Genomic DNA, 576,716 nt, shown 5'->3' with positions numbered 1-576,716 from the left:
TTATCAACCTGTACAGCCTCTTTCAGGGAACTATGGACTTGGACCCGAAGATCCCTCTGCTCATCAACACTGTTAAGGGCCCTGTCATTAACAGTGTACTGTTCCTTTACACTTGGTTGAGTGAGGGAGCATGAGGACAGGGTGAAGGCTGGAGGGGGTTGTAGAGATTAGATATGCTGAGACCATGCACCGATTTAAACATAAGGATGAAAATTTCTAACTTGAGGCATTAGTGAGCTGAAAGTGCTGTCTGCAGGAAGTGACTTGTGTGCAGGACTCACATTGAGTCTAGTTGGAGATGGTGGAGTATTGGTTAACTTCACTTTTATAGAAAGTTGGATTCTCATCAAGCCTGGAACCGATTATAGCATGAATGATGGCTTCAGCACCAGGGGCAGAAACAGATGATTCCCTTCTAATTTCTAACTTTACTGAGAAATGTAATTGCCCAGAAATGTCATTGCACAACCTGTTTTTTTTTAGTGTTGTGCAACAGAGGATTGATTTTTTTCCAGAGTGAAGCAAACAATCACATCCAGAAACTTGGTCAAGCTTCTGTGCAGAAGTCTCTCTTGCATCACTGACGTGATTTCCACATATTAGAACATTGCAAAGGAATCCGGTTCACAATGCTGAGAGCAGCCTTCAATGGGCACTTACAGAACAACCAGGTCTTCTCAGTGCAACACCACACTGGGAAACCTATTGGGTGAGTTTATAACTTCCTTCATTCTTTCAGGCCGCATCCGTCACTGCATTGACCTTGCAGCATGCCACTGCATCATTACACCAGGGTAGGACTTATGCAGTGAATGGTCATGCCCTGGGGAGTGCTGGACCTAGGAGTTCACTGAAAGTGGCATCATAGGTTGACAGGGTGGTGAAGAAAGCATTTGGCACGCTGGTATTCATCAGTCAGGGCACTGAGTATAGGAGTTGGGATGTTACGTTGCAGTTGTACAAGACATTGGTGAGATTGCACTTGGAGTATTGTGTTCAGTTTTGGTCATCCTGTTATAGGAAAGACGTCATTACACTGAAGAGTGTGGAGGAGACTTACGAGGATGCTGCCAGGACTCGAGGGCCAAAGTTATAGGGAGAGGTTGGGCAGGCTTGTACTTTATTCCTTGGAACGTAGAAGACTGAGGTGTGACTTTATAGAGGTGTACAAAATTATGAGGAATATAGATAGGGTGAACACACATAGTTTTTCTTCCCAGGAAAGGGGAACTGAAAACTAGAGGGCATAGATTTAAGGTGAGAGGTGAAAGATCTAAAAGGGACCTGAGGGGCAACTTCTCAACACAGGGGGTGGTGCGTATATGGAATGACCCAGAGGAAGTGGTTGAGGCAGCTACAATAACAACAATTAAAAGACATTTTGCTAAGTACATGGATAGGAGGGGTTTAGAGGGATATGTGCCAAATGTGGGCAAATGGGACTAGCTTGGTGCGCACCATGGTTGGCATGGATGGGTTGGGCTGAAGGGCCTGTTTCCGTGCTGTATTAATCTATGACTCTATGCACATTTCTGAGTCCAAGGAATCTGCTCTTTCCTATACAAACATCGAACCAGCTGCTATTCTGATTTCCATCCCTGACCAGCATCTGAATATCACTGCCGGTTATCCTGTTCCTGCCCCTTGCATCTTCCCCTCCTCCTACTGTCAACTACCCATCCATGCCTAAAGTAGGCTCTGATTATGGCTCCACTCCAGGCACTGTGACAGCCTGATCAGTCTTGCCGACATCCAGAACCCAGCCTCCAAACTGAGTCCTGGCCAGTATGTTTTCAATGGTAAAAGTATGCAACATCCAATCAGTTGTGCTCAGGGCATCAGTCCCACTGACATGCCCATTAGAGGAGGGTGCATTAGAATTTCCAGGCTGATGTGTTATCAGAATCGGTGATAGTATGTTGGAAGATCAGGTGCCTCCCCACAAGGTAAACAAGAGAAGCGATCACCTCCATGAACCACTCAGCCTTTCCAGTGTGAGCAGTGCCTGGTGCCGAAATATAACTGAGAATAATATTAAATTAAATACATACAGTTCTTCTAGTGATTCAGGGTGTAGCTGAGTAGTTGTACTAATTAATGCTTCTCCATTGGACCCACATATCTCTCCAGAGGTAGGTGATTTCAGTAAGAGCCATTGTAATAAGGTAGGGATAGGATGGAGAGAAATCTGCCAAAGTTCCCAGTTAATACTGGCAAATGGTTTAGCGTGGCCCAAAGGACATAACTTGAAAGGGAAGGGCAAAAGACATTTGAGGATGTGCGGAAAATCATTCTTTTGTCAAACAGTTGTTATGATCTGGAATTCGTTCCCTGTAAGGGGAGTGGAAGTCGAGTAAATGTGGAGTTTTGAAAGGGAATTGTAAAGGCATTTGAAGAAAAATCATTTTTAGGTCTGCAGTGAATAGGTTGCCAAATGGAAGTGAATAAATTGCTCTACAAGACCCGGTATGGATTTGATGGAGGTGAATTGCCCCCTTCTGCGCCCTAACAATTCTATAATTCTATTACCTTTGTTACAAAGTAATGTGAGTTTGACTGAGATGCCTCTGTGTTGGCATAGTCTGCTGACAACCAATGTGTAGCCTCACACATGAAGAACAGCCACTTGGATAAGTCATGTAGGAACTACTTTCACAACAATGATTTGAGAGATGGAACTATATTTTAACAGAAAAAAATACCTTTAATTTGTAAATCATTTGAACAGTCAGGCTTCAACACGACAAAACATTCCTACCTTTTCCCAGAATTCTGCTGGTAGTGTGAGGTTCTAATAAGTTCATGTCAGCATTGAACAAGATGTTCTAAATGTGATAGATAGAAGTATCCACCACTATGGTGAAGTTTTCAATTCTGGTTAGACACCTGAATAGCATGCAAATGCTCCATATTTACTATGGATGTAAGTCCAAGTGAAGTATCAAGGTTTGAATGTGAACTTTTACCTGATTATTTAAGTAAAGTTGTGAACTTAAGTGAAGTGTACCTGCACCATAACAATCGACAATATAATGCCAGTATTGTATTGATAAATGAACCTCTTCACTAAATCACACCTACATTTTAAACAAATTGCAGACAAACAGAAACAATGTAAAAGTAAAATGAACACAGAAGCGACCATTTAAAAACTGGTCAGCAAAGCAAACAGTTCTCCAATTTTACTGTCGCCTTCTCTCAGACCCAAAAGAATAAACTTTCCTTTGTATTCTAATGAAAGGCTTGTGCCTGAAACTTTCTCTTTCCAATGTCAAACACAAACAGGAAATTCTAGAAACCCTGTCTTTCTTTCCACAGATGTTACTGTTTCCAGCATTTTCTGTTTTTGTTTCAGATTTTCAACATCTGCATTTTTGTTTGATTTTAGTCCTCTTTCCAATGCAGTTTAAGTCTGGTTTCTATTTCTATTTCTGTCAAATTGATGACAAAAGTTAGTCTACCTAGATCCCAGATTTTGCAGGAATAATGATATCACAACTCACCATTATGACAAAAGTACCACCTCAGTGTAAGGGTGTTCATAGAGTTATCTGTGCAGAAGCTCATTCTTCTTTTAAGTATGTGGATAAGCAGAGGTTATAGGTTTAAAATAACTGGATAAACCCATAGGTGATATAAGAGGAGCCTTTTTAATTCAGAAGAGTTGTTAATATCTGAAGCAAACTACCCGAACACAAAAGCATAAAATAGCATGAATATTTCTTATTCATGCATTTATATACATATTTATATTCATAAAAGTATCCATGCCCCCTTTCCCTTGAGCATTATTCTACATCATTATGGCTGATCTAACTTAAGTGGATTCCAATTTGATCCACATATCCCCAGTTCTCCTGATTTCTAAAAATATAATGATCTCAGTCTTATATATAGGCAATAACTCCTTAACTCACCCTTACCCATATTTTGAGACAATGTCTCCTAGTTCTAAACTCTTTAGCCATGGGAAACAACATCTCAGCATCCACCATGAACAAGGTCCTCCAGAAATTTTATTAATGATATCACTTCTCTTTCTTCTAAACTCCAGGATACAGGCCCATTCTGTCAAATCGTTTCTAATAGGAAACCTCTGTCATCCTAGGAATCAATCAAACACATCTTTGTTGCTTTGCTTCCAAAGCAGAGGGAAGATCTGCACATTGTACTGCAGGTGTGTGTTCTCATGAAAACCATGCATTGCTGTTGTAAATCTATGTTACTTTTATATTTTTATTTCTAATTGCTTCCTGAGACTGCACAGAAAATCAGCCCTGTGATTTATATACAAAGGCATCTAATTTGTTCCACTTGATTTTTTTCTATTCTTCCTCCAAAGTAAACAACCTCACTTTCTCCTCATGATACCCTATCTCTAATTTCTTCGACTCTCCCTTAACCTGTCTACATCATTTTGTAACTGTTTTCCATCTTCTTCTTGGTCTATTTCCTCAACCAGCTTTCTATCACCATAAACAAGGATGCCTTACATTTGGTCCCTCCATTCAAGTCATTCATGTGCATTGTAGATGGCTGAGGTCCCATCATCGATTTTTGTGATAGGCCACTATTTCCAGAGGGACCACCTGAAAAAGATCTGCTTATTTCTACTCTGTTTTCCATCCATTAACTTCTATCTATGCTAATATTACGGCTGCAGAAAAGGTGGACGTTGTGGAGGGATTGTCTACGGAGTCTCTGTGGGTGGAGGTTACGAACAGGAAGGGGTCGATAACTTTACTGGGTGTCTTTTATAGGCTGCCCAGTAGTGACAGGGTTATGGAGGAGCAGATAGGGAAGCAGATCCTAGAAAGGTGTGAGAATAACAGAGTTGTTGTGATGGGGGATTTTAATTTCCCAAACATCGATTGGCATCTCCAGTCAGTGAGGGGTTTAGATGGGGTGGAGTTTGTTAGGTGTGTTCAGGAAGGGTTCTTGACACAGTGTGTAGATAGACCTACAAGAGGAGAGGCTGTTCTTGATTTGATATTGGGAAATGAACCTGGTCAGGTGTCAGATCTCTCAGTGGGTGAACATTTTAGTGATAGTGATCATAATTCTATCTCCTTTACGTTAGCACTGGAGACGGATAGGAACAGACAGACTAGAAAGGTGTTTACTTGGAGTAAAGGGAATTATGAGGATCTCAGGCAGAAAATTGGAAGATTAAATTGGGAACAGATGTTCTTTGGGAAAAGTACGGAAGATATGTGGCAAATATTCAGGGGGTATTTGTGTGGAGCTCTGCATAGACATGTTCTGATGAGACAGGGGAGTCACGAGAGGATACAGGAACCATGGTGTACGAAGACTATAATAAATCTAGTCAAAAGGAAAAGAAAAGCATACAAAAGGTACAGAGAGCTAGTTAATGTTAGAGATCTGGAAGAGTATAAGGCTAACAGGAAGGAACTTAAGAAGAGATTAGGAGGGCCAGAAGGGGATATGAGAAGGCCTTGCCGGGCAAGATTAAGGAAAACCCCAAGGCGTTCTACAAGTATGTGAAGAGTAAGAGGATGAGATGCGAAAGGATAGGGCCTATCAAGTGCAGCAGTGCGAAAGTGTGTATGGATCCGGAAGAAATAGCGGAGGTACTTAATGAATACTTTATGTCAGTATTCACTACGGAAAAAGATCTGGGGGATTGTAGTGGGGACTTGCAGCGGCCTGAAAAGCTTGAGCATGTACATATTAGGAAAGAGGAGGTGCTGAAACTTCTGGAAAGCATCAAGTTAGATAAGTCACCAGATGAGATGTACCCCAGGTTGCTGTGGGAGGTGAGGGAGGAGATTGCTGAGCCTCTGACGGTGATCCTTGCGTCGTCGATGGAGATGGAAGAGGTTCCGGAAGATTGGAGGGTTGAGGATGGTTTTCCCTTATTCAAGAAGGGGAGTAGGGATAGCCCAGGGAATTATAGACCAGTTAGTCTTACCTCAGTGGTTGGTAAGCTGATGGAGAAGATCCTGAGAGGCAGGATTTATGAACATTTGGAGAGGTATGATATGATTAGGAATAGTCAGCATGGCTTTGTCAAGGGCAGGTCCTGTCTTACGAGCCTGATCGAATTTTTTGAGGAAGTGACTAAGCACATCGATGAAGGGAGAGTAGTAGATGTAGTGTATATGGATTTCAGCAAGGCGTTTGATAAGGTACCCCATGGGAGGCTTATGGAGAAGGTGAGGAGACATGGGATCCAAGGGGACATTGCAGTGTGGATCCAGAACTGGCTGGCCCACAGAAGGCAAAGAGTGGTTGTTGAAGGGTCGTATTCTGAGCGGAGGTCGGTGACCAGTGGTGTACCTCAGGGATCTGTACTGGGACCCTTACTCTTAGTGATTTTTATAAACGGCCTAGATGAGGAAGTGGAGGGGTGGGTTAGTAAGTTTGCGGATGACACGAAGGTTGGGGTGTTGTGAATAGTTTGGAGGGCTGTCAGAGGTTACAGAGGGACATAGATAGGATGCAGAGTTGGGCTGAGAAGTGGCAGATGCAGTTCAACCCAGATAAGTGTGAAGTGGTTCATTTTGGTAGGTCAAACATGTTGGCGGAATTTAGCATTAATGGTAGGACTCTTGGCAGTGTGGAGGATCAGAGAGATCTTGGGGTCCAAGTCCATAGGACACTCAAAGCGGCTGTGCAGGTTGACTCTGTGGTTAAGAAGGCATATGGTGTATTGTCCTTCATCAATTGGGGAATTGAATTTAGTAGCCGAGAGGTATTGTTGCAGCTATATAGGTCCCTGGTCAGACCCCACTTGGAGTATTGTGCTCAGTTCTGGTTGCCTCACCACAGGAAAGATGTGGAAGCCATAGAGAGGGTGCAGAGGAGATTTACAAGGATGCTGCCTGGAATGCGGAGCATGCCTTATGAAAGCAGGTTGAGGGAACTTGGCCTTTTCTCCTTGGAAAGATGGAGGATGAAGGGGGACCTGATAGAGGTGTATAAGATGATGAGAGGTATTGATCTGGTAGATAGTCAGAGGCTTTTCCCCAGGGCTGAAATGGTGGCCACAAGAGGATATAGGTGTAAGGTGCTGGGGAGTAGATATAGAAGAGATGTCGGGGTAATTTTTTTACTCAGAGAGTGGTGAGTGCGTGGAATGGGCTGCCGGAAATGGTGGTGGAGGCAGATATGATAGGTTCTGTCAAGAGACTGTTAGATAGGTACATGGAGCTGAGTAAAATAGAGGGCTATGGGTAAGCCTAGTAATTTCTAGGGTAGGGACATGTTCAGCACAGCTTTGTGGGCCAAAGGGCCTGAATTGTGCTGTAGTTTTTCTATGTTCTATGTTCTATACATTACCCACAGCATGGACATGCTGGGCCAAAGGGCCTGTTTCTATGTTGTACTACTCTATGACAACCCATGGGCCTTAACCTTTGGTAACAAACAGTATTGTACGTGGCACCTACTGAATGTCTTTTGAAGACAATCCTCTATCGTGCAGGTTGCATCCTCAAAAAGCCCTAATTAATTTGGCAAATAGAACTTCCCCACCATAAAAGCATGTTGACACTGCCTTATCATGTTATGCCTTTCTAAGTATGCTGCTATCATTCCCTTAATAATAGACTGTAGCACTTCTTGGACAACAGATGCCTGGCCAACTTCCCTGCATATCCCTCTTTTCACTCTCCATTCTTTCCTGTATGGTGCTATGGTGTTTACTGTTCACTGGGACTGTTCCAGAATCTGGGTCATTTTGATAGATTCCAATCAATGATCCACCTTCTCTGCAACTACTTCCTTTACAAGCTCAGGATGGCCCAGAAGATTTGCTGTCTTACTACCCATGATTTCTCTAGTATTTTTCATTATTGATATTAATTTCTTCAAGCTGCTCACTCATATTAGTCCCTTGGCTTCTCTTTCTAGAATGTTTTTTGCTCCATCAAATGTGAAAGTAAATATAATTTACTTGTTCAATAGCTTCAGCCATTTTCATTTTTTTTCATCACAGATTTTCCTATCTTATCCTTTAAGGGAATAGTAAATATTGTCTTAAATACATTTAGAAGCTTTTACTTTGTGTATATGTTTCATTAACTTACATTTATACTTTCCCCTTCATAGCAATTCCTTTTGCTACCTTTTAATATTCTCCCAATCTTTAGATTTACTAAAATCAAACAAATAAAACTGGGGAATCTTCAGCAAGTCAAACAGTATCTGTGGAGAGAGAAAGAGTTGGCATTTTAGGTTAGCCTTCTTCAAGTCGACTACTCTTTTTCACAGAATTGTGAGCTTCTTTAATTGAACACCATCCTCAAGTTCTTTACACAGTTTTTTAAAATGTGTACCATCATACCTTTTAATGTAACTTCCCAATCCACTTTAGCCAGCTCATGCCTCTGTACATGGCTTTATTAATATTTATGACTCTAGTTTCATACTTAAGAATGTCACTATTGAACTTAGTGTCAAATTATGATCCGTTTTCCTCAAAGTATACTTTACTATGATATTACTAATTAACTCTGTCTCATTACATTTTATGCAATCTAAAATAATCTCTTCCCAGCTACTTTCACTAGGTATTGTTCTATGGAACTGCAATCCATGAAATCATCATCAAGGTTACTCTCGCGAATTTGCCCTATCTATATATAAATTAAATTCTCCCATATTTATTATATTACAATTAATATGCAGTACATTTAGTTCTGATTGACACCTGTTTAGTGGTATAATTATTATTGATATTGGTTTATTATTATCACATGTACCAAGATACAGTGAAAAACTTTGATTGCATGCCATCCAGGCAGATCATGTCATAAGTACATTGAGGTAGTAAGAAGAAAATAGAATGCAGAATATAGTGTTGTAGTAATAGAGAAAGTGCAGTGCAGGTAAACAAATAAAGTGCAAGGGCCACAACAAGGGAGATTGGGAGATCAAGAGTTCATCTTTAGCGTATGAGAGGTCTGTTCAAGAGCCTGCTAACAGCGGGATAGAAGCTGTCCTTGAGCCTGATGGTACATGCTCTTAAACTTTTGTATCTTCTGCCTAACTGGAGAGGGGAAAAGAGAGAATGACTGGGGTGGGAGGGGTCCTTGATTATGTTGGCTGCTTTCCCTAGGCAGTGGGAAGTGTAGACAGAGTCAATGGAGGGGAGGCTGGTTCGCATGAAGGACTGGGCTGTGTTCACAACTCTCTGCAATTTCTTGTGGTCTTGGGCAGAGCAATTATCATTAGCAGAAGGCCTATAAACCACTCCCACCAGTGACATCTGACCCTTGTTATTTCCCATGGCTTCGTTGCTATATGAAGGCCTATAAACTATTTCATCAGTGTTATCTTCTCCTTGTTATTTCCAATGTCTGCTGATGCTGATTCTCTGTTCTGCTGAGCACAGATCCTTCCTGGCCATTGCCCTTATCTCAATATTAACAGGACCATTGTAACCCCCACCCTCCAATCTTCACCAGCCTCATTGCCCATTCTTCTCGCCTATTCAGAATACCTCATATGCTGAAATACTTTGTCTCCAACATTGGTCCTTTAAAAGCACACCCATGCAATAGAGAGAGCAGTGTTGTCAGATTCCATAGGAGTATTCAAAAAATATATGGTGTCTGAGGGAGGGAAAGCAGGAGTGATCTTCTTCAACCAATCAGGGTGAAGAATGCATAATGAGTCACATAGGATACAAATCAGGAAGTACAGAGAAGGAATAAAAACTAGATTTAAATTGTGTACAGAAAGTCAGATTAATATTCAGGAACACAGATAAGATAAGACATCTTTATTAGTCATGTGTACATCGAAACACACAGTGAAATACATCTTTTGCGTAGAGTGTTCTGGGGGCAGCCCACAAGTGTCACCACACTTCCGGCGCCAACATAGCATGTCCACAACTTCCTAACCCGTACGTCTCTTGGAATGTGGGAAGAAATCGGAGCACCCGCAGGAAACCCACATAGACACGGGGGGGATAGGATTTCGAGAGAGAGATAAGCAAACTAAAAAAAAAGTACAAATAATTTTCTTTTCAGGTAACAAGACTCTGTGATAATAAAATTAATGTTTCAGGGTCAGAGAGGTTGTTCAGCAGTTATCATAATTTATCGTGTCATTAATTATTTTGCCAGCATTTGTGGGACTGGGATCATCTGGTTTTATTTTTATTTGTTCAGTCATAGCCCCTATAGGTACCTGCCAGTAGAGATCCAGCAGAAACCCAGTGACCTAAACAACAGATGGTGGGTGGAAAGAGCACAGGAGAAACTGTTCAGCCCATGATGACCACACTCCGGGACCAAGGTCACTAGAATCTCAATAGATGAGCTGCAAATGCTACTTGTTTTTGTGCACCAAGGTTCAAGCTATTCAAATCAATTACCATCGCATTCAGGAGGATGGGCCTTACACTCAATACCTGCAGAACAAAGGTCCTCTACCAACCTGCCTCAGTCACGCCCACTGTTCTCCAACAATAAATGTTCATGGCAAAACCCTGGAAAACATGGACCACTTCTTATGTCTTGGGAACCACCCTTCAGCGAATACAGACATCGATGATGAAAATTACCATCACCTTCAATGCCCCTGCAATGCTTTTGGCCAGTTGAGGAAATTGATGTTTGAAGATCAAAATCTCACTTCTGACACAAAACTCGCGGTCAACTGGGCAGCAGTGATCCCTGACCTCCTGAGACCTGGACTACCTACAGCAGGAACCACAGGACCTGGGAAGATACCACCAATGCGATCTCTTCAAAAACCTCCCGATATGGGAACTAATGTCAGTTTGCTGTCCCTGACCAATATCCCGAACACTGAGGTTCTAGTTATACTCAGTCAGTTATGTTGGATGGGCCATTTCATTTGCATGGCCAACACCCGGCTCCAAAAATGGAAATTCCATTCCAAGAGATTACTAGGTGGGCAAAGGAAAAAGATGCAACAATGTGCTCAAAACCTCCTTAAGAAAATGTAACACCCACTACCCACCCCCACCCCCCCCCCCCCCCCCGACTTCTGGGAATCTCTGGCCTTGGCCACTCAAAGTGGAGAAGCAGCAGTGAAGGTGGTATCGAGAAGCCCAGGTCTACGCATTGGGAGCACACAGAGTCCTTGCATAAGTGGTGGAAGGAGCACCCCCTCCCTCATTAAATTACCCCAGCCACCCATCAGGCACCTCACACCCCATTTGTGGAAAAATCTTCAGTTCGCACATTGGCTCCATTGGTCATTTCAGATCCTGCAAATCACAAATCTGGAATGGAAGCAAGACATCCTCCATCTCAAGGATCTGCCCAAGAAGAAGGTGTATTAAGATTAGTCAATTCTTCTACTGAGTGGTGGTGCAGGCTTGAAGTTGCCATATGGTCTATTCTACATTCTGTTCCTTATGTTTTTAATAATTCCTCAGGTTAGCAGTTAATCTCACCTCTGGCTTCTGGCAAAAGCTTTGTACTGCTCAATCAAGTAACATTTGAGAGCTTCAGTCAGGTAAATGCTTTGTAATCACAGCCAGACTTCCCGTACTCTCCATAAAATATAAATAACATAAGTTTTTAAAAAAAGACTTTTTCTTATCCTGTGAGCAGCCTACATATTTTATGTTCTAATAAGACTTAAGTCTGATATTCTGCAGGTCATAATTATGAAGTCACATAAAACTGGGAGAAGTGCAGGTAAAGAAAAATTGGGCTAAATGTTGCCATGGGCAGAACCTTTGCTCAATCAGTGCACCTCTGAAAATTATCATGTGATCATATTTCTCTAATGCATCCTTGCTGTGATACCCATACAGCCCTCTAGCTGTAATGGAATTCACAAATGTTGTGTTTTGTCAGCAGTAAAAGGTTTCAGATCTGAAAAGTCTCCCAAAATGATATTATCCAGACAGAGAGGATCAGTATTGCTTCAAATTTGGGATTGCAAAGAAACAAGAGTTACATTGAATGGGACTCATTACATATTGGAACTGGTGGTGAAATGAGTACTGAATAACTTCGTAGCCCCCTCTATACTGCAGCCATCTTTTCCCAAAAGCTATTTGAGTGGTAAAAAAATTCGGCATGTCCTCAATGACTCTGCCAAATTTTTACAGATGCATCATAGGAAGCAACTTATCCAGATGCATCACAGCTTGATATGGCAACTGCTCTGCCCAAGACCGTAAGAAATTGTAGAGAGTTGTGAACACAGGCCAATCGCATCTCCATTGACTCTGTCTACACATCCCGCTGCCTCAGGAAAGCAGGCAACATAATCAAGGTCCCCTCCCACCTGGTCATTCTTTCTTCTCCCCTCTCTCATTGGACAGAAGTTACAAAAGCTTGAGACCACCAAGCTCAAGGACAGCTTCTATCTCACTACTATCAGACTCTTGAATGGACCTAAAGATGAACTCTTGATCTCTTAGTCTACCTGCCCTTGAACTTTATTTTTCTTCCTGCACTGCACTTTCTCTGTAACTGCAACACTTTATTTTGCATTTTGTTTTTTCCCTGTGGTACTACCTCAACGTACTTATGTGTAGAATAATCTGTCTGGATGGCACACAAACAAAAGCTTTTCACTGTATATTGGTACATGTGACAATAATAAACCAATTGTCAACCTGTGCCTTGGTTAAAAGGCAGAGATGTGCACCTCTCAACTGGTCCAAATTATTAGTTACTCCATCATTCAGTCCCTCCTATGGACATGTATCTTTGTGGATATGAAAATTGGCAATAATAATTAGTTATGTAGCCCCTCATCCATCATTGAGTTCATGCTTGTTGAGTGACCTACCTCTGAATACAAATATTTTCTCCATAATCCTCAATTCCTTTGAGATGCAGTTGAGACTTTTGGTCCTTTGAGGCTCTTGGAGTGATGATTGGTTTATTCATTATTTTTGTCCCTTTTTTTGTGGACAGGACAAACCTGGGCAATTTTGCCTATTGTTAGATGTTGTCAATGTTGTGATCATGATGGAACAGCTTTGCTTGAGGCACAACTAGGCCTGGTGCACAAGTACTCACTTCAACATCTGGAAAGTCGATTTGTCCTGTAGCTTTGGTCATGTCCAGTGTTCTTGGTTGTTTCTTAATACAGTACAGATGGAAGCTAGTTATCTCAAATGTTCAATTCAAGTGATTTTATCAAGACTTGCATCCTCCTACTTTAATTATTGCTCTACAGCCATCTCTCATATCCTTGTAGTATTTTCTCCATCACAGATTCACCAAACTTACTGCTAACTGTTCTAAAAATTCCAACTGCTCCAAGTGGCAATGAGTTTTACATTGTTAAATTAGTTATGTTTCCAGCTTAGTCTTTTGACTTTATTAAAATAATAGAGTTCTACTAATGCCTTTCTTTCCTGCAATTAAGTGACTTCACAAAGAAAATTAGCCTGTGTCAATAATTTCAGGCATCAGATTTTTTAAGATTTATGGGTATAAGTTCTGTATTAAGCACCTTGTTTCTTTAAGAGCCTGTTTGTTTAAAGCATTTCATATCAATCATTTATATATTCTTTAACTCCTTCTCTACTGCTCCTGGAAACCTAATATGTAACAGGCAACTGAGTAAAGACAGATGCAAAGTAACTTCTCAATATTCTTGCTATTTCTTTGTCTTGTGCAGGCATTTTTCCATCATTTTTAGATTTCTTTCACTCTGTTTAAACCCTGCATGTTTATCATTCAAATGTTCTTAGTGATTTTACATTCAGTCTTTGGCATTTCCATGTTACATTTTCACATTCTCTTCCTTGTTTTTATTCCTCCCAGCCATTGAACTTACTTATTTCAAAGGACTTCTGCTTATCAACTCAGCTTTCCTTCACCCACCAATACTTCTCCTTGTTACCCTTCCTCTGATCCCTCTTATCATCCCTTTTAGATTTGGCTGCAACAAAACCTCACCAGAATTTCCCTGAGTACATGCCACTTTCAAATATGCTTCCAGCCACTGCTGTGATATAGTCAGCAATTTTATTGTACTTGCATCATATGGAAACTTTTAAGACCATTAATTCTATGTCAATGATATCCTGATAGATATATGAGCTTGTAAAAAGAAGGTAATACCATCTTTCCCAGTAAACATCCCATCATGCTGTTAAGCACATGATTTAAAGAACTCCCTTTGTAACAAAATGGTTTTGCAATTCATCCAAAGAACATAAGAATGTAAGAAATAGGAGCAGGAGTAGGCCATCTGGTCCATTGAGCCTACTCCACCATTCAATATGACCATGACTGATCTGGCTGTGGACTCAGATCCACCTACCTGCCTTTTCCTCATAACCCTTAATTCCCCTACTATGCAAAAATCTATCTAATTGTGTCTTAAAGAAAGTTTTGAATGGAAAAAAGGCACAAATGTGGATAATGAGAGCGGTTAAGGCTAAAATAAGAGCAAAAGGGAGGGCATACAAGGAAGCAAAAATTAGTGGGAAAACAGAAGACCAGGAAACTTTTAAGAACCTGCAGAAAGAAACTAAGAAGGTCATTAGGAAAGAAAAGATGAATTATGAAAGGAAGTTGACAGATAACATTCGGAAGGATACTGAGTTTTTTTTAAATATATGAAGAGTAAAAGAGAGACACGGGTTGATATAGGACCAATCGAAAACGGTGCGGGAGAGATTATAATGGATGATAAAGAGATGGCAGAGGAACTAAATGAGTATTTTGCTTCGGTCTTCACTGTGGAGGACATCAGAAATATATCGGATAGTCAGGGGTCTCAAGGGGTGGAACTGAGTACAGTTAAGATTACTAGAGTGAAGGTGCTAGGGAAGCTAAATGGACTAAAGGCAGATAAGTCTCCCGGACTGGATGAGATGCATCCCCGGGTTCTGAAGGAGGTGGCTTTAGAGACTGCGGAGGCATTGGTGATAATTTTCCAGGAATCAATAGACTCCGGCATGGTTCCGGAGGACTGGAGGGTCGCAAATGTAGTTCCGCTGTATAAGAAAGGAGGGAGGCCTTTTAGAAATTACAGACCTATTAGTCTGACATCGGTGGTGGGAAAGATATTGGAATCTATCCTCAAGGATGAGGTCATGGAATACCTAGAGGTGCAAGGCAAGATAGGTTCAAGCCAGCATGGTTTAGTGAAGGGAAGATCCTGCCTGACCAACCTATTGGAGTTTTTTGAGGAAATCTTAGGTAGGGTGGATAAGGGAGAGGCTGTGGATGTTGTGCATTTAGACTTTCAAAAAGCCTTTGACAAGGTGCCACACAAGAGGCTGATTAATAAGATGAGAGCTCATGGAATTACAGGTTGGATATTAGAATGGGTGGAGCATTGGCTGGTAGGCAGAAAGCAAAGGGTGGGAATAAGTGGATACTGTTCTGGTTGGCTACCGGTTACTAGTGGTGTTCCGCAGGGGTCGGTGTTGGGGCCGCTTCTTTTTACTTTGTACATTAACGATTTGGATGATGGAGTAAATGGTTTTGTGGCTAAGTTTGCAGACGACACCAAGGTAGGTGGAGGAGTAGGGAGTATTGAAGAAACAGGAAGGTTGCAGAGAGACTTAGATAGTTTAGGAGAATGGGCAAAGAAATGGCAGATGAGATTCAATGTTGAGAAATGTGCCGTGGTGCACTTTGGAAAAAGAAATAAACGGGCAGATTATTATCTCGAAGGGGAGAAAATTCAAAGTACAGAAGTACAAATGGACTTGGGGGTACTCGTGCAGGCTACCCTAAAGGTTAACCACCAGGTCAAATTGGCAGTAAAGAAAGCTAATGCTATGTTGGCATTCATTTCAAGAGGTATAGTGTATAAAAGTAGGGAAGTGTTGATAAGGCTCTATGGGGCACTGGTGAGGCCTCATTTTGAATACTGTGTGCAGTTTTGGGCCACATATCTTAGGAAGGATGTACTGATGTTGGAGAGGGTTCAGAAAAGATTTATGAGGATGATTCTCGGAATGAAAGGGCTTACATATGATGATCGTTTGTCGGCTCTTGGACTGTACTCACTGGAGTACAGAACAATAAGAGGGGACCTCATAGAAACATTTAGAATGTTCAAAGGACTGGACAGAGTGGATGTGGCTAAGCTGTTTCCCTTGGTGGGTGAGTCCAGGACCAGAAGACACCATCTTAGAATTAGAGGGTACAGGTTTAAAACAGAGATGAGAAATTTCTTTAGCAAGAGGGTAGTGTAATTATGGAATTCTTTGCCACGTACAGCAGTGGAGGCCCAATCATTGGAGGCATTTAAGGGGGAGATAGATAGGTATCTAATTAGTCAAGGTATCAAAGGATAGGGGGATAAGGCCAGAATTTGGGGCTAGATAGGAATAGTATTAGTTTAGCTCATGGAGCAAACTCGATGGGCCAAATGGCCTACTTCTGCTCCATTGTCTTGTGAAATATATTTAGTGAGGTAGCCTCTACTGCTTCCCTGGGCAGAGAATCCCACAGATTCACTGGTCTCTGGGAAAAGCAGTTTCTCCTCATCTCTGTCCTAAATCTATTCCCCTGAATCTTAAGGCTATGTCCCCTAGTTCTAGTCTCACCTACAGTACAAGTGGAAACAACTTTCCTGCCTCTATCTTATCTATCCCTTTCATAATTTTATATGTTTCCATAAGATCCCCTCTCATTCTTCTGAATTCCAGCGAGTATAGTCCGAGGTGACTCAATCTCTCCTCATAGGCTAAAACCCTCATCTCCAGAATCAACCTGGTGAACCTCCTCTGCACTGCCTCCAAAGCCAGTATATCCTTCCTCAAGTAAGGAGACCAGAACTGCACACAGTACTCCAGGTGCAGCCTCACTTGTACCCTGCAGATTTGCAGCATAACCTCCCTGCTCTTAAATTCAATCTGTCTAGCAATGAAGGCCAACATTCCATTTGCCTTCTTGATAACCTGTTGCACCTGCAAACCAACCTTTTGCGATTCATGCACAAGCACTCCCAAGTCCCTCTGCACAACAACATGCTGCAATTTTTCACCAATTAAATAATAATCTGATCTTCTATTTTCCCTTCCAAAGTGGATGACCTCGCACTTACCAACATTGTACTCCATCTGCCAGACCTTTGCCCACTCACTTAACCTATCTATATCTCTCTACAGACTCTCTGCATCTTCTGCACAATTTGCTTTTCCACTCAATTTAGTGTCATCAGCAAACTTAGATACGCTACACTCTGTCCCCTCTTCCAAAATGCTAATGTATATTGTGAACAGTTGCGGGCACAGCACTGACCCCTGTGGCACCCCACTCACCCAGTGATTGCCAATCAGAGAAACACCCATTTATCCTAACTCTCTGCCTTCTATTGGTAACCAAACCTTTATCCATGCTAGTACATTACCCCCGACTCCATGTATCTTTATCTTATGGAGAAATCTTTTATGCAGTACCTTATCGAATGCTGTCTAGAAATCCAAGTACACAACATCCGCTTGTTCCCCTCCATAAATTGCGCTCATTATATCCTCAAAGAACTCCACTAAGTTTGTTAAACAGGACCTGCCCTTCCTGAATCCATGTTGTGTCTGCTGATGGAACCAGTTCTATCCAGATGTCTCTTCATTAATAATAGTTTCAAGCATTTTCCTGATTACAGACATTAAGCTAAATGGCCTATAGTTACCTACCTTTTGGCGAACATCCCTTTTTTAAACAGTGGGTGTGACATTTGCTGTCTTCCAATCCACCGGGACCTGCCCAGAGTCAGAGAATTTTGTTAAATTATCACAAGAGCCTCTACTATAACTTCCATGGTAGTGTAGTGGTTAGCGTAATGTTATTACAGCTCCAGAGGACCTGGGTTCAATTCCGGCCACTGTTCTGTAAGGAGTTTGTACGTTATCCCCGTGTCTGCGTGAGTTTCCTCCAGGTGCCCTGATTTCCCCCCCACATCCCCAAAGACGTACGGGTTAGGAAGTTGTGGGCAGATACTATGTTGGCGCCAGAAGTGTGATGACACTTGCAGGCTGCCCCAGAACACTATAAGCAAAAGATGCATTTCATTGTGTGTTTCAATGTACATGTGACTATAAAGAAATCTTATCTTATCTTTCAGTACCCTGGGATGCATCCCATCTGGACCAGGAGACCTGTCTACCTTTAGGCCTACTAGTTTGCTCATCACTACCTCTTTAGTGACAGCGATTGTATCGAGGTCCTCACCTCCCATCACATCCATAACATCGCTTTGGCATGTTAGACATGTCTCCACCATGAAGACTGACACAAAATATTTGTTCAAGGCCTCAGCCGTTTCCACATTACCCAATATTAATTCCCCCTTCTCATCTTCCAATGGACCTATGTTCACTTTAGCCACCCTTTTCCACTTTATATAATTATAAGAACTTTTATTATCTTTTTTTTTATTTTGTGCTAGCTTACTTTCATAATCTATCTTCCCTTTCCTTATTGCTTGCTTAGTGATCCTTTGTTGCTTTTTAAAGTTTTCTCAATCTTCCAGTTTCCCACTAGTCTTGGCAACTTTGTATGCATGAGCTTTTAACTTGATGCCTTCTTTTATTTCCTTAGTTATCCAAGGCTGCCTCTCCCCACCCTTACTGTCCTTGCTTTTAGCTGGAATATACTTTTGTTAAGCACCATGAAAAATCTTATTGAAAGTCTTCTAGTGCCAGACACTCTTTGATACAGTTTAAGGTAGTTCACAGGACCCGTATGTCCAAATATAAGCTATCCCGTTTTTATCAACATATAAATCCTATATGTGACAGATGTAAATCGAATGTGGCTTCTCTGACACATATGTTTCGCTCCTGTCCTCTTTTGGAAAAATATTGGAAATACATTTTTAACATTATCTCAACTGTATTGAATATTGATTTACAACCTCACCCTATCACTGCAATTTTTGGATTACCAAGGATAGAGTCTGGCCATTTATCTGCTTCTGCTTACCGTATGATTGCCTTTGTTACATTAATGGCCAAACGATCCATTTTGCTTAAATGGAATGATCCAGTACCCCCGTACTACTTTTCAATGGTTCTCTCAAACTATATCATGTTTAAACTTGGAAAAAAATTAGGAGTGGTACTGTTGATCCTTCGCTTAAATTTGAAGACATTTGGAGTCCATTATTCAATACTTTCATATGATATAGATACCTTTTCAATAACTTTTCAATTTAGAGGAACGGAGTTGACAACATAATATTGCTCTGTTTCTATTGAGAAATTTCAGTCCAGTTTTTTTTCTTTTTTTGTCTCTTTTTTTGAAATTTTCTTTTTAGCTTGGTTTGATTATTTACAATTTTCTATTGATTTGAGGATTTTTTTAATTTTCTTTTATATACACAATAAATCTTTTTCTTTCCTTTCTTTTATATTATATTCATCTACTAAGAGATCATGAGATCTAAAGATTTTTTTTATATTTTATTATTCTTTATGATTATCTATGCCATGATTGTTCTCTTGATCTCTTTGTATTACATGTACAATCATCAATGTTATATATTAATATGTATTAATTTGGAAACTAATAAAAAGATTGAAAAAGAAAGAAAGAAGAAAGTCTTCTACTGTTTCTCAACTGTCCTACCATATAGATTGTGTTTCCAGTCTACGCAAGCCGACTCCTCCCTCATCCCATTGTAGTCTCCCTTGTTTAGGCATAATACACTGGTTTTAGATTGAACTATTGCACCCTCCATTTGTATGAGAAATTCAGTCATACTGTGATCACTCTTTCCAAGAGGATCCCTAACTACAAGATCATTAATTTTACCTGTCTCATTGCACAGGACCAGATCTAAGATATCATTTTCCTTTGTAGGTTAACTAACATGTTGTTTAAGAAAATTATCACTGATGCATTCTATGAAGTCTTACTCAAGACTGCCTTGACCAACTTGATTCACCCAATCTATGTGCAAATTAAAGTCCCCCATGACAACTGCCATTCCATTCTTACATGCATCAAATATTTTTTGGCTTATTGCCTGTGCCACTGTAATGTTATTATTCGGTGGCCTATAGACAACTCCCACCAGTGATTTTTTTTCCCTTCACTATTCCTAATCTCTACCCAGATGGACTTAACATTCTGCTTCTTAGATCTTATATCATCTCTCACTATCGGCCGGATCTCATCCTTAATTAAGAGCACTACTCCACCTCCCTTACCTTCCTGCCTATCCTTCCATATTACCTGATACCGTTGAATGCTTAATTCCCACTCATCTCCACCCGGCAACCACGTTTCTGTAATGGCTACTAAATCATACCCCTTTGTACTGATTTGTGCCACAAGTTCATGGACCTCATTTTGAATACAGCGCGCATTCAGATAAAGTGCCCTTACACTCATTGTCCCTTTAGAATCTAATAACCTTTGTGACCTTTGCGTTTGACTTTTCCGTACTCCACTCTTACTTTTCTCTTTTCTAACTTTTGCCCTGGTCTCTGTTTTGCTTCCCTCTGTCTTTCTGCATGGATTCCCATCCCCCTGCCATATTAGTTTGGGCAGAAAAGGCAGAAAGTGGAGGAGAGCATGATGTGAAGGATACATTTTTGCACTCAAGATTATCTGAATACAGTGACCCCTGTTTTACGGCTATGGTCCTGTGCGTGGAGAGTGGTGCAAGATTCACGATAGTGAAAAATAGATTTGTAAATTGAGAAGGCATATCAAAAAGAGTCGATGGAATTGTAACAAAAACTTGTAAAGAGAATGTTCGTAAATCAAGGAAAGTCTGTAGTGACAACCTGGATTTGACAGGGTACTAAATCCAACTGTTCTTGCTTGCTTTAGCCTTCAGATTAAGTTTAATATAAATGTTAAATCTGAAGCTTGCTGTTGTATTGGAATACTTAAGTGAAAACATGTTAGTTGGGAGTCAGTTAGTGGGGAGTTTCAAAGTAGATTGCCATTGGGATTGAGATATTTAGGCCTAGAAATTGTTCTCTGCCTCAATAGACACGTTACACCAGTAAGGAAGCAGCGGAGAGCAAAGTGCAGGAGACCCCAGCAGCAACTTTCTATTATGCAAAAACCAAAGTCATTAGGTGATTGGATCTCTAGTTACACTATATGGTTCCCTGTAGCAGACTGTAGAAGTTAGAACATCAATTGTGAATGGGCTTTTAAGTTATGATAAAGCAAGCAACACTTTAATAACCAAGATGAATTGCAACTGGACTGTAACAAGAATGCTTTGCTTCAATGTGATCTAATTTACCCTGGAATGATGCTATGAAATGTACAATCAATGGGAAACATATCATCTATCCTTTGCAATGGGAAGAGCTCTTGGCCAGTCAAATTTTCCAGAGTTGCATAATTTGGCCTGGAAACCATCATCATCAACATCATCACCAAATCATCAACATTGATTTTCATACAAGGTCAAATTTCCAAGGACAAATACTCTATTGAATTGTGAAGGGAAAGTCTGTTGTTAGGGGAAAGATTTTATTAGATTCATTAACTAATAGCGTATGTAGCAGATATGTGATTCGTTAAGAAGGTGGAGAATTTTTTGGACCGACAGGAAGTTTAGAAGTTGTTTTTACTTAATGGTCAGTAACGGTGCAACATGGGGAGAGGACCTCCCATTATTTTCTGAGGTTCTTTCATTTGAGAAGCTGCACAATGTAATTTGCTGTTGATTATTTGGATGTACTGGTGCTGCAGCTCTAAATATGCCACCTTTCCCATCTTCCTTGAAACCATAAAAGGTCAACCACATTTTATAAGCTGAAAGCTTCTTTCTCTTTGGCTTTTGCCATAATTTTGAAGTGCCAGTGAAGACCACAATGGCTTGGGGAATAAGGACAGCTGCTTCATTTTTTTGGAAAGGCGTTTAAAGTGAAGCAATGTTAGTTATGTTTGGGTTAGAGGGGTTTCCCTCAGAAAGGGATATCCAGTCTGCACGCAAACAGATGGCAAAGCAGCTTAACACAGCTTCTGCAGTCACAAGGTCCTCCCTGTACCTAAGCAATAATTTTTTAACACCTTGAGGAAGTTTGTTAAGGTTAATGCATAGCGAATAAAACCATTTCCAGTGCTTTGTTATGGAATTTGGAAACATACATTCAATCAACTGCATACTCATGTGAAATGTACACTGATTAACAAGGATCCCTGCAATGTGTCCTAAGCTATCGCAGTACATTCCATTTTCATTTATCTCACACCACTCTTGTTCCAAGGAACCATTCAATGATAAAACATTAAGGTCGTAAGAAATCTCCCAATACGTTATGTCTAATGCTTGCTCTTATACTTTTAATTTCTGTAACACTTTTCCAATTAGATTCTGATTTCAAAGGTCTTGAAACAATCAGTACAATGTGGATCTCAATATAACTGCAGGAAAACAAAACCTGCAACTGGAAGCAAACAACTGGTGGCAGCACATCCAGCGATGAGTTCTGTAAATGCCTGGAGGAATTATCTTTGCATTTTGAGGGGAAATACTCTGAGTAACCCACTGGATAAATTCATGGAGTTGCACAATCCTTAGCATCAGACTAATAACATTATTTCTTCTTCTTCATTCTGCTATGAATTTGTCACAGTCAGTCATCCTGTCAGTAGAAGTCTTAACTGTGCACTGGAACAATATAGCATATCATGTGTTGGCTGGTGAAGTACATTTCAAACAGTGTATTGCTGAAAGCAATAAAAGCTTCTGCACTAATATTTATTCACTCTCTTCTTTTCCTTTTATCTATTTTATCTACACCTTGATATCAGCCAGAACATATGGCTTATGCCTGTGGATGTGCCCTGGTCTCTCATGACTACATATCAAGTGAACCTTCAGATTGTATGTTAGAAGATAAAGCACAGTACTCTGTGTGGGCAGATGGTTTCAATCCCTGCTTTGGGGGGGAGAAGTGTTCCTTATGGTGAAGATAAATGGCCAAGATCATCCATTTTATTCTGGCAGTGAACAATATGAGCTCACAGTTCGATTGCAGAGACCAGTAATACAGGTTGCATATTACTAATGCATTGTGCTGTTAGTGAGCAAGGTCCAAAATTAGGTTGGAGAAGTGATAAATACTGTCTGCAAGATTGCAGGAAAATACCTGCTATTCTTCCATCCTTCTGTCTCCAGCTATTTCTTCCCATTGAATCAAAGACCCTCCAAGACTAACACCAGGTTAAACAGGTGCTGATTCAGTGGGCAGATTTCCAAGGCTAAGTGCTGAGAATTCAATGGAGATTTGAGTTCTGCCTTTGAACCCCTGGAGTTCCATCAGTGGGGCCTCAGTATTGGTCATCCACTGAGCAGGAGTTCAGTGTTCCCATCTTTCCTTGAGAATCCCAAACCTCCATCCTGTGAAGTCAAAATCAAACTCAAGGGTCTATCATCAGCTGCACAAGTACATGTATGCACAGGCGCAATGAAAAACTTACTTGAAGCAGCTGCGCAGGCACATAGCATTAGACATGCAACATTCACAAGAAAAGAACATAAATTAACGACAAATCATACAAAATTATACAAAAAAGCACACAATCAGAACAAAAAAAAAGGTCCGTTGTAGTGCAAAATGGACATAATGTTGCCATACTGTAGTGATTAGGATTGTGCAGGTTAGTTCAAGAACCGACTGATTGAAGGGAAGCAGCTGTTCTCGAACCTGGTGGTGTGGGACTTCAAGGCTTCTGTACCTCCTGCCCGATGGTAGATGGAAGTGGAATAAAGTTGGCAGTTCTGAGCAGGACTACCAACTTTTCAAGTCTGCCGTGTAGAATTGAGTTTATTAGTGTAGATGTGGATTATGCCTTATATAGTGACATCTAATGCCCTCAGATTAAATTACCAAATAGCAGCATGTAAATGAGTTAGCAGAGTAGATTAAGGACAGATCCTTGTGTCTGGATGTAGGTTGGAGTGTGTGGGAAGAGGTTGCTGACTTCCAAAGGAATGGTGTGAAGCTCAGAAGGAAATGCAATTGCTATTAAGTTACTCTGGCTATGAAGACAGAACTCAGACCAAGTGAGGATGGTGTAATTGAGCTCAACAACCAAAGGAGACCTTGCAGGACGAGAGTGTAGTCAATGTTGACAAAGGTTACAAAGGACAATAGGGGAATAGTTCACCTTGGTCCGAGTCAGAAGAATTGTGATTAGTAATTTTGATTAGGCAAATCTGGAGCTGTGGCAAGCGAGAGCTCTGATTGCAAATATTCAAAACAAGGAATTTCAGAAAGATGGACATGGATTTAGGAGATGCCCATTCAAGGACTTTGGAGAGACAGAGATTGAAACCACAGCAGTAGATTTCAACTCCGAGAGGCTGGTGGGGAGGGGTGATGGTGACAGCTTTGAAATGGAAAATGGTGAAGGGGAAGTAATATTTGAAGGAAACAAAAAGCTGTTTGTTAACTTAAATAGTGAAAAAAAGGTGGGAGTTGGGAGTGGAGGCAAATGGTAACAGATAGCCATGGATAGAACTGCATACAAGAGGAACTCAGTAAGGAATCACCGCCCAGAAGCTATCTTGAGAAAAAAATCTGCTAATCTCCTCCTCCTCCTCTCTTCAGCTGGGTACATCCGACACCCACTGGTGCCATGTTGTTTGGCATATTTGTAACCATATGCTGTAGCTGTTGCCTGAACCTGTGCCACGATGTTATGCAAGTGTGTTCTTCCAGAAGAGTAAAAGCAGCTTTAAAACCCTATGTTTATTTCAAATCTAGATCAATTTATTGATACAGTTTTCTGCCTCTGAGCTGGATGATGAACCTGGCTCAGAATAGACTCTAAACACCTGATCAATAATATCAGGTGCACCAAGAGCATGGATTTGGACAAGACAGATCGGTGCACTGAAGCAGCCCATTTACAATAGGAAGTTCTAGATTAATGGTCAGCATGTGAATAAGGTTATACTGGTCAGTTTGGGAGTGTGATATTGGGTGGGCTGGTTGTGGGTCTATTGTGAGTGAAGGGATGAGATGTCAATGCCTTCAGGAGGGATTATTTTTCAACCTTATCTTTGCATTGTGTCGGTCCCCAGTCAGGCCTAGTTTGGGTTAGAGTGAACAGTTTCTACTCCACCTCAACAATGAATCAGGTGTTGAAAATAATGATCAGAGTGAGAATATATCTGGAAGCAGAGGCATTGATATTGATTATGATTGAAGCTACTGGCTCTGACATCTGCTTCTGACAGTGTCCCCACACAAACTACGGTTACGCACATCAGCTTGGGAAGATTCCAGTTGGAGCCAGCCACGTTGCAGCTTCTGCATAAACCAAATCACATTGTGGTACATAAAATTTGGACAGGAAGTAAACTGGACTGGACAGCTTAAACTGATGTGCATTCAACATTTCATCAGAAGCAGGCAACAGAAGAATTTTCCTGACTCCTTTAGCACAGATGGCTAACAGTTGGTAAATGCATGAAAAATTAGCTCCAGATTTCAACTGCGTTCACAACGTGTACCTCCCAAAAAGGCATTCTTGCTGCCTTTTCTGTTGCTTTACTCAAATCTTCTCCTTGTTTAAAAATATACCCAAATCCTTGGCTATTAGTGAAACAAATAAAAACAAAAAAAAAGGTCACATGAAGCAGTACTTTTTATATCTCTTCTTTGATAATATAACACAGTGAAAGTGGTAACGACATGGACTTTAAACACAAGTCAGGTTGTCCTTCGGTGGATTTTAGTTTATTTTTGCCTAACAGATGATGAAGATCAAAAAAAAATTATATCATTTTATTCTGCGTGATTCATTGTGCTTCAGGTTGATTCCTGTGAGCAGTATTTTCACTCACAATTTCTTGTGTGATTAAATTAGCTGCCAATGGCTTTCTAATTCTTAAAGATTAGCCAGGTAGAGCTAAATTCAAGTTGGTTTCAGACAATGAACTGCATGGTGCTGAACTTGGAAAGTGGAAATAAATAACAACAGCTTTCCAGCAGAAGTGAGCCCACTGGAAGGGGAGAAAACTCATTTTAAGACAGGTATTCATGGGGTTACCAGTAGGGGGACATAGCAGGGCCACAAGAGGTCCCTGAAATAATCATTAAGGATATGCATGCATATGCATCTGTATAAGTGTCTGTTTAACGCTCCTCTCTGAAAGGTGTTTGTTTAAAACTCCTGCCTGTGTCCCTCCTCTGAAGTGATCAGTACTTACAGAGGAGATTCAACAGAATGTTGTCTGGATTGGAGCACTTTAGTTATGGGGAGAGATTAGATAGGCTGGTCTTGTTTTCCCTTGAGCGAAGGAGGCTGAGGGGCAACCTGAAAGAAGTATATAAGATTATGAGAGGCATATATAGATCATTTTCCCATGGTTGGGGTATCAAAAACAAAAGGTCATAGTTTAAGATGAGAGGAAGGAGTTTTAAAGGGGATGTGAGGGGCAAGTTTTTTTACACACAATGAATGGTTGATATCTAGAATGTGCTGCCAGAGGAAGTGGTGGAATCTGATACAATGACTGCATTTAATAGGCATTTACACAGACACTTAAATAGGCAAGGAATAAAAGGATACAGTCCTAATGCGGGCAAATGGGATTATTGTAGATGAGCAAAAGGGTCAACATGGATGTGGTGGGCCAAAGGGCCCATTTCTGTGCTGTACAATTCTGTGACTAATAGCTGGAATTAATTTGACAGAGCACACATGGTCAAATAATAAGGAGTAGATTGTGGGGGGGGGGGGGGGGTAAAAATCCAGTCAGTTTTGCTTCTGAAGCAAGAAAGCATGAAAACAAGAGTTGCAGCGAGTAGAGCCTCTGCCACACAGCACCAGAGACCCAGGTTCGATCCTGACCTTGGGTGCTGTCTGTGTGGAGCTTGTACGTTCTCGCTGTGACCTTGTGGGTTATCTCAGGGTGCTCCTGTTTCCTCCAAAGATGTGTGGGTTGATGCCACTGTAAGTTGCCTCTGGTGTATGCTGAGTGGTAGAATCTGAAGGGAGATGATGAGAATGTGGAGAGAATAAAAAAATGGGATTAATAAAGGATGAGTGTAAATAGGTGGGTGATGGTTGGCACGGAATCAGTGGACCAAAGGGCTTATTTCCATGCTGCATCTCTCTAAGACTGTAAGAAATTTTAGTAACAGGAAAGGGCCCATCAAATTAAACCTTTTTGATAAATCAATCACACTGGCTGCCTTGTCACCATGACATTCAAAGTCTGTCTCCCAGACAGCTCCTTGATCCCAATTCTTCCTGCTTCAGTGGTTTTACCTGACAGTTGATTCTAGGAAATTCCTCTTTGATCGCAGTAACATGATAGTCATTAACTTGCATCAGCTGGCGTTTGAGTATTTTGAACAGGAAGCATCCCTTTTTGTTCTGAGAACACTTGAAGTTGGTCTGTTTCCCTGGTTTCATGCAGTGTTTTCCACTGGGGAGAATAGGCCTGCCAAATAGCCCCTCTTCCCCAAAACCCCATCATCAAACCACCTACCTTCACATCCAAAAGATACATCTGTGAAATTCCTCAGCCTTTCTTTATTTTCTACTCATCAAATGGCACAAATTCATATGAGACGTTCTGAAGGCCTCTAACCTTTGAGAGAATAAGGTAGTATTCTGACTGAAATTCATGTTACTCTGCTGTTCCACTTGGTATGTAGTGAAGGGTGATAGGACATTTAATGACCCTTGAATAAGGCATGGATGTGGGAGAATTCAAAACCTTAGCAGCACCAAAACTGTGGGGAATAAAGAATGATGCAAAAAAAAAGTTTTTAATGCCCCCACTAAAAATAAGTTGTTTGAATTTTGGCAGAGTAACATAGCAGCTTGCAGAGACAGTCTAAGTCAGGGCTAATGAGTAGAATATAGAACACAGAACATGCTCTTTGGCCCACCATGTCTGAGCTAAACACAGTGCCAAATTAAACTAAATCACTTCTACCAGCATATGATCCAGATCGCTCCATTCCCTGCATATTCATGTGTCTATCTAAAAGCCTCTTAAATGCCACTGTCATATCTGCTTGCACCACTACCGCTGGCAGCCTTTCCAGGCGCCTACCACTTGCTGTGTAAGAGATTGCCCTGCGCATCTCCTTTAAACTTTCCTCCTCTCACCTTAAATGCATGTCCTCTGGTATATGACGTTTCTACCCTGGGAAAAAGATTCTAATTGTCTACCCTAGCTATGCCTCTCATAATTTTATAAACATCTATCACATTCTCCCTCAGCCTCTACCGCTTGAGACGAAACCAATAATGGTCACTATTTACACTTCTTGTATAGATGGTGCAGTAATGCAGAGAACCTCAATTAGTAAAACATCCTGCAGTCCTCCACAGATCCAAATAAGGAGGTTATAACAGGTGAACAAAGATTTTGTGAGAGGGATTGAGTATCATCATCAAGAGTGAGAGAGATGTAGAGAGGTGGAAAGTTTTAAGAAGGGAATCCCAGAACCTAGGGCCTTGCCAACAGAAGGCTTGGAAACCAGTGATGGAAAGATTTGAATAAGAAAGTTCAAGAGGCCAGGATTTAGTGAGTGGCTTCATCCTGATTGAGGGCTCCTTAATGAGGGGTCAGCGATGGAAAGGGTGAGCAGTTTCAAGTTCCTGGGCGTAAATATTTCAGTGGATCTATCCTGGGCTGAACTCATTGATGCAATCACGAAGAAGGCACTCCAGCAAATCTACTTCATTAGGAGTTTGAGAAGATTCGGTATGTCACTAAAGACTCTTAAAAATTTCTATAGGTGTACGGTGGAGAGCATTCTGATAGGTTGCATCACAGCCTGGTATGGATGCTCCAATGCACAGGATCGCAAGAGGGTGCAGAGGGTTATAGACTCAGCCAGCTCCATCATGGGCACAACCCTCCCCACCATCAAGGACATCTTTAAGAGGCAGTACCTCAAGAAGATGACATTCATCACTAAGGACCCTCACCACCCGGGATGTGCCCTCTTCTTGTTACTACCATCGGGGAGGAGGTACAGGAGCCTGAAGACCCACACTCAATAATTCAGAAACTGTTTTTTCCCCTCTGCCATCAGATGTCTGAACGGTCCATGAATCCATGAACACTACCTTGTTATTCCTTTATTTCTGTATTATTTATTTATTTATTTATTTTGTGATTTATAGTAATTTTTATGCCTTTGCACAGTATTGCTGCTGCAAAACAACAAATTTCACATCATATGTCAGTGATAATAAATCTGATTCTGTTTCTGAATTGTGATGATTTGTTGCTGTTCCTTCTACCACAATGGTGAAGATTGATAAAATAATTCATCTCTTTTTGATCAAAAGAATCAAACAAAAACAGAATAAGAGTAAAAATAGTCTATGGATTTTTAGTTTGAAGTAAATTATCCTGTGGTCAATTGGGAAGAAATTGTGAACTTAATTAGACTGTCATAACTGGTGAATGGCTCATGTTCTATGTTCTATTTTGATGCCAACTGAAAGAAGGCCATCACAGTGTGCACCAGCCTCAAACATGTGTTATTATCACTTTGTATCCCTTCTTAATTAATATTGATATTGAAGGTCCTAATTTACAAAGATACAGAATTCTCTGATGTATAAGAACAGGGAATATTTTCATTCTATAAGTTATAAAATGTACAGTCCTCTGCAAAACACCCTAAGGAATCCTGAAATTATTAAGTAAAATAAATCAATTGCTATTATATACTATAATAATACCTCTCCAAATAATTTGAACTGATTTTTATTTTTACATCAACAGTCCAGCACAGACTGGGGATTTCCTAAATAATTTACACCATATTTTAAACATATACTGATTGACATAAAGCTGTGGTGTATTAAAGAAAAAGGATGGAGGAAACTATAGTCTCCATGACTTTCCCTTTAAATAATAGGACAACAGGAACACATCCATACTGAAATGAAATGAACAGATTTTCATTCTAAAATTGTTTTAGACTTTTCTCAATTCTTTACTGGTGATATTTTTCTTCAAATATATATGAATTACAACAGCTCCTGATAATGCAGTACTTCAACAACTCCGGGGGAAGTCTGCACATTACCCATTCTGACTGATAAATGCCTCGGATGATCAATGAATATGTGTTGAAAAAGCTGCAGCAAGGAGAACAGGAGCTGCATCTTCTAGACACAGCAGTGACAGATGGTGTATGTGCTGCTTCAAGTCAGTGCCCAGACCAAATAGATGTGGCAGCTCTTTGGTTCCAAACCCTACAGCAATGAAAGTTAGAAGGTGGAGGAGAGGATAGGACAAAGGGAAAATCTGATAGGGCGTGGCAAGGATGCCAATGTAGAAGATTAGAACCTGTGAGGTGTTTTGATTTCTGGTTGGTTGTGTTGGATGTCCCATGTCCAGACTAATCGAAATTCAAAAAAAAAATGGCATATGTTGGAAATCTGAAACTAAAACAGAAAATGCTGGAAACACTCAGCATCTGTGGTAAAGGAGACAGAGTTAATGATTCAGATTGAAGACCCTTCATCAGAACTGGGAAAGAGAGAGGACAAGTTAGTTTTAAGTTCCAGAGAAGGTGGAGGAGAGGATAGGACAAAGGGAAAATCTGATAGGACGTGGCAAGGATGCCAAGATGATTCCAATATTTACAGAGTGGACTGGTTAACAGAATGATGAGTGAACTTTGAGAGAGTGAAAACAAAGGGACATGTAAAAGGTGTGAAATGTTGGTCAGAGCTGTTACTTAGACCTGAAGCCAAAAGGAGAATGTTGGAAATGCCCAGCAGATCAGACAGTGTCTGTAGAGAGAGAGGTAAACTGAGTTAATACTATAGATGGATAAGTTTACAGCATCCTGACATCTGGCTTCCTGAAAGGACTCCATTTCAGTCTCCAAGTTCTTCTATCTCCTTTGTATCTGTTCTGATAATTAGACTTTCTACATAGGTGCCTCTGAAATGACTTCCTTTCCCCTTGACCATGGCATGCCCTCTGTCATAGTTGATGGAGCCCTAAATCATTTTTCATCTCTTTCTTGCACCTCTATTCTCATTTTCTCTCCTCCCAATAAGAACAAGGACAAGAGTTCCCCTGCTCCTCACCTTCAATTCCACCAACCTCCACATCCAACTGATCATCCTTTGCAATATCTGCCACCTTCAACTAGATTCCACTAGCAGACACCTCTTTCCCGTCCCTCCCCTTACAAAATTCCAAATGGATAGTTCCCTCTACGACTCCCTGGTCTGCTCTTTCATCTCCACTAACCATTCTCCTTCCCAAGGCAACTTCCCATGCAAATGCAAGAGCTGAAACAGCTGCTCTTTTAACTCATTCCTTCCCACTAAGAGGAGACTCAAACTGTCCATCCAGGTGAAGCAGTGATTCACTTGAACTTCTTCCAATCTATTTGCTGCTCATGATGGAGTCTACACAGTTGCCTGTCACTTTGATTCTCCATGCCATTCCCAGTCTGACTGACTGTCTTTGATCTCCTACACTGTTCCAACAAAGCTCAATGTAGGCTTGAAGAATAGCACCTCATCTTCCATCTGGATGTGTTGTAGCCTTTAAAGTTCAATATCAAATTCTACCATTTCAGATATTTTGTTTTTCCTTTTATTTTCAGAACTGGCCAATTCTCCTGTGAGGTTATTCATCTGGAATATTAATACAATTTTCCTCTCTCCACAGTCACTGCCTGATCTGCTGGATATTTGCAAACCTGACATATTTTTAATAGCTTTAACATGCTCCACTGTTCCCTCTTTCTTCCCTTTTTAATCTACTATCAACATAGTTCTGTAAATCTTGGGATCACTGAGATAACCCAGCTCTACCCTATGGAGATATTCCTTAGGTCCAACTCATCACTTTCCTAATCTCTCTGCAACTTAAAACTAAATTGTTTTCTTACTTTTCTGGTTCTGATGAAGGGTCCTCAATCCAAAACTTTAACTGTGTTTCCCTTTCTGCAGATGCTTCGATATGCTGAATATTTCCAGCATTTTCTTTTTTTTACATACCAGACTGAGTGGGTTGGACAGTCCTGTATCCATTGGAGTTTAAAAGAGTGTGAGGTGACTGGATTGAAACATCTAAGATTCCGAGCATTCTGCTAAAGCATAATGTGTTCCCTGGGCAACCACAGGTCCAGGAAGTGTTCTTAGCTGGAGGAGATCAAGCTCTGGGCTTTGGAGCTTCAGCAACAGGTATTGTCCATCTGTGAGGCTAAGTATTTTGTGTGTGCTATATTTCAGGAGATGATAACTTTGAACATCAAAGCAGTACAATCAGAGAGAAAACTAGTGATTTCCAGGTAGTTCAGGAGGTGAGGACTCTACACTTCAAGATGCTGTGGATCAGAGAGGGAATTGATGACTTCCAGGTAACTCGGGAGACTCCTGAGGGCCAACTGCTCTGCAATAAGTAATCTGTTCTGAATACCATTTAGCAAGAGGTAGAATGCAGTCAGAGCCAAGTTCTACAGCACAATGGGAGGCTCAGCTGGAGAGGCAGGGATGAGAAAGATCAAGAAAGTGCTGGTTCCAGGGGATCCTATCCTCAGGGGATAAAATGGATGTTTCTGGTCTCACCGGTGAGCTTCCAGGATCCTGGTGACAAGATAAAGGAGATTACTGAGTAGCTACCATACAATCTGGAGTGGGTGTGTGAACAGCCAGAGGTTATTGTCAAACTAGTGCCAATGACATCAGTAGAAAAAGGGATGAGGTCCTGTAGGCAATTGTTAAAGAGTTACGGAACAGATTGAGGACATTGAATTACTCCAAGTTCCACACACCAATGAGTATAGAAGGGCCTATTCCAGTGCTGAAGTGTTATAGAGTCATACAGCACAGAAACAGGCCTTTCAGGCACAACTGGTCCATGCTGACCATCATTCTCATCTAAGCCAGTCCCATTTGCCTGCGATTGGCCCATATCCATCTGAACCTTTCCTGTCCAACTACCTGTTCAAGTGCCTTTTAAATGATGTTAATATACCTGCCTCAACCACTTCCTCTGGCAGCTCATTCCATATCCAGACCACCATCTGGGTGAAAAAGTTGCCCCTCAGGTTCCTATTAAATCTCTTCTTTTTAGTTCGTGGTACCCAAACCCTGGGAGAAAGGCTGTGCACATTCACCCTATCTATGCTCCTCATGATTTTATCCATCTTTATAAGATCACCCCTCATTCTCCTCTGCTCCAATGAAAAAAAGTCCCAACCTCCTCAACCTCTCTCCATAACTCAGTCCCTCATGTTCCAGTAATATCCTGGTAAATCTTCTCTGCACTCTTTCCAGCTTAATGGCATCTTTCCTATAGCAGGGTGACCAAAACTGAACACAATATTCCAAATGCAGCCTCACCAATATCTTGTACAACTGCAACATAACATCCCAACTTTTGTACTCATTGTCCTGACTGAAGAAAGGCCAGTGTGCCAAAAGCCTTCTTCAACACCCTGTATACCTACAATGTCACTTTCCCGAAACCATGTACTTGTATTCTTAGATCCCTCTGTTCTACAACACTCCTATATTCTATGTTCTATGTTCTAATATAGAACTACAAATGACTATGTGGCTGGACAGATGGTGGGAGGGTTTTAAGTTCCTGGCACAGTGGGTCAGTTTTAGAGAATGTGGGAGCAATGCAGGCTGGATTGGCTACACTTCAACAAGATCAGGATCCAATATTCTCACAGGCAGATTTGCTCGTGGTGCTGAGAAGGGTTTATGGTGAAGGGGAACTGAAAAGGGTTTATGGTGATGAGGAATTGAAGAGGGTTTATGGTGATGGGAAACTGAGCAAAGATTTCAAAGGGAGAAAGGCAGAATTGGGTATGAAAGGCAGAAAATTAATGAGCAAGTTTGGAAGACAGAGCAAAAAGAAATTTAGCATGTCCCCTTTAACCTTCACCAAATTTTATCAATGCGCCACAGAAGACATCCTATCTGGATGCATCACAGGTTGGCATGGCAGCTGCTCTGCCCAAGACCGTAAGAAACTGCAGAAAGTTGTGGACACAGCTCAGCACATCACGGAAACCAGCCTCCCCTCCATGGACTCTGTCTACTCTTCTTGCTGTCTCAGTAAAGCAGCCAAAATAATCAAAGACCCCACCCACCCCGGAAATTCTCTCTTCTCCCCCCTCCCACTGGGCAGAAGATACAAAAGGCTGAAAGCGTGTACCGTGAAGCTCAAGGACAGCTTCTATCCCGCTGTTATAAGACTATTGAACAGACCTCTTGTATGACAAGATGGACTCTTGACCTCATAATCTACCGCATTATGGCCTTGCACCCTACTGTCTACCTGCACTGCACTTTCTCTGTAACTGTAACACTTTATTCTGCATTCTGTTATTGCTGTCCCTTGTACTACCTTGAGGCACTGTTGTAATGAAATTATCTGTATGGATGGCATGCAAAACAAAGTTTTTCACTGTATCTCAGTACATGTGAAAATAAAAAGCAATTTTAATTCCAATTCCAAATGGACAAAAAGTGTGTCTGACAATAATTAAAAGGTATGCATATACTTAAAAACATGGAATTTATTGACAAGGCTGAAGAACTGAAGGCATTGATAGACTTATGTCAGGATGATATTGGAGTTACTACAGAGACATGACTCAACGAGGAACAATTAATATTCCTGCCTGCAGGATTTTCAGACAAGATAGAGAAGAGAATAAAAAAGTGTGTGACAATATTGGTGAAAGAAACAATTACAGCTGGGAAGAGGGATGATATGTTAGAAAGTGTCTTAAAATAAATTGAGCTAATGGAAAAAAATACCCTTTGCTCAATAGATCTCTGAACAGTTCCAGAGAAGTACAAGAATATCTGTAAACAAACTTCAGACCGGTGCAAAAACACAAAGACAGTAACAGCACAAATTTCAAATTTCAACCAAACTTCAACGGATGTACAGTGGAAATCATTATGACTGGTTGCATCACAGCTTGATATGGGAACTCCAATGCACAGGAACACAAGAGGCCACAGAGAGTGGTGGACTCGGCCAGTTCCATCAAGGGTACAGCTCTCCCCACCATCGAGAGGTGATGTCTCAGGAGGCAACATCCATCATCAAGGTCCACCACCATCCAGGCCATGCCCTCTTCATTGCTACCAGCAGGCAGGAGATACAGGAGCCTGAAGACCCACACCTCAAGGTTCAACAACAGCTTCTTCCCCACTGCCATCAGCTTCTTGAACCAACCTGAAAAACCCTAATTCTACCTTGGACTATATTTCCCTCAACTTGTGTTAATGTTGTTCTGTTCATTTTTGTTTATTCTGTCATGTAAGTTATGTGTAATTTATGTTAATTTAAGCATATGTAGTTTATGTTGTCATGTTTGTAAATGTACTGTGCTGCTGCTGCAAAAAGCTAATTTTCATGGCATTTATACCCAAGGTATGTATCCCCATGACAATAAACTTGAAACTTGAGACTTGAACTTGAAACTTGAACCACATTGATGTTAACTGGGATAGAGTATGTGTATAAGGTATAGAGCATAAATAATTCATAAACTGCATTCAGGAAAGATTTCTTAGCCAATATGCAGCAAGGTTAACAGGCGAGAGTGCTGTGGAAGATAATGTTGGATTTAGTTTCAGGGAATGAAGCTGGACAGCTGGAAGGAATGTTGGAGTACAATTTGTGGATGGCGATCATAATTCAGTTTGATTTAGCATTGTCATGGTGAAGAACAAAGATAAAACTGGAGTAAAAGTTCTAAATTGGTGTAAAGCCTATTTTAAAAACAGAGAAGTGATTCGGTAAAAGTGGACTGGAAGCCGGAACTTGAAGATGAATCAGGCTCAAAGCAAAAGGAAGTGTTTAAGAAGGAAATTCAAGGATTGAGGGTGAACATATTCCCATAAAGAGAAAAGGTAAGACGGCCAAATCTAGAACTGCCAGGATAACAAGCAGCATGTTGATAGGAAACAAAAAAGGGAACCGTATGTCAGACACTGAGAATTTAACACAGCAGAAAGTCTGGAAGAATAAATAAAGTACAGCAGTGAAATTAAAAGGAAAATTAGGAAAGTAACGAAAGGGGATAAGAAAATGTTGACAAGTAAAAGTCAAAGAAGATCAATATATTTTTAATAAAGAGCAATAAAACTACAGAAGAAAGAGTGAGCCCTGTTAGGGATCTAAAAGACACTGTGTATGGAGAGGCTGCTATGTCTAAGGCTCTCCATAATTATTTTGCAACCGTCTTCTCACATGACAGGGTTTATGCTGATGTTGCAATTAAGGCAAATAAATGTGACGTATTAGATGGGATTAACCTAGTGAAAGAGGAAATATTAAGAGAGCTATCACATTGAAAATGGATAAATTACCAAGCCCAGATGGAAGTATATCTCAGACCATGAAAAGAAGTGAGGAGGAAATAGTGAAGATTCTGACTACAGTTTTTCAAACTGCTTTGTTTGTGGTGCCAAAGGATTGGAGGGTTATTAATATTGTACTTTTGCAAACCAGCTTCTCCTCTATTGACTCTGTCTACACTTCCCACTGCCTTGAGAAAGCAGCTAACATAATCAGGGACCACTCCCACCCCAGTCATTCTCTCTTCTCCCCTCTCCCATTGGGCAGAAGATACAGACACCTGAGAGCATGTATCACCAGACTCAAGGACAGCTTCTATCCCACTGTTATCTGACTCTCAAACAGATCTTTCATACACTGAAGATGAACCCTTGGTCTCCCAGTCTACCTCCTTGTGGCCCTTGCACTTTATTTGTCTGCCTGTACTGCATTTTCACTGTAACTGTAGCATTAGCATTCTGTTTTCTTTTTTACTACCTCAATGGAATTATGTATGGAATGATCTGTATGGATGGTACACAAAACAAAAACTTTTCACTGTATCTCGATAAATGTGGCAATAATAATAATAAACCAATCATTTATAAAGGAAAGAAGGAATGAAACATATAGTTATGGGCAGTTAGCTTATTTAGATGCTAAGCAAAGTACATTCAAAGGCAGAGAATAAATCTTCATTAAGAGAGGCACAAATTAATCAGGACAGTTGTCATAGATTTATTCAGGGAAGGTCAGATCTGACTAAAGATTGAATTCTTTGAAGAAACAACAAGGGACATTGATAACGGAAGTGCATTTGATATTCTACATGGATTTTATCAAGTCTTTTGACAAGGTGCTATATGGCAAGCTTGTCAAATAAAAACCTTATGGTATCCAATAGAGAGTGGTAAATTGGATCCAAAACTGTCAGGAAGGAAAGAGTAAAGGTTGACGGGTGTTTCTCTGACTGGTATGACTCCCTACTTGATCCCATGTTTTTGTAATATGTATTAATCATTTATACTTAAATGTAGGTGTTACATATGCATGGAGCAAGAATGACAATAGTGAATTAGAATAAACATTTTTACTGAGTCATGTTAACCAAGGTAAATACTGAGCAAGTCACAGTGCGAGAGCAACTAGATGGCTGACAGGAAAAAAAAGCATGCGAGTCCCCCAAGTCCCATGCAAAAGAAACGTCTGCGCGTAGGAGAAGGCTATAGATCTTCCAAGCGATTGATTGACAGGCACACGCATGTGTACTTGTTGCGTTCTCAATATGGCTCAGTAGGGGGCAAGATAAAGAAATTTGTATATGGTACAAAAAATGACCCTGTGTTTGAGGATAAAGAGAAATATTTTAAACAAAATAACTGGCAAATAGAATTTAATCCAAGCAGTGTGAGCCTATACATTTGGGGATGTGCAATAAGGCAAGGAAATAGACTACAGGAGGGTATTGAGTTGTGTGGAGAAACAAGGGGACCTTAGAAAGCATGTCCATGGATCCTTAAACATAGCAGGACAGGTTAATAACCTAGTCGAAAAGATATATGGGATGTTATTCCTTATTGGCTGAAATAGGAAGGTTATGCTGGAAATGAATAAAATTTTAGTTAGGCCACAGCTTGAGTACTGTGTACAGTTCTGGTCACCACATGGAAAAATGTAATTGCACTGTAGAGGCTACAGAAGAGATTTACAGAGATGTTGCCAGGAATGGAAAATTGTGGCCATGGGAAAAGATTGGAAAAGCTAGATTTGTTTTTGTTGGAACTGAGGAGGCTGAAGAGAGTCAAAATTGTGGTGTAAAAAACTATGAGAGGCCCAAACAGAATAAATAGGAAGGACCTATTTCCCTTAGAAAGGCATCAGAAACCAAAGAGCATAGACTTAAAGTAATTGATTGCAGGATTAGAGGAGATATTCTTTCACCCAGTTGGTGGCAAGGATGTGGAATTCACTAACTGAAATGGTGGGAGAAGCAGAACAGCATCATATTGTTCCCATATTCTTATTAGGTGTAAAATTCACCAACAAGTTGCCCTGGTCTAGCCACATGGATGCCATGGCCAAGAAAGCACTCCAGCGCCTCCACTTTCTCAGAAGGCCAAGGAAATAGAGCATGCTCTCAATGGCTCTCACCAATTTTTATAGATGCACCATAGAAAGGATCCTATCTTGCTATGTCAACTGCTCTGCCCAAGAACACAACAAATTGAAGAGAGTTGTGAACACAGCCCAGTCCATTTTGCAAACCAGCCTCCCCTCCATTGACTCCATCTATACTTCCCACTGCCTCGGGAAATTAGCCAACATAATCAAGGACCCCTGCCACCCCAGTCATTCTCTCTTCTCTCCTCTCCCATTGGGCAGAAGATACAAAAACCTGAAAGCATGAACAACCGCACTCAAGGACAGCTTCTATTCTGCTGTTATCAGACTCTTGAATGGACCTCTCATAGGCTGGAAGATGAACTCCAGATCTCCCAATCTACCTCATTGTTGCCCTTTGCAGTTTATTTGTTTACCTGCACTGCACTTTCTCTGTAGCTGTAACACCATATTCTACATTCTATTTTTCCTTTTACTACCTTGATCTGACTAAATGGCATGCAAACAAAATCTTTTCACTGTATGTCAGTAGATATGACAATAATAAACCAATACCAATATTTAAACAATATTTTGATTTGTAATTGAAAAGCCGTGACTTGCTGGGCTTTAGATCTAATGCTGGTTGGTGGGATTAAGTTGGGTGACTTTTTCGACCAGCACAAACACAAACAGTCATTAATTTTCTGTTACTATGTGGTGGCTTTCTTGTTGCTAGATCGAAACACTGGATTTCCCTACCCAACTGCAACATAGGAGCATCTTCACCAGATGGTCTGCAGATTTTCAGAAAGTGGGCTCATCATCATTTTCGTAGTTACTGTTTTACAACAAATGCTGGCTTAGTCAGCACCATCCACATCCCATGAATGGGTAGGAAGGAACAGTAAATGTTGTGTTATTATTTTAAGGTCACCAATCTGAAGCCAATACCATCCATCTTTGCAGATGAGCCTCAGGTGACTGTGTGGGTGATAACAGTGGGGAAAGCACTTGGGTCCGTCCAGCAAAGGCCAATTGCCACCTTCCAGCCATTCAAACTGAAGGTGTGGGTGTTGCGAGTCCAGGACTTACTGACAGACTCAGGAGGCTGAGTCCATCAGTTCTCTCTGCCACTGAATTCCCCATGGAATCCAACAGCAAGGGCTGTCTTGCTGGGTCTCCCCAGTGCTACTCTGGGGAACCACCAGTTGGACCTGCGTCAGTCAAATAAAGCAGATTCTTAGACCTGTTTGATTCCAATGGGAATTCTAGGTCTGCAGATTAGGAGCAGATTTAAATTATTGTTTAAATTATTTTGTTTTAATTATTTGTAGGCCCTTATCTGTGTTCTTACTTACCTTCATTGTTTTATAGTTTTTAAATTACTCATATCTTAGAGATATTTACAAATATTGAAATAACTCACAGATTTCATAACAGGCAGGTGAACTTTATTTCCTGTTAGGGACATTCCATGGCAGAGTTTGTACACTACACTGCCCTTGGTCTATTCACCACTGGTTGTAAGGCTGCAGAGGATCATTGGGATTGGCTCCCTCCATCCAGCTCATGGATCAGCTGATATTTTCAGACAATTTTTGGTCCAGTACAACCTGGTCGTACATTTTATCTTGACTTCATTCTATTTTTACCTAAAATGGATGGGGTCTGGCATCTGTCTGGTGAGTTGGTATGGAGTATTGTTTCCCAAATATTTTTGAATGCAAGTCCCTCAAACAATATCACATCTCACCTGAATGGCAGCAACATTCTTTCAGCATGGTCTATCAGACTTTGCCAGCCAATATTCTACTTCCACACACAGGTCAGCTGCTCCATCCAGCCACTTTTAGCTCGACAAATAACTAAGGCTTGTGATCGCTCAGCTTTGTCTTTGTGCTAAACTGAGCCTCATTGCCAATCTCAAAACCTCCCAGTTGACTTAGATACACTGTGCAGCTCCCTCTAATTGGTTCCGATATTGTGCACTGACCTGTCAGTCAGTCAGTGGTAGCCAAATCTTCCGACACTACATTCCTGGCTCCTGGAATTCTGTTTCTAAATATGTATGGCTTGCTGTTCTCTCCTCAGTCTGAAAAATTTCTGAAAATGTATCAACTTACACATGTAGTTAGCCAGCTAAATGTGTTTTTCTTTTATTTGTTGGAGAGAGCCACCATTTCTCTGCTAAACACCTTGGCATGTTTTGTTGCAAGAATATTGTTTTATGAACATAAATTGTTGATGATGATGATAATTTCTACTATTATTCCCATGTTTCCCTTTTGACTCTTCATCTACTAATTATTTTCTTTCCAGATCAATTTATCCAATGTGTAATACTTTAACTTTGTGAGTATTTAAAGTTCCTCTACCATCTGTCTGTCCATTTACATAAGTGATCCAAACCCCACTGCAGATCCTAGCTGAATCCTTGTAATTATTCATCTTTGAGCAGTTGTCTTCCATGGCAAGATATCTGTATATTCTCAGCAGCTCCCAAGCCAATAATTTCCACACAGTTTTTGCTTAATCACAACCTGTTTTTATTCTCTCAACCGCATTTATTTTGCGCACCCTATACTCATATGCTTTTGAATCAACACAACTTTAAACTGCTGGGAACTTATTTGCGGTTCAATGCAGAATAATGGCCTTCAGTCCGTTACTGATGGATTGTTAATTTTATATCTCCACATCCCCATATCTGTTACCACAGTTCAAGCTGAAAACAGTTTTGGCACAAACTTTTTCTGCACTCTGAATTTTAAAAATAACTGTTGGCATTATTTTGTTTTTCCTTCCACTGTAAGCCAGCTTGCATCTCCCAACTTTTTTTTAAATGACTTCTAAGTCCCAGAGTGATCTGTTGTTCACTTCTGAGTCTTCACCAATATAACATTGCACTTTAAAAGTAAGCTTTGCATTACAGTCAGTCTTAATATTGGGTCTATATAAGAATGGAGCCATTCAGTCTGGGGTTTGTGTCATTGGCAGGCACTGTTTCACAATAATTTCTGACTTTTTAAAATTCATTCAAGGGATGTGAGCTTTGCAGGCTGAGCCTACATTTAAATGCCCATCTTTGGTTACCCTTGAGAAGGTGGTGGTGAGCTGCCTTCCTGAACTGCTGTAGTCCTTGAGGTGTGGGTATACCCACAAGGCTGTTAGAGTGAGAGTTCTGGGATTTTGACCAAGTGATGCTTAAGGAAAGGTGATAAATTTCCAAGTTCTGACATATCTTCCAGGATCTTCTTGTGATAACACAAGGAAACTCCTATAAGGAATCATTGGTGGGATAGTCTTGTGCAGTGACAGTGGCGTCCTTGTCCTAATGAGATGACCAAATAATACCCTGCCCACTTTGACACCCAGAACATAACTAGAGCTCTAAGACTGTCAAAGCATTAAAACATGTCAAATGTTTCTAAAAAAATCAAAAATATTCTATAAAAGGAACTTGTTAAGCTAAATTACCTTAAGAACAAATGCCTTGAAGGACCTAAAACATCTAAGCACATATAAATATTTAAAATTCTGAAGAATCTATTGCAATTGCAAAAAAAAGAGAGTTTAAGAAGAGTATTTTTGCAGGAGGAATCTCACACTCTTTCAAAAACAACAATCTTAGACTCTCACAGCCATTCTCTTCCATTCAAAATATATAAGAAAAGCAATTTGCCCCTCTGTTTTTGTACAGGGTTCTCCACAGAGTGTGAAATGTGAGTATAGGACATTCTGTTCAAGTTACTGCTCTCACGCGGAATATCAAGGGTCCAGGGTTGAACTGCTGACAGCAGATTCTGGATTGTGCATGTATGGAAATGTGGAATATTCTGTCACTTACACCTAGTAATATTGGCAGTTTCAGTGAGACTTCCCTACAAAATGGTTGTGATGCATCTTCCAGTACTTATGGATATTGAATATGACTTCACAGTGACATGATTTTGGGTAAATAAGATCTTGGGGAAGAGCAAATTATGAGGCTATAAGGCTAGAACTTGCGAATGTGAATTGGGATGACATTTTTGAAGGGAAATGTACTATGGAGATGTGGTTGTTGTTCAAGGACCTTTTGCAGGATGTTAGGGATAAATTTGTCCTGGTGAGGCAGAGAAAGAATGGCAGGGTGAGGGAACCATGGTTGATGACAAGAGAGGTGGAACATCTAGTTAGGAGGAAGAAGGCAGCATACATAAGGTTTAGGCAGCAAAGATCAGATCGGTCTCTTGAGGAATATAGGGTAGCAAGGAAGGAACTTAAGAAGGGGCTGAGGAGAGGGCATGTAAAGGCCTTGGCGAGTAGGCTTAAGGAAAACCCCAAGGCATTTTTCACTTATGTGAAGAGCAAAAGGATGACAAGAGTAAATGTAGGACCGATTAGGGATGAAGGTGGGAAGATGTGCCTGGAAGCTGTGGAAGTGGGTGAGGTCCTCAATGAATACTTCTCTTCAGTATTCACCAAGGAGAGGGCCTTGGTGACACTGAGGACAGTGTTGGTAAGGGTAATGTTCTAGAGCATGTAGATATCAAAAGAGAGGATGTGTTGGAGCTGTTAGAAAATATTAGGACAGTTAAGTCCCCGGGGGCTGACAGAATATTCCCCAGGCTGCTCCGCGAGGTGAAGGAGCAGATTGCTGAGCCTTTGGTCAGGATCTTTGAGTCCTCATTGTCCACAGGAATGGTACCGGAGGATTGGAGGGTGGCAAATGTTGTCCCCTTATTCAAAAAAGGTGTAGGGATAGTCCAGGGAATTATAGACCAGTTATCCTTACGTTTGTGGTGAGCAAACTGTTGGAAAGGATTCTTAGAGAGAGGATCTATTGGCATTTAGAGAATCATGGTCTGATCAGGGACAACCAGCATGGCTTTGTGAAGGGCAGATCATGTCTCACAAGCCTGATAGTGTTCTTTGAGGAGGTGACCAGACAGATTGATGAGGGTAGTGCAGTAGATGTGGTCTACATGGATTTCAGTAAGGCATTTGATAAGGTTCCACATGGTAGGCTTCTTTAGGAGGTCAGAGGGCATGGGATCCAGGGAAGCTTGGCCGTGTGGATTCAGAATTGGCTTGCCTGTAGAAAGCAGAGGGTTGTGGTGAAGGGAGTGCATTCAGATTGAAGGGCGGTGACTAGTGGTGTCCCACAGAGATCGGTTCTGGGACCTCTGCTTTTCGTTATTTTTATTAATGACTTGGACGAGGTGGTAGAAGTGTGGGTTGGCAAGTTTGCAGACGACACAAATGTTGGTGGTGTTGTGGATAGTGTGGAGGATTGTTGAAGATTGCAGAGGGACATTGATAGGATGCAGAGCTGGGCTGAGAATTGACAGATGGAGCTCAATTTGGAGAAGTCTGAGGTGGTACACTTTGGAAGGACAAACTCCAAAGCAGAGTACAAAGTTAATGGCAGGATTCTTGGTAGTGTAGAGGAGCAGAGGGTTCTGGGGGGTCCATATCCACAGATCCCTGAAAGTTGCCTCTCAGGTGGATAGGGTAGTTAAGAAAGCTTATGGGGTGTTAGCTTTCATAAGTCAAGGGATTGAGTTTAAGAGCCACGAAGTAATGATGCAGCTCTATAAAACTCTGGTTAGACCACACCTAGAGTACTGTGTCCAGTTCTGGTCGCCTCATTATAGAAAGGATGTGGAAGTGTTGGAAAGGGTGCAGAAGAGATTTACCAGGATGCTGCCTCATTTAGAGAGTATGCATTATGAGGAGAGACTAAGGGAGCTAGGGCTTTACTCTTCGGAGAGAAGGAGGATGAGAGGAGACATGATAGAGGTGTACAAAATATTAAGAGGAACAGATAGAGTGGACAGCCAGCGCCTCTTTCCCAGGGCACCAATGATCAATACAAGAGGGCATGGCTTTAAAGTAATGGGTGGGAAGTTCAAGGGAGATATCAGAGGAAGGTTTTTTACCCAGAGAGTTGTTTGGGCATGGAATGTGCTGCCTGGGGTGGTGGTGGAGGCAGGTACATTGGTCAAAATCAAAAGATTACTGGCTAAACATATGGAGGAATTTAAAATAGAGGGATATGTGGGAGGAAGGGGTTAGATAGTCTTAGGCGAGGTTTAAAGGTTGGCACAACTGTGGGCCGAAGGACCTGTATTGTTCTGTACTGTTCTATGTTCTATGTTCTGTAATGATAACAACTTTTTACTTCTCTTGCTTTGCTAATGAGTAAAATCCACATTCACTTACTGAAATTCATATTTAAATGTTGCTACCAAGCTTGACCCAAATTGGTTCAGAAATTTAAATACCTCTCTGATATTTGGCACTGAGAAGAGATTTTGGAGTGATCATAGGTTTTTTTTGCCTGTGCCATTTATGGATGGTACAAAAAAGGGACACAGAAACTTCCATGACATTATCAGTTAGTATTGCTCAGTGAAAGCTTTCCCCATTTAGCATCACCATCAATTTTCTATACTATTGGGCAATTTCTTATTCACTTCATGAATGACTTTATTCATAAAGTTTGTCAAGCTTTATCAGGTATCTTCCAATAACATAAAATAATTAGATATATTGAAGTCCTTTTGTTAACCATTGGCAAAGTGGGTGTCTTGACATCAGGACAATGTTTAACCAAATATTTCGTCAAGGAGTCCCATTTCAAAAAATTTGAGTGCTACACAGTGACGTAGCTAGTAGAACTGCTGCCTTCCAGCGCCAGAGACCTAGGTTCAATCCTGACCTCTGGTACTGTCCGTGTGGAGTTTGCACATTCTCCCTGTCTGTGGTTTTCCACAGGGTGCTCCAGTTTCCTCTCACGTCCCAAAGACTTGAGGTTAATAGGTAAATTGGTCACTCTAAATTGCCCCAACTGTGAAGGTGAATGGCAGAATCTGGGCAGAGTTGATGAAAATGTGGGAAGAATAAAAATATAGGATTAATGTGGGATTAGTGTAAATGGGTGGTTGATAGTGCAGGCTCGATGGGTCAAAGGACCTGTTTCCGTTCTGTATCTCTCTATGTCTCTTTTATTCTATGAGTCTATGGGTCTGGGTTGCCTGAGTAGACCCATCTGCGAGTCATGTCTCCCAATCTAGTTTGCCAGGTCCTGTCTTGTGATATTGAAATCAGCCTTCCCCTAATTCAGGACCTTAATTTCTTATCCATAACTATCCTGAAACTAAGAGTTGTGGTCACTATTTCCAAAGTGCTCTGCCACCGACACTTCAGCCACTCACATCTGTATTCCCTATGATGAGGTCCAGTACTGCCCCTTTTCCAGTAGAACTATCTACATTCTAACTCAAAAATCTCTCTTGGATGCACTTTAAATATTCCACCCTCTCGATTCCTTTCATACTGAAGCAATCCCAGTTAATGTTGGGGAAACTGTAATCCCCTGCTGACGTAACCCTATTACACTTAGTGTACATCTCTGTGGTTTGCCTACATATCTGCTCCTCGATGTCCTGCTGACTGTTAGGAGGCCTGAGGTGTATTTCCAGCAAAGTGATTGTCTCCATTTTGTTTGTAAGCTCTACCCATATGGCATCATTTCAAGAACCTTCTGGGTCATCCTCACTCATTGCCACAGTAATGGATTCCTTCATTAATGTCTCAATGTCACCTTCTCTTTTACAACCCTCCTCCATCACACTTGGAGACATAGAGTCATAGTGAGACGCAATACAGAAACAGGTCCTTCGGCCTATCAAGTCCATGCTGACCAGCAACCAGTCACTTACACTAATCTAACGCAAATCCCATTTTTTTCTCCCCATATCCTTATAAACTCCACCCAGAGTCTACCACTCACCTACACACTAGGGGCAATTTACAGTGGCCAATTAACTTACCAACCTGTATGTCCTTGGAATGTGGGAGGAAACCAGAGCACCGAAAGAAACTCATGAGATCACAGGGAGAACATGCACAGTCCATACAGGTAGCACCTGAGGTCATGATTGAACCTGGGTGTCTGTGCTGTGAGGCAGAGGCTCCACTAGCTGTGGTACTGTACTGCCCAAGATTCTATACCCTGGAATGTTGTCTTGCTCCTCCTTCAACTATGTCTCTGTGATAGCAACAACATCATTTTCCCATATGCTAATTAATGCTCCAAGTTTGTCTGCCTTTCTAGTTAGATTCCTTGCATTAGATCCTGTAAATGCAATATATTCTTGCATTCCTTTCATGTGCCACTGGACTGACTTAGTTTTCCTTCTATTTGTTCCTTACATCTTCCCCACACTCCAAATGAACAGACATTTCATGCATTCACAGTCAGCGACTGGTGTAGGTAGACCATGCCACTCTTCACTTGCTGCACATTTTCTAGACTTGTGTGTTGTTTCAAGAACACCAAGGATCACTGTCAGAGGCTTTGCCTTATGGAAATGTAATTGAGAGGACAAAGAAGCACTTGTCTGAGAATTCAGGAGATCTGAAGAAGGAAACTGAATGGGAAAGACTCTCAGTGAATCATGTTCTAGAGCAAGTCTTGGTCCAATTCAGTGAAAGGATAAACCAATGGAATATAGTACGTGGTTCACTGAAACAACAGTGTAACTTTAACTTTTAACAGTGTTCTTTAACTTTTTCTTTATTATACGGGCTGGTTGAAATTAAGCTAATGAAAGGTGTAATTTTCTGGACTGGTTACTCTACGTTCATTTACTGAGTTTGCATTAAAGCAATTTAATAATTAATCTCTCGCCTTTATCCATTAAAATGTAAATGAAGCACATCTGGATGTCTTGATATTGCATTTCATAAAACAAAGGGGGCTTTATTGTCACGCTCTTGGGTAATGCTGTTTTACAACTAGATACTGAACAATTCAAACAAGCTCCAGACTGTAAGGTCCATTAGATTGCTACAGGACAGGCAAGTGAAATGAAATCTGGGGAATTTTGGGAATAGCCAGAGATTTGTAATTGGGCTTATATGACAGATGGGTACTGACATTTCATGTTTGTGTTGAACAAAAGGATAAGATTTTACCCACTTTTCTAAGGGTAACGAAACTCCATCCTTATGTTTGGGGGAAGAGAGAGCTTTATTCTGCAACTAATCTGTGCTCTAATTCACATGGGAGCTCTCGATGCAATATAATGGTTATTCAAACCGGAAATGTCCTCTGCTCCATGCACAAATGTATTTCTTACTTTATTGAATACAGGTTAACTATCCTCTCCAGAAAATAAAATCCTAAGTAAATTGTTTAATGCTGAGATGGACTGATGTGGAAAGTTCGAAAGGCCACAATAGTTGGGACTTGCAACTATACATCAACCTAATAGCTAGACCCAGGAATATTGTGAGTGCTTTAGGCTCTTTGTACTCTAGAAATTCTCCTTCTTCTGATCTTGATAAATGATAAGCAATGCAGTGGTGATGAGGGATGGAAGAGGCATGTGAAAGATCCTGATTCAGCAATTAAAGTACAAATGAGACAGTCTGACATTTCGAATGGTATCCCTCTCTTTGACAAAGTGGAAGACAAGATTAGATAATTACTTGTATGGTTTTATCTATAGCCCTGTAGTCAAACTGTTTCTTAATGAGCTGTTAGTGCCTTACGTTTAACCCTTTTTAATTGTGATTTCAAAGCAAATTTTGTTAAATGTGATAGGTGAGAAAATTGCATCATGGCATTTTGCTAAATATATAAAATTGATTCAGAGGAATAAAGTAGGCCAGGTTGGTTTGATTAAAACCTCCTCTATCCATCAGCTATAATTATCCTTTATGAAAAAAAGTACAGGCTGCATGAGGAAAATTTTTTAAGAAACTTGACTCCACAGCACGAATTTTCTATTGGTTCACTACCAACTGGCATTACTCATAATCCCCTTGGGATGACTTTGAGAAATGGCTACATGCTTCACGGATACAAGTTACAGCATTTTCTTAGGTTAGGGAAGGATTTTGGTGTTGTGCTTGTTCTGTGTAACTGCTATTGCAAAGCGATTGGTGTTACTTCTGTAGTCCTGAAATACAAATGCATACAGTACCTATGTTTCTTATGTGCCATTTGATTGAATTTGGTGCAAAACTGAACTGCACTTCCTGTTGTTCACGGCATGTAACAGTGTGTTCCATACACATGGTTCATCTATATACAGAACAAGTAGAACATACTCGGGAATGTCATTCATTGTCCAATGCCCAATTAGTGGCTCTACGGTGAAATTTAGTCATGTGGTCCTATCTGACTGCTGTGCCTACAGAGATGAAGGTCACTATTACCCAAAGCTCATTGGGCATCAAATCATTCCAGACAGCAGCTGTTGACAAATGACATATATCCAAATTTGCATTTCTCAAACAACATATGGGATAACGTTGCTGTGTACATCTGAAGTGAAGAAGGTAGAACAGTATGGGCACGATGGAGAGTAGATAATTGGGACACCTTTGAACCATCTCATAAGACAGAAGTGATTGTGGGGATGTGAGAAGGAAGATTAGATAAGAGCATACCATCATTCCAGATGATGTATTGATCCAATGCTGGCCAGCGGTACTGTGGTGGTTGAGCCTGTGATCTCCAGGTCCTACAATAGCCACTGTATAGTCTCTCTAGTCAGTGCTGCAGTATGATGGCAAACTTACTCCACAAAAAAAGGGAAAAGTGTGTGTGCGTGTTTGTGTGTGTGTGTGTGTGTGTGTGTGTGTGTGTGTGTGTGTGTGTGTGTGTGACTATGTTGATACATGTTTAAGGTGTGTGATGAGTAGATGAGTGTAACTATACGAGTTTAGTGGTACATATGTTGACAGATGGAATCTGTTGATTTATGCAGTAATGTTGAGTTCATTAAATTCCTTACAGCATTGGGACCAGGTCCCCACGATAACATAGCTGTAATTTCTCTTTTGATCAACAAATTGTACTTCATTTCTGTACATTATGGCTTCCTCGACTCCTTGACTTCCTCCATTTGTCCATCTCTCCAACTAAGGCTTCAAAATCAGCTTCCATGAAGTGGGACTCACCTTCCAGTTCTTTGCTGCCCTGGCTCCTGTGAATGTTACACAAGCTTCACAATGACTTCTGACAATGGTTGGATTTATTGGTCACTCACCCTTTAAGACTTCAGGCATGAAGTCAGCATTGGTAAGGGGCAGTGAACTCTGATATTACTCATGCCTATCTTGTACCAATAAGAATAACATTGCAATTGGTTTTCCCAAAGTTTCCAAGTGTTTGTTCAATGTATGTGTTTAAAAGGTAGGCATCAACGGAATCAGGGAAACTGGAAATCCATCTTATATGGCTAATGAACTTCTAGTGCCTTGTGTCAAGAAACAGAACCCATGGATGTATAATGAAAGCCATTACAGGATTCACTAACAAAGCTCTCAAATAAAATAACTTCAGTGAGCCACAGAATATGATGAAGTCATAACATAGCGGATCATGTTTTCTCAGTATAAGCCACACTGTTCTCAACCTTGCCTTGTGTCATATTTGATTCCAAGATGCGCTTTCAGCGATAAACCTGCTTAAACAGCAAGATTGTGCACTGTTATATCTGTAAAATTACTCAGCCTGATGCTTGCTGACCTGCACTGACTTCAACTCTGCCAAAGCCTCATTTTTTTAAATCCTTATTCATGGTCTTGCCTTTTACTATCTTTATAACTCTTATAGTTCTAAAGGCCTTTGAAATTCTAAGTTCAGTAATATTAGTCCAAATTTCAGTTGATGAGAGCTGTATTTTTAATAATAACGTATGTTATGTCAGAGGGACCGTATAACAAGCGGCTTACAAAATATATCTGAAATGCACGAGTTAACCTTCCCTCAAAAGACTAATATTACAGGATGCATGTCACGAGCATAGAATGGTTGCACAGCTTGACTTCATTAAACTTAAACAGTGCCATAAAGACTGTTCCACTTTCATTTAAGAAAAAAAAATTAGATTTCTGTAAGTTAAGAATGTGTAAGGAAATGTTGATTAGGCTGCTTTACAATTATTACTTTCATACAAGAAATTGAAAGAAGCCATATGTGTACTGTAAATTACTGTAACTGTGTTGGAAAATACTGGGACTGAGGTCATTTGATTTTCTAACCTTGTTCAGTACAAAGTTTTGTACAGATTTTGAGAGGCTCTGTCGCAGGGTACATACATTCTTCAAACCCAAGGGTGAGAACATGTCCTTGGTGTACCTAGAGCCAAACAAATGATGTGTTTTATTCATCTGTTGAATAGGAGCAAGGAACCGTTAATTGCCTGCTGATTTTCTTTCCTGTGGGGAGATACTCACTTACTGCCTCACCTGATATATTACAGCGATGTAAATTTGCCCTGCAAAGAATTGCCACCAGATTAGATCTGCTTCCTACTAATTCTTGCAATGACGCCTTAGGATGCTGCTTCATTTTTCCTCTCAGATGCTTTTTTGTTTACAAGTGTCTAATCTCCTGTGATATCACTCATAGTGAGTTAGAACATGCAGGGAGTGGGGGGGTGAAGTTGGGTCTGGACTGGGACACAAAGAAGTTGAAGCTGCAGTTGCCGATTGTCACAGAAGTAACCTGATACTGAGTTCTTTTGAAGTCAGTGAAATCAAATATTGGGTGGAGCATATAATAAGCAAGCCATGAAATACTGCAGTTTTTATGTTCCCACCTGTGCCCAATTTTACCATATCCCATTTTATAGGAATAAGGGTGTTGCCAACAACATACAATGAGGAAAATACTTCAAAAAGAGGATGTGATACCCACAGAAAGTATCAGTTATTTTGAGCATAAGGAAAATATTATAGGTTTAAAAGTTGTATAATTTATAAACTGTATTGCAATATTTTCTAAAGGATTTGAATAGCAATCAAATATTACAAATATTTAAAAAATATATTTTTAAGTGTCAGTGCTTCTGCTTTTTGCAATACACTGATGTTAGATATCTATTGTTTGGTTGGGAAGATTAACCTCAGTTTATGGAAGAAATGAAATGGCCATGGATATAATGGGGAGTGGAAATGATGAGGTAAAGCCCATCGAGGGAAAAGGGAACATTTTACCATTGTTTGAGAGAATGAGAGAGAATGAGAATGGGCAGGGCAAATCCAAACTTAGTATGGTTCCTTGTGTGATCTTCTCTTAGAGTCACAGAGTCATAGAGTGATACAGCATGGAAGCAAGCCATTCAACCCATGCCCATAACGACCAGTGGGCACCCATCTATATTAGTCCCACCTTCAAGCACTTAGCCCATAGACTTCAATGCTTAGGCAATTCGTACTTGTCTAGACACTTAAAAGCTTTAGGACTCTGTATCCACCAATCTCTCCAGCAGTGCATTCCTGATTCTCACCACTCTCTGGGTGAAAAAGGTCCCCCTCAGATCCCCTCTGAATGGCTTATCCCTTACCCCAAATCTGTGTCCTCTAGTTTTATTCACCTCTGATGAGGGGCAAAGATTCGTGCAATCTACACTATCTATACCCCTCATCATTTCATATTTTCTTAGGCAGTTAATCACATCAGAACCCAGGAACTGGAGTGGAAGCAAGTCAACCTTGACCTCCAGGTGTCCTGTATGTTCTGATATGGGAACTTGCTAAAAAGGGAGCTGCAGTATTATGCCAAAGGAGATTGAAAAGAGAGTTGGAGTTATGGCAAAGTCTTGACCACAGTCTGTACTGGGAGTAGGTCTTGGCAGAACAATTGGTTAGGTTGGATGTCTGCTGAAAATTGGCTACACCTCAAATAAAAATTGTACATATTGTGCCTGGTAAGAAAGGTATAGCTGAGATGGAAAATATAAAGGACAGAATTAGCTGAAAAAATAACATCTGAACAAAGCAAGTCATTATTCATAAGCAGGAAAAGGAACCCCATGAATTGCAAATTGCTACAACTCGGTTGTTGATTTGCACCCTATCAGCAGTAGCTTTGCAAAAATGCCATCTTGTATGGTTTTTATGAAGTTGATGAATTTGTATGTTAATTGGCCCTAACCTCACCACAAAAAAAGTTTAGCCTAATAATTAACAGTGTAAGTACCTTTTTAACAATGTGTGAATTGTAAGGTAATTGTTATTGACTGTGAATCAATCTCTGTGGCCCAGAAAGCAAACAATGGAAAGTGCAGAGATTCATTCCTTTCAGTTTGAGAACCATTTTAGAATTCAGAAATCCCAAATTGTAAAAAGATCTTTTTATCCCTTTCAGTCCCTTTCTCTTTCTATTTCTCTCTCTCTCTCTCCCTTTCTCATTTTTCTTTCAGATTTATCCCCTCTAATCCTCCTCAGTGTGATTATTTATCAGTATGTCTCGGTGGTTAAGGGGATGCATTGTTCACTCCATTATTCACAAAGATCCCAAATGCCCTGGTGTCCTCTCTACACCTAGATTGCAGTTCGAATTTAAAATATTTAAATCTAAGTCAGGCACACCCTGTGCCATACTCCAATAGAACCTAGCCCAGTAATTTAGAGACTGCTCCCCATGGTGAACTCAGGGCTGGGGCTGGCTGACAGTCAAAAGAACATTTTAAAAATACGGTTCCCTGTAGAAAACCTGGGGCAGCCTGCCTGAGCAGCACAACCCACATCTGCCAGTTCAGGCTCCATTCTTCTCAAACTACTCAAGCCTCTCTCTAGCTGCTGTACCTTGTGCCTCTCTCACCACCTCTGTGCTTCTCTGCAGCTGATCCTCTGCTCTCCCTCATGGTATTGGTGGAGCAGAATCAGGACTGTCTGCAGGAAGGTGGCTAGATGCCAAATTAATCGGGCACATGCGGATATTTAATAACCTTGACTAGTTTCCCAGCACTCAGGAACTGGTAATCTCTTGCCCTCACTGCTCTCTCACATCTCCTCAGCTGCCCTCTCTCCAACTAATGACTTTCCTTCAACCCCTGCTCATCCCTGCACTTTCTCCCTTCCTGTTCAGTCTGTCAAAACAAGGTTAAGCACCAACTTTTTTCTCTCCCCTTTAGTGAGAAAAATATTGAAAACAAAAAAAAGTTGTTTATTTTGTAAAGACAGCATAAAGCTTCTGTGGCAAATAAAGCACTTTTAAATACATGAGATAAGGTAATTTAAATACATTGTAAATTTGCATAGAGTCATACAGAGGAAGACTACAAACAGGCCCTTCAGCCCATTGTGTTTGCTCCGACCATCAAGCACCACTTTTTTACACTAATCCAACCCTAACCCATTCTCCCTTCCTTCCCATCAATTCCCACCCTCCCCCTCTGAAATTCTATGATTCATCTGCACACTAGGGACAATTTAGCATTGCCAATTAACACAGCGTAATGAGGTCATAGAGTCATACAGAAACAGGCCCTTCTCAGAGCTCATGTCCATTCCCAATCACATCAGGACTTCCTGTCTTTAAGGAAAGTCAGGAGCTGAGTACTCCTGCTGCGGAATACTCTGTCTCTGTTTGTGAGCCAGAAGGCAATCGTGGTTACCATTACCTTCGCATTATAATCCAAATTGATGTAATGTAAATTCAACAACCAGTTTGATGGAATTCAAGCTCGCATCTCTAGATCAAAAGTGCAGGCCTTGGCATATTTATCCTGTAACAATCACAGTGTTACCATTCTCAGACAAAAAAAAATCTTTAAGTGCTTAGTATAATAAATAAGGAGAAATTGTTTCCACTAGCAGCAGGGTCGGTAATTAAGGACCATAATGATTATGATACATATTGGAGCAGGACTAAAGAATTATCTCTATCAAACAACCAGTATAGTCATTATGGTGACTATTATCCCCCTTGCATGATTCTATGACCTTCACCCTTTGACTGTACCTAAAATCCTCCATTTTCACAGATTTTTTTTCTCCCTCTTCCCCTGGAGGTGACCAACACTATGACTTCAGGCATCGAAGCTTCCTGCAAAGTCCAATCAGAACCAAACTCACAGACTCGTAGGAACAATGGCCCCAAGTAGTCATCGGAATTGAGTGTTAGATGGATCATTTTCCCCTTTAACTCATAAGCTGTCCAATTAATATTCTTCCTTAATATAATGTGACATATTTATTTTTGTATCATAACAATGCTGGTATAGAAGGATATTTCAATACATTATGAAATTGATTTATACGGCAACACTGATACAACATAATAAATTACTGTTATAATATGATAAAACAATAGAGCAAGTATATCTTTTCATGTTCAAAATGATTCTCATACAAAGGAAGATTATTTTGTCTGTTCTAAAGATGGGACCAGTTTTGGACTTCTATCCCAGTGCTGTCATCTCTTTCAGTCATAGTGACTGGAGTCATGTCTAGAACAAATAGGATTTGTCCACTGACTAATGAATAAATCTTGCAACTATACTTAAAGCTTCCTTGGTCAAATTCAAGAGAAATAAAGGACTGCAGATGCTGGAATCTAGATGAAAAACACTATGATGTTGGAGGAACTCAGCAGGCCAGGCGGAATCTGTGGAGAAAAGCAGGCTTCCCCTTTTCCTATCTTCAGTCCTGAAGAACGGTCCTGACCTGAAACGTTGACCACCTGCTTTTCTCCACAGATGCTGCCTGGCCTGCTGAGTTCCTCCAGCATCATAGTGGCACCAATATGGATAACTCAAATGATGGAAGTTCTCTCAAATAAACTGTTTCACTTGGTCAAATCTGTGAAGCTTACAGATTGATGACACAAGGGACTGCAGATGCTGGAATCGAACAAAAACTAACTGCTGGAAGAACCCAGCGGGTTGAGTATCATCTGTGGAGGCAGAGAGAGAGTCAACATTTGGGATGGAAACCCTTCATCAGGACGGAGACTGTAGACGACCGATAATATATAGAAGTGAGGAGTAGGGGCGAGACGAGGGCTGGTAGGTGACAGATGGAACCAGGTGACCAAAAGGGCAGGGTAGGGGGGTGGGGAGAGATGAAGAGCAGATGGAGCCAGGTGGGCGATGGGAACAAGGGAATGTTGAATCAGAGGCTTATACTTGATAGGTGGAAAACAGAGAAGGAAATAAGAATGTCGGTCATTGGTGGAACCAGATAAGGGAGAGATAATGGGCAGATGGAGCCATTGGGAGAGGCAAGGTGAACCAAGGGAGAAGAACCCCAGGTGGATACATATGAGGGTGATGAGCAGGTGGAACCAGGTGGTGAAGGGGGATGAGTCTTGTTAACGAGGGATGGAGGAATGGAAAAGGTGAACAGAGGGAGAGATTCTGGTTGAACTAATGGGACTGGGAAAGGAACACATGGGAATGGGTTAGCTGAAATTGGAAAATTCAATGTTTCTACCATTGGGTTGTAGGCTGCCCAAGGAGAATATGAGGTTTTGTACTTCTAGTTAGCATTTGGCCTCACCCTGGCAGTGGAGAAGGGCAAGGACAGACAGTTTGGTGTGGGAATGGGGAAGGGAGCTGAAATGCCTTGCAATCAGAAGCTTAAGTTGGCTGTTGTGGACAGAGTCCACAAAATGGTCACCTAGTCTGCACTTGGTCTTACTGATGTAGAGGATGCCGCATCGAGGATACCGAATGCAATAGACCGGATGGTAGACCAGGAGGCACACATGAACCTCTGCTTCACCTGGAAGGGCTGTTTAGGTCCCTGGATGATGAGGTGAGGGAGAAGAGTGTAGGTACGAGTGTTGCTCCTCCCACAGTTGCAGGGGAGAATGTCAGCGGACGTGGGGGGAGGGTGGGTTTGGGTGGGAAGGTTTGAGCGGATCGGGAAGTCACAGAGAGAATGGTCCCTGCAGAAAGCTGAAAAGAGAGGATAGTGGAAGATGTGGCTGATGATGGGATTCCACTGGAGCTTGCAGGCAATAAAATGGCATATCTTTGTGCTTCTTTTCAAGAATCCAAGGATGAGAACTTCATTCTCACTATGCTTATAACTAGTTTACTAGGTTGGAATTCATGAATGCACTTATCCAGAATTGTATCTCCTGTCATATTGGTGTCAGGTTAATGTCCAAAGAGGAGCGTTTGATATTTCTGGGCTTGCACTCAATGGAGTTCAGAAGGATGAGGTGGGAATCTCATTGCAACCTACGGAATACTGAATGGCATGGATAGAGTGGAGGTGGAGAGGATGTTTCCAGTAGTGGGAGATTCTAAGATCCGAGGGCACCTCAGAATAAAGGGACAGCCTTTTAAAACTGAGATGAGGAGGAATTTCTTCAGCCAGATGGTAGTGAATCTGTGGAATTCATTGCCACAGACGGCTATGGAGGCCAAGTCATTGGTGGATTTAAGGCAGAGGTTGATAGGTTCTTGATTGGTAAAGGGGTTAAGGTTTACTGTGAGAAGGTAAGAGAATGGGGTTGAAAAAAATCAGCTATAACTGACTGGTGGAGCAGACTTGATGGGCTGAATGGCCTAATTCTGCTCCTATATCTTATGGTCTTATTTAAAAAATATATAATATTTAACTTTATTCAGTGTACTTTAAAATTATGCTGTTGCTGTATTTGATTTGTGCTGTCAACAAATCATGCACTAACAAGCAGTGAGGATCCTTCAACAGCCCCACGTAAAAGGTTTCCTTACAGGCTATTTGTATTTTGTTCTTTTAGATCGTTCGTTAACTTCTGGTTATAAATGAATTCTGATTAACGTTGCCAATGCTTTGCTGAAGCTGGATTGCCTTTGTTCACTTCTAGTTTCACTGCTATCACCTGTCTTTTTTGGAGGCTCCAGGGGTGAGCAGACAAGAGGACAGATGGAGAGCAGCTGGGAAAAGTGGGAAGAGGAGGGAACCGTGCAGGAGATCATAGCCTCAAGCCGGTATTCAGTGAGCACTTCTGTCAGTTCAGCTTTACTGGGCAGCAACGTGTTCTGAGTCTTTGTTTCACCCAGAGGTTAATCAGTTGACTACTCTGCCTGATTACAGTAATAGCAGTAGTGCCACAACCCTTGGGGTCTCCACTGTCTGTAGTTGTGAAGGACATTGCTGCCCGTAACTGATCCAACCATCCATTCCCAGGTGAGGTCAGTGAAATCTCCTCAGATTGCTGTGCTCTGCAGTATTCAGGAGGTCACCAAGGTTCCCTGCACAGGAAGAGTATTAGACTTCCTAAAGATGTGTGGATTGGGAGACACAGAAGAGTGCAGATGTTGGAACTTGGAGCAACAAACAACCTGCTGGAGGAACTCAGCGGGTTGAGCAGTATCTGTGGGGGTTGGGGGGGAGGGGAACATGGGGGGAGGGAATTGTCGATATTTTGGGTCGAGACCCTGCATCAATGGAGAGGGGAGATGGCCAGTATAAAGAGAAGAGGTAGAGTGGTGTGACAGGAGCCAGAGACGATTGATGGACTGAGGAGGGGTGAAGGATGATGGGCAGATCAAGCCGCATAAGGGAGGAGGAGAAGAGGTGGAGATGGGCAACAGAGGCAAGTGGATGATAGGTAGAGGCAGACGAAAAAAAAGAGGAATATGGAACCAGAAGCAGGGAAGGGGGAGTCAAGGTGGAGACAGTTGCTAGAGGGAGATAAGCAGGAAAAGAAAGGGCTACTAGTGCTGGAATCTGATAAGTAAGGAAGGTGATATTGGGAACCATAAGGGTAGAGGTGAAAGGCAGATGTTGCAGGTTGGTACGTTAATTGGCCACTGTAAATCAGTGAGTAGTAGAATCTGGGGAGAGTTGATAAGAATGTGGGAAGAATATAAAAGAGGTTCACATAAGATTGTATGAATGGGTGGTTGATGGTTGGTGCGGACTTGGTAGACTAAAGGGTGAATGATGCTATGACGCCATGACTATCTGCTTCCCTGCAGAGAGATTAAAGTATGAACAAGAACTCCAGGTTTCACTCACACTGAAGATTTTCCAAATGTATCATTGTGTCAAAGGCTGAATCCGCCTTGTCTTCCATCGTCCCCACCACACTCTGGCACTCACTTGAATAAAATTCTTGTCTTTGAGCCTCCGACTCATTTTGTGGCCACATGAAGTTAATGTTGCTTTGACCATGCATCTGAGGTCATTAAACTTCAATGTATCTCCATCGTTGGGACTCAAATCCTCATGCTCATCTCCTACCTCAACTACAGTACAGTAATGATGTGCCCCAAAATGTTGTAGACAAATGAATAGAAATCCTTCTGAGTTTTACCACCCAACATCACTCCAGTGAGGGCCCAGAGTTGATATCAAGGCCATTCATTCAAAGTTCAGCTGGAGATTTACTCTTCACTGATATAACATTGTCCTAGTTATTCTCATCAAGATTTGCAGTTTTCACTCAAAAATTGAACAGAATTGCAGAATGCCCCAAATAGACAAGGAGAGCCATTCAGTTCATCTTAAGTTACGTGTCCAGAGGGATTCTAGTATCAATTGTTTCATAGTTTATTCCAGCCTTGTTTCTGTCCTGTCCTACAAGTTTACTCAACTTTCTTATGATTCCATATAAGAAAAGTTATTTTGTATCAATCATAAAATTATCCTCTAACAATATGTACAACGTACAACAAGATTCAGTGAAGAGCTGGAACCAGGAGGGCAAAGCCCACTGCTCCTGCGAAGTGGACTTGATTGGAGATAGTAGCAGGACAACTCTGTTGATGCTTGTGGATGTTCCTCTGCCCTCCTTAGTTCTTACTCCTACAGTTTAACTTAAATTAATATTTGAATTTGACATTTTATAATACATCTAACATTCCTTCATGTCATGTAACCCTTCTTAAATTTGGGAATATCCATCTGTTTTGTATCCATATTGTAAATTTTACAATGTCCATAATGATTGTCAATGTCCCACAACTCTTCTCCCCCGTTTCTTCCCTACATCTCCTCTCCTGCAGAGATCTGTGGTATATTACCATCCACCTTTAGTTTTGGGCCCCCTCAAGCTGATCTAGGATTTCAATCTCCTTATAGGGAAATCACTGATGACCGTGTGGGTATTTTGCTCTGATAGGACAACTTGTATATGACTTTCTCTGCCTGTATGTAGAGGACTAAGCCATTCAAGGTATTTGTTCTCTTGCACACATCCTCAGTTTCTAGTTGCATCTGTTATGATTGTCACCACTTCCAAGTCTAGGAGCACACTTTAATTGCCATGCATAGCTTCAGATGTTGTGATTTTCTCCAAGTATTTCTTTTACCAGTTGATCACCCTTTTAATGTCACTGAGATTGTTGAAGCAGGGCCACCTCACCTTCTCCTGTGCCCTTCAGCTCAAGATGTTTCACCCTGCAAGTTGGGGAAACTATGAATGATAACAGTGCAGTGAAGACAATGGGATGCATCGGAACTTAGCGAATGATGAATCCAATGGTTTATAGAACATAAGAAATAGGAGCATCTGGTCATCTGGTCCTTTGAGCCTGTTCTGCTATTCATCAAGATCATGGCTGATTTTTTGCCTTACTTCCATTTTCTCTACTATCTTTTTATATATTTAAACAATAACATATAGGCATTAAGAATTAACAGTGAAAAAAAGATTAGAATAGTTTGAATCAGAGAAAGAAAAAAAGATACAGAGAGAAATATATAGATTAGGTTGGGTGAAGCAATGGTGCAGCTAGTAGAGTTGCTGGCTCAACTCCAGATCCAAATTTGATCCTGATCTCCAGTGCTGTCTGTGTGGAGTTTGCATGCTCTCCCTGTGACTGCATGGGTTTCCTCCCACATCCTAAAGATGTATCGGAAGCATGCTAAATTGGCTGCTGTAAATTGTCCTAATGTTCAGGTGAGTGGTAGAATCCAAGGGGAATGTGGGGAGAAATAAGTGGGATTAATGGAAAATTAGTGTAAATGGGTGCTTGGTGGTCAGCACAGGCTCAGTGGGCTGAAGGGTCTGTTTCCATTCTGTATGACCATAAGATAGAGACAGAAGAGAAAACTTTATTTTTTCTAAACTTAACAGTTTCAAAATCTCCAACAACAATTCACTTCCTGAGCAAAGGAACAAATAGAGAGACTACCTGAAACACAGAGAGAATGCAGTTCATATACAGATGAAAGGTCTTTGAAATGAAATCACTGAAGAGAAAGGAATTTTCACACCATTAATGGCCTCACCATATGGGCCAGAGAAGTTGATTGGTAGTCATTAACAATTAAGAAATAGGCTATTCAGCCAATCCAGTCTGCCTGCCTTACAATGAAGTCCTTACATTTCTCCATTAATCTCTCTTGGCTCAGTATTCCACAATAGGTTTACTGAAAGAAAACTATCAATCACAAATTCATGATTATTAATTGAGTTTATTATGGCAGAGATTTCCAGGATGAGGTTGAGGACAGATGTTTTTGGGGATGGGGGGAGGGATTGGTGGAGATGGTGAAGTGCTGAAGCCTAAAACCACGGGAAAAAAGTGTTGTGGGATTTGCAATACAATTTACTGCAGATTTGGAAAAAAAAATTATATGCTGAATATACAGATCATGATACTTAACATCCATACTATTTAGAATTTCCTGAAATATTTCCATTTGCTTCCTGCAGGAAAGAACTCCAAAGATTTCCACCTCAAAAGAGCGCCAATATTTGACCAGTTCTGTTAATTAGTTCAAGTATCACCAATAACAATGTGTTACTTATCTTTCCTGTTGATTTGCTAAACTATCTTTCTTTCAATCTGCAAATAAATGTAACCAACACATCTATTGTCAAGAAAATTTACACTGTCTTGGTTTTCATTGGGTGAAAGTGGATATACACATGCTTGATTTTTCTGGATGTGTTTCAAGTGCAATGTACCAAGAAACAAAAACAAACAGGGCAATTTTAAAATGCCATTTTAAGCTGTGATCTAATTCTGCCATCAGTTTTCCCACTCATTCTCATTTAGAGTATTCTGGGCAAGAAGCAAGTCTTTGTAAAAATATACAAAAGAACCATCAGAATGACATCAAAATCAAAGTGATATTGAGCAAGAAAAAATATAGAGAGAATATAGTTTATATATAGATGCTATCTCTTTGAAATGAAACCGCTGAAGATAAACAAAGGCATTATGGTGGGGGGAAGTTTATTAGCTGTATTCCATGACAATCTTGGCTTAAACCACACTGTCACCAACTGACTAATGCAGGTACCACATGTATGATTGCCTATACTATAAAATCACTGCACATTTCTTTACGGTTCAAAGACAACAGAATTTCTTATATTGTAGACTTTTCGCCAAGAACATTCTCATCCTCAATAAGAGCAGGGCCCAGCATGTTAGGGTACTTGCAATCGTTCATCCAATCAGATGATGAATCTCGGCTTCCTCCTGAGATCCCCACCAATACAAATCCAATCTTCAGCCAATTCCATTCACTTCATGATATGGTTGGGAGCACTGGATGCAGACAAGGCTCTTGGACAAAACAGAATCCAAACTGGGGTTCCCTATTGAGGACCTGCACTCTAGAATTAGCTGCACTTCTGGACAAACTTCTTTCATACAGTTAAACCAGTAGTATCTTCCTGAAAATATGGAAAATTGTCCTGTTCATAAAAAGCAGGAAAAATCCAAACCGGCTAATTCTCAACCAATTAGCTGGTTCTCAATCAGAAAACGATGGAAGTTGTGGATAGTGCTACAGGGGACATTCACTCACTCATTGATGCCCAATTTGGTTTTTACCAGGTCTACTTGGCTCCACACCTTGTCACACCCTTGGTTCCAATATGTTCCAAAGAGCTGAGAGTGATTATCATTGAATTTGCAACATTTGACTGTGGCATCAAGGTGCCCTGGCAAAGCTGAAGTCAATGGGCATCAAAGAGAAAACATCCAATGTTTGGAGTCATAGCTTGGACAAAGGGTAATTAGCATCATCCCAACTCCAGGATATCACTGCAGGAGTTCCTCAAGACAATATCCTGGGCCCAATCAACCTCAGCTGCTCTGCTATCAGATTTCTGAACCAATCAGCTCTTTCACATCACCTTCCCAGTGGTGCTGCCACATTCTCAAACTCTTAATTCTCCATCTCTCTTTTATTCCATAATTATCACTTCAGTATCTCTCTTTGCACTGCTTCAGTTTGCACTACTATCTTTCCACCATTCTGTTGTTTCCTGCTTGTCGGTGTATTTATTGTTGTATTTATTATTACTATGTATACTGTTTACTCTGTGAGCTTCATGTGAGCAAGGGATTTCTTGGTGTGCATGACAATAAACTAATCAAATCTAATCTGCTTCATTAAGGATCTGCTTTCCATCAGAACATCTGAAGTTGGATATATGCTAATAATTGCACAATGCTGAATTCCATTCACATCTACTCAGCAAATGAAGCAGCCTAAGACCTAAACAACTCTTAAGTGATAAGCAGCAAGTGGTAGGTGATCCATGACACTCATGCAACGAGAGTGCCAGACAATGACCATCTTCAACAAAAGACAATCTGGTGACCCACTTTTATATTCAATGACATTACCATCGCCGAATCCCCTGCTAGTAACATCATGAGTACACCAGTGAACAGAAGTTCAACTGGATCAGCCATCAATACTGTGGCTACAAGAGCAGGTCAGAGGCTGGGTATGCTGTCGCGAGTGACTTATCCCTTGACATTCCCAAACCATACCACCATCTACAAGGCATGTCTTATATATGAAGGAATAATTCCCCATTTGACTGGATGAGTGCACTTATTAACCTGGATCTGATCCAGGTCAAAGCAGCCCAATTGATTGGCCCCACATCCACCACCCTCTACTGACATTCCCTCCACTATTAGTGCACAGTAGCTGCAGTGTTTGTCATCTACAAAATGCAGAGGAGTGTATCTCATGGACTACTCTGACAGCACCTCTCAAATCCACAACCTCAACCACCAAGAAAGAAAAGGGAAGAAGAAGCATGAGATAGCCACCACCTGCAAGTTCCCCACTGAGTTGTGCAACACTCTAACTTGGAAATGTATCACCATTCCTTTGTTGTTGCTGGGTCTAAATCCTAGAACACCTTCCTCAATAACATTGCTGTAGTACCTTCACCAGAGGGACTGCAGTGATTCAACAAGTCAGCTCACCACCATCTTCTCAAGGACACTTAGGGATGGACAATAAACACTGGTCTTGCCAGTAATGCTTGGATCTAAAAAATGAATTACTGAACAAAAAAATTCAAAATTGAGGCCTATTAGAGAATGGAGTTCAAATAAGCTCCACAGTGTATCGCCCCTTCTCAAATGCACTTAAAAAACTAAATCTTAACACACTAAAAATCCAAAAATTGAATAGACTGGTAAAACACACACATGTGCACACACAAGCCAGAAACACATACATAGACAAAACACACACACACACACACACGCACGCACGCACGCACGCACGCACGCACGCACGCACGCACACACACACACACACACACACACCAGAGTTATATAACCATAATAATCAGCACACAGAGATCACAGAGACTGTATAGAAACTAAACCACACACTGAGGAAAATAAATCTAAATCCTACATGCCAAGGCCTGTAAAGTAGTAACTTCAGAAAAAGTAACCACCCAAAAACCATTGTACAATGATGTTTGGAGTCAAAATTCAATCAATACATTCCCCCCTGTAAACTGCAATTCACAATCAAATGATATTCTTAAGGAGACTTTGCTGTTCTTCATTCAAATAATTCTGCTATCTTTCTTAATATTTTCCATAGGATGAATATTTCAATGAGTGGTAACCCTGAGGATCAGTTTCTCTAGGGTGAAACAGAAAGGAATAATTCATTCAAAAATAGTACATTTACTTGAGAATATGTTACATTGAATTATAGTAAATTAGTAATTTGAGGCACAGTATATTGTAAATCTGGTAGACTTGGGAGCAGCTAGCGGGCTTGAACAGGAGGCCTGTTATTTATGGGGAGGTAGGGAGAGAACTTGGGGGGTGCTGGTTACTGGGTGAGAAATCTTATGGTTCTGACAAATTTAACAGGAGGAATTGATAACACTTTCTGAAATCAATTTCTTGACCACAGTGAAGAGGAGGGAAGGAATGATTTGGAATTGGAATGTGTGTGGGCCAGACAAAAAAGATTTGGGGAGTAGATTGAAGAGGTCATGAGATATGTGGGAAGTGGGAAGGATGGTCAAAAGGGGCAGCAGATATGAGCAGGGGGTGTTCAGGACGAAAATGAAAAATGGAAAGAAGAAGAAAAGTACATGAAAACCAGAGAGATCGGGAGTGGAAAGAGAGAAGAACCCCAAGGACATTGGGTTCCTTAAAGAGAACATTGATGGGATCGGAAGAAGATGCTGGGCCATGGAAGACATTGGAGTGAAGCATTTAGGAGACTTATGGGTTCCGGTGGGCAGCCAGCAAGAAGCACTCCTGGTCCACCTAGGCTGCTCAGGTATTTATCATGTTCACACTGCTATCCTGACTACCCTTTAGCTGTCAATTCTCTGAATACCAATGACACCCACCTAGTCAACATAAGGCAAAAGAATCTGAGCTATGCAGCCTCTTTAGAATATATGAAAGGACAAGCCATCCCATGAGAGCAGGTCATTCACACTACCTTCCCTACCGTTCCCCAAAACAACCATCCTGCCTTTGTTAAAATTCAAAGTCAATGCCTTCAAGTAGACTTGAGTTGTAGTGTGAGATTTCTTGCATTTCTCCTCCTCAAGGCAACCCAAAACCTCTCAAGGATCTTCACCACTGGGGCTTTCCAAGCCCTCAGTCAGTGTGTCTAGTAAAGTAACAGTGACAGATTTCTATTAAGGAGCAACAACTGCATTATTGTTTTCTCATTCAGCTTATTGGTGTATTGAAACTAGTTGAATTGCATTTTTTCCCTCTCACATTGGGTATATTTATTTAAATTCCCTAGATTCTAAAAAAAATCTCTTAAGTAAAAACAAGGATATAATTTGCATTAAAGGTAGCATTTTTGGTAAGAACTCTTTGGAAAAGTATTTGCTGTACACCACAAATTTCATCATTGCCAGCAGAAGTATTGCACTTTAAATATTGGTGTGCTCATGGCAATAAATGTAACTAATGCAGGGTCAGATCCACAATTTGGAACTATTGCCATCAGCATCACTGAATGTGGTTCTAGCCTCTTGCACAGCACCATTTTACTTGCTGCACCATTGGCCATGGTGCAGTCAGCTGGCTAGGTGCTAAGTTCTTCCTTGAACCCTAACTCTTTGAACAAGCATTTAGTTATCTATCCTGATAACTCCATATGTGTTTCAAGGTAAAATAAAGTTTTTCTTCAAGGCTGCTTCTTCCCTTAAGATGTGACTGGCACCAAGTTGTTTCTGTAGCTATTTCCCAGCATTCCCACCCATCCCACCAACCTTGGGCCAAAATTAAGGACAAAAAATTGCAGACGGTTACTGCCTAGCAAAGAAACCCGACTGGAAAACTACCTAGCTTTAGCATTGGGCAGACTGAGCAGATGGAGGTTCCATTCCATTCCACTACATTGCTGCTGGTTATTGTAGCAAAGAGGGAAAATGAACCCTGGGGACAAATAACGAATCCCACTATCATTGGGTTGTGCTTGAATTGGTAATTGGTAATTGGTTTATTATTGTCACACGTACCGAGATACAGTGAAAATTTTTGTTGGCATGCCAACCAGACAGATCATTCCAAACATAAGTCCATCGAGGTAGTACAAAAGGAAAAACAATAACAGAATGCAGAATATTGTGTTCCAGTTACAGAGAAAGTGCCGTCTAGGTGTACTAGAATACTTACAGCTTAGATCTAAACTACTTATCTGGACTTCCATAAGAAATTATATCAGAGCAAGTCTGAATTGGTAGGTTAGTGTGGTAATACATTATTTAATCATCATCAGCATCTGTTAGTTTATTTCAACGTAAGAAGTACTCCTTCACCAAAGTTATTATTAATATATAAATGTGGGCAATTGAGGGCATGTAACACAAATGAGTGAACTAACTGAATTCAACTAAAAAAACAGTAAAAACATCATATTTATTCAGAGGTTAAGATAGTTTCTGGCAACTGAACAGCTATCAAAAGTAGAACAGAGGTGCAATAGTATACCATGTTAATTAGCAGTGACAGCAAATGCCTGTGGTAAGAACCTGATGCACTCAGTGGTCCTGAAAGTTGATGACACCTCTCTAGTGACGTACTGGCAGAAATTAATCTCCAGAACAACACCATGAAAGCACAGTGATGCATAACATTTGTTGCAGGAATTATCAGACTAACATGTTGCATCATTTCTGAGGTGAGACTGCATGAATCATGTTTATTTAGAAAGATAAAATTGCATCAGTGAGGAGCTGCACCTCATGTCATCCAAAGATAACTATGTGACATTGTACTAATGCCAACAAAGGAAAGCTGGTGACTCTTTATTTAAGGAATTTTTAATAATATGTGCAACAGTTGCCATGGGAATTTCAATAATTTCAATAATTAATCTTACATTTTCATGCAACATCTTGTACCTGGCCCACACAAGTTAAAATCCATTGCAAAAGGATGGGAGTTGTCTATAAAATAGATATAGGGACTGAAGTATTTATTTTCTTTAATAAGTATAGCAAATTCTGGAAATACTCAGCAGATCAGGCAGCATCTGTAGAGAGAGAAACAGAGTTAACATTTCAGGTCAATGACACTAACTTTTTCTTTATCCAGTTTCAGCAGAGTGCTTGGTAAAATTGGAATTGAACAGAAAGACATGTTTGTAAAGCAAGAGGAAACATAAGAGACTGCAGATGCTGGAACCTGGAACAAAAGACAAACTGCTAATCTTAATTCAGGGTCTCAATCTGAAACATTGACAATTCCACACCCCTCACCCTACACACACACACACACACACACACACACACACACACACACACACACACACACACACACACACACACACACACACACACACACACACACACACACACACACACACACACACACAAATGCTGCTCAACCTGCTGAGTTCCTTCAGCAGTTTATTTCTTGTTTGTAAAGCAATGAAATCTGTGATAGTGTAGACTTAATCCACTTCAAGGTTCTGTTATTGTTTTACCTTGTACTACCTCAATGCACTGTTGTAATGAAATGATCTGTATAGACGGTATACAAGTTTTTTCACTGTACCTCAGTACATGTGACAATAATAAACCAATTTACCAATCTTTAGGTTGATGCTGTTGGTTCTTTACATATCACTGGAAGCATTTAAACTAAAAGCAGAAGACTATTCATAGCATTCAAACAATTAACTCAGCAGAGTGATCCATACGTTTCACTTCTTCCAACCCCAACACCAATCTTTAATTTGATGGACTCTTTCTCTCTGAGTGAAAATTCTCAAAACCATCAGTTAAACACAGCAAGTAATCTCTACATCCATCCTCCATTCCATCAAAATTAATATTATAATGATCAAGGATGCAAAATCAAAGTCAACCCTGAGCAACAGATGCTACCAATGCATGTAGGTCTCAGAATTTTGAGGCACCCTCAACCTAACCACAAAAGAAAACAAGGCAGTCATTATATAAGTCTTTTATCTGGTGACACTAACTTTAATCTTGGGTGTTAAAGTTAAAATGTGCAGCAAGAAATTACTATTTGCTTTAGAATGGGAGTCTACTTTTTGTCTTTATAATGCCCAAAGAGGATATTCATGGTAGAGTTACAGAGTCATAGAGTCACACAGCATGGCAAAAGGCCCTTTGGCCCAACTCACCAATGCTGACGAGGCAAGTGAGAAATTTTATGATCAAACCTGCAGAAAACTACTGCATGGGTTCTGTCCTTTGGTGAATCTAACAACAGTAACAAAACATAGCATCTGGAGCTTTAAGTGGAGCAGTCGTCAAATGTATCTCGTTTATGGCTACTTTGGATAGTGACATACTTTACAATGAAAGGTATTCATTGTTAACTGCTCTGCAATTGCCACATTCAATTCCAAGTTTATCGCTTGTATTAGCTTGAATTGATAATTTGCAAAAATAATGAAAATTAAATATTAGAATTTAAATTTATACACTTAGCCTCACAAAAATATTCATTAAACACCATTTTCTCCAAGATATCATTTGAACTGGAAAACACTGGGTGTTTTAATATTGGCAACCTATTTGTGATTGCAGGAAATTGATATCAATTTAATCTGATTGTGGATGAAAGTTTTAGAGATTATGTCATAATAGGGTGTTTGATTACAAAACGTTGCTTCCAATTATTATGTAAATTTCCTGCCTTTCCATGTTATCTTTGCCAAATGGAAGGGTATCCAAATTGTTTTAAGATGAGGAATCAAAGCAGACCGATGTCCAGTCCCAAAGTAGAATTAATATTTAGGTTTTTAGTAAGTCTTACTATTTCAATATCTAACAAATGCCAGATAGTATATCGGATAGCAATGCTTGACTGTATTTCACCCCTTTTCCCACATATCACTTCAAGTTGTAATCAAGGCAGTTGTGGGTTGGTGACTTTGCTTTGTGGACAATGCAGTTTCAATCAGTATCTATTCAATAGACATGAATATACATAAAAAAATTTGAATTGGAAGCAGGATTAGGCCACTCAGCCCTCCACCCTATTCCACCATTTAATAAGATCATGACTGATCTGATTGTAATCTCAACTCTGAACTCTCATCTTCTCCCAGTAATTTGGCATCCCCTTGCTTATCAAGGATTTATATACTTCTGCCTTAAAAATATTCAATCACTTGGTTTCCACTGCCCTTTGAGGAAGAAAGTCCCAAAGATTCAAAATGCTCTGAAAGAAAAAAAAGACGTCATCTCTGTTCTTAAATGGACAACTCCTTACTTTTAAATGGTAACCCCAAATCCAATAATCCCAACAAGAGAAAACATCTTCTCCACCATTTCAGGATCTTAGATGGATCAAGTTCTTCCTCACTCTTCTAAGCTCCAGCAGATACAAATACAACCTACCCTAATTTTCCTTATAGGACAACCTGCCCTACCAGTAAGTGGCCAGGTAACCTTTCTCAGAACTGCATGCAACACATTAACATCCTTCCGTAAATAAGACGGCCAATATTGCACACAGTATTCCAGGTGTGAGCTCAGCAATACCCTCAGTAACTGAAGGACAACCTCCCTAGTTTTGCATTCATTCCCCTCACAATAAATAATAATATTCTGTTAGCTTTCATAACTTCCCATTGTTGCAGCACTGCATTTATTGCATTTATTATTCTTACCATGTATACTGTTTACTCTGTGAGCTTCAGGTGAGCAAGGAATTTCATTGCACTCTGGTGTATATGACAAACTAATCTATCTATCTATTACTTGCTGTAACTGCATGCTAGCTCTTTGCAAATCATGCACTGGGCTCGTTCCTTGGCATCTTGGAGCTCGGCAATCTCTCACCATTTAGATGGGATGCTTTGTTTTATTCTTTTGAAGTAGTAATTGGTCAGTTAGGATTGCAACCATTTTGAAGGGTCTGGGATAGGTTTGAGAGAGATGTCTAGTGGGCCAGCTGTGCTCCATTTAGCATCATTACTTCCTACAGTCCTGTCATATTTCATTCATACTTCTTGGCAAATTTACTCAAACCATACAAATTGCTTATTAAAATTTGGTCTGTGTTCCAGAGTGACTTGTACTCGCTCTGAGCTGTAGTAGACTATGAACAAATAAACTAAACTAACAATAATGAAGAAAATCACAGCTCATTGTAAAGGAAGAGAAGTTAATAGGTCAGAAGCATAGTGAGATGAATTGGATAATCAGGAAAATAGAGAAACAGTATCACCCAGAGTTGGACACAACTGCTGCAGCCTCATCTACATGTTTTTTTGCAACCACCCAACACCAGCTGTGCAGTTTATTGTCTCACCACATATTGGAATTGGTTTATTAGTGTCACATGTACCAAGATACAGTGAAAAGCTTGTTGTTTTGCATGCCATCCAGACAGATCATGCCCTACATAATTACATCAGGGAAGTAAAAAGAAAACAAAGTGCAGAATATAATGTTACCGTTACAGAGGAAGTGCAGTGCAGGGAGACAAATAGAGACCAAGGGCCATGGTGAGGGAAATTGGGAGATCAAGGGTTCCGGAGTTCATCCACTGATTTTATAAGCAGCTTGCACTAATTGAGTCAAGCCAACACTTTAAGGGGAAATGTCTTATGCCTGAAACCAGTAGTAGAAGTTAGTGCACAGATTCTTGGAGCCTGTCAGAAGCCAGGGTTGATCATGGGGAAGAGTAAGCACCCCAGTTTTATACAGAAGCTCTGGATCCTTTATAAATAAGGTGGAGATAAAGAGTGGGTCCCCTTTTCACCAGGGACTGGGAAATCCTCCAAATTGCAGCAATGGGAGGAGGTACCAAACACAGCCAATGTCAGGACTTGAGTCCCAAGGATGTAGTGCAGCAAGATGTTTAATAATCTGTTGACCCTCTTAGTCAACTGATGTGGTGGACAAAAGCACTTCAAGTAAAGGCTAGTACAACTCAGTCTTCAATCACCTAAACGAGTAATTCTGTTAATTCTTAGTTAGTTCACCATTCTAGAGTATCACTTATTTTACTAAATCACAATACTCATGGCTTGGACTTAAATACTATCCATACTAGATGAACTGGCCAGGCTCACTCTGATGGGTTGCAGTCTTCTCTGAGTCTCAAATTTACAGTTCTCCCACTGTGATGGTTGCTCCAAGATTGTCGCCATCAACAGCTTCGAGAGTCCTTTTAGATGCTTCATTGATGTAGCCCCTGCCTGGGATCCTTGTGATTCTGAGGTCATTTGTTCAAGGGTCCAGTAAACAGGACACATTTGTTCCATTGTTCCCTTAAACAACCATAATTTAGTAACCCTTGCCTTCACAAAGGTCAAGTAACCCTAACACTTGGTGTCTGCTGATTCAGCAGTCCAGTTCCCTTCCTTCTTCCAAAATAGACCATTGTACAGGTAGGGTTGGCTTATTTTCCCATCATGCATTTGGAGACCTTAAATTTAGCTGTTAGCCCTATGGCTACAAATCCAACATATTTGGCCAGGTTTAGTGAGGATGTCATCAAATCCCATCCGCAAACAATTACACCTCTGGGCTCACACAGAGCTGCATGCTATTTGCCCATCACTCTTCCAGTAGTGATCTAGACTCCAACACAATATTGAAATGTCTCATATTTACTGTTCCAAGCTCAGAACCACATCTCACAGCTTCCACACAGCCAGCTATTCTTCCACAGCAGTTACATCTACTAGCACCTCCCTCTGCAACTGGATCCTTGACTTTCTGACCAACGGACTGCAATCAGTGAGGATAGGCAACAATAACCTCCAGCACGATTATTCTCAGCACTGCTGCCCCACAAGGCTGTGTCCTCAGGCCTCTGCTCTGACTGCCACCATAGTAGGCAGTATCTCAAATAATGATGAGTCAGAATACAGGAAGGAGATAGAGAGCTTAGTGGCATGGTGTCATGACAACCTTTGCCTCAATGTCAACTAAACAAAGAGCTGGTCATTGACTTCAGGAAAAGGGGCAGTGTACATGCACCTGTCTACATCAATGGTGCTGAGGTCGAGAGGGTTGAGAGCTTCAAGTTCCTAGGAGTGAACATCACCAATAGCCTGTCCTGGTCCAAACACATAGACACCATGAACAAGAAAGCTCACCAGTGCCTCTACTTGCTCAGGAGGGTAAATAAATTTGGCATGTCACCTTTGACACTCACCAAATTTTATCGATGCACCATAGAAAGCATCCAATCTGGATGCATCACGGCCTGGTATGGCAACTGCTCTGCTCAGGACCACAAGAAACTGCAGAGAATTGTGGACACAGCCCAGCACATCACGGAAACCAGACTCCCCTCCATGGACTCTGTCTATACCTCTCGCTGCCTTGGTGAAGCAGCCAGCATAATCAAAGACCCCACCCACCTGGGTCATTCTCTCTTCTCACCTCTCCCATCAGGCAGAAGATACAGGAGCCTGAGGGCACATACCACCAGGCTCAAGGACAGCTTTTATCCCACGGTGATAAGACTATTGAACAGTTCCCCTATATAATGAGATGGACTCTTGACCTCACAATCTACCTTGTTTGACCTTGCACCTTATTGTCTACCTGCAATGCACTTCCCTGTAGCTGTGACACTTTACTCTGTATTCTGTTATTGTTTTTACCCTGTACTACCTCAATGCACTGTATAATGAATTGATCTGTACGAATGGTATGCAAGACAAATTTTTCACTGTACCTCGGTACAAGTGACAATAATAAACCAATACTAATGCCAATACCAAAAGACATAGTAATGCACTCACTAAAACACTACTTTGTTCTTAAAGTCCTGCACAATTAGCAGGTGCACATTGTGCATGTACTTGTGCATATAACAATGAACTCGACTTTGACTTTGACTTTAATACCATGGGGAATGAGCATGACTTAAATGCATCATCGCCTTGGACGATAGATTGCACTAGCCACCACAGAGTCCGTGACCATGTGCCAGAGTGAGAGCATTTAATTTTCTTCTAACCCTCCATCCCATTCCTCACTTCCCCTGTTGTCAACACACGCTTCTGATTTACAAACACCAAACGTTTTAAGCATGCCCCTCTTAATCACATACGACCCATCGCCACCACACCCCTTTGCTCTCCGTTACCCCACTCTTCAGCCTTTCTTTAAGAAGCTCCAGCTGGCCAAGTGGTGATGGGTTGGCAGCAAGGCTGTGATACAGGAAGCTGCCCAGCACTCCATCTTACAGTTGTACCCACCAGCTCATCTGCCCATACTTCACACAGTACTTGGAAGTGGGGGTTGCATGAGGTGAGTCACTGGGCATGAGCGGCTAACAGCTGGATCTGAAGCAAAATACAGCCTCAGTACCAGCTCCCTAGGAATGCCAGCTCCCAAATAATTTCAGGCACAGTGGACTCAGACATCAGTAGATCAGGTCATAAGATGTGATGCAACACTTGTATTTTCACCACTTCCCTTCCCACCATCCAGGGACCCAAATAGTCACGTGAAGCAGTGATTCCCTCGCACTTTTTCCAGTCTGGTGTACTGCATTTGGTGTTCACAGTGTGGTCTCCTCTACATCCAAGAAACCAAACAGAGAATGGATGACCACTTTGCAGAGCATTTGTGTTCAGTCACAGGGGTCACCCTGAGCTTCGGACTGCCTGCCATTTTAATTCCCCATCCCACTCCCACACTGAACAAACAGTCTGTGACCTCCTGTACTGTTTCAATGAGGGCCAACACAAGTTTGAGGAACAGCACCTCATATTCTGTCTGGGCGCATTGCAGCCTTCTGGACTCAGTACTGGACTCTACAGCTTCAGGTAATTTGATTTCTCTGTATTAGTCATATTGGCTCAGCTTGTTTTTCCTTTTTTTCTTCTTTTCTACACTCTGTAAATATCCCTGCCAGCATACAAGCAGATCCTCCTCTATGCAGATGGAATGGTAGAATATTCTATCTCATTTATAAGGTCATTTTATGATTCATTAACTTAGCCATGCAGCCTTTTTCTCAATACCATGTCATTTTCACATGACAGTAACTGATTATATCTTCTAAGCACCATTAAGGACTGGAAAAATTATTAGATAGGTTTATGGAATCGTCTCGGAGACACAAGTGATTGCAGATGCTGGAATCTGAAGCAAAGTACAAACCGCTGGAGGAACTCAACAGGTCGAGCGGCATGTGGGAGGAAGTAATTGTCGGTGTTTCGCGTTGAGACCCTGCATCAGGTCTTGTCACCTTGCAGGACTTTAGAACAATCAAGCTTGGGGAAACAAGTATCATGCCTGAAGAGATTTCTATTAGTTTTCTACAGGAGTAAGGGGATAGCTGGAAACTAGGACACTTCAACTTCTTCAGGACTCATGCAGACACCAAACCACCACCCACCCCAGTTCAAAGATATTTAAATTGAAGGAGATGTGTGCCTCTAAATAAATTTTAGCCAACCCCTGTGAATATTCAGGACAACAATTTTTTAATGTAATCATTCGGAAGACATGAATGTCATGGGCAGTGTTAGCGTACATTGTCTATCCCTTCTGGTCTTTTAACTGAGGAGGTAGGTAAGGGTCAACTGCTCTGGTTGGCCAGAGTTACATACAGACCACATTGTGAGATGATGGCAGATTTCCTTCCCGGAATTGGGTTTTTATGAAGGTCCATGGTTACCGCTGGTGAGGCTGGCTTTTGCTTAAATTCCAGGTTTATTTAATTCCATGAATTTTTATTCCCCAGCCACCATAGTGGGGTTCTCACTTATGTCACTGGATCAATAGCACAGTATTCTGGCTGCTAATCAGGTAACTTGACCACTATGTTATCGTATTGATAGTGGAGTTTCACATTCTAATATTTCTTCCATTAATAGCATAAGCCATAACATCAATAAACATAAATGAGCACAAAGGTGCTCTGGCAACTTATTCTTTCCATGAACATCAACACTGATGCATTCACAATAGCAAATTATACATTCTAGCTTTACAGTCTTACCAGAACTATAAACACCAAAAATGCTGGAAATACACAGGAGGTCAGGTAGCATCTGTGCAGGGGGAAACAGAGCTAATGTTTCAGGTCAATGACTGATCAGATCCTTCAGATTTCCAACATCTGCAGTTTTTTTTGGCTTTCATTCATTGGAAATAAGTTGATTGAAACATAGAAGATCCTGAGGGTGGATAGAAGAGGATGTTTGCTTTTGAGGGAAGATCTAGAAGTAGGGGTTGGAGACACAAGAGACCGCAGATGTTGAAATCTGGAACAAAAACAAACTGCTGGAGGAACTCAGTGGATCAAGCAGCAACTGTGGAGGCAGAGAGATGGTCTATGTTTTGGGTCAGGACCCTGCATCAGGGTAGGTTGCTGCTTTAAAATAAAGGGTCACCCATTTGAGACTGAGGTGAAGCAAATTTTCTTCTTCAGAGGTTTGTGAGTCCATAAGACCATAAGATATAGGAGTGGATTTAGGCCATTTGGGCCATCAAGTCTGCTCTGCCATTCAGTCATGGCTGATTTATTTTCAACCCCATTCTCCCCGCTTCTCCCTGTAGCCCTTAGCCCCTAATCAATCAAGAACCTATCAACTTCTGCCTTAAATACACCCAATGACTTGGCCTGCATAGCACTCTTTGGCAATGAATTCCATAGATTCCTCCTCATCTCAGTTTTAAAGGAACGTCCCTTTATTCTGAGGCTGTGCCCTCAGATCCTTGACTCTCCCTCAAATGGAAACATTCTCTTTAAGTCCACTCCATCCAGACTTTTCAGTATCCAGTAGGTTTCAATGAGATCCCCCCTCATCCTTCTGAACTCCATTGAGTACAGGCCCAGAGACGTCAAATGCTAGTCACACGTTTAGCCTTTCATTCCTGGAATCGTTCTTGTGAACCTCTTCTGGACCCCCTCCAAGGCCAGCACATCTTTCCTTAGATACGGGGCCCAAAATTGCTCACAATATTCCAAATGTGGTCTGACCAATGCCTTATAAAGCCTCAGCTGTATGTCCTTGCTTTTATATTCTAGTCCTCTTGAAATAAATACCAAATATTCCATTTGCCTTAGAGTATTATAAACTCTCTTCCTCAAAACACAGTATTTAAATAATTTAAGGCAGTATTAAAAAGATTCTTAATAAGCAAGGGGGTGTTATCATAACAGTTGATCTGGATCAGTTCTCCAATTTTGCCCATGTTGGAAGTTTGAGTTTCCAGATGAACTTGCCAGGCCCCTCTTGGCAGATGGTTGGTAGCACTGGACCAATAATCTATGCTTTCTGTTCAGATGCTGTACTTTGCCTGATCAATGTCACAGCTGGTTCTATAAATCTAATCAGAAACCCGGATAACCTTGTCTGTTAAATTTCCAGCATTTCTAAAAGGCAGAAATCAAGGCCCCAGCTGAAACTGACTCTTGTGAAACCTGTTGCATAACTACACCAAGCCAAATGCTTTTCCAAATGTGTGTTAAAGCCCCAGAATGATTTGAACTGAATCCCACACAGACACTTCAGCGCTGGAAGTGAAAATAAATGTCTCCACTGCAGTGTGGCAATCTCTTTTTCCTGATAAGATTCCTTTGTTATTGCTTAATTGGACCTTTTGGACCCTAATTATTTATACTTACATAAAAGCAATGCTTTGATATTTCTCAGTGCTCTGTAGAATTTTAGGTTTTATTCCCTTTTCATGCTTAATCCTTTTGGTTCCTCTAATGAAAATTACACTGAAATATGTCTCTCAGTTAGTTCCAGCTGTATTTCCTGCCTGAGCAAAGTTATAACATTCCATTCTCTTTAACCCCCTGAGGTCTGTAGAAATATTTCTGAAGCAGGACAAAAAAAAAACAATTTGCAAAGTTTTTTGATATTCAGGAATCCCTGTGAATCAAGAAACAATTTATCAGTCCCTTTACTTTGTGGTGATCATCATTTTGATCAGAGCAACAAACAATCTGCTGGAAAAACTCAGTAGGTCGAGCAGCATGCGTAGGAGGAAAGGAATTGTCGACATTTTGGGTTGAAACCTTGCATCAGGACAGACATGTCAGTGTGGGGATGGGGAGGAGAATTAAAGTGGCTGGCTCCCACAACAACATGTCTGTCCTTGGCCTCCTCCACTGCCAAGTTGAGGCTAAACGCAAATTAGAGGAACAGCACCTCATATTCCACCTGGATATTCTCCAACTTCCGTTAACTGTTCCCCTTCTGTCCCTTTTCTCTTCTCTTCTCCCCTCCTGATTCACCTAGCCCCGTCACCATATCTCTTTCCCCTCCCCTTCCCACTCCATCTGCCCATCAGCCTCCCTCTGGTTCCCCTCCCCCACTACTCTCTTCTACCCTCCCCACCTCCCTCCCTTGATTCTATGCTTCACCTTCCTCTCCTATCAGATTCCATCATCTTCAGACCTTTGTCACTTCCACCTATCACCTCCCAGCCTCTGACGCTATTACCACTCTCCCCTCCTCCATCTGCCTTTCACCTCCTCCACCTGGATCCACGTATCACCTGACAGCTCTTGTTCTCCCTTTCCTCCACCTTTTTATACTGGTTATCTCCCATCTATCTTTCAGTCCAGATGAAGGGTCTTGACGCAAGGGTCTTCCCTCCATAGAGACTACCTGATCTGCTAAGTTCTTCCAACAGATTGTTGCTCCAGATTCCAGCATCTACACTCTCTTGTCAGCATTTTGACTGGAGTGCCTTACTGTGAGCATTGAGGTAAAGTTTCCGTCTTCAAGTTCCTCCAACAGATTGTTGCTCCAGATTCCAGCATCTACACTCTCTTGTCAGCATTTTGATGGAGTGCATTACTGTGAGCATTGAGGTAAAGTTTCCGTCTTCAAAGGATTAATTGGCTGCTCCTGGGATCAGGCCATCTAGCTCAGGAACAATGTACAGAAGGGGAGAGCTGCAAATAAGTTCTGTTGTCCCTTCGAAGCAGTTGTGCCCAGAAAATGGATTTCACCTTTTTTTCGGTAGGTTAGACATGTACTTGATTCAGTTCTATCACCCAATTGAATCTCATAGAATCGTAGAGAGATACAGCCCTCTGAGTCCACGCCAAACATCAAACATAATGAAACATTAATCCTACATTAATCGTATGTTTTTGCTCCCCACATTCTTATCTACTCCCCCAGATTCTATGACTCCCCAATACACCAGGGGCAATTTTCAATAGCTGAATAACGTACCAATGCACACTCTTTTGATTGTGGAAGGAAACTGGAGCACCCAGAGGAAATCCAGGTGGTCACAGGAAAAGCTTGCAAACTCCATTTGGACAACCCCTGAAATTTGGTCCCTGGTACTGCACGGCAACGAATGCACTGTGTTGCCAAAATACATGAAATCGGGCAAGAATATGTTAAAAGGAGCACAATGGCACTTTTCATGGAGATTCATCATCACTGGTGCAGGAGCAGGTAACTTTCCATTGGGAGTTTCCTGAAGAACTCAACACTGCTGCATCTTTGTTGTGCTGGTTATTGGGAAACATGTCAAACCTTAGAGGATCTCTCTCAATGGCAGTCTCAGAAAAAATTCATTAGAGACCTCCATGGGGGTGAGCAACACATGTGTATATGTGTTTGTGTGTGTGTTTATTTGTGTGTGTGTGTGTGTGTGTGTATGTTTTGTCTATGTGTGTGTTTCTGGCTTGAGTGTGCACATGTGTGTGTGTTTTACCAGTTTACTCAACTTTGCACAGTCTTTTCTTCACCATCTTCTATAATTTACATTCTGTGTGTTGTCTGAATCTACAAGCTTGTGATGCTCCTACAAGCAAGTTTTTCATAGTACCTGTACCTCAGTGTACTTCTGGATATGACAAGAAACTCAACTCCACTTGACTTGATCTATTGGAGATTTCTTGCAGTGTTCCCAGTTTTCAACAAAGGCACCAATTAGCTCTATTCATTGCCAGCAGTGGAGGAAATGTGAAGTCTGTGACCTGTGACAGCATTAAATACTGGCAAAATGCAAGAGACAGAAAGGTGAATTGTACACAGAAGTTCCTGAGACAATTTCCCAACGGTTGCAATTTAACCAAGAGGTGATCACTAGCACAATCTAACCCAAGTAAAAACTATATGTGCCATTTATGCATGAAAACCCCACGTGAATGAATCCAGTATATTGGCTTTGTGGCTTAAACATGTTTTCAAAGACTTGAACATACAAATAAATAAAACCCACATTTGTTGTGTTAAGTGATATGTACTTAAATTGCAAGTTACAATTAAAGTAGATAATTACAAACTACTGCACTTAAGTAATTGTTTAATAATTCCTATCTTTAGTTATCACACCCCATCCCATACAAGCACTTGCCAGATGAAAAAAAAATTACCTTTCTGATGAAAAACCAATGGATAAAAAGGCAATGTCTTGAAATTTTGGAGAAAGTTCCTTTAGAACATGGGCTAGGTTGAAAAAAGGATTCTGTTTCTCTCCATGGTTATTGCTTGACTCACAACTAACTCACACCCAGTGTTTTATGCTTTTATTCCAGATTTTTGGCATCTGTGATATTTTGCTTTTGAGAATTTGAAATGGGTTGGGTGAGCCACCCAGAGTGAGTAGGTTTGGGTCTGTCCCAATGCTTCAACCTATCACCCTGCCAACAGGAGTCACATCACATGGAATAACCTGTAAGAACCAAAAACAAAAAGAGCTAAAACTACACAATAGAACTGTTGTTATCAATTTATGATTTTCAGAGATAGGCCCTTCTAAAAATTAAACTCTTAAAATATCACTGCCTGTTCTTTCCTTTTATACTTATTCACCAGCCATGTATTTTTCTTTTAGCAGTTTCGAGTTCCCCTTTTTGGTTTGGCACTGGGCAATATATTAGTAACTTGTGGCACACAAGGTTGGTTCCACAATCCACTTTTCCCTGCAGGAAGCACTATTCCTTGCAAGTGTCCTGATCAAATCAACACAGTCAGAGATTCCTGTCTTATAGCTACTAATTCACGTTCTCATCTGAATTTTGTAAACTTTTCACTTTTCCCTTTCTCCTCTTCCAGTGATATAATCCTTTTTCCAACTAATGATTTAATGTTCAATCATTCTCTGGAGCACATTATTTGAAGAAGTGTAGCAGAACCTGGGATAAGTTATCCCATTCCTCCATTTCTTGTCACACCCTATCTCTATGAAAACACCTCCAAGAAGACCTTTCCTCTTAGCCTCTCTACTTAGTAATATCAGGCTCAGTTCTTGGATCAGACCCTAACCTCCAATCCACTGTGGAATGTGATGGACCAGGGTTGAGGTCCTTACTTCAATACATCTGGAGTAGGGCAGAGGCTTTTCATTCAAATTTCAAAAATTTCCAAGTTGGGTTTATTGTCATGTGCACAAGAACATGTTTGCACAGGTGCAATGAAAAGTTTACCTGCAGCAGCATCACAGGCACAAAGCATCAGGTGCACAACGTTCATAAGAAAAACATAAATTATGCATTAATTATACAATAAAGAACATAATTAGAATAATAAAAAAACAAGTCTGTTTTAGTGCAAGGTGGTCATAGTGTTGCTAAACTGAGGAGTGATTAGGATTGTGCAGGTTGGTTCAAGAACCAAATGGTTGAAGGGAAGTAGTGGTTCTTGAACCTGGTGGTGTGGGACTTCAGGCTTCTGTACCTCCTGCCCAGTGGTAGGTGCAAGGAGATGGCATGGACTGGATGGGGGGGATTTTTGATGTTGCTTTCTTGAGGCAGCACCTCATGTAGATCCTACTGATAGTGAGGAGGGATGTGCCAATGATGTATTGGGCCGAGTCCACTACTCCCTCTGCTTCTTACGTCCTGCGTAAGCATCTTTGTTGGATAGACATGTCAATAGTTTGCATAATGCAAGTTAAAAACAGTGCTGTTTAAACAAGGTCCTGGCTGAGGTCACCCAAAAGAATGCCAAAACAGGGCCTCTTTTTCCACTCAGGAGTCACACTGAATGATTGGCCTGGAGTTAATGATCATAATGACAGCAAAACTGTTTGCCGTAATTAGACTATGAAGCTAATAGAGGCTTAATTCACAGTTAATGTGGAAGTCAAAATGTCATTGTCAGGGAATCCCTGCTATTTCATTGTTTCATTTTGCAACTTTCTTTAAACTGCAGAAATCAATTACCTGGCCAGAACTTCTGGCATCTATGATCTATTGTCATTGTAATAAACCCTGAAAATGTGATGGGATGGCGTATTTATTGGCATGCTAAGCCCCTGTTGCTTCTTTATAGTTCCCAAGTCTGAAGATGATATTATCTGGACTGTCATTCCTTCATATAATTATTTCAAATTTCTGTGCTTTTTAAAATAATATGAAGTAATTTTATTTTTTAAGATAAATGTATGGCATTTCAAATATTGTTTTAATCTCCTAACATACATTCCAACTTTTAATTCACCATCTGTAAAATATTTAAATAGTTTAAATGTGCCTTTTACTACCTAGCCTATGAGCTGTTCTTCATTGTGATTGGCTGCATAATCAACCATAGGGCACAATATTAGGCCACACAGCCCACTCTAGCTCTTTAATGGAACAACCAAATCAAACACACTCCCCTGCCCAATTATGTTTTACCCCCTTTCAAACTTTTGTCCAATTCTCTTTTGAATTACACTATTAAAACCACATCCACTGCATTTTCAGGTGCTGTCTCCTGGACGACTACATCTTGCTATTGCATTTGGTTGTGGGTGGCACAGTAGTGTAGTGGTTAGCATAATGTTATTACAGCGATAGCGACCGGGTTCCATTCGGCCGCTGTCTGTAAGGAGTTTGTACGTTCTCCCCGTGTCTGCATGGGTTTCCTCCGGGTGCTCCGGTTTCCTCTCACATTTCATAGACGTACAGGTTAGGAGTTGTGGGCATGCTAGGTTAGCGCTGGAAGAGTGGCGACACTTGCGGGCTGCTCCCAGCACATTCTCAGTAACGCAAAAAGACACAATTTGCTGTGTGTTTCGATGTACATGTGACTAATAAATAAATATCTTATAAATATCTTATCTTATGTTGCTGCTTGATGATATTGCGGCTTCTGGACACCAGAATTCCCTTAGGTTGCCACAGAATGAAGGCACCATGGCAGTTACCCGGAAATCTAGCACAGATCTGTGGAGTGACTTTTGGTCTGTTGCTAGAATAGAAATCTCTACTGTTAATTGAGGAGGTACTGTGATTGCTGCATTTGAGCAGTTGAAGACACCCTCTATCTGTGGAAACTCAAAAGGATTTTCACACTGAAACTCCCACTCATTCTGACAGGTCAAATCACAAGTAAAGTTGTTGTAATTTTGGTCACTTTTCAGTTTCAGTCTCAGTGTTCAGTTTTGGTCACCCTGCTATAGGGAGAGTGCAGAAAAGAGTCACAAGGATGTAGCCAGGAGGTGAGGGACCGAGTTACAAGTGCAGGTTAGACACGCTGGGACTTTACTCCTTGAAGCATAGGAGACTGAGAGGTGATCATATAGAAGTGTATAAAATCATGAGCGGCATAGATAGGGTGAGTGCACTCAGTCTTTTTCCCAGGGTTGAGGAATCAAGAACTAGAGGGCATAGATTTAAGATGAGAGGGGAAAAATTTCATAGGAACTTGAGGGGCAACTTTTTGTTAAAGGATGGTATGTATTGTATGTGGAATGAGCTACCAGAAGAACTGGTTGAGGCAGGTACAATAACAACTTTTAAAAGACAGTTGGACAGGTACATGGATTCGAAAGGTTTAGAAGGTTATGGGCCAAATGCTAGCAAATGGGACTAGCTTGGATGGGGCATTTTGCTTGGCAAGGACCATTTAGGCTGAAGGGCCTGTTTCCGTGCTATATAACTCTATGACTCTATAATTGATCTCTCAGGCAAACAAGACCCCAGTCACTTGTCTTGTGCGCTTACGTAGTAGTGATTGAGAGATCCTGCAAGTTACGTCCATCAGCGCTTTGGAAGGATTTTGACACAGCAGAGTTGTGGGTGGGGGTTACTTTGACTGCCATAGCTAAAGCAAGGGCACCAGGTGCAGAGGGTTGCAGATATCCAAAACCACCTGGCCTGCTTCCCTCAGACCCTGGTGTTTTAGACATACCAGGAAGCTTGTATACCCTTGTGGTGGCTATGTACTTCTGTCCCTGCACCTCTTAACTGACCTGCTTTTTCTCTCCTCTAAGCAAGGAGCAAACTACTGTTTCGGGGGCTCTTCCTGTTTGTTGATGTTGGTGCCTCTCCAGGCCCAAGCATGGTGAAGTTCCACTAGAGATCTAAAACATGAAGTGAAAAGTGGGAAGTTCCAAAATTTGGAAAGTGAATTCCAAAGTACCGAGCCCCAGTTTCAATGGAACTTTGTCCAAAGGTTTTTTGAACAAGTTCCCAACAGAACTTCAATGCAGAAAGCCTTACACAGACTAAAGGAAACACATCTGAGGCTGCAGCTTTTAATACGAGATTTTCCTTTCAGCTTTTAAATGTCTGCCCAATGGTCTTGTGCCCTTACCGCAATCTAATTAGCTCTGGGAACCTGAAGAATCCCATGCACCTACTGTTAGTTTCCCAAACTCTGTTAAATATCTACTGTCAAAGTTGCAAGTCTAATACTCTGATTGGGTTACCTGCATGTAACTTGGGTCAGGGGTTATGGATTGGTTAAAATTTCTGACAGACTTTCACATTTATAGCATTTAAACCTTCCCACCACCACACAACTTCCCCCATACCCTCAAACCCACCCACTCACAGTAGGGTAAAATGCCACCCCCCTACCCCAGAACTGTCAAGATCCCAAGTTCTTGTTTCCAGTTGGAACACACTTCTAAATGATACTGTACTTCATGGTAACACGTTCAGTTTCTGCAAACAGGCCACTGAATTTTACTGCTTCAGTACTGGGTCAGGTTGTCTCCACACTGTATCCATTTATGTGTGGTACATTCTAAAAACAAACAACCATTGCTTCTGTTTGTGTTCACCTCAAGACACCAGGCAGAATTTTGGACTGGCTACTAACCTCATAATCTCTCTTTTTTTTACAATAGATTATAGCGTTATAGAGCACAGAAACAGGTCCTTCGGCCCACTGATTCTATGCCGACCATCAACCACCCATTCACACTGATCCTACATTAAACCCAGTTTTTATTCTCCCCCACATTCTCATCAACTCCCTCCCAGCTTCTACCACTCACCTACACACAAGGGGCAATTTTACAGTGGCCAACTAACTTAGCAAAGTGCACATCTTTAGGATGTAGAAGGAAACTGCAGCATCCGGAAGAAACCCACAAAGTCCAGGGAGAACATGCATACTCCACACAGAGAGCGCTAAGGAGAATGACTTGGAAAATAACCATAAGAAGGTACTTAGTATCTGGAGAGCATTGGGATTTAGGGAATGTTCACCTTAAAGCAGAGAAGGCCAAGGGCAGATTGATTAGAGTCTTTTTTTGATTGTTGAAATGCTAATGGATAAAAACTGTTTCCAAAGCAGGCAGATTAGTTCCCAGAAGACATATTTAAAATAATTGACAAAAGCTACAGGAGGGATGAATTGTTTTTAAACAGTCAGTTGTTATAATGTGGAACATCTTGCCTAAAAGAGTTGTGCAAACAGATTCAAAGATATGTTTAAAAGGGAATTACATCTCTACTTAAAAAAAAAATCTCTGAAGAAATGATAGGTGAGTAGTGGGTCTGTTTGACAACTCTTTCAGGGAGCCAGTGTGATGGGGAATATGTTTCCTGTCTGTGTTATAACGACCTGGGGAGTGGGAATTCAGTTTTAGGTGCTTATGGTTGGGATTCTACTGTAGTCCCTTCTCAACACTTGCTTCCATTAAATTCAATGGAATTATAGAGTCATACAGCATGGAAACAGGCCCTTCAGCCCATGTGTGAGGTGTTGTACTTTGGGAGGTCAAATGCAAGGGGAAAGTATACGGTAAATGGCAGGACCCTTGGGAACACTGATGTACAGAGGGATCTTGGGGTCCAAGTTCATAACTCCTCGAAAGTGACAACACGTGTGGATAAAGTGGTAAAGAAGGCATATGGCATGCCTTCATCGGTCAGAGCAATGAGTATAAGAGTCAGGAAGTCATGTTGCAGCTATATAAAAGTTTGGTTACGTTGCAGCTGGAGTATTGTGTGCAGTTCTGGTCATCCCATTACAGGAAGGATGTGGAGGCTATGGAGAGGGTGCAGAAGAGGTTCACCAGGATGATGCCTGGATTAGAGAATATTACCTATAAGGGGAGGTTGAACGAACTTGGACTGGTTTCTCTCAAGTGTCGGAGGCTGAGGGGCAACCTGGTAGAAGTTTATAAGTCTATGAAAGACATAGACAGTGTAGATAGAGTCTTTTTCTTCAGGGTAGAAATGTCAAATACTTGAGGACATAGCTCGAAGCTGAGAGGGGGAGAGTTTAAAAGCAATTTTTCTTTTTACATAGAATGGTGGGTTCCTGGAATGCACTGTAAGGGTGGTGGTGGAAGCAGACATGATAGTGACATTTAAGAGGCATTTAGACAGGCATGTAGGCAATGAAGGGGTATGGAGCATGTGCAGGCAGGAAGGATTAGTTTAATTTGGCATCAAGGTCAGCACAGATGTTGTGGGCTGAAGCACATTCCTGTGCTGTACTGTTCTATGTTTTAAGTCCATCCTGACCATCACATACTCATTTACACTAATCCTACATTAAACCCATTTTTTAACTCCCCACATTCCCATCAACTCCCTCCAGATTCTACCACACACATACATCTAGGGACAATTTACCGTGGCCAGTTCACCTACCAACCAGCACGTCTTTGGGATATAGGAGGAAACCTGTGCACCCGGTGGAATCCCAGTCACAGAGAGAATGTGCAATGTGCACACAGCCAGCACTGGAGGTCAGGACTGAACATGCCCAATGGAGTTGAATATCAGCATAGAGGACAGCAGAGAACAGATGTCCCAGCGACCAAAAATCAGTTATCAACTTTAGAATTCAAAGGTCTGCTTGCCGTCATTGTTTCCAGAGCCCACGAGAAGCAAGTTTATTAAATTAACTATTCATATAAAATTGGATTTCATAAACTAAGACCCAGAACAACTTTGAGGTCTGGGCTACAATTTAAGGTAAAATAGTTTTCAGTTTAGCAGAAGGAGAGGGTGGATGGAATGCAAACAAAAGCTTTTCAATGTATTTCAGTGCATGTGACAATAATAAACCAATTACCAATGAAACACTGGCTTTCAGTGCCAAAGCCAGTGGCTTTTGGGCATGCTACGTTGGTGCCAGAAGCATGGCGACACTTGCGGGCTGCCCCAGAACACTCTACACAAAAGATGCATTTCACTGTGTGTTTCGATGTACATGTGACTAAGAAAGAAATCTTACCTTATCTCATAGTGCAACAAAGAACTGTTTTTACGACAGACTAGGATGTAAACTCCATAAAATGGAAGATGAGTTTAGAAATATGGAGAAATAGAAGATACATCAGGAACTATTGGAACATGTGCACCTGGTTTCTTCAACTCTCCAACTAGACTGGTCATGTATGTATATACACCATACTTTTTCATACACAACACTGCTCCTTTTTTTTGAAAACATCTCATTACTGACAGATTTAACAGTCTCACAGGCTTTCTGAATCTACTTGATCTTCAAGGAATATGTCAAGAACTTGAGTTCATTTCTTGACTTTAGGAAGGTATCAGTTCTTGATAGTTCAGTAGAATCCAATTTCTTCTTGCAGCTCTTTACGGCTGGAATTAGACAATTTTCTTCTCGCAATTTCTATTGGAGGTTCATCTGTTCACATCCTATATCTGAATTCACATTGGATAACCTTTACCATAACTTTGCAAGAGCATTTTTCTGCAAGTAAAAAATAAGAGAATGGTCTAACCTTGCATTCTTATGGACCAAGAATTGCTAATAAAAGCTTCTGGTCTGTGATCATAATACAATGTCTGCCCATGCAAATGAATGAAACTTTTTCATTCACAAGGTAATCCCTAATGCTTCTTTCTCAAGAAGTATTACTTGGTTCATTTCATCCTTTGTCAATGTATGTGGAACATAGAACATCAAACATAGAACAGTACGGCACAAGAACAGGCCCTTCGGCACACGATGTTGTGTCGAACTAATTAAGCTAATGACATCTAATCCCTTCTGCCTGCACATGGTCCATATCCCTCCATTCTCTGTATATTCACGTGCCTATCATGAGCCTCATAAATGCCTCCATCATAACTGCCCCCACCACCACCCCTGGCAGTGCATTCCAAGCACCTGCCACTCTCCGTGTAAAAAAAACTTGCCCTGCACATCTTCTTTGAACTTTCCCCCCCTCACCTTAAATACATGTCCTCTAGTATTGGTCATTTCACCCCTAGGTAAAAGATACCGGCTGTCTATCTATGACTCTCATAATTTTATTAACTTCTATCAGGTCTCCCCTCAGCCTTGGCCGCTTCAGAGAAAACAACCCTAGGTTGTCCAACCTCTCCTTCTAGCACATACCCTCTAATCCAGGCAGAACCTCTTTTGAACCCTCTCCATAGCCTCCACATCCTTCCTATAATGGGGCAACCAAGATTGGTGACGCAAAAGCAGTTGGTATTTCTTGATTATCATCCACTGTATGGTTATGACATCTCCCAATCAATAATTGGAAACATCAGACATAGGTTTCAAAATACCTGTTGTAATATAGGGAACAAAGACTCAGTTCCCAGATTGTTCTTGCATAAATTGTATGCCATTTGCTTTTCACTGCACCAATTGAATTTTCATGTTTCTTCAGTACTCTTGCAAGATCTGGCAGAAAGCTAACACTGAACATTCCTAGGCATGTACAGTATTATGTTTTGCAATGTATTCAGGTTTCCTGGCTTCACAATTGGTTCCAGCTTTTCTTTCACTGCTTGCAATCTAATTGTATCTGTTTTTAGCCTGAGTTGTTTTTTTCAACTTACTGAACAAACGTACACTTGCTTCTTTTCAGTTTTACATTGTGTTCATGTAGCTCCCTGAACATTTTTAAAACTGAAAGATTTCTTTTTCACTACTTGAAGCTATTAGAACATCATCCTGAGTGCATAGACAGCGATCTACACCTTGGTATGATCTATTAGATTGAAAGATTTGAAAGCCATATAGAAAAAAACCTGCAGATGCTGGAAATCTAAAATGAAAACAGAAAATTGTTGAAATATTCAGCAGATCAGGCCGCATCTGTGGGAAGAGAAACAGAGTTAATGTTTCAGGTGAAGATCCTCCGAAGGAAATGGGAAGGAGACAAAAGAAGCTTAAGCAGCTACAGAGATGGTGGATGTCTCTGATGGGGTAAAACTGAGGTGACCATGGGGATAAGGTGTAAACAAGGTTACCTGGTCAATGAGTGAATGCAGGGAAGCAAACAAGCTGAGCCAATATCACAGATGGAAAACCAAAATATGAAGTTACTTGAAGTTACAGAATTCAATATTAAGTCTATAAGTCTGCACGTGCCCAGACGGAAGATGGAGTGCTGTTCTGCAAGCTTGTATTGGGCCTCATTGCAACAGCATGGGAAGCCACAGACCAATAGGTCCGAGTGGGAGTGGGATGGAGAATTAAAGTGGCAGGCAATGGGAAGCTCAGGTTCTGCAAAGCAACCACCAATCTGCATTTGGTTTCTCCAGTGTAGAGGAGACTATTTTGTGAACATAGAATACTGTACACTAGTCTGGAAGCTTGAAATAATTTCTGTGATGATTTCACACCCTAGGTAGATTTGTGTAGGAGTAAAGACCCTTGTACTGTATTTATTGATTATGAAATCTTGCTGACTCTCCCTATCCATATTCAGCTAACATGTGACAGATACAGCTGAGGGAAAATCTTGACTCCTACCAACTCTGAATAGAGGTCCTTGTCACCTTATAAACACCATATATTCTAACAGGAAACTGCAGATGCTGGAATCTGGAACAATACAAGAACTGCTGGAGGAACTCAGCAGGTCAGACAGCATCTATGGAGGGAAATGGACAGGAACCAGTCACAACCCTTCATCTGGACTGGAAAGAAAGGGGGAGATAGCCAATACAAAAAGGTGGGAGGAAGGGGTGGAGCAAGAGTTGGCAGGTGATAGGTGGATCCAGTTGAGGGGGGTGATAGGCAGATGAGGGCAGGAATGATGTCGAAAGCTGAGAGATTATCAGTGGAAGTGACGAAGGGCTGCAGATGATGGAATACGATAGGATAGGAAGGTGGAGCATGGAATAAAGGGGAGGGAGGTGGGGAGGGGAACCAGTGGGAGGAGTGTGTGGGTGATGGGCAGATGGAGGTGGGGGGGAGGGGAAAGAGATATGATGGTGGGGGCCAGGTATGGCAGGAAGAGAATATATCCAAACAACCTGCTGTAGGCACAATGAGTGTTATTCAGTCACTCTGGCTTTTCTTCATTAGAACTCTACTATGTTCTATTTTATTTAATGCTTTCTTCAATGCATATGGGACAGGTATGTTTTTGTACTTGGCTTTATATAGATAGGGACATGAAAACATCCAAGACTGCATCGATGTCCTGGAATGTTTCTGCATATTTTCTCAACAGTATGTGTAAGCATAATTTTGAAACATCAGTGTTCAATACTCTTTCCAGTTCTAGCTTTGATCTTCTGAGCCAATCTTTGCCTATTAAGGCGGGTTGATTGGTGTAAGCAACTAAAACCATTGATCATTCTATCTTTTGATCACTGTGATGTACAGGATACTTATCCATCCTTAACTCATCAATAATTCAACTGTACATGTATTCAAGTTCACTGTAGTCTTCATTTGTGATAATTGGCTGATTAGACATAGCTAAGTATCCTGGTCAATGATAGAGCAATCTCCTGCTATATTGATGCTCATGTTGATACACTGACCATTTAATAATACTTCTGTCTTGAACTCATTTAGTTTTCTACCATTTCTGCTGTTTGCCTACCTGCTCCATACATCTGTTTCTCCATTGTTTGCAATACCTTCTTGCTATGAAAACATCTCCTCTAAGAGGAAATCACATTACCAGAATTGCTTTGATCATTACCTTGGCTTTGCACTTGTATTGTGAGGATATGTGCCCATTTTTTCTGTTAGTCAAAACATTTTCTGTTTTAAATTGTCAAATATGGAACTGAGGCTTCCGATACATCTATGAAAGTAATTTAGAAATCTAGCCCTCACTATCGCTCTATGACTGTAAGTTGGAGTTCTATTTGTACAGTGTATTGGACAAAATTCTTCAGCATTCCTCTATGCCATCTTCATAGACAGTACAATTTTTCACCCAAGGTCAAGTGTAAGATTTGATTGAATTCACTCATTGATGAAACCACAAACAAATTTCTCATGCAAAACTGCAGTGCCTAGACAAGACTTTCAATGGGACAATAGACTTAATGATCATTTTGTCTGACTTTTGATTCCCAATCAAAGTCAAAGTCGAGTTTATTGTTATATACACAAGTACACGTATGCACAGGTGCAATGAAAAACTTGCTTGCAGCATCATCACGGGCACATATCATCGGATAAGCAGCATTCACAAGAAAAACATAAACATAAATTACACACTATTTTTACAAGAAAGAACACAATTAGAACAAAATAAACAAGTGTAGTGCATAGTGATCAAATGGTCCTAGCGTTGCTATACTGGAGTGGTGATTAGGGTTATGCAGGTTGGTTCAAGAGCCAAATGGTTGAAAGAAAGTAGCCGTTCTTGAACCTGGTGGTGTGGGACTTCAGGCTTCTGTACCTCCTGTCCCATGGTAGTTTCTTTCAACCTGTCCACAATTCCTTTTAGTCTAGGATTGATGTGATCTTCTGGCTTTTTGTACCATTTTGCAATATGAAACATCTACTGCTTTCTGTGACATCAAAGGTTTTGCTAACATATCCAGTTCAGTTGGAAGGATGTGCTCTTGTATCATTGTTTAGTGCAGGTTCATTTTTTTCATCACCAATTTCCTCTATGTTATTTGCTCTACAAAAAATACCTCCACGGTTTCTGTATGGAGTGAAATGTCCAGGCTTCTCATTGTTTACGGCAAGGGTCCCAGTATAATTGGCTTGAATCTGAATAGCCATTTTGTCATCCTTTTCTGATTCCCATCCCAATAAAACAGATCAACACCAGAACTAGCAAAGTTTTCCCAGCTTTACAGTGTCCGTTTACTTCACTGGCCACAACTCCAGTGAATAAAACCAACCACACTAACACTTCAATTGTGAATTCCACAGCAATGAAATGAATGGGAGCGTTCTTATCCCGATGGACACAAAGCTCGCTCAGCTGGTCACAGGTCTTCTCTACTGGTCGAAGTCGAGTTTATTGACATATGCACAAGTGCATGTATGCACAAGTGCAATGAAAAACTTACTTGCAGCAGCATTACAGGCACTTAGCATAAATTATACACAATTTTTACAAGAAAGAATACAATTAGAACAAAACAAAGTCAATTTTAGTGCAAAGTGAGAAAAGTGGTCATATTGTTACTATACTGTAGTGAATAAATACTCTAGCTATCCTGGAGAGTTGTTCCAGTCCTTGCCCAAGGGATATTCCCAGCAGTCAAGTTGTGTTGCTTCACCCTCCTTGGCTGGGGTTCTCTCCCATGATGACATCTGCCTGCGCTCACTCAGCATTAGCCACTACTGTCCTCAGTAGTGCTGTCCATAGCTCAACTCATAGGTAAGTTCTCTTGATTGACTTTGAATTTTTTTTTTGCTTCACACAAGGCCCATTCCTTTCTGCCTTTTTGCCAATTTGTAATGCATGTGGGTATGCAAGGAATACGGAGATTTGCTGGAACATGTGCAACTGTTTTATACAACCACACTGTATATACACGTGCATCATGCATATAGCTCACAGATTTATATACATCGCAATGAGAATGATGGCAGGGAATCAGATTTTCCACAATTCCAAACACAGTATAGTGAGAAAGTACCAATTAAATCACACTCACATGTATATAACAGGGTTAATACGTCAACCTGCAAAAGACGGACAAAAGTCATAGAAATCATATGAATGTTAAGCACATTGCCATAGCAGAGTATCAAAATATGAAGTTCTTACTTTCTGATGTACTTCAGTCCTTCTCAAAATTATGGCTTTGTAATTGCAGAAACTTCAGTATAAAGAATTAACATTCATATCATAAGAATGCAAGCAATATCTTGCTGACCATTCCTGCTTTAAAAATTGTTAAAAAGCTTGATAACAGCTGTAAAATGGATACAGCTTCTTGGTGGTCGCCGTGTTGGACTAGTAATCCTGAGGCTTGGACTAATGACCTAGAAGTGTGAGTTGAAATCCCACCACAGCAGCTGGGGAATTTAAGTTCAATGAATTAATGAAATCTGATATGAAAAGCTGCTATCAGTAACATTGACCATGAAACTACCAGACTGTTCCGAAAAGCCTGTCTGGTTTAACATTCCATGGGGAGGGAAATCTGCCATCCTTAGCCAGTCTGGTCTATATGTGACTCCAGATCCACAATAATGTGGCTGACTCCAAACTTCCTTCTAAAGTGAATTCAATGCCAATTAGGGATAGGTAATAAATACTAGGCTTGCCAGAGGTACCAAGCCTGCAAAGGATTATAAAATGTCAACACTTCTTCCAAATTCTTTCCCTATACTTTTAACCCTGGTATAAGAAAATCTTAATTCTTACACAGTGGTGAATTACTTAAACATGAAGTGAGGAGAGCTGAAAATCTGTCCTGCAAGAAAGAAAATTACAAGGCATTGAAAACAAAATAGTTTAGACATGTCATGCTATTTTGCTAGTTGTTATTGAAATGCTTAATTATATCTTTAATTATCCACTTTGATGGAACAAGGAACCAAAATAAGGATTAATATGCAACTCACAGCTTGTTAAGAATAAAACAGGTTTGAGCAATATTTTTGTTAACCTCAGGGCTGCTATCTGGAAACTTTTCTGAATGACATCATTGTGTGGCTTGTAGACCTTGGGCGGAATAAATCTGTCATTCTTAATTGAAAGGAGATACATATTCTAATTTGGCAGTTTTACCAGCAAACTGCCAAGTAAAAAATGTAACTCTTTTTCATACTTTGCTTTTGAAGTCAGGAATTATTTTCAACAGGAGGTGTATTCTTGCAAATTTGCCAGACTACTATTTTGAATGTTGGCATCCTGAGCATTCCTGAATGATAAAAATTAATTTTGTTTGTCTGATACTAGGTAGCAGACATAATGAGTTTGAACATGCTTATAGCAGGGCCATTAACTGCAAACCCTGAGCCATTGTCTGCTCAATTACTGCTGATAATGCCTGACCAACATTCCCCCATTCCCTTCAGAGGAATTACATTAAAATGATGCATTATGTTCATTTTAGTTTTCCTTCCTTAACAATTAACAGATAAGACCAGATGGGCACAAAAAGGGGAACCACTGACTGTTCCAGTCACAGCTCTCTGCTGAAAGCTTCAGTAGTGTTCTGGATTTCAGGTATAACTGACCTGATGTGACATACTCTTGGCAACAAAAATTTGTCACGCTATACTCCTTCAGAGGCTAGGTTCCTGATCAGTCCCATGTTGTAGGTGTTTTTTAAACAAGAGCTTAGGCTATTAATGATTCATTGCAAAGCTTGGAACATTTAACTTCTTCAAGGCTTCTTTTAACACACGTACAGATCTCTTTGCTGTCCCATTTGAAGCAGGATGATACAGGGGAATGAATGTGTGAAAAAGTCATAACCAAAGTGTCATACAGCACAGAACCAAGCCCTTCGGCCCACTTTGTCCATGCTGACCAGTGAATATCTATCCACCTTAATCCCATTTTCCAGCAGTCAGCCTGTAGCCTTCTATGCTTTTAAGTGCTCGTCTAAATACTCCTTAAATGTTGTCCTCCTAATTACTTTCAGTCCTCCTGTAAGGGCTCTCCAGTTTTTAATTCTCCAAACCTGGCATTAGCTACACACTCCTCCCACTGGTTCCCCTCCCCACTTCCCTCCCTGTATTCCATCCCATATCTTCCTCTCCTATCAGATTCCATCATGTCGCTTCCACCTATTGACTCCCAGCTTCTGACATCATTCCCCCCCCCCCCATCTGCCTATCACCCTCTTCAACTGGATCCACGTGTCACCTGCCAGCTCTTACTCCATCCCTTCCTTCTACCTTTTTACACTGGCTCTCTCCCCTCTGTCTTTCAGTCTAGATGAAGGGTCTCGACCCGAAACGTCAACTGTTCATTTCCCTCCATAGATGCTGCCTGACCTGCTGAGTTCCTCCTGTGCTTTGCATTTTGCTCCATAGTCCAGCATCTGCAGTCTCTTGTGTTTCTATTAGCTACCATTTTTTTCTTTATCCAACCCTCGATATTCCTTGAAATCCAATGTTTGATGTTATTACTTCTCCTCCTTCATCAGGATTGAGAACTGAGGGACGGTTGTGTACTATGTCTCACTGAAACGTGCCTTCACACCTGCCTCACCTGACTCTGCTATTCAACCTGAGGGCTTCTCAATCCATCGAATGGACAACGTCCTCAGGCAAAGTTAAAGACGGAGGGGTCTGCTTCTTAATTAACAACTTGTGGTGCTCGGACGTGATGGTCCTGGCGAGCTCCTGCTCACCCAGCCTGGAATATCTAACGGTGAAGTGTTGACCATTCTATCTGCCAAGGGAGTTCGCTTCAGCTATCCTGATGGCAGTCTACATCCCACCACAGATGGACATGAAGCCTGCACCCAATGAGCTATACTCCGTGGTCAACAACCTTGAGACAGGATACCCTGAGGCCCTCTTCATCATTGCAGGGGACTTCAGTCAGGCCAACCTCAAGAGTGTGTTACCAAAATACTATCAGCACATCTCCTGCTCCACCAGGGGTGCCAACACCCTTGATCACTGCTATACAACCATCAAAGATGCCTTCTGAGCCACCCCTCATCTTCACTTTGGGAAGTCAAACCACCAGGCTATGCTCCGTCTCCTTGCATACGAACAGAAACTGAAACGGGAGGATCTGGTATGGAGAGTCGTGCAGTGCTGGTCTGAAGAAGCAGATGAGCTCCTTCGTGACTGCTTTGAGACAGTGGACTGGTCCAATGTTCAAAGACTCAGCTGCCAGCCTTGATGAGTATGCCACCACCATCACAGACTTTATCAGCAAGTGTGTGGAGGACTGTATACACAATACGGGTGTTCCCAAACAGGAAACCATGGATGAACCGGGAGATCCACTCCTTACTGAAGTCGAGGACTGCTGCACACAAATCTGGTGATCCTGATCTGTACAAGAAATCGAGGTATGACCTTTGGAAAGCTATCAGGGATGCCAAGAGACAATACCGACTCAAAATAGAGTCCCTGACTAGCCGTCAGTTATGGCAGGGCTTACATGCAATAACAGGCTACAAGAAAAAGTCGGGCTGCATAGCTAACAACAGCGCATCCCTTCCTGATGAACTTAACGCTTTCTATGCACGTTTTGACCAAAAGGGAAGTGGATTGTCACCATCCACCCTGATGGCCACCAACGCAGCTGAACCTGTGATCACAGTGGAGGACGTAAGATCAGTCTTCCGGAGAGTGAACACGAGGAAAGCACCTGGCCCAAATGGTGTCCTGGGCCACATGCTCAGATCTTGTGCTGATCAGCTGGCAGAAGTATTTGTGGACATAGTCAACCTCTCCCTGCTTCAATCTCAGGTTCCCTCCTGTTTTAAGAAGACCACTATCATCCTGGTACCAAAGAAAAGCAAGGTAACATGCCTCAATGACTACCAACCAGTGGCTCTGACATCCACCATCATGAAGTGCTTTGAGAGGTTGGTCATGGCTCGCATCAACTCCAGCCTACCAGACAACCTGGACCCATTGCAATTCGCCTATCGCCGAAACAGGTCGACAGCAGAGGCCATCTCCCTGGCCCTACACTCAGCTCTGGAGCATCTGGACAGTAAAGACACCTACTTGAGACTATTGTTTATTGACTACAGCTCTTCCTTCAATACAATAATCCCAAGCAAGCTTGTCACCAAACTCCGAGACCTAGGACTCAACACCTCCCCCTGTAACTGGATCCTTGACTTTCTAACAAACAGACCGCAATCAGTGAGGATAGGCAGCAATACCTCCGGCACGATTAGTCTCAACACTGGTGCCCCACAAAGCTGCGTCCTCAGCCCTCTACTCTACTCCTTATACACTCATGACTGTGTGGCCAGATTCTGCTCTAATTCCATCTACAAGTTTGCAGATGATACCACCGTTGTAGGCCATATCTCAAACAGCGATGAATCGGAGTACAGGAAGAAGATAGAGAGCTTAGTGGAATGGTGTCATGACAACAACCTTTCCCTCAATGTCAACTAAACAAAAGAGCTGGTCATTGATTTCAGGAAAGGGGGCGGTGTACATGAACCTGTCTACATCAATGGTGCTGAGGTCGAGAGGGTTGAGAGCTTCAAGTTCCTGGGAGTGAACATCACCGACAGCCTGTCCTGGTCAAATCACGTAGATGTCATGGTCAAGAAAGCTCACCAGCGCCTCTACTTCCTCAAGAGGCTAAAGAAATTTGGATTGTCCCCTTTGACTCTCACCAACTTTTACAGATGCACCATAGAAAGCATCCTATCTGGATATGTCACAGCTTGGTATGGCAATTGCTCTGCCCAGGACTGCAAGAAACTGCAGAGAGTTGTGGACACAGCCCAGTGCATCACGGACACCAGCGTCACCTCCTTGGACTCTGTTTTTACCTCTCGTTGTCTCGGTGAAGCAGCCAGCATAATCAAAGACCCCACCACCCAGGACATTCTCTCTTTTCCATCGGGTAGAAGGTACAGGAGCCTGAGGGCACGTACCACCAGACTTAAGGACAGCTTCTACCCCACTGTGATAAGACTATTGAACTGTTCCTTTATACAATGAGATGGACTACGACCTCACGATCTACCTTGTTGTGACCTTGCACCTTATTGCACTGCACTTTCTCTGTAACTGTGCCACTTTACTCTGTACTGTTACTGTTTTTACCTGTACTACATCAATGCACTTTGTACTAACTCAACGTAACTGCACTGTGTAATGAATTGACCTGTACAATCGGTTTGTAAGACAAGCTTTTCACTGTACCTCGGTACAAGTGACAATAATAAACCAATACCAATACCAGCAATAACCTGTTCACACTCAAGTGGCCAATGCAGGACTCTTCCATAGATGGGGCTTGAGGTGCCTGATCTGTCAGGTGGGTGGTTAGTTTGTGAGGAGATAGTTTTCCTTCAGCCATTTACACTGGGCTTCTGTGTGTTCCCATTGCATGGAATTTTGGTTGTCAGTACCATCCCAAATGAACCTTCTCCACTTTAAGCGGGTATGGACCAGAAATTCCTGGGAGAAAATGGAGAATTTAATTTTTTTCAAGGACGCTCTTGGCACATCCTTGTATCTGTATACCTGGTAACCTCTTTCTGAAACAGAGTTTGAAGACAGGGTCTGTCTGGGGGATACTGGTGCCATGTGAATTGGAATAACATTGCCTGCAAAGCAGCTGACTAAGTATAACTAGGACTTCAGTGCTGTGGATGATGGGATGGGAAAGAACACTCCCATGGGGTGGGATGGGAAAGTCAAATCAAGGTAGGACTTTCACAGTGAATGGTAGGGCCCTGGGGAGTGTTGTAGAACAGAGGGATCTTGGAGTTCAAGTATGTGGATCCCTGAAAGTGGAGTCACAGGTAAACAGGGTGGTGAAGAAGGTTTTTGGTACACTGGCCTTCATCAGTCAGGGCACTGAGTATAAAAGTTGGAAGGTCATGGTGCAGTTGTACAGGACGCTGGTGAAGCTGCACTTGGAGTATTGTGTTTAGTTTTGATAGGAAAGATATTATTAAACTGGAAAGAGTGCAGAAAACATTTATAAGGATGTCACCAGTACTTGAGGGACTGAGTTATCGGGAGAGATTGGACAGGCTAGGGCTTTTTTCCTTGGAGTGCAGTAGAGGGGCATAGATAGGGTGAACGCACTCAGTCTTTTTCCCAGGGTTGGGGAATCAAGAACTAGAGGGCATAGGCTTAAGGTGAGAGGGGAAAGAGTTAATAGGAACTTGAGGGGCAATGTTTTTACACAAGGGGTGTGGAATGAGCTGCCAGAGAAAGTAGTTGAGGCAAGTACAATAACAACTTTTAAAAGATAGTTGGACAGGTACATAGATAAGAAAGGTTTAGAAGGTTATGGGCCAAATGCTGGCAAATGGGACTAGCTTGGATGGGGCATCTTGGTCAGCATGGACCAGTTGGGCCGAAGGGCCTGTTTCTATGCTGCGTGACTCTATGAATCTATGACTCTATAACACTCACTTTGCATTTCTTCTCCTTCCAGTGGATTTGGAAGATTTTACAGTGACAGAATTGGTGGTAATTTTCCAGTGCCTGACCATAGGTAGTCCAAGTCTCAGAAGCATATAGGAGGACAGGTAACTGTTGCCCAGTTGACCATGAATTTTGTGCTGTGTCTGAGGTCTTGATCACCTTGCCAATATACAAAACTTCTGGGAAATAGTTTTCATAGTTATAATGTCAGTTTGTTCTGAATGTAGTCCAAACAAAGTTTGTCTTCTCAGAACATTGAGGACGACCATTTTATGTCCACCAGGGTGAAATGAAATTCCTTTCTCACTTGAAGTTCACAGAGTAAAAAGGATACATTGTAATAAATACAATAAATGCAGTGACGAGTACAAAACAGAACAGTGCAAATATAGTAGTGTAAACTGAAGTAGTGCAAAAAGAAATGCGGAAGTTACAATAACAAAAGAGGTAGAATTAAAGGTTTGGGAATGTGGGAAGGGAATAGAACATAGAACAATACAGCACAGGACAGAACTTTCAGCCCTTGATGTTGTGCCAAACTAATTAAACCAATAACTCCTAATTAATCTAATCCTTCTTCCCCACACATTGACCATATCCCACCCTTCTCTGCATATTCATGTGCCTATCTAAGAGGCTCTTAAACACTCCTATGCTATCTGCCTCCACCACTGCCCCTGCAGTGCATTCTAGGCCCCCACCACTATCTGTGTAAAATACTTGCATCACACATCTCCTTTGTGCTTTCCCCCAAATACATGCCCTCTAGTGCTAGACATTTCAATCCTGGGAAAAAGATACTGGCTGTCTACTCTTATAAACTTCTATCAAATCTCCCCTCAGCCTCAGCCACTTCAGAGAAAACAGCCCCAGCTTAGTCCAACCTCTCCTCATTGCACGTTTCAGGGATGTGAAAGAGATGATTGGTTCAGAAGGCTGATAGCAGTGGGGAAGCAGTTGTTTTTGAGACTGTCCATTTCCCTCCATAAATGCTGCCTGACCTGCTGAATTTCTCCAGTGTTTTGTGTGTTGCTACAATTATATGGGGCTTGGCAAGACCTCTCCTGGAGTATTGAGTACAGTTTTGGTCTCCTTGCATAAAAACAGATATACTTGCCAACGAGGTATGCAGCAAAGATTCACTGGACTGATTCCTCTGATGGTGGGTTTGCCATATGACGGGAGACTGTGTAGAATAGGTGCGTTCTCTCCTGAGTGTAGAAAAATGAGATGAGATCTCATTGAAACATACAAAATGCTTACAAGGCTCAACAAGCTGGATGCAGGGAGGATATTTCCCCGCTGGAGTTTAGAACAAGTGGTCATGGTCTCAGAATAAGTGGAAGACCATTTAGGGCTGAGATAAAGAGGAATATTCTCATGCAGAGAGCAGTGAACCTTTGGAATTCTCCACCCCATTCGGCTGCAGAAACTCAGTAACTAAATTCACTCAAAAGTAGATAAGGGAGAGGTTGTGGATGTTGTGTATTTAGACTCTCAAAAGGCCTTCGACAAGGTGCCGCACAAGAGGCTGATTAATAAGATGAGAGCTCATGGAATTACAGGGAGGATATTGGAATGGGTGGAGAATTGGCTGGTAGGCAGAAAGCAAAGGGTGGGAATAAAGGGATCCTGTTCTGGTTGGCTACCAGTTACTAGTGGTGTTCCACAGGGGTCGGTGTTGGGGCCGCTTCTTTTTACTTTGTACATCAATGATTTGGATGATGTAGTAAATGGTTTTGTGGCTAAGTTTGCAGACAACACCAAGATAGGTGGAGGAGTAGGGAGTATTGAAGAAACAGGAAGGTTGCAGAGAGACTTAGACAAAGAAATGGCAGATGAGATTCAATGTTGAGAAATGTGCGGTTGTACACTTTGGAAGAAGAAATAAACGGGCAGATTATTATCTAGATGGGGAGAAAATTCAAAGTACAGAAGTGCAAAGGGACTTGGGGGTCCTCGTGCAGGATACCCTAAAGGTTAACCACCAGGTTGGATCGGCAGTAAAAAAAGTGAATGCGATGTTGGCATTCACTTCGAGAGGTATAACGTATAAAAGTAAGGAAGTGTTGATGAGGGTCTATGGGGCACTGGTGAGACCTCATTTGGAACACTGTGTGCAGTTTTGGGCCCCTTATTTTAGGATGTACTGATGTTGAAGAGGGTTCAGAAAAGATTTACGAGGATGATTCCCGGAATGAAAGGGCTTATATACTATGAGCGTTTGTCAGCTCTTGGACTGTACTCACTGGAGTATAGAAGAATGAGAGGGGACCTCATAGAAACATTTAGAATGTTGAAAGGACTGGCCAGAGTAGATGTGGCTAAGCTGTTTTCCTTGGTGGGTGAGCCCAGGACTAGAGGGCACAGTCTTAGAATTAGAGGGTACCGGTTTAAAACAGAAATGAGGAGAAATTTCTTTAGCCAGAGGGTAGTGAAATTATAGAATTTTTTGCCACATACAGCTGTGGAGGCCCGATCATTGGGGGCATTTAAGGAGGAGATTGATAGGTATCTAATTAGTCAAGGTATCAAGGGATATGGGGATAAGGCCGGAAATTGGGGTTAGATAGGAATACTTTTAGTTTAGCTCATGGAGCAGACTGATGGGCCGAATGGCCTACTTCTGCTCCTTTGTCTTGTGATCTTGTGAAAACAATGATTGATAGATTTCTAAATATTTGGGGAATCAAGGGATATCAGGACAGGGCAGGTCAACGGCGCTAAGATAGAAGATCAACCATGATCTTGATGAATGACAGAGAAGATGTGAAGGGCCAAATGGCTTATCTTGCTCCTATTTTTTATGTTATCAAGTTTTGCTTAATCTATATCAATTTGAATTTACGCTGAGTTTGTCTTTATGTTACCTCCGTAGAGTATTTCTCTCACAGTGCAGGTTTGTATTAATAACTACACTTATTTGTTGTTGTTGTGGCATTATGCAGTCATATCTTATTTATATATATGTGCATGGGAATAACCACACACACCCATGCCCCACACCATTACAGATTCACTGTTGAAGGTGTCCTGACTGGTTGCATCATGACCTGGTACGGCAAATCCAATGCACAGAAACACAAGAGGCTGCAGAGAGTAGTGGACACAGCCCTGTCCATCATGGGCACAGCTCTCCCCACCACTGACAGCACCTACAGGAGGTTTTGCCTCGAGAGGCCAACATCTATAGTTAAGGATCCTCATCATCCTGGTCACACCCTTTTCTCCCTGCTACCGCCAGGCAGGAGGTACAGAAGTCTGAAGTCCCATACCACCAGGTTCAGGAACAGCTACTTCCCTTTAGCCATCAGGTTCTTGAGCCAACCTGCACAATCCTAACTCTACCTCAGCAATAGAGCACTATGGATTACCTCTTGCACTACCATGGATTTCTGTTTTTTCTGCACTAGTGTCTTGTTTTGCATAGTCTTTTTTTTCTTCACTGACTTAGAGTCATGGAGTCATACAGTTCAGAAACGGGCCCTTTGGCCCAACTGGTCCATGTCAACCAAGATTCCCATCTAAGCTGGTCCCATTTGCCTGTGTTTGGCCCATATCCCTCTAAACCTTTCCTATCCATGTACCTGTTCAAGTGTGTTTGAACTTGTATAACTTACATATGTATAATTTATGTTCTGTATGTTGTCTGAATCTACGTGCCTGTGATGCTGCTGCAAGCAAGTTTTTCATTGTATCTGCACCTCACTATACTTATGCATATGACAATAAACACGACTTGACTCAACTCAAGGTTTTCAATCTATGACTGAAGTGGAAATGTTGAGATCAGTGATAATAGGTGCTGGAAAGTAGTTTTGGGAGCCCAGTGTTCAAAATACAAACATGTCTGCAAATTATTGATTCTGCACCTCAGCTTTGGGAAGCACGGTTTTGCAGGATCCGGTAGATGTCCATGCTAGCCAGACGTGAAAGTAAAGCAGGCGTACCAATAAAAAGTGGCAGACAGAATCATTACAAGTGAGTTATCTCAGCAATGTTAATGATATGACCACACTGATAGGAAATTTAAGTTGCTTTCATCCCTGACATTAAGTGAGGAGAACGGTGTCAATGTACTCACTCCTCTTGTTAATATCTCCTGCTTTTGGAAGCTGCTTTCCCCAGGAGCATTCTTAGCTGTGTTTATCTATTGTTTAATGACCAACTCCTAACTATTTTCCACAGGGAGAGAGAAAGTAAACTCAGAAAGGTCTCTCCGGTGTCAAGGCACCTCCACGGTGCACATCTGGGAATGAATGTTTAGAAATAAGTTTACTATCTGTGGCCTATTCTATAATCTTTCAAGCTGAGCAGACTTGTTCACAATACTCCAGGGTGCTCTTGGTAATTAGACAGCCATCTTAGCTAACTAATAGAACCAAGAGCTAAACACCTGTTACCAAGGATTGGGTTTCTTATTTGGCTCCAGCTTCTTTTACAATCTAGTAACCTATGTGGTAGTTTCGTTTAGACGAGACAGTTAGCTGTTGCCTTATTAATAGATTTCTAGATCATATTGTTTGAGCTGCATATTGGTGGATAATAATCCTGTGTAAACTTGATGGACCTCATGCCTTGTCTGCAGCTAAACTTGTTAGGCAAGCATAAATAGCCTGTATACCTATGAGGAAGCTCATAATTCCAGACAAATAGAAACTACAGTTGTGCCGGATTCCTAACTAGTTAGGAAAAGAAAGCAAATTGATAAAATGCAGAGAAATAATGAAGCATACTGCGGAGAGATAGGATGTAATCAAAAGATGAGACAAGCTAAGTTTTTGAATTTAAAAAGTTTGTGCCAAGATGGAAATAGTGTTTCAGTGTTAGACTGAAGTATTTTGGAAAAGTAAACAACCTTTGAAAAGAAACATTATTTGGCACTGAAACAGAAACCGAACTTATTCCATACCGATTGTGTCATTTTATGCTTTACCTCTTCACCTCCTCCAGGCTGAAGTAAGGCCTTTTGGTTTGGATTCTCCATCATCCAGTGCCTGAAGTATGGATACCTGGAGAGGTAACAAGCAGCAGTAATAGGGAAATGCAATGGACATAGTGTACAATGCTTTGACAAAATGTTTTAACAGGATGTTATGATGGGATATGGAATTAGAGAGAATACATTAGGAATCTGTAGAAGTGAGTAGGAGTTACAGGCACCTTTTTGGATGGTTGCAAGGAGATAGTGGTATTTCACATTATTTAGTTCTGGGACTACTTCTGATCACCGTGTTGATCAGTTATTTGGATATTAGTCCAGAAAAAAACATTATGCTAACACTTACAAATGACTCCAAAACAGAATAGCAAAGGAAATTGCAAAGAGGAATTAACTAAAATGTAGCAGAAAGGATATAGGTGTGTGATAATGCATTTTGGTTAAAATATAATGGCAATAATTAAAGGCAAGATGAAAATCAGTTTAGTGCTAGTCAAGCCCAAACTAATTTGTCTCTGGATTCAAAGGACAATAATATTAACTTCTTAAGATGATACAGTTGTAAAAATGTTGAGGAGTTCAGATCATACCTCAAGTGTACATAATTATAAAAGGCAACAGTAATGATGACCTGACATATGATTTACTCCACAATCTAGAAAGGATGTTGACTCTGTTTGAGGAGGTACACCATAGGTTCATGAGGATGCTGCTTGGTATTAAACTGGTAAATTGTTAAATTAGTTATTATTTTTCATATGTACAAGGTGCAGTGAAAAAAGTTTTTTCGCATGCCATCCATGCCTGATCATTTCATCACATCAGTACACTGAGGCTGATACAATGGAAAAACAATAACAGAATGCAGAATAAAGTGTTACACTAACAGAGAAAGTGCGGTGCAGGCAGACAACAAGGTGCAAGCCCTTGACAAGGTAGATTGTGAAGTCAAGAGTTCATCTTATTGTACAAGGCGACCCTTCAATAGTCTATAAACAGCGGGCATAGAAGCTATCCTTGAGCCTGATGGTATGCTATTTTAGGCTTTTGTATCTCTGCCCGATGGTGGGGGGAGTTGGGGGGGGTGGGGGAGAGAATGACCGGGGTGGGTGAGGTTTTTGATTATGTTGGCTGAGGCAGCGAGATGTGTAGACAGAGTCCATGCAGGGGAGGCTGGTTTCCATGATGTGCTGAGCTGAGTCCACAACTCTCTGCAGTTTCTTGTGGTCTCAGGCAGAGCAGTTGCCACACCAACCCATGATGTATCCAGACAGGATGCTTTCTATGGTGCATCTATAAAAACTGGTGAGGGTCAGTGGGGCATGCCGAATTTCTTTAGCTTCCTGAGGAAGTAGAAGCACTGGTGCGCTGTCTTGGCCTGGTGTCTCAGTAGTTGGACCAGGACAGGCTACTGGTGAAATATAAATGATAGGAAGCCTTGACAAGTTCACTAAAACCACTTAAAGATGGGAATATGAGTGACATTTTTAAAATTATGAAAGAATGGGGATTGATCAAGATCAGCAATGAAAGGTTTAGATCCAAGATTAAAGGTAAGAGAGTCAGATCAGAAAGCAGAAGGAACTTTTTTACATGGAAAGTTGAGTAAGGGTGTAAGGATGTGGGCAGCATAACAAGTCCACATCTGAGTTTATTATTTTCTCAGGATTTTTCTTGGTTTTCTTGGTAATTGGTCCACACTCCTCACTTCCCTTGGGGTTGGAAGTTAGGTTAGAGTTGAGACTAAACAAAGTCAACATTTAAGATTAGAGTACAGAGTTGAATGAAGTAAACAAGAAGGGATATGGAAGGAACATAGGTGATAAAATTAGAAATACGTGCTTCCATAGAGGGTAAATATCGACAAGGGCTAATTGCACTGTATATCCTGTTTCTGTGCTGTAACTTCAAGTTTTCTCTTAATGTATTGAACTTTTATTTCACTAAACAACAGTGTACAGATTATGCAAATATTTTACCAATCTGACAATGCCATTCATTCCAAGTAGGGAAATAATGGCTGATCAGGAAGAGATCTGTCAGGAAGAATTGTCCACCTCAGTTCCATGAATATGGAGATCAATGTTTCCCAGAGAATGACAGGATTATGTAGTTTTCTGTGTTGAACTTTGCCACTCTAGAAATTCAACTGGAAACTTGGAATCATGATCTCGGTTCAGGGGATGAATTTTTTTTTGGGTTAGACTTACACATAACAACTCATTTAATGTGTTGCTAGAAGAAGCATGTTGATCCAAAGTGTGTCCTTGACTGTAATATCGACTCCTGGTACCTCTTAGTCTCACAACTCACATTCAACAACCTTTCCCAACAGCGATCACCCAACCCAACTCCCCATCCAGACACTGGTTATCCAACCTGAAAACTCCCAGGCACCAATCACCTGATTTGATACTCCCCCCACCAACTCCACACCACCATCACTACTGCTCACACCTCCAATGCACCACTCCAGTAAATAATCAGTGACAGCAGACTCCGCAACCACTTCCTGTCAACAGAACTTCCTCTCCCCACTCTCAAGCCTACGTACTGTACCTACACCCAGCACCAACCTAGAACTTACCTGTTATCATCTGCAGTGGCACAACATATAATGGAAAGGCCTTCCCTAGCCCCTTGGGCTTCAGATACTGAGGAATTCCCTGGCAGTATAACCATAGAACATAGAACCGTACAGTAGAAGAACAGGCCCTTTGGCACACCATATCTGTGTCAACTGTGATGCCAATTTAAACTAATCCTATCTGCCCGTACATGGTATATATCCCTTCATCTGCTGCCTTTTCGTGTGTCTGGATGAATGCCTCTTAAATATTGCTGCCTTATCTGATTCCATCACCTCTCCTGGCAGCGTGTTCCAGGCACCAACCACTCTCTGTGTAAAGAACTTGCCTCTCAAATCTCCTTTGAACTTCCTTCACCTTAAAGCTACACCCTCTAGTATTTGATGTTTCCTCCCTGGGAGAAAGGCTCCAACTACCCTGTCTATACCTCTCATCATTATATATACATTACCACAGCCAATGCAGTCCTTGACACACCCTGCAGTGACCAATTACTGCCTCTCTGGAGGTTGAACTTCTCGCTAGACATGCCTAAGACAAATATTTCTGTTTCCTTCTAGTGGCTGCCTCAATTATACAATTCACCTCAATGGCATTAAAACAATTATTCTTAATGTGTTCCGTCTATATTAGTGATCAGAAATTACTGCATTGGTAGCACTTTTGAATTGACAATCTATTCTCTAGTTTTTTATGTATGTTTTTCACAGCTCTGCATTCTGGTAACCACACTGTAGGAACGCTATGGAGTGATTTATTAGAATAGTCCTGGGGGTGTGAGGAACTTCATTTATGTGAACAAACTGAAGGATCTAGGATTGGGCTCTTTAGAGAATTGAAGGCTGAGCGGTGATTTGATAGTATTCAGGATCATATAAAGTCCAAACAAATAAAGAGTAATTGTTTCCATGTTAAGAACCGGAGGATTCAGATTTAAAGTGCCTGACTAAAGAAGCAATGTGACATGAAGCAAAATATTTCACAAGTGGATGTAATCAGGATTTGGAGTCCACTGACTGAAAGGGTGACAGAAACGAAGTGGATGTGGTTCTAAACTTTTTCAAGAGAAATGGATAGGGTGAAAGAGTTGCAGGTGTGAAGCAAAGAGCTGGAGAATGGGACAGACAGTATTACCCCTGCAGAAGTCAGCATTAGCTCAATGGGCTGATAGTCTTTTCTTTGATGTTACATCTCTAGGATAACATCATTTCTTCCCTAAGCTTTGGGATGGAATCCAATAAACAGTCAGAGAAAGCTACTGCTTTCCCACATGATTACTTACCATCAGCAAACAATCGTCTGGAGGAACTGAGCGGGTCAAGCAGCATCTGTGGGAGGAAAAGAATTGTTGATGTTTTGGGTCAAAGCCCTGCATCAGGAATTTCAGAAATCGATGCGAAAGCAAAGCAAAATCTGCAGGCATTGGAAATGTGAAATAAAAACAGAAAATGCTGAAGACTCTCAGAAGGTCGGGCATCATCTGTGGAGGGAGAAACTTTGTTAACATTCCCTATCAATGTTTCTTTATTGGAACTGGGTGTTGTGTGTGGCAATTTCATCAGAGGTTGTTAAATGCTCAATACAGTTAACAGAATTAATTGTTAGAATTGATCTTTCCAGATGAAATACAACACACTCTATACTATATTGGGAGTTCAGTGCTAATTATTAAGGACTAATTTCCGAATATATCTAACTCACTATTACATTGCTCTTGGTTGGAGCTTCCTATGCATAAATTGGCTATCATATTTCTCAATATTGTAACAATACTACACTCCAATAGTAATTTATTGGATGCAAATCCCATTAGGATGACCTCAATGCTGTAAAGGAGTGATATAGTCAATTCTAAACTTTTTTTTCTGGATCAAGCTTCACATTTGTGCAGAACCATTCATCATGACCCTTCTGGAGATCCTGCAGATGTCCGTTGATGTAGAAGCCCTCTCCCTTCACCTTAACCTTCCATCTTTCTGCCTTCAAATAGCCAAGACCACTCAGCTGACCGGCAGGTATCACTGAGCAGCAAGGCAAGAGTGAAAACTGCTCTGACACTTGCAACTACTAGTTCAGGTCCAGCACCTCACATGTTCTATAAAGGAGTCAAGAGGCAGGATCTTCATATGGTGTTTGTTTGACATGAATGGCTTGCCACCAGCACAAGACAAAAGAGCAGGTCAGATGCCATCTCCCCAGGGGCAGGTTATATATCAGTTCTGCTCCAGAAGGGCCCTGACGAGGACTTTAATGGGCAGCTTACAGACATAGGTAGATGCTTAATTGTTTGGCAGTCCTGACTGAAGACCAACATGAAATGAGATGAAACATGGGGGTAACTGGTCCAACCATGTAGACTCCATGGCCAAGAAAGCTCACCAGCTCCTCTACTTTCTCAGGAGGCTAAAGACATTTGGCATTGTCCCCCTTTGACACACTCCAACTTTTATCGATGCACCATAGAAAGCATCCTATCTGGATGCATCATGGCTTGGTATGGCAACTGCTCTGCCCGTGACCACAAGAAAGTGCAGAGAGTTGTGGACACAGCTCAGCACATCATGAAAACCAACCTCCCTTCTATGACTCTTGTTTATACCTCATTGCCTCGGTAAAGCAGCCAACATAATCAAAGACCCCACCCACCCTGGACATTCTCTCTTCTCCCCTCTCCATCGAGCAGATGATACAAAAGCCTGAAAGCACGTACCACAGACTCAAGGACAGCTTCTATCCTGCTGTTATAAGACTATAGAACAGTTCCCTAGTACGATAAGATGGACTCTTGACCTCACAATTCTACCTCAATATGACCTTGCACCTTATTGTCTACCTGGACTGCACTTCCTCTGTAGTTGTCACACTTTGCTCTGCATTCTGTTATTGTTTCACCTTGTACCACCTCAATGCACTGTGTAATGAATTGATCTGTATGAATGGTATGCAAGACAAGTTTTTCACTGTACCTCAGTACAAATGACAATAATAAAAACCAATTCCAATTCCAAGAGGAGGAGTAGAGTGCTCCATTTGTAACCATGCAAGTGACTTTTGTCTATTCTTTCCCACACGGGAGTAGTGACCTGCCACGTTTCAGCACTTGTTGACCCAAACGTCATGCAGAACAGATGGTCAAAGCCCAACTAAAGTCTCCCAACTATTGAGTGTGGCAGTGGAAGCTCGCACACTCATTGTGATAGTTCAGACAGTTGCTATCATATCTCTGGGTTCCAGTGCTCCAAGGTGGGCATGTATAAAATAAAAGTGAAATCAGAGACATTGTCATTGGCAGATCACAATGAATGGCTGTAAAACAGCCAGCAGAACTGGAGCAAGGGATGCTTAAAGATAGTGTGATGGTAGTTTCCAATGAAGAGTGAGATAAACTGATGTACAGAGCCTATCTGTGTGCTTTAAGTCTAAATGAACAAACTAAGAAAATTCAGAAGCAGAAAGAGAATTTACAGAAGCTTTGCGTCAATGGGCAGGATTGCACAGACCCTTTTATCCCAAGTACTTTGGGATCAGTTAACACATGAGAGAGTGCTTAGTCTGCTGAACAAGCAATAATGGATTCTTGAGCAATGTATTAAGTTGCAAACAGAGAATTCCAGGCCATACAGTGAATCTGAAGACAAAGGAGGAGTTTTGAGAAAAATGATTCCACAGCCATACCAACCCTTTGCCTCTGCCCTCAGCAGATCATACCCCCACCCTCTTAACACTTTCAAAAACAAGGAGGTGCCACCATCTCTAGAATTGGAGCAGGAAGCTCCAGCTCTCACTGGGACAAAATGGACGTATACCCTTCACTCTTCACTCCCTCTCCTCCCCTGGGGTGGTAAAGCAATGAAGGCAGTCATTGGGACTGAGGCTGCATGCCAATGGCAGAAACAGATCAAGGGGATGGTGACTCCTAACAAAACACAACTACCAATGAGATGGAAAAAGAAACACTGCAGATGCTGGAAATATGAAATAAAAATGCTGGAAAATCTCGGCAGGTCAGGCAGCATCTGCAGAGAGTGAAACAGTTATTGAACTCTCCATCTTCATGTAACTTGCTCTTTTTTTTGTTTGTATTGTGTTATACCTTTCTTCCTTTTTTCATTCATTTGTTATTCTGGCTTGCTGGGCATGCCCTGGCTAGTAAGATAAATACAACAACATCCAGACTTTGCAGCAGTTTTCTGCTTGTTTTCCCTCTTTTCTGTTGGTCTGGTTCTGTCTTGTACTCTCTACCCAAGGAGAAAGAAATGAAATGGAATGGTGAATGCTGCAAATACTCAGCAGGTCAGGCAGCATCTGTGGAGAGGGAGTTAATGCCTCAAGTCAATGACCTTTCATCAGAAGCTAGGTCCCCTTGAGTTTCCTAATACAGCAGTCCATCTTTGAGATGTTACTTTTGTCTCCAGCACCTGCCCAGGAAGAGTCAGAAGCACAGAGGTTCAGAGTAATAGTGACTTTCACTGCAGTGGTCAAGAGGGCTCTGGGACTGAAGCATGGATGAGGATATGGCAGTGACATTTGGCTGGGGTCCTTGAGGACCTGTTTTCAGAAATGAAGTCTCCTCAGGCATTGCTCCTCTGTCAAGTTGATGTAGGACTCATTGGATCTCTTTTTTTAATCAGCACACTGTTCTAATTAACAGATTAGCTGGGAAATTGCTCACAGCTGCTCCTGCCTGTTCAGCATTACTTGGCCAGAGGAGATGTGGAAACCATGTTTCTGCACGTAATCCTAGTTTATCAACTGCATTTCACTTCCCACCTGTTAGTCATCTCTTCCAAAGGCTCCAGCTTGGTTAAACATAACCTGCTCTTCCTGACTTGCTACTGACTTACCATTAAAATATTATGTCTTTCAAATGTTATTCATTGTGGTCTAAGATGCTTTTCAGTGCTCCGTGCAGAAAAGAGATAACTGTTTTTTTTAATGGATTAGGTTGGGATAAATCTTTAATGGTTAATAAAAGGTGCAAAAAGGGTTTACATGCTAAAATTATAAAAAAAAGCTGTTGCCTGTTGAGAAATAATTTAGGGTTATTACATTGAGCTGAATTCAGTAACTGCAGAATCAGTAGGAAATATAAGAACTTTATTCCAGTTGCAGGCCACAACTAATAGGCTTTAAGAGGAAGGTGATTCAAAGTGTTTCTATAGCAGTGAAAGAGTGCATACTATAGACAATGCCATTATGAACAGCCTGGGCTCAGTTAGCTAAACAAATGGGCTCTCTCCTCAAGTCACTATTATGAAAACCAGAATCCAGTAAGCTTTTTCCATGAAGTTACAGGAGATGTTCTTAAGAGATATTTTTGAGCTATGAACCCTTTCCAAGGCAGTTGAGAACAAAACTATGATCCTTAGCTTCATCACATGTAGATATCTAAGTACAGGGCATAATCTGACTGACAAATCTTCTCATAGTTTGGCACTTAATCCACAGAGATATCAGTATAAAAACTTGCAAGTATAATCGGTTGTATATTGTAAGCAAATCGAAAATTAAAATGTTTCATTTATTTTTACATTCTGGTTACCGCTACACTCAGTTGATTATAGAACTGTCATATAGTACTCTGCATAAATCAATGGATTAATGAATTTACTTAAAGATAGTCAGCTAGTTAGCTAGAAAACCAGGAATGCATTTATACAATTTATCAGTTGATTGTACAACTTTTCTTTAATTATTACTCTTGTACTCAGTATTTTCATTATTGGCAAATTGAACCAGGAATGGAAAACTACAGCTAAGGGGAAAGATTGGATGAGCTAGGGTTGTTTCTCCTGGAACAGAAGAGGCTGAATGGAGACTTAATCTCATGATATAAGATCATGGGGCCTAAATAGAAAGGACCTTCTTCCCAAAGTGGTCAAAAACCAACAGATTTAAAGTGATTGTTAGAAGGATAAGCGGGGAGATGAGGGGAGATCATCCAGAAGGTGGTATACGTCTGGAGCTCACTTTATGAAAGGGTGGTAGAGGCAGAAACTCTCATCACAGTTATAAACTGCTAGGATGTGTACTTGAAGAGCTGTGACCTGTAAGGCTACAGTGCAATTGCTGGAAGGTGGCATTATCTTTTTTCAGCTGGCACCAACATAATGTAGCAAATAACCTCTTCCTTCATTGTAAGCTTTCTATTTATTCATTGCAGTTCTTTCACATCAGCCACGAAGTTCTACAGGAAAAACATGTCAGGTGTTTTTTTCTCAAAACACCTGACATGTTTTCACTTTTTGGGAAGTTTCTTCTGATCTCCCAGTACAACACTTTAGACAAAACATCTTTGTTAATCTGTTTCCCCATTTGTGATGACTGCTGTAAAAAGGTCCACATCTGAAAATGTGACCTTTGCAAATGATTTTTAAGTTTTTTTACTGTATCATAGGTCAGTGGCCTGCAGTGTATTTGGAGCCCATTGTCTGCACCATTAATGGCACAGAGTCCCACAACAAAAGCTCAACATATGACCATAAGCTTTGTAGAATCATGTATTTGTGGGTAATGGAAATGGCAGCTCAGTGGCACTTGCCAAGTAGCCCAGATGCCATGAGTCAAATTCTTAAGTTGTAACACTGAATTTAATAATTCTATCAGCGAAAGATTAATTGTGGAAGTTATTGGACTGTTTGTAAAGAAAACAAGTTCGCATTTCTACCTGGTCTACCATCATTGTGACTCCAGTCCTACTCTATGTGACAAACTCTTAATTCCCTAAGTGTGTTGGGCTCTGGCTCAGAAATACAGTTCCATTGACTCCAAGGGATCTGAACACTGGAGGCAGAGACTTCTTGCCTTCAATGAACCTGCACAGCCTATGGTCTATTAAGAAATAGTGTGCCTGAAGATCATGAACTTAATTCTGGCACAAGACTCATGAGCTACTGGACAGCAGTGATCCTTGTCCACCTACATGCTTCTGAAACCTGAAAGTAACTACAGCAGCATCTCCAGGCCCTCACTTGAAAGCTACTGCCAATGCTGTCTCTGCAAACTTCTGGATATTAACTGGCAAGATAAGCAAACCAAGATCAGTCCCTTCTCCCAGGCCAACATCCCAGCACTGAGGTCCTACTTACACTTAATTGGTTATTTTAGGTAGGCCGTGTCATTTGTGTTCCTAGCACTGGACACTATTTTATGCTCTGTTGTGGGAAGAGATTATCCAATGAATAAAGGAAAAAAATTCAAGGACGTGTGCAAAGCCTCCTTGAAAAAGAATGTAACGTCCCCAATAACTCTTGGGCATGCTTCCCACGTGAGTTCTGAAAGTGGAGAAGGAGCATGTGACATGGTATTCAGAGCCTTGAGACTGGACATCAGCAGCACAGAGAAGCCCTGCGTAAATGATCGAAGGAGAGCACCAGTTCACAAACTACCCACACATCCGGCCATCAGGCACCTCCTGCCCCATCTGTGGAAGAGTCTGCAGTTCCCATGTTGGCCTCATCAGTCACCTCAAAATTCTCTAAACCAGAGTGGAAGTAAGTCACCTGTGATTGAAGACAACAGAGACCGCAAATGCTGGAACCTGGATCCAGTGCTCTCCTCCCACACCCACTCATATCCCTCCATCGTTTTCTTCTCCATTTGTTCGTCTCTTCCCATCCCCCTTACCACACTTGGTTCTATCTGCCCATCACCACCTCCCCATCTGGCTCAGGCATCTATCCTACCACGTTTTTCATTTCTATATACCAGCAATCTTTCTTCTTCTTCCCTCTTAGTCTTGAAGCAAGGTCTCCACCTGATATGTCGACTTACACTTTTGCCTCCACAGATACTGCTTGACCCGCTGAGTTCTTTCAGCATTTTGTTTTTTGCTTCACCTGTAATTGGCCCTGCCGGAGACCTGTTGGTTGTAGCATAACTTGTGTGCCAATAGGAACCAGACATGAAATGGAGTCAAATTCTGCGAGAAGTTGAATTTGAGGTGAGTGTTCTACAGTCCCAGAAGGTTGAAGGAGTCAAGACTTTAGTGACTGAGTAGCGTGCCCTCCGCACTTGTCTTGGAATTGTCACACAATGAAGTTCGCATCCACTGTTCCTTTTATTGGACGGAATCCACACTATGATTTGGAGAGCAGTTCTTTGGCCACCAGGACAAGGAGGTTCTTGGCAGATAGCAGGGTGACCCCTCTGCTGTGATCACAATGGGATTTATCTCCCCTCTTGGATAAGGTCATGATTACAACATTTTTGAGGGCCTCCGGCGTATCTTTCACTTCCCAGGTGTGGACAATGAAGTTGTGCGTTCATTGCTGGGTTTTAAACCTTCAGCGGGACACAGCCTTTTGGTTCTTGAGTTGGGAGATGGCCTTCTCAACAAGGGATAAGACTGGATCAAATAGGCTGATGTGGGATGGGGTCAAAGGCACTCACATCAAGGAAGGAATCACGTTGAGGAAGAATTCACTGTGTTCCTTCTAGTGGATGTTGACTACCTCTCTGTTCCTGATAAGTTCACCTCCATTCTTGGTTCTCAGTGGTTCTCTTTCTCTCTTTAGGTCACAGGTCTCCTGTTGGACATCAGCCTTCCAGTGCCTGTAAATCTGTTTCTCTTCCCTTGAGGAATGATGCCTTACGTCTGGAATTACTTAGCTTCTCAATCTTCTGGTCAATCTCATCTTATTTATCCAGAAACCATGAATCTCTTCACAGGTGCCAATTATGGTGGGCTCAGGGCAGCTCAGACACTGTGGACATGCTGTGGCTCTGATTGACTGGGAGTCAACAGGTTGGCTTTGAGGTACTGAAGAATTGCTTTTGTGGGGTCCTTGAGAGCTTTCTGTGACAGTGCTTCTGTTGGCACGGATGTTTTGTAGCCAGGTTAATGAGATAACTGACCACATTAGGTGGTGGTCAATCCAGGAGTCTTCTGTGCCTGTAGTGGGTAATCCCAACAGCGACTGACCTGAAAGTCACTATCACAGCTCAGGAACTTGACACCAATGACACCACCCTGAGATAGAGACAGTGGTCAGGCAATGAGAAATTTAAAAAATAAACCAGAGAATACACTAGAAGGCAAACTGGAAGAGGAAAGTGGAGTGGACAGCATGGCATGAGTTTCAGCATTAAGAATAAACTAGTCATGGTCTATCAGAAACTCTCATTGCTGAATATTGTGAATGCATTATGACCATTTGACTCACTCTGACATGCTATAGTCATCAGTGCATACATCCCCAACCTGAGATACTTTGAATGAGGCACAGGAGGGCTTCCAGTCCAATCTTGAGAATATTCTTGTCCACATCCAGATGGAGGTGATCTAATCCTCCTGGATAACATCAGTGCCAGGGTGGGAAAAGGTGCATTTGGCTGGCAAGGTATATTTGCCAAGGAAGGAATGGGAAGTGTTACTCTACTGGGGTCGTTTCCCTGGCAAAATACTTGGAGCATGACCTTGTCGTCACCAGCACCCTGTTTTATCAGACAGACAAGAACCAGATGTCATGGCATTGAGGGATGCACTAAGTACAACATGCGAACTTAATGTTCATGGCCAGGAATGGATTTCAAATGGAGTTACTTTGGGGTTTGTTCTCAAGTTATGGTGAATGCTCTGAAGAAGTTCCTTGTAGATTTAAACTCTGGATTTTGATATCATTTTGGGGGTCTCACTAAATCCAGAAAGGTCACTGCCATTCAGCCCATTGAGTCTGTGCAAGAGCAATCAAGCTCATCCCTCTTCCCATCCCATAGACTTGGAATGTTGGAACTGTTATCGTTGGATGTTTCACGGTACAAGGGATAAAGATGGGAGATACTACTCCTTCCTATTGCCTTACATGTGAACAACAATTCAGGTTTAACAACAGCACTAATTTAGACATAATTAATAGAAAACTGCATCCATAATGAATTACTTTTGGGTAATGTCACATGAATGAAAAGATCCGATTGTTTACCCTGTTACATGCAATACTTAAAGTTCACCTACGATTATAAAAGATTAGGTTCTTCCAACACAGAAGGAAACTATTCAGACTGTGGTGTGAGTTTCAGCTCTTTTCTGAAGCTGCCCGACATTACACACCTCAGCCTTTTCGCAACATCCTATGAATTAGTCCTCTTCTAGAAAAAAAACATCCTCATTTCCTCTCCAGTTCTTTTGCCAATTATTTTAAATCTCTGGTTACCTATCCTTTCCCCAGGGGCAACAGCTTTCCCTACTCTCTGTATCAAAACCTTGCATAACTTTTAATGAATCTATTGGGTTTCCCCCTAAGTTTCTTTACTCTAAGGAAAACAATCCCAGTGTTTCCCATCTCACCCTATAAATGAAGTCTTTCATCCCTGGCTTCTTCCTGATAAATCTCCTTGTTTCCCTCACAAATGCCTTGACATCCTATCCAAAGAATAATTTTAATTCTGCACATAATAGTCCATCTGAGAGCTAACTAATGATTGATAAGGTTCAGTGGGACAGACTTGTTTTTATTTTATTGAAGACTCTTTTACAAAACCATACTCTTTCTCCAACAACTAATCAACCTTCCCTGCCGCTTGTGAATTAAACCAAACAATTCTGAATTAAATCCCCAAATAAGATTACAATTTAACGTAGATGTATTGATATCTGTAAGTTAACTATCCAGGAATATTCACTGAATTTCTTGTTTGCACTACAATTTTTTGGCTGTGCCATCTGCGCTGATAAATTACTATTATCTAGCATCGTATGGTTTGAGGGGATGCTCTGGGCTGTACTTTCAAATTAAGATAAAAACAAAATTTACTAGTAATTCAAAGGAAACAGCCAAGTGCACCACATGTTTTCTTCCATATTTCATTACATCCAAAACATTCCCTAAGGTAAACTTTGTGTAGATTATGGTTAACTCAATTAAATAGGCTTGCTTCAACTGTTTCCAGTGGTAAGGGGTCAGAAACCAGAGGACACCAATTTAAAGTTATTGGCAAAAGAGCCTAAGGCGACATGAGGAAAACATTTTTTTTATGTGGATATTTGTTATGATCTGGAATGTACTCTCTGAAAGACTTGTGGAAGGAAATTCAATAGCAGTCTCCAAAAGGGAATTGGATTAATCCTTGAAGGGAAATAAGTTGGAGAGCTAAAGGGGCACAGCAGGGGTGGGAGACTAATTGGATGTCTCTTCCAAAGAGCCAGCTCAGACATGATGAAACGAGTGGCCTCCTTCTGTGCTACATTATTCTATGATTCTATGAAATGCCTCAAAATGGTTGCCCGCCACTGCTTCTCCCCAGTGCAAGAGACCCGGTGAGTGATTGTATTGTACTCAAGTAGCATTTCTTTGAAAGCTTTTTTTTGTAATGATGCAGAAATATACTAGTGGATTAATCAGGCAAACTTTTTTTTGAGTCTGTTTATTCTAAGTGCAAATATGCAGTCTGGAGAAATTGGTCAATATCTATCATCTGAAACATTAGGACCTAGTCTTATATTTACCGTAATGATAGAAAGAGCAGCTTAGTCTGTTACTTGCCTTCAATCAGATCTGCTTTTTATCTAATGAAAATGCTGGAAATGACTTACAGAGCAGGCAGCATCTGTAGGGAATGAAATATAATTAATAAGCCAGATTGCCCTGGACCTGGTCCCTGCCTTTCATTAGTTGCCATAATATCCCTGAGGTCATGCATTCCTTTTGCAGCCTGTTGTGTGGCTCCTAGTTTCTGAAGGCCTCATCATCAAGGTTGCTCTGTGAAGTGGATTGGACTGTGGGGTGTGAGTCGGCCACTGAAGACTCAGCTGCTCTGATGGCCTTCTGATAGCTCAAGCTGCCGGAAGGGTTTTCCACTCTCTTTATATCTTTCTGATGATCAGAGAAATAGTTCTAACTAATTTTTAAGAATGAAATTTATTTCACAAATTAGAAAAGATAAAAATAATAAATTCAGCATAAGTGAATTCATTGAAAATATTAATTAAAATAAAAGATAAAAGCTAAAACACTCACCTTTGCTTACCGTTTTAATGTGTAGTGACCTCACTTGAATAAATGGGGCTGGATTGAGGCCGAGGGGCCAGAAAAGAAGTGTGTTCATTCCCTCAGCTCTGTAAGATTGGGAATCACCTCTGCTCTCAGTGTTGATTCCTGTGGCAGAGTGGAAGGTCAGCTGTGCTGCCTTCTAAGCTCCAGTGCATTTCAGACTTCAGTGTTGTAGTGTGTAGGTCCAGAACACACAGTGATGCACATGCGTTTCTTTGGAGAATTGCTGGCTGACATTCAATAAAATAAAGCCCAATGTTTCAGGTTGATATCCTTTCATCTCTCCACAGATGTTACCTGACCTGCTGAGTATTTCCAGCACATTCTGTTCCAGATTTACAACATCCACAGTACATTGCCTTTGTTTTCAATCCATTGAATTTTGTAGAGCTCAACAACGGATAGTAATTGGTGTGGTTGTGGAGGAATTGCTGGGGAACTGGCACCAGATAATAGCATTAGAAAAGAAGAAGAAGATGTACAAAAGGTAAGGTGTTAGATAGTATTAAGCAAAGAACTAGTGCAGTATTGAATGGGATCAGATTGAAAATGAAGCATGTGTATGATTGCACGTGTGGTGAACATCATTGCCGATTTTCCGTGCCAGTTTTTAACATAAGCCTCTGCTTTCATTTTCTAAAAGTTGCGTGTTGTAAAGTTATACATCCACCTGGAGTGCTAGTGTAAATCCTGCCCTACCATCCCACGCAATATTTTTATAGGAACACGAAAGTTGATTTAATTCACCGAAGATATACCACAAGACATAAGGAATCTGAAATGTTCTGCCTGAGAAGATGGTGGAGGCAGGAACTCACACGGCATTTAAAAAGTATGAGGTTGAGCACTTGAATCACCAAGGCTGGATTGAGGCAAAGGGGCCAGATAGAAAGTGCATCCATTCCCTCAGCTCTGTAAGATTGGGAATTGCCTCTGCACTCAGTGTTGACTCCTGTGGCGGAGTGAGAGGATAGCTGTCGGGCTATGGACCACGTACTGTTAAGTGGGATTAGTTTGGGTTGACATGGACATGATGGGCCAAAGGATTTGTTTTGTGTGCTGTATGGTTCTTCGACTCTCTGACCCCATGAACAGCTCATCAGTAGAAAGACTAAATGAAACATGAAATATAAACAATTGTCCAGAAATTGGATTTCACTCCTTTTTGCAACACTGAACAGATACTTTGTGTTATACTAGCATCTAAGTGGTTGATCATGAAATTGAGAAGAAACAAATGTATAAAAAAATCTTGAGGTGATGTTCACCCTGATTTATGTAATCCTGGGGTTCAAGTACAGCACAGAACCAAGGTTGAAATCAGGGCCTGAAAACTACCTTTACCAAAGTTCATTTAAAAATAATGCATCATGAATTCAGTGGTGGAGTTACTTGCCTGGGAAGTGCAGATATCTGCACATTAAACTGCTTTGTGTATATTAGTCATGCTACAGTGTTCCCAACCACAGCTGCCTGCAAAGATCACAGCTGCTGTGTCATTGCCACTCTATAGCATGGGAAGCCACGGAGCAGCTGCAGAAAAGGTGGCCTTGGATGTGAAGGAAACCACAGGGGAGGGAAGGTATGTCTTCAGTGGCCTTGGCCACTCACCCACTCCCTCCTCATGAATATCTACACAGATCGGAGTCCTGCACTCTGCACAGCTTCGCCCCTCTGGCAGAGATCGCAGCATTTATCTCTGTTGGGGTTATGTAGAAGGGTTATGACACCCAGATATGCATGTTCAAAGATGCGGAACAATAAACTGTAGATGCACGGAGCAATATATCAATGGAACAGTGAGGACCATCTAATTAGCAACATTTTGTTGATTTGCCATGTAGTTTGCTCTCAGATATTTTGTGACAGGTCATAGATCACAATTTTAAAATAAAATTTCTGTCAGTAGTCATACAACTTCTACAGATGTACTGTTGAAAGTATCCTGACTGGTTGCACTATGGTTTGGTATGGCAATTCGAATGTGCAGGAACGTAAGAAGTTGCAGAGAATAGTGGAGTCAGCCCAATACATCATGGGCACAGCTGGGACATGTCATCTTTTCACAGCTACCAGCGGGCAGGAGGTAAATAAACCTGAAGTTCCACACCATCAGGTTCAAGAACAGTTACTTGCCTTCAACCATTCGGTTCTTGAACCAACCTGCACAACCGTAATCACTACCTCAAAATAGCAACACTATAACTACTTTGATCACTTTGCACTACAAATATCTTAGTATTTTTGTTCTAACTATGTTCTTTCTCGTAAAAATTGTGCATAATTTATGTTTGATTTATGTTTTTCTTGTGATTGTTTTGTATCTGATGCTATGTACCTGTGATGCTGCTGCAAGTAAGTTTTTCATTACACCTGTGCATACATGTACTTGTGCATATGACAATAAACACGACTTTGACTTTGACACGGGCACTGTACACCAGATGACATCACCAGGTGCACATCTGACACCAGACAAATGACAGACATGCTGAAGTGAACTGGTCGTAGAAGTGCCCAAGCCAGTTTCCCAACAGTCACTAATCCACCAGAAAACGATCACTGCATGATCTAATGTGCGCAAGATTGCTTTTATGTGCAAATAGCCACAAATTCTAGAGAAAACTAAAAGACTGCAGAGGCTGGAGTCTGAAGCAACAAATAACCTGCTGGAGAAACTCAGCGGGTCAAGCAGCATCTGTGAGGGGGGAAGGAATTGTTAATGTTTCGGGTCAAAACCCTGCATCAGGACTGTGCAGTTTCCACCCTGAACATCAACAATTCCTTTCCTCCCACAGGTGCTGCTCTACCCGTTGAATTCCTCCAGCAGGTCGTTTGTAGCTACAACTCCCAGGTAAGTAACTCCACTACCAGCTCCATGATGTATTATTTTTTAATGAACTCCAGTAAAGCTATTTTTCAGGCCCTAATCTCAGCTTCATTCCAATGCTATATTTGAACTCTTGGATGACATTATTGCCTTTTAATCACTCCCAGTATTCTTTACTATTCTTGTTTTAATTTCCTGTCAATCATCTAATAGTATATTTCTGCAAGGAAAAAAAATCAAAGGAACGTCTCAGTGTACAGTCAGTATCATTTAAATTCTGGCTTTTGGTATTAATTTCATGTGGCCTGGAAGAAAATATATGCTATAGAAAATTTATAAATGGTAAAAAAGTGAATGTAAGATGAAAATTAAATCTATTGAATGGCAATTTGATGCTTAAACCATTAACAATAGAGTTTATGTTGTCATTTGTCACCTGAGGCCTAATTGAACAGTTCCAGAAAATGTGTCAAATCTATATAAAATATATAGAAATACTTGAAATATTTATACAAGGTTAGCAAAAATTAATGTATCATAATTTGCACCCTACAAACACAGCATGTCTAAACTTTATAGCAAAATTTCAGTAGGACTGGGATACAGAGTTCATGCAATACCCCAACTAGTCCCAATGCAATAGACCTTCATAACTGCTTCCACATACAATCAGAATGTATTTTTTTCTTTAGAAAGATAAATTGAAGCAATTAAATTTCCTCCCAGCTTTAATTTCCAAGAGTTTTGTCCTGATGCTATCAGTCATGGAGGTCATATTATTTTTTTATGTCTGAAAGATGACAGTTTATAATTCAATCTAATTGTTTCAGATACTTTGATCCTAATTTGGTAGAGAGTGATTGATCAAATCTATGAGTGGGTTGTTAAAAGAGATGATGACTTCGGAATACAGTTGCACAAAACTAAATTCCTTCATTTCCTTCATAATGTTAAGGATCATTTTGCTGGAGCTGATTTGCCTTTTCCAAAATGTTTTCTTCCCCTTCCTCTTCTTGGGTTTCCCTCTGTCACATGCTTCTCTCCCCTCTCCTTGAATGTGCAGAAAATCAGTTCCCAGAATTCATTCATTGCCACTCTACAATTGACTACCAAGACATTAAAGGCATACTCCAGCATAATATATGCTTGCAATATTCCATTAATACCATTGGAGACGTTTCTTATCTGCCTTGAATGTTTGCTCTGTTATGGTTGATATCCAGAATTTGAGATATAATCTCATACTGCCTGAAATTTTGAGACTTTTGCCAATCTTCAAAATAGAGCATAAAGGTGTTTATCTCTGAAGTTTTTGTTTGTAAGGTGTGGTGAGGGGGAGAGAAATTTTATCTACCAATCTTTACAGGCACGATTCATTGCTTAAAGACCCAATGCTTTAGAAATCATGAGCTCTTACCACAGCTTGATAATTGTAAGAGATTCCAACAGCGTTCAGGAAATTTAAATTCTGGGTGAATCTGACCGCACTGTGATTAGGTTTGACAGGAACTGTAATTCAAGGGTGCTGAGTGCTGAGTACCAGTGTCCAGACATGCAACTTTTTAAAAAGTGAAACTTCAAGAGTATGGGTGGGTTAAATCATTATTGGAATTCTTCATTATTGTCTTGGTCCTGAATAAATCAAGTGCCTTCAAAATCAATTTGGGAAGGAGGTAAGAGATAGCCTACCTAGGATCAATATTTATATTGCCTAAAAGGAGTTAAAAGAGCAAATAGGATGGATTTTTTTTCTAAACATGATTACCTTGTACAGTATGTAACCTTGGTTTATACTCACCTTTGTATCAACAGGCATCTCAACATTAAAAATAGCGCATGTGCAATTCTAGAAGTAGATGGGATGTCTGAAAGCTTAACCTGATACCACCACTGTGACTGAAAGTCCTAGCATGAAGGAGGGAGACAAAAAAAAAACAAAATTAAAATATGTTCTTTTGTTTTACAGATTTGACCTTGACAGATATGGGATGTGATTGTACAGTATATAGTCTGTGGGACAAAAAAAATTGAAATAGTTTCTAGGACTTGTGAACACATAACTTCATTCAGGTTGTGAGGGAAATGTCAAGCCAATCTGAAGTTCATCCTCAAGTAACCTTTTTTTTCAGAAATTTAAATTGTATCAACCCTTGGAATCTCAACTAAAATTCCTAACTTTGCCTTTGCTCAGAGTTCCATTTCCTGTCTCTTCATGTCCCAGGATGTCTAACTGAGCATGTCACACATGCTGCTATTTCAAAGGAAAGTGCAGCTTCCCCACTTTGTACGGATGGGGCCTAAGGCAATCAAACTATTTTCTGCACTGTGGAGATGAACTGTTTATGCCATAATGTTATTGATGCAATAACTGCTCATTAAAGCTTTCTCCAATGTGCTGCAAACTCAGTTACCAAGCATTTTCTTTATGACTCCATTGTTAATGAAGTTATGCTTGTTTTCAGCAGTGTTTTATGGCTGGGCATTTATTGGTCTCAAATGGAGCTGCTGGAACTACTTTTTAACATCTGCAATTCATTTTCTCACGCATCCTAATACCTTTGCAAAACCGATGTAACTCGTTCCCTCTCTAACTTTTATTCCACCATTCCTTCATATCTGACTCTGGAATTGTTTTCCCACCTGAGGCTATAATTAACTTTGTTCTTATTCTTTATTATCTTGATTTTCCCTTTCATATGTTCCTGAATATTTCTCCTGTGTTTTGTCCCTGCTTCTCCTTTTTCTTATTTCTCCCACTCCCCTCCCATGTAATGATCCCTTAGTGATTAGTGGGCTACAACCTGTGGCCTAGGACAGTGCTCATCTTCAATTGTCCACACAACTGAGACACGACACTGTCTAAACCTTCTGTACTTCTGTGCTCTCTAATGTTTTAACTGCTAATCATATTACAGCCTAGAAGTTACGTGCAGTCCACATTTCCTTTCGCTGTGATTCTCTGTATAGATACTACCCAGTGCGTCTTTGTGTTTACAGTCATGGCTTGCACATTTGTGAAATATAGGCTAAACTATGTCATAGAGTCATCCAACATGGAAACAGGCCCTTCAGCCCAACGAATCCATGCCAACCATCAACTGCCCACTTTTAGTGTTGAATGGTTTGGCATTAGAGGAATAGAGTCGGGTAGTGAATCTGTGGAACTCGTTGCCACAGAGGGCTGTGGAGAGCAAGTCATTTGGTGTATTTAAGGCAGAGATTGATAGGTTCTCGATTGCTAAGGGGGTTAAGGGTTACGGGAAGAAGGTGGAAGAATGGGGTTGAAAAAAATCAGTCATGATTGAATGGTGGGGCAGACCTGATGGGCCAAATGGCCTAGTTCTGCTCCCATATCTTGTTGTCTTATGCAGCATGTAAACAGGCCCTTTGGCCCAACTCATCCATGCTAACCAAGTTGCCTACCTGATCTGGTCCCACTTGCCTGTGTTTGACCAATATCCCTCCAAACCATTTCTATTATTAAGTTATTTTCCCTTTGGCATAAGAATGGTATTAGAAGTTAGGAGAATAGAAATTCAATCACTAATTTTTGATGTACTGAGTGTTGCCATAACTGCTTTTAAAATCCAATAAAGATCACAATCTTTGTGTGTGGATTCCTATGACAGCACTGGGTGGGTCCCCTGTGCATTGTCAACTTCAGCACTATTGTAAGATTTTGCAGGTGTTGACATTTAGCCTCAGGGCTGTGACCTTGACAGCCAGTACTGTAAAGGGACATATGCACGTGACAATCAGCACTCTTCCAGCTACTAGAGAGTGAAGCTGCTTAAACAATGGATGCTGCAATAATGGGAGAAGGAAGGAGAGATGCTGCCAGTTGGCCATAATAACCTAGACAGGGTGCTGGAGAATGGTATCTGCAGGAAACATATGTCTTGTACCGGTGGGGGCTCTTGGCGTGATGTTACCGAGGGTGACCCTGTTATGAATAAAATTATACGAGTGCAATTAATGAATGCTTGCACTTGGGGGGAGCCTGCAGTATTAGAAAATCCTTGTACCCATTCTGCCTGCTTTTGAGGGCAGATGGAAAGGTGGCTGAAGTCTTCGCTCCTTGAACTTAGAGTTTGGTTGACCTAATGTAACGGTGAGCGGCAAACTGTCAGCTGTGGCAGAGATCAGCAGCAGAAGACTGGAATGATCCTGCAGCTAGAAAGCTGAGAATGACAGTGATCTTGATACTGATGGACCAAGGAGTCCAGGTTTATGTCTAAGCCTGCATTTAAAGTCATGGGAGGTCACAGATCTCAGGGAAGACTGAAGAAGACATTTTTCTTCAGACAAGTCTATGGACATGGGTCTCTATAAACCTTGGTTGGATAAGGTCTTAGGAAATGCTTTCTAAGATGCTTCCCCCATCGTTGTCCCCTTGGCCTCTATGATATCTCTGGTGCCTATGGTAATCTCTAATCTACCCAGTCAGAGGAGTGTCAATTGTGGCAAAAAATAAATTGCTGGGGAACTCAGTGGGTCAGGCAGCATCTGTAGAGGGAAATGGACAGTTGATAATTTGGGTCAAGACCCTTCATCCAGACTGTGGACTAATCTCCATTGGAAATCAGTTTGGAAATGAAGAAGATGAAAGGATGATTTTGTCTTAAATGGGAGCCATATATAGTGAAAGCAGTGAGACTACAAAGTGCTGTGGAATAGCCAGGCAAAGAATGCAGTCTGAGGGTCAGCTCTTTGAATGGCTTCAGGGAGAAGGGTTAGAAAAATCTGGTTGTTCTGCAAGTAAATAAGGACTGTAATTTATCAGACCAGTGAGGCTGATAATGATGCTGGAGACAAATTTTGGATATTACACTACGGTGAGCTCATCTGGGGGAGTTTTATGTTGGAAAAATGTTTCCAGCATAATAAAAATCCCACTGGAGTATCAGAAGTCAAACTTCCGCATAAGTCCTAAGAGCCATAGAAATGGACATAATATAAAATAATAAGACATAACGTAATAAAAAGTTAAGCTTTTTTCCAATTGAACAGCCTTGTTTTTATTTAGCGACAAAGAAACTGCTGGAGAAACTCAGTGGGTCAAGCAGCATCTGTGGGAGAAGAGGAATTGTCATCATCGCTCCCGATGCAGGGTTTCAAACCGAAATGTCGACAACTCCTTTCCTTCCACAGATGCTGCTCAACCCACTGAGTTCCTCCAGCAGATTGTTTGTTGCTCCAGATTCCAGCCTCTGCAGTCTCTTGCGACTCCATTGTATTTTTCAAAGCTTGAGATGGATTTTCAAGGTCACACTGTTGAACTAACAAATGAGAAAAACTCTCCCCTGCCCTCATTCAAGGTATCACTGTTCTCCACTACTGTTCCATTTAGCAGTCTTCTCCCCTTATTCCTCTTCAAGAAAATACTGTGTCCCTTTACTAGAAATTGAGATGGTACTGGTTTTCTCCTTGCACCCCCTCAAAAAGAATTGGTCACCAATTTACCACTAAATATGGCATTACAGCTTCCCTCCTGCTCTCATTCTAAGAAGAATTGCAACCCCTATCTTCCATTTAGGGTAATATTGTTGCTACCCTTATTCCTGTTCAGGGCTATGCTCTCTCCACCTTCATCCCATTCAAGGGAGTATGCTTCCCACCCTTTCTCCCATTCACCTGCTCTCTGCTTTTCTTACATTCGATGTGCAGCTGGAGGCACAAGAGACTGCAGATGCTGGAATCTGAAGCAAAAAAACACAAACTGCTGGAGGAACTCAGTGTGTCAGGCAGCATCCGTGGAGGGAAATGTCAATCGACATTTTGGGTTGAAACACTGACCTTTCTATGTGCTACTCTTGTGCTGCTTCCTGACATGTCATGGTAGGATGCTTCTCATCTTCCTCACCCCGACTTGAATTGGCACACTTCTCCCTTCTCTTTTCTGTAGATTTTTAACATCAATGCTTCTTCTTCAATTTTGCAGACACACTGAAATCTGGAGTGACCACATGACAGATTCTATAAAGTATATTCAACCTACTCCACTAGATTGCCAAAATGACTGTAAAAGTTAAAATGTACCCCAGCAGTTGTATCAAGAGAAAAGATATATTAAAATATTTCAGATTCATATACAAAATCATGATGCTGACTGGCCTATTATGTATACAGTAACTATTATATTTTTATATTTCAGTTTACCGGCAGACAGTTTCCTTTTAAAATACCAATGACAAAATCCTGCAGAAATATATAATCTCCCCGACAGCTTATAAAATCCTGTGTTTTCTGTGATTCTCCCTGCCTGCTGTTTATATTGATTTACTAATTCAGATCTATAGTAATCACTTGGAAAATTATAATTTAATGCATATTGCTGTTTGCAACAGAACATTTCTGTTTGAAAAAGTAACTTTAGTGTCATCTGCTCTCTCCTTTTTATGGCTGATAATGTGGCAAATTGTTTTTAATAAAATTTAGAGCTGCATCACTAAGTAAATTCTTTGGCAAATTTAACAAATTTGGTTATTGTGAAGCAGAGTTTGTAGTCGTTTAAACAGTCAGGAGAGATTAAAACAACATGGTCCTTTGGATGATAAAAATAAATCTGCTTTCCCAATTGTTATGGTTGTCCTCAGGTTCAAGGAGGCTATTATAGTGTACAGTAATACCACAATGTCCAAATTCCTGACCGTTTTAACTCTCCAACTGCAATCACAAAAATTATTTTTTGTGAAGCTAAGGTTCGCAATTGCTACTACATTGTTTCTGCTCTCCATCTTAAAGCTTTCAACAGCACAAGTACACTAACTCCATTTCAAGTGCAAAGAAAAATGCAAGATCAACAGAAAATCCTAGTTTGAATTCAGACAAAGCCAACTTTAGGAATGTTCCAAAGTAAAATGTTAAACAATAAACGTAGCACAAAGGAAAGCGGCAGATTACAGCATGAATGTGCATCAAACTCGTATGGACACTTAAAGTGCACATAATTTCTAAGCTACAGTATGTTGTCAAATAGTTAAAACTAATTTTTAATGTATATGAAAATCAATTGTCAGTTCACATTACATTTACAGTGACATAGAACTCTTATCAATAGCCAGATGGATATACCATTTTCTCGAGGACAATGCAGTGGTCTATAACATTATGTCCTTCTTCAGTTGAATATCAGCCAGGAATAACATTCAGTGATATATATTAATCACCTTCTGGAAAAGCTGGCTTCACAATCCATCTTTGATTTAATCCTTTTTCAAGTGAAGAATCAAAGTAAGTTATACTACTCGTATGTTCTGTTTGAATGCCAGCCAATGTTCTAGGCAGGCATGGAGCTTTCTGGTATATTAAATGACCATAAACTATATGATATTAAAATGTCAAAGCTATTTTTTTAAAGTCATGGTTGTGATGATTAGTTTTGTATTGTGGTATGAAAGGACCCCTCATAACACGAGGATCTATATATCGTTCTCGCTCAGTTGGGAGTTGGATTTTTTAATAACTATGCCAATCAAAAGTTGCTAACATTAAATTCAGTTTTTACAGGCCTGGTGCCAGTAAATAAGTTACAAACAGTGCTGTCTAGCTGTCATTTGATAGTAAAAGGTCAGCTCACAAGGAAGCTTTTTGTCTTTTTTACAAAAATGCTGAAGCAAGCAATGTCAAAATCCAGCTGCAACAACATGAAGGAGCAAAGACAAATGATCGCTTTCACTGTTGGAGAATGGGTACGCAGTCTCTGGTACTGAAGCACTCCACAGTAATATAGAAGCAGCTGTAATAACTGAAATGAGGTGGATTCTCTCCCCACTCCCTTTCTCTGCAAATGAAATTGCTAAGCTATATAAGAGTAAAATAGTACTCTGCTCAGCTGGAAGGGACAGGAGGTGTTGCTTTCTTTATGAACTTGCTCTTTCACCTTTCGAAGGGAGGTGTCATAAGTTAAAAGTGATGGAGTGCACTCACTGTCTGTGACCTGCTGTGTTGGAGATGAACTTGAGACAGGATGCTTTCGCTCCAAGAACTGCCAAATACTAGCTGTTGCCAAGTGACAGCACATGGATTATATGGAATGCGTGGAAACCATATCACTCATTCAGGCTTCTGGATTGAACAGAAGGGATGCTTTTTCTCTCATTATTCACCAGTCTTGTCACAAGGATTAGACAGACGGGTTGCCAGGCAACCGTACCGAGGAGGTCCTCTGCACACCTGCACCAAACAAGAAACCCAACACGAACTTGTCAAGTCCTGGAGGCATTCTGTTGTGGGAAAAATTATGTTCACTGGGTTTAGCAGGGAATTTTCTTGTTAATCAAATCCCTTTGCATCTACTTAATGAGTACCCATTCCCTAATACAGCTGTCAGAATTGTCTACAATTTCCACGAGAGAATGGACAAACTTAGGGAATCAAATTAGAATAAATTGTACCAACATGGTGCACAAGTATGAAGTAAATCTGGCTGAGTTTTGGAATATTGTGTTTTCTATTCATGAACTATCAACAAAAAGGGTGCACTCCTGTGTGAAAAATGACATTATACGGCTTCTTAACGGGGAGACAAAGGAAGTCCTGAAGGCAAACACTTTGCACTGGAATGTCTTGGCAACTTGCCAAGCTGCTAATGAAGTAGTCAGTACTACTCACTGCATCACATACGTTATGAAAGCATTGCTGGCTTATGCAAATTGCCATTCTCATAAACTGCATTAGCATTTCCTCCATCAAATGAGATAAAAAAGGGATCGTGACCGACTGATTTCATTGGGACAATTCAGTAGTAAATATGTGTTTGTAAGGTTTCACCAGGGCATTATGTATTCCCATCAGATCATGTCTCAGCCTGATGTGCTACTGTCTGAAGAGAGAGGAGTAACTAACAAAGTATTAAAAAAGAAAAGGCATTCATTCCACTGGTAGATTTGTTTGACCACAAGGTGAACTTGTCCATATAAGAATAATGTTTAGAGGCATTATGCATCAACATTGACCATTCATTGGGCTCTCACTAGTCATCGTGTTACACAATACACTGGCCAGCTCTAAATCCTATGGAAACATATCATCCAGTATGTTTAAACATTTTCCAATTATCTGAGTTGTAGGCATTCATTCCAGGACAGCTGAAACATTGTTTGATATCTTTAGATGTATAGAAAGTTATGGTAAAGTGTTAAAGAATTGGTATGGATTAATTCTGAGTACAAAGGAAGTAAATCATTTGGCAAGCTGGAAAAGCACGCAGCTTTGGGCTATGCAGAATTATTTACTTTAATTTCAATGATGGTGAAGCTAAAATTAGATTAAAATGTATATTGCACTTGTTCAATCATTTTTAGAATATCAAAAGTAAATGCATAATTAACATCCGATACACAGTGCAAGGACTAAACGATGATATTCTGTACCCACGGCTCCAATCAACTTCCCAACAAATATATTAACTTTACTTAGTTATCCACTGATAAGGAACTTTGGTAAGTTTGGAGCCAAACTTTATATATTCATCTGGAATCAAAGAAACATAAAAATATAAATAAGTGGTTATGTCTTTATGTTTGGATACAATATCAAACAGTATTTTATCTTAAATACAAAATTATCGAGTATCAAAAAGAATTATTTGGCAATAAAATATTTGTAAACATGTAATTCCACAAGAAATTATTTTTTATTTTACAATAATAGCTGTTGAATTAATAGAGGTTCCACATAATTGATTCAGTTGATAATCATCAAGTAGATTAGAAGCCCGTTTTTTGTGAATTAAACTTGGCTTTTAATCAGACAAAAAGAAAATTAGACCCAAAACCTATTTTATCTTTTTAAATTAATTTATGGGCTGTAAGCATTGTTGGCAAGACCAGCATTTATTGCTTTTCACTAATTGCCCGAGTAGCGGTTGTGAGCCATTTTCTTGAACCACTGCAGACCTTCTGGTGTAGTTACTTGCGTCGTTCTACTGGGCAGAAAATTCCAGGTTTTAGACCCAGCAGCAATGAAAAAACTGGTAGTTCCCATGTACCTACTGCCCCTGTCATCGAACATAGAACAGTACAGCACAGGAACAGGTCTTCAGCCCATGATGTTGTGTCATACTCATTACCTAATCCCTTCTGCCTGCACATGGTCCATATCCGTCCATTCTCTGTATATTCACATGCCTGTCTAAGAGCCTCTTAAATACCTCTATCATATCTGCTCCACCACCACGCCTGGCAGCGTATTCCAGGCACCTGCCACTCTTTGTGAAAAATACTTGCCCCATACATCTCTTTTGAACTTTCCACCTCTCAACTTAAATGCATGCCTTCTAGTACTAGGCATTTCAACCCTGGGAAAAAGATACTGGCCATCTACTCTCTCTATGCTTCTCATAATCTTATAAACTGCTATAAGGTCCCCCCTCAGCCTCCGCTGCTCCATAGAAAACAACCCAAGTTTGTCCAACCTCCCCTCATTGCACATGCCCTCTAATCCATGCAGTGTCCTTGTAAACCTCTTCTACACCCTCTCCAAAGCCTCCACATCCTTCCTATAATGGTCAGAATTGAATTCCATACTCCTTGTAGTTGTTAAATTTTGCAGGTCTTAGAGGTGCTGTCAGAGTTGTAACTACAAAGTGTTTTGTTGATTATACACACTGGAGTCACTATGTGCCAGTATGTAGATGGAAATAATGTCTAAAATGGTGGATAGGATGTCAATCAAGTAGGAGACTATTCAGTGCATCACGGCCGTGCCAGCTCTCTCCCAGAGCAACTGTCTTGTTCCACACACCAGCCACACTTGGAGTACTGTATACAGTTTTTGTCACCCTGTTATAGGAAAGACACCATTAAGCTGAAAAGAATGCAAACAAGATTTACGAGGATGTTGCCAAGACTCAAGTCCCTGAGTTATAGGAAGAGGGTGGACAGGCTAGGACATTATTCCTTGGAACATAGGATACTGAGGGGTGACCTTACACACATGCATAAAATCCTGAGGGGCAAAGATAGAGTGAATTCCCAGGGAAAGGGGACCAAAACCTGGAGGGCATAAGTTTAAGCTGAGAGGAGAAAGATTTAAAAGTGACCTGAGGGGCAATGCAGAGGGTGGTGCATATATGGAACAAGCTGCCAGAGGAAGTGGTTGAGGTAGGTTCAATGACAACACTTAAAAGACACTTGGACAGGTACATGGATAGGAAACGTTTAGAGGGGTATGGGCCAAATGTGGGCAAATGGGATTAGGTGGGCACCTTGTTCGCCATGGACTAGTTGGGCTGAAGGGCCTATTTCCATGCTGCATTACTCAACTAATCTTCGACTTTATGGCCATCCCCTTCTCTGTAGCCTTTCCAATTCTTCTGCACCATATATTTATCTAATTCCCTCTTGAAAGCCATGATAGGACCTACCTCCTGCACATCAGGAGGCAGTGCATTCCAGACTTGCAAGCACACGCTACATAAACAAGTTTTTCATTATGTCACTTGTAATTTTCTTCCCCTTTATTTTATACCTGCACCCTCTAGTCTTTGACTCCTCCACTGAAGTGCACAGTCCCCCACTGTCCACTCTGAGAAGACCCTTCATCATTTGATATACTATCATTTCACTTAAAGGAGAAGAGTCCCATCCCCTCCTGGTAACTGTAGTCCCTCATCCCAGGGATCATTCTCATAAATCTTTTCTGGACCCTCCCTATTGCCCTCACATCATTCTCCTAATGTGGTGACTAGATTTGAACACAATATTCCAGTTGAGACTGGCTCAGTCTTTTATAAAGGTTCTGTGTGACTTCCTTGCTTTTATACCCTCTGCATCTATTGATAAAGCCCAGAATTGTGTATGCCTTATTGACCACGTTCTCAACCTCATCTGCCACTTTCAATGATTTGTATTCACATACCCCACAGGACCTCTGTTCCTGCACCCCTTTTAGCACGGTACCTTTTATTCTATATTGCCTCTCATTCTCCCTACCAAAGTGCATCACCTTACATTTCTCTGTATTAAACTTCATCTGCGTGCACCTGCCCATTCTACCAGCATGTTTATATCCTGCTGTTACCTATCACTTTCATCTTCATATTTCACAATACTATCAAGTTTTGTGTCATCTGTAGATTTAGAAATAGTGGCTTGCTATCAACAACATCTTCTATCACTTTTCAGATGACTAAATCTATTCTTTTACACAGACTCTTACAAGACCCTTGCCTCACCAGTTAGTATTTTACTCCACACAAAACTACTATAATCTTACTTCACCTCACTCTTACCACTCAGAACCTTCTGTTCCTTTCTCTCTCATGTATTAGCTAGTTACCACTTGAAGGTTTCTATGCTATTTTCTTCAACCACTTGATGTCATAGCAAGTTCTTTTCACTTTGAGTATGGACTTTTCTTCTGAATTCTTTGTTGGATTTATTAGTAGCTGTCATTTATTTATAGCTCCTGACTCTGGACTCTACCCTCACGTGGAAATATTTTCTGCAGGGACACTCCATTAGACTTGGAGAAAACATTGACATCATAATTTTAAGATGAGTAACAGATTGTCACCCTCAGCCTTTCACTTCAAGAGAAACAAGCCATGGCATGGACAGAATTTCCTGATAGATATACCTTCCTCAGTTCTTGTATCAACTTTGCTTTCCAAGTATTTCTATTTCATTTTTGTAAAAGGGAAAATGGATCCATGTATACTATTTGAAGTGTGGAATAACTGAGGTACTACGTAAATTTAGTTTAGTTTATATGCCTTGAAATTCTATTCCTGGAAATTAACCCTAGTGCTTATATTAGACTTCTTATGACTTACTTTTAAAACTGATTTGTGAATCAGTACCTATTTTTTTTTGTGCCTCTATTCCATTTATACATATTTTTCTGTGGAGAATTTGGCTTTCTTACTCCCCTTATCAAAAAGTACTATTGCATTGAAATTGTTTTATCATTCTTCAAAGATGTTTGCAGTATCAACTTTGCAGTGAGCAATAGAACAACATGGTTGGCCTCAAGGAAAGATTATTAAGATCTGGTGATTTCTGTGGAGCAGACTTCACCTTATACATCATCCATTGTTGTTAGGCATCAGTTACAAGTGTTTGCCACAGTTTGTAAGAGAGTCAGTGTATGAAGGAGTGGGAGGGGCAGCAATCAGCAATGGTGACCCAGGCTGAAAGATTACATTAGAGTCTCAAAGCTACTGTGTACCCAATTTCTGCGAATCACAATTTAGTTATGCATAATATTAAAATAGAAATTAAAGTTTTATGATTAAAAAAATAATTTTAATTGTTCTATAATCCATTGAGTCCAAAGGAGCTGAACTTCAGGACTAGAGTTCAATGCACATACATTAGTACATTGCACATCTAGCACATACATCCTCATGAATTTCTACCTCATTATAGTTTGAAATAGTTTTCTGAGGCAATTATAATCCATAAATATGAAATTAGATTTTTTGGGCCAAAGAGTTTGTTAAGCAGTAATTATGTTAGCTCTTAGTGTGTCATTAACAAAACTACTTAAACTTTGTGTAACAAAACTTCACATTATCAAGGTATTTCACAGCAGGAATAGTTTGTACCTAATCCTCTTGTCAATCACCGATTACATCAGCAGAGGCTGCAAAAAAGCTTATCCTGTGGAGGAGCAGGGAATCAGTGCGCACAGCTTCTGGATTTTCATATTTAAATACATTTGTGCACACTCCAGAAGATGCTGTTAGCTTCACAATGTTAAGACCATGAGTAGTGACAGTTTTGCCATCATTACAACAAGGAAATCCAGACCAATATCTTCTTGAACTTTGTCACAATCTTCTTCAGCAATATTTACACACTCCCAAATAGATGCATCACAAATGTTAAAACTATATGGTTGATTCCCTGTCCAAATCACTCCTGTGAATGGTGAACAGTGTTCCAGTGATGAACTCAGGGTATATCTTTTCCTAATTAGAACAAGGCCAAGCAGCTTCAATTGAAATATTGACTTTCACTTTTATCTTTGCCCTATTGCCTCTTTTGCAGCTAGCTTGCTAATCATTTCACCTGTATCATTTGTTCTATATTCTGAACAAGGTATGGACTGTGTTTTTTTTTATCCTTCCTTATGGAAAATCTTTTGAATATCCAATTTTAATGCATTTATTCCATTTCTTGTGTCTATTCTATTAATTCTTCAAACAGTAGAATAAGTTCAGTGAAGCTTGATATTCCATTTTTAAATAAATATTAACTCTATTGTAGTTTTGAATCTAAATATCTTTTTTTAAACATCTTTGATTACAGATTGCAATATCTTCCCAACTTCTGATGTTACATTAATTGGTTTAGAGCTCCCTGGATTTATTCCAGCTCTATTTTTGAATTTAGGATAGCATTGGCTGTCTAACCAAAAGCACTACCTTATTCCCATCTGTATTGAAATTGTTTTACCATTTGCATGTCCATTCTTAAAAGTTATTTGCAGTTTAGACTTTGAAGTTAGCAGCAGAAAAACATGGCTGACCTAAAGGAAAAATTACTAAGATCTGGTAACTTCTGCGGCTAATGTAATAGGGAGAATCAATAAAGGGGAACCTGAGGTGTAATGAATTCAGATTTCCAAAAGGCATTTGACAAGGTGCCACATAAGAGGCTCGTGCATAAATTAGAAGCTCATAGTATCGGAGGAAGTATATTAGAATGGATTAAAAACCGTCTGTCTCATAGGAAACAGACTGTAAGGATAAATGGGTCCTCTTCAGACTGTAAGGAGATAACTATTGGAGTACTGCAGGGATCAGTTCTTGGCACTCAATTGTTCACTATTTATATTAATGACCTGGAGGAAGGAACAGCATGTAAGGTTCCAAATTTGCTGATAATACAAAAATAGGTGGAAGGGCATATTGTGATAAGGATACTGTGATTCTACAAAGGGATAAAGATAGAGTGAGCGAGCAAAAGACTGACAAATGGAGTTTAATGTGGATAAGTGTGAAGTCATGCACTTCAGTAAGAGAAATCAAAAGGCACATTATTATCTAAATGGAGAGAGACTGCAAATTCGTGAAATTCAGAGAGAGCTAAGTGCTCTAGTACATTAATCACACAAAGCCAGCAGACAAGTCCAATAAGTGGTTAAGAGGGTAAACAGCATTTTAGCCTTTATCACAAAGGGTTTGGCGTTTAAAAATAGGGAGGTATTGCTGCAATTGTTCAGGGTGTTGGTGAGGCCTCGCCTGGGATACTCTGTACAGTTTTGGTCCCATTGCCTAAAACAAAATACAGTAACATTGGAGAGAGTACAAAGGAGATTCACCAGGCTAATTCGTGGGATGAGAGGGTTGTCCTACAAAGAGAGACAAAATAGCTTAGGTCTGTATTCCTTGGAGTTTGGGAGAATGAGGGATGACCTTATTCAAATGTGTAAGATCCTAAAGGGGATTGACAGGGTAAATGCTGGGATGTTTTCACTAGTGGGAGAATTTTGAACAAGGGGACATAACTACAAGATAAGGGGCTGGTCACTTAAACTTGAGATGCAAAGAAATCTCTTGCCTCAGAGGGTGGTGAATTGCTGGAATTCTTTGGCTCAGCAGGAGGGTAGAAGCTGGATCATTAGAAGTATTTAAAGTGAGGATGGATAAATATTTGATAAATCAAGGAATAGAATAGTGTGGAGAAATGACACAGAAGAGGAGTTGAGGCCAGCATAGATTAGCCAAGATCATATTAAGAGATGGGGCAGACTTGAAGAGTCTGATGGCCTACTCCTGCTCTTATTTTCTTGTGTTCATGTACCAGTTCTCTGCCAGTAACTTCTAATTAATTTCTATACCAGCAACCTTACTACCCCTTCCTTAGTTTCTCTGAGCATCCACTTTGTTACAAGGCTTCATCTTATTAGCTTTAGGTGTATAGTAGTCACTTTCATTTATTCTGGTCAGCCATGTGCCTTCAATCATGCTCCCAGCTACACTAAAATCTGTGCATGCAATGTTTCTGCCTCACAGGATGTAGTCTTCCTGTCAAATTATAACTCACAGCTATAACAATGGGTATAGAAATTTCCAAAAGCCAGTCTATGAATTGTCCATGCATAAAGCAGACTCACTTTGTTTGAGCTCTGTGCGCCTCGTGTGCATCAGTCTGTACACTCTACAATTGGCTTTGTAAAAGCTTCAGAAACTACTAAGGACATACACTTACACAGGCGATTGAAGGTTTGATCAGGAAAAGAAAGGAAGCATGTGGCAGGTAAGTTAAGGCACAAGAAATCCAAGGCAATCTCACTAATTAGATCCAAACTGGCTTGGTGATAGGAGGCAGAGGGTATTTCTGGAAGGATGCTTTCCTGATTAGAAGTCTGTGACTAACAGTGTACCACAGGGATTGGTGCCGGGATCCTTGTTGTTTGTGATGTATGTTAACAACTTGGATGTGAATGTAGGAGGTATGATGTGGATGAATGAATGTTGGTGGTGTTGTGGATAGTCTAAGGCAAGAGCAGGATACATATCAGATGGAAAGTTGGGCAGAGCATTGGCAGATGGAATTTAATCGTGATAAGTGTGAGGTGATGCATTTTGGGAAGTCAAATAGGGGTAGGACATGTACAGTATATGGTAGGGCGCTAAGAAATATTGATTAACTGATGGACCTTGGGGTTCAAGTCCATAGTTCCCTTAAAGTGGCAACACAGGTAGATATGGTGGTGGAGAGGGCACATGGAAATTTTGGCTTCATAGGGTGGGGGCATAGAATATAAAAGTTGGGACATTATGTTGCAACTTTATAAAACACTAGTTAGACTGCTCTTGGAGTATTGTGCGCAGTTCTTGTCACCAAACTATAGGAAGGAAGTGATAATGCTTGAGAGAGTGCAGAGGAGATTCACCTGGATGTTGCCTGGATTGGAGGACTTCAGAGCCATAGAGTTGTTCAGCACAGAAATGGCCCTTTGGCCCTCTACATCCATGCCAACCTTTTTGCCCATCTATACTAATCCCATTTGCCCTCATTAGTAAGTATCCTTTTATGCCTTGTCTATTTGTGTCCATCTAAATGCCTCTTAAATGTAGCAATTGTATCTGATTCCACCACCTCCTCTGAGAGTGCATTCCAGTTATCAACTATTCTCTGTAGAAAACCTAGCCCAAAGATCCCCTTCAAATCTCCTACCTCTCTTCTTTTTGATACTTTTATTATGGGAAAAAGATTTTGACTATCTACGCTATCTATGCCTCTCATTAGTTATGGAGTGAGATTGGATAGGCTGGGCTTGTTTTCCCTGGAGGCAAAGAGGCTGAGGGGGTAACCTAATAGAGGTGTATAAAATTATAAAAGGCATAGATAGGATAGATCATCTGAATCTTTTTCTCCTGTGGTAGGGGGGTATCAAAAACAAGAGGGCATAGGTTTAAGGTAAGAAGGAATTTTAAAGGGGATTTGATGGGTAAGCTTCTTTTCCCACAGAGAATGGTTGATATCTGGAGCTTAGTGCCAGAGGAATTTGTCTAATCAGATACAGTCACTATGTTTAAGGCATTTAGAAAGGTATTTGAATAGACAAGGCATTGAAGGATACAGGCTTAATGTGGGCAAACAGGATTAGTGCAGATGGGCAAAAAGGTTGGCATGGACATGGTGGGCTGAAGGGCCCGTTTCTATGCTGTACAACTGCAAGACTCTATGACACATTATACCACATGAAATAATCGTTGTAGATATGACCCATCAGCAATATACACCTCCTTATCAATAATTTTAGATACAGCCTCCAGATAACAAGATCTGACAGCTTTAGTTCCAAGTATGACAAATGCTTTTCAACTGCACAACATTCAATCTGTTTTAAGCATAATTCTCCAGTGCCAGTTTGATTTCCCCCAATGCTTGAAATTGTCAGCTATTATAGCAAGGAATAGGAGATTACAATGGGTTGACAGGGTAGGAGGAATAGTGCAAGAGGGAGGTCTTCAGATTCCTGGGCCATTGGGACCTGCTCAAGATGAATGGATCTCAACAGAGATGGGACCAACATCCTTGCAATCAGATTAAAGTTGCGATGGAAGATTTATACCAGTGAGGAAGGGGGGAGCATTGGAATGAAACTTTTGAGATTAACAACAAGAAGTTGGAGAATTAAACGAGAGAATATGAACAAAAAATGTTGGAAATACGCATAGAGTCAGATAATTCTGGTGGAGAGAGATACTTCCAGAATCATTTCTGTATTCCTACCGAGAGAGCCAAATAGTTCTGGGGTAAAAGAATAGTTCAGAGCTAGGAGACAACTGTGAGGCAGTCAAAGATGGGCCTGGGGTAAAGAAGATCTGTGAGTGGCAGGCAATTTTAACACATGGTACTAAGATGCAGATATAATAGAAATATAGTTAGATTAGATTAGAATAGTTTAGATCAGATCAGATTAGTTTATTACCATATATACCAGGGTGCAATGAAATTCCTTGCTTGCATGAAGCTCATGAAGCCAACGGTATGCATGGTAATAATAAATACAACAATAAATACAATGATAGCCGCAAAATAGCAAAGATTGTAGTGCAATTTGAAGTTGTGCAAAGAAATACTAAAGTGACAATAGCAGAATAACCTAGAGACGTAGAGTTAAGAGTCCAAGAATGTGGCAACACCACCAGGAAGGGATTGTGAAAGAGGTGACTAGTTCAGGTGTCTTGTAGCAGTGGGGAAGAAGCTGTTCTTAGGTCTGGTTGTCTTGCCTTTCAAGCTCCTGTATCTTCTCCCAGAAGGTAGAAGAGAGAAAAGGGAATGGCCAGGGCGGCAGGCATCCTTGATGATACTGTTAGCCTTCGTGAAGCAACACACTATGAAGATGGACCAATGGAAGGAAGTGACAAGCCTGTGATGAACTGGGCTGTGTTTACCAATCTCTGCAGATTCAGTGGTCAAGGGTAGAGTAGTTGCCATACCAGTCTCTGCAGATTCAGTAGTCAAGAGCAGAATAGTTGCCATACCATCAGAATACTTTCTATAGCACATTTATAGAAGTTCAAGAGAAGCCTCGTGGATGTACCGAATCTTCTCAGATGCCTGAGAAAGTGAATACGTTGATGCGCTTTCTTGATCACTGCATCGGTGTAAAGGGACCAAGTGAGGTTGCTGGTGATATCAATACCAAGGAACAGGAGGATTGTAAATTAATAGAAAAATGCAGTGCTGGCTCAAGTTTGGAGGAATGAAGTGAAACATGGAGTCTGTTTCAGTGTGGAAACAGTTAGGGAATAGTGATCATAATATCACCATGTTTAGAATAGTTAGGGAAAAAAACAGGAATAATCAAGTGTAAAGGGAGGATAAATATATGGCCAAAGATAAGGAGATTACAATAAAATTGAAGAAGAGTTTATGAAAGAACTAAGCTGATTATAGCAAGTACACAGAAAAAGAGAAGCAAAAAGGAACATGAGACTAAATTAGTGGCTACCAAATGAATGTATTAAAATGAAGTTTTAACCAGATAAGTAGTAAGAGGAAAGTCAATGAAAGGGCAAGGATGAGGAGCAAAATGATCTTTGTATGGAGGCAATTGGCATGACATGATTAAGAAATGAATGTTTTATAACTGTTGTCACTAGAGAATTCTGCCAAATGAACATTAAAGGAAGGGTAATTGCAATAAGGGATAAGGAGTAGATAAAGACGAAGCACTTAAATGTTTGGCAGTACACCAACCAGAGGGGATATATCCTAGGTTACTGATGGAACTATGGGTGGAAATTAAACCTATCTCAACTTCTGTCCTCTCTACTCCCACATCCAGCAAAGAGACTGTGAAGCTTGTGGACTTCTATGTCACGAAGAATGATACAATCCAGGCCCGTTACCTTTTCCACTTCACTATCTTTCCTTAGTTGATTGTGCCAAGTTCCTGAGGCTCCCAAAAAGTAAAAAAAAACTATAAATGCTGGAAATTTGAAATAAAAACAGGAAATCCAGGAAATGCTAGAACCGAAGGAAGGTCATTGACATGAAATATTAACTCTCTCTCTCTCTCTCTCTCGCTCCACAGATGCTGTTTGAACTGCTGAATATTTTCAGTGTCTTCTTTTATTTTAGTTTCTGAGTCTTGCCCCAACCCTGGCTTCAGCTTGAACTTAGCACCTTTCTCTAGTTTCTCTCATCTCTTCAAACATATTTTGTCCACAAGACTCAGTTCTTGATTCCCTAAACTGCTAACCACCCAGTGCCCCTTCTTGGTCCCCCTGTTAGTTGATATTGTTAGTAGTTCTGGGTCCTCAAGTAATCCCCCTCTTTCCTTGCTGATCTCCCATCATTGTCCAGCATGTCAAAATAATGACTTTTGAATCCATTGTCCACGTAAAGTACCACCCCACCTTCTTCCTTTCTCTCCAATATAATATGTTGTAATTTCTCAAATTAGTACTGCTGTTACCTCAAAATCCTTGTTTGACTCCCTTCAATCAGATATCTGCCTCTGCTAAAACAGCCCTGATTAAACTCACAAGTGATATCCTAAATGATTGATATCCTACTGGTGTAGATAGGGTGAATGTACAGAGTCTTTTTCCCAGAGTTGGGGAATCAAAAATGAGAGGGCATAGGAGAGGAGTTTAACATGAGAGGGGAGAGATTTAATAGGAACCTGAGGGGCAACTTTTTCACTCAGAGGGTCATCTGTATATGGAATGAGCTGCCAGAGGAAGTAGTTGAGGCAGGTACATTAACAACAATTAAAAAAGTACTTGGACAGGTACATGGATAGGAAAGGTTTAGAGGGATATGGGTCAAACGTGAGCAAATGGGACTAGCTTAGATGGGAGTCTTGGTTGGCATGGACCAATTGGGCTGAAGGGCCTGTTTTCATGCTGTATGACTCTATGATTATGTCTGGAGTAATCCATTCCTTCCTGTCCATCGGAACATGTAAACACAACCTTCTTCTCCATCAACTTTTCACTGTTGTTTAGGTGGGTACATACTTGTCTGATTCTACTCCTTGCTACTCATGTGTCACACAGAATCCACAGCATGGCCTCTCTTCCTCTAACCAGACTGTTACATTGGGTGTGTTCACTGAAGATTTATCCTTGTGCCATTTAGTTCTGCACTACAGACTCCCTCTTGGCAACATCATGTATAAACATGACATCAGTATTCATACATATGTTGAACGCACTCTGTTTTTACCTCACTACCATCTCTCTCAATATCTCCACTTTCTCTAAATTGTCAGACTGAGCGGCACAGTTGTTCACTCCTGACCTTGATGTTGTCTGGAGTTTGCACGTTCTCCCTGTGACCAGGTCAGCTTCCCTCCACAACACAAAGACATGCGGGTTGGTAGGTTAATTGGCCACAGTAAATTGGCCCTTGTGTCTGGTAGAATTTGCAGGGAGTTGATGGAAATATGGGTTGAAAAGATTACAGGGGAAAATTAGTGGGGAATAGGATTGCTTTATGAACCAGCATAGACTCAATGGGGGAAACTGGCTCCCGTCTCTGTTACAAGAAAATATGGAAATATGGACTGCTTATCTGATATCCTAGTAAGGGAGAAGCAGAAATGTTCCCCAACTAAATATTGGGAAAGCTAAAGTCATTGTCTTTGGTCACCATCACAAAAGCTGTTCATTAGCAATAATTGCATCCCCCAACTTGAGTGACAATAGTTGATCTTGAGTTCCGTTTTGGAGTTCAGTTTTGGAACTCACATCTATTGCATTACTAAGATTTCCTGCTGTGATTCCTAAAATTTTAACTAACTTCACACTTCCACCTTTGGATCTGCTGCTGAAACCCTCACACACCTCTTTGTTATTTCTTGTTTCAACCCTGCTTGTTCTTCCAGATTCTACTCTCCACAGACAAGCTCATCTAAAACTCTACAGCCCATGTCCTAACTTGCTTCAAGTCCCATTGACTCAAATGGGTTTCTGTTTAAATAATACATCAGTTTCAAATTTCCCACCCTTGTTTTCAAATCCCTCCAAAGTTTGGCTCCTTGCTGACAAAGTACTATCCTCCAAGCGTATAACCTTTCAGAGTATCCAATCCTGGAATCTCGGTCATCCTTGAATATAATTGTTCCTCCACTGGCAGATGTGCCTTCAATTGCCATGACCATAAGGTCTGGAAATCCTTCTCTAATCCTTTTTATCTCACTTCCTGTGTCTGTGTGGGTTTCCTCCGGGTGCTCCGGTTTCCTCCCACATTCCAAAGACGTATGGGTTAGGAAGTTGTGGGCATGCTATGTTGGCACAGGAAGCATGGTGACACTTGCAGGCTGCCCCCAGAACATTCAATGCAAAAAATGCATTTCACTGTGTGTTTTGATGTACGTGTGACTAATAAAGATATCCTATCTTATCCTCTTTTTCCTCCATTTTTCCTTTATGGTGTCCCAAACCCATACAGGTCAGAAACAGGCCCTTTGGCCAACCAAACACACACCAACCAACAAGCACACATTACACTAATCCCACATTCTCTCCACATTCCCTTCAACTCCTCCCAGATTCAACCACTCACCAACACACTAAGGGCATAATAGGCCACACAGTGGCCAATTAGCTTACCAAACCTGCATGCCTTTGGGATATGGGAGGAAACCGGAGCACCCGGAGGAAATCTGTTTGTCAGATTGAGAACATGTAAACTCCACACAGACAGCACCCAAGGTCAGGATTGAACCCAGATCACTGAATCTGTGAGTCAGCAAGGCTACGATGTGTGCCATAAGACCATATGACATAGGAGCAGAATTAGACCATTCAGCCCATTGAGTCTGCTCCACCATTTGATCATGGCTGATTTAGATCTCATTCTCAATCCTATTTTCCTGCCTTCTCCCTGTAACCTTTGCCCTTAGAAATCAAGAACCTATCAACCTCCGCTTTAAATATACCCAATGACTTGGCCTCCACAGCCATCTGTGGCAATGAATTCCATAGATTCAACACACACTGGCTAAAGAAATTCCTAAGCATCTGTTCTAAATGGATCTCCTTCTGTTCTGAGGCTGTGCCCTCTGGTCCTAGACTCTGCCACTACTAGAAATATCCTCTCCATGTCTACTCTATCCAAGCTTTCAATATTTGGTAGGTTTCAATGAGATCCCACCCCCCCCCCCCCCCCCCATCCTTCTAAACTCCAGTGAGTACAGGCCCAGAACCATCAATCGCTCCTCATATGTGAACCTTTTCATTCCATGATCATTCTTGTAAACCTCCTCTGGACCCTCTCCAATGCCAGCACATCCTTTCTTAGATATGGGGCCCAAAACTACTCATAATACTCCAAATATGGTCTGACCAATGCCTTATAAAGCCTCAGCATTACATCTTTGCTTTTATATTCTAGTCCCCTCAAAATGAATGCTAATTTTGTATTTGCCTTCCATACTACCGACTCAACCTGCAATTTAACCTTCAGGAAATCCTGCACTAGGACTCCCAAGTCCCTTTGCACCTCCGATTTCTGAATTCTCTCCCTATTTAGAATGTAGTCTGTGCCTTTATTCTTTCTACCAAAGTGCATGACACTTTGCTCCGCAGACTCCCTGCTTCCTCAACACTAACTGCCCCTCCACCTATCTTTGTATCATCCGCAAGCTTGGCCACAAAGCCATCAATTCTGTCATCCAGATCATTAACATACAAAGTGAAAAGTAGCGGAACCTCTAGTCACCAGCAGCCAACTAGAAAAAGCCACCTATATTCCCACTCTTTGCTTTCTGCCAGTCAGCCAATCTTCTATCCCTGCTAGTACCTTTCCTGAAATACCATGGGCTCCTATCTTGTTTAGCAGCCTCATGTGCAGCACCTTGTCAAAGGCCTTCTGAAAATCCAAGTAAACAACATCCACTGACTCTCTTTTGTCTATACTGCCTGTTCCTTCCTCAAAGAATTCCAACAGATTTGTCAGGCAAGATCTCCCCATAAGGAAACAATGCTAACTTCAGCCTATTTTATCATGACCTTCCAAGTACCCCAAGACCTCATCCTTAATAATGGACTCTAAAATCTTACCAACCACTGAAGTCAGGCTAACTGGCCTATAATTTCCCGTCTTTTGCCTCCCTCCCTTCTTAAAAAGTGGAGTAACATTTGTGATTTTCCAGTCCTCTGGAACCATTCCTGAATATAGTGATTCTTGAAAGATCACTATTAATGCCTCCACAATATCTTCTGCTACCTCTTTCAGAACAACAAATTGTGGTTGGCCACTGGAATGCACTGCCTAAATAATAATTTGGTTTAATCAAAACTTTAAAAAGAAAATTGGATAAATAAACTAAGCATTAAAAGCAGGTAGAATGGGATTTATGGGCAATCCTATGAATGATCCAGCACAGGTAGAATGGGACAAATGGCCTCCTTTTGTGCTGAGGCATTTTGTATTCTATGATTCTAACTGAGTAAGTTTACTTAATTCAGATATGTCAACAAGATATCAACTTAGTGCTGTTGTTATAATGTTCCAGCTATAATGATAAACACAATCTTAAGAGTGTACTTGCACAATTCCAGTTTGGATGCGAAGGAAGATGTGAAAATACTGCATTCTAAAATTTATCCCACCTCTTACTAGTCAATTAATAGCTCCAGTGAAAATCATTCCCCTTTGTGTCTGCAGCATTGATAGGAAGCAGAGATGTAGGATCAACACAGATGCCACAAATATGTATCATGTTGATCCAGTGTCAACACCTTCTAAAGTTATTTGAATGCAAGAGTCATACACGTGCGGCATATTGCAGAATTGGCTCGTCCTCTTTGCTCACACATTCATCTTGTAAGCATATGTCAGAAAATTCATCAGCCGCAGTTCTGAAAAGTATTAGTGTGGAAAGGAGAAAGGTATTTCCTGATTAAATTATTAAGTACTTCTATAATCTATGAAAACACTAGCTCCTTACAATAGGATTAAATATCCACTGTTTCAGGAACACATGGTTAATGTTTCAAGATCTCTAATAATCTAATATTTATAGTAATGCCATTGTGGTTACCCAAATATTTGAAATCATCATAGATCTGTCTTTCTCATGTCATTAAATAGCTAGAACTCTGATTCCTAAAAGAGAGTGGGTGAAAGTCGTGGGAAACTGACTAGAGATCTTAACCTGAAAATAAGCTTCATGGAAAATTCATTAAGCACGGTAACATTAATCATTACTTCAAATGGATTACTTCTTCTAGTAACTCAGTATAAAGTAAAAATGCCCTGTTAATAATAACTGGAACTTGATCCAAGTGAGATTTTAAGTACCACATCCTGAACCTGTTCACAAATTCCAATTTTCATCATAAAGCAATTTAATACTTAAAGCTGAAGTATTATGTGCATGTTTCTGTCTCTTCTGCGCAATCCTAACCTGGCACTTTGCCAGAATATTCTTTTACTAATCATACAACAATTTGTTGAATATTCACATGTTTTAAACTTTGGTTGGAGAGCCAAGCTGCCAAAGAAGGGTGTGGGGATTACAATGTACAATTAACCAAAGCCTGTTGATTTCAAAGGAGGCAACATGCCAACATTGTGCTGTCTGCTCATTTCAATAACTTCAGCATCTAGCCAACACTTCCTGCCCTGTTTGCACAGTTGATTGGTTCGGCACATCAGCAGGGACCAATATCATAAGTGTCCAGATCCAGTTAAAGCTCGCCTAAAGGGGAGGTGCACTGAGGCTGGATCAGGTACTCATTGTCTTGTAAGAAGTTAATCTGACCTGGGAAATACTGAAGAATGGCACCACATGAGAGGGATGTGAGCTAATTTTTTTGGACGATGTAGTGCAAACCTTGGCTGAGGAGGTGTAAAGAAGGAGAGGTGTTTTAGATCTACAGTGAGGCCCATGATCAGAAGACTGTGGAAGTCATTTCCAGATGTCAAGTCCTGAAGAAGTCAGTGCAGTGGCATAAGAAAATCAATGAACTCTCACTGCTGCTCAAGGTCAGTGCATATGTCTTCAAATGCCTTATCTCACCAAACATTTCACCACACCTACACCATTTGCACACCAAATATGTCAACCAACCCAACGCAATTTGCTTAACCTTATGCAGACTTAGTGCTGCTGTAATCCTCACACCCACATCTAACAGCAAACAAATACTGCCAGCAATTTAACCCATGACCTCCTGTTGGGAGACTTCCTTGTAATCCCCCTCCCTTTTCCAGCAGCTGTGTGCCCTCAGCTCATTCCCCTAGTAAGTCTGTATTCCAAGAGAAACGACAACAGATCTACCTAGCATTGAGCCAGAAAAATGTCTTTCCATTCCCTGTAGGTTCCTGCAAACTGAAGCAACTGTAGCGAGGACCAAACACTTGCAAAATTGTAGCAACAAGCAAAGGAAATCAGCTAACCAGTAACTGGCCTGGAAGTAATGAATAATCATTTTCAAAGCTCTGGTGTGGCTTCCTCCCTGCTGCTGGTTGCATGTTCTGTGGTGTACAGTTAAGAGAAATCGCTAGCTGGAGTGTTAAACTCCTAGATGATTACAGAGCATCAAACCAGTATTGCACGTCAGGATCATTCGGCATTCATTGAGCTAGCTCGAGTGCCTTAACCATTATGGTATCCATTTCAACTGATCCCACAGATGCCTTACTGGAGCTCTTAAGAATACTTGAGGATGATAAAACACCTAGTCGGTCATTGGGACTGTGTAAATCCTGCACTGTAAACCACTCATGGGCCACAACACGTGACAACCACAAACAGAAGCCAAAACATTTCTTGTTCAGGATTCAGAAGTTATTGGTATAGCATTTCCAAAAGTTAATCTTTTGGAAAATTAATGAATTTTTTAAAAATGCTATTTGTCAGCAAAATATACTTTCGAGCATTACGTGCTTTACAGTGCTCACAGGGTTAAATGAATCGTGCATCACTTGCCAAATTACTCAAGCTGTTTCAGAAGGCTTAGCCAAGTATGATAAATAAGTACTGAGAGGAGACAAGTTATTATATGTACCTGCTAGTTCCCCAAGAGAATAGAAGGTTATGTGTGCCAGAGTACAGGCATCTGTAATATATTAAATATTTGGAAGTAATCTTAAATCCATCATTTTTTATCAGAAAAATATTGAGAAATAAAATGAGCTCAGGCTGTTGATACATATTTTGATGTGTGGGAAGCCAGAGACTATCATAAGTTAGAATCCATCATCTTTGGTTAGCTTGTGCTATCAGGAAGAGACACTATTGGCTCTGCAAATGGGTAAAATTTCCACCAACTTTCATTACAAATAGTTTCTCTAAATATTTTCTCAAGAAGTTTGCATATTGCTGCAATTGCTACAAAATCAGATTTATGTCCGAGGTTCAATCATGTGGTAGGAGTAGTCAAATGGGATTGTAAATCAGGTGCTAGAAACACTCACTTTAGAGGGTTAATCGTGTGCTATGATCAAATGCTAACATCAAGTACTTACTAGGATCAATCACGTGCTAACATCAAACACCTGTCAGGATCAATCACCTGCAGAATCAATCACTTGAAAAAAGCAATAGCCTGCTGGGATCAGTCACTGGCCAGCATCACTGACCTGCTGCAGTTAATCTCCTGCACAATCAATTGCATTTAGGATTAATAACCTGATTGGATCCAGCATCTCAGTCACCGGTAGGACCAATGACACTTAGGATCAATCAACAGCCAGGTACATTCACCAGCTAGGATCAACCACCTGCTCAGAAGAATCACACACTAGGATTATGCTGCGATCTATCACCTGCTAGGATCAATCACAAGCCAGCGTCAATCACCCGTATGATCCAATGTCCTGCTAAAAACAATTGCCTGATGGCATCAGCCGCATGCTGGGATCAATCACTTGCTCAGAGCAAGCACCTGTTAGGTTAATTTACAGGAGGCAATGTATGAAATCTTGAGAAATGAGAAATAGAATTCAATCCAGTGAAGCTTGAGGTATCATAAAATCATAGAAAATTTACAAACTGAAGGAGGACGTCAGCTCACTCCTACCCAGCATTATCCCACCTTCCAGTACTGCATTCATAACCCTGCAGGTCATAGCTCTTCAAGTACATATCCAAGTACCAGTTAAATGTGATGGGATTCTGTCTCTACTCATCTTTCAGAAAGTGAGATCTAGACCTCTACCGTCCACTGGGTGAAAAGAATTGTCTTCATTCCTCTAGCAATTACTTTAAATCTATAAACTATATAAACCGTCTGCTTAGAGAAATATCATCCTCTCTAATTACTTCATCTGGACCCTAATAATTATTATATACCTCAGATAAGATTCACGTCAGCTTCCCCTATAATATGGAAAACAATTCTAACTTATCCAAGCTTTCCTCATGGCTATCGATTTCTAGTTCTTGCAACATGCTTATTACTCTTCTCTGCACACACTCTCCAATGTAATGACATTTTTCCTATAATGTAGTGATCAGAACTGGCCTAAATAGTCTTGTAGAGAAACAAAGGACTGCAGATGCTGGAATCTAGATGAAAAACACTATGATGCTGGAGGAACTCAGCAGGCCAGGCAGCATCCGTGGAGAAAAGCAGGTGGTCAACGTTTCTGGTCAGGACACTTCTTCAGGACTGAAGATAGGAAAAGGGGAAGCCCAGTATATAGGAGAGAAAAAACAGAGCAGCGATAAGTGGACAAAAGAGGGGAGGTGGGGTGGGCACAAGGTGGTGATAGGTAGATGCAGGTGAGAGATAGTGATAGGCAGGTGCGGGGGGTGGTGGGGAGAGCAGATTCACCGGGGGATGAGTCAAAGGTAAGGGAAAAAAAGGGGCAGAAAAAGAGACGGGCTAGGAAAGGGAAGAAAAGAAGGAGCATGGTTGGGGGTGGGTGTGGGGATCACTTAAAGTGGGAGAATTCAATGTTCATGCCAGTAGGCTGCAAGGTTCCAAGACAGAAAATGAGGTGCTGTTCCTCCAATTTGCACTTGGAATTCTGCTCGCAGTGGAGGAGGCCGAGGACAGACATATTAATGATAATGTGGAAGGGGGAGTTGAAGTGACTGGCAATGGGGTGTTACGAGCCGGGTTGCTACTTGGTGAATGTCCCTTTCGGGCACCTGGACAGTAGAGTAGTAGAGTGTGTGTGGTGTTATCTACAAGACGGCAAGACTATAATTGGTATTGGTATTGGTTTATTATTGTCACTTGTACTGAGGTACAGTGAAAAACTTGCCTTGCATACCGATCGTACAGGTCAGTTCATTACACAGTGCAGTTACATTGAGTTAGTACAGAGTGCATTGATGTAGTGCAGGTAAAAACAATAACAGTACAGAGTAAAATGTCACAGCTACAGAGAAAGTGCAGTGCAATAAGGTTCAAGGTCACAACAAGGTAGATCATGAAGTCATAGTCCATCTCATTGTATAAGGGAACCGTTCAATAGTCTTATCACAGTGGGGTAGAAGCTGTCCTTAAGACTGGTGGTATGTGCCCCCAGGCTCCTGTATCTTCTACCTGATGGAAGAGGAGAGGAGAGAATGTCCTGGGTGGGTGGGGTCTTTGATTATGCTGGCTGCTTCGCCAAGACAACGAGAGGTAAAGACAGAGTCCAAGGAGGGGAGGCTGGTGTCTGTGATGCACTGGACTGCGTCCACAACTCTCTGCAGTTTCTTGCGGTCCTGGGCAGAGCTGTTGCCATACCAAGCCATGATACATCCAGATAGGATGCTTTCTATGGTGCATCTGTAAAAGTTGGTGAGAGTCAAAGGGGACAATCCAAATTTCTTTAGCCTCCTGAGGAAGTAGAGGCGCTGGTGAGCTTTCTTGGTCATGGCATCTACATGATTTGACCAGGAAAGGCTATTGGTGATGTTCACTCCCAGGAACTTGAAGGTCTCAACCCTCTCGACCTCAGCACCATTGATGTAGACAGGTGCATGTACGCCACCCTCTTTCCTTGAAGTTAATGACCAGCTCTTTTGTTTTGTTGACATTGAGGGAATGGTTGTTGTCATGACAGAATTCCACTAAACTCTCTACCTCCTTCCTATACTCTGACTCATCGCTGTTTAAGATACGGCCTACTATGGTGGTATCACCTGCAAACTTGTAGATGGAGTTAGAGCAGAATCTGGCCACACAGTCATGAGTGTATAGGGAGTAGAGTAGAGGGCTGAGGATGCAGCCTTGTGGGGCACCAGTGTTGAGAATAATCATGCCAGAGGTATTGCTGCCTATACTCACTGATTGGCTGATTGTACAGAGAATCAGAGAGAATCGGAGAGAGAGAGAGAGAATCGGAGAGAGAGAGAGAGAGAGAGAGAGAGACTGCTGGTCTCTGCACCTATGGATGAGGAACAATAGGTGTGTCTGTCACTACAATCCATGCATGGATTTTTTGGAACAATCAAGTGGAGTCCACTTTGTCATTAACCTGTTCTGGAAAGCAAATATTTCTGTGGGCAGCCACGTAATGAATGCCTTTGGGGTGGCAGATACTTCGAAACAAAGCAGTGGAGATCTTCGGAGATTGAGGTGTCATATGGGTTCCATTGTGGAACATGTGGTTTTCGTAAAATCTCTCTACATTCTCTCTGCATTTTCTCTTCAGTCAACGGTGGTTTTGCAAAATCCTTTGCTCACGTTCTACCTTATGACTTGCTGAACTGAACTTTGAGAACTATTCCTAGACTTGGGGTTTGGGATTTTGCCACACACGCACTTTCGAGTTTAGTTTTGGGGCTGATGTTTAATATCTAACATTTTCATTTTTCTTATTATTACAAGTAGTTATTAATAAAATAGTTTCTAACACTTATACATGGCTCGTTGTGTTTCTATTGTTGCTAGTGCGTAACAAAGGAGATGCAGATCACGGTAATAGACAGAGCGCAGGTGTTCTGTGAAACTGTCACCTAGTCTGTGTTTGGTCTCACCAATGTAGAGGAGGCCACACTTGGAGCACCAAATGCAGTAGATGATATCAAGTAGTCTTGCAGTTAGTTATAGCCTAAGATCCTTGCTCTTATATTCTCTACATCAGCTAATAAATGGAAGCATGCCTCTTTACCAAATTATTGATCTACTTTGCTGCTTTCATGGATCTATGGACATACATTCCAAGGTCCTTTTGCTTTCATGGAGTCGTACAGCATGGTAACAGGCCCTTGAGCCAACTCACCCATGTCAACTAAGATGTCTACATATGCTAATCCCATTTTCCTGCATTTGGCCTATATCCCTCTATTTCTTTCCTATCCATGTACCTGTCCAAGTGCTTTGTAAACACTGCGATTGTACCTGCCTCTATCAGCTCCTCTGGCAGTTTGTTCCACATAACCACCACCCTCGGTGTGAAAAACTAACCCCTCAGATCTCCTTTAAATACTTCCCTTCTCACCTTAAACCTATGTCCTCTAGTTTTACACTCCTCTGCACTGGGAAAAGAATGACTATCTACCCTAGCTATGCCCCTTGTAACTTTCTAAATCTCCTCCTTAAATCCCTCAGCTTCCTGTGCTCCAGTGTGAACAATCCCAGCCTATCCAGTCTCTACTTGTAACTAAAGCCCTCCATTCCAGGAAACATCCCAGTGGATCTCTTTTGCAATTTTTCTAGCACTACCACATTCTTTCTATTCTGTGGTGACCAGAACTGTACACAATATTCCAAGTGTGGCCGAAGAAATGTCTTGTACAGCATGAACCATGACGTCCCAACTCTTATACTCAATACTAGGAAAGCAAGCTAAACACCTACACTTCCCTATTCACCTGTGTCACCATTTTTAGGGAGCACCCCAAAGTACCTCTGTACATCGATGTTTCTAAGGTCCCTATCATTTACCGTGTATGTCCAACCAGTATTAGACAACTCAGAATGCATTACCTCACACTTATCTGGATTAAATTCCTTCTACCACCACTCTGCCTGACTTTCTAGCTGATCTATGTGCCTCTGTATCCTTAGGCACCCATCCTTGCTATCTACAGCTCCACTAATCTTTGTGTCATCTGCAATTTTACTTGTCACATTATGCAATATCCTCCAATTTATTGCATATTTCCTCGCCTTGTTGCTTCTTTCTACATTCAATGCCTCACACTTGTCTGAATTAAATTTCATCTACCACCACTCTGTTCAACCAAGCAGACCATCTGTGTCTTCTTACAATTCAATATGTCGTTTTCTACATTTGTTTCTGTCATCCACACAGCCACATTTTTGTATTATCTACAAACCTCTTTTTCATGGTCCTACATTTAAGTTGATATTATCCGTGTTTTCCTTGAAAACTTTGAATCTCCTTCTTAAATGCCTCCTACAGCTTTGAGACTGATTTACCGTCAAATATATATTACAAAAACCAAAATACTGAGCATTGAGCCCTATGAAACCTTCCCTTTCCACATACAGGCTACCTTCCTGATCCCTAATAATTCTGTTCTGTCTTTAGTTTCTCAGTTTGGATTTTCTTTGATCTTACATGACAGTGCCTCTTCACATCCTCTTTTTTTTCTTTACTAATTTTTCTTTCTATACTCTTCCAGATTTCCTGCTGTATTAAGCTCTCATAAACTTCCTTTCCTTGTCTTAGTTTATCTACCATGTATCTTGCCATTAAAGGGGCTCTGGATTTGGCAGCCCCACCTTTTCTTTTTGTGATAACCCAATTATCCTGAAACCCTTATTAAATGCCTTCTACTGTTTTGAGACTGATTTACTTTCAAATAGCTGCTCCTATCCACTTTTGCTAAATCTCTATTCAATCTGGTAATATTGACCTTATCCTAGTTAGAATCCCAACCCCTATTTTGTGTTTATCATTTTCCAAAATTGTCCAAAATCCAACTGAATTATGATCACTACTACAAAAATGCTCCTCCCCCCCCCACAGATACTCTTCCTACGTCCCTAAAACCAAATGCAGAATTACATCCCCTTCAAGCTGAACTTGCAACTAATTGGCTAATATGGTTCTCGTGAATGCAATTTAGGAATTCTATATTTTACCTTTTACACTGAGCAAGATAATTCAGTCATCCCCATTATTGCCCCATTACTGTGAGAAATTTACCAGATTTGCTCTCCTATCTTCTTCAGTACCCATCCAACAGTATGATGATCCCTTTTGAATTCAGCCTGATGGAAAGAATAGAATAGATTAGGCTGTGATTCATCTAGCAGTCATCAGTACATGTTATAGCAAGGAGGATGCAGAAATCTTTGTGATCTCTCCCTAGGGTCATGAGTAAGTAGACTAATAACTACTTACTCACTGACTCCTAGGCAGTTAACCATGCAATGCTATTGCTGCTTGTTGGTTATAAAGTCTTTGGTTAAAAAAAATGGCAAGACCACAGGATGATGGGTGGGGAGGGCGGACAGGTATGGAACTGCCAGATACGTACAGCACAGGCTATCAAGCAAACACAATAAGACATTCTGGGAAAATGCAACTTAATATCTGCAACATTGTGTACCATAGATATAGAAGATAGAAATCTTCCGGCTTTTAATTTAAACAGTATTTTCATTGCTTACATGAGTAACACTCCATTCACGTGAAACATTAAAACCATAACACACTTGACTGAATAACAACTCAATCATTGTGCATAGTCAATATGACTCTCCATGAACACATAAGAAATTACCAGTGACATTTTCTTAGATTTTCTTTAATAACTTAACAATTGTTTTAAAATTTTAAATTGCTTATAATCTGACAAGATCTGCAATTATTCAATTGATTTGCAAAATATTTTATAAACATTTGATCATTGTTTATGAAATATGGGGCCTTTGTATTTTCAGTGGAACATCTGTATGAACACATCGTGCTCTGCTAAGCCTCCAACTGACCCCCAAAAACAATCAAACGAATGTCTGGAACATCTTTCTGTTTCATTCTGCATTTCTTACCTTCGTCTGTCTGCAGTCCACTGATAACTTGTCTGTTGTCCCTGGGACATAATTGTTACAATAGTTCTGTTTCCTGTTGGATACATATTCATCTCTGAAGTATGTGTTTACTAATCTTTGATTTCAATTCCAACGAGAATTTGACTAAGCCATTTTTACTGTGAACCCAAGGGAATTTAATTGTTCTTACAGTGTATCCCTCCCAAAAACGTATTATAGTCTTTGGATAATCTCTAGTGTCACGACAGTGGGATCTTACCTTGATTTAACACACTATATCCAAGAATAATCTTCTTACATTTCTATGAATTCTTTCTTATTAACATGGGTTGTTCAGGATTATACATACAGTCTATGCATGTTCCCATCACATGCCCAAATTCAATTTTTATTTTAAATGGAAGCTGTGACAAACTTTAAGCACCAGTAGTATAAGTAGTCAATATAGTATTCTAAATGGAAATAATTACTGGAGAATCAAAGGACAGAGAGGAAACTATTGTCTTGAACCAGTAGCTGGATAACTGAAATAAAACCGGAAAATGCTCAACAAGTCAGGCAGCATCTGGCAAGTGAGAAAGAGAGTTGATGTTGCAAGATGATAACCTTGTATCTGAACTGGGAAAAGTTAGAAAACAAACAAGTTTAAAGTTGGAGAGAAAGCAAGAAGGGCAGAGAGAGTAAAAGGAAAAGTATGGGATAGAGTGGAGGCCAGGGAGATATGGTGACACAAAGGTTTCCTACATTGTTTTACAATGAAGTTCAGTACAAACTTACAAGGTGGGCACCTTATCTTCTGACTAAGCATATTACAGCCTTTCAGATTCAACACTGAATCGAGCAATTTCAGATAATCTGTCATGCCAGTCCTGCACCTCACAGTTCCAGTATTCATTTTTTTTCTCTCTTCTCTGCTGGCCATTTCAGATTTTATTTGGCTCCTCCAGACATATCTTTTAATATCAACCAGCCTTTACCACCCTCTTTCAGCTGGCAGCACCACCACTCATGTCCTGGCCTTCACTCCATCACTGAGCATCCTTTTTATTCTCTCTGTCTCTGGGCATCCTTTTTATTTTCTCTATCTCTTCCTCCTTTCTGAGCAACTTTGAACTTATTTATTTCAAAATTTTCCCTGTTCTGATGAAAGATTAACCTGATATATTAGCTATGTTTTTCTCTCTCTCTGCAGAATTCTCTTTCTTCTCTTTCCAACGTTTTGTTTTAATTCCTAAACCAGTACACCGAAGTTATGGGGACTGAACATTAAAATAACATACATGGGAAGCTAATTTTGCATTTGAACTCCAAGATTATCTGTCATTTTTTAAAAGTAACTTCAAATGAACAACAGAATAATCAACAAACCTACTATTTATAAGAGTTCTAATTTGACCTGTTATAAATTCTAGACTTGCTCTTTGTAACCAATGATCCACTTCTAATTCATTTGGCATCAGAAATGCAAACAAGTTGAATGTTAAATGTACTTCTTTGCTAATGGATAATTAGTAGAAATTGTTGCATTTTGTAAAACATTTTTTACTGCTTGTGGGCATAAACTCAACTCTGTGAATGCCTCCTACTTGGCCAATGTCAAAAGTCAACAAAATATCTGCAATGAGGCAAGAATTTACCATGAGTAAATCACATTTTCAAGACTTTAACAAATGAAAAATCACAAATATACACAAAAATCATATTTTTAAGACATTTTAGTTAAAGAAGTCCAGTCACACATGGTCCATTCATATCCCAAGAAGATAAAGGTGGGTTTTCCCAATAGAAAAAAACAATTTAGAACCATATGCTTTATTATAGAGAAATTCCCTAAACACCGGCAGCAGTGTTGCAGCTCTTAAAGGGACAACATCACTTGCAAACTATAAATCTCTGTTTTTGTGGCTCCTTGGTAACATTTTAAAGTCACCAATTCTGTAGCCAGGTTGCTTGTGGAACTGCAAAGGATAGTGTTATAAAGTAATCTATTAAAAGGTCTTCTTTAAAGAGGGCATCACAGTGGTGCAGCTAGTGGAGCTGCTGCCTCACAGCTCCAGTCACCTGGATTCAATCCTGACCTCAGATGCTGTCTATGTGGAGTTTGCATATTCTTCCTATGACCTTGTGGCTTTCCTCCGGATGCTCCAGTTTTCTCCCACGTCCCAAAGGTGTTCAGATCAGAAGATTAATCTGTTACTGTTAATGGTACTTACTGTGTAGGCAAGTGGTAGAATCTTGGGGGAATTGATGGAAGTGTGGGGAGAATTAGTTTAAATGGGTACTGGATGGATGCCATGGGCTTGTTCTGTGCCGTACAACTCTAAGACTATATTTCTATGAAACAGCGTCAAAAGGAACCTCTAAAACCTAGACCTTGTTTAATAGACATGCCTTAAAACCTCCCTCATTTCAAGCAGAATTTACTACAGTGAAAAACCAAATCTTCCTCCAAGTTCCAAGTCATCCACACACACCTCCATTATATTTTCTGTGTTTCCATCCTGCCAAGTCATTAGCACATCTCCTCCTGTATAAATTCACAATACAGGAAAAAAATATTGAATTGAAAATGCCTGTGACAGCTCTTTGAAAGTGTGTTGCATTTAATCCAGTTCCTTTGCCCTTTCATTTTACCCTTTCCATTTTCTTTTTTTTCCCAAATACCTCCCCTCCCCCTCACCAATTTCCTTCTAAATGTTTCTTTGGATTTCATTTCCATCATTATTTCTAATGGGCATCCCATGTCCCAACAAGTGCTGCTCAGAAATATTCCTCTAACTTTATTTTGATTTCTCTTTGTGATGGCCTTGAATTTATGTTGTTGAGTTACTGGTTCAATAACCAATGGTAAGTATTTATCAGAGTCCACTATTAATATCTTAAGAAAAATGCCTCAGCTCTCCTGTTGTTTATCAATTCTTATATGCTGCAATTATCCTATCATCTTCCTGCATGTCCTCTGAAGTCTTTTTATCACCATTAACTATCTCATAATGCCCAAAGTGGAAATAATATTCCAACTAAAGCAGTTTTAATTATTTACATGGGTTGAGAACAGCTACCTCTTCCCTTTTGTCGTCTTTGACCTATTTATAAAACCTACCACCGCATTTTTACAGATATATTAATTTGTCCATTCACTTGTAAACATTGTGCATTTGAGTCCTGTAAATGTCTCTGCCCTTCTACTTTTCCTCCAGTGTTGCCACATCTCTTCCAGAATTGTATCACCTTACATTTCTCCACATTAAGTTTCATTTGCTATTTATCTAGCCAATCCACTGAACTGCAATCCTACAATACACCACTGGATTGTTGGATGTTGCAGAACAATGTATGTTTAACTTCTGAAAATCTGTTTTTCTAACATCGACAAGACTCACAGATTTCCTTGATTTTCTGAAAGTTAAAATGTTATGGTTAAGCAGAATACATTTTGTTGCCTCTTTGGCTGAGCATTTAATTGAAATTTCCAAAAATTAACAATTATAACATGAAGATAGATAAACTTTGGACCACCTGAAAGGCCTGGCAAGCATAGTCCAAAAAGTAGCTTAAAACTTTTATTCAGCTTATTTATGGATCCTTATAAGGTTTAAAGGTTTATGACCAGGATTAGATCTCAAAAATAAAGCATTCAAGCGAACAGATAGTTTGTTAGTTCCTAAGGAAAAAGTAATTCGAAAGTCTATTCCAAGTTAGTGTAACTAATAGTGCATGTGGTTAACAATGTTTCCCTCTTAATTCAAAAGCTGATAACCACATGAAATATCAGGTAGCCTAGCAGTGATTAATACATTCTTAAACTCAAACACCAACCTGATGACATTAGGATTTAATACAGACACAAAAGACTGTAATCACCAAGATTGACCTATGCTGACCTTAATCAGATAAACCTGATACAATTTTAGCACAGGAAGTTCAAAATGAGTGACGGATGAAGTTGCTGCCATCATCTCTGTGTGCTCGATATATTGAATGTCTTTCAAGTGCTAACTTGCAATGCCCACAGATCTTCCTGGTGTAATTTTGCACACTATACCAATTTTATATCACATAAAAGCAAAATATCTAAATTCACTCCTGTAGCACACAAAACTTTGCACCACATGTTGAATTTCAATTCTCCTATATCAATTCTGAAATAGTTCTGTAAAATGATAATGAACAAAGATTGGAATATTTGGAAGGAGGGATGATGAAGGGCAGATGGTTTATTACACAATATTCTTTCTATTTTGAAAATGAGTAACTACAAGCTTCCCAGCATAAAGTTCAACCTGCAAAAAAAACCAAAGATCCATCCTTTTTGTGCTTTATGGATCAGGTGAAAATTGGGACATGCAAGGAATTTTTAGGACCAATTTCTCCCCTTATCCAACATCCATAAAGCTAAATTGTGTAAATAATACTATTAGAGAAGATGAGAAATTGAAATATTTTGACTCTGAAGTTCTACAAAGCTCTTTATGAACCCTGATGCAGATCTTCAGGCTCCCCTCCAAGAATCAATCAGTGGCAAATTGTGAAGTCAACCTGTTCCTATATCCATTAGCTTGGGCAGAACTCAAGCCCTATGTAGTGTTGGATCATGGCACTGGATGGCTAGAGATACATCAACAAGTATCAACCATTTTTGGGGGTGGATTTTACTTATGCTTTCAAACAACCAGCACAGACACAATGAGAAAATGAGCTCCTTCTGCATACAGAAAAGGACAGCCTATAATTTTAGAGACTGACCTTTGAACCTTTCTGGATGACTGCTGATTGGCCATGGAAGAAGACAGTAAAAATAGATCATGTGTTCCCAGTGGAGACAAGTGGCAGTGGAACATAAAATCACTTCCCTTACCCCAAATCTACAAACCTGAAGTTCTGGAAAAGGTCCAATGTCGCCTTTTCTTCTTTGCACGGCATTGACTCACTAACCAACTTCAATTTCTTAAATTAACAACTCTACAAGTAACCCTTCACATTGTACTGTTGTTAAACCTTATATTAATGCTGGATCTGACACTAAACATGCTGCCTTCTATTTGTACAAAGAAATCTGAAGACACTTCCTCCAGTTGGAAGATGAACTACTGCAGCTGTGACTGTCTGGGAGGAAATCCCTTAATTACCAGCCACTAATAAAATTCTGCTACAGGTGAAACTTGGATGAAATGTTTCTGAATGAGTGCAAGAAATTACTTAGTGGTGGTGTCTAATCAATGACATAGTTCCTAGGTGCATCAGTGAGGTCACTTTGCCTTCCTTTCTTTCAACACAGAGCAACAGGTGGATTTGCAAGTTGAGAGGCTACTTGAAAGACAATATAATAATAGACCACGTTCAAAACTCATTTGACTGGAACGGTCTCCATTACTTGGAGCATCTACTTCAAATGCAGTAGATATCATCTATAATCAAGGTCAAGATCAATGTCCAGGCTCTATGCTGTAAGTATTTGAAGGCACCTGACCAAAAGAACATAGAACAGTACAGCACAGGAACAGGCCCTTTGGTCCACGATGTTGTGCTGAACTAATTAAACCAGTAATTAAACACCTAACTAAACTAATCCCTTCAGCCTACACAATGTCCATATCCATCCATTCTCTGCAAATTCATGTGTGTCTCTAAGAGTCTCTTAAAGGTCTCTATCATATTTGCCACCCCTGGCAGTGTATTCCAAGCACCCACCACTTTCTGTGTAAAGAATTTTCTCCACACATGTCCTTTAAACTTACCTCCTCTCACCTTAAATACATGCCCTGTAGTATTGGATATTTCAACCCTGGGAAAGAGATACTGGCTGTCTACTCTATCTATGCCTCTCATAATCTTATAAACTTCTATCAGGTCTCCACTCCAGAGAAAACAACCCAAGTTTGTCCAACCTCTCCTTATAGCTCATACCCTCTAATCCAGGCTGCATCCTGGTAACTTCTACACCGTCTCCAAAGCCTCCACATCCTTCCTATAATGAGGCGATAAGAATTGAATGCAATACTCGAGATGCTGCCGAACCAGAGTTTTATAAAAGCTGAAACATAACTTTCTGACTCTTGAATTCAATGCCTCAACTGCAAAAGTACACAAATGAGAGATTTCTGATTCATGAGGCAGCCATGGAACTATGAAAATGCAGCAGCAATGCATTTACTTATTTTGATTGAGTATCTCAATAAAGCAGGCATTTAGACTCAGAGCTGATCAAAGTTAACAAGGAAACAGACTTTGCAGCAACAACTGGCCTCATGAAAGCTCCTATCAGTAAGTGGAACATTCATTGAGTGAAAGCACCTTTATTCATAATGATTTCCTTATACATCAGGAAGAAATACTTGGCAAATGACTCCCATTTAAACACTTGACTTCCTCAATGTTGATCACAATAGGAAGGTTTCAGAATTAACTCCCTCAGGTTAATAAAGAAAGACTCAACAACTAATGCATCAGTCCGTCTACCATTTCATTATGATCCATTACTGACTCCTGAAGATTTCATTTACCTTCCAGGACACTGGTAATGTTGTCTTCTGGTGAATAACTTCCATTTCCTGCCACACTGGGTTACTTATCTATTCCACTCAGAAATACAAGGTCAAGGCTCTAATATTCAGCTTTCCAAAGTTCAGAAATTTTGAAAACCACAAACCAATGAACTCCTGCATATTTCAGTGCAATCTTCTTTCCATTTAATGGAGACCTTCTAGGATCTGGCTGTATTACACCGAGGAAAGGTTGAAAGTCTAGACTGTCTGACTGGAGACTGCAACTTCTTAGCTTGAATTGCAGGGGTCTGTGAGGCACCCAAGTGCATTGTCAACGTTTCTCACGTACTACCTCAATGCACTGATATGGTGAAATGATCTGTATGGATGGCACACAGAACAAAGTTTTTCACTGTACCTCAGTGCAAGTAACAATAATAAATCAATTGCCAATTACTAGAACTGACGGTGGGTGTGCAGATGCTGACAGCTTGAGAAGAGATAATGTTTTCTTGCTCATAAACTAACACTGCAAGTAATGGTTAAAGCCATTTGAGGATATTGGTGGCCACTATACATTACCTGTGCATGTGTGTGAGCTTGGAACTGTGTGTGTGTGTGTGTGTGTGTGTGTGTGTGTGTGTGTGTGTGTGTGTGTGTGTGTGTGTGTGTGTGTGTGTGTGTGTGTGTGTGTGTGTGGAAGTTGGGGTTGGTGGGAAGAGGCAGTGTGCAAGTATGAGGCAGGAGCTATTTAAGCCATGCCCCAAGGCAAATGCTTCCACCAACTCTGTTGAAGGCTGCTGAATGTGTCTGACATTCAAAAATATCCTAAAACATCCAAATACCTGTCAAATTAATTAAAAAATAAAACAATTAAAGACTGTTAATAACTTCACCAAACTCCATTAATTGAAACCATTCAAATGAACTAATACTTACCCTTGTCCCTTGCAGTAATTTTTTTCCTTTGAAATAAGACTATTAGACCATTCAGCCCTTTGAGTCTGCTCTGGCATTCAATTATGGCTGATTTATTTTTCCCTCTCAACCCCATGCTCCCACCTTCTCCCCATAACCTTTGATGTCCTTACTAATCAAGAACCTTTCAACCTCTGCTTTAAATATACCCAAAGGCTTGGCCTCCACAGCCATCTGTGGCAATGAATTCCACAGATTCACCACCCTCTGGCTAAAGAAATTCCTGCTCATCTCTGTTCTAAAGGGATGTCCTTCCATTCTGAGGCTGTACCCCCTGGTCCTAGACTCTCCTACCAGTGGAAACACCCTCTCCATGTCCACTCCATCCAGGCCTTTCAATGTTTGGTAGTTTTCAATGAGATCTTCCCTCGTACTTCTAAACTCCAGCGAGTATAGGCCTAGAGACATCAAACGCTCCTCATACGTTAACTCTTTCATTCCAGGATCATTCTTGTAAACCTCCTCTGGACCCTCTCCATTGCCAGCACATCCTTCCTTAGATATGGGGCCCAAAACTACTCATAATACTCTAAATATGGTCTGACAAATGCCTTATAAAGCATCAGCATTACATCTTTGCTTTTATATTCTGGTCTTCTCGAAATGAATGTTAACATTGCATCTGCCTTCCTTACTACCGACTCAACCTGCAAGTTAAGGTAATCCTGCACTAGGACTCCTGAGTCCCTTTGCACCTCCGATTTCTGAATTCACTCCCCGTTTAGAAAATATCATACGCCTTTATTCTTTCTACCAAAGTGCATGACCGTACACTTACCTACGCTGTATTCCATCTGTCATCTCTTTGCCCATTCTCCCATCCGATCCAAGTCCTTCTGCAGACTCCCTGCTTCCTCAACACTACCTGCCCCTCCACCTATCTTTGTATCATCTGCAAACTTGGCCACAAAGCCATCAATTCTGTCACCTAGATCATTAACATATAATGTGAAAAGTAGCGGACCCAACACTGACCCCTGCGGAACACCACTAGTCATTGGTAGCCAACCAGGAAGGGCCCCCTTGATTCCCACTCTTTGCCTTCTGCCAGTCAGCCAATCTTCTATTCATGCTAGTACCTTTCCTGTAATATCATGGGCTCCTATCTCGTTTAGCAGCTTCATATGCAGCACCTTGTCAAAGGCCTTCTGAAAATCCAAGTAAGTAACATCCATTGACTGTCTATCCTGCCTGTTACTCCCTTAAAGAATTCCAACAGATTTGTCAGGCAAGATCTCCCCTTAAGAAAACCTTGCTGACTTCGGCCTATTTTGTCATGTGCTTCCAAGTATACCGAAACCTCATCCTTAATAATGGACTCTAACATCTTATCAACCACTGAAGTCAGGCTAACTGGCCTAAAATATCCTGTCTTTTGCCTCCCCCTCTTCTTAAAGAGTGGAGTAACATTTGCGATTTTCCCGTCCTCTGGAACCATTCCTGAATCTAGTGATTCTTGAAAGATCACTACTAATCCCTCCACAATCTCCTCAGCTACCTCTTTCAGAACTCTAGGTTGTAAGCCATCCAGTCCGGGTGACTTATCTACCTTCAGACCTTTCAGTTTCCCAAGCACCTTCTTCTTAGTAATAGCGACTGCACTCACTACTGCCTCCTGACTCTCTCGAATTTCTGGCATGTTGCTGGTGTCTTCCACTGTGAAGATTGACGCAAAATACTTAATCAGTTTGTCCACCATTTCTTTGTTCTCCATTACTACTTCTCCAGCAGTCCAATGTCCACTCTTGCCTCTCTTTTACTCTTTATATATCTGAAAAAAACTTCTGATATTCTCTTTTATATTATTAATTAGCTTACCTTCATATTTCATTTTTTCTCCCCTTATTGCTTTTTTAGTTGCCTTCTGTTGGTTTTTAAAAGCTTCCCAATCCTCTAGCCTCTAATTTTTGCAATATTGTATGCCCTCTCTTTTGCTTTTACGATGTCTTTGACTTCCCTTGTCAGCCACAGTTGACTCATCCTCCCTTTAGAATGCTGCTTCTTCTTTGGGATGAACTGATCCTGCGTATTCTGAATTACTCCCAGAAACTCCTGCCATTGCTGCTCTACCGTCATCCCTGCTAGGGTACCTTTCCAATCAACTTTGGCCAGCTCCCCTGTCATGCCTCTGTCGTTACCTTTACTCAACTGTAATACCGATACATCTGATTTTATCTTCTCCCTCTCAAACTGCAGGGTGAATTATATCATATTATGATCACTGCCTCCTAAGGGTTCCTTTACCTTAAGCTCCCTGGTCAAATCTGGTTCATTACACAACACCAAAATCCAAAATTGCCTTTTCCCCAGTGGGCTCAACCACAAGCTGCTCTAAAAAGCCATCTCATAGACATTCTACAAATTCATTGTCTTGGGATCCAGTACCAACCTTATTTTCTCAATCTACCTGCATATTGAAATCCCCCATGACCACTGTAACTTTGCCTTTTTTACATGCCTTTTCTATCTCCTGTTGTAATTTGTACCCCACATCCTGGCTGCTATTCGGTGGCCTGTATATAACTCCCATCAGGGTCTTTTTACCCTTGCAGTTTCTTAACTCTACCCACAAGAATTCTACATCTTCTGATCCTATGTCTCTTCTTGCTAAGGATTTGATTTCATTTTTTACTGACAGAGCCACCCCACCCCCTCTGCCCACCTGCCTCTCTTTTCAATAGGATGTGTATCCTTGGATGTTTAGCTTCCAGCTGTGACCTTCTTTCAACCACAACTCTGTGACACCCACAACGTCATACCTGCCAATTTCTAACTGTGCTATGAGCTCATCTACCTTATTTCGTATACTGTGTGCATTCAAATATAATGATTATAATTAATAGACTCGCCCATCTCTAGTGGGTAGATTCTCCACCAGAAGTGTTGGATTGCTTCACAAAGTTCACACTCCACCACTGAACTTCTTGAGGATTCCAACATCAAAGCACAGGCAGCATCATCCCAATAAAAAGCAGCCAGCAAGTTTGGGGTTTCATATTTGCGTACGAATCCATTCACACTCACACTAAGGAAGCCACAGCAACTACTCTGCCAATGTGTTAGTGTTCCCCAGAACGTTCTGGTCCAAAATTAACAAGTTTTTTGTGTTTTTGTTTATCATAAATAAGAATAGAACTCATATTGATGCTGTAACTTTTTAGTAGCAACATGCAGTCATGGGTCATGTACTCCAAGTTGGGCAAAAACCTCTCTCCTTAACAATGAGGCTTAGTTTTAATCTCAGAAGAAACTACACAATTACATCAGTGCGACCTTCTTTGGATTTGGCATTCTTGTTGTCTCTCATTGAAAATTCCAACTAATAATTGTGTTACATTATGAGAAACTGTGTGCTTTGGGTTTTACTGACGAAGACTCAGAACTGGGGTGGGACTTGTGGGAGTCGTAGACTGGGTGGAAAGCAGACTTTCATTCCACTATTCTGGACTGGTTTCAAACCAGTTCACAGGGGTGAAAATACAGCATTCTAACTCTGTGTGGCTCAAACTTTGGGATGAAATTTTGTATATTTACCCTCCCGTGAGTTTCCACCAAAATGGAAAGTTATCAGGACTTCATTTATAAATCCCCAACATATGTTCTCAGTATGCCTGCCCAGGAGCATTAAACACAGAAATTATGTTTTAAGCCAAGTAATAATTTTGTCTTTTAACTGTGAATCAAATTACTACTTTTGTAAATCTTGGTCTCCACCTCATTAAACTAAATAGTCCATTTGTCAGCACCTCTTACTGAATGGAAGGTGTCAAAATTTCAGGACGAGACGGTGCTTGAATCAGTCAGCATGGTAGCTGTATTTGAATAATGGCCTGTACCTGACATAAAACAACTCCAGAATAATCCCTAGTTTAGTCTTGTAGAAGTACACTTTCCATATTGTGTTTTCTTTGTGAACATGAATGTGTGTTCATTTCAGCAACTGCAAAAACTAGCCAGAAACATATTGATCACATGGAGGGATTGGCAACTGATAAGACAAAGGTGTTTTCAAGTTGTGATTATGATCCCACATATTGAAAACAAAGGCAATTCTACCAGAAGATTTTGAAAAGGATCAAAAGGATGTCAGGTCAATATGGAAAGGAGTCATTGTCTGAGAGAATTCCTGTTGGAAATGCATTATGCACAAATGTTTACTGCAATGCTCCATTGATTACACAAAATGGTAAATGTGACTTTGATTCCTTTGGCAGTGTTGGGGATTGGAGGTGGGGGGAATATGCAAATCCTAGATGTAACATGCCACATGTAGGGGAAAAGGAGGAGGCTTATTTTACAACTACAGACCGCAGAGCAGGAGCGCAGCAAGGAGGCTGCAGGTGAGAAAAGAACAGTAAATGCTTACAGATGGAGCAATAGAGGCCGTATAGGGTAAAAAATAGGATGTTGGAGAGACAGTTCCAAGAAATTCAAGGTTAAGCCACAGGCTAGAAATGCTTTGGAAAATTGGAAATTGCTGCTGAAAGCACATAGAAAAGTAAAAGACCAAAAAAGTTTGGAAAGGATAAGGGAAAAAAAACAGGAAGTAGTTAAAAAAGATTTCTAACCTTTGAAGCAGACATGGATGTGATTTATGATTATGAAAATATGTCCTTGGTTACAGGGCTTTGGGTATACTGGGATCATTCATTATGCACTGGAATGTTTGCAAACTGATAATGATTATAGTTAGGGAGTTTTCTTGAAGTATTGGCCTGGTAATAACATAAATTTTTCATTGCAGTATTGCTATTGTACATTCAAAGCCAGCATTGTCGCAAACTACTTGCTGGAGTGGTATTTAATTAACCCTTTTAACCCTGAACTTAATTGGAGCTATGCAGAGAGATGGCTGGCAGATTTTGGTTGGATGGGAAAGGGGTACTCTTGTGGACAACTGTTATCCCTAATTTAGTTACATGAACAGAATAATAAGGTAGTTCTGTACTCTGTACACTTAGAATGTGATTACGCTGGAGAGGGTGCAGAGGAGATTCATCAGAATGTTGCCTGGATGGAGAAATATGGTTATAAGGAGAGAATGGATAGGCTGAGTTGTTTCCCGAGAGTGGAGAAGGCTGAGAGGTGACCTAATAGAGGTATATAAAATTATGAGGGGGTTAAATAGGGCAGATAGTAAAATGTAAGAGGGCATAGGTTGAAGGTGAGAGTTAGGAGGATTAGATGGGATTTGAAGGGAATTTTTTTCACACAGAGGGTGGTTGGAATCTAGAATGCAGTGCTTGAAGAGACTCTTACAACATTTAAGAAGCATCCAGACAAGTACTTGAATCAACAAGGCATGGAAGGCCAAGGATCTAATGTGGGTAAATAGGATTAGTGTCGATAGGTACAACAAACGGCATGGACGTGGTGGGCTGAAGGGCTAGTTTCTGTGCTGCGTGACTCTTATGACTGTCAGCCAGTTCTGTACTAAAGCAGGTTGCCACAATTGTATGCTCATTTGGTTGCAGAAGAGCAAACAGCAGTGTTTCATTGACTGCATAACACAGAAACAGCCTGTTTGGCTATATAGTCCATCTCATCATTTCTACTCCACTTGAACCTCCTCCCACTCTACTGTATCAACAAAGCATTTTATTCTTTTCTCCCCCATGTGCTCCTGTCCTCCGTCATGTAGATAAAATGTGAAGTATTAGCCTAAAGTGAATGAAATTCATATGTCACTTACTTGACAAAAGAATACTTTATGAATATATTTTTAACTCATTGCATCAGTATCATTCTGAGCCAAATTATCATCTGAACCTACACTAGTACCAAGCAGGTATAAAGCTTCCAATTAGTGACTAGCGGTCAACAAAAACAAATAAAAGGGCAATGCAACTAATGAACCTACACAATGTTTTTCCGAAGAAAATTGCTTAAGGCACCATCTGTCTTACCAGTCCCATCAGGATAGGGTAATAAGAATAAAATTTCTAACACAAGTGACTTTCATGTCTTTGAATGATCATTTTTGGTTGCAGGCATTTTTTTATCGATCTGTTAGAAGCTTTGATTTTTCTGTTTTCTCAGTTCTCTGGATGAAGACACTAATGCAAACATTGAACTCTGGAAGTGTTCCAGAGTTGAATGGTGCATGTCCCCATTGAAGAGTCAGAGGGGAGCAGAGAGATCAAGACGCCTTTGTCATTTACGGTGAATGACTAGCCCCCCAAAATTTACCATGGACAGGAAAGGGTGGTTAGCAACTGTACCACCTGCTATCTCACCACACCGTCTCCTTTGCTTCTACTGTTATCAGCCACCCTTCCCAACACACTCCATCCAAATAGCAGGAGTAGCCTTTTCTTTGTTTTGCTGAATTGGACTGGAATTTTGTTTTGCCTTGTGCAACATTTTTGTGTGCCATGAAAATGAATTTTATTTAAAACTTGATAGCTGAACATGATTGGAGATGGACAATGCAATTTAGTATATTTCATCTGGACATCTGTTGTCTGAATGCAGAGAGGCTGTGGAGCTTGCCCAGTGATACTATATGGTATGAATTGTACATTTTGTCATCACTTGTGCAAACTTCTCACAGGTAAGTTTTCTTTAAATGTTGTTTTCACACCCCCTTCCCCTCACCGTCCTGCTTCCACCACCACTCTATTCTTCACCACTTGCCTAGGTGAGTGCAGTTCCAACATCTCATGAGAAATTTGACACTGTCCAGGACAAAGCAGCCCATTTGACTGCGATCCCGTCCATTACCCTAAACATTCATTACATCAAATCTACTACTGGCACACTGTTACTTCAGGTACTATCCATAAACTGAATTTCAATTGGTCACCTCTGCTGTTACAACAGCACATCTCAAACCCCTAATCTCTGAAATCAAGAAGGGAAAAGGCTTCAAGTGTAAGAGAGCACCAGCACCTACATGTTCTTCTCTGTCCAAGTCGCACACCATTTTGGCTTGGAAACGTATTACCTTCATCGTCACTGGGTCCAATTCCTGGAACTGCCTCCTCACTAGTAGTATGGGAGTATCTTCAGCAGAAGGACTGCAACAGTTCAAGAAGGTGATCTACCTCCACCATCTTAAAGAGCAGTGAGAGATGGGCGATAAATGTTGGCCTTGCCAACAATGCCCAGATCCTGAAAAATGAATAAATAGCAAATGACAACTAAGCGCTGCTACAATTTCAGGTCCAAATCTACTCACCCCTATATGCCTGTGACCAGTATATGTCCCAGATATCCCATCCCCCCCTTGCTATCCCTTCCTCCTATTTCGCATGTCTCCTTACTACACCATGCCTCGTCCCCCAATCCCCATCTCCAAGTTGTCCCATTCTCCAATGTTGCTATATTCTCTGTAATAACATTCCCCATTGCTGCTTCATCTTCCAGTGTTCCAAATCTCTGACTCCAGGCTTGATCCTCATTCCCCACTTCCCCCACTCCTCTCCCAGCCCTTGTTCTATTCACCCCAGTGTCCCATGGCCTTCTGGACTCCATCATCTCCACCTCAGGAGGCTAAAGAAATTTGTTTTTTCCCCTTTGACTCTCACCAACTTTTACAGATGCACCATAGAAAGCATCCTATCTGGATGTTTCACGGCTTGGTACGGCAACTGTTCTGCCCAGGACCACAAGAAGCTGCAGAGAGTTGTGGACATAGCCCAGCACATCACGGACACCAGCCTCCCCTCCTTGGACTCCGTCTTTACCTCTCATTGTCTTGATGTAGCAGCCAGCATAATCAAAGACCCCACCCACCCGGAACATTCTTTCTTCTCTCCTTTTCCATCGGGTAGAAGATACAGGAGCCTGAGGGCACGTACCACCAGACTTAAGGACAGCTTCTACCCCACTGTGATAAGACTATTGAATGGTTCCCTTATACAATGAGATGGATTATGACTTCACGATCTACCTTGTTGTGACCTTGCACCTTATTGCACTGCACTTTCTCTGTAGCTGTGACACTTTACTCTGTACTGTTATTGTTTTTACCTGTACTACATTAATGCACTCTGTACTAACTCAATGTAACTGCACTGTGTAATGAATTGACCTGTACGATCGGTTTGTAAGACAAGCTTTTCACTGTACCTCGGTACAAGTGACAATAATAATCCAATTAACAATAAACAATAAAACAATAAACACTGCAGAGTTTCTGAAAGAGAAGCCTATGTGCACAATTACGAATCTGAGGCTTACTCCCTCGCATATAATGTCTTGACCTCCTTTAAGTAGGATTTGTCTGTCAGGGTTTTGCAAAGGCCCAATGTGTGGCCCCGCTTTAATATCTCTTTTCTGGTGATAAAGAACTTCTAGGTCACTGTCTCATTCTGTTCCTGCCAGGTGTGTGGCATTGGTAGGCAAAAGAAAATGTGGGAAGGAGTCACAATTCCATATTATTCTAGGAGGATCTTTTATTGATACATTGTGTTGTTGTAATAACATGTTATTGCATGTTCCTTTTAAGAATGAAGCATGTATTTCTTCTTTAAGACTGTGTATATATTTGAGTATACCCAGTAGCTTGGGTGTGGCAATAAGGGAAAAAGCCATTCATTACATCATATTCAGCAATGAATCTGTATAACTAATCACAAAATATAAGGACTAAAACTGCCAGACTTTACAGCCTTATGGTAGCTTCCTCTCCCTAGATAATCACCTGTTGAACTTCTTGTTCTAGGCTGAGGTTTTCCTTATTATCTTCAGTATATTTTAGCTCCTTTAAGATCCCTTAACCATCACTGTCAATCTGCAAAACCTTGTTTTAATTTGTTTGCAACATTGTGGTAAATCACATGTGACATAATTATGATAATCACTTCCCCTGAGTCATTTGCTTCTTTCTTCCCACCATGGATCAGCTGTGGCTCAGTGGAAGCACTCTCACCTTTGAGACAGAAGCTTGTGGGTTTGTCTTTCCCACAAGATTTGAACACAAAATTTAGGCTGACACTCTAGTGGTGCAGTGAAGAGCCACTGCATTAACAGAGGCTTTGCCATTTGGATATGATGCTAAATCAATGTCCAAATCGAGCCAGTACACTCAAAATAATCATCTAGAAACATTTATTGTAAAGTGATGGATACACTCATACTTGCCTAATAACATTAAGGACGTATATGAATGTTACTTCAAAAGCTTGCAAAATAATTTTGTTCATGCCCGTGTTCAAAAGTGACTCCCTGGTGCTTGAGGATGTCTTGACATTGGGGGAGGTGCTATATAAAGGTAGGTCTTCCTTTCCTTTTATATGAGCTATGTAGCATACTGGACAGATAACACCTTGGATACAGAAAATATTAGTTCAGATTCTCTCCTCACAGGTATACAATGAGTCACTGAATAAGTGCTAGTTATCAGTTTGTTTTTGTTTTCGATTTCCAATATTTTATTTAATACATTTCATGGAAACAGAGAAGCTTGACCACAAGGACAATTTCAACTTACAGTGTCACTAAAGAAACAGGTAAAACAATGGTCAGGGGTGAAGTTAAAATAGCTTCAACTAAATGGAGGGAGGGAGAGATGGATGGATGGGCAGACAGACAGTAAGAAACTTTTCCCCAATGCAGAGGTGTCTAAGACCAGAGGGCAGAGCTACATCAGTGGAGCAAGATTTTTTTCACCCAGAGGATGGTTACAGTCTGGAACACTTTTGCTGAGAAGTTGGTGGAGTCAGTTACTCTAATAACATTTAAGAAGCATTTGGATGAGCACTTGAATTGCCAGGGTGTAGTAGGCTACAGACCAAGTCCTGGTAAAAGGATATAGTACTTGATAGTTAGCACAGACATGGTGGCCTAAAGGGCCTGCTTCTTTTCTTTTTCTTTATCTCTCTCTCATCTATTATCTCTCATCTATCTATCTACTTACCTCTGCACACATCTATTGCATATGACTCTTTAACACTGATAGTGATCTATACCTAGAGTGAACTCCCAAGCAGGATACTGAAAGCAACAAGTTTTAATCCCAATATTTATTTTCTATTCATTCACAGATGTGGATGTCACAGACAATGTCAGCATTAATTGTCCATGCCTAATTACCCTTGAACTGAGCAGGAGCAAGAGTCAAAGTCAATCATGTAGGTGGCTCTGGAGTCACATATAGGCCAGGCCTGGTAAGGATGACAGATTTCCTTCCCTTACAGACATCAGTGAACCATATAGGTTTTTGCAATAATCAGGTAGTTTCATGGTTAATATTATTCAGCCAAGCTTCAAGATAACTTTCAGATGTGTTTAATTACTTGAATTTAATTTCCCCAGCTATAATGGTGGGATTCTCCCTCATGTCTCTGGAACAATTATTTGGAAGTCCAGATGTTGTTTCAGTAGCTTTATCATTTTTTCTATTCATTCAAGGGATGTGGGCGCCTCAGGATGAGCCAACATTTAATTACCCATCCCTAATTGCCCTTGAGAAGATGGCGGTGAACTATCTTCTTGAACCACTGCAGTCCTTGAGGTGTGGGTATACCCACAATGCTGTTCGGGAGAGAGTTCCAGGATTTTGACCCAGCGATGGTGAACAAACGGTGATATATTTCCAAACCTGGATAGTATATGGCTTGGAGGGCAACTTCCAGGTGGCAATGTAACCAAGCTTTTGCTGCCGTTGTCCTTCTTGCTGGTAAGGGTCGTGGGTTTGGAAGGTGCTTTCTAAGGAATCTTGGTAAGTTGTTACAGTGCATCCTGTGGATGGTACAAACTGCTGCTACGGTGTGTCGGTGATGGAGTGTGTGAATGGGTGTGGAGGGAATGCCAAACAAGTGGGCTGCTATGTCCTGCATGGTGTCAAGTTTCTTCAGTGTTGTTGAAGCTGCACTCAGCCATGTCAATGGAGAGTATTCCATCACACTCCTCACTTGAGCCTTGTAGGTGATGGACAGGCTTTCTGGAGTTAGGAGGTTGGTTATTTGTCACAGGATTCCTAGCCTCTGACCTGATCTTGTAGCCACATTGTGTATATGGCTACTCCAGTTCATTTTCTGTTCAGTGGTACCCTCCAGGATATTGATAGTGGGGGATTTAGTGAAGGTAATGCCATTGAATGGCAGGGGGTGATAGCTGGATTTTCTCTTGTTGGATATTGTCATTGCCGGGCACTTGTGTGGCACAAATGTTACTTGCCACTGATCAGCCCAAGCCTGGACATTGTCCATATCTTGCTGCATTTGGTTGTGGACTGCTTCATTATCCTCGGAGTCGTGAATAGTGCTGAACATAGTACAATCATCAGCGAACATCCCTACTTCTGATCTTACGAATGAAGGAAGGAAAATGAAGCAGCTGAAGGTAGTTGGGCCGAGGACACTACCCTGAGGAAATGAAGAGATGCCCTATGGCTGAGATGACTGACCTCCAACCATCACAACCACCTTCCTTTCTGCTAGGTATAGCACATATATTCTCCAATCCCCCATATATCCACTAATCTTGTCATTCCAGAGACAGCTGGGTGCCATGAAGGAAGATTTGTAAGTTTCTATGTAGACTATATAGCCACCCAACTTATGGGAGCATCCAGGCTGCATGTGATATGGTTAATTAAGTGTTCCCCCACTGACACTTCCACTACCTGCTGGGTTTCATTTCCTGTCTTTTCTCTTATAGGACTCTCTACAAATTGTCTCAAGAAACTTACTTGGATGCACTAAACAAATTCCACCCCATCTAAGCCCCTTGCAGTAAGGCATTCCCAGCCAGTGTTTGGAAGGTTAAATCCCCCACTGTTATAACACAATTTCTCTTACATTTTGTTTATATTTCTGTTTTAATTCCTACTGACTACTGGGAGGCCTGTAGTATAACCTGAGCAAAGTGATTGTCCCTTTCTTATTCCTAAGTTCTATTCCTATAGCTTCAGTAGACCATCCTTCCAGGGCATCCTCTCTAAGCACTCCCTGATCAGTAGTGTGACTCCCTTTCTCCTTTTGCATATCTCCATGTCACATCTGGAACCTAAATACCTTGGAACATTGAGCCTTTCCCTCAAGTACATTTCTGTGATTGCAATAACATCATAATTCCAAATACTGATCCATGCTCTCTCATCTGACTTACTGTACCTGTGAGGCTCCTTGCATTAAAGTAAATGTGGAAGAGCTGCCCAGACACACCTGTCTGGAGGAAAGCCTAAAAGCCTACAGAAGACCACAGATCTCTCTCGCTATTGACAGACAACCTTTGTTTCTGCTCTACCATGGGATAGTGATAAGGGTGTGGCTATTAGAGAAAAGGATATATGGGCATAAGCCCTTCACTCACTCCTCCATTGGGGGAGGGGGGCATCATGTCTGTCCAAACTCCTACAGCCACAGAATCACCAAAGGCAAAGTACATGGAGAATTGTCAATGCATCTTACTTAAGGTCACTCTGTCAACTATAATAGTCTCCTGAGTGGCCAGCCAGACTTCACGGAGTTCTGAAACTAATTGCAGATGTACCAATCAAGTTAAGTATCACACCAGCAGTGAATGGAGCACTGTGAAAATATGAGAATGGCCAATATTCATTCTAAAGTAGAAAAACATGACCCAATTTCAATTACCAATACTCCAAAGGAGCACTGCATAATGGTTGATGTCACTGCATGTGTAACCTACATAGCAACTGATCATTGTGTGCTGGTGCACTGAATAAACAGAAGTGCTGCATTGAATTTTGTGACCTGTATGGTTTGGCCAAAATAACCACGTTTTTGCAATTTGTGCATAAAACTATTGTAGGTCAATGGGATGGTGCAATAAAGCATAAAACAGCAGTTTCTAATTCTGAGGCATTGTAGACCAATCCAAAAAGGTGTGGCATGTAAACTGGCAAATGGAAGCATGACAATTGTTACAGGAAAATGCGACAAATGATGACTCACATTGGTAAAACAAAGTTGGAAGTAAGTCATATCCAGCTGGCCAAAGAACGTAAGGCTTAAGTTAATCAAGAACAGATAATCACTCAGGTCAGTCCCACATCAAATGTACTACATGTGGGGAAACATTTTCTGTAAGAATCAGACTTTACTGTCATTGGAGAACCCACATCCTGTGAAAAATGGGGATAAGAACATTCATAGGTTTTTGTCATTAAAAATAATGGGTAATTCATCACTTAAAAGGGCAGTGATAGAGCAGTAAGGAGCAATGTGGGAAGATATGGGGAAAGAATTAGGGCAAATAGTTCCAGTTGAAGCACTAGGTCTTGTATAGATATAATAATGTATAATTTCTATGATTCTATGAAATGTGCATTTACAACACTATAGACTATTTGAATTAATTGTTCAAAGTTATTTAAAAATGAACTATATTATGTGACAACCAATCTGTTTTATAGTTGTCTACCATATGGGATAATTTTGTTGCTTAACTTTTCGTAAACAACTATTTTGGCCTAGATTTTGCTGAGTGGGCCTTCTGCTTGCACTTCTGCTCAGGATTTTCCACTGTCCTGCACATACCTGGTTTGAATTTGGACTGCAGAATTTGCAGCCTAATTGTCCTGGATGAGAGTGGCGTAGTTATGAGCACTGCCAAGGGCTTGTGCAAAGTAATTAGGCCAGGTAGGAGGATCTGAACAAGCCCCATCCACAAAATTTGCTGTTAACCTTTGATAAATGTCATACCCACGGCTTTGCCATCTGTCAAATCCATCAAGCCCTTGCAATGATTTGTGAATTTCCCTAATGTTTAGAAGCATACAAAAACTTTTTAAAAAATGAAATGAACAGTTATTTTTTAACCTTAAAAAGAACACACATTGTTTTAATTCATTAAAAACATTACTACAAACATTAATAATTTAAAAAATATACATAATTCATCCTATCTGTATCTTTCTCATTTATGGGCATAAGCTCTTGACTGAAGTAAACGGACTTGTGTAATCTTGCTCCAGGTTTACTTGGCTCACAATGCCTAAGCAAATGCCTCAGTGACCTGGGTTTGATCCTGACCTCTGGTGAAGTCTGTGTGGAGTTTCCACCTTCTCCCTGTGACTGGGTTTCCACCAAATGCTCCAGTTTCCTCCCATATCCCAAAGATGTGTTGGTTGATATGATGTCCAGAAGTGCTCAAAAGATTAAAAAAAATGAAATGGACAATTACTTTTTAAACTAAATAATTCAAGGAAAACCACCCATTTTGTTTAAATAATTAAAATTACATAAATAATTTAAAATTATCTATCCTATTTGCACCCTTAATTAGCCACTATATACAGTATTATCCCAAGTATAGATGGGTGGTTGCAGAATCAATGTGCAGTTGATAGGCATTTGAGGGTGGACAGGTTACAGGAAATTAATGGAGGAATAGGATTGATGGTATTATTCTGAGAGCCAGCATTGACTTGATGGGCTGACTGGCATCCTTCTGTGTCATTATGCAAAATGGAAAGTGCTGGGGGATCTCATCAAGTCTATGCCATTGGGCTCTATGTGGAGACCAGCAGACTGAGAGATTCATTGGCTGGAATCTGTTAGCAAATTTGGCTCATCAGCATTCAAATACATAATCACAGATGTCCCAAATTTACATTTATGGGGGTAAATACCCACACTCTACCATAAAACTGCTGGTAGTTTCCAGCAAGTTTCTGTTCAATATGTATGTAGCAATTCAATAAAAAAGTGATTCACTATTTTTTTATTATTCATTACTCATTGTGAACAAGGAAAACCCAGAACAAATGCTGGCCTTGTCTGATGTTCAAGCTTAACTTTCCCCTTGAGGGTGAGTTTCAACAGTTGCGTGCACGTTTGTCTGTGGGAGAGAGAGAAAGCTGAACTGAGGGAGGTCCATTCACACATCATTCAAATGTGTTTCCTGGTGGGTCAACCAAGGGACAGGATTGATGGCTTCTGTGGAGATGTCTGCAGGCTGGACCACACCACACTTCAAGACTGAGGAGGATAAATAGAGTAATAAATCTAACCATAGTTTAAACAACTTTCCTTTAGTGCTAAGACTCCCTCAAATTAATAGCATTCATTTAATAATATTCAGCATTACAAATAAATATGGTGCAAGATAATATGTATTTTCATTCAATAACCAAGATTATATAGTTAGTAGAGTAGATACATTTTCATACCTTTAACTGCTGTGATGCAGTCTTCTGATTTTAGTAACTCTGCTCTTTATTTTGGCATCTTCATTCACTTGTCTTTTATTTGTAGTTTATTTGACTTCTTTCTGAAAGCTATTCTTCTTACTAAAGACCATCCTTGTTGGACAATTAATTGAAAGGGAAGACTCCTCTCCAATTATTCTTCCTGTTGCAAAGGGAGCTAATTAGTTACTGAGATGTATTTGTACGAGTTCTTATAACTGTCTCTAATTACATAACATTGCCAGCACAGTTTCTGAGACAGCAATGTTCCACTGTTCCATTCTTATGTTGTACTTTTACTGGTTAATACAGTTGTACATTTTGCAATAAATTTTGAGGAATATTCTGAATAGCATGCAACTTAAAGAGTGCTTTAAAGTGGCTCCACATTAGTCTGTGCAGCCTCTCAGCAAAAAAAATGTGAGACGCATGATGCCTGGGACCTGAGATAAATTGGTAAATTGGTTTATTATTGTCACATGTACCGAGGTACAGTGAAAAACTTTGTTTTGCATTCCATTCATACAGATCATTTCATCATAACAGTGCATTGAGGTAGTACAGGGCAAACAATAACAGAATGCAGAATAAAGTGTTACAGTTACAAAAAAAGTTCAGTGCAGGTAGACAGTAAGGGGCAAGGCCATAACGAGTTAGATTGTGAGGTCAAGAGTCCATCTTATTGTACTAAGGAACCGTTCAATAGTCTTATAACAGCAAGAAAGAAACTGTCCTTGAGCCTGGTGGTACATGCTCAATGGGAGGAGTAAGAAGAGAGAATGACCAGGGTAGGTGGGGTCTTTGATCATGCTGGCTACTTTACTGAGGCAGTGAGAAGTGTAGACAGATTAACACACATTTGAAATGTATGTACGTTGTATATATGAAATATATGTGCGTGTTCTATATATGAAATATATAATAACACACATTATGAAACAGATCTTGCCCACTTGATGCACACAAAGAGCTTTCCTCCTCCAGAGATGACCAGGAAGCCCGGGACCACCAAGAGTGAAGGAGTGTGATGGGAGTCAACATGTGTAAAACCACTTAAACATGTGTAAAAACCCATCCAGATGGACACATTGGAGTCGCCATCAACAAGTCCATTAAGGTTATGCTTTCTCAACTAATGCTTCAGTTTTCAGTATACATCAAATAATTATGTGTAAGGGGCATTAAAACTTATGTTGCATGCCACTTAACATCATTGCACTTGTTTGATGGCCTTTGTGTGCAACCATATCATGAGGCACCTCTTACAAGTTTCCTGAAGTGCACTCCCATGCAGCACACCATTGGCTTTTTGATAAAATTCAGTTATGGAGTGGACAAAAACTTTGCACGAATCAACAGAATTCCTAGGCCAAAGAGTCTGATTTATCCACAGTAGCTGGTAATACTGGTAGTATATTAATAAAAAGCAAGTAAGAATACAAATTTTACATTTGGCGCCAACCATTTTATTCCAAAACACCACCGAAGTGTGGTGAGTGATCAGGTTACCCCAAGCATAGGACAAATTTACTTTATTGTTGCAGAAGGGGAAAATGAAGTGCTTCTGACAGGAAGCATAATCTGGCAACGTAGTTGCTTCAACCTCACCAAAGATGATAGTCCAAGTTATATTACTGAGAAGGATTATATTGGTGACCGTGTTTCTACTTTTTGCAAGGAGTCCTAGAGTGGTGCAATACGGTTCAAAATTGTTCTTTGTTCTCAATTGATGTTGCTATTGCGGGTCACCAAGTCCACCAGCATATCATTTTTCTTAAGTCCCAATGATTGTTTCTCTTCTGTAAGAGTGAGAGAAAATCAAAAGGCCAGCTGCTACCTATTTTTGTTTGATTCTCCTGGTGGGAGATCACTGCACAACTCATGGAAATATTTCTTCTTGTGGGATCGTCTAGTCTCTGTGGAGTTGATAATCCTGCTGTAACCTCCTTTTTACCAAAGGGGGTGGGGGTGGGGGTAGAACAAAAGCATTTATGTTGCTTTTCTTTAAGTATTTATCAGTATTATGTGCCTTGTGATGACAGCACTTCTATAAAGTACTATTTAATTAGGAATGAATGAGGAATTCAATTTGAGCTTATTTCTGAACTCTCACTGCAAAAAAATGAGATGAGGCCAGTGGATTTAAATAATATCAAATGTGCATTATCTGAATTAATTTAACATACTGGAGGAGCACAGTGCCGTCACAAGACAGTCTTAAATCTGTAAAATTGGCAGATTGAACAGGACAACCAACCTAATGAACAAAACATTTCAAAACAATATTTCTTGCTAAGTCGTAGCCTCCTTTATGGATTGTTTTCAGACTTACTGATACGTCTGTCTAAAATTGCATACTGTTGGCAAAGGACTAATTAAAAAGAAATAAATGGATATCTGAGCATGATTACAAGACAGTAATCTTATCAAGGGATTCAATTATGTCATAAATTGCAAGAGTAAAGTTCAACTGCTTTATAATCAACATCTCAGGCCTGAAATGAGATAACAGTCTGGAAAGCTCTTCCATACAAGATTATTGAATTTCTAGCTGCAGGCATCAGATGTTATCACCAATAGCCAATGCATCTGAGTATTCGATTAAAGCAATGAGTACATTGAAAGATTAACAGCCATGGTGCTACCACTGTATGTTAATCCAGTGATAATCCACTACTGCTGCTCACTGGGCAATAACAGCATTATATGATTTTAGTCTCTCTTTGAAAGTGATGGTTCTGTAGCAAGATACAGTTGAGAGCTGTTTCATACCCTGGAGCATGCTCAGGAAGCCAAGGTTCACTAACACATTCCACAGTGTCATCTTTATAAGCTGTAACAGCTGCATTTGTTTTTTCTCAATCTGACTTTTCTCTTAAGTGTAGTAGGAAGGAATTGGAATGGATGAACCTTTTTTAGAGAAAAAAATAACTGCTGCAGCCCATTACAGGGTAACAGAAGGAGTAATATATAAAAATTAGTTTTCTTGAGGAAATATAATGCACTGATCCTAGCTTTGAAACGGTGTTATAGTGAAAACAAAGTTCAGACTTTGTTTGTGAACTTCTAAACTGGAATTATGTTTCCTTTTTAAAAAAAAATGAACAGAGAGTATTTTTGATAGCATAACAAGGCCATTAAATCCAACGCTCAGCTGGGGGTTAGCTTGGAACCAGACAAAGGCTTAAGTTTCAGAGACAGATTGTTTAATTTAACTGTTAAGATACTATTGTAATATAATGATCAGATCAGTTTAACTACTCCCCTCATCAGCCTTGGCTAATATGTTCTACATTAATCAAAGACTTATATTAAGTCACATTATAAATCCTAGCTCCCTCTGATGGTTTGGTAAATAAGTGCACTGTCCAGTGAGCTGCTGAGAGCAGGAAACCTGAGATACAATCAATATCAACACCAATGCTACCTGCTGATTTCCTCAGTCACTCTGTGAACTTCACTATTGATTGGCTGATAAAAGGACCTGATGTCATAAGTACCTCATGCCTCTTAAAGGTATCCTGAATGTCTTATAGAAGAGGTGCAGTATGGATGAGAGTATTTCCTGAAATGTGCATTGAAGACTCCACGATGGCTAACCATGCTGGAGAGTGTGCACAAAGATTCTGTACATTGCACTGGAGTTCTTGCTGGTAGAAGTGGAATTTAGGGAAAGGTGGAGGTGGAGGTTGGTGGGTGCAGGAGTGGTTATAGTAGCAAAAGATCTTTCAGATGCACTTTACAGGAGCAAAAAATGGAGGCAATGCTTGAAGTACAACCCCAGGAGCCTAAACATTATACAGGAAAAAATTAAGTATTCGTATATGAATTGCAAAGTTTATCTTCAAATTCCAACTCCTAACAATTGCATCTCTAGTCCCATTCACTGCTCAATTCACAGCATGATAATCACCTACATGCAAAACCATTACTCAACCCATGCTATAACTCAACTTCACACTCTATGCACTGTTGCAATTCTTAATCACTCATCCCACAGTTCAGCACAAGCTGGCAACTGTTCAACCAACTTAGCCACATCAATTGAACACATCGCACAATACTCACTGACACACTTCCCTCTTTATTGCAGAAACTGGTCAGTAATTATGAGAAACAGAAAAGAATTGAAGGGGGGGAGGCATGCCTGCGAGGATAAACACCCTTAGGGAAAACAGTCCTGCTTATGATGGGGATCACTGGCGATATACAAACAGGGAGAATGTGCCAATTCAGCATAGACAGCCTCAGAACTTTTATGAGGCCTGGGTTCAACAACACTAGCTACAGTTCCAGCATACCTCCCACAAGGCTTCACACACTCTGATTTTGACACCAATACACAATCCAGGAACACAAGGACTAGACACTGACAACGAATGTCATGCCAGCATAAAAGCTGTCATCGATTAGACCATTCATTTTGTAGAAGAATGACATTACTGACTGGACCACTCTGGAGGGGTCCTGCAGTTCTCAGTGGCTCTCAAGATCTGTTGTAGTCTTCATAGGCTGTGCAGGCTCACCACTGTAAGGACTTAGCTCTTGCCATCAGCTTTACAGTGGATTGGAAGCAGAAGAAAGACGAGGAATGGTAGAACAACCTAGACACCTTTCTGAATGGACCATCTGTGACCACCTCTAACATCTGCACTGTTTAAAACTTTTAATTCTGTGGATAAAATTGTGTAATGTAAATTATTATTAATGACTTCCTTTAGTCATAAAGTATGTCTTTCTTTTGGTTCTTCTCTCTTCCCTAACATAGAAAACAAGTTCTATGTACAATCAGTCTGTTTAAGAGACATTTCAATAGGAACTTAAATAGACAATGCATAGAAGGATACTAATGTGGGCAACCAGAATTAGTGTAGATGGGCATAAAGGTCAGCATGGATGTGATGCACCAAAGGGCCTGTTTCTGTGCTTTACAACTCTATGACTTTATGATTCTAAAATATGGATACAGAGTGCATACAACTGTTTAAGGACCCTTGGTAGATGAAAGAGTGCTTATATAATTATCCCTCAGCATCAAACTCAGTGCATAACCTTTGAAAGTTTGAAGTAACAAAAGTAGTATAACACACTATAATTAAAAATATAACAACCATCCATGAAAATGAGATTGTAATTTGACTTGATTTAATAAATACGCAATATGATGTGTCTTGTCAAAACTTTCTTTTTGGTCTAAGAAGCTTATATCAAGTATAGTGTAAGAGACAAGAGGTTAATTATTCAAAAGGATGAGTCATAATTAAACTCATAAATTAACCCAATTGCCTGTAGTTCTAATTTAATTAAAGCAAACCCATTAAATTACATAACCTCCTGTCTCTCCTAATGAAATAAGAGAACACTCTCCAAGGAACCAACCAAATCAAGAGCATTGAATTCAGCAAGTTATTTGTTACTGAACAGTTCGCAATTTGCTTTATTATACAACATATAAATCATCAGGTTTGAGGTACTTGATTTGCAGGATTTCAGACTGTTAATTAACCCATGTGTATATTGTAGGGCGTTCTCACAATTAAAGTCTTTGATACATGTGATCATCGCTTAACCGCAGTCACTTTATAATAATCACAGAGGCTGGAGTGACAGCGATATCACGGACAGCACGCATAATTTGAAAGTGCTTTGGAATCAAAACATTTGATATTCTGCTAGTATAACTGAAGCAACGTTTGACCCTGAGCTCTGTTATATAGTCATTGTAAAGTGAAGGAGGAGAAACTGGTCCTCAGTGTGGGATTACTTCAATGTATAAATATTGTCCATTTGAAACTGAATTTAACATAACAGTAATTTTATAATTACAGATCGACTCATCAAAGACCACCTCCAATAATAAAGTATTTGATCATGTAAGTCCCCAAATTTTCTTTACTTCACAATTATTGGCTGTACCTTAGCCATCTTTACAGGAAGCTCTGAAATTCCCTCCCTAACCCTCTCTTTCAGTCTTCTCTTTGTCCTCTTTGCAAAGATTTTGGTTCCCTTGCTTGATGTCCATTTATGTGGATTAAATTTAGTCTCAGACGTTGCCCTGTGGAGCACCCTGGGATATTTTCTATGCCACAGAAGGTAAATAAATGCAAAATGTTATTTCAATACAACTCAATCCTCATGAGAGGATTTAGACAGTCAGTTTAATGAAGGTAAACTCAGTGAATCACAAAAGACTAGACAGCAGATGGTGAGAGGAGGAGCAGGGACCATTAGATGTTTTAGCAGCAGATCCAAGCTTAGGAACACTTTGGGCCTTTATCTACAAAAGGCAGCTATCTGACTACCCTGCAATGCATTAATTTATGAAGCTGCAAAAAGATATCCTGTAAGACGCCCTGTATTGGTATCCAAGCAATCTGTTTTTTTGAACTGCAGGTTAGTATGACCTTCACAGTGAGGGCATTGCCTACTTGTGATGGAAATCAGATTCCAACAGTCAATGTTGGAATCAGCAAAGTGCTGAGTTAAACCTTCCAGGAAAATATAGTTTTCTATATTTGAGTAACCCTCCAGTTCAGGTTTCCTCAAAATTCAGGAAATGTCTGGGCTTAACTCCCCATTTTATACAGATAAGAAGAATGCACTGTGCACTTCCTACAAGAAAACTTAGTAAACATATACAGAGCATTTAAATCCAATTTCCATCTACTTCAACACTAAATGAACCTTCTTCATGGAAATATGCATGAATTTTAGAGGTGTAAAAGGCAATCTGGAAGATAATACTGTGTTTGATGATCAAGTGATACAGGTCTCCATCTGATTTCTCAGTGCTTGGTCGGTCATTTTATGTTGGAGTGAACAATCTCACTTGTCCAGAAATTGCAGCCTGTCATGTGTTATTACAGATGTACCTTTAATAGGGAGATAAAGTAAAATATCTTCTAGATATCCAGTGCTGAATTCAGACTTTCTGCTTCAATTCACATGGTTATCTCACCTCCAGAGTATTTGTGGGCACAACAACTAGCTGTGAAAATTCAGCAATAATTTTGCCAGCTTGGGCATCAGGGAAATATTGCATTGTGGCAAATGCTTAATCAAAATCTTGTGCCATCTAATTCATTTTTTAAAAATATCTAATGCTTCTAAAAATTAGCTTTTGATGAAATGATATCACTTGTCTGCTGCCTTCCATTTGCTAAATGAGAAAATAATTTAAAGACAAAACCTTTAAATGTAATAGTAAAGCAAGTCTTAGTAGATTCAGGAGAAAATTTGAACATTCCTAATGTAATACATTAAAAAGCATGTATTTAGTATGGAACATTGTCAAACCACATCCAGTCACAGATTTGCAGTCAATACACATAGTTGGGAAATATTGTACTTTTGCACACCCATGATGTGGAGTGATAAGCTGAGTCATACTGAAGAGAGAAGCTGCAATGAAAATTGGAAGGGATAAAGTCACAGTTGCATAATCCTTACCAGCTTCTCTTGGCCCTTCATAGGGGCTGCTGTTGACTGAATGGCAGCTGACAGTCCATCTGCCCTCTTGGCTGCAGACCCATCAGTCCAGACAGACTAAAGAGAGAGATAACACACAGAGGGAATAAATGAACAAAAGGGAAGTGCTAAAGTTGAATAAAGAGCCATGGCAACATTGGAAAAAATATGGCTAAGCACCTTAGTAAGGAAATAAAACAGAAAGTTCAGCAAATTGCACAAGCTGATCGATATCTCAAACAAGTAAGGGCCAGGTGATATCATTGTTAGAAGTGGCTCTTCAGTGATTACTCTGTATCTATTAAATAAATAGGGGAAGAAATTGATATCATGTTGGAAAACAAGCACTGGAAACAGTGGAGGTCACACCTAAGATATATTCTCCATCTCATCATCACAGTGGAAGAATCCAGCCATTGTCAGGAACGTTGTTTATTACATATTCATTCAGTGAGTGGAATTTCAGGACTAATTAGCATCTGGTAAAGTTTACTGGCGGTGACTGAAGTTTTGATTACCATTCTTAAAGGAGAGCAGATCATTGTCTCCAGTTACTGCTGGGAGTTATTTCAAGGCTCTGGGAAGTTTGCTGTAAGTGACATCCAAACAGGTCAGAGTTTGGACACCTCAATGTTGGACATCTTAGTCAATGAAGTTTGAGAAGGAAAGAGTTTCTCTGCCTTCAGGAAATCCAGATCTAACAACAGTGACAGGAGATGATTACCAGGGCCGATGCCAGAAGGGGAGTACCCAGGGCCTGAACACAGTGTCAGAAAATGTTTTATTACCTTATCTGTGATCAAGTCACATCAACAAATCCCATATCTCAAATACTGGGTCCAGATCTTGTCTGCCTACCTTGTGATAGAGGGAGTGTAGCAACAGTCCACCAGATTGATTCCTGGCATGGCAGGGTTCAAATGGGAGCAGAGATTTAGTGGACTGGAAGTATATTCTCTAGAATGTAGATAGGAGATTGTGAGGAGATCTGAAAATAAACTTAATCCTCATAATGCTTGATGGAGTAAATGTGCGGGTGATGTTTTACACTCCTGGGTTTCTAAAATCAAGAGTCACTGTCTCAAAGTAAGGGGTCAACAATTCAGGGCAGATATGAGATGACATTTCTTTATTCAGAGGGTAGTGGGCCTTTGGATTTCTCTACCCAAGAGATATGTGAGGGTTCAGTTGTTGAATATATTCCAAACAGAGATCAGTAGGTTTTTAGATATTAAGGGAATCATGGGGTATGGTGCAGGGGTACTGAGGTAAAAGATCAAGCCCAGTCTTATTGATGGTAGTTGTAGGTGTGCGTTGGTCTAATGTTCTTATGTTCAAAATTGTCATTGTGAACCACACACATTGGTTCCTGCCATAAACGTAATTCAATATCTATCCACCTCCCTAACTTTGAATGGCCTGCCAAGCTCTCACACACTATCCCGATTCCACACTCCCACTTCTGAAACTACACACATTCCCAACTATTGAAACGTGGCAAGCACCTTGCTAAAGACTTTCCAACACATTTTTCTCTCTCTTGTAAGACAGGCAACACACAGTTAGACTACAACTGGAGACCATATATCCATCAGCTTAGCAGCCTAGAGGATAAAGTCCCTTCCCCCTGAGAGCTTTATCACTTCCCCATAGTAATGGGAGGCGGAAAACTGGGAGACGTGACTGGAGTTCTCTACAGGTCCCTGAGAAGTCCCTGAGGCAGAGAGATTCAAGCCATTGAGAACAACCTGCAGTAGATTGTACATTGGCATGATGAAATCTTTGGAGAGCTTTTCCAGCTGGACACAGTAGAGTGATCTTATGACCAGTGCTCTTGAAGACTCTGATAGGAGTCTTCAGCTCAAGCGAGGCTTTTGGACCCTTTCGACCCCTTCCAGGGGAACACAGAGGTCCAGTGGGACTGCCACTAAAAATTGCCATTTCTCACACAACCAGGATTCCCTTGAGTCTTGGGGACAGAGTCATAGAGTTATACAGCATGAAAACAGGCCAACTGGTGCACGCTGACCAAGTTGCCTACCTGAGCTTGTCCCATTTGTTCGCATTTGGCCCATATCCCTCTAACCTTTCCTATCCACGTACCTGTCCAAATCTCTTTTAAATGTTGTAATTGTACCCATCCCTACCACTTCCTCTGGCAGCTCATTCCGCATACCCACCACCCTCTGTGTGAAAAAGTTGCCCCTGAGGTCCCCTTTAAATCTTTCCCCTCTCACTTTAAACCTATGGCCTCCAGTTTTAGACTCCCCTACCCTGGAAAAAAGACTGTGAGTATTCAACCTATCTATGCCCCTCATGATTTTATAAACCTCCATAAGGTCACCCCTCAGACTCACTTCCCATTAAATATTTCACTCAGCACAGTTCATATAGACGTACCAATGTTCTAGTCAATTGGTGGGAGTAGGGTGGTGAGGTTGGAGAAGGTGGTTCTTCCCAATGCTAAACAATAAATGTCCTGTGTGTGACTAAAAGATAATGTTAATTGTGTTAGCACTACTGACTTTAAGAACATACGAAACAGGAGCAGGAGTAGGCCATCTGGCCCGTCGAGCCTGCTCTGCCATTCAATAAGATCATGGCTGATCTGACCGTGGACTCAGCTCCACTTACCTGCTTTTTCCCCATAGCCCTTAATTCCCCTACTATGCAAAAATCTATCTAACTGTGTCTTAAATATATTTAATGAGGTACCCTCTACTGCTTCCCCGGGCAGAGAATTCCACAGACTCACTACTCTCTGGGAAAAGCAGTTTCTCCACAACTCCATCCTAAATCTATTTCCCTGAATCTTGAGGCTATGTCCCCTAGTTCTAGTCTCACCTACCAGTGGAAGCAACCTTCCTGCCTCTATCTTATCTATCCCTTTATAAGTTTGCAAGGCATTTGTCAAGTCACAGTTGTGGGAGGGCTGTCATCACCAGCATCCTATTCTCCCTATTTTGACAGGCACTTGCACTGCACTCTGTACTATGCTAAGTTGTTTGGACTAGTTATAGATGTATGCTGGTGATTCTCAAATTAAAGTCTGTGTAAATTGGCACCCATGGATGTGATGGACCCAAGTTAGTAGTCATTATAGCATTAGCAACAAAGTATAATTATCATTGAAACTTACACCATGCAAACATTTAAAACTGTATTAGAGTCATACAGCATAGAAACAGGCCCTTCAGCCTGTCGAGTCCATGCCAGCCCATTTACATTAGTCCTACACTAACTCATTTTTTTCTCCCACATTCCCATCAACTCCTCCTCACCCAGGTTTGGGACCCAGCTCTCTTTGTACGATAAGATGGACTCTTGGCCTCACAGCCTACATCATCATGGCCTTGTACCTTATTGTCTGCCTGCACTGCTCTTTCTCTGTAACTGTAATTCTTTGTTCTGCATTCTGTTATTGCTTTTCCCTTGTGCTACCTCAATGTACTGAATGTGATGAAATGATCTATATGGATGGCATGCAAAACAAAGTTTTTCACTGTACCTTGGTACATGTGACAATAATAAACCAATTGCCAATTTACCAATTCTACCACTCACCTGCACACTTGGGGAAATATACAGTGACCAATTAACCTATCGTCCCGCACATTTTTAGGATGAGGGAGCACACAGAGGAAACCCAGGTGGTCACAGGGAGAAGGAGCAAACTCCATACAGACAGCAGCCAAGGTCAGTACTGAACCCGAGTCACTGGAGCTGTGAGGTAACGGCTCTGCTATCTGCACCATTGTGATTCTCTCTTTAAGGAAAGGGTTTTTTAATAGTTAATTTTATAACACTACCCTTTGCAGTTCCACAAACAACCTGGCTGCAGACCTAGAGACTTAAAGTGTTATTTTGGAGCCACAAAAACAGAGATTTATAGTTCCCAAGTAAAGATGTCCCTTTAAGAGGGGTGTGGAGGAGGGTGAGTTTCACCAGACGGTAAAAGGCTAGAGAATGATACATTTGTGAAATAGGTACTGTACGGAGGAGTTCTGTTTGTAGAAAAATCACAGATGTTTCCGAGCTCTTCATCCAACAAATTCAAGATAAAGTCTTGAAACTAGAAGTGCATTAATTGCCTCTTATCTTGCAGGCAATAGGAATCCAGGCTCTTGTACTGAGTAAAACCCTCATTTTCACTGCACCAAGTAAATATTCAGGCTGTGCTGTATAATGTCAGAATCCATTTCCTCATCATGATGTCAATGTTTCCATATCTATTGAAATAAGGCATTAGATAGAGTAGCATGAGATAGTTCGAACGGGTTTTTAACTTTTGCATGGATTGGTATTATAATAAAATTCTCTTCCAGTTAAGTTTTCTAATTAAGAATGTTTTCTGTTCATGTTCACACTCCATTCTTGTTGATGAATCATTGGCTTAATAGACAGCAACAACAGTGTTTCATTCCTGCTGGCTTTTGTGCTATCTATGTCATGAGCAATACACTGCATTTGATGATTTTAAGGACATTGTACTGAGTAGTTTGAACCATCCTCTTTGGACCAGAGTTTTGGGGAGATTAATTTGGTAATTGGTTTATTATTGTCACATGTACCGAGATACAGTGAAAAGCATTGTTTTGCATGCCATCCAAACAGATCATTCTAAAGCATAAGTACATCATGGTAGTACAAAGGGAAAGGCAATAACAGACTGCAGAATATTGTGTTACTGCTACAGAGATAGTGCAGCGCAGGTAGACAAATAAGGTGCAAGGACCACAATGAGGTAGATTGAGAGATCAAGAGTTCACCTTTAGTGTAAGAGGTCCTTTCAAGAGTCTTATAACAGCAGGATAGAAGGTGTCTTTGAGCCTGCTGGTATGTGTTTTCAAGCTGTTGTATCTTCTGCCTGATGGAAGGAACAAAACCAGACTGTACCCTTCCATAACTGCCTTAGCTTGAATTTATTTACCTTAGCCAGGGCACTTTAGAAGTGAGCAACAGGTTTCCCTTGAGTCAAGAGGATACCTGAAGAGATGGTGTTTTGCCATCAGAAAATCAATAGGATATATTAAAGGGTAGAAGTGACTCAAGGCTTGGAGTAAAGTTTCCCATTGAAGGTGTCAGCCGATTCTACAGAGCTGTCAAAATGGAGAAGGGCTACAACAAGACCAGCTTTCTCTATTCAATTTGGTACTCCCCTATCAGAAACAAATCAATGGTCCCTTGAAGTACTTGCAATGCCCTTTCCTCTATACTGTCATGGTAATTTAATACACGGTTTATTCCCAGTCTGAAAAAGTTCAATTTCCCTTCCATTTTTACTCTTAATTTTTAACTTGTCCCTTGATAGTTGAAAACATTAAACAGTTTCCAAATACCAGTTCTCTTTACAATCTTCAAAGCATCAGCAAAATCACCAAAGAAAGCAATACTAATTTCCTCATCGCTGAAGCAAAATGCTGCAGATGCTGGAAATCTGAAATCAAGGCAGACAGCACTGGAGATATTCAACAAGCTGGACAGCATCTATAGGGAGAGAAAAACAGCTGTCACTTAGGGTGAGAGGGGAAGGCCATAAGGAAACAGCATTGGAGTCAGAGGAAAGTGGAGGGGAATAGAGATCCAGAGGGCCATAGCTATCCAAGAGTTGAAGTGATACTAGGAAAGAAATTTTTGCCATATGCAATGTAAGCATCTCTCACTACAGATGCTGCCTGATATATTGAGCATTTCAATCCTTTTATGTTTCCTTAGCCTGCTGTTAAAATTTAAATTCCTGATAAGCAGAATTATTTTCCCTCATCGCCTCTGCTCTTTGAAAGACAATCCTCCGTGATTATATTAGCAGAACCATTCACAAGGGTCCAGATGGAAAATGAAAAGATATTTGCCAAGTTTAACTTCTTAAAAACTAAACAAATGTCTGTACTAAGCCTGAATATAACAACAGTCTCAGAGAAGTTTCTGGAACTCTCAGCAAGATGTAATCAGAAATCTTGAATCAAATGTGCTAACATGTTTCCTTTGACTAAATCCACTCTTCGAACAGCACAAAGAACCTAAATTCAACAATTCCCAGATTTATCCTAGCTTAATAGACACATTGGGCCAAAGTTTTCCAGAGGCTGTAGGCCAATGTAAATGACGGATTGTTTCCATCTAGGAATCTGGCAGTTTTGCAGGTTCTTTATCTAAACATGGCAGACAGGTGCCCACACCACGGGCATACCAAGGAACGTTTGCTTTTAGCTAACCCTAGGATCCTTCAGATTATTAGCTGCAGTTACAACTCCATTTTATATGTGCATTTAATGTAGCAAAATGCTTCAAGCTGCTTCACAAAAGCATGAACAAAAAACTGGAAATGGACCAGATAGGAGGGTAGCTGAGCATAAGCTGGGCCAAAAGGGTTAAAGAGCATCATGAAAGCAGAAGGAAATTTAGGGGATAATAAAGTCCCAGGATTTAGGGTCCTGGCAGCTGAAGATACTGGCAGTGAAATAAATTAATCTGAGTATGATGGAGAATTCAGCATTGCAAGGGCATGGAGAACTTGAAGGCTTATAGGGCTGGATGAATTCACAGAGATAGGAAGAGATAAAACAATGAACGGTTTTGACAATAAGGATGAGAATTCAACAAAGACGTTGAGTCACCATGAGCACAAGACTGATGCGTGAACAGGTCTTTGCATGAGTTAGGATGTGGGTCATGGAGATTTGGATAACCTCATGTTTAGAGGGTAGTGAGAGCATGGCCAGTTCTAACCTTAGTGGGAGTAGGCGAGACAAGGTTCAGACTCCCAAAAAATGTGCTCATGGACACATGGATTCATACATTTTCTGTCCCCTTGCCCCCAGTGCCTCAAACACATATACAATATTGTGGATGTTGAAACTGTAAGCTTGCTGAGTGAAGAAAGAGTTACATCTGCCATGTTCTCTGAGCAGTTAAATAATACATGTTTATAGCAGCCGCTCTCAGAAGGCCTAAGCACTTGCTACTTTGATTGATAGAGCTCATTTTTTATACTTGACTTCAAGATCAACCCCAAGCCACTAGAGGCCCAGTCACTTCAGTAAATTACCGGAGATTCAGGGGCAAAATTGCATCTCAGGAATTTGAGCTTGGCATACATGGAAACTCTCAGGAGATTCTGGGGCAAATCCAGGAAGTTACCAGGTATGCTGGGAGACTCAAATTCCTGAGATGTAATTTCCTGTTCTGCATCCATGTGGAGTTGGTAATTTGATCATGCAAAGTTTCTCCGATCTTAGGCCTTTTTCTGGAATATTAAAATATAAATTGCAATTGCTGCCTTATGCATATCTTTCCACATTAGTGCCTCCTGCAAAATAGCTCATATATCTGTCCTGGTGAGCGTAATCTGTATGATGCAGTATTGCTGCAAAAGACCTGACACAAAACAGGCTTTGGACCCCACACAAGACCACTTTATGGTGCATTATGAAATGCAGTGCAACTTCCAGCAACACACAAAAAGCTGGAGGAACTCAGGGGGTCAGGCAGCATCCGTGGTATCCCATCGTTGCTCCAGATTTCCAGCATCTGTAGTCTCTTGCATCTCCGCAGTACAACTTCCATTTGGTCTGGACATCAGAGATAAACACATGCAGGAATATTGGCTGCCATTTGGAGTGGCTTTCTCACATTATTGAAGCCAAATTTGGGGATATGCTCTCAACCAGCAGCACCACAGTCTTGTGCACCTATTACTGGCAAACAAAGAGGAAATTCTACTCCATGCGTTTTTTTTTAAACTCCTCAATTCATTGCTCCATTATAAGAGTGTTAAAGTATTATGATGCTGCACCATCAGGATAACAGTTTTCAACCTTGATCCCAGTGCAACAATACAAGTGCATGTTCACTGAACAATGCTTCCTACTAAGCAAAGGAGTGCTTGTGACAAGATAATCAAATCAATTTTGTTCGGCTGCTGACATTGTGTTTTGTAGCTAACATGAAGGGCTCCAGCCCTTAAAGGAATTGTCAACACCAAGCCGCACCACTCTGCTGCAAGTGGTATGGCTGAAGGTGGCCGAGAGGTTAGACAGGCCAGGGATGCTGTACCCAGGTTCAAAGACAGAAACCGAGAGATCCTATTAAAAGAGTTTCATTGGTGCAAGGAGGTCCAGTGATTGGGAGAGAGGGGTGCAAAAGATGATGGACGAGGTGTCAACCAAGTAAAACGTTGACCGCTGGTGAAAGAAGTATCATGACCTAACAAGATACGTCAAGGTAGGGGCTCCAATATGTTCACCTGCTCTTCTACTGTTCTTTCACCAACCATCATACTCGGGTCCTCAGCCTGCTACCTGTACCAAACACACACACAAACACACATCAGCCCCACCAGAACATATATTCTGTCAGTTTCCAGTTGGGCCGGGGGGCAGTCTGGGTGCGGTCTTCCCCTGGGAGCCTGGCTCCAAACCTTGGGCCTGTTTCAGCTCAGGAAGCCAGCCACAATCATTGAGCTCCCAACCCCTCCTTCCCCCAGCCCTCACAGACTGTCAGAGCTGTCACTGTTATCAGGACCAGTGAATGTTTGTGAATATCTTTGATATTCACAATCAGTCACAGTTGGGAACTGTTCGAAGTGAAACTTCTTTTTTACATTTTAAAACACTGCAATCATGCTGAATGGGAATGAAGCAGAACAGATCTGGCAGCAACAAACTGGGCATCTGAGGAACTTTGGACCATTTGCAGCAACAGAAAGGTACAGCGTCACAATCTGTAACCTGACGGAACAGGCTACCCCTCACTCTAACATTAATATCAAGCTGGGAAATCAAGTTTGTTTCCACAAGAAGCGTAGGATGCCACATCGGGACTCATATTCATACAGTAACAAAATTTTAAAAATTGGAAGTAACTTAAATTAAAAAATAACTCTATTTACCTTTACTTTTATATCTGATATCTCCCAATGATGTGAATGTGGAAAGTTGAACTTGTACCAGTTTTAATCAGGGCTGGATGGTGGGTGGCGGGAGGGGGGGGTGGGGGGAGCTGGGAAGGTGGAGGCAGTTTATGTTGCCCCATTGGGACCTACTGGTGCAGTACATTTGCTAAGCCAGAGGATGACCTGATGGAAGTATATAAGATTATGACAGGCATAAATAGGGGAAAATCTTTTTCCCATGGTAGGGGTATCAAAAACAAGAGGGCATAGGTTTAAGGTGAGAGGAAGGAGTTTTAAAGGGGATCTGAGGGGTGAGTTTTTTTTTACAGACGGAGTGGTGGATGTCGAGAACCCACTGCCAGAGGAGGTGGTGGAATCAGATACATTCACTATGTTTAAGAGGCATTTGGGCAGGCACTTGAAAAGGCAAAGCATGGAAGGATACAGTCCAAATGCGGGCCAATGGGATTAGTGTAAATGGACTAGAGGGTCGGCATGATGTTACCACTGGCTTAGACCCACACTCACACAGGAAACAGAGCTTTTGGGAAACTTGGATAATCTCGTCTGTAGCACCGGCAATGGAGATAGAGGATCCAGTTCACTGATGTGGCAGCCCCATAATTTCCTAAAAACACAGGTCCATGCTCATAGATAGCACCATCCCGCATATGCACACGTGGTTCAGTGACACCTCCATAGCCTAGACAGTCCTAAGCTGAATGACTGTGGTGTACTGTGGTGTACATTCTGACTGGTTGCATTACCGCCTGTTACAGAGGTTCCAATGGGCAGGGCGTACAAGAACCTGAAGACCCACACTCAACATTTTAGGAACAGCTTCTTCTCCTCCACTGCCAGATTTCTGAACGGTCCATGAACACTACTTCATTATTCCTTTTTTGCACTATTTATTTATTTTTGTAACTTATAGTAATTTTTATGTCTTGCACTGTACTGATGCCGCAAGACAACAAATTTCACAACACATGTCAGTGGTAATAAATCTGATTCCAATTCTGACTTCAGGACAGTGTCACCTAATAGATACATTGGGCAGGATGCTGCAGTAGGCAATGAGCATCGCCAGCTTGCTGGCGACCTTCCTGAAACTTAATTCAAGGTGATTCTTTCCCATGGAAACCTCTGCAAACTGCCAGAACCCTTCCTGATGAAACAATGCAAGCTCTGTACACAGCAAACCACACCATCACCAAGACCCTTTGGCAATTTTATCCACTAGCGTGGTTTCTAGGAGTCCAACTGCAGAGACTGTTTCCTTAAAGAAGACTTATTATAGAGAGAGAGAAAGAATGGTACCTGAAGTCCTCGACTGGTTGTTTGACTGTAATGTCCTTTCATCGAGTCCATATCCTTGGAGCAGTCTGAGAAGGCTCTAACATGCATTTAAGGCCAGGACCTTGTACATCTGGAACCCCGGCTAATCTGTAAGACTTGTCTTGCCAAAGAGAGAGTGAATCAGAAAGCCTGTGAACTTTTGGCCTAATATTCCCATCTGGTGCCTGTTCCTTTTCTGGAACTACCACTTGTTCCTCCTCATTCGTGTCAAACCCAGTAATGGTTGTGTAAATTTACTGTCTGCATCAAGTGGAGTGTAGGAGGCTCTGTCTGACGCTGGAGAGATGGATGCAGGCGGCTCTGGACTGTTGCCTAGTTTAGATCAGAATAATACTGACAAACTGTTTTTTCACGCGTACAAAGACTAGAAAAGAATAAAAATGTTAGAGTGCTGGGTCCAGGACACTCATTCAAAAGATGCGTCATGAGATCTTGACTGTGTGTGATGCTCTTACCGTTGAGCATATGCCTGAGTGGGAGTGAACTGGAACAAGCGGATGGAAGAGCTGAATAATACAGGCTGTGAGGTAGAGAGATGCTCAAAATAGATATTTGAAACATTTCCTGACAATGGAAAGGCTGAAACTATAATAATTCCCTAATAACCCCTCTTACCTTTAAATGCTTGTAATTACAAGCTCCTAGGTTTAAGTGAACTCCCAATACAGTTGTTGTTGGATGTTTGGCCTGCTCATATCGTTTGTGCTTATGTTGAGAAGTCCAGACATTACAATGTGGATTGCTTCAGCAATGGAACTGGAAAATTTCCCACATCATTTCATTTGGGGTCATAAACCCAAGAAAGCCTGATTTGATAAGATGAATTATTTTCTCTGCACAGATATGTGGAGGTTAAGCATGAGGTGTGATCTGCATATGGTCAATTGGAAGCCATCAAACCTATGAGTACTGCAGTGGATGCTCGTACCATTGCCATCATGTTCAAGGAAGCTTCAGGTCTCTTACAGCACTCCTGCAATACCTCCTCCAATGGATTACCAGAAGAACAACAGAGTCTCTGTACAACACAAAGCTTTTGTCCTCTCTCAGGATGACCACATTCATGAACTCACCACTGCTGCTCTTGCCAATACCTTTACTGTGGCTTGCCTGCTAGCCAGCCCAGGCTGTTACCACTAATGGTGAGGAGGCGCTGATCAGTAGGCTCAGAGCTACTTGGGGTCATTACTTAGAGTCATACAGCACTATAGCATGAAAACAGGCCCTTCTGTCCAACGCATCCATGTTGACCATGTTGCCTAACTGAGCTAGTCCCATTTGCCTGTGTTTAGCCCATAATCACTCTAAACCTTTCCTATCCATGCACCTGTCTAAATGTCTTTTAAATGTTGTTATTGTACCTGCCTCAACTACTTTCTCTAACAGCTCATTCCATATACTCACCACCATCTGTGTGGAAAAAGTTGTCCCTTGTGTCCCTTTTAAATCTTTCCCCTCTCCCTTTAAACCTATGCCCTGTAGTTTTAGACTTCCCTACCCTGGGGAACAGACTGTGGCTATTCACTTCTCTATGCTCCTCATGATCTTATAAACAAGTTCACCCCTCAGCCTCCTACACTTCAGGTTGTGCCGTAGACGGAGGACTGTGGCAAATTTTGAGGCTCGCCCTGCAACGTGCTGCAGGTCTGCTCCAGAGAAGTTGGATAATGCAAGGGCCAGCTCTAGGTGGTAGCACGGCTTTTCTTTTAAACACAGTGGCGCATTTATAGAGCTGCTGCCTCACAGCACCAGTGATCTGGGTTCAATCCTGGCCTCGGGCGCTGTCTAATAAATCAGCCATGATCGAATGGTGGAGCAGACTCGATGGGCTGAATGGCCTAATTCTGCTCCTATGTCTTATGTCTGTGTGGAGTTTGCATGTTCTCTCTGTGACTACATTGGTTTTCTCCAGGTGCTCCAGTTTCCTCCCACATCCCAAAGGCGTGCAGGATTGCAGGTTAATTGGCCGCTGTAATTTGCCCCTAGTGTGTGGGTGAGTGATATAATTTAGAGAGGGGAGTTGATAAGAATATGGGGAGAATAAAAAACAGGATTAATGTAGGATTAGTGTAAATGGGTGGTTGATGGTCGATGTGGACTCGGTGAGCCAAAGGGCCTGTTTCCATGTTGTATCTCTCTGTGACTCTCTATGACTTTGGCCTCCTATCTGTGGGTTATGCCTTGGAGTTAGGCTCTTTGTCTCCAGTAGCCACCACTTCATTTGGCATGGTGGGCCATGTATGGAGGAACCAGCAGACTGGAACAAACATGTGACTCTTTCCTGTCTGTGGTCGCACACCAGCCACAGGTTTAGAGGGTGGAAACTATTCCTGTTTCAATGCATCTCTGGAGTTACACATTCAAAGCAGTGTGCACGCACTTTGCTCCTGACCCATTCTTAGACATGCAATCCTTGTGAATCCATGATAGCACTTGCTGTCTGCTAAGGAACAATGAGGTGAATCCTGCTCCCGTGCAGAAGATGCTCTGTGACATCCCTAATGCAGCTTGTGGCATATTCTCCTCCAACCCAGAGGGAGCCAAAAGTGTTAAAAAATTCATGACCACTGTAACTTTAACAGTCACTGGAGACATGATTCTGGCCCTGCTCTATGGCTGCGACATATGGCATATTTCTGTTAGAGCCTCCTTAAAAAAGGGAATTCTCCTTGTGCATTACTTCCCGCTGAGATAGATGGAGGAAAATTGCTCCCTGATGGTCCTTGGCAGTTACAGCCTCCTGCTGAGGTCCTCTCTGAAACAGATGTATCACAGGGAATATTGGTTGTTAACAATCATTGCTGTTTTAAGGCTGTACTGCTTAAGGATTATATCATGTAGTCAACTATTCTCTCTGCTGTTGGAACAAAGTTTAGTATCAAAAGCTGCAATCTGTCTGCCTCTGTGGAGAAAGCCACAGTAAGAAATGCTATCCTGACAGTATAATCTTTTCTATTACTTAATAAAGCACCTTTGTCATCTGTGTGAATTACCAATGATTTTTACAGTGTCTTAGAGAGAGATAGTGAAACTTCTGCGTCAAGTGCCTCTACTTTCTTGGAAGCTTATGGAGATTTGGCATGTCACCAAATACTCTAATAAACTTCCACAATTGCACTGTTGAAAGTATCCCGACTGATTTCATCATGGTCTGGTACAGCAAATCCAACACACAGAAACACAAGAGTTTGCAGGGGGTGGTGGACACAGCTCTCCCCCCTATTGACAACATCTACAGGAGTTGCTGCCTCAAGAAGGTGGCATTTATCATCAAGGATTCCCGCCATCCAGGTCATGCCGTCTTCTCACTGCTACTGTCAGGCAGGAGGTACAGAAGCCTGAAGTCCCACACCATCAGATTCAGGAACTGGTGTCTGAACCTATGATCCTGTGATGCTGCTCTAATTAAGTTATTCGTTGTACCTGTACCTCACCGTACTTGTGCACAAGACAATAAACTCAACTTGACTCAAAGTTTCTCTGCTATGTGTGCCCTCTCTTCATTCTTCCCATTGTGCTGCACTCCTGCAGCAATGGTGGCCAAAGCATCCATTACTGGGAGCAGTATTTTTCTGCTAAAGTCTTAAATTGAAGACACGAATCTTCCCTTCAATCAGAGTAAAAACTTGCCACAAGGTCCATCCAAACAACAAAGAGCACCTTTACTCCAATCAACAGCAATTAATTAGCAACATGCAAGTTAGTATCTGATGATCCCATTCAAAAGCATATGTTGTGATGCGGTGGGAACTGTGTAGTGGGTTGGGAGCAGGAGAAGGTTTAGTTGGTTGGGGAAAGGACTTGGTATGTCTGAATGCATAACCTTGAATTCATTACCTTGGTGAATCAATTGTGTCAAATGTCAAGTTATTACACTGTGACTTCTATTTTATATAAGCATTAGATGATAGAGTGAAGTCAGCAAGTCCTCTGGAAGGGTAAAACTATTAATAATGGTGAAAGAGAGCATGGTACTGAGGAAATGTCATTATATTTTGCCTTCCCAAAATTATGATATCACTTGATTTCATTGTTTGAGAGAACAGGCCAGATGATTTTCAGGACCGTGAGAATTATCACTTGGATCTTGATGGATTAAGCCTAGATTGATTATGGTTGTTACACTATTGTCTGATTTGACTTATTATGAGAGTATGTAGGATTCTCCGTCAGATATGGTCTTAAAGTTTGTATGAGCAGCATGGGGACCTGGATTCAATCCTGCCCTCCGGTGCTGTCTGTGCAGAGTTTGCATGTTCTCCCTGTGACCATGTCAGTACCTGACAGGTGCTCTAGTTTCCACCCATGTCCCAAAGATATGCTGGTAATTACCCCTTAGTTTAGGCAAGTGGCAAAAAGAATCAAAGGCTTGCGAGATGAGAAATTATAGCTTGCAGGACCACAGGGAAATAAGGAGAAGAGGAGAGGAGAGGAGATGGGATTGCTCTTCTGGCCTCCTTCTAAGCTACAATAATCTGTGTATTTTTCCTTTCATTTCAGATTGTTGTCTGGACAACTCAGAATGTCTATTTGACTGATAATTCTGACTTCATTTCTGACCATTCAAGTCATAGCTTGTTTTGGAACAAAAAACCCTTTCCTTTAAACAAAAGATTTTAATTCAATGTTATGCTTGATCATGTGTTTATATGTATGACATTATTACACACTTATTCAATGCACTGCATCACTTTCACTTGTTGGAGCAGAATCGGCATCTGAATGAAGTTTAAAGTGACATCCCTAACACAATTATTAAATTATATTCACTGAAGTGGAGCAATTAAATTATTGCCAGATGTCTATAATTGTTCGAGGGAACACTTTGTTGGTCAGTAGCTGACAATTCTTTCTGGGATACCCAGAAACCTTCTTCTGAAATTTCAAATATCATTACTCACCCCAGATGACAACTTATCAGTCCTAATAATATTATAATTATATGGTTTTGTTTAATTTTGTTTTCTTCCATTGCTCTTTTCCCAAACTTACTATATGAAAGCTGTAGTCAAGTGTGGGCAATAAGTTCAAATCAACCCAAGTTGAATCAAATTAGAAAATCTCTGAAAATACATTTTACATGGAAGAACTCTGTTTGAACTGAGAACTTCAAAATGATTTTAGAAGTCCACGACAAAAAATAACAAAACAAGCACACAGGAGAGAAAGATCTTCTGGGAATTCAGCTTTGACTGCCTGACCACATGTGTGATATGTGTAATTATGGTGTGTTGATAAGTTGAGATGAGCCATTGAAAGTTCACAGTGTTGTAGACAATCTAATGAAAAATATCTTCATAAAACCTTTGCGATATCTTATGAGTCTGCAGGAATGATAGCTAATTAGCCTCTGGTACCCTGTTAATCAGTCTACAGGAAATGATCTTAAATATTTCTATCAGAAAACCTGTTATTTATCTTTCTTTTATCTTTTGGGGGGGTTAAATTTGAGGCAGCAGATTTTTTTTCTTTTATTTTTGTAAATCTACTCAGCACAGTCAAATTTGTGCTTATTGCTTGCTTAGTAGCTGTAGAAATTTGTAGACACTGATATTTTTGGGGATCTGGGCATGCTACCTTGCCTTGTATTTACAGCAAAATATTTTCTTCTGCAACAGGTTTGTTCCCAAGGTTATATTTAACTCCACATGAAAAAAGGAATGATAAGGCATTAATTATACAAGCTTATTTTGTAAACCAGAGTGAAATATAATAAGTACCCAGCAGGTGCATCAACAACAGTGGTAAAGTTGCAATTTACTAAAAGCACAATAAACAAAGCGTGAACTGCTAGTACTTTCCAACATTTCTGATATCAAATCCTACATAAAACCTGTTCCTCTCTTCCATTTACTGATCAACAAATTGGCTGGTGACTGAAATCCAGAACAAAGCTCTACCTCTAAAAGCATGGAAGAGATTCGAGCCTGGAGCAATGGGAGTAGAGGTGGTTGACAGGTGAATAATATTCAGTGGAATAGTGTATATTTTCGGTCTCTTTCATCTTCTTAACCTGGATTATATCATGGCTCAAATTTTATGGCGGAGACCCATAATTTTGCTTACCTTTGCCATGAAGTTCCATAGCACTCATAGTCATATGCCAGGAAATAAGATGCCTAATTGCTAACAGATAACCTTCTTCATTTTCATGCCTTTTTTGAACATGATAGAGCATTACATCACAATTTTAAGTTTAAAATATTAAATAATTGTATTAAATATATAATAAAACAAATAAGCAGATGATGGCAAAGCACAGTTACACATTTATAGTGCTTTAGTCACCTTTTAAGTCAAAAGAAAAAAGACTATAATTATGAAATTGCACAATATATTTACCATGCCTTTAATATAAAAAGGGGCATCATGTTCTTTATACAGTAAATTGCATTCTGCTTTAATAAAAGTTATTCCAAATACAATTTGCCTGCTCAGCCTTCCCCTCCACAACCACTCCTTTCCCAGTCCCCAGAATCTAAATACATTTAAATGGGAGCAATGGAATTGTATCCCTGAATTTCTTAATTGTATCCTGAATTAATGCTCAATGCATGAAAGGTAAAAAAGAATGATGACTATAACAAACTGCCACTGGCAGTATTGCTGGAAACAGAGAGAAGTGAGGTCTTTTGGAGCTTGCGATTGTTGGAAGTTTAAGTTGCCACATTTGATAATGAGGAATTACTTTTCATGCAGGGATTGGCATAGACGTTTCTACATTGTAGAGTATTCTATCAAAAATTCCATCACTAAAATTCCCATTACTGGTGTACTTCCAATTTTTGTTCTAAGACCTCCGTGTGATGGGTGCACATACAGAAACATTTTGTTATGGGCATCAAATGGCACGTAGTATATGTTTTATTGTCACACATGAGAATTTGTTACGTGCATTCAAAGCCAACAAATGTCTTGGGCCCTACACATTGAAGCTGGCCTTAACTTGAAGTCTTCATCATCTTCCAAACAGGTCTCCCTGAAATAATTTTCTCACTAATTGCTCCTACCTGTCTTCTTCTCAATACCAGTAGTCTCAGATCCTCTATACAATTGTCTGTCTGACCCATCATAAATCCCCAATGCCAATTGCCTCTCCAAACTCAATGGCCAATGATTATCTCTCAACTCCAAACAATCCCCCTCAACCCCCAGTTGCCTTTTTAACCAACCTCCAACCCTTGCCCAATCTTGATTCTGATTATCCTCTGACCCTGGATGTGTTTTGATCAACTGATCCAACCCCAACTCCAGCCTGATGTTCCACATACCTCTGCCGAGAGATAATTTCTCTAACCATTCTTACCTCCCCAGATCTACTCTCTATTCCCCATCCCACAGATCATCCCCACAACTGCAGGCAGGTTCAATCTCTAGCCTATTGCCCTCTCACATATTCTTTGAACAGTATGGGACCTGCTATTGACTTGATTCTCCAGGGTAATGGAGGGGAGCACTTCCATGGATAATGCAAAGGATAAACCAAAACACATTAAAAAGCAACAAAAATGTTGAGCAGCAGTTACTTTAATGTATTTCTTCGTGTAACAAAACTCAAGAAGATTTCTCAACTAAGAATGGTTCAGCGGCTACCCAGGCACTGTCATTAAACGTGCTCCAAACAACAGAGTGGCAGCTCAGCCCAAGGACTGCCTGCCTCAGGGTTCCAACTGGGAGAGCTCACTGTAGGGATCTAGTTAGGAGAGTGATCGTCCATCCAAGGGCTCCAGCTAGCAGAATGACCACTGAACAGGGTTTCTAGTCAGCAAAGTGTCAACACACTCAGCTGGGTGAATGGCTAACAAGTAACTGAAGTCCAGGAGAGTGACTGCCTGTCCCTGGGCTTAGGCAGGAGATTGACTGACTACCTATGGGCCATTTCCATCGTGAGAATGACTGCCCACTCCTGGGCTATAGACAGGGGAGTGATTTCCCATCTCTGGGCTATCCTCAGGAGTGTGACCGTGACCTCTGGGCTGTAGGTAGGTGTGACAGCCACCCCTGGGCTATAGGCAGGACAGTGACTGTCCACCCTGAGCTACAGTGGGTGTGTGAAATGTGAACATACAACAACACGTCTGTGGAGCAGGATGAGACCACTCAGCCCCTGAAGCCCCTCTGCCATTCAATAAAATCATGGCTAATCTGATTATAACCTTAAACCTTTTCTGCCTACCAACAGTAACCTTTATTCCCCTTGCTTATCAAGAATCTACATACTTCTGCCTTGAAAATATTTAAATGTCCCTTGGGGAAGAGATTTGCAAAAACTCATGACCTTCTGAGAGAAGAAAATTGCCACATCTCTCTCTTAAGTGGGCAAACCTTTAGTGTTAAACGCTGACCACAGGAGAAATCATCCTCTCCACATCCATCCTGTCATGACACAAGAGGATCTTGTATGTATCAATTCAGTTTCCTCCCATTCTACTAAAAGTCCAGTAGATACAAGTCTACCTTGTCCAACCTTTCCTCATCAGTGAACCTAGCTAATGCAGGTATTAGTCTGGTAAACCTTCTCTGAACTCTTTCTTAAAGAGACTAATACACAGTGCTCTGTAAGTTGTCTTACATAACTGAAGCATAACCTCCCTTCTTTACTATTCTATGGTAACTTTCTATTAATTTTCCTACTCAGTGCATATTTGTTTTTTGCTAAATCATGCACTAGGGCACACAGATCTCTCTCTACCTCAGAATTCTGTAATCCAACAGTTCTTTTTTTATCCTTTCAAAATGGACAATTTCAAATTTTCCCACATTATACTCCTTTTATCAGACCTTTGCCCACTCATTTAACTTAACTATATCCCTTTGTAACTCTGATATGTTCTCTTCAAAATTCACTTTCCTGCCTATCTTTGCACCATCGGCAAATTTAACAACCATGTACATATCCTCCCCAAGTTACAAACGTTCAACTTATGTACAGCCCGTACATACGGAAGAGCATTTGGGAGACCGGCGGGATGGATTTGCCGGCTGCTGCTGGGCTGCAGGAATCTTCTGCCATGTGGGAACTCGATCCGTGGCCACATTTCCAATTCGTGAACTGATGGAACTGTGTTGTAACCTGGGGAGGATCAGTACTTTCATTGAGGTTATTTATATAAACTGTAAAAGGTTGAGATTGCAGCATAAATGTCTATGGTACATCACTCATTAAACAGAGAATGTAATATTGTTGCTATCACAGACACCTGGTTGAAATACGGGCAGATTGGCAGCTCAACATTCCAGAGTATGGAATCTTCAGGCGTGACAGCAGGGGCTGTAAAAGAGGTGGCAGTGCAGTATTAATCAAGAAGGCAATTACTGGAGCAAAAAACATATTGCTGGAGGTACTCAGGGGGTCCTGCATCAGGGTCTTGACCTGAAATGTCGACAATTCCTTTCCCCCCACAGATGCTGCTTGTCCTGCTGAGTTCCTCCAGCAGATTGTCTCCAGTTAATTAGTGTAGTCAGGGGGGAGATATACCAGAAGGATCTTCAAACAAGGCCATATGGATGGAGCTGGGGATAAAAGGCAGAGATTACTTTGCTCAGGGTGTAAAACTGATCTTAAAAGAGTCAAAGGGAGATAGACTGTTAGAAATTGGTGCTAAGATCTCTGCTGTTTCTTATACACCTTAACGATCTGGATGTCAATGTTGGAGGTATGACTCTATGACTTTATTACCTCTTGCTGCCGCCACTCTGCTCCCTGTTAGCTGGCCAATACTCAATCCAGGCTAGTGTATTACCTTCTACACTGCTGATCTTCACTATTTTTTAAGCAGGAGCCTCTTGAGGAAAATTCCCTGAATGTGAGAACTAAATTAGCACATTGCTTATTATTTTTAGTGATGTAATTTTACAGGACAAGTCATGTACAATAAAACAATACTCTTTTTATTTAGAAGAATCAGGAAAATATATGGAGTTAAAAAAGCATCTATGCAATAAAGTTTTTTGAATAATGTTACTGCGGTCATATGACACATACAGTATATATAGACGTGCTGTGCTAAAATGCAGCAATACATACACACACACACAAACATCCACACGCATGCACACACATGAACATGTACGCCTGCACACACACACAGAGGCACGGACATGAACACGTATCCTTTCCCACCTCCTCCCTCCTCGAATCCAATTGCCTTCCTCCACCCTCCTCTTGACATCTCATACCCGTGGTCTTCCCTTTCCCTGAATCACTTCATTTAGAATTTCATTCCCCCTTCCCAAGAACCCCCATCTCCCCCTACCTCTCACACTCTCTGCTCTTCCATAGATCCCTTTCCTTCAGCTCTTACTCCCCCACCCTCTCTGGGCAAACACCCACATTCTTGTCCATGCTCTACCACACAGCCCGTGGCTCCAAGGTCACGCTTGGGAGCAATGGCACTGGCTTGTAGATTTTGCTACATCCCACGCTGTAAACGTTTATTTTCCTTCATAACTTTTGAGTGGCATCTTATCAAATGCCTCCTGGAAATCTAAGCACTGTAAAACTGACCAAAAAAAAGACCATTGTTCCATGAAATAGATGTTCCAAGGTTTACAGTATCTAGCAAGGCCTCAGTGTTTTTGTTTCATACTGTCTGAAATGGATAATAACAGAGGCTTGCAAAGAGCTCATGTTACTGATTATCTAAAAAATACAAAAATTGCAAAGTGCTGAATGTTTGAAAGGTACCAATGCTTAAGTACTATTGGTAACAGCAAATAATGAAAGAGCTCTGTGATCCTTAAACTGTTGCAGTTTCTCAACTCGACACATCCCTGATTTCTTGAACTGTATTTGAACTTGAACGTTTTCTCTGCTACTTCATGTTTCATGTGCAAACTGAATCTGACTGGATGCATTAGATCAGATCTGCCTCCAAAAGGGGTCTTTGGGATTAGTACTTAAGGCAGATATTACAGAAATCATTTTTATGCTTCATATTAAAGAGAATAGCCATTGCTGTTCCTTGTTTAAGGGCAAGAGGGACAAACCAGGAAATTATACACTGGTGAGCTTTACATCAATGCCAGGGAAATTATTGGAGGAGGTTCTTAGGGACAGGATTTACACACATTTGTCAGCATGGCTCTGTGTGGAGGTGGTCCTGTCTCACACATTTGATTGAGTTTTTGAGGAAGCAATGAAGATGATTGATGAGGGTAGGACAGAGAAAGTTGTCAACATGGACTTCAGTAAAACTTTCCACAAGGTCCCCCATGGTAGGCTGGTCCAGAAGATTAAGTCACATGGGATCATATTGTGTTGATAAATTTGATCCAAAGTTGGCCTAGTTATAGATGACAGAGAGTTATGATAGAGGGCCATTTTTCTGACTGGAGGTCTGTGACCATGGTGTTCCATAAGGATCACTGCTGTTCCATAAGAAACAGTGCTGGGACCTCTGTTGTAATATATAGCAATGATCTGGATGAAAATGTGGGTGGTCTGATTGGTAAGCATGCAGATAGGGTTAAAGAGTCATACAGCACAGAAACAGGTCCTTCAACCGAACTGGTCCATGTCAACCAAGATGCCCCATGCAAGCTAGTCCCATTTGCCAGCATTTGGCCCATAACCTTCTAAACCCTAGTTTAGTTGATATTTGTAACCTTAGTGATAGTTTTCCCAACTCTGGGAAAAAGACTGAGTGCTTTCACCTTATCTATACCCCTCATGATTTAATACACCTCTGTAAGATCACTTCTAGGTCTACTACACTCTAAGGAATAAAGTCCTAGCCTGTCCAACCTCTCCCTATAACTCACTCCCTCAAATCCTGGCAGTATCCTTGTAAATCTTTTCTGTATTCTTTCCAATTTAATAACATCTTTCCTATAGCAGGGCAACCAAAACTGAACACAATGCTCCAAGTGCAGTCTCACTAGCATCCTATACAACTGCACCATGACCTCCCAACTTTTATACTCAATGCCCTGACTTATGAAAGCGAGGGTGCCAAAAGCTTTCTTCACCACCCTGTCTACCTGTGACTCCACTTTCAGTGGACCATGTACTTGTACTCCAAGGTCCCTCTGTTTTACAACACTCCCCAGGGCCCTGACATTCACTGTGAAAGTCCTACCTGGATTTGACTTTCCAAACTGCAACACCTCACACTTATCCAAATTAAACTCCATTTGCCATTCCTCGGCCCACTTACTCAGCTGATCAAGATCCCCCTGTCATTTTTGATAACCTTCTTCGTTGTGCACTTTACCACCTATTTTAGTGTCATCTGCAAACTTACTAACCATGCTTTGTACATTCTTATGTAAATTGTTGATATGGATGACAAACAACAATGGGCCCAGCACCAACCCTTGAGGCACACCACTGGTTACGGGCCTCCAGTCCGAGAAACAATCTTCTACTATCACCCTCTGCTTTCTACCATGAAGCCATTATGTATCCAATTAGACAGGTCTCCCTGGATTCCATGCGATCTAACCTTCCAGAGCAGCCTACCATGTGGAACCTTATCAAAGGCCTTACTGAAGTCCATATAAACCACGTTTACCACCCTGCCCTCATCAACTTTCTTGGTCAACTCATCAAAAAACTCAATCAAGTTTGTAAGGCATGATCTCCCATGCACAAAGTCATGCTGACTATCCCCTAATCAACTCCTGTCTTTCTAGATGTATGTTATCTTATCCCTCAGAATCCTCTCCAGTAACTTACCTATCACAGATGTTAGACTTACAGATCTATAGTTCTCAGATTTTTCATTGCTGCCCTTCTTAAATAAAGGCAGAATACTCGCTACGCTCCAGTCTACTGTCACCTCACCCATGGCTAACGATGATGCAAATATCTCAGCCAGGGCTCCCGCAATTTCTTCTCTGGCTCCCACAGTGCTCTTGGATATACCTGGTCAGGCCCTGGAGATTTGTCTACCTTCATACCTTTTAAGACATCCAGCACCTCCTCTACTGTAATGCAGACTATCCCCAAGACCTCCCGATTTACTTTTCCTCGTTCCAAAGTCTGAATGTCTTTCTCCACGGTAAAAACAGAGGAGAAATATTCATTAACAACTTTGCCCATCTCCTGCAGTTCCCCACATAGTTGTTCCCTTTGGTCTTTGAGGGGCCCTATTCTTTCTCCAGTTACTCTTTAGCCATTTATATACCTATAAAATCTCGTTGGATTTTCCTTAATCTTCATAGTTACCTCATGCCCCCTTTTTACTCTGCTGATTTCCTTCTTGAGTATACTTCTGCATTCCCTTATACTCCTCCAGGAATTCACTTGACCCTAGCTGCCTGTACCTGACACATGCCTCCTTCCTTTTCCTGGCCAGGGCTTCAAAGTCCCTCGTCATCCAGGGTTCCCTACTTCTACCAGCCTTGCCCTTCACTCTAACAAGAACATGCAGACCTTGAGCTCTCAATATCTCACCTTCAAAAGCCTCGCATTTGTCTGTGGTCCCTTTGCCCACAAATAACCTACTCTAATTAACCTTTGCAAGCTCCTGTCTCATACTGTCAAAATTTGCCTTGCCTCAATTTAGAACTTGAACCTGTGGACCAGTTCTGTCCTTTTCCATAACTATTTTAAAACTAATAGAATTATGGTCACTGGTCCCTAAGTGCTCCCCACTGTCACCTCGGTCTTTTTCCCAGGGTGGAAATGTCAAATACCAGAAGGCAGAGGTTTAAGATGAGAGGGGGAAAGTTTAAAGGAGAATTGCAAGGCAAGTAATTTTTTACACCGAGAGTGGTAGATTTCTGGAATGTACTGCTAGGGGAAGGTTTTTGGAGCAGGTTTGATAGCAACATTTAAGAGGCATTTAGACAGGGACATGGACAGGATAGGAATAGAAACAGACCACATGCAGGCAGGTGGGATTAGTTTAGATTGGCGTCATAGTCAGCACAGACATAGTGGGCCAAAGGGCCTGTTCCTGTGCTGTACTGTTGTAAGTTCTATGTTTAAAATTATATTGAAATCAGTACAAGTTAGATCAGTGATGAAAGTGTATCAGAAAGCATTCAATGCTAGCTCTAAAATGGTGAACTACAAATAATTAAGAGCATGAAAATTTTAAAATGGACAGCGCAGTGCTCTGACAAACTGTCTTTCATCCCCCAAGAGCTTAGGTTCAACTCAAAAGCAAACTATGGTTCAAAGTCTCCCATCTGACAGCTGTGATAGGCTTAGCATCCAAGCTTAACTCTCACATATAAATTTTCTCTATACGTTTGATTGGCTGATTAAGAGGAAAGAAGTTTGAGGTCTTCCTTAAGCTCCATTTTGCCCACTGTCACTGGAACATGATAACCTCTCATTAGTTTAAGATTAGTTAGCCAGCGCAGAGAAATGCTTGGATAACAGACCTTATTAGTATAAGCTGTGACTCAGTTGGTATCACGCTCACCATTGAGTCAAAAGGTTATGAGTATATCCTACTCCAGAAACTTAAGCATGAGTTGACACTCCAATGCAACACAGAGGGAGCATTATACTGTAGTGGTGTTATCTTATGGATGAAACATTAAGCCAAGGTTCATTTTGCTCTTTCAGGTGAACAAAGAAAAATATCAGATAGCACTATCTCAGTTGAATAACAAGTGTTCCCAGTATCCTGGCCAATTTTTTTCTCAATCAATATCACCAAAGACATTTTACAGCGATCAGCTTACTCTGCACAAATTCTGCTATGTTTCCTATAGTAACTACACCTTCAAAAGTACTTCATTAGCTATAAAGCACTTTGGAAAGTCCTAAAATGAATGTTTCTTGATAATTGGATTGATATTTTGGGGATTCAGAACAGACATTTTTTGCTGCTTTCAGGTTCCTGGTAAGTGAATTGAAATGCTAATTGTGTTTTATTTTATGCCCACCACTATAACAAGTTCCAGTTTACAACAGCATTAATGAATTTCAAAATGCTGCCACTACAAATAATTTCCAACTCCATTCTGAAGCTAAAGTGCTATGTATTGAGGATGTTTGAGTAATTTGCATAACATGATATATGTTTCTTACAAGGTTTAAAATAGAAATCAGTTGCCTGGGATCATTTTTCATATGGCCTGATAACTGTTTGTTTAGACTGGAGCGTGAATATTTGTACAGATGGGGAAAGAAATCTTATGCCCTTCCTGTGACACTGAAGGTAACATAATCCTGCACCATAAGTTAAAACGTTTTTGTAGTGACATTATGAATTTTGATAACAATGATGAAATTGAATTTGATAGCAGTTGTGTTATGAACCATTGCAGTCTAAAGGACAATCCTGCCTAATTATTAAGGAAAGCACAAAAAATTATTTGCCTAGAAATTAGTTTTCTCTTAAATAGGTGTTCTGATCTTGCACTGTGTAGTTAATACAGTACATCTTAACTTGTGCTGGTATAACTAAGGCACAGTGTTGGATTGCAATCACATTAAAAATTGCTGCAAGTTTTGAATGTGCAAAAGATTCTCAAACGATTCTTTCTCTGAATATGTGGCCCACAAAGAAACTAACTTTGTACTACACATCTGCCAAACTGTTCAAATGTTAATTGACATCAGGAGACAACACCTCTCTGCTAAGCCACAGCTCTGCTGGAAGTAAATGTACTGCTGTCTGTGTTGAAATGCCTACAGGGGTGGCAATGCAAGGGAGGGAACATGCTTCCATTGTAGTGACATGGCCTGGGTTGAGAGGAGGATGCATATCCTGAGGTGATAGCGGGGCTCTACAGCAGACATTAAGGAAAGGTGGCAGTAATCACTGCAGGGAATCTTGTACCACACTTGAGAACAGTCCAGGAAAAAATCCCACAGCCTCATTATATTTCTGAATGTGCTGTGGCCACTAGCACTGTATTCTATAAATACAGCCTTGAAACACACACACACACACACGCACACACACACACTGAAACTGGCAATCATGCCACTGCAGCCTGTATATATTTATTTTCCCTTTCATCTTACTGAATAAGATGGCCCACCAAAGGTTCCTATTCCAGCAAACCACTTGCATTCAGCAGGGGGTCTTCCTCTTGTTGGACACTGGGATGATTCAGGATGTCATCACATTAGAGCTGTGGATGACATGGGCATGGAAGATATTCAAAGATCTCCTGAATCATTTTCTTGCCTCCTTCCTTCGCAGCAATGGAAGTTCTGCCGACGTAAATCTGTATATTTACTGAACACTCCACCTAACAGTGCCATGGACTTCCATAGCCATGCTGTTCTTCTTGCCTTTATCATTGTGGCATCTTGGGAGATACCAGCCACCCTCTACTCCATACGTGAACACTTATTTCCCAGAGGTGGAGGAAGACACCATCACATGGTGCCTGATACCACCATGCAACAGATGCTGGCACCACAAGGGTCGGATATGCAAAATAGAAGTGCAAATTTTACATGGGGGGATGCAGCTGATGTTAATCTTATTCTACAAGATGAAAGGGAAAGTGAATATGAGGGATAGAAAGGCTAGTGTGTGCAACCCTTTGAAGCTGAGATCACACATTAACTTCATTCTGGAGGGCTTTGATAAGACCAGCTTGGAAAATGTGCTCTGGGAACAGGTAGAAGTGTTTGGCTCATTGTTTGACCTGCTCGACAGAATGTGCAAGATGTCAAGGAACAAGGGGGGTAGTTCTACAACATCTCTAGGACTTATCCTGGAAGTGGGGTACATAACAGTGCCAGAAAGAAATGATGAGGCAGATCTGTGCTCCCACTGAAGCAGATTCAGAGGCCATTCAAGATCTTCATGTCTCAGTAAGGACACAAGAGCAGAAAGATGACATCCCTGAGCACATTGCTGCCATCGGGGAGAAACTGCTGCCATCAGGAGATGATTAGTGTGTTGCTAAGGGTCTGGAGTGGCTGATGGTCAGTGTAGAGTCAATGCAGAGTCAGTGCGCCAAAGGGCCCATGTCCATGCCGTATATCTTAATAACTCTACGTCTATGACTCCATGAGACTTTGATAGTGACTGCACAAACTGCAAGTACACAGCCTTACTTGTGCCTGTCCTGTCTCTTGTAAGCACTAATGATAATGTGGAACTACCAAGGGCAGTCTCTCTCTGGATGTCAATATCTCTTCATCCACTCTGGTTCCCTGGTTAAAGCCTCGTATGTGTTCTAAGCCAACAACCTAAGGTTGCAGCTCCTCAGCCCAAGTCAGTCCAGTCACCATGCAACACTCACAGAGCCCAGAGTTGCTTAGGTTCATCTGTCTCAGCTATCTGCAGCTCACCCGACTGAACAGGAGCAGCTTTCTGTCCACCTCACAGCAACCTCTTCAGGGGCACTCCCTTAAACTGCTAGGTTCGCAAGCTGCCAGAAGACTGTCACTAAATGGAAGATACAGAGGTGATTAGCTCTCTTTGATGTTAATGGTCTGAGATTTATGTTCATTAAAATCTTTTCTTCAAGTCATTCATGCTTAAACCGCTTCAATGAAATCTGCCTTTTGGGTGACAAGGGAGCCTTAAGAACGATGGAGCACTGCATGGTGCAATAGTTCTTCAATTATTTATTTTAGCTTTCATTTATTGTAGAAGTATAAAAGCAGGCACATCACAGAGGTGACTATTCTCTTTAAAATTTTTAAATGCCTGAATAACCTTGGCATTCATCTTGAACAGTGAGAAGGAACTGGTGAAGCAAGTTTACTTGCAGACGAGTGCAAAGTGATTAGTGTCTGGGAGACTTACCATTGCCATTTCTCACATTGTCCACTTCATTACGTGAATCAGAGAAATGACCTCCTATGTTCTTCCATGGGCAAAGTTAGTGGTACTTAAAGAAAGTACATGCCCTGGTGCCTTTTCTTAAACCTGAAAGTCAGGTGTGGACAGTAATGTAATGGAGTTTGAGAACTGGAGGATTTCTGGTGGCTGGGAATTAACTATAAGTAATACAGGGAATCAAGGCAATTGGATAGGTAGGGCAGTGTACTCAACTTGAACATCCTCAGACTACCTTCACCACCGTGATTATTTTGGTTGCAAGGATGGAAAGACTGTAACTGATCACTCAACTGGAAATTAAATGTTTTAATGGAATAGCCTTCCTCTCCATTGTTTCTGCCTTTGAATATTTAATGTTTAATGAGGCAAGGATGGGTGAATTGCAGAGATAGCCATGCACTGGATCAGTACAGTGTAACAATGTCTGAGGCTGTCCAGTTTCAAAGAATTATCCTTCTGTCCATTCCTTGTACTGGTGAATGCGGAAGTTATGGCCACCTGCTCTGCAGAATAATGTGTGTCACGGAGTTCTCTGTAGCAACTCTGATTTGTCAAGGTCTAACTTCAGCAACTGGTCTCATTGCCAGCATCTTTGATAAGAAAATCTCCTGGATTTAATGCTGCACCTGTATGGTTGGAAGAAGCAAGAAAATGCAGCATCTCTCTGTTGGGACCTTAATTAAACCATGTGTTGTGAGAAAAGGTTCTTCAGGGTCTCAAAGGTAGAGGACTCTGGACACAGTCTTTAGATCTTGAAAAAGGATTTATTCACAAAGACAAACAGAATGAACGGGAATGGATGCACATTCGCACACGGGTGATCGCGAAACGTGAGGGGAGTCGCAATGGGGGTGAAGTGCGCGCGCGCACACACACACACACACACAGAGCGAACTACTTACAAACGATCAGGGAAAACGCAATACAGTGCCAGAACCCCTGACTCTGGACAAGCATCGGCTCTACGCTACCAGGAATCTACTTAGGATGCTCCTAAACCCCTGTGGAAGTGCACACTCTTACTAGTGGTCCCTCGGCGTGGCTTCGACTCCTGCAGCAATGAAAAGAGGAAGAGCCATGCACATGTGGCATTCTTTATAGTGCTGAGAAGCTGGGTGGAGCTAGCTCAGGTAATTCAACAGGTCCAATAGGTCACGGCCAGGTACAAAAGGTGTGCATGGGAACCAATGGTCAAGAGTGTGTACTAATGAGTGGGTGGAGCCAGACCTTGATTGACAGTGGTGTCACTTTCAACCTGTACTCAATGGTGTCACATGAGAGCCATGACCTTTCACACTACATTCCACCCCTCAAAAGTTACACCACCAGCCAATCATGGGAATAGCTATAACTAAGCTAACAAATATGCATCAGTATGTGGTACTAATGGAAGGCAGATGTGGCTCTAATAATCTGACAAGCACAGCACAAAATACAGATAGCTATTATGATTAAAACTAGGGCGGTGGCCCAGTGGATGACAGTTGCCCACCATCCCCCCCCCCCCCCCAGAGACCCAAACGGCCACCAGTTTCCCCATGAGGTGTCGTGCTGGAGGAGCTGGTCCCTTGCTTTTTGAACTTTAGCCACTGAGTCCTGAATGTGAGCAGCCAGGTTGGTGATGTTGCTGGACTCATCAGGAATAAAGGTACAGCATTCCTTTCTGACTACTGCACAAGTGCCACCATCTGCAGCGAGTAGATAGTCCAGAACCATCTGATTCTGAAGGGCTACCAGTCTGATGGCAGCCAGCTCCACTGCCGTCCTCGGTCTGATGGCATCCTTGGTACGTTGCAGTGACATTTTCGTTTTGTCTGCCATTGTCTGGAGCACACTGGTCATCCAGATGACCTCACTGGACAGTCGGGCCGTGCCATACGTGGGAAAGGCTATCATCCAGAACCTCTCCACCTCCGTGATGGCTCTTTTGTCCTGGTGGCCGCTGTATGCCGGGTGCTCCCCAAGGTCGTTGAGAGCGTGGATATAGGGGACGACAAATGCTGGAAAACAGCAACCGTACCAGCTCGTGGGGAGCCACAGGTAGGCACGGTGGCCACAACTCTAGTGGGTCCCATTCAAAGTCCAGAGAGCCCCCAACTTAGCAGTGCCGCCAGCAGTGGTCACTGAGGCCCCTGCGTACCAGTTGCGCTCGCAGTTACTATGGCGAACTGAAAAGGTGGAACTGTGGTCACTCTGGAGTCTGCACCATAATTCTCTGCTTACTCAGTGGCTGCGGGATGACTCTGAGGATCGGGACTCGGGTGGAGGTCAAATTATAGGAAGGGAAATACCAGCTCCTGAAACACCCGCCCCATCGGGAATCGCCGGAAGGAATGTCCAGTAGTGGTGAGGGAAGTGGCCGGCGACTGCCATCAGGCCCTCCTCAAACCAATATACAGAACCTGACAGGCGCAAAAAGTCTGTGTAAGCAGTACATTTGGAGATCATCGAGGGGGAAAATCGCTGTGAGTGGTAGAGCTTCACCGGCGTGTGCTGGGATTCGAATGCAAATCCAGCAGTCTGATTGATTGGAGGTGTTGGCGAATTCGTATGCGATGCGGAGGAAGGTGTTAGCAGGCGTTCCGATGCCGATCATTGCAGTGAGCAGGAGGAGCGACTGGAGGAGTGCCGGCATCCTGTAGGGGTGGGGGGGTTTGAGGAACAAAGTCATTCTCAGTGGGTCAGGTGTTGGGTATGAAGACAGGATAAGTTGGTTCGACCTGGGATCGCGACCCAACGGGTGTCTCCGGGACCACACGCGATGACTTCTCCCTTCTGAGGGGGACCTTGTGGCTGTCGGACCCAGACTCTACCGGAGTCCTCGGTCTCGGGGGGTTTGGGTTCTCGCAATTCAGGGGGTGGAGAGTGTGCTAGGTGGCGGGATAATGGGGACCCCCCTTGGCCAATGGGCCATGTATTGAGCTGGTTGACAGCCTGCTGCAGCACGCTTGACCACCCCTGCAGTGTGCGGGAGGGCGTCAGCGTGCGTATCGTTTCCTTCAGCAGGCCGTTCATTCTTTCTATCAGGCCCGATGCCAGGGGATGATAGGGGATACGGAACAGCCACGAGATCCCTGCCTCAGCCACCCAGTTCTGTACCTTAATCCCCACAAAGTGTGAGCCCTGATCGGATTGTACCTCCCATGAAACTCCATAGATGGAGGAGAGGTACTGCAATCCTTGGATGGTGCTGCGCTGGTCGGCCCTCTCACAGGGCACTGCCACCAGGACTCTGGAGTATGTGTCCACCATCATCAGGGCGTGCTGCTTTTTATTGTGGCGTGGGAGCAGTCTGATATAGTCTATCTGCCACACGCACCCGTTCCCGTGCTGCGGCGAATGTGACCCGATGGCCCCGTCAGCCAGCCCCGTGGTTTCACTTGTTGGCAGATGGGGCAGTTAATGACAGTGGTCTTGCACCAGTCCACCTTGAGGGCGATCCCGAACTGCTCTGCCCAGCACCACGTAGCATCAGCCCCTAGGTGACCGCTCTTGCAGTGCGCCCATGTGGCTAGGGCGCTGAGGTCAGGTTCCTCCAGGGAGACAGTAGCGCAGCATATCTGGGCAGCCTGGTTCTCAGCAGTGTTATGTATGGCCTCTTGGGTATTTTTGTGGGTATGGGCATCCACGTGGTGGACTGAAATCTGTCTTTGGGCGGCCTGATCCCAGATAGAGTGCCAGTGTTCCTGTCCCCAGAGGGGGCGTCCATGGACTTCCCATCCCGTTTCATGCCACCGTGCCATCCACACTGTCATACCGTTGGCTACTGCCCAAGAGTCGGTATAGATATGGACTGGCCCGGTGATGTTCCGTAGAGTAAGTGTTACCGCCGCTAGTTTGGCCAATTGGCTGGACCCTCCCGCTCCCTCTTTTGTCAATGTTTTCCCCGTGGCGGGATGAAGTGCCACCGCTTTCCAATACTGTTTCCAGTTTTTCCAGCGGCTGGAGCTGTCCGTGAACCAGGCGTGCAGTTTTTGTTTGAGGTCAAGGGAGTCGAAGGGTCGGCCCCAGGACACGGGGGAAGGCTGGATCTCAGGTATGTCCGGGGGTGGGTCCTGGGACTGGACATGACCTGTTCGGGGAGGCGACTGACCCCTTCCGGACTGGGTTCAGCCCGGTCTGCGATGTACCACTTCCACTTCACTATCGAGGACCTCTGGGCTCGGCCTTCTTTGTGAGTGGAGTCGGGGGACTTGACCCAACGCATTATGGGCAGGTGGGGGTGAAAGACCACGGGGTCGGTACTGGTTTGGTGCTCAGTTGCGAGGAGCGCCAGGTAGCAGGCAAGAAGCTGGCATTCGAAGGGGCTGTAGCAGGTGGCGGCCTCAGGCAATGACTTGGTCCAGAAGCTGAGCAGGACTCTGCGCCCCGGACCTCCTGCCAGAGGCTCCACTCGGCAACCAACTCGCTAGCAGAGACCTGTAACTCGAAGGGGACCCCTTCCTGGCAGGGGGGCAAGGGGCAGGGCTTGCTCCACCGCCTGTTTGGCTGCTTCAAAGGCAGCCTGCTGTTCAGGCCCCCAGGAGAAGGCAGCTTTCTTGCGGGAGATCTTATAGAGGGGTCTCAGGAGTATGGTAAAATGGGGTACGTGTTGCCTCCAATAGTCAAGGAGGCCCACAAAACTCTGGGTGTCTGTCTTGTTAGTGGGGATGGCAAAATTTAAAATCTTGTTCCGTGTGGTTCAGGAATGTCCCTCCTGCCTGCATCCCATTGGATTCCAAGGAACAATACATTCTGGGCTGGCCCTTGCACCTTTTCCATATTAATGGCCCAGTCCCGCTCTCTGAGGGAGAATATTAACATATCAAGAGCCTCTGAGACAATAGCCTCTGAAAGCCCCTGTAAAAGTATGTCATCTATATAATGAGTGACTGACACTCCTGGGGGACATTGGATGTCTTGCAAGTCCCGGGAGATTAACCCATGGCAAATTGTGGGGCTATGGATGTAACCTTGTAGTAGACGTTGAAATGTGTATTGTCTCCCATCCCAGGTGAATGCAAATTGGACCTGGGAGGTATGGTGGAGGGGGATGGAGAAGAATGCGTTAGCCAGATCCACAACAGCATACCATGGTTTGTCTGGGTGCCCTGAGATATCTTCCACCAAAGTGACTATGTCGGGTACCGCAGATGTGAGCGGGGGTGGTGGGGCAGCCTTGTTCAAGTGTCGGTAATCCACCATCATGCGCCACATCCTGTTCTTTTTGCAGGTGGGCCAGACAGGGCTATTAAAAGGAGAGACTGCGGGTCTGAAGACTCCCTCCCGCGGCAGGGTTTGGACGGCCTCTGTGATGTCTTGGTGTCCCCCCGGCACCCTACACTGTCGACAGCAAACGACTTTGGAGGGAGGGGAAACAACAACCTGTTCCCACTTGGCCGCCCCGACTACCACCACAGCCCGGGCGACTCCAAAAGTGAACTTGCTCCAGTTGGTGTGCAGGGACTGTCCCTTTAAGACATTAATCCCCAGTATGCACTCAGTGAAATCTGCAATTAAAACAGTCACAGTTTGGGGAGGTTAGTTCCCGATGGTCATGCGGACACTGACTTCCTTTGCAGGCAGAAGGGAACCCCCATCCCCTCTATCTGCATCTGTGCCCCCTTCCACGCTGTGGGATTCCCTGCAATGATGGTGTGCTGGACACCTGTGTCGACGAGTACCATCCATCTCTGCATGTTCCCCTTTCCCCAGTGTATTGCTATGGATATGTGTGGCCTCAGGTCCCCCAGGCGTGGGAGGGTGACAGAGCAGACGCGCTGGGGACCCTGGCCTTCATCCTATGGGAGTGGGGTGGGGGGCTGCCACCCCGTGGGTGAGGGTTCCTGCTGGCAGAAGTGGGACATTTCCTGTCGCAGCGGGTCCCGGAGCTGAGCCTGCAGGGCAGGGAAGGCTGTTTCAGGTGGAGGAGGGGCGGAGGCAGTATCGGTGTCTGCGGGGGCAGTCCACATAGTCCAGCGGTTGGGGGTACCCCCCATGTCAGAATTAGCCCCGGGGTGGTCATGGGTCTTCCCCCAGCTGGGCTCCCCCCCCCCCCAGAGTTCCTTCCATCGTGCATGGAGAGCAGAGGTCAGGACCCCATCTATGCTAGCGCGGTCCACCCCCACATGCAACAGGTCCAGCCATTTGCACGTGAGACGAGAGGAGGTGTCCCCAGCCCTCGTATCCGCTCTATGGAGCTGTGTGGGCACGCCCCGCTGCATGTACTCTAGCCCCTCCAGGAGAGTGATAGCTTCCTGTACGGTCTTCCCGCTAGCCGATCCCATGAGGGGCAGCACCACTAGCCTCAGGTCGGGACGCGCAGTGGCGACCAGGTACCCCGCTAGCGCACTAGTCACTGGGGTATTCTCTAACAGCCCGAGGTCACCCATCCCCGCGTAAATGCCGTTCATTAGTGCCCATTCCCTGATGACCCTGGTGCCCTCGCTAACCGTGCTCCACTGTGGTTGTCCATATAGATCCCACTCAAGGAGGGTAGGGTACCAGGCCCTCACAGCAGCCACTACCCAATCCCACAGGGTAGTGGTGTCCCCGATCCCTCCCGGCAACGCCCAAGGGCAATTATTAATGCTCTGTTGGTCTGACAAGCTCCCCAGGGTGCTCGCCTCCTGGTGAGAGAGGCTCATGGTGGGGGCCCCCTCATCCCACAGCCAGAGCAGCCACGCAGCCAGCTGTTCACCCGACCACTGGCGGTACCGATCCTCCAGCTGGGTGAGCTTCTTAACGGAGAAGTCCCGGGTCTCCGTGGTCTCGAAGGGACCGCAGAGACATTCTCCTGCAGGGGTCCCTTCCTGACTCCCTTCCCTTCTGTGGCAGACCTGGGACCACGTGGTGATGGGTAGAGCCTGCAGGGGCTCGGGCTCTTCGGGTATCCCCTCCTCAGTGTCCATCTATATGTCCCCATCCCCCAGCCATGCATCCAGGTTGTCGCTGCACTGGACCAAGGCTCGGATTTTAAACGGGTCTGGTTGCCAGACCTGCGGGCAGCTTGCGCCTGCTGTATTTGAATCAGCCAGCAGGCAACCTTAGTACCCCTGGCCTTGAGGTCATTTGCCCGGGTCTGGGCAATCTGAACTGCCTCCTGCAGTGTACAGCATCACTGAAAAAATGTCTATCTCCTTTTCCCTCTGTAGACATGTATTCTGCAGCTGGCTGGTAATCTCAACCTGGTGTCTCAGGAGGGATGCCAGGAGCCAGAAGGCATCCCTTTGACTCGCTTTGGTTCTAGGGAACCCTGACTTCTGGAGGATGGCCACCATGTGGTGCCCCAGTTTCTTACCACGTGGATCTAACTTCTCAGCCCAGTCCACTGGCTCACTGTGGTCTGCCAGCATGCTGGCTAAGCTCCCAAATCCCTCAGTCTCATCAGTCCACCTGGGAATCCTCTCCCCAGTGTCTACACTTTCCTTCTTTCCCTTGTTCCAGAATATCCTACCCACGTCTGTGTCCAGCCAAGACCTTTAAGACCCTGCTCACAGTGCCAATTGTTGTGAGAAAAGGTTCTTTGAGGTCTCAAAGGTAGAGGACTCTGGACAGTCTTTGGATCTTGAAAAAGGATTTATTCACAAAGACAAACACAGAACAGAATGAACGGGAATGGATACACACTCACATACGGGTGATCATGAAACGTGAGGGGAGTCGCAATGGAGGTGAAGTGCACACTCACACACACACACACACACACACACACACACAGAGCGAACTAGTTACAAACGATCAGGGAAAATGCAATACAGTGCCAGAACCCCGACTCTGGACAAGCATTGGCTCTACGCTACCAGAATCTACTTAGGATGCTCCTAAACCCCTGTGCAAGTGCACATTCTTACCAGTGGTCCCTCAGCATGGTTTCGACTCCTGCAGCAATCAAAAGAGGAAGAGCCACGCACATGTGGCATTCTTTATAGTGTTGGGGAGCTGGGTGGAGCTAGCTCAGGTAATTCAACAGGTCCAATAGGTCATGGCCAGGTACAAAAGGTGTGCATGGGGACCAATGGTCAAGAGTGTGTACTAATGAGTGGGTGGAGCCAGACCTTGATTGACAGTGGTGTCGCTTTCGATCAATACTCCATGGTGTCACATGACAGCCATGACCTTTCACACTACACCATGAGATTGAGTGAATGATTCCTCTGGATTTGCTGTGAAGTTCTCATGAGTACAGTTACTGATGATGAATCTATGTCATGAACCTATGGGATTGCATTAAGTCAGAAGAATCAGGCCAAGGAACTGGTTGGTGAAGACAGGAGCAGAAGTAGGCCACTTGACTCTTCTTGACTTCTCCACCATTCAATAAGATTAGGATTGATCTGATTATAACTTCAGCTCTGCATTCCTCTCTACCCATGGTAACATTTCACCCTTTTGCCTCACAGGTATTTATCTACCTCTGACTTAAAATATCCAAAGACTCTGCTTTGCCACCTTTTGAGGAGGTTCCAAGGACTCAATCCTCTGAGAGACAAAAAAAAGCCTCATCTCTGTCTTAAAGTGACACCCATTTTCTGAATTCTCCAGCAAGAGGAAACATCCTCTCCACATCCACCCTTTCAAGAGTCCTCCGGACCTTATATGTTTCAATCAGGTCACCCCTCACACTTCTAAACTCCAGTGGATACAAGCATTCAAGACAATGCACTCATTCTGGACATCAGTCCAGTCGGAACTGCTTCCAACACATTTTACATCTTCCTTAAATAAGGAGACCAATAGAGTACACAGTACTCCAGATGTGGTCTCACCAATGGCTTACATAACTGAAGCATAATGTCCTTACTTTGTATTTAATTCTCCTTGCACTCAACGCTAGCAGTGTTAACTTTTCTAATTAGTCATTCTGTCTGCTTACTGACCTTTTGCAAATCATGCTCTAGGACACCCAGGTTCCCAGGCATCTCAAAGTTTTGCAATCTTTCAAAATTTTCCCACATTATATCCCATTTGCTAGGTCTTTACTCACTCACATAACCTATCCATATCTCTTTGTATCCCCCTATGTGTAAGGATGCTCTTGCTTTGTCAGTGCTCATTATTCACCTAAGGTATGCTCTGTCCTTCAGTGGAAGCTGACCAGCTTTGTGATCAGCTGTATGCAAGTTTGTTGCTGCTTTAACCATAGTCATTACTTAAAGCTGTCAGAAGAATAAAGTAACTTCCTACCAGGGATCTTGGCCATTGAATACTAAAACCAGTTGGTGTGAAGTTAGCCTACAATTCCCTCGTTATTACCTTCCTGTCTGGGAACACAGTCACCAGAGAGGTGTCCTCAAGAGAGTCTCTGAGCATCAAAATTCATCCTGACAGCAAGCCCAAGGATTGCCTGCCTTCATCACAATCTATCAATGTTCTCCTCAGTCAACAATTCAACCTGCCCTTTCACCTTCCCCCTTCACCGCTACACCTTGATGGAGGACCTCATGAAAGACAAATAATGGTGAGGGATGCCAATGATTTCAGTATCATTGCTATCAGAAAATCCAAGCCCATGTGCTAACTTATCAATCTCATAAAGAAACTCAAAATATTATGAGTCAATAGGATCCCACAGGCAAAGGAGTATAGGGTTTAAGCTTCAAGCACTGATGCATATCAAAAGCCATTTATATTTTTGGAGTTTATCATTATTATAATACAGTTGTGAAGAAAGCTGAAGCTTTAGCAGCACACTCTACGGGTAACTAGATCCTTCCAGATAACAATTATACTTTGCTGCAGCCAGGCAATTAAATTAAGTGCTCTTCATTTAAATAATGTCCACAACCATGAACAAAAAGTCTTGTATGGACCTATTGCATATAAAAGTCTGACCACTGGATCACCTCTTAACCACTTTCCCTCGGGTACTTCAAAGTGGGAATACAGGTTACATTTAGAAGCATTACAAAAATTTCACCATAGCACTCAGGCTCTTACTGTTCACTAGAAAGCAGAGGATGCATTTGACTGCTGAAAAGCAGAAGTATTTTTTTGCAAAGGTATTTTTGAACCATTTCTACATATCACAACTTTATAATAATAAAGATTCAGTTCTTGAGTATCATGGTAACACAACAGCTGGTGCTGTTGCATCACGGCTCCAGGGATCTGGGCACTGACTGTGCAGGGTGTGCAAGTTCTCTTCATGATCACAGGGCTTTCTTCTGGGTGCTCTGGTTTCCTCCCATGTCCCAAATTAGGTTAAGTGGCTATTCTAAATTACCCCTTAGTGGAGGTAAGTGGCAAAAGTAATAAAAGAGAGTTGGTGGGCACGTGTGAGAGAGAAAAGTTGTAAGTGCACAGGGAAATAAGGAGAGGGGGTGTGGGACTAATGGGATTGTGCCCCTGAGATCTGGCATGGAACTGGATAGGCTGCATGACCTCCTTCTGTGTCATTGTAAGTATCCCCTTTGCATGGCAGAAAATATGCTTGTAATTGGGCTCAATTTAATTTTCTGGGATTAAAAAAATTCTATCCCCATAATTCATTTGTCATCATCTAATAGATCCATTAAGAAGCTAGGCACAATTTTTGTAGAAAGGTATTATAAAAACAATTAGTTTCTTCAAATATGACATATTTTACTGCACAGTTTTACTTAAGATTAGAAATTAATTTGTAATGAAATTGGCACTGTGAAATTTATGCTCACTGCAGTTCCTCACAAAGTCACTTAACAATCTGCACTCAGATTGCAAAAACTGAATGCACGACAAGGTCAAGTAATGAGATATAAGAATCTTGAATTGCTGTGGTAGTACAAAAACTGTTAGAGTGAAAATGAATAGCTTAAACATAATATTTCTAAACCAATATGGGTTCTGCAACTTCTCCATGAACACCAGAAACAGAAACGCCTGTATTTTCATTTGAGCATGGAAAATTATTCACAGGTTTTACTACCTGCAGCTCAATCATTACTTGAAGGCCTATGTTTACCAAACCCTGTATTTGTAAAAGAATAAATCATCCAAAACCCAATAATTCTAACAAGTTGCATAAATATGTTTTAAAGAAGGAAACTGCCATCTTCTACGTCTTTTAGAACAAAATTAAAATGACTATAATCCAGACTTTCACTATTACACTCCACTATACATACTATGACTACATTACAGAGCTGGAGGCAGGCTCACATAGAGAGAACATTAATATCAACTTGGGGTCAAACTTGACACCAAGATTGTGAACAGTCTGCTTCAGTTGCAGACAGATTTCAGGGACAGATGGAGTCAATCACAGGGTAATCAAGTCTATGGTGAGTCCAAAGAGCTTTGCAATATCTAACTAAATTCTATTCTAGATGATGGACAAAAAGCCTAACAATTTGGAGATGGGGTGGGGGGTGTCAACAGAAAAGATGAAACTTAAGTGGTGCAAATATTATTTATCATGTATAAGCCAAGCCTGAATGATGTCCAGATCTTGCTGTTTCATTACCCTTTGGCACTTGTATGCTGGGGTCCCCTATCATGGGGATATTTATGGAGCCTCCTACACCAACCCCTCAACCCCATTAATTCTTGAATTAGAATTAAGAATTGTGTATGGCAGAATCAATCAGATTGATTAGTTCTGAGGTCACAAAAGCATGATGCTGGTTAGCATATCTATTGCTCAGTGTTGTGGATGCACTTTCCCGTGTCATTACATTTATGGTTTGTGAATTATACTAGTTTAATGGCTTCTGTATTGTAACTTTTGTGTCAGTTTAGAGATCAAAACTTAACTCTACTTATTTTATGCAAAATTTATTTGCAGCAATGCTCTATAGAATAAAACATAAAAACAGAAAGATTGGAACAGAGGTTGGCTATTCATTACAATTATGACACTGACTCTCTCCCCATGTCCCTTGATGTCTTTGTGTCTATAAATCTATCTACCTCCTTCTTGAATATATTTAGTGACTTGTCCTATAAGCTCTCTATGGTGGAGAATTTCACAGGTTTATCACCCTCTAAGCAAAGAAATTTCTCATCTCAATCCTGTGTCTTACTCCATATCCCAATGCTGTGACCCCCTTGTTCTTGACACTCCAGCAAGTGGAAACATCTTCCTTGCATCCAGCCTGTCGAACACTGTCAGAATTTTGTACATATCAATGAGACCTCCTCTCAATTCTTCTAAGCTTTAATGACTATAGGTTTAGTCACCCAATCTCTCCGCATATGGCAGGCCCAGGAATCAGTCCACTGAATCTTCATCACACCCCTTCTATAGTAAGTTTATCCATTCTTAAGTAAGGAAACAAAAATGAAACACAATGTTCAGCAAGGCCTTTATAAATGTTCTGACACATCCTTGTTCCTGTACTTAAAACTTATTGCAATGAAGGCCAATGTACCATTTACCTTCTTAACTGCTTGCTACACCTGCATGTTTGCCTTCAGTTACACTAAAAGATCCTTTTGTGCTTCAACATTTCCCCAATCCATCATCATTTAAAATATGCTGCATTTCTATTTTCCCTACCAAAGTGGATAACTTCATATTTATCCACATGTTGCTGTGTCTGTCATGTTTTTGCCCACTTACTCAGCATGTCCAAATTGCCTTCAAGTCCCTTTGCATTCTTCTCACAACTCCATGCAGTGTCTTGTCATTTCTTAGTCCGCCATTATTTCATTTGGTTCCCTCACCCAGTTACCAAACTGCCACCTCAAACACGAGCCAACTATACCTGCTCTCTGTTACCTGTGAACCAACTGCCAAATCCATGCCAGGGCATTACCCTCAATCCCATGTGCTTTAGTTATGCAATCTCATTAATTTCTCCAGCACTATTTTCTAACTTATACTAACTTCCCTTAATTCTTCCTTTTCATGAGATTCTTTGTTCCCTTGCAGCTAGTTATTTGTGTCTTCTTTTGTGAGGAACAGAACAAAGTATTTATTTAATTGCTCCCAATTATAGATTCTGACAATAAGGATACCACATACATCTACATTAATCATTTTCTTTTACAGTCTGGTTTTATGCTCCTTGCAAGTTTACTTTCAAACCCCATTTTTACTGTCATAATCAGTTTCTGGGCCCTTTTTTGCTGAATTCTAAACTGCTCTCAATACACAGGCTTGCTACTGTTTGTGGCAAATTTATATAATTCTTTGGATCTAATACTTATCCTTAACTTTCTTTGCTAGGCTTTGGTTGTTTTACCTTTTGCAAAATCATGCTGAACAAACAGAAATATAATTAAAAATCTGTCTGTGACATATATTAGATTATTGTTTCAAAAATTCTATGTTGTAATTCAACAAGGAAGTTGATTAATTGTGTTGCCATTTGGGCAGTACTTTGATCAGTCAAAAATGGAGAATTGTTAATGACAACTCAGTGTTTCTGTTTCCTGAATGGAAAATGTTTATTCTCTATCATTTTATTTTGAGCATGAAGTCCTCTGCCAGTGACTATGTGTGCCAATATGGACAAGGAATTAATGATGACTCACACAATCTTTCTGATGATAATTGCTTCAAACTTGTATGATAAGCCTCTGAATTCCTTTTAAAGAGGAGTTATCTTCATCCAAATACATTTTCTAACAAGCATTCAACCCAATTTTAATCGGAGTACATCACCTCACTTCATTCAGATCCTCCTCAAGTTCCTCTCCATCCCCAGAAGGCTTATCCACAATCTTTTGATGAATAAAAGAATCCTGTAAAATGAGAGAAAATCCCACTTTACAGTTTGCTTATTTCAATAGTTATCATAACACCATCCTGTTCTTGGGATATTGACAGGACCAGAATGTTCAATATCACTGCAAGATTTTCGTTCTTACTCTGTATACTACTAGGGACTCTGCAACCATTTCTACAATATAGCATACATTCCTCTTGTGTTAAAAAACATTACTCCATCAGCCTTTCTGAATATCTTCTCCCACAGTCCATGATATTTTAATAATCCATGTAATTCCCTTTGGATCTCCCTGCTACCAGCTTTATAATCATTTAGAAAGTATTCTGTTCAATCCTTTTTTAAGTCCAAAGTGGATGAACTCACATTTGGCAATACTGAAATCTATTTGCTACAGTTTTGGGAATTAGCTCAATATATTATATTTTTTGTTGTGATTTATTACTTACAAATGCATCATCATCAACAAACTCCGATAATGACTTTCTGTTTCATCACTAAAGTCATTTATAAAAGTGATGAATAGCAACAATATCTGGCTCCTTCCCAATCACTTTATCTAATTTTCTTTTGTTTGTTCATTCAAGGGATAAAGGAGTCAATACAAGACTTTTGTCTATCACAATTTGTTGCAAATCTGAATCATTTACTTGGCTATTTCAAAGAGTAGTTAAAAGTCAATTGTCTTGCTGTGGGTCTGAAATCACATCTAGGCCTTTCTCAATAACAGCTTCTAACATTTTCCCAAAGCCATCCTCATCAGTGAGGATGTCATTCAAGGAGTAATATGTGCTGTGGAAGTGCTTTACTTAGATTTCCAGAAGGTATTTGTTAAGATGCCACAAAGATTATTGTGGAAAATAAAAGCTAATGGTGTTGGATAGGGGGCAGCAAACTGGCATGGCTGAATAATTGGCTAGCTAACAGCAAACAGAGAATGGGCATGAATAGGTCATTTTATGCTTGGCAAGATTTATTAAGAGGTCTGCAATAGGGACTGATGTTGGGATCTCAACTTCTTACAATTACGGCCAGCATTGACACAGTCGCCAGCTTGATAGCCATATTTGATGAGTAGCATTGACCCAGTGGGCTGAAGGGCCAATTTCTGACCTGTATGATTTGCCAAACATGATCTCCCTATCATAAATCTGTGTTTATTCTACCCAATCCTATTACTGTTTTCAAAGTGCCCTAATACCACTTCCATAATGATAGACGCTAGCATATTCCCTGCTCTGGATGCCAGGGTAACTGCTTTGTTTTCTCTCTTCTTCCTTCAAGAGTTGAATTACATTTCCTGTCTTTCTATCTCTGGAATTTTGGAAGATTATAATCCATCCACCCACTGTCCTTAAAACCTTGGGATGCAGGTCATCAGGTGCTGGCAATTTATTAGCTTTTGGTCCCATTCATTTCCCCAATGCTATTTACTTTTGGGTTCTCACTCCCTCAAGATTTGTTGTAGTTCACTTTGTCCGGGAGGTTTTCTGTGTCTTCTTCGATGAAGATAGGCACAAAAGGTTTATTTAATTTCTTTGCTGTTTCCTTATTCTCAGCATTAGTTCTCCTGTCTTAATTTGTAAGGAACCTACATTAATTTTTGATAATCTTTTCCAAATTCCTTATTTTGTACCTGTACAGAGTAATATCTTTCCCCCACACTTACTTCTTCACTTCTCCTCCAATATTTCCAGCCTTCTGCTCCAAGGTGCAGCAATCAACATTCTAACCACCCTTCTGGCAATCTTTATCTTCAGATTAATAATAAAAAAAGAAAATGCTGTAAACAGCCAGCAGGTCAAGTGCTGGATAGCTGGAACATAGCTATGATCCTGGGTGATCCAAACAGTGAAGGATGGAATTTCAGATGGACTGGAGCAGGAAACATTTGGTAGAAAAAGAGATGAGGTTGTGGAGGTGATATTCCCTTCAACGCCAAGAAGGGAAGAAAATCTGCTGAGCATGAACAAAGCGAAAGAGACAGGTGGAAATCCCACCGCAGAGAAGAGCAGAGCTTCTTATCCTTAGATTCCTTGGTTACAAATACTTTGTTTCTGCAACTCCTCATTCTTTGTCCCACTTGGGGTCCCTACACACTGTTTATGTATGACGAATTTAAATTGCCTGTTCTAAGGGACAGAACTTATGATGTGGGTAGTTGCCTAAGGAATAAAGTGGATGTCGCAAAGCATGGAGAAAGCAGAGCTTTGAAATAGTCAAGTTTAAAGATGAAAAAAAAACCATCACAAAAACATGAATTAAGTTACCTGTGCTGAAAGGGCTGTGGTAGGTGGGGCAGTGGACACGTTAAACTAAGAACTGAGGTTTGAAATTCACCTCAGTGACTAAGTAGAAGGAAAAGCTTTCACAAAATCTGACTCAGCCTTAGCTAATGTGCACCATGTGAGTTTTCAGACTGGTGCTGAGCTTTGTCCTCATGGAAATCCTACTTTTTAGGTATCTCCAATGGCAGCAATAATCTTGGAACAACAACAATTCTAGTTATCACTCTTTTAATGGGAGTGGCAGCTTTCCTGCTTTTTTCCCTGTGTGGAGGTTGGCTTGGCCTCAGTTTCTGGGAATGGAGAGCCTTACCAAATACTAGCTTCAATTTAACACTATGACTTCTAGCTTTTGTCCATTTGTACATAGTTCTGCACAGATGGTTGAAGCATCAATGACAAGGGGACACAATGTTGAACTAACTGACAAAAGAACCAGAGATGACTTGAAGAAGGTGTTTGCACAACAATTAGTTAAGATTTGGATACAGATTCAATAGTTTTAAAAAAGGAATTGAATAAATACAGGTTGAAACTCTAGTCCAACACCCTTGGGACCTGACCAGTGTAGGGCCACAGAAAATCCCCCAGATCATCTTCCCCTGAGCAGGAGAACTGTTCTTTTTGAGTAGAGACACTCCCTGGGTCATGCCAGGCTTCAGAGAACTGTTGTTAACCCAAAATTTCTATAAATTGGAAATGCTGTCAGCTGAAATTGCAAAAGACGCATTAGTAGGTTAATTAGCTACAAGTTAGTAAAAAACCTAGTTAATTTTAGATTTTAGTTAGGGCTAGTTAATTAGTATAGATCTGTGCAACAGATGCAAAACATGCCAGATAATGGGAGTTGCCGGATCACAGTCTGCCAGACTAGAATTTCAATCTGTAGGGAAAAAAATACAAGAGGGATACAGGGAAAGATTGGATGAGTGAGGCCAATTGGATTCTGCTCTTGAGGAAGGATACATTAACCTTGATAGGAGTGATTATGATGATACATTGATTACGGGGAGAGGTTACACAAACTAAGGTCATATTCTTTGAAACTAAGATATTTAAAGGGTGATTGAATCGAAGCTTTTCTGGATGTTAGGGGAATTGGTAGGATAGGTAGAGGAACTATTGCATTGAAATAAGTGCAATTTAAACCAAAGGGCTTTCCTCGCTCCAGCTATTCTCCTGCCTGTCATGCCTATTCAACTTTCCAGCTTCTCATTTGCCTCCCGTGATGCTTGTGATCCCACCCCCCCCCCCCCCCCCACCAATCTAGTTTAAACCCATCCTAGTTGCACTAGCAAATCTGCCTGCAGGAAATATTGGTCCCCCTCCAGTTCAGGTGTAACCCATCCCTCTTGCACAGGTCACCTCCACCTCAGAAGAGATCCTAATGGTCCAAAAATCTGAATCCTTGCCCCCTACACCATTTTTAAGCCACACATTCATTTGTCATATCCTCCTATTCTTACCCTCACTAGCACATGGCCCTGGAAGTAATCCAGAGATTACTACCCTCAAGGTCCTGCTTTTTAAACTTCCTCCCTAGCTCCCTATATTCACTCCATGCCTTTCTCTACCTATATCATTTGTGCCAAAGTGCACAATGACTTTTGGCTGCTCAACCCCCCCTCCCCAAGAATGTTCTGCAGCCACTGTGACATCCTGGACCCTGGCACCAGGGAGGCAACACACCATTCTGCAGTTCCTTTTATGGCCCCAGGAGCTCCTGTCCACACCCCTAACTATCAAGTCCTCTATCATTATAGTCCTTTCTGCCTTTACCCTTTGCTGAGCTTCAGAGCCAGTCCTGGTGCCATGGACCTGGCTACTGCTGCCTTCTCCTGAATGTTCATACCCCCCCCCCCCCCCCCCCCAAAGAGTATCCAAAATGGTATATGAGGCAAATGGCCACAGGGGAATGTGCACTATCTGTCTACTCCTTCCTTTCCTGGTGGTCACCCAACTGCTTTCTGCCTGCACCTTAGGTGTGACCACCTCGCTAAAACTCATATCTATGAAACCCTCAGCATCTCATATGACCCCGAGTCCATCCAGCTCCTTCATATGGTCAGTCAGAAGCTGCAGCTTGACACACTTCCTACAGGTGTAGTCCTCAGGAACACTGGAAGTCTCCCTTATCTCCCACATCCTGCGGGGGGAGCATGCCACTGCACTAACTGTTATCTGAATGCAGTAATGTTAAAAAGGAAATTCAAGGAATCTTACCAGAGCCTGAGCCTGAGCCTCAGCCTCTTAATTCACCACTCAAACACTGACCCACTCTCACAATGGCCACTCAGATAGAGCCTGTCTTCCTTTTATTGGCTGATGTGTCTCAATTAAGCAATAAGAAATGCTCTTCTGAAAAGCTCTATTAACCAATCAGTAGGGCTCATTCTTTTATAAGCCTGCTGCTTCTGCTGCTGCTACTGCACCTCCTGCCCCTCAGCACCTCAAAATGAAAATGGTAATGGCTTCTTTTTAAGCCTCCCACTGCTGCTCTGCCTCCTGCCTCTCAGTACCTCAAAACATTCTGTTAACTTTCTGAATTACTTGCTTCACCTCTACACTAGCCTTTTGCGAATCATACACTAGGACGCCTAGATCCCACTGTATCCACAGCTCTGCAAACTCTCACTATTTAGATAACATACTTTTCTTATTTTTCCTGACGAAATGGACAATTTCATGTTTTCCCACTTTATAATCCATTTGCCGCATATTTGCCTACTCACTTAACCTATCAATGTACGTTTGCATCCACTCAATATCTGCTACACAATTTGCCTTCTTACCTTTCTACCAATCTCTCCTCATCTGGCCATAAATCGATCACACATGAATTCTCGTTCAGAAACCCAAGTCTTTGTCTGATTAGCTTGAATTTTCTCAGTGCCTGCAATAACTCCTTTAATGGTAGCTTCCAATGTTTTCCCTGTGGCAGGATTAAGTTAGCTGGCCTGTAGTTTTCTGCTTTCCGTCTGCCCTCTTTCTTGCAAGTTACATTTGCTATTTTCCAATCTAATAGAAACTTCCCCAAATCTGGTGAATTTAGAAAATTAGAACCAACACTTTGACTATCTCACTAGGCAGCTCCTTTAAGACCCTTGGGTGAAGTCCATTGGGACTTGGAGACTCGTCAGCTCACAGCTCCAACAGCTTGCTCAGTATCACTTCTCTGGCGATTGTAGTTTGCCTGAGTTCCTCCTCTTCCCAATTCCTTATTCTGGGATGTTACTTGTATCCTCAATAGGGAAGACTGGTACAAATATCTGTTTAATTCATTGGTCACCTTTCTGTTTTCTTTTACTAATTCCCCAGTCTCACTTCCTTTTGGATCACTGGTCATTTTATTACTTGTTTCCCTTTTAATATCTATAAAAACTCCTTTCATATTTCTGTATGGTTTTATCTCATAGTCTAACTTTTCCTTATTAATTTTATAGTCATTGTTACTGTATTTTGTATACAGTTTGACTTTTTTCTAGCAAATGGTGCGAATCATAACTCACTTACTTCCTTTATACTGTGATGCATCAATTTCATGACTAAGCTTTTTGTAAATGTAAGTAATATCAAGAATGTAACTGCAAGCTGGCAACATCTACTTTTTATAATGGTGAGTGCTGCTTAAATTCATGATAGCTAGGCTTCATGTGGTCCATTACAAAGTAGCTATCACATCTTTGTTGAACCACATTAGTAATTAAACTTATCTGGTAAAAGGTCACATTAAAAAACCCACAAAATCAGAAATCAAAGGAATTACTGCCACTTATCTCACCGTGGCTATGACAATCATAGTTTTTCAACTACACCCATCAACCTCATTTCTATGTCTTCATCTATTACCTTTGTTTATGTTCTTCCTTTCCAAATCATTATCAAATCTGTTATAAATAAAATTTTGGTCTAATAATTCTTTGGTATTCAGTTCACAATTAGATGCTGTGTCAGGACCTCAGATCTAACACAGCCCCAGTGTTGAGCTTGAATCTCACTTTCAAAGAGCTGCCTTGATCCCAAATCTATGCTAAAATTAGCTCCAATAGATCATTAGTTCCTCTGCCAACTCGCAGCAGCTATCGAATGAGTGGTTCTGGCTGAGGGGTGAGTAAAAATTAACTTCTGGTGTATTTGTTTGGTAATAATTATTGTCCTACTAACAATAATCAATATCATATAGTGTCAGCTTACCATCCATACACAACACAGAGCAGGCTGCCACTCCACCTTTTGGTTTGCCAGTGGAGGTTGCTGGTCTTCATTTGTTGGCTGAAGTTACTGGCACCATTTTTATACACTGCACAATTGACTTTTATCAGAGTTCTATTACACCAATTGCTTTTTGTGTGGTCATAGAGTTGAAAACACAAAAACAGGCCCTTTCCCATCTACACTAATCCCATTTGCCCGCAATATGACCGTATCTTTCTATGCCTTGCCTATTTAAATGTCTGTCTATATGTCTCTTAAGCGTAGTGATTATATCTGATTCCACCACCTCCTCTGGCAATGAGCTCCAGATATCAAACACACTCTGTGTAAAAAAAATCTTACCTGTTAGATCCCCTTACAAACTTCTACCTCTCACCTTAAACCTATGGCCTCCCGTGTTTGATACCCCTACCATGAAAAAAAGATTTAGACTTTATACCCTCTCATAATCTTATATGCCTCTATCAGGTCACCCCTCAGTCTCCTTTGCTCCAGGAAAAACAAGCCCAGCCTATCCAATCTCTCCCCATAACTAAAGTCCTCCAATCCAGGCAACATCCTTGTGAATCTTCTCTGCAATTTAAGGAACGTATTCAGTATTCTTTGTGTGTCTGGTGTGCCATTGGTCAGATGCAGCAAAATCACATGCCATGCAATACGAGTCTTGCACACCAAGATTGGCCTTAATGGGAAGATTGAGGCTTGCATTGGCAATATTTAAAGAAGGCCTGCCCTCACCTGGTAAGCCAGGAGGGAGTGTGATGTGCTTTCCAGATAATTATCTTCATGATTAACCCCATCACCTCTTCACTCAACCATACTCTGAACCAACCTAACCACACCCTAACCTTGATTCCACCACACTCCTTCCAGACACCCCCATCTCACCAGCACCCTCCTCTATTGTGATGCATACCCAAATGAAATTCTTTTGCAAATTCTGAAGTCTGCAAGAACTGTTCCATTGTGCACATCTGGAGCTCTGGGTGGACAAAATTTCATTGCTAGTAGGCTTGCCCAAAATTGACGTGGCCTCTCCTCCCCAACCCCCCACATGTAGTGTCACTTTAGAACATAGGAAAATTGGCCACTCAGCCCTTCAGGCCTGCCCAGCTATTCAATATGATCATGGTTGATCTATGCTGCCCTTTTTTTCTGTGCCTGATCCTCATAGCCCCCAAATTCCCACCAATCTTTCAAAAATGTACCTACTTCGTCTTTAAATATCCCCAATGCTTTAGGCTCCACACCCCTTTGGGGGTAGAGAATTTCAGAGATTCACCTCCCTCTGTGAAAAATCACAAATTTGTTGGAATGCATAAATCACAAGGCCCTTCAGGCACAAACTCTTCTTTACATACAGATCAAGTTCCAGTGAAAGTTTATGATATTTCAGTTAATTTATCTCTTATATCTGAACCACTTCATCTCAAACTGATATTGTTACCTTCTGTGCAAATTCTACTTGCACTTTATAAAGCTTTTAATAAACCTTTGTCATCTTACAGTACTGGAGAGTAACAAAGAACGAGGAAAAAAGATCACAACTTTGTCAAAATGTTTACATCAAGAAGCCTCCTAAGTGAACAATCCTTTTTGTTGAAAATTATTACCTCTCAAAGTAAATTACCAGTAATAATCAATCTCCTCTTCAATTCAAAATTGAGTTTGTGCTACGTATTTGTATCTGATGTCTTTAGATAGTGAACAACCTTCACATGAAGTTCAAACTTTGCCCTATCCTATTGTCACCTTGTTGAATTTCATGCTGTTTGATAGAAAATAATTCATGCTTGGGTTACGAAACAATCTTCTCTTCAAATTAGGTAGTGACTCCATGACACTATAAGTAATAAGATCCATGCACACTTAGTCCAGGTTCAGTAACTTTATGACCTTTGAAATAGACTAAAAATTACTCAGTGTTTGGTCTGCATTCTGCCTAAGATGTAAGAATGCAGTTGCACAATCCAACTCCTGACAAGTGAAACCTGATAAAATGATTTTTAAATATTACTGTGGATTGTGTGGCAATCATGTGCCATTGTCATGGGCATTTTGAGCCTTCTTAGTAGTAAACAGTGCTGCTTTCATTTGCTGATTAGTTGATTCTGATGAGAAGTGAAGTCTTTGCACTGATTCCATCCTGGAAATTGCTATTTTTGGTAGTCTTCCTTTTGTTAATGCAAATGCTGCACAGTGGTAAATGGAGGTGAGCGTCTGCCATCCTGCTCCCCAAAGGTTTATTCCTTATGCAGAAATCTACCAATCTCCCCTCATCTGGCCATATGCGTCCATGCACTTCAAATAAATTGATTATTTGGCAGAATGTTTGCTGGCACTTCAGAATCCCTATGGGTCTCTCTGTATTTTCTCCCATCTGGCACATTCCTGACTTGCTATGCAGGAAGATGAATTTGGCAAAAGGCATACTGGGAGAATGGAGACTTTTTCAAATTTATTCCTCATGGGTGACTTTAGATTGAACGGATCAGTTTCACTTCTGTAAAGAGGCTTTAATAAATTTCTTCAGCTGTGTCATTTAGCTATGCAGTAATACGGAAGATGAACTCATTTCACTTGCACCTATTTTCCATAATTGGAATATGCGAGCAGACTTAGCATTCGATTGAGATCGGAGCGGTGTTTGTAGTTTTCATCCTGGATGTACAAATGGGGAGATTGCCAGCTTTCCGATTCTTTTCCCCATCTCGTGGCAGTGATGGGGGGTTTATTCTGGAGTTTGGGGAAGCTGACAGCTGGTCTAACAGAGGCTGTTGACTCACCAGCTGAGCTTTCAGTTCAGTGTGGTGCTGTGATTAGCTGCAGCCGCCTTTTATCTTCGCCAAAGTACTTTCACTACTATTTCCTAAAATCTCATGTGAGACATGGCTTAACTATTTTAGATGAGATTGAGTTGCAGTTGTTTAGTCCAAAACAGACTTGCCAAGGGTCAAAAATTACTTTTAAAAATGGAAAAAAATCATCCACAATGTACAGCCAGCTCACTTTTGGAAGATTTGAGGGCTGAATTTATTGTCTGGTAGAAAGCCTACTGAGACTTTGAGGTGAAGGCTGCGCAGAATTTAACTGCAGGGCCTCATTTGAATGCCACTAATCAGCTATTTGGCCCTAATGGGCCGAAAGTAGCAGCTGGCTTGCATGTGAGCTACAAAGATCAGGAGACTCAAAGGCTGTCCACCAGCAATAAGGAAATGTCACTGGCAGCAAAGGTGGAGAATGTTGGGGATGGGGGTGTGCTCCAAGGGTCTTGCAACAGGAGGAAAGCCTGGGATGTCAAGTTATATTTCTTGTGATGAGAAAACTCTTGCTCCTCCTGGCCTCTCAAAGGAAATATTTCACACTTACCTTTTTGATTTCTGTCATCTTCACCAGCAAATTAGAGAGAAAGAAAAAGAAATGCGTTTATATGTCTTTTCACATCTCTTTATGGATGTTCCTTAGTGCTTTACAGTCAATTAAATATTTAACTGACACCACTGTTGTAAAGCAGAAAAGGATTAAAATGCTATTGGGTCCCCGTACATTACAGGATTCAAACTGGCATGTATTATTGAGAATCCCATATTCACCACAAAACCCTAAGATGCTAAAGTGGGAAGAAATGGAACGAAACAGCAAGTAGTTTACTCCATTTTAAATCCTTCTCTGTTCTTTTCTAGTTAAAATTGCTATTATGCTATCACAGCAAGTCACTCATTATTCTTTAGTAACAGGAATGATCAAGAAAGTCTTGAAGGTGATCCTGGGTGATGATGCACCAATTAATCATAGAGTGTCTCCAGCAAATGCTTAATATTCTTTAGCAATGGTCCAGTTTAAGTTTGAAATCTAAATTTTGGAAGGCACCCATTTCTGCATTCAGACATGCATACTAATTAGTTGACTATGCCTAATTGACAGACACTGATACATGTGTTTTATGACCATAAAATGGATGTAACTAGCACCAATGTTGGGAGTCAGTGATTTGCAACTTAGGGTTTTTTAAGTGTGGTCCAATTTGAAATTGGCTGAATCTATTCTACAGGGATGCAGGCTGACTTTCCTCCTTGCAACTTAGTAGAACTTGTCAGTTTTAACATTCTCATTGCCTGAGTTGGGTTTACATCATTGAACACAGATCACAAATTATCCCAGGAAACGTTTTGATTTTTATGGTTTATCATATCTTGGCAATGCACTTGCTCAACCAGCCTTTGACGAATCTTTTATGCATACTTAAAGACATACAAAAGAAGTTTCTATATTGTTTTAATCTAGTACTAACCTTTTTAACGGTAATCCAGTGCATAGTAGTTGCAATTACCTCTTAACAGTATAAATTAGACACACACATTTATTTGCTACCTACCAATTTTACTCGCTTTTGAAACTACAAGTAATATGAGTAATAACCACAAACACCAGAATAACTTCTTCCATTTATAGGTCATTAAAGCAACAGTTTATTTTGTTCCACACCATGGTACTGGAATGCTGAACTACTGGCAAATTGACAGTCCTCTTACAATACGTGTGTGGTCTGGCAATGGTGGAAATAAAAATCACATTTCCACAGCTGCCACGTCATCGACCAACACACTGGAACTCTGTATTCATGAGGCAGCCTGTCCAGGAACTGGAAAGTTGCATGAGATATTCTTGCACCTATGTTTACTGCTATTGTATTTGTACTTTACTGTACAAAATCAAAGGAGTAAAGCAGCTGGCATTTCTCAGTGGAACTCAACAGTTTAATTTAAGTCACAGATTTAAGTTTCATGTTTGTTCAGTATTTTACTCATGAAGCAAGTTACAGTTGTATTGAAAATTTTACCTTGAAACAAATATGTAATTGTTGCTTCATAGTAATCTCTGGAGAAATACAATTCATGCAAGATGTTGTGGAGGGCACTGAGGCAGTAAGTCCATAAAAAAAGGTTAAGTAAATTTGTTTTCATATGTATACATTGGCTCAAATCAGACTGTTTCAAGGCTTTGAGCCAGTGATACATAATGCCATCATACTAAGAATAGGAAATCATTTTTCTTTTCTCCCTCCCAAAACAATAAGAAGACCTTATCCCATTTTAGTTGTGTCCTTGCTATTATGGAATAAAAATGTAGATAAAACATAATAAAGGAAACACTGCAATTGTTCTGAATACAATATATTAGACAGCTAAATATTCTTTTATCACTCATGAGGCACACTAACTCATACTGAAATGAAATCAGATCTCATTCTCCTCTACATCGCATGCTCTCCATTTGCCAGTAACGGTGCACACAATTTAAACCTGATCACTTTTGGAGGGGTGCATGTTATACCCATACACTCGGAGATCTTTAATGCACTTAATGATTACATGTTGTACCAAGGGCGTGGGGATCAAGCTCCTTCCCTGTACACACGTGCTAAATGAGATAAATTCTATCAATAAATGAAGCATTAAAAAATTTCAGCTCAGTCAATTTACAAACAACAACTTAGATTGATGTACATGTGACCTCTTTCCTCCTAAAATTTGGTCAGACAATTCTGGATGGTAACATCGCAGAGACAGTTTACCATATCTTTTCATCTAGTTGAGATCGATTTATCTACTAAAATTATTTTAAGTATTAAGAACAATGAGACAAACATGGAATCAATTACTTAATGGACCATGTTATATGTCAGCAGATGTCAAATCTGGACTAGTACCAACACAATCTGCCTGCAGCCTTCTGAACTTATTATTACTGACTATTGGGGTAAGATACATTAAAACACATGTGAATATAGGGTCAATGTACGCTGTTAACATTTCATTCCTGAATTTGCCGCGTCTTTCCATTGGGAAATAAGTTGGCAACATGTTAAAATGACAACTGGGCAAAGCCCACCGTTCTTGCTGGCCCCTCCATTTTGAGATTGAACTTCCTAGGTTTTTGGGGTGTGTGAATGGTACTGTCTCTGAGTCACCAGCAGAGGTTGCCAGTGAGAAATATTGGATAAGAAGAGGCTCAGGTCAGTAATGCTGTGGCACAGAAGCCTTGGATTTTCTATTTCTCAGGTTTTCCTGGTCTCCAGTGCAGACCCCTACTATATTATTATGTGATGGTGCCTTGCAGTTACAGGGTTCCTTGCACTCAACTATTAATCTTCTTATCATCAACATTGGCTTTGGGTTGAGGAAATAAATGAGGTTGGGGATGGGCTGTAAGAATAGGTTGGGCCTCATACTTTGAGGGAGCTGGATGGAATGCTGCCTACTTTGGTTTCCTCTACCCTTAGTTCCTGAACCAGTCTGCTTAGTTCAAGGTAAGAAAAGTATTCATACTAATTTCCTTGTGTTCGTAAACATTTTGAAGCAACAAAACAGTTCACATTTACAGAAATGAACCACTATTGATCAGAAATATTATCATTAGGGTGGGAGAATTTTGGATGGAATTGTTTTTATTTTGTAAATATTAAAGAGAATTTTTGTACATTCACAAAGGCCCACTAGAGGGCTTAATGAGAAGCCTTCATCACAGAAATAGAATAACAGCTCCCTCTGTACATTATAGCTGGGATAGCGGTTAAAAATTCTTTTTGAAATTATGTTACATCATACCAATAAGTATGTAAATTTCTTTTGCAGAAATTATGAAAATACCAATCTCACATTCAGCGAAGAAAAATTATGCTTATAGTTATGCAAGATATCCAACAGCAACTTTCACTTCTTGTTATTCAGTAATAAAATACAAACGTATAAACTCATAAATTAGGAGCAAGATTAGGCCACTCGGCTCCTCAAGCCTGTTCCACCATTTAATAAAGTCATGGCTGATCAACTCTGCATTTACATCTACTGAGTGGTAACCTTTCAATCCCTTGCTTATCAAGTACCTATCTCCATCTGCCTTAAAAATATTCAAAGATGCTACTTTGACTGCCTTTTGAGGAAGAGAGTTCCAAACCTCAGAGAAAAAAAATCTCTTCAACTCCTTATTTTTAAACAGTGACTTCTAGTTCTATATTCTCTCACAAAAGGAAACATCCTCTCCACATCTACAGTACCTTGTAAGCGTCCCTGGGGGACGCTTACAATCAAGTCTCTATCACTCTTCCAAACTTCATGAGATACAAGCCTAACCTTTCCTCACAAGATTTTGCTTCACTCACATCAATTTTGTGAAATTTTGCTGAGAAGTTAAGAAATAAATAGATGAAAATCAAAAAACTGCAGATGCGCTTGTCTGAAATGGAAACACTCAGAATGCCAGGCAGCATCCGTGGAAAGGGAAACAGTTAATGTTTCAGATTGCAGTTCCTTCATCAGGACTCACACTTAGCTAACAGAAACCATGCTCATAGTTGTGTGAGATATCCTCCAGCAACATTCACTTCCTATTATTCAGCGGTAAAAAAACATTAACAAATGAATTAGGAGTAGGAGTAGGCCATTTGGTCCCTCAAGCTGACTCTGCTATTCAATAAGATCACGGATCAACTGACTGAAAGCTCAGCACTGCATTCCTGTCCACCCACAGTAATCTTACATACCCTTGTTCTATCAATCTCTACCTTGATAATAATCTAAGTCTTTTCCTCCTTAAAGAAATCTTTGTTCTTTCACTTGGAGTTTGGATCATATTGGGCAATAAAAATTCATGGCCTAGAAATTTAACTGAAATCTTTCTAATGCTCCAAATGAATCCCAAAATTCATTTGCACCAAAAGCAGGATGGACTTCCTCACGTAACTCTACTGAGTTACCAGGAACCAGCTTCTGAATTCCCTGTATCATTAGCACCTTGCTTCACCTCTCTGATCTTAGGAAATAGGCATTAAAGTGCAATATTACAATACAACCAGTCACCATCAGCTACTGGGGGCAATTAGCAAGCAATGTGTGCATGCCATGTTGATGGGAGATGGGCAGCAGGGGTCACAGAGAAATATAGGTGCCTACGCTATTCTCAATGTCAGAGTCAATAACCAGTTTTACTCTCAGAAACCTTGCCTCAGGATCCTTGCAGGCTGTTGCTGCTGCCGAGATATGTCATCTATTGCAGTTTGCTGCTCTCTGCTATATTGCAGGTGTCAAGAAAGGTTTGACTGGCAGAATGGGGATTTTTGGTCAGGGCATTAAAACGAAGAAGGGGCATTTGGCTTCACTTCATGGATCCCAAAAGTGCAGGTGTTTATAGAGGGCACCCTTGCACCTCCATGACAACTTCCTGCCTTAAATGCCTTTTATACATGAAAGTTGCCTCCTGCCCTTCAGGAAGACTCAAGCATCCCTGCCTATGATCACAGGATCAATGTATCATTAAATAACAATCAATTTGAGCATTTAGCGTATAAAACTTGATTCCTTTGTAAGTGAACAGCACCTCTCATGATTAAGAGCAATATAGTTGACAATCTCACAGGAGATGAATTCTGAATGTTGCTTCACCATTGACAATATCACTTTGGCAAGCAGAATGCCAGAAAAACTGTGCTAGAGTACAGAAAATGTAGCACTGAAAAGACCATACAGTATTAACTACTGGTGTTAACATGCACAAAATTGGTTACTTCGACTGTAACATGATTTTTGTCTGCACAGCCCCTGTGGTTGCAGTGTTGCACAGACAAATTTCCAGGTAGGTGTCCTAATTCCTCTCTGCTACCAAACATTTAGGTGGTCATTGAATGTTTATCATTTTTAAGGCAGGGACCAATCAAACCTTAACAGTGATTAGTGGGGTGGATGGGGGTAATACCTCCAAATTTACTTGAAGGTTAAGCAAATCAACATCAGTCCGTCCTCCCAGGTGAACATCACCAGCACTGTCGCTCAACAGACACTGTCAGCTATGTTGGACAGGTGATTCCATTCTCATGCCCAACACCAGACTCCCAAAACAGATAACTACTTCGAGACCAGTCTTGTGAAGAGATTACCAGGTAGAGAGGTGAAAGGATTCAGTGATGTTGCCAAAAACTCCTTAAAGAAATGCAACATCTCAACTAACTCCTGAGAATCTCTGGCTATGACCACTCGAAGTGAAGGAGATGCATTTATAATGGATGCAATGGAAACACTTGGGAGTCCAGCGTAAGTGACAGAAGAAGGGCACTGCCTCACAAACTACCCACCTGTCAGGCATCATCTGTCCCATCCATTGAAGTGTCGCACAGTTCCCACAATGATGTGATCAGCCATCTCAGAATCCACAGAACCAGAATACTCAATCCCAAGGGAATGCCTAAGAACAAGACCATTTGTCATCGGCCCTAACATTGCTCAGCTCTGAAGACCAACCCTGAAGTGCAGTGTGTGAATTGTCAACTTTGCCCTTCTCCACAGATACTGTACTTGATGTATTTTTTCTATCACTTTCTATTTTTGTTTTAAATTTGCAGCAACTACTTACTTTGATTTTCATCATCTTTTGCTCATTATATATCTGTAGCATCAGGCTAAGGATTATTCACCACCTCTCACCCCAAGGCTACACACTACCTGCCACATACCTCCTGCTGGGATTGGACTCCTACTTCCAATCTGGCACCATTCCCAAGTTTCAAGGCACTTCCACAGGAAAATCAAATCAAACCATGGGGCCATACAGCCATTCTTCAATTTACAAAAGGGATGCATTACAGGAAAACATTTTGTTGAGTGAAATTGCATAAATGGAAAAGGCTGGGTGAAATGCATTATAGGTATTTCAATACAGTGTATTATATGCATAGAGAGTGGCTTGCTAGTTAGTACAGTGAAAAATAGCTTCTTCAATCAGAGACGCATACCTCCAAGAGTCAATGGCATTGCAGTGAAAATTCATAACTTGAACAATCATGAATCAAGGGATACCTGTAAATTGAAATAAATAATCATTTGCTATAATTGATCAGTTGTTGAAGAGATGTATATTATTGAATCAATTGCCTAACCAATATAAATTAGGAGCAATATATTGTGACCATCTAAGAGTGACACAAAGGATAATAAGCATCAGTTGGATATATGAATGACTGATGTTACACACTGTCAGCAGCTGCTTTGACGCACTATCATTCTAATGATAGGGTAAGAAAAATTTGTGTCTAAATCATTATTGCAGGCGTGCTTCACGCTTCTGACTGCAGGCTCTGAACTTCATCAGTACTTGGTTTAAATATTATATGGCTTTGATGTAACACGTCATCATTGTTAATCTGCAGCAGACCTAGACTCAATCGGAGACAGGTGGTATTTTCAGAACTGCTGACCCTACTTTTCTGCTCCAGAAACCACTCTTTAATACTGCCAGAAGACATATACAATGTCCTTTCTGACAGGAGAAACAAAGAAGAAGTGGAAAGAAAAATGCCTGAATGTTAACTGTGGTTTGGCTGCAACAAAGTTCACAGTCTTGGCCTCAGACTTATAAGATACTGAGGGGTCTTGACATAGTTGATGTGGGGAAGATGTTTCCTCTTGTGGGAGATTCTAGAACTGGGGTCACTGTTTAACAATAAGGAGTGGCCATTTACTGCAGAAGTGGGGAAGTTTTTTTCTCTCTGAGGATTGTGAGTCTTTGGAATTCTCTTCGACAAAAGAAAGTGGAAGCAGAGTATTTGAATATTTTTATAGCAAAGGTAGTTAGATTTTTAATAAGCAGGGGGACAGAAGATTATAGTCAGAAAACACAGAGTTGAGGTTGCAATCAGGCTGGAGGCCTGGCTGCTGAGGTTGTCCTTTAAAGCTGATTGGTCAGAGAGCAGCAACAAGTATTCAGAATACCTGAGAGCTCTATTGTTGTCGAATTCTAAAAGTCTGATAATACAAGACACATAAAAACAGCACAAAGGGATATACATAGTTAAAATATAAAATGTATTATAAACATAATGCTAAGAACACATAAAATTACATGAAAATGTTTAAAAACATAAAGGTAAAATAAAATACAGAAAAGTAAACACACTACTTACTGTTTCAAAATCTGCAACCCCATTCAATCTAGATGGAAAGTGCTTCTGGTCCCACATCTCAGGATTGTCCCTGTGGAGCAGGATCTCAGATGTGGCAGCAACTAACCTCCAGATCATTTCTGACTATGGGGTCAAAGGTAAATACTTTTAGGCCCATTACTTAAGTCTTTATGGTTAAACATTTGATAGAATATATATATAAAAATTATCAGTAACTACATTAATGATCATGGTGGATTAACAGCCCAGAACTTGTGGTTAGCAACAAGTTGCCCATGCTACCAGTGACACATGGGCGAAGTTCAGGAAAGCCCTGCCCAGTCCCTGCATTGGGAGCTTGTGGAGAGAGGCAGACTCCATTACTGGGCAAGTTGCATTTTAAAATGATCCCCTGCACAAATTAACTTAGAATAAATTGATTCAGTTTCTCAATAACTGCATAACACACTAGTTAAACCAAAGCAGATGCACAACTTGATATTCGTTGCTGAATATCAAGTTGTGAGCAATTCTTCCTGTTTTTACCACCTGCCACCTTTATATTACAATTCACATTGTAAAAGTTCTTCAAATGTTCTTCCCAAAACCCCCTCGGGATGGATATATCTTACACTTAGTTTTATCCAAAGGATCAGACTCCTAGACATCTTTCAAGCAAAGATCCTTTCTTCTGCTGTTTAAACCTGAAGCCTAGCAATATAATTTTTTCAGTTAATACAAAAAGGGCAAATAGGGTTTGACAATAAATACACCATACTAATGCTGCCCTAGTGCAAAATGTTTAAAAATTAAGCTGGATTGAGGATTGCTGCCTGCACTATTCCCATGGTCGCTCATATTTTTTGTGGATCATGCCAGACTGGTTTGGCTGTCCTGTGAGGCAGAATGGTTGGTGAATAGTGACAAGGCCTCAGGTGGCAGATCATGAAGCCGTGACCCTGGACTGCCTTGATGGTCTTTTGACTCTTTGAGCTATCAAACAGCCATCAAAGGCCGTTGAATTGCTTTTAATTGCTTCTGATGACCAGAGATAATTAAAATTTCAAATGGCCTTAGAAAAAATAAAAGTTATCAAAAAACATTAAAAATTAATATGCTTACTTTAAATTTACCAGGCCCGTGCTTAACTTTTCAATCAATTCAAATGAATAGGATTGCACTATTTCTGCCAGCCATTAATAGTTTAAAGATGAGGGGCCAGATAAGAAGTGCATCCATCCCCTTAAGTTTTTCTTTTTATTTATTTATGATACAGGATATGGCAACACCCACAAGGCAAGCATTCATTGCACATTATTAATTGCTGCTGAACTTGGCATGTTAGGTAACTTGAGTGTCAACCACACTTCAATGGGTCTAGACTATAAACTAGACTAGGATTTCCTCCTGTGAAAGGTATTAAGAACAAGATGTTTTTTTATGACGATCCTGCAGTTTGTTGGTCATCATTACTAAGGCTTTTAACATTAACAACTGGAATCTTTTTAAATTCTGGGTTATTAATCTGGACTTAATTTCCACAACTCCCATAGTAAGATTTGAACTTGGATCTACAGATTCAGGGTTCTGACCTAGTAACTTAACACACTACTTCAGCATTTTATAGATGATACATCTGCTCCATCCTGAACTCAGATATACCAGAATCTGACCTTCAGCTCAATTTCTACTTCCATGTTGCAATGAGCAAGTATTGAGGATAGAAATGGGCTAACCTATGCTCCATAACTGGCCGGTATGGAACTGTCAGCCAACCATCAGTATTTGCTGGACCAATGTCTGATGGCCAGAAGATACTGTACATTTAGTTATGAACAGGATATTATCACCCGGATCAAGGGATATTTCAGGGTCAGCTCCATTGGTTTGCATTCCTGGATACAGTGGCTCATTCTGTTTGATGGGGCCAGGAATAGTTTGAAGGACAGAGGCATGCCTACCTAATTTTTCATTAGATGGAATATGCAGGGAGAGTGCAGTGGAGGGGGGGTGAGGGGATATAAATTTTTGATGCATCTCCAGATGCCATCCAGTTAAGGACAGGAAGCAGGAAACTCAATTCTACTGATAAGGAATCTATTCCATGTACTATAAGATAGTACCAGGAATGTTTATGCTATGTTGTTCAAGTGACGCATACAATGACCACACATGTATATCTTGCATAAGGGTGCATTCTCAAATAAACTATTGCGACTTGGTTTGACTTGGATTCGCATGTTAGATTTTAAGGCCTGGGCAGGTCTGAATCATAACCGCACCGGGCAGATAGGATGCAGCTACTTGCTGCACAAATTGGTCATTCAACTTTGCAAAGACTAGTTTTATTGTAGACTCTTTGGTTAGTATCTTGGCTTACCAGCCATTGTGGAAGAGATAGTAAATGGATATGGATTTTTGTGGGCAGCTGAATTTGAGGAGCATGCTCCACATTCCCTCCTGATTGATGGAGAAAAAGGCTTAAGTGAAGTCGAGGAAGGCCATTTGCAGTGGCTGATGCTGCTCCTGCATTTCTCAGAGTTGTCAACTGGTGAAGATCATGTCTACCGTACTTCTAGATGGAAGAAGTCCACACAGTGATTCAGGGAGCAGCTCTTCAGCCACTTGGCGGAGGTGTTGGAGAAGGACCCTGGAGATGACTTTCCTTGTGGCAGATAGCAAGGCGACCCCTCTGCAGTCACCGCTGTTGGATTTCTATCCTTTCCTGAAGATGGTCATGATTATGGCAGCTCTGAGGTCCCCGATATATCTTCCCTTCTCAGATATGTTCTTATATTTAATTGTCAAATACCCCATAAAATATGATTTCAGTTTGCACAGATATCAGGCAAGTGAGCAAAAGCTTAGTCAAAGAGGCAAGTTTTAAATGAATGTATTGAGGAGAGGATAGAGTTAGCAAGGTGGAGAAGTGTAGGGGACAAATCTGGAGCATAAGTGGCAGAAGGAGCAGACCACCTTGCAAAACAGACCCCATTAGTGATCTTCTGCCCCGTATGTTGAAGAGTCCATGGTTCCAATATTAGCTTCATTAACCAGCTCAGGACTCACAAGATCAGTATGGAAGCAATTCATCCTGGAACCCGAGGAACTACCTAAGAAGGGTCAACAAAGTCATTTCTGGTCAATATAAACAAGTTCCTGTGCAGCAGCACATTGTCCTACTTGACTTATTCATCCTGTCTCCAGTATTTGATATCACCGCCTATTCCATCCTCCAGTTGTGCAGCAACACTTCTGCAAGCATACAGGTAAATTCTGTGTGCATGCCAATGGCACCTAATTATGTTTATCAGCCAGCACCTTTGATTTTCAGAAGATTAATGTTCATCATATTCTACATTGACCAGCAATTTTCTTCAGTAACTCTGAAGCCTTCCTATTTGAAATGTTCCACTTCTAATTCTATCCTTTTTCCTGGTAACTCACTCACACTAAAACTAGAGAGGTAATTTTACAGATTGTAATAGGTTTAGATCATTGTGAGGACTTGCCACTCCTGTTGCCTGCCTGTCCACCTCAACTTTATCTAGCTACAGAAGGATCAACTGAGTTGGCCCTCTATATTAGGGCTGGCAACAGTGTCATAATGTACAGGAGTTCCCAGAATGAAAAGGAAACTTGTCTGTCTTGTGTGATCATGATGCAGAAATCTAAGTAAGAGAATAGCTGATTAAAGTAGACAATCTGCAACTAAAGTGCTAGAAATTCAAGTCATGAAAACATCCACCAAAATGAAAAGGGAAGGTGCAGATGAAAGGTCATTAACTTGAAATGTCAGCTCTGTTCCCCTCTCCACAGATGCTGCCTGACCTACTGAGCATTTCCAGAATTTTCTGTTTATAATTTTGCTAAAGTGGTGTAGTTTGTCATAATGCCATTAATGTGTAATTTCTCAAGCAACTTTCACTTTGTATTTAGAAGTACGATTCCCTGGCAGGCTCTTCAGGAATAGGGCTTCATGGCCCAAGGCCTTCTGTCCCTCCCTCTTTGACCTCTAGCAAGTTGCCCTTGCCTTTGACCCTTCCCTCTTGTTCCTCATGAGCTAGCAGCCTATCAGGACCACTGTCAAGAGATCCATCTGTGCAGCAATTAGAAGTGACCAGTGCTCAGCCGGTCTCCCCATGACTTCCCACTAAAATCTTCAGCCTCATTGAATGAATTAAGCTCTCTTCCAAACAAGTTCCCAACAACTCTGTAGTTAGTGCAGGAGTTATCTCTCTTGTTAAGAGCAGCCTTCCTGTGCACTATACACTTTAGATGTTAATTGCACAATTTGGATGGAGTTTCACAGGAAAGGCATTAAGCAGAAATTGCACATGATTTCCTGTTACCCACACATAATCTAAGTACTTTCTTCGTTTACGTGCACAAAAGCATGCAAACAAAAGTTACATTATGTACTATGCATGGTTTAAGATCATCATCATGCTTGATGAATGAATTTTTGCACTACAGTTCAATCGTATGGTGCATAAAAAACATACGGCTTGATTCAACTTCTAGACCACTGAATTTTGGCTGCTGCAAGAATATGCATGCATTATAGAAGGATCAAAAAAGATAAAAGAGCACAAACAGAACAAAACATAGTAAATTTTTCAATAAGATCTTCTTGGCTGAACTATTCTCCAGAGGTTCTGACCAGGTTATGCAGATTTTGATTCTATGTATTCAACTGATTCTGGTGACACCTAATTAGAAATATGCAGCTGAAGCACACAAGGGTAACCTAGGGCCAAAATATGAAGAAACATGTAATAAAGTTCTTCAATCAGAATGCTGTCTTATGTGTTATAACCCCATTGCTCACCAAACTTAACTCTTTCCTCAGTAATATAGTTTCAAAATCTTAATATTTCTTCAAGTTTTTATTCTAGAACACCTTATTTTTGTTTTTATAATTTCTCTTTTCATTTAAAAGAAAAACAGGAAACTTATGTTACTGTCCACGTGTTCTATCATTTCCTCTAACATCCCATAAGAACGTACTTGGGGGGGGCGGTGGTGGTGGTGGTGGTGGGGGTGCTCCAGTTCCACTTTTCACATGAATATGCTAATGTACAGGCTTTATCAACTCACAATGCTTAACGGTTGTCCTGTTAGTCCTTTACAGTATTAGGTTTTACAGAGTTTTGAGAGCACACATAACTTTAATTCCATTTTTTATTGAAAGCTAACTTTTTAATACACCGATGTAATAATGTAAAGTATTTTAATATATTTTGGCAACATTGTAATTTTTTATACTTGTGAAACTTTTTTTGTTGATGCGGGGGGTTTCCATAATGATGGGGATCAACAAGAAACTATTATACACACTATGGGGAGACTAAAGGAACTGACCAAGGTTTTCTGGCACAGTTTTATTATCCACATTCATTAACCATGGTTAGGAAGCCAAGCCACAAACAAGCTCAGTTTTCAGGCCATGAGCTCAACTGAACTGAGGACGTAATGAACACCTAGAAGCTTCATCTAACTGCGACTCCTGCTCGCCAGCAGGCTGTGGATGCCACAGGCCTTATTGCAAGAATGAATGTGTGATCACACATCACATGTAGCTAATGAGATCTTCAGGGGGCAACACTGAATCCCAGAGAAGGGAAGAAGTTTATTGCCCCAAGCAATCAGCACCACCACATAACGGGAAGCGCTGAGAAAGGGGGAAAGCAGCAACAAAGCAAAGAACAAAGAGAAGACAGCTATTAAATAGAGATAGCTGTGGAATTAAATCCATGTGTAACATCTGCTATCAGTAGTGCAGTGCACAAGGCTGCCACAGTTTCAAATAAATAATTAACTGTGTTAAATTATCTCGTTATGGATGACATGTTCAAATGAGGTTAGTATCTACTCAGTTTTTCCATACATTGAAATATATTGCAGCAATATACTAGGTGCCACAATAAATTGCTATTCCTTTTCCTCTGGAAGCCTGAACTTAAATCCCATCCACAAAAAGGATGAAAGGTTTTTTTTTCTGCTCACATTGTGCTGTTGGTAAATGACCTCAGCTTAGTTCCCAGTCAAGGATGTATGTAACACAGACAAATTTAGCACTGAACTATCAATCTTGGTCCAAGTCTATACAAGGTTAATGTGGGATGCACAATCATATAAATTCATAGCAAAAGACAAACTGCTGGAGGAACTCGGCAGGTCAAGCAGCGCCTGCGAAGGCAAAGGGATAGACAATGTTTTGGGTTGAGATCATGCATCTGGACTGAGAGCATAGAGAGAAGATAGCCAGTGTAAAGAGGTGAGAGGGAGGGGCGAGGCAGGGGCTGGCGGGTGAAAGGTGGAACCAGGCGAGGAAGATGATGGGCAAGTGGATCTAGGTGGTGGAGGTGGAGGTGGAGAGGGATAGGTGGTGGAGGGGGAGGGGCGGAGTCAGAAGACAGTGGCTGGTGGGTGATAGATAGAGACAGATAAGGAAAGAGAAAAAAGGGCAAGGCAAACAGCAAAGTTGAAGAACAGCACCTTATGGGTAGTCTGCAATCTAATGTATGAACATGGAATTTTCAGACAGTGAATTCCAGATCATGAGTATTCAACGTAGGAAACAGTTTCTCTTTAAATCACCTCTGACTCTTTTGAAACTATCCTTATTGGTAGGAGCATCGAGAACAGTTTGCATTTTTCCGACTCTCTCAGGATCCTTCATAATTTTGAAGGATCAAGATGAAGGGTTTTAAACCGAAACATCGACTGTCCATTTTCCTCCATAGATGCTGCCTGACTCGCTGAGTTCCTTCAGTGTTTTTTTGTGTTGCTCCAGATTCCAGCATCTGTAGTCCCTCGTGTCTTCATAATTTTGAATATAATTTTTGTGCAGCAGATCTTGGTTTCTGGGGTTTTGGTAAGGTTGTGTAGGAAAATCCAAACTCTCCAGTTGTTGCACGTGCTCGCGAACACACGAACAAAACACAAGTGATTTGTCTTGCAATTGGATGGCAATGCTTTACATTTTTTCAAGCTATGTGGCCAACTACAATGAAATATCAAACATCTGAAAATCCATGACTTTCATTCCAGGGCCTCCATGCATCTGGAAGTTACTTATATAGTTTTTACTTTGCATATCCACAAGCCACTCATACAGAAACAAACTTTTACTCCTTTCATGAAGCATAACTAAAAGGGAACCTGCCTGAGCAGGTTTCCAGTGCTCAGAACCTGATTCATGTGGGTACCTTTGAATACACATTTAGCTCTCCCCTGAGACAAATTAACAGCAGTCTCACTCATTAACCATTTATCCTTCACTACTAATCCTACCCTTCTAAACTCAACTATCAATCTTAATTCCCAGACCACCAATCATACTAATTAACTCTCACTCTTGACCCTCCATTAATCAACCTAAAAAAATTAACTCGGTTTCCATCTCCACAGATACTGCTTGACCTGCTGGATATTTCCATCATCTTTGGTCTTTATTTCTGACATCCAACATTTGAAGTTTTTCTTTCCTTTCATTTGCTTGCAGCAGTGGTTCTAGATAAGCTGTGGAGACTTCTCCTCAATGGCCTGGCTGGTGACTGTAACATCTTGGGACAAACCTGGGGTTGTTCTCCATAGGCCATTGCTAGAAAACTACTGGTGGGAGTAAAACTGCTAACATTTAGAGAGAGCAGCACTTTGAGCTGTACAATGCCACTAGGACTCTTCCACAACTAGACATACAACAGAACATGCTATCTGATGTGGCCCAGTTCACACTGTTGACTTGGTACACAGCACATACCTCCTCCTCTCCTCCACTTCCATAAGGATTTACAAGTCCAAATCTACACAAGTACAGAATGGAGCACACATCCTTCCTCACTTTGTCTCACCTGAAGCCATTTCAATTCAGCTTACCACAGACACTTTAAGTGTGCCATAGTTTAGCATGCAAGTTTCCTTTTTAAGAGGTGAAGCACTTACTGCAATGGGTGCATTTATCTGTTGAGATGCACAGTACTGTAGCATGAATCATTCTTAATGACACTTATCATGGAAACAAAGTACGATTTGCTTAAAATACAAAAAAAGATCATCTGGAAGATCTAGCGTTACTTGGTAAACTTTTTATATTTGAAGCTGATAGACAGGAAAGGGGGTTCAAAGTGGGGCCAGTGGAAGCACACAAGAAGCAAAGTTAGCCAGCTGTTTAACTAGAAGAAAAGTAGGTCCTGTTTCAGGCAGTTAAGAGTCATGATGCATTTTTCTGGACCATGGTGTGGTCTAGACCCTGATAAGTTTTTGGTACGTTGGGAATTTTAGATATACTGCCAAATGTTTTAAATTTAGGAAAGCAAACAGAAACCATTTGAAATATTTACACATTTTAATGAATTAAAAGGGCAACATATTGATAAGTGGATTTATTAGTTTTAGGTGTCCTAATTTGTATGTGTGTGTTTTTTTTAGAAAAGAGTTTTATAGTTCAAAGAGGCAAAGAATCTGGCAGATATTATAGAGAAGCACAATAGTGCCACCTAGTAGCTGTAGTACTTCAAGGCTTATAACTGCACGACAAGCAAATGTCAACACCTGCTTTATCATTATAAATACTTACATACCAGACTAGGTCGGTTCCTCGACAGGTGGAAAGTTCCAGATGATCCAGCATGACCTATTCAACCAAACCCAAATTAAAGTCCTCTCCCTGGGCCTAGTCTGCTGTCCTGAAATACAAATGCACACTAGAGACAATATTAAACTTCTATCATCCTTTGTACTGTGTTTACACCATGATCAAAATTAAACACGAAAAGCACTAGATATACTTAAAAAAATATCTTGATTAGATGTCAGCTACCAGTGTACAGGATGAAGGGAAAAAAGTACAAAAGCAGATATGCAGACTTGCATCTCTTCATGTTAAGACTGGTGGTTGATTCTCAATCTAATTCACAATTACAATTCACTGGAATTTGTCACTATATAAATGATAGTTAAACCTTGTGTTCAGTTCTGAGTATGGTTTCTCTGCTATGGAATGAGACCACAATGCAAAACACATCATTTGCTCATCTCCATTTAACAAGTGGTGTGGCAAAGCCACTTCTTTGTTGTAAGTCAATGCAATAACAGCTTGAATGGATCATAATGAACAAGAAACTGAAAATTCTGCAGTAACTGCTTTAACCCTCTCTTTGGCCACTTCCATGGTGCCTTATGATTCAGCAACTCAGGCAAAAGTCCTAATACTGTTTAAAGATGGCAGGAAATGTCCAATGTAGTTAAGAAATCCTAAGTAGACCTTCAGTTCTGTTATGAAAATAGAAAATATTGGAAATACTCAGCAGGTCAGGCAGCATCTGTTGAGAGAGAAACTGAGTTAGGTTTCAGGTTGATGATCTGGAATTGACCTCTGATAAATTTCAGGTTTCCAGCATTTGTACTTTCTTTTGCTTTGCAACTCCATCAATGCTAAAGGAACAGACAACATCCCAGCTGAAGTACTGAGACCTGCACCTCAGAACTACTGTACTTCTAGCTAAACTGGACCAATGCATTTTACAACACTGGCACCTACTCAACAATGTGGAAAATTATCCAGGTATGTCCCATTCACTAAACACAAGACAAATCCTTTCCAGCCAATTACTGCCTAATCAGTCTACTCTCAATCATCGGTAAAGTGATAGAATCCATCATCAACACTGCCATCACATGGCACTTATTCACCAATGACCTTCTCACTGAATCCTAGTTTGGATTTTCCAGGACAACTTCACTCCAGATCTTATCACAACCTTGGTCCAAACATGGACCAAAGAGCTGGATTCTAGAGCTGAGATGAGAGTAATTGTTCTTGCCATCAATGCAGCATTTGACACAGTCTGATATCAAGGAACCCTGATAAAGTCAATGGACGTCAATGGGAAAACATTCCAATGACTGCAGTCATATCCTGTACCAATGAAGATGGTTGTGGTTGTTATAGGTCAACTATACCTGCCTCAGGGGTAGTGTCCTAGGCCTAGACATCTTCATCTGCTTTATCATACGGTCAGAAGTGGGTGTGTTCGTTGATGATTATACATCATTCAATACCATTCACATAGGCTGATAAGTTGTTGTGAGAAATCCTCATGGCTGTCACGTGACATTAACAACAACGAACCCCGCTGACTGGAGGACAGCATTGCTCCTCTGATCGGAAGTGATACGACTGTCAATCAAGGTGCGGCTCTGCCCATCCCTCAGGTGTGAGAATACCTTTTGTCTCTGAACTTGCCTGATCATTGGCTCATTTAAATCACAACAGTGAGGCTCCACCCAGCCTCCTAGCACCATAAAAAGGGCTGCAATCCCCTAGCTCTTCCTCTTTTGACGACCCCAGAAGAAGTGAGACAACGCTGCAGAGATCACTGGTAAAAGTGCGTCACCGTGTGGTTTGGGAGCATTTCACTCAGTTTCCAGGCAGTCTTAGAGCCAATGCTAGTGTGGGTCAAGCATTGAAGTATTATATCCTGAAGCTGTACATTGTTATTGTGTGCCTGTGTGTATCAGTGTGTGTGTGAGTGTATCTTATCCCAGTTGCAATTTCCCCCTCACGTTCATGGTCTCCTGCGTGTGTGTGAGTGTGTGTCTGTTCCCATCCATTCTGTCCCCTCATTTGCCTTTGTGATTAAACTAGTTTTGATATCCAAAGCTCGTGTCCAGAGTCCTTGATCCATTTCACACAACATAAGTGAAAAGTAACATTTGTGTCTCATAAATGCCAGGTAATGACCATTTCCAACAAGAGAGAATCTAATCACCAACCCTTGATATTCAATAGCATTACCATTACAGAGTTCCCCCCTCCATCTTGAGGATTATTGTTAATCAGAAACTCAACTGGACCAGCCACATTAATACTGTAGCTACAAAGGCAGGTCAGAAACTGGGCACCTTGCAACTAGTGATTTACCTTCCAACACCCCAAGGCCTTTCCACCCTCTATAAAGCATAAATAAGGAGCATGATGGAATATTCTCCACTTGCCTGGAGGAAACACAGCAGCATCCAGAACAAAATAGCCCACTTGATTGGCATCCCATTAATCACCTTAAATGTTAATTCCCTCCAACATCTGGTGCAGTGTGTGCCATCTACAGAATGCACTTTGGTTCCTTATCCAGATCACCTCCCGAATGCGTGACTTTAACGACCAAGCAGTACAAGGACAGAAGGTGCATAGTTACACCATCATCTGCAGGTTCCCTTCCAAGTCATGCTCTGACTTGGAAATACATCACCAGTCCTTCACCCTTTTCTCTGAATCCCTGTCCAACAACACTGTGGAAGTACCTTCACCAGAAGGTCTGCAGTGATTCAAGAAGGCAGCTCACCCCCATCTTCTAAGAGCAATTAGGGGTGGGCAATAAGTGCTGGGCTTGTTAGCAACACCCAGACTCAAAAATGAATATTAAAAATTATACGATCAAACGCGGTGCATCCAACTCTGCTTTAAACTTGTCCTCCACTGGATGACATTATTCTGCACATATCTTATAATCAACAAGAGCTTCTTCTGACTCCTCATCTATCCTGCTTTGGGCAAATTGTCACTGGACGCCTAGATTCTCTTTATGTTCCTGCTCTGCCTTTCAAGATGCAAAGACGTCTGAAATACCAGGCAGACCTTGCATCAATCCATTCATTGTCCTTCGGAAAGTCCCTGAATCCGACGCTATCCAAAATGTAAGTCTGTTGTTTTGGGGCAGCCTATTACTGCGTACTCCTTTAAAACCTGTTTCCAACTTGATTTGCTAGGAAACATGTGACATGCCCTCTTCACATTACTACCATCGGGGAGGAGGTACAGGAGCCTGAAGACCCACACTCAACGTTTCAGGAACTACTACTTCCCCTCTGCCATCAGATTCCTGAGCATTCCAAGAACTCATGAACATACTTTGTTATTCCTCTTTTGCACTATTTATTTATTTTTGTAATTTATAGCAATTTTATGTCTTTGTCTTGCACTGTACTGCTGCCACAAAGCAACAAATTTCATGACATACAGCAGTGATAATAAACCTGATTCTGATGTCAAGTTTGTGAAGATCTGTCCTCCTAGCTAAAGAGATCCGTCTATCATTGTTTCTCTATTGTTTGCTTCTATCCCCAGAATCTGCCAAATCAAAATCTAATCAAAATTTGTCTTCACTACATGAACAATGGAGCAGCCCAATCAGAAAATCAGAACAGATTTGGCAATACCTGCTTCCTGAAGTTTCTCTCAGAGAATCAGCAGATGCACAATGGGTTCAATATCCTCCTGTACTGTAAGATTAAATGAAGAACTAAGGAAAGCAGTGCTTCATTCAATAGAGAAAATACAGAATGTGTCAACTTGGCTGAGTAAAAGATACAACTAGAGAAGAAAGTCAATGATGCTTCACTACTGCAATATTCCAGTAATTAACAGACAGCATTATATGAAGATTGCAGCAGTGTTATAATTGATTCAAAGTGGTGTAAAATGTCAATGATAGGATAAGTTGCTTTAAAAATGCAAAGCATGATTTTCCCTGAATCTCTTCTCTTTGAACATCCCCCTCCAAACTTCTGACTGCCTTCCATCCTCATCAGAACCTGCACAACTGCACACCCCCCCCCCAACCTTTACACCCCTCTCCCTCTCTGTGCATACCTGTTCACTCTCCCAGCCACACTCTGGACTTCTGTTGCCCTCCAGCCTCTAGTTCCTGGTCTCAGCGATACTCTTTGACCTTCAATTTTCAGCTAGATATCTCCCTATGTTCCAAACTGGACGTCTGTCCATGCTCCATCTTCAAGAAAAGAGTCAAGTTGGACTGTGATAACTACAGAGGGGTCTCCCTGCTGTCAGCCACAGGGAAAGACATGGCCAGGGTTCTCCTGAACTGCCTCCTCCCGGAGACCAAAGAGCTGCTTGTGAATCACAGTCTTGCTTCCACTCATCCTGTGGCATCGAGGATAAGAGCTTCAATGTACCACACCTCCAAGAGAATCAAAGACAGCAGCACCAATCACAATAAATGGCTTCTTTTGACCTCTAAAGCCCCTACCAATCAGGAAGGACTGATCTGGCTTCCTGCAATAATTTATCTCCATGTTACGTTTGCTTCATGATGGCATGCTAGTCAATGGATCCACAAAAGAACCAATCCCAGTGCCAACTAGTGTCAAGCAAGGTTGCACCATAATCCCAACATATTTTTCAATCTTTCTTGTTGTAATACTGCTCCTCAATACCAAGAAACTTCCCGTTAGAGTAAAGATAATTTACAGGGCCAATAGGGAACCGCTCGATGTAAGACAACTACATCCAGAACCACGATCACCTGAGCCTTAGTAGTTGCGCTGCCATAATGAGATATCATTTGTGTTTATCTGTCTAGGTGATCGTTGGTTGTTCACTGAAGCCAATGTTTAACATCCACAAAACAAAGGTCCTCTGTTAACCCGCCGTTTTGTATAATACTGTCCTCTGAAATAAAGGTCTATGATGAAATCCTGGAAAATGTGGACCACTTCCCATATCTTGGCAGCCACCTCTCAGCAAAGGCAGACATCGATGATGAAATTTACCATTGTCTTCAATGCACCATCATCTGGGGACAGTGGTGCTTGAAGATCAAGATCTCATACATGGCAAAAAGACATGGTCTATAATCAGGCAGCAGTAAGCTCTGCCCTCTTGTACACTTCTGGAGTACTTGCAGCTCAGACCACTGGAGAGATACTGGATATGCTATCTCCACAAAATTCCCCAAATAAACTGGCAAGTTAAATAAGCCAAAGTCAGTGTCTTCCCCCAATCACATCCCCAGCATTGAGGCCCTGCTTACAATCATTTGATTATATTAGGCAAGCCATATTGTTCGCTTGCCTGACACCAAAGTCACAAAATAGTTACTCTGTCACAGGAAGGAATTAGCAGCGACCAAGGAACACTTTCAACAAATGTTAATCTTCCCTTTTATTACCCTAGATTGAAAAATATATACTTAATGCAAAATAAGTAAGTCGATATTAATCTCACCTTCAGAATCTTTAATTGGCCAAAGTTTGTCTCTCCATCCTGCCAATCATACACAGCATTTTCTACAATCCATATATAACATAAGATGGGGCAGAAGAATGTCGGAATACATCTGTCAATCAAAAACTGAAGACTCTGGAAGCAAAGTCGGTCAGTTTCTCCACATTCCTTTAGATCGCAACCTCATAGCATTGATATATAGAATATTAATATTTAATTTTGGGAGATTAGGAGAGTCTGTCAGCAGTCTCCCGCCAATGGGCAATTCTCCAACTACTTGATAGGGAATTATCTACTGTGGTTCTTCCTCTACATAATCAGATTAAAGTGGAAAGAATACCACCCACCATAAACTTCTGTGTAGATTATAAACACTCAAGCAGACTAGATGCAGAAGGAAAGCAGCTTTCAAAGCCAACTCTTCTTTAGATATCAAATAAGTATTATAACAAACAGATTCATATCATCACTATGTTTACTGATGAGTGGCTGTGAATACAGCACTGGTTGACCTTCAGATTCAGATTAGTTTACTGGCATATTCACCAGGGTGCAATGAAATTCCTTGTTCACATGAAGCTCACAGAGTAAATAGTATGCATGGCAATAATAAATACAATAAAAAATACAGGGAGGAGCACAAAACAACAGAATGGTGCAAAGATTGTAGTGCAACGTGAAGTAGTGCAAAAAGAAATGCTGAAGTGATAATAACAGAAAACTGAGAGAGGTAGAATTAAGAGTTCGAAAACATGGCAGCACCACCAGGAAGAGGATGTGAAATAGGTGATTTGTTCAGAAGTCTAAATAGCAATGGAGAAGAAGCTATTCTCTGGTCTAGATGTCCGGGCTTTCCAGCTGACCTTTCATTCCGATGCATTATTATTACATTGGGACCGTAATGAGATAATATGATCTACTTCACACAAGGGTGAGACTGACCAAAATGATTGCCTGATCAATATGAATGCCAGGCTGTAATTTCAAAGTAATTTTAAACATTTGTTCAAATTCAATTTCAACTAGTAAATATTTTTGATTCTGACCAGCAGAGGGCAGTCACTCCTAGGCTGTGCTAACAAAAATTGGTCAATGCCAATTCAGCTCCACCCTTGAAATGATAGAAAAGTTCCAACAGTAAATAAAACTGTATCCATAGAGTTATATTTCTGTTAAAACCAGATAAAACACAATATTGATGGCATGGAGTGATATTTCTGATTATTGGGAAAGTAATCCTCTTAAGAATGAAAAAAAGGATTTTCCCCTTTCTACCCATTTTTACTTCATCTCCAGACAATCAGACCCATCAGCTTCCTCCTTCAAAATAGCTCAACTCAGCTAGAAGATTATTAATAATATGTATATTGCTTGTCTTCAAGGTATTGCTGTCATAGCAGGTAGTGGTGGAGGTGCTAATAATAATTTATTAGAAAATCCTCTTGCATTATTTATGCGTTTGGGCAAGTCCATTAAGATCCAACGTGCATTAAGACTCTGCAGGATTTCGGTGGTAGACTTAGCCCTTTTGGAGATCAGAACCTAGTACTGACAAGGGCAATTGATGTTAAAAACTCTCTCTTGTCATCCAACAGATCTTAGGAAGTGTCTACAGAATTTCAAAGTAGCTTCTTCAATATTTAGAATATCTATTCTCTCTTCTCCCCTCTCCCATCAGGCTGAAGATACAAAAGCCTGAAAGCACATACCACCAGGCTCAAGGACAGCTTCTATCCCACTGTTATAAGACTATTGAATGGTTCCCTAGTATGATAAGGTGGACTCTTGACTTCACAGTCTACCTCGTTATGACCTTGCAGCTTATTGTCTACCTGCACTGTATCTGTACTTTCTCTGTAGCAGTTACACTTAATTCTGCATTCTGTATTGTTTTACCTTGTACTACCTCAATGTACTGTGTAATTAATTGATCTGTATGAACAGTATGCAAGACAAGTTTTTCACTGTACCTCAGTACAAATGGCAATAATAAACCAGTTCCAATTCCAAGATCCCAAGGGTGAACGTGAAGAAAACGTTTCCTTTTATGGGAGAATCTAGAACAAGGGGTCACCCATCTAAAACAGATGAGGTGAGGAGGGTTGAGAATCTTTCTTCTTGGCCAAAGGAAGCAGAGTCTTTAAATACATTTAAGGTCAGGGTAGATGGATATTTGATCAGCAAGGGCTACCATGATCAGACAGAAAGGTCGAGTTACTGTTACAATCAGATCAGCCATGATCTTACTAAATGGTGGAGTAGGCTAAAGGAACCTTCTTAAAGTCCATATACACTACATTCACTACTACCCCCCTTATCTACTCTGATAGTGACATCCTCAAAAACCTTAACAGATTTGTCAAATGTGATTATTCCTTTCACAAATCCATATTGACTCTGCTCAGTTCTATTATTCCTAAAGTACTCTGACACTACAATAAGTTGTAGGATTTTCCCTGCTGCAGCCTAATTGATGAAAATCAAAAGAAACTGCAGATGCTGGAAATCTAAAACAAAAACTGAGTTCTGGTGAGGGGTCTCTGACCTGAAACATTGACTCTGTTTCTCTTCTCACAGATGCAGCCTGACCTGCTGAGTATTTTCTGCATTTTCTGTTTATGCTTCATTTTAACATCTATAGTTCCTTCTTTTCTTTGTTTCCCTTCTCTTAAATGGTCAGGTTACATTTGCTGACTTTCAATCTGTGGGAACCTTTCTGGAATCAATTAAATTTTGGAAGATGCCAACCTATGCATTCACTATCTTAAAAAGCCACCTGTTTCAAAACCTTGGAATACAGGTGGCCATGTATCGTGGGGATTTATCAGTTTTCAGTCCCATTAGTTACTCCTATGCTATTTTCCTTCAGCTCTTCATTCATTTCAGACACACTGTTCTAAAATATTTTGTTGTTTTTGGTGACTTCTTCTGTAAAGACAGACACAAAATATGATGCAGTGTCCTGATGTAGGGTTTCGATCCTATACATTGACAACTCCTTTCGTCCCACAGATGCTGCTTGTCTTGCTGAATTAGATAGATTGTTTGTTGCTCCAGATTCCAGCATCTGCAGTCTCATGTGTCGACACAAAATATTTGTTCAATTTCTTTACCATTTCCTTATTCCCCAATACAATTTCTCGCATCTCAGCTTGTAGGTGGCCCACATTAAATTTTGTTGTTCTCCTTTTTACATAATTATAGAAGCTTAAGTAGTCTGGTTTTATGTTTTTTGTTAACCTACTCATTTTCTACTTTTCCTTTCCTTATCAATTTCTTCGTGCTTCATTGTTGAATTCTGAAATTTTTACCAATCTTCAGGCTTACCGCTCTTTTGGCAACATAATAAGCCTTTTCCTTTGATCGAATACTATCTTTAACTTCTTGTATCAACTGCAGCTGGACCAGTTCTTGTTTTTTTCTGCTTTAATGGAATATATATTTGTTACAAATGGTAGGTGTGCTTGTTTACTGTCAGACGTTATAATCTAATTTCCAAATCTACTATAGCCATGGACAACTCATGCTTTATACATGTGCATTTAGCTCTGTTTAGCAATGAATGCTGGTTTTAGATTGAACTAAATCACTTAGAGCACAAGAACACAAGAAACAGGAGCAGGAGTAGACCAATCATCCGTCAACCTGTTCTGCTATTTAATCTTAGTCTCAACACCACCTTCACACTCTCTCCACATATTCTGTGACTTCCTTGTAATTTAAATGTTTGTAATTCTTATCCTTGAATATATTCAATACCTCCACCTCCAAAGCTCTCTGGAATAAAGAATTCCACAGATTCACGACCCTCAGAGAAGAAATTCCTACTCATCTTGGTCTTAAATGGGTGATCTCTTATTCTGAAACTACATACCCTGGTTCTAGGTAGCCCATTAGTGAAACACCCTCTCAGCATCCACTCTGCCAATCCTCTTCAAAATCTTATATGTTTCAATAAGATTATTTCCCATTCTTTTATACTCCAATGAGTAAAGAGTGAATCTGCTCAATCTTTCTTCATACGTCAACTCCTTTATCCTAAAAATCAACCTAGTGAACCTTCCCTGCATTGCCTCCAATGCAAGTATGCTCTTCCTTAAATATGGAGAATTCCAGTTGTGTCTCACCAGCACCCTGTAACTTTGCTGCAAACTTTTCTACTTTTATATTCTAAAATCCTTGAAATAAAAGCCAACATTCAGCCTTCCTAATTACTTGGAAGACACAAGAGACTGCAGATGCAGGAATCTGGAGTAAAAATACAAACTGCTGGAGGAACTCAGCAGGTCAGGCAGCATCTGTACAAGGAAATGGACAGTTGAGTTCCTCCAGCATTTTGTTTTTTTTTTACCTAATCACTTGCTGTATCTCCATGCTAACTTTTGAGTTTCATGTACCAGGACCCCCAGATGTCTTTGGAGATGATTGAGCTATACTCAGTGCCCCCCAAATAAAACTATGCAAGTTCCCCAGGCTTCTGTTCTTCTCTGGGTTGAACTGTTGTATCGTTTGTCTCCTGAACCATCTGATGATACATGAGACACACACTCATTCCATTATTGGTCTTGTTTGCACAACATTGCAGAGTTTTCAGAATTCAGTAAATCCAGGGTATGAGATTTTTCAGTTAAAAGTGAAATACAATGAGATAGGATCCATGCATACAAATTGCCTTTGCGCTATTATTAATGACTAATACATGAGATGCTGCAGGAACTCAGTGGGTCAGGCAGCATGTATGGAGGAAAATGGGCAGCTGACATTTTGGATCGAGACCCTTCATCCTGACCGGCATTATTAATGAGTACTAACTAAGGCTTTTTTTTCCCCTGCAAAATGGGTTAGTTGATAGCAAGCCATAGCTGAGAGGCCTACCGGATGGAGTCACTGTCTTCTAGGCCATATGGAGAACTAGGCCTGTTATTTTTATTCTACCTTATATATTCAAGATTCCAAATACATTCAGCCATCATGGTTGAGACTAAACCACATTAGCTAATAATTTCAAAAGAAGCACTTTCATCCACATTTATCAGAGGGATACACAAATTAGGAAAGATGTTGGCTACAATAGAGTGGCATGCAACTTCCAGATTTCTTTAAATAATTACATTCAAATTTATTGACTCCCATTGTAAAATATGAATTGATATCTCTGTAGTGCTAATCTAGTAACATAATCACTATGCTATCTTGCCCCCAAGGGAATGGAACAAGATAAAGAAAGGTAGGGAGTAACTAACTAATAAGGCTTGTTAATAACACTAAATCCAATGTGAATCTTGAAAAGCTGTAGGCAAAAATTCATTAAGGTGACACTAATAACATTTTTGACAAAGGACAAAAACTACAAAATCATTGAAATGATATAAAATTTGTATTAAAGGGAGTTAAATTAATGGATTGGAATATAAACTGAAAGTGGGTCAATTTAAGAAAATACCAGCATCATGAATAGGAAATATTTAGTGTTGCTATACCACAGGAGCTAAAACACCTGTCAAAAGAAAACAAAAATAAAATGGATAAGGGCAAATAAATAATGACAGAGATTATTAAAGATTTAGATCAATGGACATATTTATTTTGGAAAATCTCAATATATTAAATATAGGATGCAAATTAACAGTAATCACAGTAAAAATGCCTTTGGCTTAAACTAAATGTTTTTGTTAGCACTGATTCTAATTAACTTCTGGTGAGATGTAACATATCTTGTTAAAGATGAAGCCCTGGGGATAGCTGGGTGAGAGGGGCAAAAGCAATAATGATGATTGACCCACTTTGTTTTAATTAACTCAGTAACCAATCAGAGAAAAATATATGATTTTCATATAGATATTTGGAGATTATGGACCCTGGCAAAAAGAAAAATAATAATTTTGCTTCTTTTTTTTCTATCATCTTGAACTATGTGAATTGAAGTAATGCAAAATTGTCAAATAATTAAAAAAAACAAAGCATGCATACTCAATAATGTACTTTAGATTTGTGGGTTCACAGTCACCAGGTACTGGGTAAGATTGCAAAAAAAAATTCCATGCAGAATTACTTGAAGCAATACTGAAAGCAGACTTATTATATTCATATGGGATAGGGCCAAACTGAATTGCCAATGGTAAAATAGTAAAGGATTTTTTATGAGCCTTATAATACATGGTATGTTAGAAATTCTTCTTCGAGCTTCATGGGATAGATCTGGGCAAATGAAAGATCTATTTATACCATGCAGGTAACTCTGACCTTCTGCAAATATAAAGCACATGGACTGCATCATTTTCAGAAGTATTGCTGTGCCCGCTTTAGTCTGCAGAGAGAAAGAGGAAAGGGGATGGATTGGGAGTTCGGATGTGTGGCTGAGGATGATGTAGCACCATGCAAATTAGTACTTCAGCCTAAAAATTAACTGTTTCTCATTCCACAGATATTACCTGAACTACCAAGTGTTTCAGTATTTTCTGGCTATAAATATAGGGGCAGTGACACATTGCCTGCTTATCAATGAAGATTTATAAAAGTCCTAATTGATCTCTGATTATCCTTTCAGCAGGAATTGGTGGAAACTGCTATATGGATTTTCTGGGACAGGCTCTGCTTTTTGAAAATGACATTTGCAGTATGAGAGGTATCACTTGGGGTGGCCAAAGTAAGCCACAAATATGAGTAAAATAAAATAAGCACCTAGATAACTTACACCCAGGAAATAGCCAGAACTTTAAAACTCTTAGTTATTTTAAAGTCTCTCAATGGTTCCAGATGATTCAGACAGTTAAAAATATTTTAAAATGTTTTTAAAATGTTAAAATGAAAAGAATTGAAATCAAAAAACCTAAAAAATGTTGTATCAGCTTTAAGCACTTCCAAACACTGGAAAGTTCCCTGAAACAAAAACAAACCAATTGGAGATTTATAATAAATTCTTGGGAAGATTAAAAGTATTTTTAAACTAATAATCTTTTTAAATTACCAAAGACTTACTGGAGGCTCTTTTAGACATTCTCTTCCACTTAAATTCTGGTTGCCTCATTATAGGAAGGATGTGGAGGCGTTGGAAAGGGTGCAGAGGAGATTTACCAGGATGCTGCCTGGATTAGAGAGTATGGATAATGAGGAGAGACTAAAGTTGGGGCTTTACTCATTGGAGAGGAGGATGAGGGGAAACATGATAGAGGTATACAAAATATTAAGAGGAATAGAGTGGACAGCCAGCACCTCTTTCCCAGGGCACCAATGCTCAACACAAGAGGGCATGGCTTTAAGGTAATGGGTGGGAAGTTCAAGGGAGATGTCAGAGGGAGGTTTTTCACCCAGAGAGTGGTTGGTGCATGGAATGCACTGCCTGGGGTGGTGGTGGAGGCTGATACATTGGTCAAGTTCAAGAGATTGTTAGATAAGCATATGGAGGAATTTAAAATAGAGGGATATGTGGGAGGAAGGGGTTAGATAGTCTTAGGCGTGGTTTAAAGGTTGGCACAACATGGTGGGCCAAAGAGCCTGTATTCTGCTGTATGGTTCTATGGTTAAATCAGAAGAATATTCACTTTGCCTCTGTGGACCTGGTGCTGAATTCTACAAGTATGAAACCAAAGTGTAATCCCTAGTTGCCCCTACCATAATCAAATTCCATGAACAGTGTAATGTTCAGAGTATATCTTGCTGCCCAACAGTAAACTGTTGACAATAATTTTGTGATTTCCACATTGTCATGGATTCCAAAATATTTTCCAAAATATTGGCTCCTAGATTGGAACAGGTTCTTCCACAAATTATCTCTGATGACCAGACAGGATTTATCCAGAATCGTTATTTGCATTTTAACATTAGGAGGTTAATGAATATTATATATACCCCTTCATCTAAAATTCCAGAATGAGTTATTTCATTAGATGCTGAAAAGGCGTTTGATAGAGTCGAATGGGAATATTTATTTAATACACTTGAGAAATTTAATTTTAGTCCAAATTTTATTTCTGTAATCAAATTGATTTATCATACACCTATGGCTTCAATACTTACTAATAATCAGAGATCCCTTCTGTTCAGGCTTTTTCGAGGTATTAGACAAGGTTGCCCTCTAAGTCCTTTATTATTTGATATTGCTTTGGAACCCTTGGCAATTGCCCTTCAGGATTCTTTTAACATATTTGGTATCACTCGTGGACAGGGGATTCATAAGGTATCTCTATATGCAGATGACTTGTTACTTTATATTTCTAGCCCGGAGGAATCCATCCCTGCAGTATTATCACTGCTTGCTCAGTTTAGTGTTTTTTCTGGTTATAGATTAAATCTTAATAAGAGTGAACTCTTTCCATTAAATATGCAAACCCCAATTTATAGGCAATTACCATTTAGATTAGTAACAGACCATTTTATGTATTTGGGTGTTAAGATTACTAAGAAGCATAAGGACCTGTTCAAAGTTAACTTGTTACCTTTAATTGATCACGTTAAACAATTATTTACAAAATGGTCCCCATCATCCCTATCATTGATAGGTTGAATTAATGCAGTTAAGATGAATATTTTACCAAAATTTCTGTATCTATTTCAGGCGATTCCAACTTTCACCCCAAAATCTTTTTTTGACACTATTGATTCTAAAATTCTTTTATATATATGGCAGAATAAAAACCCAAGGTTAAGTAAGAAATATTTTTAAAAAATTAAAAAAGGATGGTGGCATGGCTTTGCCTAACCTTAGGTTATCTTACTGGGCAATTAATATCAGATATTTAATTTTTTGGGCACAAGATTTAGATGTAATTCTATGTCCCAAATGGGTATACCTTGAGTATGAATCAGTGCAAGGATTTTCATTAGTTTCTATTTTAGGAGCCTCACTCTCTTTTGCACTTACTAAATTGAGTAAACATATGACTAACCCAATAGTTAAATATACAATATGAATATGGTTTCAATTCTGTAAATTCTTTGGATTGAATAAACTTAACTTATCATGCCCCATTCAATCTAATTTTTTCTTTCAACCATCCAGAATTGACTTAGCTTTTTCTTTATGGAAAATGAAGGGAATAACATGTTTCCGTGATTTATTCATTGATAACTGTTTTTCTTTATCTTTTGAACAGTTGTCTAATAAATACAATTTGCCTAGATCACACTTTTTTCGATACTTTTTTTAAGAAGTTACTATGCCTTCTTTTCTGACTCCATATAAAATTGAAACTACGGAAAAAATTTTAGGCTTTAATCCCTATTAGAAGGGCTTGACAGCAATAATTTATGATCTAATTATGAAAATACGTCCAGAGACACTTGATAAAATTAAGAATGAATGGGAAAGAGAACTCCAGAGACATGGAAGAAAATTCTTCAATTAGTTAATACATCTTCAATGTGTGCCAGACACTCTTTGATACAATTTAAGGTGGTTCACAGGACCCATATGTCAAAGGACAAATTAGCCCGTTTTTATCACCATATAAATCCTATATGTGATAGATGTAATTCGGAGGTGGCTTCCCTGACACATATGTTTTGATCCTGTCCAATTTTGGAAAAATATTAGAAAGACATTTTTAACATTATTTCAACTGTATTGAATATTGATTTACAATCTCACCCAATCACTGCAATTTTTGGGCTACCAACGATGGAATCTGGCCACTTATCTGCTGCTGCTTGTCGTATGATTGCCTTTGTTACATTAATGGCCAAGCGATCCATTTTGTTTAAATGGAAGGATCCAATACCTCCCACTACTTTTCAATGGTTTTCTCAAACTATATCATATTTAAACTTAGAAAAAACTGGGAGTGGCACTGTTGATTCTTCGCTTAAATTTGAGGAAGTTTGGAGTCCATTCATTCAATATTTTCATATCCCTTTTCAATAATCTTTGAACTTAGAGGAGTGGAGTTGATGACATAATAATGCTCTTTGTTCATTGAGAAATATCAGTCCGGTTTTTTTTTCCTTTTGAATTTTTTTTTTAGTTTCATTTTATTACTTATAATTTTTTTTCAATTTGGGTCTTTTTATATATAATAAATCTTTTTCTTTCTCTTTTTGATTTTTTTTGTAATATATTCGTTTACCAAGAAACTGTTGGGCCTAGAATATATTTTTTCTTTATGTCTATAATGTCATGATTGTCCTCCCGATCTCTTTGTATTACGTGTATAATTACCAATGTTATATGTATTAATCTGTATTAATTTGAAAATTAATAAAAAGATTGAAAAAGGAAACTTTCCACATTGTCATATGTATACATAGAAATCCTGACGTTGCTGAGTCACAAGGGTATTGATGATGAATGCTAACAAGTTTCACAAACATTATTCAGCAATATCCAGGTCATTGCTCTATACCTGTTTCATATATAGTTCAGGGAAACAGGCATAGGTCAATCATGCCCTTATCCCACGATTTAGTTAGATTTGTATATATTTTCCTTACATAATAAAGATATATTTTAGACTTGAACACTTCAATTAACATTAAAGTGGAGGAAGGTAGTGCAGGAGGTTCAGAAACTCACCAACAGCCATAAAATGCATGGATTCTTCAGTATTGCAAACACCATCAATGGCCAAAATGAGAGAGAGATAGAGAGATAGGCAGACAGACAGACACAGTCAACAGCCACTGAAGGGAGCACTCTAAAGAATGCCTCAACAGCAACTTTGTCCTTGAAGCAAGTACCCATGACTCCATTCCACAACATTTATTCTGGCCAGCTTTTCCTTGGGGAGAGATTACTAGGTAGACAGAGGAAAGGTTCAAGAATGGGCTTAAAGTCTCCTTGAAGAACTGCAATTTCCCCATTAACTTCTAGAGATCTCTAACTTTTTCTGTTTATTAGTGTTCAACAAAATCTGGTAATTTCAGCTGTTAAAATTAAACTTCATACGAGAGTTGCATCAACTTTCAATCTCTGTAAGTATAGAGTCATCTTACACTACAATATGCTGAATGTTTTAATAACTTTTCTAAGTAATGTTGCCAGAGATGGAATTGGATTTTCCTTTCAAGAATTTCCCTTCCTTACCCCTCCCATCCCCTCCTCCAAACTCCCCCCTCCTCCATCTCCCACCCCCTTACTCCACCGCCTCCCTTCCCAACCTTCCCTCTCTCCTCCTACCTCCCTATCCTCCCACCTCCTCCCTACCCACTCCTAGCCCATCCCTTCTTCCCCTCTCCCCCTTCCCCTCCATCCTTCATACCCGTGCACCCTTCTCCCTCACTCCCCCTCAAAACACCTCCATCCCCATCCCCCCACTCTCCCATCCTCGATCCTCCTCTCCACTTCCCTCCTCTCCCCATCCCTTCCCACCTCTCCTCTCCCCATCCCTTCCCTCCTCTCCCACTCTCTCCATCCCTCTCCTGCCTCACCTCCCTCCCTCCCCTACCCCCTCCCTTCCCACCTCTCCCCTCCCATCGCTTCCCTCCTCTCTCCATCCCTTCTCTGCCTCCCTTCCTCTCCCTCCTCTCCCCATCCCTCGCTCTCCTCTCCCCATCACATCCCTTCCCTCCCCATCCTCCACTCCCCATCCCTTCCCTCCTCTCCCCTCCCCACCCCTCTCCTCCCCATCCCTCTCCCCATCCCCACTCCTCTCCTCCCCATCCCATCCCTCTCCCCACCCTTCCCCATCCTCCTCCTCCCCATCCCTCTCCCTAGCCCTCACCCCACCCCTCTCCTCCCCATCCCATCCCTCTCCCCACCCCTCCCCATCCTCCTCCTCCCCATCCCTCTCCCTAGCCCTCACCCCACCCCTCTCCCTAGCCCTCACCCCACCCCATCCCTCTCCCTGTCCCTCTCCTCCCCGTCCCATCCCTCTCCTCCCCACTCTCCTCCCCGTCCCATCCCTCTCCTCCCCGTCCCATCCCTCTCCCCACCTCCCTCCTCCCCATCCCTCTCCTCCCCGTCCCATCCCTCTCCTCTCCCCTCTCCTCCCCGTCCCCTCTCCCCATTCCTCCCGCTCTCCAATCCTCCCTCTCCCTACCTCATCCCTCTCCCCTCCCTCCTCCCACCCCATCCCTCTCCCTTCCCTCCTCTCCTCACCCCATCCCTCTCCTCTCCCCATCCCTCTCCCCACTCTTCCCTGTCCCTCTCTCCAGCCCTCTCCCCACCCCATCCCTCTCCCCTACCTCCTCCCACCCATCCCTCTCCCTTCCCTCCTCTCCTCTCCCCACCCCATCCCTCTCTCTCCCCACCCCTCTCTCCAGCCCTCTCCCCATCCCATCCCTCTCCCCACCCCTCTCCTCCCCGTCCCATCCCTCTCCCCACCCCTCTCCTCCCCGTCCCATCTCTCTCCCCACCCCTCTCCTCCCCATCCCTCCCTCCTCCTACCCCACTCCCCTCCCCATCCCTCTCCTTCCCACCCCATCCCTCTCCTCCCCATCCCTCTCCTCTCCCCACCCCATCCCTCTCCTCTCCCATCCCCATCCCTCTCCTCCCCATCCCTCTCCAATCCCCTCCCCAACCCATCCCTCTCCACTCCACTCCACTCCCCACCCCATCCCTCTCTTCTCCCCTCCCCACCCCATCCCCCTCCTCTCCCCTCCCCACCTCATCCCCCTCCTATCCCCACCCCACCCCTCTCCTCTCCCCACCCCACCCCTCCTCTCCCCTCCCCACCCCCTCCTCACCCCACCCCTCTCCCCTCCCCACCCCCTCCTGTCCCCACCACACCCCTCCCCACCCCCTCCTCTCCCCCCCACCCCTCTCCCCTCCCCACCCCCTCCTCTCCCCACCCCACCCCTCTCCCCTCACCACCCCCTCCTCTCTCCACCCCACCCCCCTCCCCACCCCCTCCTCTCCCCACCCCACACCCTCCTCTCCCCTCCCCACCCCTCTCCCCTCCCCACCCCCTCCTCTCCCCACCCCACCCCTCTCCCCTCACCACCCCCTCCTCTCTCCACCCCACCCCCCTCCCCACCCCCTCCTCTCCCCACCCCATCCCTCTCCTCTCCCATCCCCATCCCTCTCCTCCCCATCCCTCTCCAATCCCCTCCCCAACCCATCCCTCTCCACTCCACTCCCCACCCCATCCCTCTCTTCTCCCCTCCCCACCCCCCTCCTCTCCCCTCCCCACCTCATCCCCCTCCTCTCCCCACCCCACCCCTCTCCCCTCCCCACCCCTCCTCTCCCCACCCCTCCTCTCCCCTCCCCACCCCCTCCTCACCCCACCCCACCCCTCTCCCCTCACCACCCCTCCTCTCTCCACCCCACCCCCCTCCCCACCCCCTCCTCTCCCACCCCATCCCTCTCCTCTCCCATCCCCATCCTCCCCATCCCTCTCCAATCCCTCCCCAACCCATCCCTCTCCACTCCACTCCCACCCCATCCCTCTCCTCTCCCCTCCCCACCCCCCTCCTCTCCCCTCCCCACCTCATCCCCCTCCTCTCCCCTCCCCACCTCATCCCCCTCCTCTCCCCACCCCACCCCTCTCCCCTCCCCACCCCACCCCTCTCCCCTCCCCACCCCTCCTCTCCCCACCCCACCCCTCCTCTCCCCACCCCACCCCTCCTCTCCCCTCCCACCCCCTCCTCACCCCACCCCTCTCCCCTCCCCACCCCTCTCCCCTCCCCACCCCCTCCTCTCTCCACCCACCCCACCCCTCTCCCCTCCTCTCCCCACCCCACCCCTCCTCTCCCCTCCCCACCCCCTCCTCACCCCACCCCTCTCCCCTCCCCACCCCCCCCACCCCCTCCTCTCCCCTCCCCACCCCCTCCTCTCCCCACCCCACCCCTCTCCCCTCACCACCCCCTCCTCTCTCCACCCCACGCCCCTCCCCACCCCCTCCTCTCTCCACCCCACCCCTCTCCCCTCACCACCCCCTCCTCTCTCCACCCCACCCCCCTCCCCACCCCCTCCTCTCCCCACCCCACCCCCCTCCCCACCCCCTCCTCTCCCCACCCCACCCCTCTCCCTCCCCTCCCCACCCCCTCCTCTCCCCTCCCCCACCCCACCCCTCTCCCCTCCCCACCCCTCTCCCCCACCCCACCCCCTCCTCTCCCCACCCCACCCCTCTCCCCACCCCCTCCTCTCCCCACCCCACCCCTCTCCCCTCCCCAACCCCTCCTCTCCCCACCCCTCTCCCCTCCCCACCCCACCTCTCTCCACCCCACCCCCTCCTCTCCCCACCCCACCCCTCTCCCCTCCCCACCCCCTCTCCCTCCCCACCCCACCCCACCCCTCTCCCTCCCCACCCCCTCCTCTCCCCACCCCCTCCTCTCCCCTCCCCACCCCTCCTCTCCCCACCCCACCCCTCTCCCCACCCCACCCCTCTCCCCTCCCCACCCCCTCCTCTCCCCACCTCACCCCCTCCTCTCCCCACCTCACCCCCTCCTCTCCCCTCCCCACGCCTCTCCCCTCCCCACCCCCTCCTCTCCCCTCCCCACCCCTCTCCTCTCCTCTCCCCTCCCCACCCCTCTCCTTTCCCCTCCCCACCCCTCCTCTCCCTCGCACTCCTCTCCCCACCCCTCCTCTCCCTCGCACTCCTCTCCCCACCCCTCCTCTCCCTCGCACTCCTCTCCCCACCCCTCCTCTCCCCACCCCCTCCCTCTCCTCTCCCCATTCCTCTCCCCACCCCTCTCCTCTCCCCACCCCCTCCCTCTCCGCACCCCTCCTCTACCCTCTCCCCTCCCCTCCCCACCCCTCTCCTCTCCCCTCCCCACCCCTCTCCTTTCCCCTCCCCACCCCTCCTCTCCCCTCCCCACCCCTCCTCTCCCCACCCCCTCCCTCTCCTCTCCCCATTCCTCTCCCCACCCCTCCTCTCCCCTCCCCACCCCTCTCCACTCCCCACCCCTCCTCTCCCCACCCCCTCCCTCTCCTCTCCCCATTCCTCTCCCCACCCCTCTCCTCTCCCCACCCCTCTCCTCTCCCCACCCCCTCCCTCTCCTCCCCATTCCTCACCGCACCCCTCCTCTACCCTCTCCCCTCCTCCCCCCTCTCCCCACCTCTCCCCCCCTCTCCCCAACCCCCTCCCCACCCCTCCTCCCCCTCTCCCCACCCCCCCTCTCCCCCCTCCCCCCTCCCCACCCCTCCTCCCCCTCTCCCCACCCCTCCCTCCCCCCCTCCCCTCTCCCCACCCCTCCTCCCTCTCCCCCTCCCCCCTTCTCTCTCCTCCCTCTCCCCCTCCCTCCCACCCCTCCTCCCCACCCCTCCTCCCTCTCCCCCCTCGCCCCTTCTCTCTCCCCTCCCCCTTCTGCTCTCCCCTCCACCCCTTCTCTCTCCCATCTCCCCCCCTCCCCCCCCTCCCCACCCCACCCCCTCCTACCTCTCCCCCCTCCCCCCTTCTCTCTCCCTCACCCCTTCTCTCTCCCTCGCCACCCTCCCACCCACCCCTCCTCCCTCTCCACCTCTCTCGCCCCCTCCCCCCTTCTCTCTCCCCACCCCTCCTCCCACCCCTCCTTCCCTCTCCCGCCCATCCCCCTTCGCTCGTCCCCCCCCTCCCACCTTCCTCTCTCCCCTCTCCCCCTCCCCCTCCCCCCACCCCTCCTCCCACCCCTCCTCCCTCTCCCCCTACTCCCCCTTGCTCTCATCCCCTCCCCCTCTTCATCCTCTCCCCTCTCCCCCGTCCCCCCTTCTCTCTCCCCTCCCCCCTTCTCTCTCCCCTCTCCCCCCTCCCCCCACCCCTCCTCCCTCTCCCCCCTCCCCCCTTCTCTCTCCCCTCCCCCCTTCTCTCTCCCCTCTCCCCCCTCCCCCCCCACCCCTCCTCCCTCTCCCCCCTCCCCCCCACCCCTCCTCCCTCTCCCCCCTCCCCCCTCCCCCCCCACCCCTCCTCCCTCTCCCCCCCTCCCCCCTTCTCTCTCCCCTCCCCCCTTCTCTCTCCCCTCTCCCCCCTCCCCCCCACCCCTCCTCCCCCCTCCCCCCCCACCCCTCCTCCCCCCTCCCCCCTTCTCTCTCCCCCCCCACCCCTCCTCCCCCTCCCCTCTCCCCCTCCCCTCTCCCCTCCCCCTCCCCTCTCCCCTCCCCCTCTCCCCCCTCCCCTCCCCCCCCTCCCCCTCTCCCCCCCTCCCCCTCCCCCCCCTCCCCCCCTCCCGCCCCTCCCCTCTCCCCCCCTCCCCTCCCGCCCCTCCCCTCTCCCCTCCCCTCTCCCCCCCTCCCCCCCCTCCCCCCTCTCCTCTCCCCCCCTCCCCCCCTCTCCCCTCTCCCCCCCTCCCCCCTCTCCCCCCCCTCCCCTCTCCCCTCCTCCCCCCCTCCTCCCCCCCCTCCCCTCTCCCCCCCCTCCCCCCCCTCCCCCCTCCCCCCCTCCTCCCCCCCCTCCCCCCTCCCCCCTCCTCCCCCCTCTCCCCCCCTCCCCCCCTCCCCTCCCCCCCTCCCCTCCCCCCTCCTCTCCTCCTCCCCCTCCCCCCCCCTCCCCCCCTCCCCTCCCCTCCCCTCTCCCCCCCTCCCCCCCCTCCCCTCTCCCCCTCCCCCCCTCCCCTCTCCCCCCTCCCCCCCTCCCCCCTCCCCTCCTCTCCCCCCCCTCCCCCCCCCTCCCCCCTCCCCTCCCCCCCTCTCCCCCCCCTCCCCCCCCCTCCCCTCCCCCCTCCCCCTCTCCCCCCCTCTCCCCCCCCCCTCCCCCCTCCCCTCCCCCCCCCCTCTCCCCCCCCTCCCCCCTCCTCCCCTCTCCTCCCCCCCTCCCCTCTCCTCCCCCCTCCCCTCTCCCCCCTCCCCTTTCCCCCCCCTCCCCCCTCCTCCCCTCTCCTCCCCCCCTCCCCTCTCCCCCTCCCCCCTCTCCTCCCCCCCCTCCCCTCCTCCCCCCTCCCCTCTCCCCTCTCCCCTCTCCCCTCTCCCCCCTCCCCCCCTCCCCTCTCCTCCCCTCTCCTCCCCCATCCTCCCCTCTCCTCCCCCCTCCTCCCCTCTCCTCCCCCCTCCCCTCTCCCCCCTCCCCCCCTCCCCCTCTCCCCTCCTCCCCTCTCCCTCCCCCCCTCCTCTCCCCCCCCCCTCCCCTCTCCCCTCCCCTCCCTCATCTCCCCTCCCTCTCCCCCCCCTCTCCCCCCTCCCCCTCCCCCTCCCCCCCCTCTCCCCCCCCTCCCCCCTCCTCCCCTCTCCTCTCTCCCCCCTCCCCTCCCCTCTCCTCCCCCTCCCCTCCCCTCTCCTCCCCTCTCCCCTCTCCCCCCTCCCTCCCCTCTCCCCCCTCCCCCCTCCCCCCTCCCTCCCCTCTCCCCCCTCCCCTCCCTCCCCCCTCTCCCCTCTCCCCTCTCCCCTCTCCCCACCTCACCTCACCTCACCTATCTAACGGTCCCAAACTCCGGGCTGAACCCTCTGGACACCGCTTAGCGCGCATGCTCGTGTCGGCGGCTGAGCTGCGCAGGCGCGGCCCTAGTGGAGCGCTGCGTGCGGCAGAGCCGGGATGCGGTGTGGATGGCGTCGGATGTCGGGTAATCTGCATCATCTAACTCGCTTAGTAAAAACACCGGCACCAGCGAGCAGTCGTCGGGCTGGGCCGACGGCAGTGATGTGGCAGCGCGGTCAAGGCTGAGGAGGGGGCCGCGTCGCCCCCGGCTGGGGTAGCGTCCCCTCCTGTTGCTCAGCCATTTGCAGGATGGTGGCCATGCCAACCTCGCCTTGGCTCCCAGCTGCAGGGATGCACCAAGCCCCCTCCCCTTCCCACTCCACCCCCCCTCTTCTCCAGCGCACCGCCATCCCGACCGCGGGGGGTCATCCTGCAGATGCCTGGCCCTTTTCCCCAGAGCCCTGGGCAACTGCTCCATGGAGAGAACTCTCCATCAGAGCCCCTTAGCCAGAAACGTGAGATAAAATAACATCCTGTTTGTTGTTAAGTTAGAGTAGTTTAATGTCTCAGCTGGCCGCGTATTCAAAGTGTTGATCCTGGGAAATTTCAGGTTTCCCAGTAGAAAGCAGGACAGAACTTGGCTTCCAGAACAAAGTGACTTTTGAATTGTGACTATTGTTGTTTAGATAAATGCAACAACTGATTTTTGTTTGATTCTATTGCAAATCGTGTGATGACTAGTTAACCCAAGACTTGCCCATCATCGATTGTCCTTTCATTCTTTCTTCTTGTTACTTGCATTACTTTAAAGTATGAAATGAATCTTATTTTAAAGGAATTGTTTTTGAGAAAAACACCATTTGTCTTCCCCACTTGGGTACCCCACTCTGCATTGAATTACAGAGATTGTACAACAGATTGTACAACATTGCTAATTGAGGTGTCACTTGGTTTCCCCATGTTTTTTCTAATAAGTTGACTGCTTTGTCAGTTTTTAAACTTTCTCCAGTTTGTTTTCTTTGCTGCTGTGGTTCACATTTATTTAAATGTTTGGGGTTACTCCTGTGCTCTGAAATACTGATGCATGTAATGATAAGCTGATGTCCAAAATAAAAACATAGTTCTAGAAGCACTCACCAGGTCAGGCAGTATCTGTGAAAAGAGAAAGAGGGTTAGTGTATCAGGTATGAGATCCTTCATCAGAACTGATAACTGTGAGCCTAACACTTTTTTAAAAGCCACCTTAACAAGACCCTCTAGAAAGGGTACCTGGTAATCTAAAGTTCAATGGAAATTACCACCAGGTTAATTTCAGTAGTGAAAGACATTTTAACTAAAAGGAAATAGTCCTTAACATCTTACCTATCACTGTTGCTGTAATTGTCTTGCTGTGAAGCAGTAATATCACTATTATTTTTTTCACTTTTCCCTGCATCTCATGACAGACACTGATTTATGGCTGTTACTGACTGCTGTGCACTTCATATCTTTTTATCTGCTCTCTCTTTGCACTGAGCATCTTAGGCTCTCCCTCTGTGTGCTCACTTTTTAATAAATGTCATGACTTTTTATACTTAACTATGATCCTTTGTGGTCCAGGCGAAGCCAGTCATTTCCAATGTTAGTTATTCCCTGACAATCATCTGGCTGTTGTTAGCCTGGAGCACTTTTTTATTATTTTTCTGGAGACTATTCTTCCATTCTTAGGCTGTCCAGTTCTTGTTGTAAATTCTGTTCTCACTCACTGGCTGTTACACCTACTTGTTTTGGGTGAGAATAGGAGCTTGACTGTTTAAATCAGACCTGGGAGATTAAATGGTTTGAACCTGGTGGTGAGAATTCTGCTGATGATTTCCCTGAATTTGGCTGCCTTGAATGCATTTAAAATTAGAGCTATGGCCTTTGTTAACTCTGGAAATACATTCTACAACTGAAGAATTGCATAGAAAGGTTTTTTATTGTATTTATTACTACTGATATTTTCTGTTATTCCAAACTTTTCAATCACAATAAAACCAGCTGGAACTAGAAATTCATTCCCTATCAGCAGCACAGAACACATTATATAGTAGTGGCAACAGACTGTATTCTGCACCCAAAATTTATTCCATTGAATTCAATGGAATGTGGTTCAGAGGCAGAGAGCAATACATTGATGGTCCTAAGTAGCATGTATAGTGTATTGTTTGGACTGGGGCTTTGCTTCAATCTGTACTAATCCAGCGATTCCTTATTTTAAATAGCTTTCTAAAGTTAGCCTGCCATTCTGTTTTAAAGTAAAAGAAGCTGGTATACCACAAGTTTTATACAAATGCAGGGGCACTTTCAAACTATTGTAACTGAGTTGTAGCCAGAGGTTCATCTTGGAAGGTGTGACATAGTAGCCATTGCTGAGTTACAACTGGAAGTTGTACTAAATACTAAATAATGTACTAAAATGTTGTACTACACTGGGAACTACAAATACCAGCTTATGAATTGGGTGTATTGGCAGTCAAAATTAAAGGTAGAATTATTTTCATGATTAATAATTTAATGAGTTATGGAGGCAGCAGAGACTTGGTTGTGTAGGTTGCAGACAGGACTGCTGAAATCTACTGTGAAGTTGCAGAATGAAGTAAAATAGATTAGACATGCATATACTTTTGGATAAATAGGCAAGCTCATGCCAGCAATGCTTTGAATTTCTGGAGCATTTTAACCAACAGGAGGGTGGATTTTATTAGATTTAAAAATGAGTTGTGAATCAGAGTTAATTAGCATCCTAAAAGTGGGAGAATATTTATCTATTGAAGATCTTAAAATGATTGAATTCAATGTGTTTGAAATGGACAAATACTATACTGCTACTTTGCATTCCCTCCTGCTAGTCAACACTGCAGTGAATCTGCATTATTTCCTGCCTGTTGCCTGAACATTCTTCTGACAGTGTGGTGCTCAAAGCTGCACACAATAGTCTCATTGTGATATTCTGGCTGAATATTGATTTGCCATTCTGTAACTCTTGCCATATAACCAAGTATTCCATATTATCTACAACCATAACTATTTCCATTCTCTTCCCCAGCTGGTCTCAGATTGAAATTAAGTGTGGCATCCTATTTGACATTGAATTCAGTTCTTGATATCAGTCTCCTCTGCAGCATTACATATCTCTGCCCCTGCTTTGGTTCATTTGCTGTTAAAGTGCTCATTTGTGCCTCTCTCATCCCCAGATTTAATCTTTCCAACACTTTCCTCCTGCCTTGTGTACTCAGACTTCTGTAAACCAAAATTAATCTGCTTGTTTTTGTATCCTAGCCTGTACTTGTCCCATTCATTTATCAAGTGTTGCAAGCTGATCTACTTTAGTTCCTGGATAACAGTATGTCAGTCTTCTATATTTTTCCTTCAGGTCCATAATCATTTTCCAATACATGTTGCACATTTGCCCACTCCCTTTATGGTACCAATAGTGCCTCCTCATCTGTCTACTGAAATCCTGGAATTACCTTCCTAAATCTTCATTTTCTCCTTTAAGAACTCGTATCCAGTTAAAGCTTGCATCTTAATCTAAACTCTTGTAGCGGTTGCTACCGCGGAATAAAACAAGACTCTACTCGGAGGATTGCTAAACAGAACTGGTTTATTTTCCCGCCTTGTGCGGGCCCTTTAAGGGAGAAAAACTCCCGCCCAAAAAAACCGGCAATGACGTAAGTCCTACGTCATCAGGACTTTCCAGCGCGCGGGTTCTCCCCGTCGCTCGGAAAGACGAGGCCCGCTGCCATCTTGGGCCTCGTCGCTCCGACGCCGCGCGACCCGACTGCCGAGCCGGTTCGCCCGACTAGACGGTGAGTCGCCACACTCTTAGCTTAATTTTTCTCTTTATTTTTATGGTTGTTTTGCCTTAAGTGTACACTAATGCAAGATGCTGTTGCTTTTTGCATGTGCTTTAGGCATTGAATTTAATAACTAGTGAAATTACCCGTCCCCCAAATCACCACCATTCTAAATGTAATTATAGCTTCTCCTTTACCAAAATGAGCCACATCATCCCTGAAATCGATCTGCCATGTTTTTGACTATTCCACCATTTACATATTGCTCTGAAGTGTACATGATTCTTTCTATTTTAGTACCATTGGATATCCAAATCATTGGGGAAAATAGAAGATAGAGTAGACAGCTAGCACCTCTTTCCCAGGCCACCAATGCTCAATACAAGAGGGCATGGCTTTAAAGTAATGGGTGGGAAGTTCAAGGGAGATATCAGAGGGAGGTTTTTCACCCAGAGAGTGGTTGGTGCATGGGATGCGCTGCCTGGGGTAGTGGTGGAGACAGATACGTTGGTCAAGTTCAAGATATTGTTAGATAAGCATATGGAGGAATTTAAAATAAGGGTATATGTGGGAGGAGGGGGTTAGATAGTCTTAGGCGTGGTTTAAAGGTCGGCACAACATGGTGGGCTGAAGGGCCTGTATTGTGCTGTATTGTTCTATGGTAACCCAGAGCCGAATCATTTTTGTGACACTGCTACCTACTGTGAGAAGCTTTCTTTAAATTCTGTTCCCCTTTTCCTTCAACCTAATCTGCTTTGTTGTAAGTGCATACCTGTTTTGAATTTTATTCATTCTAAACCATTCTTGTAATCTCTTATGTGGTACTTTGACAAATATTTCTAAAAATTCATCTATACCACAGTCTCTAATCACTTCTCATTTTTATCCTCAAGATACATCAGCCCAATCTTTTTGCAATTTATATAAACTGTTCAATTTTTAGACACTTAGTCCTTTCGTGTTCAGGGTTTTGACGTGAAACATCGACAATTTCTTTCTTCTCACAGATGCTGCTCAACCTGCTGAGTTCCTCCAGCAGGTTGTTTGTTGCTCTTTTTTTCTCTCTACCAGAAATGGTAATTACCTGGGTTGCTCTGTTCCTATTTTGGGGAAAAAAACATATTAGAATGGTGACTTTAAGTTCATTGTTTAATTTCTAATCTGAAAATGCCCTGATATATAATTTTTAATGCCTCTAATATTACTTGTTTTGATTTCACTCTTTAATCAAATATTGACCACCTCAATATTATTTTGTAATGTTGAGAGGGTCATAGTTCTGAAGCCGTGTGGGGAAAAGTGCTCTGAACCTTAGATAGGATTTTAACTTTGAGCTGTTTCCTGTTGGTAACCTAGCCCAGTGAAATGGTTTCACACTTCTCAACAGCAGTAGCATGCCTGTGGTGGCTTAACTGTTTAAGAAAGGAGGGAGAGCGTAAAAAGGGAATTATACTCCAGCCAGCCTGATGTCAGTAGTAGGGGAAATACATGAATCTATTGTTAAGGAAGCACTAACAGGGCACTTAGAAAATATTAATAGAGTTGGGCAGAGTCAACATGGATTGTCAAATGTTACTCATAAAACCTTATTAACTCTGCCTACTCATATTCTTATTTTTTCATGTATTCTATTATCCCATCTTTCATGACAAATTACCAGATGGAATCAGACAGGCAGCTGATGAGTGTGTTCTTTTTGTTTAATGTCTTCTTGCCTTGGTGGCTTGTCTTTTTGGCAACTATTACTATGTAAAACAATGTGCCAGCATGGAGTCCATCAGATAAAACTATTCTACTTTTCAAATTCTAGCTAGCTTTAATTTTTACATTTTCAGTACTAATTAAACAATGTAATTTTTGACAGGCATAATCAACAGCTAAATACTAAGTAATAACTTTCTGAAGACAATAAACTGGGCAAACTATTGCAAGTTATTTTGTACAAGGTGGACATGTATTGCAGAAATTTTCTGCTGGTATTAATAAGCATTCTTTGACAAACTTCTGCAGGCCACTTGTGCTTTCTTCTCCACTGTATCTCTCACTTTTGTAATGACATTTAGTGCCTTCTGATTTATTAATCTCTTGCTGAGTGTTAACCCTAATGATTTTGCCTTACTGACTTTAATCCAGAGTCTCTGAAACAAAGGATGAACTCTTGCCATTGCTTGCAGTTTGGTGTTTTGAATTTGTACTAGAAATTGATCACCTGGGTTTTCTAGAACCTGAGAAGTGCAGCCATCCATTTGAAATTTTCATTAATTGTTGATGTTCAAGGGGATTTATGTAACTGTACAAGAAAAAAAGAACACTGTTAACAATCAGGTATAGTATGCAGTTAGGAAGGTAAATGGTTGGCCTGGATTTTAAGAGGGTTGGTGTACAGATGTTAGGAAGTCTTGCTGCAATTTTACAGGGTTTTAGTAAGAACACACCTGATTTATTGATTGTAGTTCTATCCATTGGCACCTCAGGAAAGTTATAAGTGATTTAGAAACAGTATCATTAGGCTAAACCTTGGGATGCAGAAATGGAGAAACTAAGGGACTAAAGTACACGGCCAACATACGTTGCTAGAGAGAAAGTACCAGAGATGTCAAAGGGACTAAAACTTTTATTCCCTTTATTTATTTCAGGGTTCTAAAAGGTGACTGCTATGTTACTGGAGGCATCAGTGGTCTTCGAAAATCCCTAAGGTTCCAAAGCAGTCCCAGATTGTAGGAAAGTAGCAAGTGTAACAGACAGAGAGAAAAAATAGAGATCATATTGTTAAACATGGCCTGACGCCAGTTGTCAACATAATGCTGGAATTTGTTGTTAAAGACTGGGTAATAGTGCACTTAGGAAACCAGAGTACGCAGAGTTAACAGGTTTTATGAAGGAAAAGTAACATTTGACACATTTGACATTTTTAAGGATGTAAAGACATTTGATAACGTATTTCACAAAAGATTGCTGCAGCAAACATCAGTGTGAATAGGAGATTGCGTAAAGGACAAAGCAGACAGTAGGAGTAAATGCTCATTTTCAGGTTGGCAAACTGTTATTAGTAGAATATTGCACACATCAGTACTTGGCCCTCAGCTATGTATAATTTACATTAAAGAAAAGGTATTGTATTGCTTTCAAAGTTGATGCAAAGTTTTTCACAGAGTGATGAATATCTGGAACGAGTTACCAGTGGAGGCAGATACAATTACAGCATTTAAAACGCTTTTGGACAGGTGCTTGGATAGGAAAGGCATAGAGGGACACAGGGCTAATGCGGGCAAATGGGATTAGCGTAGATAGGCATCACGGTCAGCATGGATGAGGTGGGTGGAAGGGGCCCATTTCTGTGCTGTATGCTTCTATGATCTAGGGCATCCACACTTGGGTGGAAGTAATTCTGATCTGTCCCACAAAAATAGTTGTGCATCACTGTGCTGGATTGATTTGTGGGGATAGTGCGTGGAGTGGGTTTCCTTATGAGGCATGTTTGAATATAGTTGGCCTACATCCATTGCTATAAAAGAGTAAATGGAACATGCTAGTTTTTGAGCAGTATTAGTATAACTGCATGACGACAGGCTGCTTCCTCCAGTCAGATTGTCAAGAACTAGGAAGTATAATCTCAGGATTAAGGGTTATTTATGCTCTGATAAGAAACCATTTCTTTACACAGAGAATTGGAAATCTTTGGTATTCTCTAGTGAGAATGCAAAACTTCTGTACAGTGATATCTGTTTCCAATGATAATCTTGTCATTCGAGTAATTTTTTTGCTGGTTGATCAGTTTATCCAAAATTATTCCATAGCTATTTCTTGCTAATGTGCAATAACATTAATTTAATATATTTTCAAAAGACTGAAGTGTCCATCTTATTTTCAAAAATGGCTGGAATTTGATTTTTTTTTACATCTGTGGGCATGTATGTATGATATTTGTTGAATTAATCTCTCTTCTGAGAAGATGGTTGGCTGTGCAAAATTGGTATAGTTGACAGACTTACTTGTAATTAGTTTTCATGCCTCCATGTAAAAGGTGAAGCGTTTGAAGCATGTAACAAGACAAACCTTGAGGGTAATTAATTAGCAAACTTGTGGATCTGCAGACTTGTTTAGACAGGAAGAAGTATTTAGAAACTAGTAATTGAAACAGATTCAGCTAACCACTTGATCATTGTTAAAACCACAAACAGCAGTTACCACAAAGGAATTAATCAAATTTGTCAAAAAACTGACTTAAAAGTCTTGGTTTTATCATCAATTAATCTCTGCAGTTAAAGTGAATGCTGTCTTCTGAGGTTTACTGCTGTAACTAAGGTTTTGTTCAAGGAAAACAAAACATTCTTAACATGATATTAAAACCTTAGGACATTGTCCGGAGCTTTGCATTTTATTATTATGTATATTCAGGCTTAATAGAAGTTTAGTTTTTATTGCTAGTAATTTCAATAGATAATATCTATATTTAGTTTAGGCATTTATCTTGATTTGTATTGATTCAAATTTTCAGAATTGCCCGAAGGACAGATTGTGTGGACTGATGGTTTATGACAATATGCCATTGATAGCTTTACGTGCTCACATAACAAAATATAGAATGTAAATATACATAAATTAAAATCAGCCTACTTCAAATCACTTTGTTCATTTGGCAATTACGTTATGTAAGAAAGGAAATTGAAAAATACAAAAAAAAGTCTTTTGTTTGAGTTCATAATTTGCTAGTTCCAGCAAACTGATCTAGTCTGTGAAAGCTTTTCAACCTTGCATTAGTCTTCATGTTTGAACAAGACACTTAGTTGTCTGAATCGATTGTCAGTGAAGTGCATGCTTGTCTTAAATTTTCCTCAATGAACTGAATGATCTTTCCAGCTGCATAGCATGGCACTTGACAATTCCTCAGGAGCCATCTCTCAGCAAAGGCAGACGTTGATAATGTGCCAGAATAACCTTTGGCTGAATGAGGAGTAGTTTTGAACACCAAGACCTCGGACCTGCATTAGACTCATGGTCTTGGAAAGAGCTGTGATCCCCATCCCTTCTTCAGAGATATGGGCAGTCAAAGCCACCTCAAAACACTAGAGAGGTATCATAAAGGCTGTCTTTGCAAATCTTCCAAATCCATGGATAGGTGAACCAATATGAGTGCCCTTTTCCAGACAAACATCCACAGGATTGAGACTATGTTCATGATCAACCAGATATATAGTGTGGGCCACATTGTTTGTGTGCCCAGCATCAGACTCCAAAACTCTGGAGGATAGAGAAAAAGATTTAAGAACCCTCTCAAAGTGCCTTTGAAAAAATGTGACATTCTCAACAACTCATGGGGATCTCTGGCTTGTGACTACTGGAGGTGGAGAAGTCACAATGGAAAGGCTCTGAGCACCTGCTTTTAGGACCAGGCAAAGACCAAGCACAAAATGAAGAACAACCCATCTGCTTGCCCTGTCAAGCGTCACCTGCAGCAGAATCTGTAGATCCTGCATAGGACTCATCAACCTCCTTGGGACCCACTGAACTAGAGTGGAAGCAAGTTATCTTTGATCCCAGAGGTCTTCCTGGGAAGACATTTTATGTCACAACCTAATTATGTTTGAGGTTTTCTGTGTCTCAGGAAAATATTGTAATTGTGTGACATCAGAGGCTTGATATTTGGGTCAGACAATGTTGAGTTGGCAAAGATAAATCCGAATCTATAGAGTCCATGTGTTACATTGGGGAACGTGGTTGCCTTTAGTTTAATTTGCAATTGTAAAGCAGAGGAAGTCCATTTGGACTGCATTGCCCTGAGGCACTTGTTTCTGTCTGTTTCTTGACATCAACAACAACTTGCAGGTCACGGTTAAGCAGAGTGTGAGTATGGTGTATCAGGAGCACATTTGCTTCATTTACAAGTGAGCTGCGTGGATTTTCCCCCAGAGCCACAAATAAAGGATACCTTGTAGTGTAGTTCTTGCGGTTTTCCATTGCTTTTGACCAGCTGCGTAGTTTTACTGCTTTGTTTGAAGTAACTGCAGCTGGTTCATTAGTAAGAAAGTCTGTCTGACCGTGCCAAAAGCAGTTCCAAACTGCAGCAAGCCTGGAAACCTAGCAAGATGTAACAACACAAAGGCACAGGCAAATCTGAACGTCTTGCATTGTTTCTTGCGCAGATCTCGCTTGGGGAAAAAAAACCCACACTTGCTCATGAGCATGCTTAGAAGATATACCACAAATCTGTTGATGTTGCAGAATTCATCTTCTATTAAAATTAGACTATTGCCACATGATAGTGATATATGAAATATGTTGCAGAAGTGGATGAGTTTCCTTCAACTCCTTTACTAGGTGCTGCATGTGCATCACAAAATAGCTCTTCTCCCATGTCCTGCTGTCCTTTTATTTTAAACACATGTTCATCCAAGCTGATAAAGTTGCTGATGTGCACAGATGAAGATATGTTTTTAACAAAATTGCATTGCAGATTTATTTTTATCACGATAGAACACAGCAAGGACATTAATTCCTGTCTGGCCCACAAGCTTTGTAGGATTGTGGGGCTTCATCAATTACAGAAGAAAATTGCGTACCACATAAGTTGCTTAATCATTGCTTGGTGATTGCCAAAATTTCAGGGAATTATTTTTCTTCCTTCTGCTGACTTTCTGGGCAAATGCAAAAATCTGGTGCATATTTGCAAAGCAGACCAAGTACAGCCTCAGGATAAGGGGGTGTCCCTTTAGAACTGAGATGAGGAGGAATTCTTTCAGCTAGAGGGTGGTGAATCTGTGGAATTTGCTGCCACAGAGGGATGTGCCAGCCATCATTGGGTGTACTTAGGCAGAAATTGATAGGTTCTTGATTGGTAAGGGTGTTAAGGGGAGAAGGTGGGAGAATGGGGTTGAGAAAAAAGATCAGCCATGATTGAATAGCAGAGCAGACTTGATGGGCTCAATGGCCCAATTCTGCTCCTATACCTTATGGTCTAAGTAGCTTGAATCCTGTGTTGTATTCATTGGAATTACCTTTGTACAATGCACATATTAGATCACAAGTAAAATCTGATGCTGCGTTCTTTTTTCCCTCATTCTTCCCAACCAAGCTTCCATTATAGACTTTCTTTTAATTTCAAATGAACCTTGCTGCTTAAGTAATCAGTAGTGCAATTTGCCTGTTGGATTAGTTCTGCCTTGCAAAATTTGCAGTTTAAAATTGACTGGTCTCCTTTTTCAGCCTGTTCAACAGCTCTTAATTCTAGATCAGAGAACTCATTGCAGTATTGATTTTTCTGTTACTTCCCAATATGAAACTGAGACAGTCTTATAGCAAAATGAATATTAACGTATTTAACTGTGTGACATATATCACTGCTTAACCCCAATGCACAAATGTGCTGTACAACTGAATGATCTGCAGAATATTCAGTTTCACCCTGGAGAAGTCCGTTATTGCTAGAGAATTACCTTTTGCATGAATGAAATCCAGTTATTAATTGTGCAACTATTTTTGTCCGTGTTTGATTGTGATGTGAAATCAACAATTATTAAATTTTAGGAGATTTTTTTAAAAAAAGAATTCTGCCAACCTATGTATATTGCAAACGTCATGACATTCTTTGAATTTGACTTTGGGGGAGCAGAGTGGCCTAGCTGGTCAGGTTGCTGCCTCACGGCTCCAGTGACCCAGGTTTGATTCTGGCATCTGGTGCCACCTACAAGGAATTTCCATTTACTCTCTTCGATTGCATGTGTTTCCTCCAGATTATTCGGTTTCCTCCCACATCCCAAATTTGTGGTTATCTGTCACCTCCAGATTATTCGGTTTCCTCCCACATCCCAAATTTGTGGGTTATCTGGCACTATGTCAGTGACTAGTTGAATCTGGGAGTTGATGGGAATGTGGGGAGAATAAAATAAGTAAGAATAGGATTAGTGTTAAAATAGTTGCTTGATAGCCGGCATGGACTAGGTGGGTCAATGGGACTGGTTTCCATGCTGAATCTCTCTATGACTTTTGACTTTGAGGTTGAATTATAGTTGCCAATTTTGTTTTGATGTAGAAATTTTGTCATATGATATTTGACCAGGTGATATCCACCATATGATATTTGTTCACATGATATAACTTGCTGGCTGTAAGTGCCATTGCGTCTACCCTTGATGCATATCTGATTACTGCTAAACCCCAAATATATTGTTTGACTACTATCTAGTGAGGTGAATAAAAGTTATGATTCAGAGAATATAAAATTTGTAAGGGCAAGTAATATTTAAATAAAAACTTCTTTTGTGTTTCTGTAGTATTTTCTTCAAGGAGAAATATCAATTACATTCTCATGATTCATTTAGAATATCATTAATGCATGGAATTTGTAAAGATTTTGAATTTTGTGACATTTCACAGTACATAAGCAAGTAAAAAAAAACCACAACCAAACCCATTTTATATCATCCACATCTACTTTGCTGAAACTCAGCTTCTAGGAGACTGAGTGCATTCCTCCAGTGGAAACAAAGTTGCTAGACACTCAAATTAAAACATTGTCCGCAGTGTTGTGTATCTCTCCCTCTCTCCCTTTGTCCACTGTTTGTTTCTCCTTTGTCCCGTTTCAGTTTGTGTTTCTTAGGAGTCAGTGAGTTTCCAGGCTCTTTTCAGAAGCCCTGTTGCTGTCATCCTTACAACCTCTATTGAAATTGTGCATTCTCAGTAAGTGGTTGCAGTCAGGATAGCCTTCATGCTGCATGTGCATGAATTTTGTGTTCAAAGACCATTATTTCTGAGATGCCAGGAACGGTACTTTGGACACTAAAGTTTTGAAATTTGTAGCAAATCGTGAGGGTCCTCTCTGCCATACCTTTTTTGATAGGATTACCTAGAGGTATGTGACTGGAGGTAATATGTGGTTGTATGCTGTGTCTGTCCCAATGTTGTACCAAGTGTTAGGATGCATTGCATTGTGTTGCAAGCCTCCTTTCAGCAGATCTTCTATTGTCTTTGTGATATAGTGGGGCATTTTTTTCTTACTGCACATAATTATCCAGATAGATAATAGTAAAAGACATTGCATTATTAATTATCAGGTTTAACAAACAAGTTCCCGAGCTGTATATTTATATATTTCAATATGACTATTTTTGCATTTCTTTTCAGGAATGGTTTAGTATTCTGATTTCAGTGGTTTTCGTTTTATCTTGGCACTGGAAACATGTTGGAAGGCTTGGGTAAGTTCTCTCTGTTATTATGTTTTGTAAACAGAATAGTTCTTGGTAATTAATTGTGTCTAACTGGAAATGTATAATAGTGCTGACACCGCTTCTGTGCACCTGACTGTACAGTGTGCGGATAAAGTCCATGTCAGCTGTCTTGCAGATCCAACCTGAAAATAGTTTTGGAGAGTGGGGTTATAATTACAACTACTTGCAAGAGGTGGCAGAGGAGTGGACGTTTCTGACTTAGGTTTAAGAATCAAACACTTTTTCATGTTGCATTTCAATCACCCACAGCAACAGTTCTCGATGCTAATAAAACATTAGGTGACAGATAAAATCTTTATGCAGAAAATCTTGAATTATTTAAGAAATAGTAAATAGGTAATTAAAGGAGTTGGACTGATTAGGTACCAAAAGGAGATATCCTTTCTGAGGTAGGTGATGTGGCTAAGGTACTGAATCAGTACTTGGCATTATCCTTCACGAAGTAAGAGGATACAATCAATAGAGTAGTGCAGGAGAACAGAAAAGTAAAACTGGTTATGGATAAAATAACCAGAAGGTACTTGAAGGAATGGCTGAACTGCCAAAGTAGAGAAGTAACCAGTCCAGATGGATGCAATCTTCAGTGGCATCCCCCAGATTTCTGAAGCTATGAAAATGTTACTTCTATGTATAAAATTGGAGCTGAGGGATCAATCTGGCATCTGCTAGTCAGGCAGCTTTATGCCACTAGTGGATCAACAATTATAAACAATAATCCAGGACAAAATTAATTGCCATTTGCAAAGTTATGGCTAATAAATTAAAATCTAACTTGACAGAACTCTTTGTAGTTTGTGTGTAAATAGATTTTTTTCCAAGTCTCTCTCACCTTTCTTAGTGGAAATGTATCACTGTTTTTTTCACTTCCTCTGGGTTAATAATCCAATGATATCTACATAAAAGGATTGTGGGAGTACAGGTCCTCCCAGGGTTATGAATGCCCGATTTATGAACAGCCCATACATGCGAATGAGCATTTGTGAGACCAGTGGGATGGTTGGGGATGGATTTGCGGGGCTGCAGGCATCTTCTGCTGGGTGGGAATGGGGCATTGCCATGTGCCTTTTCTCCCACAACAGTTGGAGGCTGGGTCAAGCCGAGCAGAGCTGGAATCACTAAGCAGATTCACTTGGGTTTCATAAAGACAGAATCCTGTCGTAACTGGGGACTGCCTGTACCTTTACCAAAACAGCACTTCAAGAAGGCAGCTCATTAGTAATCAAGAATGGGGAATAAATGCTGTTCATGTTAGCAATAATTATATCATGGTAATTAATAAATAAAAATTGTGTGAACTCTCAAGGTGACATGCTAACGTACCACGTTAGTAGAGGTTAGCAAAATTGAAGTCTATGAAATTAAAATAATATTGTTAGCATGAATACAAAACTAGTTAAGATGCAGAAGGCAGACTATGGTGGTGCGTGTTTCTTCCAATTGGAGTAATGTTTGCGGTGATGTTCATGGGGGCTTAGTATTGATAACATTGCTCTGTATGTTAATGACCTGAATTTGGGTATACAGGGCATAATTTCAAAGTTTAGCAAGGACATTGCACTTGATAAATAGTAAATCAGGAGAAGCGTGGTAACGTATTCGACGAGGCCACAAATTGTTGGAATGAGCATTTTTGAATTAGTCGTTCAATTGTATTAGCTTGACTAATGCTAGGATTCATTGTTGAATGAAATTTGCAAAAAAAAGAGATAAAACTTGCTGCGAATGTTCAGTTATCCCATTGATAGATCACTTTGAGGCTTGATGAGGCATCTATCAGATTTTTGATCTGGACTGAAAGATAGAGGGGAGGTGGCCAGTAAAAAAAATGCTGGAGGGAAGAGGTGGAGCAAGAGCTACCAGGTGATAAGCCTACCTCCCCGATCTGCCTATCACCCCTCTCACCTGGATCCACCTATCACCTGCCAGCTGTTGCTCCACCCCTTCCCTCCAGTTCTTTATACTGGCTATTTCCCCTCTATCTTTCAGTCCAGATCAAGAGTCTTGACGTGAAATGTCGACTGTTATTTCCCTCAATAGATACTGCCTGACCTGCTGAGTTCCTTCAGTGTTTCCTCTTTTGTCCCTATCTATTAGATTTTATCAGTTTATAGGTGCAGAATGTGGATTAGTATCATGGATCGTGTTTGCTTTGTGTATCAGATTACTTTTCTCGATGCGTCAGTTTACATTGACCCACATGCTTGCAACATTTTGGAGAGAACACCTGCTCCACCTGTAGCAACATTGCACTTTTACAAAACCCAGTGAAAATGTTATTAAATTAGTGGCATTGAAAATTATGTAGACCAAAATTGGAAATAAATATCAATTGTATTTGTAGATACCCAGCGTACTTTGCTGGCCGTGGAGCGGTTACAGGCCAAACTACGAGAAAAAGGAGATGCAGCAAATGAAGAGAAATTGAGCTTATTGAGATCTGTGCTACAGAGCCCACTCTTCAACCAGATTCTGAACCTGCAGAGCTCTGTGCAACAGTTGAAAGATCAGGTGAGATCCAACTTTACATTAAGGACTGTATTAAAACAGATTTCTTTTGATTACTGGTGATAACATTTAATCTCACTCTGTAATGAGCATGCCATGGTCATTGCACCTTTCCGGGAGCATTGTCTCCCCAGAATAAAGCATTATTCTTGCAACAAAGAATTGAATAAATTAAATTATATTTAATCTTTCTTAGATTTGGTGCAAGTGAGCATAAGTAAGTACCTTTGATATGAGGTTACGGCTTGTTGGGTTTTCAATTCATCCTGGTAATTATTTAATTATTATTGAATGATTCCAATGAGCAACATTATTATCCCTTTATTTGACCTTTGTAAATTCAGATGAGTCATGGCTTGATAATTTATGATGCTAGTGCATAAATTTTAACTAGAAAATCAAATCAATTGCAGAAGCAATCCATATTCTCATGACAGATCCTTCACCTCAGGTACAGTAGTATTCTGTTTTTCTCTGCCATCTCCAGTTGATTTGATCATAATTTTCTACTTACAAAATTCATTAAACAAAATAATTATACTTTATAACAATGTAAAAGTAATACTGTGGCACAAGCAACATTGAGCAGATGCTGGGAGTCTGAAATAAAAATAGAAAGTAATGGTAATGCTATGTAGTTTAGGAAGCATCTGAGAGAAATGGTTAGCATTTCAAGTCAATGATCTTTATCATCTTTATTTTTCATCTTTATTATTCATTGTCAGAGCTTTACCATCTTTATTTTTGTACTGTTCAGTTTATATAATTCCTCATTGTTCCAACCAGAATTTTTCACTTCATTGATTTGATTTAACTTTCTACATGAACCAGCAGCCTTGAATGTTTCAATGAGATTACCTTTCATTCATTCAAATTCCAGTAAGCATAGACCAATCTTAGGTAACTCTCACCTCCATTTCCTCTCTACCCCCTGGCTCTCTCTCTCCTTCTGATTTGTTTCCAATCCCCCAATATTTATAGGATGGAGACCCACCAGCTCTTCTCCGCCCCCCCCCCCCAGCCCAGCCCACCCTTTTCCTCCTGGTTCTATCCACCCTCTTCCTCCTGGTTCCATCCACCTTCTACCCACACATTTCACCACCCCCCCCCCCCCCCCCCCCCCCAAATCTGGTCCTGGTTCTATCTGCCATTCACCTCTCCTCTAATGGTTCCCATTATCACCTTCCTTACTACTTAGATTCCAGCACTGGTAGCCTTTGTGTTCCCACATATCACTCTCCAGCAGCTGCCTCCACATTCACCCTCTCCAACCCCTCCTGGCTCCATTTTTCTCTTTTTTTGTCCACCTTCATCTGTCACCCATCTACCTCTGTTTCCCAGCTTCACCCTCCCTATCCCCTACTTGGCTCAATCTGCCCATCATTCTACCACATCCCCTCTCTCCCTTCAGTCCACCAATCACTTTTGCCTTCCCCCTCTCCTCAGTCTTGATGCAGGGTTTTAACCTGAAATGTCAACAGTTCCTCTTCTTCCCTCCCCCCCCCCCCCCCCATAGATGCTGCTCAACCCACTGAGTTCCTCCATCAGATTGTTTGTTGTTAGACCAATCTTAGTCTCTTCTTAGGACAAAGAATCATTCCTGTTATTTGATGCTGCATTTTTTCCAATACAGGTATATCACCCTTGGGTATGGAGACCAAAACTCTGCTCAGTACTCCAAATCAGGTCTTACCAAAGTCTTGTACAACAAGCCTTGAGATCTTTGGGCTGAGAAGACCCAACTACAGGCTGCACCATCGTAGTTTGAAGGCTGCACCTCAGCTGGCTGGCTGTCAAGGACAAGGGTCTGGTGAAAGAGGAGCGGTGAAGTTGCTAAATCCAGAGAAGGGACAGGAAATTTAGGCTCCTTGGTGCCACTGCTAATCTTCTGAAACAATACCTCAGCAATCTTAGTAACCGGTTGGAGGACAGATTGCTGGAGTGTCATGGCAATGGCAACTTCCTTTGATGTGATGGCAACGGTATGAGTTTGCATGTCTGCAAGCTGCTGTGCCACACTGGAAAGGAGAAGTCCAAGCACTGCACAAAACCCTTTGCATGGTTAGAGCTGGAGCCCCATCCCCATGCCACCTTGATATTTCACACCTACATTTTGGTAGATTGGCCAATGCACCAGATATTTCATTGCAAGTGTGCATTACCTGCCTCCTATAGGCTATGGGCAGGCATGGTAGTGTAGTGGTTAGCGTAACCCTATTACAGCACCAGCAACCCGGGTTCAATTCTGGCCACTGTCTGTAAGGAGTTTGTACATTCTCCCTGTGTCTGTGTGAGTTTCCTCCGGGTGCTCTGGTTTCCTCACACATTCCAAAGATGCACGGGTTAGGAAGTTGTGGGCATGCTATATTGGCGCCGGAAGCGTGGCGACACTTGTACATCGAAACACGTGACTAATTGAAGCATGTGACTAATAAAGAAATCTTATCCTTCCAAATCATCCTCCAGCAGAAGCTTGATTGACCTCATCTTCAAGCTTCTGCCTGAGGATGATTTGGAAGGAGTTGCTCCCCCATTCCTGGCAATTCACTGTCCTGGAAGTACTTCTACCCTTAAAATTGGTTTATTATTGACACATGTACCAAGGTATGGTGAAAAACTTTGTTTTGTATGCCATCCATACAGATCATTCCATCACATCAGTACATCAAGGTAGTACAAGGGAAAAGCAATAACAGAATGCAGAATTAAGTGTTACAGTTACATAGAAAGTGCAGGCAGACAATAAGGTGCATGGCAAGATGAGGTAGATTGAGGTCAAGAGTTCATCTTAACATATAAGGGGACCATTCAATAGTCTTACAGCCAGGTAGAAGCTGTCCATGAGCCTGGTGGTAGGTGCTTTCAAGCTTTTCTATCTTCTGCCCAATGGGAGGGGAGAGAAGAGAGAATATCCGGGGCAGGTGGGTTCTTTGATTTTGTTGGCTGCTTTGCCGAGGCAGCGAGAAGTGTAGACAGAGACCACGGAGGGGAGGCTGTTTTTCATGATATACTGAGCTGTGTCCACAATTCTCTGCAGTTTCTTGCAGTCTTGGGCAGAGTGGTTGTCATACCAAGCTGTGATGCATCTGGATAGGATGCTTTCTATGGTGCATCTATAAAAATTGGTGAGGGTCAATAGAGATGTGCCAAATTTCTTTAGACTCCTGAGGAAGTAGAGATGCTGGTGTGCTTTCTTGGCCGTGGTGTCTACGTGGTTGGACCAGGACAGGCTATTGGTGATGTTCACTCCTAGGAACTTAAAGCTCTCAATCCTCCTAACCTCAGCACCATTGATGTAAACAGGAGCGTGTGCGGCGATAATTGGTGCCTGCTTCTCCATTGTTGGAACATTGTTTTCAACTGTGCTTTATTAGAAGAGTGAATGTGCTTAAAAGCATTGTGTCTTGCTTCTCTTGTTTTTATTGCTTGCTACCTAACTGTGCACCTGTAACCTGATTTTGCGTCAATACATTTTGAGAGTCTTGCTCTTAAGGGAGCTGGCCACTAATTCACATCACTGCTGGAAGTTGCTCTGGAGCTCTGCTAACATGACTGAAAATGAGATTCATTTGATTCTTTAAAGATATAGTGGCAGCTACCTAAATATCCTGGATGATCCAGTAAAAACACATGGGGAGATGTTTTGCCCTGGAAGTCCTGTGAAGTCTCGCTATGCAGAGATGGCATGTTCTTTCTGTTTCTTGAATTGCATTTCACAGAACAAAATGTGCAGAAGCTATGAACCAGAAATTACAAGCAGTATCCAGCTGGTCAAAAAGCTACTGTCTGGAATGTGTCTTATCTCAACAGCTTGCACTGTTTAATTGAGAGGAATTCCATTTGAATTGTAAACTGAATTCCTTGCATCCCTTACTTGGGCAGTAGCTCACAATATAAGGAAGGGTTCGGTCATTCAACCCCGCACATCTCTTCCAGTGTAAAAGCTGTACGTCGACTTCATTTAGCCAGCTTTGATCTCAATCCTTTGATACTCGTACCTAACAGAAATGTTGCTACCTCTAGGAGCTGTTCTCCTGATTTAATATTCACTCAAAGTCTAAAAATAAAAACCATGTCAGTTCTTTTTCGTTCTTCTCTGAAATATCAACACAGCACAAAGTGACCTCTGGGTCCTCTGGATTGACATGGGAATACAATGACAGGAGTAGGTGATTAAGTGCCACACATCTCTTCCATTGTCATTTGTACCTCAACTTCATTTAGCCAGCTTTGATCTCTATCCTTTGATACCCACATCTGACAAAAATGTTGCTATAGATCTTTAAATTCTCAAATGTATGCAACATCCACAGATGATATTTGAAGTGGAGAAAGCCTTCCAAATTTCTGTGTGTTTTTTCAATGAATGTCTTTCCTAGATGCCCTCTTGTTTAAGTCCGATAAAACATTATCTGTGCTTTGTTGTTGATTCCTGACCTGTTTCTTCAGTTTTCCAGCCAAAATCATCCAGGAATGCAAAAACAACCCCAGGCTTTGTTTTGTAACAGCAGACTGTTGTCTTGGAACCATCTCCCCTGTTTCTTCCACTTTCACCTCCAACAAATGTGAGAAGCTCATGGACTTATTTGCTACAAAAACTATCCAGCAAACTGCCTATGTTACCTCACTCCATTCATCTGTCCGAAGCTTCTGAGATTCTCCCTAGCCCCCATCTCAGGTCTTACTGATTTGTCTCCTAATCCCTTCATTCCTTTTGCACAATAATTATGTCCATGAGATTTGTCATTTGCTTACTCAGTTTGATTTTCACTAAACTGCTGGCCCCCATGCTAGCTGATATTATTGACAGTTCTCCATCAGTGTCCTGAAACAGGGTTTTGACCTAAAACATCCACAATTCCTTATCTCCCACAGATGCTGCTCGACCCGCTGAGTTCCTCCAGCAGATTGTTTGTTGCTCCGTCAGGTGCTGCTTCTCCTTCACATTAAAATCTTCTGTCACCATGAGCTCTCATCCTGACGAACTGCCTCTTTCCCTCTCCGAAGTCCTTGAGAGTGTCAAAGCCTGCTAAATCCATGTCCATTTTTCCTAGAACTCCTTGTTTGAATCTTCCGGTTAGATGTTTAGCTCTGCCATAGTACCAGAATAGCTTTATCAGTCAATAATGGCATTGATTTCTATTTTAATCTGTTTCTTCAAATCCTCGTTGATCTGTCTGCAGCCTTTGACATAGTGACCATAGTGCCTAACTCCAGTGTGTGTAGCTATCCAACTTGGTAGGACCTTGCAGCCTTCGTTCTATTTTTATCCACCTAGAGAATCTCACATGATGGTTTTTCTTCCCTTGTGCACCTTTGTCTTTAATATTGCACAAGGATCTATTCTTAGCTCTCGCCTATTTTTCACCTGCTCATTACCCTCAGAAGTGTCATTAGAAAACATGGCATCAGTTTCAATATGCGCCAGTGAGGCAAGTGTACCCAGTCAACATCTCTCTTAATTTGTCCTTCATCTAAATTATCAGACTGACTCTAAATTCATCTCTCTAATTTCCATGGCTCAGACTTCTGTGCTTCTCTCGCTTCAATCCCCATGTCTATGCCTATCCACTCACCTGTGCTTTTCAGATAGACAAAAAATTCAACCTAGCCAGATGGCTTAGCAACAAGTGAGTAAAGGCACAATATAAACCAAGTTCACAGCTGCCAACTGGAATGTTGATATATATTGTATTGTGTAAAGTTAGCTTAGAAATAGGGGCCCAGAAATTGGATTGTGTAGCATTTGATGGCTGCCTGATTGTTTAGCCACAGGTTCTCCCCAAGTATGTTCTCCACGATTGATGTTAAACATTACGGTCAAACATTCCAGAGATCTCAGGCGCATTGTCTCGTATAATGAAAAAATTCAGTGTTCTCACATAGGTAGCATTTTAGATTTCCATGCAATGTTTACTTAGCATATGCAATCTGAAGAAGTCGCTTTAAAATTCACTAGATTCTATTTCCACCCCCCTTTTTTCAGTGAAGAGTGCAATTTGCCATTTTCCAATACAAGGGCACAATTCTTGAATATGGAGAGTCTTAAAAAAAATTATGACCATTGGATTCATATCTTCTTCTGTTTCTGTGTCTGCTTGTTTCTTTATTTTCTTCATTAACATTTTGTTTAAAATAATAAAAGTTACTTTGCTTAGTTTTCAGTTCTCTTGTTCTTATAGTAATTGTTGTTTTGCTCCATTGAGTACAGTCAGATCTAAAGTACTAACTTAACAGTCCTGTTATCTGTTCTAGTCCTTAACTACATGCACCTCTTAATCATTGTATATTTATAAAGCTGTCTGTTTGCTTTGAGACTGGAAGTGAATAGCAGAGAGCTATTGAGCCACCAAATGCTTCCCATACCAGATACCTCTTAATTGACACAACACAAAAATGAACCAGTTTGATTTGGGGTGGGGGGGCGGGAATGGTTGATTTACCCAGATGTGTAATGGCATTCATCTACATGTTACTACCACTGGGGAGGAGGTACAGGAGCCGGAAGGCCCACACTGGAAGTTTCAGGAATAGCTTCTCCCACTCCGCCATCAGATTTCTGAATGGTCCATGAACACTACCTCGTTATTCCTCTTTTGCACTATTTATTTATTTTTTGTAACTTATAGTCATTTTTATGTCTTGGACTGTACTGCTGCCGCAAAACAACAAATTTCACGACATTTGGCAGTGATAATAAACCTGATTCTTATGTTAAATGTAACAACTTGGAGAGATTTCTCGGCCTTGTCTTGGTTCATTGTTCGAGGGTGTCATGGGATTTTTGAGGTTGTGTACTATGGCTGTTGATGTGAATACTCCAGGACCATTCCATAATCTGTCAATATTTGCTCCGTTTTTTGCTGAACATTACCCTCAAGGTTATTCTACAGACATTCGGTGCATCGTCTAGTATAATGCAAAACTTCAGTGTTCTCGTATCAGTATCATTTTAAATTTCGGTGCAATGTTTACTTAGCATATACAATCTGAAGTAGTCACTTTTGTGAAATAGAAACAAAAAACACACAGCAGATTAATAAGGATCTGGAAAGAGAAAATCTGAGTAATGCTTTGGATGTAGATCCTTCACTGCAAATTATAGTTTTGTTTCAGATTTCCCTTTTTTTAAAGTATTGGTGAAGTTACTTTGATATTTGTACCTTTTTAAATAGGTGAATGTCACACCATCTTCTGTACGTTCAAACATCGATCTTTCTCAAGCAACTGGTTCATCTGTCCCTTTGGCTTCTTCCCCGCTAAATGAATCGTACATGATTGCTCAACAGAATGGAAATAAGGAAGTTGAACAGGAGCTTCCAGTGCAGCCTGGTTCTCCTTATGTTAATGGCAGGCGGTCCAGTGAAGAGTTTGAGCAGATTTTGAGGAAAATGTCTCATGTAAGAGATGTAATATGTTTCATGTAGTGTTAGACGTTTGAAAACCTATTTAATATATGGTTTAAATTAATGTCAAAGCTAATTTTCAAACTTGTCCTATTTATGAAGCGAATAATTTTCCTGTCAACATGTTTTTGATTTGTGTTGAAGCAACTGTTATACTACAAAATGAATATTTTCTTAACTGTCAACTAATGCTAGAAATACAGGAAAGATTATTAGCATCGGTTTCACATATTAACTATTCTCTTACCTTTTTAACAAAGTTGGTATCATTTAGCTATTGGGGGATTGCTTTCCCACAGTATCAGATCTCAGCTCACATCCTGAGCTATTCCAGTAAGATGGTGATTTGTGTGAAGAATTTACTTTAAGACCACATTTGAGCTTGATCAGAATATGCCCAAGTTGAAATATTGTCCTACAATTTCACTGTTTGCAATTTTTTAAATATGGGTGAACATACTCCTTTTGTAGAACTTCTGATTGCTATGATAAATTATTATGTGGTGAAGAATTTGTTTCTGTTAACAATCTCTTTTCCATCAGGGCCGTCCAGTTGAATACATAAATCTAGTGAAACCTCCCTGTGGTGGTTTGGGATTCAGTGTAGTAGGACTTAAGAGTGAACATAAAGGAGAACTGGGGATCTTTGTCCAGGAAATCCAAGAGGGCAGTGTATCTGCAAGGTAAGAATTTTTAGGGTATTAAATGTTTGCTGTTTTTTAAAAAAAAAGACCTATGATTGCCAATCAAATATTTTTGAAGAATCTCTTAAAAAGATTTAATAGAAGTCTCTGTGATTTTCTATGTTAATATATTAGAAACTGTAAATACCCTCCATGGATACTTAGTAGAAATCTGTGATTTTCTATGTTAATATGTCAGAAGCCATAAATACTTAAAGATACTTGTTATTAATATGTTGTCTTACTGATCATATTTAGTATGCATCTTAATTCCTGCAGTTGATTTTGGACGACTTATTATAGCTTTTTTCTGGGTCTCCCATCTTTCCTCTGAAGCACTTGCATTAATTTTTTTAAAAAAAACAAAATTAAAAGATAAGTTATTCAGGAAGCAAATATGCTCAGATTTGATGCATTTAATGGTTAGTGATGGTACAATAAGAGGAGGCAATGAAGCAGAAAAGGAGACACATTTAAAAAATTAAACAGTGATCCAAGGAAACCGGTAGAAGGTTTAACATTAAAATAAATTCAGGTTAGTGAATTGCTATGAGTATTCAGATGAGAATATACATCTACTTTGCTCACTACCTTCTATTCACCATTGGTCTGGGTTGTCGATGGGTCTTATTGATGTAGGAATTTAAAAAAATGAACTGAAAATTATTTGGCATAATTTGATGAGGCATCTTGGAATGGTTATTTCTGTAAGGTATGAAAGCTTTGACATTGCCTTAGAATGTAAATTTTAAACATTTTCCAGCACTAAAAGTATTTGTGCTTTTCCTGCTTGTGATTTATTCTAGTGTTGAGTGTGTAAATATTGCAGTGGTGGTATTGTCAGATGGTATTAATGGATTACAGTACCAACCTTTTATCAAATGATTGATGTCACTGAATTTCTTGCAGTGCTGGGATCAGGTCTATGGTGATCTATTCTTACCATTTCTCTTCTGGCCATTTCCTGCCATTTTTCGGTAAGCTGGGTGGAAGTGGACACTATTGGGCACCCTGGCATAATTAATGTTAAGACCCTTCTGCCCTCAAACTTATAGAGCAGCATTTGAAAGTTGCTGCCACTAAATCTATGGACCCACTCACTGCCAGTGGAAGGTCCCTTGCAGCAGTACTATGAGGTCCATCAACCAGAAAACCTCTTGTCTTCTCTGAGATCGTTCTTGACTGTTTTTTGAACTGGTGCCCCAACACAATTGGTACAGGATCACTTTCGCAGATGTGAGGTATTAAGTGCTGTGTTTTAAAGATTCATGCTTTCTTAGAGTCCTAGAGTAATACAGCATGGAAATAGGTCCTTCAGCCCAGCTGAACATTAATGATGCCAGGATGCCCAATGCCTGAAAAATCCATGCCAACCACAGCATCCTCCCTGCTAACCCTAGTTGCTCGCGTTTGGCCCATAACCCTCCATGTACCTATCCAACTGCCTCTTAAATGTTGCAATTGTACCCGCCTCAACCGCTTCCTCTGGCAGCTCATTCCAGGTACTCACTACCCTCTGCATAAAGAAGTTACCTCTCAGGTCTCTTTTAAATCTCACCCCTCTTAACTTGTATCTTTGCTGTCTAGTTATGGACTCCCCAACCCTGGGGAAAAGACTTTGACCGTCCACCTTATCCATATCCCTCATGATTTTATAAACTCCTGAGGTCACTCTTCATTCTCCTATGCGCCAAGGAATAAAGATCTAGCATGGCCAACCTCTCCCTATGACTCAAGCCCTCTAGTCCAGGCAGCATCCTCGTAAATCTTTTCTGCACTCTCTCCAGCTTGACAATGTCTTTCCTATAAAATGGTGACCAAAACTGTACACAATACTCTAAATGCAGCCTCACCAACAACTTAAGTAACTGCAGCATAATGTCCCTACTCCTAAACTCAATGCCTTGACCGACGAAGGCCAGCATGCTAAACGCCTTCTTCACCACCCTGTCTGCTTGTGCAGCTGCTTTCAACGGACTGTGCATTTGTACTCCCAGGGCCCTCTGTTCCACAACACTCGTCAGTGCCCTGCCATTCACTGAACAAGTCCTGCCCTGGTTTGACTTTCCAAAATGCATTACCTCATACTATCTAAGTTGAAATCCATTTGCCATTCCTCAGCCCATCTCCCTAACTGATCAAGATCTCTTTGCAATTCATTGTAACCTGCTTCACTATCAACAAGACCCCCTAATTTAGTATCTTCAGCAAACTTGCGAATCGTACCATGTACATTCATATCCAAATCATTTACATAAATAATGAATAACAGAGGTCCCAACACTGACCCCTGAGGCACCCCACTAGTCACAGGCCTCCAGTCGGAGAATCAAACTTCAATCTTGCATGAAGAGCGTGGTAGAAAATTGCTTTTGGGGGGCAATGAGACAAGCAGATGTTGGGTGCTAAAGTGGAGCTGGTGCTCAAGTCAAGTCAAAGTCAAGCTTATATGTCATATGCACAATTACATGTATGCACAAGTGCAATGAAAGACTTACTTGCAGCAGCATCACAGGCACATAGCATCCTATAAGCAGCATTCAAAAGGAAAACATAAACAATTTTTACAAGAGAGAACACAATTAGAACAAAAAATACAAAGTTCATTTTAGTGCAAAGTGATCAAAGCGTTGCTGAACTGTAGTGATTAGGGCTGTGCCAGTTGGTTCAAGAATGGAATAATAAGACATAGGAGCAGAATTAGGGCATTCAGCCCATTGAGTCTGTTCTGCCATTTGATCATGGCTGATTTATTTTTCCATCTCAAAACCCCATTCTCCTGCCTTCTCCCTGTAACCTTTGACACCCTTATTAGTCAAGAACCTATCAACCTCTGTTTTAAATATTCCCAATGACTTGGCCTCCACAGCCCTCTGTGGCAATGAATTCCACAGATTCACCACCCTCTGGCTGAAGAAATTCCTCCTCATCTTCGTTCTTCTATTCTGAGGTTGTGCCCTCTGGTCCTAGGCTCTCCCACTATTGGAAACATCCTCTCCATGTCCACTTTATCCAGACCTTTCAGTATTCGGTAGGTTTCAATGAGATTCCCTCCTCATCCTTCTAAACTCCAGCAAGTACTGGCTCAGAGCCATCAAACGCTCCTGTTAACCCCTTCATTCCCAGGACCATTCTTGTAAACCACCTCTGGACCCTCTCCAACGCCAGCACATCCTTCCTTTGATATGGGGCCCAAAACTGCTCACAATGCTCCAAATATTGTCTGACCAATGCCTTGTAAAGCCTCAGCATTACATTCTTGCTTTTATATTCTAGTCGTCTCAAAATGAATGCTAACATTGCATTTGCCTTCCTTACTACCGACTCAACCTGCAAGTTAACCTTTAGGGAATCCTTCACTAGGACTCCCAAGTCCCTTTGCACCTCCGATTTCTGAATTTGCTCCCTGCTTAGAAAATAGCCTATGACTTTATTCCTTCTACCAAAGTGCATGATCATACACTTCCCTACGCTGTATTCCATCTGCCACTTCTTTGCCCATTCTCCCAACCTGTCCAAGTCCTTCTGCAGACTCCCTGCTTCCTCAACCCTACCTGCCCCTCTACCTGCCTTTGTATCATCTGCAAACTTGGCCGCAAAGCCATCATTAACGTATAACATGAAAAGTAGCGGACCCAACAGTGACCCATGGGGAACACCACTAGTCCACTAGTCACTGGCAGCCAACCAGAATAGGCCCCCTTTATTCCCACTCTGCCTTCTGCCAGTCAGCCAATCTATCCCTGCTCATATCTTTCCTGTAATACCATGGGCTCCTTTCTTGTTTAGCAGCACCTTGTCAAAGGTCTTCTGAAAATCCAAGTAAACAACATCCACTGACTATCCTTTGTCTATCCTGCCTGTTCCTTCCTCAAAGAATTCCAACAGATGCGTCAGGCGAGATCTCTCCTAAAAGAAACCGCACTGACTTCGGCCTATTTTATCATGTTGAAGGGAAGTAGCTATTCTTGAATCTGGTAGTGTGGGACTTCAGGCTTCTGTACCTCCTGCCCGATGGTAGCTACAAGAAGATGGCATGGCCCGAATGGTTGGGAGCCTTGATGATGGATGTTGCCTTCTTGAGGCAGTGCCTCCTAATATATACTACTGATGGTGGGGAGGGATGTGCCCATGATGTATTGAGCAGAATCCACTACTCTTTGCAGCTTCTTACATTCCTGTGCATTTGAATGGCTGCACCAGACCATAATGCAACCAGTCAGGACACTTTCAGCAATACATCTGTGGAAGTTTGTTAGAGTGTTCGGTGACAAACCAAACCTCCTTAACCTCCTAAGAAAGTAAGGACACTGGAGCACTTCTCTTGTGATTGCATCTGTGTGCTTAAGCACTTGCATAAAGTTGATCTCTTTACCACACCATAGAAGTATCACCTTAGATCAGATGTGTTATTATCAGAACATATCCATTCTAATCATGAATTTCCCTGTTCCCATTGGCACTTGTGTTTGGCTGTTACTCTGGATTTGAGCCCATCACTTCAATTTCTCTATTTTTCTCCAATCCTACAATGTAACTTCTGTTGTAATGTCTCCTTTTAATTTTACTCTTCCCAAATTCATATCCAGCAAATCTTTTAACGCTTTTCATCAACCATATTCTCCTTGCTGTCATTCCAGACACGATTGCCTCTTGGATGAACCTTTAGCATCAACACAAGATTTGAAGGAGCCATCATGACACTCATCATCCTTATTAGGCGTCCTTACTTCTCAGTGACTCTCTCACCCAGCTTGCCTGCTAGCGAGTAGTCTTTCCAATCTCTGTTCTATTTTCAATTATAATTATAATACACTCCCAGTTATAATACAGTGGACTCTCCCAGTGAATTTTTCATTATGGCTCCTCCCTGCATCTCCTTCCAGAATTTCTATTCAATTGTTATATAAATTGTTGTTTGCCTGAAACGACAAATGCAGGAAGAACAAAATTTGTTGCATGGTCTCTGCATGAGTGTTATCCCGACAGCAGCACACTTGTAAGGTGAGAATTTTTCTATTTACTGTGGAGTGGGAAGAGGAGCATAGAGGGGACTGTAGAAAAGGAGGGGATCAAAAGAATTGGCAGGGCACATGATGAACAAGAGATATGGGGATTGGCTGGATCCTTGGGTTTGATAGTCGGGCAGCTGATGGGAGGTAAAGCCAAGAGGCCTCTGGTTGAGAGCCTGAGAGTGTACAAAGTCTCTGTTTCAGTCAGGGACTTTGGAGGTATGGAACCTATGCAGAGTCAGCTACAGCTTGAGAAATCTTATTCATTTACAAGTTAATGGTGAATGTGAAAGACATTTTTAAAACTAGCGACATCTGCTTACTTACTCAGACAAGGAAAGACTGATTTTCAATCTGAACTCCGATCTGGAATATGTGTAGCTGATGTCCCAGTGACAATGAATGAAGCGATGATGGGATGGTACCAGTCTTTGACCTAAGTTTCACAATCACCACCACCAATTGAACACTTGCTTATACTCACCTTTTGCATGTGAAGACAATGCAGTAAAGGCTACCTCATTGACTGAAACCAATGCTGACAGCTGGTGCAGTTTTATTGGCCAGTGAGATACGTTAACCATTTGCCCTGCATTGCCATTCAGTTGACCTTCTGTTTGCTTAAAGAGTTAATTGTGCTATAATCCCTAGAGGGGTTATAAACCTGTAGATCTAATGGCAATGTACACAGAAATGCATATTTAACACGTTCCAGACAAAAACAGGGTGCCCATGAACAATGAAAAAACATTTAATATTATCAACAAAACGGGAGATGCTCTTGAAAATTTTACTGAAATAAAACTGTCTTCATACCTCTTTAAAAAGAGTTTAATTACACTTGAAGCTTCAGGACTTAGCCAAAATAAATTACAAGGTTTAATACTGTAGAGTAGCAGGTTTGTAATATAGTTTATAAAACATTTTGCTGTTGTAGCGGCTGCTACCGTGATGTGAAAGCAAGACACTAGTCGGTGGGCTGCAGAACAATAACTGATTTATTTGCGGGCCTTTTAAGGGGAACGGTTGCCGCCCACCGAAAACGGAAATGACATATGCGCTACATCATCAAACTTCTCCCGCGCGCGGGTACTCCCCATCGCTCGGGGAAGACAAAGGCCCAATGCCATCTTGGGCCTCGCCACTCCGACGACGTGTGACCCGACTGCTGAGCTGGTTCTCTTGCTCGGACAGTGAGTCGCTACACTGTGTTCATTAAATATACAAGAGTAGAATTTGCAGTGTGGAAATAGCATGCAGCGGTCAGTATTGCAGCTGTTAATGCCGGGTCAGAAGCTGATGACTGCTCGGTCAGGCATTTTGGTCCTTTGTTTTTTTCTTGTCCTACCAGTGGGGCATTACAGGATTTTTCAAAGCATTTAGTTACTTATTGAATTTGTAGAGTTGCTAAATGCTGCTTACTCAAGAATGCTTGGATTGTGATAGGTTCATCGATTGACTTTGCTGCATTATTCTATCAAGAAGAATTATAAAAGTCTACTATTTGATATGTTGCATTCTATTTTGAGTCCCTTTCAAGCAAGAAGTACAATAGAGGTGTATAATGTGTTTGACATTGGGGCACATGGTGATTTCTGAACAAATTAATTGGTGGAATTTCATGACCATTAAGGGCTTAAATTGCAATGTTTGATTTTACCCACTAGCCATGTCTTGTAACACAGATTGTAACACAACATGCATTTGTTGACAAGTTACTGAAAAATTTGCAAGCATCATTACATGGATTAGCTTGGCATTTGCATAACTATACTTTTGTAAAAGTATTGTGTTAGTAATGGGATAAATTGTGATTACTATGATTGGAATAAAAATTACAGAAGTTTATTTGTCAGTGCAAAAACCACACAAATTGTATTGAGTTTCAGAAATACATACACTACAGTACAGATACTTAAATTTGGCTCTTATCAGTGGCACAGTGGAAATGGAAGGAACATTAGTTATTGAATAATAAATGTTATATGGTTTGTTGTTAATTTGTTTGCTGTCAGTTGTATGTATGTTTTTAAACTTTTGTTGTTTCCTTATTCCCCCCACCCAGGAAGTAACTGGCATTTCTTTTTCTCCCAGGTATTGCTAATATTGTATAGCAGTTAATCCTGGAACCTAAAGTTCATTACAGATGGGGCAGCTTGATTTACATATTTTTGCAATCTTCAATGTAGCATGTATCAAAACTGTGTCTAATGACCGAATTACATTGAAATTTGAGTTTCTGATCCATAGAAACCACTTGAGATTTTCATCCATTTTCCATTGATGTTATTAAAGTATTTACTGAAGTTGTAACATTAGGAGATAAAAAATTATTAAACCACGAAGTGAAATGAGTAAAATTAAGAATTTGTTCTTTATGTTCTATTGATAGGGATGGCAAACTAAAGGAAGCAGACCAAATCCTTGCTATCAATAGACAGCCCCTAGACCAGAGTGTCACCCATCAACAAGCTATTGGCATCCTGCAGAAAGCTGCTGATCAGGTTCAGTTGGTGATTGCCAGGGGATCCATTTCACATTTATCCAGTCCAGTGATTTCACGGACACCATCAGATGCAAGTACACTCTCGGCACATTCTTCTACAGTAAGTGTAGCATGCTCCAGAGTCTAAATAGATCAATGCTTGTATCCTATTAAATAGCCAAGGAAGCAGCATAAAGAGGTGCATTGTTTTTATATTGTCTGGATTGCTCTTGTAGAGAGCTGGCCTTCCTCAGTGGGCCGAATGCCCTACTTTGTTGTAATGATTCTGTGATTATAAAATTATGAAGTAATCTTATTAATGAAATTTATTTAATTTATTTATTTGATAACGCATTATTTTATAGCACTTTGTTCGGTTTTATTGGAATAATTTGAAATATGATTAGTACACCAATAACACTTCTAATTTTTTTGCGAAATGTCCTTCATTTACACAAAGTTACTGAGAATATGCACATCTAATTCAATGTGTGTAACTGTTGCAGTTGTGATTTGTTTTCAATTAGGACATTTTTTCTCCAATACAAAATATGGATTAAGTACTTGCATGCTTCAACACATTGCTACAGTGAAAGGAAGCAAAATAAATTGGCAAGATTCTCAGATTAGGGAATCTTTATACCGCTCCAGCTAACACCCATTCTCGTCATGCCATTCTTAAAGCATCTTGTCCTCTTGTTTGGAGGAAGTGAATATCAATAAAGGAGGTACATATGTGTAAGCGTATTAACAGAAAATAACTCAGCAATTTAGAAAGTAACCTATATTCAGGAAAAGTAGTTCTTATTTTTAGATTTGTTGCTTCTGCATTTTCTCCAAGTGGCTACCTGTTTTCTGCTTTTTCTGTTTGAAGTTATGTGTTGGGAATTATGAGTTAATATATGATGTCGCTTGGTGTATGATAAAGGGCTCCCATCCTCTCCCACCTTGTTTAGGTCTTCAGGTTATAGCTCCCAATATAAATGATGATCTCTAATCTATGATTCTGTACTGCAAGTGTTCTGTGTAGTGAAATGACTCATCATTAGCATATATATTAGAGTATTTAGCTTGCTATTCTCACTGCTGGAATCATCACCCTCTGCTAAAAAAAAACATCTTTAAGCCCTCCATTCTGAACGTTTCCTTCCACATAGCCCTCCATTTTTCTATCATTCATGTGGCTATCTAGGAGTCTCTTGAATGTTCCTAATATATCTGCCCCCACAACCTCTGCCGGCAGTGCGTTCCACACACTCACCACTCTGTGTTTAAAAAAAACTTACCCCGACATCCCCCTTATATCTTCCTCCAATCACCTTAAAATTATGCCCCTTTGTGTTAGCTATTTTCACCCTGGAAAAAAGTCTGACTGTACACTCAATCTATGCTGTTATCATCTTGTGTCATCGGCGAATTTATAGATGTGTTTGAGCTGTGCCTGGCCACACAGTCCCTGAGTGTAGAGAGAGTAGAGCATGGGCTCAGCACACATCCTTGAGGTGTTCCTGTGTTGATTGTCAGTGAGCAGATGTTACTATCGATCCTCACTGACTGTGGTGTCCCCGGTAAGGAAAGCAAGGATCCAGTGGGCAGAGAGAGGTACAGAGGCCCAGGTTTTGAAGCTTGTTGATTATTACCGAGCGGAGAACGCCGAGCCTATAATTAATAAACCAGCAGCCTGACATATATTTTGCTGTTGTCTAGATGCTCCAAAGCCGACTGGAGAGCCAGTGAGATTGCATCCGCTGTAGACCAGTTGTGGTAGGCATTTTGCAGCAGATCCAGTCCTTGCTCAAAGACGAGTTAATTCTAGCCATGACCAACCTCAAAGCACTTCACAGTAGATGTGAGTGCTACCGGTTGATAGTCGTTGAGGCAGCTCACCCTGCTCGTCTTGGGTACTGGTAAGATTGATGCCCTTTTGAAGCAGGTGGGAACCTCTGACTGCAGTAGTGAGAGGTTGAAGATGTCCTTGGACACTCCAGACAGTTGGTCAGCACAGATTTTCAGTACCCTGCCAGATACACTGTTGGGGCCTGACATATTGCAAGGGTTCAACCTCTTGAAGGATGTTCTCACGTCAGCCTCCGAGACAGAGTCACCAGATGCTGTGGGGATTCGACTGGCATAGTGTTATTCTCCCTGTCAAAGTGTGCATAAAAGGCATTAAGCTCATCAGGGAGTGAAGCATCACTGCCATTTATGCTGTTAGATTTCACCTTATAGGAAGTAATGGCATGCAAACCTTGGCACAGCTGTCGTGCATCCAATTGTGTCTCTAACTTGACATGTAAATGCCTTTTCACTCTCACGATGGCCCTCTGTAGGTCGTACCTGGACTCCTTTTAGGCTTCTGGATCACCAGTCTTGAACGCCACAGATCTAGCGCTCAGCAGGCTGTGAATCTCCTGGTTCATCCAGGGCTTCTGGTTTGGAAAAACTCGGTGTGTACTCGATGGCACACCTTCATCCACGCGGGTCTTGATGAAGTTGGTAACAGCTGTGGCATGTTCATTCAGATCCAAAGATGAATCCTTGAATATGGTCCAGTCCACCGATTTCAAAGCAGTCCTGTAAACGCTTCTCCACTTCCCTTGACCATACTTTCGCGGTTCTCACCACTGGTGTTGCGGTCCTTAGTCTCTGCCTGTATGTCGGGAGTAGAAGTACAGCCAGATCGGACTTGCCAAATTGCAGGCGTGGGATGGCATGGGAAGCGTTCTTGATGGTGGCGTAACAGTGATCGAGTGTGTCGGCTCGTCTGGTTCCGCAGGTGACATGTTGGTGGTAGTTTGTCAGAGAATTCTTCAAGCTGGCCTAGTTGAAGTCCCCTGTGATGATTGGGAAGGCATCAGGGTGCGCTGTCTCGTGACTGTTGATCACGGTGCTCAGCTCCTCCATTGCCAGCTTGACATTCACTGTGGTGGAACACACACCGCTACCGGGATGATGGCAGAGAACTCCCTCAGCAGATAAAATGGATGACACTTGACCGCCAGATGTTCCAGATTGGGGGAGCAGGATTGTGACGGAACCGTCATGTCTGTGCACCACGATGAGTTAATCGTGAAGCAAACTCTGCCTTTACCTGATGCTGCCGTCCGGTCCGTGCAGTGGACGGTGAAGTCCTCGGGCTGGAGCTCTATGTCTAGAGTGCGTGGAGTGAGCCATGTGTCTATGAAGCAGAGTCCACAACAATCCCTGATGTCCCTCTGGTACTCCAGTCTTGCTCTGAGTCTTCAATTTTATTTTCTAGAGACTGTCATTCACCAGGAGGATGGTGGGTGGTGGGGGGCCTTAGGGCCATGTTTCAGTTTTACCTGCAGCCCTGCCCTGCAGCCACATTTCTGAGACAGTGGAGACTTTCCCTGAGCTTCCAGCTGCTGCGCTCACTTCTTGGGTGATCTGGAGTCCCGAGTGTGTCAGTTCTTAAGATTGCTGTTTTTTTTAAATGACTTGAAACAATATTGCTCACTGCAGTCTCTGTGGCTGCAGATTTCAGTTGTAGTAATTGTAAACCAGAGTATTTTATAATTCCCTTGGGAGCTGTACACAAAAAATGTGATTCTGATTCTGAACCTGTCCTTTTTGATAATAAATCATCTATTGAATGGTAATTGTGACACAAGATGGAAAAATCTCTAACCTTCAGCTGAAAAAAAACAGATAAGGTTAGGATTATGGTGTGCTAGTTCCACTAAGTTAGGTGAATATAAATTCTAGAAAGCTTGATGTGCACTGGTTCTTTTGATCATTAGATCCCAATTGCTTTTATGCAAAAATAAATATTAAAAATATGCAGTGTGTCTGGGAAGAAATGTAGCCTCAGAACATATGCAGAATAAAAGTACTGAGATCTACGAAGGGGCTTTGGGAGGTAATGTTACTAACTCACGGTAATGATTCCCCTTGTTTGACTCCAGTGCCTGAGCCCGATCTTGGTGTATAAGTCATCCCTACAATAAACAGAAACTGAGATGCGCTGGTATGTGAAGCTCATTCACATTCCTCCCATATCTCTTGCCCTCTGGTACATCATCCACCTTCATTCTAATTGGTGTTGCATTGACAGAAAGGGCATCTACAAGCAAAGTTGAATATTTTTCCAATGTTCTCTTTATTTATAATTTATCTTTGATGGCACTACAGTTCCTTGCAACCCAGCAATGTATCATCTCTTCCACAACAACATCTTACAAATGACAACTTTTGAAACCAGGACTCAATCAATGGATTGCTGACATATTTGTGTAAATAGCATCTGGTTGTAGCTGTATGATTTTAGTAGTTGTGCAAAAATATTTTTTCTGTCAATTCAGAAGACTATTTATTCTCGCTGGCTCCTTGTGTTACATTAAGACATGGATGAGACAGCTATCTTAAGCTCCTATCAACTGATACATTGCCTTTTTCCTTCATTATGGCATCAGAATTTTGATGTGCACTTTTATGACATATTTCTCTTTGTTGCTGACTCTTTTACTAAGGTCAGTCTCTTCCACTTTGGAGCATTGCTGCCTTTAACTCTCCTGTCTCTGAAATTCCTGTTTTCCCCTTCTATGGATATCTTAGCTGAATTGGAGCAAGATGTCTCTACTCCTTTCTCAAATCCTCGTGCAGTAAAGGCCAACAAACTCGGCACCACAATAGCATGAGGAGTGTATTGATGCATTCCCTAGCCTAGAAGTTTCTCTGTTTCTCCCTATGAAGGGATGGATTAGTAATCAACATCCATTACAAATCCACTAACTCCTGCAGGAATCTTGACAATAATTTCTTTCACCTTCCCTCTTGTAACGACTCCATTCCATTCTCCGTTTCTCTGACTTTGTTGTATTTGCTCTGAAGCTGAGACTTTTCCACACAGGTGTGTCTGAGATGCCATTATTGGTGCTTCCCCTCTACCATAATTGACAGAGCCCTCAACCATGTCTCATCTATTCCCTGCACTTCTACTCTCACCTCTTTTTCTTCTGGCCAGAGCAACGTTAAAGATCTTCACCTTCTATCTCGGCACTCAACATTTCATCCATCCTAATTTCTGCCACCTTCAATAAGATTATACCACTAGACACTTCTACTCTCCTTCCTATTCTGAATTCTGAAGGGACCGGTTCCTCTGCAACTCCCTGGTTTGCTCTTCCATCTCTATCCGTCACTCCCCTTCTCATTGTACTTTCCTATTTAACCACAAGAGATGCAACACCTCTTTTTACCTCATCCCTTCCCACCATCCACTGCTCAAATAATCCTTTTCGGTGAAGCAATGATTCATTTTCACTTCCAATGTAGCCTGTTGTATTTGGTGCTTGGGATGTGATCTCCTCTATATTGAAGAAGCCAAATACAGCTTGTGGGAGCACCTGCATTTTGACTGTGAAAGTGATTCTGAGCTTCCAATTGACTGCCCCTTAATTTTCTGTCCCATTCCTACTCACATTTACCTGTTTGTGGCCTTTACACTTTTCCAGTGAGGCCTAGTACAAGTTTGAGGAACAGCCCTTTAGCCTGTGTCTGGGCATCTTGTAGCCTTTGGGACAAGCCGTTTGAATCTAACAATTTCAGATAATTTCTTAATGGTCCAGATGAAGGATCTCGACCCAAGATATTGATTGTCCATTTCCCTCCATAGATGCTGCCTGACCCACTGAGTTCCTTCAGCATCTTGTGTGTTGCTGCAGATTCCAGCATCTGCATTCTCTTCAGATAGTTTCCTTTTTGTCTATCAGAATCAGTCAGTTTTACCCAGTTTTCCCCCTCTCCACTGACACTGCCTGATCTACCAGACAGTTCCAGCATTCTCCTTTAGGTTTCAGATGTCAGTAAGAGCTCTGGCCTATATTTCATAGTTGTTACATTTTCTCTGCTTTCTCTCTACCTGCTCCATTAATCTATCAACCAGATGGCTCTGTAAACAACAAAATCAGCTTGACAACCTGGTTTCACCTTTGTCCCATTCATCCCTCCACTATCTTCGCTGCAGCTTGAAACTAATTTGTTTTCTCTCTCTCCCAGTGCTCTTGAAGGGTTTTCAATCTGAAACATTAACTCCGTTTCCTTTTTCGTAGATGCCATCTGATCTGCTAAATATTCCAGACTTTTTAGTTTTTATTTCAGATTTCCAGCATCTGTAATGTTTTGATTTTTTTTAAAGTATACTTCTGCTCCCAAGACTGATTTTATTCATGAGTTATTTGAAGTATTTTTTAATGCATAAATTTGAAAAGATGAACTTTATAAGTGAAATTTTCCAATGGATATCTTTGAATACCTTTGGATGTCTTTATTAGATGTGGGTGTCATATCTGACTACTTATTTTGATTTATGAATTTCAAGTAGTGGAATGGAGTTGCATTCTTAAAGCATAATCATTATAGAATACTTTTATCCTCAACAGGTCCATTGGCAGATTGTTGAAAGTATAGAGTTGGTTAATGATGGCTCTGGTTTAGGATTCGGAATAGTAGGTGGAAGGACAACTGGTGTTGTTGTGAAGACCATTTTGCCTGGAGGAGTTGCTGACCGGGTAAGCAGCTAAAAATACCATCAGTTGCTTAATGCATTATGCTATTTCATCAATCCTGTTCGTGTCTGAAGTGTTTAACCAATGGGCAATAAGTGAGAAAAGACCGTGCATCTTTCAGTGATCTCTGGGGTTATTGTAAATCAGTCTGAGGAGCACTGCCCCGTTCCATTAGTTCAGGATACCATCAAAAATCCAGTCCATCCTGTTGACCTTCCAAAGGTGCCCATATTTCCAGAGATACCCATGTATTGATGATGTCCATCTCCATCATGAGAAGTCCAATCATTTTTTATTAGCAATCATGGCATGACCATTGCACTACCCTCTATCTTCATTGTTGATTAGAAGTGGACATTGGCCATCTATCCTGGTCTTTGCCATGCCTATAAAACTTGAGTTTCCCTGCACCAATATGCTTGTGCATTTTGACAATTGTGCTATAAATTAATGCATTTATTTCCCTTTTCTTTATAACCTATGTTTACTTTGCATAATTTTTTTTTGTTAAAATGCAGGAAATGCCTAACATTCCAATAGGTTATTGCATTCTTTAGTTCTTTTATGGTAGATCTACATCAATGTAATCCAGTTTTGTTGCTTTTCATTCTCGAACAATAAAGTTCAAGCTGTTAGCTGTGAAATCTTTACGTGCATGTACAGTTTGGTAATCTTCGTAAGATTTTTCTTCGCTCCTTGTCAGCTTTCTTCCTGTTTTTGTGCTAGCTGCCAACTCTAAACGTTGGTGCTGGCCGTCATCCTGTACTTCTCACTTCCATCGTTTTCCATACTTTTCTTTAGCTACTTCTTCTTAATGGTCTTGTTCAGCTGATATTAACCCAACATTTAGAGACACTATATTTAAATGTATCCTGCTTTCATTTCACATCTTATTGTCAGAATGATTGCTTTGTTTGCTCTATCGTCAGCTTGTAAGTCCTCTCATTTCCGAGTACTCTTTTGTATTGTGAAGTTCTTCATATCTCCACAATATTAATGTAGAAGGAGACATTGTTATATTGTACAAGATACATCAGGATAAGCTGGGAAAGAACTTTGCTCATGAAGGCAAACCATATAAAAGCATGACTTATCATATATGTTAATCCCTCTGTTTCTAACTAAAGGATGGACGACTTCAAAGTGGGGATCATATTCTCAAAATAGGTGAAACAGACCTGCTTGGAATGGGTAGTGAGCAAGTGGCTCAGGTGCTGAGGCAGTGTGGAAACCGTGTCAAATTGGTAATTGCTAGAGGAGCTGTGGAAGACTCCTTGGCTGCTGCCCCTCAAGGACTTCCTGCACTACCATCTGTACCTCCTGTAGCAGAAGAGGCAAGTATCTGTGTTCCCCCAAACATGGAGCAAGACAATTATTTTATAATTTTGTTTTTGACCTTCGTGTTTTCAAATGGAAGGTTTGTAAGTTGAGGAGGTTTACTATCTCCTATTTTGTTAACAATATTTGACCAACATGCTCTGATCTGAATAATTAGCATGGTATTTTATTTAGCAAAGTTAGAACTAGATTATTTAGAACAAAGGCATAATATACAAGCACAATATTTGTTTTTTTTTTAGCCTGAACCAGCTTTCTCCCAGCACGTTGACGGGGAAGTATTTGATGTGGAACTTACAAAAGATGTTCATGGACTAGGCATAACCATTGCTGGTTATGTTGGAGACAAAAATCAAGGTACTATAATAGATTTTCTGAAATGAAACTTTTTTTCTTTTGCATCTTAAGTTAGTGAGAGGAACAGTGAAATATTTTAAATTTTAATTTGTCACAAAAAATGGAAATTCTATTTATCAGCTTGAATGTATTAGTGTTAAATCTGAGGGAGGGTTGTTGCTTTAATGAGGTGCATCTGTACTGTGGTGGATCATTTTTTCCTTGACTGGTATAATATTTGGTAAATTTACATAATTTTTGTTGCTGTTATAATTCACCATAGCCATTATCTCAGTTGATTTCTTGATACCATGGCCAATTTGATGTGGTATATTTGGTCGCTTTGTACTGAAACCATGATGATCAGGAAGTGGCTTAAGACATGTAAAATTCATTTCATGTAGGATTTGGATATTTGTTGCAGGAATAGAAGGGCCATATGAAAACTCACTGCACCTTTCACTACCCACTTAAGATGTTTTTTCTGTTTATGTCTACATTTCAGGTTAAGTATTGCAAAAGGTGGTTAGCCTCATGGAAATCAGTCATGTGTTTATTGTACAACACTGTTAAATGCATTCTACATCTCGCTCCTTCAGTGATTGAACCTGTACACCAGGGGATAAGCTTAATAATATCTGCTCTTGTAGCGGTTGCTACCGCGGAATGAACACGACGCGAGTCGTAGAGTTTCAGAACAGAACTGGTTTATTTTCCCGCCTTGCACGGGCCTTTTAAGGGAGACTGATCCCGCCCAATGCAACCAGCAATGACGTATATGCTATGTCATCAAGTCGTTCCCGCGCGCAGGTTCTCCCTGCTGCTTAGGGAAGACGAAGGTCCGCCGCCATCTTGGGCCTCGCTGCTCCGATGCTGTGCGACCTGACTGCCGAGCCGGTTCGCTTACCTGGACAGTGAGTCGCTACACAAACCCCCCCCCCAAGAACTGGTGATACAGTCCCCAAGGTCCGCGGGCTGTGCCAGCCGCCGCTTAGGGGGTCGACCGGTTGTTGCAGATCTAAGTGGGCCAGTTTGAGGCGGTCGATCGTGAAAACCTGTTCCCTGCCCCCAACATCCAAAATAAAGGTGGATCCATTATTCCTGATGACTCGGAACAGTCGCTCATATGGTCGTTGCAACAGTGCCCGAGGTGTGCCCCTGCGAACGAAAACAAACTTACAGTCTCATAGTTCTTTGGGCTGACAGGATGGGGCTTGACCGTGCCGCGAGGTGGGGATCGGGGCCAAGTTGCCGAGCTTCTCGCGCAGTCTTTGTAGGACTGCTGGGGGTTGTTCCCCTTGGTCTTGAAGGGCAGGTATGAAATCCCCTGGGACAACTAGGGGCGTCCTGTACACAAGCTCAGCTGACGAAGCGCGGAGGTCTTCTTTGGGGGCAGTGCATATGCCGAGCAGGACCCAAGGCAGTTCATCAACCCAGTTAGGACCCCTCAGGCGGGCCATCAAGGCTGATTTCAGATGGCTGTGGAAACGTTCCACTAACCCGTTTGATCGAGGGTGGTAGGCTGTGGTGGTGTGCAGCTGCGTCCCCAGCATGTTCGCTAATGCAGACCAGAGGCTGGAGGTAAATTGTGTGCTTCTGTCTGAAGTGATGTGAGCTGGAACACCAAAACGTGAGATCCAAGTTGTGAGCAGCGCCTGGGCACAGGAATCAGTGGTGATGTCAGGTAGAGGGGTTGCCTCTGGCCACCTCGTGAACCGGTCCACAACGGTAAGGAGGTACAGAGCCCCTCTTGAAACTGGCAGAGGGCCTACGAGGTCGACGTGGATGTGGTCGAACCTGCTACGGGTAGGCTTGAATTGCTGTGGCGGAACCTTGGTGTGTCGTTGGATTTTCGATGTCTGGCAGTGCTGACGATTCCTGGCCCACTCTCTGACCTGTTTGCGCAGGCCATGCCAGATGAACTTGCTGGCGACCAGCCAGACAGTGGATCTGATGGATGGGTGCGCCAACCTATGTATCAAATCGAAAACGCGTTTCCGCCAGGCTGCAGGAATCATAGGGCGGGGTTGACCTGTTGCGATGTTGCAAAGGAGGGTCTGCTGACCAGGATCAACCAAGAGATCTTGGAGCTGCAGTCCCGAGATTGCGGTTTTGTAGCTGGGCAGTTTGTCGTCAGCTTGCTGTGCGGCAGCCAGGGCCTTGTAGTCGATACCCAGGGACAAGCTGTGGATGGTTGGTCTGGAAAGTGCGTCAGCAATGCCATTGTCCTTCCCAGAGACATGTTGAACATCCGTTGTGAATTCAGAAATATAGGACAAATGTCTCTGCTGACGAGCTGACCAGGGATCAGAGGCTTTGGAGAAGGCGAAGGACAAAGGCTTGTGGTCGGTGAAGGCGGTGAAAGGCCTGCCTTCCAAAAAGTACTGGAAATGCCGGACCGCCAGGTACAGCGCTAGAAGTTCCCGATCAAAAGCGCTGTATTTCAGCTCGGGTGGTCTAAGGTGCCTGCTGAAAAATGCTAAGGGTTGCCAACTGCCTTCGATTAGTTGTTCCAGTACCCCACCAACCGTGGTGTTGGATGCGTCCACCGTGAGGGCGGTTGGGACGTCTGTCCTAGGGTGTACAAGCATCGTGGCGTTTGCTAGGGCGTCCTTGGCCTTAACAAAGGCAGCCGCAGCCTCGTCGTTCCAGGCGATGTCCTTGCCCTTACCAGCCATCAGCGCAAACAAACGGCGCAGGATACGGGCTGCTGCAGGGATGAACCGATGGTAAAAGTTGACCATCCCCAGGAATTCCTGTAGGCCTTTGACCGTGCTGGGGCGGGCAAAATGGCGGATAGCATCCACCTTGGCAGGTAGGGGTGTTGCTTCGTCGCTGGTGATTCTGTGGCCGAGGAAATTGATAGAGTCAAGCCCGAATTGGCACTTGGCCAGGTTGATTGTGAGGCCGAAATCACGGAGACGGGAATACAGCTGGCGGAGGTGGGAAAGGTGTTCTTGGCGGTCACGGCTGGCGATTAGTATGTCATCTAAGTAAATGAACACAAAGTCCAGGTCTCGGCCTACCGCGTCCATCAGCAGCTGGAAGGTCTGCGCGGTGTTCTTAAGGCCGAATGGCATTCGAACGAATTCGAAAAGGCCGAATGGGGTGATAATTGCAGTTTGGGGACGTCATCCGATGGACCGGGATTTGGTGGTATCCCCGAGCGAGGTCCACTTTGGAAAAGATGTGGGCCCCATGTAGGTTCACTGCGAAGTCCTGGATGTGAGGGATAGGATAGCGGTCCGGGATGGTGGCGTCATTCAGCCTGTGGTAGTCGCCGCAGGGCCTCCAACCCGCCGGTGGCTTTGGGGACCATGTGCAGGGGAAGGCCCAGGGCTGTCTGACCTGCGAAGGAATCCCCAGCTCCTCCATGCGATGGAACTCTTCCTTTGCCAGGCGGAGCTTGTCTGGAGGTAGGCGTCGAAACTCGGGCATGAAGTGGTGGCCCTGTGGTAATGATGTGGTGTTGGAGCCCGTGTTTGGGCATAGAAATTCATAACTGAGGTTCCAAAACTGATGGGAATTCGGCTAGGAGCTTGGTGAACTCGTTGCCGGACAGGAAAATGGAGTCCAAGCGCGAGGCTGGTAGGCTGGTTTCTCCCGGGGGTAGGTCTGGAAGGTTGTGGAGTGGACTAGCCGTTTCCCTCGCAGGTCGACTAACAGGTTGTGGGCCCGAAGGAAATCGGCTCCTAGGAGTGGTCAGGCGACAGTGGCAAGGGTGAAGGTCCAGGTGAAACGGCTGCTGCCGAATTGTAACTGAAGTATACGAGTACTGAAAGTCCGTATCGTTGTGCCGTTTGCGGCATTGAGTACCGGACCTTGTTGCCTGTTACGAGTGTTGTGGCCGGTTGGGGGCAAAATACTGACCGCCGCTCCAGTATCAACGAGGAAATATCGCCCGGACTGCTTGTCCCGAACGAATAGGAGGCTTTGTCGGTGGCCAGCCGCCGTAGCTGTTAGCGGCAGCTGGCGCTGGCGTTTCCCTGACTTGCAGGGTGGGCGGCATCGATGGGCCTCTGCGCCCCACCTCTGATGGTAGAAACACAGTTGGTTGGCAGTGTCGTCATCTGTGTTTCTGGGGTGTGGTCGCCCGGTTGCTGGGACTGGTTCAGGCGGGCGTTGGGCTCACGGCCTGGCGATTTGGCCGACGGACAAACCACGCTCGCGTTTGACCTTCCACAGGATGTCTGCCCGGGCAGCCACCTCACGCGGGTTGCTGAAATCAGCATCGGCCAACAGCAGGTGAATGTCATCGGGTAGTCGTTCGAGGAAGGCCTATTCGAACATTAGGCAGGGCTTGTGCCCCTCGGCCAATGCCAGCATCTCATTCATTAGCGCGGATGGGGATCTGTCCCCCAGGCCATCAAGATGAAGCAGGCGGGTGGCGCGCTCACGACGGGAGAGGCCAAAGGTCTGAATCAGAAGGTCCTTAAAAGCCGGGTACTTATGTTCCTCCGGAGGGGACTGGATGAAGTCACTGACCTGGGTGGCTGTCTCCTGGTCCAGAGAGCTGACAACATGGTAGTACTTTGTGGAGTCAGAGGCGATCCGCCGAAGGTGGAATTGCGCTTCGGCCTGGTGAAACCAGACACTGGAACGAAGCGTCCAAAAGGTGGGCAGCTTGAGTGCCACTGCGTTGGATGCTGCGTTGCCATCCATTGTGCGGGTCCAAAATCCGTTGGACCGTCGGGGTCACCAATGTAGCAGTTGCTACCGCGGAATGAACACAAGACGCGAGTCGTAGAGTTTCAGAACAGAACTGGTTTATTTTCCCGACTTGCGCCAGCCTTTTAAGGGAGACTATTCCCACCCAATGCAACCGGCAATGACGTATATGCTACGTCATCAAGTCTTTCCCGCGCGCAGGTTCTCCCTGTCGCTCGGGGAAGAAGGCCCGCTGCCATCTTGGGCCTCGCCGCTCCGACGCCGTGCAACCCGACTGCCGAGCCGGTTCGCTTACCCGGACGGTGAGTCGCTAAACTCTAATATTTTAACAAATATGATGTACAGCATGAAGTGACGTTCATGATAAATCATAATTTTCATTGAAAATAACTTAGAGTTTGAAATTGCTGTTAGATTTAAGTTTAACCTGCATTCTGCAATTGAAGTTGTTTTCTCTGAAGTCAGGGAAAATTACTACACTTCATGTTGTCACATATTTTACTTTTTAAAGTCTTATGAAATTTGAACTAACAGGATTGCCCAATGCTATTAATGAGTCTGCCAAACTTTTCCATGAGTTTGATTTTGACATTGTGGTTGAACATTATTTTGTAAGATGCATACCTCCTGGAGATCAGTCTATGATGAGCATTATATCAAATGCATCTTTGCTATAAGAACCTATTTGTTAATGTCTTCAGTATCTTCAAAAACTCTACATCTCTTATTTGTGAACTGAAAGAATGAAAATAATTTGTGCTTTATTTTGGGCTTTTTTCCACATAGTAATAATTAGAGTGAGGGAAATTTAACAAAGTCAGCAGATATAATGTAGGCACTACTCACTTGCATAGCTGGTCAGACTTGCTTACAAAGTAATTTTATAACCACCAAAAACAAATGCACTTAGGGACACAATTATTTACTATCATTGCTCTTTTCTATTCACTTAATTTGAAGTGTTCAGCTTGAAATGTTCTTTTAACATTTAGTATTTCTTTGATGCATTTGGCATTTATTAATAAGGAAAACATCAAATAATATGATTGAAGATGAAAATATTAACGATTTACATTTTTATTATAACTATACTTGCATGACAAATTGGCTTTTTGGCATTCACATTTTATATTAAAATCCTTCCACAATCAATATTGAAATTATAGTTTTTGCTTATTGCACAGTACTGAGCTGCACAATTGTAGAGAATTTCAATTTGGCCTATGCAATGAATCAGTAATTATCAGTCACTGTTATTTAAAAGTGGGGAGGTTTGAGAAATGCCCAAAGTGGAAATATATATGCAGATTTATATGGATATATTTGTGCTTGCAGAGCCTTCTGGCATCTTTGTGAAAAGCATCACTCAAGGAAGTGCAGTTGAGCAGGATGGAAGAATACATGTTGGGGACCAGATAATAGCTGTAAGTATAATCCGAAATAACTTCCCAAAGGGGGGCAATCTTTGTTTTTCTTTTAGAACTGCGGTAATGAGAAATTATCATTTATTTCTTTCTGTTGAGACTTGGCATTGGAGGGTGGTACATGGGGTGGGTGTGTGGCTAAGTTCAAAAGTCACTCAAAACGGGTGTGGAAATCATGATTGCCCTTTGTTAATGTACACAGCTTTCCCGCTTTGTGCCAATTTCAAGAAACAGCTGACGATACTGAATACAGCAAAAGCTATTAGCCCTAACCAGACCTTATTACAGCATTTGATACAAACAGTATTCCCATCCACTTCCTGATCATCAGATTGTTTTCTTTCATGGTGAGGACTTCAGTAAAAGGTTGGGATAGATCATCCACTTGGGATAGCTGGCTAAAGATATTTGAAATGTTTCAGCCTTGAATTGGACTTGTGATGGTCTCTATTATAAATAAGTGTGGCACTGTTCATGAACCTGCTGCCTTCCACTAGTTGTTTAATTGTTTACTACCATGCTCATTTGGATGTGGCAGAATTGTTAGACTTTTATCTGGTATGTTGGTTTGGGATAATTATTACATGCTGCTTTCTGTTTATTTGTGGCATGTAGTCCTGTAGCTTTACCAGGTTGACAGTTCGTTCTTAGGTACGTTTAGTGCTATTCCTGGGATGTTCTATGCTCTATGTGATGGAATGCTGTCCACATGTTTGGATGAATGTAGCTCCAACAATTCTCAATTGGCTTGATGCTATTCAGAACAAGGGAACCCAACTGATTGGCTCATTGCCCTCCAGCTTTCAGATTTATTCTCCCAATCAAGCATGTATCGAAGATGTTATGCGTATCATTTTCAAAAATGCATGTCATCAACTTTCCAGGTCATCTTCAACAATATCTCTCAAAGCTGCAGCCTGTAATAACCCACACAAAATGCTGGAGGAACTCAGCAGGTTAGGCAGCATCTGTGGAGAGAAATGGACAGTCGACGTTTGGGGTCAAGACCCTTCATCGCAGTCCTAATGAATAGTCTTGAACTGAAACGTCGACTGTTTATTTCCCTCCTTAGATGCTGCCTGACCTGAGTTCCTCCAGCATTTTGTGTGTGTTGCTCCAGATTCTAGCATCTGCAGAATCTCTTGTGCTTCCATTTGTAATAACTTAGACTGTTAAGGACAGTAAAAGGTCACTTAAACATCTCCACATGGAATTTCTTCACTTACCATTATTATAAGTCACTTTCATACATTGACTCAGGCCATAATCATTAAACATTGTTTCTAATAAGACTGTAAGAATACCTTTATTCCAAGGTCTATAGCACTTCAGGAAGGTGACTCATTACCACCTTTTCAGTATTTGGTTTCCACTGCGCCCTTATCGGCACTCACTCAAAATACAAAATGCTGCAATAGAAGCTCAGACTGTTGCCATACAAATTCATCTTGATGCCAAACCAGTTCAGACAACTGGCAACATGGCTGTGAAACGCAGTTGACACTCGGTCCTGCAAGATTTGATATCAGTGTAATCAGCCCTCCAATAAATTGCAGTGACTAATGAGGAGCCACACCAGTTGAGTGGCAGTAGCTCCACGGAGCAAGAACCTGCAACCCTTTCTGAGAAAGACAATATTCGCCCTCCCACTCTGGGCAGGTGACCAGAACCAAGGGTTATAAATATTACATTTTCATTAATAAACATAATAAGGAATTCAAAAGAAACTTGTGGCACTCTGCCAGTGCCTTTGTTGTTGCCTGCCAGCCAGTCGTGACTGTTGTACAGTTTGTAGGCAGGCTTTTGAGGTTCAGAATTGCTCAGGTTTATCTTCCAACTCCACCTACTGTTCTTTGCAACAGGTATCAACAGTTTTCTATCAGCCATTGTGTATGCTCTGGGACAGCTTTGTCTTTAGAGCACCAGGGCAGACAAAGCCACATGGAACACAGCCACCATAAGAAAAAAAGACACTACAATAACTTGGCATGGTGTTGCTTATAAATTCAGTTTGAAACGTGTATTTCATTATGTCTTGTCATTAAATGTTTTTAAACTGTAGTGGTCATTGATGAGGCAGTTAAGTTCTGAGACCACTGGAAATGGGAAATTGTGTTTTCAGCTCCTGATTCTCTTGAACAACCTGGGAAGAAAGGGGCTCTCTGGGAATTTGGGAAAACGGGATTGACGAAGATATTCTACTAGGAGCATGCATTGACCCAAAGGGTCTGTACTTGAACAATTCTGATTCTGTAATTGGGCAGACTTGTATTAAGGCAACATTGTGTGCTGATTGTTGCTGTGATTTACCTGTTCTGTGAACGTCTGGCAGATGTATAGTGAGGCCACCATTGCCCTCAATAATATGTTGTCTGTCACAATTTTCTCTTCAATAGTGCACACGTCAGCAGTCACAATTTTGCCCTCATTTTATTTCTGTCCTATTCACGTTATCCTTTTGATGAAATAAGTATACAGCAGTCGGTGTTAAATATTGAAAATTAACTTGAAAATTTTTAGTTAAACACTTTTATTGGCTCATGCTGTTCAGTTAAAATTTGAAAACCCTTAAATTGGGAAGTAAAATCACTTTGCCTGTCGTTTCAGCCAACTGACCTATCTACAGGACTGTCATTTAATAATTTAGGCTATTTTGTCCTGATTTGAACTATGTAATCTGAATGTATTTGTATTCCAGGTGGATGGAACAAACATTCAAGGTTTCACTAACCAGCAAGCTGTGGAGATGCTGCGTCATACAAGTCAAATAGTGCATCTAATTTTAATGAGGAGAGAACGCAAACCAGAGGCTTTGATACAATCTGAGTGTAAAGGTGAAGTGAAACTTAAGAGTGGAGATGCTTTCACAATAGAAGACAAACCATCCACAGGTAAATTGGTTTTGTCATTGGTTCATGATCATGTTTTGTGTCACACTAGATGTATGCTTAAGAACAGTGACCAGATAATTTAATGTTGCTCTGTTGATAATAATTCAATTGAAGGCTTTAAAACAATGCAATAATAAAAGTGTGCCATTATATGGAACACTTAAATTAGGGAACAGCTGGAGGAGTTGAAAAAGTTGAAGTGGAGAAAGAAAAAAATATGAATTGTAATGTGTCATGCACGAAGTTACGTTTTTAAAAACCTTTTCCAAATATCATTGCTTAATGTTGTAAATATTGTTGCTGATTCAGTTGCTTTGTTCAGTTCATGGATTATATTTGAAATTAGAGATTCCAGTGATAAATCAGTTGTCATCCTTGTCTTTGTGAATTGTCTGTAGCATTGGCTGAAGTGAATGAAAAACCATCAGTACTAGAGAACAGGACTTCAAATGCTGCCACAATAAACGAACAAGAAATTGAATCTGAATCTGAAGGTAAAGTCAATTCACGGTCACGGGTGCTTCTTGTGCTGGTATGAGGTGCTTTTAAAACCATTGTCAAGGTTATCAGGGACTTGCCTTAAATTATGTGTTCAAGATATGTGGTGGTTATAGTGGTTTGCATAGTACTTGTATTACAAATTCTGCTAGCCAGTTGGCAAATGTGCTGAACAGAAAGATACAAGAGGTGCCCTTTATCAATAATCTGCAAAGGCTGCAGGTGATTGAAACTAAGGCCTTGCCCACAGATCACCCTGATAGCCTTCTGAGAGCAGATGTTTTTAAAAAGTTTAAACAAAATAGATAATTAAAGTAATGACTGAATATAAAAAAAATCAGTGTTCATGATGTAGTATTCCCTACAGTGGAGAAACAAAATGCAGATAGGGTGACTACATTGCGGATCACCTCGTTCAGTCCATGAGGTGGCTCAGCTCCCTGTTACCTGCCATTTCAATTTTCCTTTCCACTCCATCCTCAAGTTCAAATTTATTTCCATGGGCATACATGCCCAGGGTATAAATTCCATGAATATTAGCTTTTTGCAGTAGCAGCACAGTACATTACAAACATAGACTACATAAACCTAAATTAACATAAATTATACACAACTTGCACGACAAAACAAATAACATACTGACATTAGTGCAAGTTGAGGGAAATACAGTCTGAGGTAGAATTATGGTTTTTGGTATTGGTTTATTATTGTCACTTGTACCGAGGTACAGTGAAAAACTTCTTGCATACCGATCGTGCAGGTCAATTCATTACACAGTGCAGTTACGTTGAGTTAGTACAGAGTGCATTGAGGTAGTACAGGTAAGAACAATAACAGTACAGAGTAAAGTGTCACAGATACAGAGGAAGTGCAGTGCAGGTAGACAATAAGGTGCAAGGTCACAACAAGGTAGATTGTGAGGTCAGAGACCGTCTCATCGTATAAGGGAACCTTTCAGTAGTCTTATCACAGTGGGATAGAAGCTGTCCTGGAGCCTGGTGGTATGTGCCCTCAGGTTCCTGTATCTTCTACCTGATGGGAAAAGAGAGAATGACCTGGGTGGGTGGGGTCTTTGATTATGCTGCTGCTTCACCAAGGCAGCGAGAGCTAAAGACAGAGTCCAAAGAGGGGAGGCTAGTTTCCGTGGCGTGCTGGGCTGTGTCCACAACCCTCTGCAGTTTCTTGCGGTCTTGGGCAGAGCAATTGCAATACCAAGCTGTGATGCATCCAGATAGGATGCTTTCTGTGGTTCATCGATAAAAGTTGGTGAGTGTCAAAGGGGACATACCGCATTTCTTTAGCCTCCTGAGGAAATAGAGGCACTGGTGAACTTTCTTGGCCATGTCAGTTCAAGAGTCTGATAGCAGTGGGAAAGAAACTGTTGTTGAACCTTGAGGTGTGGGTCTTCAGGCTCCTGTACCTCCTGCCTGATGGCAGCAATGAGAAGAGGGCATGGCTTGGATGGGGGGGGGGGGGGTGTAGGGGGCTTCAGATTTTCTTTATTGGTACAGCATGACATGCTGGGCAGGACTTACAGCGCTGCATTTAAGAACTTTGTGTTCCTTTATTTGTATTCTCATTCTATAATAGCCCTCATTTCATAGCTTTTGTTCATTTTCTCTCTTTCTAACTGATCCCATCAATCATTGACCGAATGTCCTCAACAGCTTATCTCTGTGGCAACCCTGGCATTGTTATGTTAAAACTAACTTGTTTTTCTTTCTTTCTCGGTTCTGATGAAAGATTTTGATTCACCCATTCATATTTGACATGAAATCTTTAACTCTGTTTCTCTTTCTGTTTCTCTTCCTGAACTGCTGAGTTTTTCCAGCATTTGCTATTTTTATAACCTGCAGTTTTATGGACATTTTTGATACGGAAGGGGATGTGGAGGAGAGGAAGGAATGGAAGAAAAGTATTTATTTGTAGACTTTTAAATTGGTGGTTAACATTTCCAAACTCAGTGACAAATAAACTGAATCGTCATTCTTTCAATAGACATTTTTGAAGGATAATTTTGGTGGATAGCACAAATCTTTTGTGGGGGGAAAAAAGCATGATTTGACTTGTTTAAACCCCTTTTTATTCCAGGGTTTCAGCTCAGTTCATCAGAAGAAGAAAGCCTTTGTGTTAAATGGCAGGAGATTCTCGGAACTAACTATGAAATTGTGGTATGTAAATTTAAGAAGCCCCATTTGTAGTTAATGAGTCATGTGTACATTGTTAAACTCCTACAAACCTTTACTGACACAAATTTTGTAGCTGCACAGTAATCTCAATTGACCTATTTTCACTTGGAGCTTTGTCTTTAGTTCTTGCATGAACTCTAAGCTAGTTCCAGTGCTCTTCTCCTTCACTGTCTTGGGTTGAACCAGACCATTCACAGACTTGGAGTCCCATTTGATTCAAAGAAAAGGATTTGACCCCCATCTGCTCCTTCACCAAGACCGCCCATGTTGTGCCCCATCACTTTAGCCTATCTCATGCAGTAATTCTCACTTTGTTAAGTTTATTTCAGCGATCGGGTCATCTGCCTTTATTCCATCCAAAAAACTGAACTCTTTCAAAACTTTGAGGGCTAGATACTTCTAACCCCTGTGAAAACTGATCCACTTTGACTGTCAGTCTGACAGCTGCTTGTCTTTAAAATGCTCACCCTTCCTTCATTTCAGGTTCTGTCATCACCCCTTCCTGATACTTTAACCTCTGTCAGCCGTACAACTTGATAAAAAGAAAAATGCAAGAATTAGATGAGAGAGAAAATCAGAAACTACTACAATTTGACTATCATCATTTCAGGAACTGTAGCACAGATAGTTGGGCAGGTAATAGTTGACAGTCTCTGGAATTCTCTGCCCCAGTGGGTGGTGGAAGCTGGATCGTTAAAAGTATTTAAAGTGGAGGTGGATAAATATTTGGTAGATTGAGGAATAGAGGGGTATGGAGAAATGGCACAGAAGAGGAGTTGAGGCCAGCGTGGACCTGCTATGATCATATTGAATGGTGGGGCAGGAATGAAGTGCCTGATGGCCTACTATTTTCTTGTGTTCTGGTACAGATGTTCTTTTGCTCTGCAACTTTAAACTGTTATTTCAATCCACTCATTCATTTTTGAGATGAAGAACAAATCTAGTAGAGTAATGCACTTATTTTCAGGTGACGCAAGTAACAAAGTTCAGTGAAAGTAGTGGCCTGGGCATAAGTTTGGAAGCCACAGTTGGGCATCACTATATTCGTTCCATCCTCCCTGAGGGCCCTGTGGGGCGAAATGGAAAGCTATTCAGTGGAGATGAGCTGTTAGAGGTAAGCAGTAATTTGACCTCTAGTTTGTTGGAATGTGTTAACTGAGTTTTTATTATCCATTATTTAAATAGTATAACTTTTTTTTCTTGGAAGAAGGAAATGTAACATTTTTTAAAAAATATTTTGAATTTGTTTTTTCATTTATAGAAAATATGAAATAAAAGCTAAGGATCATTCCAAACTTTTCTCAGCCATCGCCTTTCACCACTGAATTTCCAACAAGGCAGCTGCCACAATGCAGGGGGAGAAAACATTGAGGTCTAGCTGCTAAACTATAGGACACTAGCTGCTAGCTGCTAAACTATAGGACCTCTAGCCTCTTGTGTCTCCACATCACCCACCAGCTGCTTTCTCCCAACTCTACGTCTACCCTGCCCCACCTGGTTCCATCTGCCCATCATCTCCTCCTCACCTGGTTCCACCTATCACCTACCACCTCCTGCCTCACCCATTTCTCTTTATACTGTCTCCACTGTACTTTCAGTCCTGATGCAAGATCTTGGCCAGAAATGTTGACCATCCTTCTGCCTCCACAGATGCTGCCTGAGTTCCTCCAGCAGTTTGTTTTTTGCTCCATCTTCACTCTCTTGTGTTTTCAGGATCTCTACATGACTGGAATTTCCAGGTTTCCACCTGCAATCACCCTCCCTCATAAACAGGGAGGCATTTCTTTCCAGGCTGTGAAGTTTCACCCATCTGCACCTGTGGGGTGTTTTTAGCACATTCATTCTAAAGAGAAAGGTGGTGTATTTCATCCAAGTGGGTGTTGCAATGTTGAAGTAGTTAGTAGAGGCTAAATAAGCTTGTACAATGTAGTTCAGTCTTCTGGAAATTCTAGATCAGCTACAGAAAAACTTTGAAGAGGCAGAAATTATAAAAAGGAATAAAAATAAATTTCAGATATGATAAACAAAGATAAAATACTAAAGTGATTAATTGTAAGTTCTAACCACCCAATATCACTTGCTCTCCAAATGCTTTTTGGAATTATTTTACTAATTTGTATATGTTACACTTGATCCCCTCAAGTGTAATTGTAACTGTGGTTCAAGTTCTGATCAATACCACATCACACTAGTTGCATTCTGGCATCCCCAAATGGGCCTGTTTATTGTATTTACTGTATATCTGTTAACCAATCCTTTAAACTTCCTAGTATATTACATCAGTCTCCTGAGCTCTAATCTTTTTTCTGCCTGTTTGGAATTTCAATAAAAACTTTTCGATGTCCAAATCATAAAAGTACAATGATGTTATATACGATCTACGAAGTTGTAATCTCCTTAATAGATTTTGGTAATTCCCTAGTCTCGATGTCAAGCTTATTTGCTGTGTTTTCCCTTTCTCTCCATTTTTGGACAATGGGGTTACACTACCTTTAATCTACAGAAAATCTTTGTTTATCATATCTGAAATTTATTTTTATTCCTTTTTATAATTTCTGCCTCTTCAAAGTTTTTCTGTAACTGATCTAGAATTTCCAGAAGACTGAACTGCATTCCTTGAGCCCATTCTTTAAATTACTTTTGCTAATTTGCCTTTTCCATTCTGTATAAGTATTAAAGTCAATGTCAATATTGCTTTACCTTTGTTACACATTCCTCTAAATCCCTGATTTGTCATTATGACTCAGACTTATTATTGCTGGGGAGCTTGCAAACAATTCTCACTAGCTTTCTTTTATTTCTTAATTCTTTTCTACATCCTACTTCCAATATTACTGCTGACTTTATTATATCCTTTACCATCAGGGCCTCCTTATCACCTTTTTAACTTCCAATCAATTTCTCCCCTTGCCACTTTGTAAGTGGCTTTGGTAGTAATTTGAAGGTTGTTACCTTTTGAGCTCTGGAGACTCAAGAGACTGCAGATGCTGGGATCTGGAGCAAAAAAACGAGATGCTGGAGGAACTTGGTGGCTGGGGCAGCAACTGTAGAGGTAAATGGAGAGTTGACGTTTTGGACTGAAAGAGAGAGGGGAGACAGCCAGTATAAAATAAAGGGAAGGGGTGGAGCAAGATCCGACATGTGTGTTAGGCAGATGCAGGAGGGAAGAATGGAAGTAGCGATAGAGGCTGGGAGGTGATAGGTGGAAGTGACAAAGGGCTGCAGATGATGGAATATGATAGGAAAGCAAGGTGGAGCATGGAATCAAATAAGGGAGTTGGGATGGGCAGATGGGAACAGTGGGGGGAGTGGTCTCAGTGGAAGCAGTTTGTGAGTGATGGAGTTGGTAGAGAAGGGGAAGGAAAGGGTGCTGGGGTGGGTGTAGGGGGAGCTGGGTAGACCAGGAGGAGAGGGAAGATTGTAGTGTTTATGGCACTAACAATTTTTATATTTCATATTGGGTAAGGACAGTTGGCACAAAGAACCAATAAAACATCTCCTGAATTTTAACCACAAATCCACAGCTATTGTCTGATAATTTATTCTACTACATTTGTAAATTGGTAAATTAGAAATTGTTAAAAGTATTAAAATTTACTGGTTTCAAAAGGCTACAGCAATTTAACTGTGGCATTAATATTAACATAAAATAACAGTGAATAAAAGAAAGTAACAGCAATATAATAAATGTAACAAGCATTATATTTATGGAGGATCTTGGGAACATTGACAGTTGGGTGGAGCAATGAAATTAGTGAAGTGATGGGTGAGGCTTGTGATAGGGACTGGAGCATGAAGCTTGGAAGAGAAAAGAGGCTTCCCTGAGGATATGGCAGGATGTTGCCACCTTGTAAGAAGTGTTGAAACAATCCCTTTTCAAAGTCAAAGTCAAGTTTATTGTCATATGCACAAGTACATGTATGCACAAGTGCAATGAAAAGCTTATTGGCAGCAGCATCACAGACACAGAGCATAATATAAGCAGCATTCACAAGATAAGCATAAATTATACACAATTTTTACAAGAAAACAACACAATTAGAACAAAAGTAAAAGTCAATTTTAGTCAAAGTGATCAGAGTGACCATAGTATTGCCAAACTGTAGTGGTGATTAGGGTTTTGCTAGTTGGTTCAAGAACTGAATGGTTGAAGGGAAGTAGCTGTTCTTGAGCATAGTGGTGTGGGACTTCAGGCTTCTGTATCTCCTGCCCGATGATTGCTGCGAAAAGATGGCATGGTGGGGATCTTTTGTGATGGATGTTGCCTGCTTGAGGCAGCGCCTCCTGTTGATACTACTGATGGTGGGGAAGGATGTGCCTGTGATATATTGGGCTGAGTTTCTTGCGTTTCTGCACATTTCAATTGCCATACCAGATCATGATGCAACCAGTCAGGATACTTCGACAGTACATCTGTAGAAGTTTGTTAGAGTGTTTGGTGACAAACTGAACCTCCTTAAACTCCTAAGAAAGTAATGATGTTGGCGCGCTTTCCTTACGATTGCATCTGTGTTGGGCCCAGGACAAGTCATCTGAAATGTTAACGCCCAGGAATTTAAAGCTGCTGACTCTCTCCACTGCCAATCTCCCAATGTAGATTGGTGCATATTCATCCTCCTTCACCTTCCTGAAGTCAACAATCAGCTCTTTAGTTTTGCTGACGTTGAGCGAGAGGTCGTTATTGCGGCACCTCTCAACCAGGTGTCCTATCTCACTCCAGTAAGCTGACTCATCGTCACCTGTGATTCATCCAACAACAGTAGTGTCATCGGTGAATTTGAAGATGGCATTGGAGCTGTGCTTAGCCACACAGTCATGTGTGAATAGAGAATAGAGCAGGGGGCTAAGCATACAGCCTTGAGGTGCAACTGTGTTGATGATCAGCGAGGAGGAGATGTTACCGATCCTCACTGGGGTCTGCCCAGTAGGTAGTCGAATATGCAGTTGCAGAGGGAGGTACAGAGGCCCAGGTCTTAAAGTTTGATGATGAGTTTGGTTGGGATGATTGTGTTGAACGCTGAGCTGGAGCTGATGAACAGCAGCCTGATGTACGAGTTCTTGTTGTCCAGATGGTCCAGAGCAGAGTGAAGAGCCAGAGAAATCGCATCTGCTGTTAACCTGTTGTAGCAGTAGGCAAATTGGAGCGGATCCAGGTCATCGCTGAGGCAAGAGTTGAGTCATGCCATAACCAACCTCTCGAAGCACTTCATTATGGTTTGATGTAAGCGCTACCTGATAGTAGTCATTGAGGCAGGTCACCACACTCTTCTTGGGCACTGGTACAATAGATGCCTTTTTGAAGCAGGTGGGAACCTCAGACCACAGAAGCAAGAGGTTGAATATGTCTGTAAGTACTCCAGCCAGTGGGTCCATGCAGATCTTTAGTACTCAGCCATGTATGTCATCTGGATCAGATGCCTTTCATGGATTCACTCTCTTGAAGGATGCCTGGATGTTGGCCTCAGAGACTGAGATTACAGGGTCATCTGGAGATGTGGGGGCTCATGTGGGTGTGTCAAAGTTCTCCCTATCAAAGTGTGCATAAAAGGCATTGCACTCAACTGGAAGTGATGGGTCGTTGCCACTTATGCTACCCGATTTCACCTTGTAGTAAGTTATATTGTGCACGCCCTGCCACAGCTGTTGTGTGTCCATCTGTGTTTCCAGTTTAGTCTGAAATTCCCTCTTTGCACTTGCAATGGCCTTCCGGAGGTCTTTTCTGGACTTCTTATGACTCTGGGTTATCAGCCCTAAACACCACAGACTAGCCCTCAGCAGATTACGAATCTCCTGGTTCGTCCAGGGTTTCTGGTTGGGGAATACTTGGAATGTTTTTGTGGGTACACACTCGTCCGCGCACGTCCTTATGAAATCAGTGACGACTGGCATATTCATTGAGGTCTGCTGACGAATCCTTGAACGTGGTCCAGTCCACCGACTCGAAGCAATCCTGAATTTGCTCCTCTGCTTCGTCCATCCAGCTCTTTGTAGTCCTCTTCACCAGTGCTGCGCTCTTCAGTCTCTGTCTGTATGCAGGCAGAAGAAGCACAGCCAGGTGGTTGGATTTACCAAAGTGCAGGCGAGGGCTGGAGCGCTAGGCGTTCTTGATGGTGGTATAGCAGTGGTTGAGTGTGTTGAGCCCTCTAGTATTGCAGGTGATGTGTTGATGGTGGTTAGGCAGAGACTTCTTCAAGCTGACCTGATTAAAGTCTCCTGCTATGATGTGACAGGCATCGCGGTCCTTTTCCGAAGGAGCCAAGTGCTCCTACATTCACTGCACTACTGAATTTTCATGTTCCTGGGAAATTCATGCATCAACTTAAGTTCACAGTGGCATTTAGGAATCCCTTGATACTTCTTATCTTCCCTGTGTTTAAATGTTAGCCAGCAAAGTAAGCGAGGGTTATGTTCTACAAATTACACTTTTTAGCTACTCTCCAACACTTTCCTGTCCGTTTTGGGGGAATTTTGTCAAGAACGTAGTTTTCCATTATTATTAATGCTACATGATTGTTCTGTGAGATAGACTTTTGGAAATGGCCTCAGGTGTTATATTGGTATTATTATTATTGTGTTATCAATCTGCATTTCCAATATGGAAAAAAATTCTTGTTACTCATTATTTCAGTGATTTTTTTTTAACCTACTATCTTGACTTGCCAACTGAAATAATGAGGAATAATTGCAATTGTGCTAAATGTTGGGCTATCTGCATAGACTTTTCTTGACATTTATTTATAATTGGTTCTTCAGCATTGAGTACTTAACTGTATTCATATAGGACAGAACGTCTTTTTGGACCATTTACTATGGTGCATATATTGAGCTCCATTAACAGCAATTCTTGATCCTAATTGAGCATTTCTTTTGAAATTACACTAGCGCAATCTAATTGTATTAACTTAACTGAATGGTTTAATAATTTGTCTACCCGATGCAAGTGCCATGGCAGTAATTCTAGTGCACTTGAAAAGATATGAGAGATATCCGATATTGCAACGTTTTTGGAACTGGAACAGAAATTCATAGTTTACATATGCTAAATATACAATTGCAATTATTTAGAAAAAGATTTTTCAATAATGTAGCCTTTTCTCCAATATATTAGAGTAATAATTGCTAACATCAGTCATCAATACCTTTTTGATCATCTTTCATCACACCTACTTTTGTTTTGTTTTACTTAGAGAGTTTAACAATAATCTCTGGAATGTTATTTGAGATTGTAGAATTGTTTGTATAGTTACAATACAACTTAAAAATCATTGGGTTAAATCAATTTGGTGAGGAGGGAATGTTGTCTGGAAGGAATTAATATTGGACCATAAGATATTGGAGCAGAATTAGGCCATACGGCCCATCAAGCCTGCTCTGCTATTCAATCATGGCTGATTTTTTTTCCAACCCCAATCTCGTGCCTTCTCCTTTAACCCTTACAAATCAAGAACCTATCAATCTCTGCCTCAAGAACACCCAAAGACTTGGCCTCCACAGTCCTCTATGGGAATGAATTCCACAGATTCACCACGCTCTGGCTGAAGAAATTCCTCCTCATCTCAGTTCTAAAGATATGTCCCTTTATTCTGAGGCTGTGCGCTCGGATCCTAGACTCTCCTACTAATGGAAACATCCTCTCCACATCCACCCTATCCAGGCCCTTCAGATTCCGGTAGGTTTCAGTGAGATTTCCTGCTCATCCTACTGAATTCCATCGAGTACAGGCCCAGAAGCATCAAACACTCCTCATACATTAAGTCTTTCATTCCTGGGATCATTCTTGCAAATTCCTCTGGACCCCCTCCAGGGCCAGCACATCCATCCAAAATTGCTCACAATATTCCAAATGCAGTCTGGCTAATGCCTTATAAATTGTCAGCAGTGCGTCCTTGCTTTTATATTTTAGTTCTCTCAAAATGAATGCTAACATTGCATTTGCCGCCTTTACAACTGACTTAACCTGCAAGTTAACCTTCAGGGAATCCTGAACTAAGACTCCCAAGTCCGTTTGCACCTCTGATTTCTGAATTTTCTTCCCATTTAGAAAGTAGTCTACACCTTTATTCTTCCTACCAAGTGCATAACCCTGCACTTCCCTACGCTGTATTCCATCTGCCACTTCTTTGCCCATTCTCCCAACCAGTCCAAGTCCTTCTGCAGACTCCCTGCCTCTGCAACACTACCTGTTCCTCCACCTATCTTGGTATCACCCGCAAACTTGGCCACAATACCATCAGTTCCTTCATCCAGGTCATTAATGTATAAAATTAAAAATTTGTAGTCGTAACACTGACCTGCACTAGTCACGGCAGCCATTCTGAAAAGGACCCTTTTATCCCCACTTTCTGACTCTGCCAGTCAGCCAGTTTTCTATCCATGCTAGTACCTTGCCTCTAACACCATGCGCTCTTATTTTAGCAGCCTCGTATGCAGCACCTTGTCAAAGGCCTTCTGAAAATCCAAGTAAATAACATCCACTGATTCTCCTTTGTCTAACCTGCTTGTTACCTCCTCAAAGAATTCTAAAAGATTTGTCAGGCAAGATCTTCCCTTAATGTCCTATTTTATCATACACTTCCAATTTCTCCAAAATTTCATCATTCATAATACTCTTAAATCTTACCAACCACTGAGGTCAGGCTGACCAACCTACAATTTCCTGTCTTTTGCCTCCATCCCTTCTTAAACAGAAGTGTCACATTTGCGATTATCCAGCCCTCTGGCACCCTCCTTGTCTCCAGTTATTCTTGAAAGACCACTACTAATGCCTCCACAATCTCTTCAGCTATTAAGTATATTCTAGTTAAACATGATTAATTGTAATTTCAGTTTTATCAAGGAACTCATTGTTCTCTGCTTTATTTCAGGTGAATGGTATACCACTCCTAGGTAAGAATCACAAAGATGTTGTGAGTATTCTCAAGGACTTGCCTATTAGTGTCACCATGGTCTGCTGCCACCCGGTCCTTGAGGTCAGAAGGGAAACTGATATTGATAGCATGGTTTCCATAGAAGAACCCCTTCAAGCAAATGAAGAGGTATATTCTTAATCAGTACTAATGTTAAAGTATTCTTCGTGAATTCTCCGATGAAAGTACTGTTTGCATCACTTCAGTGGGTTTTATATATCTGATAATGGACCATGGAGAATTAAGTTTGTACATTGTGACTTCAAAACAAGTCTTGAAGTACAAAACTGAAAGGTCTTGTAGTTTATGAGTAATCTAAATGTAAAGATTACAATATTGGTGATGTTTTTCTCATTCACATCCAGCAGGGTTAAATATATTGCAGCAGCTAATGTTTGTTTATTGAGAAACTGATGGGACATGTTCTGGTATTGTGAAGTTATAGAACTGAAGTGTTGTAAGACTTCTATTCATTTATGGTTTGTGAGTATCACTGGCAAGTCCAGCATGTTTTTCTTTTGCCCATCTTAATTGTTCTTGAACTGAGTGCCAAGCCACTTAAGGTGACTGTCAACTACATGGCTGTGGGTCAAGAATTGTATACAGGCCAGATATTGTATACAGGCCAGATGTAGAAACTGACTTGAATAAGTAAAAAAAAGACTTGCCTTTTTCCTGTACCCTATTTCTCCCATTGATTCAAGTGAGAACTGCTATGCTTACCTGAGGTTTAACTGGGCACAGGCTTAGTCTGCTGGCTTCCCAGTGGGAGGATTGGAAAGCCAAAGGAAGTTCATATTGCTCCACTGGACCCCATCAGCAATCCACCACCAACTGAGGCCTATGCTAGCACTGGATGCTGGCTCTTGTGTGTGGATATCTGGAGAAGTCCTGGTATAAGCACAAGAATTAGGTCAGATGGGATGGGAATAGAATTACATAGAACATAGAAGAGTACAGCACAGGAACTTGATGTCTGTGCCAAACATGATGCCAAATTAAACACATCCCTTCTGCCTGCATATGATCCGTATCCCTCCATTCCCTGAATATTCATCAAAAAGCCTCTTAAGCACCACTATCATACCTGCTTCCACCACTTTCCCTGGCAGCCTGTTCCAGGCACCTACCCCTGTCTGTGTAAAACAAAACTTGCCCTGCACATCTCCTTTAAACTTTCCCCTGTCACCTTAAAGCTATGCTTTCTAGTATTTGACATTTCTGCTCTGTCACCTTAAAGCTCTGCTTTCTAGTATTTGACATTTCTCCTCTGAGGAAAAAAATTCTGACTGTCTGCCCTACCTATTGCCTCTGCACAGTACATTGAGGTAGTACAAGGTAAAACAACAATGCAGAGGAAAGTGTCACAGCTACAGAGGAAGTGCAGTGCAGTTAGACAATAAGGTGCAAGGTCATAACAAGGTAGATTGTGAGGTCAAGAGTCAATCTTATCATATAAGGGAACCGTTCAGTAGTCTTATCACAGTGGGATTGAAGCTGTCCTTGAGCCTGGTGGTATGTGCCCTCAGGCTCCTATATCTTCTGCCTGATGGGAGAGGAGAGAAGAGAGAATGACCTAGGTGGGTGGGGTCTTTGATTATGCTGGCTACCTCACTGAGGCAGTCACATTCTCAGGATACAACGTAAGACATTTAAGGCTGAGAGGAGGGATACAACATATGACATTTAAGACTGAGGAGGAAAGATTTCTTCACTCAGCAGGTGGCAATCTTATGGAATTCTCTACCAGAGAAGGAGATGGAGGTTAAGTTGCAATATATTTAAGCTGAAGGTAGGTTTCTGAACACGAGACATCAAGGAGTATGGGGAGAGAAAACAGTCACCATTTCTCTGTGCAGCTGTTGATTCACTTCTTGATATTCCCACCATTTTTTTGTTATGATTATATTTCCTGCTGGCTGCCAGGCTATTTGTAAAACCACTGCAAATGCTAAAGGAAATTTTGCCCCAAAAAATCTGGGTGCCCAGTTTCCTTCAACTTTCTGATTTGTATTTTGAAATTATGATAATCTAGGAGTGTTTTGCATTAGTAAATTGTATCTTGTACATAGTTTGCTGGTAAAAATAAAAATTCAAATGAATATGTTGGTATCATTTTCTAGGTAGAGTTTCTTCCTTCATCAGTGCCTCTGGCTTGGAGTAGAGATCAAGGGGAACCAGCTGGTAACAAAGGATTTTTACAGGTATTGATCTTTGTTTGTTTCTCATTTGAATCTGATTTAAATTAATACTGAATCCATCTCCATCAGGATCTTTGTGTTGCCATCCATGCTAGGTGCAGGCATAAGTCCACACACAAATTATAGAACAAAAACAGAAAAAGCCAGATGAACTCAGCCAGTCAAATAGCATGTGCAGAACAAAAAACCAGTTAAAGTTTCGAGTCGGGGCCCCTTCCTCAGAACTGGGGGAAGAGTGGAAGGGTTACAGGTTTTCGAACAGAGCTGGAGGGTGGAGCGAGATGTTAGACTAAAGACTATATGGAGATGGATTAAGACAGATGAGGTGATAATGAAACATAAATACTGATTGTTGAGAAAAACACATTAGCATAATAATGGGAAAGTATGAGAGAGCAGTTTACTTGAAGTTGGAAAGTTCAGTGTTCATTCCAGAAAGTTGCAAGGTGCCCAAACAGAAGATAAGATGTTATTCTTCTAGTTTACGTTAGATGCCACTTATAGCAGTAGAGGAGACTGCAGATAGACAGGTCAAAATAAGAATGGAATTGAGAATGACTGTGGTATTCAACAGGAAGCTCAGGATCACTCCTATGGACTGAGCACAGATGCTCTGCAGAATGATCACCCTATCCTGCAGCACTATCTTGCATTGTATCTACAAGGAGGTGCAATGTTTCAGGCCATAACTATTACCATACATGTGTTTTGGGTTTAAACTATCCCGATTGGAGGGTGGCGAATGTTGTCCCCTTGTTCAAAAAAGGTAGTAGGGATAGTCCAGGGAATTACAGACCAGTGAGTCTCACGTCTGTGGTGGGTAAGCTGTTAGAAAGGATTCTAAGGGATAGGATCTATGAACACCTAGAGAATCATGGACTGATTAGGGACAGCCAGCATGGCTTTGTGAAGGGAAGATCTTGCCTCACAAGCCTGATAGAGTTCTTTGAGGAGGTGACGAGGAAGATTGATGAGGGTAGTGCAGTGGATGTGGTCTATATGGATTTTAGTAAGGCGTTTGACAAGGTTCCTCATGGTAGGCTTCTTTAGAAGGTCAGAGGCCAAGGGATCCAGGAAAGCTTGGCTGTGTGGGTTAGGTATTGGCTTGCCTGTAGAAAGCAGAGGGTTGTGGTGGAGGGAGTGCCCTCGGATTGGAGGGCAGTGACTAGTGGCGTCCCGCAGGGATCGGTTCAGGGACCTCTACTTTTTGTGATATTTATAGATGACTTAGATGAGGGGGTGGAAAGCTGGGTTAGTAAGTTTGCGGGCGACACTAAGATCGGCGGTGTTGTGGATAGTGTGGGGGGCTGTCGGAGCTTACAGAGGGATATTGATAGGATGCAGAGCTGGGCTGACAAGTGGCAGATGGAGTTCAATCCGGAGAAGTGTGAGGTGGTACACTTTGGAAGGACAGATTCCGGGGCAGAGTACAAGGTAAATGGCAAGGTACTGAGCAGAGGGATCTGGGGGTTCATATTCACAGTTCACTGAAAGTTGCCTCACAGGTGGATAGAGCAGTTAAGAAGGCCTATGGGATGTTAGCTTTCATAAATCGTGGGATTGAGTTTAAGAGCCGCAAAGTGATGATGCAGCTTTACAAAACTCTAGTTAGACCACACTTAGAGTACTGTGTTCAGTTCTGGTCACCTCATTATAGGAAGGATGTGGAGGCACTGGAGAGGGTGCAGAGGAGATTTACCAGGATGCTGCCTGGATTAGAGCGTATGGAATATGAGGAGAGGCTTAAGGTGCCTAAGGCTTTATTCACTGGAAAGGAGGAGGATGAGAGGAGACATGATAGAGGTATATAAAATATTGAGAGGAATAGATAGACAGTCAGCGCCTCCTTCCCAGGGCACCAATGCTCAAGACAAAAGGGCATGGCTTTAAGGTTATGGGTGGGAGGTTCAGGGGAGATATCGGGGGAGGTTTTTCACCCAGAGAGTGGTTGGTGCATGGAATGCACTACCTGGGGTGGTGGTAGAGGCTGATACATTGGACAGGTTCAAGAGTTTGTTGGATAGGCATATGGAGGAGTGTGAGATAGAGGGATATGCGGGAGGAAAGGGTTAGATAGTGTGAGGGTGGTTTGATGGACGGCACAACATGGTGGGCCGAAGGGCCTGTTTTGTGCTGTATGGTTCTATGGTTGACATTTCACTGTTCACTCTTCCAAAATCTTCCATGACTTTAATAAAAAAAAAAGTTTGGATCTCTTCTTACTTAGATCCCTTCAAATGAGATCCCTTCAATTAAAAAAAAATCTGCCTTTTTGCCAAAGCTGTTGAATTGAATGCCAAATTTCCCAAGGCTTCAGAAGCCTGGCTGATCCATTTTAAACTTGAAAGGTGATTTTAGTCAAAATGATTAGGATTTTTCTGTCTGTGCTTCCTGGCTACATGACGAGGCTGGTCATCCATTGAGTTGGTAAACTTATAGCAACAAGCTACATTCAGGGAGTAACACACACAAAATGCTGGAGGAACTTAGCAGGTCAGGCAGCATCTACCTTCCCCCTCTCACCTGGACTCGTCTATCAGCTGCCAGCCTGTGCTCCTCCCCTGACCTTCTCATTCTGGCTTTTGCCCTCTTCCTTTCCAGTCCTGATGAAGGGTCTCGACCTGAAACATCGACTGTTTATTTTCCTCCATAGATGCTGCCTGACCTCCTGAGTTCCTCCAGCATTTTGTGTGTGTTGCTCCAGATTCCAGCATCTGCAGAATCCCGTGTGTCTATATTTAGGGAGTACAGAGGGACAAGGGAGGAATTGGAGACCTCATGGAGAGATTGGCAGGGTCATGGAGGAGTAGATTATAAGAGATCAGGTGGAAGATCAAGAAGCTTGCATGGGGGTGATTGGAAAAGTTTGGAAGACTAAGACTTGTGGGAGAATCAGAGGATTGTGGGAGTGGAAGAATAGGAAGAGGGTATTGAAAGAAGGTCAGAAGCACCTTGACTGTAGACCGCAGGTCATGGGTAAAATAGATAAACTTGATCCAGTCATTAATTAAAGTCTATCATCAACTTTCCTGCACCTTCTTTTGGGCCGTCACTTCTGTAATGCAGTGATCTGAATTGGAATCATTCTGATTGCAGCCAAATAACTGTTATAGAGGTTCAAAATCACTTCCTTGCTTTTGTACTCTATTTGTAAAACCCAAGATCTCTTTTACATTTATCACTTTCTCAACTTTCTGGTCCTGCTCCCTCTTTAAAATTGCCCTCTTTATTTTGCGTTGTCTTCTTTGTTCTGTTTACTAAAATCTATCAATTTTTATTTCTATATTAAATTGTATCTGCTGTGCCTATATCCTCCAAGTCTTTCACCATATTCCTCCCTGTTTACCACACCACCAAATTTTGTGTCATCTGCAAATTTTGAAATGGTGCCCTGTACATTCAAACTCAAATTGTGAGTAAATGTTTAGAACAGGAGATGCTACTAATGACCCCTAGGGAACACTAGTGCGTACTTTCCACCAGTTCAAACTACAACAGGTGCCATGAGTCTGTTTCCTGTCCTTAAAACAAGTTCATATCCATATTGTTGTTGGCCCTTTTATTCCAATGTCTTTAATTGTATTAGTCGTAGAGGGACACAGCACAGATACAGGCCTTTTGGCTAACATGTCCATGCTAACCATCAACCACCTATTCTACCCACTAATACTACAATTATCCCACTTTTTATTCTCCCCAAATCATCAACCCAGATTCTACCAGTCACCTACACACTAGGGGCAATTTACAGCAGCCAATTAACCTACCAACCTGCAAGTCTTTAGAACGTAGGGAAAACCAGAACAACTGGAAGAAACCCACATGATCCCAGGAAGAACGTACGAACTCCACACAGACAGCAACCAAGGTCAGGATTGAACTTGGGTCTCTGGCCGTGTGAGGCAGCGGCTCGACTAGATGTGCCACTTTGCTGCCCTATTAATAAACTTATTATGTGGCACTTCCTTCAAAAGCTTTTCGAAAAGTTACTTTTTTAATAAATAAAATTGATGTTTTTCAGATGCATACTGATAATGAATTCACAGCAACCTCTGAGGCAGATAACAGTGCTGTGGTTGACCTAGACAGAGAGCAGAGTTGTGTAGATAAGCAAGGATCTCACCTGGCTATGTGGGAAGATGAAATCCAAAATATAGAGTTAGAGAAAGGAAGTTCTGGGCTTGGCTTCAGCATTCTGGATTATCAGGTGGGTAATTCTAATCTTCCCTTCACTGTTGTATGACAGAACCTTCCAGGTATTAAGTTGTTTGTTGTAACTGTATTGCTTTTTCAAAAGAAATGTAAATTATATAGACATTTACTTGAATGCAGGTACTATTTGTACATTTCAGGTTAAGATTTAAAATAAAAGGAGTCTTTTTAGCTTCGATGTTAACGTTTTTACATCTGAAATCACAGGATCCAGTTGACCCTCTTCGGACAGTCATTGTGATTCGGTCATTGGTACCGAGTGGTGTGGCTGAACAAGATGGTAGACTTCTTCCAGGAGACCGACTCATGTTTGTCAACAGCATTAATCTGGAGAATGCTACTCTTGAGGAAGCCGTTCAGGCGCTGAAAGGTGCATCAGGAGGCAAAGTTAGAATTGGTGTAGCCAAGCCTTTGCCGGTAAGTTTGTATTTGAAGGGTTTTGATATGGAAGTTACTGCAACGTACATCGTGGTGTTCTCCCAGTGCACAGAGAATAAACTCTAGTTACACAGTGGGATCTAATCTGATATTTTGCATTTGATGTGGACCACATATCCAGAACTAATTGGATTCATTGGGAAAGAAATTTTCAGATGTTTTGCTTATTTATTGGATGTAATCTTGATGCAATGAACCATAGAACTATAGAACACTACAGCACAGAAAACAAGCCATTCGACCCTTCTAATCTGTTCCGAAACGTTATTCCGCTAGTCCCACTTACCTGCACTGAGTCCATAACCCTCCAGACCTCTCCTGTCCATGTATCTATCCAATTTATTCTTAAAACTTAAGAGTGAGTCCGCATTTACTACATCAGGTGGCAGCCCGTTCCACACTCCCACCACTCTGAGTGAAGATGTTTCCCCTAAACCTTTCCCCTTTCACCCTAAAGCCATGTCCTCTCATACTTATCTCTCCTAATCTTGGTGGAAAGAGCCTACTCGCGTTAACTCTGTCTATGCCCCTCATAATTTTGTAAACCTCTATCAAATCTCCCCTCATTCTTCTGTGCTCCAAGGAATAAAGTCCTAACCTGTTCAATCTTTCCCTGTAACTCAATTCCTGAAGACCCGGCAACATTCTAGTAAATCTCCTCTGCACTCTTTCAATCTTACTGATATCCTTCCTATAGTTAGGTGACCAGAACTGCACACAATACTCCAAATTTGGCCTCACCAATGATTTATACAACCTCACCATAATATCCCAACTTCTATACTCAATACTTTGATTTATGAATGCCAGGATGCCAAAAGCCTTTTTTACAACCCTGTCTACCTGTGATGCCACTTTCAGGGAATTATGTATCTGAACTCCCAGATCCCTTTGTTCCTCTGCACTCCTCAGTGCCCTACCATTTACTGTGTATGTCCTACTTTGATTTGTCCTTCCAAAATGCAACACCTCACACTTGTCTGCATTAAATTCCATCTGCCATTTTCTGGCCCATTTTTCCAGTTGGTTCAGATCCCTCTGCAAGCTTTGAAAGCCTTCCTCGCTGTCCACTACACCTCCAATCTTAGTGTCATCAGCAAACTTGCTGATCCAATTTACCATATTATCATCTAGATCATTGATATAGACAACAAACAACAAAGGCCCCTGCACAGATCCCTGAGGCACACCACTAGTCACAGGCCTCTAGTCTGAGAAACAATCATCCACTACCACTCTCTGTCTTCTCCCACACAGCCAATTTCGAATCCAGTTTACAACCTTTCCATGGATACCTAGTGACCGAACCTTCTGAACTAATCTCCCATGTGGGACCTTGTCAAAGGCCTTACTAAGGTCCACATAGACAACATCCACAGCCTTTCCTTCATCTACTTTCTTGGTAATCTCCTCAAAAAACTCTACAAGATTCGTTAAACACGATCTACCATGCGCAAAGCCATGCTGACTATCCGTAATCAGCCCTTGGCTGTCCAAATACTTGTATATCCGATCTCTCAGAACACCTTCCAATAATTTACCTACTACTGATGTCAGGCTCACTGGCCTATAATTACCTGGTTTACTTTTAGAGCCTTTTTTAAACAACGAAACAACATGAGCTACCCTCCAATCCTCTGGCACCGCACCTGTGGCTAAAGACATTTTAAATATATCTGCCAGGGCCCCTGCAATTTCTACACTTGTCTCTCTCAAGGTCCGAGGAAGTGTCAGGCCCAGGGGATTTATCTACCTTTATTCGCTGTAAAGCAGCAAGCACCTCCTCCTCTTTAATCTCTATATGTTCCATGACCCTACTGCTTGTTTCCCTTCCTTCCATAATCTTCTATGCCTGTTTCCTAAGTAAATACTGATGCAAAAAAACTGTTTATGATCTCCCCCATCTCCTGAGGCTCCACATATAGACGACCACTCTGATCTTCTAGGGGACCAATTTTGTCCCTTACTATCCTTTTACTCTTCATATACTTGTAGAAACCTTATGAGTTTACCTTCACACTATCTGCCAGAGCAACCTCATGTCGTCTTTTTGCCTTTCTGATATCCTTTTTTAGTATTATCTTACATTTTCTATACTCTTCAAGTACCTCATTTGTTCCTAGTCACCTATACCTGCTATACACCTCTCTTTTTCTTAACCAGAGCAGCAATATCCCTTGAAAACCTAGGTTCCATATGCTTGTTAACTTTGCCTTTAATCCTGGTAGGAACGTGCAACTCATGCAACTCTGCACTCTCAAAATTTCGCCTTTGAAGGCCTTCCACTTACTGAACACATCCTTGCCAGAAAACAACTAATCCCAGTCCACTTTTCCTAGATCCTTTCTCATTTCCACAAAATTGGCCTTTCTCCAATTTAGAACCTCAACTCGAGGACTAGACCTATCCTTATCCATAATTAACTTGAAAATAATGACATTATGGTCACTGGACCCAAAATGCTCACCTACGCATACTTCTGTCACCTGACCTGTCTGGTTCCCTAATAGGAGATCAAGTATTGCATTCTCTCTCGTTGGTACCTCTATATATTGATTTAGAAAACTTTCCTGAACATATTTGACAAATTCTAAGCCATCCAGCCTTTTCACAGTGTGGGAGTCCCAGTCAATATGTGGAAAGTTAAAATCCCCTACTCTGACTACTTTCTGTTTCTTACATCGGTCTGCTATCTCACTACAGATTTGTTCCTCCAATTCTCTCTGACTATTGGGCGGTCTATAATACAACCCTATTAGTGTGGCCACACCTTTCCTGTTCCTCAGCTCCACCCATATGGCCTCTGTAGACGAGTCCTCCGGGCTGTCCTGTCTCCGCACAGCTGTGATATTTTCCCTGACTAGTAATGCCACTCCTCCCCCTTTCATCCCTTCCCCTCTATCACATCTGAAACAACGGAACCCCGGAACATTAAGCTGCCAGTCCTGCCCCTCCTGCAACCGGGTCTCAGTAATAGCAATAATGTCGTAATCCTACGTGCCAATCCACACCCTAAGCTCATCTGCCTTATCTACAATACTCCTTGCATTGAAATAGATGCACCTGAGAACATTTCTATCACGTACAAACCTTTGATTTCAGTCTATACCTGCAGTCATCACACGACCATTTTCCTCCTCCACCTCACTATCTGCTTTAATACTCTGGTTCCCCTCCCCCTGCAAATCTAGTTTAAACCCCCCCTGGAGCAGCACTAGCAAACCTACCCGCAAGTATGTTAGTCCCCCTCCAGTTCAGGTGCAAACCGTCCTGTCGGAACAGGCCCCACCTTCCCTGGAACAAAGCCCAATTGTCTAGGAGCATGAAGCCCTCCCTCCTGCATCATCTCCTTAGCCACGTGTTTAGCTGCATGATCCTCCTATTTCTAGCCTCACTAGCACGTGGCATGGGTAGCAATCCTGAGATTGCAACCTTGGAGGTCCTGTCCTTCAACTTTGCACCTTGTTCTTCAAACTCTCTTTGCAGGACTGCCTTCTCCTTCCTATCCATGTCATTGGTCCCTACATGGACCACGACATCTGGCTGCTCACCCTCCTACCTAAGAATATCAAGAACTCGATCCGAGATATCGCGGACCCTGGCACCAGGGAGGCAACAGACCATTCGGGATTCTCGATCTCTCCCACAGAACCTCCTATCTGTCCCCCTAACTATCGAATCCCCTATCACTACTGCTCTCCTCTTTTCCCTCCTTCCTTTCTGAGCTGAGGGTACCACCTCGGTGCCAGAGATGTGACCACTACAACTTGTCCCTGGTAGGTCGTCCCCACCAGCAGTATCCAAAACGGTATACTTATTGTTGATGGGAATGGCCACAGGGGTGCTCTGCTCTTTCTGTCTGTACCCCTTCCCTTTCCTAACAGTCACCCAGCTATCTGCCTCCTGACCTTTAGGGGTGACTATCTCCCTGAAACTCCTCTCTATGTCTGCCTCTGCATCACGAATGATCCAAAGTTCATCCAGCTCCAGTTCCCTAACTCGGTTTGTCAGGAGCTGTAGCTGGATGTACCTTTTACAGGTGTGGTCATCAGGGACAAGTGTGCTGTCCCTGACTTCCCACATACTGCATGCAGAGAACACGACTGCCCTAACTGCTGCTATCACCACCTACTTCTAAGTTATTTAAAATAAAGGAACCTACCCGGCGTTACCTCTCTGGGTGCAAGCTCTTCCTCAGCCTCTGCTCGCCGAAGCCTCTCGAGCCGAAGCCTCTCGAGCCAAAGCCTCAAGCTCCACTCCTACCCTGAGCCACTGGCTGCTCCTCACTGACCGCTCCTCTTCAGTTACCCCTCCTTATATTTGTCCCTGTCGTTTATCCCAAGTACTCACTCCCTCTAATTAACCAACCAACACTCTGTTTTAAATAATCAGCCCCTACCTGCTAGAGACCCGCTGCTCCAAGAAAGAAAGAATCTTTCTGGGCATGAGACTTTGAACCTCAACTTTCGGTCTTTATTTCTGTGCATATAGATCTGTTGCCTGAAATTTGAAATATACTAAAGAGCTCTTCACTTTCTTCGGGGCTCTTGCTTGAAAAGTAAGTTGATAATAAGTTCTGACTAATTTTTCCAGTTCTACAGCAGGCCTGAAAGGAACTGTTGATAGTCATTGAAGAAAGTTTGTTATTACTCTCTCTGCTGTGGTGAATAATGTAGAAGGATTGCTGTGGGCCACTGTTGTACCTCTTTCCATCTCACTTCTGGTAGATATAGCATCAGGGCAGGCAACTGTGGACAGTGTTAACTCTCAGTCTCTGTACTCTCTTTCCTCATTTTCCACAGGTGGAAACAATCTTGGACAATTTACTTACAGGTTTCGTTCGCCCCTTTATTGACCATTCTGCTCTCAGCACAAAACTCACTTTTCACATTGCTGCTTTCAGGTCTGTGAGATTTGCTGGGTCTCATGTTCAATTCATTCCAATTTCCTCCCTTCTAATTCCCCTCCCCACCTAGCAACCAATTTACTCATTTATTTCTTTTGTTTCCCTCTCCCTCTTCTCTCTCGCTCCTCTGTTCTCCACTCTCCTGACTGCTTCCCAGTGTTGTGAATGGAGAGATGGGGTTGTTGTGGTTAAAAATTAGTACATACACTTCTGTTGGGCTATTGGAAGCAGTCTTAAGATATTCCTGCTCAATCCTATAGATTGTCAGGTCCAGCTGAAAAATTTCCACGAGCCATATATTTAGCATCTATTAATGCAAGCTCATTTTTTTTAAATGCTGTTTGGAAAAAAATAACTATCTTTTAGTGTTCAATTTTATTTAGTCTTTTGTTCAAGTGTTCTTGCATTGATTCTCACAAGATGGATTGGCGTTTAAATTGAGTACTTGGGTCTAATGGAGTACTTCAGAAAATAAGACTTCAGTAATTCTAGATTAGACACTAATCCTCCCTTTAAATCCCATCCAACCAAACTGAACATTTCAATGAAGTTTAAAATGCACGTCAATCAAGTGCAAATCTAGTTCAAGGTGACATTTCATACTGTTTAGAACTCTGATATTGCACCATTTAGTATGAGGCTGCTCTGGTCACTGAAGCTGCCTTAAATAATCATTAGGAAGGTGTTGCTGGTATCTATATTACAGTACTCTGAAGAATTGATTCTAGATAGTTATAATTTCAAAAAAATGGCTATTGCAGCTCCACTTTGATTTAGTGGTTATTTTACTCCAAAAGACTTGCCTTGCAAAAAATTCACATCTAGGCAAATTACTATAAGGTTTTGTATTGTGATTTCTTGCAATATTTAAATGAAGCATTCTACAATAACTTATAAAGCAGCAGAAGAAAAGCTTAATACAGCTGACAGTTATTGGAGTACTGGCTTATGATTGTTAAATTTTAGTTAAGTAGTCAATATAATTGGGCTGAAGGACGATCAAGTATTTTGTTGTGCTGTGTTGTATCTGTATATTATGTCTGAGCAAACACTGAAAATAGTTGTCTTCTTTACATTTTAATCAGTGACTGGTTAGAAAATTTTAAATGTGGACTCGTTTTTTATTTGTCTCTAGATGAGAGACTGATTTTCAAATAACCAGCTTGTATTTTACCTCAAGTTTATTTAAAATGTATGTATCAGATTTTTAGATATATCACCTGTTTTTTTTATTACCTAGTGCAGCTTTTTTAAACAATAAAACAGTGAGAAGCAACCGAATTCCATGTCTTGTAGGGACTGCAGATGCTGGAATCTGAAGCAAAAAAGTTGTGCTTGAAGTTTATAAGTTTTACTTGCTTTGGGTACTATGTATCAATAATTTTAAACATATAATTTTAATTGATTATATTTTCTTCCACAAGGGATGCAGCCCTTTTATTCTCAATAACCTTTGAAGACCAAGTAATTGCAAATTGTGTTGAAAACTTGGATATCCTCATTAAAATATTTTCTCTTTCAAATTAACATGGTCTTCCAAGTAACCATGGTGTTTTTATTTATCTGTTCTGCATGTCCACTGCATGTGGTATACTCAAACTTCACTCTTTCAGCAGTTTTCTCCAGAGGAGGGGGATGTGCCTACTAATGAAGAATCCATGCTCTCCTTTTATCAGCCTTGTGACGGTGATGAGGAGGAGGCTGTCGATGCTGCTGTTTTTCATGCAGAGTTAGCAATGGTTAGTTGACTTTTTCTGAGGTGTTCATAAGCACATCTCCTTAATTGTATCTTTCTGCCTACTAACTGGCATCATAGATCTGCTGGCATCATAAGTAATAGTAATATCGTATGCTTGGTCTGGACTGGAGGTACAAGTTAGACTTGAATTGGCTTGAAACTGGAGATCAAGGGGTAAAAGATCAACAGGACAGAGATTAACCCACAGCTCTACATAATCCTTAATAGACAGCACCTGGTGTAATAAGAGCAATTCTGGCCAGCATCTTTTTAGTGCCGAGTATATGGCCTTGAGAGAGTTGCAGCATAAGTTTAATAGATTGATGCCTGGATTTCAAAGATTAAATGATGTGAGATTACAGAAACATGGGAATTCAAATGATATGTTGTGAAAGTTGAATGAAATTTTCAATCTGTTCTCTGGGTTAGAGGGGATCTTGGGAGTGTGAATGGGAGTTTCCTGTTGTCACAGTCTACATAAGAGCTAAGGAAAAGGTTCAGCTAAATGGCTAAGATTTGTGAGGGTCCAAATTAAAAAGCAGAACCATGATGAAGGTAATCTCTAACCTGAGGCACATGAAGATTGGCACGGGGTCTAAGAGATCAGGGAGTTGCATGTGTAGTTTAAAGACTGTTGGAGGAGGAAAGAGTTTCAGTTCATGGGACACTGGCATTGGTACTAGGAAAGGAAGGAGCTGTTCCAATGGGACAGACATCACTTCCCTTCTGCTGGGAAATTTGATAACTAGGTCAGCAGATAAGTCTTTAAGTGAAATTAAAAGGAAATAAGTTAAGGGGAAAGTTATAATGTTAAAGAGGAAGGAAAGCTAGTTCTGGAGTATAGCAATATGATGATTGAAAAGCAGAGTATAACAGGAAGGGGCAGAACTTTTAATGATGGTTGGAGCAGCAAAAAAAGTCAGTATAAGGAAAAATGATTAGAAAGTCAAAATTCAAGATTACATGAATACACTAAGCATTCAAAACAAGATGGGTGAATTGATGGCCAAGTAGAGTTAAATGGTATGAAGTAATACGCATTACAGATATGGTTATGGGATGAGCAAGGCGGAGAGCTAAATATTCCAGTATACTTGACATTTCATGAGTAAAATGAAAGAGGAGCAGGTTGGCTCTAATCCTAAAGGTTGAGATCAGGAAAATAGTGGAAATTATTTTGGCTTAGAAAATCAGGTAGTAGAATCAATGTAGGAGAAGATAAGGAATTGTGAAGGAAAGGAATTATTGATGATGTAATCTATGCCTTTGGCGAGGTATATTAATCAAGAAATGAAGGGAACTTGTAGCAAGGGTTATGCAATATCACGCACAACTCTAATTTTTCACATAGATTGGTCAAGTCAGTTTGGTTATCTTAGTATTGAATGATTTAGTATTACAGGGGAGAAAATTCTACATGTTCATTATCTTCTGTGTGGAAACACCTGAAAAGTCAAGCCCTGGTTTTACAACTGGACCCTCTTTGTTTTGATTCCTCCATCAGAGATATAAAATCTCTTGACTAGAAATAATGTTTTATTTGAGATTTAAGGTCTTGCACCAGATGGTTGATGCCTGTCAAATACCCATAGCTGGAAATGGCTAAGAAGAGAAGAGTTGCAGAAAGTGGAGTGCACAATTGAACATGAGAAATAGGTCATTTGGCCCTTTTGAGCCTGTTCCACCCTTCATCAAAATCATGACTGACCTTCTACCTCAGTTTTATTTTTCACAACTATCACTATATTCCTTGATTGCCTTAATCCTAATTGTCTGCTGTACCTGCATGTTGGCTGACAGTGACTGGTATACAAGCAAATATCTACTGGCCATCGTTCTGTACATCTTCCTAATTAATCTTGAGAAAGTGATAGTGGCTGCCACTTTCAACAGCTGCAGTCCTTCTGATGAAGTAATCCCATGCTACTATTATGTGAGAGATTTAGATTTAGATCCAAGAATGGTGAAAGAATGACAATATATTTCCAAGTCAGATGTATGATTTCGCAGAAAATCTGCTGATAATGGTGTTCCTATGTGTCTGATATATTGTCAATTTCTTCATAAGTTAATTTAATCAAGGTTCACCTATTTAACGTTATAGCAATAAAATCAAGGTTTGTGTATCTTGACCTGATCTTGCATACCTTGGTGTTCTGATGAATCATGTACCTTTTCCAAAGCCACTTTTGCCAAGATCAGGTCCCATGTCAGGAGGTTCTTTTACACATGCAGCCTGGATTAGCTATGAAATATTCTATAAAAAGGCTTTGGCCATAATGCAAAACTAGAACCCACCTAAATATACATATTTTAAACCCAAATCAGTATATATTGCTTGTGTTGTTTGTCATCTGACTTTTCAAATCATGTAAATGAAAATGCAAATATTGAACATACATATGAGAAGGTTGGGAATTTGGCATTTAACAATTTTCCTCCACCTTGCATGTAGAAGAAGATAATACCAAACTGGAGTACATATAAAATAGTTACCTGCTTACCCATTCTTGTTCGATGTGTCTGTGAGGAAAAACATTAGTCTCTGAGTTGAATCACGGTAGATACCAGTATCAGGTCTCCTTACCATCATCTGTGCTTGATAGACTGCTTTGTTTCCCTGTAGTTTCTGACTGATTATGGGAACCTTGCTGAGGTTTGACAGTTTATTATGACAATAAATAACCCGTAATTTTTTTTTCCTGTGCACATGCAAAGGGTAACTAAACTCTGTAAACTACGTTTCTAGGTAGAAGCAACCGAAACTGACCTTGCTGATGAAAAGACATTTGAGGGAGAGGACCTCCATCAGGCCTCCACTGTGGCCATGCATGGCAGTGCATGTAGTGAAGACCTCTCAGTTCCATCATTGTTTTACAAGGTACTGAAACTGCTTTGCTCTCACTGAAAGTGCCAATATAAAAATACACATTTTTAATTCGTATAATGCTCTAACAGAAAGTACTGCCTTTTTAAAAGGATTGTATAAAACTTATAACATCAAGGTGGGTACAGAAAGAATAGTTTAGGAAGGGAATCCCAAAGAGGAGGATCAAACCAGCTTGATGTCTCTGCCATTCATAATGAAAAGAAGAAGGGTGCACATAAAGGAACAGTTTGGGATAAAATGAAATTATATGAAGAGGTGCAAAGGTGGAGTGAGGTGAAACTGCTCTATATCCTCCTCCATACTCACAATCCTACCTAATTTAGTTTCATCAGCAAACTTGGAAATAAGACATTTGGTCCCCTCATCCAAAATCATTGGTATAAATTGTGAATAACTGGTTTGCTGGTTTGACGCAGTAACACACGTGGGGACCATCCTTTGTAACACGAGGTTGAAGGGAATATTCCTTTTCCTTTCAGCTACACATCTTTTTGCTGAGTAACAGGATGTAGTGCTGTGCAAGTTCAGTAGGAACATGGGGCATTTATGAAAAGAAAGCAGGTACTACAGTACATAAAACAGCCAAATTTATATACCGTTCTGCCTTTTGTATTTAAAGTTTTAGGAACTGTGAGCAAGTGTAGATCAACAGCATAGCACAAAGTAGGATGTATTTGTCCCTTTGTGCATTTTCAATCCATGCAGGCCCTTGCATTGTTGGTATTATTTTTTGCTAATAAATCTATTATATTGTCCTGTACCTAGCGCATTGTAAAAGCACATACATGCAGTGCTAGAGAAAGGGTTAATGCACCTTGGAGGATGTTATGTGGAAATGAAGAACCAAAGCCATGAATGCATTGTCAGAAAATGTTTCCCAACTTTATGCAGGTGTCCACGGACATTGAAGATAACATCTTCCTTCTCTCATCAAATGTATCACAAACCTTTCTCATTGTTCCATGAAATATTTCTCTAACAAAAATGTTCATTGATTAAGACTCTTAACATTCTTCTGCCCTGCCATACCTTCACATGTTTAACAAAACTTCAGCTGTCACTCCAGTGTCCCACAGTTTTCACTTGTGGCCTGCTATTCAGTAAGATATTGACAAACACACTTCCATTACTTTCAGAACAAGGTGGCCACAATTGATGCAAGAAGCAACAAACTTCCAGGAGGCAATCCCATATTAAATTAATGGCTCAGTAGTCTGGAAGAGAAAGTGCTAAGCATCATCTTGGCAGCTGCTGCAGGGTCTAGAACCGCTTGTAGCTCTGGATCATAAAGGCTGATTGCTTATATCTAATGCACCTTACTACATTCCGCTTCCTCCTCATTCCACAATGTCTTCTGATACACAAGCTGACGTTAATGTAACCAGCATCTCCAACTTGCCGCCTTCCCTCATGCAGACCCAACACTTTTGGCTTTTCTCTTTCAGATTTTGCTTCCCTGCCCAATACAGTTAATAGGCTTTCCTTTAGACCTGACCTTGTACTCAATCGCCAACAAACTTGAAAGTCATCTGAGATCCCTTTAAGTATCACCAGAGGAATGTATTGTTCCTACTGTTAAACAACGGGCTCCTCTTTATGATCTTGTGCCTTAACTAGATTGTTGTGGCTCAGACTAGGAGGCTGGCATCAACTCAGCATTGCAGGAAGACTGATAACTTAGTCAACATACTTCTGGCATGCATGATGTATGCAATTGCATTACTACTGGCAGCCTTAACACATGTTAAATACATATGGAAGGAAAAGCTAAAATCAGGCAATGATGACAATGAAAACTACCAAATTCTTCTAAAAGGGAGATCACCATATATGGCAAGTGCAAATTAGTAAGATATCATGAGTAGAATAATTTGATTACAATTGGGATTGAGAATGGATATGAGATCAGAGAAGTGTAGTTGAGGCACAGGTCACATAGTTCCCAGGTTAAAAGAGAGATAAAAGGATATTTGAGAAGGAAGCTTAGGAGTGATAGAGGGTTGGACCTGGTAGTTTGGAGAATGGTGAGCGCAGGTAGTTCACAACTGCCAAGAAATTCTGGGCTATTAACTTTTATTTCTCATTCCATTTGTGCCTGTATTTATATGAAAATAATATGTTACTTTACATAGTTTGTTGAGCTGAAGCTTTCTCGACGCTTTTCTTTTCCTGCCTAAGACACTCAAGGTTCAAGCAGAGGAACTTGGGTATTTTCACACAGAATAAAGCAAGAAGTGGAAGAATACAAAACTTGTAGCAGATAACTTTACTGGAACTACAAAAAAAAGAGAGATTGTCCTGACGTTTCCTTGTCAGCATGCTATTTTAAAGCTTTTGTTTGAAAGGGCACACCTCAGAGTTTTAATTTTTTTTTACTTTTTTTTGTTAAGGATGTACATGAAAGTTCATTGGCTGATTGCAGTGTATCCTCCACTGAAGAGAATGAAGAGAAGCAGATGTCCTTAGCCAGGAGATTTGTGAAAACCATTACCATTGCAAAAGGCAATGCTAGTCTTGGTATGTGCTCAGTATAAATTCCTCAAACCTGCTGCTATAGATATGTTTTGCAGTAATTTATTAAACTTTTATGTTTATTATGGAACAGTATTTTTCTACTAGCATGCATTTTATACTTGAGATTTTCAAGACTGATCATGGCAAACTCTTGGGGTAGCAAATATTACAGCAATCCTGTTACAGAATACAGAGTGAAGGTGTGGGTTACTTTACATAGGAAGTATAAGTGTCATTTCAGGACCTGTTGTTTACAGCTCTTGTTTCTACTGGTGAATGGTTTTCATTTGGTCTTCAGCTAGTAGAATCACAAGACTAAAGATTGACTATAATGATATTGCAGACCCAAATTACTTTACCTTCTAAAAGATGTTAACAGCTATGTGTTTTTTTTCCCCCAAACAAAATCCTTTGTGGGGCTTCTTCAATAGCTTCATGAATATGGAAAAGATAAGCTATACCCACAAACCAGTAGGATTCTAGGTTTGAAATGTTGTCTGTTTTACTTGATGTTAGCCTGAGTACCAGAACTGGCCTCATTTTAAAAAGAGGATATTTACAATAAAACTGATAATCTAGCATGCCTCGGGACTTTGATGTTGCTGGTTTGGCAGATTTTATCGGCTGTTGGCTGTTATTTTTATTAATACCACAACACACTTCTAATTCATTTTATTTAGTCGTTATACTGTATTATAATTTTCCAGTGAACTGGGTAAATTTAAAGGGAGTGCAGGAAATGGTGCCCCAGTGAGTGCAAAGGGAGTGGGGTAAACGTCATCTAGTGAGCCATATGATGAATCATCGGGATTTACGAATGGTCAGTTATCAGATTATCAGAGTTTGAGGGTTCCAACATCCCGAACTATTCATTGATCACTTCCAGAACTGGAGATGTTGCACTGCTCAAAGTCTAAGTAAAATGACTTTGTTTTCCTTGTCACTGCTGCTACCCATGAAATGTGCTGTGTTGGTACTTGATGTTGAGGCTGCAACATAGTGAGATAACAGAAGGAAATTTGGAATGAAAAATTAGGATCATCAATGATGACCACGAAACTCCCAGCATGTGCTAAAAGGAACACCAGAGATGGTATGTTAGTAGAATGATTTGATTAAAAATTACTTTGAGAAAGGACAGCACATCAGTGAAGTCAAAAGAAAGAAGATCAGTGTAGCAGAGATGTAGGTCAGGTGGTGCAAAGGTTAAACGAGTGAGGATTTTTCGGAAGAAGTTGAAGTGGGATTTGACTGTGCCACAGGATTAGGTCAAGTGTTTTAGCAGGACAGGTAAAATAAGAATAAAGTGTGGAAAGCACTAAAACCAGGGGAGAAAAATAAAAGAATACAATTTGTGAATGTAGACTTGTGTGGTTGTGTGTGGCACAATTAAACATTCTTTATGTAGACTGAACATGAGCAAATCGAACGAATTGCAGGAGTAGAAAAGGAAGATTTTGAGAAATGACTGTTTTGTGCCCTTCTGTTGTCTACAAGGCAGAGGCAAAATACATAGAGGATATATCAATGAGTTTTACGTTGCATACCCAAATCCAAGCAAGACATTTCAATTGCAAATTCATATAATTAAATATACACATATTTGTTTTATTGCATGTGTTATACTGCCATCTGCTGTACGCATCTAGCACTTGAAGTTTACCAAGGATGTATTAAATTGGCAAATAAAGATTCATCTGAGGATGATGGAAAAGCACAGCAAGATTTTTTTTCTTCTGTGGCTGTTGTAATGTTTGAGGTGCAGAGTGTTACTTAACTTTTAAATATTTTAGTATACACAATAAATGTATGCATAGTTCTAAATGTAGAGTTTGACTCAGACCTAACTTATTGTATACAGTGTTTGATTGGAACTCCTATATGGGGAATCAAGATCTTCCTATGAGTTGTGCATGTGGACGTAGAAATGTCTCTCTAGTCACTTCAGAACATCTATAATGTCCATTTTGACCTCACCTGTGATCTTAAATATGTAGTCACTGGTTGTTTAGTAAATCTATAAAATAGAGGCATAACCACTGAGTCATTGGTACTTGAAGGATGAAAGTAAGAACGAGGAACCTCAGAAACTAATTCAGTCAACAGATCCAATGTGTTTGTTACTTCTAGGAAACTAATAAAGACTGTTAGAATGCTGACCATCAGACCTTTGAGCAGGAGAATGTCACGAAGTAGGAAGAAAAGAAGGCTATTGTATTCATAGACAGCAGGATTAAAAATCTCGTATGATTTGTTGCCAACTTTGTGCCAGAATGAGGAACCTCGTGATTTGGTATGAAGGGACAGGAGAGGGAGGAGGGAGATCCAATGCTGCAACCCATATTGAGGCCAAAAAGATAAAAGTGAGAATCCTGTTTGGAAATACCAGATGCCAGGAGTTAACTTGAAAGGCGAGACTTTGGGATATAATCTCTGGTTTAATTGCATGAGCCATGTGTAAACTTGATTGAGCAACAAAAGATAGGGGAGGAGCACAACAAGCTGAAGGAGTTTCATTTCATGTGGCACTGAGATTGTGCAGGATGGAAATGTATTAATAGATCAGATCCCATCTGAACTGGGATATATCAAAGCCATAACAAAATAAATAGTTAGGGTGGTCACACAGACTTTAAACTGGTAAATGAGACTGGGTACTTAGGTGAAAGGGATGATGGGGCAGGGGTAAAGATGGCATTTGTAATGGTTTTAGAACAAATGAAGGAATGGAGAATGAAAAACAACAAAAATATTGTCTTTTAGGCACTACAGTTTACAATTACTAAGACTCTTAGCCCTTGGCAGCTTATATTGGGTTCTTGGAAGGTCGGGAGAATGGTAGAGGACAAGAATTGCCCTTCAAGATGTCTCTGGTAAAAGAGAATAAAATGAGAAGCAGCAGTGGAGAGAGTTCTCTCTCTTGATTATAACATTAGGTTTGGTAGTTAATTGTCTTTTTCAGCATCAGATAGCTTCAGGAATTTGTGCAGTTTTTTGTGAGGTAGCATAAATTAGACACTTACATACCAAAAGTAAGGTGGTTTCGATGAGAAGTTTAGCTTTCACATAGATTAGTTTAAGAACCCTGGCTCATGTGTAAAATTCTGGAGTGGGCGTTGCATTGTTTTCTGCAGCACGTGTCTGAAAACCAACAAAAGTAGTTCATATTAGATGTTATATTGAATAATGTGAATTAACATAACAGTGCATGACCATTTATCTGATAGCCATCATAATATGATTAAGATCGAGCTATTGCTTAAAAAGGAGATACGGCAATTATAATTCTAGATATGGATAAGATTGACGTTTGTGATGAATGGCTGGCTGGTCAGGGTAAATTAGCCAAGTTTTTCCTACAATCAGAATCTCAGAAGGGCAGTGGGAGGAGTTTGGGCATTAGTATCTACAGAGCCAGCACAATTCCCCATGGGACAAGAATCATTTGCCAAAAAAAATGTAAGGAACAGCATAAAACTAAACTGAAAAGCATAAAGTTTGTGGACATAAGGATCTGGCTGTGCTGGTTCATGAAATGCAGGAAGTAAACAAGTAGTTACTGCAAGCAATTTGGAAGGTAAAGAATATGGTGATTTTTATTGCAAAAGAGTTGGAGACATAAGTGAGGGGTTATAGTAAACAAGTAAGGAAGTTGTGCTAAAATTGAGAGACCTCATTTGTGGTACTGAGTACCATGGAGTTCTTAACTGAGAAAAGAATATTAGCCTCACATTCATTGCATTGTAAATTCACGAGTCATCTTTGAGATGAGTAGCTTGTCCTGTGAAGAGTAATTGAGGAAGCTTGGCCTACACTCTAGAAATCCAGAAGAGAGCAGTCTTGGAAACCTATGAGATCCTTCATGGCATAAACAAAGCTAATACCAGTTCCACTCTGGATAGTCTGAAACTAGGGGATGAGGAGTCAGCTGATTAGAACTAAAGAAGAGAAATTTTTTAGTGGGAGGATTAGTTCTTTGGAATTCTCTACTTTAAGGCAATGGAGATGCTCAGTAACTCTGTTTGTTAAAGGTACATATGGAGTGAAACTTAAGTCGAGCTAGATGATAATTGGGCAGGAAAGTAGATCAGGTGTAGAATAAGCTGTGACCTTGGATAGTGAAGCAAGTTTGAAGGCTGTGATTGCTTACTCCTGCTTCTATTTCATATGTTCTTAAAAATTAGAGCCAACTCTTTCTGGAATGTATTCCTTCCCAACGAGAGATGTTCAAATCTCTTCCTCAAACTGCAATTTATGCCAGGCCCAATGTCAATTTTTGGATTTTGGCAACATTTCATATGTTAGAATGATATTAGTGGGGATAGTGCAACCCAGTACAGTGAAACTCAGGTAATCCACTATCCTGTTTGTTCAGAAATCCTGATGAACCGGCATCTGGTTCCCACGCTGCTTCTTACACATGGGGGCCCTGCTTCTGCATTTCCTGTAAACTCACCGGGCCTAGGCCGCTGTGCCTCCTGTAAACTCACCGGGCCCAGGCCCCTGTGCTTCCTGTAAACTCACCGGGCCCAGGCCCCTGTGCTTCCTGTAAACTCACCGGGCCCAGGCCCCTGTGCTTCCTGTAAACTCACCGGGCCCAGGCCCCTGTGCTTCCTGTAAACTCACCGGGCCCAGGCCCCTGTGCTTCCTGTAAACTCACCGGGCCCAGGCCCCTGTGCTTCCTGTAAACTCACCGGGCCCAGGCCCCTGTGCTTCCTGTAAACTCACCGGGCCCAGGCCCCTGTGCTTCCTGTAAACTCACCGGGCCCAGGCCCCTGTGCTTCCTGTAAACTCACCGGGCCCAGGCCCCTGTGCTTCCTGTAAACTCACCGGGCCCAGGCCCCTGTGCTTCCTGTAAACTCACCGGGCCCAGGCCCCTGTGCTTCCTGTAAACTCACCGGGCCCAGGCCCCTGTGCTTCCTGTAAACTCACCGGGCCCAGGCCCCTGTGCTTCCTGTAAACTCACCGGGCCCAGGCCCCTGTGCTTTCAGTAAACTCACCGGGCCCAGGCCCCTGTGCTTCCTGTAAACTCACCGGGCCCAGGCCCCTGTGCTTCCTGTAAACTCACCGGGCCCAGGCTCCTGTGCTTCCTGTAAACTCACCGGGCCCAGGCCGCTGTGCTTCCTGTAAACTCACCGGGCCCAGGCCGCTGTGCTTCCTGTAAACTCACCGGGCCCAGGCCCCTGTGCTTCCTGTAAACTCACCGGGCCCAGGCCCCTGTGCTTCCTGTAAACTCACCGGGCCCAGGCCCCTGTGCTTCCTGTAAACTCACCGGGCCCAGGCCGCTGTGCTTCCTGTAAACTCACCGGGCCCAGGCCGCTGTGCTTCCTGTAAACTCACCGGGCCCAGGCCGCTGTGCTTCCTGTAAACTCACCGGGCCCAGGCCGCTGTGCTTCCTGTAAACTCACCGGGCCCAGGCCGCTGTGCTTCCTGTAAACTCACCGGGCCCAGGCCGCTGTGCTTCCTGTAAACTCACCGGGCCCAGGCCCCTGTGCTTCCTGTAAACTCACCGGGCCCAGGCCCCTGTGCTTCCTGTAAACTCACCGGGCCCAGGCTCCCGGTCTGTCTTGAAATTTACTGGGTTGACTGGAAAATGTATTATAACGCTATACAGTTTAACATCTTAAAAGTAATTTGAGTGTGTTGCAGCATTCATAACTCATTTGATAGTCCAGAAAATCTGCCTATCCAGCACCACCAAAGTCCCATGTGTGCCGATTAACACAGTTTTACTGTATTTCGGGGTATTTGCATTTGAAGAAATGAAGAAGCAAGCTTGCATTTCATACAGTGCACTATCACATCTCACAAACATCGCTGGGAACCTCATAGGCAAGAAATTACCTTTGAATTGCTTGGAAAAAAATAGTTACCTTTTTAAAAGTGCTGTGATACATAGGCAAAGTGGTAGCTGCTTTATGTATAACAGTATCTCCAGAACATTAAAAATATTGCCTAGTTAACCTCTGGTGATTGAGGGAAGAATACTGGCTAAGATTCTGGATGACGTCCTTGCTTTTTGAGTAGTACATTAGAATGTCAAGATTAATCTGAACAGTCAGATATTTTCTTGATTAAATGAGCTAGATCATACTGGATCCACCCCGGGCCTGAGCTTGTCATCTGTAGTCTCTTCTCTCCCACACTCAATCACCTGGTTCAGATGTGGAGGGCTTACATTGCTGGCTGTCCATCACCATTGAGTTGAGCAGTAAGGTCTCAGTCAAGACAAGACCTCAGGTGATCTGATGCAGAGGCTCCTCTAGATCTCCAGATGACAAAGCTGGAAATAGAGGTTTGCCTTTTGTCAAATTTCTCATGCACTTTAAATCTCTTTGACATAGAGACATTTAGAAAGTATTAAAATTATAGTAAATAATTTAAAACCAAGAAATGTTAAAACATAATGGTATAATTTGACATGATTAAGTACAGTTATTAAAAAAAAACTTGCATTTTTGCTTCCTAATTCACAGATCTAGAGTCCCAGTAAAATCAGTGGGATCCAATCCCAAGGCATGGCCTGGCACAGGATTGGAGAGGCAATTTTCCAGCACAATGCTGGGGAATCCTAGCTCTTCTTGCCTGTTCAGATCGACCCTGATTCCTAATCTTCCCCTCACAACTGGAGTCCATGTGGAATCCAGCAACAAAGCGTAGTGACAAATGCAATACCCTTTGTCAGTCAGTCAACTTTGGATCCAATGTTCAGGAGCCCCTGCCTCGGAGTGAATTTTGATGGCTAGATAATTGAAACCTCTGAGTGCAACCCAGCAATATTCAAGCAAGATTCACCAAGAATTTAAATTGATTTGCAGTGGCTCATACCTTTAATTAGAGAATTAAGTGCTTTGAAGAAACAATATATTACACGTGTTAGAATAAATGGGTTTTGTTTAGTTAAATGTTTTTTATTTTTTCTGTATTTTTATCTTGTGTAATTTGTGTGAAGAATTCTCATCAAAATGTGTTGGTAATTGTATAGGGATGACTGTGAGTTCCAGTAAGGATGGCTCAGGAATGATTGTGCGTAATATTATTCACGGCGGATCCATTAGTCGTGATGGCCGAATTGGGGTAGGTGACTGCATCTTAGCAATGAACGGGGAACCAACCACAGACCTCACCAATGCACAGTCTCGTGCATTGCTACGAAGGCATTCTCTGATTGGACCAGATATAATGTAAGTAACAATAGCATGATTACTTGGGCATAAAGTAATAAGGGCTGTAGTGGGGATAGATATGATAAAGCAAAATGTTATATTAGTTAATTACCTCTGGGGGAGAGAGATATTAGGGCCAGATACTTTTGTTAAAACCAGTATGTGCGCTGTTTAATTGCACAGAAAGTGAGTTATAGTGTACACAATTTAAATATATGAAAGTAAAATAAAATGCACAGTTTGTTCTTAATCTTCCCCCTTTTCCCTGTGTTATCACCATACTCTTTCTCACTCTCACTTTGAGCTTCTCCAAGACATTTAAGTCTTTCAAAATAGCAGTTACGGATTTAAGAAGTTTTACTGTTTCGTTAGTTCTGAATACAGCATAAAAATGGCAATTAAAATCCCTTTTTTTGAGACCATTTGTAAAGCAAAATAAATGTGTAAGCTGATGTACAACAGGGTCCAAATTCAGGAATAGATTTGCTGTAGAGGTAGAAGTATGTAAAGTCTTGATTAATTTGGACTTGCAGAAATGTAATTCTCATAAATTTGCCCCTACTTTAATCTTTTTATATATAGTTTGAACTGAAGATACTTATCTAATTCTTGACGAATGCTGATGCAAAATGTTTTAATGAACATTTTTTTCAATGTGAAAAAAAGTTAATTGTAATACCTTTTGAAGGACTGAATTTTTCTGTGATATAGAGATCAGTTTCTGCTAATTTCAATATAATGGATATGGCCATCTTTTCAGTGTTTTAAATATAAATTCATGTCAAAACCAATTTTAAGGAAGACATTTGAGAAAAGTAAATTCCAAACAATACTTTCTAATTTAAAAAAAGTTCTGAAAGTTAGCTGGATTTTCTTCAGAATATTGGCTTTTGGCACACTTTATATCAATATATAAAAATGTGAAAATAAATGCTCCAAGCACATATTATTCAACAAGACACAGCTTAAATTCAAACAATGTTTACAAAGTTACCACTCAACGAATAATCTCATCAAGACTCTTGCGACTAAGTTACTTGGAGTTATTCAAATCCAGTGGTCCACTGAAATTTTATTTCAAAGAAACTTTGATATAGGTAGTAAATCTGAAATGTTGAACCACAACAGATTTTGCTTCAATCATTAGCACAGTTATATCTTGTGTTTGTTCCTTTTTGTGATTTTTGCCAGGTCCTTTGATCCATTCCAAGTTACCTCGAGGCTCTGCTCTGTGGATTTTTTAATTTTTTCCCAAGTAAATGTCTCTATAGCTGATGCCCCATGCTAGAATGATCTACTTGCTTTTGGGTCAGTCTGACTTTTGCAGTACTTTCACATTCTGGAACAAAACACTAAAACATCAACTGTAACAGCTTTTGTTTAATACTAAGAGCCCTGATCCAAGGATAATTTTGCAAAATAGTTGTGCCTTTATAGCCATGTTCAACAACTATTTTACTTCGACAAAGAAGAAGCAACTTTAGACTTGATCAAAGCAACTTTTATGAGCTGGAGCTATAAGCATTGAAAAAGTGAATGTCCGAAATTCCTCCTGTTCAGTTAGAATGTTCAGAATGCTACTACACAATAAATTTTGATTTTGCATCTTTTCATCGTGGAACTTGTTTGAGTGTTGATTAATAATCCCAGCAGTGCAATAGAAAAACTTTGATTCTTATCTCTTTAACATTTGCCATCAATCTTGTGAATTATGAAAAAGTCAATCCTTATAAGTACACCATAAATTTCACTTTGTTTAAAGAAAACACAGTAATTTAGCCAATGGGCTGGAAATTAATCCACCCCTTTTTAACTTAATGTTGTAGCAATGGACATTCTAAATAATTTACATAATTTCAGTGAATACTTTCTATTTGTTATCACTCTATCTACTGTTGCATTATCTTGAGGTTACAACATACAGGTACATACAAATATATATAAAACATAATTTCAAAATAAGGCTACATCTCACATTTCCAGTAATGAAGAGCTGTAAATATAGGAAGTTAAGTGTACTCATCAATTTTACATATGGCCACTTCAGTCACTGAGGAATATTACAGGGAGAGGTAAAAAAAACTTCTGATTGTTTGAGAAATGTAAGAAAAGAATAATGATTTTTAGTAACTATTTCTTTTAAGGAACCAAGATGGGTAGAAAGAGTTAAAATGCAGATCAGTCTTTTTTGTATTGAATGGTGGAACAGGCTTGTAGGGCTTAATGATCTGCTCCTCTTCCTATGTTTCTAGAATAATGTGAAGGAAGACTTCTTGCAAGTGGGATTTTGCTTGAAAAAGTTGAAGGTCTCTAATCATTTAAATAAAAGACAAAAAATCTCAACTTTATTACTCAGTGAAGTTTTATCTGTAATACATTTTCTGAAAGGGTTGTGAAAGTAGATTTGGTACTAACTCAGAAAGACCGGGATAAATAATTGGAAAGAAATTGTCAGGCTATGGGGAAAAGGTGGATCATGGGACTAGTTGGGTAGTTCTTTTGGAGAGTTGGCATGAACAAGATGAACCAAAGGGGGGCCTCCGTGCTGTTTGATTCTATTAAAGAAATTGATAAAAGCAAACCATTTTTGTTTTGCCGTAGGCTCTAATTCCATTATTTCTAGGAACATATCACTAATCCATTCCCAGGCATTATTTAATATCTGTGCATCTTTCATGAAAATAGTAAAAGGTTTGTGACACTAGTGTAAAAGTTGCTGCGTCATATGCTTTTCACATTCTAGATCTCCCTGTGCATCTGGTGATGATCAATCCTCATTTTATGTGTGAGTATTAGAGTGTTTTAAGAAATTGCTGTGAGCATGTCGATCATGAAAGTCAGTACAGCAATAAATTATATCTTTGTAATAAATCCAGCATGCTTTAATCATTCACTTGAGAGCTTTATCCAGATACATATACTTTCAATCTTACAGATCCATCTAAATTATTCCATATTTATAATGTCATTTGATTTAAATTTGAAAATGCTTCATAGCTCAGATATTTGGCTTGCAACAATTAAGTATCATGGCCCCAGAACTTACACTTGGCTGTAACTTGGCCCATGTATCTTCTGGCATTCTACACAGGTGACCCTTTCTTTTGATTTTTCAACACTGATCAATCAGCTTTTTGATTTGCACCCCGACAATTGAAACCAAATGAGGGTGTGTCCACAACACATAGTGGGAAGGCTGGAAGTTAGTCCGAGGGTCCCTTAATTTGAAAGGAGGGATGGGGGGAAGATGGTGGGTGTTATTCCTGATCTCCCTGTAAAATTCCTCCTCTTCAAGAAACAAATTTATGATGCATCTCTCCCCCGTCCACCTCCCCCCCCCAAAAGTCTGGATTGAAAAATAAATCGAAAGATAAATAATTCTTGTGTTCTGTCCAAGTTGCAGCCGGTGTCATGAAGTATACAAAGGTAAGGTATTATAGAGGCTAGAAATATGAAGCCTCTTATGTCTACTAGCTGCTTTCCACTTACCACATAAAGTTGCAGAAACTCATTTTGTCCCCAGAATGGAGTCCAACCACGTCCCTTCATTCACTTTGTAAACTCAAAGCCTCTTCTCGCACAAAACTTAAAAATCTACCTGATAATGGACTGAAGAGAATGCATGCAACACTGATTTGAGGGCTTAAATATTCACCCTTTAAATATATTTCCTCAGTATGTTGATTAATTTTGGGAGTCAAATAATTAAATACACTGTGTAATGTGTTCCAAGGCAAGTCCAGATTCATTTCCATTGTGACTGTTCAAGAATTTAAATTCAGTTTTTAAAAAAAATAGAAATTTAAAAAAAAACTGATGTTAATAAAAATGACCTTAAAGTTGCTGGATTGTTGTAGAAACCTAAATGCTGTCCAACCAGTCTGAGTAATATGTGACTCTAGTCTCATGTAAACGTGGTTAACTTAATGTAGCTGTCATGAGTCACCAGATGAACCATTCAGTTGTCCACGTTCTCAGTTCAGCTGGAGTTGGAAAATATGATGGCCCAACCAGTTCTGTCAAATCTTGAGAATTCATTGCATGACAAGTTGCTCGAGGGGTAGATGGTAAAAGGGTCTCAGAGACCATAACTATCCAGGATATTCAGGGATTGTGCAAAATGTGATTCACACATAAAAATATCAAAACTCTATTGCATTTTGTTCAAAAAGAAACATGGCACAAATAAATTTTTAGATGAGACTACCTAAACTGAATGCTCAGTAAAGATGGTTTCCTTCCCCTCCCCAACTCCCTCCCTTTATTCCATGCTTCACCTTCCCCTCCTATCAGATTCTATCATCTTCAGCCCTTTGTCATTTCCACCGATCACCTCCCAGCTTCTGACATTATTCCCGCTCTTCCCCCATCTGCCTATCACCCCCCTCACCTGGATCCACACATCATCTGCCAGTTCATGCTCCACCCTTTCCCTCCACCTTTTTATACTATTTCCCCTCTTTCTTTCAGTCCAGATGAAGAGTCTCAACCCAAAACGTCGACTGTCCATTTCCCTCCATTGACGCTGCTTGACCCACTGAGTTCCTCCAGTACTTTGTGTGTTGCTCCAGATTACAGCACCTGCAGTCCCTTGTGTCTTCAGTGAAGATGGTGCTTGTTGATCCTGATTTATTTGTAAAATTGGACATATTGCCCAGAAATGTAACATAAAAGCAAAAGATCTCCATAATTCTTCATAAAGCACCATTATTTCTTTGGTTCCTGAGTAACTACTTGCAATCATCATGCCTCATATTCTTTTACAACCTAGAAGGTCACCATTCGGCTCGTCAAGTCCATGCTGGCAATCCCATCAATATCATTCCCTGGATTTATTTCCCTGTAATCTATTCCCTTGCAGATGCCCATCAGCTCCACCCTAACACTAGGGGTATTTACAGTGGCCAATTAACTGGTCAACTGGTATGTCTTTGGAATGTGGGAGGAAACGGGAGTACCCAGGGGTGCCCATGTGGTCACAGGGAGGAAGTGCACATTCCACGCACCAAATCAGTCATGATTGAACTGGGATTACTGAAGCCATGAGCAGCAGCATTACCTCCTATGCCAGTGGACACGTGAAATTTATTATAGGTTATAAACAGGTTGTTGAAAAAGGCAGATGGACAGTAGAAGGTATTTAATGCCGAGAAATATGAGGATGAATGAAAAAAGGCAATATAGAGTAAATGATTCTGTTCTGAAAGGGGTGCAGGAGCAGAGAGACCTGGGATGTGTGTGCACAAATCATTGAAAGTTGCAAGGCAGGCTGAGAAATTTGTTAATAGGGGATAAAAGCAAGGAAGTTATGCTGAATATTTGTAAAATGCTGATCCAGCTTCAATAGTCAACAGTATATTGTGTTCATTTCTAGTCACTGTATTCTAATGACATGAAGGCATTAGAAACGGTTCAGAAAAGATTTATGAAGGTAATTCCTGGAATGAAGGACAACAGTTGCAACATTAGAGAGGTTGGTGCTGTTTTCTTGAGAGAATATTAAAGAGTGATATGATAGAAATAAAATGATGAGGGTTCTGGACAAAGTTGGCTGTGGGAGGCTGATGCCTTTGATGGCGAGGTCATGACCTAGTAAATAGAATAAAGAGTGACCTGAAGCAATTCGTTTTTCTTAACCCATCGTGGGGCTGGAGTCTGGAACACATTGCCTGCTAATGTGGAAGCATGAGGTTTTATTGTGGCCTTCAAGAAGAGAAATTGGTTAAAAAGTTATGGCAAAGAAAAATTTTGCAAGGCTGCAGGGAAAGGGTGAGTTAGTAGAACTATGGACTTCCCTGCTAAAGATACAGTGTGGAATTTACTATATACTTTGATTTCAGACCATTGATGTACAGAGGGATCTTGGGATGCAAATCCATAGATCCCCAGAAGTGGCAATGCAAGTAGATAGAATGGTAAAGAAAGCTTTATCAGTCTGTGCATTTAGTATAGAAGTTGGGAAATCATGTTGCAATTGTATAAAACTTTAGTTAGACAACATTTGGAGCAGTGTGTGCAGTTCTGGTTGCTGCATTACGGAAAGGATGAACATGCATAGAACAGCACAGGAACGGGCCCTTCTGCCCACAATGTCTGCGCTGAAGGCTATGCCAAATTAAACTAAATCTTCTGCCTGCACATGATCCATATCTCTCCATTCCCTGCATGTTCATGTGTCTATCTGGAAGCCTCTTAAACATCACTATCTGCCTCCACCACTACCCTGGCAGCCGGTCCTAGGCACCTACCACCCTCTGTGTAAAGAAAAATGTGCCATGCACATCTGCTTTGAACTTTCCCCTTCTCATCTTAAATGCATGTCCTCTAGTACTTAACATTTCTATCCTGGGAAAAAGATTCTGACTGTCTACCCAATCTATGCCTCTCACTTTATAAACTATCAGATCTCCCCTTAGCCTCTGAGGCTCCAGAGAAAAAAAAACTTAAATCTATCCAACCTCTCCTTATAGCCCATACCCTCTAATCCAGGCAGCATCCTGGTAAACCTCTTCTGCACCCTTTCCAAAATCTCCACCTCCTTCCTGTAATAAGGTGACCAGAAATGCACATGATACTCCAAGTCTGGCCTAACCAAAGTTTTATATATACAGTGGCGTGCAAAAGTTTGAGCACCCCTGGTCAAAATTTCTGTTACTGTGAATAGTTAAGTGAGTAGAAGATGAACTGACCTCCAAAAGTCATCAAGTTAAAGATGAAGCATTCTTTTCAACATTTTACGCAAGATTAGTGTATTATTTTTGTTTTGTACAATTTTAGAGTGAAAAAAGGAAAGGAGCACAATGCAAAAGTTTGGGCACCCCAAGAGATTTGATCTCTCAGGTAACTTTTACCAAGGTTTCAGACCTTCATGAGCTTGTTAGGGCTATGGCTTGTTCACAATCATCGTTAGGAAAGGCCAAGTGATGCAAATTTCAAGGCTTTATTAAATACCCTGACTCCTCAAACCTTGTCCCAACAATCAGCAGCCATGGGCTCCTCTAAGCAGCTGCGTAGCACTCTGAAAATTAAAATAAATGATGCCCACAAAGCAGGAGAAGGCTATAAGAAGATAGCAAAGCGTTTTCAGGTAGCCCTTTCGTCAGTTCGTAATGTAATTAAGAAATGGCAGTTAACAGGAAAGGTGGAGGTCAAGTTGAGGTCTGGAAGACCAAGAAAACTTTCTGAGAGAACTGCTCGTAGGATTGCTAGAAAGGCAAATTAAAACCCCCGTTTGACTGCAAAAGACCTTCAGGAAGATTTAGCAGACTCAGGTGGTGGACTGTTCTACAGTGCAGTGACACCTGCACAAGTATGACCTTCATGGAAGTCATCAGAAGAAGACCTTCATGGAAGACTCATCAGAAGAAAACCTTCCCTGCATCCTCACCACAAAATTCAGCATCAGAAGTTTGCAAAGGAACATTTAAACAAGCCTGATGCATTTTGGAAACAAGTCCTGTGGACTGATGAAGTTAAAATAGAACTTTTTGGCTGCAATGGGCAAAGGTATGTTTGGAGAAAAAAGGGTGCAGAATTTCATGAAAAGAACACCTCTCCAACTGTTAAGCACGGGGGTGGATCGATCATGCTTTGGGCTTGTGTTGCAGCCAGTGGCATGGGGAACATTTCACTGGTAGAGGCAAGAATGAATTCAATTAAATACCAGCAAATTCTGGAACCAAACATCACACAGTCTATAAAAAAAACTGAGGATGAAAAGAGGATGGCTTCTACAACAGGAAAACAATTGTAAACACACTTCAAAATTCACAATGGACTACCTCAAGAGGCACAAGCTGAAGGTTTTGCCATGGCCCTCACAGTCCCCCCAACCTAAACATCATCGAAAATCTGTGGATAGACCTCAAAAGAGCAGTGCATGCAAAACGCCCCAAAATCTCACAGAATTAGAAGCCTTTTGCAAGGAAGAATGGGCGAAGATCCCCCAAACAAGAATTGAAAGACTCTTAGCTGGCTGTAGAAAATGTTTACAAGCTGTGATACTTGCCAAAGGGGGTGTTACTAAGTACTGACCATGCAGGGTGCCCAAACTTTTGCCTCGGGCCCTTTTCCTTCTTTGTTATTTTGAAACTGTAAAAGATGGAAATAAAAAAGTAATCTTGCTTAAAATATTAAAGAAATGTGTCATCTTTAACTTCATGCCGTTTGGAAATCAGGTCATCTTTTAACTTCCTTAGCTATTCACAGTAACAGAAATTTTGACCAGGGGTGCCCAAACTTTAGCATGCCACTGTGTATGTATATGTATGTGTATCATGACTTACTCTTATAGTCAGTGCCCTGTCCAATGAAGGCAAGCATGCCATATGCCTTGTGAAGGCTTTGGAGAGGGTGCAAAAGAGATTTGCTAGGATATTGCCTGGATTAGAGTATTAGCTATTAGGAGAGGTTGGATAAATGTAGGCTGTTTTCTCTGGAGTGTTGGAGGTTGAGGGATAATCTGACAAAACTTTATAAAATTATGAGAAGCATAGATAGGTAGTTAGTCAGAATCTTTTTTCCAGGGTGGAAATATTAAATTGGTATTGGTTTATTATTGTCACTTGTACTGAGGTACAGTGAAAAACTTGAAATACCTTGAGGTACAGTGAAATACTGGTGGAGATAGATTTAAAGTGAGGGGGGAAAGAGTAAAAGATTTGCAAGGCAGGTTTTGTTTTTGCACAGTGGTAGGTGCTTGGAATGCAGTGCCGGGGAGATGTTGGAAGCAGATACAATAGCAGTATTTAAGAGGCATTTAGACAGGGACATAAACAGGTAGGGGATGGAGGGATATAGACTATGTGCAGACAAATGAGATTAGTTTAAATTGGCATCATGGTTGGCACAGATATGGTGGACTGAAGGGCCTGTTCCTGTGCTGTACAGTTCTGAGGTCAGAGATTTGATCAGGACCCTGGTGGTGGATCAGTAGATTAAGGCCTTTAAGAAAGGGTGGGAGTCCAGAACTGAAGATCATTGGGAGTCTGCAGCATTGTAAGTTGAAGGTTGAATGGTTGAGAGGAATGTAGGTAGAATTTTTTAAAAAAGGGAAAGGGGTGCCTTGTGTTCCCAGCTGCGGTTTTGAATCTGATCCAGGGGGTTTCCTTTAAGTAGCACTAGTGTTGATCTAGCATGTTCTGGGAATAACCAACAGTGGTGGCTCCTTGGAACATTGTGACCTAATTTCTCAGGCAAAGGGTGATTTTTGACTGGAAGTGCCAGAGTTAACTCAGAAATGGTTGCAACTGCTGGGGCTTACTAAATCTCCAGTCGGAAGTTCAGTGCATTTATCTTTCCTTCTAAAGTGAAGGGCAAGCATGCTTATTAGTTGTGAAATCTAGTTTTTAAATATTGCATTTACATAGTTTTCTCTATATTTGCAAATGTATATCACCAAGAAAAAGTTTTTTAATCTTGAAAGGCTATAATGATTGAAGTGTATCTGGATAAATTTCAAATTTTGTTTTGTATTCTTGAAACTAACCATGCTTTCATCATTACTAATTTAACATGGTTGCAATCATGAGGTTTAAGTGGTTCCACTTTCTCTTCCTACATTTGTACCTAGACTGCTTTGAAAACAGTGAATAGAAATATATTTTAAAAATTAATTCTAATGTTTTGTTTTAAGCTGAATATGATGGAGAAAATGTACCTAGGTGACATGACCCATGTGTGGATGGGAAAATTTACCCGATAGCAGATCAAACATTTTATTGACCTGGATTTTGTGGGGTAAAGCTGGCAGTTGTGTGTGGAAGGCTCAGCATTTTTACCGCTTAAGTGCAGGCAAGTTTACAAGACCTGCAATCTTGGACTTCCAGTGAGATGCCTGCCAGTGCTTTATCCACTGAACTGGAGCCCACCGCTATTGTTTTGATCTTTTGAAAGGACAGGTTCAGGCAGTTGAGTTGTGGCTATTGTTAGTTAATTTTGTATTTTTCTGAAATATCCTGCATAAAAGATTATGAAAGGGATTACAATATAAAAAGAATATTTGTGTTTTTGTTACCTAACTTCAATAAAAGGTTTATGCTTATAATTTGAGCAAATTCCTTATGGGTACAAACAAAAACATGGCATAGATAATGGCTATGAGAGTTTACCATCTTGCCTTTGTGATTAAAAATGATCTGTTTAAAATATGGTATGGTTATATTCGCTTTTACTGTCTTCATAAGCCATGCTGTTGCTGTTAAAACTGTACTCAAAAACTAAATGGTACCTAAGCTGCAATTTTTTAATTTGTAAATTCAAAATGTCTTCAAACCATTTTAACTCGATGAATGAACTGTTTTATACAAGCATCAACTGAACATCTGAAATAGTTTTGGGTTCTAAAAAAGATTTGAAAATTATGATTCAAAGAGCACTTAGCTGTCTGTCCTTACAACACTTGATGCTTGTATGAAACTAGAGCAGTAAAACGTGGGATTCCTTAATGATTTTTAAAAAATTTTTTAACATTTTGTTGATCTCATTTGTTGTAGTGTCACATATGTGCCTGCAGAAAATCTGGTCAAATATAAGACCATGATGAGTCAACAGCTTGAAGAAGTTGCTGCAATTGATGGTTTATCACTTCCACCTGTCAGGTAATACCTAGTTCATTATCAGCTTTTAGACAAAGATTTTGTTAAACTTATGTAAATTTATATTTTTTTCACAGTTCTCTAGTGATAAGTCAGTATAGACATCCTTTAATATTTGTTTTACAGTATGGGACATCATGAATAATTGTAGTTTGCCACCCAGAAAGAGTTATATTCTTACCATTACAGGTGTTAATTCTGAATGTAATAAATTTTCACAGGAAACTTCATTGATTATTAGTACAAGCTTGTTTCAGTTTGCAGTTCAGAAATATGCAGTTATTCTTGTCCCTTGTCAATTTGTATAATCCATCAGGCTATAAATGGACAGGTTTGCTATTATGTCAAGCAAATACAAAAATACTGCATCTTATAGGTTTTCCTTCATTTGCACCCCATCAATTATGGTAGCTTGGGTATCCCTAGCACCTGATGCTCCTAACATTTAGCATGTTGGTGGTTGGAGGTTGAACTTCAAATGCTCAAGTTTCTAAACACAACCCATACCCTTGGATAACTGTCTCTGGAGCACAGGGGCAACACGTCTTTGAAATTCTTTATCTTGTCCTTGTACTGCCAATCTTCGTAAATAACATCCAGGCTTGCTTTTGAATCCTTCTCAGCCATCTGAGGTGACAGCCCCAGTCTTAATGTTCTGTTTGCTACAGATCTGTTGCTCAAAAACCTTCCAGAGGAATATAGCACTAATGACGGTAAAATTTCAGCAATATGGTCTTAACAGAAATAAATTGGACACTCCTAGTTTAGAAATCTAATCTTGCAGTAAATTGTTAATTTCTGGAACTATTTTTCTGCTTCTCACTAAATCCATCTATGTTACAACTTGGTAAATATGGAAAATACTTCATTAAGAGATGACTAATACTAGTAACTACTTTGAAAACCATTATCAGCTCAGTAGCATAATTGTTATTGCTGCCTTCTGAATGCTTCACTGTTCTGTATGGTTAGAACATTTCAGCTATGTTGAAGAGGATTTTTCCCACAATTGGCCAATTAAGTTGTGGCTGGCTCCAAACATGTCTTGAATTGTATACCTCGGAGTATGTTCACATTACAGATGTCTTCTTGTCATCACATTTACCCTTCTGAAAATTACAGAATGTTGTAGCCAAATTATAAGCTTGATGTATTTTAGATGGAATAGATGGGAGGCTCCATGAACTGGTCAATGCAAAATGCATGAAACCTGAAGAGTAATGAGGAAGATAATTTTGCTCTTTAAATCATGACAGGAAAAGAACAGGTTCAGAATTCAATTTTAATGTTTCTAAGAAGTTTAATATAACCCTTGAAATGTTGCAGATTTTGAGATAGCTTTTTTTTGTTTTATCTTGCTAATGGTTTTACTATTCTGTAACTGTGACAGATCCTTCAGAATGACATTTTTAAACTTCATTTTCTTGCTTTTGTTTCATGTCACTTCTGTATAAAGTTTCCAATTGTGCATTCTGACACTCAAATTTCATCCTTGTGTTACTCATGGGCTGAGCTGTCATTGTTCAGTCATGCCACCTGAGTGGTCAAGACTGAATGTTTGAAATCATAAGTGGTCCAAATTCCACTAATTACACTCGCTATGATATGGATGAGTTTCTTCAGAAATTGCTAACTGAACAGTCTCCATTTTCTATGCAAAGCTCATTCATAGAACCATAGAAGCATACAACTCAGAAATGGGCCCTTTTATTCCACCTCATGCATGCTGACCGTGATGCCTTTCTATGGTGATTCCAATAGGCCCCTATCCTTCTACGTCTTTCTTTTGCATGTACCGATCCAAATGCCTTATAAACATTACCGTTGTATCTGCTGTAATTCTATTGTATTGGAAAAAAGATTTGACTGGTACTTTGTCGCTGCTTCCAAATTGTTTAATAAAAATTCAATGTTTCTGTTTTAGTGCTGACCTGCCTGAGAGAGAGGAAGGTGAAGGAGAAGAGAGCGAGTTACAGAATTCATCTTACAATAACTGGAAGCAAGCTCGGCGGTACGTAAATTTATTGTTCATCCAGCATTATATTTATAGCTCTGATGTTAGGAATAAAGAGTGTCTTCACTGTTGGCTCACTTGCACAGGGACAGATGCAGCTCAAGGCAAAAGGTTGCGCCACCTCCTCGCTCTCCCACCAACATTGGAAATAAAGGACTGCAGTGGGTATGAGCAATGGTGTGAGGCAGTATCTTCCCAATACATACGTCAATCCAGATGGGATGCTTCTGAAGTTGTTGAGCTTGGCTTTGGCAGAAGCTGTAATGAGGATTTTTTCAGTCCTCCTTTGATGTGGAAGACAGAAGGTTGGAGTGTTACAGATGCTTGCCTCTATAAAAAAAAAGGGGGAGAGGGGAAAAGCTGATAACTTTAGGTAAACCTTCTAATGTCAGTTGTAGGAGACAACTAGCGATCATTGCCAAAGATAAAATTAATCCTTATTTGGAAACTGCTTCTGTAAAATTGTCTTCAATATGAAAAGACAAATAACTTCCTTCTGAGCTATAGAACTTTTATACTTTAACAAACACCTCAGGAACATTCACATTTACAACGTCAATCAATACCTTCATCCATGACTTCATTAAAAGACTCAATTGAGTTAGTCAGGCATGATTTGATTAACATATCCATGATGGCTATTATTTATTAAACATGTTTTTCAAAGGGACAACTTACTTTATCTTGAATTAGTGTCTTTGATAGGTTCTTCCCAACAATAAGCTGTCTGACATGTGTTTACTCATCTTGCCTTATTCAGGGATGCAGGGTTTCTAATTCTGTGGTATCATTACCCCTATCTAAAGAGGTTTAAATAGAGTTTCCACAATCTCTCAGAAATCTAGTATCCCTTCAATCTGGACCAATTGACATTTCTATTTTGAGTGCTACCAATAATATAAATACCTCCACTTCATCTGTTCTCATGCTGTCAATTTCTCCACTGCATCTTTTCTTATCATGACATTGGCAACAACGTTCTAGTTTTGTAAAATCAGGTCTAAACTATTCATCTAATATTTCAATTCACTACTTCACTCCCAGCCTTTCACTACCCTTTTACCATTATATGCTTGTCAAAAATTTAGATTATTTTATAATCGTCCAATTTAAGTCTTTTTTTTTCAGTTCTCCTCTGTACTTGCTGCATACGGCTTTGTCTTCAGCTCTACTAGGAGCTTGGCATCGATCATTAGCATTTACCATTTCATTTTAATCTATAGTACCTGTAGCACAGCAGAAATTTTGGGTTTTTCTTTATCCATTGTTGGAAATGGTCAAGTGCGTTTGTTTGCTCTTTGAGGGCCTCCAAATGCTTGCTTATGGTTTTATCAATCAACCTTTATTTGCAGTCCCACTGGATCCCTTTTCAAACTCCCTGAAAGTATTTGCATTTTTGATTATTGCTATTTCCATAAATGAGCCAAACCTAATATTCCAATAGATAAAGCAGGAAGTCTGGTTTTACCAGTATTTAGATGACAGTATTCCAATGGAAAATGTTCAGACAGGGAGATTTCAGTATTGATATGCATTGCAACTTGGGCAAAATCATGGCATGAGCACAAATTGCTTATTACAACCCCACTTGCAACTTCTCCCTATTCGCCTCCAAAAGCAATATAAAAGATCTTTACTTTCTGGACCTTACACATTCTGTTCTTTCTATCTTGCTTTGATAACCATGCATTGTTCAGATTTAGATTTAATTTAGCTTTCTAATGTCTGCACTGTTTTCTTATCGTATGGAAATTCTTGTCCTGCTTTGAATAAGCTCAAGGAAATACTTATTTCATTCTGAACTTTAGTGTGGAGCTGTGGCGTGAGCCAGGAAAATCCTTGGGAATTAGCATTGTTGGTGGAAGAGGAATGGGTAGTCGACTGAGTAACGGAGAGGTCATGAGAGGAATATTTATTAAACATATTCTGGAGGACAGCCCAGCTGGAAGAAATGGAACATTAAAAACTGGAGACAGGATTGTCGAGGTATGCGTTTTGTATCCATGAATTAAAATATATGCCTCCATTATATTCATATAATTTGCTGTTTCAAAATGTATTCCAGTATTGTTGAAATTTAAGTACATGTAATGGAGATCTATCGGGTACACTAGCTGAGAATTAAGACTAATATATGACCCCAAGATTTTAGAAGATAAATGTCAATGGAAATAATGAAATGCATTGATTCCAATATTCAGAAAGTTCTACCAAAAAAATATAAAAGCCTAAAATCTGTGAGTGTTCTGGATGGGGAAAGTAATTAGTAACTGAAAAGTGACTATACTGTGAGGTGCACGCCAAAAAATTGTGAATTCAATGAACTGGACTTCGTATTGCTGATTATTTTGATTAGTATTGAATGTGAAAACTTCTCACTTCTTTCTGTCTAAGTTAACCAAGGCAGATTCAGAATTCTCCAGACCAATTGTTGAAACTAATTATTTGGTTAATTTCCTGAATGAAACTGTATGTACCGAGCTCAAACTCAATTACTTTCAAGATTTGTCTTCTTTAGACATCTTATTAATACACTCAATTTCCCATGATGTTGCTTTTTTATATATATAGTTTGCCTTTGACAAATAGAACTGATGCAAGTTTTGAGGGGTACGTAATATCAGCTGATTTATTGTTTCTAACTGCTATCTGATACCTAGTGAAATCCTAAGAAAATAAATTCATGCTCAGCAGCAACATCCCCTCTCTTTCCCATGGTTGCTTAGCTAGTCACCGTTTGACACTATATTCCCATATGTGTTGAGGTAGTAGAAGCTACCGACCATGTAGAATTGTAGGTAATCATGAGTTAGTTGCTTGAAAGAGAATACTTGGGGGAGAAATTAAGCCTAAATCGAAAGCATGAAACCTGTCATTAAATAGTGAATTATTTTCATGGGATCTATGATGTTCTGTAAGTTGTAGTGTAGAACTTATTTTTAAATTTATTGTCACGTATTTTTGCAGGTAGATGCAGTTGACTTGCGTGATGCAAGTCATGAACAGGCAGTTGAAGCTATTCGGAAAGCAGGCAATCCTGTGGTGTTTTTGGTGCAGAGTTTAATAACCAGACCTCGGGTATGTAAATTATAAAGCATGGGAGGAGATAGGAGAAGTACTTTGCAATAAATTTAATAATCAAAGCTGGACTCTAATAGCAGGTAGACAGGAGAGGTTACTTTCTCCTGTCACATTTTAAGATGCTCATTTGCTCAATCTATTTTTCCTTTAAACTTTATTCCTGTATATTAGTATGCCTCTCAGCTGATTACTTCTTGCTAATCAAACAGGATTACGAGTGAACTAAATACCCAGGAGAACACGCATTGTGCTTTTATGTCTAACGTTCTATTTTAGTATCTCTGCTCTCCTGTTAAAATTGCCCCACACAAAATAACCTTTTTGACATCTGTACCTAATATTTTTTTGCCTGCAAAATCTAAAATTGCATTTTCTCAAACAATTAGAATAACAATAAACCTTGCAGTTGCCTTCTGGTTTGGGCCCATTTTAGTTTAGTTTCTGACCTCCTCTTCCCTCTAAAGTTAAAATTGGGCATAGGGTTTGTTGGATAGGGTTTAACCACAAGGAACTATATTACATTGGAGGACATGTAGCAGGTACAATTTCAATTGTCAATGCTGAAAGTGTTGTGGAGAGTATAGAGATTTTATGTAAACTGCATGAATTGACCTGTTTTCTAACTCTTAAGGTACAACAATTTTAAGCAAAGAATTAACTACAATAAAAATTAAATTTGAAACTACAGTTTTGTAGAATAGTTACCACAGGGACAGATTAAGTATCTGAGCAGATTGAAAGGTTTCATAGGTGACAAATAATAACATCTTTAATTCTTTAAATATGTTTTTTTCCCTTAATCTTGGATGCAAATCATTGTTATTTGCTTTATTATATAATTGTGTGATTGAAGTAGATTTTGCATCAGAGTTTTTATTTGTTCAGCATTTAACTTAATTATCCTATTTATCAGTATAAATATTAGAGCCAATATAGAAAGTTATTGCCAGTAAATTTTGTAAATGCAGCAACCTAGCTTCATCTTGTTGAGGACTGCACTGAGAAGCCTCAAACAGTGCTAATGCTAGAAGTTAATAATCTGAGATACACAGAAAAGCTTAACAGCAAAGTATAAGGAAAAACTTTGATTGTATCTTTGAGAATATTCTGTAGTTTCGTTGCTAGTACACTTTGATCATTTTTGGAGTCATTCAGGGTTGCATGAATTGATCCATTGGCTGACAGAATAACTTAGAGTAGTGAATTAAATGTTATTCCCTGGAACCAAGGTTTGTTTCTCTTCGTTTTGAATACCATCAATCAGATCATGTTTTACTTCAACCATTTTATCTGAAATATCTATTGTAAATGACAAAATGTAAATTAGCACAAATGTGGAAATTGACACCTTTAAATGTCAGAACTATTGTGACAGAATTGTAAATGATACATTAAGCAATTTAACCTTGTATTAATATTTTTGTTGACTGCTTCATTTTTTTGCTCTATCTTTACATTTTGCTCCATTTCACCGTTTTCCTTCATAGCCAGATTTTTAATAATTGTTGATCATTATTTGCTCCGAGCAGTCAGAAATGAATCTCTACCAACCCATCCTCCCTTGATTCATCCAAGATAAAAGCATCATTCTGGGAGTGATAGTAAAGTTCTTTGAAAATCATTGATTCCATTGTTTAAAAGCAGTGTGACCTGGTTATTTTGTTTCATTATCCTAAAACTAAACAAATATGAATTAAACATCAACTCTGAATTTCTCAGAACTATTTCATATTCCCAATGTATTTTTGAAGATCAGTTTTAGAAATATAATGTGACCAGTTAGCTCAGTGGTTCCACATTCATGTCAAATGTTCTTTTTTGGTTTGGGAAGCTGCTTTCTTTAGAAATGCTTGTGTGTTGTGGCATTCAGATTATTGTGAAACTTCATACATTAGGACTTGTCATTTTAATGAGTAGTAACTTATGTTGATGAAATCAGACATGAATTAATTCTGTAATAAATCTTGACATAGTACAATTATTGAAATAATATTAGTCCAATGCAGCAATTTAGCCAGTAATTTGCATAACAAGTCATTTAAAATATTTAGGTGTAAAATCAATAAACTGTCTTGGAATGTTATGAGGAATGGAGATGACCTGAAGTAGATAGTGATGAACTCTTTTATGCCTTTTACACTAAGAAACATGCATACCTTTATGAACACACAAAGCATGTAATAATATTTGAATGCCCAAATCAGATTGAAGCTGGTTTTGATAAGATTATCAGTTTTAGAATTCAAAGCACTGTCTGCATTTAGGTGACATTCAAATGCTGATCACATTTTCAACTTTCTAAATGTAGTATTTCATTTTTCATTATTGTATTTTAATTTCCATAAAAAATCAGCTTAAAAATTGTACTGGATAAACTACATGTAACTAGATAGTTCATTCAGATTTTATTATTAGAATTTAGAGCTAGTTGTAATAAGTTTTGGAATAAAGACTAGATGAAATCCAAAAATGCCTTTATTATGTAGTGAATCACTACTAAGATGGTAGTTTTTTATTCCATCATCACATGATCTAAGTTGATACAAGCACAGCAATCTTTTACAGAGTTATAAAATCCAGATACAACTCAGGAAAACATATAATCTAAGTAAAAACAAAATTCAGTTTATGATGACTTTTCTCTATCTCTATGTGAGGGCAGTTTGTATGATTTCTAAAACATTCTTGGCATTAATTAAAGCCATTTCTGAGGAATTAAATGCAGTACGAAATATTGGTTCCAGGTTTGGATTAGGTGAGAGATCTGATTTGTGAATTTAATCCTAAAATACATGTATATTTTCTGACCTGGCTCATAGTTGTAGTGGTTATGTAATTCAATGGGAAGTTCTTTCTGAAAGTAATGTAGGTCAGAACAACATAACAGGAATCCCTTATCCTCTGATCTTAGTATGTGGAATGTGTGATTGCTGAATTCATTCTTATTCTTGCTGGATAATGCTGGTTTTGATCTTGAGGTATTTGGGTTTTTTTATTTTTTGTGAGTCTTTGTTGTAGATTATGACTTTACTTTTGTCTTGGTTTCAGAAACAACCTTTGTCTTTCCTGCAGTCTAACCCTTTGCCTGAATCAAGCAACAAGAGCGGCAGTACTAACCCATTTGCTGACTCTTTTCAGACCCGCGTTAGACAGGTTGGATGATGCTTGCGTGTTCTTTTTTCTGTCTAAGAAACTTTTTGATTGGTGTGTTTGCTTTTATGTAATTACTCTAAAATTTTAATTATTAGCTTTTTAAAGTAAAAGTTAGATTTTGTGTTTTGCTATGTATTACTGTTATAACATAACTTTTATCAGTATTCTATCCCAGTTGTGAACATCATATATTCTTTCAAAAATAACGTGGTAAAAACTTCAAGCTTGTGATGGAGGAATTAGTTTTTATAATAGTTTGAAGTCCAGTCCATTCATTTTTTGGGAGCTTTTGTTCAGGAGCATTCCAGGCTTTTGTGTTGGAAGTATAGCATCTCAGCTAACAATGATTATCTTGTGTAAACTGAGTTTGGGCTGCCTTAACTGGGTTCCTAGAGGAAATAAGTCACAGTTGTAAACTTATTACTGAAATATTACTTGTATGAGAGAGAGAGAGGGGCGGGTGGGGGGGGGGGTAAAGAAATTTTCCTCTGTTAACTATATGGAACTACATCAATGATCATGAACGCAAGAAAATATCCTGTCTTCTTTAATTACAAAAGAGAAGTATTACATTAAAGATTCTACTCTGTCTGTTGTTAGGAATAAATGAAAGTACTGAATGCAGAAAACCGAAGTCTGAACATTGTACAAAATTAAATAGCAAATTATGGATATTCTTCTGTGGTAGTTGATCCAGATGGTTGGTGCAAGGAACTTGAACCTTAATTTGACTCATTGATCCAATGTTGTTGATTTTAGGATAGGGAACAAAAGGCAGAATTTTCCTTTTTCTTACAAAAATACAACTAGCACAGAGTTTTTGTATATGGGGAGTCTAAAGGATTATGTTTCACCTTCTCCAGAAAGGAAAAATGAGACAATAGAGCCTAGATTTGAAAGTAGGTAAATAATTTTCATGCATGTGTAGGCCATCGATGATATAGAAAGTTGGTGGAAGCTAATAGTATTGATTCATTCAATGCAAAATGTATACGTTTATACTGGAAAATAATACTCTGGATTACAGTGTGTGACTAATTTAAGATGATCCATGTGCTAAATGCAGTGGGCTTGGGAAGAAAAGTTCATTTGGACCTATAGTTCCCAAAGCTTTCCTCCAAATTTTCCCTGCCAATGTTTGGATCTGACATAGACAAATTGATAGAGGCTGTTATGTTAAGTCAACAATTCTATTATCAATGTAATAGATAACTATCAGAATTATAAAAATTTAATTAGACCTCAGACTTCATTTACCCATCACTATGTTCCTATCCTGTTCCCATCATTTAATGTTACAGATTTATTTATGAATTGTGAATTGTGTGAAATAATAAAATTGGAGATCATCTTGTTTCCTTAAAGAGGAACAGAGGTAAGCCACTCAGCCCCTTAACTATACTGCCACTTGGTTAGATCACAGCTAATATGAACATCAATGCCATTTTCCTGTCTTTGATCAAATAGAATACATATAAAAATTTACCCACTTCGATTGTGATTTCCAATACCCAACATTACCAGTCTTTCAGGGAAAGAGCTCCAGATTTCCATTACCTTACGACAGAAACTCTTAAAATAATTTTAGTATTATTCACTCTGGTTGCAAAATTTTCTCACAAGGAAATTGTTTCTCTTTATCTACCTGTAGATTTTGAATCCTTTTAAACAGCTAATTAAATGGCCCATTAACTTCCCATATTTTTGGGAATCCAAAGGAAGTTTAGTGAGGTTGATCCCATTATCTAAACTGTGATAACAATTTGGTAAATTATACTGAAGTCTGTCAAGGCTAGTATTTTTTTTCTGAAATTTGGTGCTCAAAACAGCGTGCAGAGTCCAAATAGGATCAGACCTGCAGTCTATTCAACTGAGCACAATACTTTTGAATTCCAAACCCTTTTAAATAAAGAGCCAATATTCCATTGTCCAAATTGATTACTCTTTGTTCCCATGCATAAAACCTTAGTGATTTGTGTTTATGGGTACCTACTTGCCTTAGCTTCTTCACAGCTCTTAAGCTCTTGCTGTTCAGAAAATATTCTGATTTTCCTTGCCTTTCAATAACTGTGGATTCCAAAATTGAAATCCGTGCATTTGTCTTGCTCTCACTTAACTTGTCTTTGTCATTTATACCTTCCCATTCACAAAACTTAACATCCTTTGAATTTAGTATCATCTGAAAACATTGTACAACTGTGTTTGTACATTCAGGATATTGGTGTAAATGATGAAAATTTGAAGCTCAGTGGTCATATTTTCCCCCTATACCTTGATAATTTCTTTCCACTTTTATTGCAATCATTGACTCACAGCTGATTTAAGGTGTCAGTGTTTTTTTTAATATCTGACCCACATGACCATTACTTATAAGTGAGCCTTCAGAACTTTGTGCTATTCTTTAATAATAGCAAATCTCACCTCACAGGTCTGCTAGATTCCTGACTGACTATTTACGCCCCTCAAATAAACTGAGTTGCTCTGAATTTGTAACTAAAATCCATTTACTCAGTATTGAATGACTGAACTGTGAAACTTTTGATCCAAGTGGTTTAGCTACTAATTCAGTTAGCTCTCTGAATCATTGAAGAAACATTCTTTCCTTAATATTAAATTATTTTTGGTATCCATGACATTAATTACTCATTAAAATTATTTCCATATTACTATATCAAATGTAGAATAATGTATAATGTGTCAGAGTGAAAGCAGTCTGAAGTACAGAAAGATTGTTTTCCTCACTATTTCTAGATCCTCCACTTTTTCTGAGTTGCCCAGTATCGTACAGGGTGATCCACAGTTCAGAAGATTGAAGTCATGGTCCCTGGCTTCATCTACAAATTCTGTTCCCTACTGATCCCATTGGTAGAATGACTTAAATACTCAGTTTCACATAGTGCTATTTTGATGGGCTCATTATGAATATTCCTTTTCTAATAGCATCTATGCATTTTAATAGACTTGTATGACTTCAAATGATGAGAAGGCCTTCTGTCAAGTGCCCTATTTTATGATCAAAAATCCATTTTCTGAAAGTAAGTTCAAGGTTAGTGAATCACCTTGATGTGGTCTTAATTCCTATCGACAGAGCAATGACCTGCTGGATAAGTTAAAACTGTTTAAGTAAACTGCAATTTCAGTAATTATTATTCAATTTCACTTCTTCCTTGATAATTTAATGATAAGTCACCAGTAACCATTTGACGATGAGGAGTTTTGCCTCTCATCAAACATCTGTTTGTTTTATTGTCTTAGGTTTCTGCATATCAAGCTAGGACTTTTCCACGCCCTTTCCCAACTAACTCATTTGCAATCAATCCATTTAAGGTTTGTCTTATACCGCTAGGTTTTTGGATAGCTATTCTGTGCTCTAATTTACATGTGAATGTGATTGTTAAAGATAATGTGGAAAATTGAAATAAAATAGGTGTGCTGCTCCGGGTGGAAAACTTCCGTGTTTACACAATTAACACATTATGAATGTTCAGATTCCTACTTCAATTCTGGAAAGTTAGCTACAATTATTTTCAGTTGTATTGAGAATGATATCAAAGAATGGAAAATTATACTTAGTTTCCCATCCACTGGATTGGGAATATTACAAAGTGCATGGCTGAACCGTACTTCGCAAGGGAGGTCACAAATTTGCCACCTGGTTAGTTTTGATCTTTAGCAGCACAAAGAAGCTGAAGGAACTCAGCAGGTCAGGCAGCATCTATGGAGGGAAATAGACATTCAATGTTTCGGGTTGAGACATCCTTCATTGGGACTGGAAAGAGGGGAGATGGCTGGTATAAAAAGGTGGGGGGAAGGGGTGGAGCAAGAGCTGGCAGGTGATAGGTGGATCCAGGTGAGGGGGATGATAGGCAGGTGAGGGTGGGAGGAGATTCGGAATAATGCAAGAAACTGGGCGGTGATAGGCAGAAGTGACAAAGGGCTGAAGAAGATGGAATATGATAGGAGAGGACAGTGGACCATGGAATAAAGGGAAGGTGATGGGAGGAATGTGTGGGTGATGGGCAGGTGGGAGAGAGGAAAGAAAGGGTGATGGGGGCCAGTGGGATCAGGAAAAAAAAGGGGGGAAGGGACAGAGGGGAGTGGTTACCAGAAGTTAGAGAAATCAATGTTCATGCCATCAGGTTGGACACTACCAAGGCAAAGTTTTAACCTTTGCTAGAGTGGAAGAAGGTTGCAGTTTTAGAAATCTTGAAGAATGAAAATATTGAACAGATCCTCTTCCTGATTTACTACCCTATGAGATTCAGCAAAGGTGTGTGAATGAAGTAACTGCAATTCTCCTTAGCTAATGATTGGATTTGGCTTAGCAATGGTGTCTCCCACTGGCCAATGACCGACAAGCTTACACAGTTTTGCTCAAAAAAGAATAAGAACTGAAGTCCTGGCCCAATAAAGAGTTAACACTTTGAACAGAGAAAATTGGAGGAACAAACTTGTAAAATATCTTCAATGCTTTCTACTAGTATTGCACCTTTTAAATTCCTGACTTATCCAGTAAATGTGGCATATCGCTTTGAAGTGAATTTTTAAATGCCCCGTTTAATCTTATCGTACAAATAAAAATGTTGATCTCCAGACTGGCGCTAAAACAAATTTTGGATCTTGTTCTTTTTAAAAAGGAACTACTGGTAGGTTTGTTCCCACTATTGATTATTACAGTAAGAAAAATGTATTGGATTTTCCAATTGGAGTTACCAGAAGACTCTGCCTTGTGAATTTCAGGTCAGGCTTGAATTGCGCATCTTTAACATGGCATACTGAGAAATTATTACGGAATATTAAACAACATTCAAGAGGCATATTTAAATGCTGGTGCAACTCTGCCCCTTTTCCTATTCACAACAGGTCTTTAACCAAGTTCAGTAAAATCCAATTAATTATTATACCCTTGCATCAATCCATAGTTTGTGTCCTTGATATCTCATATTATACAGTTCATGTGTGAATGGAGCCTGAATAAATGAAAGGTTAGGTGACTGACTTTCTCCAGTTAAGTTTATCCAAATTTTGGTGGAAAATGTCCTTGATACAGAATTAAAATCTTTCCTCACTTCCCCCCAAATATATTCTGCCAGGGAGAATTTAGAAATCTGCTTGTAATATTTTTAAATAAGAGAGGGAACATTTGATATCTCATGTTGCACACACAAAAATCAGATTTCATTTACTCTACCTTTGCTGTAAAGAGTTTGAAATGGCCACTTGGAGAATAATTACTGGAAGCCAAGCAGTGGGAGACAGACATGAGATTTTTGCAAGAGTTGTCTGAAAATTAGAGTCATAGGGTTGTACAGCACAGAAAGTGGGCCCTTCGGCTCACCATGTCCATGCCAGCCCTTTTTGTTCATCTATACTAATCCCATTTGGCCGTATTAGGCCCCTATCCTTGTATTGCCTCGCCTATTTAAGTGAATGTCTAAATGCCTCTTAGATGTAGTAATTCTATCTGATTCCAAACATGTCCTCTGGCAGCAGATCCCAAGTTATCAACCACCCTCTGTGTGGGGGGGGGGGAAGCTTGCCCCTCAGGTCCTCTTTAAAACTCCCTCCTCTCACCTTAAACCTATGCCCAGTTGTTTTTGATACCCCTATCATGGGAAAAAGATTTTGGCTATCTCCCCTATCTATGCCTCTCGTAATCTAATATACTGTACTTTTATCAGGTCACTCTTCAGCTTCTCTGCTGCAAGGAAAACAAGCCCAGCCTATCCAATCTCTCCCCATTACTAAAGTCCTCCAATCCAGGCAACATCCTGGTAAATCTCCTCTGCACTCTCTAGCACAATCTCATCCTTCCTATAGTGTGGTGACCAGAACTGCACACAATATGCCAGGTGTTTTGTAAAGTTGCAACATAATGTCCCAGCTTTTATATTTTGTGTCTCTGCCTATGAAAGCAAGCATACCGTATGCCTTCTTCATCACCTCATCTACCTGTGTTGCCACTTTCAGGGAACTGTGGTTTTAGAACTCAAGATCTCTCTGTTCATCAACCTACCATTTATTGTACATGTCCTACCACCATTTGACCTCCCAAAAATGCTTCACCTCATGTGGATTAAATTCCATCTGTCAGTAATTTGCCCAACTTTCCATCTGATCTATGTCATGCTCTATCCTAGACAACCATCCTCACTGTCCACAACGTCACCAATTTTCATGTCATCACAGATTTACTAATCATACCTACTAATCGTGGTTCAATCCCAGGTGAGATTATCATCAATGCAAAATATTTGTCTTCCTTGTCTAAGGTTCAATTAGAACGGTGTTTTCACATTTGCCTTTCTCATCAACAAGAGGAACTGAGATTCGTCGTTATCATAACTGGAATTACATTGATATATCCCTTCTAAATGCCAGTATCAGACAGGAAACTACCAATTGGACCTTTCACCAAGGATTCATTTCCAAGAACCATTTCAGAACTACGTAACATATATGCTGCTCCCTCTTTGAAGATTAAAGCTCAGTGATGTATCTGCAGTATTTTTGCTAAAAAAAAAAACGAACTGATGCAAGGTTATCAGTTTTCTCTCTGTTTTTGTACTTAAAAAGAAGTAGTACATTAGTTCTAATATTCTATTAATCTACAGAATTTTGGAAGTTTATGACTTCCCACCTCTTTTAGAACATAGGTAGGGTGGTCCAGTCTGTTTCCATGGGATATTTTCAGGTATTAGTCCCTCAAGGTATCTAGTACTTTTTTTTGATGTTAATTACATTTAAGTTCTTCGCTGTTATTATGCCTTTGTTCTCCACTACTTATGAGTGTCCTTTGCAGTGAAGATACAAAATAGCTTTATATTTCTCCAGCCTTTGCCTCTAAAAGTGCTCACATTTATTATATTGCTCTCCTCTTCATATTTGAAGTGACTGATGAAGGCTCCTGTACTTGGATAGACAGGACCATACATCGAGCAAAGTGTGTGCAACTAGACATGCACTGTCACTACTTTGAGTGAATAAGCAAAACAGAAAAAAAAGAGGATTTGTGTTTGGGGTCGTGTTCTTTATACAATGCAAACACAGACTTATTTCTTCTTATACATAGTGATTGCCATATCTGGTCCAGTAGGAAAGCCTAGTAGATGTGCACTCACTTTCCCTGCACATATAAATGATCTTGCAAGTAAGGACAACTATAGCTCAGTAGAACTCTCACTTCCAGTAGTGTCCTAGTTCAAGACCTAATCCAGAGACTCTAGACACACATTCCTGTGCAGTTTTGAGGTAACACTGCACTGTCAGAAATGCTGCCCATCAGAAGGGCATTTAAATTGCGGCCTGTCAGCTCTCCCTCAAATGGTCTTAAAAGATCACATGGAAGCATTATTATGAAGAACTGGGGAGTATCCCTCAGACGCCATCAATAAAGCACATTAATCATGGGACCTTGCTTTCCATTATTGACAGCTCTTTTTTCCTGCTTAACAATGGCTACATTTCAATAAGTACTTCATCTGTAGTAAAGCATGCACTGAAGTGGAAAAATATGCCATATGAATGCAACTCTTTTACTTTTTTTCCTTATCCCATTGTGTAATTTAGAATATGATAATGGTGTTCCATCACTTGAACCAGCTTATGAGTTTGAAGACTGTTATGTTACTTGTTCTTATCCTGAAATTATAACAGAATTCAGATCTTATAATGTATGTCTTTCTGAGAGTAGTCTAAAATGTATGTGTGGTTCATCCCTGTATCTTAGAGAGTTTTGTTTCATAATTCTGCTATTGTTCTTTAAATATTTGGCCAATTACACATTTTCTTTCATAACAAATTTAAGGCCACCTAAGTCAAGTTTATAGTCATATCCACAAATACACGCATGCACAGGTGCAATAAAAAAACTTATTTGCAGCAGCATCACAGGCACATAGTATCATATAAGCAGCATTCACAAGAAAAACATAAATTATAGCCAATTTTTACGAAAAAGAACACAACTATAACAAAATAGTCTATTTTAGTGCAAAGTAATCAAAGTGGTCATAGTGCTGGTAAACTGTAGTGATTACAGTTGTGTCGGTGGGTTCAATAACTGAATGAATACCATGTTGCTAAATCTTTTTTTTAACTCATCATGTTGCAAGAAAAGTTCAAATTCATTGTGCTTCCTTGTTCTTAATGTAGTTTCTCATGACTCTTGTGCCAGCGCCACAGAACAATTAAAAAATGGAAATAATTCAGCCAATCAGGGAGTACCCGAGAGATGTTACAGGTCAATGACCTTGCATGAAAGTTGGAAAAACTTAGAGATTCAACAGGTTTTGACATTCAGAAAGGCAGGAGACAAGGAAGGAACACAAGTCAAAGTCTTAGACAGGATGGAAGTTTGGAGTGATTAAATAATAAAAAGCAACGTGGATGGTAATGGGGGAAATAATAAAATCATGACTAAAAACTACTTTCCAAAACAATGGCAGCAATGGTTAGAACCTGAAGTTGCTGAACATCATGTGGGCAGAAGGCTGTGAAGTATTTGAACATGTTGTTCCTTGAGGTTGCATTGAAATTCAGCGAAACACTGAGGGAGGCCATATGCAGTGAACTCAGAATGAGAGGAGGGCACAGAATATCGTTGAAATAAATGTCAGTCTTGCCGGCAATTCATGTCCTCAGAATAATTAATTAAAAAGAACAAATGAGCAGCAAAGGGACAGTGTTTGTGAATCAGAAGTGTTCATAAAACAATCATCCCTATTTATTTGCAACACATGCAAAATGCCTGATGTAAAGGATACTGCATTAAGAGCAGCAAACAGCCATTAAGGTGCAGATGGAGGTATATCACATCAACTAATAAGTGAAATAGAAAAATTAAGATGACTGTTGTCATACCAGCAGTTTCCAATGAAACTGTAGTGGGTGGGAAATTGAAGGGAAGGTGCTAGATCACTCCTGCCACATGCAGCTCTCCTGTTCTTAAGCAGTGAAGCTGAAGAGTGTTAGTGAACATCATTGCAATGTGTTTTGATGCTGTGCCTTTCACGGTTGAATAGAAGGCAATGCATGCATGCTGTGGGATGTGGACCTGTATTGGAAGTACTGGGAAGCATTTGAGGATTTGGAAGGGATAAGAATATTAGGTCCTGGTGATAAGTACAGTGTTGCATGGAGCAACATATGATGCTTTTGGGATATGAAAATTAACTATGACACTCCACCGGGAGTCATTGAGCACCCTCCAACACTCTCTCTCTGAATCAGGAGAACCTCATGTTGATCTTGACAGCTGACCATTCTTACAACTACACACCTTAAATACTTCTGCAGATAGAGATGTCATTCATGGTTGGAAATCTTTAGAATTCTATACACCAAAGGACTCTGGATATTTTGTCACTGAGTATTTCCAAAGCTACAATTAATCGATTTTTAGAATCCAGAGGACAGAGGGATATGTGGATTGGAAATGAGGTGGAAAATCAGTCAGGAATGGTGAAACAGGCTTGGGGGATGGTGTGGTCCCGTTCCTTTAGGTTTCCATGTGGACGGCCACACAATAGGTACTCTGAATGATACACCTGTGATTTTAAAAGTCAGATTTGCCAGAAATGTATTTCAGGTATAAATCAAATTGATGTAACATAAATATTGTACTTCAATATCTCCATTTCATTAGTGAAGATGTTCCTAGCTTGTGCCTGTTGTGCTTTTTTCTACTATTTTTACATTGCTCAAGTTGTAACCTAATGTGGTTATTGCATAATCAGTTGGTTTTGGTAAAAACTAAATGCCTCAATGATATATTGGATATAAATGTATATATCTGAAAGTAGATAGAAGATGAAAAAAGCTTGATATTATTCATTGTTTGCTTTGTGCCTCACTGTGTTGTGTGTGTTTATAATGTGTAGACATCCAGCCAACCAGATATAGAGACTGAAATAATGTCGGGACTCTCAGGTTCACAGCCATCAACACCTGAACCTGTTGATAAAGAGGAGACCAACAATGCTACAGCTTTACCAGGGAATAATGGCATTAAGTCAGAAGATGAGTTGGAGGAAGATGATGAATTTGGTTACAGCTGGAGTATGTAACATCTGATTAAAAGAAATTACATTGCAGCTTATGAATTAAAATATATCCATTACAGGTCCTCCCCAGTTAAGGCAGGGTTCTGTTCCTGTGGACTGTTCATAATTCAAATGGTTTGCACATCATTAATGCAGCTGCAAACCAAGTTCCCACAAGACAGAAGATGTCTGCATTCCCGCAGCATTCAGCAAATCCATCCCACCAGTCTCCCAAACACTTGTTCATATGGGCTATACATAAATTGGACGTTTGTAAACTGGGGAGGGCCTGTATATAAACCTGTTTATACTATATCAATACTAATTTTAAAAAAAGAGTGGTGTTCTTCATGTAAAGTCCTTGCAGTGCAAGTATTCCTTTTATGCTGGGTTGTGCGTAGCAGATTCTGAAAAGACACAACAAACCTTTGATGTTAGTCATGGGCTATCTGTCAGAAGCTGCACTGAATTAGTGAGCATCAGTCAGCATTCTGATGATGAGAATGGAAACAATAGCATATATCTCTTGGGTGCTGCTGTATAGGCAGGCATTGCAGGGTTTCAAAATGCATTCCTCTGCATTAATAACCAGACCCCCAATGGAAATATTTTCTCACTGATTAAGCATGCCTCCTTTGTCAGCAGGTGTGAGTCAGCTTGGTCACATCCTACTCCCATCTCCATAAAACTACACTGAGAATGCAAAGAAAAAAATTCTCAAATTTGTCAAATATTTTTTAAAATGTGAAGGGATTTTAAAATTTGACTTACCCTGTGCTAATCACTGAGTAGAACAGAATTTTATTGTTCAGAGCCATAGTCTTTGAATTAATAACGTTCGATATTGCTAGAAATGTGAAGCGAATTGTTTTTATATTTGGTAAAGTTAGGCCATTCTGCAAAGCACCAGTAGGTGGAGCTGAAGAGGTGAATGCTTCGCTCATTTTTATGTAAACAAAATCTCATCACCAAAATGACATTGTATGCTGATACAGGGGCTAATGAAGCATTCGCCACTCACAAGGCGTTCCCCGTCTTTAAGTCGGTTTTCTCCTCCAACTCTATCATTCTCAGTAGCCAGTTGATCATCTGCAAACTTTATCACTGTTTCTACAGCTACTAAATCCATCAAGATACTCAAGAATTACCACTGGTCAACTGTTTGCCCATCTGCCTTAATATCGCCTAATGCAGCTCTTGTGTCAAATTTTGTTTATTCCTGTGAAATTCACTGGGATATTTTGCTGTGTTGAAGATGCCATATAAGTCTGTCATTGTTGGATGAAAATTTGAAAAAAAGCAGATGATGGAAATCTGACGAAAAGAAACAATGCTTGATAAACTCAGTAGATCTGATAGCATCTGTGGAAAGAGAAAGAGTCAATGTTTTGGGTCTGTGACCCTTTGAATTGGGAAAGAGGCAAATGCAAGTTAATTTTCAGTAGGCGAAAAGTGGGGGAGAAATGTGTAGACAAAGGGAGTGTCTGTGATAGGATGAGTTGAAATGGCTTAATAGGAACAGTTATCTGTACATGAAGCTTCTAGGTCTGTGTAATGTGTTGTTAATGGTAAGGTGATGTGATCTGCAGGATAGATTTATGTGTGTGGGATAAGAAAATAGTAGAATAAAAACAGAAAATGGAGAATGCTGGAAAAACTAACCAGGTCAGGCAGCATCTATGGAAAGAGAAAGTTAACATTTCCAATGAGGGACCCTTCAGACCTGAGAAAGAAAGAAATACATTAGACTGGGTAGCTGTGAAATGTCAGTGAAATCAAAGGAATTTCTCTGATAGAGTGAACACATGGCAGATAGGATAAGGTACTATGGTTGTATAATTTGTTGCTGATGTAGTTCTGGCTTACTTGGATATCTTCAGCAGTCTAGACTATGCACAGAGAGGAAAAGAGAAAAGATGGCCGTTGGAAATGGTTCTTATATAGACAGGAAGAAAGGTCTTGATATCTGAAATTAGAGAATTTGATATTAAGTACAGAAGGCTACAAATATACCCAGATGGAAGATGAGGTGTTGTTCCCTGAACTTGCACTGCATCTCATTGTAAGAGTGCAGGAAGCCACAGACAGTGAGATGAGAGTGGGATGGTGAACTAAAATGGCAGGCAACTGGAAATTCCAGATCTTTCCAATAGCCCAAGGACAGGTGCTCCACAAAGCTATCACCCAATGTGTGTTTGTTTTATCCAATGTGGAGGTCTGACATTAGGTTGGCATGTAAGTAGGAAGTAAGCCAGTATTTCATGAATTAACAGTACCAATGAAGGGTTGATTGCCAGTAATAAGGATGATAAGAAATAAAACCAATCAAAAACAAAACAAAAAGTCAAAATAAAAATTAAAAATAATGCAACTAATAGGACAGCAGTGTTCCTAAATTAATTACCCAACAGCATTGTGGTAGTGCCTTCACCATACATTCAGCAATGCTTCAGACTTCATGCATCACCCCGGAACAAAGTTTTGAGTTATCGACAGTTCAAGTGTATAATGCTGATGAATGGGCCAAATTGTATTCCATTTTGCCCACTGCTCAGACCTCCATTCCTCTCCACCGCCAACCAACACCCTGCCTGTGCTGACAGACACATGGGTCCAATTATTACAGAGTCGGGCAGCAAGCCAAAGGGAAGCAGCAGCAGTGGCTATGTCTCAGCTGGTCTCCTGCCGCTAGATGGCCTCGACAACCTTCTACAGTTTGTTGGCTTTTTAAATAGTTTACAAATGTCTCTGATAAAGATATTTAAAACTACTTAACTGTTTTACAGTACTTTTCTTTAAAATTAAGTGGTTAAACTATATAAAAAAATGTAATTAACTGCCTTAAAATATTAACTATTAATTTAAGAATTTAAGGAAAAAGAACTCAAGTACTGCAATTTTACCTGCAAGGGTGCCCAACCCCATTCTAATGAATGCAGTCACTGTTGATACATTATTCCTCTAGTGTAAAGCTAACAGGCAGATACAAAGTGTACCCAGTCACTCTCATCAGCATGAGTATTTCGCCACCACCGAGTCCAGTGGCAGAGCAGGTCAAATGAATCAGCATCTGATCTCAAGCTCATTTCTGGCTTCTTTCTTCCTACATTAAGTAGCTGATGGCCAGTGAGCCTATGAGTCATGCTTGTATGCCTTGAAGGAATAAGAAAATTAAAATATGCTTCCAGTGTGCATGAGCAACACTTCTGCTCCTGTCCTTTCAAATTTTGGCAGGCAACATGGTTCAAGCTAAATATGCACATTAAATTATTGCATAGTAGAATTGTTAGAGAAGTTGAAACTCGTGTTATTAAGGCAGTGGGTTGCATATGAATATAATTAGTGCAAGAAGAAAACGAAGAGCAGTAAATGTTGGTAACTATCTTGCTTGATTTTTATGGTCTGCATAATCCATAAAGGGAAGATCAGACAACGCTATGGAAGCCTGACGGGTGAGCTGCATATGATTGAACTGGAAAAGGGGAAGAGTGGGCTGGGCCTCAGCCTAGCTGGCAACAAGGACCGATCCAGAATGAGTGTGTTTGTAGTTGGCATTGATGCAAATGGAGCAGCTGGCAAAGATGGCAGGTTACAGATTGCAGATGAATTGCTGGAGGTAAGTGTGTCTTTCCATGTATATTTCACATGGCGCTCGTGTAACAAAGAGGTGGACCAGTCGCCTACCTTAACTTAGTTATCAATGTTCAGATAGATTTTGTGATTTATTCTCATTTGATGTTCCTTTCAAAGAAACCAAACTAAACATATTTTTCATTTCAACATTTTAACTTGTATTTTTATTAGTTTAAAACATTTTATTATGCTGTTTTTCAGTTTTGTCTTCGGTGTAATTGTCTAGTTGTTTTCTTCAGAGATTCTCCCATAACAGCTTTATTTCCCCCTTCCATTCTACCTCCCACACCTAAACCATGATGAACTAGGATAATTTCACAAATCTGAAATTCCCAGGTAGAAGCCAGTCCCAAAGGAAGTCAGCTGATCACATATCACAAGGAACATAAGATAAGAAAATAGGAGCAGGAGTAGGCCACTCAGCCCCTCTAGCCTGCCTCACCATTCAATCTGATGATGGCTTATCTGTCCGACCTCACCGCCTCTTCTGTGCCAGTTCCCTGTAACCCTCAATTCCCTCATTTTCAAATATTTATATATTTTCTCAAAGTATGCTCCAATGATTTAGCCTTAACAATCCTCCGTAGTAGAAAATTCAGGAGATTCACCACCCTCTTGAGAAGTTGTTCCTAAGCACCTCATTTTTAAATAACCTACCCTCTAATCTTGTAAATGTTCCTTCATTTGAGATCCCCCACAAGTGGAAAAATCTTAACGTCTACCCTGTCATGTAAGGAATTTAATGTCTGAACAAGATCGCCCCTTATTCTTCTAAACTCCTGTTACAAGCCAGCAACAAAAGAAACACACTGAGTCATGATTCAGTGTTAAAATCTACTTTATTAATAGCTACTTATGATAAGAAAAATAAAAGTAAAAATGTTAGAAGTAAATATGTTAAACCTTAAACATTAACCCCAAAAACTAAACTCCAAGTGTGTGTGTGTGTGTGTGTAATTCCCAAACTCCAAGTCATCAATAGTTTTCAAAGTTCAGTTCTGCAAGCCATAAGGTGAAACGTGAGCAAAGGCTTCTTCAACAACCACCGTTGACTGAAGACAAAACGTAGATGTAGAGAGTAATTACGAAATCCAAATGTTCTACTCTGGAACCCAAACGACACCTCAGTGTTTACTCAGCAGTGACCACTCCACCGCATCTTCCTCACCCCGAAAGGCACTCGAATAGTGGCCATCCACACAAATACCTGTTTCCTTCTACAGGTCAACAACAAAGTGAACTCCACTGCTTTGTTCCGAAGTATCTGCCACCCCGAAAAGCATCTGAGATGTGGCCGTCCACACAAATACCTGTTTCCCTCTACAGGTTAACGACAAAGTGGACTCCACCGGATTACTCCAAAAATCCATACATGGATTGTAGTGACAGGCACAGTTATTGTTTCTCATCCATCGATAGAGAAACTAGCAGGCTGGTATCTCCCCCTCTCTTCCCCCCCACCTCTTCCCCCTCTCTCCCTCCCCCCCTCTCTCTCTCCCTCCCCCCCTCTCTCTCTCCCTCCCCCCCTCTCTCCCTCCCCCTCTCTCTCTCCCTCCCCCCTCTCTCTCTCCCTCCCCCCTCTCTCTCTCCCTCCCCCCTCTCTCTCTCCCTCCCCCTCTCTCTCTCCTCCCCCTCTCTCTCTCCCTCCCCCCTCTCTCTCTCCCTCCCCCTCTCTCTCTCCCTCCCCCCCTCTCTCCCCCTCCCCCCTCTCTCTCTCCCTCCCCCCTCTCTCTCTCCCTCCCCCCTCTCTCTCCCTCCCCCCCTCTCTCTCACTCCCCCCCTCTCTCTCCCTCCCCCCCTCACTCTCCCTCCCCCCCTCTCTCTCCCTCCCCCCCCTCTCTCCCTCCCCCTCTCTCTCCCTCCCCCTCTCTCTCCCTCCCCCCCCTCTATCCCTCCCCCCCTCTCTCTCCCCTCCCCCCTCTCTCTCTCCCTCCCCCCTCTCTCTCTCCCTCCCCCCCTCTCTCTCTCCCTCCCCCCTCTCTCTCTCCTCCCCCCCTCTCTCTCTCCCTCCCCCCCTCTCTCTCTCCCTCCCCCCTCTCTCTCTCCCTCCCTCCCCCCTCTCTCTCTCCCTCCCCCCTCTCTCTCTCCCTCCCCCCTCTCTCTCTCCCTCTCCCCTCTCTCTCTCCCTCCCCCCTCTCTCTCTCCCTCCCCCCTCTCTCTCCCTCCCCCCTCTCTCTCTCCCTCCCCCCTCTCTCTCTCCCTCCCCCCTCTCTCTCTCCCTCCCCCCTCTCTCTCTCCCTCCCCCCTCTCTCTCCTCCCTCCCCCCTCTCCCCCCCCCCTCCCCGCCTCTCCCCCCCCCTCCCCGCCTCTCCCCCCCCCTCCCCGCCTCTCCCCCCCCCTCCCCGCCTCTCCCCCCCCCCTCCCCGCCTCTCCCACCCCCTCCCCGCCTCTCCCCCCCCCCTCCCCGCCTCTCCCCCCCCCCTCCCCGCCTCTCCCCCCCTCCCCTCTCCCCCCCTCCCCTCTCCCCCCCTCCCCTCTCCCCCCCTCCCCTCTCCCCCCCTCCCCTCTCCCCCCTCCCCTCTCCCCCCCTCCCCTCTCCCCCCCTCCCCTCTCCCCCCCTCCCCTCTCCCCCCCCTCCCCTCTCCCCCCCCTCCCCTCTCCCCCCCTCCCCTCTCCCCCCCTCCCCTCTCCCCCCCTCCCCTCTCCCCCCCTCTCTCACACACACACTCTCTCTCTCTCTCTCTCTCTCTCTGAATCCGACTGACTTTTTCAACAATGTCCTTTATCTTCTGTTGACGTAACCATGCCAACACACGCACCATTATGCTCTATCTTAAAGGGACATTCACCAATTGTAACACACCTCCCACCTAAAAGGAATTTTTTTTTGAAAAAAATTTTAACCGCACATACAGTTAATGTGTTAATAGTAGAGGTCATTCTACACAATTACAGAATATCAGATTGATAAAGATACATGTCTCCCATTTAACATTGGGAAAGTCATGGCTGATTGCCTTCCATCTGACCTATAACGTGTTCATACTTCTATTTTATCCATTTTCAAACAAAATTAATTTCTCACATGTTGACCTTGTTGCAATTGGAACTGGTCCAATTTTGCTTCAAGGTTCTTCAATTCAGTTCTATTTTCCAGTTTTGTTGTTCCTTTGCTTAGACTACTATAATATTTAACCTTTGAATTTTCAGACACTTTAATGTCAACAGAATTGGCCACAGCTGTTTTTTTTTACAAAATAATATGTTCCAATTTGGCAGGCTTTCTGCAGGTTTTTAAATTTCTGAACCGAGTCCAGCAAATTAACCCATTGTTCTCCTGGCAATTTTAAAGTTTCTCTTTCGATGTCCAGACACAAATTCAAAATCTAAGGTTTCCTGCACCAACTGTCTTACTGCAAACAAAAGCAAATGATCTCCTTCATCCCAAGCCTCTGGCAATGCTGTAACACAGTCCACAACCACCTTCGAAAAGGGTTCACCAAAAACAGGAATAGGCTTCAAAGGAACCACAAGGGAACTTTGATTCGGTTTTCCTACCATCTCATCACTTGAGAGTGCTTTTTCTCTCAATTCAGTAAGCTCAGGGTCTTTAGTCTGCTCCACTATAAATTCTTTTTTGGACAAAAACAAATCCTTATATTCAGACTCAATACAAGGATTTTGATCCTCCAGTGAAGACAGAAAAGTCTCAGACAAGTCATCATAATTTTCATCCTGTTTAGGGCTATCACAGGGAACAACATCAGGCTGCACAAGACTATCGACCTTAACTAGTTCTTTAGCTCTAGCTCTAACAAAACTCCTTTTCATTGCTAACTTATCCTCTATCTGCTTCATTTCTAACTCCATCCTTTTCTGTTCCAACTCCATCTTCTTCATTTCTATCTGGGCATTTATCTTCCTTTGCTCTGCCTCAAACTTCATCCGAGTTTTCTCCCGTTCAGCCTCTAACTCGAGTTTCCTTTGTTCTAATTTTATCTTTGCTAACTGCACCTGGGCCTCTGTAAGCTCTGGTACCCTCCCAGGAAACTGTTCTAACTCTTCCTCCTCCAACTCCACTGATTGAGAAGTCACATCAGAAATCACTGGTTTAATCTCAGGAAACTCGGCCACCTCACTCACCTCAAGTGCTTCCTTCTCCAAATAATAGTCAACTATCATTCTATGAATAACCGCTTTTTTCATAGACTGCTTTACTGCCTTAAGGTTTAGCTTTGTAGCAATTTTTACCAAATCATCCTTTCTCGCCACCTCCAATCCCTCTAGGGTTGGTGACTCCAAAAATGCATCGATATCCATTGCTGCTGGTTTCCACACACACAAGCCAATTAAAAAGAATTTTATCAGACCGACCACAATCAGTCAACCACTAAGGCCCCAATTTGTTCAAACTCAGACCTCTAGTACCAGTCTTGAGTTTGACTTCAGACCACCCTCGTTAATCTTTGGATTTGATCCCGGGTGAATCTCGTCAATCTAGGGAACTATCCCGGACGACACTCGTTAATCTTGGGAACAATCCCGGATGAGCCCCCAATTTTGTTATGAACCAGCAACAAAAGAAACACACTGAGTCATGATTCAGTGTTTAAAAACTATTAATAGCTACTTATGATAATAAGAAAAATAAAAGTAAAAATGTTAGAATGTTAGAAGTAAAAATGTTAAACCTTAAACATTAACCCCAAAAATTAAACTCCAAGTGTGTGTGTGTGAAATTGCCAAACTCCAAGTCCATAATAGTTTTCAAAGTTCAGTTCAGCAAGCCATAAGGTGAAACGTGAGCAAAGGCTTCTTCAACAACCACCGTTGACTGAAGACAAAATGTGGATGTAGAGAGAAAATAGAGAGTAATTATGAAATCCAAATGTTCTACTCTGGAACCCAGACGACACCTCAGTGTTTACTCAGCAGTGACCACTCCACCGCATCTTCCTCACCCCGAAAGGCACTCGAATTGTGGCCGTCCACACAAATACCTGTTTCCTTCTACAGGTCAACAACAAAGTGAACTCCACTGCTTTGTTCCGAAGTATCTGCCACCCCGAAAAGCATCTGAGATGTGGCCGTCCACACAAATACCTGTTTCCCTCTACAGGTTAACGACAAAGTGGACTCCACCGGATTACTCCAAAAATCCATACATGGATTGTAGTGACAGGCACAGTTATTGTTTCTCATCCATCGATAGAGAAACTAGCAGGCTGGTGTCTCTCTCTCTCCCCCTCTCCCCCTCTCCCCCTCTCCCCCTCTCCCCCTCTCCCCCTCTCCCCCTCTCCCCTTCCTCCCCCTCTCTCCCCACTCCCTCCCTCTCTCCCTCTCCCCTCCTCTCTCTCTCCCTCTCCCTCTCCCTCTCTCCCCCTCCCCCCCCGCGCTCCCCACCCCTCGCGCTCCCCCCTCTCTTCTCTCTGACTCGAACTGACTTCTTCAACAACGTCCTTTATCTTCCATTGATGTAACCATGCCAGCGCGTGCGCGCACGCACACACACACACACGCACACAATTATGCTCTATCTCAAAGGGACATTCACCAATTGTATCACTCCAAAGAATATCAATCTAATTTTTTTAGCTGCTCAACTCTCTCATCCCAGGACTTAGCCTCATGAATCTCCTTTGGACTGCCTCCAAAGTCACTATATCCTTTCTTAAATAGGAGTTGAGTTATTCCCCTCTACATCATAATTGAGAAATCAAGCATGTTTCCTGATTCATCCCTGATTTGTTTATCAGTTTTTTTTAAACACAAAGCTCACTTTACCTCTGGTTACAATTTCCTCTTGTCAGTTTGGCAGAGGTTTAGAGCTAATATGTAATGGGATTGTAAATGCCTAGCCATATATTAACACTTAATGCTACAGTTCAGTTTTACACCAGCAGGGAAAGGTCTCCTTCCATACCTAAAAAATCAAATCATTTCTATTTTTTCTCTCCAAACCTTTTCAAAATTCACTTTTATGATTTAAACAAATGTCTGCACTTTTAAAGAAAACAAACTGATATTTTGTCCTTGCTGTTAATTTTCAATAAAAATATCTTGTATTAAAAAGATAGATGTCAATCCTAAAAGAATTTAAACCCTAGTACCACTACACAGTAGATTTTTTGGCACTTAACACGTATCCAGTCTTGATTAGCAAAAATTGTGATCTCACAGTTATATGATTTGCTTTACTCACAGATAAATGGGCAGTTACTGTATGGACGTAGTCATCAAAATGCTTCTTCAATAATCAAAAGTGCACCCTCAAAAGTCAAAATTATTTTTATCAGGTATGGTTGATTTTTTTCTGAATGAGGAGTGTTAAATTATTAATTGATATAAAATTGCATGCAGACACGCGATTAAAATATTTTATGCTGTCACCTTACACGTCATTTAATACTATGTGAATTAGGGTATTGCATCAATACCTCTGTTTTAAGTCGATCTTGCTTCAAATAGCACCTTGGAGCAATGTTTTACTATGGGCCCATGATACTTCTGTACTCTGGGTACTGTCTGGGAATCAAAATGCTATACACGTTTGCCATGAATTGTGCCAGACACCATCTTCATGCGCTGTGTGCAGTTGTCTGCCAAAGCTATATACAACAGCCAAAACATAACATAAATCAGCATAGTGTAGCGGCTAGCTACACTACTATAGAATAAAGACACGGAGTCTGTTGCTTGGAGTCAGAAGTCAATTGCTTGACAGGGGCGCGGTGCGCCTTTTAATACCGAAACTCTTCCCGCGCTTCAGTTCCCGCGCTGACGTCACGCGCGGGTCACCTGACCTTCCCGCACGAGGGCTTTCCTAGCCCAACAATGGAGAAGGAGGAGGGCCCCGCACCATCTTGGGTCGGGGCCTCCGACGACACTCGTGATCTTGGGAGCTGGTTCGATACCAGTAAGGTGAATAACCACAATAGAATACTAATTTCACATCAGCTCTACTATTTTGGATTACCTGACTCCAGCCTATGCTCTATCTTTAAGCAGCTGTAAAGGCATTAAGTGCAATAACGGACCCCCTCACTGATGGTATCTATAAGAATTATCAGCTGCTTTCAAGTTGGTTGCTGGTTCATTTTTTCTGGTCGTTACATTTATTCTGCAAATGCTAAAAAAAAATCAAACTCAATTAGTCCTGAAGGAGTACTGTGCCAGGTGCTGAAGGACTTTTTGTTGATGGCCTCGATCTAATCTCAGATAAAGCATTAATGTTAGTGAAGCACACCCTAACTGTGGAATGACGGTCTGAATTTCTGAACTGAAGCTTCTACAGTGGGACTTGAAACCACAACTTTCTGGCTTGCAGGTGAGAGTGCTTCCAACTGAACTATAATTATATATAATTAAACAGAGAAGGGAGATTTCTCTATCCATAAAGATGTTGAGGGTTATACATCAAAGCACTTCACCCCTGATTCTGTCTGTTCTCTCTTTCAATAGATCATTTTCTTGAAAATATTCACTGGATGCTGTAACTTAAAACATACAGTCCCCAAATCCAACTGGAAGAGATTGCACAATACATTATCTTTGAAAGCAACAGGGATGGCTTTAATAATTTAAAGCAAAATGAGTTCATTTCTTTTTATTTAATCACTAGTGTTTGCACTTCTTTTACAGAAGCACAGATGCAGTCAATCAAATGGCAGTCAGTCCTGTAAAATCACCTGACTTCACATCCACTCCAGGAACCCAGCAGGAGGTAGAAATATTAAGTAAATTGCACCACTGCTGCTTTGACTTCCAGCAAATCCATGAAGTCTCACTGTGACCATCAGAAAGCTGCATTACGGTTCTCTGATGTTGCTGTTTTCGTAGATTAATGTAAAACCACTGTACGCAGCAGTTAAAATTTGCTATGTAGTATTTGGGGTTTAAAAATATCACTGTGAAGGTCTTTCAAAGAGTCATACAGCACAGAAACAGGCCCTATAGCCCACTATGTCCATGCCAAACTGATCCCATTTACCAGCACTTGCTCTGTAGCTTTCTATGCCTTTTCAATTCAAGTGCAATCTAGATAGTTTTTTTAATGTTATGAGAGTACCTACCTCCACCACTCAGGCAGTGTGTTCCAGATTGCAACCACCCTATGGATGAAAAAAATTTTCTTTGGACCCCCTCTAACCTCTTACTCCTTGCCCTCTGGTTCTACACATTTTTGTTATGGGGAAAAGTTCTTCATTATTCACCCTGTCTCTGCCCCTTGTGTACCTCTATCAGGTTCCCCCTCCACTCAAAGATAAGCAAACCCAGCCTATCCAATCTCTTATTATTGAAATGTTCCATCCCAAGCAACATCCAGGTAATCTCCTCTGCACCCTCTCCAATATTATCACATCCTTCCTATAGCATGGCGACCAGAACTCCACACAGTACTCCAGCTGTGGTTTAATTAAAGTTTTATAAAGTCGTACCATGATCTCCATGCCCTTCTATTCTATTTCCAGAAAATGAGGGCCATCATTTCATAAGCTGCCTTCATCCCCTTATCTACCTGTTCTGCCACATTTAGGGATCTCTGAACTTGTAAACCAAGGTCCCTCTGTTCCTCAATACTCCTTAGGGCCCTACCATTTGTACTGTATATCCTACCTCTATTAAACCTCCCAAAATCCTTCACCTCACACTTATTGGGATTAGATTCCGTCTCTCATTGCTTCACCTAATTTACCAGCTGATCATTATCATTCTGTAACCTAGAACTATCCTCCTCACTGTCAGCAACACCACCAATTTTCGTGTCATCTGCAAACTTACTAATCATGCCTCCTACATTCATACCCAAGCTATTAATGTATATGACAAACCATAAGGATTCCATCAACATTACCTGTGATGAACCACTATCACAAGCTTCCAGTCAGAAAGGCAACCTTCCGCGATCACCCTCTGTTTCCTATCACCAAGCCAACTTTGGCTCCTAGTTGCCAACTTGCCTTGGATTCCATGAGTTCTCATGTTTTGGACCACCCTGCCTTGTCAAAGGCCTTACTGAAGTCCATGGAGACGACAACAACCACACAGCTCTCATCAATACATTTTGTTAGTTCTTCAAAAGCTCAATCAAAATTGTCAGACAGTATCTCCCACAAACAAAGACTATCCCTGATCAATCCCTGCCTTTCTAATTGCAGATTAATCCTGTTTCTCAGAATTTTTTTAAGTAACTTCCCTATCACTGATGTTAGACTCACTGGCCTATAATTACCTGGCTTATCCCTGCTGTTTTTGAATAAAGCTCTGACTTTGGATTTCAGGATAAAGATTTGATCTGTCAACTAATCCTAATTAATGTGTCACAACCACACTGCAAAAATAATGATATGCAGCTAAGTCATACTCCTGGCTTTCTTGACTACAACTACTTGTGAATGTCTCTGATATTCAAAGCCGTCTATAAAAACCTACAAAATAGAGGAGATAAAATTTATCTCATTTAAAGTCTGGGCTTATAATAATATTAGCATTGGTTACATAAATTTCTGTTCATTAGGAAAGAGTTGTCATGAATAGTGCTGAGAATAGCACTTTGGGGAGCAGCTTCTGGGGTTATTTAACCTGAAGATGTGAAGTTATCAGAACTAAAATGAAAGACCCATGTGAACCCAAAAGAGAGAATATGTTTCGGCCCTTTGGAGATTGATATTGGTTTATTATTGTCACTTGTCCTGAGGTACAGTGAAAAGCTTGTCTTACAAACCAATCGTACAGATCAATTCATTACACAGTGCAGTTACATTGAGTTAGTACAAAGTGCATCGATGTAGTACAGCTAAAAACAGTAACAGTACAGAGTAAAGTGTCACAGCTACAGAGAAAATGCAGTGCAATAAGATACAAGGTCACAACAAGGTAGATCGTGAGGTCATAGTCCATCTCATTGTATAAGGGAACTGTTCAATAGTCTTATCACAGTGGGGTAGAAGCTGTCCTTAAGTCTGGTGGTACGTGCCCTCAGGCTCCTGTATCTTCTACCCGATGGAAGAGGAGAGAAGAGAGAATGTCCTGGGTGGGTGGGGTCTTTGATTATGCTGGCTGCTACATCAAGACAACAAGAGGTGAAGACAGAGTCCAAGGAGGGGAGGCTGGTGTCCGTGATGCACTGGGCTGTGTCCACAACTCTCTGCAGCTTCTTGCAGTCCTGGGCAGAGCAGTTGCCGTACCAAGCCGTGATACATCCAGATAGGATGCTTTCTATGGTGCATCTGTAAAAGTTGGTGAGAGTCAAAGGGGACAAACCAAATTTCTTTAGCCTCCTGAGGAAGTAAAGGCGCTGGTGAGCTTTCTTAGCCATGGCACCTACGTGATTTGACCAGGACAGGCTGTTGGTGATGTTCACTCCCAGGGACTTGAAGCTCTCAACCCTCTCGACCTCAGCACCATCGATGTAGACAGGTGCATGTACACCGCCCCCTTTCCTGAAGTCAATAACCAGCTCTTTTGTTGACATTGAGGGAAAGGTTGTTGTCATGACACCATTCCACTAAGCTCTCTATCTCCTTCCTGTACTCCGACTCATTGCTGTTTGAGATACGGCCTACAACGGTGGTATCATCTGCAAACTTGTAGATGGAGTTAGAGCAGAATCTGGCCACACAGTCATGAGTGTATAGGGAGTGGAGTAGAGGACTGAGGATGCAGCCTTGTGGGGCACCAGTGTTAAGAATAATCGTGTCGGAGGAATTGCTGCCTATCCTCACTGATTGCTGTCTGTTTGTTAGAAAGTCAAGAATCCAGTTACAGAGGGAGGTATTGAGCCCTAGGTCTCAGAGTTTGGTGACAAGCTTGCTTGGAATTATCGTATTGAAGGCAGAGCTGTAATCAATAAACAATAGCCTAACGTATGTGTCTTTACTGGCCAGATGCTCCAGAGCTGAGTGTAGGGCCAGAGAGATGGCATCCGCTGTAGACCTGTTTTGCCAATAGGCGAATTGCAATGGGTCCAGGTTGTCTGGTAGGCTGGAGTTGATGCATGCCATGACCAACCTCTCAAAGCACTTCATGATGGTGGATGTCAGAGCCACTGGTCGGTAGTCATTGAGGCATGTTACCTTGCTTTTTTTTGGTACTGGGATGATAGTGGTCTTCTTAAAACAGGAAGGAACCCGAGACTGAAGCAGGGAGAGGTTGAATATGTCCGCAAATATTTCTGCCAGCTGAACACAAGATCTGAGCACAAGGCCCGGGACACCATCTGGGCCAGGTGCTTTCCTCGTGTTCACTCTCTGGAAGACTGATCTTGCGTCCTCCACTGTGATCACAGGTTCAGCTTCATTGATGGCTGTCAGCGTGGATGGTGACAATCACAAGATCACAAGACAAGGGAGCAGAAGTAGGCCATTCGGCCCATCGAGTCTGCTCCAAAGAAAAAGGAAAAAATAAATGAGAAATTGGGGAGAGGGGGGCAAAAAAAACAGTATTCTAACCCCACTTTCCGGCCTTATCTCCATATCCCTTGATACCCCGACTATTTAGATATCTATCTATCTCTTCCTTAAACACCTCCAATGATCTGGCCTCCACTGCTGTACATGGCAAGGAATTCCACAAATTCACCACCCTCTGGCTGAAGAAATTTCTCCTCATCTCTGTTTTAAACCTGTACCCTCTAATTCTAAGATTGTGCCCTCTGGTCCTGGACTCACCCACCAAGGGAAACAGCTTGACCACATCTATTCTGTCCAGTCCTTTCAACATTTTAAATGTCTCTATGAGGTCCCCTCTCATTCTTCTGTACTCCAGTGGGTACAGTCCAAGAGCCGACAAACGCTCATCATATGTAAGCCCTTTCATTCCGGGAATCATCCTCATAAATCTCCTCTTAACCCTCTCCAACATCAACACATTTTTCCTAAGATATGGGGCCCAAAACTGTGCACAGTATTCCACATGAGGCCTCACTAGTGCCCTGTAGAGCCTCATCAACACTTCCCTACTTTTATACACTATACCTCTCGAAATGAATGCCAACATAGCATTCGCTTTCTTTACCACCGATCCAACCTGGTGGTTAACCTTTAAGGTATCCTGCACGAGTACCCCCAAGTCCCTTTGTACTTCTGTACTTTGAATTTTCTCTCCTTCTAGATAATAATCTGCCCGATTATTTCTGTTTCCAAAGTGTACAACTGCACATTTCTCAACATTGAATCTCATCTGCCATTTCCTTGCCCATTCTCCTAAACTATCTAGGTCTCTCTGCAACCTTCTTGTCTCCTCAATACTCTCTACCCCTCCACCTATCTTGGTGTCATCCGCAAACTTAGCCACAAAACCATTTACTCCATCATCCAAATCGTTAATGTACACGGTAAAAAGAAGCGGCCCCAACACCGACCCCTGCGGAACACCACTAGTAACCTGTAGCCAACCAGAACAAGATCTTTTTATTCCCACTCTTTGCTTCCTGCCAATCAGCCAGTCCTCCACCCATTCTGTTATCCTACCTGTAATTCCATGACCTCTCATCTTATTAATCAGTCTCTTATGCAGCACCTTGTCGAAGGCCTTTTGAAAGTCTTAAGTACACAACATCTACCGCCTCTCCCTTATCCACCCTACCTGTGATTTCTTCAAAAAACTCCAATAGGTTGGTCAAGCAGGATCTTCCCTTCACAAAACCATGTTGGCTAGGACCTATCTTGCCTTGCACCTCTAGGTATTCCATAACCACATCCTTGAGGATCGATTCCAATAACTTTCCCACCACTGACGTCAGACTAATAGGTCTGTAATTTCCTTTATGCTGCCTCCCACCCTTCTTATACAGCAGAACTACATTTGCGACCCTCCGATCCTCCGGAACCATGCCAGAGTCTATCGATTCCTGGAAAATTATCACCAATGCCTCTGCTATCTCTAAAGCCACCTCCTTCAGAACCCGGGGATGCACCTCATCTGGTCCAGGAGACTTATCAGTCTTTAGCCCATTTAGTTTTCCTAGCACCTTCTCTCTAGTAATCTTAACTGAACTCAGTTCCATTCCGTGAGACCCCTGACTAACTGATATATTGCTGATGTCCTCCACAGTGAAGACCGATGCAAAATACTCATTTAGTTTTTCTGCTATATCTTTATCATACATTATAATCTTTCCCGCACCGTTATTGATTGGTCCTATATCAACCCGTGTCTCTCTTTTACTCCTTATATATATTAAAAAAAAACTCTTTAGTATCCTTTCGAATGTTATCTGCCAACTTCCTTTCATAATTCATCTTTTCTTTCCTAACGATCTTCTTAGTTTCTTTCTGCAGGTTCTTAAAAGTTTCCCAGTCTTCTGTTTCCCCACTAATTTTTGCTTCCTTGTATGCCCTCCCTTTTGCTCTTATTTTAGCCTTAACCTCTCTCATTATCCACATTTGTGCCTTTTTTCCATACAAAACCTTTTTTCTTGGAATATATCTACCCTGCATTTTCTTTATTACTTGCAGAAATTCCTTCCATTTTTGCTCCGCCGTCCCTCTAGCTAGCTTACTCTTTCAATCAATTTGGGCCAACTCCTCTCTCATACCACTGTAATTTCCTTTGTTCCACTGAAATATCAATACACCAGTTATCAGCTTCTCCTTCTCAAATTTGAAACTGAACTCAATCATATTGTGATCACTAGTTCCCAATGGTTCCTTTACTTTTAGTTCCCTAATCACCTCCAGTTCGTTACACAGCACCCAATCCAAAACAGCCGATCCCCTGGTGGGCTCATCAACAAGTTGCTCCAAAAAACCGTCCCGGAGACATTCCACAAACTCTCTCTCCTGAGATCTACTGCCTTGCTGGATTTCCCAATCCACCTTCATGTTAAAATCCCCTGTAATTATCTTCACGTTGTCACTCTGGCATGCTTTTTCTATTTCAAACTGCAACTTATGGTCCACTTCCTGACTGCTATTAGGGGGCCCATATTTGCTATTTTTTAGCTCCACCCATAAGGATTCTGCCTCTTCTGACCCAATGTCCTTCCTTTCTATTGATTTTATATCATTACTAACCATCATGGCCACACCTCCCCCTCTGCCTACCCACCTATCCTTCCTATACACTGTGTACCCCTGGACATACAGTTCCCAATCACATCTGTCATAAAGCCATGACTCAGTGATTGCCACAATGTCGTATTTATTAACCTGTAGTTGTGCCACTAGGTCATCTACTTTATTCCAAATGCTACGTGCATTTAAATATAATACATTTAGTCCAGTATCTGCTATTGATTTTGTTGTACTTCTATTGTTCAGCAAATTATCCTGACTTTTCACCAGCCTGTCCTTCTTACCATCCTCACTGCACACTGCCTTGGACTTGTTTCTATATACCTCATCCTCTATCCTAACATCCTGATTTGTTGTACTACTATTGTTCAGCAAATTATCCTGACTTCTCACCTGCCTGTCCTTCTTGCCATCCTCACTGCACACTGTCTTGGACTTGTTTCTGTAAACCTCCTCCCGTATCCTAACATCATGGTTTCCATCCCCCTGCCAGATTAGCTTAAACCCTCCCCAACAGCTAAATTAAACATTCCCGCCAGGATATTGGACCCTTTGGAGTTTAGCTGTAACCCATCCTTAGTGAATAGGTCATGCCTCCCCCAAAAAAGGTCCCAATGATCCAGAAATCTGAATCCCTGCCCCCTGCACCAGTCACTCAGCCACGCATTCATCTACCAGAGCTTTCTATTCTTTCTACCTTTGGCACGTGGCACAGTTAATAATCTTGAAATTACCACCCTTGAGGTCCTACTTCTCAACTTTCTCCCAAACTCCTTGTATTCCTCCTTCAGGACCTCTTTTCTTTTTCTACCTATGTCATTGGTACCTACATGTACCAAGACTTCTGGCTGAACACCCTCTCGCCTCAGAATGTTCTGGACCCAGTCCGTGACATCCCGTACCCTGCTTCCTCAGACCAGCACTGCACAACTCTCTGTATCGGATCCTACCATTTCAGTTTCTGTTTGTATGCAGGGAGAAGGAGCCTGAGAAGCCGTCAGGTTGAATAGCAGAGTCAGGTGAGGCAGGTGTGAGCCACGTTTCAGTGAGACATAGTACACAACAGTCCCTCAGTTCTCTTTGGTAGGTCAGTCTTGCCCTTAATTTATCAACTTTGTTCTCAATGGACTGGGCGTTAGCAAATAGTATGCTGGGGAGGGGGGTCTTGAAACAATAGATATGTGCTTTGAGAACTAGGCTGAAAATTTCTGACCCTAAATGGAGATGATAGAATGATAAAGCATGTAATAAACATTGCTTTCTGAATGCCTACAGCAGTAGCTATTCAATGCTAAGTTCAGATGCCTTCTTCCAGAGTTGTAATAGAATTTTGAATGTGCTGTTTGTGGATTTTAGTCATTTTTAATATATTATTAATAATAGAAATTATGATTTCTAACTTGATTTTCTAGAAAGATCCAGGTACGTCTCTGTTGCAAGCTGGAAAAAGTCCAACATCATTTAAGAATACTCAGGATGTTCAACTTACTAAGGTAAGTTACTTGAAATTTGAAGCATCTATGAAATTCATATTGTTTTCTAGAAAAAAAAATTGGAACAATATTTTTAGATGTACAAAAGAGTAAGAGCACATTTCATAAAGTAATATTCAGGGAAAATAGCAAGGCCATTTAAAATTCTTCAAATACCCCTGATGTCATTGGACAAGAGAAACTCCCGCTAAACAAACTGGTGCAGCAATAATTAACAGTTCAGATGTTGTATTATTTCCAGCTCATTGACACAAAGCAATATTTTGAAGTGGGTATAATGGGTTTCTTTTAAAACTTGATGGGCCCATTCTTGGACATGATGGGTTTTATGAACAGCAAAAGGAGTATTAATCAGGTAACTCAAAAGTCCAGACGTATAGAAGTTCTGACTCCACGGCATACTTCCCTTTTTCAAGCAGATTCTCCAGCTGGATGCCAGCCTGGTTGTTGGAGTTAACATCCCGTGCAATATCCACAGCCCAGGAGCAGATATGGAGGCTGAAGCTGGGATAGTGGATGCCCAAAGGATGGGGGAAGGGAGAATGGCCTAAACTTGCAGAGAGATGCTGTGATTGACAATCCCTTGGTGGAAGTTGGGCCACAGAAAGAGGCAGGGTAAAAAGTAAAGTTGGTAGAGTAAAACGAATTCTGGTCCTTCCAGCACTCAACCAGTGTTGAAAATTTGATTGCCTTTTTCATAATGCAAGCCTTTATCTAGCAGCTTTTCTAAGACCCAGGATATATAGTCTTCCAGGGTTAAACCTGGAAGCTGCTAAATATGAAACACAAATCCTCACTGGTGCATGGTCCATGTCATGGGAAGCTGCTTTGTTGTCATTCCCCAGCCCACCTGTTCCATCCAGAAGCGAGCATTTAAGGTTGGTCTTGAAATTTTCCCAGTTGTAACATCCAATTCAACCCCTTTCCACTAAACTGAAATTTTATACAATTTATTCATGAGATGTTGATGTCACTGACAATGCCAGTGTTATAAATTCCTCATTGTCCCTTAAGAATCAGCCTCAATACTGGGTTTGGATCACATGTAGGCCAGCTTGGCTAAGAATGAGAGGTCCCAGTTTGTGACTCCCTGCTTCTGGCAGTGTGAAGACTATCTGCTGTCTGAGTTTGCCTGTTAGCTCTCAATGGTGAGCACTTTTTAAAAGCAGAGAAGGAGTGGTCTGAGAAATAACCACAATAAATTGGGTTTTGATTTTATTATCCCTGACATGAGAAATTTGCCAGGATGTTAGGCTTCAGAAAATTTCCCATTAAGCAACAATATTTTTGTTCAAATCTCATTACTAGATTGGGTGACAAGTCCTATCGCACTAATTTTCCATGAGAGTAATAACCATCTTTAATACTTCTGCTAATTTAAGAGAGTTTTTTCATCTGGATATATGAATAGAAATCTAAGCATGTTCTTATTTGTGCAGGATCAAAGCGGACTAGGAATTGCAATTAGTGAAGAGAGTACCAATGATGGAGTAGTTATCAAGAATCTAACAGAATATGGAACAGCATCAAAGGTAGGTTGGAAGAAGAACCAAGTTCAATTCAGAGAACACTTCACAACATCATTGCATCCCAAAGCATATTTCACCCAGTGGAGTGCTCGTAAAGGAGATCAAGAAACCCAGGTTCCACAAACAGCAATGAGGCGAAGTCCAGAAATGCTTTTAGTGATGTTAATTGAGGGCTGAAATTTTCCAACCTCCCAGATCACCTTTGAAATAGTTACATGGGATTTTCTACTCTAATAAACTAATAGTACTTCATCCTAGATGTTGTGATGAAGGCTCAGGCCAAGGTCATGAACCCAAGGCCTTCTAACTCAGTTAAAAGTACAATGACTTAATGATTAATGACTTAATGAAAATACAATGATTTAATGAGCAGTTGACTTACTGATATAGCAAAGTTGCATATGCAAACTTAACTCATATCCTAAATAAAGAAACTGTTTATAGCTTATAACAAGAATATATAAGTAGTTTCATCAGTTGAACCAGTAACTACTGGCAGTGGACTGGGAGATAGAGCTTTGAAATGAACTGAGTTTTACATAGAATATACATGATTTATTGTAAAAAAAAATCCAAAGTAGCACCTGAGGAGGGGATGTGGAGAAACATTGGTCTTGTGGGTGGCTCCTCCCAGACGAATTGCGAGCAAATCCTTGCATAACAAAATTTGACGAAAGTCTTTGATGCGCAAGCTATTGTCACTGCACGGAAGAGAGCTCTCGTGGTCTTTCAGCCAGGGTGTTTAGAGGATGATGGTGGGGAAACAGAGTCACAGAGCAGTTTAGCTGTTTTTTGCTTTGTTTGCAATGTGTGGGTGGGAGTGATCACTAAGAAAGAAAACTTAAACAAGAATCTCCCTCAAAGAAGTTGGATGCCTCGAACACCCTGGCAGCAGCCCCAGCGAGATCAGGCACCCTTTGGAAAATGCTGAATAAGCCTCACTTAGCTCTCTGATCGACATCTGCTTCAGAGTGTGAAGCCTTCACCATTCTTGGGTTTTTAATCAATGCAGTACAATCTTGTGCAAGTGACTTTTTGCACATGCCCAGCTGCCTCCTTGTGTATGTGCCTCACACGCACAGAGAACCAGAAAGAAAATTCCAGCAGCGTGTGTGATAAATACAATTATGTAGCACAGAAAAATGATGAACTTGTGCAAAAGAATTTCTAGGTCTGTATTTGTTTTGTTAATTATTAACTAAAGGATTTGTGTTTTTTTTTAACAGGATGGAAGGGTTAAGGTTGGGGATCGAATCTTGGCAGTGGATGATGAACCTGTTATAGGTCACCCTATAGAAAAGGTATCTGTTAAATATTTCATTTTACTTTCTGTATAATGTATTTGTTTCTCTGTTCTCTCCTAATAGGATACTTGTTCAAAGTTCTTGGTTAGATACAAATTAATTTTGTTTTCATTTTACAATCCTGACTGAATAGATTGGTAAAGTGAAATAGCTGAAATTCCAATTATAGGCTTCAGTCGGGAAAAAAAAATAACTTCCACATAAATTTTTCAACCATTTCCTTGAGTGTTAGTTATTTTAAATATTCTCTCCCTCCACCACCAGTGCATCCTGGCTGAAGTGTGGAGCATCTACAGAAATGCATTGTACTGGTCAACAATTCCCAAACATGACTCCTACCACCAAGAAGGACACCTGCCACCTGCAAATTTGTTCCATATTGCATGATGTTCAATTTTGGAACTGTATCACCATTCCTTTATCATTGGATCGAAACATTGGAACTCTGTCCTCAATAACACCACAGAAGTACCCTTGCCACAGAGATTAAAGCATTTCAAAAATTAGACTACTAAATTAACCAATGCTTGAAATTATAGTTACTGAACATACCAGGTTTCTGAATTAAAATTAGTCTAAATTTTCCAAAATTATACCTCACTTTCTATGATCAGCAAAACAACCTTTTTCAAACAAAAAACATATTCTAACACCAGCATATTAATACGTGAATAATTAGAATGCAACATGACTACATATACATTTGAAGGCGTTGCAATAATCAGTCTATTACAGCTGCTGCCTCAGGTCCAGAGACCCAGGTTCATTCCTGACATCCAATGCTGCCTATGTGAAGTTTGCAGCTTTTCCCTTTGACCGTGTGAGTTTTCCCCGTGTGTTCTGGTTTCCTCCCACGTTCCAAAGACTTGCATATTGATAAGTTAATTAGATACTGTAAATTAACCCAAGTGGATAAGTGAGTGGTAGAATCTGGGGAAATTTGATGGAAATGTAAGGAATTAGGTTACACGAAAATTATTGGGGAATGGATTTGCTCTGGGAGCCAGCATTGCCTCAATGGACTAAAATGGCCTCCCATTCCTTAAGGAAGTACAGAAATGTGTTCACGTTCTGAACCATTTGTGAATTTTCATCTTAAATTGATAAAAACCCACCTTTAGTATCATTTTTATTTTCCACATGTTGAACATAGCCAGTGTATGTGGTACTGTGATGGCATGCAGATCAATATAGTTATGAATACAGATAATATATACAACAGTGGATTAATATCTTACACTAATTTGAAAATGCAACGTCTACCATTTACATAAAGGTATCACTGTATCTAAAATAAAATACTGCTTGGTGCTGAATGTGGCATTTAACCAATGATTTTGTGTTTTCATGTTTATGCATGAAAACCCTTAAAGATTATTGTCTTTTTTTTGTTCCTGCTGATTTGTTAATTTCAAAGTTATACACTTCCACCAGCATGTTGGTGGGAAAAGGAAATTTGTTCCATTTGTTTATGTTCAATGGAAGGAAAAAAAAACGGTTAATAATTGTCCCAGTCTTATCTCAGAGAATGGAAAAGAGCAGCAAGGAAAGGTTGTAATTGGATAGACGGGAGGAATGAGTTCTGGAATTTAACAGCAGCAGCTAAATAGAATTTCAGTCTCTATTTCCTAGTGGCACCCAGCCAAATTAAGATGCTATCTGGACATCAGACAGGTACTTGGCACTGTCTTGAACATTTTGTAAATATTTTTCACAACCACACCTTTCCTTTATCTCCACACCTCCTAAACTGCCGTGTTGCAGTAATGTTCCTGTTAGTTAATTCATAGAAACTCTGCATTTTCATTCCCCTCAAGTTCTTCTGAGTCTCTTTCTCTGGACTTTTCCCACTATAAAAGATGAGGAATCTATACTATTGCTTTCTTTCCGTACTGTTTTCTTCAGGGCATAGGTTCAGACACCAGGAGGTTTTTCTTTCCACATCCAGCAGAATGAGATAGACTCCTGATTCATTCCTGGGGTCTCACTCAGTCAGAGTACTTTTACCACTCAGCAGTCCAAGTGCACTGAAAACTTTCACAGAGGCCTAGATCACTGGAAATAAAAAAGGCTGCCCACCAATTGAATGGGAAATTCAGCTACCAAAGGCCCTTTTCGCTGCTGAACAGGCAAATGCTGAGGAACTTTGCCAATCCATTGACCTTCCAACTTGAAATGATGGTAAGCAGTAACTGTCTATCCATGAGTTGCACAATTGGACCCATTAAGCACCAAGTTCTGTTGGCTTCCAAGCTACATCGTTACAGTACACACCTATCTCCTCTTCTATGACTGTGCGGATCCCTCCCTCCCTTCCAGTTCTGTGATCACCTTCCTGCTATGTCCAGGTGCTTTGAAACATGGAAGGAAACCATTCAGCCTCCTTTCCAGAATCAAGGTCACTCAACCTCTGCCTTTGAGCTGCAGTACTCAGACGTGCTTCTATACATGCACACATGGAAGCCATTGACTCAATCACTGAAGTGTGCAAGAGAATGGCTATTGTGCTAAACATCCACATAAGAAGGCCATCCACCAAACTTATCCCATTGATCAATACTGTCCCCTGACCATAAAGATTTACAGTGAAACACTGGAAAATGTGTGCCACTTTGCATTATCTTAGGAACCATCTCTCAACACTACCTCCAAAGCTTTTAGCCACTTGAGGGAAAGAATGTTCAAGGGTTAAGGTCTCATATTCAGCATAAAGCTCATAGTCCACTGGGCAGCAGTACTCCCCAACTTCTAATAAGCTTTAGAGGAATGGACACCTACAGCAGGCACCTCAAAACACCAAGGAGTTACCACCAACTCTACAAAATTCTCCAAATTCATTGGCAGGATAAGTGAACCAATATCGTGGTTCTCTCTGAGGCTAACTTCGCCAACGTTGAGTATCCAATTACATTCAGTCAGCCTCAGAGGATGGGGCACATGGTTCACAATACCAGCTCCTGATGCAGCATTTTAGTGCAAACTCTGTCAGAGGCAGGCGGGCAGAGGAAATGATTGAAGGATGTTTTCAAAGTCTACTTGAAAAAAAAATTAACATCCTCACCAACTTGGAGTTGTACAGCAGAGAACTGGGCTCTTCAGCCCACAACGTCCACGCCGACCTTTTTGCCCATCTACACTAATCACATTTGCCTACGTTACAACCATATCTTCTATGCCTTGGCTATTTAAGTGCCTGTCTGAAAACCTCGTAAACAAAGTGGTATTAGTTTATTATTGTCACTTGTACCAAGGTACAGTGAAAAATTTGTCTTGCATACCGTTTGTACAGATCAATTCATTACACAGTGCATTGAGGTAGTAGAGGGTAAAAACAATAACAGAGTACAGAGTAAAGTGTCACCACTACAGGGAAGTGCATTGCAGGTGGACATTAAGGTGCAACGTCAAACAAGGTAGATTGTGAGGTCAAGAGTCCATCTCATGATATAAGGGAACTGTTCAATAGTCTTATCACAGTGGGATAGAAGCTGTCCTTGAGCCTGGTGGTATGTGCCCTCAGGCTCCTGGATCTTCTGCCTGATGGGAGAGGAGAGAAGAGAGATTGACCCGGGTGGATGGGGTCTTTGATTATGCTGGCTGTTTCACCAAGGCAGCGAGAGGTATAGACAATCCATGGAGGGGAGGCTGGTTTCCGTGATGTGGTGGGCTATGTCCACAACTGTGCAGTTTCTTGTGATCCTGGGCAGAGCAGTTGCCATACCAAGCCATGATGCATCCAGATAGGATGCTTTCTATGGTGCATCGATAAAAGTTGGTGAGTGTCAAAGGGGACATTCCAAATTTCTTTAGCCTCCTGAGGAAATACAGGCACTGGTGAGCTTTCTTGGCCATGGCGTTGACATGGTTGGACCAGGACAGGATATTGATGATGTTCACTCCTAGGAACTTGAAGCTCTTAACCCTCTCAACCTCAGCACCATTGATGTAAACAGGTGCATGTACACCGTCCCCTTTCGTGAAGTCAGTGACCAGCTCTTTTGTTTTGCTGACATTGAGGGAAATGTTGTTGTGATGATACCATGTCACTAGCTCTCTAACTCCTTCCTGTACTCTGACTCATCGTTATTTGAGATATGGCCTACTACCATGGTCTCATCTGCAAACTTGTAGATGGAGTTAGAGCAGAATCTGGCCACGCAGTCATGAGTATGTAGGGAGTGGAGTGGAGGGCTGAGGACACAGCCTTGTGGGGCACCAGTGTTGAGAATAATCGTGCTGGAGGTGTTGCTGCCTATCCTCACTGATTGCGGTCTGTTGGTCAGAAAGTCAAGGATCCAGTTGCAGAGGGAGGTGTTGAGTCCCAGGTCTCAGAGTTTGGTGATGAGTTTGCTTGAAATTATAGTATTGAAGGCAGAGCTGTAGTCAATAAACAATAGTCTAATGTAAGTGTCTTTACTATCCAGATGTTCCAGAGATGAATATAGGGCCAGGGAGGTGGCGTCCACTGTAGACCTTTTTCGGCAGTAGGCAAATTACAATTGGTCTAGGTTGTCTGGGAGGCTGTAATTATTGTATCCAAGTGATTGTATCCAATTCCTCCACCACCTATGGCAGTGAGTTCTGGATATCAACAACACCATGAACAAAAAGATTGCCCCTCAAATTCCCTTTAAAACACCTTCCTCTCACCTTAAACCTATGCCTTCTTGTTTTTGATACCCCCCACTATGGGAAAAAGATTGTTACTATCTATGTCTCTTGGAATTTTAGGGTCATAGGGTTATACAGCACAGTAACAGGCCCTTCGACCCAACTAGCCAATGCCGACCAAGATGCCCCATCCAAGCTAATCTCGTTTGCCAGCATTTGGCCCATAGTCTTCTAAACCTTTCAAATCCATGTTCCTGTTGAACTGTCTTTTAAAAGTTGTTATTTTACCTGCCTCAACCACTTCCTCTGGTAGCTCATTCCACACAGATACCACTCGTTGTGTTTAAAAAAAAAAGTTGCCCCTCAAGTTTCTATTAAATCTTTCCCCTCTCACCTTAAGTCTATGCCCTCTAGTTCTTAATTCCCCAACCCTGGGAAAACAACTGAGTGCATTCACCCTATCTATGCCCCACAATTTTAAATATCTCTATCAAGTCACTCCTCAGCGTTCTTTGCTCCAGAGAAAACAAACCCAGCCTGTCCATTTTCGCCCCATAACTAAAGTGCCCCAATCCAGGCCACATTCTTGTGAATCTTCTCTGTACTCTCTCCAGTGCAACCATATCCTTCCTATAGTGTGGCAACCAGAACTGCACGTAATACCCCTAGTGCGGTCTAACCAGTGGTTTGTAAAATTGCAACATAATGTCCCAAGTTTTGTATTCTATGCCCCAATCTATGAAGGCAAGCATGCCATATGCCTGCTTGTCCACCTTATCCACTAGTGTTGCCACTTTCAGTGAATTGTGGACTTGAACACCAAAGTCCCTCCGTTCATCAATATTCCTCTTGCACCATACCATTTACTGTATACTGTATCTCCTACTTCTATTTGCCCTCCCAAAATGCATCACCTCACACTTATCAGGATTAAATCCCATCTGCCAATGCTCTGCCTCACTTTCCATCTGATCTGTTTTCTGCTGTAGACTTCGACAACCTTCTGCGTTATTGACAACATCAAACTTTGTGTCATTCACAAACTTACTGATCGTACCTCCTGCAGTCACATCCAATTTACATCACAAACAGCATGTCTGAAAAAAGTCTCTTGGATGCACATAACAAATTCCGCCCCATCTAAGCCCTTTGCACAAAGGCAATCCCAATCAAGATTGGAAAAGTTAAAATCCCCCACTGCTATAACCATTATTGCTCTTGAACCCTTCTGCAACTTCCTTAATATTTGTTCCTCTAATTCCTGCTGTCTATTGGGAGGCCTATACTATAAACCCAGCAAAGTGATTGCCCCTGTCTTATTCTGAAGTTTTACCCATATGGCCTCATTGGACAATTGTTCCAGGATATCCTGTCTAAGTACTGCTAATATATTCTCCTTCATCAGCAGTACAACACTCCCTCCTCTTTTGTATCCCAGTCTGTCATTTCTGAAACTTTAATACACCAGAACATTAAGCTGCCAGTACTGCCCTCCCCTCAACTATGTTTCCATGGTTGCAATAATATCATAATTCCAAGCTCTAAGTCATCTGACTTACCTGTGAAGCTCCTTGCATTAAAGTAAATACAGTCAAGCTTGCGAGCCCTCCCATGCTCCCTAACTTGCCTCTGAATGCTCTGCCCACTGGACTTGCATGAGTTATCCTCTACTTGTGCAAATCTCTGGCCTGTGACCACTCAGAATGAGGAAGGAGCATTCAAGATGCCACTAAGAACCTCAAGTCTTTTTGGGAACACACTACCCATTTGCCCCACCAAGTACTTCCTGTTGTCAACTGTGTCAAAGACTGCTGATCGAACGTTGAGCTCATCAGCCTCCTCAGAACCCACAGAACTGGCGTAGAAGCAAATTGTTATCAACCCCGAGAGAAAGAAGAGAGAAGGTTTCACTTTTCAAAACACATCTGGCCAAGTAACTAAAGAATGTTTCATAAGGTTTGATTCATTAACTATTTGTCAAAATACAGTGCCAAAAAATTGACGACAGATTAAAACTTACGTCAAGTAAAATAACACATTTGTATGTCACTAATTAATGATGGCCTCTTGTGTGTATTTTATAAGTAGAATAGTTTCCATTGGAGTCATTCACTCTAAGTTATTATTCTGATGGGACTTAATTATAAGACAAAAATAATGTTCATGCTCAATTTTGAGCTTATGGCATATTAAATGAATGCATCAAAAATGCTTGAGTGGAGTGTGAAATGTAAACTAACCTTGGTTCTGAATATCCTGTTTCTAATGTTGCTGTTGTCTTCCTTTATAAACATATGTTCTCAGACTGATTGTTCTTCCATGTTGTTTTGCAATGATCTAATTAATATGAATGTGTCAATTGCTGCGGAACTGAAGGATTTATAATGTAAACACACTAGGAATTCTATCTCAGCACAGCACACTCTGTGTTGGAATATTTTTTTCTATCTGAGAAGGATTTTCCTTTTATTTCTTATTTAAATTGAACCCTGGAATTCTGAAATTATGAAAATACTCTAGTTATAAAATAGGACGAGTAACATAACATTGAAAAAAAGGCCTTTAAGTAGTTCAGAGTTAACTTCATTAGCGCATAAAAGAACCACTCACATGATCTGCCCCACAGAGTGATAGTGGGTGATTAGTGCAGAGTCTGCCAAGAAGACAGTGTACCAAACTTGTTAGGGAAATTGGCAGGCTCATTGATAATCACCAAGCAGTATCCATTGGGGTTACAACTAGGCATTGACTGAGTGAGACAATCATGCCCAATGTAACCTGGCAATCACCTGGTATTTTGAATGCAAACCATTTATTACAAGAACTTTAAGAGCAATTTGTAGACCTGTTAGTTGTATTTGACCTATTGATGCATTTCTGGAACTTTTCCAGGTTATAAGTTTGCTGAAGCAATCAAAGAACACAGTTAAACTAACCATCAGTTCGGACGATGTGAATCCGCAGCAGTCTCAGACACCACCTGCCATTGCTGCTTCAATAGATCTTAAAAGCATTCAGCCTCCTTCCACCCACAGTACTGCTACCTCACCTGATCTAGATTCCAGCAATAAAGGTAAGTAAAAAAAATATGATTTGTGTTCCGATTGTTATCTGACCTCTTGTGCATGCGTGATTTCCTTCCCCTGCTCAATTGCATTCAACTATTTATGTTTGAAAACTAGAATTCCCATCCTAATTCTGCTTCAGTACCCATTTCTATTTTAGGATTCTCCTTCAAATCTATCTCTCTGACAAACTCTTAATCACCTGTCCTCCTATTATTTTGTATTTGGTGTTAAATATTGTCTTCTAGCATTGCTGTGAACATCTTAAGACACTAACAATGTTAAAGGCATTTTATAAAATCAACAAATGAAAATAAAAACTGCAAATGCTGGAAATCTGAAATATAAATAGAAAATGCTGGAAACACTCAGCAGGTCAGGCAGCATATGTGGAAAGAGAAACAATTTTTCAGGGCTGAGACCTTTCATCAGACTCTAAGGATCTCAGATATGAAACATTAACTCTGTTTCTCTTTCTGTAGATGCTGTCTGACCTGCTGCGTGTTTCCAACATTTTCTATTTATTCTATATAAAATCAGGTTTTGTCTCAGCCATAAACAATCGCTTTGAAATGATGTGCTTAAAACAGTGTTCTGAGTTCATGGCCAGCTGCTACAAATGGCCCTATTCACAACTAGTTCCAGCTAAGTGACAGAATATCACAGAACATTGATTTGCATTGCAGTACTGTCAGATAGCTGATCCAAAACTTTTTTATCTGAGCACAGGGAAGTAAGTTGTGAGCAGTATCTGACATAATACTTTGAGAGCTGCAGGTATGGCCCAGTGTGGCAGATAGGTTGAGAATCACGGGCTTTCTAGTGTACATACTAAGGTCTAACTGAAAATCAAGATCTGTGAAGAACTTCCGTACGCACAGAATGAGTACAAGAGCAGATAACAAAGTTCTAGGAGGCTTGAGAAATGTTGAAGATGTATCAAATTTGTTGTCTAAACCCTGATGATGTGCTGTTGTCTGTACTTTCAAAAATTCTTTAACCTCTTCAGAACCTTTGTTTCTCTGGTGTTGTATCTTTAAATGGAAAAGTGAAAGAGTTGTACCCTTTTCTTGTGTGCTGTGACTTTTTAAAGTATCAAAATTGCATGTGTCTCTCTGACATATTGCACAAATGTATTGTGGTATATGTGGGTCATACATGTAATACATGCATACATCATATGACACATGCATGACACGCGCACACACACAAAGTCTGTATGTGTTGGACTTCAGCACTAGCTGAGCACAGCTATCTGGTTCAACTCCAGGTGGCAGATCACAATCTCCCAGCTTTGATTCTTGCATGATCTCAGAGAAATCACTCTCCTGTTGCACATCAGTAAAAATAGGATTTTGAACAGTAACCCATTACTAGTGTACATTTAATTGTATTTCTTATCTTACAGAAAGGCCTTGTATAAGATCTCTGAATTGAAAGCTAGATATTTACTGATTAATCCAATTCTTGTGTCTCAACTTTCTGTTCTGGTCATTTCATGTAATAAAAATAAAATTTGCTCTCAACTATAATTCAAAGACTCGAGTAGATCTTCAACACCTGTTTCATCAACATTGGATATGGCATCCTGTCCGATTATCCCTGGACGAGAAACAACCATTGAAATTTCCAAAGGACGCACAGGACTTGGGCTTAGTATTGTTGGCGGAGCAGACACCTTACTGGTGAGTATATTTGAAGAGAGTATACCCCAAACTCTTAACAGTATTTAGTATATTCCTGTAGTGCATTTCATGAAGCTGTTCCATTGCCCACTTGTTTTGTATTATTTGCTGCATTGGGAAGAAAGGTAATAAGGCATGATATTTATTAACTGAAATTTCTGCCATGCACGTTTAATAATGGAATATTCCATGTGTACTGATGTGTTATTTTAAGGTTAGTTTGATATATGGTTTATCAGTTACAATCAGAGGGAAGATTTCAAAAGTGAGATGGAGAACAAAACAAAAAAAAAATTGAAGTTTAGAGGCTTAGAATATAAAGAATTGGGGTGACAGTTTATTTATCGTCTTTTGCTGTAAACCATTACCTGGGTACAGCCTGAAGAGGATGATTGTGCATGGATGGTTTTGTGAGTGTAGTGGAATGTTTTTCTTTTGTCTTAAATGGATGGAAAATTAAGTAGGTTCTGAGCAGTGCATCACATTCTCTGTGTTCAGGGATTCTCTAGAACATTGTAGGATGCAGGGATATGCTCCTAGACTTTTATAGGATTGGTTGTGCAAATAGAGGGCAGAGTCTTGAAAATGAAACTAGGAACCTGATTGATAGGGATTTTTGTCAGGATTTTCACCTGTAAGTTGCTTGATTCACAAGCATTGCTTCTAGTATGATAGGGAGTTGCAGAGCAGGCTGGCTCCCATGTAGGATGCCTATTTGCTGCTGCTGGGGTCCATCTGATCTTACTGGGGATGGTGAAGATCCAATACCAGTGGGGTTCAATTCCTTCTCCAAGAAGGACCATGTAAAAGGATGAGAATGATCAATCTAATGACAAGATTGTGTCCTTGGGGCTGGAGTTGAAAGATTCCTGTTTCTCTTGGCCCACAGGCCTTGCTTTGAAGGCATTTGGCTTTTCTTTGGCGCTTGACTTCCTTTAGATACGGCATTTCACAAGGCTTGGGAATCTTAGGTTGTCAGGGAGAAATCTATAGTGCAGTTTAAATTTAAGGCTGCTAGACTCAATGTCATATTCAAATACCCCACCCACAAGACCCCTTCTCCTGGTTCTGTCAAAACTGTAAGCGGTTTGGTGTAAATTTGAGATTTTTCAAGTTTTAACATCTCACTCGATCCCCACCCATTATTCTTGGGACTAAAATTCACCCCAGAAATCTGATTGAACGATCTTCTACACAAAGACTGAAATGCAAAGGCTTAATCTGTGCCATTTGGTACTTCAGAACCACAAAGACACTGCCCATAAATAGAGTGGTGCATTTCAACCCTGCACTTCAGTTGAAAAGCCTGTTTTAAGGAAGATTAAAGGCTGGGGTAGGCATAAGAATTGAAATTTGACTGCCTTTGGTGAGGAGGAGCGGGAGGGAGAGGGTGTTATAATAGCAAGCATGTTAATCACAGACCTACACATTACACTACACAAGTGCATTGAGACACATTGCTAAACTCCAATTAAGGGCAGGTCGCAAGAGTACATTTAAGCAGTATTTTTATGAATTCAATACAAAGTCAGCTTCTAAATGCATTTAGTAAGATTAAGGTACATCACAGTATACTTGTAAAGTTTATGCAGATTTACTTCGCAAAGTAAGAGACATACACCATTAAATTTTTGTTGAGTTCTGCCAACTGTGGTTTATAACCAGAGACCCCAGGGAAACAGCTTTTATGGTGGTTTCATTTTGGTTTCTGTGGATCCTCTGCTAAAATTCTCCTAGTTATCCACTTTAATTTTAGCAGAGAATTAAAATGACGGTGGCTAATTAGGAGAATTTTAGCAGAAACTGAATTCATATCTTAAACATGTGCAGTAACATCTGTTGATCCATTTATTAGAGCTATGCAGAGAAGGGATGTAATGCAGATCCCAGATTTCTGGGAATCCACAAGAATATTCGCACAGAATAATGATTGGTCTCATAGTTTGACTGAGTATAAACTCCTGTGCCCCATTAATTCTGTGTCTGTGCTGTTAATTTCTTCCTGCGGTATTCAGGTTAAACAAAACTAAATTCTGCATCTTTTCAAGCATTCCAAAATCTTGCATTTTAAGACTGCACCTTTGGGATCCCTTCATGGGAACTACTTTTCAGTCACTAATGTTTACACCAACACTGAATGAGTGCTGTACTAGTATTTGCTGCATTGAATGAGAATAATTTGCAGAGGCTCTGAATGCAATTTTTAAGAAATAGTATAGAGTTTCACATTATGCCATGCCAAGTCTGGGGAAGGTTGCCTTGGTTTTAAAAGATGACTGGTGAGGGCATTTTATCCTCTGTCAGATGAAACAACGTTCCCAAGAAAGGAGGTCTGGTTCACTTTGAACCACATCGCTGTTAGACCCGTTGCTTCGTCGCAGAGGGTTCGGGCCAGTGTAATTAGCTACAGCATTAGATCCAACACCTACAGACTCTCTAGATAGGAAAATGGAAGAGAGCACAAATATCTTTAATGCCTTGGTGCCAAAGTATTAAGTTACCATATCATGCACCTATAACTGCATGAGGAACTTCATTTCATGTCACTGATAAAATACACAAAATTAATATCTTAAATGATTGTTAAGGACTGGAGTACCATGATCCTGCTTACCCACTCCTCCATCTTGCCCACTCCTGCAACTACATTCCATCAGGGAAGAACTTGAGTCATAAAAAATGGTTGGACACAAAATGACCATTCTGAATGATTGATTGGTTTTAAAAGTTTTCACAAAGAAAGAAATGGAAACAATGCTGCCTACAAATGGGGATAACCTAGGAGAACAATGACAGTGATGTGAACACATTGATAGGCAGACTGGAATGGCTCAAAACCATTAAATCTGCACCATTTGATGGAACTCATCCAAAAGAATCAACAATCAATAGAAAATAATTAGGTATGAAATTGGTCCTCATTATGTGCGAGCATAAGGCCCACATGCGAAATAAGATAATTTATATACTTGGAAAGAAATAACATTTGAACAAGTCAATCTTTAGAGTTAAAGCAGCTCTATATAAATGGAAAATGTATTATAGTGTGAGCTCTTAAGAGAGAAGTTTGTTTTGACTACACAAACATTTCTTAAAACTGTGTAACAGTGGTGAATTATAGCAATTTTGAAGTATGTAATTTCTCGGTGTCATGTAACTAAAAGCACAAATTTTGTTTGGTATAATTGTTTCAATGTTCCTTGCTATTCTTTAAGCTCTGTTGATTTGCAACCGGGAGTAACATTAAACATATCGAGAAATGTTTTCATAACGTTTTGGTTGTAGGGTGCCATAATTATTCACGAAGTGTATGAAGAAGGAGCCGCGGCGAAAGATGGCAGATTGTGGGCTGGGGATCAGATACTGGAGGTAAGGGAAAGAATATGGAAACCCTAGTTACTACTGTAGGACTATAACAGCCAAAGCTTTTCAGGAGCATTGTATTTTTGAATATGAGTTCATCATTGAATCTTTAAAACTGGCATTAGGCTTTTGCAAGTCACAATTAGGATTAAATATTAACCAACTGAAACAAAAATAATGAAATAAGAAATAGAAGTAGGAGAAAACCACAAGGTCCCTCTGGCCTGCTCCACCATTCAATAAAGTCATGGTTTTACTATGTGTCTCTATTATAGTTTCTTGAATGCCCAAAGAGTTATTATCTCAGTCTGCAACATGCTTGATAACTGATTAATCTTGCCCTCTGCAGTAGAGAATTTCAGAGCTTTGCAACCTCTCAGTAAAGAAATTTCTCCTCATCTCAGTCCTAAATGGCTGACCACCACCGCCACCCCCCCACCCCCCCCGCCCAACCCATTCCCAAGACCATTAAAGGGTCACTGGCCTGAAACGTCACTCAGTTTCTCTCTCCATAGATGCTGGCAGATCTGCTGACCATTTCTTATATTCTGTTTTTCCCAGATTCCTAGTATTGGCAGTATTTTGTTTTTATGCTCTGCTTTAATGCATACTTTTCCAATTCGTTACTCCCTGAATTATAGTTGCTAAAGCTTCCTCTGCCACCTAGACTTCTGACCTGCCTTTGTTGGGTTTATCCTTCACTTTGTTGAAGAGGGAGCGTGATATTTGCAATCCTCTAGGCCTCGTGTAAGGAGCACTGGAAGATTATGGCTCTTCAGAATTACTGCTGACTTCACCCTTGCTTCCCTGAGTAACCTAAAATGCATTCGAACCAGTCAAGGTGACTTTTTTTGAGTGTTGCCAATAGTTTAACTACCTCTTCATCTATTTTTATGCTATCTGATGTCTCTATGACCTCGCCCTTCACTGTGACATTTGGCAGCATTTGCTTCTTTAATGAATGCAAATGCAGTAATCATTAATGACTTTTGATTCCATTAACTGGTCTCTTATTTGTTTCTATAATTTCCCCCAAGTTTCCTTAACTACCCTTTTACAGTTTACTACAAGGGTTTGGTGTGTCAGTAACAGCACAAAAGGTATACTTTGTCAATAGAGGCAATCTTAATCCAATGGAATGATGTCGTGATTTAAAATTTGATGTGGGGCCATGCTGCTTTTTCAATTTATTTTCAGCTCTTACAAACTTCAGATCAGGCATCTAGAAGGACCACCCATCCCAGGCAGAAGGTGACTTGTTGTAAATATAGGGAAGGAGAGGCTGCATCATTGAGGAGGGTATATATATTTAACATGAACCACATTCCCTGTGTTCCAAAGGGCAGGTTAGCCAGGGAATGTGACAGGAAAGAGGTGAGGTTATGGGAGGGGGGAAAGATGGTAATTAACATCATTTCTGATACCTATGCTATTAAGTAGTTTTTATGTGCCCAGTTGACTTGCCTCGCATAAGATCTATGACCAATGATAAATTGAAATCATTGGTCCAGTACTTCATCTGCACAAATTACATTATCACATATTTTACGTCAGTTCATTCATTTTGAAATGGTATGAGCCACATTCAGTAACTGGTGATATTCATTTACAAGCAATTTTTACATTTGCATTCGTGCAAAATGGTTTGTGCAGTAACTTGGGGAAAGCAAGACCTCAGCAAATCTTCCACTTTGTCTAGCATCCGAATTTGATTGTGGCCTTAGTAGAAATTCCAAGGCAGAGACATTGCTTTATATTCACAATGTAATTTCAGATTCTATTGTGTTTCCATAGGTTAATGGAATAGATTTGAGAGTCGCCACTCATGACGAAGCAATAAATGTTCTAAGACAAACTCCACAGAAAGTCAGTCTGACGGTCTACAGAGATGAAGGCCATTATAAGGAGGAAGATATATATGACTTGCTGACTGTTGAATTGCAAAAAAAACCAGGGAAAGGGCTTGGACTGAGTATTGTTGGAAAAAGGTATCAAAAATATTATGTTCACTAGGCAAATTTAATTGCACAAAAGATCTTACGCATAATATCTTAGAAATCCTATTTGTTTATTATATTACTTGATGTTATTATTCAAAAATTATCCATTTCAGATGGAAAGGGTGTAGACTTTAAATATGCAAACCTGTATTTAAGTAACACCTTTAATGCTGAGAAATGCACTTCAAAGAACAAAATATTATTTGGATGACAGAAACCTAGTCAAAGGTGAAATTTAAGGAGGTCAGTAAAGAATGAGACATTTAGAGGGAGTTCAAAAGCATAGGCCCCATGGGCAGAGGCTCAAGAGGTTAGGCAAAATTCGGAGAGAAATGGTAGGACTTGAGATAGGTAGAGATGTTGATAGGAGCACATTCCGGAGAGGATTTAAACATAAGGTTAAGAATGAGGTGAATGGTGAGTGTGTGGATCTGGGGTAGCAGGATATGATGGTATTTAGAGGTGAGACTTGGCCCAAGTTATAATGGGCACGAGAGTTTTACTTGGACTCAAGTGCACTGCGACAGAAGAGTATTGGAAGAGTTAAGTCTGGAGATAACCGATGCATGGCCACTGCTTTCAACATGAGATGAGGGTAGAAGTAGCTCTGACCTCCATTGTGTTCCCAACTTCTGCACTGCAGGAATTTAAATGATTTCCCTTCCATTTAAATTGATAGATTGAAAAATCTGCATAAAAAGTTGATTTTTACTTCTAACATGACCAGTTGGTGTGCTTGGTACAGATCCAAAATTGTGGAATATATATAACCAAGTCCAGATTATAAGATATAATCCTTCCTATCTTGAAAACTGATGGTTAATAAAGGCTGTTTTTCTTTCCTTTGAGCAAAGCTGCTCTTTGTTGAATGTAACTGAAGTCTGTACTGCTTTTCTATAGGAATGACACTGGAGTTTTTGTGTCTGACATTGTGAAGGGAGGAATAGTAGATCTAGATGGAAAGCTGGTGCAAGGAGACCAGATACTCTCTGTGAATGGGGAAGATGTTCGAAACTCGACCCAGGAATCTGTTGCTGCTATGTTGAAGGTCTGATTAATCCACAAAGTATATTTCAGCATGGATTTTTAAATCACAGGTTTGACCAAATCAACTGCAACATTTCAAACATTATGAAGAAATTAACCTATTTTAATGTTGATGTATGTTCCTTACACAACTACCCAATCATGCCCTTTTTCATAAGCTTTCTAAAACTAAGAAATGGCTAGTCAATAATTACGAAACAGTTTTAGGATCTATTATAATTTTTCATAGCAAGATTTTTTAGTTCAACTTCCTGATGGCACTGCTTAATAGTTCAGTATCATTCATGTCACACAGAACCTTAATGAGTGAACCTTAATACACAAATTTGATGCTCATTGGAATATCTTGTTAATTTTTCTCATTATTTAAATGACAAAGAGACTCATTTAACTCTTTGGTTCATCTCCTAACAAATGAGATATAAAAGTCAGGGTGATTCACAGAGATGTTGTCAACAACAACAAGTGTCTTCTCTGAAATGTTTAACTCCAGGACACTGGAGGAAATGTTAAATTGCAGGAGTGCATCTTGTTGGCTGTGACTGGGAGGTTTAAGTCAGGCCCTGTTTCCTCCATTGTGCAAAGCTGTATGCACAACCTAGTCAGAAGGGCTGAGTTGCCAATTATATACACTATTTGTTCAACTAGAGCAGTAGTGGTGTAGGTTTTGCTTATTAACATTGAGTCCTCATGTTTCCTAAGCTTCCAGGAAAGCACCAATGAAAGCAAAGTGAGGATATTGTAATAGAGATGCCGGAAACTAAAGAAAAATGGCAATAAGTATTGAGTGTTCCCTCCTGATTGTGTGAAGCATTTACGAATGCAGTACATCCCCACATTATGGAGTGGTTGTGTTCCCAGAAAACCATCCATATCATGATTTTTCCATAATGCGAACCCTTGACAAAAACAGACAAAATTTGTCATTTCTTTCGCATTTTGTATTTATTTTTTCCCCTGCATAAATTCTGCAAGAACAAATTTTTTATTATGTGTGTCAATTTTTTGGTAGTGATTTGTGAATTCCATAAGGACGAGTTTCCGTTACCCAAACTGTTGTAACGTGGGGGTACATTGTAGTTCTTGTGCTGTGAGCTGGCTTTGCACACTTTTGCAATGTTATACACATTCAGAAGTCAATGGACATGGGTGAAGTTTACACTCTGGTGGACTGGACCTCAAGTGAAGATTAAGATTACCAGCAGGAGCTGCACTACCTGCACTTGTCTATTGTTCACAGACATACAACTCCACAAAAGAGATTTGCAGCTCACAAGAGACCAAGAGCACAAGCTTCCATGACTTGCGCAAATTCCATTGTTGCAGGAGACTTAAGGTCTCCCTTCGTGTGGTGGCATACATTTGTTTCAACAAGATCCACTATCAACTGGATCTTTGGACCAGACTTTGCCAATAGTTACCAAAATTGCCACTAGCCTCAGCATTTTATCTCCAGCTTCTTCCAGAGTGAGTTCCTGAATTTTACAGTCTGTGACTTGGAGAGGCAAAAGAACAGTAATTGATAACTTGTTTGCCGGACCTGTCAGTTTGCCTGTAACAGGGATATAGGCTAGTATCAGATTTGTTGATATAGCTGGCTATCCATAAATCACACTGGGTACATGTAGTAATCCAGGCAACCCCAGATCACTTGGTGGTACTGTTCAGCTGCAAAGACTTCAAGGTCCATCATTGTGAAGCTGGTGCACAATTACAGAAAATATTCATGAGTCAATGCTTAGTTCCATGTGGCTATCACTGTGACTTGGCAATCTACAGTCCCAGATGCCTTTGTGCTTCAAAGTCAAGGATTTCTTTTTAAGTTCAATGTGTCAACACTGACAAGGCCAGAATTTAGGACCCATCTCTAATTACCTCAAATCATTGCGGTCCTTATGTTGAAGATCATCCTATTGTGCTGTTGTAAGTAAGTTCCAGAATTTAGAAAGAAGTATGAAATATTTTCAATCAGAATGGTATATTCCTGAGTACCTGCTTCCTTTTAGATTAGAACCACAGGTATTTACACGTGACTTGCAATGAATACATCTTGTGGGGAGTACCCTAGCAATTGAGAATATCACCTTGTAATAGGGCTGTTTAACCTGCTCTTTGGCTGTAACAAAAGGACAAGGGATTGAGCCTAAGTTAGTTCAGCAAAGTAGTTGGCAAACAGGCTGATTGGTCAACAGAAAATCTTCAAATATGATATGTAACTGACATAGTCCAGGGTACATGAAAGAGCAGAATTTCTTGGATAAATGAACTTAAAAATCAGAATTAGATTTATTATCACTGACATGACGTGAAATTTGTTGTTTTGCGGCAGCAGTACAGTACAAAGACAAAAATCTATAAATTACAAAAAGAAATTGTGCAAAAAAGGAATAATGAAGTAGAGTTCATGGATTGTTCAGAAATACGTGGAGTTTTCTATCTATCTAGAGGTGTAAAGAGTGATTACTGTGGCTTAGAAAAGATATTGTAAAAAAAATGCTAGCCAGGAATTTTATAAGCATGGAAGTGAATGGTGAAAGCAATGAGAAGGGAAAGAGATATTTCCTTTTTTTTCATGTATATATTAGAGTCAATTTCTTGGCAATCTGCACCTCGTCACTAACTAAATGAATATTGCTAAACCTTGTCATTTAAATGGCAGGGCAGTGCCAGCAGCTCCAGATAGACCCCAGTTTCTCTGGCGTAAACATACAGATCTTTGGTCTGCTGCTTAGACCCTCTATCAGCTATGGTCTAGGGAGCAACTACAATACTAATTGTATCTGAAGGGAACAGATATATAGGAGGTAGGGAATGCTCTGTAATATCTTATCAATGTTTTGTCCTTTAGCTTCGACTTTCTTCAAATGTGAGCAAGCCTCCACACACACCCCTCCTCAGGATGAGCCTGAAATATCACAACTGTATTAAAAGAAACAGCACTTCAAAGAGCACAGACATCACCTCTTTTTTTCCTGTATCTCAGTTCCCAGGGACAAACCCAAAAATTTGGTCTTATGTGGCCGCACAGTGGCTCAGCTGATGGAGCTACTGCTTCACAACTCCAGCGAACCAGGTTCAATCCTGACTTGGGGTAGTACCAGTGTGGATTTGTAAGTTTTCCCTGTGGCAGGACTGGTTTATCCGGGTGCCCTAGTTTCCTCCCATATGCCAGAATAGTATGGGCTGGTAGATTATTGCTAACTCTATTATCCAAGTGTGTAGGTGAGTGTCAGAAGCTGGGAGGAGTTGATGGGAATGTGGGGAGAATACAGTGAGATTAGTATAGCATTAGTACTATGAGTCTGATGGCTGGTGCAGACTCAGTGGGTCAAAGGCCCTGTTCCTCTGTTGTATGACTTACCAGATTTTCCTGAAGGTCTTAGAAACATATAATACATATTTATTCATCCCAGTTGATCAGAGTACAATCATGTGATAAAAGCAATTATAAGATGACAATATCTTAAATATATATATAATTGTCTTACCTTAAACTCCCAAAATGATCCTACTATATTTTCTACTTTTTACACATTGTAATGTTCTCTAGTGTGCACGAGGCACAGTAAAATTGGAGGTTGGAAGGTTGAAGGCTGGATCGTTCCCATCTGATAGAAGAGGATCTCAAAGTAGCCAGGTTTGTATGTTTAAACTAATGCTTGTTCTGCACCAAAATCTGCCTCATTGTAGTAAAGAAGCAGGAGCTTATTAATCTCTTGTTCACTTTGTCCAAACCAATAAAAAATGTGATTTTCATTTCAAACACATTTGGGTTAATGAAGGATATTCTTATGTATAATAGTTGAAGTATAGATCTAATGTTACCAATTTTCTGAAATAGTTGATTCTAAATTGCATTAAAGTATATAATTTTCTGAATCTCTCTGAAGGAGGTACTGAAATACAAAATTTGCTGAGTTGGGTTTTACACAAATCAGTACTGACCTTGATCATCTTGTTGGAGTAGGGATAGAAACCAACTTTGTTTTAAAGAAACCTCAACAGTCACAATCACTAAGTAGTCACTGATGTCGGTGAAGTTCATCTGCACCTTTTTACAGATGGTTTCCATCATCTGCTTACACTACTACATTTAATCTATAGTTGGAGAAATTGGCTTTGAAGAACCTCTGCACATTGGTGGAAGGCAACTTGAAACATCAATAATTTTTAAACTGGTTCACTTGTTTCTCAAAGTTGACATTTAAAAAAAAATCTTTGATAAAGATGTCAGAAAAAAATGCATCCTTAAATAATAATACCCCAATGTCAGCAGAATTTCCCCCGGAAGGGTGGAGTCACTTTCCACCCCAGCTCCCAGCCATAAATCTAGCTCTGAATTGAAATGTAAACTTTCCTGTAGTAGAAAACAGTTGCTATTTGTAAGATCGGATATTATTTTTGAAAACAATAGATATTGGCAAAGGATTATATAAAAAAAATCAATTATATCAAAATAGAAAGCTTCAGGTAGCTTGTTTTACACTACTTCAAAGTGAATGATCATAGTACTACCATGTTATTTTGTTTGTCGGCAAGTACTACCAGTACCAACAGCATCAGAGAGAGTCGGCGGACATGGGTAGTATTCATTTTATTTGTAAAATTGTTGTTTTATTTTTTTAAAAAAGAACTACCTTAACTATGTTTAATAGTTTTAGTTCAGCAGAGTAGATATTAATAAAAAGATACCGGAACAATTTTTCCCTCTTGACTTCTGCACTCTATATTGCTTGTGTATTATAAAATAAGCAATCTTTTTATAGTTTGGTGTTGGGAATAAAGGGTTGTTAATTTTTACAAGGTAAAATATGCCTTATTAGACAGGGGATTAAGATATCAGGCAAATTTGCATGGTACACAAAGCAATTGTAACTGATGTCATATTAATTAAGACTATTCCCTCAGCTCAGTGAAGGGAGTAGTGGCGGTGGGCTGACCTCTTTCTGTTCAACTGCTTCTGGATCTACTCAAGCTGAAGTATATGAAACTGGACACCGAAAACATGCCTGTAAGAGTGATCTGTCCTGCTTGGAACAAGCAGCTATATTAATTCGGAGTGTAATCCTTGATGGTATTGTTTGTGCATGAGCTATGTCTGCATTCTCAGAGTATCACAAAGCTTTTAGTGATCCCTCCTTTATAACTGATCTGTTGTGTTTAAAATCTTAAGCAATAACAATTTGTACTATTTAGAATTTAAGAAGACATCTAAATTGCATTTAAGAAATTTTCTAATTGCTGTTTTGTAAAATTGCACAGCCTAAAGATTATCATAAATGACTGAACTTTCATCACCGCAGACAGATTTTGCTAGTCAACAAACGATATGAAATGGGTTTAGTCTTTGGTTTAGCAGATGTGCACGACTTTTAAACAAGTAATAGCTGCTTTCCCATATTTGATGATTGACATTTAGTTGAACATTATCATTATTTATGTAAACAAAACTCAAACTATCTTGACATGGTGTCTGATATTTTTATCATGCATAAAGCTTAATGTTAATTGGAATACAATGGCATAATTTCTCTCTACCTAGCACTAGGAGTAGACCAGATCACTTCTGGGCACATTACAACAATGCTTTTGCCATTTGAAGATCACTTTTTTATTGAGATGTAAACCTTAAATGTTCAATCAATCTAAATTTTTCTAAACAAAGTTATATATGCAAGTGTTAGAAATGTACATCAGTTTTCTCAGTATCAACATGACCCCATAATTAGAATTATAGACAGAAATGTGATCCCATCTTTCTGTCAGGAGGTTCATCGGGATGCATCTTGAATTTCCCAGGTATCAATTTGCAAACATTTTATTAGTAGTCCAAGATAATCTCCAGCTCTCTCTTTCGTTCTGTCATTTGCCTGAACTATTTTTCTAACATGTTTGGCAGAGTGCCCTCCCTCTGTATTTTCTCAGGGCACAGTCTGTACTGTTGCCAGAATCTCATCTTGGTTGATGAAAACATCTTTGGCAGGAAGCTTATAATTTACAATTAAGACTTCTTGGCTCTAGTTAACCTAGGTAGTTTAAAGATAAAAGTAATGGAGGTGGTATAATCAGCTTTTATAAACTCCCAGAACCCAATCCGCAGGCTCTGCTTGACTCATTTCTGGGCACTTCCAGTCAAGAATCACCCCAAATAAAAAATGTGATTTCTGCAGCAAATGTGCATCAAATGGAATCATTCTCCAGCCCCATTAATTTAGTCTGTTGTTTAGGGATGCCATTTTAGGTTTCTCCTGGGACAACCTTACTTTGGCCTGGGATCCCACGCATAAGTCTAGATACTTCACTACACCTCTTTCAGAATTCCATTCCCGCCCCAACCCATACAACCTCTAATTCCCCAGTCAACATCCTTATTTTCCAATCCCTACTCCCTCTTGATTAGGCACCCTTCAGCATGCAAGCAAAAGGATGCCACTGCTCAAACACCATTGAACTTTGCGGCAGCTTGTTTGTGCTCAAAACTATTACATGTCATGCAACAACATCTGTGAGCTCTAGGAGCAGAATTTCTAAAACATTACTCTTTATTGATCATATATTTATCCTCTTTGTTGTGCAGATCCTTCTCTGACTAAAAGGAGTGCTTCATAATACTAACACAGTGTAGTTTTCTATACATATTCAGTTTTTTAACCTTGCATATTGCATGCACAAAAATGACAAAACTTTTTGACAGATTTTTCTCCAGCTGTGTTTTTGCCTGCATATTAATGCCTTAATGTTGTCTGATGAATCAGCCCAGGGTTTGATATGAGATTCAAACTCATGCCTCAAAATAGTTTTGGATGCCTTGAGGTTTTGTTTTGTTTAGTTTCCCTAGTAAGACGGACAGATTGTTCATCATGCTTGGCTTGTTTGTGCAAGAGAACTTAAAGTTCATCGACACACATTCTCAATCTGAAAATGGTAGCTGATAAAGACGCTGATTTTGACAATGAAGCTAGCATCATTCCATGAAATTTAGTAACTTACAAATTTTCCAGTATTCTATGATATTTTCTGTGTTTTACTAACGAATTACTCAGATTAAATTTAAAGATTTGAAAACAAAATTTGTACTTTTTAAAATAAAGGGACCGAGATTCAAGGGCTAAGGACAGTGGAGTTTACAAAGGTGAGTTGCTTTCTTTTTAAATTTCAAAACTAAACTATTCATAAAAATTATATACAAGAAATACAAAACAGTTCATGGCTTTCTTTACATTCATAGTGTTGTCCAGTTAATACATTCTATGTATGAAGCATCAGTGCCACTCATGTGGCCTCTTTGAAACAATACGCCCTTCATATGTTTGATAAAGTTCCAACTTGGTTATTCAGACACCACAATGGTGTAAGACCATCTCTGCCGTGCTGGCATACCAAAGGCCCAGACACATGAATGTGATAATGACCACAAAATCTATTGAGACCTATTGGTCGAAGGATAAACATTGGCCAGGACATTGCAAAGAATGTCCATCTTTCTCTCATACTTAGATAATTTCATGTGATCTTTTATTGCAAAGTTGACTGACAAGGACATTGTTTTAATATCTCATCCAAAATATCACCCATTTTACGGTGCAGAACTGTTTCAGGACTATGCTGAAGTGTCCAGAATGAAGCTAAAACCCACAACTTTCAGACTTGGTGTTCACTAATTGCTGAGTCACAGCTAACAAACTCAACAGTAGTGTTTTTTTCCCCATGTAAAATAAAACCATTATGAAAACAGGGCTAGCTCTTTATTTGCCACAGAAAACGTAGTAATTACATTAGTTATGTGGAATAAGATTTGCTTTTCTCATGTGTTTGGGGTATCAATCACCTCCATGTGCTACTTGTAAGAGTCTCCTTAAAATCTACCTCTGATTCATATTTTTGAATTGTGCTGAATCTCTCCTGGTTCGCCATCTGTTTTCCTTGTGTCTGTATGAAGGAGCTACATAAATTTATATTCTGATGGTAAATATTACAATAGTACAAGTGTGAGGAGAGTTCTGATAAACATTTATAATAAAATGATACAAGAGAAAGATCTTCACAGACTACAGAATGAATGGTCCAGCTTATAAAAGCTAAGACCCTTTGAACCCATGCTTAAAATTGTAAGGCATAAAAATTCATCCACCTTTTGTATGCACTAAGCAGCTGAAGGAGTAACACTTGCACTGTGGTGGCACAGTATAGCGGTTAGCGTAACACTATTACAGCGACCTGGGTTCAATTCCCACTGCTATCTGTATGGAGTTTGTACGTTCTCCCCATGTCTGCATGGGTTTCCTCCGGGTACTCCAGTTTCCTCCCACATTCCAAAGACATACAGGTTAGGAGTTGTGGGCATACTATTTTGGCGCCAGAAGCGTGGCGACACTTGTGGGCTGCCCCCAGCACGTTCTCAGGAATGCAAAAAGACACATTTCACATGTGACTAATAAATAAATATTTTATTTGAAATCCATTTCCAAAACTTGTTTCTAGTGAAGTCCTTGTTTAACACACATAAGGCAGGATGAATTTCTATTATTACATAATTTTATTTCCTCCAATTTATAATTCATGTGGTGTTGGTAATTATAGGGACCCACAGATTCACTGGGAATCAGCATTGCAGGAGGAGTGGGCAGCCCTCTTGGAGATGTTCCCATTTTTATTGCAATGATGCAGCCAAATGGAGTAGCAGCCCAGACCCAGAAACTGCGGGTAAGTTAGTAAGTTTAACTTATGGCCTTTAAATTAAAACAGTTACTTAAATTGTCTTTTCCAGAAGATTCTTTGTTTGCTTTTTTCCTATCTTCCATATCAAAAATTGATGTAAAGTAGTGCCGTAAAGAAATACCTTGATTGCTTTTAGCATCCAACTGCTAAGGTGTACATTCATTGCAATATTGCAGTATTACATGTAGAATTTTACTTCTATCTGTTCATTTACCCAGTTTTCAGTAAGGTCCATGGGCATAGCATTGTCTAACAAAGCTCTTCATTCTGTTTTCTTTAAGCTTTCCCTGTGCAAATGGGCAGTTTTCAATTCTTGTTTCTGTACTTAGAAGTTAATTTTCAGCTGTGTTGCCTAGATGGATTTGAAATGTGTCACTGCAAACATTGAGCTATGCAAAGTCCCCCAAAGTAATACATTTTAGCATTGAAAATTTAACCACAGTGATTACATACCAGGGATGACTTGATGAATCTTTCCTGTAACTGATTATCCTGAATTGTGCTACCAGTGATCCTCTTTGAAGCTGCTGATACACTCACATGGAGGTTAAAAATAGTTGTGTACCTTGAGACTTGGAACACCAAGCTGATTCCTGAGTGCACTTAAAGAGATGCAAGATCATCAGTTAGTGATCTCCTACTACTTGGTGTTTGTTTTGATGTGGTACAACTGCAGCACAGTGCAAAGCATCCTAAAGAAGTCCAGGAACTTACTGTACAGAGCTGCGTTGTTACAAGCTCAGTCTAAGTAGCAAACAGTGGTGTAATTCCAGTTGGCTGGCTATACCTTATACAAGTGGCTGTCTACAGCCAAAAATTGTTTAAAAAGTTAATTCAGCAACTAATTTTTAATCTTGTTTTGTTAATTATAGGTCGGAGACAGGATTGTAAGTATTTGTGGAAAACCTACAGAGGGAGTGACCCATTCCCAAGCAGTCAACTTACTGAAAAATGCTTCAGGACGTATTGAATTACAGGTGAAATAAAAAATGATGCACTATACTGGGATTTGACATTTAATGAATATTGGCTTGGTGCTTACTGGGAAATGCCAGCAGTTCCAATGTGGTACTGCTGGAATATTTCCTCACGAGTGCTGCTGGATTTCACCATGAATGTGGAAGTCACCAACTAGTCAGCAGTTTCCCAGCTCTCTGGCAGTGGGGTCCAGCATTGAAGCACGAGTTTGCAGCAATACCCCAACACTGATACTACAGAAACTGCCCACTGAACATGCACACAGTCAGACCTGGCAAGAAACAACAAGTCAATTCATTTCAATGGAGAAAAGAGATTGCAAGGGATCTAGAAAAATCATGTATTTTATATATTTCTGAATTAATTGAGCTCAATTAAGTGTTGTGTTTTTAAAAATAGTTTCAATTCTTAATTTTCTTGTTCAATTGATCACATCTTGGCAACTGTTTGAATATTAGAGATGATCAGAAATATTCTTTGGTTTTGACAACTGGCGAACCAAGCATGTGGCTTGAGCAGCTGTCAAAGCTGCTTTCAGCCAATTTATGGGCAGGACTTATTCCACTCCCACCCACATGACAGTAATGGTTTGCACACAACCATGGCGTTAAGCAGGGCCTTGGCATTTAGTTACTTAGCAGTTAGTTAACCATGATAAATCCATGAAAGTGGGTACTTACCAGGTCTGTGGCAAGTGTGGATGATTTGCTGTTGGTAGCAAGTTCTGGCTAAAATTCTTTTGCTTCTCCATACTGCACTGCAAAGCCATTATCGTAGCCCAGAATCACAGCCGACAAGCCAGAGATTCTGTAGAGAACTGCTGGCTTGCTATATTGTATGTGGCAGCATGCTTCCAACAGGAAAAACTGCAGTTCAACTTTAACTTACAGGAATATTGGAGCAGAGGTAATAAGTCATTTAGCCCCCTTGAACCTGTTTGACATTGTGTGATTTTGGCTGATTTGTAACCCAATTCCTTATACAATATTTTAATCAAAGAAGTAAAAATCAGTCAACACTTCTGAAGTTGAAGTATGCTCTGGCAAAACAGACAGAGTGTACACCCACGTATAACAGAGGGGTTGCGTTCCTCGCAGCCATTCGTATTGCAGTTTTCTGTAATGCAAAAACTGACAAAATTTGTTGTTTCTTTTTTCCCCTCTCAAATTCTGTAAAAGCATATTTTTATTCCATATCTTAGATTTTTTGGTAGTGGTTTGTGAATTCAGTAATGGTGAATTTGTGTTACCCAAATTGCCATAATATGGGGCATCAGACTACACAAGGCACTGTGTAAAACTTTGATTGTTCATAGGTTGTTGCAGGCGGTGACATTAGTGTGATAACCAATCAGCAACAGGAACATGCAGCAACTACCCTTTCCCTGTCAGGGCTGACAGCAAGCAGCATCCTTCATGATGACCTAGCGTAAGTATTTCCTGAAGATATGATGCAACTATTTTTAGAAAACTCAAATATGGACCTGGTACAGATTAGTCTGTCCTTCACAAAAATCAAGTAAATAGAGTTAAAGGAGAAGATGAATGAGGATGAGTTCAGCCAGGTGAATGTGTGTGTTGGTTGGGTCAGGGGTGGGAGGGAAGGAAACACTGGGCTCTGTTCAAGGGAGAAACAGAGGGCCTGCAGACCATTAAGTTGTAGTGTTTTGAGATAAACAATGTGGAAGACTGGCATATCTAAACAGTGCTATTGAAGGTATGCCACAGCAGAAGGAACATTCACAAGGTGGTTAAGAAAACATAGTATTTATTTCTATTTTAAAAATGAATGTTAGAAACAAAAAGCAGAAAATATTAATATTTTCCCAATCACAGGTTAGGCCCAAGCTTGAGAAGCTAGATGGATATGAAGGTTGAGTTTAAGAATTATGGGAAAAATGCTGGAGTGTAGAATCAAGTTGGACAGACCAGCCTAGAAACCAAACCCTCCCTTTCAGCTATTGGTAATGGTTTCATTGTCTCACCTGCAGCATCTGGTCAATGCTGCAATACTTAATGTCATTGTTTTCATTTATTCCTCAGGCCTCCACAATACAAGACAATTACTTTAGACAGAGGTGCTGATGGTCTAGGTTTCAGCATTGTTGGTGGATATGGTAGTCCTCATGGCGATCTGCCTATTTATGTTAAAACAGTCTTTGCAAAGGTAAGCAGTCTGCAGAAGTTTTCAAAATTCTAACACATGGGTTCACTGATACCATTTCAAAGACTTGTTAATGTATTTAACATTAAATTAAGAGCCATTATACTGGAAATGTTGCTCTTTCACACTATTTAAATTGGTATTGGTTTATCATTGTCACTTGTACTGAGGTACAGTGAAAAGCTTGTCTTACAAACTGATCGTACAGGTCAATTCATTACACAGTGCAGTTACATTGAGTTAGTACAGAGTGCATTGATATAGGACGGGTAAAAACAGTCTACAGAGAAAGTGCAGTGCAATAAGGTGCAAGGTCACAAGAAGATAGATTGTGAGGTCATAATCCATCTCATTGTATAAGGGAACCGTTCAATAGTCTTATCACTGTAGGGTAGAAGCTGTCCTTAAGTCTGGTGGTACGTGCCCTCAGGCTCCTGTACCTTCTACCCGATGGAAGAGAGAATGTCCTGGGTGAGTGGGGTCTTTGATTATGCTGGCTGCTACATCAAGACAACAAGAGGTGAAGACAGAGTCCAAGGAGGGGAGGCTGGTGTCTGTGATGCACTGGGCTGTGTCCACAACTCTCTGCAGTTTCTTTTGGTCCTGGATGGAGCAGTTGCCGTACCAAGCCGTGATACATCCAGATAGGATGCTTTCTATGGTGCATCTGTAAAAGTTGGTGAGAGTCAAAGGGGCCAATCCAAATTTCTTTAGCCTCCTGAGGAAGTAGAGGTGCTGGTGAGTTTTCTTGGCCGTGGCATCTACATGATTTGACCAGGACAGGCTGTTGGTGATGTTCACTCCCAGGAACTTGAAACTCTCAACCCTCTCGCCCTTAGCACCATTGATGTAGACAGGTGCATGTACACTGCCCCCTTTCCTGAAGTCACTGACCAGCTCTTTTGTTTTGTTGACATTGAGGGAAAGGTTGTTTTCATGACACCATTCCACTAAGCTCTCTATCTCCTTCCTGTACTCCGACTCATCGCTGTTTGAGGTATGGCCTGATATGCCAACTGAACTGCAAGTTTTCAACTAGAATGGGGGCTAATTATACATTTCATTTCAGGGGAATTGGGTTCTGGGGGGGGTAGAGGAGTTGCAGAGGGTGATCAGGTAGGGGTACTCTTCCTGCCACAAACCACTTGTCCATAGTGGTAAGTGTGAACATAGAAATGAGCGAAGGGCAGAATGTAACAATACCCATATGATCAAATAGCTCATCAAGGCTCGTTGACTGGCTTAGCAATAGAGAATAATTTGGAGTTGTATTTAAACACACAAGCAACCATAGAAGCTGACAAGAGATGCAGAGGGAAATGGGGAAGTTTGATCATCAATTAAATTAGACTAAAATCAGTACAAATGTACAAAGATATGGCAATTGCATAATATGTGGGAAGTTGTATCCTATGCTTCAATAATAGTACTGGAAATTAAATAGATACAGCACAAGTTACTTGTAATAATCAGGGAGATGCATTCTGGTTTTCATGCGCACAAGTTGCATAATTAGTCACATTACTATAAACTGACCTGATGGAAGGATATTGTGACTTTTAGGGAGCAGCTGCAGAAGATGGGCGCCTGAAACGTGGTGACCAAATTATCGCTGTCAATGGGCAAAATCTCGAGGGTGTTACCCATGAAGAAGCCGTCAGTATTCTGAAGCGTACAAAGGGGACAGTTACACTAACTGTACTCTCCTAATGGGAGCTTTAAGTTGAACAATGTGTTGATTATGACTTGTGTTGACCTAATGGACAAGACAAATAGAGGTTATTTAGTTAATAAATCCAGTAATCTTATATAGAGAATGGATCTTATGAAATGTACATCTGCTGACAATTAGTAACTTCAAGAGTTTTATTAAAATTAAAGAATATTGAAAAGATCTTCAAGCTATGCAACCAATATTAATTTGGAATTAAGACAAAGTGGAAATTGAAAAAAATTAAAAGCGTAGCAGACTCTTAATAAATTTGTGTATTATGTTCGGGAGATTTATTGTAGAAGATAACAGTACTGCCTTCCCGCCAAAAGCAAGCTATTTACAATACTTTGTAGACATGTTATTTATAATTTGCTCTGAAACTTACAATCAGGCTTTGTACTCCTTTTAAATTTCTGTATTTTTCTCCTTTAAAATGGCTGCCCTGTAACTTAGCATAAGGAACCACAGCAGCACAGGAGGATTCAGAATAGCCGATAAGTAAATAGCCAATTTGTTTTCAAGATGAAAATGAAATCTAGAAAATATTGAAACTGAGGTAAGAAAATAAACTGTCAGTAAGGTTTGAGGTTGTTTTAAAAAAAAAATCTGTATTTTGAGGAAATGTTTTACTTGTAAGTAGATATCTAGATCCAATTCTGGGAAATATGAAGTAATATTGTGTCCAAGACTGCTGCTGTTCAAGAAAAGTCAGCAGCTGCTACAAGGCTTTGGGCAATGCACAGTATTGAATTTCAGTTCAGGTAGAAATATTCTGTTCTGTGAAGTCCGATTTTGTTTTCACAGTTTGGAATGGTAATCCAGTAGAATGGATCATGCCCTCTTTATAAAACTTGTGCAGTATTAATCCTTTACATTTTGATGGAATAGAAATTGGGCAGATTCTATGAAAGCTGATCCACTTTTCAAAATTATTACCACCCAATGTGAAATCAAACTCTCTATGAATTTAACTCAAATATATTGCTGCTTTTTCTTTGCAACCATCTAATCAAAGTTCTTGACTTTAGTGCTTCAAGGGCACTGCTCCTTTGATTCGCTACTTGTGAACAAAAATTTAAATGACAATTGCCAGTAAGTTGGTCAGTTAAACCTGTGAAGCAGTATACTACCATTTTATGATATTTTGTTTTCATACAGTGTCTACTATTGAACTTTAGTGTGTAAAATCTTTTGAAAAGCATCTATTTTTTAACTTTAGTGTACAAACATGTCTGTTAATAGTAACTGATTTTGGTAACCATAAAGACAGTTTTAAAATCCTAAAAAGTGTATTGTCTTTGTTACTTGAATATAAGCAAGAATTCAACAACAGCTCTTTTTGATTTGATGTCCACTTTTCTCAATGTGAATGTAAAAGCAATAAATTAACTCTAACAAAAATTGCTCATTATATCCTTAAAACATTTAGTGTTGCAAGCAGTCTTAGAATTATTATTTCATTACTTCTTTCCTGATGCCCTAAATTTACCTTTTCTTTGATTGAGCAATTAATTCCACCTGTTCCCAACTCCCAAGCTACTTAGATCACTACAGTTCACAGCCAAGAGCATACTTGGCTCAATGTTTGGGCATTGTGCAGCGAGAATAGGGAATGATTCAACTTGCACACATAATATAGAGAGAGAAAAAAAAGTCTTCGTAAGTTATCCCTGCAAGCCATCAAGTTGGGGAGAGCTACAATTTAAACGTAATTAATATGGTACCAATACAGAGAGAAGCGAATGTTAGTCTAATACAAATACCTTTAACTGGGAGAAATATATTTCTCCCAGTTAATGAATTGGCTCAAGTTTAGAGTTGCTGCATAACAAGATCTTTACACTGAAGTTTCTACAACTGTGCTGAATAAAAAAAATCCAGCAATGATGAGATGGTGATCAAACTGCAGCAACTTGTGTTTTATGATGACATCCAGCACAAAAGCACAGAACCTGGAGCATTAATAGAATTGACAAACTCTTGGATCTGAAGTTGCCAGAAGTACAAAACTTTCACTCCATAAATTTATAATTCTGACTTTGTCACTTTTAAACATGGAAGACAGCAAAACTAATCTATCAAATTTATCTCAGATGAAATCATTGATAATTAAAAGGATTTTTAATGTAATTAGAACTGAACTATACAGGGTGGCATTCCAGATGTAATTCAAGTATCACTCATTTTGTGAAACAACAATTAGTTGTTGTTTGAGTTTAATATCACTAACTTGCAACCTTAGGCACTGGCCTAGACATTCAGTCGAGTTCGAAAACATATGCTGGACTCATGATGCAGACTATTTGGTGTGCTTCAGTGCACTTTTGAAACTTGAGCCTGCATCTTCATTAGCATGCCTGTGGCTAGCAAGGCAGTGCCAGTTGCATTTTTTTTAAAACAGTAGTCCAACTCCAGCTGTTAAAGGTTGGTGAGAATGGCGGAGGTTGTCGGGAGGGAGGAAATGATTAAAAAAAAGTTAATGGCAGGATTCTTAACAGTGTGGAGGAACAGGGAGATCTTAGGGTCCAAGTACAAAGATCCCTCACAAGTGGATAGGGCAGTTAAGGCGGCATATGGTGTGCTGGCCTTCATTAGCCAGGGAATTGAGTTCAAGAGCCAAGAGGTAATTTTGCAGCTGTAAGACTGTTAGACCACACTTGGAATATTGAGTTCAGTTCTGGTCACCTCATTATAGGAGGGCTGTGGAAATTTGGAGAGGGTGTAGAGGAGCTGGAGGAACTCAACGGACCAGGCAGTATCTATGGAGGAAAATGAACAGTCAACATTTTGGGTCGAGGCCCTTCATCTGGACTGGCTAAATCCCAGTCTTCATTTTCCCAGTCCTGATGAAGGGTCTCAACCCAAAAGGCGGACTGTTCATTTCCCTGCAGAGATGCTGCCTGACTTGCCGAGTTTCTTTGTGTGTTGCTCCAGATTTGCAGCATCTGCATTCTTTTGCATCAACATAAGTAACTCAAGTGTCCAGAACAAAGCAGCTTTTAATTGACATGCCCTCCACCATGTTAAACATCTAGTCCTTCCAACTATAGTGTGCGTCATCTACAAAATGTGCTGTGGCAACTCACCACAGATGTTCCGCTTAAATCTGGAACTTTTACCATCCAGGACAAGGGCAACAGGAGGAAGGGAGCCCCACCCCCCAGAAGGCGTCCCTGCAAGTTGCATTCCATCCTTGCCTGGAAAGGTATCACTGTTCTTTCACTGCCATTGGGTTTAAATCATGGAACAACCAACCTGGTTGGGAAGATGGGCACAGAAACGGCAGAAGGAATTTATTCCTGAAAATTGAGGTGATGCATTTTGAGAGGACTACTAAGGTGAGAACATATACCATAAAATGGTAGGACATTAGGAAGAAGAGGAACAGAGACCTCTGTGTGCATATCCAAGGGTCTCTGAAGGCAGGGAGGTAAGGTGCTTAAGAATGTATAGAGGATACTTGTGTTCATTAGCTGGGGCACAAAGAGCACGTCATGGTACAATTTATATAAAATATTGGTTAGGCTGCAGGTGGAATACTGGGTTCAGTTCTGGCTGCCACAGAATAAGATGAGATTGCATTAGAGAGGGTGCAAAGGAAATTCACTAGGATGTTTTAGGGAGACTAGGTTTGTTTTCTTTAGAGCAGAGAAAGCCAGTGGAGGCCTGATTGAGGTGAACAAAATAAGGAGAAATAGATACATTAGATAGAATCATTTCCCCATAGCAGAGGTAGCTTAAACCTTTGCCCACAGGTTATAGACGAGAGGTAGAAGATTTAGAGGGAACATTTTTTTTCCCCACCCAGATGTTTGAAGTATGGAACACACTGTCCAAGTGTGTGATGGAGGCAGGTACACACAAAAGTATTTAGATGAGCACTTGGAACACCAAGGCATGGAAAGCTGCAAACAGACACAATGGGCCAAAGGGATTGATGACTCATTGTAACTTTCTGGAAGTATCTGCACAGCAAAGACCACTGATGCTCCCCAACCCCACCTCAAAGAGGATAAGAATTGACCATAAATATTGCCTTGCCAGGGACACGAATGCACAATAAGAAAACAGTTGAACCCAACTGGTACTGATTAAAGTCAATCCTGCACTTCTGAAAGGAGAGGTACTTGCTGCCTTCAAACACAGTCATTCCAAAGCTGATTGCATGCTGATAATACACAGCTAAGTGAGAAAATTGGTTTTAAGGAGGGCATAAAGTGTCTGCAGTGACTTGTGAGCAAGAACATAGCAGAGTGTGATTTTTTTCCACCTTAAATGGGAAAATCAAAAAAAGTACCTTTTAACAAAGGGAAACTAAATGTCAACATGCACTGGGCTTGTGTGTTGGGTCAGGAGCTGCTGAAAGTTCTTTTGCAGGTGCAATTAGAAAATTGCAGTATGTTGGCCCCTATTGCAAGGGGCTGGTGTACAAAAGGAAGGAAATCTTGCTGAGATTGTACAGACCCCCCCCCCACCCCAAGAGGTGTCAACTGGAGTGCCAAGTGCAACTTTCGTCTCTGTACCTGAGGAAGGATTCAGTTGGAGTTCTTTCAACGTAGATTCACGTAATACATCTGCTGAGGTGAGGTGTTCTGTGTAGAGATTTAACAAGCTTAGCTTGTGCTCAATGGAATATGAGGAATGAGAGGTGATCTCATCAAGGAGTTCAAGGTTTTAAGTGGGTTGACAAGTTAGATGCCAAAAGGCTATTACATCTGGCTAAGAACTAGGGCCATTGTCTCAGGGCAAGAGGTTGGCCAAGAAGCTACGTGAGAAATTTCTTTCGGCAAAGAGTTGTGAACCTCTGGAATTCCCTACCTTAGAAGGTTGTAGATACTCCCTCATTGAGAACATTCAAAGCCAAGGTGGATATTTTCATCACCAAGGGAATCAAAGGATATGAGAATCAAACTGAAAAATGGACAAGGTAAAAGTTGAGCCATAAGCATTAAAGCGGGCAGACTCAGGGAGACTTAGAACGCAGTTCTACTTCTATTTATGCTTGCATTACACAGACGCATTGTAAATGACACAATAATATTCTATCTGGGATTAAATGATTATCTCTAATTGACTTTGAGAATGTGGGGAGATACATTGCCCCTCTGCAATGTGTGGGGCAAAGAAAGGGCCATTGTAACTTTAGATGGGCAGTTCTGGATGGTGATAATTGATGAACAGTAGTACACATCAAATCAACTTGGTATGCCACTAAAGGCCACATTGTAGGAGATGGAGCCCACATGCAGTTGCTGATCCTGTCCTTCTAGATGGTAGAATTTGAGATTTCTCCAGGTGGTATTGAGGAAGCATCCAAACAGCATCTCCCTGGTGCAAGGCTATACCCTTGCAGTGGAAGAAACGGCAGACATGGGTTGAACAGCAACAGTTTGAGTTAGAGAAGTTCCCAGTGGAATTTGGGCATTTGGTAGCTTCTGGCTGCAATCCAGTTTGGTACGCATTGCAGCAATAGTGGGCCCAGGGAAAAAGTAGTGAATGTTGCTTGGATTATAGTAGTGGCAATTTAGCATTCTTTGGTGTGGTTGGAACTGTACCCTTTCATGCTGAAGAAACCTCTCTGCAGTTCAATGGAGGATGCCCTTGCATTACACCAGGCATCTGAAGCACTACTTGAAGACCCCAAAAATGGGCTCTACAAGATTTCCATCAGCTCTGACTCTCTACGTGAGCTGACCAGTGCTTGATGAGCCTGTATTGGTAAGGAACCAAGGATTCAGGGAAGATACAGTTACCAATTCTTCAAGTATGCAGCAGAGAACAATTGGGTCAGATGAGATACCCAGGTGCTTTGACCAGCTTGATTTCCATGCACAATTTCCACATTCAGGGAGTGGTAACTTTGTTGAGAAACAGGTCATGCTTTACATGTGGAGCTACACGAGTAGAATCCTTCACTTCCTAAGAATGTCCTTTTTCTCAGAGAATCAGTGAAAGAGCAAGCTACCTTTGCTCTTTACTCAAGGTGGGAATAAATATTGAAAGCAGGCCTTCCAAGATGATCCTAATGCAGCAGTGGGCTGCAAACAAGTTCGCGTGACATAGCAGCTCAGAACCACAGAACTTCACTGCCAAAGACAGACCTGTCAAGGCATGGTTCTGTGGCTAGATCTCCACCTTAAGGATTTAGCAGAACTCAGTGACTTCCCTTAAAAATCATATTATAGCTTCTTGCATGAAAGTGATACCCATCACTTGTGCTTACCTCAAATTTCAAAAGTAAGTTTGAACATAGTTCTGCATCCCATTTCTGCACAATCCTTCTCAAAACGTAATGGAGAATAATTTGAAATGGTGCAGGGTGGGGTTATTCCTGCACTCAGGATGTGGTTTCTTGTGCCTGCTCCATAGAGTGCATGAGGTACATCCTATAATTTGACATGTCCACATTTAGCAGGCCAACCTTCAAATCAATGCTGCTCAAGGAGTAACATAGCTAACTGCATACACACACACAATATTCTGTGTGATTCAATTTGACATGGCACTACAATATTGTGATCAAAATGCCAAACAAGTTGACACCTAAAGCTCATAAGAAATAGTCCCATATGATGCAACTTAACAAATCTCGTGTCAAATTCATGCTGTTTCTTCGTATTGCGATGTAAATTAGTGGGGCAATCTTGTTTTAAATGCCTCAGTTGTATTTCTGCACTAGGGGGCAGCCTTACATTAATTAGTAATTGCAGATGTAAAGAACTTGGCTTAAACATAACTAGTAGCTTTGTTAAACTGTAGATGCAGTCAAATCTCCCATGTTCAGAAACACTTGTTCAGATCACCCCTTAATCACTATAGAATGCATGATCTTAAATGACTTGGGATTAAATCAGAAACAATAGATTTTGGCATTGAGTTTAAAAACCTGCGAATAAATTATCTTCATTGCTCTTAAGTTTCCCGTACCACTGCCATTCAGAGCTTAATGTTTTTACAGTCATTTAAATCATTGGCAAAAAAGTGCACTTCATAGTATAGACAAATGTAGGAAGAACAATCATGAATCACCTGGTATTCTATCCCTTTGTTCCATAATAGTCATTTCTGATCATAAAATCTCAAATAATTTTCAGGCTATTAATGTATATTAGCATACGAACATTTAATATGCATATCCTTCATTGAGATATTAAAATATTACTATAGTTTATAAAAATAAAACTTTAGCTCAGGTAGAGGCTGCAGTGTACAGAAGAGTTGACATCTTTGCTGCCCTCAGCACTTACATAACCTTACAGATCAACACCTTCAGATGATATCCATTCTTCCCAATTTTATTTTATATATGCAGCTGTTTGGAGCATCTCCTCTATCATTTATTGCCTTTCTAAGCCCTCCTTTAATTCCTTTACTTGTCTGATTACCCCTTCATTTTACTTTGGGTCGTCAGTTTTATCATTCAAGATCTCCAGCTTCCACCCCATCACAGAATTGGACTTTTCTTTCTTCTCCCTCCCCCAGCTTTCCTTGGTAGTTTCATTACTGAAAAATCTAACTGAGCTATCCCTAATTTGTATGCACATTTTCTAACTGAATCAAAAAGAAATGGATAGAAATTGTCCCCGTCACTTCTGCACACGTAAAGCAGTAGCCCATGGAGATCAGAGAGTGTAGTGTAGGGCAAATGGTATAGAACAGTTGTTTGACATCACATGGATGCAAGACCTGGAAGAACATGAAAGCATTATGAAAGAGTTGGAGCATCCGAGACATCCACCTCCCTCCAGGTAGCAGTCTTCCTAACTTCCCTTGGTTAAGAATCACTCCCTCCCTGCCATCATCTTCACAACCTCTCTCCAATCATATGATGTTCCCTGCCCTCACCCATCCAACAGCATTCTGAGACCATCTCTCCAATCTCCACTCCTGCAGGAAGATTGCTGAGGAGGAGCCTATTCTACTGCATACAGCTTGGGTGGTAATAGTCAGATATCCAAGCCTTCCCTTTAGAAATGATCCACTGGGATCTTGGATCAAGCCAAGAGATGATGCAAATCCAATGATGCAGACCCATGCTCTAATCCAGTTCTAATGAAAAACCTAACCAAAATGTTAGCCAAGCTTCTGTCTGTTGATGTGGCCTAATCTTCTTGGTAGTATTTTGCTATAACAAATTAGTCAATACATCGTTCAAATTGTGCTGAAAGGAATTTATTAATTGTTTGGACACTAATATTCAGCAAAGCACAGTTTCAAGACTGGTTTTCCCAGAGCTGCCCATCTGATGTCACATCTACCCATACTACTATACAAATCCACCCCTTTAGAAAAGGAATGGCAGACGGAGGATAACGTCCACAGTCCTTAAATATGGATAGGTAGAGGTACTAGAGTTATACAGCACAGAAACACTCCCTTTGGCCCAACTTGTCCATGCCAACCAAGTTGTCTACCCGAGCTAGTCCCACTTACCTGTGTTTGGCCCATATCCCTCTAAACCTTTCCTGCCCAGTATTAGTTAGAAAAATATCATTCTATGGTGATAAAATAGTTGGAAGATATTGAAAGTGAAGTGTAATTACGGTAATAAAGATTACTAAAAGGATCCAGGTGCTTTGCTGAGATCACAATTCCAATATGGATATCAATGTATTTCTGTTTCACTGTGGTTTAGTGATAGTATACCCGGTACATAATGATCAAAGGAAATGACAAGTAAACTTGAGTTCAGTTCTGTTTTGGCACTGCTAAAGGAATTACTTGGTATCCAAATTAAGCTCTGATCCTGCATTATTATAACTGTGTTTTTCTGTAATTTATTTTAATACAAAAAGACAAATTGGAGCAAGAAACCAGTCCAGCATTTATTCTCTTATGAAAGGGTACATTATCTCACTAAGGCTTCAACAAATCTGTGACCTCTACTAGTCAAGTGCAGTGAAACATCCTAATCTGGAGGTTTAATGTTGCTCCTTCATAGTCAATGTGTCACTTGGCATTGTGCATGCACCTTTTCCAGATAGACCACAGCAGTCCATCTCATGACCACCTTCAAGGACAATTAGGGAAGGACAATAGATGCTGGCTTTGACATGCACATCCTGTGTCTGAATAAAAAAAAGTTTTTCATGGAGGGGGAGAAGAATCAGTTCTTTTTATAATGCAAGCATATATTTTTCTTACAGTCACAGTGAACATAAACTGCAACTGAAGTGGGATAAGTGCATCTGGAAGTTGCAAGCTTAGCAGTTCTACGAAACAGACATCCAAAATATAACACTGATGTTTCTGGAGAGAAATAACTATGAATAAAATGGGAAAATTGTTTCCTGTCAGGAAGCAATGTCAATATGATTTTCACTCAGAGTTGCAATTTAAAGAAGAGGTTGGTTCCATTTTAAAAGGGAAGGTGGGATCGATGCAAGTATTAACATATGCTGGTTATAGTCAATGAAAGCACAAACAGGAAGAGAAGCCAAGAGAGATTAAGGACATGATAATTTCATATGTAAAGACTTGTTGTAATGGATGTTAGATCCTGTGATTTTTGTTTGAAATGCTGTACAGTCAAATATCAGTTTTACTTACATTGATACAACAATGCAGCAATTTACTGTAAACTAATACTAGCTTAAAAGGTTTTTCTTCTTGTTATTAATCCCATTCCATGATAAATTCACAAGATCAACAAAAGGAAAGGTTTAATTGTAACAACCTTATTTCCATTGATGGGAAAACTACCTCGTCAAACTCTGTTAAAAAGTGAACAAGGAAGCTCATTTCAGTTTTATTTAATTATTTCTCTCCTAGTTCCACCTTGTACATCAGACTCCATTACATTTGTAAGAACTGGAATTTGTTGTTTGATTCACTTCAAATGCAAGGACCTTGGTTACTGCAACTAAACAAAAAGACCCTAGTCTGAAACCAAGTGTATAGTGAAAAGAAATTTAAGATTTACAACTTTGGAAATAGTTAAGGTTAAAATATTACTAGCACTGACAGTATTTTTAAGCATTAAAAGTTCAGAATAGACAGGTTCTTCACTAAGAGCTTAACAAATAGGCAAGTAAATGGGGAATTTGCTGGTCAGTGGTATCACAGTTAATTTGTGGAATAGCAGGACTGATAGATAACTGATGATATAATTATGAGGTGGGACAGTTACTCAGGGTCTTAACAAGTTGCATGTCTGATGCAGCAGGTCAGTGTCAACTTTTCATGCAGCAACCAAAACTATGGCAGTCCAGCAAGGATGTTGGGCTGTTGCAAATTATGGCAAATACATTTCTACTTAAAAATATAGCTGTTTGTTCTCTTCATTGAGGGTTTTAGAGTGGTAGGGTGATCTACATCCATGGCCAAAAGGAGACCACTATTCTGATGTCCCAGCTGAACACAAATGTCACATATTGTCACCCTCCTATCAAGAAATGCATAGGAGTCACAGTTAGGAGAAAGGGACGACACAGGTCTCAAGGCCCAGATTTTAGCTGGCCTTGGAAAAACAGTCCCACAAATAACTGCATTCTATACTTTGCTGGGCCTCCTGACTACAATCATCCATCAATCAGATCTTAGGTCACCAGCACCTTGGCACACAGCAAGCCATTATTATATAGGGCACTCTTTGTAGGCTGTATTGGAAAAAGCCCCCAGATCAATCAAGGCAGAAATCCTTGATTAAGGGCTCTAATGGACAACTCAGAGGCATGGATCCAATTATAGTGTGGTTCACTTCTCAGATGTGGATGCCAGGCAGAAGGCACAAGAGGTTCTGCAGATGCTGGAATTGGGAGCAACACACACAAAATGCTGGATGAACTCAGCAGGTCAGGCAGCATCTGTTGAGGGAAATAAACAGTCAACATTTCGGGTTGAGACACTTCATCAGGACTTGAAAGGAAAAGGGCAGAAGCCAGAATAAGAAGTTCGGGGGAGGGGGAGGAGCCAAGTCCCCTCAACAACTTCTCTTTCGGCTCCTCCCACTTTCTCCAAACCAAAGGTGTAGCCAGGGCACTCGCATGGGCCCCAGCTATGCACTCCTTTTCATCAGCAATGTTGAACAGTCCATGTTCCAAGCCTACACCAGTAATGCTCCCCAACTCTTTCTCCGTTACATTGACAACTGCATTGGGGCTGCTTCCTGCACCCATGCTGAGCTCATCAATTTCATCAACTTTGCCTCCAACTTCCACCCTGCCCTCAGATTTACTTGGTCCATCTCCAACACCTCTCTCCCTTTTCTGGATCTCTCCGTCTCCATCTCCGGAGACAGATTAACCACAGACATCTTTTACAAACCCAGTGACTCCCACAGTTATCTTGACTACACCTCTTCCCACCCTGTCACTTGCAAGGATGCCATCCCCTTCTCTCAGTTCCTCCACCACATGATGAGGCTTTCTATCTCCATCAGAGATGTCCTTTTTTTTCCTCCAGTAAACAGAGTTTCCCTTCCACCACCATCAATGCTGCTCTCACCCATATCTCTTCCATTTCCCACATGTCTGCCTTCACCCCATTTCCCCCCGCCACAACATAACAGGGACAGGGTTGAAGATAAGATATCTTTATTTGTCACATGTACAGTATATCAAAACACACAGTGAAATGCATCTCTTGTGTAGAGCGTTCTGGGGCAGCCCGCAATTGTTGCCATGCTTCCAGCGCCAACATAGCACATACTCAACTTCCTAACCTGTACATCTTTGGAATGTGGGAGGAAACCAGAGCTCCCGGAGAAATCCCACGCAAACATGGGAAGAACATACAAACTCCTTACAGACAGCAGCCAGAATTGAACTGGGGTCACTGTCACTATAATAGCATTGCACTAACCGCTACACTACTGTGCCTGCCCACCTTGTCCCTACCTACCACCCCCCAAGCCTCTGTATACAACACATCATTTTCCGCAACTTCCACCATCTCCAACAGGATCCCACCACCAGGCACACTCCCCCCCCCCCCCCCCCCCCCCCCCACCCACCATCTGCTTTTGGCAGAGATCACTCTCTGTGACCCCCTTGTCCACTTGTCCCTCCCCATTGATGATCCTCCTGGCACTTATCCCTGCAACTGTGCAAAGTACTACACTTGTCCCTACACCTTCTCCCTCACCATGCAGAGCCCTAGACAGTCCTTCCACGTGAAGCACTGTTTCACCTGTAAATCCAAGGGTGTCATTTATTGCATCTGGTGCTCCCAGTGCAGCCTCCTCTACATTGGTGAAATCTGACGCAGATTGGGTGACCAGTCCAACTTTGCACATGTCTTTGTACAGAGCACAGAGCCCATTACAGTTGACAGAAACACAACAGGATATCCCCAGGACATCGAAAGTGCTGTATCAAAGTTGCTAGTCGAGAAGTTCAATCACACTACAAAATATAGGCTACATCAAGGGGCCTGGCCAGTTTTTACTGGTACTTCTGCCATCTGAAATCAGTGGTCAGTCCTCAGCAGATAACAGCAGTGGGTGAATTTCAGGAGTTCCACACACCCACTGAATACAACTGCTGCAAATTGAAGTTTGACTTTAGTGCATGATCCCATGTGCCAGACACCATTTCGTGATTCTTTTGGGATGAGATCACTTGTTATACAAGACACATGTTCAGAACACCAAAAGAGGGTAAAATCCAATTTCAAGTCACAAATCTTTTAATGCTGTCAAACTCATTGATGCAACCACAACAGGGTGGCTTTGATCTTGTACTTTATTAGCAGATTCATGGAAATGATCAGTCATCAAATGAAATAAATACTAAAACTAATCCCAGTGACAAGACCAGCTGAATAGTGTCTCCAACTCTTAAGAGAAAAGGTGCTCCCCCTCTAGAATACCGTTGGGAGCCATTCTCGGGACCTCAGATCCTTTTGCAAGTGCACTCCACCAACAATCATGAAGAAACACAGAAAGTAGAGCCAATGTGTAGGGCTTCAGGCCTGTTCCACCATTCGTCATCCTGTCCCTACTCTCTCCCATCTCGATCACTACAGTATCACACCGACCAACAAACAACTCCTACTTAACATGCAGACGCCCCAACACGTGCACATTTGCTGCTGCTCCAACACTCACTTCCACATCTTACAAATAACACACAGTAAGCTAATCAGCTGTGGCAGGCACATCACACAGGCATGTTGCAAAACATGGACTTGGACAGGAAGGTGCAAGTGGAAGCTACATTCCCAGAAGGTTCAGAGGGATGGAAAGATCCCATAACCAGAGCTTTTCTACCCCAGCTCCTCTCGTAAAGAAGCTTTGCCTTCAGGTCTTCTCCTTCCATCTCTGGTTGTGCTGCTGAACCAGTAGGCCCAATGCCAAGCATCACCTATTTTCAACCTTGCGTTCACGCTGATTCATTTCAAAGCTTCCAATCACAATCATCAGCCCTGTTAAGATAATGAGCTCTTCTCCATCTCAATCCCCAAAGGCAATTAGAAGCAGCCAATGAAGGCTGACCTTGCCAGTGATGCTTAGATACCAAAAAAAGAAATAAAAAATACAGAACTCCAATTTGCAGGTCCTGTGTCAAATCAGCATTGCACAAGGATTGGTATCTCTGCTGTTTACATATGCTGTCAATTCAATGTTGCAGGCAACTCATGGTCCATAATAATGTTGTGATCATAATTCAATGAAATGGGGCATTTCTTTTGAAGTATACATAAACCATGATGTACAAAATTCTTCTAATCCAGTGTAAATCTATTTGAAAACTGAAGCTATATTTAAGAATAAATTATCATGGACAGAGTGGAGACGCAAGAGACTGCAGATGCTGGAATCCAAGCAAAACAAGAAATTGCTGAAGGAACTCAGCAGGTCAGGCAGCATCTGTGGAGGGAAATGGATGGTCGGATTACGACCCTGCATCAGGACCTAGAGTTACATGGACAGAGTTACTTATAGCGTCAGTTTGACCGGATTAACTTTAATCCAATCTCATTTCAGTGTTTCATGTGACCACTTGTGTTTGTTTTAAAAAACTGTAGGCTTAAAGTCCAGTTTATTTGTGGCACATTGGGAGTATTAAATTATAGGTAGTTACTTGATTTTTACAGAAACACCAAGGTACAGACTGTATTCAGCCATTTGTTTCTGTCATATAAAAATTATACAAGTTAAAGTATTGCTTGGACAGTGTCTTGGTTCATGAAATGTGCAAAACCAAACATTTCATCCAGCTTTTGATCTATTCTCATTTTCTTTACCAATATTTGATTCATCCAGGCACATATTGGAGAATGCTGCTGTGAATATAATACGCTTGCAAATTAGTATTCCTTTTGATTAAAAAGATAATACAATTTCCTTTACTCATAATTAAGTGTACAAACCTAGAAAAACAAAAGATGCAACAGACTGGAATGCATTAGCTTGTAGGGAAAATGATTTCCAACTCATTGTGGAGACACACTACAAATAATGACATGGTTGAAAGCAAACCATTCATTTTCCCAGCTTCCATAAGGCAGACAGCAACTCAAATAGGAAAAAAAATTATGCAATTTGTACAAACTCAACTGTTCAGCAATGAAAAGTTTACAATTTGATAATTATATTTGACAATTTCTAGCAGGACATAATCACTGCGGATTCCAGTATGAAGCATAAAGGCTAGAAATTTGTCATTGCTTCACCCATATCAAGCGTCAAGTGGCTGATTTTGCAGGTTGTCTCTACAGCTCAATTACAGGAAAAAGATTCCAACACATTCTGGGTCATTTTCAAGGGCTTGGATTAGCTGCTCAGGACCCACAGTTTCCTTGCATATCGATTCACGCAATGGTTAAAAGGCTAGAGAGATGCAGCACAGAAGCAGGCCCTTTGGCCCACCAAGTCTGTGCTGACCATCAAACACCCATTAACACTAATCCCTTTTCTTATCTCCCCACTCACCTACACACTAGGAGCAATTTACAGTGGCCAATTAACCTATCGACACAAGCACCCAGGGGAAACCCACACAGTCACAGGGAGAACATGCAAACACCACACAGACAAGCACCCGAGGTCAGGATTGAACCTGGGTCTCCGGCACTGTGAGGCAGCAGCTCTACCAGCTGCGCCAATGTGCTGTCCTACAGGCATTGGTATTCGTAGGCTTGTTATCAAATATTAAAGCAGGCCAAGATTAATTTTCCGAGCTGGGAGAGTTGTATGTGAAGCTGGACAGGCTATGGACATACAGCAAATATTTTGAAATAAAACGAGGCGGGTTTCAAGACAACAGTGATATCGGGTCTCAAAGCCAGATTTTATTCTCGAAAATTACAAAATATTTCTTGCCATTTACTGCTCCCAAGGAGAAAATTAGAGAGGGAACAAAGAATATTTTAAAAAGTGAAAGCACCGATACTTGGTGGGGGTGCAGGAGTTAAGGGTGGTGTGTTTGCTGGAGACAAGTTTTACTTTTTCCTATTTGCAAAACAAAAACTGGCAGGGGAAGAGAAGCAAACATTAGCTGAGACACAAGAGACTGCAAATGCTGGAATATGGAGCAACACACAATCTGCTGGAGGAACTCAGCGGGTCGAGCAACATCTGTTGATGTTTCATGTCGAGACCCTGCATCAGGACCAAGACTGGAGAAGGGAGATGGCCAGTACAGAGGAGAAGGGGGGAGGGCGGGCGTTGGCGAGACAGGAGCCTGAGGTGATTGGTGGACTGAGGAGGGGTCTAAGATGACAGGCAGGTTATGCCAGTTAGGGGAGGAGAGGAGGAGGAGTTGGGAGATAGTGGCAGGTGGATGATAGATGGAGGCAGACAGAGAGAGAGGGATAAAAATGAGTGGCAGATGGAGTGAGGTGGGGGAAAGGGAGAGTGAAGGTTAGTGTGGTAATGGGAAGGAGCACTGAAATGGCATGCAGCTGCAGGCCCAGGATGGCCATTGCAGACAGCTGCAATAAACATCAGCTGCGGTGTGTATTGGGGTTGTCAATCTGCTACCACCAGCTAGGTTCGATTTCCTAAAGTGAAAGTGCTCGAATTGTCTGCTAATCAAGAACAACACCTTGAGAAATTAACAATTTTGCTCAAGGTCACCAAGGAAAACTGAAGCAGATAGTCGTTAACGTGGTGAAATTACTTTGATGAGCTGCAGATTTTCACTGTTCTACTTCTTGCTATGACAATTCTCATTTGGCATTTAATAGTCAACTCCCATGGTCTAAAGGTGGATGGATTGACAGTTTAGTGAGACAAGACCTAAATGCAAATGAGCTGGATTACATCAAAAATGAGAAGCAGATGTTTATGGTATATCTCACTCCCACCTCATTATCTGGTGCTTTCACTCTTTCTCACTTTGTTAAGTTTGTAAGCCTCCCAGTAACAAAGCAAAAATATCTGTTAGCTGGCCAAGGATAAATTTACTGGGCAGAAGAGTCTGAAATTCTGACAAAGGGTCTTTGACCTGAAGTGTCAGCTGTTTCTCTTTCCACAGATGCTGCCTGACCCACTGAAGATGTTCTGTCTTATCTTCAAATTGTCAGCTTCTACAGTTTTGATTTTCAGTCTCCGAAATTGATTGGGACTTGGAAGAACATTTTCTGCCTTGCTACTTCACTATCACGTGGCCATGCTTTTGCTCAACTGACTTCTAGCTGGATGGAAGCCCAGAGATTGACCATTTCCCATCCCCCTGAGTATTGGAGGGAAAGTCTCAGCTAGGGAACTTCTGGAGATTTGTTCCCGCCTACCTTGAATGACAGTCACTTTAGCACAAAATGAGCAAAGATCTTTATATGGGGATTCAAAATAATCTTCACAGCCTTATGTTGGAATTGAATTCAGAAAGAACCGCTTTAGATTGCTGATTCAGCGTGCAGACTGGAATCCCATGAATCTAATTGCATGTAAGAGGAACTGAATTTAATATAAATAACATCATCAAAAGGTCAGAAATTCCAAAAGATAACATTGCCTAGAAGTCCACCAATGTACACAATTAATAACCATCCCGAATCCAAATTGATCAACTCCATTCTGAACCCAATCCAAGGCAGAGGATGTAATTTTGGCCTTGGGTTGGGCACCAGGTTCTAACATTGCACCTTTAACATGGAGAGGATCATTAAATAGATATCTGAATTATACAAGGATACATTTACTAATTTGGAGTTCAAATAATTTCTGAGTCAAATAGTCAATTGAACAGGGCTACCATCTTCATAATGAACCAAATATTTAATATGAAACTCATGTTTCCTTTCATTGGTCCTCACACTCATGATTCTATTGCCAAAGTCATATAAAGCCACCTCCCTAACAGTTCCATGGACACACATCCATGGTGGGGACTTGGACAGGACTATGAAGATTTCCAACTAGAAGCATATACGTTGATAGTTCCATTGTACAGCATCATCCATGGCATCAGAATGGAGTTGGTCAAGTTGGATTCAGGATGGTTATTAATAGTGTACATGAGTGGACCTCTAGGCAATGTTACCTTTTGGAATTTCTGACCTTTTGATGATGTTATTTATATTAAATTCAGTTCCTCTCACGTGCAATTAAATTCATGGGATTCCAGTCTGCATGCTGACCAGGCACCACCATGGGCCAGCTATGAACACTCACCAAGCATTTCCCTCTTAAAACTGAATTCCATCTTCTACCCACTGAAAGTTGTGCTGTAACCTTACTGTTTGTATAGTCTTGACCTCAACTGAAAATCTGCCTAATAATAATGTCCAAATATAAAACCACAAGCAACAAACAATCTGCTGGAGCAATTCAGCAGGTTGAGCAGCATTTGTTGGGGGGGTGGGGGGAAGGAATTGTTGATGTTTTGGGTCAAAACCCTCCATCAAGTCAAAATCCTGATGCAAGATGTCGACCCAAATAATTGACATTTCCTTCCTTCCCACAGATGCTGTTCAACCCAAAGTTCATCCAGCAGATTGTTTGTTGCTCCAGATTCCAACATCTGCAGTCTCTTGTGCTCCATAAGACCACAAACATTTCTTTTATTTAAATACATACAGTTTATTGATTTAATAAAGTAATTCTGACATGTCAACAATTAATTGTGCGAGATCAGTGTTTGAAATGGTGAGGTAAGATACTGTGGTAAAGAATGAAATCAGGAAGAATCTAAAATGATGTTAACAATGAGAGATTTTTTTTGTATGAACAGAGAATTTGAGATCAAATATTACTAATGCCTTGTAGGAATCAGATGGTTCCCTGCTCTGGGTTTCCAGATGGAAATGTAGCTCCAGTGAAATGCACAGGAAACACAGGACTAACACAATCTCAAGATCACTCAAGTAACAGGCTAGAGGTTCACCTTCTTTCTTAATCTCGAAAGATATGGACGCTCGAAAAAATACTTGAGTAGTTAAAATGGTATACTTTGTTTTAGATAAAGCACTTGCAGCACGAATTCTACTTTGATTTTTGAAGAAATGATTGCCAAGTGGAACTTCCTTTGCCTCCTGTACATTATCTACTGATACCTCAAGCATAGAAACACAGAAACGACTTTGTACGTTCATCACTCAATTGGCACGTACAATTGCAATTGCAGCTGTTAGTGGCATCTGTTTTTCCCCCAACCACAAGTTGACTAAACAGACTGAACAGCAAGCACCAGTAAATCTGTTGATGTCTGCCAGCAGCTGCCATTGCAATACAACTGCTTCTGTTCTGAAGAATGAGAAATGGGCCTTTGTAAAATGCAGTGCCATGGTTGCTCACTAAGATCATCCGGTAGGATACTGCATACAGTTGATAGTTGAATACAGACAAACAACTTTACTGATGGAGTGGCTGACTGATTTAATTTGACCATAGCTGTAGCTTCCTGGACCTTTGAGTAAAAAAATCTGTAGAGAAAGAATCCCTATTGTCGCAAGATTATAAGCAAATCCTTTAAGTTACAATTCAAGAAGTGGAGCACATCAGTTGTACTTTTTCAATTTTTTTTTAAAACCTTCAGCTCAGAGGTTCTTATGGAGACAAGAGACTGCAGATGCTGGAATCGGGAGCAAAAAATAAAAGCTGCTGGAGGAACTCAGCAGGTCAGGCAGCATCTGCAAAGGGAAATGGACAGTCGATTTTTTAGGTTGAGATCTTTCACCTGGCCGTTTTTGTCTATTTCTCTTTACAGAGGTTCTTTCTTTGATTTTTATTAACGTTCATCAAAATGGGCCATTTTCAGTTACTTAAAAACTGTCAAGCATTTCAGTGCTTGGTCTCTTTAAATGCAACTAAATTGATCTTCACTCAGGACCTTCATTTTCTTTCATGGGATTTAAACAAAGACCTTTGATGTTTTGCCCATGCTTTTGGCTCTCTGACTCTTCGTCAGGTGAACACCCTCAAAGTAGTGACCAGCATGTCCCATAAACAAATGGAATTGGTCAGTGAGCTATTTGAAGACCTTATCAGCACTTTTAAAGCAAAGTGAATGAAAAAGTGAAAAGCAAGCAATCTTTCCTTCCTTCATTACTTAATTGAAAGGGATTTAATTTGCTTAACTAAACATTTTCATATTCATACAATACCACTATACATACCACTTATATTTTGTTTATTTTTTAACCAGCTCCCTCAGATATCTCCTATATAATTTGTACAGGTATTCTGCTATAACGTGTTTCCATAATGCAAATTGTACATAATGTGATTGATGAATTACAGAAGGCTATTTGCATTACAAGGACCAAATTGGTTATAAAGCAAGTTCAATCGGGAACTAGAGAACCACTTGGGAGTTACTTTTGAAATTGACAAGCAGAAAATAAGCTGCCTGTTTCCATGTAACCTCCCGTCAGTAATCAGACACCATTATCTCCTAAGAACACAGGCTGCTAGTTTCACCAGGGAAGCCCACTGGAAATTGACAAGCAGTTGCTTCTGTTGGCACTTGTGCAAGGATACTCCATTAAACAATGTAACATACAGCTTTCAGTACTTTTAGCTTGCAGTAACAGAATAAACTTATAGCTATAAAAAATGTAATTTTGAAAAACCTGCAGGAAAAGTAACTTTGCAAGTCTGAGGCTCTCTAGCCCCTAATCTCTTTTTTTCCTCCATTAACACAACTGTTTTTATAATGTAATTTTCCATAACACGAGGTTTCTCAGGAAGGCAACTGTTGCGTTACAGCAGGACTACCTCTACAGAGGAGGTCTAGGGCCCAGGGATTAAGGCAAATGCCACTATCCTTGAGGAACCTTAAATCATCTGATACTTCCCCACAACACGCAAGTTAGGCAGAACTCATCCTTAATAGGAACAAAGAGGATCTCTCTGGATTTCATGGCACATGTTATAGATCAGAGGTTCACTTAACAATTCTAATCCATTAAACTCAGGATAGGTCTTTAATAGAGGGTGTGGTCTCCTGAACACTGCAACTCCTTACTACCATGTAAACTTGGAATTTCAAGTGGTAAGTACCTGGCCACAACCATCTCCATGGAGCAGAAATTATATTATTGCCTATTCCCTACAACTGAAACATTCTGGGGATCATTGATCATGAAGTAACAATGTTAACCAGGTTCTAAATTACTCCAGTTTCTCAGAAGCTATCAGTGGAGTGAAGACTATTAGGCCTATTTACTTCAGTTGTGGCACCATCTCAGAAGTTGTTCAAAGCTCCAGAGACACTGAAGGCTGCAGTTATCTTGCCTCTCTGGATGGAGTTTGACCCAAATGAATAAAGTTTCTTTCTCTACAACTGCAATCACTAAACAGTGTACCAGTTAATTTGGGGAGATGGTAGATACTGCTCATTAAAGCATAGAATAGAAGCCCATTCAGCCTATCAAGTCCATGTTGGCTGCTAGTAGAGCAGTCCTGGCCATTCCACCACTCTGTGCTTTGTCCAGATCAGTTGATATAGGTATTCATGCTCCACCGAAGCATCTTCCTTCATCTAAATTTCACTCAGCAATAACCATCTATTCCTTTCTCCCTCAGATGCTAGTCCAACCTCCCTTTAAATGCACAGACCATCCTAGCTCCACCCTTCCCCATCTCCAAATATCCTCCACAGTGCTCTGAAAGTTCTGTGCCCTTCAGCTCAAGTGCCTTGTGCAGGTACATGCCCTTTATCCAAGAACTGGTGTCAGGTCTTCCACTATTGAAGCAACATGCTCTGGAATTCCCTTCCTGAACATCCTCTTTAAAATACACTTTGTAAGTTTTGGTTACCATTCCTAACACGGGACAATAGCTTGAACATTGGGGAACTTGTGGGCTTTGGAGGGCTTGCGGGCTTTGAAGATCTCAAGAGCCTTAGCGTGTTGGAAGGTTGTGAACATTGCAAAGTGGAGTATTAGACATCTGGATGCATGGAGGCTGTGGAGTTTGATGCTGGTTCACAAACTGACAATTAAAATTAACATGGGGTGAATGCATGTCATTCCTGCTAAGTGAACTTCTGTACCTGGCCAGATTATCTGAGTGGACATCCCAGGTACTCCCAGCCATTATTATCCAAATGCTGCATGCTCACTACACTCCATTTCCAAGGCCATGCCCAAGGCAGTTACCAGATCATTGGGTTGACTTTTGTCCATTTGTGGAGACAGGACAGAAAAAGAATTTGCATTGGGTGGAATAACAGATGGTTTTAGAGAATGAATTATGGTCATGTCTGGGGTCTGCATGTGGGCAAGTAGTGACTTGTTCAAAACCACTCCTGGCTGCGTGCACATCTGTTATTCCTCCCAAGCTATCCATTGTTCAATACATTATACCTTGATAAATTTTACAGCTGTACTTTTGTGTGTTTACTTGTGTGACAGATTTACAGGATTTAGTAGTAAAGGTAGTTAGAAATTTAAAAACAATGCCTTATTAAATAGACTGGAAGTCAGAGAGGTTGACAGGGTTGATTCTGTAATATGATATTTAAGAAGAACTGGTTCATTTTGTGCAACCGATTTCAGTACAAATCACAATCGATGTTATTGTTTAAAATAGTCCCTTGATTTGTGAAAGGAAAGAATCTCAAGGTTAACACTGTGCGGTTTGAGGCCCCAAATAATCTTGTTTTCTTTCAAGCACTAGCTACAGACACTTCACCCTTGCAAATTTTGTAACTATTTTCCTACTGTGAATGAACTCAGGACATGACCTACTCAAGAACACAAAATGGTTGCTCTCAACACAAGACCAAAATATTCTGGCAGGTGATAGGAAAGTAACCCCAACGTCTTTAACTAGCATTTATTTGCTTGTACATAACACTGTCTTGGACCTCTGCTAACTATAACTTTTCAGTTACATCATCAACATAGACGACACCCATGGCACAAAACAGCCTGGTGACATTGTGGTAAAGGGGCTGGGGAGCATCCACGAGAAGTAGGTAGACCAGGACTTCAAAGGAGGCCAACACTTCTTTAACTCTCACCATCTGGGACATACCCTCTTCTCTTTATTATCATTGGGGTAGAGTACAGGAGCCTGAAGACCCACACTCAATGATACAGAAACAGCTTCTTCCCCTCCACTACCACATTATTCCCTTCTTTAACACTACTTATTTTTGTAATTTATGGTAATTTTGTCTTTGCACTGTACTGCTGCCACAAAACAACAAATTTCACATCATATAAGTCAGTGATAATAAACCTGATTCTAAACCATGTTTGTTTCTCTACACAATATAAAAGAGCCCCAACTCATCTGCTGGAGCTACTTAAAAAGGGACCATCCACTACCTACATATTAGTTGCTGGTTGATTTCTTCCAGCAGTTGTTGGACCTCAACAGTTGTAGTGCTTGCTATGATTCTTGCATATTATAAATATCTACAGCAAGTGATGTGGCAAGGAATGAAGGACTTTGAGATGACTCAAGTCTATTACTCAAACCAAGTTGGGTGCACAAGGAGGCCTTCTTTTTGGAATCAAACACAAAAGGGAGAAATGGAAAGAATGGAGGCCAGAACAGGACAGCAGTCAGGGAATAGATTGGAGTAGGGCCCTCAGGAGGTCACATCCTCCTGGAGTGTTCAGGCAGCAATTCTACCTGAAGCTCAAGTGATAACCAACATTTCAGATACCTGCCCTCCAATAAAGAATTAACATTTGTCCTAGAGCTCAGTGGTATCTTCTAGAGATTATTATAGGCAGTACCTACCAGCTCTTCAAATATGCCTCAGATTTACCTCTTCACTCTAGACCTGGGAGATCAATGCACCACAGCTAGTTTTCTTTTGTTCTTCTGCAGAAGCTTGGTGTCCCTTGTTCCATACCAGTAATGGCTTTAAAGAATTTCTGCCTTTTATTTCTGGAGCCATATATATCAGTTGTTTCAACTACTGACAACAGCAACCCTTTCACATTAGAGACCTTGACACCACTCATAACCCCAAACTAAATGTTCACTCTATCAATGGAAAATCTTCTTTGAGACACATGATCAAATAACTTCCTGTCACATGGCAAGCACATCCTGTGACATGATCATCACAGCAATCAGCTGTTCACCACATTATCAGCACATAAACCATTACCACACCAATGAATTTTAATAATGTCTGCTGAACATGCCACGAAGCTTCAAGGAACAGTGTAGAATGCATAATATCATTATTCTAAACTGATTACAAAGTTTTTACCAACTTCCGCATCAAACTACAATGATATGAAAAGAATTCAAAATTGGTCATGATGTTAGTGACAATGCACTATGAAATATAGTGCCTTTAAATATAGCTGTATGCAAAATTATACCTGTGCCAAATCTTGTGAACATTATTAATATTATGGCTACTTTCATGTCAGGTATATTGGCAACATTAAAAGTCTTGTATTAATACAATAATTAATCCAATATTAAGCCCCTGGGTAGGTAGATGTGGTGGGATTTAATATTGTTTCTGTTATAGCCAGATTGTGTGGTGATTATTTCCAATTTCCATGGTAACTTGAAAACAGATCCAGGAGTTTTATGAACTGCAGAGAAGGATAGCTTTGTCCAGTTTTCCAATCTCATAGCTGCTTCAGCTTAAGTCCTGGGAACATACCTGAGACAGCACCTTATAACTAATTTATGTTTAGGATATAAACTGCTTCACTTGACTGATTTCTAGAGGCATTAATAAGCTCCATTGTTTGACTTAGTTCAAATCTAGCCAATTGGATGACAGGTCTTGCTTCTGAAATAAAGTTCCAATTCATTAAACAATCTCAGTGCGTCTGGTGTTGCCAGTTCTGAAAGCCTCGCTTCATTTTCTGACATGACAGAAATATTAACATGGACTCTGGGCTGCTGCTAGAAGTTGTCCACAGCCCCGTAACCCAAAACTCCTCCACAGGACACCATGTGATAAATAGACTCTTTGAAGCTTCCATGCAATAGCCTCTCACATAATGGTGAGATTAATTAGATCGAGATAAATAGAAATTTTGAAGACCTTTGTGAAAATGGTCAGCCATGTTACAAAATACATTTTGCAGCTGCCAAAAAAATAGCACTGTATGTGGAGACAGCATTGATGGTGAAAGAGTAGGAATATATGTATATTAGTTAGTGCAAGAGCTAAGCAAAAAGGGAGTAAAATGGGCCTGAACAAAGAAAAGATCATTTATGTGGCTGAGGTTAAATTGAACTTACCGTGACAACATCAAAGTGTTTACCTTTATTCATCCTGTTCTGACTGTGGTGAATAGTGCTGCTTGAAAAACCAGTCTATTAGCCTCATCGCTCGCTTGCAGGTATATAAAACTTTGGTTCGGCCGCATTTGGAGTATTGTGTTCAGTTCTGGTCACCCCATTACATAAAGGATGTGGAGGCTTTGGAAAGGGTACAGAAGAGGTTTACCAGCATGCTGCCTGGATTAGAGGTTATGAGCTATTAGGAGAGGTTGGACAAATTTTGGTTGTTTTCTCTGGAGCGTCAGAGGCTGAGGGGAGACCTGACAGAAGTTTATAAAATTATGAGAGGCATTGATATTCAGAATCTTTCTCCCAGGGTAGAAATGTCAAATACCAGAGGGTGTTGCTTTAAGGTGGGAAGGGGAAAGTTTAAAGGAGATGTGTGAGGCAAGTTTTTTACAGAGAGAGAGAGGTAGGTGCCTGGGAAGTGCAGCCAGGGGTGGCGGTTGAAGCAGATATGATAGTGGCACTTAAGAGGCTTTTAGACAGACACATGAATATGCAGGGATGGGTGGATATGGATAATGTGTAGGCAGAAGAGATTTAGTTTAATTTGGCATTGTGTTTGGCACAGACATGGTGGGCCAAAGGGCCAGTTCCTGTGCTGTATTGTTCTATGTCCTATGTTCTAAAGTGGTCTAAGGAACAGAAGGACCTTGGTACTTAGATCATCACAGGTAGATAAAGCAATGACAAAGGCTTACAGAATGCAGGCCTTTGTTATGGAGGGCGTAGAATAAAAGAGCATAGGAGTCATGGTACAGCTCTAGAAAACTTTGGAAAGGCGGCAGCTGGAGTATTGTGTGCAGTTTTGGTCATCTCACTATAGGGAGGACATGATTGCACTGGAGATGGCGCAGAGGAGATTCACCGGGACGTTGACAAAAGAGACCCCAGATGCTGGAATCTAGAACAAAGACAGAGCACTGGAAGAACTAGCGGGTCATGCCGTCATGCAGCAGCTGTGGAAGCATAAGGTGTAAATTGATGTTTTGGGTCAGGACCCTGCGTCTGGATTGAGAGGGAACAGGAAAGATTACCAGCATACGGCAGTGTGTAGGGGGGTGGGACAGAGGCAGCTATGTGATATCTGGAACCAGATGGTGAGGGGATGATGGGCAGATGGAACCAGGTGGAAGGAAGGGATGGGAGGAATGAACAAAGGGAGGGAAAAAACAGGGTAGACGAGTGTGTGTGGGAGGAGAGCACCAGTGGAGTGTGTGACCTGGAATTGGAGAAATCAATATTCATACCATTGGGTTGTAAACTACCCAATCAGAATACAAGATGTAGGATGTTGCCTGGAGTTGAATATTTCAGTGATGAGGAGGGACTGGATAGGCTGCATTTGCTTTCTTTTGGGTCAGAGGAGGCTGATGGGGAACCTGATAGAGGGATACAAAATTATGAGAGGCACAGATAGGGTGGACAGTGATAAACTATTCCCCGTGGCATTGATGTCCAGAACTAGAAGGGTTTAATGTGAGAAGTAGAAAGGTGAGTGGGATCCAAGAAATTATTTTCACTCAAAGGGTGGCTGCAATCTGGAACACACTGCCTGAGAAGGCAGTGGAGGCAGGGACTCTCACAATGTTTAAAAAGTATCTGGAACACTTCAATCACTAAGACATAGAAGGCCATGGACCAAGTGTTGGTAGATGGAATTGGTGCAGGTGGGTACTTGATGGTGTGGACATGGTGGATGGGAGGGCCTGCTTCTGAGCTGTATGACTCCATGACTCAATAACTCTAAGACTTCTCAGGTAACTGCAGTACATCTTGAGGTAGTGTACACTGGCAAGGTGCAGAGTGGTGGAGGAAGCACATTATGATGCCAATGATGTGGGACTTCCTTTCCTGGCTGGTGTGAAACTTTGTGAGTATTGAAGCTTATCCAAACAAATAGAAAATATTACATCACACACCTAACATTCCTTAGAGAAAAGGTTTGGGTAGTTAATCTTTCTCTGATCTGCTCTTGTCGCCATGGTGTGATTGGTTCAGCTGAGCTACTTGTTGATGGTGGCGGACTTGATGACGTTCATGGAATTGAGTGTCGGGGAGGTCGTTGGAATTAAAACAGAAAATAGTGGAAATACCAAACAGATCGAGAAGTATCTGTGGAGAGATCTCAGACCGATGACTTTGCATAAGAAATTTCAGATCTGATGAAAGTCATTCAACCTGAAACCTCAAACTGTTTCTCTCTCTACAGATGCTGCCTGACCTGCTGATTATCTCCAGCACATTGTTGTTTTTATTTCAAATTTCCAGCATCTGCAGTTTTTTTTTGCTTCTCAATCACCCGTGTTGGGAGTAGTCATTGCCTTGCATTTGTGTGGCATGAATCTTTATTGCCAAGTATCTGCCTGTGGCTGAATGTTGGCTGAGTCTAGTGTCGTGCAAGCATGCTCTTCTTCATTATCTGAATAGTTATTCATTGTGTTGAACATTAAGCAATCATTAGTGAATCTTCCATTTAGATTTTATAACAGAGGAACAGTCACAGTTGAAGCAACTGAAGATGGAGACACAAGAGACTGTTAGGGACTGTAATCCTCACCTCCAGTGTGTTACCCCCCCCCCCACCCTCCTTCTGATCCTCCCCATTTTCATCCCCTTTCCCATATTCCCCTCAAGCCGGGGGCTAAATACAGCTCATGTGAGACACCAGTCACAAATGCACAGCAAGTGTTCAGCAGGAAAGGCACAGGTGTCAGCTCAGCACTAGTTTTGCTTCAGAGGGCACAAATGGGCTGGGTTAACAAAAGTGAATGATAAGTCTATATGCCAAAAGGACTAGTCCATAGTAAAGCCTTTCAGGTCATCTCTGTTCAAGAAAGGGCAGGATCAACTTGACACAGGGCTTCACAGAGAGGTTGGTGTAAACACAGAACACGTGGCCACCTCCACCAGCACAACTCACTCACCTGATGCAGAGGTCAATGGGCAAAGTCACAGCTTCCAACTTGAAGGAAGGAAGCAAATGTACACAGCCCAGTTCATGGATGACACAGCGACAGGTGGGAGGGTGAGATACGAGGAAGATGCAAAGAGTTCACAGGGAGATACTAGTAGGTAAGGTGTGTGGGTAAAATGTTGACAGGTTGAGATTAATGTGGAAAGAGAGAAGTTATTCATCTTGAGAGGAAGAACAAAAGAATGGAACATTATTTAAATGGAGAGCAATTTCAGAAAGCTGCAGCACAAAGATATTTAGGATTTGTGCATGAACATAAAAAGCTGGCACACTAGCACAGTGGTAATAGAGAAGGCTAATGGACTGTTGGCCTTTATTTCAAGGGGGTTGCAGTATAAAAGAGGAAGTTTTACTGATTCTCTGCAAGGCACTAGTGAGACAATGTCTAGAGTACTGTGAACCATTTTGGCCTCCCAGTTAAGGAAAGACATTACTTCAGGGAAGGTTCATCAGATTGATCCTGGGTAGGGAGGGGCTGTCATTTGAGGAGAGATTGAATCATATAAGACGCTTAGGGGCTTAGACAGGGTAAATGCTGAGAGGATGTTTCTTCTCATGGGAGACCCCAGAAGCGAAGGCATGGGGTCAGAATAATGGAATGCCTATTGAAGACAGGAATGGGGAAGAATTTTGTCTCTCAAAGGGTTGTGCATCTTTGGAACTCCTTGTAGCAAAGAGCAGTGGGAGCAGGATCCTTAAGGCTGTGACTATCTAAGGGAATCAAGGATAATGGGGAAAGGACAGGAAAATGAACTTGAGGAATGTTGGATTAGCCATGATCCTATTGAATGACAGAGCAGGCTTGAGGAGCTGAATAGTCTACTCCTCTTCCTAATTCACATGAGTCTAATGGTCTTACTAGCAAAAATCTGACTGTAGTATTGGAGCCCAGTATGTTACTGTGGTTGCATCAATCACCATTATTCATTAGATTCAATTCAACACATTTCAGTAGTATATTAATCTGCTCTTCAACAGATCACTGAGACTGTCGAGCTCCTGTTTTATTCAACTAGTATTTATATTCAGTCAAGGGATGTGGGCTTCACAGGCTGAGACAGCACTTACTTCCCCATTACCAGTTGCCCTTGGGAAGGTGGTGGTGAGCTGCCTTCTTGAACCTTTTCAGTCCTTGAGGTGTGGGTGTACCCACAATGCTGTTCGGGAGGGAGTTCCAGGGTTTTGACCCAGCGATGGTGAATGAACGGCGATACAGTTCCAAGTCGGGATGGTGTGTGGCTTGGGGGACAACTTCCTGATGGTAGTGTTCCCATGCTTTGCTGCTCTTGCCCTTCTAGCTGGTAGAGGTCATAGGTTTGGAAGGTGCAGTCTAAGGAGTCTTGGTGAATTGCTGCAGTGCATCCTGTAGATGGTACAAACTGCTACTACTGTGTAGAGTGTGTGAATGGTTGTGGATGGGGTGCCTCTTAAGCGGGCTGCAGTGTCCTGTATGGTGTCGAGCTTCTTGAGAGTTGTTGAAACTGTACTCATCCAGGCAAGTGTATAGTATTCCATCACACTCCTGACTTGGGCCTTGTAGATGCTGGACAGGCTTTGGGGAATTGGGAGGTGAGTTACTCACCACAGGATTCTGAGCATCAGACCTGCTCTTGTAGACATGTTGTATATATGGCTACTCCAGTTCAGTCTCTGGTCAGTGGTAACAGAAATATTGGTAAGTTCTATTCAATGTGAGCATGGGTGTGTTGTCAATGAGGATGAAAACATTAACAATGTAAAAAACTTTGCATTTAGTCAACAGCTGCAACCAGAAAAACCATTTGGATCCAGATGTGAATGCATCCTAGGTTGCCGTGAGAAGTAAAGGAAAAGTCACAGAGACCCTGGCTGTAATCTTCAAATATCTGTGGATTCCAGGTGCTGAATGAGGATTGGATATTTGCAAATGTTACACCCTTGTTCAAAAATGGGTGTTGGAATAAATCCAATAATCACAGGCCAGTCAGTGCTAGGGTAGGGTTAAGAAACAAGAACCAGGGACAAAATGAGCAGGTACTTTGATTTGATTGGAGAATCTGATAAAGGAAAATAATTTGATAGGGTTTTTGATGAAGTGCAGAGTGAGTTGATGAAGGAAATGCTGTTGATGTAGTATAAATGGACTTCCAAAAGGCACTTGACAAAGTGCCAAGTAATAGGCTTCTCATCAAAATTGAATAAAATGGTTCATATTCACATGAATAGAAAGTTGGCTAAGTACCAGGAAGCAGAGAATAAAAGACTTTTTGAGGAACAAAAGGAAATCGTAGAGTGGCGTTCATCAGAGACCCTTGGTTTTCTTATTATATATGAATGATTGAAACTTGGGTGTACAGGGCACAATTTCCAAATTTGAAGATGACTCGGTATCTGGAATCATGAATCATGAGTGTAAATGGCTTTGAGGGAGAAAGTGATAGGCTGGTGGAATAGGACGATAGATGACAGGTGAAGTTTAATGTCTGAACTAGAGGGCCAACCCTAAAAGGGGTAGAAGAAGAACAGAAGGATATCTGATGCATGGTTCAGTGAAGGTGGCAGAGCTGGTCGACAAAGTGTGTTAAAAGTATATGGCATCCTGGGCTTTATAAATAAAAGTAAAGAGTACAAGAACAAGGAAGTCATGATCATTTATTAAACACAAGGTGGCACAGTGGTGCAGCCTAGTAGAGCTGCTGTCTCACAGCTCCAGCATCCAGGGTTCAATCCTGACCTCAGCACTTCTTGTTTGGAGTTTGCATGTTCCCTCTGTAACCATGTGGATTTCCTCTGGGTGCTCTGGTTTCCTGCCAAACCCCAACTCATGCAGGTTGGTAGGTTAATTGTCCACTGTAAGTTGCCTCTCGTGTTTAGTGGAGTGGTAGAATTCTTGGTGGTTGTTAATGGGGAGAATAAAACAGGTTAGGGTACAATGCATGTAATAATGGGTGCACGATGGTCAGCATGGACCTGGTGGGCTGAAGGGCCTGTTTCCATGCTGTAGCTCTGTCTGACTCTATGACTTCATGACTATGACTGGTTTAACCACTGATGAAGTACTGTGTCCAGTTTTGGACACCAAAGTTTAGGAAAGATGGGAAGCCATTGGAGAGGGCACAGAAGAGCTTTAACAAAATTATTCCAGGGTTGAGGAACTTCTGTTATATGGATAGACTGGAGAAGCTCCCTGCAGCAGAGGAGGTTGCAAGGACATCTGATGGAGGTATTCAAAATCATTATGGATAGACAGAGTACTCGGAGTAGAGGGGTAGAGGGGCCAAGAGCTAGGGGACAAAGAGTGAAGATTATTGGCAAAAGAACAAACATGACATAAGGAAACATTGTTTAGAGTAGTTAGTGGAGAGGACCTGGAATTCACTGCCAAGGGCAGATTCAATTATGATGTTGAAAAGGAGACTGGATAAGAATCTGAAAGAGAAGAATTTGCAGGAGAGAGGCAGGGAACCAGGACTGCTGGACTGCCCTTACACACAGCCAGTACAGACATGGCATGCTAACTGGCCCCCTTCAATAGGGTAACCACTCTGAATCTGTGATCCTGTGAATAACTAGGAAGAGGTCCAGTAGGAATGAATGGAAAGGTCAGACATACAGCATTCTGTCACACCTACCAAAAGAGACTCTGTTCTCAACATGTCTGTTTAGAATACAATATATTTGGGAAGCATGCTGGAGAATGTGTCACTTCACCTTGTTTGCTTACCTTGAAATACAATGTGGGTGACTGAAGTCATTAAGTGGAGCCTGTGTTCTTTTATAGATAGCTGTGAATGAGCTTTTGCTGCCTATCAAACAAGGGCCAGTGTTTAGTGCAAATAGAACTAATAATAATCATTATATTCCAGGCATTACACAAAAATATCAGCTGGAAAGAGTTCAGTATGTCTTTGGTCTAATTCTTTGGCACTTAATAGATTACTTTCATGTTGTATGTCTACTTCGGGCAGTCTTTAAGATACATAAAGTAAGACAATGATATAAACTCTTCTTAATATTAGAAACTCTGAAAAGATTGGTCAGGATCATCTCCTTGTCTGTATACCACCTTTCTCTTCCAGAACCTGTACCATAACAATGTCTTGCTGTGAGACTGAATATTTAAATAAATGAATTTGTATTTAGGTGACAGATAAACACTGAACTCAGCAGAAAATCTTATCCATTTTAGTGTGCTAAACCTCAGTTGCAGCCAAACAACTTCTCAAGGACAAAAAATTAACATTTACTGACGCAGATTTTCATTCCTTTTATATTTTAAAGAATATTTTCAACTTTATTTCTATTCCTGTTATCATTTACTCTAAAACCTCAACATTCTTTTATTCTTTTTGGGCACATAATATTTCATAGGATTATGTCTTCTAACTGATTATTCCCTGGTTAGACCTTTTTGTTCATCATGATGGGTTCTTCAATCTAACTGATTACAGAGATATGACCTGATCACAGAAACCCTTGCGAGCCTATAGAGCACTTAGACAAAATGGTATTCCAATTACAGTGAGTTTCAGTGCAAGCTCCCAGCATAAAGGATTGCTTGTTTGTTTTGAGAACAAAATACACTTCTGTAAGTTCAGGATAGATATCGACAACAGTCATGAAGAAGGGAAAATTGCGTTGTGGAAAATGACAATTGTTACAAGAATGAGGAAGCTATAAGTCTTATGTTTCAAGGAAAGGATATACTTACCAAAAGAAAATAATCCACTAATGGCTTACGACCACAAGAAAGTATTTGCGAATGATCTGTCTAATTTTTCTACGGCAGATGGACAGATACATGGATAGGAAAGGTTTAGAGGGATATGGGCCAAATGTGGGCAAATAGGACTAGTTTAGATCGGCATCTTGGTCGGTATGGATGAGTTGGGCCAAAAGGCCTGTTTCCGAGCTGTATTGCTCTATGACTCTATTGTCACTGTGGAAGATGAATATTAGGTTTCTAAGATAACCAGCAACAAGATTAACTTTATGTCTAACCAAGTACCATAACATGGGATGAAAATAAAATTTAAGGCCAAGATGTTAATAGATATCAGCTTTTACATCAGTATGTTTCAGCTGGCACAACATAAATACAGGTGTTATAAAAGGAAAGAGGAATGTTTTGCAGCTCTAAGTGATGAACCTTGACATTATAGTGATTCTTGTGAGTCTAAGCTTGTACAGATAGACTAAGTATGGAAGTGCACCTATAAATATAGACTACAGTCAGCTGATTGATATTTACAGTTCTATTTTAGATGTTTATTAAATAATGCTAACCAAAAGTTCCAAAGAAAATCCATAAGTTTGAGAAGACCTTTAGCAAACTTCAAACAATAGAGAAAAACTGGGAATTCATGGGGAGAAGGGATAATCAAATAGATGGTAGAGTAAACATCATGATGATGAATTTCTGTGGGATTTATTTGCATCTTTGTGCGACTTCTTGGTTTCTGTGAGTGCTCAGCCAAAATCCAACCCAGATTCTAGATGCCAAATTCACACAGTGACAAGAGGCTTCTATTGAATTAAGCAGTAATTCCCCTTTTAGAAGTCAAAGGTTCACACACATAACATTTTAATTCAGGAAGTTATCCAGCAAAAAAAAATGATAGCATCTTGAGTAGGTTTAAGCAAGGATATGTTGGCAGCTAATAACATCTTAATGAATCAGGCCACACAACATGCAAAATACAAAAACCTCAGAGTATTACCTCAGTAATCTTGTGAAGACAATATGAGGTCCATTAAGAGAAAACAACACATTAAAATTCTAAATGTAATGAATTTCAGACACAATCACTATAAAGTGTCTTCTGCTGGATCCAAGAAAGGTTAACATGTTTTCAAATATCAAGTTCCCTCCAAAGCAGATAGCAGCATTTGATATATCAATGGGTATACCGAGACATTGTTTGAGAGTTTCTCTAAGCAAGTACTGATTATCAGAATGTCATGTCATCCAATAGGAAAGCAGACATCTTTCAATGCTCCATCAATCTGCATAATGCTTATGAAAAACAAAGCAACTGATTGCAAAATATCCAGGATCAGTGTTGCAATACTTTGAGATGAAGCAACAGAAAATTGGCTTGGTACTGTGATCTTCCATCTGCTGCCTAAAGTACTGAGCAAACTATGCGCCAATGGAAAAAAAAGAAATATTCGCTGCCATGAGATGATGTAGATAATTCTATAAGTGGATATGGTGTCAAAGTGGAAACTTCCTTTGAACTGTTTCAGAATGACTGGAAAAATGTAGGTTTTGGCACCAGCACAATTGCAGATCTGGAAGTATATTAAGTTGAACTTAGGTGACCTACATGGATCAAGAAAAAGACATTTGCTCTTAAGAATCTATAGCATGAATAAAAGGACGAACGAATACATGAAGGGCCTGTAACATCGTGTAATAGCAAATTACTGGCCAGTAAAGTGGTTGAATAAAACATGAGCTCACAGGTGAAAACATCGTTGTATCAAGGTCTAAATGGATTAAACAGAAGATACACACAAAACATCCTGACACAGAACTAGGCAAAGAAATACTGTAGATCTAGTCTGCAGGTGAAATGTTATGGCCAGAGATATTCGAGAGGTTATCCAGTCATAAACTTTTGTCAGGAAAACCTGACATCACCAAACAGGAAAGCAATCATGTTGCAGAAATACTATTGTGTGTGAGCAACCATATCTTTAACTTTTTAGGGAAGGCGATTTGTAAGGGTGCAGAAAGTTGGCATGCGGAAGCTTGCTCTTATTGCTAGAAAGCTATAAAGATTAATTGTGGATTGTGCAATAGTGTAAAACCAGTGCTAGTGGATGCAATCAGTGGAAATAAGAATAGGGAAAGACTTCAAAGGGATTGCTGACTTATGACTACACACTTCTGCAGAATATTATAATTTACCTGACTGGGATCCTAACCAAAAGTTCATTATGATCAAAAGATTCCTGCTGAGATATGAATCCCAAATCTTATTACTGGGTGAAACTCAGAAGTGGAAATCACATAAACTAGAGTTCAGAGAGAATGAAGACATCCAAAATAAATCAGGGGTCAAGCCAGATCTAGAAATATTGGACTAAGCTGTTTTGATGTTTGCATGATAGAATTAATTTTATATGAGCCCATTGAAGCTATGAATAGCACACTTTCAGATTTTATTAAGTCAAGTATCTGTTTACTATATCATGATATGTTCAATATATTTCAATAGAGCATTTTATGATTGTTTCAATTTCTGAAATGTTTAATGAGATGTATTTTTAATGGAAAGAAAGCCAAAGTGCAATACTGGAAAATAACTTTACAAGCCAAGTTTAGCAAGTATGGATGACATCAATCCTTTCAAATTCCAGCAGCAGTGGAACATGCAATGGACCACCCTGTATTCTGTGGATCCATTATCTATTTAAGCAATTGATTAGTTTCCCCTGCAATAAAGATTAATACTTCCTGTACGAAATCATTCTACATGAAAGAAGACAACTTTGACGCAACCACCACCCTATTAAGTGAAATAACAGTCCTTGCTATCTAATTCGCAATAAAAATTAAGAAGACCTCATGGCCAATAGAGCAATTATTGAAACAACAATCAATTATATTGATGCAAGGAAGCTTAAGTATATAATTAAAGGCATCTTACTGCACTTACGTAGTGATCTGTGGACACCACATATTTTGCAGCTTTGGTTTCTTTATCTAGTGAACCTTAGAACTGGTGAAAAAGGGGTCACTAAATTGACTTTGATGATAGCTAAGCTATTCTGAGGGGAGTGATTGATTTGAATAGGGTAACACTTTCCTGGAGTTAGATGAGCTCATTGAAATTTACAATATTCTTATAAAATTTTACAGGGTGGGTGCTGAAAGAGATGGTTAGTGATCCTGGAACTACTCATCAGAATTCTTAAGAGAAGGGATGAGCTATATAAAATTGGGGGTGATTAACTTTGTGACTCTGATGAAAATTTTTGAAATTCTGTGTCACAAAGAGATCTGAATGCTCAAAACTGTTGAGTATTTCTTTCTGGGAAATAGATCTGAGGTGTAACATTTTCTGGAAGGGACTAGGTGTTGATGCAACTTGTGTTGTATTGTATTGGGAGGCTGTACACATTCAATAATGCCCTTTACTTTGGGTGAAACCATACTTTGGTTATTTATTCTCCTACTTTTGATGTAGTCACAAAGATGAGTCAAGTAATTAACTTTAGCCAATAATCCACACTTCTCTTTCACTCGGCTTAGGTGTATCTTGTTCAACAGGCAGGACTAACACTCTGGAAGTCACTGCATAATGTACAGTCAGGAGTGAATGATCCTGGAAGTTCTCAACTGACTCAGATCCTCATTAAATCTCATGATAATGGGCAAGGCAACCTTTTTGCTAATAGCCACTGTTTTCCTTCAGCTGATGAAGCAGACTCCTCCCTGTTAGATAATATTAGGTAGACCTATGAAAGTAACAAGGACACAGAATCTACTTTGGGGATGGACCTCATGTCACCAAGAGTGGCTTGGTAGTACTACCACTGATTGACTTGGTTTATTCCTGAAGGCTATAACTGTCAGTATGAGTCTTGAGGAAAGCGATGAGCGAACAAAAAAACACCTTCTTTCATCATAAGTTAAGAAGTGGGAATGTTTAATAATGATTGGAGTGTTCAGTTCCCACTGTGCCTACTTGCAGCATAACACAGACAACATTCAGACATGTTTCGATAAGTGAAAACTAGTTGGATATACCCTTCAAAAATAAGGGGTTGTCCATTTAATTCTGAGATGAGGCAATTTTTTTTCTCTCTCAGAAGACTGAGTCTTGGGAACTCTCTTCCTCAAGACACAGTTGAATTAGAGCCTATGAGTATTTTTAATGCACAGCTGGATGATTCTTCACAAGGGGAGTGAAAGGTTACTGTGGGGAGAGAGAAATATGGGATTGAGGTGAACATCACATCAGCCATGGTGGTGTTAAACAGTAGAATGTGGCCTACACTGCATTTTAATTTGTATGTTTGTTTGCAACACATGTGTCATCCAAATGCCAGGCAACGAGTGTTCACCCACTTCCTTTTATCATTCAACAGTGTTATCAGCACCAAGTCCCCACAAGTTTCTGGTTCATCAGTTTATCATTGACCAATAATCTACCCAGATTAGTTATATAAATATAATGGTTAGAGGAGCAAACCAAGGTCTAGGTATCATGGAACTTTGATCTTGTTCTTTCCTTGGCCTTCTTAATCTACCCAGATTAGTTATATAAATATAATGGTTAGAGGAGCAAACCAAGGTCTAGGTATCATGGAACTTTGATCTTGTTCTTTCCTTGGCCTTCTTAAAACACATTTATCTCTAAACTTTTTCCATTTTCAGGGGTTTTGAAACAGATGCTGCCTGACACACTGAATTCTTCCAGCAGTTTATTGCTTTTTTGCTTCAGATTCCAGCATCTGTGGAGGCAAAGGGATGATTAACATTTCCGGTTAAGACTTTGCATCAGGACTATGAGTGTAGAGGGAAGATAGCCAGGATATAGAAGTGAGAAGGAAGGATGAGATAGAGGCTGGTAGATGATAGGTGGAACCACCTTGGGTCTTTAGTTTGATACTGTTCCAAAAGTAAAAGAAGAAAATCTTATGTATCAAAACTCTGAGCCTGACGAGCGAATGTTGGCAGGACTTGTGTAAGAACGTCCTGAGATGAGGATGTTCTGGAGTTCCAAGCATAATCACTCATTTTATTAAAGACACCTCCCACTTCCCAAATAAAAACAGAAAATACTGGAACACTCAGCAGGTCGGGCAGCATCTGTAGAAAGAGAAACACTTAATGTTTCAAGACTGAGACCCTGTATCAAAATCGAGAAAGGGAGAAGCAAGTTATTGTGGATAGCAGAGAAGATGGGGGGAGGACAATAGTTAGAGCACAGGGAATTTCCCTCAGGGGGTGAAATGTCAATGCTACTAAAAGGCAGTTAAATTCCTTTGTCTGTATAGCATGTCGCTAATGTTGTAACTTCTGTGTAATGTTGCATTGTCTGGTCTATTGGGACATGCCCAGCAGGCTAGATTTTACAAATGAAAGAGAGAGGAAGCGGGAGAGCAGGCAAAAATGTCCAATCCTAATAAATTTCCAAGTCCCATTTCACAAGTTGTCAAATGGGGGACGAGTTCTGCCCATCACGTTTGCTCCAGAACCTGACTCCATCTTAAGTTTTCTTTTATTTTGTTTCAAGTGACTCTTTTTTCCCCACTTCTTCTCCTCTTCCTCCTCCTAACAATCCAAAAAAGACTGAGAAATATTTAGTAACTGTGTTGAGACGTTGTAAACTATATGTAGCTTCAAACTTCTGTATTGTCACATAATGGGAGTATCCCTTTAAAGTTAAGTTGCTGGCTGGAGTTTCAACATTCCCCATCACACTGAGTCAAGACCAAAATTGTAATGCCTGTACATGATAATCATTGCAGTGCAGTGACTTAGGAATATTGCAGGCAATCAACCCAGCACAGGCTTTTCAAAACTGAAGAGCTGCAAAAATCATTGGTTTTTCATTCCATCCCATTGCTAATGGATTGCCTCAATGTGGAAAGTACAAATGGCTAGTGGAACGCTCAATATTCTGTCACCATCATTGGAGTTCAAAAGAAGATCAAGCTTAACCTTCAACTTTCCTTAAAATTATTGGCCCTGAATATGCAAACAATTGGTGGCAGCCATTATTACGCTTACACTTGCCTGTAGACTTTTTGTACTTGATCAGCTTCCTCATGTGTTAGTGTGGACTGATCAAGAATCTGTTTAAAAAGATTAAGTACCTGTTTATCTCCTTAAGTCTTGAAAAATCTCCAGAAAGCCATGCAGGAATTTTAGCAGCAAAATGTAGGTTAGAGGCACCTGTTACTTGGCCAGTACTGGTTCCATTATGGCTACTCATGCACGTATGCATATTTGGAGTGTCTCATACTGTCCATTGTGTTAGCAAGGGTGTTATAGTATGGAAGCTAATAGCTACAGGAAGTAGGCAGGGTAAACAAGTCACAACATTTCTCCACACTGCTAAATTAGTCTTCTTCCTTAACCTTGCATATTCAGCAGCAGAAAGAGCCTCTCCCCAGCACCCTTTAAAGACATGATTGATTAATTGTAGGCAGTATCTTGATTAGCTTTTTACTGGGTGATGCTATTTTTTTTGCAAAGGTTTTGTGCTTGTTGGTGTCACTCAAGTCTACTGGGAGTGTTGTACCAAGTACTGAAGGATTTTCCCAGGTGTCCAAGTAAGATTCTTGGAAAACAAGTGTATGAAAGGTTAATAATTGGATTGATCTGATTATGGGGGAGTCCATAATGATTAGTCCACAGTTATTCCTTCTGATCCAGGCTGTTAGGGAGAAGCAGCCATAGTAAGACATAGAAGTCATTATAACATACAAAAACCAGTTCTCAATCTAGGACACCGATAGCTTCATGAATAAACAGCATTGGGTTGCAAAGAGCCATCCCTCAATACAATGGCAGAAGAAGTCTGTTTGGGGTATCTGGATTCCCAACAGAGGTGTTTAAATCTTCATAGGTGGTCTTATCAGTTGAGCTGTGCTCCCACTGTATGTGTATAATTCTACACAACTACTTGTCTACACCTAAAAAGTACATAACCATAACTAATGAAGCTGTATTTAATTACCTGCTATTATCATGGTGCTTAAAGACTACTTTGAGTACTGGGAAGTTCTACTGAGACATTCTCCTAAGAGATGCTTCCACCTGGTCTCCCCCACGTCTGCTTGTGTTTTATAAAAATATTTAACATTTCCAGCTCCAGTCTATGTGGCTTATTCAAAGTCACAACACGGTCTGAGTGTTGTGCCATAATTTATATTTTAATAACCATAAATGCTAACAATTTTGTTACTTTGTTTATGGCAACATGAAGGTCATTATATTCTCACCTAACAACACATTCCATTAAATATTGCTTTGGCTTTCAAGTTAGGGTTGAGAAAAAATATTGATGCAAAACTTTTGGTAACATACTTATTGCCAACTCTTTCTTATTCTATGCAGTACCTGCCATTTAATGTTGAGCTGTTTCTGAACGGGAAAGAGTGGTGTATAATGTTCTGGGTTCTATTAATGTAAATCCACCCATGGAATATATTAATGTGAAAACCCCTGTTCTCCCAATGCTGTTTGTGAACATTGTCATTAGGAATACAGTGAAGCTGGAATATTTCAGACACCCATTCTATCAATAAAAGTGCCTTTATGCTTTGAACCCACGAGAGTGATGTTATTCTTTGTGTATTTTGAGACATATAAAGTCATGGTGATCACAGGTAGTTCAAGTTCAAGTTTATTGTGGTCATAGGCATACATACACAGGGTATAAATGCCATGAAAATCAGTGTTTGCAGCAGCAGCACAGTACATTACAAGATGAGGACAAACATAAATTTACATAAATGTAAATCAACATAGATTGTACATAACTTACACACATGTAAAATAAACAACAAAATAAACATAATGACACTAGTGTAAGATCGTGAGAGAGAAAAAAAATAGTCCGAGATAGTGTTAAGGTTTTTCAGGTCAGTTCAAGAACCTGATGGCAGTGGGGAAGAAGCTGTTGTTGAACCTTGAGGTGTGAGTCTTCAGGCTCCTGTACCTCCTGCCTGATGGTCAGGAATCAAGTTAATGTGATAAATGGCAAGAATAATACAAGACTTAAGTCCCAATTACATTGACTAAAATTCCTCCAGTACCACTGTGCTTAATAACACTACCTTGACAGCAGTGCAGAACAAGCAGGTAAGACTGCTGCTACTGAGATTAACTCTCAATTCTCTTCAGTAACAGCAAAGAATCTGGGGGCTCTGCCTTCCAGGTATTTATTTTCAATTAAGTTTCTTGTTTGCCAGTAACAAGGATAAAAATTTTAAGCCGCTGTAGGCTTTTAAACCCATGCCTAATGAGTATTCTCTTCTGGGACAATGCTGATGGCTGACATTTATTGGAAATAGTAGAATGAGCCCCATCATTGAGGGTCTGTTTGAGGCAAGGAGCTTTTAAATAATAATAGTTCACTAAAAGTCTTCGAAAACTTTGCCTCTCCCAAGAAATCTGACTGTAGTTGTTCTCAAACAGATCCCTATTGTATTGAAGAATATAGTGATTTTGCAAATATTTTGCCATTTATTGTCAGCTTTTGCTTTCCTTTCCAAACTAAATTACTTGCTCCTCTTCATGAAGATACCCTTCGCAAGGGATGGAATCCACCTTTAACATCAGTCATGTGGTATTTTGCCAGTGTCCATTTTTAATCTAGGCCAGATGAAGAGTCTCGACCTGAAACGTCGACTGTCCATTTCCCTCCATAGATGCTGCCTGACCTGCTGAGTTTCTCCACTCCTTTGTGTATTGTTCCAGATTTCCAGCATCTGCAGTTTCCTGTGCCTCCATTTTTAATATGCGGTTTTGGAGATGTCTTGTTGAGTAGTACATTTCTAGTTGTCATATCAGAGAAAGGATATAGAGACAATGGAGAGGGTGCAAATAAGATTTATAACCATAGCATGAGAAATGGAAAGTTGTGTTTCTCAAGAAAGAGTTAACAGTTTGGGTCTATTTTCTGTTTAAAAGAGAAGGCAAAGAGGTGATCTTTTTTTGAAGATCTTAATAATTATGAATAATGTTAGAGTAGATAGAACTACATCTTGTGCAGAAGAGCAAAACCAGAGGGCATCCATAAGATAGTCAGCTGCAAATCAAAAAGGAAATTGAAAATAAATAATTTATCCTGGGAGGTACAATTTGTTACCATGAAAAGTGATAGAGTAAAAACTATAAATACTTTTAAGGGATGCTGTATAAGTGTATGAGGGGGTAAGAACTAGAGCTCAAGGACAGCTTCTATCCCGCTGTTATAAGTCTCTTGAACGAACCTCTTGTACGATAAGATGGGCTCTTGACCTCACAATCTCTTGACCTCACAATCTACCCTTGTCATGGCCTTACACCTTATTGTCTGCTTACACTGCACTTTCTCTGTAACTGTAACACTTTATTCTGCACTCTGTTACTACTTTTCTCTTGCACTACCTCAAGGTATTGATGTGATGAAATGATCTGCATGAATAGCATGCAAAACAAAGTTTTTCACTGTACCTCAGTACATGTGATGATAATAAACCAATTTACCAATTTACTTCCTGTTGAGAGTTAAATGAGAAAAGGTGGGAGAAGGCAAAAGTTGCGATACACCAAATTGCTTTTTTCTAAGCTGTTTGTGTAATTCTTATGTAATGTCCTATGAGTATAGGTTGGACAAACATGGGTTGTTCTCTCTGGAGCGGCGGAAGTTGAAGGGAGATCTGATAGAGGTTAATAAGATTATGAGTGGCATAGATAGAGTAGACAGCCAGTATCTTTTCCCCAGGGTTGAATGTCTAATACCAGAGGGCATGCATTTAAGGTGATAGGGGTAAGTTCAAAGGAGACAGGTGGGGCAAGCTTTTACACAGAGAGTGGTGGGTGCCTGGAATGCGCTGCCAGGGGTGATGGTGGAGGCAAATACGATAGAGGTGTTCAAGGAGCTCTTAGATAGGCACATGAATATGAGGGAAATGATAGAATATGGACATAGTGTAGGCAGAAGGAATTAGTTGGGCATTTTATTACTAATGTAATTGGCTCAGCACAACATTGTGGGCCAAAGGGCCTGTTCCTGTGCTGTACTGTTCTATGTTCTGTGTTCTAAGTCTTCAATTCAACCAGGTGGTTTGTTACTAAAGGCAAGAAGCAAAATATTTAATAAAGTCCTCAGAAGTAAAATTATGTTAGCTGCTGTATGGAAAGTAAGCTACATCTATTGGATTTTGTTTTATCTATTAGAAGAGATATCATCTCAAGGATTCCCACAGATTTATAAGGCACAATGTATTACTTCTGTGGCGTCATTTCTATCTTATTGTACATAATAAAACTACTGGGAACTGGAGATGAACACTTTTGAGTCAAGTAAACATACACATATTTTCTGATAGCTATGATATGATGTGAAAATGTTATATCTTTTTAATGAATACGACAGATTGCTAAGGCAGTTGACACAAATGAGCAAGTTAAAAAATAATGATTGGGTTAGTTAATGTAAATCAGCATCAATTTATGATAATGAAGTTAAGAATCACTTTGAAACATTAGATTGTTGACCTTCTTAGAAAACAGGATATATTAGAAGAAAATTATTATCATTGAGCCTCATGTGCTTTTGGCTGAAATGAGACATATGATATTGTTTATTTCGCAACAATTTAAAAGGTGCTATGTTATACATGTGCCCCTTAGGGGTCTTCTTGCAATGCAGTCCCAGCCACAGTAATGTCCAAATTTGCACTGTCACCTGCAAATACAACTGATGCCACCTTGTGAGAATTGCCACTTAATCCTAATGGATGCTGTAATGTTTTGGCAACATTAAAAACATTTCAGATGGAAGAGAGATGTTTGCTGAAGCACCAGATAGTTCAGCTTGAATGAAGCCATTAGATAGTGTCCATCATGAGGATTGATGACTATTTATTTAAGACAAGGTCCAAGGGGCTTAGTGCTCTTGACCTTCGATGCCCAACAAAGGAAGTATTAAGTTTTCAATGCATTAGATATTTTGAGTGGACCACCCATGAATACCCACCTTCACATCAGCTTTGTGCTTTAGACATTTTGAAATCATATCTTGTAGCCTTTTTGTATTACTGAGTTAAATCGCTGTTGTTATTTTTGCAGACTTCATCAGTTCTGGCCAGACTGAAAGTCAAAAGTGCATTCCTGCTGCTAAAAGACACATTCTACTTCTTCTCATGAAATTGGAGAGGGTTTCCAGAGAATTACGATCTAATTCCTGAAATAAGAACTCTGAGTTCCCTCACAGCAAGAGTTTTCCAGGAGGTTAGGGTAAACACTTCAAGGACATACTCAAAGTCTCCTTGAAAAAATGTTACATCCTCACCCAATCTTTGGCCAGTGTTCACGAAAACAGGAGAAGGAGCATCTGGGAAGATATAGCAGACTTTGAATCTCCCGGATGGGAGCACGCAGACTCCAAGCATTAACAGCTGAAGGAGCACAACACATCCCAAGTAAATCACCCATCTATGCCATCAAGCATCACCTGCCCTTCAGTCTGCAGAGTTTAAATCAGACTCTGCAGACACCTGACAACCCACAAAACATGAGTGGAAGAAAATAATCTTTGACCCTGAAGGACTGTAGAAGAAGAAAAAAAAGGAGAAGAAGCTAAGAACTTCCTGAAGTATATGCCTACAACAACACAAAAATCTCACTGGTGAATTGAATGAATATATACTCCATGATAAATTTCTGTGACCTCATGCCTGAAGATGAGGCATTGTAGCAAGAGTAAAGTTTGACAGATGATTGAAAACTGAATGGAAAATTAGATGAACAAGCAACCAGTGATAAGTGTCTCTTGTTTTTAGTCAGTCCAACTTTCAGTTCTGTTGCAGAGTCTTGGCCCGAAATGTTGACTATCCCTTTGCCTCCACAGATGCTTCCTGACCTGCTGAGTTCCTCCAGCAGCTTGTTTTTTTTTTGCTCAATTTTCAGGCTGACTCTGATTTACTCAGCTAGAATTCCCATCAAACCCAAGCAGGGACTTCTTAATTTATGCATATCAGGGTCAAGATATAGTCACACTGTTAAGTTGCAACATTTTTCCCTCTAACTATTTTAACAAAATCAGTTCCCCAATCTACCCACAAACCAATAACTATTCAGAGTAAATCATATTTAAAGCAATTCTCATCTCTGTTCTCCACTAAAATCAGACATGATAACTTTTCAATTTAATGATGGCTGTGGAAGAAATGCATTTTTAGGGGCTTCTGGCAATGGTCTTTTTCTCACAGTGGTCCTTCCATTTTCACTCAGGTTAGAGGAGGAAAAGGAGCAGAGGCTCTTAGATAGAATAGGATAGAAAATTGCAACATCAGCATTCCTAACACCCATTTGAAAAAGGCTACATTTATCGCTGTTGATTCATCAAGGTGATTTCCAACGTGACAGGCACATAAAACATAGAACATTACAGCACAGTACAGGCTCCTCGGCCCAAAATGTTGTGCCAACATTTTATCCTGCTCTAAGATCTATCTAACCCTTTCCTACCACATAGCCCCCCATAGGATACATCAAAGTTGGGGAAACAATCTTCAATCTACACTTGAAGTATTAAGTGCAGTTTTGATTGTCTAGTTCGAGGAATGAGGTGATTGAATTAGCGAGGATGCAGAAAAGATTCACAAGGGTGTCGCCAGGACTGGAGCGCTTGATTTATAAGGAGAGGCTGGATAGGCTGGGACTGTTTTCCCTGAAGCGAAGGAGGTCGAGAGGTGACCTTAAGAACATAAAAACATAAGAAATAGGAGCAGGAGTAGACCATCTGGCCCATCGAGGCTGCCCCACCATTCAATAAGATCATAGCTGATCTGGCTATGGACTCAGTTCCACCTAGCTGCCTGTTCCCCATAACCCTTAATTCCCCTCCCATGCAAAAATCTATCTAACTGTGTCTTAAATATATTTAATGAGTTAGCCTCTATTGTTTCCTTGGGCAGAGAATTCCACAGATTCACTGGTCTCTGGGAAAAGCAGTTTCTCCTCATCTCTGTCCTAAATCTACTCCCCCGAATCTTGAGGCTATGTCCCCTTGTTCTAGTCTCACCTACCAGTGGAAACAACTTTCCTGCCTCGTTCTTATCTATCCCTTTCATAACTTTATACGTTTCTATAACATCCCCTCTCATTCTTCTGAAAACCTTATAGAGGTTTATAAAATCATGAGGGGCTTAGATAAGGTGAATGATCACAGTTACTTACCCAGGATAGGGGTGTAAATTTAAGGTGACAGGGGAAAGATTTAAAAGAGACCTGGGGGGGTAAGTTTTTCACATAGAGGGTGGTGTGTAACGAGCTGTCAGAGGAAGTGGTAGAGGCGGGTACAATTACAATGTTTAAAAGACTTTTAGACAGGTACATGGATGGGAAGGGTTTATAGAGGAATATGGGCCAAACATAGGCAGAAGGGACTAGCTTGGACAGGCACGTTGGACAATATGGACGAGTTGGGCTGTTTCTATGCTCTATGGCTCTAAACATGACATGTTTCACTTTAGTCCATTAGGCTTTGGGAGAGGCAATCATTAGATAAACCTGAGATTAAAGTCAGCTTCCTAGTTTCCTGTGAAACCAACTGAGGGACCTGGACCAGTCCCAGAGTAAAATGCTGGTGAATACACGGGGCCCACGATTACTTTTGTACTGGCTAGTGGGAAAGGGCTTGTCTGATTCTTTTGATGAACAATTATTTTCTAAACTTTGGAGGTTTTGTTATTAATTGAGAGTATATTTTGAAGGTTTATTTAATCACATCAGGATTGAAAGGTGAGTTGTTGGTGTGAAGTGAGTATGTTGCATTAACATTCTGAATCATTAACATTATGAATGACGTAATCATATAGATTTATAGCAGAGAGGAAGGCCATTCTGCCCACTGTGCCATCACTGACTCTTAGTGAGTTAAATTCCATTTGTATTTTCAGTACCTTGCCATGAGACCATAAATTATAGGAGCAGAATTAGGCCATTCAGCCCATCAAATCTGCTCCACCATTCAAACATGGCTGATTGTTTTCAACCTCATTCTCCTGCCTTGTCCCTGTAATCCTTAACCCCCCCCCCCCCCCTTACCTTGCATGATGCAGCCATATTTCACCACAGCCTGTGTGTTGGGGAGCACTTTAGCTGACAGGTGAAATTGCACTCAGACTCTGCATGGACTTAGTTAATTGTATTACCATACATTATTTGCAGGGATTGAATGATTCTCCTTTTCGACAATGGGCCTGTGGGTATGGCATCTGAGTCCAGTCAAGCAGAGCTTGGCAGAAGCATTGGCATAGATCAATGGAAAGTTGGGCAGAGTGTCAACAGATGGAATTTAATCCCAACAAATGTGAGGTGATGCATTTTGGAAAGCCATATAGGGATAGGACATATACAGTAAATGGTAGGACACTAAGGAATGTTGATGAACAGAGAGACCAAGGGGTCCAAGTGCATAGTTTCCTGAAAGTGGCATAGGTTGTAAGAGTTGGGACATTATGTTGCAACTTTACCAAACTCTGATGCAGAGTTTTCATCGCTGCCTACATCATCACGATCCACTTTTTCTTGCTTATAAATTATGAGATGGAAAGCCCACTCATTGCATTACCAGTGTCACCATAGCATGCTGCACTAGTGTACAGACTGCATGAGTCTTCCAATGGTGCACCTTGAGTACTCCAATCCTCTGAGTATTCATCGTCTAGAACCTCCAATGACCTCTGCACAATGAAGGTCCTGTTGGAAAGAATGACATGAATTTGCACTGACAAACGTTGCTGGTTGGGAATCATAGAACTGAAGAACATTTCAAAATTACAAACCACACTGAGGCCACCTCTCTCTGTGCCTGGACTGGCTCTTTAAACAGTATCTCCCCACGTTTTGTCTATAACTCTGCAAATTCCTCATCCTCAAGAGACTGCTCAGCTTCCCTTGAAATGATTCACCATCTCTTCAGATGAAGCATTCCAGATTCCAGATAACTATATTTAAACATTTGTTCCAATCTCCCCACTATAACTTGAAATTATTACTGCTCCACTCACTAAAGGGAAGAATTTTTGCTCCACCAGTTCTATTAAAACCTCTCATCATCCTGCAAAACTTAATTTACTGGATCACCTCAACCTCTGTTTTAAGGAAAGTTGCCTTAAACTTTCCCTGCAAAAGAAGTCCTTTACCCAAGCTACCACGTTAATAAATGTCCTCCATAGTCTTCCTAAGGCTTGTACGTCTTTGCTGAAGAGCGGCACTGGGGATTAGTCATAATAATCCCATTGACACCTACCTGATGATTTATAGAGGTCCAGAATGATTTATTTACTTTTATCTCCTATTACTCCCTTTATACACATAAGCTTATTTAACCACATTACCAACTTGCTTCAGGTATTTGTGGATACGTAGACCAAGCTCTCTCTGCCTTTCACACTAATCGAGCTTGTGCAGTTTATGAAGGTGATCATATTTCACTCACTGTTGATAAGACAATATGACTGGGTATCATACTACATCTGGCAATTCTCATTCAATTGTGTAACTAGGCAACTAGGAGATGTCAGTCTCCTCACCTCTTCCATCCAGTGACTCCAGTAATCCCCAGTGCTGCCACCTATTTGTAATACCAATAATTGTTGTTGGTTGGGAAGTGGTCTGAAAGGCCCCTTCTGATTCCCTTTCTCTCCTTGTGTTTCCGTTTCTACAGGCAGGAGTAAAGAGACCTATAAATGAATGCAAGTGGGTTCTTTCTGCTCATAAGTGGAGAGTATTTGATCATGAGGAGAAAAGCATGGTATTCCTTATGGAAGTGAATGAGTGGGATTGATAGATGGATCAGCCTTGAAATGGTGCACTCTGTTCTGATGAAGGATCTCTGACCTGATACGTTGACTCTGTTTCTCTTCCCACAGATGTGGCCTGACCTGCTGAGTATTTCCACCAGTTTCTGCTTTTGTTTTATATTTCCGTCATCTGCAGTTTTTTTTTTATTTTCACTTAGAACATAGAACATAGAAAAACTACAGCACAATTCAGGCCCTTCAGCCCACAAAGCTGTGCCGAACATGTCCCTACCCTAGAAATTACTAGGCTTACCCATAGCACTCTATTTTACTCAGCTCCATGTACCTATCTAACAGTCTCTTGAAAGACCCTATCGTATCTGCCTCCACCACCGTTTCTGGCAGCCCATTCCACACACCCACCACTCTCTGAGTAAAAAACTTACCCCTGACATCTCCTCTATATCTACTCCCTAGCACCTTAAACCTATGTCCTCTTGTGGCCACCATTTCAGCCCTGGGGAAAAGTCTCTGACTATCTACCCGATCAATACCTCTCATCAGCTTGTACACCTCTATCAGGTCCCCCCTCATCCTCCGTTTCTCCAAGGAGAAAAGGCAGAGTTCCCTCAGCCTGCTTTCATAAGGCATGCTCCGCATTCCAGGCAGCATCCTTGTAAATCTCCTCTGCACCCTCCTTATGGCTTCCACATCTTTCTTGTAGTGAGGCGACCAGAACTGACCACAATACTTACTTGGTGAATGGATAGGTTGGGATATGGGGAAGCTTATACTAAGAGGAGGATGAGTGGGATGAGTATGCTTTTGAGGTAAGTGGGCTTGAGAAGATGCAAGAGTGGAGGAGTAGGTGATGTGTATGGCTGGACATAGACTGAGCAATCAAAGTACTTCCAACACTGAATCAGCAGAATTAGGAGATCTGAGGGGGCAATTTTTCATGCAGAAGGTGGTGATTGTATGGAATAAGCTGCCAGAGGAGGTGATAGAGACATTCAATTAAAAGGTATGTGGACAGGTAAATGGCCAAGAAAGCTGCAGAAAGATACAGGCCTAATGCAGGCAGATAGGACTAACATAGATAGATACCAGGGTCGGCATGGGTGAGTTGGGTCGACATGCCTGTCTCTGTGCTGTACAACACCATGATTCTAATGGAGCCACACCCGCTGTTCCATACTCTGACTCCATCGCTGCTTGGTTTCAGCTGTAAGTGTTTTCCTCCTATTGCTTAGGAATAATATTCCTCTCCCACTCATCAGTAGGGCCTCAAGGGAAGATACCCATCAGAGACTTTCCCTTCTACCCCAATTCCTCCCATTTACATCTTTGGACACTCATTAATCCCAGAAATGTGTTGACAGAATTTTGGTGACATCTCTGCCATCTGCATGGGAAAGCTGGGAGCAAAATAGTAATGAGGTGGCTGAGCTAAAGAGCCGCTGAACAGACTTCCAGTTTTCTTGTACAGTATTGCCCCTGCCTTCACCTCCTTCCACCCCTAGACTCTGACACCCGTTCCCGTAGACGTTGATTTGCATGCAAAAACTTTCAGTTGATTTACACTCTTAACCAACACCTCTGACATTTTTTTAATCTACACTTTCAGAGAAATGTTTCCAGCTTTTTGCTGTGTAATCTGATGATATTCCCCTGCACCCTTATTAAAAGAGGAATTCAGTACCAGTTTCCCATTGTTTATGTCAATAAAAAAGTGAAATAAACTTAACAGATTAATAAAAAGTAGTATTTTCAGCCAGAAGTTTTCTCTGCACAGAGATTGAACCACTTATATACTTGTTAAGCTAGTTTAGATACCAAATTGTGAACTCCCGGTACTCCCATGATTGAAACCTTCTCAGGTGGGTGGTTTTGTGGGAACAGTTGTGTGGACTCCACTTGTTTCAGCTGACTTAACATGACACCCAAGACCCAAAATGTGTCATGACATTACATCATCAGTAAGCTAAGGTCAGTAGATTAATCTTGCAATTGTCTGAATCATCAGTGAATTTATTTCAAAAGCACTGCTGTGCACTTACATGAACTCATTTGTTGGTGTTAGGTTGCAGTTGTCTATGTGGTAGTGTGAACCTGCAGGGACATGCTCTCTAAGTTGCAGAAGCAATAAGAGTAACGTGTTGGTGCATATGAGATAATGTTACTTAATCTGCCTTAATGACACTGGCCAGATAAATAGTTGTGCTGCAGCATTTATTTAAAACAAAATATTTGTGGGTCGGGTAAAGATTGCAGTTCTGCTCTCAGATCTACAACTCATTCTCAAATCTAGGAATGCTCAATCTCTACCTTGGAGTGCAGTACTCCTTTTACATAAACAGACCACATAGATATTTCAAATTACATGTATCTACTTGTATTTATATTACGCTGGTAGACTCCTTTACATATGGCGACTATATGCTAGCAGATGTGAATGGAGTTCCTGAAAGTCTAATGCATGAAAATATTCAGACACGCTGCAGAAATCACAACAAGATTTCCCTTCAGCTGAAGACTAGCAGCAAGTACTTAGCAGGGACATATTGGCTTGATGCAGTTGTATGGCATAAATATATGTCAAAGCAGAATATTCATTCACAGATTAATAGAAAACTTGTATTTTCAGCCAGAAGCTTCCTCTGCACAGAGACTGTACCACATATATACTTGTTAGGTTAATTTAGATACCAAATTTAACTTAGAAGTTACTGAATGTCTCTGTGAATTCCTGGTACTCCCATGATTGAAACCTCCTCAAGTAAGTGGTTTTGTGGGAACAGTTGTGCGGACTCCATTTGTTACAGCTGACTTAACATGACACTGAAGACCCAAACTGTGTCATGACATTACATCATCAGTAATCTGAGGTCAGTAGATTAATCTTGCAATTGTCTGAATCGTCAGTGAGCTTGTTTCAAAAGTACTGCTGTGCACTTACATAAACTCATTTATTCGTTCTAGCCAAATCCAATGCTTAAGTTTATTTAAAATGTAACCAGAGGGAAGTATTTAGCATCTCATTTGAAAGGGAAGGTTCTCTTTAACGGATTATGTAATTCAGTACTGCACTAACATGCTAGTTTAGATCATCTGGTCAAGTGCTGGAGTATAGCTTGAAATTAACTTTCAAATTACAAGATGTGAATTTTAAGGTGACAAAGTAAGCCTGCCATGTACTAAACTTTTTTAATGGTTATCTCAGTTTTGCTAAAGAAGGATTCAGTTGTATTAAAAAAATTTCTGGGATGGATTAACTCACCTCTACAGTGCACAGGCAGGAGTTAGCAATTCTGCACACTGGATTAGAACGTTGGTGGGTGAGGAGTTTCAGAACATCGACCCAGTAAAGAAGAAGAAGTGGTGATATTTTTGTCAGCATAGTGTGTTGCTTGCAGGGGTACCTGAAGGTGGTGGTGATCTCCATGAACCCACTGATTGTCCTTCTTGATGTTGGCAATCATGGGTATGGTAGGTGCTACTGGCATAGCCCTGCACTCTAGCCATGGAATTAATGCTCTGGGTAGTGGATGGGCTGCCAACCAAGTGATGATACTGAGTTTCCTGAGTTTCTACCACACACCTAATTGTGCATTGTAGATGGTGGAAAGGGTTTAGTATGTCAGGAAGTGAGTCCCTCACCACAGGATACCAAGCCTCTGACTTGTTCTTATCACCACACTGATTCATCAATCTTATTTCATCTCACCCCTTTCAACATATCATGCTGTTCCTTTCTCCTTCATATACACACAGCTTTAACCACTACAAGTCTCATCCACATCATTATTGAATATATTAATGTCTATCTTATACTTATGATCCCTACTTTTTTGTTCCTTTCCAAGTGAAAATATCTATCCTATTGATTCCTTTCATTGTTTTAAAGATAATTATCAGAAACCTCTTCTGTTGAAATGTACCTGGTCTTAAACTTTCCTGATAGTCATTTCTGGGTTCATATTTGTAAATACACAAAATGCAGGAGGAACTCAGCAGGTCAGGCAGCATCTATAGAGGGAAATAAACAGTTGACATTTCAGGTCAAGACTCTTCATCAGGACTGAAAAAGAAGAGGGCAGTAGCCAGAATCTGTTCCTCCAGCATTTTGTGGGTGTTGCTCCAGATTCCAGCATCTGCATAATTTCTTGTGTCTCATATTTGTAAATCCTTGTTTTATTTTTAGGGGCAGTCACACAGTCATACTGCACAGAAACAGGACATTCCTGACCCAAAATGTTTGCCTCCACAGATGCTGCTTGACCTGCTGAGTTCCTCCATTCAGCCACCCTGTCCACACCTACCAGTGGACACCCATTTGTGTTAATCCCATCTTCAGTTGATTTATTTTCTTTTTGTAATAGGAAGTGCAGAACAGTTTATTCTACCCTGAGGTACTTCTACAAAGTTGTTTCAAGAAGCTAAAGGTTCTAAAGGGAGGAGGGTACTAGGTTCAAAAGCACTTTGTTGATATTGGCATAAGTCAGCAACTGCCAGACATTGATACATCTGTTGGCTACAGTATGGCTGAGAGAATGAGCAGAAGGCACTCAGAGCAAGAGAAGTTGCTGGTGAGGAAGAGAAGGAGGGGGATATGAACTCACATATCCATATCCATTTTGTTCAGGGAGCAATATTCAGACCTGAATCCCAGCAGGGAACACTGTATAAGATATTGATAGTTCAATAAATGCAAACTCACTGACATCTGTCACAGAGCAGGGCATGGACTGCATTTTCTTTGGTTGTCATTGTGGCAAAGGACTACTGAACCTCTTGTTACTGACTGAAGGGAGAGGTCTTTGCAGTCTTTCTGTTTGTTGTCCAAGGTTGGGTAGGGGCATCTCTAAATGTTAGAGACACGGGAGACTGCAGATGCTAGATGATGGGAATGTGGGAGAATAAAGTAGGATTATATGAGTGCTTGATAATCAGGGAGGAGTCTTTGGACAGAGTGGCCTGTCTTCATACTGTATGAATCTATAACTTTATAACATTTTACATTGTCAGTGACTAGCAGGTAGATAAGGCTGGGAATGTAGTCTTCCCCACACTGCAGACTGTCATTAACAGTACATTCATTGCTTTGTGGGTAACACAACACCTTATACCAGAGCCTAAAGTCATTCCATTCTCTCAGTGTGCAGTCATATCTATTGAGTGATGCAAATCTAATGAATGAATCATGATGCATTCATTCTGTGGCAGACCCCTGTGCCAGCTGAGCTATCTCTAAATTACAAGCAGTGTCAGGATCTGAACTGGTAGCTGCTGTGAGGGTGAAATTGAATCACAGCATGTCTTCATCATTAGTGCCATCTTGCTGGCCAGGCTGCATGTGTTGGGTAATAAAATGATTTTCATTTACAGATGTTGGGTGTTTGACATAGAAGATACAGAATTGTGGGTGTGAGGTGTGGGGACTAGGATGAAGTAATAAGTGCTTGATTTTCAACAGCGTTACCTTCACTAAATTCCCCACCATCTACATGTTAGGGGTCACCTATAGGCAACCATAGCAGACACATAAACACTGTGGTCACAAGAGCAGGACAGAGATTTTTTCTTTATTCTGTGGCAAGTGACTCAGTTCTTGACACCCCAAGCCTTTCCACCATCTACAAGGCCTAAGTTATAAGTATGATGAAGTGCTCTCCACTTGCCAAATGAACTTGACGCCATCCAAGATAAAGCAGCCCATTTGATTGGCATTCTACCCACTACCCTAAACATTCAAGTTCAAGTTCAAGTTTATTGTCATGGGCTCACCTAGCCGGGTATGTGCAGCAGCAGCACAGTAACTTACAAACATGACAAATATAAATTACATAAATGTAAATTAATATAAATTATACATAACTTACATGACAAAATAAACAGAAGTCCGGCCGCTGTCTGTGAGGAGTTTGTACGTTCTCCCCGTCTCTGTGTGGGTTTCCTCCAGGTGCTCCGGTTTCCTCCACATTCCAAAGACATACGGGTTAGGAAGTTGTGGGCATGCTATGTTGGCGCTGGAAGTCTGGCGACACTTGAATATTCTGTGCAAAAGATCCATTTCACTGTGTGTTTCGATGTACATGTGACTAATAAAGATATCTTACCTTAAACATAATGAAATTAGTGCAAGTTGAGGGAAATATAGTCTGAGGTAGTTTTAGTGTTTTTCAGATCAGTTCAGGAAACTGATGGCAGTGGGGAAGAAGCTGTTGCTGAACCTTGAGGTGTGGATCTTCAGGCTCCTGTACCTCCTGCCTGACGACAGCAATGAGAAGCGGGCATGGCCTCGATCATGGGGGTCCTTAATGATGGATGCCCCACCAGCTTACAAACACCTGACTTATGTACAGACTGTCCATACCAACGAGCATTCGGGAGACCAGTGGGATGGATTTGCCAGCTGCTTCGGGGCTAGAGGTATCTTCTAGCATGTGGGAACTCGATTTGTGGTAGTATTTCCAACTTGTGAGCTGTTTGGGTTATGGGCAGTTCACAGGAATGGAACTCTGTTGTAACCTGGGGAGACTTGTACTATAGTGACCCACTCCTTTAAGCTGCATGCTGGTTTAAGCAGTGCAGCCTGACCTTAATGGGTGTTAGCTATACTATTGGCTTGCTGTTGAAGCACCCAATCAATAAACAGTGTGATTAACACTAGCTATGTGCTAGAATCATTGTAATTAACAAGCAACATGAAATTGGCAGGTTGCCTCCAAAACACTGAATGGACATGGGTTAATCACACATTACAATTACTGCATCCATTTTCTATTGGTATCAAATTCAGTCACCATTTTCTTTAGTCAGAGCCCTGCTGCAAGCTTTATTGAATACCAATGCTGCACACTTAATATATTACAAAGGTGCTTTTAAACAAATGTTGGATTTTTCCCAATCATGCGTTATCACAGCCAGTTATTTGTGAAAGTGATCGACAGTTACTTAAAAATGTTAAATCCTAGTAGCTGCTTTCAGGGATATTTCAAGGTCAATCAAATCTGAAAGGCTGTTTGGAACTCTGGAAAGAGACTAGCAAGAGCCTATAATGATAAGAAATATAAGAAAGCGGTGATGGTGCTTGTAAAAATGATGTACAAAAGGGGAGCATAACATTACAATTGTGATCATTTCAACTCAATCATTTTGCTCCCTTCCCACACTATCCAAATCTCACTGGTAAGAATCTCCCTTCTTATTTCACATTACCTAACATTAAATTCAAGTGCATCATCTCTGAACCAGTGTGCTTCTGCAATGTTTGTATTGTAGCGGCTGTTACCGCGATTCGAAAATAAAGACACGAGTCTGTGAGTTGTAGAACAAGACTGACTGATTTATTTCCCGCCGTGCGTGGGCCTTTTAAGTGAAACGGTTCCCGCCTTCCGAGAGAGGAAATGACGTACGTGCTACGTCATTAGAGTCTTTCCGCGTGCGCGGGTTCTCCCCTGTCGCTCGGGGAAGACGAAGGCCCAGCGCCATCTTGGGCCTCGATGCTCTGACAATGCGCGCCCCGACTGTCGAGCTGGTTCGCCTGCTCAGACGGTGAGTCGCCACAGTATATTATTTCCGAATGATATGTTCTGCTCTATGCACACCCTTAATAATAATAATAATAATAACAACAATAATAATATAACTCCTAGTATGAGAATGCATTAATACATTTTTGGATTTATCTTTCTTATAATCTCGATACATATCAAGCTGATTCATTAAAATGACATCATCAATATACGTTGCTGGAATTAAAACTCGCAATGTTACCCATGTAATTATTGGATATTACAAAATAGGAACAGACCATTGCATCTATGTTTCTTTTCCTTTGGCATTCATATTTTTATTTATTCCAGCCATTTTGTTGTACTTGGACACCTTTATTGAGGTGGAATATGGGCAATAAAAATGTATTTTATCTTTTTGCAGGTGATTCATAATTCATTTACCTGCATTCTCCTTTGCTTCGTATCTGCAGCTCTACAAATCCCATTGGAATCAATGGATCCTGCCATTTTGCATCGAGCCTAACCTGTGCAGGATCCAAGAGAGCATGGTGACAGGGTAGTGTAGCCAGTGGAGCCACTGCCTCAGGTCTCTGGAGACCCCGGTTTGATCCTGACCTCTGGTTCTGTCTGTGTGGAATTCACACATTCTCCCTGTGACTGCATGGGTTTCTTCCAGGTGCTCCAGTTTCCTCCAACGTCCCAAAGGCATCCAGATTGGTCCGTTAATTGGCCTCTGTAAATTGCCTCTAATTTGTAGGTGAATGGTAAATTCTGGTGGGAGTCAATTGGAATGTGGGGAGGATAAAATGGGATTAGTGTAAATGGGTGTTTGATAATCTGCAGAAAGGACCTGTTTCTGTGCTGTACGACTCTATGAGAAAGTCAAAGTCAAAGTCGACTTTATTGTCCTATGCACGTACATGTATGCACAGGTGCAACGAAAAACTTACTTGCAGCAGCATCACAGGCACATAGCATCATATAAGCAGCATTCTGCAGCATGACTGCTCGGGAGTCTTATCAAGAATGGGCTCTGCTGGGGACTCCAGTCCAATGAAATAGAGAACTGACAGATTTGCTGAACATGCAGGGCATTCCTAGACTTGCAACCATTTAAATGGGTAATGTTGGAAGTCTATCCAGAACCATCGACATTTACCAGTAAAATCTGGGCCAAAATGTATTGAATGCCATATTTCCCTCAGCATATAATTTTAACAAACTAAATATTAAAGCAGAAATATTAATGGTGGAATATAGAATATAGAATGAAATATTGCTTGTTAGTGAGATGTCAACATGTGCTACAAAATCTTACGGTACACATGTTGTTTGCTAACTGCTTAAGGGCTTGATAAAGACAAATCCTGAGACTCACTTGTGGAGCTTTGCCAGATAGAAATAAAGATCCCAGTTAATTAGAAGGAAGAAGCTAAGGATTTCAAAGTATCAGCACATTGGCATTTATTGTTTGAAATTAACATGTTGCTGTTATGCCTTGTGCAGGTGCTGTATCTAAAATGCATTCCAAACACTCAGCACCCTTTTTGTAGAAGTTTGCTACAGTGCTTTATCCCATTGCTTCCTGCCATCTGCAATGTTTTGTTTACATTGCTGCTCTTCCTGTCTTGTTGGTTCCCCTGTCTTTGTTGATACTTTAATCCATACCAAAATATTTAAATATTTTGAATCACCAGCATTGGGAGGAGGAAATTAATCTTTCATTTTCTCAAGCATGTTAAGATCATATGTCTTGTCTGGAACCTGAAACACAATTGTATGTTCTACTACCTGAGGTGCATGTAACCATATGAAAGCACACCTTAACATAAAAGCACACCTTGACTTCAATCACACCTAGATTCTTCTTGTGGAAAAATGGAAAGAAATTCAGAAACATGATATCCTCTATTGTTTGATGAAGTCACTGCCAAGAACCCACCAATAATGGAGCTCATAATCCTTCCCCAACTTCCTTGCTTACACTGATTCCTATCTCTCTCTCAATGCACAGTCTGCTTTAATCCATAGGTACTACTCTTGTAGCGAGAATAATCAACACCTCAGACATTTTCAGTATTTACCATTGCTGAAAAGTAGATAGATTAATAGCACTGTTCTCATTGTGAATGTGTGGGAGTGAAAGATAAACTTTGGATCTTTCTTGGATATTGACATTTCTTACATTCCGAAATGTTGTCCAGTCCTGCAAGTGATCCTTGCATGTTATCTCCTGGATTGTGCCCTTACTGTCCAATATCCCATCATAAACTGGGAGAAAACAAAACGGGCCACAACATCAGAAGAGAAAATGGGGTTGTGATCAGATGAAGAGTGGAAAGATCAAGGATCGACAATGGGTTTTGGCACTGCAGAACTGCAGGTGTATTTATAAAAGTGGCCTCCTGTGGTCCCTTTAATGCCTTTGGTTTGACAACCCAAAGATCACTGAACAGGACTAGCTTCCAATAAAGCTCAGTTTTATTAAGAAGATCTCAAACTAACTTCTATTAATTTCTAAAGTTGTTTTCCCTACTTTCAAATTCAGGGGCTACAGTGGATATTTCAGGTCTGGGCCCTGGGTATAATTTTGTTCTGCCTTCACACTTACAGTGAGCACTGATTGCTCAATAATGTGGGTCCTGCTGTTGCTTTGGTAGGATCAAAGATCTTGGCTTTCCCAAGTAAGCCCATGTATTTCTCCAATACTTCAGTTGAGCCTGATGTAAACCAGTGTAAACTGAGATAATGCTTGATAAGGCTGAGGGGAGGATTTGATGAAACTTTATACGTGTGTGCATAAAAGGAAAGCTGTTAAGGAAATGATTGAGATGGAAAGCAATACAAAAGAAAAGCCAATCAGTGACAGATGTATATATGAGGGGCATAAATAGTGGGAAGCTTTTCCCCACAGCCAAAAACTATAGGACATAGTGGTAAAAGGTAACAGTTTTAGAGGGGAGCTGGGGAAGAACATCTTGGCCCAGAGGTGGTTGGAATCTGAGACATATAGCCTGAAGGACAAGCACTTGAATTGCCAAGGCGCAGAAAGCCATGGTATTAGTATAGACTGGAACTTGGACATGGTGGGCTGAAAGGTCTGTTGCTTTGCTGTATGACTTGATGATTCTAAGACTCTAGGAATCATTAAGCTGCTTTATTTTACAGGCAGCTTCAATACAAGTCATCACTTTAATGAAAACTTACTTCACCTTTCAAACCACTTTCCCTGTTGGGGGATCTGGTAATAAATAACATAGATATAAGGTGAAATGTAAAAGATTTAGGATAAAGAGAAGGAGCAACTTCCTATCCAAAGGGTTTGAATGTTTGGAGTGCATTTCCAGAGTTGGTAACTGAAGCTAATGTCAATCCAACATTTAGCTTCAGATTAGATAGGTAGTTATAAGTAGGCAGGTAATTAGATAAATATATAGAGCTATGGGAGCAGACCAGATACAAGAGGTAAAGAATGCTGGTCAAGTAAAGATAAATGTCAATGCGTGTTTGATGGGACAATCTGCCTGTAAACAGGACTCAATCTTCTCCATTCCTTTTGCAAGTGCTGTCATTTATGAGGGAGATTTGAAGAAACATTGCAAATATCCGTGCATAAAAGTAAAGCTATTAAGGAAATGGTCAAAGTGGAAAGCAATACAAAAGGATAAATCTTGACTGGGTTAGCCTATCTGTGCTTTTGTAGTTAAATTATAGTCGTCGGAGCAAACCCTACTGCAAAAAACAACCTCCTCCACTGGCACATGTCCACAACACAGTGGAACTGCCATACTCTGTTAAATTTGATGCACAACTTTTGGATATAAAACCACATAATTAACTTTGAAAGTAAATCCATTGGCCTTGTATAATTAAGGATGTAAGGTCCCTTTCTGATTTTACTCATGAAATCTCATGCTGGCAATGCTGGGAGAATTCCTTCTGTATTTCACAAGGGGCGGGCACTAAATATAGGATAATTAAATAACAAGAAACAGAGCAAAATTGATCGTAAGTGAGCTCCTAGCTGCAAATTTACAAAGAATATCTTGTATCTGACGTCATCTTTTTTCTTTTGTTGAAAAGTACACCTCCTCATCAGATAACAAGTAATTAAATCCTCAGCATCAAGTACTAGACAAATTAATCAGAGGAAAGGCATGAAGAAAGAATTAGCTGAATAAAAGGTAAAATAAATTAACGCACTTGGTATAATGTTACCACAAATGGACTCAGTGCATTAGAACATGTCACAAAACACAGAAGCATAATAATTAGAATAACTACATAATATTTGCTTCTTTGGTTGTAAAGGTAGCCTACATTTGATATATTTGGTGGTTAAGTATTGTCCCTGGACATTGTTAATTGGGTACAGTAATATGAGATAGCTAAGGCAGGACGGAAATGTTGATCCTCAGATTTTATTTACAGTGGAGGTAAAACCATCCAAACAGAGGGAAAAAATAGTCTTCATAAAAATGGACTTCAATTAAATGCTTATTTAGTGAATGAAAGCACATTTGTATTTCACTAACAAATTCTTTGCAAATGAGCTGGGACCATTCACATAGATATCAGGCAAGCCTGCCAATGCCCCAAACATTTCATTCTTCATGAACATTGCCCTTATTCGGACTGCCGGATCACAAGTCCTCATTTGAGACTCCTGGAGCAGAACTCATAAACAATCTTACCCTCCCACGAGCTGGTTTCGTGGAGGTCCCTTAACCCTCACTATATGCAAGTCCCATTTGTAAGCTAGCCCATTGAGCTGCAAGTATCCAGTCCTGCCCAGAACTGAATACCACCTTTAATATCATGAAGTTCAAGTGACTTGCACAAGTTGTTTTCTTTAGTTGCACTTATCATTTCAAGTTGGTCATAAAGATCAGTTATGTTGATTGCAGTATGCTCATACCTCACTCATCTTATGACATCCCGCAATCTCTTCTGAGTTAGAAGCTGCAAATAGTGCAGGTGTGCACGCTAAATTGCCTTCCTCCTCTCACCCAGTGTAGTCCTTTTTTACAGAAAGTCAAGAACTGAAGCGATGATGAAGGCAACCTGTCACATGTCTGCTACTTACAGTCATTGCCTCAGAAACTGACTGTAGGATAGCTTACAAATGGGACTCACATATAGAGAGTCACTAAGCACAAGAGGCTTCTGGCCAGTGTAGGGTTAAGGACCCTCCATGAAACCAGCTCGTGGGAGGGTAAGATTGTTTATGAGTTCTGCTCCAGGAGTCTCAAATGAGGACTTGTGATCGGGCAGTCAGAATAAGGCCAATGTTCATGGAGAGTGAAATGTTTGGGGCATTGACAAGTTTGCATGGAATCTCGGTGAAATATCAAGGAGAATTGGGGAGGGCAGCTCCAGCCCTAGACAGAGCATTGGGCAAAGTACAGAAAATGAAGCTTTAGAGACTAAAGTTTTAAGGTGAGAAGTAAGAGGAGAAGGGGATTTGATGGTAATTTTTTTACATAGAGAGTGGTTGATATCTAGAACACTCTGCAGGAGGAAGTGGTGGAATCAGATACAATTACAATGTTTAAGAGGCATTTAGATGGACACTCAAATAGGCAATGCATAGAAGGATAGAGGCAAATAGGATTTGTGTAGATGGGCAAAAAAGGTCAGCATGGATGTGGCAGGCTGACAGGCCTGTTGTTGTGTTGTATAACTCAATGACCTTTCCAAGATAAAGTGGTATCCAATTCCACATCAACATTTGCAAACCGAACCATTACACATCACACGATGATCGATGGCTCTACTTCTCTTGCCCCAGGCTTGGATGCTGGACTACAAGCACACACGTTAGTGCTTGCTTTCATGCCAGCTCATCTTGCTGCTGCAGAAGTTCAGAGTACTGCCATTGTGAATCGGGATAGTGGAGGAGAGCAGTGCTTTGACGGCAGCATGACACAGCAGCAAGAATGTGGAGGTGCTGTCCTCTCTCAGGGCACAATGGTGGTACCACTGCCTTACAGCACCAGGGACCCAGGTTCAATCCAGACCTCAGGTGCTGTCTGAGTGGAGTTTGCACATTCTTGGTGGTGTTCCTTTTATTGAAAACAATCATTAAGATGAGTTATGATCCTCCCTGCTTGTTTTGCATTTATCCCCGAGGCTGAGCTGTGCAGTGTGGCTGAGCACAGCTCCAATGCCATATATAAATTCTCCGACAACACCACTGTTGTTGGACGAATCACGGCTGGTGATGAGTCAGCGTACAGGAGTGAGATAGGACACCTAGTTGAGTGGTGCTACAACAACAACCTCTCTCAGCATCAGTAAAACTGAGGAGCTGATTGTTGACTTCAGCAGGCGGAAGGAGGGTGAACATGCACCTGTCTATATTGGGGGATCAGTGGTAGAGAGAATAAGCAGCTTTAAATTTCTGGGCGTTAACATATTGGATGACCTGGCCTAAGCCGAGCACATGCAATCACGATGCATAAAAATGCAATCACAAGGAAGGCACACCATCACCTTTATTTTCTTAGGAGGTTAAGGAGGTTTGGCTTGTCATCGAACAGTCTAACAAACTTCTGCCGATGTACTGTTGAAAATATCCTGACTGGTTGCATCATGGTCTGGGATGGCAATTCAAATACGTTAATGGTGCTTAAGTTATGGCAGGAACGTAAGATGCTGCAGAAAGTAGTGGACTCTACCCAATACATCACAGGCACACTTCCTCCCCACAATCAGTGGCGTCTACAGAAGGCAACGTCCATCATCAAAGATCCCCACCACCCAGGCCACGCTATATTCTTGCATCTACCATCAGGCAAAAGGTACAGAAGCCTGAAGTCTCACACCACCAGGTTCAAGAACAGCTACTTCCCTTCAACCATTTGGTTGTTGAACCAACCGGCACAACCCTAATCACTACAGTTTAGCAATACTATGATCACTTTGATTACTATGCAACAAAATGGACTTTGTGTTTGTTTTTTGTTCTAAATGCATTCTTTCTTGTAAAAATTGTGTATAATTTATGTTTTTCTTGTGAATGCTGCTTATATGATGCTATGTGCCTGTAATGCTGCTGCAATAAATTTTTCATTGCACCTGTGCATACTTGTACTTGTACGTATTACAATAAACTCAATTTTGACTTTGACTTTGATTTCAAACAGCATCTAACCAAACTTTAACCTCAAGTGAACAAAGTCGTCTTGCAATCAATGTTGGCCTCACACCCTGGAACAGATGTTAATTGGAGGCTTGAGGTTTGAATTACAAAGGGCCCAACCTTACCTGGTCAGCTGCAAGGGTTGTCCTTGGGCCTTCTTATATTAGGTCAGTACATCTTTAATTTTGTTTTGGTGTTTGCTGCCAACCCCTTCCAGCTACCCCCAATCACTCTCTCTCAACTGACCTAACCTTCAACCCCCCAAGTTCCTTCTCCAGCTGACCTCTTTGCATATTCTGACGACTTCTCCCATCCTATCACAGATCCCGATCCTTTCTGCTCAATTGATCGCCTGACCACAACTCTGACTCAGTTCTCCTTACCCTCTCCCTCTTATTCTTGCCTCCATTCACCATTGATTCTCTCTCCTCCAATGCTGCCTCTCCCTGCCTCCCCCAAAATTCTGCCCTTATTCTCCAATCCTCTCTTTGTTCCCTCCCACCTTGTATTTAACTCTCTAATCCTGACCCTAATCCCTGTTAATCCTGTCTCTATTCCTTCACCCAGATCCTGTTTCACAGAAAACTAGCCCTTTTTCAGCCTAGGGAATCTTTGGAATTGAATTATGTCTACATTGTTGCACCCAACAACCTGAAGAATCATTTCCATAGGTTAGTGGTAAATTTAAATTTATGTTATGGAGGAATCTGATCTCAAATCAGTTTATTCTTAATCCTAAACCTTAAAGTGCTGACATGGCTTTCATCTTCAGTTGGAAGCATTTTGTAAACTACTTTCAGGTGGAACTCCCATTTCCTCAAATGTTCTCTTTTGTCAGATAGCATAACTGCTTTAAGGAAAAACTCCTTTAGAAGATACTGGCTATCTTCCTATTTTATTTCATCCATGCAGAGTAAACAGGAAGCCCTTCCATTAATGCATTCAATTGTTTCTTAAATGATTCCATTACATTATCAGTCCATTATCTGTATTGATCAATGTTTATATAAAGGAAACCTTCTTGAATTCAGTCCTAAAATTTTCTTTTACCAGTTTGACAGTGTCCCCTCGTCTGATTCATCTTTTAGGATGCCACAATTTTCCAGTTGTGTCCTCTTTATTGCATTTCATATCTAATATAACTATAAATTCACTTCTTGTAAAACCGCAGCCTTCTCGGGGTTTACCTCATCCCTCAGACCATTAACTCCCGGGGACCTGCCTTTCCCTTCAACACTTGGATGTCTCTTTTGTTTGGTTGCCTAGAATTGGACATAATTCTTAAGTGCAGAGTGCCAGAGCTCAACATACATTGATTGTGACTTCTTTGGACTTATGTTCAACTATATTTGTTCCGTTGTTCAGAATCAGAATCAGATTCATTATCATTGACTTAGATGACGTGAAATTTGTTGTTTTGTGGCAGCTGTACAGTTCAAGACATAAAATTACTATAAATTAACAGAATGAATAAATGGTGTAAAACAAAAGGAATGACAAGGTAGTGTTCATGGACTGTTCAGAAATGAAGGGGAAGAAGCTGTTTCTGGATCGCAGAGTGTGGGTCTTCAGGCTCCTGTACCTCTTCCCTGATGGTAGTAATGAGAAGAGAGCATGTCCCAGATGGTGAGGATCCTTAGTGATGGATGCCATCTTCTTGAAGCATTGCCTCTTGAAGATGTTCTCGATGGTGGGGAGGGTTGTGCCCATGATGGAGCTGGCTGAGTCTACAAGCCTGTGCTGCCTCTTGTGATCCTGTGCATTGGAGTCTTCATATCAGGCTGTGATGCAACTAGTCAGAATGTTCTTCACTGTGCATCCATAAAAATTTGTCAGAGACTTTGATGACATACTAAATCTCCTCAAACTCCTAATGTAGTTCCACTGTATTTCACATATTCCACTGTATGTCATGATTTATTAGTTGGAGAGTATTCAAACTCCTGGATCCTCTTCTGTTTATTAGGTATGTTAGTCTTTAATTTTTCTTCCTGAATAATACACAATGTAACATGGACTCATTAGAGGAATTATGGTCATTCCCAAGATTTAAACTGAATTTCCATTGCTATGAATTTAACTGATAGACTTTCATGCAGAACTTCATTGGTCAGGAGTGGATTTGTTGGTTTACTGTCCTTGGTAAGCATCAGCATGACTTCCACCAGTGGATCTTGCCAAATAGGCAAAGGAATATAAACTATAAAGGAAGGCTTTTCAACCCATTCTGTGTGTGCTAGCTCTTTGAAGAACTTGGCAACTAGTCATACAGTTCTACTCTCCCTCCTTTGCCCTGCAATAATGTTGCAGATATAAAGCATCTTCAAAGGTTATTCAAAAGCCATTCCTCATATAATGCTTGTTTTCCCTGGAGAAGTGGAGGCTGAGGAGTAAGCTGACAGAGCTATACAAAATTGGTTTATTATTGTCACATGTACCAAGGTACACTGAAAAACTTTGTTTTGCATGCCATCCATGCAGATAATTTCATCACATCAGTACATCGAGGTGGCACAAGGGAAAAGCAATAACGGTTAAAATCTTTTGGTGGGAGTGAGTAAGACAAGGGGGCACAGGTTTAAGGTGAGAGGTAGGTAGTTTAGAGGGGGAATCTGAGGGGGAACTATTTCACACAGAGAGTGGTTGGAAACTGGAATCCGCTGCCAGATGCTGTCACATTTAAGAAGCATTTGAATCACCAAGACAGAGAAGACTGTGGGCCTAATGCTGGTAAATGGGATTAGTCTGGATGGGTGCAATGGTCAACATGGGTGTGGTGGGCTGAAGGGCCTATTTCTGTGCTGTATAGCTCCACAGCTATCTCCATCTCTTTCCTTATATTTGAACTGAGTTTCATTAAGAACACAGAAAGAATACAGCTATGTTTTTTCACTTTAGAGAGCAGTGCTAGCTGGCAGTGTCATGAGAGGTCTGTTTGCACTTAGAGTCATAGAGCAATACAGCACGAATACAGGCCCTTTGGCCCAACGAGTCCATGCTGACCACAGTGGCCTCCCAACTAGACCCAATTTTCTGCGTTCGGCCCTTATCCCTGTGAGCCCCATCCCTCCATATACCTGTCCAAGTGCTTCTTAAATGATACTATTGTACCTGCCTCAACCACTTCCTCTGGCAGCTCGTTCCAGAAACTCATCACCCTCTGCGTGAAAAAGTTACCCCTCAGGTCCCTTTTAAATTGTTCCCCTCTCACCCTAAACCTATGCCCCCTAGTTTTGGACCCCCTACCCTGGGGAAAAGACTGTTACCATCCACCTTATTTATGCCTCTCATAATTTTAAACACTTCTCTAAGGTTGCCCCTCATTCTCCTGCATTCCAAGGAACATAGACCTAGCCTGGCCAACTTCTCCTTATAACTCAGGCCTTCTAGTCCTGGCAACATCCTCATAAATCTTTTCTGCATTCTTTCTGGTTTAACCACAACAAACCACATCATTTCTCTCCCCAATTCTTTGAGCATGGTATTGCTGAGTGCAATATAATAGAAAAAGATTTGATTTGGAAAGATCTAAGTTACCACTTCACTTTGGAGCCTCATACTTCACACAACCTTTGCACTCTTGGGTAATGTGAGCTTACAGTTAACTATTTGTAAAACTACTACTTTCTCTAAAGAATGTACATAGTGTGGTAAACATGTCAGGAAATGTCTTTAAGTGGCAATGGCACTGTATGAGAAGTTTGTCCCAAATCTCTGGAGGCTATCCTGCCTGTGAGATTAGTTTCACAGGAAGATGAGTGTTGCAGATTGGAAAACCATTTTATAGGAATGCAAAAGCATTAATTGTCACATCTTGCAAGGATATGCCAAAGCAAACTTTGGAGTATCCATAAATATTTGTGGCATACTCTAGTGTGTGAAAAAAAAACTGATGATCATTGCCTTAAGGTAAACACAGAGGAGCAATTACAGCTTCAGACACAAGCTGATGGACGACTATCTCTGGTTAAAAAGGAGAACAACTTTGACCTCTGACAGCGTCTGTTGAGTGGAACTTTCTCACGCTGAGCACATTCCACATAGAACGGGTTCTCGTGGATCAGACTAAGGGAGCCTACTTGTGCAGCTCTGCAGCACTGATTTACTCTGTGCGTGTTCACAGCCTCAGAGAGAACTGGGCATCTTGCATGCATTTGCACTAAGCCAAGAAGATTCATTCCTGTGCAGAATATAAAGGGCATATTTGTCGCTATTCAACTGGTGTTCTCAGTTGAAGACAGATCCAGTCAGAAAGTAAGAGAAGGGTTAAAATGATCAGGGTTGGATGAAGGTAAAAGTGGTGGTCAGCATGGATTCAGTGGGCCGAAGGGCCAGTTTCTGTTCTGTATCTCTCTCTGACTGACTTCTCTGACTAACTTCTTTATTGAGTTGAAACCTCATTCTGAGCTCCTATTTGAAAGTAAATCCTCCTGGTTTTTCATCCATTACTTTCAACTTAACATTAACTGAAGGAAGCAGAATGGTTAACTAATTCAGCATCTTACACTGCCAATACTACTGACAGAGGCATTTCCATATAGTGAATAGGAGCACCTTAACTGGGCATAATTTAGCCACATATTCAAAATGCTAAGGCAACTGAACCTGACCTATCTTGTTCCCGAAGTACCAACTTGGAGCTAATGACAACTTAAAATTGTCGTAATGTTCCCATAATTATCACTGAACAAAACTCCACACTGGAAAATATGTGAATATTGTGACCATATGGTCACAGTTTAATTTGGATTTCAATTTGTTTCTCTAATGTTTCAAAACTAATGTAAAAAGGCTTGACCATTGAGACTGTTGTTTCATTTCACATTCAATACAAATGTTGCCCATGCTTTTAAAAGGGAAAAAGAAGACTTTAAATGCCCCAAGATGCAAGAGTAAAAGTGAGGTAACATCAGCACCATGACTATGTCATCTTGGAATTTAAAGCAATTACAATGATTGATAGATCTTGCTGATGAGAAACTTAACCAGTGCCTTCTGTAAATATATTGATATTTGAGAAGTGGTGGCAAAAAAGACGAAACACAACAACCATTCCAGCCTTCCAGGATGTGATTCTTTGGTGAAGACAGATAAAAATATTTTGCTGACCTTCTTGCAATTTAATTGGTATAACAGATGCAGTTTACTGAGGGTCATGAAGGGCTGGAGAAGTCTACACAGAGTGGCCCTCCAGGTGGTAATTAAACCTTAGACAGGGTTTCCTTCTGGGAGCTGTAAATGCACATTAAAACCTGTTCTTGAACCATAAACTATTTGCTCCATTTAACCCACGTTAATAAGCAAACCATCCTATTCTTTTCCTGATTGCAAAGGCTGATTTCTATCGTTATTAATGTAATGGATATTTGATATAGAAATTTGTGGATTTATTTAGTGTTCCGTTTCACTGAATTGTATCAAATTTTTTTGCATGATGAATTGATTTACAGTGCAGTATCCCTTGCTGTGCGATAAATACTTGTTGAAGTGTGACGAAAGGGTTTGTATTTTGGAACCTCAGCACTCAATGTGAAACCTCACTCACCAGGAAGTAGTAATGCCCACAGCCTGGACATTTTGACCTCTCTCAAATTGTCTGATTTATGCTGAGAATAGAGCTGTGCAAAATTTATCTTTGGATTCCAATATCTCATTCTTTCTCCAGTTACTGTTACCGTAGGGGCTGAGTCTAGGTTATAAGGGTTGAGTCACATGGACAAACCAGGAGGTTTTGGCAGGTAATGTGAATGAGTCACATGGTGGAAAATGCAAAGGGTTTGTCATGAATGCTGTGGGAGATAACTCAGGGTGACCTGTTGTTGTAGATATGATGAAGACACAATGGAGAATGGAAAAGCTGAAGGAAGGCTTGGAAGAGCCAATGAATAGCAGTGACTGGAGGGAAAAACAGCAAAGGAGCTGATATCAATCATAGGTTATGGGTGAGACTGGTTTACAACCAGCATGGACTCCAGAAAAGGAAACAGTACCATGGACTCAGAACTAGAAAGAAATGTGCACCCTTGTGCCACAATGCAAAAGAAGTTCACAACAAAGGCTGGTGAAACGAAGACAGATGAGGAGCAAATGGAGGAAGTTTAAAGAAAGGGTTCATTATGACAGCTGTCAGTGGAAGATTAAGCTGTAGGAAACCATTGGATTGGATCAATGGTTCTTTCAGTTGCCTGGAAGAACAAGTCTGTAGCTGGAGAAAGGCAGAGTTGAAGATCCAAGCCTCAAAAGGGAAAGCAATGGATGGATTTACAGTAAAGGCTAAACAGAGAAGGAAGAAAGGGGGGAAACGTGGAAAAGAAGGAATGTCAGTATGCAAACAAAGATAGGAAGAGGGAGAATGTTGAAGGACAACCATAGCAGAAACTCTTACCAATTAGTGTGCCAAATACATTACATGATTGTTGTAGTTAGTAATTATAGTGATTACATGTGTGTGTTAAGGTTTATGTAAACTGTGTATTGCATTCAGTGCATTTGAAGGTATTAATGCCACAAATATAGAGATGTTAAGTACAGCTTGTAGTGAAGTGATTTTTTAGAAGTCCAAGAAACTGAGTAATTCTGTGTTTGGTTAAATTGTAACTGTCCATATATATATCTCTGTTGATAATTAGTTAATGGTAATGTTTTATGTGGATATATAACTAGTAAGTTCGCTGCATAAGTTATGGAGATAGTTGATGCTTTTTGTTTCTTTTTAAGAGGAAACGGTGTAATATATATATATGAGCTTTAGTGTATGAAATATATGGTAGGACCATATTACGGTGTTGTGCTAAATGCTGCTGTTCAGTTAGAGAATGGCTGCCTTCAATTAAGGATATTCTCTTAGCTCTGATTAATCTGAATACTAGTATTCATTGCAACTGTAAAGGCAACTGCAAGCATGACAATAGACACCTGTTTTGTGATGGAAACCATTTGCTCTCACTGCCTAACAACCCACACACATGCACACACACCGGCAGGCATCTCTTCGATTGAGTATTAAGACTCCTTAGTGACACAGCCTTCCTCAGCAATTCACATTCAAAGAAGACATCACACACATGGTCATCAGAACCCAACAATGACAACCAAGCCATTTCAGCATTCTGAAATTATCTCTCTCCTTTTCCTTCCAGATTAAAGTTCCCTCAACAGATTTCCAGTGTGACAGGCTGGAGGGGGATCTTCTGGTCTGGCAGGTTCGCCAAGAAGGAGGAGAGGGATCTCCTTTTTAGAGGAGATGTTGGAGCATATCTCAAGCTGAGGGTGTAATATGTATCAAAGGTATGAAAGTATCTACAGGACTTTTATTAAGCCTACTTCCTTCACAGCAATGAATGTTCTGTTTATAAATAAACCTATATGTCTGATGTGTCACTCCAAGCAGTGTCATGCTGTCACCTTCACTATGATCTTCGTTTTGTCTTTTCATTGCAAGATCTCAGGAAAAACCATTGACTCAAAAGCCACCATGCACCAGCTCAGAAAGTGACAATGAAAAAGTTGCACAAGTTACGTTAGAGGATCCTGTTTCTCACAGAGAAACACCTGGCAGTAGCAGGGTGCAGTTAGGGCAGAGGTAGGGAAACCAGTGTGCCAGCACATTAGAACCTCCCAAGAGAAATCGGATGAGGACTATAGTAGAGAAGCATGGGTGGAACAAAAGTTTACTGTTGAGGCATGAATGGTGAGCACAAGTGTTTCATCGCTGTCAGGAAATTGAGACAGTGTGTGTGCACTGAAAGCTGTGTTGGTATACTGGAGATTTGTTGGAAGCTCCACCCTCTGTAAATTAGAATTTGCTATTGGAATCAGAATCAGAATCAGATTTATTATCACTGACTTATATGATGTGAAATTTGTTGTTTTGGGGCAGCAGTCGTTTTGCAGCAAAGATATAAAATTACTATAAATTACAAAAATAAATAAATAGTGCAAAAAAAAAGGATGAACAAGATAGTGTTCATGGACTGTTAAGAAATCTGATGGCGGAGGGGAAGGAGCTGTTCCTGAATCATTGGGTGTGGGTCTTCAGGTTCCTGTACCTCCTCCCCGATGGTAGTAACGAGAAGAAGTCATGTCCCAGACGCTGAGGGTCCTTAGTGATGGATGCCATCTTCTCGAGGCACTGAAGATGTCCTCGATGGTTGGGAGGGTTGTGCCCGTGATGAAGCTGACTGAGTCTACAGCCCTCTGTAACCTCTTGTGAACCTGTGCATTGGACCCTCCGTACCAGGCTGTGACGCAGCCAGTCAGAATGCTCTCACCCGTATATCTATAGAAATTTATAAGAGTCTTTGGTGACATACTGAATCTCCTCAAGCTCCTAACGAAGTAGAGCTATTGGTGTGCCTTCTTTGTGATTGCATCAACGTGTTGGGCCCAGGATAGATCCTCTGACTGCATCGGTAGTGTAACCTCAACTAGTACATGCACCCTAACTGTCTGGCTGTGGCTGTCTGCTTAGTAAAACTGGGAGCTACCAGCTGTGAAGCAAAGGTGCTGCAGGAATAGGAAGGGGGTGGGGAAAAACTAAAATACTGCAGATGGTAGGAATCTGAGATAAAAGCAGAAAATGTTGGAAGTAGCAACATACCCACATAAACAGCATTGCAACAGGGAAGTAGTTTGACCTAAACCTCTTTTCATTTCTGCAGGCATCGAGTTGTTGATGCATCAGGAGGAAGGGTTTTCAACTCATGGTCAGAAAAAAATGTAGCATGCATGGGATGGATGATGGTGTGAATGATTTAAGCAGCTGTTGGGTGCTTGTGCATCTTTCATCTTGTCTGCTCCCAAATAAGCCATATTGTAAAATAACAGATGGTGTAACACTGAAGCAAAAGAGAAACTGCTGGAGGATCTCAGCGGGTCGAGCAGCATTTGTGGAGGCAAAGGGATGGTCAATGCTTCACATTGTGATCCTGTTTCAAGACTATAATTCTGAACACTACTCCCATCACTAAACACTAAGGGATGAATATTGAGAAACAACTTTGGAAGCACGAAAACATTTTTTTGTTTAAAAAATGTATCGTTTTTGGCACTCTGAGCCTGTAACTTAAGAGAGAATGTACTTGAAATGGAGTGCTGGAATTAGGGGTGAGCAGATGCCTCATTGTGGCCAGGGTGGGTGAGGAAGAGTGAAAACTGGCCCAGCGAAAGATAAAGCAGCACCAGATCCAGCTCTTCAGATGATTTTAGACTCGATGTTTGTAGGGCTGTTTGTCTTGGTTCAGCCTGACCTTCACCCCCACCCCCACCCTGCTCCCCTCCCCTCCATGTCTCCTTCCCCACCCTCTTTCCTTTCCTTCATTCCCCCATCTCCTGAGTCTAGTCCCAGTTGAAGGCTCATAAGTTCCAAGGAGTTACAAGTAGCAAGGCAATGCAGGCTGCTGTCAGAGAGAATCCACCCCATGGCCATAGTGAACTGCTCGTGCTCTATGGATGAAGTGGTGGGAATGGAATTAGCAAATCTTCTCCCTCCCTTCTCAGGCAGTCCCTCAGGTATGAGGATGACTTGCTTGCTAGTTCTGTAGTGATTGATAAGCTCAATGTGGGATCTACAAACCCTGTCTCAGGTGGGGCAGGAGGTGTTTAAACATAAAACATAGAACAGTACAGCACAGGAACAGCCCTTTTGACCCATGATGTCTGCGCCAAACAGGTTTCCTCCCACATCCCAAAGACGTGCAGGTTAGTACGTTAACTGGCCATGGTAAATCGCCCCACGTGTGTAGGAATGCAGCCTCTGTGTACTGCTGGGGTCACCTGTACCTGCTTCAGGAGTCTGCTGTCAGACATGTAAACAATGTGATCCATCTGTTAGAAATGCCTATAACTTCAGTGTGGGGGATGATGACCTGTAAGAGGACATTGACTTTGATTCACTTACCCTGTTGATGGATTTGGAAGATATTCAAGGGGCAGTATCAGTGGTATCTCTTCAGTGCTTTGAGGTGCCTACAGTAGGTAGGCCCTGACTCTGAAGCCTGAAGGAGGTTGGGGAATCATTGCTGCAGACCATAAGATGTATAGCCAGTGTGAAATCTTGATCTTCAAACATTTTTTCCTCATTGGTTGAAATAAATATTGGAACAAGCTGAGCATTATCTTGCTTACCTCAGTGATGTGAGACTACTGAACCTGTCTCCCTAGCAATGGCCAGGTGTGCACATCTGGGCCTGGGGTCTCAAAGTCAAAGTTAAAGTTGAGTTTATTGTTAAAGTCAAGTTTATTCTCATATGTACAAGTACATGTACGTACAAGTGCAATGAAAAACTTACTTGCAGCAGCATCACAGGCATATAGCATTAGAGACAACATTCACAAGAAAAACGTAAATTAAACGTAAATTATACACAATCTTTACAAGAAAGAACACAACTAGAAGAAACAAAAGACAAAATATTTTGTAGTGCAAAGTGATCATAGTGTTGCTATACTTAGGTGGTGATGAGTGTTGTGCAGGTTGGTCCAAGAACTGAATGGTTGAAGGGAAGTAACTATTCTTGAACCTGGTGGTGTGGTACTTCAGGCTTCTGTACCTCCTGCCGAATAGAGGCATGGCCTGGATGGTAGGGATCTTTGATGATAGATGTTGCCTTCTTGAGGCAGCGCCTCATGTAGATACTTCCGATGGTAGGGAGGGATTTCCCCGTGATGTTTTGGGCTGAGTCCATTATTTTCTGTAGCTTATTACATTCCTGCGCATTCAAATTGCCATACCAGACTGTGATATTACCAGTCAGGATACTTTCAGCAGTACATCTGTAGAAGATCTGTAAATCTTAATGGAGGCAATATTTCTCCAGTTTTTGATGACTGTCTTATAAATGTGAAAGGTTCTCATTACAAAATAACTTTAATAAATAAAATTAGCCCCATGACAAACATCATTGCCATATGATCCTTCGTAGAACAGCTCCCTATTTATTCAACACCTATAAGAAACAAACATCAAAGACATCAGCATGCTGCAAGGTCTGATTCAGTGCTATAACTCTGTATGACTGGAGGCCTCCATGACTTCCACGTCAAAGAGAGTACTTAATGGCAAATGTAAAACCAATTATGATTCCTTCATCCACTTCCTTAAATTTCCCACACTGGGCTCTGCTTCAAGTGTTATTTATGTATAGTTTGACTGGCCTATGTGCTATTCCCGTTATTTTTTTAAACATTACATATGCATCCATCTCCACTCCTAACCCCAACCAGCACCTGTGTATTCACCAACATCCCCATCCCCATTCACCACAAAACCAGTCTAAAACAAAAAAACCAAGGTATCGTGCCTTAATGACTACTGACTATAATGTTTATTAACTACAGCTCTGCCTTCAATACTATCAATACTATAATTCCAAGCAAACTCATCACCAAACTCCGAGACCTGGGACTCCAACACCTCCCTCTGCAACTGGATCCTTGACTTTCTGATCAACAGGTTGCAATCAGTGAGGATAGGCAGCAACACCTCCAGCACGATTATTCTCAACACTGGTGCCTCACAAGGCTACGTCCTCAGCCCCCTACTCTACTCCCTATATGCTCATGACTTCATGGCCAGATTCTGCTCTAACTCCATCTACAAGTTTGCAGATGAGACCACTGTAGTAGGCTGTATCACAAATTATGATGAGTCGGAGTACAGGAAGGAGATAAAGAGCTTAGTGACATAGTGTCATGCCAACAACCTTTCCCTCAATTTCAGCAAAACAAAAGAGCTGGTCATTGACTTCAGGAAAGGGGATGGTGCACATGCACCTGTCTACATCATTGCTGAGGTTGAGAGGGCTGACAGCTTCAAGTTTGTAGGAATGAGTATCACCAATAGCCTGTCCTGGTCCAACCACATAGACGCCATGGCCAAGTAAGCTCATCAGCACCTCTACTTCCTCAGGAGGCTAAAGAAATTTGGTATGTCCTTTCTGACACTCACCAACTTTTATCAATGCACCATAGAAAACATCCTATCTGGATGCATCACAGCTTGGTATGGCAACTGCTCTGCCTGAGACTGCAAGAAACTGCAGAGAATTGTAGACACAGCCCAGCATATCGCAGAAACCAGCCTCCCCTCCATGGACTCTGTCTATATTTCTTGCTGCCTCGGTAAAGCAGCCAGCATAATCAAAGACCCCACCCACCCTGGACATTCTCTCTTCTTCCATCTCCCATCAGGCAGAAGATACAGGAGCCTGTGGGCACACACCACCAGGCTCAAGGACAGCTTCTATCCTGCTGTTTGTTATAAGGCTACTGAACAGTTCCCTTATACGATAACATGGACACTTGACCTCACAATCTACTTTGTTATGACCTTGCAGCTTACTGTCTACTTGCACTGTACTTCTTCTGTAGCTGTGACACTTTACTCTGGATTCTGTTATTGTTTTACCCTTTACTATCTCAATGTACTGTGTAATGAATTGATCTGTACGAACGTTATGCAAGACAAATTTTTCACTGTACCTCGGTACAAGTGACAATAATAAACAAATACCAATACCAATAAATCACCCCATCACCACAAAGCAGTAAAAAAGTCCTGCTTTTTCACTCAAACTATAATTCATAGGACCAAATGTTTCTCAGAAGTGTTTGTCCTGAGCTGCACTCAGTACAGTAGGAGAAGTTTGAGTGTAGTGGGCTCTAAATTTATTCAGTTAAAATTTACAAAACAGAGCTCTTTTCAAATGCAGAGGCCAGAAAAATCATGAAGGAAGTTTGTGTGCAGTACTGTTCAATGGGAGCAAAGGGTTAACATCCAGAGGGCAAGGGAAAATCAGCAGTCTCATTCTTCTGAAGCAGAGCAGGGAGAGCACTGTAATAAGTGCTCAGAGCAATAAACAATGTTCATTCCATTGCATTTATTGGCTATTTAATTGATTCTCCTCCTGCCACCCCCGAGTTAGCTGTAACCTAGTTAACCTTGGAAATCATCTATTTCTTCTTTAGAACTAAAGTAGTTCAGTTTCCAAATGTTCTAACAACAGATCTACTCTAAACCTAAAATTCCTCTCCTTAAACCTGCATCATCTGGTTTTATACACCCCTGCTCTGGGGATAAGTTTCATTCCATCTTTTCTATCTATGCCTTTCATAATTTTCCATACCTCAATCAGGTCCCCTTTCAGCGTCCACTCTGAGGAAATTAAACCCAGCCTATCTAGTCTCTCGTCATAACTGATATATTCCATGCCAAGCTACGTCCTGGTGAAACTCCTCTGCACCTTCTCCAGTGCAGGCATACCCTTCCTATAGTATGGTGACCAGAACTGTACACAGTACTCCAGGCCTGTGGCCTAACCAGTTGTACCATAACTTCCCTTCTCCTACGTTCCATGCCTTGACTAATGAAGGCAAGTATCCCATTTGCTTTCTTCATCACCTTGTCTGCCTGTGCTGCCTCCTTCTGCAATCCTTGGACTTGTATACCAAGGTCCTTCTGTTCCTCAATATTCCCTATGGCCCTACTACTCTCTGTGTATGTCCTAGCCTTATTTGTCATGTCACAAAACATCACTTCACTCTTATCAGAGTTAAATTCCATCTGCCATTACTCTGTCCATCTTACCAGATCTCCAATGTCATCCTGAAGCTTAAGAATACCCTTTTTAGTATCAACAACACCACCAATTTTTGTGTCATCTGCAGATTTAGCACTTAATCATACCTCCTGATTTCACCTGCAAAATGTCCTTGTATATAACACACAGTATGTGCCCTCGCACCAATTTCTGTGTTACATCACTAGTCAGAGAATTCCAATAAAAAGAATCCTCCACCATCATCCTCTGTCTCCTATCACCAAGCCAGTTTTGGATCCAATTTGCCAACTTACCCTGTATTCATGCCCTCTTGCATTTTGGACCAGTCTCCCATGTGGGACCTTGTCAAAGGCCTTACTGAAGTCCGTGTACATCAACCACACCACCCTCATTGACACACTCAGTTACCTCTCAAAATATTCAATCATATTTTTCAGACAAGATTTCCCCTTACAAAGCCACATTGATTACCTTTGATGGATCCTTACCTTTCCAAGTGTAGATTAATGTCGTCCCTCAGAATCTTTTCCAATAACTTCCCTACAGTGGATTGGATCCAGGGATAAAATTGAACAGGTCTCTGGGCTCGTGTTGCCATGACAATCTGCATTTGACAGCTTACACAACACACACGCTCCAGCCTGGAGATTCATAATTTTATCTATACATGCTAACATTTCAATAAATTCAGGTAATGCCATGCAACTGACAGCATTATTGATAAGTCTGAAGCATTTAATTGCCTTTGCTTTATTTAGGCACTTCAACGCATCTCATTTGTCTGACCCTAACCTTAAAATAGTTTTTGCTGCAGTCTCTGTATTTTTCCACTTGTATCTGGGAGGTATATCAGCAAACACATTAAGCACAAAGCAACTTGTTTCACCACAATGAAATGTGATATCTTGCTCTGCCTACGGAGACAGGTGTCAAAGCCCACTGCAGGCAAGCTTGTTTACCTAAAGGACCTCCCTGTTTGAACCAGGGAACAATAATGTCAGAGCAGAGTTTAGAAAGCAGTCAGGCTAATACTTCCTTGAGACTGCTTTCATTGGAGATGAAGTGTGAAACTATTTGCGATATCATGCCAAGGACGCAACTCAGCACTTTTCAATGAAGTTTAAGGGTAGAAGACCAAATAGTCAGAGTAGGCATAGCAAATTGCAATGCTGACAACTCCTTGCTTCTTTCAGCTTTCCCTTTCCTCAACAATCTGCAGATTTTTTAAACCTCTCCTTGGCTTTTTCTCAGCAGTGCTCAAACACTCACGACTAAGGAAATTCAGTTTTAATACTTAAGACTGCAAAAAATCAATGGTTGATGAGTGGAGCTTTCATACTTTACGTCACCGGTGCACAGACAACATGGGCTTAGATAGGGTAAATAGAAAACTTTTCCCCATAGTAGCGATGCCTCACACTGGAGGACATAGACTCAGGGTAAGAGGTAAGGGATAAAAGGTTTAGAGGGGACATGAGGAAGACCTTCTTCATCCGTGGTTGTAATCTGGGACACACTGCCTGAGAGGGTGACTGAGGCAGGTACTCTCACAACATTTAAGACTTATCTAGATGAGCTGAATCACCATTGCATAGAAGGCTATAGACTAAGTGATGGTAAATGAGATTAGTATAGATAGATGCGCGATAATCAGCAAGGACCTGGTGGGCTGAAGGGCCTGTTTTTGTTCTCTGTGCTTCTATGACTCTATAACAGGCACCAACCATCTCTCAAGAAGATCAACGCCATCACAAAGCAGCCCACTTGGTTAGCACATCATCTACCACCCTAAAGTTTTATTCTCTCCACCATTCATGCACAATGCTTGCAGTGTTTATCAGCTACAAAATGTACTGAAGTTAGTCACCCAGATTAGTCCAACAATACGGCCAAACCCGCAACCTCTACCATCGGGAAGGACAAGGTGAACATGTGAACATGCATCAACCGGACTTGTAAATATATCGCTGCTCCTTCACTGTCACAGGGTATAAACCCTATAACTACCCACCACCCCCCCAACAGCACTGTGGGAGTGCCTTCACCAGAACAACTAGAAGTTCAGGAAAGTGGCTCACTAACACCTTCTCAAGGAAAACCAGTAAATTGGTAAATTGGTTTATTATTGTCACATGTACCAAGGTACAGTGAAAAACTTGTCCTGCATACTGTTCGTACAGATCAATTCATTATGACAGTGCATTGAGGTAGTACAAGGTAAAACAATAACAGAGTGTAGAATGAAGTGTTACAGTTACAGAGAAATTGCAAGGTCACAATGAGGTAGACTGTGAGGTCAAGAGTCCATTTAATCATACTAAATCCTGGCCTTGCCAACAATGCTCAGATCCCAAAAATGAATAAAAAATTAATGATCTTTACAGTGTTGATTTGACGTAGTATTTTAGTGGTGGATAGCAGAAAATGGATCAAGTTTTTGCCCTTCTCTTCTGCCAGTTGTGCTTTCTTGGAGTGAGTGAGGATGGAAACACCCACCTTAAACAAACTTGTGCTTCAGTTAAATATTACTTATGTAATTTACTTGTGTAGAATTTGAATTCCCTTGCGCATTCATAAATAACGCCAAATCGAAGCCATACACATGTGAAGTGGGGATGACAGGCAGATTGTTGTGAAGGTGATACAGTGAAGGCATTAGTAAAAGGATGACTTCACAGCTACCTTGCTTCAATCGATTCTTTTGTCCTGTAGCATCATGACCGATACCAATAGTCACTTCGTGTTCAGGCATTTTGAAAGAGGACTGATGGACAGAAGCAAAAAATAGCAACTACCAGCTGGTACTGTGTGGCAGTAAGAAAGTAACTGGCACATTCATTACAAATGGGTTAAATCGGCAATGTTAAAAATATGATATATCAAAGAGTCATAGAGGGATAGAGTCATAGAGTTGCATAGCACAGTATAAGGGCCTTCGGCCCATATGTGTCCATGCCGACCGAGATGTATATTCAAGCTAATCTCATTTCCCAGCACTTGGCCCATATCCCTCCAACTCTTGTCATCCATAAACCTGTCCACATACTTCTTAAATATATCTAATGTACCTGCCTCAACCACTTCCTCTGGCAGCTGGTTCCATATATCTACCACCCGCTGTGTAAAAAAGTTGTTCCCTGGGTACTTCTTAAACCTTTCACCTCTAACCTTAAGACTATGTCCTCTAGTTTTCAATTCCCCCATCCTGGAAAAAAGACTGTTCAGCCTATCTATGCGCCTCATGATTTTATATACCTCTATGAGATCACCCTTCAGCCTCCTATTCTCCAAGGTGTAAAGGCCCAGCCTATCTAATCTCACCCAGTAATTCAGTCCCTCAAGTCCTGGCAACATCCTTGTAAATCTTTTTTGTGCTCTTTCCAGTTTAATCACGTCCTTCCTATAAAAGGGTGACTAAAATTGAACACAATACTCCAAGTGTGACCTCACCAACATCTTATACAATCACAACATAACTTCCCAATTTCTAAATTCAATGCCCTAACTGATGAAGGCCAGCATGCCAAAAGCCTTCTTCATTGCCCTGTCTACCTGTGACTCCACTTAAAGGGAACTATGCACCTGTAACTCCAAGGTCCCTCTGTTCTACGACAGTAGTCAGGGGCCTTCCATTCAATGTGTGGTATTGTAGACAGTGAAGGGGAGCATCAAGAACTGCAGCGGGAGCCTGATCGGCTGAGTAAGTGGGCTGTGGAATTTAATTCAGATAAGTGTGAAGTATTACACTTTTGAAGGACAAATCAAGATATTTTAGTGTCATCTGCAAACTTACTATTTCTCATATATTCTCATCCAAATTGTTAATATACATGACAAATAACAATGGGCCCAGCGCCAACCCCTGGGGCACACCACTAGTCACAGGCCTCCAGTCTGAGAAACATCTTTCCACCATCACCCTCTGTTTCCTACCATCCAGACAATTTTGTATCCAGTTTGCTTACTCTCCTTGGATGCCATGCGACCTAACCTTCCAGAGACCCTACCATGCAGAACCTTATCAAAAGCCTTATGAAATCCATATATACTACGTCTACTACCCTCCCCTCATCAACCTTCCTCATCACTTCATCAAAAAACTCAAACAAATTTGTAAGACAAGATCTCCCAGGCACGAAAGCATGCTGGCTACCCCTATCAACCATGAGATATAGAATTGAAATAGACTGTTCAACCCATCAAGTCTGCACTGACCATCAAGCGCCAATTTTTCCACTAATTCTACCCTAATGCGTTTTATTCTACCCACAATTCCCAACTCCCCACCCTCTTCCCCAGATTCCACCACTCATCAGCAGGCCAGGGGTAATTTACAGTGGCCAATTAACTTACCAACTGTGCCTTTTTGGGATGTCCCAGTCAGAAACTGAAGTTAATTTCAACCCTGCAGGCAATTAATGCTTTTCTGATTCTGGGACAAACTTCAGCATCCTCAGCCTCTTCATTTTTACTTTTTCAGTATTTAGGGGCTATTTAGCTTCACCTTGATAGTTAATCACTTATAAAATGGCCTTTATAAGGTGACAGACTCTTGTATCATGTAGACGCAAAAGACTGCAGATGTTGCAACACCCAATCTGCTGGAGGAGCTCAGTGGGTCGAGCAGCATCTGTGGGGGAAAAGGAATTGTTGACCTTTTGGGTCTTGACGCAGAGTTTCGAACTGAAACATCAACAATTCCTTTCCTGCCACAGATGCTCCTCAACCTGTTGAGTTCCACCAGCAGATTGTTTGTTGCTCTTATATCATGTCCTAATAAAGAGAACAGTTTGTATTCTAGAATTAATCATAACTAGTTTAAGTTCTTGCAAGTTCTATGACTGCAGGAAGGCCTCAGACACAAAGCTGCATGATTGGACTTTTAAATTCATTCTCTTATTCACTCTATTACTAAATTGGGCGCTAAAATGAATGTTTTAGCGATGAGAATAATTTCAGCATTTCTCTTGTACCAGTGGTGTTTAACAATGTTTCAAACTTTTCTTGACTTATCAACTACAATTCAAGCTAGGATTATTGAGAATACTTAATGTCATGCACAATATAATTACAGAGCATTTGAGCACCGAGAAAGGCAACATCTGATGGTGGATGGAAGGGAGAAGTGTTTCTAAGGGGTTTTAAGAGCATATTTCAGAGGACAAAACTATGAGGGATGGCACATTAATGGGTAGAACAGTGATCTAGAACCTCAAGTGGTAATTTTATGGATAGGTTGTAATATATTTAACATTCATTCTGAATATCATTGGAAAATCTAGCATTTAATTCCCATTGCTAGCTAGCCTACTGGGGTGGTAGAAGGTTCTTTCCTTGAGTTGCTAATCAGTTTCTTTGCAGAAATTTGATACAACTCAGTGATTTAGCAGACTAATTAAGGGCGATCAAGAGTCAATCACACTGGCATGGAACTGGCATGCCCATACAAAATGAGGGGAGAAGGTTTCCATGCCAACAGATACTGCCAAATCAGTTGGGTTTTAGTGTTCTTTCACATCTACGATCACCAATACAGGTGCCAATTTTAAAACATCACATAAATTTTCAAACAGCTATGGAGGGGAACTGACATTTTTTGAATTATTAGTCCAGGAGTTTAATTGTTAAACAATTCAGTCCTCTATGTATATTTACCTGGAGAATTCCACTGTGAAAGGATGCAACAAAATGTTTGAAAGCTATCATAAAATTCATTTTTTAGCACGAAATAATTTATTTCTAGCAATATACTTTTCAAAAATAACCATTTCCCATTTACTTTAATATCTTGGAAGGAATTTTCCAAATTTTCCAGATGTGAGTCCAGAAAATTTCACAAAAGTCCATTCCTTATCTGAATTTCAGAAACGGGGCCACAGGTCAGTTGCTGACAAGGATTCCCGCCAAACCTCAGTATAATTTTGCATTAATTTCTGAACTACTTCAGTACCTAAATATGTTGAAGTGATAATGTCATTGACCTGACCGAACACAAAATTCCAGTAGTCTGAGGACTATTCTAAAAGTTTGATTTTTAAACATTATTTTATTATTTCTGGGAAAGATTATAGTAGTAAATGGAAAAGCTTCTGTTGTAAATGTTAACCAAGTTCAGCCAATTCTATCAACTCGTTTCTAAAGTTAGAAATGTAATAGGTGCCTAGAAATCATCACCAATTTTAGACATGATGTCCATTTTCATGCAGTTCATTTGCACATTTGGTTTATTTCAGAATCAGATTCAGAATTAGGTTTTTTATCACTGACTTATATGATGTGAAATTCGTTGATTTGCGGCAGCAGTACAGTACAAAGACATAAAATTACTAGAATTACAAAAATAAATAAATATTGCAAAAAAAAGGAATAACGAGGTAGTGTTTATGGACCGTTCAGAAATCCGATGGCAGAGGGAAAGAAGCTGTTTCTGAATCGTTAAGTGTGAGTCTTCGTGCCCAAAAAACTCTGTGGGATAGTCAAAGAGGTAGCAACTGATTCACTGCTTTCCTTGGTTATGATTATTTGAGAGGGGAACAAGTATCTATGTATAGGCAAGAAGTTGATTTGCACTGCATCTGACTAGAAATTGATGGTGAGCCAGAAGTGTAATTCAGTACTGTCTGTATTAAAGATATCGTAAATAGTTCAGAAAATACCCATCTATATCAAATTAAGCTTCTTTAAGTTGCTATTTGAACTTGGAATTTCACATTGATCTCATAATAACTTTATCCTGCCAAGACTGGCTTATACACAAAGATGCATACTCAGATGGCTCACTCTGTGATTATGTAAGGAAAGAGAAAACAACTGTAAGTATTTGAAAGAATGAGATGCAAACAATAATTAAAGAACAGGATACATATCTGAGAAGGGACTGGGCTACACATGGAGACATAACAAAGAGAGAACCGAGTAGAATCTAGACATTAGCCTGTGAAGCAGAGGAGATCAAAAAGAGGGCGTCTGCAAAGAAAACCAGCCCATGGGGGAGATGTAAAAAGAAAGAAAAGATAATGGACGGTGAAGAAAATTTGAGGATCAAAAAGTAAGAAAGAATGCTTGTAAAACTAAAGGTGTACAGCTGCCATGAAGAAATGTAAACATTGTTTGATAAAGAACAGAGGACACCTGGATCACAAAGTCACAGGTTAATGTAGAAGCGAATCATGCATTGGAACATCTAGGTCCCTCTGCACCTCAGCAATCTCTCACCACTTATATAATATGTTCTTTTTAAAATTTTTCCTGCTGAAGCAGACATTTTCCCACAATATAATCAATTTATCAGATTTTTTCCCACCCATTTATTCTGTTTATACTTGTTTGTACTCAATGTCCTCTTCACAACTTAGTTGTGCCTTTATCCAGATAAAAGGTCTCAACCCAAAACGTTGACTGTCTATTTCCCTCCACAGATGCTGCCTGACCTGCTGAGTTCCTTCAGCATCTTGTTCTTCGCTTTTATTCAAGTTGACGCTTCAGGACTAATTCCTGTGACATACCTCTCATTGTATCTTGCCAAACTGCAAAAAGATGTATGCTAGTCAGTGTTAATCATTGGCCAGTCACTCTTCCCTCCACTCCACCATGTTACCTCCTACATGACAAGCTTTTGTGTTTTTGCGATAATCTTTGATGCATCATCTTTTCAAATGTTTCTGGAAGTCTGAGTATTGTCCATCCTCTGGTTTCCACATTGCTTCACAGCTACAGCAAACTGAGTTCCAACCTGACCCTGTGTGCTTTCTGTGTGGAGTTTGCACATTCTCCCTCACACCACATGGGATTCCATTGGGAACTGCGGATTCCTCCCATGTCCTAGAGATGTGCTGATAGATTAATTAGCTTCTGTAAATTACTCCTAGTCTAGGTGGGTGGCAAGACTATCAGGGAGAGTTGATGGAAGAATAGATTACAAAGAAATATGTGAGAGAGTATGAATAATGGTAATGCTCTGAGAACTGCAATAGACTTGATGGGGCAAATAGCCTCCTTCTATGATGTAATAAAAAAAGAAAATATGCTACTTATTCAAAGAACTCTGATGAATTGGTTATACCAGATTTCTCTTTCACAAAAGGGAGGAAGAGACCCTGAGCTTTGGTTGCCTGCCACTTTAATTCACCATCCCACTCCCATTCTTTCTGTAGCCTCCTGCACGGTTACAATGAGGCCCATACAAGCTTGAGGAACAACACCTCATCTTCCTTCTGGATACATTGCAGTCTGCAGGAGTCAGTATTGAATTCCCCAACATTAGATAACTCACTCTTTCGTTCTGTTTGTATGAGCACTGGCCATTTCTGCCTCCCTTCCTTGCTTTCTTTTCTGTATAGTCAGGCTATAAAACATTACATAGACAGCAAAACATTGCACAGTCTATGAAACATTGCAACACTATACGACACTGGCAACACATTACACAGAAGCTTAATCTTGTCTTAACAGCCATATCATTTCATCCTATCAAAGGAATTCCCTTTGTTCCACCCATTCTTTCCCCAACCTTCTCTGTTACCTACGCTGACTTGTTTCTCTCTTTCTCAGTTCTGCTGAAGGGTGTCACATCTGAAACATTAATTGTTTCCCTCTCAAAAAGATGCTGTCTGACCTGTTGGGTTTTTCCAGTATTTTCTGTTTATCCTTGCAAGAAAGGGAGTTTCCTAACTTGGCAAGTGAAGTATACACAGAATAGGGATATAGTGTGAGTGAGGAACAGACAGATACAGAAGGAAAATTAAGTCAGCCCAGTAGGTAGGGAAATGGGATACAGTTGTGGGATACAGTGAGGAGTGAGAAACAGCTGAATATAGAAGAAAAGCTAAATCCCCAGGCACGTGGGAGGAATGCAGGCTGGATTGCACTTATTTTAACACAAGGAGTCTGACTAGTAAGGCAGATGAACTGAGGATGATGATTAACATATGGGAGCATACTCTTGCTATCACAGGGATAACCCAAGTAATTACAGGCCTGTGTGGCTAATGTCAGTAGTAGGGAAATTACAAGAAAAATTTCTGAGCGATAGGATTAATCTGCACTTGCAGAGGCAGGAATTGATAGTCAACATGGCTCTGATTAATTTGATTGAATTTTCCAAGTAAATGACTAAGTGTGTTGATGAGGCTTATGTAGCTAATGTAGTCTACATGGACTTAAGCATTTGACAAGGTCCCACTTGGGAGACTGGTCCAAAACCTCAGAGCCCATGGAATACAGGGCAAGTTGGTAAATTGGATCCAAAATTGGCTTGGTGATAGGAGGCAGAGAGTGACGATTGAGGATTCTTTTTGTAGATTTATGTCTGTGTGAAAGATAGCTGGGAACACAAGGGTTAACGACTGGCAGTGTAAGGGTTAACCGTATGCTTTTTAGTATGGTTCTCACTGTGAAAGGATTTTCAAGGTAAAGAATGATTTCATTATGGTGTGATTTAGTTACGTCTAGTTTAAATAGCAGGTGCAAGTGGGAAGAAGTAGTTTTTATACCTATATCTTGTTATGTTCGAATCTTTATGTAAACAATTGCCTGTGTAAGTGTAGTTTCTCACCTAGTGTTCCCACGAAAAAGGGTATAAAAATACGCTGTAGCCGAGCCTTCTTTGAGTGAGTTTCGGTATAGAGTTAGAGTTACATGGTTATTCTGTCTCTGTATTTTTCTCACTCCCGCTAGCGAAAGCTAATAAAATATTTATCGTAAGTTCTTTGGTTCTGCTGCTGTCTGATTCTTTCCAGAAACGCGGGTCGACTATGACATCTATGATCAGTGCTGTATCATGGGAATTGGTGCTGAGACCCTTATTGTTTGCTATATGCATTGACAATCGGATGTGACTGTAGAAGGTCTGATTAGTAAGTTTGCAGATAACATGGAAATTGGAAGTGTTATTGATAACATGGAGGTAGTTGTCAGCTATAGAATGAACAGTTGGTAAGATGTATGGAGAAGTATTAGACAGAATTTAAGCCTGAAAAATTTGAAGAGTTATATTTTGGGAGGACTAATGAATATTAAGGCCCTAGGACAGTGGTTTTCAACCTTTTTCATGCTGTGGCCCCCCAGAACATGTCCTTGTTAGATGGCGGACCCCCAAAGCCCACAAAATCAAACAATCGATAATTCATGCATACAACACTTAAATTACTGCACATAGGCCCTATTGAAATAGTGACTATTTCAATCACTGATAATTACTAGCGATGTCTTTCAGTGTTCAGTTCAATGTGAAGGTTGTGCCTGTTTTGCACTGCAGAGTTTGTCCAAACGAGGTGGTATGTGCGACAAACACACGTGTATGTCATCCTCAATATTCATTCTTGATCTATATTTGGTTTTCATGGCAGTGACTGCAGAAAATGCAATTTCTCACAAGTAAGTGATTGCAAATGGTAACAGAACATTGACGACTTTGCCGGACAGCAGTGGATACTCCTGAGAACATGCTATCCAGAACGACAACAGTGACATTCGGTTGAAGTGCAAGCACAAAGTCCTGTCAGAAGACAGTTCAGCCAATTCTTCTTGTTCACGTCCAGTTAAATCAGTAAGCATGCATTCAAACAGATTTCAAATCCGATAAAACATGCTCGTGTCAGCTTTGCCGAAATACTCATGGAAATAATGTGACAGCTGTTGAATATGGTTCAAAACGATGCTCACAATGGCCTCTGTCTTAGTCTCGTTCACTGTCAGAAAGTCAGCCAGCAATGGAAGCATATCATAGATGCCTTGCTTGCATCTTCCCTTCTAGATACAGAGTTTTTTCTGGAATGCATTGATTATGTCATGTGTTTTCAGAACAGTTGAGCAAGGTCCTTGCAATGATAGATTTAAGCTGTTCAAAATGTTGAAAATATCTGCAAGATAAGCTAATCTTGCAACCCACGTCTCATCTGTCAAGAACTGTGCCAATGATCCATTATGCTCATTTAGAAAAATGAGCAGTTTATCTCGCAATTCATACACACACTGCACAATGCGGCCTTGTGACAGCCATCTGACTTCTGTATGTAGCAACAAATGCTTATGCTCAGCTTCCATTTCACGGCATATGTTTTCAAACAAACGGTGATTGAGTGGCCTGGCTTTGATAAAGTTAATGATTTTAATGCACGTGGAAAACACATCTGCAAGATTTTCATCTATGTCCTTTGCAGCCAAAGCCTCACGGTGAATCATGCAGTGGGTTGCTGCTACATGTGGAGCTACTTCTTTCACTCATGCGACTAGACTCAACTTCCATCCGGTCATTGTGGCAGCACCATCCGTGCATACTCCAATACACTGTGTCCATGCCAATACCGATTGTACAAAAAAAGTGTCAAGTATATGGAAAAGTTCTTCACCGGTTGTATGCCCTGGGAGCGCCTTGCAAAACAAAAAGTCCTCTAAAGCCTCTCCTTCCCAGCAATATCAAACATAAACCAACAACTGCGCAGCACTGGCAACATCAGTACTTTCAGCGTGTTGAATCGCAAATCTGACTTGCTGAAGACGTGCTATCAGCTGGCTCTGTATATCTTCCACCATATCTCCAATTCTTCTGCTTACTGTGCTATCAGACAGTGGAATGGCTTTCAGTTTTTGACTGGATTCTTTTCCCAGTACAACTTTGCACATACCAACTGCTGCAGGCAGTATAAGCTCTTCTCCAGTTGTGTGAGGCTTTCTGGAACGTGCTATTCGTAATGCTACCAAATATGATGCGTGAAGAACCTTCTCATTTACAGTGGCACAGGCTGTCATTTTGCCTTTCTGCTTGAGGTACAGCTCCTTTTGCCGCTCAAAATATTCCTTCCGCTTACTGGCAATATCTGGATGCACTGTTGTTAAATGGCGCTTCAGTTTCGCTGATTTCATTGCATCGTTGGACAGTGTTTGCAAACATACAACACAGAGAGGTTGGTCCACATTTGTCCCCACTGCGATGAAGCCATATGAAATGTATTCTGGATCGTACTTGCATTGTTTTCTCTTTTGGTCACCCTTATCCCCTTCGTCATCAGAATCTTCTGGTTTCTGGTCAACTTTTCTCTTCAGAAATTTCTCCATACTCAGCAATACACGCTGGACAGTTTAATTAACTATTACTGATAAACAAAATTATCAAAACTAATCTAAAATTTACATGCTTGAGCACTTTTTGTTTAACAGTGACGTCAGTGTGGCATAAATGCACGGTAAGTAAGCAATATTATTAAGGCACACCAACAACGTCACTTAGTCTCGCTAACACTACAGTGCACAACAGAATAGTAGTGAGTAGTCAACACTACTGACTACTCTGACTACACAAATTGAATATTAAGTGGCAGCTTACCCGAGGGGAACACTGTCTAAGTCTCTAAGATTGTCACCTATAACAGATAGAATAGATATGGCCAATTTTCTGAATAGTGGAAAACTGGAGCAAGCAAGTAAGCTTTGTAACAGGTCGCTTTTCCATTTTTTTCTTGGCTTGCTCACGGACCCCCTGGCAACCCGCCATGGACCCCCAGGGGTCCACGGACCACAGGTTGAAAACCTCTGCCCTATGAGATACTATGGAAAAGTGGGACCTTGGTACTCCATCCAAGGATCTCTGCAGACAGCAGCACAAGCAGATAAGGTGATTTAAAGGTGCCATCATTAGTCAGGGCATAGAATATAGGGGAATTATGGTACAAATATCTAAATTATTAGTTATGCCATAGCTTGAATACGGAATGCATTTCTGATCACCACGCTTTTGTAAAGATGTGATTGCACTGGAGAAGGTTAAGAAGAGATTCACCAGGATGTTTCCTGGGATGGAACAGTTCAGTTTTGAGAGGAGATTGGATAGACTGAGTTTGTTTTCCTTGGAGCGGAGAAGGCTGAGGGGTGACCTGACTGAAGTCCACAACATTATGAGGAGAATAAAGAGGGTGGATTGTGAGAACATTTTCCATTAGCAGGGGTGTTTATGACCAGAGGCATAGGTTTAAGTTATGTAGTAAGTGAGAATTTGAGGAAGAACTTTTTCACCCAGAGGATGACTGAAATTCCCCTTTTCGAATAAAAGAGTTACACTTTCTATTTCTCAACCTAATTGGAACTTTTTCCAAATCTAGGGAATTTTGGAAAATTAGAACTAACACACCAACTACCTCACCAGCCACTTCTTTTACAACCCTAGGATGAAGTCCATTAGGACCAGGGGACTTGTCAGACTGTAGCTCCAACAACTTGTCCAGTAACATTTCCCTTGTGATTGTAATTTTCCTTTCTTCTAATCCCTATTTTAGAGCTATTTCTGAGATGTTATTGTTTCCTCTATAGTGAAGACCTGGGCAAAATATGTTTAATTCATCTGCCACCTCCTTATTTTCCATTATTAATTCCTCAGCTATGCTAACTCTTCTCTGTTTTCAGATATCTATAGAAATTCTTACTGTCTCATAGACATAGCACGGGAAATGAGTCCCTTCTGACCATTTATGCTAATCCTGCAATAATCCTATTTTATTCTCCCCACATTCCCGGCAACTCTCCAAAGATTCTACTAATCACTTAACATCCACACTAGGGACAATTTACAATGACAAATTAACCTACCAACCTGCAAGTCTTTGCAATGTGGGAGGAAACCAGATCACCTGAAGGAAACGCATGCAGTCACAAGGAGAACATGTAAACTCCACGTAAGTAAACATTGGAGACCAGATCAAACCTGGTTCACTGGAGCTGTGAGGCAGCCACTCTGCTAGCTGCGCCACTGTGCCAATCATCTCATTAACATTTCTGGCTAACTTTACCCTGTACTTTAATTTTTCCTTCCTGAATAATTTTTACATCCTCTCTCACAATCTTTTCCAGATTATAACATTTTATTGAGCAACGTGAAGTTCTTCTCATCTCTCCTTCATTTTGCTTGTTTGCATGTGAAATGATTTAAATGAAATTTATGTTGTATTTTAGTGACCTGCATAGCAACACACTGTTGGGAAATAGAACTGAATGTTACACCTAAGAAATTAGATTAAAGAATAGAGCGGATTCAGATAGTTAAAAAATACACTTGTTTTTTGGAAGATATATAGAGACTCTTATTCATAGGACAATATCACTGGAAAAGTATCACTACACTTACAGGACTTAGTATTTTCAATGGAATGCATGTATTTGTGCTTCACATAGAAAAACTATCTAAATATTCAAGAATTGCAAGCTGGCAGTGAAATAATAGCCCTGTCTATCAAATCTACTTATAAAGAGACTGTAATTGTACATTGCTTATAGAACATATAATTTGTGCCAAACCTTGACGTTTCTTTGGTGACTATATGATTACATGTTTTCACATTTGCCACCAATTGAGATTTTGCTTGAGAGAAGGAAACCTAATAAACCTTGATTTTGTGTGAATTTCAAAACTGGAGAAAGCCGTTCCTAATTTAAATTTGTGTCATGGTTAATGGACTTTACTTAAAATGTTATTGAAATTAGCAAACTCTCCCTCTTGAGGAAAGGGCCTAGGTAGCTGCAGTTCAAAGACTTGCAGGCTGGATTTAACACTTGAAGACATGAGGGACTGCATTTGCTGGAATCTGGAGCAACACACAAAATGCTGTCCATGTCTCTTCATAGATGCTGCCTGACCCGCTGAGTTCCTCCAGCATTTCGTTGTGTTGCTAGAGTTAACCCATGATGGAAACAAACCTACCCCAGGAGTTAAAATGGAGACACAAGAGACGCTGGAATCTGGAGCAAAAACAAAACAAACTGCTGGAGGAACTCAGCAGGTGAGGCAGCTTCTGTAGAGGGAAATGGATAGTTGATACTTCAGGTTGAGACCCTTCATCTGGACTGCACCCCAGGAACTAATGGACAGACAATACTGAATACTATGATGGAAGTCTCAACACAAGATGCCCACAGCCAGAACCACAATATCCACACTCACCACTATTCATGTTAAATATGAATAGGTGATTATAATGTAAAAAGTTTGACACACTTATTTCCGATGTGTACAATATAATGAGATAGCAACTTTTAAAGCACAGAGTTTTTTTAAGGGGGGAATTGCAGTGATGGTGCTAGTTCCTTGCGAAATATTTATAAGTGGGACTGAGGTGCACAGGGAAACCACTTCATAATTTGAAAGATGGCACAAAATTTGGAGGTGTAGTAAACACTGAAGAGCATAGCTTTAAACATCAGGAAGATCCAGACAAGTTAATGGAAAGGGTGGACACTTATGGGGTGATGATGGGGGTGAAACTTAATGCATGGAAGTACAATTTATACATGCCAGAAGGAACAAGGAAAGACAACATAAATATAAAGGGCACAATTCTTAAGGAAAGTGCAGGAATAAAAAGTCTATGTACGCATGTATCTTGAAACATAGCGGAGGTTGAGAAAGCAATTGAAAATGCATATGGGATGTTGGATTTTTATTTAGAGGCATGGAGCATAAAACCAAGGAGATCCTGTTAAACTTCTATAAAACACTTGTTCATCTACAATTAGTTCTCACCGCCACATTGTAGGAAGGATGTGGAGGACAATTTCAATTACATGATAGATTTGGAGTAGCTTGGATTTATCTCCTTATAGCAAAGAAAATTGAGAGGGGATTTGATAGATGTGTTCCAAATATCATGGGTCTTGACAATGTGAATGAAGAGAGGTTGTATCTACTGGAGGAAGATTTGTAAAGCCACAGATTTAGGATGATAAACTGAAGAACCAGGAGTGATACAAGGAAAATATCATATGAAATTCACTGCCAGGTATTTTGTAATGGGAAAAAGATTTTGATTCATCAAATTGTTATACTCAAGAGGGCTATGTGACACTTTCTGTGTTATGCGAAATGAAGGCAGAACCAACTACACTCATGATGATACACCTACTCTCTGAGCTTGAGGAGATTCAATCAGCCATTTTGAAAGAGAATTGAGAGAGAAAAAAATCAGGGCTTTGAGGAAAGGGCTCAGGTATAGAATTGACAGGAGTTCTCTCACAGAGACCTGGTGTGGTCGCATTGGGTCAAGTGTCTTATTTCTCTATTATAACAATTCTACAATGGACTTCCTGCTTCCAAATAAAGAGCCATTCTTGTTCCACTTGATTTCTGCATGTTGTCGTGTTGAGGGTGGGTGGCTGTGTGACAGCTTATCTTATGAAACATAGACAGCCAAAGTGCAGCTTCTCTAGCATATCCAGTTATGTGGTGTGGGGATGGCCCAGTAAGTATAGGCCCTGGAACTAAACATAGTAGATGATTAGTAGGGAGTGGGAGAAACAGAAGGCCAACCAATCATAATTATTCACATTTCCCTCCAGTGGTCAGTTGTGGAGTTTCATTGGCAGAGTGTGTAAGTTTAATCTTGGAACAGGGATATCTAGTTGTAGGAAAGACCACAGAAAGGTTGGGTAAGGAAGTAGCAGAGAGAAAAAAAAAGTAATTATGGAAAGTGGCACATTTTCTTAGATAGAGCAAGGAAGGCAACACAATACAAAGGGCACAACAAAATGAACAAAGACATTATGGGCTCAGGGGTCTGTTCCTGTGCTGTACTGTTCTATGTTCTTGATAACAGAGTCAGTTTGTCAGGAAATGGGAAAACAGTGTCAGTTTTGATTGGTTAAATAAGATAACTTCCTACAGTGTTCAAGCTTCAAGGGTTAGAGGTAATCAATATTCACAGCTTTCAATCACAAATAGGGTTACGTAGCTTTATAGCTTCATAAGACATAGGAGCAGAATTAGGCCATTCGGCCCTTCGAGTCTGCTCCGCCAATTGATCACGGCTGATTTATTTTTCCATCTCAACCCCATTCTCCTGCCTTCTCCCCATAACCTTTGATGCCCTTACTAATCAAGAATCTATCAACCTCTGTTTTAAATATACCCAATGACTTGGTCTCCACAGCGCTCTGTGGCAATGAATTCCACAGATTCACCACCCTCTGGCTGAAGAAATTCCTCCTCATCTCTGTTCTAATGCATCTTCTTCAGGAGGCATGCAGAACTTCAGTATCTATGGAAATCACATTGCTTACACATCTTCCCCACACACACATCATCTCCCACTACCCTGATGACAATATGAAACATTAATCTACCTTGCTGCCCCACACAACTTCCCCTTTATTGGCAAGATGTGGTGAATGCTGCTCTATCAGATGTGATATCTTTCTTTGTTATCCCAGTAGAGATACTAATAGAGAACTGAAATAAAAAGTTTGCAGAAGAACATTTTTGACAAGTTATTATTACAAGTTAAATATACCAGAACCATAGCATGGCGAATCAAAGTTCAGGTATCTGATTTGAATTTGCAGCCATGCACTGCAGCTGAGATTTGATGGAAGGAAGTTAATGCTGCTTTATAAAACAAAAAAGACATCCTGAACTGTAGATGAATGTGAAACCCCATTAGAGTAGGGTTTCTAAACATGGAAATAGAAATTTATTTAAATGCGTGGTGAAAGATTATTTCCATCATAAAAGGGAGGGTTATATAATATAAGACCATATGAGGGAGTATGGTTCTTAAAATAGATTAAAATCTTGTTACCCTGGAAACAAAACCTTTCCCCTTTATGTGCAATCACATTCTACGCTGAACAAACTTTTTTAAGAAGGGTAGGAAAAGGATCACCAACAAATAATGACCAGGGGTATATTAGAATACTGTTGAATACTCCATATGCATTGACATGCACTCAGAAAATAGGTGTAACGTCATGAGTGTGGTTGGTTCAAATTTCATTTCACATAACACAGAAAGTGTGACATATAGTGGCATGCAAAAGTTTGGGCACCCCTGGTCAAAATTTCTGTTACTGTGAATGGTTAAGTGAGTAGAAGATGAACTGATCTCCAAAAGTCATACAGTTAAAGATGAAACATTCTTTTCAACATTTTAAGCAAGATTAGTGTATTATTTTTGTTTTGTACAATTTTAGAGTGAAAAAAGGAAAGGAGCACCGTGCAAAAGGTTGGGCACCCCAAGAGATTTGAGCTCTCAGATAACTTTTACCAAGGTCTCAGACCTTCATTAGCTTGTTAGGGCTATGGCTTGTTCACAGTCATCGTTAGGAAAGGCCAGGTGATGCAAATTTCAAAGCTTTATAAATACGCTGACTCCTCAAACCTTGTCCCAACAATCAGCAGCCATGAGCTCCTCTAAGCAGCTGCCTAGCACTCTGAAAATTAAAATAAATGATGCCCAAGCAGGAGAAGGCTATAAGAAGATAGCAAAGCGTTTTCAGGTCGCCGTTTCCTCAGTTCGTAATGTAATTAAGAAATGGCAGTTAACAGGAACGGTGGAGGTCAAGTTGAGGTCTGGAAGACCAAGAAAACTTTCTGAGAGAACTGCTTGTAGGATTGCTAGAAAGGCAAATCAAAACCCCCGTTTGACTGCAAAAGACCTTCAGGAAGATTTAGTAGACTCTGGAGTGGTGGTGCACTGTTCTACTGTGCAGTGACACCTGCACAAATATGATCTTCATGGAAGAGTCATCAGAAGAAAACCTTCCCTGCGTCCTCACCACAAAATTCAGTGTCAGAAGTTTGCAAAGGAACATCTAAACAAGCCTGATGCATTTTGGAAACAAGTCCTGTGGACTGATGAAGTTAAAATAGAGCTTTTTGGCCGCAATGAGCAAAGGTATGTTTGGAGAAAAAAGGGTGCAGAATTTCGTGAAAAGAACACCTCTTCAACTGTTAACCACAGGGGGTGGATCGATTATGCTTTGGGCTTGTGTTGCAGCCAGCAGCATGGGGAACATTTCACTGGTAGAGGCAAGAATGAATTCAATTAAATACCAGCAATTTCTGGAACCAAACATCACACTGTCTGTAAAAAAGCTGAAGGTGAAAAGAGGATGGCTTCTACATCAGGATAACAATGCTAAACACACCTCAAAATTTACAATGGACTACCTCAAGAGGCACAAGCTGAAGGTTTTGCCATGGCCCTCACAGTCCCCCAACCTAAACATCATCAAAAATCTGTGGCTAGACCTCAAAAGAACAGTGCATGCAAGATGGCCCAAGAATCTCACAGAACTAGAAGCCTTTTGCAGGAAGAATGGGCGAAAATCCCCCAAACAAGAATTGAAAGAATCTTAGCTGGCTACAGCAAGTGTTTACAAGCTGTGAAACTTGCCAAAGGGGGTGTTACTAAGTACTGACCAAGCAGGGTGCCCAAACTTTTGCTTCGGGCCCTTTGCATTTTTTGTTATTTTGAAACTGTAAAATATGGAAATAAAAAAGTAATCTTGCTTAAAATATTAAAGAAATGTGTCACCTTTAACTTCATGCCTTTTGGAAATCAGGTCATCTTTTATTCACTTAGCTATTCACAGTAACAGAAATTTTGACCAGGGGTGCCCAAACTTTTGCATGTCACTGTAGCTCCCTTGACTTTAACAATTGCTGGAATCAAATTATTTTCCCCATCATAAGATACCTCAGCCTCTTCTGAGTTTATCAAATTATGAGCTAAATTAAATTAACTAATGGTAATAGCCATCCTGTTTGTTAGAATGTTTTTATTTTTGAGACCAGGCAAGTAAGATAGTAATATTATAAAGCCACATTTGGAAGACACTTGAGACACATAAAGATTTTGCAATAACAATATGAAGGTGCTTGAATTCACAGCTTATCCTCGACATGGTTTGATTCAGCAATAAGTTATTTCATAATGACACAAAAATATACTAAAATGTATTGTACTCATTTCATCAAAATAATGCTCTACATGTACTTAATGTATGTACCAAGATAATGCCTGTCAACTAATTATTATGCATTAATGCTACACCATGTTGCAGCATTATCAGAAACACAATGCCACACTTTAAGAGATTACTGAAGTGCTGTAGAATGAGTTGCCTGCAGTTTTATATTACTAATGTACACTGTGTAAATTCAATCATTTCACAAAGAGCTAAGATAAGTAACCTGATAAAATTAGGAATTTATAGAAGGGTGAAATTGTTATTATGGCTTCTATGCTTATGAAGTATATAGTACAAATTTAACAAGGCACTTCTCTGAAGTCACCTATTTGCAAACGATGACAAACTATTTATAACACTGGACATTTATCAAAATATATTTGAAAATTCTGTTACCATTTCATTGCTTATTTTCCAAGCTTGTTTTAATTAATTCATGTCAAATGATAAAACATCCCTATTACTTAGAAAGAATGGCACTAGACGTATGTGGAAAATGGCATAAAGGGTCAAACTATTTTTATTTATTACAGTCTGAAATGGGATTTTAATTTTGCTGATGCAACTTTTGTAAACATAAACTTCAACCAAATGCATGCACCTTCTTGCCCCCCCCCCCCCACACCGGTACATGTAACTAATTTCCACAGGCAAAACTGTAATATATTTCACTGCATATTATTGGCTTTCATACACCCATCATTCATTTTTATTTTGATATTAGTATGTACAAATCCCTGATCTGCAGGAATTGATTTGAACATTTTTTTTCTTTTATGTCTATGTTATTTCCAAATGACTAAGGCTTTACATTCTAGATTTTGTGTGTCCTGCTTGATTGCGACTAAAACGTTTAATCGCCTGTGCAGCTTGAAGGAAAATTAGCAGGTAAAAGGAGCATAAGGGAGACTGATACAGCTTATCGCATGGATGAAACACATCTGGCTTCTGAGACCACAACAGAAGATGTGTGCCTTTAACCAGCACGCTGTGATTTTACAAAACATTAGAAGTTTCAAGGGAGATATTGAGAAGTATATTTCCATCAGTCTATCTCGGCAGAAGTCCTGCAGGCATGCCTGATGAGATATAGGAACAGGGTTTCTTACTCCAACATCACTCACATTGTCATGACAAAGAATGGTCGACAGGAAGAAGAGGGTTGCAAAATTATTTAAACCCTGATTGTATTGTGACTAAGTAACTTTAGCACATAGATTTCACAAGCTCTGTTCCTGGATAAAGGATGTCAGCAGAGTGCAAATACACATACAGACCCGCCACAAGCTTGAATCTGTTTGCTCTGCTGAAGAAGTCTATTAGTGGAATGTGAGGCACCATTGACAAGGTTCTTCACTGAAACAGTCAATGAAGAGAGCCGAGAATTCAAGGGGATGCGCAAAGGATGCCATATGGTTAAAACCTTTGGAGAAATATCTTCTTTCTGAGAGGCAGATCATCTTGTTGCCAAGGAGGCTATTCCCACCAGAAATGAGAGGAGCACAGACAGGGTTTTCTGTTTCACAAATCAGATCCACATCTCTTTGGAGAAAGTGCCCCTCATCAGTTGCTTTCCAGCTAGTCAGGACTTTAGAGGATCGCCTACCTCATCTGTAAAGAAATACCAGCTTGCCCTATCATCTGACTTGGAAGTGCACCCAAGAGCTGAATTTTCTCAGGGATACACAAGCACATCAGCCAGACATTCCTTCCCCTGTGGTCTTCAGGGGGCACTTGGTATTTCTTCACAGTTGGTGATCATACTCAAACACCTGCAGTATGCATTAAGATGAAAGCTGAAGCTCTTCTAAGTGTATTGCATCACACATTCCTGTGGTCTAAATTTAAGCCACACTATTTTTCTGTCTTTATTTACCGAGCATTGTGGGGAGGGAAAAGTTTAAGAAAATTTAAGAACTGTTAAAAGTGTGTGTTTAGTGTTCTATCTTGTCTCTAAGGACATTAATAGTTTTCAGTAAAATTCAGAACACATCTTTTTTGGTTCAAGCACAATATCAGCTTTCAGTTTTCTGCTCATTCGTATGTTTTTCTACATCCTCTTCCCTTTTTTGGAGTATTTCTCACTCCATCTAAAAGATGACTTTGTTATGAGTATGAGGAGATTCAGTATGTCACCAAAGGCTCTTATAATATATGGTGAAGAGCAGTCTGACTGGTTGTATCATAGCCTGATATGCACAGGATCGCAAGAGACTGCAAAGGGTTGTAGACTCAGCCAGCTCCATCACGGGCACAACCCTCCCCACCATCGAGGACACCTTCAACAGGCAGTGCCTCAAGAAGGCAGCATCCAACACTAAGGACCCTCACCATCCGGGACATGCCCTCTTCTTGTTTCTACCATCGGGGAGGAGGTACAGGACCCTGAAGACCCACACTCAACGATTCAGAAACAGCTTCTTCCCCTCCGCCATCAGATTTCTGAATGGTCCATGAACCCATGCGTACTACCTCGTTATTCCTTTTTTTAACTATTTATTTATTTTTGTAATATATTAGTAATTTTATGTCTTGCACTATACTGGTGCCACAAAACAACAAATGTCACGTCATACAAGTCAGTGACAATAAATCTGATTCTGATTCTGACATCCCCTCTCCAGTGGGTAATTATGGAGGAAGCAGAAGGCTGGCAGACTCATGGTCTGTATTATGCCTTCCCATGACATCTCTGCACAAAATCCTGACCAAGCTCTGTCACCAGATTTTGGAGGGTGGGGGGGGGGGGGGGGGGGTGCGGGGAAGCCATCCATTAACTTGCCTTTAATTGGGACAAAAGCCAGTATGCGAATGTCCTTACATAAATAAATCAAGGAAACTGTCAATGCAGCTAGCAGGATATTAACTCTGAAATTACATCCCAGCTGCACATTTTGGGTTCTCACTGTTAACATACTTTATTCCTGACCTAAAGCTATATGCGTATGTGCTACATTTTGAGAATCCACCCACTTTGAAAAGACTTAATCCCTCTAGGAATCTGCATTACAAAGAAAGATATGAATCAGCCATAAATATGAACAGAAAATGCTGGAAATACTCAGCAGGTCAGGCTGCATCTGTGGGAAGAGAAACATAGAGTTAGTGGTTCAGGTTGAAGACCCTTCCTCTAATGAAGAATACATAGTCATGAAAATAAGTAATTTGTACATTTCTTTGAGACAACACTTTCTTCACGGTGGTATTCTTGGAAGGAGCTTGTGATATAGTTTTAGAATCTTTCAGGTTCCTGGGAGTAAACATCACCAATAGCCTGTCCTGGTCCAACCATGTAGATTCCATGGCCAAGAAAGCCCACCAGCACCTCTACTTCCTCAGGAGGCAAAAGAAATTCGACATGTCCCCATTGACTTTTACCAATTTTTATAGATGCATTAGATGCATCCCCTCCGGATGCATCACGGCTTAGTATGGCAACTGCTCAGCCTGAGATTGCAAGAAACTGCAAAGAGCTGTGGACTCAGCTCAGCACATCATGGAAACCAGCCTCCCCTCGAAGGACTATGCTTCTTGCTGCCTCAGTAAAGCAGCCAATGTAGTCAAAGACCCCTCCCATCCCATTCTCCCTTCTCCACCTTCCCATTGGGCAGAAGATATAAAAGCCTGAAAGCACGTACCACCAGGCTCAAGGACAGTTTCTATCCCACTGTTATAAGGCTCTTGAACGGACCTCTTATACAATAAGATGGACTGTCGACCTCACAATCTACCTCATCATGGCTTTGCACCTTATTGTCTGCCTGCACTGCACTTCCTCTGTAATTGTAACACTATATTCAGCCTTCTGTTTTTGCTGTTCCCTTGAAGTACCTCAATATACTGATGTGATGAAATGATCTATATGGATGGCATGCAAAGTAAAGTTTTTCACTGTACCTTGGTACATGTGACAATAATAAACAAATTTACCGATTTCCCATTGCTGATTTGGAAATGTGAGTGTCCTCAAGCACTTACCTTCTAACAGCTCTCTATTGATGTTCTGTGCTAACTGCTACTCTTTAGCCCTCTCAAGCTCATGTGTGTAAACACATTCTTCTTCTGGCAACATTGCTTCTGGTTGAGAAAGCCTGTGTGCAGAGTATGAACCAGAGATGCAGTTATTCTCTCTGATATCCCAGGGTGTGTTCACCTTTGTGAGACAGCACAGATTCTATTACACCCCTCCCCTGAATTCACAACAATGGGCCTCATTAGTAATGAACTTCAAGTACATAAACCTACAACAGTGATGAAATATCGCCTGTGGTAAAAACATCTCCTTCCAATAGATCAAAATCTCATTTCTCTGAGACGTTTGTTTGCTTGAGGGCATTCAGCACATAACTGGAGAGCTGCATCCACCTCATCCAATCCAGCAGTAAATATCACTGAGGTATCCAAGCTCAGGAAAATTAGAAAATTTGCAAATGATATCATAGCATCATTTACCTTCATTTGCATATCCTCTATTTTACTCCAAGGAGTATCATATAATGAAAACATGAAGTATCATGCTCCAAGCCTCTCCCCACCCATAACTGTGTGTACTTGTTTGAGGTCATGTGGCAGTTACATTTTCCTAAATCGATCATGAAGAATTACAAAGGTAGAAATGGATTTGAAGACAGTCCCTGCCTTGAGATCTCACTGGCGAGAGCTAAAGGTAAAAATATCCACAGTGCTTAAAATAAAAGGAGAAAACACTGGAAATATTCAATAGGTCAAGCTATATCTTCCCACAAATGCTGCCTGACCTGCTGTGTATTTCTAGCATTCCAGATTTCTAGTATTTGCAATTTTGTTGATGTCTGCAGTCCTTGGTAGCTACCAAGATTTCGACCTCCAGTCATTGTTTTTTCCAAACTGTGTTACTCAGTCTGGATGATATCACAAAGGACAAGGTAACATTTGTGTGGTGTCTGCAGTAAGACACTCTGAAATTATCAGCTTCAGCTTTCAATGCACATTTGCATATTTAAATTTTTTTAAAAGTTTTTTTTAAATTTTATTTACAGCATGGTAACAGGCCCTTCCGGCCCAACGTGTCCGCACCGCCCATTTTAAACCCAAATTAACCTACCCGTACGTCTTTGGAATGTGGGAGGAAACTGGAGCACCCGGAGGAAACCCACGCAGACACGGGAGAACATACAAAGTCCTTACAGACAGCGATGGGAATCGAACCCCAATCGCTGGCGCTGTAATAACGTTGTGCTAACCGCTACGCCACCGTGCCGCCCTAAAACAGTTCTTATTTTTTTGAGGCTGATTAAAAGCAGCTAATCAACGCGGACATTTGTTAAAGGCAGAATTCACTTGTACTGACATATCTGGAGGACAGCAACTTTGATGGTCCTAAAATGTCCTTTCATGGCACCATTGTTATTATTCTTTGCATTTTTGGTGCAATGGTTCCAACGTTCACAAGGAGGCAGAAACTGTTCCTGGAAGGTTAGAAAAAGCTAGTGAACCTAGATTAACGATCTGCAACATTAAAGATTCTTTGACATCCTCTAGTTTCATTTCCCACAGCTGGCCAAATGAATAGCTCCCCCTGACATTTGGAAGAACAACTGTTAGAAGTTCACAGCTAGAAGCCTTCAGGAGGAGGGTGGAGAGGTGGAGGTGAAGGCAGGGCTGGTGAGGCTGATGGTTACTGTTAAGGATTCAGGAGCTATGGAATTATGCGAATATAGCAGGCATTATTTCAAACAAGAACCCGTCTTCAGTTCTTAATGTACATTGCAAGCAGTAATCAGTTTGAAGTTAAAAGGACAGTTTTGTAAACAAACAGTACTGTCTACACAAGCACATGCTACTGGCCCACAGCAGGAGGCTGGCTGCTCAAGAAATCTGGTTTGTAAAGTGATGTGACCATGAGACATTCTCGTATGCATCAGTCAAACATAAGACAATGGAGGTATGTTAATCAGCTTAATGTCAAACCAGGCAACACTGGCTAAGTTATTTTGCACCATTGGCTTCCAGACCAGTTTGATTTTATCCCTTAGCACATCAAGCACAGCCACAGGCCTATTTGCTCTATCAATAACTAGGATATTGTGTACTCAGAGAGTGAGCCCTCACAACACTAATTTTAGGTGTCTTGAGTCCTCAGAATCGTTTAGACCATCCATGTGAATTACGTTGTCCCAACAGAGATGTTTGAACATTCAAAGGTGCCTTGTCAGTTATTGTGTGCTCCCATTGTAAATATGTAACTCAGTGTCGGACTGAAAATATTGAAGTAAGTGATGTCATTATAGCTATTGAAATTGTATTGAATCACCTGCTGTGATCTTTGATCTTCAGACTGTAACACTTGATGTATGTTGAGTTTGAGACCCTACCGAGAGGGTTTCCAGGAGAATGCCTGCTTGTTGTGATGAATAAACCATTTATATCAACCAGCTTCAGTGTCTCTCCAGTGACTCAGTTCACAGTCCCAACAGTTACTTTGAGGAGTCTGGCTCCCCCTCCCTCACAAGAAGCCCTCAGACAAACCAAATGCTCCTGCCTCTGTTTCTCTGCAGTTTTCCAACTGTATTGAGACACAGTATAAAACTCCTAGCAACATTATATTTAAACTGGCTTCCAAATGTGCTGTGGTTATTCTATTTAAATATATATCTGTTCCTTCTTACCTTAAGTGCCCTCAGGCTCCATTGGGGAAGAGAGCATGGTATAAACTTACGGTTGATGTTGTAGATAGTTGATAGAAGTTAGGAAAAGTGTTATATATTTTAATATACCCATACAACAAGGAAATAAAAGACTTATGAAAAAATTGTTGCATTGTTTCCACAAGTAAATTTTTTTTATCAAAAAGTACAATAAAAAGTCAGTAAAATGAGACAAAGATAATTCAGTGATTTGAAGAATTGGGCCAAATAGTTTGGGGGTTTAACCATCCAACAGTCAGACAAAAACATTGTATTTCTGCTGAATATACTCATGGAGAGTTAGCTGAACAAATGTTAGCTTTTCACAATCAGTGTTGCTGTTGTTCATGTTGCTAAGCAACTTTGTACAGTGCATATGGTGCCCTTTTAATGTGATGTCCTTAAAGGGTTTGCACTTAAGACCTGTTCCTGTAGAGTCAAACAGAAAATATGTATAAAGATGAGACATATACCAAGTTGGAATTAATTATTAACTTGGTTCATCAAGAATGTGGTAAATATTTACACAAGGAATATGCAGTACAACGGTTTGGTGATGTTTTATACCTTTGTTTGTAGAGTCATACATAGCATGATGTAGTACAGAAGGGCACTCGGGCCATTGAATCTGTGCCAACTCTTTCAAAGAGAAATCCAGTTAATCTTTGAAAAGCAAACAACTTGCAGATACTGGATATCAGAAATCAAGTTAGTCGTGTCGGTTCTTTCTTTCTCATCTTCTGATTTCTCCCCCTTTCCTTCAGTGCTTATTCCCTTTTGAAATATGCTATTAAATGTGTAATCACCATGTTATCAGGTAGTGCATTCTACACCCTGAGCGCTTTCAGTGTGGAAAAGTTATTCCTAGGATTCTTTTTAAATTTCTCCCTCTATCAACCCTCCAGCTATTGGAAAAGGTTTCTCTTTCTTTGCCAAAAGCCATCATTATATTAAATAGCTCTATCAAACCTTCATTCCTTGATGGAAAATAACCCCAGTTTCTCTGGTTGGGCTTACTGATCTTTGGAACCACTTTTGTTAATATGCTGCTATCTGTACTTTCCTTGAGACTTTCACCTGCTTCCTATAGTGTAGTACCCAGCAATGAACACAATATTCCAAATGAAGATAAACTGATGTTTTGTACAATTTAGCATAACTCCCTGACTTTTGCCTCGAGGCCTCTTTGTGCAAAGCTCAGGAATCCATACTCCTCATTAGATGTCTTTGCAATTGTTCCATCACCTCTCAAGTACAAACAAGTACTCTCGGTCTCCCACTTCATGCACCCTCTTTAAAACTGTACAATTTAACTTGTGTTCTCTAGCTGAGCCAATCAACGTTAATCACTGTCTAAACCCTCAGTTGGATTTTCTAGAAAGAGAAAGAGTAGAATGCCTATGGTATTTGTAAACCACTTTAAACCAAGGTTAACCGATAGCAACTATCTTATGATTTCATTACATGATCACTTAACCATTGAGGGACTGTGCCCATACACATCAATAAAACTCTGGAAACCTGATTCACAGTTTTGAGGACATTTTCAGACACAAAAAACTGCAGATGCAGGAACCTGAAGCAAAACAAACTGCTGGAAGAGCATCTATGGGGGGGCGGGGGGGGGGGGGTAGAAATTGTTGACACTTTGAGTCGAGGCCCTGCATCAGGACTAAGAGTGTAGAGGGAAATAAGCCAGTGTGAAGAGATGAACGGGAGGGGTGAGACAGTGGCTGGTAGGTGATAGGTGGAACCAGGTAAGGTGGGGGATGATGGGAAGATGGAGAGATCCTCGCTGGGACCAAACTGGGAGGCCTGAAAGAGGAGCTGGAATCACAGCAATATGTTGGTGGACTCAAGGGGGTGCGCAAAGGTTGTGTGCTAACTTTTCACCAAGTGTTTCCAAACATTTTCAATTTCAAAAGATATTCCCCTTGTTTTCTTGGAACAATTATGCATTTGGATTTAGCCACAACTGTCTCCAGCAAGCGGAATATGATTGGAGCACAGTGTTCATCTGGGACATAAAACATGGAATCAGAGGGATACAGGGGGGCATCTCTCCCCACCATCAGTGTTATCTACAGGAGGCACTGCCTCAAGAAGGCAACATCCATCTTCAAAGATCCCCACCATCCTGGCCATGCCATCTTTTCGCAGATACCATCAGGCAGGAGGTGCAGAAGCCTGAAGTCCCACACTTCCAAGTTCAAAAACAGCTACTTCCTTTCAACCATTCAGTTCTTGAACCAACCCTAATCACTAGAGTTTAGCAACACTATGACCACTTCGATTACTTTGCAGTAAAATAGACTTTATGTTTGTTTTTTGTTCTAATCGTGTTCTTTCTTGTAAAAATTGTGCATAATTTATGTTTACTATATGCTTTTCTTGCGACAGCTGCTTATATGATTCTATGTGTCTGTGATGCTGCTGCAAGTAAGTTTTTCATTGCACCTGTGCATATATGTACTTATGCATATGACAATAAACTCGACTTTGACTTTGCATTGGAAATTGGAAGTTGGACAGTTTTAACTACTTTTGTGTAAAGGTAGGAACTGACCTTGTAAATCAAAGGTGTTGATGGAATCGATGATGATTTAATTCCCTGTAGCATTCTATAGTTCATTACATAACATTATTTTTTTGTCTCCTTGGAGTTTGGCTTCATTTGTTTTGTGAGAAGGAGCCAAAGTACAGGTCTGTACTCACAAAAGTTCTATATCCATTCTTTCTGTACTGATGGATGAGCTTGGAAGAGGACAAGATTTTTCTGGTATAATTTGATGCCACTGTAAATCGAGGAACTTTTAAAGATCTGTGCAAGCACAAGAGAAATAGGCCCAGAAGCTCCTGGACACATTCCCAGAACAGCAGCTAAATATGGTGTAATGATAGTTTTCATGCTAACCATTGGGGAAATTTGTGCATAAATGAATAACACATTTTTTGCACTAACCTAATTATCCTCAATCTTCGACAAAAAATTCCTCTGTGGCAGTCCTCATTAGCGTAGGACCTTAGATACTAAATACAAACAGAAAATGCTGGAAATGACTCAGTGGACCAAGCAGACAGTGAAACAGAGCTAATATTTCACTTCAGAAGCCATTGACAACATAACATTAACCCTGTTTCTCTCGCCACAGATGCTACCTGACGTGCTGAATATGTCCAGCATTTTTAGATTTTACTTCAGATTTCTACTACATTTTGCATTAGCAGCTGATGCAAGAGTTGTTTGTGTGAATTTCATGAATTCATGTCACTTCTGAATTTAAAGTGTAAATTTACACTTAAACTTCACACGGCAAGATCACATCACAGTTGTAATGCTTTAAGCTGGTTTTAAGAATATAATTTTTTATTTATTTCTCATCTCTGTGACTGGCAAATCATTTTCTGTACCTTTGCATGCATCTTAAATGGTTTGCGTTATAAAACCGTTTAAGTAATGGTTTACATTAAAAAATTTTAAATGTCCTTGTTGTCCTTGCTTGCATTAGATGCATTGTGCCTGGTGGCTTAAGGGGTTCAAACCTTAGTTCTGACACATAAAAGGGTCAAAGAAGGAATATACCATATGTTCCCTTGAGCCCTGATTCATGCAAGATTTTACATTTAAGTGTATGAGGTCCCTGGGAACTTGCAATATAACTTACAGATGGAATGATTGCCATTCCCTTTAGAATGCTGTTTCAGGATGTTCTGAGCCATGTTTTAGCTCAAGGGATTTGAAACTCCAGGAATACATGCATATTTTAAATCATCCTTGTGAAAGGTGGGGGATTTGCAATTATGTGGTTCCATATTCCAAACTTAAGCAAACCATTCTGAGTATTTTCAACCCATTTTGTAAGCTATAATGATTCTTTTGTATTCAACATAACTAACCATTTTAATTATGTTAATAGAAAGAAGTGGGTTCATCAGTAGATTCACCTTAGTTTAGTTTGCATCTTTGCATTGGTATCTTCATGTAATAGGCATAGTTATGAAAGGAATCAAAATGTATTGATCACTTTTGTTGTAGGCAGTAATGGCTTTCTTCCACTTAACTTGACTGTTTGGCTGGGGTAACCAGTAACTTTCTGTAGCAGAGTTCATGTCTTCTATGAAAAAAATACAACCCAGCTATTTTTCTCTGTGTATCAGAAGGATGAGCGTTGGTCAGATTTTACAATGGCCAGACAAACAGCTTTGCCAAGTTATAACCCAGGTAGAAAATGTGAAGTGACCATAGATTCTCATACTGAATAGCATTGCTTCAGTTACACTGGGCAGAGCATACTGGCCAGAACTAGGCATTATAGTTTTAAGTTTGTCAGTAATAGATCTAGTAAGAAAGTCAGGGGAAACTTATTTACCCAGAAAATGGTTAGCATGTGGAACTTGCTTTCAAGTTCAAGTTCAAGTTTATTGTCATGAGCATACATACCCAGGTATAAATGCTATGAAAATTAGCTTTTTGCAGCAAAGCAGCACAGTACATTACAAACAAGACAAGCATAAGCTAACATAAATTATACATAACTTACGTCACAAAATAAACATAACTCACCAAGAGTAGTTGAGCTGACAAGCACAGAGATGTTTAAGGGGATGTTTGTTAAGTGCCTGAGAAAGAATCCAAAGAACTGTTGCTGAGACCAGAGAAGAGGGACTGGACTGTCGGAGGCCTGTGTGGAGCCCAAGCAGCAGCATAGACGAGATGTGGCACTTAGCTTATTTCGGTACTTTGAGCACAGAAAACTCTCAGGTAGAATAATTTGTTGGACTTTCCAGAAATTTCACTATGTCCATGAAAGAGCTTTGCATTTTCCATATTTCCAGAGTGAAAGTAAAAGTACCTGTTAAGTGTGGCCAATGTCACGTAGATCAGTATGTCCTCCAAGTAAAGACCAATGCATGGTTATCTGATAACAACACAGTAGGAAGCCATTTAGCCTATTGGGTTTGTGCTGCCTCTCAGGGAGGCAATCTCTTCAGTCGCACTCCCCCACTCCTTATTTCCCTGTACCTCTGCAACTTATTCTCTTTCACACATGCCCATCAATTCCCATCAAATCTAGTGTCATCAAGATTTGATAACACTATCACTAAGAACAGCAGGAAAATAATTCCACGGTACTGGTCAATGTTTATCTCTTAATCAATATCAGTAACCTATATGGTTATTATGATGTCGCAATTCACATGCTTCTGGTTGTAAAGTACTTCAAAGTCAAAGTCAAGTTTATTGTCATATGCACAAGTACATGTATGTACAGGTTCAATGAAAAACTTACTTGCAACAGCATCATTGGAAAATAGTATCAGATAAGCTACATTCATAAGAAAAACATAAATTAAACAAAAATTATACACAATTTTTACAAGAAAGAACACAATCAAAACAAAAAAAAACAAAGTCCATTGTAGTACAAAGTGGTCATCCTGTTGCTATATTGAGGTAGTGATTGGGGCTGTGCCGGCTGGTTCAAGAACCGAATGGTTGAAGGGAAGTGGCTGTTCTTGAACCTGGTGGTGTGGAACTTCAGGCTTCTGTACCTCCTGCCCGATGGTAGCAGTGAGACTTCATACTGCACACTTTTAGACTTCATGGCGATAAGAAATGAATGATTACAACATACCTTCTTCCTCTCAATGGACAAATTGGCTCCAGTATTTCCTACATTATTATAGTTACTGCACTTCAAAAGAAATTTATTAGCTGTAAAACACTTTGGGGTAATGCGAGGACATGAAAGGTGTCATGTCTTTGCCAGCTCTTTATTCTTTACCTGAGAAAAAAGGGACAGGCTCAAACTGGTGCGTGAAAACAAGCATTGCTGCTGTGACTCTGCGAATGGATCCTGGACAAATTTAAGAGTGGATCCAACAGACTCTTTTTCACCTTTACTGACACTTGGGATGTATGTCAAAGGTACTGCCATTTTAACAACTTTTACTGAAGTATTTGGCTCACTTTCCAGCTATATAATTATTAATGCTGCAAAAACTCCAGCTCCAACAAGGGACAATAAACTCAAGAATGTAAGAATCTGTAGGAACAGTTAAAATGAATGTCCTACAAACTCATCCTTTCTTATTACAGTAAATCCACCTGCTATATTTCTCAACACACTTCCCATTCATTTCCCTCTGCAGGAATGTGGATAATTTTCCATGTTTGCCTTTTGACATGAAGCCTCACTCACCAGGAATGAAAATGAGAAAATTACAAGTGGGCAGCCTTGATTTTTCCAACCATTAATTTTAATGATTGGAATTCCATAGGCTGCACACTGGGACTTTACACTCCCTGCAGGCATGGAATTCATGGGAACACTGACGTATGAAATTACCTCTTTAGTTCCCTCTTAAACTTGGTTTTATTCAGCTGCAGCTGCTGGAATCTGGAGCAAAAAAAACAAACTGCTGGAAGAACTCAGCAGGCCAGGTGGCATCTGTGGAGGAAAAGGGATGGTCAATGTCTCGGGTTGAAACGCTGAATCAGGACTTCTCTTCTTATTCTTTAATTCCTATTTTTAATTTGCTTCCTCTGTAGTTTGATGCTGGTTTGTTTATCTCATGCCTACTCCATTAATTGTTGTTCTCTGGTAGCTGTTCGTTGGGTAGTGTAGCAACACCATGGAGTCCCTGAAACTGACTATTGGACCTTTTCCAGACATTGAATAGCTTTCCAACTCTTTTGCTGTAATGAAATGGAATGTTTGGTGGGTGTGTTTTTGTTTGTGGCGTTCAAAAGGAAATGAGATGTGTTTGAAGGTGACCATTTTAAGGACGTTGGCAAAAGAGCAAGGGACTTGGACCAACTTAATTGCCCTACAATAAGTTGACAAGGACTGGATGGGAAGAATGTGTGAGCCACAAGAGATTGTAGATGCTGGAATTTGGAGCAACATATAAAAAACTCGAGGAACTCAGCAGGTTAGGCAGCATCTAAGGACGGAAATGGTCAGTCAATATTTTGGGTCAAGACCCTTCAGCTGGATAGAATGTACTCTGTTTAAAAATCAAAAGGTTCCACTTTTCACCCTCCCCCATCTCCTCTGCTGCCTAGATTAACTTGTCTTCTCTCCTTCCCAATTCTACTAAAGGATCTTCAACCTGAACTGCTAGCTGTTTTTCTTTCCATTGATGCTGCCTGACCTGCTGAGACTTCTCCAGAATTTTCTGCTTTTATTTCTGATATCCTACTCCTTTAGTTTAACGGTTCTATAGTCCTGTAATATTACACCAGCATTCATTCGGACAGATTACATAATTTACTGCAACCAGCAGGAAAACATATTTAAATGTTACAAATTCACTTAATAATAAACATTTAATTTTTGAGAACGATTCAAAAGTGCATTTACAGGCTTTTGTTAAACTAGTAAAGGGAAACGGAGTGCTTGATTGAACCATTGAAAGCTACTTCACTTGAAGTAGAAAGTAATTAAACTGTTGCAGACTAATTCAGATATGAAAAAGAAATCACATGAAAATATCTTTTCAATATACCATTAGGCTTTTCAGTATATTGTTAGGCAAATTGTATCGTTGGTACAATTTTCATCCCAATATTAAAATACTTGACAGATTTAAATTGTCTGGAAAATATTTTTTTAAGTGTCCCTCCCTCAGTAATTTAGTTTTCCTTCAATATGTTAATTTTATTCATGAAGTTATCATCCATGGATAGCAACACTTGTACAAGTAGTTATTATTCATTTTTGAATTCTCGAGACTATCAGGGTATGGAGCTTATTTCTATCAATACTTGACATTTACACACATGCAGTTTCAGAAATTCTTGTTAATTAGGAGCATGATTAGCAGCTCTGAGCAATAACATTTGCAGTTTGTCACCTCCCTAATTCATGGATGACGATGTTAATTACAGGGCACTCCCACAAGTCCAATTCAAATAAATTAATTTATCACAACCAGACATTATAGGTAGAACCTTCAACATCTGCAGGTTTCATTTCTCAGTTTCAGAAGCCTGATCAACAATCACAAGATGTCTCCAAATTCCTCTCTAATGGGTGCATGTGGAAGCTCCGGTGAGTTTGGAGGGAGCACAGGAACAGGGCTCCAGTGAGTTTAGAATGAGTGTGGGAACCAGGTGCCTGATGTGTTAGAGAGAGAGCAGGAACTGGGCCCTGGTGAGGTTAGAGCGAGCATGGAAACCAGGTACCTGGTCTGTTAGAGAGAGCACAAGAACTGGGCCTCAGTGAGTTTAGAGAGGGTGTGGGAACCAGGTCCCTGGAGTGTTCGAGGGAGCGCAGGAGCTGGGGCACTGGTATGCTAGAGAGAGCAAAGGATTGGGGCCCTTGTGTTAGTGGGAGCACAGAAACTGGGAGTCCACTGGGTTTAGAGAGTGTGCAGGAATTGGAACCCCATTGTGTTAGAGGGAATGCAGGAACTGCTGACCTGGTAAGTGTAGAGAGAGTTCAAAAACCTTTCCCTGGTGTGTTAGAGGCAACACAGGAACCGGAGCTCCGGTATGTTAGAAGAAGGGTGAAAATTGGGGCATCAGTGTCAGAAGGGGCATGGGAACTGGGGTCCTGGTGAATTTATGAGGGCAGGAACCTGGGCCCTGGTGAGTTTGGAGTGAGGGGAGGAACCAGGGCCCTGGTGAGTTTGAAGTAGGGGCAGGAACAAGGGCCCTGGCAAGTTTGGAGTGAGGGTAGGAACCAGGGCCCTGGCGAGTTTGGAGTGAGAGGAGGAACCAGGGCCCTGGTGAATTTAGAGTGAGGGCAGGAACCAGGGCCCTGGTGAGTTTGGAGTGAGGGGAGGAACCAGGGTCCTAGTGAGTTTAGTGTGAGGGCAGGAACCAGGGCCCTGGTGAGTTTGAAGTAGGGGCAGGAACAAGGGCCCTGGCAAGTTTGGAGTGAGGGCAGGAACCAGGGCCCTGGCGAGTTTGGAGTGAGGGCAGGAACCAGGGCCCTGGCGAGTTTGGAGTGAGAGGAGGAACCAGGGCCCTGGTGAATTTAGAGTGAGGGCAGGAACCAGGGCCCTGGTGAGTTTGGAGTGAGGGGAGGAACCAGGGTCCTAGTGAGTTTAGTGTGAGGGCAGGAACCAGGGCCCTGGTGAGTTTGGAGTGAGGGGAGGAACCAGAAGAAGTGCAGGAATCACACCTGGTGAGCCAGATGGCAAAAGAGCAGGAGTTCCACATGATCCTACAACATAGAATGTAGAACAGTACAGCACAGGAACAGGGCCTTTAGCCCACCGTGTGTGCACCGACCATGATGCCAAGCTAAACTAATCCCATCTACGTGCATATGGTCTGTGTGCCTCTATTCCCTGCCTGTTCATGTGCCTATCTAAACGCCATTTCAACATTGCTATCATTTCTGCTCTACCACCTCCCCTGGCACCGTGTTCCAGGTGCCTACCACCCTCAGTGTAAAAATCTCCTTTCAACTTTCCTCCTCTCACCTTAAACCTCTGCCATCTATTATCTGACATTTCCACCCTGGAAAACATACCTTATTTATGCCTCTTGTAACTATGCATATTAAGTCAGATGGCAGATTATTGGAGTTTTATTGTACTTAGAACCTATAGAGATTTGTTAAGTGGCCAGGTTTACCAGCAATCAGTGAACAAGGATTGTGTTGAATTCCATCTCATAAATCAGAAGATAAATTTCAGAACCAGTCTAACTGCCTTAGGAGTGGAGGGTGGGTGTGCAGAGAAGTGATTAAGTGAATGTAACAAGGAAGGGCAAAGAATAAAGCAGACACCTTGACTATTCTGAATTGTCAAATACTGATGTGGTGCCCAGGAGGCAATGTTGCAAATATCAATTTACTGCAGCAAAAAGTGAAGACAAATGACTTATTTAAATGCATAAAGGAACACCTAGGGTTTAGAAGGGTGTTGGGGGGATGTGACACGTGGGATAGGGGAGATATGGGGGTGAGGTGGTGGGGAGAAGATTACGACAAATTTCAGGAAGACAAGTCTTCTCTTTTGATGATACATAGGGTCTGTGCAATTAAGTAAGTATAAAAATGACTTTCCTATCTCATAACATAAGGTCTTAACTGTTCTTTTTTAATTCAAGACTTAAAGCTACCTCATCGTGATTTTCGTATTTTACAGAATCATAGGACATAGAGTCATAAGGTCATTCAGCACAGACACAGGTCCTTCAGCCCAGCTGGTCCATGTTGATCAAGATTCCCATCTAAGCTAGTCTCATTTGCTGGCGTTTGACCCATATCCCTCTAAACCTTTCTTATCCATGTACCTGTCCAAGTGCCTTAAGATAAGGTAAGTTAAGATATTTACTTATTAGTCACATGTACGTCGAAACACACAGTGAAATGCATCTTTTCTGCATTACTGAGAATGTGCTGGGGGCAGCCCGCAAGTGTCGCCACTCTTCCGGCACCAACATAGGATGCCCACAGCTCCTAACCCATACGTCTTTGGAAGGTGGGAGGAAACTGGAGCACCCAGAGGAAACCCAGAGACACGGGGAGAACATACAACCTCCTTACAGACAGTGGCGGGAATTGAACCCGAGTCGCTGGCGCTTTAATAGCATTATGCTAACCGCTACGCTATTGTGCCTTTTAAAGGTTGTTAATGCACCTGCCTCAACCACTTCCTCTGGCAGCTTATTCCATATATGGACAACCCTCTGGGTGAAAAAATTGCCCCTCGAGTTCCTATTAAATCTCTCCCCTTTCATCTTAAACCTATGCTCCCCAGTCCTTGATTCCCCAATCCTGGAAAAAAGACTGTGCACATTGACCCTATCAATGCCCTTCATGATTTTATACACCCCTATAAGATCACCCCTCATTCTCCTGTGCTCTAATGAATAAAGTCCCAATCAACCAAAGAGGTCTTAGTCTATTTTACCCAAACAACCAAATTCCATGATTCTTTTCCTTTTAAGTTTGATCAACACTACAAGTCAAAGAAGAGTAAAATAGCCATGGAATGTAGACTTAGCAACTGACAGTAGGATGAAGATTTTCAAATCTCTTTATTAACTAAATCAAATTAATAATCCTAAATGAGCGATATGGAGGAAAATGGACAACTATGCTTGATTATATTTAATTCTATAGTTTATTTCTTTCAGACTAAATATATGATAGTTGAGGAATGAATTATGAGAAGTAATTTAGTAGTTATTTTTGAACTCAGCCTGAGAGTTAAGTGCATGTTAAAAGGTCATGGGAAAAAGTGGGATGCAGCTCGTAATCCACTCCCAGAGTGATGTTGACTCTTTGTATCATATTATCTGGACTGATGAAAGGACGGTATTTAACTCCTTAGGAAACAACTATTAGCGACCAAAAATGTGCAAAGTTGCATTTGGATATGATGTTTGCCTGCCCTGGGAGAACCCTACAGGGTGTTAATTTGTGACACAAACAAACCCAGATTTGATTTGATTCTTTAAGTATATTTGCATGCATGGTTTGTATATTTGGTATTAGTATATTATTGTCACATGTACAGAGATACGGTGAAAAACTTAGTTTTGCAAGCCACCGATACAGATCATTTCAAAAAACATAAGTACTTTGAGGGAGTACAAGGGAAAAACAATAACAGAATGTGGAATATAGTGTTACAGTTACAGAGAAAGTGGAATGCAGGTAGACAATAAGGTGCAAGGCCTATGACAAGGTAGATTGTGAGGTCGAGTCCATCTTATCATACTAGGGGACCATTCAGTAGTCTTTTGACAGCAGTATAGAAGCTGTCCTTGAGCCAAGTGGTGTGTGTTTTCAAGATTTTGTATCTTCTGCCCGATGGAAAGGGGAAGAAGAGAAAATGTCCAGGGTGTTATTTCCAAATTGAATTCTGTAAAATTGTAACAGCTGCTCTATGGGTATGGTGTGTTTATTTTGTTAGTGTCTTTGATGCACATCCCACAGATCTCCCAACTATTTGTTCAGATACACTTTTGTTTGTCCATCATTGCCATTTTGCTTTATTTCAGGTTATGGTCTATGGCTTGGCAGAGACACCCAATACTTTGTTTCTGGAAGGTTGCTGGCTGATCACAGATAGTAGCCTGGGCTGAGGGTTCAGCCAGTATTCTGTGGCTTCAGTCTTGCGTACTGCCTCTTCACCATCCGTCTGATGGAGATTTACCACCAAATCCAATTGAAATCCATGTAGAAGCTGTCTATTGGGAGGACACATTGACACCACTAATGATGAAGAAAAGGCTGATGCAATGTTCAAGGGGGTCAGTGACTGAGTAGGCACTGCATCTGCCTGAAGGAAACATGAGCAACTTGCATTTAAATAGCACCATTAAAATATCCATTGTTATTATAAAAAGTTACAGGCTGAAGTCAAAGTCAATTTTATTGTCATATGCACAAGTACATGTGTGCACAGGTGCAATGAAAAACTTACTTTCAGCAACATCACAGGCACATAGCATCATTCACAAGAAAAAGAATTGACACAGATTCAGAGAATTAGGACAGATGATCAAATGCCTAGTCAGAGAGATCTGGTTAATTGGGATCCTGAAGAAGGAGGAAGTGCAAGGGAAGGAAATGATGAAAGAACTTCCATCAATAGTGGGCATGGTTACCAGGATACAAAGGAGGCCAGCATATATATAAAAAATACCTTATTATTTAATACAACTCCTCACATGCTGATGTGCCAGTGTAATTTTAGTTTTCAGCTAATGTATGATCCACACCTTCTGTAAGTTATAAAGGATGAAATTTGCTTTTAACTTACCCTGAAAATAGCTCCCTGAAAGTGGCAACGTAAGTATGAAAGCTGGTAATAAAGGTGTATAGCATGTTTGCCTTCATCGGTTGGGGTATTGAGTGTAAAAATCAGGAAGATATGTTGCCATTGTATAAAACTTTGGTTAGGCCACATTTGGAGTATTGTGTTCAGTCCTGGTCGCCTCTTTACAGGAAGACTTTGTGACGGCTTTGGAGAAGGTGCAGAGGAGGTTCATCAGAATGCTACCTGGATTAGAGAGTATTAGCTATAAGGAGAGGTTGAATGAACTTGAATTGTTTTCTCTGAAGTGTCAAAGCTGAGGGGAGACCTGATAGAAAGTTTTAAAATTATGGAAGGCATAGAAAGGGTAGATAGAGTCTCCTTCCCAGGGTAGAAATGTCAAATACTAGAGGGCATAGCTTTAAGGTGATAGCAGGAAAGTTTAAGGGAGAGGTGCAGGGCAAGTATTTTACTCGGAAAGTGATAGGTGCCAGGAACATGCTGCCCAGGGTGGTAGTGGAAGCAGGCATGATAGTGGTGTTTAAAGAGGCTTTTAGACAGACACATAAACATGAAAGGAAGGGAGGGAGATGGATCATATGCAGGCAAATAGGATTAGTTTCATTTGGAATCATGGTCAGCACAGACATCGTGGGCCAAAGGGCCTGTTCCTGTACTGTACTGTTCTATTCTATGTTTTATAAGTTTCGCCCAGCTTGACTCCACAATAGACTCATCCATTCACTTACCCTACACAGAAAGCTTCTTGGTATAATTAGTGGTTAAATATATAGAAGTTGCATTGATGCCATGGAAATTAAATGTAGTTGATGAGATAATACTCTCATTAAAGACTTCATTGATGCAAACCTGTTTGTCAGTTTTGAGACCACATCTGAAATGCAGAAGTAAAACACAAATATTAATTGCAGGAGTGGGAGTATATGCCTAATGAACGCAGAGTATATTGACTAAAAGCTGACTTTGAATATTCTTATCACCTGATGCTGAGGTTTCAGTTGGAGGGTTATGCAAAGAACCATAGAACCATAGAACAATACGGCACAATACAGGCCCTTCAGCCCACCATGTTGTGCAGCCCTTCAAACCACACCTAAGACTATCTAACCCCTTCCTCCCACATATCCCTCTAACTTAAATTCCTCCATATGCTTATCTAACAATCTCTTGAACTTGTCCAATGTATCAGCCTCCACCACCACCCCAGGCAGTGCATTCCATGCACCAACCACTCTCTGGGTGAAAAACCTCCCTCTTTCATCACCCTTGAACTTTCCACCCAATACCTTAAAGCCACGTCCTCTTGTTTTGAGCATTGGTGCCCTGGGAAAGAGGCGCTGGCTGTCCACTCTATCTATTCCTCTCAATATCTTGTATACCTCTATCATGTCTCCCCTCATCTTCATTCTCTCCAATGAGAACAGCCCTAGCTCCTTTAATCTCTCCCCATAATCCATACTCTCCAATCCAGGCAGCATCCTGGTAAATTTCCTCTGCACCCTTTCCAACGCCTCCACATCCTTCCTATAATGAGGCGACCAGAACTGGACACAGTACTCCAAGTGTGGCCTAACCACAGTTTTGTAAAGCTGCATCATCACTTCGCAGCTCTTAAACTCGATCCCATGACTTATGAAAGCTAACATCCCGTAAGCTTTCTTAACTACCCTATCCACCTGCGAGGCAACTTTCAGTGATCTGTGGATATGAACCCCCAGATCTCTCTGCTCCTCTACACTGTCCAGAATCCTGCCATTTATCTTGTACTCTGCCTTGGAGTTTGCCCTTCCAAAATGTACCACCTCACACTTCTCTGGATTGATTGAACTCCATCTGCCACTTGTCAGCCCAGCTCTGCATCCTATCAATATCCCTCTGCAAGCTTCTACAGCCCTCCACACTATCCACAACACCACTGATCTTTGTGTCATCTGCAAACTTGCTAACCCACCCTTCCACTCCCTCATCTAAGTCGTTAATAAACATCACAAAAAGCAGAGGTCCCGGAACCGACCCCTGCGGGACACCACTAGTCACAGCCCTCTAATCTGAATGCACTCCCTCCAACACAACCCTCTGCTTTCTACAGGCTAGCCAATTTTGAATCCACACGGCCAAGCTTCCCCGGATCCCTTGGCCTCTGACCTTCTGAAGAAGCCTACCATGCGGAACCTTGTCAAACGCCTTACTGAAATCCATGTAGACCACATCCACTGCACTACCCTCATCAATCTTCCTGGTCACCTCCTCAAAGAACCCTATCAGGCTTGTGAGGCAAGATCTTCCCTTCACAAAACCATGCTGGCTGTCCTTAATCAGTCCATATTTCTCCAAGTGCTTATAGATCCTATCTCTTAGAATTCTTTCCAACAGCTTACCCACCACAGATGTAAGGCTCACCGGTCTGTAATTCCCTGGACTATCCCTACAACCTTTTTTGAATAAGGGGACAACATTCGCCACCCTCCAATCCTCCGGTACATCCCCGTTGACAACGAGGACTCAAAGATCCTAACCAACGGTTCAGAAATCTCCTCCCTCACCTCACGAAGCAGCCTGGGGAATATTCCGTCAGGCCACGGGCACTTATCTGTCCTAATATTTTCTAACAACTCCATCACATCCTCTCTCTTAATATCTACATACTCCAGAACATTACCCTCACCTACACTGTTCTCAGCATCATCAAGACCCCTCTCCCTGGTGAATACTGAAGAGGAGTATTCATTGAGAACCTCACCCACTTTCACAGCTTCCAGGCACATCTTCCCACCTTTGTCTTTAATCGGACCTGCCTTTACCCTAGTCATCCTTCTGCTCTTCACGTACGAGAAAAAAGCCTTGGGATTCTCCTTAACCCTGCTTGCCAAAGCCTTTTCATGTCCCCTTCTCGCTCTCCTCAGCCCTTTCTTAAGCTCCTTCCTTGCTACTCTATATTCCTCATGAGCCCTGTCCGATCCTTGCTGCTTACACCTTATGTATGCTACCCTCTTCTTCCTAATTAGTTGTTCCACCTCTCTCGTCACCCACGGTTCCTTCACCCTACCATTCCTTCTCTGCCTCACCGGGACAAATTTATCCCCAACATTGTGCAAAAGATCCCTGAACATCGACCACATCTCCATAGTACATTTCCCTTCAAAAATGTCACCCCAATTTACCCTTCCAAGTTCTCGCCTTATAGCCTCATAATTCGCCTTCCACCAATTAAATATCTTCCCATTCTCTTTGCTCCTATCCCTGTCCATGACAATTCCAAAGGTTATGGAGCAATGTTCACCGCCCCCCAAATGCTCACCCACTGATAGATCTGTCACCTGACCCGGTTCATTACCTAAAACTAGATCTAATATGGCATTCCCTCCAGTTGGCCTGTCAACATACCACGTCAGGAATTCATCCTGGATTAGACAGTATTGAATATGAGGAGAGGCTTAAGGTGCTAGGGCTTTATTCACTGGAAAGGAGGAGGATGAGAGGAGACATGATAGAGTTATATAAAATATTGAGAGGAATAGATAGAGTAGACAGTCAGCGCCTCCTTCCCAGGGCACCAATGCTCAAGACGAGAGGGCATGGCTTTAAGGTTATGGGTGGGAGGTTCAGGGGAGATGTCAGGGGGAGGTTTTTCACCCAGAGAGTGGTTGGTGCATGGAATGCACTGCCTAGGGTGGTGGTGGAGGCAGATACATTGGACAGGTTCAAGAGCTTGTTGGATAGGCATATGGAGGAGTGTGGGATGGGGGGATATGCGGGAGGAAGGGGTTAGGTAGTGTGAGGGTGGTTTGATGGACGGCACAACATGGTGGGCCGAAGGGCCTGTTTTGTGCTGTATGGTTCTATGGTTCTATGGTTTTGGATACACTTAACAAACTGCGCCCCATCTAAACCCTTGGCACTAAGTAGGTGCCAATCAATATTTGGATAGTTGAAGTCTCCCATTATAATAACCCTGTTATTTTCACATCTCTCCAAAAACTGCCTCCCAATCTGCTCCTTGGTATCCCTACTGCTACCAGGGGGCCTATAGAATACTCCCAGAAGGGTAACTGCCCCTTTCTTATTCATAACTTCCACCCATATTGACTCTGGAGAGGATCCTTCTACATTAGCTACCCTTTCTGCAGCTGTAACTGTGTCCCGGACCAGTATCGCCACCCCTCCTCCTCTTTCCCCCCCTCCCTATCCCTTTTAAAACACTGAAAACTAGGAATATTCAATATCCATTCCTGCCCCGATGTCAGCCATGTCTCTGTAACAGCCACAATATCATAGTTCCATGTACTTATCCAAGCTCTCAGTTCATCTCCCTTATTCCTGTTGCTTCTCGCATTCAAGTACATGCACTTCAGCCCATCCACCTTACTACTTTTATAGCCTGTACTCTGCCTCTCCATCCTCAAAACCTCTCTACCTGTCAGATCTGACTTTTCCCCATCCCCTTCTTCCTCTGACCTACTCCTTTGGCTCCCTTCCTCCTCGCAATCTAGCTTAAACCCTCCTGAACCACCCTAGCAAACCTGGCCACAAGGATATTGGCCCCCCTCAAATTCGGGTGTAACCCGTCCTCTCTGTAGAGGTCCCACCCAAAGAGGTTGCCAAACTTCATATAAAATGTTTTGCACATCTGGTGAAGACTGAGAGTCACAGGGCAAAGCCAAGTTGAGGTAAATTGCAGCAATTTGTCATTCAAGTAAACGTCACATAAAACCACATGGAATGTTGCAGCTTTGAAAATGTGTGCATCAACCTTTTGTTGAGACTCTGCAGAAAGATTTGAATCTTTAATTTGGAACCAATTTTGCATCGGTTTTGAGAACAAATTCCTTTGCCAATTTAAAATACAAAACTTTGAGATCATTGGTCAAGAATACGATTTTTTTTGTAGAAATATTAATGCTTTAAAGCAGAAATATCTATTTTTGCAAATTGAAACGCTTCAATTATTGAGGTTGACTTTTGAGTTTTGTTGGGTTTGTGGGTTATAATCTATACAATTTGTCTGTGTATCAGAGGTAACAAGGCTGGAAATGAAAAACACAGTCAGCTGTCCTGTTGGTTTAGTGGTTCCTAACACCTGGTGAAAATAGTCATATTGATGTTAGATAGGCAGCTCCTATTGGAAATATGCTTTCTTCCAAAAAGTCACATCATCATACAAAAGAACTCATTTGTTTCCAAGTCACTGGCACAAACCCAACAAAGTGTCTCATTTACTTAAGTACCTCACTGAAACATCTTATCATATGCCAGCAAAATAGTATCCTAGAGGAAATAATTAGTGTAGTGTACATTGAATTACTTCTTGTTCATTTCTGGTGCCCTGTAACAGCTGAAGTCTGTGACTTGCTTTCAAACATCTTTTCCCTGTCTCCTGCTTGACTGTCTGGACCTTGTTCAGATCCTCTAATGTCACTAACAATATTCTGTTCATCATTAGGTTTGGATCTCTGTCACTTAAGCAGAACAACATATGTGCAAATGAACTCTGGTTTAATGAATGTATAGTATATTGATTCTTTTATACAGGAGAAATAACTATTTCTTTATCTCTTGCAATTTTTATGTAATGCATTCCTAACCAGTTAATCTGACCTCTCTACACTCAGATTCAAGGCAATTATAATGATAACTGTTACTTACGTATGCCTAGTCGATTTGGCTTTTTCTACAATTTGTTACATGGAGTTGTGTCTGGCTGCAGGTGAGGGAGAATATTCCAGCAGTCATTCAATAAGATTTTGATCTGGGTATATAGCTACAATTGTGATTAAAACTCTATCATAACAGAAAAATTAGCAAAAATATACTTGAATTCCATTTGGGCTATAACTGGCTGGAATTATAATTTATTTGGTGTTTAGTGTAAACACAACACAGAGCAAATCAGCGGCTGACTTTAAACTATGCATGACATTCTTTACTATTGAAGTTAAAGGCAAAGAAAATAGAGCATGGTATACTATAGACTGCTGAGTTCTTACTATGTGTGTTCCTGTTTTGGATAGAGATTTATCTTCGCTGCACTGAATTCAAAGGTTTTGAATTCCATCTCCACTCCAGAATTTGAATGCATTTTCCAGGTTTCTGGAGTAGTGGTGCACTTTGGAGGAATAGTTATCCAGAGGCAATTTTAAACTGAGTCTGATTGTGCTTCTTCAATTGAATAATATCTAATCTAGACCCTGGGCTCTAGATTACATTGCACAAGAAAACAGGTGCTGATGTGATAGTCAATTGATCCATGTCTGCATGTCCCAGAACAAGCCATGTCCCAGAACATGCTGCCTGCTCAGTTTCACGATTACAGCACCAGCCAATACCAGCCTGTGCTATTAATTTTCTTGGCACAGTTTTGTGAGTATCAGCTCAAGCACCACTTAAAGCCACCGCCCTGGCAGTTATTTAACCATGACAGACACACCACCCAAATACATTCTGTAACATTCTCTAACATATATTCCTCTCTTCTGGATGTCAAAATGGGGAAGGACCAATGCCAGTGGCAACAAGCTAGGGCGGGTGTGTGTGAGAAGGGGTTGAGGTGATTGGGAGGAGATGGGAGTGTTGGAAGGGGGTGTGGGGAGCACTCAAGGCTGCTTCAGTTCACTACCCTGGGGCAGGATGTACAAATGATCATAGCGTACACGCTCAGCAGTGGAATGGACACAGTGACAACCCTCTAATTACCTGGGGAGAGTGGATCTGAGAAAGTCAGCTCTGAGGTTGACAAGGTTTCAAACTTAAAGAGCAACTGCACACTTACAACACTGCAGTCCTCAATGCATGGTTCCCTTATATGATGAGATGGACTCTTGACCTCTCAATCCACCTTGCAACCTTGCACCTTATTGCCTACCTGCAATGCACTTCCTCTGTAGCTGTGACACTTTACTCTGTACTGTTATTGTTTTTACCTGTACTACATCAATGCACTCTGTACTAACTCAATGAAACTGTACTGTGTAATGAATTGACCTGTACGAAAGGTATGCAAGACAAGTTTTTCACTGTACCTCGGTACAAGTGACAATAATAAACCAATACCAATACTATGTATGTGCATCCTGCACAATGTACGTTGCCAACTCAGAAAACTCAAATATTTTAGAAGACTACTGAGATTCAGAGGGCAAGACAAATTTCCAAATACAGAAATTCTCCAGTACAGAAGGATGGAGTGTTAGCATTATGACAGCACAACTAAGATAATGGGTCATTAGCAAGAATGCTGGATGACTATATTGCAGAGAATGTTTCATGGAGAGGTTATGAGATGGATAGCATTAAAGAAACAAGACTTTGAACTCAGTAGCTAACCTCTGCAAAAATAATGTTGAAGAATGGGAAAGATTCTTCAAATTTTTCAGGTAGTCAATGATGGTTCATCAGGCTATGAAATACAATACAGCAGAGATGCTAAAACCAAGAGGAGTATTTATAACTCCCACCAAGAACTACAATCATCAGCTTCCCCATGCCTAGAACCAACCTGCACTCAATGCAAAAGAAATTTCCTCTTAAAACTGGGCATTGGTTACAAACTGGTTCACCAAAACCTTTGACGTATATCAAAGTGTCAGCCAGCTTTGTTTCTGGAAGACAACATGTGGTGGTGGAGAGGGGTGGTTGATGCAAATGTGAAAGAATAAAATGGAATGAAGATAGGATTAGTCTAAATGGGTATTTGATGGTCAGTGTGGGCTGAAGGGCCTGGTTCCATGCTGTATCACTCTATGACTCTATATGAAATAGTAAGGACGGTAGTTCCTTCTAGCTCCTAAACAATGGATTCACTATGCATGTTGAGTACATCACCGAGTTCTAATTTGGTAAGAATAATGCCAAATTAGCATTGCATGCTGATTGATGTCATGACCTGTCTACTTTGCAAACTTCCATTGTGTGTGAACAACCTTTTCTTCACAATATTTCAAAGAGTATGACTCATCTCACAAATGTGTACTTGTGCATTCCATGCCAAGTTGGAACCAAACCAGCAGCATCAGCCCTCAAATATCAAGCAATGCACAGCCACATTTTACACCTGCCTTTTCATTTTGTGAAGAATGGAGATTTCCCAGGTTCTTGACCCACACTCATCCCTCAATCAATATTATTAGAGCAGTGTCATAGTTGTTCATCTTATTGCTACACTGGAGACACTGGGGGAAAATTAGAAGAGAGTATATTGAAGAGAAGTTGGGTCCTGTAGTGCATATCCAGCTTTTTTTAGTTCTTCTACAATCAGAGCTATAAATTATAGTAGTTTTCTGATGGATCTTTTTGTCCAATGTAATTGGATATATAATAAAAAAAACAAACATGATTTTTGCTCAGTCTCACTTTTCACTCAGTGCTGCATTTTAAAAGTGCTAATACTATAAACTGAAAGATTATCCCACCTGTCATACTTCATCCTTTACCTCATGTGACTTCAGCAAAGTACACACACAATACTGCATTCATCAGTGCTACAAACACCAGCTACAGAATGTGACAGGTGCAATAACTACTCATGTTCACCACAAACTATGAATTGTCCTCTCATTTATTTTCTCACACTTCTTTATTTCTTGATTCCTGTTTATTTCACCCTATTACTTAGCACCACCCAAAACTATACAGACAGCTTTGCAACAGTAAAATAACTTGCAATCTACAAGTAGTATCCATTATTATTTCTCTGTCAGAGGAAGTCCCTTGGTTTCACCACATTCTGCTGCTACCCAGACTAACTTATTTCTCTCTTTCTCAGGTCTGATGAAGGGTCCCTCATCTGAAACATTAATTGTTTCTCATTTCACAAATGCTGCCTGACTTGCTCAGTTTTTCCAGCATTTTCCATTTTTTGTTTTTTTTAGTCCTTCACATACTAGTCTAGCCTGCCAGGCAAGCCTCAACACCTTATCGTTAACAACTCATTACATAGGCTCCGTGGCTTAATGTGCCGATAACTATCCCTATCAGGCCATTTTGACTCATCCTATCACAGGCATTCCCTTTGTTCTGCACTTCTCTTCCCCACCTGACCTCCTCCTGAAAACTTACTTGGATCTCCCTCTTTCCAAGTTCTGATGGAGTGCCATAGACCTGAAACATTGATTGTATCTCCTTCCACAGATGCTGGCCTCCTCTACTGCCACGTTGAGGCCAGGCACAGGTTGGAGGAACGACACCTCATATTCCACCTTGGGAGTATCCAACCTGATGGCTTTAACGTCGATTCCTCTAACTTCCGGTAACCCCACCCCTTCTTTTTCTTCCTTCCCCCCACCGCTCCTTTGTCTTCCCTTATTCCTATGGCTGCCTTCCCCCGCCTTGATGACCTGCCCATCTCCTCTCCTCTCCTCTCTTCCCCCATCCTTTATTCATTGGTCCACTGCCTTTTCCTACCAGATTCCTTCTTCTTCAGCCCTTAGTCTTTTCTGCCTATCACCTCTCAGTTTATTACATCATCGTCCCCACCCCCCCCCCCCCATACTACCTTCTCCCTGTCACCTGGACTTGCCTATCACCTGAACTCACCTATCCCCTGCCTGCATGTGCTCCTCCCCCTCCTCCAACCTTCTTATTCTGACTTCTGCCCTCTTCCTTTCCAATCCTGTTGAAGGGTCTTGGCCTGAAACATCAACTGTTTATTTCCCTCCATGGATGCTGCCTGACCGGCTGAGTTCCTCCAGCACTTTTTGTGTATTGCTCCAGATTCCAGCATCTGCAGAATTTCTTGTGGCTCCATTTTGCTGCTTGACCTGTTGAGTTTTTCCAGTGTTTTCTGTTTTTATTTTATGTCTATTATTACTCATTAGTAAAGAAGTAGTCTCCAGTATTAACAGGGAGAAACAGAAGAAGCAAGGGTAATGAACATGACAAGACCTGGAGACATTCAGCTCTGTTGATTTGAATGGCAGAGCCCTATTTGTATAACGTTCTGCTGATTTTTGGCTGACAGCTAGTTTGATTGATTGCCAAGCCATTAGCCAGCAGGCGTTGGGGGAGGGAAATGGATCTCAGCAGTCCTTTGGGAAGATATAAAATCCTGGCCAGTGAGGCTGGTCCATGCAAAGACTTCCCTGTAAGTCCTGTTCAGCGCCTTTGCTCCTGTTACTGCCCAACAAAGAGGGGATCTCCTCCTATCTTAACCTGCTGCCAGGAGCCAAACAAGACAGGCAGCTTTCGGCATGATGTCACCAGCATAAATTAGGTTCTGCCTTCCTTATGTAGGAACTTTGTATGTGGCCTAACTAAGGATCCTTTGAAATTTAAAACTCATGAAGCTGCCAACATTTCCCTTAGTTCATGCCAAGTCTGATATCCTTGTGTAGCCTGTGTGAAGGTTTAAGTTCTGAGCTCTTTGCCAGCCTTTTCCTGAGTGCCCATATGGAATTCAGCAAAAGACCATGAATCCATCAATTTCCCAACATTTACGCTAGTGAATCCGCTCAAAAAATCAGCATCAGCATAGACCTGGAGAAGGAGCAACATCTGCATTCATTCTGACAGAAAGGAAAACTTGCAAGAGAACCAAGGTAGGTAACAAATGATTTATATGGTTCAGACTCATACAGCCCAGAAACAGACCCTTTAGCATGCAATGGCCATGCCAACCAGTCAGTATCTTCTTATACCAATCCCATTTACCAGCTCTTGGTCCATTGCCTGCAATGCCTTGGTGATTCAAGTGATGGTCCAGAATCTTCTTAATTATTGTTAGTGTACCTGCCTCCACCATCTTCTCAGGCAATTCCAGATTACAATCACCCACAGGTTCAGATGGCTTTTAAATGCAAGGCCCTGCCTCTGCACAAGGTATCCCTATTGAGAACCGAGATAAAACTTTTCATGAAGTTGGCTGCAGGATGTTCACAAATTTTAATTTTGGATTCACCACTTGAGTCAGTGATGAGTGCAGGCAACAAATTCTGGACCTAGGTCTCTATTGCCCAAACCTTCAAGAGGCTAAGAGGCTATCATAGAGTCACACAGCATGGAAACAGGCCCTTCAGCCCAACTCATCCATGCCATCCTCGGTACCCACAAAACTAGTCCCATTTGCCGGCATTATCCCTAATTCTTCATGCTTACAACTGTTTTCATTTAAGTGGTTAATCTATTTATACAGGAAGTGTATATTACCATTGTTTAGCTTTTCCTCAAATCACAAGAGGATTTTTGAAAAGGTATTTCATGGCATGATTTATGAATAAGGAACCTGTATTCACAAATCATATAACTTAACACCTTTGTCTGTACAAGTGAAAATCTTGCACATATTTATTTATTATTAAATCCCCAACTTTATGCATTCACTGGCTTAGGCTGAAAAAACACGGGTGTGGCCTCGAGCACCTGATTTACTCAATGTCTCATTTTACAATCCAAATCTTGCAACACTTTTATGGTTTGTATTTCAGGTGTGTACTGGTCTTGGGAGTCCCAAATAATAAAAATTCTCAGGAATATGGGCAGAATTTTTTAACATGAGACAATTGTCTACCCTTGGAATATGCTTTGCTCAAAAGGTCTGAGTGCTTTGACGGTTGGTATATCTACTCCATTTTGTTTTGCTATTGACAATCTCCTATAATGTATGTTTTACTTAAATTATGGTGGGTTTTTTTGCACTCTTGGTTTGGCTTGACTATATTTTGATGGGTACGCTCATTCATTTGTTGGGTGGCTCACTTCTTTTTCTGCATTTCTGATCTTTTATTTCTGGTAAATGCAATATTTTTATTTCCACAGAGTCATAGCAGCATAGAAACAGGCCTTTCAGCCCAACTTGACTGAGGTACCTTCCTGAGTTAGTCCCACTTGCCTGCATTTAGCCCATATCCCTCTAAAACCTTTCCTCTCCATGAACCTGTCCAAATATCTTTCAAACTTTATAATTGTACCCACCTTTACCACTTCTTCCGTTAGCTCATTCCATATACCCACCACCTTCTGTGTGAAAAACTTGCTTCTTTGGTCCCCTTTTCCCTCTCATCTTTCTGTTAATTTTCAGACAGAGACATGAGAACTGATTCGAAATATACTTGAGAAAAGGAAGGTAAATTTAGATTAAGCTAACAATTTCAAAAATCTATCAGACATATAAGGCTCCCATTGGAGAGGAGGTACAAGAGCCTGAAGACCCACACTCAATGTTTCAGGAACAGCTTCTTCCCCTCCACCATCAGATTTCTTAATGGGTCCATGAACCCATGAACACTACCTCATTATTCTTCTTTTGCCCTATTTACTTATCTTTGTAACTTACAGTAATTTTTATGTCTTTATGTCTTGCACTGTACTCCTGCAGCAAAACAACAAATTTCACAACATATGCCAGTGATAATAAACCTGATTCTGATTCTGACATTTTATCTGCACTCGTCACTCATTGATAGTCTCAGACTTGCCACTGGAGCTGTTATCTCTACTTCACCACAAAGTCATGAAAGCATCTGGATCCGGTATAGCTCACATCCCAGAAGTCAGTCTTTCCTCACCAAGGAACCAATTCAATTCATTCAAGCCAGCTCTGGTAGCCTTTATTATCAATCCACTGTGTCTGAAAGGAGCAAGAATGTTGTCATTCTTTCTTTGCTTCTGGACAGATAGAGCCGTTTCATCAGGTGTTTCATCGAGTGCAAAGTTCCATATACAAATTCCATGAAGGCATTGGGCAATTGGCACTCTTGAACAGAAAGTGTTTAATGTTTGAGAGTTATCTGAAGGAAGAAACATGTATATTCATGGATTTTACCCCAGGTGTAACCAGAGAGTTTTCATTCTGTATGCTTATTTGGGAGAAGTGACACAGTGGGTGACTGGTTGTGACAAGATCTTGGCTGTTCTCCCCATGAGTGTTTACCACTAACAATGTTCTCAAAAGCTGAGGAGTATATCTGCCTGGAAACATTAGAATCTGGTTGCTATTCTTCCTCTGTCTCACAACTCAAGTAGCTTGGTTTTGATCCTGACCTCCTGTACTGTCTGTGAGGAGTTTGCATGTTCTCCCTGTGACTATGTAGCTTTCCCTGGGGTGCTCTGGTTTCCTCCCACATAGAACACAGAACAGTATAACACAGGAACAGGTTCTTTGGCCCACAATATATGTGCCAATGAAACTAATCCCATCTGCCTGCACATGATCCATATCCTTCCATCCCCTTTGTGTTCAGGTGTCCGCCTAAATGCCTCTTAAACACCTCGACCACGTCTGATTCCACCACCACCACTGACAGCTCCTTCTAACCACCTACTACTCTCTGTATAAAGAAAACTTACCTTGGACACTTCCCTTAAACTTTCCCCCTCTTACCTTAAAGCTATGCCCTCTAATATTTGACATTTCTACCATAGGAAAGAGACTCTATGTACCCCATCTATACCTCCCATAATTTTTATAACTTCTACATGGTCTCCCCTCAGCCTCTGATGCTCCAGAGAAAACAAGGCAAGTCTATCCAACCCCTCCTTATAGCTAATACTCTCTAAACCAGGTAGCATTCTGGTGATGTATGGGCTGGAAGGTTTTTTGCCTGCTGTAAGTAACCCATATTGTAGGGGGGCAGCAGGAGGATCAGTGAGTTGATGGGCATGTGAGAGCAAATAGGTTACAAGGAAATAAGTGGAGGAATGAGATTGCTTGGAAAACTGGCCTAGACTCAATGGGCTGAATGGCCTCCTTAAATATCATGAGAGAATATGAAAATATGAGAAAGTATAACCTAGATTTGACATTTGTCTAAGATTTGGAGCAAGTTGATTAACCAATTCTTCAAGATTTAGATTATGAGTAAAACCACTGAGCAGCCCCCAGTGACAGATTAGCAAGAGCTGTAAACTCCTCATATGAAGTAACTGGGGGAATATATACCCATATTCTATAATTAGATGAAGAATAGAGGACAAAAACATTTTGGGGTGAGAAGGAAGAAGAAACAAAAATAGTAAGTTATGAATGTTACAGATCACTGAGTGACAGACTAATCAGGTGTAAAATAATTTGGAATTAAAGGTCCTGGAGAAGGTATACAGTGAGATAAAAGTGAAACCTGTGTCTTTCAATGTCTGTGTGGGATTTGTTTCCACATGCCAGCTTTCCTGTGGAGATCCCTGTATCACACTGATGGAAATGATCTGTACAGCTGGTGAGGAAATAGCTTTACACTGAATAACAGATTCTGGGTGGTGTTACAGGGATATTGGTAATACGAACACGTTTACATATATCCAGGGTTAAGTGGCTGTCATCATTGGGTTACAAAGAGACAGCTGCTTCAACTTTGCACCACCAACTACTACAGCAAGTCTATCCAACCTCTCCTTATAGCTAATACTCTCTAATCCAGGTAGCATTCTGGTGATGTATGGGCTCGTAGGTTTTTTGCCTGTTGTATCTCTCATGGGGGATGACATGAACTCATTCTGTAGTGATGTTAATAAGACACTCATATTTATTTTAAATTGTCATTAACTTTCATGAGAGGTTGCTTGCCAGTCCTGCCTGTCTTGCAAGGGTTCATGTTTACTTGCTGCCTAATGATTAACTTCTGACCATTTCCTTTAAGAGAATCCTAGGAAAGTAATGATGATTGACCACAGCGCTTCATTTATTAATCGGTTGACCTGCCCAGAGGGACTGGGATAAATACACTTAGTGCCAAGTAACCCTGCAAGACAGTACTTATGGATTAGTAAAACAACAAGGAACTTACCAGTAGTGTATGCTGTGAATGCTGTTTGATTTTGGCATATTAAACTCCAATAGAAGTGCTGCATATACTTGAGAGTCATTAAGTCTCAGTTCAGTCAACTTCCACTTAAGTTCCCTGAGGTTAAATGAAGTGAATTCTATCATAAAAAAGGAGCATCTTCTGGAATGGACAAATATTTAATCACATTAGTTTCTTAATTCCTTGATCTGAAGGCTTAAACATAACAATGAAATTCCACTCTGCTATCTGAGACTCTGGCAATAAAAAAATGGGTTTATGTGATGCCTTTTATAGCCTAAGGATATCCCAAATCACTTTACAACCAACGAAAACACAGCAGTCAATCTGTGCATAGCAAAGTTAGAGCAAGAACAAACTGAGATATTAATGCTGTCTAAGCTGAATCTCCCGTGAAATAATATCATGGGATCTTTTAGGAAGATGGGAGCTTGGTTTAACATCCCATTTGAACATTAGCTCCTTTGACAACGCAGCACTCCCTCAGTATGGTGCTGGCCTGTCATTCTGAAATTTGTGCTTAATTCCCCGAGGTGGGAGTCGAATCCATAACCTTTGGACTCAGGCATGTGTGCTCTTGCAGAGCCACAGCCAAAGTAAACCCCTTGTGTTAGCCATGTGATAGAATGCATCAATGAGCTCACTGTTTTACAGCATCATGTTTACACAAACTGAATGCCAGATTCCAGACAATATTTGAACACACATTTCATAGTTCCAACATGCAGATAGATTTCTTATTCTGGGTAATATTTTGTTAAGTTTGCCAGCAGCCTAAGAAAAAAGGGATTATTCATTAACAGATAAGGTAGCTTATATAAATAAATGTTTATAAGAGTTCTGAAATACAAACCCTTAATGTCACTTCTTACCAGTATATCCACTACCAGATATAACCAGCCAGCACAATTACCTGTGAATTATTAATTGTTTAATATTACGTACTAAATTAGACCATGAATATTTGTTTGGACTTCACCATTTTCTTGCTCATTATGTATGATTTCAGTGAGTTGGCCACAGCTTGAACATAAAAATATTACCTTCATTATTCAGGAAATTGTATTGCATCAAATTAGGAGTTAAAGCATTTTCAGCACTTACTGTTGAGAATTTGATATGGATTCCTAAAATATGCTGCAATACTTAAATGTGTCCAAGTGTTACCAAAAGAGCAGTTCAGTTCTTCAGGATGTCTATGTGTTACAGTGAGGCACAGAAGGTCTGAATGGTAACTTCGTTGGCACTGGAAAAGTTGTGGGAGACCCTTAGATGGATTACTTTGATTGTCCCCAGGGAGGCGCAGTATTAGAGTTAATGGGGGATGGGCACAGTAAGGTGAATGGTTAAGATGCACTTGACATGGAACTTAACAGCAGAACAAGGAAATTTTGCACGTCCAAAATGACTCTTACCAATTTTTACAGATGCACCATAGAAAGCATCCTATCTGATACAACTGCTCTGCCCAAGACCACGAGGAATTGCAGAAAGTGGTGAACATAGCCTAGTCCATCACACAAATCTGCCTTCCCTCCATTGACTCTGTCTACACTTCCCACTGCTTCAGAAAAGCAGCCAACATAATCAAGGACCCCTCCCACCTCGGTCATTCTTCTCCCCTCTCCCGTCAGGCAGAAGATAGAAATACTTGAAAGCACGTACCACCAGACTGAAGGACAGCTTCTATCACTGTTATCAGACTCACATACACCAAATATGACTTCTTGATCTCCCAATCTACCTCCTGTGGCCCTTGTGCTTTATTTGTTTACCTGCACTACACTTCCTCTGTAGCTGCAACACTATATTCTGCATTCTGTTTTCTTTTTACTATCTTAATGTACTTACATTTGGAATGATCTGTCTGGATAGCATGCAAACAAAGGCTTTTCACTGTATCTCAGTACATGTGACAACAATAATAAAACCAACATTAAAATCCTAAATTTTAGGCTTTTGCCTGGCAGCCAAGTAGATTGAGAATATGGTTAGCTTTCATACAGGAAGGCCATGCTTGTGGACTGTAGCCAAGGATTGTAGCAGAGAAAGGAAGAGATTGTTGCTGTTGTTGGGTTGGAGGATAAACTTTATGATAGGCAAAACAAACGGCAGCAATCTGTAAGCGCTTCCATCGTATCGCAAGGAAAAGCCTCCATGTGTACAACTTAGGAAGACAAGGGTAGTTATCCTGCAAGTCCAAGTCACACAAAGTTCTCATTTGGAAATATATCTGAACATTCCTGTGTGCTTGTTAATTCACAATGCGGGAAGAACCCCAATATGGTAAAACCAGAGTTCTTTCATCACAAGCATTTCAGCAACTTTGGAAGGTAATGCCTGACCGCTCAGTGGTACGAAGTGATGGGAAACTGAGTTTTCAGCAACGCCCAACAGTCATGAGAATGAATAAAGGGAAACCCAATTCCACTTAGTCACACAAATCGTATGTTGCTCTTCCTCTCTTTGCTTCTACATAAATTATGAAAGCCACAACCAAGCAAGCCAGCATGGCAAGTGCATTTTCTACATCTGATTAAAACAAAATTGTTGACAAATCAGCATGGACATTTGAAGGAGCGCTGGGTTTCTTCCAGCTTCTTCCCTGTTGCCATGCTACCATGCTGGATATTTCAGCAATGGCTGGTTTTAGTATTCACCTCACCTTCAGGAGGTGCTTGTATAACACCACATGGTACACGTGCTGAAATTAGTTGTGCTCAAAATAAACTATTAGGAAAAATTTTGCAATTAGTGCACACAAATAACACAAGTATTTGCATGAGACCCGAGATGCACCAACAAAAATCAAGCACTACTGACATTGGGAAAAACAAGCAGTACCATCTTTAACACATGCACCCATGGACATGCATGCACAAACAGACGCGCACACAAACACACACACGCACAAACACACACACACACACACGCACATGCACATGCACACACACATATGCACAAACACACACATAAATGAACACACACATGCAAAACACATACGTACACACATACACAGCATTCACTCACAAACACACACACACACACACACACACACACACACACACACACACACACACACACACACACACACACACAGAGGCAGGCTATTCTTGGGGTTTAAAACTCCCAACTCTTCCAAAATAAATTTCCGTGTAACTTGCCTGAATTACTTTCACTATTTGAATTTGCTTCAGGGCATTGCCTGAGTGCAATCATAGGTTAATAATGTGGGAGAGCTCAATTCTATGTGATAAAATATTCATGTAAAACCACACAATGCAGGTTCCTGACCCTACAATCCTACAACCTGATACCTACAGGATGGATTTCTTACAACTCTTCAGATGACAGCAGTCAGAGAATAGAGGTAAGTTTTCTGCTTTTACATCTTTGGGGTTGAGGGTGTGTACAGTGAAACTCCATTGAAATGGTATGCTCAGGACTTTGGTAGTGCTGAACCAGCTGGTTTTCTGGACTATTGGATGTTACTTCAATTAATAGTCCAACACACTTTTAATTCACTTTTTTAAATGTTACACAGTAGTATAATAATTTTTCCAGTAAACCTGATGAGATTCAAGGGTGCAGAGGAACCAGGTGAGTTAGCATGGAGCATGGGAACCAGGGCTGCAGTGTATTAGAGGGAGTAGGGGAACTAGGGGCACAGTGTGTTGGAAAGAGTGTGGAAACTAGGGGCTCAGTGTGTTACAGGGAGCATGGGAACTAGGGGCTTAGTGTTTTGGAGGGAACGTGGGAATCGGGGCTCCAGTGAGTTAGAATGCAGCATGGGAACTGGTGCTCTGGTGTGTTAGAAAGGCTTGGGGAATCAGCACCTGGTGACCCAGATACTGGACCTTTGGAGTTCTGAACAATTGGTTAGCAGACTATCAGAGCTTTACCATTCATGGGAAATTTTGCACCCAATCCCCCATTCCAATTTTCCCTCTATATGTTTTAACATAGAACATTTTCATATGTGTGTTTCCCCATGTGTAATGCTTCAAAACAGGAACATTAAGAATTATAAAGAGTAGTCAAAACTTTTCCATAGTCACATTGCAAAAGCTATTATATTGCCTGTACTAAATCAGTGATATATTCAGAATATGTGTCAGGTTACAAGGGAATGAGGTGTTGGTAATGTACATAGAGGACACTACCTTCTCCTCCAAACAGAGCTCAATGTAGTATGACTGCAATACACTAATTACCACTTATTGAAGAGTGTCCCCAGATCTATCCAAGCTCCTGTGGTCCATCTTCATTATCCCTGTGGCATGGTCAATCACACATCTAGTGATTATTTGGCAATTACACACACTCTTAAGCTTCAAATGGGCATCATTAAGGTGTTATGGCTTATCTGAAAGCAATCCGTTTCTGAGAAGCAGAGAGCATACATACAAATTAGAAGCAGGAGTAGACATTCGGCTCCTTGAGTGTGCTGCATCTCAATTCCTCATTCCTGTCTATTCGCAATAACCTTTTACCCCTTGCTTATGGACAATCTACCTACCTCTTCCTTAGAAATATTCAAAGACTCTGTTTCCATCACCCTTTGGGTCAGAGAGTTTCAAAGACACTGAAACTAAAAAAATGCCTTATCTCCATCCTAAAAGGGTGACATCTTATTTTTAAACAGTTGCCTTTGGTTCTTGATTCTCCCTCAAGAGGAAATATCCTCTCCATATCCACCTTGTTAAGACCTGTCATGATCCTCAACATGACAAAAACATCATCTCTAGCTCTTTTAATCTCCAGGGGTTACAGGCCTGACTGGTTCAACCTTTCATATGAAAGGCAGCCCACTCCAGCTCTACTAAATCTTCTCTGAACTGCTTCTAGCGTATTTAAATCCTTCCTTGAGTAAGGAGACAATAGTGTCCACGGCACTCTAGATGTGTTCTCTCCAATGGCCTGTAAAGCATAACCTCTCTATTTTTCTATTCAGTTTCCCCAGCAATATATGATGACATTCTGTTAGCTTTCCTGATGACTTGCCTCACCTGCACTTCAGCCTTTTGCATATAATGCATGGACTAGGACATCCAAATTCCTGTATCTCAATGTTCTGCAGTCTCTCACTATTTAGATAATGCACTTCCTTTATTGATTTTTCCTTCCAAAATGGACAATTTCACACTTTCCCATATTATACTCCATTTGCCAGATGTTTTCCCAATTCACTTAACTTGTAGCTCCATATTTCTTTTTGCAACTCATTTTTCTTACTTATTTTCATGTCATCATCAAAATTAGCAACTGTAACTTCTGCACCTTCTTCCATGTTATTTATATAAATAGTGAAATGTTGAGGTGCCAGCACTGATCCCAGTGACACATCACTTGCCAACCACACCCATTTAAGCTAGTTCTGTGTTTCTGTTTGCCAACCCATCTTCTACCCATGCCAATGTTACCTCCTAAACATGGGCTTTTATTTTCCACACAAACCTTTGAAGCGGTATCTTGTTGAATGCCTACTGGAAATCTATTTAAATATCAGTTCGCTTTCAGCCACAGCACATGTTCCTTCTTCAGAAAATTCCAATAAATTTATCAAATAAAATTTCTCTTTCATAAAACCATGTTGACTTTGCCTGATTACCTTGAATTTTTTTAAAGTTCTTTGCCATAACATCTTGAATAATAGCTTATAACATCTTTCCTTTTGCAGATGTTAAGGTAACTGGCTTGTAGTTTGAGCAAAAAACTGCAGTTGCTGAAATACAATACAAAAATCAAAATGCCAGAAACACTGTATTTCTCCTTCCCTTTTCAAATTACATTTGCTGGCTTTTGAATCTTTTGGAATCTTCCCTGAATCCAGGGAAT

General features: G+C 41.1%; 1 protein-coding gene and 1 long non-coding RNA gene across 11 annotated transcripts; both read left to right on the top strand.

The window, feature by feature from the left end:
• The first annotated feature begins 649 nt into the window (after positions 1–649).
• LOC127572778 (uncharacterized) lies at positions 650–18,836 on the top strand. Its single transcript, XR_007956686.1, has 3 exons — positions 650–709; positions 4,055–4,177; positions 18,010–18,836. It is a non-coding gene; the product is annotated as an uncharacterized LOC127572778 (long non-coding RNA).
• Positions 18,837–146,170: 127,334 nt separating this feature from the next.
• Positions 146,171–441,982, top strand: LOC127572484 (multiple PDZ domain protein). 10 transcript variants are annotated; one of them, XM_052019821.1, is made up of 50 exons: positions 146,171–146,399; positions 182,719–182,763; positions 287,553–287,623; positions 289,998–290,164; positions 297,337–297,561; positions 298,111–298,250; positions 305,655–305,868; positions 312,149–312,277; positions 313,402–313,608; positions 313,855–313,969; positions 319,952–320,040; positions 322,739–322,931; positions 323,330–323,425; positions 325,521–325,600; positions 326,586–326,732; positions 334,483–334,653; positions 336,648–336,728; positions 340,747–340,932; positions 341,145–341,354; positions 347,895–348,020; positions 350,769–350,900; positions 353,300–353,426; positions 360,409–360,607; positions 363,333–363,374; positions 371,083–371,187; positions 373,109–373,195; positions 375,007–375,184; positions 376,166–376,276; positions 379,328–379,432; positions 382,688–382,759; positions 389,314–389,491; positions 392,895–393,091; positions 399,253–399,344; positions 400,690–400,771; positions 408,476–408,556; positions 409,996–410,088; positions 411,312–411,386; positions 418,893–419,073; positions 420,605–420,750; positions 424,036–424,119; positions 425,908–426,101; positions 427,014–427,161; positions 430,711–430,797; positions 432,069–432,171; positions 434,252–434,292; positions 435,741–435,863; positions 436,751–436,855; positions 438,172–438,284; positions 438,899–439,022; positions 440,583–441,982. In XM_052019821.1, the coding sequence occupies exons 3-50, from the start codon at positions 287,608–287,610 to the stop codon at positions 440,727–440,729; spliced, it is 6,144 nt and encodes a 2,047-aa protein (XP_051875781.1). In that variant the 5' UTR covers positions 146,171–146,399; positions 182,719–182,763; positions 287,553–287,607; the 3' UTR covers positions 440,730–441,982. The 10 variants fall into 10 exon arrangements, with proteins under 10 accessions (XP_051875781.1, XP_051875780.1, XP_051875785.1 ...); XM_052019820.1 differs by lacking the exons at positions 146,171–146,399; positions 182,719–182,763 and adding an exon at positions 187,991–188,053; XM_052019825.1 differs by lacking the exons at positions 146,171–146,399; positions 182,719–182,763 and adding an exon at positions 274,616–274,759 and having other exon boundaries at positions 347,958–348,020.
• The last annotated feature ends 134,734 nt before the right edge of the window (positions 441,983–576,716 follow it).

The sequence above is a fragment of the Pristis pectinata genome, chromosome 7, assembly GCF_009764475.1.
Source record: "Pristis pectinata isolate sPriPec2 chromosome 7, sPriPec2.1.pri, whole genome shotgun sequence".
Lineage (NCBI taxonomy): Eukaryota > Metazoa > Chordata > Chondrichthyes > Rhinopristiformes > Pristidae > Pristis > Pristis pectinata.
The sequence above is the reverse complement of the archived record's forward strand: the minus strand, read 5'-3'. Positions and strand labels throughout refer to the sequence as shown.

Coding starts and splice junctions, on each gene's coding strand:
- LOC127572484 (XM_052019821.1), top strand. Junction 313,609..313,854: donor TACCTCCTGTAGCAGAAGAG/GCAAGTATCTGT, acceptor TTTTTTTTTTAG/CCTGAACCAGCTTTCTCCCA. Junction 419,074..420,604: donor TCTAGATTCCAGCAATAAAG/GTAAGTAAAAAA, acceptor TATAATTCAAAG/ACTCGAGTAGATCTTCAACA.